We start from the raw sequence: 445000 nt of genomic DNA, 5'->3' as shown, positions 1-445000 counted from the left end.
ATCCTTACCTCTGTGCAGAGTCACCGTGCTGCACAGGGAAGGTGTGTTCTTTGTAGCTCTTGAAAAATGAAGTCATGCCTAAAATTCAGTTTAGAATATTACAATTACAAATAACTTGGATAAAAGTTGCAAAACATGAACTCTGACTGGTCAGTTGAAATATCTTGAGTCAGTGAACCACACCTGGACTGGAGGTGGTCAGTTCCCTGACTTGCGCAACCTCGGGCACCTCGGGCAGGAGCTGTGGGACTTGTACATAGACAAATTGAATAGACGCTAGCCTAGATTATGTCGTGGCTGCAGTCCAAGACGTGTTCACCAGTTGCCGTTGCTGCCGCTGCCTGCTGCTGCCCTGCGTGCCGGCTGGCAGCTCACTGCTGGACTGTTTGCGCGCCAGGCATCCTACTGGACGAGTGGGGTAGGTCGCAGATCTTTGAGAGTGAAATGTTTGGTCTAAATATAGCTTGAAACTCTTACAAATAATTTAATTAAAAGGCAAAATTTCAGAGGACTCCATTGGTGTCTCAGTGGTGACAATCAGAACTTGATCACAACTGTTATCATGCTGAATGCTGAAACTGAGGATAGGGCTGAGCTGGTAGGCTAGAATTTAATATGCAGGCTTACAAGGTCCCCAGTTAATCCACAAATTTGTCAGACTTGCCTGTAGATAAATTCATGCAGATGAAATGTTTCTGGCAGATAGCCCTGATGCAAAATGCTATTCAAGCTTGTTCCGCAGCTCGTTGCGCTCCACATGAGCCACTACATCAGTCACACAACTCTGCCAAATGTGCTGAAAGGCCACGATTTTTCCAATAAGTAGGTATATTTATTATTTTTCACAGACAGAACAAAAATACAAATGCAGGTCACTACAATTCATTCTGCTTCAATTACAATTGCTGGAATGTGTTTTGCAGACTTATTATATTGAATCTTGAACAGACTATATTATATTACTTTGCTCATGGGCCCAGGCCAGTACTGCAGAGTATGGCTCGCAGGTCGCCAAGGAGCACTGGCCAAGTTCAAAATTTACACAAACCCTGTAAACTGAGCCAGAAAATTCACACCAAAGGGGGCTGAGAGAACACTTTGCACCCCGCTACACTAAATCTGCACCACACCAAACCAAATCCACACCGCACCACACTTAAATCCGCACCAGACGAAGGAGTCTGCTCTGACAACATCTGGACAAAATTGCCATACTTTGCAGTCTGGCTCATGGCTATATCCATTGTGATTCTTAGGTCTGATTATTGAAGTTGAGCTCACTTCCATCATCCATGTGCCCAAGACATTGTGGGCAGCATCAATAATCAAACATCAATATCTTGCTTTTGCTTATTAGGGAGCATTCTATAATCTTTTAAAAATGATAAATAAGGCCTTGTTGATATTCTTTGCAGTTTGCGACCTTCTTCTTGACAAAGTTCAAGCTTCAATTTTCCAATTTTCATTTCAATCCTTTCCATGAACATTGAACATTGACATGTTTGTCGGTTACTTTGCATGTTACTAAAATACCAATTTCCTGAGTTTTGATTTCATGCGCAATGTTTGTACTATTCGCGGCAGAAGCGTAACAAAACTTTGTGCCACCGATTTGGCAGCTAGGAAAAAACTTTGCCCGATAAAAAAACAATCATATGACGTAATCGATCCAAAAGCTTTAAATTGGAATTTTTAAACAATTAGCCAACTATGGGCCGAATGTTTGCCAATTTCGTGTACAGGGGCCCCTAATCTATGTCTTGCAACACAAGAACAGTACATCAAAGCAATTTTTTTGAAGGTGGGACAGTCCCTTTAACGAATACACAACGATCGATCGACTCCGAAGTGTGGCTTAGAATAATTATATATATATATATATATATATATATATATATATATATATATATATATATATATATATATATATATATATATATATATATATATATCCGTCATATAAACGACTTATATTGAAAAATATTATACTTATATTGAATATTGAAAAATATTAAAATATTGCAGGTAAACATTGGTGATCGATTATTTTCCGTTTGCAATGATATTCGGTCAATTATTTGCTCCAACACCGGTTGGAGGGATGGGCAGTTTTTCGACCTCTGACCCCCGAACCCGATTACGATACGCTGACGAAGCTTTGTAATACCTACAATTCGAAAGCTGCGACCCGAACGATTTCTTGTGGAGTAAAGTCCTCATTCAATTATTGTATGTACATAATTACGAGCGAGCGAGCGCAACGAGCGAAGCGAGTCTTTTCAATATAGCGGAAAAATCTCAGTATGAGCGGCCAGGCCCGGTCTGTAACGCTTTTGAGAGGCTTATATCTCAGCAACCGCTGGGCCGATTGGCCTGCGGTCTTTTTTGCTGGGTAGCCCCATCCCTTCTACCTCGTAATTGACTACTTTTGATACATCTCAGTGACCGTCGTGGCACGTGCCACGTGAAAAGTCAAGGGTGTTCAAGCTGTTTTGCAAAAGTAGTGATTTTGAGAGACCCATATCTCAGCAGCCGCTTGGGCGATTGTCTTGCGGTAAATTTTGGAGGGTAGCTGCATCCCTTCTCCCAAAGGTCGGATACTCTTGATCTATGTGAGTGACCCCCACTGCACGTGCAAAATGCAAAAAGAAGAGGTGCCAAACTTGTTCCCATTTCAATAACTCGGTAATTACTGGGGCGATTTCGCTGAAACTTGGCATACAGCCTACAGGTAGGCACCCACCAAGCAATGCATTCCCATGTGTTGCGGTTAGGGTGCTACTGCACGTGCGCACGTGCAGGGGGCGCTCCCAGATCTCGAGAACGGCCGGGCCGATTGCGTTCAAATTTGGTACACGGTTGGGGACCAGTTAGTAGGGTGCCGTGCAAAAGTCAGTTTGGACCCCGTTTGCACGTGCGCACGTGCAGAATGCCGCTTCCAGATCTCAGGAACGGCTGGGCCGTTTGCGTTCAAATTTGGCACACCGCTAGCGACCGGTTAGAAGGGTGCTTTGCACAAGCCCGTTGGAAGTACCCTCTCGCCCTTCCGCACGTGCAGGGCTCACTATCTCGCTCTCTCGTTCTTTGCTCAAAAGACGTTTTACTGGTATACAACGCACCGTTCCCGTACTACAGACCGGAGAGGACCACGCGGCATCCAGTGTAGGTATGTAGTGGCCCTGGCGTCAGCCGGCTGGCGCCCTGCCTCGGGCAGCGGTGCGGAGACATGATACGCCCGCGTAGCGCTGTGTCTGAGCGCCTGACGCGTGCCACTGCTGCAGGCGCTGCGGCACTCGAGCTCCCCCGCTACCGCCTGACAGCCACGCGGCGGCTCTTCCCGTATAGAGCCGCTGCGGCATGGAATCAGCTTCCACGAGATGCAACCGGGTCCGGATCGCGGCGAAGGGTGATCAACTGTTTTGATTAGTAGATTATGTGTACGTAACTGTATTTTAAGCCATCTCACTCACCTTTTTACCCTGTATTTTTATTATGTCGATGTGTTATGCTTCCTTGTCTACGCACCTGTATCATGTAAAATGACTGGGCCATAATAGCCACATGTGGATAAGCCCTCAATATACGATACGATACGATACGGTCTGGGTCCGGCGCCCTGGCTCGGGCAGCGGTGAGGTCCGGCGCCCCGGCTCGGGCAGCGGTGCGGTCCGGCGCCCTGGCTCGGGCAGCGGTGCGGTCCGGCGCCCTGGCTCGGGCAGCGGTGCGGTCCGGCGCCTGATCCGCCGGCTGATGGCCGGCCGGTGTCGCCGGTTATCTGCGCGCCGCTGCCGCGTTATCTGCGCGCCGCTGCCGCACCCTGCCGATAGCGGCCGGCGCGCTATCGACGGCCGCGTGGCCGCCGGCGAGGGACGGTCAGCGCCAGTGGCGGCCACACAGCCGTGCCGACGCCCCGCTCCGTGTCACGGTGCTCGGAGTACGCCGCGGTACGCCGCGCCGCATGGCTGCGAGTGGCGCGACCGAGCAAGGCTCACGACGACGCCCGGCAGCACCCGTCAGTGACCGCGAGTGTCGTCCGCCGGCGCCGAGTCCCCGCGGTGGCCCGCCAGCAGCCACAGACAGCCGTCACGCCGGGTCCTCCCTCTACAGACTTCTGAGCAGCAGTGCTGCCGGCGGCCACCGGCCGCAGTGGTCGCCGGACTCCGGAGAGCGCCACCGGAAGGGGCGCCGCGCTCCGCCGCCGCCGGCCGGCGTGCCGTCACTGCTCCCCTCCTCTCCGAGAGCGTCCCCGGTCGGCGCGCGCCAGCCCCGGCCGCGGCACAGCTTCCTACACGAGCCGCGTGTTGCCGTGCACAGGACACCCCCGGGTCGTGTCCTCCAGCCGACATTAGGAACTGAAACCCTTGACGAGGCCGTGGGACCGGCGACTGAGAGCGCCGGCGCCGGACCAGCCGGCACTGAGACAGACTCCGGCACCGGAGGCGCTCAGAGCGCAGCCGACGCGGCTTCGCAGCATGCCGGCGGGCCGGCACCGTCAGCGACGGGCTCATCGGCCAGCCCGCCGTCCCGGGGACCATCCGTTCAGTCCAGTCCCGCACAATCCCCGGCTGCCTCCATCAGGGTGGCGCGCTTCTCCCTCGGCGGCGAGGCGTCTCCGTCGGCGTCCCGGCGGTGGTCGGGTCGCCAGCCGTACGTGCTCCTCATCCCGCGACACCTGGTGGCGTCTGTGGAGACCCGCGTGCTGCGCGACCCGCGAGTGGCCCGACTGAGGCGAGAGGGCGGCCAGCAGCGCCACGCGCCCGGCGGCACCACCCGCGTCCACGAGGCGCTCGGGCCGGCCTGCGGTCTGGCGGCGCGCGGCAGTCTCGCCTGGGACGGGCCGCCGCCGGTGCGCACCCAGTCGCTGAGTGACTGGGGCGCGCCGGACGGCGCCGCCTGGCCGGCGCCCGAGCGGGACCGCTGGGGCAGCGTGTCCATCCCGCTGCCGGAGCGCAGCACGGCGCACCGCTCCAGCGTGGTCATCACGCTCGGCGGCCGGCCGACATCTGAGCCCCACACCGGCCACGGCCGGCGACGCCGCGCGCACCGACAGCCCACCCTGTCCGACTCAGAGAGCACCAGCAGCAGCCGACAGTCCGTGCGCAGCGCCGCGTCTCTGAGTACGGCTAGCCGTCCCGGGTCCTGGCACAGCGAAATGGACCAGGTGCGTACGGAGGCGACTAGTCAGAAACGTGTGCAATGTGGCGTCCGCGGTCAGCAGCCATCGTCCAGCGACGTTCAAGAGCAGCGAACGGAAGAGAGCGACGTCGCACGCCATCAGCCAGAGTCGGCTGACGTCACACCCCAGCCAGAGTCGGCTGGCGTCACACCCCAGCCAGAGTCGGCTGACGTCACACCCCAGCCAGAGTCGGCTGACGTCACACCCCAGCCAGAGTCGGCTGACGTCACACCCCAGCCAGAGTCGGCTGACGTCAGCCGCCATCAGGTGAAGGGAAGGGACGCTGGTGGCCCGGCGCCCGCCCCGAGTGGGGTGGTCACGCGGCAGCCGGGAAGAGGTGCCGCCAGTGCCGGCGGCCGGGCGGCGCCGGCGGCGGCCGACCGGTGCTGCTGGCCGCCGGCGCAGTCGGCCTGCGCGTGCCTGGCCACCGGCTGCTGCCTGCTGTGCGCGGCGCCCTGCGTGCTGTGCCGCCTGAACCGCTCGCTGCTGCACCGCGCCCGCCGCGCCGTCACTCGCTGGAAGGTCAAACCGGCGGCCTGACCGGCACGGCGAGCCCGCACAGCGGACCGATACCGGCACAGAGCACAGACTGAGGCAGAGCGGAGACAAGGGCAGAGCAGAGACGACGCCGTGCTATGGGTTCGTGAAAGCGCCAGCGACGCTTGTCTGGTTTTGCGGTGCACATGTCTGAACTTCATAACAAATGCTAGTCTCTTGTCCTTGCTTGCTCTTGTAATGCTTGCTTGTCCATTTTCGATAGCTGTAAACCAAAGACTATGTACTGCTCCATTCAACTCATCTTCATTTGCATTTAAATGCTCTCTTTGACCATTGTATTGCAGTCGTTATGTGCATGCCAACTCTTAATATCGCAGCTCGTGCATCACTATCTAAAAGTGGGCCACTGCGGCCCAGGCAAACTACTGAGGACGACGTATGCTGTGTTCATCATAGTCGGACTACTGCGTCCAACCGTGCATTAAAAACACACGTTTCTCACGAGGCACTTAACAAATACTTCTTGAAAGGTAGGTGAGTGGTAAACAATGCCAGCGATACTCACCAGTGAATAAAAATGACACGTTACAATTAAAGGGACCCTCCCACAGGGCATATTTTAACATACTGACTGCGTCCCATTTTGGGACGCAGCCCCCTGCCTTTGGGACGTAGCACTCGCGAAATTTGGACCACTGCGTCCCACACTGAAATGTCACGGTTTCAGCGGAAAAGTGCAAGCAATAATAATTAGCATGCCTCGGTCTTTTACTATGCAACAGACTCCATAAGAGCCCCACACCGGCTTTTTAGTGTCCCTTGTCGGCCTTTGAGTGCCCTTTGCCGGCTTCTCAGGGCCTATTGGCGACCTCTGAGGGCTACTTGCCGGCCTCTGAGGGCCCTTACCGGCCTACAGGGACCAGCAGCTCTAAGGGTTCCACACACGCCTGCGATGACCCCCCTAAACCAGTGGTTGAAGGCCCCCACAACGGCGCCTGCGAGGGCCCTCACCGGCGGCTGTGAATGCCCCACACCGGTGCCTAGCTGAGGGCCCAACACTGCCACCTCTGAGTGCAACCGGCACCCCTGAATGAGGTCCCGAAACCAGTGCTTCTTAAGACCATATATCGGCGGCTCTGGGGGCTCAACGCCGGAGCCGCATCGGACGGCCACTCACCGGTGACTTTCGAGGGCCCCACACCGACGACTCTGAGGGCCCCACTGGCGTCTGAGTGTACCTTGCTGGTCTCTAAGGACTCCACAGGGCTCCCGAAGGCACCGCAGACTTCTTGAGAGCCCCTTGTCGGTCTCTGAGAGCCCCTGTCGGCCTGTAAAGGGTTCGAGCCAGCAGCTCTAAGGGTCCCACACCGGACTGTGACAACCCCACACTGCAGTGTCTCTGAGGGCCCACAACGGCAACTGTGGTCCAGGACCCTCACCGGCGCCTCTGAGGGCCCACAGCGGCACCTCTGGGGGCCCGCACCAATGCCTCTGAGAGCATCACACCGGTACCTGTGAGGGCCCACACCAGTGCCTCCAAAGGCTTCATAACCGGCGGCCCTGAGGGCCCTACGCGGGTGATTTTGAGGGGCGTACCGAAGGCACCACACAATCCCTTAGTCTCGCTGAGCTTCTATCCCAATCCCATACCGGCTTCTATCCCAATTCCGGCTCAACTAATTATCAGCCCCCCTCCCCCCTCCATGGGTCAGCAGCGCCGCGCCGGTGTCGGGGGCCAGCGCCATCGGGGCGGCAGTCGGCCACGCGCACTCAGTGGTTAGCGCTTAGCGCCGGCGGCTAGCGCACGCCCGGTGTGCTATCGGCCGTGAGCCGCTCCAAAACGGCTGCAGTAACTGGTCGATATAGGTAGTAAGCAGATACAGAGATGCAGGTGGATAAGGTATGTGCCCTTTCCGATCGAAGCATGTGCCCTATGCCACCTTTGGGACGCAGTAAAAAATCCTTAAAATATGCCCTGCCCTCCCACCTTCAAAAAAGTTATTGAATTGGCGTGCAAGTCATGTCGCTCGGTTCAGAAAGAGCAAAAACGAATATTTACAAAATTTCACCGAAAATATTCACCGGTTTTCAAGATATTAGACGTTTACTTTGTTAACTTTTTGGGATCTCTGCTATTCCTAGCGACCAAGGCGACTTTATTCGGAAACAATAGTTTGGCAGCTGAAAATGCGGCACTTGTTGCGCGCACAGGAGCATATATGTACTGCATTGTTACCCTTCCAGGCTGCTGAATTGTGGGCCTCCTTGTCGCTTGAATAGCGACTTCCATCACTCACCGTGTCACGCTGAATTGCCGTGACTCCTGGCTCACCGCCTGCTACCAAACGTTTAACCTTCCAGGCGGTGGGGGGGGGGCATTTTTTTGCCCCCCCCCCTTTAGTTTTTTTATATATCTCGAGAACCGCTGCGCCGATCGTCACCAAACTTTCAGTACCCTCCTGGGAGCAGCTAGCGCACATGGTGACCAAAATTTTTTCCAAAGGCTATGATAGGTTGGCCGCTAATGACGTCAGAGTGACGTCATTTTACCATTTTCGACCCAAAAAAAGGTTTCGCGGGAAGAGCTGTCAGGCCTACAGCTTTAGAGATACAGAAAAATGTTTCAGACAAAAAAGGTGTGGAATCAAAAGGGCCACAAAACTGCCATTTCGGTTTTTCGAATTTTTTGGATTTTGACCCCCAAAAATAAAAAATAGATTTTTTGAATATAATAGCCAAAAAAATCCAAAAAGTTTTTTGAATTTCGTAAAAACCGGAATATAAATAATAGTCCCTACCGCCTTCTATCTAAATACCAAATTTGAGATCGATGCCTTTTTTTTGGCCAATTTATAGCGAAAAAAACTGTTCAAAATTGATGACGTCAAATTTTCAAACTCAATTTTTAGCAATTCCAGACCTCGTAGCGCAAAACAAAGACCACCATTAGACTCCCCGTGACGAGCTGCATCGAATCGATACCCATTTTATGCAAAAATATCAACTTTGAAATTTGACCTTTTTTTACCTGACCTTGACCTGACCTCCACCAGAAAGTGACCTCAACCGTACCTGATGGTCTTATAACCAACACCATTGAGTTGGAAATGAAAAAAAACTGGCCATAAAACATTCATCGCACAACCTTATTAAAGTTGGGTTCATGTGCTGACCCTTGGTGACCTGACCTGTGACCTGACCTGGTATTATCAGTGACCTCTAGGCTCTAATAGCAACATATGTGCTAGGCATCTGACGCCCTATCGCTGATTTTCGACAAAATGCGTTTTACTCGATGTTATAGCGCATTCCCTAGAAGACCCGTGAACGGTGAAACATTTTATCTTTGACCTGACCTGTGACGTCATCGGTGACCCCTAATTCAATGAAATTTGGGGTCACCAATGAAAAATGGCGTCGTGCCGATGGAGGGGCAAATTATTTCCGGGCACTATGTACTGTGGCCACTGCCGCTGAGTGCCGGCCATTGTCCCTCTGTGGTGTTGTCCGTAGCAGTTAGCATCATGCAAACGTCGAACCGGTTCGATCCCGAAAACAAACTTCCAACTACGCCACTAGCCGCTAGTTATCGCTGAACAAGGGAGATGTGGTACTAGCTCCACTACAATCGATCTGTCTATTCACGCGCAAGACATTTCCAGCGTCCATTCGATTAGTTTGTGCACTCGGAAAGAAACTGCAGCCCGCGGGCCGGCCGCCGCAGTGACAGCTACACCCCGCGGGTCGGCGACGGCAGTAACGTCTCACCGTTGTCGACGAGGACGCGCAGAAACTGCAGCGTGTTGTCGGCCTCCTCACGGCTGGCTTGCCGGCCGGCGCGGCGGCCGTCCAGTTCCGCCAGCTCGCGACGCACCAGAGCGCGCAGGTCGGCCGTCACAGCCTTGGCCTCCTGACCGGGCGCGGCGGGGCACAGTGAGGGTGCGCCACTCGCCGGACTCGGCAACAGCTGCAGCTGCGCCAGTTTACCAGTTCACATATAAAGCACACCATGAACACTTGTACAGCTCTGGCCAACGCATGCAGTGAAGCAAAAAGGACAGCTAAGTTAACTGGTCAAATACTTAGCAGTGAGCTAACTTCACTATCACAGGAGAAAAAAAAACTGTTCAAGATTCCACATGATAGTCTGGTGCTGCGTCAGTCAGCATTGAACAATGTGTGGGTAAGGTTGAGTTCGGGAGTTGTGCATGCAGAGCGTCACTAAAACTCACCAGGTTTTCCTTCAGCTTCTTTTCCAGACTGCGATCGAGCTGTTCGACCTTGTCGATGGCCTCCTGCAGCCGGGCCTGGGCGGTGAGCAGGTCGGCGGGCTGGCTGCTGCTGTCGGCGCCTCCCCTCTGGCTGCCGGTAGCGCTGTCTGACGGCGCGGCCCGGCGCTCACTGCCCGCTGCCGGCTCCTCCGGGAACAGCGGACCGGCCGCGCAGTCCGAGCAGCGCGCAGACGGCTGTCCGGTGTCCTGCCGGGCCGCCGGGCCGCTCACATGCCCTGACGGCTCAGACAGGGCGCCCTCAGGATCACCCCCAGCACGGCTGTCTCCGCCCGCAGACGAGACGTCTGCTCCCTCTCTCCCAGCACCGGCCGGATGGCTGGCGTCGGCGCCACCAAAGTCAGCCGCCATGGCCGGCTTGTTGGCCCCATCGGTAGGCACACTATCCTCTGCAATGCTGTCGCTAGATGATGCTGGCTCCTCATGGTCGATCTGCACACAACTCCTTAAATCATCTTCAGTGTTGAGCTGCTCTCTGATGCTGGACTTATTTTGACAGTTCTTATCCATGACTGAAAAAAAAAATTGGGCTGTGATGTCAGACCAGACCCAGTTGGGTGCTTACTGCTTTCCTCTTTTTTGCACCCTTTTAAAACTGACACAATTTGCAAAACAAAAACATGAAAAGAATAAACATATGCTTTTACAGTTGAAAAGCGAGAACACTTACACAAAACATTTATAATTTACATCCAAACACATGTTGAGTCAGGAATGATTAGTGGTTACGTACGACCCTCCAGCAAAAGAGTGGTTGGTTAGCCTATGCGCTTTCGGTGTAATAACTTGAAATGACAGAGAAACTCCTGTAAAATGACTCAATAAAAATGAGAAGAGGGTTCGTGCACACATTTCGGCAGTGGTTTTCAACAGCTATTAGACGTATTCATCAATGCAGATCGATTATTGTGATGTTGGCAACCAACCACTTAAAGTGACCATCCCACCTTAACATTAGTTTTGAGTTGAGATAGACAAATTGGTGGCCATGGCCTGAAAATACCGGTTTGGGCACTCACAACATCGAAAAATGCTTTAATTCGGAGATATGGAATTTCAAACTTGCCGTTTTCGGATTCTAAGGGGCTAATGCATTAGAATGCCCCCCCCCCCCTAGAATTTGTGACGTCAGCGGAGATCTAACGATTTTTAAATCTTTTACTAAAACGTTTGATAGCACGCGGTGGTATGTATATGCTGCTTTGCGCGCAACAAATGCCGCACTTTCAAATAAAGTCGCTAGGAACAGCGGAGATCCCAAAAAGTAAACAAAAGTAAAAGTCTAATATCTTGAAAACCGGAGAATATTTTTCGATGAAAGTTGGTAGATATTAGTTTTTGCTCTTTCTGAACCGAGCGACATCACTTTCATGTCAATTCATCAACTTTTTGAAGGTGGGAGCATGGGCGTAGGAACGGTTGGAACATTGTGGGTGCATGGGTGCAGAAATCCAGCCATGGCCGGTGAAGCAGGGGGGGGGGGGGGGTAGGGAGCGACACCCGAGCGAAGGCTCGTTGCGAGCTTTGAGGGTGTACCATGTCGAAAAGGTACCGACTGATAAGTGCATTTGGAAGCATTGACCCTCGCATGTGTACGGGTGTCGGATGACCCCCCCCCCATGGTTTTTCGCAAATAACTCGCGCAAAAAGCGGCCGAATGCGACAAAACTTTTAGTACCCTCGAGTTGATCAGTTTTACACCTACTTTGAAAATTTCATGACCCTGACCCGAAAGACCTTTGACCTGTGACCTGATTCTCGAGACCATGTTCGGCCTGAGTCGCGATTTGGCGTATGTCAGCTCACATTATCCGCGCGTTTCCAGTCTTTTTGTGATTGTAGACGTCCAAACATGTGAAATGATGTTCTTCCCATGCATCACGGTGGGTGTGAAGGTCACCTGAAGGTCAGGTCAGGTCATTGACCTTTGATGACCTCGGTTCACTTTTTCGAGTTTTACATGTTTCTAGGGTAGTTTATCGGGCTGATTTCGAATTAAGCATCCATTTGAACGTTAACGAAATAGTTTTAGTGCCTTCGTAACATGCTACGACGCCGTCAGTGGTAGTTGAAACCTACTATGGATAGCCGGTAGGACGCCTAATGGTTGACCTGACCTGACCTGACCTGATCTGGCCTAAATGCATGAAGAAATCATCTGTGATCAAAACTAACATCAAATATTCGTGATCAGCACCCCGAAAAACCCGATAACAGCTTCACTTTACACAGTTCTAGCAGGTCCCGATTTTCCCGACTTTTGGAATATTGACCTGACCTGGAAGGTCAACCAATGACCTAGGACCTTAAAATTGGGTTTCATCGGCTTCCTCTCGTCACAGGCAATACCCTCGTTTTTTTCCGCGAAGCTCTAGCTCGATCAGGGACCGAACGGCAGGGGGTCCGACCGACCCCCCTCCGCCTACACATTAGAAGCTGGCAAACGCCGCACACATGCGAGGGTTAATATTGTCAATATTGACTACCGCAAAAAGTAAAAGCGGCCAACTTAGCCATTTTCGAGGATATCGGGCTACAAAATTTGACAGCGAGTCATCGCTTCGATATGTGTTCAATCACATGCTCCATTTCCCTTTTTTCAGCACAAATGTAAGTTTTGAAGACCATCACAGTAGCAAATGCTTCGAAAGATGGATAGTAGGCAACATATCCTGAATTTACCGTGCTGCATGGGAAGTAGTGTTGATGAGAAAAGGGGTTTTTGTTTCAAATTATTGTGGGTGCAGAATACATTGTCTGCACCCACTGGAAAAATATTGTGGGTGCAGCTGCACCCTTGCACCCATGGTTCCTACGCTTATGGGTGGGAGGGTCCCTTTAACCTCGCCCGCACATGCCATTTTCCCATCCTAGAACGCACATGGGGGGGGGGGGGGTTGTTGCCATCCCCCCCGCGCCATTTCGTTCCTGTTGGAGATAGAGCTTAGCGGTAAAGACCAAAAAGATTCTTTGGGAAGAGACGAATCCAATGATACCCAGTTTTACCTTCTCAGGTCAGTCATTGACCTTCCAGGTCAGGTCGAACTAAAAAATGTTGCTGTTTTGGGTCACCGCTGGATATCAAGTGCGCTGCTTATCATATACCGATGACGATGCCGTTTTCTGGTGCCAAGCCAGCTAGAACCTCTTTCTCACACTACCCGACCAGGTTTTTGCTGCTGAGGTCATTTCAGTCCAGTTAGGTCAAGGTCAATTATATGTGTTTGTATGTCTGTGTGTGTCTGTGTGTATACTGATGTGTGCACCGATTGTTTATGTGTCCATATTACATGAAATCATGATCTGAGAAGCTTTTACCAAAAATGCAGTCAAAAAACTTCACAAAAAGTAAATTCCGCTTGCCTAAAACGCAATTATCTTAGATGACCTAGGTTGAGCTTGACCTTGACCTTGACATCTGTATTCTGTACATCGTCGAACAACATGTTCCATGATAGGTGGGAGGTAAGACTGGTAAAAAAGGCCGAAATCAAGGTGTCAAAAGCTCACAAGGCCCATAGCCAACGCAAGATGTCGAGAATTGGCCATTTGGGTCATGACATGACCTGAAAAACAAGGTCATATCTCCGAAACCAAAAGTCACAGAAACTTGAAATTTTCAGTGGACATCAAGAAAGGATAGAGGAGCAGCTATACGAAAAATCAGCCTTCTAGCTCTAAAAATGTTGAGTGCAGAACAGGAAGACTACCTGGGGGGGGGGGGTGGCAACCCCCCCCCATGTGCGGGCGAGGGTTAACACGCGCAGTGGAAGGGGGGGGCGGATTCCGCCCACCCCTCCTGTTTTTCGCCAATAACTCGCGCCGCAAACATGATATTACTGTGAAATTTTGGCTACCTGTCCAGAATTGAACTGCAGATCTTCCCGTGCAAGAAATAAGAAAATCGGGTTACAGCTTTTCTTGTAATAGCGGTGTAGTCAAAGATCCTGCCGCCGCGGCGGTGCGGCGGCCGGCGCTAGCCGTTACGCGCCGCCTGAATTGTAGACTGTGCCGGGGCGGGACGGTTCCGCCTTTACATCGCGCTCCTTACCGCTAATTATGTTCGATTCGCGTCAAATTTTGTGAGAAGACTAAGAAATGTACAGGCAAGCTCATGGTCAAAGAATTTTGAAAATCGGCCGGTAACAACTTGAGTTATGAGTGTGTAAACACAAAATTGTGATTGCCGCGTTTCCCGCGTCGGCCGATCCCGCTTCAGCCGGCGACATCTTACCCTTAGCAGGCTTCTAGCTGCCATATTTATTGTTGGATTAACTAGAACTTCACCATACATACTCACAAATGTACATTCTTTCGTTTAGTGAAAGAAAAAAGAAAATCGGCCGGTAACTTTTTGAGTTATCGGCGTGTAAACGCAAAAAAGTCGCTCATATGACAGATTTGACCACATTTGACCTCATTTGACCTTGAAGATATTGACCTAGAGTCATGAAATCCACACACAACAGAGTTCCCCAGGGCCTTCACCTACCCTCCAAATTTCGTCGTTCTAGCTCCAGTGGGAGCTGAGATCTTAGGGGGGGGGGGCGACATCCGCCCCCCCTTCCACTAGGCGTAGTACTCTCAAGTCTCAACCCTTCCACTGCGCGTGTTAATACCTGGAGGGCCGTACCTTACGGACTACGGTAGATAAGGTAAGGTCAGGTTATATGTAATTTATATGGTCAGGTTATAGGGTTGTATGTAATATGTAATTAAAATTTCAAATGACTTTTTCCTTGAAAGTTAATTGAACTTGCAATGAAAAAATGCTATAAAAAGCAAATAGTAGGTACTTGTATTGCTTGGCAAATTATCAGGTACCTATTTGCACAGGGGAGCACTGCCGCTTCAACCCTATTGGCCGTAGTGTCTAACGGTGGCGGCCATATTGCGCAGACCAGGAACCGGCTGCCGCCTGTGTTGAGGAATAGGGAATTCGGGACCTCGATTTACGTTTGCGGCCGCCGTATCCGTTACGATCAAGTTACGTAGATACGGAGCCCGGCATCTTACGCAGAATTGAGTAGGGAACACGATCGTATCTTCAGAATTCCTCAAATTCACTCGCCGGACCTACATTTGCCCCGGCCGAGGGGGTTGATTTAACCCACCTCGCTAATGCGCCGCTAATTAAACTAGAATTAAGCGGTAAAGTGGTCGTATGCGGCAAAGTATAATGCAGAGTGACTGGTAGGAACCCGCTTTAAAGGTCTCAGGTCAACCGGTGACCTCTGAGGTCAGGTCAAGTGATCTAAAGCACGGGTTCTGTTTTTGGTAAATAACTTACCCAAAAATGGCCGTAGAGCCGCGATTTTGGCATCATCGTGTTCAGCTAGCTCAGGCGCATCGAGTGATATACTTTTTGTTCGGGTCAGGTCAACTTAGGGTGTTGACCTCAGGTCAAGGTCAGGTCGGCACCCCCCGGGCACGAAGTTGGTCGAAAGAGGTCATGTCGCATATCATTCGATTCGGCAGGTCTTCCTGAGTCCATTGGTGGCTTTCCCGACTCGCTAGCTCAATTTGATCGGGAGTTATTGAAGAAAAATTGTGACCCTTGTGATGTCACAAATGACGTCACACAAGGGCAACAATGCAAATATGAAACACAGAACCTTGCAAGGAGTGCATGAAATCATTATTCTATATGCTTGAGATAGTTTCAGATCATTCTCGGCGCCAAAATAACGATTTTCATATTTCCCCATTGACCTTGGGTTTAACGTATTAGTTCCTTGTATCTATCTGAGGATTTTTTAGGATTTCATCTTGTTCTCCACTCAATTCTGCGTAAGATGCCGGGTTCCGTGTCCACATAGCTTGAACGTAACGGATGCAGCGACCGCAAACGTAAATCGAGGTCCCGAATTCCCTATTCCCCAACACAGGCGGCGGCCGCTTCATGGTCTGCGCAACATGGCGGCACCGTTGGACACCATCTGGCGGCCGATGCGCCTTCCACATTGTAGAGTTCAGTGGGTATTTGTCAAGATAAGGTCTGATCTACAATTGTGGCGCTGTTGATACAAATATGAAACAGCAGAAAGTTTAGGTTGTAGGTTAGGTAAGGATGTAGATTTGTAGGTTTTATATTGTAGGTTAGTAAGTTTGTACTTGAAGGTTGCAGGTTGTAAGGTTGTAGGTTTGTAGGTTGTAGGTTGGTAGGTTGTAGGTAAGTACTAACCCAGCCAGAAACTATGGTAAACCTCGGGCAGCTTGGGCTTAGCTTGGGTTTGCCCACTTCGATCAAAACCAATGCATTTTTTACTTGAGCTGAGCTTGGGTATGCCGAAGCTATGCCCGAGTGTGGCCAGCAGCAGCTCAGCCCGACATCCGCCCGCGCAATCAAAGCAGGCTCAACTTGGGCGGAGCGCGGGCTGATCAAGCTGGCTGTCTCCTTTGGCTAACTGGAGTAAAGCCGGAGTTTAGCCATACTTGATCGGCTGTTCACGCATGCGCCAGTCACGTTTTGCTCGGGCTTACATCGCGCTACCGCCAATCGTCGCACAACTAGGGCTAAACTACGGCTGTCCGGAGCTCGAAGAGCGGGCATACCTCCGGCGGAGCATGGGCTTTAGTCGGTGTTTTTGTGTCATACGCCGACTTTAGCCCAAGCCCTAGCCGACTTTAGCCCGACTAGAATCTCGGGCAAGCCGCACTTAAGCCTGCTTGGGCCCGGAGTAAAATTGCTGGCTGGGAAGTAGGTAAGGTTGGGTCCGGTTTGGTTGTTTTTTCGGACGCCGGTGAAAACAGGGCGCCGGAGGACATATTAGTCACGTGACATTTGGAATTTCTCCCCCTCCGTGGGCTTTCTTCATGCTACACGTCACGTGTGAATTTCACGAACCTTAATCAAATCACCCCAGGCGCCCTGTTTTCACCGTAGTCCGTTTTTTTTTCCTGTTATTTGCGAGACATATAAGTATCATTTTTGATGGCCATAAAAACTGGCGTCGTATTCGTATTCGGATTCAAAATCGAGCAATGATTTCGTTCAAAATTGGCATACAGATAGCCCATGGTACGCTGCGTTCGAAAATGGTTAACTTTTTTTCCTTGGTCAAACCGTTTGACCTTGAGAGGTCAAAACACTGCGTACCCTGTAGAATCTTTGTTAATGGTCCAATTAAAAACAAAAATTGCCCACCAGTGTGTTCGTCTCATCGAGAAGCAGTAGCACATTCAAAAAAAAAAATCCGAGGTCAAGGTCATAGGGCAAGGTCAAGGTCACTTAAAAAGTCGCCGTACCCTATCAAATCTGCGTATTTGGAAATTCCGACCTCGACGAGCATCTGTGGTAGAAAACCACCACTTTGGTAGGGTAAACTACTGCTGTCTGCTACCATTTGCACTGCATGTGTCGCTATAGCTGCGACAACTATGCGACACCGCGACATCTGTGTGCGCTGATTCTAGTTAGCGATTAGCTAGGGCACCAGGGTGGATACAGACCTTCAGATTGAGGGTGGGGGACTCATGGCCGGCCCGATCCCCGGCAGTCAGTTGCTGAGCGGGGGGGGGGACGAAGGTCCAATATGATGCCACAAAAGACATGCCTATTACGTATAGGTACATATTATACCTATACGTAATAGACATGGACAGAGGACATGGCCACAGCGTAAAGGTGTTTCTTCAGCAAAAGGTGTATATTATACGTACACGTATGTATTGGTATCAGCACTCAGCAGTGTGCCTCCTGAGATCTTAGTGATTTTTTCGATTCATCAAGTTGACGATTTGTTTTGCGCGGATATCTTAAAAACGGCAGCGCTCCGCGTCGGTGTTTTTTTTTCAACTTATTTAATAGCTTTTAGCTTTAACTTTACCAATACCAATACATACCAATACATACGCATATACCTATAGGCAATAGGCGTGGCATCATATTGGACCTTAACCCTCGCATGTGTAGGGGGGGGGGGTCGGATGGACCCCCCCCCCCATGGTTTTTCGCGAATAACTCGCGTAAAAAGCGGCCGATCGCGACGAAACTTTCAGTACCCTCGCATTGATCAATTTTACACCTACCCTGAAAATTTCATGACCCTGACCCAAATGACCTTTGACCTGTGACCTCTTTTCCGAGACCATGTTTGGCCGGAATCGCGATTTGGCGTACGTCGGCTCGCATTAGCCGCGCGTTTGCAAGCTTTTCGTGGTTTCAAACGTTCAAACATGTGATGTGATGTTGCTCCCATGCATTAGGGTGGGTGTCAAGGTCACCTGAAGGTCAGGTCAGGTCATTGACCTTTGGTGACCTCGGGTGACCTCGGTTCACTTTTTCGAGTTTTACATGTTTCTAGGCTAGTTTTTGGAGCTGAATTCGAATTTAGCAACCATTTGAACATTTACGAAGTAGTTTTGGTGCCTTCGTAACATGTTACGAAGCTGTCAGAGGCGGTTGACACGTACTACGAATACCCGTCACGACGCCTACTGGTTGACCTGACCTGACCTGACCCGACCTGGTCTAAATGCTTAAAGACATCATCTGTGATCAAAACTAACACGATATTCGTGATCAGCACCCCGAAAAACCCCTTAGCAGCCACACTTTACGACTTTCTAATAGGTCCCGATTTTCCCGACTTTGGGTCATTGACCTGACCTGGAAGGTCAACCAATGACCTAGGACCTTAAAATTGGGTATCATCGGCTTCCTCTCGTCACGGGCAGCACGCTCGTTTTTTCCGCGAAGCTCTAGCTCGATCAGGGGCCAAACGGCAAGGGGGGGGTCCAACCGACCCCCCCCCCCTACACATTAGAAGCTGGAAAACGCCGCACACATGCGAGGGTTAATCTCCCCCCCCCCGCTCAGCAACCGGACTGCAGGGGATCGGGCCGGCCATGAGTTCCCCCACCCTTAACCAGGGATGCGGAGCTGTGGAAATTTCAGACGGCTCCGACTCCGGCTCCGGCTCCGGGTGAAATGCCATGGCGGCTCCGGCTCCGGCTCCGGCTCCGAGTAAAATGGTGGCTCCGGCTCCAATAATCAGTAGGTACTAGAAATGTCAATCGGATACCAACTTTTTGGTATACCGATACCAAACCGATACCAACTTGGTATTTGGTATCTCAATCCTATTGTACTTGGTATTTTGTTGGTATTATGAGCCCTCACTAATGTATAAGAAGGCTGAGAAATTGGTAAAAATTCGGCATTTCCCTCATGTTATGAAGTTGGTTCGGTATCGGTATTTCTTTACGATTTATGTTGGGATTTGGTTCGGTATCGGTATCCAGATGTTCTGTAATTGACATCACTAGTAGCCAGTAGGTACATATTAAATACGGGTGGCAGAAAAAGGAAGATGGAATTGGTGCACGTTGCTTCTGCATTGCATAACAAGGCTCTTTTCATATTTTGAATACCGCATGTGTTACTGCCTGGAACTGCAAGTTCAAGGCAGTTCGGTTTGACAAACCGTACTAGGTCAATAATTTTTTCCTCTTCAAAAAAAAAAAGGAGCCGGAGTCGCGCCCTTTTTTGACGGCTCCAGCTCCGGCTCCAGCTCCGGGGTACATTTTTTCACGGCTTCGGCTCCGGCTCCGGGCAAAATATGCCGGCTCCGGCGGCTCCGGCTCCGCAACCCGGCCCTGCCTCAAAGCGAAAGTCTGGATCCACCCTGGTGCCCTAGCTAATCGCCAACTAGAATCAGCGCACACAGATGTCGCGGTTTATATGTATAGTATATGCATAGATGTCGCAGCTATAGCGACAAATGCAGTGCAAATGGTAGCAGACAGCAGTAGTTTCCCCTACCAAAGTGGTGGTTTTCTACCACAGATGCTCATCGAGTCGGAATTTCCAAATGCGCATCAAATCTTCATTTTGGGAGATTTTGAAAAATTTCGGCCACCACTGTGTTCGTCTCATCGAGAAGCAGCAGCACAATAAAAAAATCCGAGGTCAAGGTCATAGGTCAAGGTCAAGGTCACTTTAAAAGTCGCCGTACCCTATAAAATCTTCATTTTTAGGCATTGGAAAACTTCGGCCACCAGTGTGTTCGTCTCATCGAGAAGCAGTAGCACATTCAAAAAGTCCGAGGCCAAGGTCATAGGTCAAGGTGGCCGCGAGCCTTCCGCCTCCGGATTTCCAGTCCGACACTTTAACCACTCGGCCGCGCGTTCAGCAGACGCCGGGCGAGTTATTGACAACTTTAACCCGGCAGTTGCTGGGGTATTTCGCCACCCACCGTTTGCTGGGGGGGGGGGGGGGGCGTTAACTAACGCCCCCAGCCGATAACTCGAGAACCAATAGGCGCAGCGAAACGCACGAGGCGCCAAACGAAAGAACGCGACAAGACGCTTCAGATGAGTACTTCAAAGTTGAATTTTGAGGTCACAGGTCGGGTCAAGGTCAGGTCAAACACCTGAAATCGGGCTTTCAAGTTTCAGTAACATGGACTTCAGGACTTCGCAATGGGCGCCTCTCGTCATAAACTCTGTCAAAACGGTGCAAAATCCAGCATATACATATGGATTTACATATACATGTAATATTCATGTAAGGCCTACGAGAGTGTCAGCTACATGTAAGGGTCAGTCAAGCATAGTTCGGGGTCAAGGTCAGGTCAACCGGGTAGGCACATATCCCCGAAAATCAAAACTGATATTCGCAGCCTGTGACACATCATGGATTACTTATATGGATTGGAAACTCCGCCGATTTTTGCGACATCGGGTACTGCGCATGCGCAGATCGACGTACAGGAATCTCGCCAGTGCCCACCAGTGCCACAATGGCGGCGGACGGCAGTTCTTGGTGCGGCGCGATTAATTGCAAAAACTCGAAGAAGAAAAACCCTGATCTGTCTTTTCACCGAATCCCAAGTGATCCTGAAAGGTTACTGTACAAACTACATATAGGAAGTGTTTTTTAATGGAAGTTCGATCTAGCATATGAGTAAAAAGCCTCACTGGCGTCGTTGGAGGTTTGGGCCAATACCTACATATCTATAGTCAGGAGATATAAGCCTTTTTTTCCAGTGGACCACTTCAAGAGGTATATTATTTGTCAATCATTAGCTATTATGCTTAGCCAATATGGCAGGACCTTGGACACTTGTCTGCCAGCATTTTTGTCAACGACAACCCCAGGCCAGCTCAGCTGACCCGCCCTGGAGGAGGTCAATCAATGCATCCCCCATCCATTAGTTTTTCCTTGCTAAGGTCATATTACCACCCTGACTGCTGATTAACCTTGTTTTAATGGGACTACAGTCATTGAATGACTGCTTCCCTACTTCTGCCGTGCAAAGGGAAAAGAGCACAAGTGCGGGCTTCCACACACAGGAAAGAGGATGCAAGTGCATGCATTCACATTTTGTGTCGGTTCATTTTTTCTGTGCCCAGCAGCTTGCGCTTAAGTTTTTTTTTTGCTTTGCACGACAGACTTGTTTGTTGTTTTAACATGTGCACAGGCACCATCTCATTGGTCTTCAACAATGCGTTAGGATCATTCCATGCATGGAGGTCAAGGTGGAACTAGGTCACTGGGAAATAGTTAAAATGTGTCATTAACCCTTCTACCATATTGATGCTGCACCCCCCCCCCCCTCCCCGCCAAGGCAATGGGTGGTAAACATGAGAAGAGAAGATATCATGAAGAACTCAACAGACTATCTTCATGTCAACATCGGCCAACTGGGCTCTTTGAGGAGTGAGTATCAGATAGATGAGAAATCGGCGTTCTTTATCGTTGATCTGCCTGACCTAATGTTCTTCTTGTCTTAGATTAGGCGGCATGCGCGCGATCCGGCCAATCGATGTCAATACGAGTGTTTGGAATTAAGATGAGTGAGGATTGGATTACTACACCGTGTCCATGCGATCACAATCGATGTCTATTTGACAGGGCATATTTTAACACACTGACTGCGTCCCATTTTGGGACGCAGCCCCCTGCCTTTGGGACGTAGTCCTCGCGAAATTTGGACCACTGCTTCCCATAATTGCGAATTTCGATACTGGCCAAAAGCAATTACAACAGCCCGCTCCCAATATCCCGCTTCCTGCCCCTCCACCAGCACAGTACACAATGACACATGTATCTGTCAGTACATTATCGCACTTGCATTATATACCTACTATTTCGCTTGCAATGTGCCCTTTCCGATCGAAGCATGTGCCCTATGGCACCTTTGGGACGCAGTAAAAAATCCTTAAAATATGCCCTGCTATTTGAGTGTTTTGAATCACCTGTGATTTCGAAATGAATATCATGATGCCATGCGTCACATGTGTTTGTGGATTACACGTAAATACAGAATGACATGCAATGAGTGGAACGATGTTTGAACTAACAGAACTATGGGAGCAGAACTATGGGATTGTGAACTATGGGACTCACGGGTTGTGAGTCACAACGGCTCGCCGTCACAACTTGTGACGGCGAGCTGCGACGGCCTACTGGTAACCGTCCGAGTGTGTGAAAAGCGGCGCCTGGGGGCGCCTGCACAACCCCGGTGCACTGTCACCGCGGGGAGACAAGCTACTAAAGCCCGGTTGGTAAGTGGTATTGGACGTGCGGTGAGTATATGTTACATATTTTCATCGAAATAGTTACCGGGTCACCGCCGTCAGCGTATTCCTGCGGGCGAGCCAGCCGCCGGCCGAGCACATTCCTGTATGTCGATATTCTCGCCGCTAGATGGCAGGCGCGCACCAATGTCGCGGCTGGTAATGGCGCACGCGGGGAGTTTCCAATCCATATATAGTTATCCATGGACACATGTTTTATGGGTAATTTGGGGCGTAGAACACGATGGTGACATTCATTTTATCATATGTGTACGTGTTTGGCTCAAAAAGTTCAATTTAAGAAATGCATGTACATAGGCGTCGCCAGACATTTTCGGTTGGGGGGGGGGGGCAAAATCAAGTTTTGTGTTAAATCTTGCCTTTCCCCAGCCGTTACTCACTCGTTTTACATATCATTCGACGCGCAATGGTGCGAGGAATCCGATGGTGACAAAGTTTTCCTTCTAGCTATAGCATGTATTTTTTTACGAAAAAAATCAATATTTTGAAATTTCTGGACAAAAACGACTGTTAGAATTACAGTGGCTGCGATTGCCGACGCACTGCAGAGGGCCCCTGTGCAGACTCTCGTCGCTCATGATCATTACCCAGAAGAAGGTGAAAAACGCTCCATTTGAATCGGATCACCTCGCTAAAACCTCCATTCACGCATGCATGCCGAGGTTTTACGTGAAATGCATAGGGCTTATCCCAGCCGCCGATTGTAGCTAAGAATTGGGCATTCGGCGGAGACTGAGAGAGAATGTCGGAAGTGTGAATCGGAAGTACATCATTCATCCTTGCTGCAGTGAGAAGAAGTGTTTTGTTCACTCGAGTGTGAACAAAAAGTTTCTGGTTTTTCGAGTGAAGGGAAGCGCTGCAAACGCGACCAAAAATATTTAACGGAACCAAAAGCTACGCACGGCGTAGCGGCAAGGGATCCCTTAGAGATAGGATTGCGACTTCCAGGCCATTTCAGGCCACTCAGGGTCAGTGTGGACTCTCAGAAGCCTGCTTAGGATCCCGGAGATCGGCGTGGGTCACCCCAAATATTAACGTGTATGTGGTGCTTTAGGGATTTCCGAGCCTAAGGTGGGCCCGTAAAGCCCTTTAGGGCACACGAGCTTTCAGAAGCCAGTGTGGGCGGCGGGCGCTAAGAGACTAGGCCCAGGGTGAGCCTGGAGCCCTCGAATAACAGTGTGAACCGTCGGGGTCTGTGTCGAATCCTTAAGGACCCTAGGTTGGTAGGGACATAAGAAACATGTGTTGCGGCCCTCAGAGGGACACGTGAGTTGTGACCCCTCAGATGCCGGGTTGGGGTTAGTAAAGTCTGTCGCCTCAAAAGTTCGGCTGAACTATCATAGGCCAGTTGAGGTTTTCAGAAATTTTCGAAGGCATCCTCAAAGATTCGTGTGGCCCTTCAGAGGTCTACGTATGTATAATGTCACCAAAGATCCCTGTATGGGCCCTCTAGAGAACATGGACACCAATGGGACTCTCAGAGGCCGGTTTGGGCCCTCCGAAAGCTTCTTAGAGCTCAGTGGAGCTCCTTCGGAGCCTGTGTGAAAAGCAGGCTCATGAGCCCTGCGGCACTTGAACGGTACTTGTGCCTGTCGCAGACATTTGACGAGAGTTGAGAAAGGCCCCGAAGATTTCGTGTCACGCTTTGAACGAAAATTATGTGTCAGCACTCCAAAATTTATGAAAATCAGCTACAAAATGTAATAAAGAACCAACTAGGAACATGGCATGAATCATGGCATTGACATTCCGAGTCTGGAGTCGGAGTCTTGAAGATTTTGGCGACTGCGACTCTGACTTTGGTTTGAACTGCACGCTCCAACAGAGTCTGACCTCACAGGCATTCTCAGAAAGGTACCCCCATTTTTCCCCGAATCCAAAATCTCATCGGATCTGTATCGATCTCAGGGGGTGCCCGGTCCGAGGTTGGGGCAGGCAACGCTAATGTGCATGTATCATGGTCGTGAGGTAGTCACGAGAAATTGCCAAGATTCAGTTCAAGATTTTGGAAAATGCGGAACGATAATCAATAATCGAAGATAGCCATTTGATTGTTCATGGTATTGGCAGTCTAATGGCGTTTACGACATGTCTGTATGTCTATTCTGTGATTTTATATCATTTTTTGAACATATGCCGTTTTTGGTCGAAAACTCAGAAATCATGACGTCACTAAAACCTCGATGTCTCGAAAATTTCCGACCGATTTTTTAGAAACTTTGTCACAATAAACTTCAATCAATTCCCTACAGGTACACAAAATTTGGCGCGCCTGCGGCGCGCCGTTTTTATGCTATGGCCCGGCGAAAAAAGTGGGGGCGTTTAACGCCCCCCCCCGTATCTCCGAAACTACTGGACGGATCCGGAAAATTCAAACGGTGTTCGATAGCCCTGTCAAATTTGTCGAAGGAAACCAAATTTCATTAACCTCGGGGTCACCGATGACGTCACAAGTCAGGTCAAAGATAAAAATGTTTCACCGTTCACGGGGCTTCTAGGGAAAGCGCTATAACACCGAGTACTCGTAAAACGCATTTTGTCGAAAATCAGCGATAAGGCGTCAATTGTCTAGTACATATGTTGCTATTAGAGGTCACTGGTCATACCAGGTCAGGTCACAGGTCAGGTCACAAAAGGTCACCAAGGGTCACCACATGAGCCCAACTTTACTAAGGTTATGCGATGCATGTTTTATGGCCAGTTTTTCATTTCCAACTCAATGGTGTTGGTTATAAGACCATCAGGTACGGTTTAGGTCACTTTCTGGTGGAGGTCAGGTCAAGGTCTAATGCATGACCAGCCTTATTTTCAACTGCATGAATGAAACCCTTCTAACCCAATGTATGAATGAAAAGTATGAGTGTTCTTTTCGGGATCGTAGTGGGAGGTTCAGTCAATGACTCATTAGTCCATTGACTTCTTTCTGCCTTCTTCTTACACCATACTAACATCCCTGGCCCCTCTTTTGTGCTTATATTTGGTTTATTTCCACCTCTTAGCAGGGAGTGCCGCGACATTTATCTCCTCAGTTTTTCTGGTGTTAACGTAAGGGCTCTGCTGTCGCTGGGTTCGAGGGCGGGGGCACTCCTGGTCACCTGTTCATGGGTGGCGGTGCATTTCTTAAAAAAAAGGTCAGGTCAAAAAAGGTCAAATTTCAAATTTGATATTTTTGCATAAAATGGATATTGATTCGATGCAGCTCGTCACGGGGAGTCTAATGGTGGTCTTTGTTTTGCGCTACGAGGTCTAGAATTGCTAAAAATTGAGTTTGAAAATTTGACGTCATCAATTTTGAACAGTTTTTTCGCTATAACTTGGCCAAAAAAGAGGTATCAATCTCAAATTTGGTATGTAGATAGAAGGCAGTAGGGACTATCACATGTATTCCGTTTTTCGAAATTCAAAAAACTTTTTGGGTTTTTCGGCTATTATATTCAAAAAAATTATTTTTTGATTTTTGGGGGGTCAAAATAAAAAAAAATCGAAAAACCGAAATAGCAGTTGATTCCACACCTTTTATGTCTGAAATTTTTTCTGTACCTCTAAAGCTGTAGGCCTGACAGCTCTTCCCGCGAAGCCTTTTTTTGGGTCGAAAATGGCAGAAATGGCGTCACTCTGACGTCATTAGCGGCCAACCTATCATAGCCTTTGGAAAAAATTTTGGTCACCATGTGCGTTAGCTACTCCCGGGAGGGTACTGAAAGTTTGGTGACGATCGGCGCAGCGGTTCTCGAGATATATCGAAAAAACTAAAGGGGGGACAAAAAAAATGCCCCCCCCCCCCACCGCCTGGAAGGTTAAAGCATACGGTGGTATTACCATAGCCGTGTTTACATAGGGTTCCCTTAATCTTCCCCTATTTCTCCCCTATTTTCAGATCGAATTTTAGGCATCATAGCGATCGCGTGTAACGTTGCTATGGGCGCTATTGTTGTTAGAAGCATACAAAGCATCGTTTATGCTGTAAACAATATAAATTGGGCTTATTTAATACTCGAAATTCAACAATTCATATTTTGAAGTATTTTTATCCTGCCCTTCAATTCCCTCTTTAAGCGACAAATAGGGGAGGATTTGGTAGCGTAGCGCCTTTCCAAAAGCTGCTACGCTACCATATCCAGTGGTTCTCAAACTAACACATCACAAAAGCGGCGTGCTGATTGGCCGGCAGTTCCGAATCGTCCGACTGGTGGTCCCCGACTCGACAAGCGCACGTGCGCCAACTGAGGATTTTTAAGTGGCATTAACGCATAAACGGCAGAAAGTCAAGGCAGAAACTTGGGCAGAAATTCGACAGGTGCGGTGTTCTGATATTGCCGTGGATGTGATTACACCTACTTGAATAATAGCTCAGCCGTTTAAAGTATGTTAAATGCCAGATAGTTTTCTGATTTCTCTTGCTTTGAGCTTTCATGTGCTATCACTTTTACCTCAGTGTCTAGTCTGGAAGCTATTTGGGAGAGCCCTAAAGGTAAGTAAAAATTGCAAACTGCTTCTAGAATGACTTAGTTGCGCCATATTTGTAGTGAAGCGAGGTAAAGGAGACAGAGGATTCCTTTATAAGGGACATTTAAGAGACAAATAGGGGAAGATTAAGGGAACCCTATGTAAACACGGTTCATGTCGCCCGGCTGCGTTCAATCCACGGCGCTGCCCCGCCGGTAAAAACGCGTCGAAAACGGTACAATGATTGCTCTGTTTCTAAGAGCCCTTGATGACTTTTTGAAAATATTTTGGGTGGATATTGATCAGAAAAGAGTGCTCTTTCAATATTTAAAGGACTTATAGCCATAAGTCTACGTTATCAATACATTATGATGTTGTAAAGGTGAGCGTGCCTGTTTCACGTAAAACTCGCAATTTGTAAGCGTTTAATTAATTATAAGGATGTGCGAGTGAATGGGCAAAAATATATGTTTTCTGAACAGTTCAGATCCTCTTGTAGTCCGTGAAATGCATCCCGTGTCATTCCAATGCATCGTTTTCGAATGCCAACGTTTTTCCTGGAATGTGTAAAAAAAATGCCCGTTTTCTCGAGATTAGAGGCTATTTCTTTGCACGTGGCACATACCCAAGAAAAATACTTGTTGCATACGATAGGCCCATCTTTCCTCTATCGAATGGTGGCAAGCCCATCTCGCTGCGACAACCCATCGCCGAGTTATAAGCTCGGAAAAGGAGCGCTGCATGCCCGATTTTCGCCCGATCGCGATTTTCGCCGGCCCCGTGTTAACCCTATGACAGCACCCTTTTGCACGTGGCGACGGCGCACTCCTGGTCCGATCACCCCCAAATTGTAATACAAAGGTCGCCTCAACCCACAGATTTGACATGCCAAAATTCACGTCGCTACGCGGCATAAGACATGACACACGGACGGAGATCGTACAGACATCTTATAAATCATAATATAGATATTGGAAAATTTCGGCCACCACTGTGTTCGTCTCATCGAGAAGCAGCAGCACATTAAAAAAATCTGAGGTCGATGCCATAGGTCAAGGTCAAGGTCACTTTAAAAGTCGCCGTACCCTATAAAATCTTCATTTTTAGAGATATTGGAAAATTTCGGCCACAACTGTGTTCGTCTCATCGAGAAGCAGAAGCACAATAAAAAAATCCGAGGTCAAGGTCATAGGTCAAGGTCAAGGTCACTTTAAAAATCGCCGTACCCTATAAAATCTTCATTTTTAGACATTGGAAAATTTTGGCCACCAGTGTTTTCGTCTCATCGAGAAGCAGTAGCACATTAAAAAAATCCGAGGCCAAGGTCATAGGTCAAGGTCACTTGAAACGAAAATATTCGGATTCAAATTCGAGTAATGATTTCACTCAAAATTGGCATACAGATAGCCCATGGCACGCTGAGTTCGAAAATGGTGACCCTTTTTTCCTAGGTCAAACCGTTTGACCTTAAGAGGTCAAAATACTGCGTAGTGCGTACCCTGTAGAATCTTTGTTTATGGTCCGATTTGAAAAAATCGCCCACCAGTGTGTTTGTCTCATCGAGAAGCAGTAGCACATTTTAAAAAATCAGAGGTCAAGGTCATAGGTCAAGGTCACTTTAAAAGACGCCGTACCCTATAAACTCTTCACTTTTTGGAGATATTGGAAAATTTCGGCCACCACTGTGTTCGTCTCATCGAAAAGCAGTAGCACATTCAAAAAAAAAAAAAAATCCGAAGTCAATGTCATAGGTCAAGGTCACTTTAAAGGTCGTCGTACCCTATAAAATCTTCATTTTTGGAGATATTGGAAAATTTCGGGCACCACTGATTCGGATTTCGGATTTTCTTTTTGAATATGCTACTGCTTCTCGATGAGACGAACACAGTGGTGAGGAAATTTCCCAATATCTCCAAAAATGTAGGCTTTATAGGGTACGGCGACATTTAAAGTGATCTTGGCCTTGACCTATGACCTTGACCTCGGATTATTTTAATGTGCTACTGCTTCTTGATGATGCGAACACTGGTGAGCGAATTTTTCAAATCGGACCATAAACAAAGATTCTACAGGGTACGCAGTGTTTTGACCCCTCAAGGTCAAACGGTTTGACCTAGAAAAAGGTCACCATTTTCGAACTCAGCGTGCCAAGGGTTACCTGTACGCCAATTTTGAGCGAAATCATTACTCGAATTTGAATCAGAATTTTTTCGTTTTAAGTGACCTTGACCTTGACCTATGACTTTGACCTCGAATTTTTTTGAAGGTGCTAATGCTTCTCGATGAGACGAACACAGTGGTGGCCGAAATTTTTCAATAGCTCCAAAAATGAAGATTTTATAGGGTAGGTACGGCGACTTTGAAAGTGACATTGACCTTGACCTATGACCTTGACCTCGGATTTTTTTAATGTGCTACTCAGTGGCGTAGCCAGAAATCAGCGAAAGAGCATGGTGCTCGAGGGGGCGACTTTTCCCGTTGAGAGGGGCGCCATTATCAGCTAGTGACAGGGGCGTCAGTCTAAAATGTAACGTCATGTTCATGCATGATTTACTAGGTGCTGCTAAATACGAGTACAAAAACCAGGCTCCGCTGATTTTTCATAAAATATAATTAATGCAATTTGCAGCCCGATGTTTTTTTTATAAAAAAAAACATTGATCTTGATGAATATTTAGCACAATATATTAAACGAGCTCAGACTACCGACATTTTATTCTCAAAATACGTGTCTATGCGAATTCGAAACGGTAAAATATACGTTGATCTAGAGGCACAATCTTTATTCTTTGCAAAAAAAAAAAATATACAGGTTCACCCACTGGTCCAAAGTGACCTGTGGGCTGCAGCCTGTGGTCGACCGGGGTGGCTGTGCTTAGAATCTCAGACCGCGCGTATGTAGGATTCACGCTGCAACTAATTGCCTAAATTGGAATCAAGGAAAGACTTGAACATTTAAGACCATGAGATCCACCATGAGATCCCAACTCATTGTCATACCAGCAGCGACTGCAGTCAGAGGCAACCGAAAGCTGACATACGTTCTGGATTTTCTTCTCCACAAATCACCTTTACAATTTGAAGTCAGGTGCCCGCAGCCCCTTCTTATGGACATGCATGACTGCATGAGTGTCAGATGGGTGAGGCGTGAGACTGTCCCATAAAAAAGGCATGAATGTAAAGGATGTCTTCGGCCGACGTAGTATAGAAGACGACCTTTGATGACGTGAGTGTGCATTTAATCGACATTCAATAAGCGCCATAGATACCTGCTGATCTCACCGAACATTCGCCTTGCGTAATCCCCAGACAATATATCGATATTGAGGGCCAGGTCAATTTTTGCGACCTCTCCATTGCCTATTAGTTAACCCGCGCCGTGCTGCCTGCTGGTGACCTGTGTTTTCCGTGTCGTGCTGGGGGGGGGGGGGGTAGGGTACGCCCCTCCCTCCCCTCTAACTCGGCTCCTGGGTCACGTAGCGACACGCGGTAAGCGGCACTCAAAAGAACGTCAAAAATAATGACGGAAACAATTCGCTCAATTTTCAGGTCAGGTCAAACGTTAGGTCACCAGAAATCATCAAAGGTCAAATGTAGGTCATTTCACAAGTTTTGGAAACTGCCAACGGCTAACTCGGAAACCAATAGAGCTACAGCGCCGCGGAAAAGCGCATTCGATAGCCCTTTTACAGACCTTTCTGAATATTGCTCTCAGAATTGACCTCAGGTCAACGGTTTAGCCTCCAGATAGCAAAAACTCTAAAAATAGCAGTTTTTATGAAAAGCGTTTTCTGCAATAACTTTTGATTCAAGACAGTGACATTTATTTTGCCAGCATCGTGTTTCTCTCGCCGAGACGCGTCGAATGAACTATACGTTGACCTTAAAAGGTCATTTTGAAAATTTGACCTCATGTCAAGGTCAAACCTGATCGGAAAGGGTCATGCTGCATATCCGTCGATCCGTATTGTCGAGCTGAACACATCTGACGTGGTTTCACTGCTCTAGCACGGCTTTATCAAAAGTTGTAGCAAAAAAAAAATGTTGGTGACCGTTTATGACCTGAGATGACCTCAGGGGCACACATAAGGGTTGGGTGTATTGGGCACACGGGTGTATTTTTCCGATTCAGTGTGTATTGTTTTCCATGAACCGATGTTTGAGAGGGTTTTGAACGACATTCGTCCAAAAGAGGTGCATCTCAATTTTCTCCCATTGACTTGTAATGGAGAGGTCGCAAAACTGACCTGACCTTAGTCACAGACTTCGAGGGACACCAGCATTTCTTTCAGAGGCGGCACCTTTACTTTTGAGGAGAGACCACCGACACTGTAAGGGGCGGCACCATCACTTTGAGGGGCGCCACGGATGGTTTGAGAAGCGGCACTATTATGTATAATGGAGGGGCGTTACAGAAAGTTAGAGAGCGGCAGCATTGTATTGATGAGTTCCTCCAAAACTTTGAAGGGCGCCACTGACACTGTAAGGGGCGGCACCAGCACTTTTAGGGGCGGCAGCATCATTTTGAGGGGCGCCACCGACTCGTTGACAGGAGACACCATCACATTTAGGGGCGCCACTGGCACTTTGAGGGAGGCACCACCACATTGAGGGGCGCCACCGATACTGAAAGGAGCGGCATCATCTTCTTGAGGGGCGGCAATCGGCATCATCTGCTTGAGGGGCAGCTCCATCACAATGAAGGGCTATGTGGATACCTAGAGGGCGGGCACCAATACATTGGTGGGTTCCTCTGACACTTCGAAGAGCGTCACTGACACTATAAGGGGCGGCACTAACACTTTAAGGGGCAGCAGCAGCATTTTGAGGGGCGACACCGACTCGTTGGCGGGCAGCACCATCACATTCAGGGGCGGCATCATCTTCTTGAGGGGCGGCATCATCTGCTTCATCGGCTCCATCACAATGAGGGGCTATGTGGATACCTAGAGGGGCGGCACCATTATATTGGTGGGTTCCTCCGACACTTCGAAGGGCGTCACTGACACTTTAAGGGGCGGCGCCAGCACTTTAAGGGGCGGCAGCATCACATGGGTGAAACTTTGACATCACCATTGGGGTCCCAAACGTCCAAGGGGGCCTCCATTTAGTGGGGGCCTCCAAGCAATTAGGGGCCTCCAATTGCGGAAGCGGTAATTTACGAACCACGCCAGGGCCTCCTCTAAGAAATTTTCACTGGGGGACCAGAGGCTCAGAAGCCAAACTTAGGGTACCCCTAAATCCAGTTTTCTCATCGGATTTAGGTCACTTATTTTTCGTCACAGCTCGGATGCCATGATCTTTTTTTTTTTTTAATATTAACCCTCGCCGGCACAGGGGGGGGGGTTGATGCAACCCCCCTTAAGGTTTTTCGCGAATAACTCGCGTAAAAAGCGGCCGATCGCGACGAAACTTTCAGTACCCTCGCATTGATCAATTTTACACCTACCCTGAAAATTTCATGACCCTGACCCCAATGACCTTTAACCTGTGACCTCTTTTCCGAGACCATGTTTGGCCGGAATCGCGATTCGGCGTATGTCGGCTAACATTAGCCGCGCGTTTGCAAGCTTTTTGTCGTTTCAAACGTTCAAACATGTGATTTGATGTCGCTCCCATACATTAGGGTGGGTGTCAAGTTCACCTGAAGGTCAGGTCAGGTCATTGACCTTTGGTGACCTCGGGTGACCTCGGTTCACTTTTTCGAGTTTTACATGTTTCTAGGCTAGTTTTTGGAGCGGAATTCGAATTAGCAACAACAAAAACTTCGTAACATGTTACGAAGCTGTCAGAGGCGGTTGACACGTATTACGAATACCCGTCGCAACCCCTACCGGTTGACCTGACCTGACCTGACCCGACCTGGTCTAAATGCTTACATAAAGACATCATCTCTGATCAAAACTAACACGATATTCGTGATCAGCACCCCGGAAAACCACATAGCAGCCACAATTTACGACTTTCTAACAGGTCCCGATTTTCCCGGTTTTCGGGTCATTGACCTGACCTGGAAGGTCACCCGATGACTTAGGACCTTAAAATTGGGTATCATCGGCTTCGTCTCGTGACGGGCAACACGCTCGTTTTTTCCGCGAAGCTCTAGCTCGATCAGGGGCCAAACGCGAGGGGGGTCGTTTCAACCCCCCCCCCCTTGTGCCGTCGAAGGACGCAAAATGGCCTGTGCCGGCGAGGGTTTTGATAAAGAAATGGTAGGTCACCTGACCCTACTGGTGGATCCAGGCCAGCAGGGTGACATTGTATGTAAATATCCCCCGCGGCGTCCGAAATCGACGAAAATTTCTGACTTTTTCAATTTCGACAATAAAACAAAATGCCTTTATTATAGAAAAAAAAAATAATTCAACGGCACAGCATTGCACAACGAATCTAGTCGACCCCAGAAAGTGTGAGGGTTAACCCTCGCCCGCACCTGGGGGGATGGTTGCCACCCCAATTTAGTTTTTCTGCTCTACACTGAACATTTTTAAAGGTAGAAACCTGATTTTTTTTTTGTATAACTGCTTTTCTATCTTTTCTCAGCGTCTATTGAAAATTTCAAGTTTCTGTGGCTTTTGGGTTTGGAGATATGACCTTGTTCTTCAGGTCATGTCATGCCCTAAATAACGAATACCCAATATCTTGCGTTGGCTATGGGCCTTGTGAGCTTTTGACACCCTGATTTCGGCTTTTTTTTTGCCAGTCTTACCTCCAACCTATCATTGAACATGTTGTTTTGCGATGTACAGATGTCAGGGTCAGGGTCAAGGTCAACCTAGGTCATCTAAAACTATTGCGTTTTAGACAAGCTGAATTTACTTTTCGTGAAGTTTCTTTGACTGCATGTTTAGTAAAAGCTTCTCAGTTCATGATATCATGTAATAGGGAAACACAACACAAACCAATCTGTGCACACATCAGTACATACACAGACATACACAGACATACAAACACATATCATTGACCTTGACCTAACTTGACATGAAATGACCACAGCCAGCAAATTAGTCGGATAGTGTGACAAAGAGCTGTTCTAGCTGGCTTGGCACTAATACGGCAGCGTCATCGGTATATGATGGGTTGGTCCGCTGCTTGTGTAGGTATTTTATTCTACATCACCACAATTTTTTCTTACAAGATTTTAAGCTTCGCGGTCAAGAGCAACAGATTCTTTGGGAAGAGACGAATCCAATGATACCAAATTTTATCTCATCAGGTCAGTCATTGACCTTCCAGGTCAGGTCAAACTAAAGAATGTTGCTGTTTGGGCTCACCGTTGCCCGTTGGAATATCACGTGTGCTGCTAATCATATACCGATGACGCTGCCGTATTGTGGTGCCAAGCCAGCTATGTAGAACCTCTTTGTCACACTATCCGACTAGGTTTTTGCTGGCTGTGGTCATTTCAGGTCAAGTTAGGTCAAGGTCAATGATATGTGTTTGTATGTCTGTGCGTGTCTGTGTGTATACTGATGTTTGCACCGATTGTGAATGTGTCCATATTACATGAGATCATGAACTGAGAAGCTTTTACAAAAAATACAGTCAATGAAACTTCACGAAAGTAAATTCAACTTGCCTAAAACGCAATATTTTAGACGACCTAGGTTGACCTTGACCCTGACCCTGGCATCTCTACATCATCGAACAACATGTTCCATGATAGGTGGGAGGTAAGACTGGCAAAAAGGCCGAAATCAAAGTGTCAAAAGCTCACAAGACCCATAGCCAACGCAAGATAGGTATTGGGTATTTGTCATTTGGGCTATGACATCACCTGAAGAATAAGGTCATATCAGTATCTCCGAAACCAAAAAACCACAGAAACTTGAAATTTTCAGTGGACGCTAAGAAAGGATAGAGAAGCAGCTATACGAAACATCCGGCTTCTAGCAATCAAAATGTTGAGCGCAGAGCAGAAAAAACTACCTTGGGGGGGGGGAGTGACAACCACTGCCCCCCCCCATGTGCGGGCGAGGATTAAATAATCTGAATATCAGGACAATAATTTATTCAAACAGGTACTCCAACAGAGTGCCGCTTTATATAGGTGACCTCAGATTTGTGTAGCATCTAAGTTGCCCAGGGAGCCTTTTATTTGTAGGTACAGTACAGAGAGCCTCCTACTTCGACTACTTGCACAGAGAGCCTCCTTTTTGTACATACAGCTGAGCTTCTACAGGTCGAGCGCCGTTCTCCTATTTGTACGTACAGAGAACCTCCTACTGTTACAGAGGGCCTCCTATTTGTCTAGGGGGCCTCCTATTTATCCAGAGGTCTTTTATTCGACCAGGGGTCTCATATTTGTGCAGGGGTCTCCTACTTGTCCAGGGGCCTCCTTTTTTGAAGGGCCTCCTTTTTGTTTAGCGAGCCTTCTATTTGTCCAGGGGGCCTCCTATTCGTCTAGGGGGCCTCCTATTTGTCCAGGAGGTCTCCTGTTTCTCCAGAAGGTCCCATTTATCCAGGGGCTTCTATTTTCCAGGGGCTTACTCTTTATCCAGGGGGCCTCCTACGTGTTCAGGGGCCTCCTATTTGTCCAGGGGCCTCCTATTTATCCAGGGGTCTTTTATTCGAACGGGGGTCTCATATTTGTGCAGGGGTCTCCTACTTGTCCAGGGGCCTCCTTTTTTGAAGGGCCTCCTTTTTGTTTAGGGAGCCTTCTATTTGTCCAGTGGGCCTCTTATTCGTACAGAGGGCCTCTAGCTCCTACTTGTCCATGGGACCTCCTTTTTGTTCAAGAGGTCCCCTATTTGTACAGGGGGCCTCCTATTTGTCCAGGGGGCCTCCTATTTGTTCAAGGGGCCTGCTATTTTTCTAGGGGGCCTCCTATTTGTCCAAGAGGTCTCTTATTTGTCCAACGGGCCTCCTACTTGTTCAGGGGGCCTCCTATTTGTCCAGGGGGCCTCCTTTTGGTTAAAGAAGCCTCATATTCTCCAAGCGGCCTCCTATTATCCAGAGGGCTCCTATTTTTAGGGGGCCTCCTCTTTATCCAGGGGGCCTCCTTCTTGTTCAGGGGGCCTCCTATTTATCCAGGGGCCTTCTATTCGTCCAGGGGGCCTCCTATTTGTCCAGGGGGCCTCCTTATTGTCCAGGGGGCCTCCTTTTGTGAAAGGGGCCTTCTATTTGTCCAGGGCTCCTTTTATGAAAGGGGCCTCCTGTTTGTCTAGGTCTAGGGTCTCCTATTTGTCCAGGGGGCCTCCTATTTTTGCAGGGGGCCTCCTATTTGTACAGAGGGCCTCTGACTTGTCCATGGGGCCTCCTATTTGTTCAGAGAGCTTCTTATTTGTACAGAGGGCCTCCTATTTGTCTAGGGGCCTCTTATTTGTCCAGGAGGCCTCCTGCTTGTCCAGAGAGCCTCCTATTTCTCCAGGGGGCCTCCTGTTTTCCGGGGGGCCTCCTACTTGTTCAGGGGGCCTCCTACTTGTTCAGGGGGCCTCCTATTTGTCCAGGGGGCCTCCCATATGTCCAACAGGGCCTCCTATTTATCTAAGGGGCCTCCTATTTATACAGAGAACCTTCTATATGAATATCGGACCTCCATTTGTAGTGGCTGGTGCGTCTCGGGGGCCTCCACTATTGGGGTCCCAAAATGACAATTGGGGTCCCAAATGTTCGCATTGGGGTCCCACATGGGACCTCGAAAGTATACAAAGTTACACCCATGCTGAGCATCATTTTGAAGGGCGCCACCGACTCGTTTGCGGGCAGCACCATCACATTCAGGGGCGCCACCGGCACTTTGAGGGCGGCACCATCACATTGAGGGGCGCCACCGATACTGAAAGGGGCGGCATCATCTTCTTGAGGGGCGGCGTCATCACATTGAGGGGCTCCACAGATGCTTAGAAGGGCGGCACCATTACATTGAGTGGGGCTACTAGGGGCGGCACTGTCACATTGAGTTGCGGGATCATCACTTTCTATAGACGGCTGCTTCACTTTAAGAGGCGGCATTATCATTTCGGAGGGCAGCAGCATCACTATGAATGACGGCACCTAGCCTGCATGTGCGTGCTGCATCCTAGAGGGGGCGGCAACTGGGTCGGCAAACGGCTGTCACCACTGGCGGTCGCATCCGCTAGCAAAAGGGGGGGGGGGGGCCAAAGTCACACTCGCGGGACATAACATTTATCCGTCATCGGAGGGGGGGGGGGGTGATCGGCTATTTTTTACGTCCACGAGGCGCCGAAAAAGTTGGCATTACTTATGCTTTATCCGCCTCATTCTTGCGTGAAATCTTTAAGCTCAATTTAAGGCAAAATCACCAGTTCCATTTCCCGTCCCACGGTGTTTCCACCGGTCGGGCCACTGCACCATGGCGACGGATCGGTGTAGCATATACTGGAAGGTCGGGCACGCGGCTTCATGATCTTACCACTATAAAACAATTCGGAAAAGTACAGATACCTCTTGCTTTGAACAAGCATGTGAATTACCCAGGGAGCATTTTCAAACCATGACATTTACCCATATGTGTGTCGGCGGGAGAAAGTAGGTACCTACATCGACCTCTGGAGACCCCGGCCCCACAGGTTCCTGGTTTTCAAAATTGGCATCTGAGGGCCGCGCGCGACTCGTGCGGGGCTTCGCAACGGCTCTATTGGGGCTCACTCAACCTGTCTTATAGTCCTACTGCTAAAAAGACTGGCCCTGAGCCCTAAGGACTTCATCAGTCTCTGCCAGCCCCACACACCTGCTCATGGGGTCCCGACGTCGAAATATTAGGGAATCTGCGCGGGACCATCAGGACGTAAAGTAATCTCGATCAGGACCAACGTAAGGCTGTGCAGGAGTCTGCGTGAGCCCTGTGATCTTCAGAAGCCCACCCATGTATGTTTTCACTTAGAGGCCAGTTTAGGGCCCTCAGAGACCAGTACAGGGCCTGCAGACTGCAAAGGCCAGTAGTTTGAGACCATCAGAAACCGAGTTGGGCTCTTCGGCTCTCAGAGGCTAATGTGGGTCCTTACTCATTACAGGCCAACATGGGGCCCTCAGAGGTCAGCGTGGGGCCCTGAAAGACCGGCATGAGCCGTCGTTGGACCCCAGAGGCCAGCAGATGGCCCTCAAAGGCCAAGATGGGCCCTCCTCAGAGACCAATGCAGGCCCTTAGAGGCCGGTATCGGGTCTTCAGCAGCCAGTGCGGGGCCCTCATTGGCACATTAATGTTCGTCTTGGGACACCAGAGACAGCAACAAGGCTATTAAAGACCGGTGTGAGACCCTCAGACGCCGGTTGGGGCCCGTGAGGCCGGTTAGGGGCCCTCAGGCCAGATGTGGGGCCTCAGAGGTCGATGTGGGCTCTTAGCGGTCAACGTGGGCGCTTGACCGCCACTGAAGTTCCCTCAGAGGTCAGTGCAGGACGCTCAAAGACCGGTGTGGGAGCTACATTAATAGCTGGGCGTGTTTTTTTTTTAGCCTCGTGACGATCGAATCAGGGCCAGGGCCCCATACACCTATGGGGGCCCATCGGTTGATTGAGGGAGGGCAAATGATATGATGGCCCCCTTTATGTGCCTTGGGGAGGGGGCATGGCCCTGATGCCCCCCCCCCCCAGCGACCGCCACTGTGTACACATTACATACAGGCCTCTGAGATTACATACTAGCTCATGCAAACTCTATGCAGGCCCCGGAGGTCCCACGCTAATCCTTAAGAAACAAAGCCGGCATACGGCGTCATCACCGGGCTTCTGAGGTGCACAGCACCAACCCCTGAGGTCTTATGTGTCGTAGAGCCACGCTCATTTGGCAGGACCCACCCGCCACTGGCGAAGAGGGTCTCATGCCAGCCATTGCTGGGCTTACGAGAGCCTCAAGTAAACCCACGCTGATATTCCATATAAGATCCGGCCATACTCGTGAACCGGTGCCAGCGACGCTGACCGCCAAATTGACAGAATGCAAAACTGAGCCCACTCATAAGTGAAATTTACGTCCTTTGATGGCGCAAGAGAGAAAATGAAACATACAAAAAGCTTTTCTAGGACTTTTGATCGATCTGAAAGGTGGGGCCAAAAGATAGTATGGCCCCACCTTTCAGCACCAAAGGGGGGCCATGGCCCCCGTGCCCCCCCCCCCCCCTGGGACCGCCTATGGCTGTCACTGGGTCGGCATTCTCCGTGACTGGGTCGGCAATTGCCGACCCAGTTAACATGTTAAAATACGCCCTGCCCCAGCATGACACGGAAAACACAGGCCACCAGCACAGCGCGGTTTAACTGATAGGTAATGGAGAGGTCGCAAAATTGACCTGTCCCTCAATGTAGATATTTTGTCTGGGGATTACGCAGGGCGAATGTTCGGTGAGATCAGCAGGTATCTATGGCGCTTATTCAAAGTCGATCATGCACACTCACATCATCAAAGGTCGTCTTCTATACTACGTCGGCCGAGGACATCCTTTACCTTAGTGCCACTATATGAGACAGTCTCACGCCTCATCCATCTGGCACTCATGCAGTCACCCATGTCGACAATTAGGGGCTACGCGCATTATAGACATCGAATTTAAGGTGATTTGTGGAGAAAAAATCCAGAACGTATATAAGCGTTCGGTCGCCTCTGACTGCAGTCGCTGCTAGTATGACAATCAGTTGGGATCTCATGGTGGATCTTATGGTCTGATTTCTGAAATGTTCAAGTCTTTCCTGGGATTCCAATTTGGGCAATAAGTCGCAGCATGAATCCTTCATACTACGTGCGGTCTTAGATTCTAAGCACGGCCACTCCGGTCAACCACAGGCTGCAGCCCATAGGTCACCTTGGATCAGTGAGTGAACCTCAAACCTGCATAATTTTTTTGCAAAGAATAAAAAATGTGTTCATCGATCAATGTATGTTTTACCGTTTCGAATTCGCATGGATGCGTTTTTTTTTTAGAATAAAATGTAGGTAGCCTGAGCTTGTAGTCGTTTCCTATATCGTGCTAAATATTCATCAAGATCAAAGTTTTTTATAAAACAACACCAGGCTGCAAATTGCATTGATTGGATTTTATGACAAATCAGCGAAACCTAGTTTCTATACTCGTATTTTGCAGCACCTAGTAAATCATGCATGAACATTGAACATGACATTACATTTTAGACTGACGCCCCTGTCGCGAGCTGACAATGGCGCCCCTCTCAAGGGGAAAAGTCGCCCCCTCGAGCACCATGCCCCCCTTTTGCTGATTTCTGGATACGCCACTGAACCATACCATATTATGGTTATGGAACCATACCATATTATGGTATGGAACCATAGTTTTGAACAGGAACGATGCAATATGATTGGTAAACGCGTATTACCAATCATATTGCTTTCTTCCTGTTCAAACCTACCTACACATGCTGCATTGGCTGTGAGCAGCATGCTGATTGGCTGACAATGATGTGGCTGCATTCCTCAGCAAGGCACTCATTCCTCTGCAAGGCACTCTTTGCATAACAAGAAATTGGGTATCTTTGTCTAAAGTGATCATTGGGCCATAATAGCTCCTGATTTGTGCTAGTCTCAGTCTCAGCTCAAGCTATGAGACTGCTATTCCAGTTCAAAATCCCATGTTAAAAGTGAACTATATCCTTTAAGAATGACGGGAAAATTTGCAAAACAATATCCCTACCTCATATTTGCTTTATATGTAATTGCAATTTAGTTCACTTTGCCGATCCCGTAGCTCAGTTGGTAGAGCATTGGACTCCACTGGTGACTGGTGAGAGCACGCATTACAGTCCGGGTTCGAAGCGCGACGGGCGCTTGACATTTCAATTTATGGGCCTCCTGACAGGTATGGTTGCAGTTGGTGGCAGGCCGCAGCTAGGCGAAGTCAGTGAAGGGACCGGCTGTGCGCAGCTATGTGCGCACTGCACACGTTTAACTTTGGAGGGTCGGGTCATCGCTACAAGCTTCGCTTAGAGGTGGGTCTGTCCTTCTGAATCCTTCCTATCAAAATGTTTGAACAAAATTTATTTTAAAAATCAATTTGAATTAACTATCGAGGAAAAAGATCCTTTGAAATTCTACCTACATACCTAGGTAGACAAAAATATTCCTCCCATGAGGTTAGATTGCTGTACTAGAAAGATACCAATCATGTGGGTAACCTGAACTTGACGAACTATCACATCAAATTCAAATTCGCATTACATCATCACATCACTTACCTGCACCCAAGGCCCCCCCTGCACCCTGGTTTCCGGGAAGATCACTTATGTTTTTGGCAGGATTTGTAGGAACATCAAGTACTTATCAATTATCATGTATGTACCTGTAGTATGTACATGTAGGTATGTTATGTACCTATATTTATCATCATCACAGTGTATATGAAAGCATCATCAACATTGAGAGGGTATAGGTCAAGGTACAATCGAAAGAGGAGGTCGCCGGGCCGTGGGGCATTCAGCTGTCAGCGACGAGCGTCCCTGATTTACAAAAAAAATAGCAATACAAGTTTAAAAACAGGACGACGGTGAAGACGACGGTGAAGACAAATCGCCCCTGGGGCGATTTGATCAAGGTTCGTGAAATTTACACATGACATTAAGCATGTAGAAGGTTCACGGGGAAGGAGAAGCTCCAAATGTCACGTGACAATATGCCCTCCGGCGCCCTGTTTTCACCGGCGTCCTAAAACACATGTGATGTGATCATGGTTGTTTACATTTTGCGCTGTTTACAGTTACAATTGCCCCAATTGCGGCAGACTTGTAGCTACAGCTTTCTCGCAATCAGCTGTTGAAATAAGTTATTCTATGAAAATTGTGGAAGGAAAAGGGGAAAAAGAACAAATACAGCAAAAAAAAAAACAGAATATTTGCTGCTTAGAAATGCATCGTAAGAGAACGGTCTATGGGTCGAAACCAGGATATGTAGAACAATGTCGAAACAGTCCTAGCTGTAATAGCTTTTTCTTTGATTTGTTATTATAAGTACGAGGAAGGCATGAAGATCGAATTACCGACTTCAAGAGGAAAAATTGATTACGAAAGAGACCTTTTATTATGTAGGCAGCTCAAGCTCAACATGATATGCATTATACGCATTATACCGAGATTTCTTTGAGAGGCCTACCAGTAAGAATGAACTAGAACCAGCTGAGTAGTTTGGGTTTGTTTGGGTTTGCAAAACGCGTGTGTCCCGGGAACGGGCATTTGCACAGCAGGTGAAGTTCGTTGAGCTTGCTGTGACACATCTATAAGCAAGGTTATATAACCTTGTCGGCGCATTTTCACCTGGTGACGGGCAGCGCTCATATCGGCAATGGTAAGTAGATTTTTTCGTTCGTTGGGTAGGTAATAGGTAGGTATGTGTCACCTATCTGTAAGAATATTTTGTGTCACAATCGTAGACTGAACTTGGAATAAACACACTACACAGTTTTGTCTATTGGGTTGGCCCTGACAACAGACCAGCCTAAAATGCTTCCCTGGGACAGCACATCAATAGTGCCAATAGCCAGGACGTTCGTGGGGGCGGGGGTGCTAACCGCTAAAGAAAGATGTGCATGGCCCTATGCCCGCGCCCCTGCGGCCGCCAGTGACTATTCGAGGTGACGCGACGCGCTGCCCCCGTTCAGGCTGGCGGTCGCGGTCGAAACCTGTGCAGCAGGTGTGCGCTGTGGCAGCTGCTCTGCCTCGCGGCGGTGGTGCTGTCCTGCCAGGCTACCGACGAGTGGCAGCCGGAGCAGATACACATCTCGTACGGAGGTAGGTGGCCTGGCAGCCGGCCGGAGTAGTCGCATATACACATCTCCTAGACTCCTACGGAAGTAGGTGCCGTGCTGTCGTGATGCAGCGGCCAGCGCAGCCATAGCGTCCCACGCTGATGCTTACCAGATCAGCCCCACCAGTGGGACGCCTTAAAGGAAATAGTTCACTTTTTAACATGGGTTTTGAACTGGAATAGCAGTTCCGTAGCTTGGGCTGAGACGAGCATAAATCAGGAGCTTTTACAGCCCAACGATCACCCTAGGCAAAGATATTCTATTTCTCGTCCCGAAAAAGGTGTCTTGCGTTGAGGATGTGTGCCTTGCATATATTTCCATCCAGTATGAAAAGAGCATGGGTCCCGAAAATTCTTCAGAAACTAGAGAAATTATCTACGAGAACTCTAGAGAAATTCTCGTACTGATCAATTAGGACATTCAGGGGAACATTATCAGATCGAGCAGGTCGCCCAAATGCCGGTGGCTGCGATAATTTCTCTGTTTCTGAAGAATTTTCGGGACCCATGTTCTTTTCATACTGGATCGCGTGTGCCTTACAGAAACTGAAAAGTTCTTCCTATATCAAAATATAGAAAATAATATTTTGTTATAAAAAGGTTTTATTTTCTTTGCTGATTATTTTGAACATAAAAAATCATAAATCCGTTGCAAAAAATAATTTCGTGAAAGTGAACTATTTCCTTTAATATTATTTACCCGTCCCCCGCTGGGGCCCCTGGCTTTCCACGCGCTGCTGCCCAGCCAGCAAAATAGGTCTGGGCCGTAGGTATTTGGTTACGGAGCGAGCGAAGAGAGCGTAGTCTTCGTAGATATCCGGAAATTCCGGAGTATGAGCGTGGTCACGCTTTTGCAAAGCTTACAATGAATTACGAAGCAAAGCTTACACCTGAATTAAGCAAAGCTTACACCTGAATTAAGCAAAGCTTACACCTGAATGAATTGCAAAGCTTACACCAGAATTATGAAGCCATAATTATGGTGTCCCAGAATCACCCAGACTCGTATTTTACAGTAAAAATCGTCGCTGTACCGTAATGATCAAAGTTGTAGGCGTAATACTTTTATGATACGTCCCTAAGCGACTGACCTTGAGAGCCACGCCATCCCGGGGTCGGGTCGTGACCTCGGCCAGTGTCTGGGCGAGGTCAACGGTGGGCAGTTGTTTTTTGCTTCCCTGCCAAGCTCCACACAGGCAATTATGGGCAAAGAGTACAGCCCTGCGCTCCGAAACAGGGCTGTTGGCATGGTTTTTGCCGGACAGTCTCCCAAAAGTGTCGGGAAGCAGCTGGGCATCAGTCGAGCCCAACTTCACGTGTGGTTGCGGCGTGCTAAAGCGGGAGAAGAGCTGGTCAACAAGCCCGGTCGCGGCCGAAAACCATCCCTGCACTCGGTCGCGAAGAGAGTTATCGCGTTAGCGGCTAACAAGCGACATCAATCAATACGGAAACTGGCCTTCCGACTAACCAGGGCCTGGCTACACGACTTCGAAGTCATCTGTGCACCGTCACCTCCGCGGAAACTTGGGACTGCGAGCCTTCAAACTGCAAAAACGGCCAAAATTAACAGAGAAACAGCGCATGCATCGTCTGAAATTCGCCAAGGATCACAAGAAATGGACCGAAAGCGACTGGAAACGCGTGATGTGGTCAGATGAGTCCCCTTTTGAACTTTTCCACGCCCCTAATCGCCAAAACGACCGCGTATGGGCGTCAGATAGTGCAAACGTCCCAGCGGTAGAAACCGTCAAGAACCCACAGAAAGTGCATGTGTGGGGAATGATGAGTCACTGTGCTCTTTCTGATCTGGACGTGGTGCCTCCCAACACCACCATAAACGGCCAGTACTACCGCGAGAACATCTTGGCAAAAGAGGGACTTGACGCCGTGAACCGGACGGCCACAAACGGTTCAATTTTGGAAAGAAAACTGGTGGAGAATCAGGATGAAGCCATCTTCATGCAGGACGGTGCGCCACCTCACACCGCCAAAGCAACCCAGCAGTGGTGCAGGGAGAACTTGCCAGGATTCGGGGAGAAGGATGCATGGCCAGGAAATAGTCCGGACTTAAATCCGATCGAAAATATCTGGAGCATCATGCAACAAATGCTGGATCAAGAGAAACCTGCCACCAGCATCAGTGGACTCATGAAGCAGATCAAGCGGGCATGGGCCAGCATTCGTCCATCTGTGCTGGCGAACCTAGTCGCCGGAATGCCAAACCGAATGCGTCTCTGCATTGCTGCTAAAGGTGGTTATGTTGGCAAATAAAAACAAAAAACAAGTGTTGTTTTTCTTGGAGTTAGACGGCTGAGAAGAGAGTCTGGGTAATTCTGGGACAGTGACACCCTGCATATCTCAGCAACCACTTGACCGATTTACACATGTGTCGACATCCTCAATAACAGCCATAGGCGTAGGAACGTTTTCGAAAGTGGGGGGGGGGGCAGGGTCCCAGAGGTCCAAAACCTAACCTACCCCCAAAATCCAATTTCTCCTCGGATTTCGGCCACTTTGTTTTCGCAAACATGCTCAGAGGTAAAAAGAAAATCGAGACAAAAAAAAAACTAAATTGGTTAAAATTTCAGGGAGACTCCCGTCCATAAACTCAAACTGATGGACGCGTTCCCCTGTCCTCCGCAGCCGTTGGCACCCATGCAAATTCCAGAGGCGTCCAACAACTTTTTCATTACGAGCAAGTGTGAAACGTGCAAAGCGAGTCTTTTCAATATACTTATAAAAATCAGCATGAACGGCCCAGCTAGGCTCAGCCAGACCTACACCTAACGTTTTTAAGAGGTTTTATATCAGCGACCACTGCAACTGGGCTGATTGACTATCAGAGGCCAGTGTGGGACTTTTAGAGGCCGGTCTGGGCCCTCAGAGGCCAGTTTAACCCTCGACGGCCCGGACCTATAGGTTTTCTACATATACGCGCCGGCCGAGGGGGCGGGGGGCGGGTACGACCCCCTCGCCGTTTCGCCCCAGGTGGAGCTAGCGCGTCGCGGAAAAAAACGAGCGTGTGCGCCGTTACGAGACGCAAGGATCGATACCCAATTTTAAGGTTCTAGGTCAACCAGTGACCTCTGAGGTCAGGTCAAGTGCCTCAAGGCACGGTTCCGTTTTTGGTGAATAACTTCGCAAAAAAACGGCCGCAGAGCCGCGATTTTGCCAGCATCGTGTTCGCCTCTCTCAGGCGCGTCGAAAGATATGCTTTTTGTTTGGGTGATGTAAACTTAGGGTGTTGACCTCGGGTCACGGTCAGGTCGATCAGCGCTCCCAGGTCACAAAATTGGTTTAAGGAGGTCATGTCGCATATCATTCGATTCGGCAGGTCTTCCTGAGCCCATTGGTGGCTTTCCCGACTCGCTAGCTCAATTTGATCGGTAGTTATTGACGAAAAACTAATTTGACCCATGACTTCATAAATGATGTCGCGCAAGGTCAACATTGCAAAAGTGACGCATCGAACCTTGCAAGGAGTGCATGAAATCACGATTCGGTGTGCTTGAGATAGTTGGAGATCGTTCCCGGCGCCAGAAAAAAAGTTTTCAGTTTATCCCCATTGACTTAGGTATACCTAATGGTGAGGTCACGAACATAACCTGACCTCATATGACCTTTAGGAGAAATCCGAGAGGTACAAGTTGTGAGATTCCTAATGGATACTAGGTCCTCCGAGGTTCATTTCCCTGTGAAATCTCCGAGGGCGTTGCACAGTGGCGACATCTGAAGACCGTGCAGAGGTTCACTTATGACCTCATGGGTCAGTGACCTGATCTGACCCGAAAATGCGGTTGGTGTCAAAAGATCCGGCTTGATTCAAAGGTCAAGTATGCCAAGCTTCAGCTCTCTATCGCTGGCGTGTTCGGAGCTATCGCGAAAAAAAAAAATATGGAGGGGCGGCACCCGCCCCCCCCCCCCTCGGCCGGCGAGGGTTAAGGCCCTCAGAGACCAGTACAGGGCCTGCAAAGGGCAGGATGAGACCTTTAGATGCCGACTTGGGCCATCAGAGGCTAATGTGGGTCCTTACAGGCCAGCATGGGCCCTCAGAGGTCAGTGTGGGACCCTAAAATGGCATGGGCCGGTATTGGACCCCAGAGGCCAGCAGAAGGCCCTCAAAACCAAGATGGTCCTCAAAGGCCAGCATCGGGTCTTCAGAATCCAGTGCAAGGCCCTCAGAGGCTAATGCGGGTCCTTACAGGCCAGCATGGGCCCTTAGAGGTCAGTGTGGGGCCGTAACAAACCGGCATGGGCGGGACTTGGAACCAAGAGACCAGCGGAGGGCCCTCATAGGCCAAGGTGGGCCCTCAGAGGCCGATGCGGACCCTTAGAGACCGGCATCGGATCTTCAGAATCCAGTGCGGGGTCCTCAGAGGTCAATGTGGGACCCTAAAATACCGGCATGGACCGGTGTTGGACCCCAGAGACCAGCAGAAGGCCCTCAAAAACCAAGATGGGCCTCAGAGGCCGGCATCAGGTCTTCAGAATCCCGTGCAAGGATCTCATAGGCTAATGTGGGTCTTTACAGGCCAGATTGGGCCCTTAGAGGTCAGTGTGGGGGCCCTAAAAGACTGGCAGGGGCCGGCGTTGGACCCCTAAGGCCAAGATGGACCCTCAGAGGCCGATGCAGACCCTTAGAGGCCGGCATCGGGTCTTCAGAATTCAGTGCGGGGCCCTCAGAGGCACCTAAAGGTTACTCTTGGGACCCCAGAGACAGAAATGAGGCCACCAGAGGCCGGTGTGAGGCTCTCAGACGCCGGCTGGGCCCTTGAGGTCGGGTTAGGGGCCCTCAAATGAGATCAATGTGGGTTCTCAGCGGTCAATGTGGGCGCTTGACCGCTATTGAAGGGCCATCCGAGATCAGTGCAGGACCCTCAAAGACTGGTTTGGGAGCTGTTAATAGCTAGCGTGGGTTTCTTGAGCCTCGTGACAATCGGATAAGGGCCAGAGCCCCATACGCCCATGGGGGCCCATTGGTTGTTTGGGGGGGGGGGGAAATGATATGATGGCCCCCTGATTAGCCTGTGGAGGGGGAAGGGCATGGCCCTGATCCCCCTCTGCGACCGCCACTGCACTGAAAGTGGAGGGGGGGGGGGAGGGGCAGATACAGACATTGCTGGCCCCCAGCCTGTTTGAACCGAGGCGGGGGCACGGTCACCCTGGCACCCAGCTAGTACGCCTTTGACGAACTATGCCGACCCCAAGCAGATCCGATCCGGTCAAGCGTTGGTCGTTTGTATACGCATTCTCCAGCACCGTGCTAGTATTGTCTTATACCTTTTCAGTGCTCGCTGTCCCGCGCCACGTATTCAACAAAATGCTGTCACCAGGACTCACAGTCTTGTCTCTGATATGGTTTCGTTCATTGAGTGAAGGAAATTGCGGTCAATAACGCTGCAGAAACAAAAGGGAATCTTCATTAAAGGGCAAGCTGAAAAGTTGTCAAGTTACCGGGTGGTAGCCGGTAGGTACAGACGGACACTTAAGTCAGCAAAAATTGGGGGGGGGCAGTTAACATTGCTGGCCCCCCACCTCCGAAAGTGGGGGGCATGGCCCCCCGGCCCCCCTGTTCCTACGCCTATGATAACAGCGATGTAAATCAGTCGTTATGGGCGCCATATAACCTCCCGAGTTGAGGCGCCCCTAAACTCCAATATACTGTATACACACACACGACCGATTTACATGCGGTAATTTATGATTTCCGACGGATTTCGCTCAAATTTTCAGGGAACGTGTTAAATTAATGTATTATAAGGTACTAAAAGTTTGACGTCGCTGGCGTAACGCGTTTAGAAGATATTGGCGAAAAACGGGAGGGGGTAGACTCTGTCCCCCCTCCCCCACTGGCTGCCTGTGCTATGGGCGGCGCCTTGGAACGGATGGTGGGTGATGAATCACAATCAAGTCATCGCAATGTTCTTGTATTCTCTTGGCTACGCGGGGAGACGACACACACGGTCAGCGGGCAGTTCCCTGAAAACTCCATAGAGGGCGCCGCCGTCTATCAACTACGGTTAGTCGCGTACAGTTACACATCAGTGGGGACTGTCAAACGCGCGCTGAGAGAGCTGTCCTCGGGCGGCTGCTTGTCTCCGAGGAAGTACTGCACACTGTTTTGATTGAAGTGGAAGCAGTCGTCAACAGCCGCCCACTCACGCACGTGTCGACAGACCCGAACAGTTTGGAGGCACTGACGCCCAATCATCTGCTGTTGGGGCGTCCGGTCAGGCGTCTGCCTCCGGGATTGTTCCGAGACGAAGAGAGCTGCTCCAAACTACTTTGGCGGCAGAGCCAGGCGCTAACAGACCAGTTCTGGCGAAGATGGCTTCGAGACATACCAGGAAACCACAGCTTTTTCGAAGCTGCCTCTTCGCCGCATCAGCGCCAACATGCCCGTCGTGGGCCAGTTCCAACACCCATTGGCGCATGTTGCCCATGTCGTTGCCCAGATCTGCATCCGGGATGACGATCCGCTCGCCCCTCATCACTAGACCGTCCAGTACGCTGAGCTCTGTCCATATTCTCGAGTAGGGCACGAGCCTGTCCGCACGACGTGGTCCACTCCCGGATGTGATCGCCTGGATCAGACCCTGGTGCGTCTCGTCTCGGGCAGCCGCCTCCTTCAGTCTGTCGATGGAGATGGCGGGTGGTAGGTCGGCGACCAGGATGCGCATCACCTGCACCGAGTCGTTGTCGTCCACTTCTAGTTTGTCCCGGTCTGCGGCTGAGAGGCCGGCGACGGAGGTGGGGAAGCGACTCTTGAAGTCACAGGGGTTTTGCTTGCCAGCTAGGAACTTGTCAGTGAAGCAGAGATCTTGAACTTGTTGTCTGTGCTTGGTGATTCGCCTGCTGGCCGGACGCGCTGTGTTGTTGTACAGCGGTACCAGCGGTGCGTGGTCACCCCAGCTGGTGAAGTGGTTGCCGACCAAGTAGGCGCGGAGCTGTCTCATGCCCCACGACTTAGCCAGTGATTCCCACTCGATCTGTGATTGCCAGGCCTGCTCGGAGGCGGATAGAGCTCTGTCCACGTGATCCACTGGGACCAGGGTGCCATCTTCATCCTCCTGGTATACCGAGGCGGCGATGCCCTTGGGAGATGCGTCTGAGATGAAGTGCGTTGGCCTGTCACGTCGAAATGGTCGGAGAGTTGCTTTGTCCGACAGGATGCTGATCAGGGTCTGGTAGCTGCGTTCTCGTTTCGCAGTCCATGATAACTTGGCGCCCATCTTCAGCAGTTCTCGGAGGGGCGCCGTGACCTCTTGATACGTTGAGTCACTTGAGTGGTCGAAGGCGAACTTGGCATTGTATGCACAAGCTTGCAGGAAGCTTCTGACGTCTTCCACAGTTTCGGGTCGACAAGCCTCGACGATGGCGGCGATCTTGGAGGAATCAGCGGAGACCCCAGTGCCACTGAAGATGCGACCAAACCAGGACACCTCCGGGCTGCAGAACGTGCTCTTGGACAACTTCAGCCTCACTCCTTTCTCCTCAGCTCGTTCTAGGCAGGCCGTCAGGTGTTGATGATGCTCGGCTACTGTGGCGCCGTACACGAGAATGTTGTCGTGGATGGTTGTGACACCTGGGACACCTCTGAAACACTTGGAGACTTCGTGGTGGAAGATTCCAGAGGCGGGTCGTGGACCGAAGAAGAGTCTTTTCATCCGGTGGATACCTTCGTGTGTCTGAAAGAAGGCCCGCTTGGCGGTGTCGGGGTGAAGTGGCAGCTGGTGGAATCCGTATCCCATGTCTAGCTCGGAGAATACCGCCGCGCCTTCGAGCTCGTGTCGGACTTCTGCTGCCGTCTTCACATGATACTTTGTCATCTTCATACCTTTGTTGATGGGTGTTGCGTCTATCTATGTTCATGCGGATCTGTCCACTTTCTTTCTTGTCGGTGATCACGACGTTCATGACACAATCTAGGGCCTCTCTGGGATTGACGTCCTCGATCGCTCCTTCCTTTCTCATCATGGCCAGGTGCTGAGAGAGTTTGCCCTGGTAGTGGTAGGGGCGCCTCTGCGCGGTGGTTGCGTTGGCTTGAAGTCTTTTTCGAACTCCAACTTGACAGGATCGGTTTTCATGCAACCGATCCCAGGGAGAAACACAGAGTTGTAGAAGCGTGCTGCGATGTTCATGGCCGCTGCTTTGTCCTCTGCTGTCACTGTTTCGGCCCGGGGTCTGCCCGTCTCCACCTTGAATCCTGCTGCTCTTAGCTTGGCGAGGATGCTTCGCCCTTTCTCCTTCCCTGGGTTAGTCTGGTTTCCTACTCCTACTGATGTCGGGTCCAGCTCGGTTTGAGCGTCCAGGTTTCCAATCTTTCTGAGGCTCACGGGGTCTTGCTCCTCTTCTGTAGGCGCCCTGCCGTCAGGGTTGAACGACACGATGCCTAGTCGTTCCGCGTCTTTACCGCCGAGTAGTGGTTCTGGTCGGTACCCATCCACTATGTACACCCATGTAACTCTCTTGGCTCCTCTAGGTGTCTCCAATTCTGTCTTCACCATCCCCTTGACATCGAGTTTGCCGGATGCGCCCCAAACCCTGAGCGCGCAGCGAGCCGGGACCACATCACCCATCTGGGAATGATGCATGTCTGGGCTGATGATGGTGTACCGGCTGCCGGTGTCAGCGTACAGAGTGGCTGGTATGCCTCCAATGCAGACGTCCACCCGCTTAGTTGGTGCCACTTTCTCTGTCGTAGATTTCCTGGTGGAAGCAACCTTCATGAGATGCTTCTCTTTGGCACCTGGCCTCGTTCCGGGCCATGTCGTGTCGTCTCTCGTCACTCTGTGAACGGCTACCTCGTTGTCGCTTTCATCGGACTCTGTAGAAGTCTCCTGCAGCCGTCTGGCTGTGTTCCTCTTGACGCCAGTGGGCCGGCCGCGTCTGAAACTGGCCGGGGGAGCTCTGCACCGGTTTGGGCACGCCGGTGCCCGGGCATAGTGATCGCGGCCATCGCAGGCGTAGCAACGCTTTCCTTTGGCGGAGCATTCCTCCTCTCGGTCATGGGGCAGGTTGCAGCGGGGGCATCTCGGAGCAGCGCCACCCCGGGAGCTGTACCGGCCCTGCCTTCTTAGCTTACTGATGGCCAGGTCCTCTTCCAGGCGCGCAATGGTTGCGTGCGCTTCCTCAGGATCTGTGTCATCAAGGTCTCTTGACTGGAGTCGCTTGACCTCACTGGCAGCGGCAAGTCCTCTCATGGCTACCGCATTGGCTTTACTGGTCTCCCGTGTCTTTATGACGGTTATCGTCGTCTTCAGGGTGTAGTTTTCTGCCAGCGCTTTCTCGGCCAGAGCCCTGTCGCGCATGCCACCGATCAGAGCAATCCTGACCAGATCTTCCTCTGTGATGGGCTGGGTATCGGCTTGACAGAGTCGAGATTGATCCTCAACAGCCGCAACAAACTCCATCGCGCTCATATCGTCCTGTGACATTCGGAGCAGGTCAATGACCGCTCGATCTCGGCTGACGAGTGCCAACAACTCCGCCCTGGAAAGTTGCTTGATCTCCTCGTAGGTGTGCGCATCGGCTTCGACAGCCCCAGAGGCGTTGGTCATAGGCGTGAATCTAACGCGAACGTCCTTTTCCCAGAACGTCATGAGCTCGGGTCCTGCGTTGCTTTTTAGGTAGGCGACCTTCCGGTGGTCCTCAGTAATTCGCAGGTAGTCCATCTTCGCAGGTAGTCCATCTTCAGGGTGGTTTTGGTGTTTTATCTTACATCATATACGAATTAATTTGTCCAATTCAAACAATCAGTCCATCTTCGCCTCAGCCTCTTTTATCCATTCGTCGAAAGATTTGCATCTTCGGGTTTTGTCTCGTCCGAGATTGCATGTTGGTAGAGGGCCAACACCTGCCGTAGCCTCGGCTGTCTGTTGACTCTTGGCAGCGTCCAAAACACCTGCCAGGAGCTCCTTAAGTTGAGCTTGTGTCATCACCACCTGCTGATTTTCGTCACCCATCTTGTCCTTGTCGCTTCTCGTCGCCAGTGTAACACTCTCCAGTCCACTTCTCCCCCTCTCTCTCTCTCTCTCTATCGTCTTCTCTGTCTTTCTCGTTCAGTCTAAACTACTGGCCACAACGGCTACAACTCTGTATTTCTCCGCTCAACATCTGAAACAACAGACAGTTAAGACAGAGAGTATCTACCAGGACTGGCGTGCCGTCTGCCGACCGAAGTGGAGATCGGAAAGTCGCAGCCTGGCAGTGGGGGATCTCGTCCTCATCGTGGAGAACGGCAGCCCGCGCGGCCAGTGGCCCCTGGGACGCGTGACCGAGACAGTTCCCGGGCCTGATGGCCGCGTCCGGTCGGCGCGCGTAAGGGAAAGTGGGGTGAGACGGTGAGGGTAGGTAAGACGGGCACCCCCTCTACAGACCAAACCAATAGCGCCAACGAGCGAGACAAATTAGGACCAGAGTTGCCTTTCCCACCACACACCACCATTGAAGTCTGGTGAAACTGTGTTCAGTCAATTATCTTTTATTTCGATTTCTTTACAAACACTCATTTCATTCAAAACATCCATAGTGTATTGTGCAAACTTTTGTGTGCAGCACAATAGAGTTAAAAACTCGAAATCACTTGTGGCACACTCATATGCCATCAGTGTTCATTTACCGCGAATTTGCTCTGCCTGCATCAAATTGTCCACATAGAAAAATCGTGCTGAACTTCTCACCTTGAGTTTGGGGACGGGCAAATATGGATCCAATGAGTCTTTAAGTGGTGAAAATATTTATGTTGCTGTAGGAAAAAGAAGCATTTCCGATGAAAAATTGTTTCTTTTTCGATACTTACAGACATATTAAAGGGACCCTCCCACCTTAACATTAGATTTGAGTTGAGATAGCCAAAATGGGGTCCCTGGCTCACAATTACCGGTTTCGGCACTCACAACATCGAGAAATGCCTTAAATCGGAAATATTGAATTTCAAAATTGCAGCATTTTGATTCAGAGAGGCTAATGCATAGGAATACCCCTCTGAATGTGTGACGTCAGCGCAGATATCGAACGATTTTTAAATGTTTGACTAAAACGTTTTGTAGCACGCGGTGGTATATGCTGCTTTGCGCGCAACAAGTGCCGCACTTTCAGCCTGCCAAACTAATGCTTCCAAATAAAGTCGCTAGGAACACCGGAGATCCCCAAAAGTAAACAAAAGTAAAAGTCTAATATCTTGAAAACCGGTGATTATTTTTTCGGTGAAATTTGGTAGGTATTCGTTTTCGCTCTTTCTGAACCGAGCGACATCACTTTCATGCCAATTCATTAACTTTTTTGAAGGTGGAAGGGTCCCTTTAACAATATTCCTTGTAGTTGTATACAATTTATTCTCTCATAATGACAATGAAAGACGACTTTACAAGGCTTCTGAACTAGGGCCTATATCCCGTCACCGCCTGGGCTATTTCCGTACTCATGACAGCCTGGAGCGGGGGGGGGGGGGGTCGGATCCGACACCCCCTGTTATCTCGAGAAGCGTTCTTAAGATTTTAAGATTGGGGTCAACTTTAGGGTCAAGGTCAGGTCAAAGGTCAAATTCTGGGGTTTTGCATGATTAGGCTTACGGACAGCGGAATCGATAGCTGCTGCTTGAAACTCACCAAAATGACCTCAAAGACCTAGTGAAGGTACCATGTGCGTATAGGGGTCATACTAAGTAAGGGTCAAGGTCAGGTCAGGTCACGAAAGGTCACGGTTTTCACTTTCTGCTACATGGGCGTGCGACACATGTTTATGGCTTATTTTTCACGCCGAATCCGATGGTAATGGTTAGGTATATGTGACCCCAAGTCACTGTGCTCGTGATAAGTGTGCATTGAAGGCATAAAAATCGTTTATACCATACATAACTAAACAAGGGCTAAGAAAAAAGTCATTTTTTTCAACTTTTTATTTTTGACATAAAACTGCACTTTTCTAGACGACCTTTGTCCCAGGAATCTAGTGGTGCCATTTGTTTTCACGTGCGATGTTCAGAAGTGCCTCTAATTCGCGAAAATGCTTATGACGTCACCATGCCCTATGCATGTTGGAGCTATTTTTTACAATTTGGGGGTCAAAAATCAAGATAGAAAGTTGAAATTTGGGACATCTTATGTTCTATTAGAGTTCTATAACATATATTCCGGTTTTTGGAAATTCTCAAAATTTTGGATTTTATAAGCTGTTTTCCCAAAAATATAGTTTTTTGATTTTTTAGGGGTGAAAAACGCATTTTATGGAAAATCCGAGATAGACATTATATCCCGCGCCCCGCTGGGCTATTCAGCCATACGCGCCCTGCTGGGGGGGGGGGCAGATTCTGCCCCCCCCTGTCTAACTTCCGAACCGATGGTCGTAGAAAGACGGGGAAAACGGCAATCGAAAGCTCTCAACAAGGCGGATCTTAAGAGCCCAATTTTTTTGCTTAAGTAGGTCAGAGGTCAGGTCAAGGTCAGGTCAAGGGTACAAAATGCAAGTTTCTACAGTATTGGCCTTGCACCGTAGTTGCCGAAGAATGGACTGAGACTGATTGCCCAAAACGTGTTCTTAGACTACCAAGACAATATTCGTTGCACACAATGTCATTCAAAGGTCAAGGTCAAGGTCAGGTCAGGTCAGGTCAGGTCACCAAAAACAAAATATAGAAAAGGGCATGTGCGACACATGTTTTATGGGTCATTTTACTCATGGAATTCAATAGGCACACTCAATAAGTGATATGGACCACCTCTGGATGAATTTCAGGTCGAGGTCAGGTCAAGGTCAGGTCAAGTGAGGTCAAATTTTGAAGTTGGTTGTTTAGGCCTAAAAAGGTGTCTATCCGATGCAGTTTTTCACGGCGAATCGAATGGTGCTATTTGTATTTCCGTACGAGGTCTAGAACTTCCAAAAAAAATCATTTTTCAAAATTTTTGTGTGTCGTGACGTCATAAAATTTTGAATAACTCCCACATTTTTGAACCGATTCTTCTAAAAAATGGTATGTAGGTGCACATAGACCACTTCTTTGACATATATTCCGGTTTTTTCGATAAACTCAAAATTTTGGATTTTATAGATATTTTCCCAAAAAAGTCAGTTTTTTGGAAAATTTTTGGCCCAAATCCAAAATTTTCCAAAAACCGAGATAGCCATTTGATAGACAAAGTAGAATCACGTATAATCTTTTTTGTTACGTCTTGATTCCTTTAAAAATGAAGAAGTTAGCGGCGTTTGAAATTTTGCCGTTTTTTAGGCGAAAATGGCGAACATGACGTCACTAAAACGTCAATTTCTCAAAAAATTTCCGACGGATTTCGCTCAAATTTTCAGGGAACGTGTCAAATTGATGTATGATAAGGTACTGAAAGTTTGACGTCGCTGGCGTAACGCGTTTAGAAGTTATTGGCGAAAAACGGGAGGGGGGGGGGGGCAGATTCTGCCCCCCCCCAGCGGGGCGCGGGTTAAAGACCTCGTTGAGCTGCGTCTTTTTATGTCCTTAGTTTGCAATATGCTTCAAACCTTGATTTTTGGCGATTTTTTAAACATTTACCACTTTTTGACTGAAAACGCCATGTAGTTACATCACTAAAATCGATATATCTAAAAAAAAATGGAAATTTTTTCTTAAAAATTACACAGGAGACGTCAAATTGATGGGGGAGAAGGTATGCCAAGTTTCAAGTTGATAGCGTTAGCGGCTCAAGAGTTATCCAAGAAAAACGGAGGGGGGATCCGACCCCCCCCCCAGGCGGTCGCGGGATATACAAGCATACGCATTCTGCACGAACCTCCGACCTCGTATACTGTATTTTCCGAAGCACATGTAACCAACGAGCGACTGTATCAATGCGGCTAATCTCGGGTATTTATTACCAGCTGTGCTGGTCTGTGAAAGTAGCTGGCCGTCTTACCCTACCCATGTGACCGTCTTACCCCATGGGGTGGGACAAGACGGTTTTTTGCCAGGTTTTGCAAAAATAGCTACAGTTTATTTCTTCCTAATTTTCATCTTCTGGCAAATGGAAATAAAATGTCTAAAAATCTCATTTTCGTGTCTCTGTGTTGTTTCTAACCGGCCGAAAAATGGCAGGAGGAGTTAAGTTAGGATGCCCGTCTAACCCCGCTTTCCCCTACTGTGAGGAGAAATGCCCGGCGGTTCTGCCTGCTGGAGGAGGCGATCGGGGCATCAGCTCGTGTCCGCGTGTTCCGCTCCTTTGGCGGTATAGTTCAACAGTCTGGGCAATGATGGAGGCGGAGAAGTAAAAGGTACTGTATCGACACTTGGCTAATAGTTTTACGAATTTCGGATACATTCATTTAAAGGGACTATCCCACCTTCTAAAATGTTGTTAAAACCAGTTAAATTGTGCCCGACTTTATAGATTGGATGACCAGGAACACGGTTCTGGCATTTATTTTTCATTAAACATCTTAGGCTTCCCATATTCCAAACACAAACTTTCAAATATGTGACGTCACAGCCCAAAATTACCTCCTTCCCCAGGCCACATTACTGTCATAAAACTGATTCTTTTTACTCTGTAGGCACCACAACAAAGTTCAGACCAAGTTTTAAGCGATTTTTCAACGAACAAACCCATTTAAATCAGAATGACTAAACGAGGTGACGTCACACTAACGGTCGCTCCATGTTGAAGATAGGGCCTTGTACAAGGCCCATTTTCAAATGAAGGGAACGAATTTCTTCAACACCAAGAGTCCGCGCGGGTTGCAACCTACAGGGTGTCCCATAAGTTCGTTCTCACCTAAATTTTACGTTTTTAGGCTTTCTTGCTTAAAGGCACGCTGAAATTGGTTCGTAACTGAGCTTACATGGTTGCCATGGCTGGTAGAAATATGCTCCACAGTAGCTAATTTCTGTAGACAAAAAAGTTTTTCCTAGAGAGCCCGCTTTCTACAGAGACGGCTAACGCCGCAACATAGAGGTCTCCGATACGGGTACGTCTCAGTATTTAGTCAGCACGTGACCATTCGCGACGATTGAGGGTGATTGAGGCCTACCAGTCTGTAGCCAATATCCATCGCTAACTGGACGCACAGTCAGCAAGTGACGCCGATGATTTGTTGGGAGTCAATCACTGCAAGTTTATCCTCTTTCTAGCCAGCCCTCAGGAATGAGCCAAGTGGCCAAAACTGTGTGGCGCCAAAGTGGCAATCAAAAAGGTCAAAGGGTTAGAAAGTTGGTAAACAGACTTTTCAGGATGGATTACCAGCTGTCTAAGAGTGTTCTTTCGGGGTACATAACTCAAGGTGACTTAAGCTTTGCTTACCGGAGGGCACAAAACAGTCAAAAATGTCTTAAAATGGCCAAACATGAGTTTCGTTATGCCTGAGGCTAAACAAAACTAGAGGGCTGATGACATCAACCAGGTCATCTGGACTAACTAGTCCACGTTCGAGATGAAACACCCGTCCAAACCCGAAAACAACCCCATAAGGGCGAAGGAGGAGGCCTTCATTTCGTCCCGTTATGTTCCTATGCAAAAGGCCAGGGTCACTGTGTTGTGGGGTTATACAGGGTGTTTCACTAAAAGTGTCAAAAAGTAAAAGGCCCTTATGCACATAATAACAATGTTTTCTATGGACATTTGCACATCATTCCATCCGCGATTGTTGGACATTTGAATATATAAAAATGATATCACCGTCACTCAAACCTATTCCACATATCCGCCGCTTCTTTTGATGCACCGTTTCGGCACGTGTCCGGAGGTGCCTCACAGCCCGTTTTCATCTTCAGCGTCCAGACTGTCGGCAAAGCCTTGCATTGTGCTCTTCAGCTCCAAAAGTGATGCGACTTAAGTCTTCCTCAGCTCTGCGAGAGCTACTGACCAAAACCAGAAGGCTAGCGGTGACAGATCGGGGCCTCGCGCTGGCCAGGGGCGGGCGGTGAGGCAGCTGATTATTCGGCCCGGGAACGGAACTTCTGGTCCAGCCAGTTCTTGGTGGCTACAGCCGTTACAGTGGTTGTTTCTGATAAATTGGGGGCTTGGCTATTTCTGATGTTGAAATAAGCTTCTTGTTATCTTAAAAGGCCCTAAAAAAGACCCTGACCTTTTCAACGATTTCCGCCGAGAGGTGGGGGCGACCCGCCTTTTTTTGGACTGGAACCGGCATCAAAGGAACCCTTTTAAACCTCTCAAGAAGCCTTTTGAAACTTTTATAATCTGGGTCGTAGCGAGGTGAGAGAGTGAAACGTTTCCTGAAAAGTCGGCGTACGGTTTCAATGCTTCTGATAGCACCAAATGTAAGTGTAATCCACCGCTCCCGTTGCGGTGTAAATAACCTGTTCTTGTTCTGTATAAGGAAAAAAACGACTAGTAACTTTGGCCTCCTGCCCTCGCTCCGTATGAGTGTAAAATATATCTTAAGTGGCCAAAGCATAAATGTCCAAAAATTTGCAACAAAGCCACGTGCGCAACCACGTGCTTTGCGTATTTTATATATCTTTAATAAGCATTTTCTTTTTGACACTTTTAGTGAAACACCCTGTAGGCGTTCTGGAGTTGATCAAGTTACAAGTGGCAACCCAGAAACAGTTTTGGGAAGCAGAATGCTTTTCCAAGAACATCTAGGAGGAATTTCAGCCCTAAAGCTGAACTCGAACCGCGAGTATGAACACATTTATAGAGGAGAAAATGGCATCCGGGAGGTCGTAGGCCCATCTTCAGGCAAGACAGTGCATCAGTGCACAGGTCAAGCAAAGCTTAAAAGCGGTGCAAGGAGACTGTGACAGGCGTTTGTGGCAAGATCACATGCCAGGCACCTCATCGGATCAAAATTTCATAAAAATTTGTTGGTTATGCTGAAGTTGAGGCTCGTCGAAGCGTAGCGCTGTTCCAGCCTCGAGGAGCTCACGGCGCATGTCAAGTCAGTCTGGGTTAACTTTAAGCCTGCTATGCAGCCAAACATGCCGGTTGGCATGCCGCAGCATGCATTCATGTGTTTGCCTATTAAATGGGGAGCACATTGAGGGGTCATAAATATACCAAAACGCAATGTACTCTGTTTCACATGCAAACATAATGTGAGAACGAACTTATGGGACACCCTGTAGATAGATAGTGGTTTCTGAACCTCGCCGCAAACTTGGCTATCTCAATTCTCAAACCCCATGTTAAAGGTGGGATAGTCCCTTTAAAGTAATTGGTCCCTTTTACGATACCCGGTACGAAGAATCGTTAAAAATGTTATTGACTTAAGAGGTGGTGGGACACCTACACAAAAATAAGTAGCCTAAATCTGATGAGAAAACATAATTTCGGGGTAGGTACCTTAGGCTTGACCCCCGTCACAGGCTTGGATAGACCCATCCCTCGGTTTTTTGGAAGTAACTCTCTTAAAAAGCTGGTCATCAAGTTTCTTTTCTGTCATTATCGCTGATGAAGCTCCAGGAGCAAAATATTCGATCATTTTAAGTGTAACTTTTTGGCTCCTATTTCTGATTTATGTTATGAGGTTGCTGGTTTTTCCTATATTATTATTAGAAAATAACTCTCGTAAAAGTGCCCAATCATGGCGAACCTTTTAGTATTCTCGAGATAATCAATTTAACACATACCTTGAAAATAACATGACCCTGACCCCCCCACGACCCTTGACCGTGGCCTGAGTCAAGGCCAAATGAAGATCAGGTCAAGGTCATTGGCTTTAGATAACCTTGGTTCACTTTTCCGAGCCCATCAGCTGAAGAGCATAAAGATTGGGTGTTTTTGTTTTCGATGTTTTTTTTTTAACGTATGGCGAAGCAAAGTTAATGTCTACAAACTAATACATATTAGTTTGTAGTTATAATATTTCTCTTTTTTTGTAAAAAAAAAACAGCGAGGGCTGTGACGAAAAATAATTAGCCTAAATCTGATGAGAAAACATGATTTCGGGGTACCTTAGGCTTGACCCTTCGAACCGATATCCCCCTTGTCTCAAATCGTTTCGCCGCCTATGCCACCCTGGCTCGGTTTAACCCGGCAGGCGGTGGGCCTCCCGGACACCTTCCACGCGGTGGGGGGGGGGCATTGTCTTGCCTCCCGTATCTCCGAAACTATTGGACGGATCCGTAAAATTCAAACGGCGTTTGATAGCCCTGTAAAATTTGTCGAAGGAAACCAAATTTCATTGACCTCGGGGTTGCCGATGACGTCACAGGTCAGGTCAAAGATAAAATATTTCACCGTTCACGGGTCTTTTAGGGAATGCGCTATAACATCGAGTAAAACACATTTTGTATTAGTGGTCACTGATAATACCAGGTCAGGTCACAGGTCAGGTCATCAAGGGTCAGCACATGAACCCAACTTTACTAAGGGTGTGCGATGCATGTTTTATGGCCAATTTTTCATTTCCATTTTAATGGTGTTGGTTATAAGACCATCAGGTACGGTTTAGGTCACTCTCTGGTGGAAGTCAGATCAAGGTCAGGTCAAAAAGGTCAAATTTCAAAGTTGATAATTTTGCATAAAATAGGTATCGAATCGATGCAGTTCGTCACGGGGAGTCTAATGGTGGTCTTTATTTTGCGCTACGTGGTCTAGAATTACTAAAAATAGAATTTGAAGATTTGACGTCATTTATTTTGAAGTTTTTTTTTCTATAACTTGGCCAAAAAAAGATATCGATCTCAAATTTGGTATGTAGATAGAAGGCGGCAGGGACTATCACATATATTCCGTTTTTTTTTTTCGAAATTCAAAAAACTTTTTGGATTTTCGGCTATAATATTTAAAAAAATCTATTTTTTCTGTCAAAATCAAAAAAAATTCAAAATCCGAGATAACAACGTTTTGTAGCCCTGAAGTGTTAATTCTACACCTTTTTTGTCTAAAACATTTTTCTGTATCTGTAAAGCTCTAGGCCTGACAGCTCTTCTCGCGAAGCCTTTTTGGGGTCGAAAATGGCTGAAATGACGTCACTCCGACGTCATTAGCCGCCAACCTATCATAGCCTTTGGAAAAAAAATTTGGTCACCAAGAGTAAATGCTATTCACAGGAGGGTACTGAAAGTTTGGTGACGATCGGCGCGGCGGTTCTGGAGATATATCGAAAAAACTAGGGGGGGGGGGCAAAAAATGCCCCCCCCCCACCACCGGGAAGGTTAAATGCTGCACACTATTGCCCCTGTATTTGTCTGGGCAGAGGAGCTGTGCCCTGTGTGTGGGCAGAGGAGCGGTCACCCATTCCCCCGTGTCTCGGCAGAAGAGCCGTGAGCTATTCCCCGTGCCTCAAGGAGCCGTCACCCATTTCCCGTGTCTCGGCAGGGCAGCCGTCACCCATACCCCGTGTCTCGGCAGGGCGGCCGTCACCCATTTACCGTGTCTTGGCAGGGGAGCCGTCACCCATTCTCCGTGTCTCGGCAGGGGAGCCGTCACCCATTCCCCGTGTCTCGGCAGGGGAGCCGTGACCCATTCCCCGTCTCCGGCAGAGGAGCCGTGAGCTATTCCCCGTGTCTTGGCAGGGGAGCCGTGACCCATTCTCCGTGTCTCGGCAGGGGAGCCGTCACCCATTCCCCGTGTCTCGGCAGGGGAGCCGTGACCCATTCCCCGTCTCCGGCAGAGGAGCCGTGAGCTATTCCCCGTGTCTTGGCAGGGGAGCCGTGACCCATTCTCCGTGTCTCGGCAGGGCAGCCGTCACCCATTCTCCGTGTCTCGGCAGGGGAGCCGTCACCCATTCCCCGTGTCTCGGCAGGGGAGCCGTGACCCATTCCCCGTCTCCGGCAGAGGAGCCGTGAGCTATTCCCCGTCTCCGGCAGAGGAGCCGTGAGCTATTCCCCGTGTCTTGGCAGGGGAGCCGTGACCCATTCCCCGTGTCTCGGCAGGGGAGCTGTCGCAGATGGTGGTCACGTTTCCCCGTCTCCGGCAGAGGAGCCGTCGCAGATGGTGGTCACGTGGAGCACGTCCGAGCCGGTTGGCTCGGAGGTGTACTACGGCCGGCGGCGGCCCGACACGCGCGCCGTCGGCGCCGCCTCTCGGTTCGTGGACGGCGGCGAGCTGCGGCGGGCGCAGTACGTGCACCGCGCCACGCTGACCGGCCTGCAGCCCAACACCACCTACGGTCAGTGGCCAGTCGCGCGCCGCCAGCCGGATATACGGCACGGCGGCCAGCTCCCACGGCGCCGGGGACGCGCTTCGGTAAATGTACCTCGTGCTCATCATCTTTGCTGGACCAGAGACCATTTTCACCGACAGAAAAATCGCCCCGAAAGTATAGACTTATAAACCACGCGAAAAAGTAACTGCCGATGCTAAAATGTATTAATTCAGTTTGCTAATATTTTTACAAGTCGGCGGCTGTTTTTTCGCGTTCCTGGTGAAACTCATGGGCGACCTTAGTGGCTAAAAACAACCACAGCAGCGACTTTCGGTACGCAAAACCATGGATGGATTATTTTATCCATGGTATAGTAATACTGGCTTCAGGTCAGAGATGGAAACCCATCAGACCAGCAGACCATAGATCTTATTTCTGCTGTCGATCGTTGATTGCTGACTGGATGTATCCGGCAGTGGGGGGCAGTGGGTCCGGTTCTGACACGGGTCGTGCCCCGTCTCTGCACGCGCAGTGTATCAGGTGGGCAGCGACGCCGGGTGGTCGGAGCTGTTCTTTTTCACGTCGATGGCCGCCGGTGTGGACTGGAGTCCCCGGCTGGCCGTCTATGGAGACATGGGCTCCGAGAACGCCCAGTCCCTGCCCAGGTGAGTGTCAAGTGGACTCCGAGAACGGCCAGTCCCTGTCCAGGTGAGTGTCAAGTGGACTGCGACAACGTCCAGTCCCTGCCCAGGTTAGTGCCAGCTGCATTACGGGAACGCCCAGTCTGTACCCAGGTTAGTGTCAACTGTCAACTGTACTGAGGGAACGCCCAGTCTGTGACTCTGTACTCATATTACTGGTTACCAGTGGCGTAGACGGGGGGGGGGGGGGCATAGGGGCCATGGCCCCCTTTTCGCCCAGCCGCCCAGATGGCGACCCAAGTAGCGCCAACTAGGCTGATGCCGTTACAGAAGGAACATGAAATAAAAAGTGAAATGCAAGCAGGGATCGAACTTAATATCTTTTTGGGGGTGCCTGGACATTACAATATTCTCCAGAGCACCCCAACGACAACCTGAATCCCAATGCTGAAGGGCGCCCCCCCCCCCCAGAAACCAGAGTATTCCGAATCCCAGGGTCGACGGCGCCCATCAAAAGCCACTGGCGCCTTCTTGAACGGAGACCACAGCTGCCCCATCTAAGATCTATTGCAGCCATCTGAAACCAATGGCGCCCCTCTAGAGCACTGGCACCCCATCCGAGACGCTCCTTGAGACTACAGTCGCCCCATCCCAGACTACAGTCGCCCCATCCCAGACTACAGTCGCCCCATCCAAGCCGAATGGCGCCCCTCAGCGCCCTTCTGAAGATCACAGTCGCCCCATCCAAGGTCGCTAGTACCCCTCATGGCGCCCACCTGAACGGGGACTTCAGTCGCCCCATCCAAGATTGATGGCGCCCCTCTGAAACCACTGGTGCCACTTTGAATATCACAGTCGGACCATCCGAGATCAATGGCGCCCACTTGAGATTAAAGTCGGCCCATCCAAGCTCAATGGCGCTCCTCTAGAGCGTTGGGCGCCCTACCGAAGGAAACAGTGACCCCATCCAAGCTCAATTGGCACCCCTCTAGGCACCAGGCGCCCTTCTGCAGATCAATCACAGTCGTCCAATCCGAGATCGCTGGCGCCCCTCAATAGCCACTGGCGCCCACCTGAATGGAGACTACAGTCGCCCCGCCCTCATCTAAGATCGATGGCGCCCCTCTGAATCCACTGACGCCGGGTAGTTACCCTCGCCGGCACAGGCCATTTTGCGTCCTTCGACGGCACAAGGGTGGTTGGTACGACCCCCCTCGCGTTTGGCCCCTGATCGAGCTAGAGCTTCGCGGAAAAAACGAGCGTGCTGCCCGTCACGAGAGGAAGCCGATGAAATCCAATTTTAAGGTCCTAAGTCATCGGGTAACCTTCAAGGTCAGAGGCCAGTTTTACCAACAGAAAAATAGCCGCCTGCCAGAATTGCTTGTCTAAAGACCGCTTCACATACAGATCGTAAACGCGCTGGGCACGTAAGCGGATAGGGCGTTACCGTTTACGATCCGTATGTGAAGCGGTCTTTAGGCAAAAAATTCCGGTAGGCGGCTATTTTTCTGTTGGTAAAACTGGCCGCAGGTCAATGACCCGAAAATCGGGGAAATCGGGACTTTGAAAGTCATAAAGTGTGGCTGCTATGGGGTATTCCGGGGTGCTGATCACGAATATCGTGTTAGTATGATCAGAGATGATGTCTTTAAGCATTTAGACCAGGTCGGGTCAGGTCAGGTCAGGTCAACCGGTAGGGGTCGTGACGGGTATTCGTAGTACGTGTCAACCGCCTCTGACAGCTTCGTAACATGTTACGAAGGCACCAAAACTACTTCGTAAATGTTCAAATGGTTGCTAAATTCGAAATCAGCTCCAAAAACTAGCCTAGAAACATGTAAAAGTCGAAAAAGTGAACCGAGGTCACCAATAGTGATGTCAGTTACAGAAAATCAGGATACCGATACCAAACCAAATACCAAACCAAACCATGGGAAAATACCGAAACCGAACCAACTTAGGAATATTCGGGAAATACCGACTTTTTACCAAATTCACAGCCTCTTATACATAAGCGAGTATTCATAATACCAACAAAATACCAAAAAAATCATCCATGGTATCGGTATACCAAAAAGTTGGTATCCGATTGACGTCTCTAGTCACCAAAGGGTCACCAAAGGTCAATGACCTGACCTGACCTTCAGGTGACCTTGACATCCACCCTAATGCATGGGACCAACATCAAATCACATGTTTGAACGTTTGAAGCCACGAAAAGCTTGCAAACGCGCGGATAATGCAAGCCGACATACGCTGAATCGCGATTCCGGCCAAACATGGTCTCGGAAAAGAGGTCACAGGTCAAATGTCATTTGGGTCAGGGTCATGAAATTTTCAGGGTAGGTGTAAAATTGATCAATGCGAGGGTACTGAAAGTTCCGTCGCGATCGGCCGCTTTTTACGCGAGTTATTCGCGAAAAACCTTAGGGGGGGGGGGGCGGGTTGCATTAACCCCCCCCATGCCGGCGAGGGTTATTTTACAATGAGGCTATCTCAATGACGCCAAGGGTGAAGGAAATGGGCGCCCTTTTTAACCCGGCAGGCGGTGGGCCTCCCGGCCACCTTCCGCGCGGTGGGGGAGGGGGCAATTTTCTGCCCCTTACATCTCCGAAACTACTGGACGGGTCCACAAAATTCAAACGGTGTTCGATAGCCCTGTCAAATTTGTCGAGAGAAACCAAATTTCATTGACTTCGGGGTCACCGATGACGTCACAGGTCAGGTCAAAGATAAAATGTTTCACCGTTCACGGGTCTTCTAGGGAATGCGCTATAACACCGAGTAAAACGCATTTTGTCGAAAATCAGCGATAGAGCGTCAGTTGCCTAGTACATATTTGCTATTAGAGGTCACTGATAATACCAGGTCAGGTCACATGTCAGGTCACCAAGGGTCAGCACATGAACCCAACTTTCCTAAGGTTGTGCGATGCATGTTTATGGCCAATTTTCATTTACAACTCAATGGTGTTGGTTATCAGACCATCAGGTACGGTTTAGGTCACTTTCTTGGGGAGGTCAGGTCAAGGTCAGGTAAAAAAAGGTCAAATTTCAAAGTTGATAGTTTTGCATAAATTGGGTATTGATTCGATGCAGCTCGTCACGGGGAGTATAATGGTGGTCTTTGTTTTGCGCTACGACGTCTAGAATTCCTAAAAATTGAATTTGAAAATTTGACGTGATCAATTTTGAACAGTTTTTCGCTATAACTTGGCCAAAAAAGAGGTATCGATGATCGATCTCAAATTTAGTATGTGGACAGGAGGGGGAAGGGGCTACCACATAGGTATATTCCGATTTTGTCGAAATTAAAAAAAAACTTTTTGGATTTTTCGGCTAAAATATTCAAAAAAAAAATTTGATTCGATGCAATCCGAGATAGCAGTTTTGTAGCCCTGTCTATTCTGCACCTTTTATGTCGAGCCATTTTTCTGTATCTCTAAAGCTGTAGTTCTGACAGCTCTTCCCGCGAAGCTTTTTTTGGGTGGAAAATGGCAGAAATGACGTCACTCTGACCGTGACGTCATTAGCGGCCAACCTATCATAGCATTTGGAAAAAATTTGGTCACAATGTGCAAAAGCTATTCATGGGAGGGTACTGAAAGTTTGGTGACGATCGGCGCAGCGGTTCTGGAGATATATTGAAAAAAACTAAAGGCGGGGCAACCCCCCCCCCACCGCCTGGAAGGTTAAGCTGCAGCTGCCCACTTTGCGAAACCGCCCCTGAATGTGACGCCTCCCCTTCACCGTACATAGCATGCCTGATGTTTGAGTGTGTTCCCATTCATAAGCAGAGCATTTCACCTTTCTGCGTATAACGCGCCACACTGGGGGGGGGGGGGGCGGGGGGGCTCTTCATGTCGCCCCCCCCCCTCCTAACTCCGAAACCACTGGGCTGATCGTCAAAATTCAAACGGCGTCTGATAGCCTCGGAAAAACTGTTGAACGAAATCTAATGTCATTGACCTCGAGGTCACCGATGACGTCTCAGGTCAGGTCAAAGTAAAAATTATTAGCATTTTGGCTTGTTCACCTTTTGGGCTCTGGCCGCCGTCTTACAAGTCAGATCAGGCTCATTTTTGGTTTACACACTCGTGAACAGATGCTTTAGATACCCTGAGGGTACCAAACTTGTACTTTGATTTTAAATTTTTTATATATAATTTTCAAAATTTTCAATATTTTGACAATCCCAGATAGCAGTTTGATAGCGCAGTCTATTCTTAGTCCTCTCATGCGAAGAAATTGGATCTAGCTTAAAAACTGAGCTCTTGGGAGCGATTGCCGTGGTTCAATGTTTTGCGTCGAAATCGGCCGAACATGACGTCACTCTGATGTCATTTCCGGCCGACCTATGGTAGCTACGAAGTTCATATTTTGACGCAATCAAAATGGGTGAACCGATCGGGACGAAAGTGGGTCCGTTCGACTCGTCTCCGGCGAGGTAAACTTTTGGTGCTGGCCTCGGTTCGCTCCGTGCTTCGTGGCACACGATATATTTCGCTTCAAAGTTTCGGTGACACGAATTTTTTTGTCAAGGCTGCAGGTCAACCCGAGGTCACGGACAAAGCCACACTGGCGGGACACATCGGTAACACCTTGAACCATTTTTCAGGGGGGTCACCGTCTGCGAGGGGTGAAGGCTGCACGTGCTGGGGGCGGAAAACCGTTTTGACCTGAGGTCCTCTGGCTCAAAGAAATTTTGAGCTATCAACTTCAAAATCGGTTCAATCGTAGTCCCAGGCAAGACCTCCAAAATAGTGTTCATTTGGTTCAGCTAAACTCTGTGGTGCATGAGCTATGCACGTGCAAGCCGATTGTACCCCTTCATACGTTGCCACGCCTGCAGGGTAAACGACAGCTCTAACTGGTTCAAAACTTACAGGTCATAAGAAGAATGCATTGAGTCATGACATTCCGGCGAGATAATATCCGAGGGGTGCAAGCTGCGCGTGCGGGGGGCGGTTAACGGTTTTGACGATGGATCCTCTGATCACGGGAAACGTCGAGCTAGCGACACAAAAGTCGGTACACTGATAGAACTAGACACACGCTACAGTATGTTATGAAAATGATTGCACTGGGGTGCCTGGGACATGAACTATGCACGTGCAGTTAATTCATATCTTCCTGTAGGTAGATATCCATACCAATCTCACGTGTTTCCAAACATTTTTGGGATGTTTCGGCTGGTTTCAGGTTCAGTCGGTTCAGTCCAAGCTGCTCAGTCAGCTCAGTCTGGGTTTCGGTGGTTTGGCCCGGTGTGTGCCCTCAGTACCGTTCCTCCAATTCTGGCCCAAGGCAACGCAAGAGCGCTGCCGGCATCTAGTCTTAGGTGACATACATATATCCAATTTCCAAGATAAGCATTTCATACATAGGTAATGTTACTGTCATCAATCGCTGAAAGTTTCAAAGCGATCATTAAGCCGTTGTGCTCTGGCGAGCATTATGACGTTTTCTGAAGGGAAGTCACGTGACGTGACGTGGTGACCTGACCTGAAAATAGCTGGGTCTGAGATTTTAACAACATGTGGAAAAGACGAATAATAAGGTGTACCAAAAACCGGTGCCAGGTGCCGCGTTTTATAAAGATATTCGCGAAGACCGTAAGGGGGTGTTCAAACACCTCCCCAGCAAGGCGCTGGTGTTGCCGCCGCTACCGCTACCGCCCCCTGATGGGATGCTACTGTTTAGTCGAGAGCCGCCCTCCAGCAAAGCACCGCCTCTAAATGTGATGCTGCCCCTGGACAACTTGTCGCTTCCCAATTGCGGTGCCGTCTATTCACAGCAATGCCGCCCCATGAGCACACTGCACAGTGCCGCCCATTGCCTTAGAGCCTCCTTTCGGCACAGTGCCGCCCCTCGATGTGTTTCCTCTCAGCATTGTGCTGCTTCTCACAAAAATTCCTCGTCTCCGCACAATGCTAAACCCCACCTCAATGCCTCCCATCGATGGGATGTCACCAATTAGTCAAGAGCCGCCGTCTGAGACAGTGCCGCTGCCGCCCCTCAGCACAATGACGCCTATTTCTGGTGATGCCGCCCCTCGGCACAGTGCCGCTTCCTTATGTCATGCCGACCCTTCATCACAGTTGCCCCCTCAAAATCAGGGCGGAATCCTATCTGAACTCTGAGAGCGAACGACATGCATAAGCAATTCAATTGCGCATCTTTTGCTTGCGGAAGGTCGCAACCGGGATCAAAACTAGGATGACTTGATGTGTTGCATAGATGGAACTTTGTGCCGAGCTGGGAGGGCCCGAGCTCTCCAAATTCGACGCCGGCTTGGCTTTGGAGCCGCAACAGACCGCGGAGGTCAAGGTCACCGCTAGGGATTCGATGCAGCTTGTCACGGCGAGTCTAATGGTGGTCTTTGTTTTGCCGTACGTGCAGCGGCGTATTTAGAAAATCGCGAAGTGGGGGGCCAAGGGTTTGGAGGGCGCCACCTCACCCAAGGAGGGCGCCATACGGTCGCGAGATAAAAAATCGCTCAGTGAGGGTTGGGGGGTTGGGAGGCGTTTTTTACCATGCCACCAGTTTTTTTTTTTTTGCGTAACCTCGTATAGGTCGTGCTGCATTGATTTTGCATCGTGTGTATTCTTTATACTCCAGGTCACAAAAGGTCAAGTGTTCTTGAAATGCTGCGCCGAAGGCGCGCGAAATTTTTGAAAACAACCTTTTCCTCCGCTTTTTAGGCACGCCTTTTATACGATCACTGTTCAAAGCTCCTCTCGCTCTTTTACCAAATTTGAAGGTGTAAAAAATACCTAAGGTTTGGTCGGGCCGCTGCCACACAAACTGTACAGAAAGCTTGGCTCATGGGTGTCGATGTATAAAAGTTTATTGGCGGTGGCATATCTACGCACCAGATCACCGTATCGGATTGATACCGGAGCGCGAGATGCGTAAACATCATCCAAATTACCTCAGACCAGCCTTCATAGCCTTCTCACAGATGCATACAGTGTACCCACATAACCAGTTTCAATCACCGAAACTTCAGATGCCTGCTGTTGCGCCCGAACCTGTTGACAATACTTAATCGTAATCCATATAGATGCCATGATGCACGTAAAGTAGGATCAATACGTTAAGACCAAAGACGTGTTTTATGCATCGTAGAGCGTAGATAGTTTTGGTAGGTATAGATACTTCATTCATTGTGCTGAATGCACGTTCATTTGTGGCAGTTTTCACAGGCAAGACATCAACTATGTGCAATAGAACGACTAAGTTGAAAAACATGCCAAAGGAGTAAATAAATGATAGGAGGGCAGCGATCAACGGATGTTGCCAATAGGTAGAAGGGCTGCGATCCACAGGAGGGCACTAATAGGTAGAAGAGTCCCGATCAACATCCCGAGTTTCGACAGTAGGGCACCGATAGGTAGGAAGTTGGCGAGCAGCAGGAGGGCGCCAATGGATAGAAGGGCAGCGATCAACAGGAGGGCACCAATAGGTAGGAGGGCGCCGATCAACAATTAACAGGAGGGCGCCACCAGGTAAGAGGGTGGCGAGGAACAGGAGAGCACCAATAGGAGGGTGGCGATCAACAAGAGGTCGCCAATAGGTGGGAGGGCGGTCATCAACTGGAAGTCGCCAATGAGCGGAAGGGTGACGATTAAAATGGGGGTGGCAATGGTGAGGAGGGCGCCTTTGCTCAAGAGGATGACACGAACAGGAGGGCGTCTGTGCGGAGGGCGCTGGTCAACAGGAAGGTGCCAGTGGATAGGAGGGCGGTGATCAACAGGAGGGTGCCAGTGGTTAGGAGGGCGGCGATCTACACGAGGGCGCCAATAGGAGAAGGGCCCCGATTAACATTCAACAGGAAGGACTAGGGAACCAATAGGTAGGAGGGCGGCACTGAACAAGAGGGTGCCAAAAGGGAGAAAGGCGGCCTTCAAAATTTCACATGAGGGCTCAATAGGTAGGAGAGCGCCAATAATTATGAGGACGCCGATCAGCAGAAGGGCGGCAATGTGTAGCAGGGTGGCGACCTACAGGAGGGCGCCTTCGGGTGAGAGGGCGCTTATTTACAGGACAGCGGCTTACATAGGCGACCACCGTTACGCTTAGAGAGCTACAGCCTACAAATGTGGTTGGAGGGCGCCCGAGGGAGCCCTCCAACCGTATTTGGAGGGCGTATTTGGAATGGGCGTCCTCCGAGGGCGCCCTCCATCCGTATTTTCCCTGTAAACACATTCGCGATTGGAGGGCGCCTTCCAGTCGCGATTGTTTTTCGATTCGATTATATCACAATTGCATTTGCGATTGGAGGGCGCCTTCGGCGCCCCCCAATCGCAAAGGGCGCCTTCGGCGCCCAAGGGGGGGGGGGCATGGCCCAGTGGCCCCCCCCTGCCTACGCCCCTGGGTACGTGGTCTAGAAGGGCTAAAAATTGAGTTTGAAAATTTGACGTCATCAATTTTGAACAGTTTTTTTTCACTATGACTTGGCCAAAAAAGAGCTTCGATCTCAAATTTGGGATGTGGATAGAAGGTGGCAGGGACTATCACATATATTCCGTTTTTTCGAAATTAAAAAAAAACTTAATGATTTTTTGCTATTATATTCAAAAAATTGATTTCTTTATGTTTGGGGGTCAAAATCCAAAAAGTCAAAAAATCCGAGATAGCAGTTTTATAACCCTGTTAATTCTACACCTTTCATGTCAAAAACATTTTTTCTGTGTCTCTAAAGCTGTAGGCGAGACTGACAGCTCTTCCCGCAAAACCTTTTTTGGGTCGAAGATGGCAAAAATGACGTCACTTGACGTCATTAGCGGCCAGCCTATCAAAGCCTTTGGAAAAAAATTGGTGACAATGTGTAAAAGCTTTTCCCGGGAGGGTGGGTACTGAAAGTTTGGTGACGATCGGCGCAGTGGTTCTGGAGATACCTATATCGAAAAAAACTAAAGGGGGGAATGTCCCCCGCCACCGCCTGGAAGGTTAATCTGGTAATCTTTGCGGAAATCCAACCAGCGCAGCGAAATAATTTTACGACAATGTTCTAACCTAGACACTCAGCTTGTTTTTGGTCCATCTGTGTGAAATTCAAAACCATGACGCCTTATATTACGCTGTATGTGTCTCCAGCTAACTTTTTTCTGAATTTTCCCGAAGACGCGTGGCTTACCTTATACATATTGTTGTTAAGCGTTACCGTGACGCTAACTTTTCAGGCGCGCTCTTTTAGTTACATTTTGTCATTGTAAGCTGTGGTCATGTGATTAAGCTCACGTGCCATGCCTTCGACGGTGTACTCCGACTGCGTCTGGCTGGGTTAGAACGTCGATGAGAGCGGCGGCACGCACTGGCCGCCTGTTGGCGCCACTGGGCCGCGTTGTGTAGGCCGCCTGTCACCGCGTGACTGTGCTGTCTGCCGGCACCTCCAGGCTGCAGCGAGACGTGCAGCAGGGCCTGTATGACGCCGTACTGCACGTCGGAGACTTCGCCTACGACATGGACTCGGACAACGCCCAGGTGGGCGACGAGTTCATGCGTCAGCTGCAGCCGATCGCCGGCTACCTGCCCTACATGACCTGCCCGGGCAACCACGAGCAGCGCTAGTGAGTGCGCGGACCGGGCCCTGGCGGCCGCGCGGCAGCTCCCCCGGCCCGAGCGCCGCCCGGCTGACTCCCCGGCTGACACCCCGGCTGACTCACCAGCTGACACCCTGGCTGACACCCCGGCTGACACAGAGACCTGACACCCTGGCTGACTTTTCCGGCTGACTCAGAGACCCCGGCTGACACCCTGGCTGACACCCCGGCTGACTCCACGACTGACACAGAGACCTGACACCCTGGCTGACTCTTCCGGCTGACTCAGAGACCCCGGCTGACACCCTGGCTGACTCCACGGCTGACTCAGAGACCCCGTCTGACTCCCAGGCTGACTCAGAGACCCCGGCTGACACCCTGGCTGACTGACACCCCGGCTGACTCCCCGGCTGACTCCACGGCTGACACAGAGACCCCGGCTGACATAGAGACCCCGGCTGACACCCCCGGCTGACACAGAGACCCCGGCTGACTCCCCGGCTGACTCCACGGCTGACACAGAGACCCCGGCTGACATAGAGACCCCGGTTGACACCCCCGGCTGACACAGAGACCCCGGCTGACACCACGGCTGACTCAGAGACCCGGGCTGACACAGAGACCCTGGCTGACACCCCCGACTGACACAGAGACCCCGGCTGACACCCTGGCTGACACCCCGGCTGACTCCACGACTGACACAGAGACCCCGGCTGACACAGAGACCCCGGCTGACACCCTGGCTGACACCCCGGCTGACTCAAAGACCGTGACTGACTGAGCAAAGCAGCCACCGTTCAGAAATACTCGAGACACGCCCTGTCCCGGCGCAGTCCCGACTAGCTGGGGCTCGTGGATGACTCGTTTGTTCTACTTTTGGCTGGGGTCGTCAGTCCGATAGCAACTCTGTGGCATACCAATTCCAAGACAATTAGTATTGAATTGGGTATCCCCAAACAATAAACATGTATCTTAAATTCTAGGATTTTTTAATTTGTTTATATTTTCTCAATATTCTTACTTGATGCTTGAATCCGTTTGAAGTATTTTTCTTGATTCTGGTTGGTATTTGGCTGGCTTCGCTTCGGTTTCCCTTGATCTGAAGTTGACTTCACTGGATCTGGAGATCTTATAGCCAGGACTTTTTAACGTATTTTTCACAATTCCCTAGAGCTCTTGCATTGTCATATGCTTAGTATTTTTGTGTGCTAGGGTCTGTTCAGGGATGCACTGTCCATGGCTCCGCTGGCCTGCCGCGTCTCTGTACGATGAGTAGCCAGCAGCCCTGCTGTGTCGAAATCGCCCGACGCGCAGCTCCAGCCGGAGTGCCTCAGACCGGTCTCAACCCGCCCCATGCTTCAGCAACTTCTCCAACTACAAGAACCGCTTCACCATGCCGCGCGACGGCGACAACATGTTCTACAGCTTCGACATGGGCCCGGTGCACTTCGTGTCGGTGTCCTCGGAGTACTACTACTACCTCAACTACGGGCTGAAGATGGCCGGCAACCAGTACCGCTGGCTGCAGCGCGACCTCGCGGTGAGCAGACCGGCTGGCGTCCCTTCAGTCCGGTGTCCCTGACCGACCGACCGGTGTCCCTTCAGTCCGGTGTCCCTGACCGACCGACCGACCGGTGTCCCTTCTGTCCGGTGTCCCTGTCCGACCGACCGGTGTCCCTTCAGTCCGGTGTCCCTGACCGACCGACCGACCGGTATCCCTTCAGTCCGGTGTCCCTGACCGACCGACCGACCGGTATCCCTTCAGTCCGGTGTCCCTGACCGACCGACCGACCGGTATCCCTTCAGTCCGGTGTCCCTGTCCGACCGACCGGTATCCCTTCAGTCCGGTACCCCTGACCAACCGACCGGTGTCCCTTCAGTCCGGTGTCCCTGTCCGACCGACCGGTATCCCTTCAGTCCGGTACCCCTGACCGACCGACCGGTGTCCCTTCAGTCCGGTGTCCCTGACCGACCGACCGGTATCCCTTCAGTCCGGTGTCCCTGACCGACCGACCGGTATCCCTTCAGTCCGGTGTCCCTGACCGACCGACCGGTATCCCTTCTGTTCGGTGTCTGTGACCGACCGACCGGCGTCCGACCGACAGGTGTCCCTTTACAGGGTGTAACGAAATTATCCGGACATCTATTTTTCGCTATATCTGCTCGCACAGTTTCTTTTTTAATGTTAGAAGCTGGAAAATTGGATGAATGCATACCTCTTGTATCTGCTCTCAACTCAGCAGTGACCTGACCATGCGAAATGACTCTTGCTCTGAGTAAGAGTCAAGTCGCCGACGGGCTCATTTGATAGTTTTCGTTTAAGGCAATGGAGAGAAGGGAGTAGTCTCTCGTTTCGCAGTAAGGCTACGTGTTGGTGGCATGGTGGCATGAACCAGAAGCTAGTCTGTCAGCAGCTGGACATCAGCAGCAGCCAGTAGCACATCTGCCTGAGGCGTAATAGGCTGGGACTTGGTGGCAGACTCAGCCCGGCCTCGATCGCAAAGGGCGCCCTTTGCCAAGTGGTGAGGAGAGTTGTTAAGATAGCGACAAGAAAACGGCGCCAGTCGATCCGCAGACTGACTCGAATTCTTACCAAGGCAGATAATAAGAGGTCCCACGTCATGATTCACCGTTACCCGCCCTTTAGCTTGGTTTTACTGCCCTTCAAACTGAAAAAGACAATGAAATTGACGGGAAAACAACCAGTCCACCACCTTTGGCCTCAGGCCAGAGCGTGTCCACTGGTCGAAGGAAGACATGAATGAGGTGGCCTGGTCGGATGGGAAGCTGTTCGAGCTGCGATATTTGTTGAGCCGTCAAATCGGCCGGGTCGTGCCGGCCGTCGTCGGCGTCAAACATCCGGCCCAAATCCAGACCTGGAGCATGTTCAGCTGCTGTGTAATATTCAAGCTGTTCGTGACGCCACAGAAAACCACTATCAGTGAGTGACGAGTATTACCGGCGCAACATCTTGGTTAGCGATTGGTTGGAGTCACTCAACCAGACGGCACAGGGGCTCGGTTTCTGAACGTGTACTGATGCCTAATTCAAGCCGCGCAGTCTTCATGCGGGGCTGTACACCACTTCAGGTCCCTAGCAGAATGAGCAGTGATGCCGAGAGGACCTATTTTTCTTCTGGGCTAACGGGCTATGGCTTGGAAATAGCTCCCATCACAATTCCATCGATATCTTATGGACTATTGTCCATCAGGAGATGAATGGGGGGGGGGGGGGGACACCCGCCACCAGCGCCGCCCAACTGTGGGCACAGGTTAGTAAGGCGCTGCTCTACATGAAACCCACTGTGCTGGAAAACCAGTGACTGGAATGCTCCAAAAATTTGTACGAACTATTATGAAAGGTGGCTAATGGCTATATAATAATTCAAAAGGGAAAATATCAGATTGTCTTGCTTCTTAGCCCGCGAGTTGCTGGGGGGGGGGGGAGAGTGGAGGCGTTAAACGCCCTCACTTTTTTCGCCGCGCTATAGCATAAAAACGGCGCGCCGCAGGCTTGCCAAAATCTGGCTACCTGTCGGGAATTGATTGAAGTATATTGTGACAAAGTTAAAAAAAATCGGTCCGAAATTTTTTGAGATATCGAGGTTTTAGTGACGTCATGTTTTCTGAGTTTTCGACCAAAAACAGCATATACTTACTTACTTACTTACTTAAGATGCACGGAAAATTTTGAGAGGCCCAAGGCCTGTAGTGTCCGCTCCAGTCGAGTTCGTGTTTGACAGTGTTACTGTTCGTATGGTAGGGGCGGGGTGAAGTGGAGGTGTCTCCAGTGAGTGTCGAGCCGGTTCTTGAACGAGTTTAGAGAGTCGGCGTCTACGACGGATGATGGTAGGCTGTTCCAGTCGTTAATGACTGACTGCGAACGCGTTTCGACGGATGCGGGTGACGGCATGGGGCTTCGCAAGACGCCAGGAGTGTCCTCTTGTATCTCTGGTCGTTACTCGGTTGAAGAACTCCTCCGGATTCAGGTCCAGTCTCCCATGCAGCACATTGTAGACAGCGATCATGTCGCCGCGTCGACGTCGGTAGTGGAGGGAAGGCAGCTTCATAGACTTCAGTCTTTCCTGGTACGGTAGGTGACGTACTTCCTGGACCAGCTTAGTCGCTCGGCGCTGGACTCGTTCGATGAGGAGCTGATCCGCTCGATTGAATGGCCCCCAGACAATGTTACCGTACTCCAGGAGCGGTCGCACAAGCGTCTTGAACAGGATTGGCAGGGTCATCTTGTCCAGCAGGCTGAATGACCGTCTTATCACGGCCATCACTCGAGATGCCTTGTTGACCGCTGCCGCTGCTTGCCTCCTAAACTTCAGCTCCGCGTCAACAATCACTCCTAGGTCCTTTTCCTCTGTCGCCGTCTGCAGGACTTCACCGTTCAAAAGGTAGTCGTGCCGGTGGACGTGACGACCGACGTGGAGGACCCTGCACTTCGTGTCGTTGAATTGCAGTTGCCAATCCTCACCCCACTGTGTCACAGCGTCCAGGTTCGCTTGGAGAGCCCGCGCGTCCTCATGGTCACCGACGACCTGGTACAATTTGCTGTCGTCGGCAAAGACCTTGACACCGCAGCTTAGGACATTTGGCAGGTCGTTAACATATAGGACAAACAATGTAGGTGCCAACACGGATCCTTGCGGGACTCCACTTGGGACTGAGGTCCATTCCGAGCAGGAACTGCCGATCGTAACCCGCTGCTTTCGCCCCGTCAGGAAGGCCTCTATCCATCGTAGCAGCTTCCCACGGATTCCATGTGCAGCCACCTTGTGGAGAAGCCTGCGGATTGATACAGTGTTGAAAGCCTTGGCCAGATCAAGATAAATGATGTCCATGGGGTCACCACGTTCTGCAGCACGGCTCCAGTCCTCTGCTGAGAGTAGCAGTTGCGTGACGCAGGACCTGCCCGGCCGGAATCCATGCTGGGCTTCAGTAATCAGGCCGTCTGCCTGCAGGTGCTCCATCAGCCTGTCCCTGATGATGGCTTCCAGCACCTTGCAGGGCACTGGCGTCAGGCTGACTGGTCGGTAATTGCTGGGGTCGTCCTTGCTGCCCTTCTTGTAAATGGGGACCACGTTGGCCGACGTCCAGTCCTCTGGAAGGATCCCTGTATCGAGCGACTCTCGGTACATGGCTGCTAGTTGAGCTGATATTGAGTCTCTCGTCTCGTGGAGTACCCTTGGATGAATGCTGTCAGGTCCAGCGGCTGAGGAGGTCTTGATCTGGGCGAGCTTCTGTTTTACCAGGTCCTCTGAGATGTCAACGTCCTCTACTACTGGTCCCCTGTACGCGTCCCCGGCGTGCGGCATCGGCCGAAGGTCATCCTCGATGCAGACCGAGCTGAAGAATGCGTTCAGCACCGCGGTCTTCTCTTCGTCGTTTGCTGTAAGCTGACCCGACTCTGTGCGGAGGTTCTCAACGCCGGCCCTGCTCTTGGTTCTTGAGGCCGAGTACCGCCAGAACGCCTTTGGGTTTGCCTTCAGGTCAGCCGCCAGCTTCCTCTCCAGTTCCTTCCTTAGATTGCGGGTGAGCCGTCTCAGGTCGTTGCTACATCGCTTGTAACGTGCAAGGCAGATGTCGTCCATGGATTGGGTGTACTGGATCCACAACTTCCGCTTCAGCTTTTTCAATCGCATAGCTTCCCTGTCCATATAGATATTGCGTCTCTTATTAGTTGGGCAAGACCTGGGGATACACTGAGTCGTCAGAAGATCCAACGTCCTTTTGAAGTACTCGTATCTGGTGCGCGGGTCCGGAGGATCGGGCACTTCCCAGACAGTCTCCCTGATCCGATCATTCAGGAGCGCATAGTTCCCTTTGTTGAGGTTCAGCCGGGGCTCCCTTGGTTCGCTTCCCTGGTCACAGTGCACGGTCTCAAACCTCAGTACCACATGGTCGCTGTGTCCTATGGGTGGGTGGTAGACAAGGTTTTTGACTAGCCCCTTCTCGTTACTCAGGATAATGTCCAATCCGCTAGACCTGTTGCCTTCCCTGTATCGTGTGTCCCTGGTGACATGTTGTGTGAAGCCACAGTCTTGCAGCCCTTCCATAAATTGGTGTGTATGATGGCCCTCAGGGGCAGTGGAGTAGTTGTGAGTCCAGTCGATTTGGGGGTAGTTGATGTCCCCAGCAATCAACACTTGGGTGTTTCTGTCAGATGTGCAGCTAGTGATGAGCTCCAGTAACTCAGACGTAGAAGACGGTCCGTGGGCAGATGGGCTACGGTAAATACATCCAATGAGGAGGCGATTTGGGTTTCGCAGAGGGATCTCCAGCCACAGATGCTCGATTTGATTGCAGCCTGGGAAAGAGCGCTTGGTAGTCCTGATGGAAGTTTTGACGAATATGCCAATCCCTCTGTACCCACTGCTGCCAAGGTTCTCCTTTCCTGGATCAAAGTTCAAGTAAAGATTATATCCCAGAATAGCAAGGACTGCAGGTGAAATGGGGTGAACCTGTGCCTTTGGAATTATCTCTGTCAAGAGGATTATGTCTGGCTCATCGTTTACCAGGGCCATACAGAGGTCATCCCGTTTGTTAATAAATTGGTCTATGTTTGTGTAGAGGACCTTGAGTTTGCTTGACCTCTGCCTTACTTCCTTATCTAGTCAATGCTGGTTGGGTGCCCCAGCGCCTGGCGCAATGGGCTCAGTGGAAGGTTCCGCTCTTGTCTGGGATGCCGCCAGCTGAGCGGTGTTAGTTGGCAGCCTGGTCTCAGTCCTATTCCTTGGGACTCCTGCATCTGGTCCGCTTGCTGGGGGATGTGTGCTCACAGGTCTGGAGTGACGTCTTTCAACTGGGACTGGGACAATCCTGCCTTGTCTAATGGGGATGTGCTCCTCCCCAGATGCTTTTCTCCTGACCAGTTTTTGCCTCAGAGCGCGTGCTTTCTCTCGTTCTTGCCAGGTCAGGTCCGGGGTGATGTACACATTGCCCCACTCCACGGTTGTTCTTAGGGTGGCTGCTGACCTCAGGATGTTTGTTCTGTCTTCCATGGTGGCAAGGGTCACCAGCAGCAGTCTAGGCTTGTCCTCTGTCTTCTTTCCGATGCGGAATGAGTTTGTACATTTCACGACCAGCTTCATCCCCTCTTTTATCATGCTTACAAACTTCACCTCATCACTTTTCTTGTCTGGTTGGGCTGTGGTGTCTGTTTCAGGCAGGTTATGTACAATGACATTCATTTTGCGCATTTGCACATTCATTTTCTTTGTCCTGCAGCTCGTCTAGAACCCCCGCAATCTCTTCCCTGTTTCTTTGTACTGGCACTGTCACCTGTGGCAGCTTGCTTATCTTCTCTGTCACTTCCTTCACAACTTCTGTGCTTATCCCCTTTAGAGCCTCTGCATATGTTTGCTGCTTCGCTTTGTCTTCGGTTGTAACAGCGTCCATCTTGTCCAACACCTTGCACTGGACTGCAAACATTTTCTCCTGGTTCCTCACAGACTCCAAGATTGTTGCAGAGTTGTGCCGCATGATGTTCTCTAGCTTATCCATTCTTTGATCAATTCGGGCAAGATCGTCCTTGGTTGTGTTTGATGCCATGGGTTGCGTCTTATCATGCAGCCATTTCGTACAGTTTGTGCAGAGCCACACCAGTGTGCCATGCCACTTGTTCAGTGCAGACAATGCACCCTTTGACAAGCCTTGGCATTTGCTGTGGTACCATCCAGAACACTTTTCACATTCAACAGCTCCTTCACCGTCTTTGACCTCCTTGTTGCATACCGTCTTTCCTGGACCACCCCTGCAAACTGTTAGTCTCCTCGGGTCCTCCCCATCTTGATCTGCGTCGAAACGCGACCCCGACCCCGGGTCAGGGCTCGTGTTGTTGGACCGAGTCCCCCACGGTCTGTAGGCATCACTATCCAGCCTCCTTATTTCAGGGGTTTTGTTCCCATTCAGTTCCAGTGATGAGCTTGAGCTACCATCCCTCGTCTCCCCGGGGCCCCGGTTGGGTTCCAGTGGGACTTGGCCCCCCTCCACTGTCTCAGCCCCCGGGGGCTTCTTATCATTTCTAATTTTCTTACCTCTAGTTTCCTGTTTGGTCACGCCTGATTCATTCGCACCGCCGTCATGCACTTGATTATCCGTATTATACGTGCTGCTCAGAGATTCAGACGTATCACTCACAGTTTGCGGTGTTTGCGGCATATTCGGTGTGCCGGACGCCGCCTGGGACGCCGCAGTCGCCCGGCGTTCAGTGTTGGCGTTGGTATTCGTCGTCAGACTGGATACAGCTTCACTTTCGCGAATTTCGCTTGACGCAGCCTTTTTCAGTGGAGGTGACCTTGTTAGTCTCATGATGGCCTGTTATTGATTGTCGATGTAGCTTCTTTCAGCTAGGTGTTGAGATACGTGTGTAAAGTGTTGAGAAATGTGTCTGCGGGAGCTCGACTGGACACGTCCACCCCGGTCGAAAGCGCGACGCAGAATGTTCAAGAAATCATATAAAATCACAGAATAGACATACAGACATGTCGTAGACGCCATTAGACTCTCAATACCATGAACAATCAAATGGCCATCTTTGATTTTTGATTATCGTTCCGCATTGTCCAAAATCTTGACTTGAATCTTGGCATTTTCTCGTGACTTCTTCACGACCATGATATATGCATTTCTTAAATTGAAGTTTTTGAACCAAACACGTACATCTATGATAAAATGAATGTCACCATCCTGTTCTACGTCCAAAATTACCCATAAAACATGTGTCACAGGCTGCGAATATCAGTTTTGATTTTTGGGGATATGTGCCTACCCGGTTGACCTGACCTTGACCCTGACCTATGCTTGACTGACCCCTACATGGATCTGACACTCTTGTAGGTCTTATATGAAGGATTGTGCACCGTTTTGACAGAGTTTATGACGAGAGGCACCCATTGCGAAATCCTGAAGTCCATGCTACTGAAAGCCTGATTTCAGATGTTTGACCTGACCTTGACCCGACCTGTGGCCTCAAAATTCAACTTTAATGGACTCATCTGAAGCGTCTCGTCGCGTTCTTTCTTTTGCCGCCTCGTGCGTTTCGCTGCGCCTATTGGTTCTCGAGTTATCGGCTGGGGGCGTATAACGCCCTCCCCCCCCCCCCCCAGCAAACGGTGGGTGGCGAAATACCCCAGGCTGGGCATATTTTAACATACTGACTGCGTCCCATTTTGGGACGCAGCCCCCTGCCTTTGGGACGTAGCACTCGCGAAATTTGGACCACTGCGTCCCACACTGAAATGTCACGGTTTCAGCGGAAAAGTGCAAGCAATAATAATTAGCATGCCTCGGTCTTTTACTATGCAACAGACTCCATAAGAGCCCCACACCGGCTTTTTAGTGTCCCTTGTCGGCCTTTGAGTGCCCTTTGCCGGCTTCTCAGGGCCTATTGGCGACCTCTGAGGGCTACTTGCCGGCCTCTGAGGGCCCTTACCGGCCTACAGGGACCAGCAGCTCTAAGGGTTCCACACACGCCTGCGATGACCCCCCTAAACCAGTGGTTGAAGGCCCCCACAACGGCGCCTGCGAGGGCCCTCACCGGCGGCTGTGAATGCCCCACACCGGTGCCTAGCTGAGGGCCCAACACTGCCACCTCTGAGTGCAACCGGCACCCCTGAATGAGGTCCCGAAACCAGTGCTTCTTAAGACCATATATCGGCGGCTCTGGGGGCTCAACGCCGGAGCCGCATCGGACGGCCACTCACCGGTGACTTTCGAGGGCCCCACACCGACGACTCTGAGGGCCCCACTGGCGTCTGAGTGTACCTTGCTGGTCTCTAAGGACTCCACAGGGCTCCCGAAGGCACCGCAGACTTCTTGAGAGCCCCTTGTCGGTCTCTGAGAGCCCCTGTCGGCCTGTAAAGGGTTCGAGCCAGCAGCTCTAAGGGTCCCACACCGGACTGTGACAACCCCACACTGCAGTGTCTCTGAGGGCCCACAACGGCAACTGTGGTCCAGGACCCTCACCGGCGCCTCTGAGGGCCCACAGCGGCACCTCTGGGGGCCCGCACCAATGCCTCTGAGAGCATCACACCGGTACCTGTGAGGGCCCACACCAGTGCCTCCAAAGGCTTCATAACCGGCGGCCCTGAGGGCCCTACGCGGGTGATTTTGAGGGGCGTACCGAAGGCACCACACAATCCCTTAGTCTCGCTGAGCTTCTATCCCAATCCCATACCGGCTTCTATCCCAATTCCGGCTCAACTAATTATCAGCCCCCCTCCCCCCTCCATGGGTCAGCAGCGCCGCGCCGGTGTCGGGGGCCAGCGCCATCGGGGCGGCAGTCGGCCACGCGCACTCAGTGGTTAGCGCTTAGCGCCGGCGGCTAGCGCACGCCCGGTGTGCTATCGGCCGTGAGCCGCTCCAAAACGGCTGCAGTAACTGGTCGATATAGGTAGTAAGCAGATACAGAGATGCAGGTGGATAAGGTATGTGCCCTTTCCGATCGAAGCATGTGCCCTATGCCACCTTTGGGACGCAGTAAAAAATCCTTAAAATATGCCCTGACCCCAGCAACTGCCGGGTTAATTACAGCGCGAAGAAAGATGTCCGGATAATATCGTTACACCCTGTAGTCCGGTGTCCCTGTCCGACCGACTGGTATCCGACCGAACGGTGTCCGTTCAGTCCTGTGCCCCTGTCCGACCGAACGGTGCCCTTCAGTCCGATGTCCCCGTCCGACCGGCCGGCTGGTGCCCCTGTCCGGCCGGCTGGTGCCCCTGTCCGACCGGCTGGTGCCCCTGTCCGTCCGGCCTGGTTCCTCTCCGACCGGCCGACCACCGCCCGACCGGCCGGTGCTACTAGATCCAGGCTCACACAACCAAACATTGCTGTCGTTGTTACGTGTCTCTATGAGCTGGCATTGTCGGTAGTTGTGACTTATTCATGATCGAACATGTGCTACATCACACCTCAAAGTTTCGATGTGGGATTACGGGTACACTTTTCCAATGCAGCACCTAAAAGACATCTAATAAACGAGGACGCTCTTTGTGTATCGTCATACACCTCAATCCAGCAATTATCATCATCATTTATTTCTTAAGACTTCCACTGATAATTGGCTTTTTGAGTCTATAAGTCTATACTACTATACTATTTATAGTCTATATTATAGCGTCATATACAAGATCACAAAACCGCTAAAAAGGCGAACGACTCACCAATACACAAACCAAACGCTTCAACTGACATGCACTCGCTGATAAAAGCATTTAGTTTTCCCCACTATAAATCATAAAAAGACCTAAAAGAAGACCAAAAAAGCAGACAAAAAGTCATAAAGAAGACCTAAAAGTAAACCAAAATGCTATTAAAAACATCACAATTCTCATAAGACACCATCTACTCCGCTGTCACACCAGCGATCCATTTTCTTGCCCTTTTCCGACATATCGCAACCGTCCTGGCGTCTTTGACCTGCGACGGGGCCGAGTTCCACTGTTTCACTGCCCGGCATGTGAAAAAGCGCTTGGCGTGCTCACTTCGCACGAGTGGTAGCTGCAGATTTGCTGCCTGGACAGCAAGGGTATTCCTTTCAGTCACATCAGTGCGATATACGAGACATTCACGCAGGCTGACCGGGGAGTGAGGGGAGTTTAACCCTATTACTGGTGGATAATGATGTAAATAATAAACCAATTAATACAAATCAAATATATTCAAACATAGACCTCTTTACACCAGAGGTCTATGTGTACAGAGGTCTATGATTCAAAATACACAAAGCTTTCGGCTTAAACAGCCTTGATCACTGTGAGTTGTGACAATGTATAATCGGTACAACACAAATATTCGCAGTAACCGTCTAAGAATTCTTGAAAATAATGAATCGCGTGTTTCTTGTTTTACTAGCCAACTGCCGATTTTGCTGCCATCGATGACCAAGTAATGAATCCGTTTCTACTGTTGAATGTGTCCCGTGTGATAATATGAGCCGCTTCCAGGATCTTTCTCGTAGATTTCTTCATGTTCTTTTCTAATATTTTCGTATTTTCCCAATCAGGTAAGTGGTTGCATTGTTCTATGTGTAGCACTATCGCGTTTGAAGTACGATGGAATTTTACGTCGCTTTTATGCTCTTTTAAACGAACATTAACCCCCCTTCCCGTTTCTCCAACATAAGTTCTTTGGCACCCCTTGCACGGTATTTCATAAACTACACTTTTGGCAACATTTATGTCTTCTCTACTTTCTTTATGTTTGACTATTTCTTGAATTTTCTTTCCCGTCACAGTGGCTATTTGTATGTCTGACTTTTCGAGTGTTCTTGATATGATGTCGATGTTCTTCGAGTTTGGCACTGAAATCCACCTTCGTTTTTTGTTCGCTTTTCGTTTTCTTGCAGTGTTCGTGTCATCATCTTGTGGTTGGTTTGCATGTCGTTCGTGTCTTCTGTTAACTTCATCGCTTTGCTGTTCGTTCGTTTCTTGCTCGTGTCTCTTGTTTTGCTCCTTTCTTCGATTTTTGATTTTTTTTCCGCCTTTTCTTTTTGTTTAATATTTAAAAATCCTCTTGGGTATTTCAGTTTTTCGAACGAAGCGTATATGTGATTGAACTCATCTTGAACAAATTCTTTGCTACAGATTCTTAAAGCTCTTAAAAAGAACCCAATCACGATTCCACTTTTTGTTCATGAAGCGGCTCATATTATCCTGGAAGCGGCTCATATTATCACACGGGACACATTCAACAGTAGAAACGGATTCATTACTTGGTCATCGATGGCAGCAAAATCGGCAGTTGGCTAGTAAAACAAGAAACACGCGATTCATTATTTTCAAGAATTCTTAGACGGTTACTGCGAATATTTGTGTTGTACCGATTATACATTGTCACAACTCACAGTGATCAAGGCTGTTTAAGCCGAAAGCTTTGTGCATTTTGAATATATTTGATTTGTATTAATTGGTTTATTATTTACATCATTATCCAATCTGTCATGGATACTCAACATTACTGGTGGGCTTTCTGGACTACGTTAACACTACGTTAACTGGTGGGGGGGGGGGATTCGGCCCCCCTTGATATCTCGAAAACTAAATGTCCGAATTTAATGGGACGAACGCCATTCGATTGCTCTCATTGTGAACTTTCAGACTCGCTATTAAAAGTAGAAAAAGTTCAAAATTGGGAGTCCTGGAAGCAAAAATTGTCGATAAAAATCGTGTTTTACTTCTTATCCCTAAAAATGCTATAACTTCTTTATTTTTTGACCGATTTTGATAAAACTTCAGGGGACCCTTCTTCATGAACTGGTCTATCATATATATTCCAGCATTTTGGATATTTCAAAAATGATAGGCGGATTCAGGTAAGCTAACTTGGGATGATGTTTTGAGTTTTTGTCGTGGTATGTCATGTGTTTTATGACATGATGCATCATATATCATGTAAAATATGCAACGTGAGCACAAAATGCACGTTTTCGTTCAGCATAGGCGGATTCAGGCGTGCTAAGACGGGGAGCATTACATTGAGATTACCCCCCCCCCCCTTTCTCAGGTACCTGGGTCCGCCTATTCCAACATTTTCATTGTAGAATGACGTCACATAGTGTTTCGGTGCATACATATGACGGGGGTTGCCACTGATCACCATTACAAACCTAAGTAAGTCGCTGCTTAGCGGCAAATGTCGAAACAGTCAAAGTTAGGCCAAAACTACCCCCGAGAAGCTCGTCCTGGAGACGCCTCTGCGCAAGCTAGATACTAAGAAATTTGACACAATGTGCCCATGAATGGCAAGGAAAAATCACCCAAATTCAAGCCCCTGGCTACAGTGGTTTTCCGTCGAGAGCAAAAAAAAAAAAACTACAGGTGGGGGCCGATTCGCCCCCCCCCCCCCACCACCAGTAATAGGTTTAACCCTCGCATGTGTAGGGGGGGGTCGGATGGACCCCCCCCCCATGGTTTTTCGCGAATAACTCGCGTAAAAAGCGGCCGATCGCGACGAAACTTTCAGTACCCTCACATTGATCAATTTTACACCTACCCTGAAAATTTCATGACCCTGACCCAAATGACCTTTGACCTGTGACCTCTTTTCCGAGACCATGTTTGGCCGGAATCGCGATTCTGCGTATGTCAGCTCGCATTAGCCGCGCGTTTGCAAGCTTTTCGTGGTTTCAAACGTTCAAACATGTAATTTGATGTTACTCCCGTGGGTGTCAAGGTCACCTGAAGGTCAGGTCAGGTCATTGACCTTTGGTGACCTCGGGTGACCTCGGTTCACTTTTTCGAGTTTTACATGTTTCTAGGCTAGTTTTTGGAGCTGAATTCGAATTTAGCAACCATTTGAACATTTACGAAGTAGTTTTGGTGACTTCGTAACATGTTACGAAGCTGTCAGAGGCGGTTGACACGTACTACGAATACCCGTCACGACGCCTACTGGTTGACCTGACCTGACCTGACCCGACCTGGTCTAAATGCTTCAAGACATCATCTGTGATCAAAACTAACACGATATTCGTGATCAGCACCCCGAAAAACCCCTTAGCAGCCACTCTTTACGACTTTCTAACAGGTCCCGATTTTCCCGACTTTGGGGTCATTGACCTGACCTGGAAGGTCAACCAATGACCTAGGACCTTAAAATTGGGTATCATCGGCTTCCTCTCGTCACGGGCAACACGCTCGTTTTTTCCGCGAAGCTCTAGCTTGATCAGGGGCCAAACGGCAAGGGGGGGGTCCAACCGACCCCCCCCCCTACACATTAGAAGCTGGCAAACGCCGCACACATGCGAGGGTTAAGGTGGTGTGCATTCGAGATATATCACACTCACTAACAAGTTGATCGACGTTTGTCCACTTAAGCTCCTTCAGGAGCGATGTTACATGCGAAGATCTTCGCATGCCGAATACGACCTGTGCACAATGGTTCACAACTTTTTGTACACGAGGTCGCTGCATTTTACCGCACCCAGCCCATACGAGAATGTATATTAAATGTAGTATATTATATGTATATGCAGTATGCAGTATATTAAATGTAGTATGCAGTATATTAAATGCAGAAAAATGAGCGCCTCAAGAATCATATTCTTTACCTGTTTCGACAACCACTTTGCATATTTAGCTAGTCCACCGAGCGCAGCGTAACTGCGGCGTATCACAAGCGACACATGATCCTCAAACGTAAGACTGCTGTCGATTGCCACTCCTAAAATTTTTGCTTTGTCAGGCGACTTAATTCTGACCTCCCAAATTGCATTTCAAAGCTTGACTGATCACGCCTCTGTCTATGTTTTACAAGAACTAGATCTGTTTTTGAAGGATTTATTTTCAAACTATTGTCTGTGAACCACTGCTGTGAGTTTTCCAAGGTAGACTGAACACGAGTTGGAAGCTGCTTGTGATTTTTTTTTTTGAAGTTCAAGATGAAGAAATTGTACATCATCTGCGTACATGACAGTTTTCGTGTCCGTAAAGGATGTGAAGTCATTTGTGAAAAGTAAAAACAAAATCGGCCCTAAAAGCGACCCCTGCACCACGCCGTGACTGATCGGAAATGTCTTCTGTCCGCCCCTGACCTTTTGCACCCGTCCGCCCAAACAATCCTCGATCCAATGAGTATCAATACCGTACCATCCTAATTTAGTTAATAGCCTGGGGCGTCGCACACTATCGAAAGCCTTAGATGTGTCAGCTGTCGTAAGACTGCCGAGTGCCGACCTGACCCCCATCCAGCCCTCTCATCAAATATCCAACCGTATTCAATATCGCTGTCTCTATAGATCGCCCTGGCCTAAACTCGTGCTGCGCATCACTCAAGATAGAATGTGACATTACATATATTGGCGCTACAACCACGATGCTATCTCGGCGCATCACAGCGCACTGGCAGGGAGGTGAGGGCGGGGGGGGGGGGGCTAAACAATAGTCATACATACGATACAGCGTACATCTGACACGATCACAACGTCTGGTACCGACAGGAGGCCAACAGGCCGGCGATTCGCGCGCTGCGTCCCTGGCTGGTGGCCCGTGTACTGTACTGACCCCACCCCGTGTGGTACATACCGACAGGAGGCCAACAGGCCGGAGAGCCGCGCGCTGCGTCCCTGGCTGGTGGTGTTCGGCCACCGGCCCATGTACTGCTCCGATAACGACACCGACGACTGCACGAAGCAGTTCGACGCCATGCGAGTCGGCATACCCGTCCTGCACTTGTGAGTGTGTGTGTGTGCGTGTGTGTGTGCGCGGGTGGGTGGGTGGGGGTGTGAGGGTGTGGGGGGGGGGGTGAGTGTGGGTGAGTGTGGGTTGGGTGTGGGTGTGGGTGTGTCGGTGGGGGTGTGAGTGTGGGTGGGTGTGGGGGAGGGGTGGGGATGTGGGTGTGTCGGTGGGTGTGTGTGTGTGTGTGGGGGGAAATGTGAGTGTGGGTGTGGGTGTGGGGGGGGGCTCGCTGTGAGGTGACCAGCTATGTAAGTACGAGTGGTCCGTGTTACACCGGTGGTGTCAAGGCGACGTTGGCCCTCCCAGCGCCACGTACCCCGTGTCTGTGTTCTCTAAGGTCGAGGTAAATCTCAGTATTCATCAGCGGCGCCGCGCCGTGTTTGAACACCCCCTTGCGGTTTTCGCAACTATCTTAAAAACGGCGGCGCGAAGCGACACGGTTTTTGGCACACCCGTTCATGCATCTTATCCGCACATGTTGTGAAATTTTCAGAACCAGGTCGTTCAAGGTCAGGTCACCAGGTCACGCCAAGTGACCTCACTTCAGAAGAAAATTAGAATGCTCGTCATAGCTACACCGACGGAACGCTTGTCTGGAAATTTTCAACGATTGATAAGTGTAACAGTATCTTTAATGGTTTATCTCGGAATTTTGATATTGGTGACCTAAGGTCAGGTCAATTTTGCGGCCTCTCCATTATACATTATACATAAGTCAATGGGAGAAAATTAAAAGCGTCTCTTTTGCATGAACGCCATTCTAGACACTCTCAAACATCGGGATGCAGGTAAAATTGACACACTGAACCGGAAAATGGCACCTGTGACGCCTCGTTATGTCCCCGAGGTCATCTCAGGTCACGAATAGTATCTAACAGTTTTTCGCTGATAACTTCTGATAGAGGCATGCTAGAGCGATGAAAACGCCTGAGATGTGTTCGGCTCGACGATGCGGATCGACTGATAAGAAATATGACCTTTTCCGGTCAGGTCATGACCTTGACCTGAGGTCAAATTTTCATGTTGACCTTTTAAGGTCAAATTATAAGTCATTCGACGCGTCTCGACGAGAGGAACACGATGCTGGCAAAAGTAATGTCGTGACTTTTGAGCCCAAAGTTATTGCCGAAAAAACACTTGGTAAAAACGGCTATTTTTTAGTTCTTGCTCTCTGGAGGCTAAACCGTTGACCTGAGGTCAAATCTGAGGGTATGTTGTCGAAAGAGCGTTAAAAGAGCTATCGACTGCGCTTTCCCGCGGCGCTGTAGCTCTATGGGCTCCCGAGTTAGCCATTTGCAGTTTCCAAAATGTTGAAATAGCCAACATTTCACCTTTGGTGACCTCTGATGACCTGACCTACGACCTGACCCAAAAAAATACCGAAGTGTTTTCGCCCTTATTTTGGACGTTCTTCCGATTGCCGCTTACAGCGTGTCGCTACGTGGCCCAGGAGCCGAGTTAGAAGGCCCGGCGCCGGTTTAGTTCAGGTCACCAGGTCACGTCAAGTGACCTCACCTCAGAAAAAGTTAGAATCCTCGTCATATCTACACCGATTGAACGATCGCCTTAAAACTTTCAGCGATGAATAAGAGTAATGGTATGTAATGCTTTGTATTGTATTAGCCCGGCAGGCGGTGGGCCTCCCGGCCACCTTCCGCGCGGTGGGGGAAGGCATTTGTTTGCCCCCTCCCCCCGTATCACCGAAACTACTGGAGGTATCCGTAAAATTCAAACGGCGTTCGATAGCCTTGTCAAATGTGTTGAGGGAAATCCAATTTCATTGACCTTGGGGTCATTGATGACGTCACAGGTCAAGTCAAAGATGAAATGTTTCATCGTTTACGGGTCCTCTGGGGAAGGCGCTATAACATCGAGTAAAACGCATTTTGTCGAAAATCAGCGATAGGGCGTAAGTTACCTAATGCATATGCTGCTATTGGAAGTCAATGATAATACCAGGTCAGGTCACAGCTCAGGTCATCAAGGGTCAGCACATGAACCCAACTTTTCTTGGGTTGTGCAATGTGCGATGCATGTTTTTATGGCAATTTTTTCATTTCAAACTCAATGGTGTTGGTTATAACTCTATAAGACCATCAGGTACGGTTTAGGTCACTTTCTGGTGGAGGTCAGGTCAATGCTAGGTTACAAAAGGTCTAATTTCAAAGTTGATAGTTTTGCATTAAATGGTTATTGATTCGATTCAGCTCATCACGGCGAGTCTAATGGTGGTCTATGTTTTGCGCTACGTGGTCTAGAATTGCTGAAAATTGAGTTTGAAAATTTGATGTCATCAATTTTGAAGTTCTCTTTCGCTATAACTTGGCCAAAAAAGAAGTAACATCGATCTAGAATTTGGTATGTGAATAGAAGTCTTTAGAGGCTATTACATATATTCTGGGTTTTTCGAAAATCGAAAAAAACTTTTGGGATTTTTTGGCTATTATATTCCCAAAATATTTTTTGGGGGTTGAATTCCTAAATTTTCAAAATTTCGAGATAGCAGTATAGTAGCCCTAGTAATTCTACACATTTTATGTCTTGAACATTCTTCTGTATCATCAAAGCTATACCTAGGCCTGGCAGCTTTTCCCGCGGAACCTTTTTTTTTGGTCGAAAATGGTAGAAATGACGTCACTCCAACGTCATTAGCGGCCAACCTATCATAGCCTTTGGAAAAAAAATTGGTCACAACGTGTAATAGTTATGTCGAGGGTACTGAAAATTTGGTGACGTTCGGCGCAGCCATCTGGAGATATATCGAAAAAAAAATTAAAGGGAGGGGTAAAAAATGCCCCTCCCTCCGCCCACCGCCTGGAAGGTTAAACATCCGTAGACCATCCGCGATAACCGAGGCTAAATTGCTCGGTGTCAAAACCATACATAAAGCAGACATAAACGAACGGTGGGGGAGGTAGAACACGCATTCAAAACATGCACTCTAGCCTCCGCTCTCAGCCCGTCAAATCTGCGCCGCCACCCCGTACCAAGTGGCGCTTCACTCCTCCGCAGAGTCACGGTATAACAAGCCGGTACTTGCAGTATCGCGTCCACTTATTGGAGAAAAAAGGCTTCCATTGTTCACTAGGAATTAGCGTGATTTGATTAAATTCAGCGAATTGACTCGAAAATGGCGATAGAAAAACGGCTTTTCTGCATGTTCTGGGCGTCACAATCAGCTGGCCATTCAATAAATGGATTGGTTTTATGAAATAAAATTGTTAAAAGATTTAATTTAATTACAATAAACAAAGATATTTAATTTTAAAATAATAAATTAAGCACAATTAGAAAAACAAAAACGGTAAACAAAATAAAAAATAATGACATTTTTAAACCACGGTACTGCTTACATTTTTTGGCGCGTCTGTTTCAATCCGCCATATTTGCCAATCACAGTTTGACCTTGCGTTGTAACTCTGCGATTTAGAGCCGCCAATTAATTATGCACCGAGTGAGTATAGGCCTTGTGTGGTTAAAGGGACCCTCCCACCTTCAAAAAAGTTTATGAATTGGCATGAAAGTGATGTCGCTCGGTTCAGAAAGAGCGAAAACGAATATCTACCAAATTTCACCGAAAATATTAACCGGTTTTCAAGATCTTAGACTTTTACTTTTGTTTACTTTTTGGAATCTCCGCTGTTCCTAGCGACTTTATTTGGAAGCAATAGTTTGGCAGCTGAAAGTGCGGCACTTGTTGCGCGCAAAGCAGCATATACCACCGCGTGCTACAAAACGTTTTAGTCAAACATTGTAGCACGCTACATCTTGACCATCTAACGTAGTATCTTTTCGGCACGGTCGGCCCGGTGACGCGCAGCTGAGCAGAGCGCTGCCGCACGCTTCCCTCCCTTGTCATTATTCCCTCCCTCCTCCCACCCGTCCCCAGGTCCACCCTCCCCAATCATTTCTCACTGTCCGCACAGAATGGGCCGCCATTAAACTCCAATTAAGACAAGCACCTCTGAAGACAGTCACATCAGGATGAGTCATTGGTAGTCATTACAAAGCAGCTGAAGCTACAAGCAAACGTCGGCACACTGTGAGACCACGCGCAGGCTTAAGGCACGTAGCACATTGGGTCTCACGTAGCCATGGTAGCACAACAGTGCGTCTCACTGCAACGGAATCTGCTAAACTTAGCAGACAACCTCCGAAACAGACGTAGTTCAGGACGTCTCCACTGCGGACAGAAAGCGCTGTTGTCCGAAACAAACGTAGTTCAGGACGTCCCCACCGCGGACAGAAGGCGCTGTTCTACCGACCCTCCCAACCAAGATGACGTCAGTGGGCGGAGCAAGAGTGACGTCACAAGGGGCGTTGCCGGCAGACGAAACGGAAGGAAACAAAAGTTTGAATAAAATGAAATTGAAGAATCAAATTAAAACTCGAAAATCACCAACCTTTCGGGGATTGGTTTATGCCAGCGACAACTAAGATGATAAAGCACTCAACACGAAGACGATTCGACGGCCAAAAATTGCAGACACAGAGGAGCAGGATGACTAAACAGGACAGAGGGCGCCATCTTACGGGCCCACCCACAAGAGGAAGGCAGAGGAGGATGACGGCGCAAGGGCGTGGCAGTCACCCCCCCCCCCCCCCCCCAACTATAAAAGGGTGCGTCACCCAGCCAGGGAGAGTTGCACAGTCGAGCAGCCGAGAGTCACAGTCTGCAGCCGGAGCCGGAGACGCCATCTGGGAGCCGCCGTCAGTCCGGGGTCACCCGCGAGAAGCCTCTTCAGTTCGAGCGGCCAGAACCGAGGACAGCAGCCGACGCTTGTGACCACACTGAGAAGCGGAAGCGTAAAGGAACTCCAGAATGTGAGTGTTGCGGAAAAGTCTGCTCAATCCCAATCCTCACCCCCCCCCCCTTTGCCCAGCCTGCCGTGCCGTGACGACTGCCAAACATTTTCGGTTACGATAAAATGCACTCTCAATTGGAATTGGAAAACTTAAATTACTTTGAACTTATTGGTCCAGACACCCTAGTAGCATATTAGGATCTGAATTGGGAAGGTCATGTCAGAGTCGCCAGCAAACCGTTATTGTCCGTCGGAATTCACGATTAGGCCGGGAGCGAGATGCTAAAATTTGAATAAGCAGCTCATTGTCACGAACGTTGAGATTGATGACATGATGCGTGTCAGTATTGAATAACGAATATGTCTTTGTGTTTGGCCAAGCTGGTTCGTTCGATTTATTATCGGCGGTAGTCAGGTGCGATTAAGATTTGAGGTTGGAATTCGTTTGTGAAATTAAGGGTGTAGATTCGTGCTGTACTCACTAAAAGTTGCTTTGCGAAATCATTGGTAATATTGCTGGAGGAATTAATTGCGAAGTCGAAATCAATTATAGAACAGGTAAATACGATTGAAAAGAAATGTAATGTTTTAAGGTGGCGACTGATTCATGCAATCGATCTATGAATGTGGCTATGAGTTATGATTTTCGACGGATACGAATGCTTGATTTTACGGCGGAATTTCTTCTGTTACTTAGGTGCAGAGTTGAGAGTAGTGGTTTGAGGTCGACGGTCTGACACTTTGCGACTTGAGATGGTCCTTGTACTTTGCGTCAGTGAAATTGCGAAATGTCGAGTAATAGGTAGATGTAGAATTGTTTGTGGTTAGAACTAATATGCGACTAATATAGGTACCGATCGCTGTGCTTCTGTAGAATAAATACTAGAAAAGACCATCTTTGTTGGGAAACGAGTAAATGGACAGGAGTTCAAAAAAAAAAAAAAACTTACGTAAAACGGAGCTGATGAGATGTCGAACAGGGAGATATTGCAGCGATATTTTACCAGATTCACACTCACTGACACATTCGTTGAATCTACCCGGCCCGAAGAGACCGCACACACCAGTACTGCACCGCGAGTGATGACGCGCCCATCGCGGCGCGGCCTTGACAACTGTCGACTGCCGGCGACGACGATCCACTGCCCGGCAGCCGTGGTAATCGTCGTTCGCGACGCGGGACCGTGCGCCGCTAGATGGCACATGAGAGCAGCGTCGGGAGTGGAGCAGCGGCCACAATAGGGCAGTGCGTTTCTGTTATTCGCGTTCTTGCGAGTTAGCGCCAATAATTACTCCACCAATATTGGCACAGGGCATTGTGAGGCACAGACGGCTTGTTTGCCCGTCTCCTATGGCGTAACGTTTACCAGCATGACCGTATGAGACACAGATGCACTTCTCATAAACATACGTCCAGACCGGAATAATAAGAGGGACACACCGTCACGTACGCAGGGCATATGCACGTTTTCCGCCAGTGGTACCGGCTACTGTTAGATTTCCCGCTTAGGTAATACTGGGTAACGAGGCAGTGAGAGGTTTCTATGGCAGAGGGAAGGAGAAGACTGGTACAGTGCAGTCGGAGAGTAAGTTGGAGCTATGCCAAAGGTAAGAAGCCGAAGGTCAGGGGTGAGTCACCCAAAGGGCGGATAAGGCAAGCTATAGTGTCCCGAATAAGTCCTCATACTTATTTTGTAAGGGTACCTTAATCGGTACTGGACAGCCTCAGGGGAGGTAACGATGTACTCCAGGACACGTAAGGCCTTGAAAGTAAATCCCAGGGTTTAAGGAGAGTTCCTGAGGAGAGTTCCAGGATATGAACGGTGGTCCCTGGGTCGTGAACGGAGGTGTTACACGCGGACCGGAAGAGGGCATAGGTAATCTCTCCCGGATAGAGAGATAAGTCGGATGTAAATCGCGTATATGTGTACCATAAGTCTATCGGACGTGTAGTGAATCCCATAAATTAGCAGGGTGGATATTTGTGCAATTATTCTGGACGGCCCTGCGATAAGTATCTTAGTCGCCGGTTAGCGGAGCATGCATATGGATTTCGGAAAGAGACATTTATCTCGCCGGGGAGACCCTGGTTTGTAAGACACCTAACACTATCGGAGGGAATTTCGGGGGCTATCAATTAAATTTGGGTGAATATATGAAATGCAAACGTAATGCGAGCAAGGGTGTGAGAATGACGACGCATGAATCTTAGAATAAGGCCGATAGGAATTTGATAGAATTCGGTTACGGCAGTCGAACAAATGATTCTCGAGGGCAGTTAAAACTAGCAACGCTAATACGAATTAAGTGGGCAATTTTCGTAATGGGGAGGCCAGTGATATAGGAATGGGTGACTGGACGAATGATCACATTCAATTAATCAATGTAATTACCACCCATAAGTTTGGCAGTGGTCATCGGGACTTCGAATGCCCTGTTGTTGAAAATCAAAATGAAATAAATAGGGCCGGCTCTCTGGTTTGACTTTAAAAAACTTGAATATATGAGCACTTCAATTATATTGGTGGCGGTGGTGGCAGCAGATGGCACACTGGCGGTACACAACCTCACACGGCGGCGGTGGCGACAGAACTCAGAACGAAATAATACAACAAAGCGAAATCGGCGCGGTTAGGAAAAATATTCGTGAAGGATGCAGGGGTTACCAAATGGGCTGCCATAGGTAAAATAAAATGACGGGGCGTAAAGGAAAGGTAGGATACAACACAGTAACGATGGAAAACAAATACGGTACGGTAACATGAGGAGAAAAAAAGGTCACAGGGCAGTAACGAATAGCGACATACTCCCCACTTTCGAAGTGAGCCGTCACTTCGAAAAGTCTCTCCTCACTCGGCACACAGTCACTTTTTCGGCACTCGCCTCGCCGACGCTCACTTCACTCCGACGCCTCTAGTCTCAACAGTTTGTTGATCGGGCGGCGGGTAAGTCGCCCTCTTAGCACGATACTCGCCGCGCGAGCGCGGCCGTCCGCTCCAGACAGGAGGGACACCACGCGCGCCAGAGGCCAGCGACCACGCGGACCTTCCGCGTGCACCAGCACAATCTCTCCAACCTCGGGCAGCCGAACCGGACGGCCGCGCCGAGAGAAGCTCCACGTGCGTAGAGTCTGCAGGTACTCTTTGGTCCATCGCTGAACCAGGTGCTCGCTGACCAGCCGCTGGTGCCGCCAGCGCCGACTCAGGCTGTCCAGCTCGTGGCCAGACGGAGAGAGCACGCCACGGATGGACGTGACCCCGAACAACAGGTGCGCGGGCGTCAGCACGTCGTCGTCACCTGGGGTGAGAGGTCGGAAGTTCAGTTGTAACGCCAACTCATACAGGGTGACTGCCAACTCCTCATGGGTAAGATAACACTGGTGCAGGGTAATGCGCAGGGACTTCTTGGTTATCCCGACCAAACGTTCCCAGAAGCCGCCCCACCAGGGCGCCGCCTCGGGTACAAAGCGCCAGGTCACAGCTGCAGGTAGGTGCCCGAGCAGGGCATGAAACGTTCTGGCATTGTCACTCACAACTAGCGATGGGGTGCCACGTAGCGCAAAGAAGCGGCGCAAAGCCAACTTGACGTCAGCGACATTCTGAGTCTTACACAGTTCGAGATGCACAGCTCGCGACGAGGCACAGGTCAGCAGCAGTACCCATACCTTGTCGCCGCCCTTGACGTACATCGGACCGAAAAAGTCCACACCGACCCGGCTGAACGGACGACTGGGCTCCGTCCTGAACAGGGGCAGCGCGCCATCAGCTGACCGGTACGGCGCACCCCGGTACCTCCGGCACCTGAAGCATGTACTGACCACACGATGAACAGTTCGTCTCCTCACCCAGTATTCACCAGACAGCAGTGCCAGTGTGGTGCGGGTACCCTGGTGAAACGATTTACGGTGTGCATCATCCACTATCAAGGTGGTCAGATGGGCAAACTCGGGCAGAATGATCAGAGCAGGTTCGTGAGTTCGCGTGACAGCTTCTAGGACACCATCTGCGTTCAGACGAGGTCTGACCTTCTCGAGTCGCGAGTTGGGTGGCAGCGGCGCGCCAGCCGTCAGCGCCTCCAGCTCCGGCGCGTAGGCGGCACTCTGCGAGACCCGGATCCAGAACCGCAGCGCCTCCCGGCGCTCGTCGGGCGACAGCGCTCCACTCCTCCTCTCCGTGCGCTGGTGCCTGGCGTTGTGCGCGAACCGAAGAATCCACGCGGTGCGGTTCACTGCCTGCTTGAGATGAGAACACCGAGTCACGTCAAACGGTCCACGCATGACGTCTGGAATCGGATCAGGGCCACACTCTCGTCTCACGGCCACGATCTGACGTCTGACCTCGGGCCTCGTCTCTGCTTCGGCTTCTGCTGAGGGAGGCGTCAGTAGCACTAACGAGGCATCATAGTCAGGCGGACTCAAATCAAATGGTGGACCCTTCCACCACTTGTCACAGGCGATGAGAGAGGTCAGCGTTACCCCTCTCGTGCCTATGTCAGCGGGGTTATCAGAGCCTCTGACGTACCTCCACTGGTCGGCGGTCGTCAACTGAAGCACAGTCTTCACCCGGTTCTCCACGAACATCTTGAGAGGCCGCCTCCGGTTGAGCCAGTGAAGCACGTCGGTCGAGTCGGACCAGTAGGTGACTGTTGCGCTCTCCAGATGCAGCGCGTTCTTGATGAAGTCCATCAACCTGGCTCCAACAACAGCGGCCATCAGCTCCAGCCTGGGGATCGTTAGATGTGGAGACAGGGGGGCCAGCCTACTCTTCGACATCACCAGGGCAGGCTCCCCACCCTGGACCACATACACCACCGCGCAGTAGGCGGTCCGAGACGCGTCACAAAACACGTGAAAAGTCGCTCCGGACTGGTCGTCACGCGCTCCGGCTAGGCGAGGGAACCAGATCACCCTCCCCGGCGAGTCTCTCCACCAGGCTCGGACCTCGGTCTGCAGCTCCCCACTCAGGGGACTATCCCATGTGCATTCAGCGTCAAGCCAGGTACGCTGAAACAGGGCCTTCCCCCAGATCAGCCACGGCGTCACCACGCCGAGCGGATCAAACGGTCTACTCACAGCAGATAGCAGCTCAGCCCGGGTGCCAGGGCAGGTCACCTGTGGCACGGTCACGGCCAAACGATCCGATCTTGTGCTCCACAGTAGGCCGAGCACCTTCTCGTCCTCAGTGTCGTCACCAGACATCCTGGTCTTGTGAAGATCCATGGAGGCCTCGCTGAAGACGTCACCCATCTTCGTCAGTCCGGCCTCTGCCTCCGCCCTCGTACTGAAGGACGGGCACATGTCGTCCATGTAGACGGAATCCTGAACCTTCTGCAACAGAACAGGTTCATCGCGCAGACACCGGCGGACGTGCTCAGCGATAGTGCACAGCAGCATGTAGGGCGAACAGGTGAGTCCAAACGGGACCCTGCGAAACCTCAGCCGCTGGCCCGCCCACAGCAGCTGCACGAACTGACGGTCCTCCTCAGTGAGTACAATCTGATGGAAAGCTGCACGAATGTCCGTCTGACAACCCACAGCTCCTGAACGGAAGTTAAGTAGCACAGCTGGTAAACGATGCAGCAGGTTCTCTCCCGGCTCAAGGTAGGAGTTCAGGCTCATACCTGCACCGTCTGGCGCTGATCCATCGAACACCACTCGCAGTTTGCCGTTGCGGTGCAGTCCTCGATGCGGTAAGATGAACTCTGATGGCGGACTCGGCTGCGCGGGCTCGATGACGGCGTCTTCCAGCAGCTGATGCAGGTGGTCATCGTACTCCTGGAACTGTTCAACATTCAACTTCTCTGTCATACGGTGAGTCCGGGTCTTCGATAACATCAGGTTAGACAATGGGCGCTGGTCGGACTTCCATACTAGCCCCATCTCATACCTGTTCTCGGTGGCGTTCCAAGTCGGTACAGGTGGGTCTCTCTCGGCGGTCTCCTCTGCGGCGACTCCCACAGCGTCCAGCGTCCACATTCGCTCGACGTCAACCAGCTGACAGCGGTAGGCGTGCCGCTGCCGGGTCGTCTGCTGGCCTGGGGACTGTCCGTGGAGCACATACCCAAACACAGTCTCCACCAGCCGGAGGCCAGGATTCACCTCCACCTGGTTCCACAACACCACCTTGTACAGCTGATCACACCCAATTAGAACATCAACAGGTCCGTCACGGAAGTCATCAGCAAGCTCTACACTTGGGGGCAGAGACTGAATGGGTGGTGGAGCTCCCACAGGCGTACACAGCTTATCAGTTCTCCAGAACACAAGCTCGGCCTCACCTTTCTGGTATCCAGTGAGCCGCGCGCTTACTTGGTCGTACTGGTGAGCCTCCTCAACTCTTTCCTTGAATCCGACACACGCGAAGGTCCCCTGGCCGACCTTCTCGAGTCCCAGCTGGTCAGCCAGTGAAGCCCGGATGAAGGAGGCGTCTGCCCCGCCGTCAATCAGCGCGCGTACTAGACGCACGCCCCGAGGACCAGCCACCTCCACGAGCGCCGTCTGCACGTAGCAGTGCTGCTGGCTCCGCACGCCCATGCACATCCGTCCCTGGTTGGCAGAAAAAGTACCAGCAGCAGCAGGGGGCGGCAATGGTCTGCGATCAGGCATGCGACTCTCAGACACAGCAGCAGCGGCAGGGGGTGACAGAGGTCCGCGATCAGGTACACATCTCTCAGTAGGCATGAGGGCTGCATGCTCTCCGGGCGGCGGGTGCAATGACGAGTGGTGCGGGCCACCACACCATGGGCATCGGGTGCTGTGGCAAGCACGCAGCAGATGGGGACCAAGACACTGGTAGCAGAGCTTAGCCTGGCGCACAACATCCCAGCGAACAGGCACAGTCATGGTGCGGTAGGCCGAACACGCAGCCAGGCCATGCCTACCCGTTCCGCATGCCAGACATACCCAGTCAGGTCCCTTCTTCTGCCTCACGTTCAGCATGCTGACTGTCGGCTTCCTAGGTACTGCGGTAGGTGGCTGCTCACTGGTGGTCCTCTTCCTCCGAGCAGCTGCCTCCTCCCTGATGCTCATCTCCTTCTGCAGGAACTTCAGGAAGACTGTGAGTTCATCAGATGAGTCAGCACTGCATCTCAGCCATTCAATCTTCCATGACTCAGGGATGCACGACAATAGCACAGGCATCAGCAGAACAGCATATGAGTCAGGCAACACGTTCATCGTCTCCAGTGCCCTGACCTCAGAAACCAGCCCATCAATCATGCGGCGCAAGCGGACCAAGTCATTGTCACTGTGCACAGGGGTGGTGGACAACAATCTCTGCATCAGCACCTTAATGCACAAATCTGGGCGATCAAACCTTTCCCTCAGGGTCTCCACAGCCTTCAAGTAGCCCTGGTCAGTGATGGGAAGACCCTGCACAGCCACCTCTGCCTGATCGAGGAGGTGCGCCTTCAAGTGCACCAGCTTTTCGACAGGTGCATAAGCAGGGTTGTCATGGACAGATACACAGAACAGGCTCCAGAACTCTGACCACTTTTCCACATCCCCACAGAACTTGGGCAGCTTCAGGTCCAGCTTTCCCCCCAGGTAAGGCGGCACACACTGAGTCCTTCCAACAGAGACCTCAGAGCTCCTTTCCAGACGAGCAAGCACACGCTTAGCTTTGAAAATCTGATCCTGCATATCCTGAATATGCGAGGTATCATCAGGCACAGACAGCTTTGTCAGGCTCACCTGGATCTCGGTCATCAGATCAACGTGCTGCTCAAGGTGGTGTATTGCCAAGGCAAGGTCGTCCTCTTGAGAATTATCACATTCGGCAAGCTCTTTCATCAGTCTGGTTGCCTTACCTCGAGCCACAGTCCTTTTCTGTTTAAGCTGTGCCTCACTCTCCATCTTGATATACACAATTCACAAGTCAATCTCAGTCTTGATCAGTCAAAATCAATCAGCAAATCATCAAAGAAGCAAATTTAACAGAAATCAAAAAGTCATCCGGCCCGGAGGACTATGTTGAAAATCAAAATGAAATAAATAGGGCCGGCTCTCTGGTTTGACTTTAAAAAACTTGAATATATGAGCACTTCAATTATATTGGTGGCGGTGGTGGCAGCAGATGGCACACTGGCGGTACACAACCTCACACGGCGGCGGTGGCGACAGAACTCAGAACGAAATAATACAACAAAGCGAAATCGGCGCGGTTAGGAAAAATATTCGTGAAGGATGCAGGGGTTACCAAATGGGCTGCCATAGGTAAAATAAAATGACGGGGCGTAAAGGAAAGGTAGGATACAACACAGTAACGATGGAAAACAAATACGGTACGGTAACATGAGGAGAAAAAAAAGGTCACAGGGCAGTAACGAATAGCGACACCTGTCCTTCACCTGCCCAACTGTGCCGCAAACCCAGCTGATCGGATCCCTCTATCCCTAATCCGAGTAGTGAAGAAGCATCTCGTGCATCATGGTCTATACAATGAACAGAATCATCAAGCCTCTAAATCAAAAAGCATCTTCCATCAGATGTATTTGTACGCAAGGTGGATCTATATCTACATCTCTCCCAGGTGGACGTCATCTTTAGATCCCTAGCAGGTGGATTAGATCTATCTCAGGATCTCATCTCCATCTCAAGATCTCTATCAAGATCCCTCTCTAAAGCTATCTCTATTGGATACCTACATCTATCTCAGGATCTCAACACCATCTCAGGATCTCATATCCCTCTAGGGATCTTTTCCAAGACGCTCAAGCTCCCCTGTTCTACCAGCTTTACTACCGAGTTCTTCCAGCAGCGAATTATGTTCTTCTTGTACAACCAGTTGAGTGACAACGGACCGCGGTGTTTGATGAACCGCAAAGAAGATGAAGCTTTTTTATTCCTTCTTTCCTCTTTTCTCTAATTTCCCTTGCTACAACATTTAAAAATCGTTAGATATCTGCGCTGACGTCACACATTCAGAGGGGATTCCTATGCATTAGCCCCTCTGAATCAAAATGCTGCAATTTTGAAATTCAATATTTCCGATTTAAGGCATTTCTCGATGTTGTGAGTGCCGAAACCGGTAATTGTGAGCCAGGGACCCCATTTTGGCTATCTCAACTCAAATCTTATGTTAAGGTGGGAGGGTCCCTTTAACCCGCGAGTTGCTGGGGGGGGGGGGGCGTTAAACGCCCCCACTTTTTTCGCCGGGCCATAGCATAAAAACGGCGCGCCGCAGGCGCGCCAAATTTTGGGTACCTGTAGGGAATTGATTGCAGTTTATTGTGACAAAGTTTCAAAAAAATCGGTCGGAAAATTTTTGAGATATCGAGGTTTTAGTGACGTCATGATTTCTGACTTTTCGACCAAAAACGGCATATGTTCAAAAAATCATATAAAATCACAGAATAAACATACAGACATGCCGTAAACGCCATTAGGCTGCCAATACCATGATCAATCAAATGGCTATCTTCGATTATTGATTATCGTTCCGCATTTTCCAAAATCATGAACTGAATCTTGGCAATTTTTCGTGACTTCTTCACGACCATGATACATGAATTTCTTAAACTGAACTTTTTGAGCCAAACACGTACACATATGATAAAATGAATGTCACCATCGTGTTCTACGCCCCAAATTACCTATAAAACATGTGTCACAGGCTGCGAATATCAGTTTTGATTTTCGGGGATATGTGCCCACCCGGTTGACCTGACCTTGACCCTGACCTATGCTTGACTGACCCCTATATGAAGCACACACTCTTGTAGGCCTTATAAGATGGATTGTGCACCGTTTTGACAGAGTTTATGGCGAGAGGCGCCCATTGCGAAGTCCTGAAGTCCATGCTACTGAAAGCCCGATTTCAGGTGTTTGACCTGACCTTGACCCGACCTGTGACCTCAAAATTCAACTTTAAAGTACTCATCTGAAGCGTCTCGTCGCGCTCTTTCGTTTGCCGCCTCGTGCGTTTCGCTGCGCCTATTGGTTCTCGAGTTATCGGCTGGGGGCGTTTAACGCCCCCCCCCCCCCCCCAGCAAACGGTGGGTGGCGAAATACCCCAGCAACTGCCGGGTTAAAAAACATTCCTGTGCCTTATTTTTTTCATTTGAATGCTTGGATTCATTGAAAAGATGAAGTTGTCTGATTTAATGACCATATATGGTCATCGCCCCGCCCACTCCAGCCGCTGATTGGCTAATCCAATTTTTGTTTGGCTCCTCGTAGTTTCCCCAACTGAATTACTGTTTCATGGCGAGAACTCAGCTTAAACACGAACTTCGGAATCGTTTGGACCGAACTCGTCCCCCGCACTCTTTGACAAAGTATCTTTGATCCACGAAAACAATCACAATTTGAGGAGGAATTCCACATTTATATACATCAAACGATAGCTCCGGGTCTGAAAACACACCTAAGTCCTAACCACATGAAAATGGCCAACTTCTACTTGGTTATGATGTATTTGCACCGCAGAGATTTAAAGACGAATATAATTTCATATAATTGATGTCACACACAAATAGACTTTAAAAAAAGTACCGCAAAGTACCGCTTCGAAAATCTCGCTACATGTCATTGAGTCATTGCACTAAAAGATCCAACATTCATTTCTTGCGACTTTTTGCGACTCTGGGTGTAGCAGCCAAACATCAGCCCGCGCCGGACCGGTGCTCGGCGCCAAACGCGCCGGGCCGGGAGGTGTTGATTGAACACTTCCCTTCTAACTCGGCTCCTGGGCCACATAGCGACACGTAGTAAGTGGCATTCGAAAGAGCGTCCGAAATTCCAGGTAGTGTAATTGGTCATTTCGAGGTCAGGTCAAAGGTCACGTCACCAGAGGTCGTCAAAGGTAAAATGTGGCATATCGCAACATTTCTCGAAACACCGGCGCTTACCTCCGGGACCAATAGAGCTACATCGTCGCGGAAAAGTGCATTCAATAGCTCTTTTAGTGGTCTTTCTGAAATAAGCCATCAGATTTGGCTTCATGGTGAATGGTAGGACCTCCAACTGGAGACCTGTGACCTCCGGCGTTCCAGAAGGAGCACTTTTGGCCCCCCTCCTTTTCGCAATGTTCATCAACGATTTACCGTGTCACATCACATCCGGCTGCCTTTTGTACGCCGACGACGTCAAAATTTTCCGCCAAATCAACTCCCCAGCTGACGGACTATTGCTGCAGAACGACCTCAATCAGCTGTCAGCCTGGTCCGTCAGATGGGGACTTACTCTAAATCCAAAAAAGTGCAAATTATTCACGATGACCCTCAAGCGTGCCCCGTCCAGACCAAATATTTTATAGCCGATGCGGAACTAGAACATGTGAGCGAGATCAGGGACTTAGGGGTGACCCTCGACACCAAATTAACGTTCGCGCCGCATATATCAGACATTGTTCGCAAGGCCAATCGTGCGCTCGGCCTCCTCATTCGTTCTTTTCAAGTCGGCTTCGGCAAGGCTAAATTCAACCGCAGCGCAGTGTTAGCCGCATACTTCTCAAACGTGCGCTCTATTTTAGAATATTGCAGTACGGTCTGGGCGGGGGCGGCAAAGTCCCACGTGGTGCGGGTCGATCGAGTTCAGCACAAATTCCTCATCTGGCTGCTGGCGAACACATCCTCTGGTTCCTCTCCGTCTCTCTCCTACAGCAGCCTATTACTCCATTTTCAAATCCCTTCTCTGGCACAACGCAGGATCCAGCACGATATCCTTTTCCTGAAGAACATCTTTCATGGGAGAATCAGCTCCGCCATCCTTGTGAATGCATTTCATCTCCATGTGCCACCTCGATCGACCCGCACCAACACTCTTTTTGCTGTGCCCCGCGCTCGTGTGATGGCAGTGCAGTCGGGCATGTATTGCAGGATCCCGAAGGCAATCAACGCTTTTTTGTCCACCAATCCAGAGGCGGACATATTTAATGACAGTTTACGTGCTTTTAAAACTCGTGTCACCGCATACGTTTTAACCGTGTAGTTTTTTGCTCACCGATCTCACTTTTGTTTTGTTTTACTTTACTTTTATTGTGTTTATTTTTTATGTGTATTCTTAATTTTCTCATCATTCTGCTGATGTTTATTATTACCCCCTCGTGCTTCATTTGCACTTTTATATGCATCTTTTGATGATTCTTTTTATGCATCATGTATTTTAGCACACATTTATCTTAATTTTCATTTTATAAAATAGTTGGGAACTGCGGGCTGTGATGCGACAGGTATGATGTTTACAATGTGTCTTATACTGTTTAATGTTTTTATGTTGACTTCACCTGTCAGTGGGGCTTGTCCCTGTTGGTGATTCTGATAAATAAATAAATAAATAAATAAATAAATTCATCCGCGCACCGACGGGGGGGGGATATGAGGTTTTTCGCGAATAGCGCGAAAACCGTCGCGTGTAGCGCCGCGAAATTTGATGCGACTATTCTCTCATCAATTTTACACATGATGTGCAAGTTTGAACCTCCTAACTTTAAAGGTCAGGTCACCAGGTCACTTTGAATGACCCAACCTCAAGTCACTTTTTGCAACTTTGTCACCGTGCCAGAGCTACAGTAGATGTCGGAGGCCTTTGAAAGTCGCAGGATGTTATAAGTCATTAGTAGCTACAATTTGTATATCTCTGAATTTTGATATCGATGACCTAAGGTCAGGTCATTTTCTCGACCTCCCCATTATAAGTCAATGGGGGAAAAATCAGCTCCCTGTTTTTACCACTAAAACGGATCGGAATTGCTCCATATACCATACATGACTTCATATATGATCAACCTTCACTATCTTGAGGTCTGTTTTGCTGTTGGGCAGCTGTAAGGTCATGTGACGTCATCAAAGGTCACCAGCGGGTTTTTGCCAATAACTCCGTACAGGAACAAGATACAGCCGCGCGGATGGTCTCATTGTGTTCAGCTCGTCAAGACGCATCGAATGATATGCATGATGACGTCGGGGTCACGTGACCTGAGGTCAACCTTTGACCTTGACCTTTCGAGGTCAAAATATTGTCGGGATTTCGTAGGGGAGAGTGGGGTAAGATGCCCAGGGTGGGAAAGACGCCCCATCCCCTCTAGCGGCGAAACAAAGAATCGAACCTGGAAATTAATGTTCTTAGCGTAAAGCAGAAGCCTGCCTTGTTAACTGCACAAAAATTTGCGAAGCTCAGTTGGGCAACGGCTGGCTGGTGATTGCATGTTTTTTATTTGCTGCTTTCAAAAAATATTTTGGTGTCAAAACATTGTAAATATCAAAGAAGATAGATAATGTTTGCGTCACTTGCTATAGTCGTGATACATTGACATGCGTGTACTATGTCCCAAACAGTTTATTTCAGGGTGTAGTTTTATGGCTAACAAATTGTACCTACTGATTTAATGTTACTTCGGTACCTTGGGGTAAGATGCCCCCTGTCCTGATGGGGAAAGACGCCCCCCCCTAAATTCGTAGGCTGTCCCTCAAGCAGCCCGTCAAATCATTTATTACATACTTGTGATGAGAGACAAAAGCCGATCTGGGACTATTGAGAGTCCAGTACGGTCGGGTGCTCTCCATGCCGGTCTCTCGGCCCACACAGCGACTTTTTGGGCGGCATTTGACTCTGAGAGCCCTCACGACGGCCTCTGTGGGCCCCATTATTGGCTCCAGGGCCCCTCACGACATCCTTTGAGGGCTCCCACGTTGGCTCCACGGGCCGCGCTGGCATCTGAGGTCCCCACGATGTGCTCGAGGGCCCTCAAGCATCATGAAGACCTATAAGGGCTCCACAGTGGTCTCCGAACGCCACCAAGGAGGCTTGTTTGGCCGCACTGGACTATGATGGCCCTAAGGATAACCCCTGAAGCCCCTTACGACTACTTTTAAGGGCCCTTACGATGACGTTTGGTGTCTACTGCAGGCTCGAAGGGACTACTGATTCGTTCAGGCGATTTACGTGCCCATTTATGCCACTTATAGTGCAGGGGGCATCTTCCCCAGCGCCTGGGGGCGTCTTTCCCACCCTGTGGGGTAAGATGCCCCCTTTCACTTCTTCAGGAAAATGCTGTAGGTATAGCAAAAAAAAGTTATCATATTTCAGGCACGAAATTGTGATATTTTTGGAGAAAAATGATGTCGGCTTCCGTTGAAACTCCAAGTTTTTGCTTTCTGATCGTCATTTTCGAATAATATATGACATAGTAAAACCCTGGGCATCTTTCCCCACTCTCCCCTATAAATATGTATCCGCGTGGTGACCGGCCGCCGCGCCGCTGCCGCCCCCGTCCGGTGCTGCCGCCTGGCGGCGGGCCGGCGAGCGACCCAGCCCGGGTCTTTTTTTATAGTGCATTTATTGTCAAATAAACAGCATTACTGCCACAGTCCAGTCATCCATCACACTTCCACCCTTCCGCGATCCGCCCACAAAAGATGCAGTAAAGAGCACATGAAACTGCATAAATAGCATATCAACTAGATCATTATCACCATTCTGAACCACAAGCCCTTCCGGCATGCCAGCGGTCGCCACCCACCACCAACCGAATACAGAGGCCGCGGAGACATTTACGTACAGATGGCCCGTCGTCGGCAACGCTCAAAGCGTGGCCCGCCCGCCGGCGGCCTCCACAGCCTGGCTCTCACGGGGCGCGGGCACGGAGCACGGAGTTGACGCACGACGCATTGCAACATCGCATTAAGAGCGGAGTTCAGCTCATCTCGTCGACAGCCCCCTCCCCCACGGTGGGGGCCCCACCCACCCACCGCGAGACGGACGCGCGGCGCGTCAGCTGACAGGTATGACACCACTCGGGTATCGGTGCCGGCGTCCGTCCCGGTTACAAATGTCAGAACGCACATCAGCGCACAGCAGCCGGATCAGCTCCACCAGGGAACGGCCGCCAACACGGCCACCGCGGCGACGCGGGAAGCCGAAACGCGGGCGACGGCAGCGCAGGCCGAGCAGCCAGGCAGCGGCAGCCATTCTCCGGAGGCGGCGAGGGCAGGCAGCCCAGGTCCCCCCGACAGCAGCGACCGGGATGGCGACGACGGCGGCGGTGACGGCGGCGGCCATCACATTTCAATCGGTGCCTATGTTTTGTAGAATATTTATAACATTCCCCCATTTGTTTTCGAATTTTTCAAATTGCCTAGAGTTTTTAGCCGCCTCTTTTTCTTTCATGGCTTCTGCCCGGAGCAGGGACGTAAACAAAGGGATACTAGGGGGACGGTTCTTATTTTTGGAGCGCATTATTGTGTGTTTTGCTACCAATTTGATGAGTATTTCAATGTTTGTTTCCTTGTCACTACAAGGAAATATCCAGCTTTCAGGTGTTGTTATTAAGTTGATATTATAATGACTTTGAACATGTGATTTTAAATTATGTATAAAGTTATGACCCAGCCCGGGTCAGCGGAGCGGGCGGCCGGGCGGGCAGTCAGGCGTGGGCCTTGACCGACGACGGAGCGGCGCGGTGCAGAGCGTGTGAGACCAATACATCAGCACCGGTGACCTGTTGGTGTTGGAGCACGGCGGTGGGAGGCGAATCTCAACAATATGTATCATTCGATGCGGATTGACGAGTGGATCACGATGATGCCCTTAGTTTGTTCCTATCTTGACTAATTCGAAAGTTATTCGAGAAAAACTCTCCATATCTAGCGCCGCCATTTTGACTTTTTTACCCCTGTGACGTCATCTTTGACCTGACCTGAAAATGACCTTAGTAAAAATTGTAGACCATGTCCGTGCGTATCCGATGCCGTTTACCGCTTGTCGCTATCTTGCTTCCTTCTCGAGATCTCAGGGGGGGGGGGGGCCGGTCATCCCTCCCCCCGTCGGTACTAAGTTGGCGCAGACCCCCGTCGGTGCGCGGGTTAACCCTCGCCCATAGTGGCGTTTTTCCAACCGCCAACGTAAAGAGGGGGTCCGTTGTGCCCCCCCCTGCCGTTTCGCTCCTGATCGAGCTAGAGTTTTGCGGAAAAGACGAGCGTGTTGTCCGTAACGAGAGGAAGCCGATGATATCCAATTTTAAGGTCCTAGGTCAGCGGTTGAACCTCCAGGTCAGGTCAATGACCTAAAAGTCGGGAACATCGGGACTTTTTAGAAGGTCGTAAAGGGTGGCTGCCATGTTTTTTTTTGTGCTGATCACGAATATCATGTTAGCTATGATCATAGATTATGTCTTCATGCATTTAGGCCAGGTCGGGTCAGGTCAGGTCAACTAGTAAGGGGTTTGCCGGGTATTCGTAATAGGTGGCAACCGCCTCTGACAGCTTGTTAACATGTTACGAAGGCACCAAAGCTACATCGTAAATGTTCAAATGGTTGCAAAATTCGAAATGAGCTCCAAAAACTGGCCTATAATCATGTAAAACTCGGAAAAATAAACCGAGGTCAGCAAAGGTCAGTGACCTGACCTGACCTTCTGGTGACCTTGACACCCACCCTAATGCATGGAAGCAACATCATATCCCATGTTTGAACGCTTGAAACCACGAAAAGACTGCAAATGCGCGGCTAATGCGAGCCGGCGTACGCTGAATCGCGATTCCGGCCGAACATGTTCTCGAAAAGAAGGTCACAGGTCAAATGTCATTAGTGTCAGGGTCATGAAATTTTCATGGTAGGTGTAAAAGTAATTAACACGAGGGTACTGAAAGTTTTGTTGCGAAAGGCCGCTTTTTACGCGAGTTATTACTTATTAGCGAGAAAAAAAAACGAGATGGTCCGTTCGAAGATAGAGGCCCTGTCGTGCTAGAATGGCATATCCGACCAGTGTGCGTCGGTTACGCACATCACGACAACGGCGAAACATACCCGCCAGCTAATCGGGCTCGCCATGCCTCTGGACTTTGTGGGCCAACATCAGGGTGTGATATTGGACCAGATCAGGTGCCGATAACCACCCCAGCTCTCTCTGCACGTCAGATATGTGGTCAAACTTTTTTTTCGCCCCGAGATAACTCTGGCTGAGAAATTCAAGGCCTTTTGAACTCTGTCCAGGTTTTAAGGGTACCGTTTCCGTAAACAGAAAAGCAGTATATAAAGTGACAGAGAACCGGGGCGGAGACGAGGGTCGACAGGTCAGATTCGGGTAGATAATGCCGCAGGTGTAAAAGGCCAGTCAGCATTCCGTTGCAGCGGCGAGTGATCAGCGAGACGTGACGGTCCCATGTAAGGTGCCGATCGAAAATCAAACTTTTACGAAATTTATATCTCGGAAATTTGATATCGGTGACCTAAGGTCCGGTCAATTTTGCGACTTCTTCATTGTAAGTCAACGGGAGGAAATTGAAAGGCGCCTCATTTGGACGAGCGTCATTCCAAACACTCTCAAACACCGGTTTACAGGTAAGTTTGATAAGCTGAAACGAAAAATGGCACCCATGACCTCGCTTTATGTCCCTGAGGTCATATCAGAGGCCTGTTTCACTAACAAATAAAGCTTGTATTTACAAAGAAAAAGCTTGAGTTTACAAGAAATAATTACCAACATTTGAGATTTGGATTTCACAAAACCTTAGAACATGAATTTTGAGTTTAAAATTTGCAAACTTTTTTACAAGAAAAAGTTTACTAGAAAACATGGGAATCGCAAACTTTCTGTTTCACGAAGACCAGAAACTTGAAAGAAAACATCGTAATTACAAACCTGAAATTCCAGTGGTCCTGACGTTCGGAATTTTGATACTTTTTGTGCAATAATGCAAAACAGACAATCCTAAAAAGCTGTCTCCATACGAGCAAAGAAAACTCGCTCTTCGAATGTTGACTTCCATGGGCGTACTATTGCAAATCAGGTAGGTATTTATGATTTACTTAACCTGCCATTATCTCCAACCCTAGCTTGTGGTCGCCAATGCCAAGTTTGCACTCAAATCCTGTTCAGTTTCGAAAATTTGGCGCGCCTTCGGCGCACTTTTTCACTAAACCACTCCTTGACCTCACTTCCTTCGACTGGCCTGCCACTAACCGTAACCATACCCGTTCATGAGCGTACTTTTCGTTTTCAAAAACACACATGCACACATAATGCGAAATTGCAATTTGCAACACATGCGCTTAGCGAAAGCGTGCATTGATCATTTTGTCACATACTTTACCGCGTAAGCATTGAGCATACTAAAGGGCAGTTCCATTTGAATGTCTACCGCTTTTAGATTATGATAGCTATTGCTAAGATAGAACATAACCTACCCAACGGATGGTGCTATGTTTCTGGAAAGGTATAATTACGGAAAGCATGATTTTGAACATTTTTTTGTGGTTGGTGAGTGCTGACCCAGTGAGAACTTACTTACAACTCATCCTCATCTAGAATATAAAAAACTGGTTTTGTCGCGCTGAAATTGTGTTCAGCAATGAGGTCCGGTGTCATTGCCATCATAGATAGCATGCCGTACTGCTTATCCAGCCATGCTCGCCGGACTGGCCCGGCCGGTCTTGCCCCGCCGTAACCGAGCGAGTGAGGTGTGTCGCGATCAAAGGTCACACAGGCGTCCCTGCCCCAGGCGCGGTCCCAAGCCTCGATGTCCGGCACCGCCTCAGCGTGGCTGACACGGCTAATGTAGCCAGGCCACGTAAGCCTGAAATGGTAGACTATCCCGGTGAACACATGAGTGCTGCAGTCAGTCTTCCTTCCCGTAATCCTCGGTCTCGGCGCTCACAGCTGGGGTATTCACTACAGCGGTGCGGCACAGCGAGGATCAAGCTTAATTTGGAAACAATAGTACCCGTCAGGGTGCTCATAAACACCGAGCGTCCGTCATGCTTCGAACTCGGACTGTTTTAACCGGGACGCGTGTTCTCGCCACGCGGAGTCCAACGCTCGGCGACTGAGCTGCGAGACCGGGACCGGTCGATATTCCTGGATCGACTCCCTGTTTGTCTTATAAAAGCCGCCCAACATTGAAAAAGGCTGCGTCCGTGGATGTCAGTGACCCATTTTAGTGCTTTGGTTTGATCATTCAATTTTCTCTGTAAAGCTTCTATGAGGTGAGTTGTCTTTTGTAGCTATTGGGGCATTCCACGTCAAATCGAACAAAAATCGGCTGTTTTGCACCTTATCATCAGCGATTTCATTATAAATTTGTGAGCGAGTTCCTGTGTGGCCCCGGACATTACATTGATCTTTTTTGCACATTCTGACCACAGGTCTTCTAAATATAGGGCATCAAATTTTTACAAAATGTTGCATCTTTATACTTTTGAACGACCATAACTTTGGTTGTACTTGTTTGATTTGAATGAAATAAACCTTACTGTTTAGGTAATTTCTTAAGCATTTGTTTAGAATTGCACCTAGTTAAATATATGACCTTGAAGTTTGCTTAACTCTGTTCTTAAGCATAAATATTAAAATAGCAAAAAACACGTCACCTTCAATTTGGCTCATTTTCATATATTTTATTGCCTACCATATTCTTAACAACCTGTGAAAAAATTAGAGTGGGCCATTCATAAGTTTTGAAGAAAATTGCACATATGCAAACGTATGTTAGCACGCGCAGTGGAGGGGAAGAGCGAATTTCGCCCACCCCTCCTGTTTTTCGCCAATATCTCATAAGATTAATGCGAGATTAATTATGGCTACCTGTCAAGAATTGAATTGGACATCTCATCGTGCAAGCAATAAGAAAATCGGTTCACAATTGTTCTAGTAATAGCGGTGTAAAGTGAACATCCTGTCGCCGCAGCGACGCGGCGACTCGGCAGCCGGCGCCGACCGCTACGCGCCGCCTGAATTGTAGACTGTGCCGGGACGGAACGGAACGGTTCCGTCTTTACATCGCGCTCCCTACCGCTGATTACGTTCGATTCGCGTCAAACTTAGTGAGAAGACTAAGCTGGGGGGATCCATGTGATCGCAAGGCACCTCGCAGTTGCGATCAAACGTAAGTTGAATCGGAACAGATATTGGAGGGATCCATCACATCGTAGGCTAAGTAGATACGCAAGTTGTATCGCAAATGGTGAAGATACGAACTAACTTTACGAATCTTCTCGGTCGATCGGAAGGCCGATCGTAGCGAAGCTTTACCTCTTTCTCAAGAGAAAAATATAAGAAATTTTCAAAATTTTCACAAAACCGAAATATATGTTAAACAAATATGGTTGATGAACACATGTGCAAAATTTGAAGTCGATTTCTTCAAAAATGGCTGCGCTAGAGCGTTTTAAATTTACACGTTGAAAATGGTCACTTTCACGTCATTTTTTTAATTATTTTTTTCAATTTTGAAATTTAAAAAGTGTTTTGGGCAATTTTTCGCGTTAATTGCGAAAATCTGACCAAAACATGTATCGCACCATCAATGATCCGATACGCCATCAGAGGCCGCGCCGCGGACAGGTGGGCGCGGCGATACCTAGGCCGCGTGGGGGTTACACTGGTGTTCGGGAAGGGCTATGTCAACGCGAGGCAGGCCGCGGGAAAGCCGGTTGCGGCGCAGGTCCGTATTTGTCGGCGCCTAGCAGTGCAGCGGTGCGTTTATGGCGGAGGGAGGGGAAGCGGTGTAGTGTCTGCAAGGCCGCACACAGGAGAGGGCACACGGGCCTCCCCCCCCCATTTGAGTTGGGGCCCCTAATCTTTAGACCGCCGAAGACCATGTAAAATGAACTGAAATAATGATTAAAAAGACCGGGAGGGCCCATCTCGTTCCCCAGCAGGCCCATACGAGTCCATAAATGCCCAGTAGCGCAGCCAGTTCAATGGCCCTCAAAAGACCTCAAAGGGCCCACAGATGGGGTCACCGGGTCCTCAGATGGTCTCGAAGGGCCCTCGGTTAGCGTCAAATGGCCCTCATCTGGTGTCAAAGGGCCCTCAGATGGCCAAATGAAGGGCCACAAGATGGCCTCAAAGGGCCCTCAGATGGGTTCAAAGGGCTCTCAGCCAACGTTAAACCTACCTCAGAAGACCTTAAAGGGCGTCAAAGGGCCCTAAACCTGCGTCAGAGGGCCCTGAGCTCGCGTCAAACGACCCTCCGAAGGCCTTAAAGAGTCCTTAGCTTGTGTCAGAGGGCCCCCAGCTGGTGTCAGTGAGCCCTCCTCAGCTGGCGCCAAAAGTCCATCTGAAGGCCTCAAACGGTTGTCAGCTGGAGTACAACGGTCCTCAGATGCCGTCACGCGGCCCTCAAAAGCCTCAAGGAGCCCTTATAAGGTATCAAAGGGCCCTCATTTGGCCTCAAAAGGCCCTCCGCTAGCGTTAACCGGACTTCAGAAGGCCTTAAAGGGCCCTTATCTGGTGTCAGAGGGCCCCCAGCTAGTGTCAGAGGGCCCCCCGGCCCTCAGTTGGCGCAAAATGGCCATCAGAAGGCCTCAAACGGTCCGTAACTGGAGTCCAACCGCAACGGTCCTCAGGTGGCGTCAAGCGGCCATCAAAAAGCCTCAAAGGCCGCTTAGAAGGCAGCAAAGGGCCCTCATATGACCCCAAAGGGTCCTCTGCTGGCGTCAAACGGACCTCAGAAGGTCTCAAAGGGCGTCAAAGGGCCCTGAGCTCGTGTCAAATATAAAAGCGCCCTTAGCTGGTGTCAGGAGGCCCCCAGTTGGTGTCAGCGTGCCCTCAGCTGGTGTCAGAGAGCCCTCAGTTGGCATCTACTGGCCATCAGAAGGCCCCAAACGGTCCTCAGATGGCGTCCAACGGTCCTCAGCTGACGTTAAGAGGCCCTCAAAAAGGCCTCAAAGACCCCTCGGCTGCTGAAGAGGCCCTTAGCCTCAAAGGAAACTCAAGAGACGTTAAACGGCCCTAAAAAGGCTTGAAAGGGCCCTCTGCTGGTGGCAAAGGGCTCGCATATGACATCAATAACAGCTTTGTCAAAAACGGACCTGAGAGACCTTGCCGGTCCCTGGTTATAAGGGACTCCTGTCTCTTGCAGTAACCTGAGTGGCCCACGTTTACTGAGGGGCCCCTGGTTATTGAAGGAGTCCCTGGTTACTGGAAGGACCCCTGGTTATCAGAGGGTTCCCTGGTCACCTGGTGGGTCCCTGATCAATTGAAACCTCCCGATCATCTGAGCGCCCCCTGATTGCCTTGGGTGTTGGCGTTGGCGTACAGTTTAAAGTCGTCGGCACACTGCGGCCTCCTCTTTCTCAACAAGTCCCTCTATTTCTTCTGCAGCGAGGGCGATTTCGTCAAAATACTCCTCCATCGCGAAGCCTCGTGCGCAGACGCAGTCTTCGGGGCGCTCGCTGTGCCAACTCTTGACGCCAACTGACGGGCTCCAAATGGAACAGATGGACTCCGAAAAGAACGTGGGAATGCCGACACATGATCCCTCCAAATTTACAGAGGAGGAGATGTCCCTGACAGCCCATTTGCAATAGGGGTCACTTTTACACTATAGGCGTATGGGGAATTCGACCTTATCGACATGGTACTACGAGGTCAGCTGATCTGCTTGGCATTTAAATCGTAGTAAAACTGGCATTTAAACGCTGCGAAACAACTTACGTACAACGTAGCTCCGATTTGCCGCTCTTTCTTTTTCATCCCTCCGATTTTCTTCCGATCAAGAGAAGTTTCGTACCGAGAGAAGTTTCGCAGCCACGTCCGATATAACTTACGATAGCACGGATCCCCCCAGTCTAAGAAATGTACAGGCAATCTTATGGTGAAAGGATTTTGAAAATCGGTTGGTAAACAATTGAAATATGAACGTGTAAACACAAAATTGTGATTGCTGCGTTTCCCGCATCGGCCGAGCCCGCCTCAGCCGGCGACATGTTACTCTTAGCAGGCCTCTAACTGCCATATTTATTATTGGATTAACTAGAAATTCCCCATACATACTTTAAAAAATGTATGTTCTTTCGTATAGTGAAGATCAAAAGACGTGAAGATATCGTTGCGTGATAATGTTTTCGTTGAATTTACTTCATGATGCATTTCCACATGGCTCAAAATTCACCGCAAAATACCGTTTGCCTGAGACACTTTTACTATGGAACGTGAATGCTTGACTACGATGACTATGCATTTCCATTCTCGCAGAGTTTGGGATATCACTAATCAGCAATCATTCATTTCAGAAAGTGTACACAAGCAGCATGTCTTGACTCTGTCTTTCAAGGTCACGCGCGGTTGCGTGATGTTGATGCATGAAAACGGCGTTTGCCGCGAAAGTTATGAATGGCCCACTCCAATTTTTTCACAGATGGTTAAGAACATTGTGACGGACATAATATGTAAAAATTACCCAAATCGAAGGTGACGTGTTTTTTGCTATTTGAATTTTTCTGTTTTAATTCAAGGTCAAATGCATTTCAAGGTCACTTCAATTTAATTTTATAATTAAAAATCAAAGTCTTATTAATTGCCTATAAGACCCTGTTAATATCATTTTGATACCAGAAAAGGAACCAGAGTTATAGCCATTTAAAAAATTGATGTGTGGCATTTTTCGCTATATTCGATGACCTACATATATCTCAGCGATACGTTATCAAATTTCGAAAATATTATACGTAACTCAGTTTTGAACCATGCCCAGTCTGCCTACAAATTTTCAGAAAAATCGAAGGGGATGACGGATTTCGGTGTTTGATTTGACGTGGAATGCCCCTATTTTGAGACACAATAAAAAGCTGAAAACGCAACATTTATTCAAAATGGCATATGATATGGGGTATGGTGTGAAATTGCAGGTTAAGTAAAAAAAAATCACTTAAAAGGAAATTTCCTTTTCAATCATTCCAAAAATGTTATGAATAATACGATGTCGGATACAACGCTCATCCTTGAACAGTTAACAAACACAACATCCATTGTTCAATTTCCATGGGTCAGAATCAGGGTTGCGGAGTCGGATTCGGAGTCGGTCGGAGTCGGCAGTTTTGCCCGAAGTCGAAGTCGGAGCTGGAGTCACTAAAATCTTACCGACTCCGATTCCGGAGTTGTGTTGCGGGAGCTGAACACACTCAGACTCGATGCTTTACTGTATTATCGGCAGAGGCCCAAACAAGAACCACAGAGCCAACCGCTCGTAACCACGGTCTCCCTGCCTCTCCCGGGCCGCCGACCGCCCAGCCAGCGCCAGCCCTCGACCCCGCCCGAGGGCCACGCGGCAGGGGCGGCGCCGGGCGCGGCCAGCCGGGGAGGCGCCACGGGCGGCGCCAGGCATGCCACAACGGGCGGTCACAGCCGCCCGTAACACCCCTCCCCCCTCACGGAAACAATCATACATTGAACAATGCGACACTTACGACACGCTATTTACATTACAACTATATACACAATCACAGCCTTCACCACCTCCACCACACTCATAGTCCCGCCTGGAACCTTTCAGGTGGTCGCGACACTCGGCCTGATCTGGTCACGTATGACATTGGCGGCAACATTCCCCTCTGAGCGACGCCCACATCACCAGATGGGCCAGCTCTCCCGAGTAAGTGCATTAGCGGCACCTCGAGCAGAACGCCATGCTCGTTACCACAGTCGCTCACGGGATCCACCCCCACGGCCTCACCACGTCCCTTTGGACCACTCGGATCCTGAACTGGCTGCAAGTCGGTCCGACGAGGGATGAACTCCTTGAGGTCGTTGTGGTGCACGACGCGTGTCTTGCCGCGGACGTCCTGTATCCGGTAGGTAACTTCCTCCCCCGGTGTGCCTCTTCTCTCGACGATGGTCACCGGTCCTTTAAACGGCAGACCCAGCTTCGGTTTTCCTCCCACAGCGGCAGTGTGGTCTCGTACCCACACCTTCAAGCCCGTTGGGTACGCGGTAAAATTGAGTTTGCTGTCATGGCGAACCGCCATTCGAGCAGCTGATTGGGAGGAGGCTCTCCTCACCTGTGCGAAGACCCGCTTCATGTTCTTCAGCCGTTTGTTCAGGAAGGTTTCAGCTGGTATTGCGACTTCATCGGTTCCGTACATTACATCCAAAGGCAACCGAGGCTCAAAGCCATGGATCATGTAGAAAGGTGTGTGACCGGTGGTTTCGTGGAGGGAAGAATTGTAGGCCATGGCGTATGATCTGGTACTTTCGTCCCAGTCAAGGCCCTGGCTGTCGATGTATTTCGACACCATGTCTTTCAGGGTCCTCATGAAGCGCTCCACCATCCCGTCGCTCTCAGGATGATAAGGCGTTGTTCTAGTCTTGTGGATGCCGAGCCTCTGATACAGCTCACGCATCATCAGAGATTCGAATTGAGCGCCCTGATCTGTGTGAAGCCTCTCGGGAACACCAAGCTCCTGAACCCAGTGAAGGAGTGCCTCCATCACCGTTTCTGTCTTCTGATTCGGCATCGGGAAGATTCGTACGAACTTTGAGAAGTAATCCATGATCACGAGCACATATCGGTTGCCTCTTCTCGACACAGGCATCTCCGTGATGTCCATGGCTATTCTCTGGAAGGGTCGTGAGGTAACCTCGGTAACCATCGGTGCTCGTCTTTTGGGTGCCGGTCTGTACCGCCGCTGACACGGCGTGCACGAGGCACAGAAGCTCCGGATGTCCTCATTCATCCCCGGCCAGACGAATCGAGCCTTCACCCGGGCGATGGTCCGTCTGCGACCCATGTGCCCGCTCGATGGATCATCATGCGCCAGTCGGATGATCTCGGCCCGTTCAGTTTGAGGCACCGCCGCCTGGAACTGTCGACCCGAGGCAATGCCGATTACTCCATTCATGACGCGCACCTTGCTCCAGTGTTTTCGCAGCACTCCCCACCCAGCGAACGCTGCAGGCCTTGGCTTCTCCTTCCTCTCGTGTGCTCTTCGGAGAGCCGACAGCGTCGCGTCACTGGCTTGCGCCTGGGCGATTGGAGGGAGGGTCCGTTCTTGGACTGATTGTGACACAGCGACTGATACAGCAGCCGGTTCCTGCGTAAGCCTTGAGAATACAGCAGTTGGAGCTACAAGAGTCACAACCGACTCAGGCGAACCGCCTTCCGTCGGCGCGGGCGAGCCGCCCGCTACTGACCCCACCGTCCCCGTTCTATCTCCTCTCTCTGAGACAGAGCGACCGGGACACCACCCCTGGCCTTGGGCTTGACCAGATCGGACCGCAGACGCCATATCTGGTGGTCTGCGAGACAGCGCATCAGCGTTCCCGTGGGCCAGACCGCTGCGGATCCGAACATTGAAGTCGAAAGAACTCAGCTCGATCGCCCATCGACCACGACGTCCTGTGCCGTCTCGCTCTGCTGCGATCGATGTCGGTATGTTTGCCAGCGGCTTGTGGTCGGTCACCACTTCAAATCTGGCACCAACAGTGTACTGACGGAAATGTCTGATGCCATGAACGATCGCCCAGAGTTCCTTATCGTAAGTCGGCCATCTCGTCTGCTGCTTTGTGAGTGCCTTACTCTCATAGGCGATCACCTTTTCCTCATCTCCAATGCGTTCAGCCAGCACCACACCCACAGCAGAGTTGCATGCGTCTGTATACAGGACGAACGTCCCTTCACCTGTTGGCAAAGCCAGTACGGGAGGCGAGGACAGAGTGGACTTCAACAGCTCGAATGCAATGCGCATCGGTTCGGACCACCTGATTCGTCCCTCCTCTACTGCGGCGTCCCTAAGTGGCTTTGTAATCGCGGCATACCCCTGAATAAACCGCGCGTAGTACCCGCACAGGCCTAAGAAGCTTTTCATCTCCTCCTCAGATGACGGCTGCGGCCAGGCCAGGACCTTGTCCACGTTATGCGGATCTGGACGTATCCCTTCCTCGGAGACGAGATGTCCAAGGAAAGTCACCTCCTTGCGTGCGAATCGACATTTCTGTGCCTTTAGCTTCAGCCCGGCTTGCTGAATCCTCAGGAGTACCTCCTGCAGGGTAGCCAGATGTTCTTCCTCGGTCCTGTTGAACAAGATGACGTCATCCAAGTACACCAAACAGCTTTTGGTGTCAAGGCCTGCGAGAATCAGTTCCATCATCTTCTGGAAAGTGCCGCTGGCGTTCTTGAGACCCATTGCCATGACTCTGAACTGATGGAGGCCTTTTCCAGTCGAAAATGCCGTCTTCTCTCGATCTTCAGCCGCCAGTTCAACCTGCCAATACCCTGTGGCCATGTCCAGCGTGGTAAACCACCTCGCCCTTGACAGGGTATCGAGCGAGTCGTCGATTCGTGGGAGCGGCATGGCGAAGCCCTTCGTCACTGCGTTCACAGCCCTCAGGTCGACGCAGAAGCGGAAGGATCCATCTTTCTTGCGCACCAACACGACCGGCGAACACCACGGACTTTCGCTTTCCTCAATGACACCATCCTGTAACATCTTTTCTTTTTGTTTCTCTACCTGGTCTCGGACTTTCATGGGTATCCGTCGTGGACGTTGTTTGACTGGGACTGCATCCCCCGTGTCAATCCTGTGTTTTGTCACACCTGTACGACCAATGTCTCCCGGTCTTTTACTGAAGACGTCACTGTAGGTCTCAAATAAACCCCGTAGTTTGTTACGACCTCTCTCACTCAAGTCTGTCAGTTCTGGTGACAGGGCTTGCTGCACCTCCGGTTCCACCTCTCCAGGATCATGAGATGGATTACCTCCATCTCCACAGCTCGCCACATTGCAATCGGCACAGTCTGCCCCGGGACACAAAACACACAGGGCGTCTTCACCGCCCCCAAACGCAAGGAACGTCCCGACATCAGAGCCCTTCAAGAGACGGACGCCCTCCGCTCCGACATTCGTCAACCGGATAGGTATGGTGCCATTGGAGGCGATCACCACCACAGCCCGTGGAATCAATAGATCCTCACGCTCCGCCGTGCGGCTTGGCTCCATCATCCCACTTACCGAGCCTGCTGACGTCACAAAAGGTCCCTGGCCATCAAGTCGCTGCACCACTGCTGCTACCGTTGTTACCGAACGACCTGGTAGTGTTACTGCATCGCCAAGAATGACTCTAGCCCGCGGGGGACGGATCTCAGGGTATGTTGGAAGTGGAATCGTCATCCCTTTCATACGGATCACCCCCTTCTCATCGTCAATGATAGTTCTGTTTTGGCAACAGAAGTCACGTCCAAGGATCACGTCATAGACCAGCCCCGACACCACAGCCAGTCGTGGACACACAATCGACTCCTCCTCCACCTGGATAGGGACATCACGGAGCACCTCAACGATGTTCAGGGGGCTACCACCAGCTCCCTTCGCGGACCGCGTCGGGGTGGTGGCCTGACAAGCCAGTTCCGTTTTCAACCGCTGCTGGAGCCCATCCCTGACCATGGAAAAGTCGGCACCCGAATCGACCAGCGCCCATACTTCGAGGCTGCCCAAGTGGACTCGAATGGCTGTTGCAGTTAATCGGGACTGGATACACGCAGCCGGCTCTTGTCCCACAGGGCCAGCTGCTCCTAGTTTTCCGCCGGCTTATCAGATGGAAGGGCTTCCCTCGACATCAGCCCCCGACGTCCACCCATTGCTGGAGGCCCCTGCTGCAGGCGAGAATGGCATGCCGCCATCCAGTGCCCAGCCTCGCCACAGAATAAACAAAACGGTTGGAGCGGGGTGGCAGCTTGTACAGCCGACTGACAGTTGCTCCGAATGTGACCCTCCTGCCCGCACGAAAAACATTTCACCCTGGTGGCTCTCGGTCCAGTTCTCGGCTGACCACGGCGTACCACCGGGCAGTCACGCCGAAAATGGCCGGGGGCACCACACCCGTAACATTTGACAGCCTCAGGCAGGTGGTCCGTCTTGGCAACGGCGAACGCCTCCAACGAAGACCGCAGCTGGCCGATCTCCTGCTGCAGCTGAGCTATCCTTGCATCCTGCTGCGACCCACCTCCTACCTCTGCATGAACAGCTGACGCTACAGCACCCAGGGGAAGGGGCCCAGTACCTGTATGCGTCGATGGGTTAGCAGCGCGTACCGCCTGGACGACCTCCTGGCGTTTATGCAGCTCTCGGATCACCGCTACAGCCGCAGACAGTGACTCAGGATTACGGTGGCACAGTTTCGTCTGGAGCCACTCATCCCGAAGTCCACATATGAACCGACTCGTCAGGGTTTTCATCACGAACGCCCTCTCTGCATACGTTTCCTCAGGACCTTTTCCCTCCCCTGACGGACCGGTAGAATGAGGGAACGCAGCCCGCCCCAGTCTCTTAATACGGTCAGCGAAGCTCTCAGCTGATTCCCCCGGCGACTGGGAGGCGCGCCCCAGCTCGGCCTGCGCCTGTAAGGGCTCGATTAACCGACCAAACCGGACCCCAAGTCCTGACTTTATCTCAGAGTACGAACTGTCACCCTGATACAGCGAATGCGCATAATCGAGTGCGACGCCATCCAGCAGAGGCAACAGCCGCTTAACTCGCTCAACGTCTCCGAGTCCCACCGTTAACGACTCGAAACGAGATATCCACCGCTCCCAATCATCTGTCTCTATACCCGCAAAACGAGGGGTTCGCGATACCAAAATAGTGTCGTTGAAATCCATGGCCAGCGGAAACAATTCACCAAATTATTCAAAACTGCACCCAGGCGGACCGCCTTATTCCTAACGTTCCCCTCAGAACAGAAAATATCGGCGTTCTATTTTCGAGCAAACCGCCCGCTTTTTGTCGAGCACAGACTAGTTACGACAATCAACATTCATGAACTAAATTTCAATAAATATCATCAAATGAAATTAATGAACTCACCCTTTGTCGTCTTCTGCAGTCCTACCGACCGCGCCAAATGTTGCGGGAGCTGAACACACTCAGACTCGATGCTTTACTGTATTATCGGCAGAGGCCCAAACAAGAACCACAGAGCCAACCGCTCGTAACCACGGTCTCCCTGCCTCTCCCGGGCCGCCGACCGCCCAGCCAGCGCCAGCCCTCGACCCCGCCCGAGGGCCACGCGGCAGGGGCGGCGCCGGGCGCGGCCAGCCGGGGAGGCGCCACGGGCGGCGCCAGGCATGCCACAACGGGCGGTCACAGCCGCCCGTAACAGTTGGAGTAAAGACTGCATGGCGCAAAGTCATGCCTTGCACCTGGTTGCTTGACGATTTTTCTTTCGTTGACCTTTCAAAATCAGGTTATGTTGAATGTAAGGACCTCTTTTGGACCAGCGTTTTTATTGAAAAAAGCTGAAGAAGGCTGCTGCGTCAAAACCTGTTTTTATTTTGCATGCTATTTCAAGAGTACTCATTTGCAATACAAGGCCTTGGAGCGCGCAAAACTCCCGTTTCAGGCAAGATAAAAAATATCCAACCGAAAATTTGATTTCATTACGGAGCGAGCGAAGCGAGCGTAGTCTTTCCTTAGATTAACGGAAATTTCTGAGTATGAGCGGCCGGCCGGCCGGCCGGCCGGCCGGCCGTGGTCACGCTTTTGCGAGGCTTATATCTCAGCAACCACTTGACCGATTTACACGCGGTAATTTTTGTAGGGTAGCTTCATTCCTTCTACCAAGTATTGGACTATTCCTGATGCATGTGGGTGACCCCTTATGCACGTGCCACGTGCAAAACGAAGAGGTGTCAGTTTTGTAATTGTTGCAATATCTCGGTAACTACTTGGCCAATTGCGCTGAAAGTTGGCATGTAGGTAGGCACCCACTAGGCACTGCATATACATGTGCCAGAGTTGGGGTGCTGCTGCACGTGCGCACGTGCAGGGGTCGTTTCCAGATCTCGGGAACGGCTGGACCGATTGCGCTCAAATTTGGTACACGGTTAGGGACCGGTTAGTAGGGTGCCGTGCACAAGTCAGTTGGGACCCATTTTGCACGTGCGCACGTGCAGGGTGCCGCTTCCAGATCTCGAGAACGGCTGGGCCGATTGTGCCCAAATTTGGCACATCGCTAGAGACCAGTTAGTAGGGTGCCGTGCACAAGTCAGTTGGAGGTACCTCCTCGCAATTTCGCACGTGCAAGGCCCACCCTCTCGCTCGCTCCGTTAGTCGCCCCAAAAGGCGTTATACTGGTTATATGGACTTAATGAGCAATGCCTGGAGTCGGAGCTGGAGTCGGAGATGGAAACTGAGTCGATTTTTGAAGCCGGAGTCGGGGTCGGAATCGGAGTCACCTTAATATCTATCGACTCCGCACTCTGCAGCCCTGGCCCCTGGTCAGAATAGCCCTAGTTGTTCATGACGATCGTTTACAAGTTACAACAACGTGAGCAATGAGCATATCGTCTTTCCGACTATCGGTCGCCGGCCGGGGTAACTTTTTCAAACATTCTCCACCCATGAAAACAGTCATATATTTAGAACAACTATGCTTTGTTGAGTCGTTTCATGCTCAATTTTTACTTAGCACACACCCTAAGAAGCAAAATGATCGGTATTAAGATATCGTCATGTTTTGTCATTCGCGCGCCATAATTGCATTCAACAGTCTTCTGCTGTCAAATGTTTTGCGTGTTATTTTCTTTCAATAATAGGACAATGTGAACTATCATTTATATCTTTTTCCAACAGCATCATTATTTATAATTTAATTAGGCAGCTTTTGACATGAATACAGCTTTTGACTTTATTTGATACAAAGAAACAATATCTTTAACATGCTATAGTTCTTGATTAAAAACAATTTTACTGTTTACAAGTTTATTTGCAAACATTTTCTTTTCGGAGGTGCCACTGGCGATGAAGCTTAGTGAGATCGGTTTTTACGTAGTTGGTAAAAATACTCATGAATTGTAAACTACAAACACTTGTAAATACAAGTTTTTAGTGAAACAGGCCTCAGATCATTAACCTTCGCCGGCACAAGCCATTTTGCGTCCTTCGACGGCCCAAGGGGGGGGGGTACGACCCCCCTCGCGTTTGGCCCCTGATCGAGCTAGAGCTTCGCGGAAAAACGAGCGTGTTGCCCGTCACGAGAGGAAGCCGATGATATCCAATTTTAAGGTCCTAGGTCATCGGGTGACCTTCCAGGTCAGGTCAATGACCCGAAAAACGGGAAAATCGGGACCTGTTAGAAAGTCGTTAAGTGTGGCTGCTGTGGGGTTTTCCGGGGTGCTGATCACGAACATCGTGTTAGTTTTGATCAGAGATGATGTCTTTAAGCATTTAGACCAGGTCGGGTCAGGTCAGGTCAGATCAACCGGTAGGGGTCGTGACGGGTATTCGTAATACGCGTCAACCGCCTCTGACAGCTTCGTAACATATTACGAAGGTATTAAAGCTACTTCGTAAATGTTCAAATGGTTGCTAAATTCGAATTCAGCTCCAAAAACTAGCTTAGAAACATGTAAAGCTCGAAAAAGTGAACCGAGGTCACCAAAGGTCAGTGACCTGACCTGACCTTCAGGTGACATTGACACCCACCCTAATGCATGGGAGCAACATCAAATCACATGTTTGAACGTTTGAAACAACGAAAAGCTTGCAATCTCGCGGCTAATGCGAGCCGACATACGCGGAATCGCGATTCCGGCCAAACATGGTCTCGGAAAAGAGGTCACAGGTCAAAGGTCATTTGGGTCAGGGCCATGAAATTTTCAGGGTAGTTGTAAAATTGATCAATGCGAGGGTCCTGAAAGTTTCGTCGCGATCGGCCGCTTTTTACGCGAGTTATCCGCGAAAAACCTTAGAAGGGGGGTTGCATCAACCGGCGATCAACCCTGTGCCGGCGAGGGACGAGGGTTAAAGGTCCCCAGCGGTTTTCTGACAATAACTTTTGATAGAGGCATGCTAGAGTGATGAAAACACCTCAGATGTGTTCGTCTCCAAGGGTGGACAAATGCGCCGAGTTGGGGTAGCACGGGCGCAGCAAATCCGCCGCTGCCCTAGCGGTGACCTTGACCTCCGCCGTCTGTTGCGGCTCCAAAGTCAAGCCGGCGTGGAATTGGGAAAGCTCGTGCTACCCCAACTCGGCACAAATATCCACCCCTGTAATCATCTCGACAAAAGGAATCGACTGTTATGCAACATGACTTTTTCCGGTCAGGTCATGACATTGACCTGACGTCAAATTTTCAAAATGACCTTTTAAGGTCAAATAATTGTTCATTCGACGCGTCTCGATGATAGTTACACGATGCTGGCAAAATAAATGTAACTTTCTTTAGCCAAAAGTTACTGCAGAAAACGTTTTTAATAAAAATGTTATTAGTCTGAATTGTTGTGAGCACTGTTTTGAGAGACATAGACATACTTAACCCGGCAGTTGCTGGGGTATTTCGCCACCCGCCGTTTGCTGGGGGGGGGGGGGGCGTTAAACGCCCCCAGCCGATAACTCCAATAGGCGCAGAACCAATAGGCGCAGCGAAACGCACGAGGCGGCAAACGAAAGAACGCGACGAGACGCTTCTGATGAGTACTTAAATGTTGAATTTTAAGCTCACAGGTCGGGTCAAGGTCAGGTCAAACACCTGAAATCGGGCTTTCAGTAGCATTGACTTCAGGACTTCGCAATGGGCGCCTCTCGTCATAAACTCTGTCAAAACGGTGCACAAGCCTTCATATAAGGTCTGCAATGGTGTCAGCTCCATGTAGGGGTCATTCAAGCATAGGTCAGGGTCAAGGTCAGGTCAACCGGGTAGGCACATATCCCCGAAAATCAAAATTGATATTCGCAGCCTGTGACACATGTTATATGGGTAATTTTGGGCGTAGAATACGATGGTGACATTCATTTTATCATATGTGTACGTGTTTGGCTCAAAAATTCAATTTAAGAAATGCATGTATCATGGTCGTGAAGTATTCACGAGAAATTGCCAAGATTCAGTTCAAGATTTTGGAAAATGCGGAACGATAATCAATAATCGAAGATAGCCATTTGATTGTTCATGGTATTGGCAGTCGTCATGGTATTGGCGTTCAGGGTATGTCTGTATGACTATTCTGTGATTTTATATGATTTTTTGAACATATGCCGTTTTTGGTCGAAAACTCAGAAATCATGACGTCACTAAAACCTCGATATCTCAAAATCTCCGACCGATTTTTTTTTGAAGCTTTGTCAAAATAAGCTTCAATCAATTCACTACAGGTAACGCGCCGTTTTTATGGTGCTATGGCCCGGCGAAAAAAATGGGGGCGTTTAACGCCCCCCCCCCCCCCAGCAACTCGCGGGTTAAAAGTATAATAAAAAAGTAACCGTACTCTCATAGTTAAAATTGAAAATCGTAAAAAGCCAGATAACCTCGAGGAGCTTCCGGCTTACGCCTTCTTCAATTCGCTCTATTAGGCGTAAGCCGAAAGTTCCTCGAGATTATCTGGCCTTTTTACGATTTTCGATTTTAATTATGAGAGCACGGTTACTTTTTTATTAAAAAGGCTATTGTTTAGTTATTGCCGTCCGGAGGTTAACCGTTGACCTGAGGTCAATTCTGAGGGCGCAGTCCAGAAAGAACGCTATAAGGGTTATCGAATGCGCTTTTCCGCAGCGCTGTAGCTCTATTGTTGTGGCCCAGGAGCTGCGTTAGACGGGGGAGGTGGTTGTTCAGACACCCCTTCCCACCGGCCGGCGCGGTTGGCGCCGAGCACCGGCCCGGCGCGGGTTAAAGGTACGCTGCAGAGATATCGTTATCGCTCTTTTGTGGACGGTGCGAACGTTGAGATGAACCAGCCGTACGGCCCTCCAGCAAAAGAATGGTTGGTTAGCCTATGTGCTTTTGGTGTAATAACTTTGAATGACAGAGACACACCTGTAATATGACTCAATAGAAATGAGAAGAGGGCTCGTGCACACCCTTTGGCAATGGTTTTCAACAGCCATTAGACGTATTCTTCAATGCAGATCGCTTATTGTGATGTTGGGAACCAACCACTTAATACCTGGAGGGCCGTACATGTATGCATGTATGCGATTCGCGTATCCGCGGTCCCAGGTGCCCGCAGCTGCGCAGCCCGCTGACACTGGAGGCCAGTGGTCCTCACACCTCGCACAGCTGCGCAGCCCGCTGACACTGGAGGCCAGTGGTCCTCACACCTCGCGCAGCTGCGCAGCCCGCTGACACTGGAGGCCAGTGGTCCTCACACCTCGCACAGCTGCGCAGCCCGCTGACACTGGAGGCCAGTGGTCCTCACACCTCGCACAGCTGCCCAGCCCGCTGACACTGGAGGCCAGTGGTCCTCACACCTCGCCCTTTTCACATTATAGCTCTGATCGATTTCAATTGTCTTGCTTTACTAGCCCGTTGGATGCGCCCGTCAAAGTTGTCGATCTCGCCGTGGTTTTCAGTTTATTTTATGCATGTTTCCCATGTTTGTGTTACCTTTTCCGACCTCGGCTGGCCATGGAAGCGATCCGACTTGGCCGCCGCCTGTCAGCTCCTCCGAACTGGGCTGGTTTTGTATTCAGTCTGACCCAGTGTGGTTTTGTACTCAGTCTGACCCCGGCTGGTTTTGTACTCAGTCTGACCCAGTGTGGTTTTGTACTCAGTCTGACCCCGGCTGGTTTTGTACTCAGTCTGACCCCGGCTGGTTTTGTACTCAGTCTGACCCAGTGTGGTTTTGTACTCAGTCTGACCCCGGCTGGTTTTGTACTCAGTCTGACCCCGGCTGGTTTTGTACTCAGTCTGACCCTGGCTGGTTTTGTACTCAGTCTGACCCAGTGTGGTTTTGTACTCAGTCTGTCACAGTAGCGGCGGAACACCTTCAATTAAGGGGGGGGGCACTGCCGACTTTTGGTCCCATTCTTTCCATGCAACGCCCATAGGGCTAATGTTAAAATGCCAAAATCAAAGGGGGACACGGTGCCCCGGTGCCCTCCCCGTTCCGCCGCCTATGCAGTCTGATCCCGGCTGGTTTTATACTCAGTCTGACCCTGGCTGGCTTTGTACTCAGTCTGACCCCGGCTGGTTTTATACTCAGTCTGACCCTGCAGCTGGCTTTGTACTCAGTCTGACCCCGGCTGGTTTTGTACTCAGTCTGACCCAGTGTGGTTTTGTACTCAGTCTGACCCCGGCTGGTTTTGTACTCAGTCTGAGCTAGTGTGTGTTGCGCGGCCCAGGTACGGCATGGAGGAGCTGCTGATGGAGTACGGGGTCGACCTGGCCATCTGGGCGCACGAACACTCGTACGAGCGGCTGTGGCCCGTCTACAACGAGACTGTGTACAACGGCACGGCCGCCGACCCGTACCGCAACCCGGGCGCGCCCGTACACATCGTCACGGGATCGGCGGTACGTGGTCAGAGCGGGTACACTGTACACTGTACACCGTGCACTGTGCAGTGTACACCGTGCACTGTGCACTGTGCACTGTACACCGTGCACTGTACAGTGTACACCGTACACCGTGCACTGTACAGTGTACACCGTGCACCGCACACTGTACACTGTACACCCGTGCACATCGTTACCGGATCGGCGGTACCCTCCTCGGGTGTGCGCTATACAGTGGGTCGGCGGAGGACGCTGGGAGTTAGGCACTGGGGAGGGGGGGGGGCGGGACAGGCCGTCTACACCGCTCGGGCCTAGGTGGGGGTCAGAGCGCCCCTACATAAGGTTATTAAGTTAAAGCTTCTAATCGTCATTTTCTTTTACAATGAGCCTGAAAAGGTTGTTACGAGCGAGCGAGCGCAGCGAGCGAAGCGAAGTCTTTTCAATATAGGTAACGGAAAAATCTCAGTATGAGCGGCCCGGCCCGGCCCGGCCTGTAACGCTTTTCAGAGGCTTGTATCTCAGCAACCGCTGGACCGATTGGCCCGCGTTTTTTTTTTTTTTTGCTGGGTAGTAGACCCATCCCTTTTACCCCGTAATTGACTACTTTTGATGAATTTCAGTGACTGTTTCTTTGGATTTTAAAAAATCCAAAGAAAAATTTTCATTGTTGAACAAAAACCTTAATCTTTTTTCATTGGCCTCTAATGACTTTTGCGACCAAAATCTTTCACATTTTTATTTATTCAAAATAAACTTCATGTCATTTCAAATCGACATGCAAAAAATTGGAAATGTGTTCTTTCTATAAGTTCCTCATTTTCCCGCAAACAAAATGGGTTTTGGAGGGGTTGATACGACCCCAGCACGCCGTTTCGCTTCTAATAGACCTAGAGCCTCGCGGAAAAACGAGCGTGTGTGCCGTTACAAGTCGCAGCAATTGGTACCCGATTTTAAGGTCTCAGGTTAATCGGTAGCGTCTGAGGTCAGGTCAAGTGACTGAAGTTACGGGTTCGGTTTTTAGTAAATAACTTCGCAAAAAATGGCCGCAGAGCCGCGATTTTGGCATCATTGTGTTCGCCTAGCTCAGGTGCGTCGAATGGTATACTTTTTAAAGGGTGAGGTCAACTTAAGTAGTTGACCTCGGGTCAAGGTCAGGTCAGAGCCCCTCAGGTCACGAAACTGGGCAAAGGGTATCATATGGCATATCATTCGATTCGGAAGGTCTTCCTGAGTCCATTGGTGACTTTCCCGACTCTATAGCTCAATTGGATCGGGAGTTATTGACGAAAAACTGGTACGACCCTAGTGACGTCATAAATGACGTCATGCAAGGTTAACAATGCAAAAGTGAAGCATTGGACTTTGCAAGGAGTGCATGAAATCACTATACCATGTACGTGAGATAGTTTTAGATCATTCTCGGCGCCAAAATGACAGTTTTTATTTTTCCCCATTGACAGTGACGTCACGTGACCGACCTGACCTCATGTAACCTTACAAAATTCCCAGATATACAAGTTGTGAGACCTCTGGAGGACACCATGTATGCGTCCTGTAACTTTCACCTCGGACAGCTATGGTCATTGGCGTCCAAAACAATGTCAGAACCAAACAGCCTTTTTCACTCTCGCGCTTATAGGAAAGAGGGTTTGAGGAACCCTCTTTTCATTTTTTTTTCAGATGACTCAGACTTCAATTGAAATTTCAGCAACCCGTGATGTCACTAGGCAGCTTTACCACGCCATTTGTAAGCTCCGCTCCCGAAATCACTATTCGAAACCGTTATCGTGACGTAAAATAAATACATTTATAGAAAGAACACCTTCCTAATTTTTTGCATACTTCTTAACAATGTGCCAAATATTTTTTAAAGAAATAAAAATTCAAAAAAAATTGGTCCCAAAGTCCAAAAAATGCAAATGAAAGAAATCTCGATGTGTCATATATAAAAATAGCGTATTTTTCGAAATTTCAAAAATACATATTTATCTCTGTTTCATTGCAAGTTCAATGTAATACAACATTTGACATTTTAATAATCCGTCTTAGAGTTACAGCCCGCCAAACTTAGCGCTGCAAAGCAGGATCCAAAAAAATGTTATGCACCATAACTCACAAAATATTTATCTGATAAGCCTGAAACTGTTACAGGTGGATTCAGAGCACCTGATTACCCCTGAAACCCTGAGAACGATTCTCGTCAAATTCAGAGAGATGAGGGTGTCAAATTGGAAAAAAGTGGTACGATCTATCGTGGAATGCCCCAACTGCCACTTGCAAAACGGAGAGGTGTCACTTTTGTAATAGTTGCAATGTCTCGGTAACTACTGAGCCGATTGCGCTGAAAGTTGGCATGTAGGTACTAGGTAGGCACCCACTAGGCAAGCATATCCATGTGCCACAGTTGGGGTGCTGCTGCACGTGCGCACGTGCAGGGGTCGATTTGAGATCTCGAGAACGGCTGAACCGATTGTGCTGAAATTTGGTACATGGTTAGGGACCGGTTAGTAGGGTGCCATGCAAAAGTCAGTTGGGACCCATTTTGCACGTGCGCACGTGCAGGGTGCCGCTTCCAGATCTCAAGAACGACTAGGCCGATTGTGCTCAAATTTGGCACATCGCTATTGACCGGTTAGTAGGGTGCAGTGCACAAGTTAGTTGGAGGTGCCCCATCGCAATTTCACACGTGCAAGGCCCACCCTCTCGCTCGCTCCGTTGGTCGCCCCAAAAGGCGTTTTACTCGTTAACCTCGTGATCCATCCAGACGGTATGTACCTACATTGCAAAATGAGCGTATTCTGCCTGCGTTTGAAACCATTTCGAGACTTGTTTGATGTGGCGTCATCCTCATTCAGTTTCTATCGCCTGAGCTCGGATATTTGCGTTATTGACGACAGTGAGGCGTTATTCTTACCGAGTACTGAGTAGTGAACCATGGCACCGCTGATCCTTTATCTCTGAGCACTCAGCGTGCGCTCCCTGCTCCACGCTCATATTGCGCATAGTTTTCACTTGACATCTGCCATCCATATGCTGCGCACAGTGCTGCCGTTCCCGCTGGTGTCCGCGTTCTGCTGTCGTTCCCGCTGGTTTCCGCGCTCTGTTGGCGTTCCCTCTTGTTTCCGCGCTCTGCTGTTGTCCCTCTGGTTGCCGCGCTCTGCTGTCGTTCCCTCTGGTTTCCGCGCTCTGCTGTCGTTCCCTCTTGTTTCCGCGCTCTGCTGTTGTCCCTCTGGTTGCCGCGCTCTGCTGTCGTTCCCTCTTGTTTCCGCGCTCTGCTGTCGTTCCCTCTGGTTTCCGCGCTCTGCTGTCGTTCCCGCTGGTTTCCGCGCTCTGTTGCCGTTCCGTCTGGTTTCCGCGCTCTGCTGTCGTTCCCGCTGGTTTCGGCTCTGCTGCCGTTCCCGCTGGTTGCCGCGCTCTGCTGTCGTTCCGTCTGGTTTCCGCTGTTCTGCTGCCGTTCCCGCTGGTTTCGGCTCTGCTGTCGTTCCCGCTGGTTGCCGCGCTCTGCTGTCGTTCCCTCTGGTTTCCGCGCTCTGCTGTCGTTCCCTCTGGTTTCCGCGCTCTGCTGTCGTTCCCTCTGGTTTCCGCGCTCTGCTGCCGTTCCCGCTGGTTGCCGCGCTCTGCTGTCGTTCCCGCTGGTTGCCGCGCTCTGCTGTCGTTCCCGCTGGTTTCGGCTCTGCTGCCGTTCCCGCTGGTTGCCGCGCTCTGCTGTCGTTCCCGCTGGTTGCCGCTGCTCGGTGCTGCGGTTTCCTCTCACCGCCCACCGGCCGCCGTTTTAGTCGGACATGCTCCCGCTACCCGCCGGTGTGTGTGTGTGTGTGTGTGTGTGTGTGTGTGTGTGTGTGTGTGTGTGTGTGTGTGTGTGTGTGTGTGTGTGTGTGTGTGTGTGTGTGTGTGTGTGTGTGTGTGTGTGTGTGTGTGTGTGTGTGTGTGTGTGTGTGTGTGTGTGTGTGTGTGTGTGTGTGTGTGTGTGTGTGTGTGTGTGTGTGTGTGTGTGTGTGTGTGTGTGTGTGTGTGTGTGTGTGTGTGTGTGTGTGTGTGTGTGTGTGTGTGTGTGTGTGTGTGTGTGTGTGTGTGTGTGTGTGTGTGTGTGTGTGTGTGTGTGTGTGTGTGTGTGTGTGTGTGTGTGTGTGTGTGTGTGTGTGTGTGTGTGTGTGTGTGTGTGTGTGTGTGTGTGTGTGTGTGTGTGTGTGTGTGTGTGTGTGTGTGTGTGTGTGTGTGTGTGTGTGTGTGTGTGTGTGTGTGTGTGTGTGTGTGTGTGTGTGTGTGTGTGTGTGTGTGTGTGTGTGTGTGTGTGTGTGTGTGTGTGTGTGTGTGTGTGTGTGTGTGTGTGTGTGTGTGTGTGTGTGTGACTGTGTACCCTGTCCGTGTGCATGGGAGCGCCACGTCGGTCCGTCGGGTGGTATATGGAGCCAGTCGGTATGCATTGGCACGCCACACCGATCTGGCCCCGCCCCGCCCCGTCCCGCCGCGTCGGCAAACACTCACCGATGGCTGTCGGGTGCAGGCCGGTTGGACCGTGCGCTCACTGTCGTACGGTTTGCTAATGTGCACATCAACTCGGATTATCGGAAACCGTACTTAGCGGGTCGCTTCTTCAGCTCATTCGTCCACCGTGCTACCGAGTCATTGCGTCCACTGGCCTGTTCTCAATCACACGTTTCGTTCACGGCGTTACACGAGTCCTGTCGTCCACTGGTACATACATACATACCAACCCTGTGGCCGTGGTGGCACGCCGTGGCGCCGGCCGGGCAGTGGAGTGGAACTCTTATAGAATAGACGCCAGGCGAGCGCAGCTGCTAAATTTAGCTACAACACTATGTGTCAGTGTCTCGTTGTGCATTATTATTGTCCATTGTGGCTATTATTTGCCGTGTCATTTCAGCATGTTGGTCAGCGGTGATGTCAACAGGTACGTTTGCAGTGCGGCGTCTCAGTTGGGATGCAGCAATCACTGGGTCAATAACAGGACTGGTCAGTGGCAAATAATGGCGGACATCAGTGCGCCGCCCCGCCAGCTACACTGCACAGTGCACACTCAGTGCACCGCCCCGCCAGCTACACTGCACCTCCCCGCCAGCGACACTTCACACTCAGTGCACCACCCCGCCAGCTACACTGCAACTCAGTGCACCGCCCCGCCAGCGACACTGCACCTCCCCGCCAGCGACACTGCACACTCAGTGCACACTCAGTGCACCGCCCCGCCAGCTACACTGCACCTCCCCGCCAGCGACACTGCACACTCAGTGCACACTCAGTGCACCGCCCCGCCAGCTACACTGCACCGCCCCGCCAGCTATACTGCACCGCCCCGCCAGCTACACTGCACACTCAGTGCACCGCCCCGCCAGCGACACTGCACACTCAGTGCACCGCCCCGCCAGCTGCACTGCACCGCCCCGCCAGCTACACTGCACACTCAGTGCACCGCCCCGCCAGCGACACTGCACAGTGCGCCGAGTGCACCCCGTGAGAACTCGGACGGAGGATGCACCCCGAGACCCGCTCTAAAGTACGGGTACCTATCCTTGCGAGTGGCCGCGCGTTTGGACCTCTCCGCGCAGGAGCGTCAGCCTTAGCGTTGTGCCGGCCGTCCGTCCGTCCGTCCGTCCGGCCGAATCTCAGATGACGTCGCTGCCGCGCCCGGGCAGCCCGCCGTGGAGCGCGCCGTCGCGCTGCAGGTCGCCGCTCTCCGCCACCGCAGAGTACATGCTGGCGTCGTAGAAGTGGGCGCAGCCGGCGTCGGCGGCGCGCGCCAGCGGCTCGGGCACCTCTGCGCGCCAGGCGTCGGCGCGTGGCGGCCGCAGCGCCGCCCGGCCCAGCACGGCGGCCAGCTGGGCTGGGCTCACCGGCAGACCGAGGAACTCGTACACCAGCCGCGCCACCTCCTGGGGACGCTAGAAACGGGCGCCGGTCAGCGGTCAGCGTCAGCGGTCATACACCGGTCAGCGGTCAGCGGTAATAAATACACCGGTCAGCGGTCAGCAGTCAGCGGTCATACACCGGTCAGCGGTCATACACCGGTCAGTGGTCATACACCGGTCAGCGGTCAGTGGTCATACACCGGTCAGCGGTCAGCAGCCAGCGGTCATACACCGGTCAGCGGTCAGCGGTCAGCGGTCATAAATACACCGGTCAGCGGTCAGCAGTCAGCGGTCATACACCGGTTAGCTGTCAGCGTCAGCGGTCATGCACTGGTGAGCGGTCAGCAGTCAGTGGTCATACACCGGTCAGCGGTCAGCAATCATACAACGGTCAGCAGTCAGCGGTCATACACCGCCGGCACCGGACGGGTCCGCTGGTGTGTGACCGCGAGGAAAGCAGAACGCTTCTACCTGAATCGATTGAGCTATGTGAGCATGAGTGAGTTTGTGCGGCGCTGGTACGGACCTCCAACAGATGCTCGAAGAGGACGACCTTCCTGAGGCCCGGCTGGAGCGCCTCCTCGCGATCGCTCGCCTCCACGTCGTGCAGCATTCGGGAGCAGAGCTGGCGCGCCGCGTGCCGCCACTGGTCGGCGGTGGTGAGCGGCAGGCCGCGGCCGCGCCGCCGCCGGCTGGCCAGCACGGCGCGCGGGTCGCGCTGCACCAGCAGCAGGCGCAGTCGCGGCCGCCAGCGGGACAGCAGCGGCGCCAGGTCGGCCACCATCGGCCGGATCACGTGCGCCGACACGGTGCCGGCGGCGCGGCACACGCGCCCCAGGCACGCCGACACCGAGACGTTGTTCGGCACGCAGGTGCGCAGGAAGACGGTGCGCAGCGCGTGCTGTCGGAGCAGGTGTTCGGCGCTGAAGAGGCGGTCGTGCCGCGTCACGTTGCAGTGCAGCGTGTCATCGAGCAGCCGCAGGCCGTCGGAGAGGGCGCCGGCCGGCAGCGGCGCCGTGCCGCTGTGCGCGCCCTCCTCGTCGAGCGCCGACAGCGGCTGGTGGTGGTGCGACACGCCCGGCAGTAGGTTCAGCAGGTGCGACACGGCCGAGCCGCCGGCGCCCTCGTACGACACGACCAGCACGGCGGCGGCGGCCGGCCGCGCTGTGGAGGTCGCCGCCGGCGGCGCCCGGCTGCTGGCCGCCGGCGCGGAGGGCACGCCCGACGGCCGCCGCGCCGCCAGCCCCCGGCGGCTCTGCTCTGTGGGCAGAGAGGGTTGAGGTCAGTCGAGACAGACCGCCGAAACAAATAAAGACTAACTATCGACTATGATTTCGGATATCTGCGTCGGGCATCATAGCACAATCTTTTTGAAGCACATCAGCAGCTTTCAGTCACAAATCTGTGTGTCGGATGTAAAATGGCTTCTCAGCCGTCTCACCCTAAATATGCTCAATGGGGCATTGATTAGACGGGCAATTATGTGCGGTTCTGCCTCCCGGGAGTAGGGGTGGGAGCGAAATAAGGAATGTATGACAGTGGAATGACTACAATTTCCAATCTAACCGTTACGTTTTGAGGCAAGTGAGTGGGGTGATAGCTAGCTTACCTTTTTTGTTGAACATCAGCACGGCGATATTTGTCGCTATAACGACGGCCAGGAGAACGAGAAACAGCAGTTTGTGCCGACTCGTGCATCGGAAAAACGTGACCGAGCACCGCCGCATGTCCGACGCGTTGGCTCCGGGCGCCGTTGGCACCCGGTCGGTCTCTGTGGGGCGCCTACAGTCCACCGGTCTCTGTGGGGCGCCCGTGCCGACCGGTCTCTGTGGGGCGCCCGTGTTCACCTGTCTCTGTGGGGCGCCCGTGTTCACCGGTCTCTGTGGGGCGCCTGCAGTCCACCGGTCTCTGTGGGGCGCCCGTGCCGACCGGTCTCTGTGGGGCGCCTGCAGTCCACCGGTCTCTGTGGGGCGCCCGTGTTCACCGGTCTCAGTGGGGCGCCCGTGCCGACCGGTCTCTGTGGGGCGCCCGTGCCGACCGGTCTCTGTGGGGCGCCCGTGCCGACTGGTCTCTGTGGGGCGCCTACAGTCCACCGGTCTCTGTGGGGCGCCTGCAGTCCACCGGTCTCTGTGGGGCGCCCGTGCCGACCGGTCTCTGTGGAGCGCCCTTGTTCACCTGTCTCTGTGGGGCGCCCGTGCCGACCGGTCTCTGTGGGTCGCCTACAGTCCACCGGTCTCTGTGGGGCGCCTGCAGTCCACCGGTCTCTGTGGGGCGCCCGTGTTCACCGGTCTCTGTGGGGCGCCCTTGCCGACCGGTCTCTGTGGGGCGCCCGTGCCGACCGGTCTCTGTGGGGCGCCTGCAGTCCACCGGGCGTCTGAGGACCGGCGCGGTGACCGTCGGGCCGCGCCGATCTTTCGGAGGGAGCCACTGTCGGCGGGGGAGTCGCCGCTGCCTGGGAGGGGAGCGCCGATCTCCCGGAGAGCCGGCACTGTCTCAGCGGGAGTCGCCAATCTCTCGAAGAAGGCCGCTGTCGGCGGGGAAGTCGCCGCTGCTACTGTACTGAGGGCGTCTGCTGTCGGCTCGAAGCCAGGAGTGTCGGCCGCTTCGCTGGGAGCCTCTGCTGTCCCGCAGTAGCGCTCCGCTGGGAGCCTCTGCTGTCCCGGAGTACCGCCGGGAGCCTCTGCTGTCCCGGAGTACCGCTGGGAGCCTCTGCTGTCCCGGACTACCGCCGAGAGCCTCTGCTGTCCCGGAGTACCGCCGGGAGCCTCTGCTGTCCCGGAGTACCGCTGGGAGCCTCTGCTGTCCCGCAGTACCGCCGGGAGCCTCTGCTGTCCCGGAGTACCGCTGGGAGCCTCTGCTGTCCCGGGGTACCGCCGGGAGCCTCTGCTGTCCCGGAGTACCGCCGGGAGCCTCTGCTGTCCCGGAGTACCGCTGGGAGCCTCTGCTATCCCGGGGTACCGCCGGGAGCCTCTGCTGTCCCGGAGTACCGCCGGGAGCCTCTGCTGTCCCGGAGTACCGCCGGGAGCCTCTGCTGTTCCGGAGTACCGCTGGGAGCCTCTGCTGTTCCGGAGTACCGCCGGCGGTGCGGCCGGACGGCGGCGGTGAACTGGCACGCGGCCGGACGCCGGCACTGGCAGCCCCCGCCGCTCCCTCGCGCTGACTGTCGTCGGCGCCGACTGCCCGGCCTGTCGGACCGCCGCCGGTGCCGGCACCAATTATTCACGGCCATCGAGCGGGGGAGGCGCGCCTAACTATGCGCAGTTCTCACGGGAGCGTCCGCGTGTGTGGTTGGATGTGTGGGGTGGCTGGAGGTGTCCATTCCTGGAGGCAACCGTTTTCCAATGAATCCCACCAGGCCATTTCGGAATGTGCGTACCTTTGGCCATCGCGTCGCTACACGTTGCTACCATGGGAGCGAGTCGTTCTGTAGAGTCGTCGGCCGGTAACACAGGGTTGTCTATCAGCCGCATGTATGTACATACTCGTACATTGAACACGCAATGTCACTGTGGTATCTCGGAGGAATACCGTGGGCCATAGCTTCCTATTCGATTGGTCCTCTGAATAGTTATTGGTCAATTAGAGCCAATCGACGGCGAGATCGCGCTTTGGGTGCGCCACAAAGATTTACCCATAGAAAAAGTCACTTTATTTTGAAATGGACTGGCGCACACCTATCAGCTAATTTGTGCATCCAGTTAACACAGTTGTCTCCAATGCTTACAGTGTACCTAGCTCATTTTTTATGCGTCCGTCCTCTGCCTATATTGATCCGCGCCCTGCTGGGGGGGGGGGGGGGGGGGTGAATACCTCCCTCCCGTGATTTTCACAAATATCTCAAAAAACGGCCACCGCCGTTTTTGGCACACCTTATCATGCATCAATTCTACACTTGTTGTTGAAAAAATTTCAAACCAAGGTCATTAAAGGTCAGTTTACCAGGTCACTTCAAGTGACCTCACCTCATAAAAGGTTTTAGGTAATGTTTGACATAGCTACACCGAGTGACCGATCGCTTTGAAACTCTCAGCGATCGTACTTACATAGGTAGCAACAGAGCCTACCTATGTAAGTACGTACAAAATGTTTACGTATCTCGGAATTTAATATCGGTAACCCAAGGTCACCGATTTCTCCCAATTGGGAGAAAATTCAAAGGCGCTTCTTTTGGACGAAAGTCATTCTAAACACTTTCAAACACATAATTACAAGTAACGTTGACGCACTGAACATGAAAATGGCACCCGTGACCCCCTGTTTATGCCCCTGAGGTCACGAATGGTAGGTATCTATCTAACAGTTTTTCGCGAATAACCTTTGATAGATGCATGCTATGCTAGAGCGATGAAAACGCCTAAGAAGTGTTAAACTCGACGATACAGGTCGACTGATATGCACCATGACCCTTTCCGGTCAGGTCATGACCTTGACCTGAGGTCAACTTCTCAAGTTGACCTTTCAAGGTCAAATTGTTATTCATCCTATGTGTTTTGATGAGAGGAACACGGTGCCGGTAAAGGTAAGCTCGTGCAAGGCTTGCGTCAAAAGTTATTGCAGAAAAACTGTTTCGGCAAAAATCGTCTATTTTGGCAGTTTTGCCCCTGCAGGCAAAACCGTTGACGATAGGTCAAATCTGCGAGAAATATTCCGAAAGAGCGCTAAGGATATCGATTGTGCTTTTTGTAGCGCTGTAACTCTATTGGTTCCTGAGTTATGCGTCGGCTTCTTTAAAAGTGTCGACATTCAACCCGTAAATCAGTGAAATTTGAATTCAAAATTTGGCCTTCAAACTCTGGTGCCCTGACCTTTGACCTGACCAAAAACGTGACCAAATCGTTTCGTCATTATTTTTGACGCTCTTTCGAACGCCGCCTTTCGCATATTGTTACGTGACCCAGGAGGCGAGTTAGAAGTTTTTTTTTCAAACTTCAAACGCCCTCTCACCCCCTCCCCAGCAGGGCGTGGAAATCCAAGACCCCCAGAGGGCGCGTGAAATGTGAGGCGCACATCCGCCACTCCTGCTCTCCTGGGTTCACCACTGGTTGTTGGTCGCTGAGCACTCTGGCCTCAAGACTCTTAACCCGTGCCCTGGTGGGGGGTTAATTTTTGCCCCCCCTTCAGACTTTTCGATATACCTATCTCCAGAACCGCTGCGCCGATCGATCGTCACCAAACTTTCAGTACCCTCCCGGGCATCAATTTTGCACATTGTGACCAAAATTTTTCAAAGGCTATGATAGGTTGGCCGCAAATGACGTCAGACTGACGTCATGTTTTGCCGTTTTCGACAAAAAAAGGTTTCGCGGGAAGAGCTGTCAGGCCTATAGCGTTGATGATACATGAGCATCTAGAGCGTTTTGCAAGATGAGCTCCAGGGAGTGTCAGATCCCAATTTTAAGCCCTGAAGGCACACATCATGAAGATGTGGGAGACGAAGGACCCCACCTACATCATCAAGACATGCAAGTCTTTCCGTCTCCGTGTGGAGAAGGTCATTGCCGGTAAGGGGGTTATAGCGCGCATGAGGCGAGTGAAAGCATCTGCTTTGATAATGCAAACCAGTATTTGGTGTTAGCGTTGATAATATCCACTCCGATTGCATTGGTTTATCGAAGTACAGAACTGGGTCAGAACTTTTTGCGCACCCTTTATGTGTTTGAATTAGAAAAAAGCATTTAAAAGCATTAGACCGAAAGCAATAAACAAAACGGTAGGGGATAACCCTCCACTCCGTGGCCTGGGAGAAGTCCCTCCGTCCCCTCCCCTGTGGCGCTGCCCTTGCCTACCGGTCTCTGACCGGTCCGAATGTCATAAGCTGATGAAGTACCTGAGGTCTTATTTGTGTACGGTCGAACTGACCAGCATCAGCATTCTTTCAAATAAGCTTGATTTCTGTTAACCTAGCTGCATTGTGAATATCCGTTGCAAATAGCGATTTTAAAACATTCATCAGTGATTTTTTTTAGGGGACGTCTCCCCAGATCCCTCGACTGGGGGGACGCGTCCTCCCTGTCCCCCCCCCACCCGCTTTCGACGCCCATGTCATGGGCTCTTGAGCTGGTATATCATGTAAAACCTAGTCTTCCGAGCCCAAAAACAACGTGAACGACCTACGGTACAGCATCGTTTCGACATGGGCGATCTAGCAAAAGAAGTGAGGAGACGGTGCGGCGGGCGCGCGATGGTGCCCTTACGTCTCGGGCGCGTAAATAGAGGAAATTTGTTTGTCGTGGATCGAAATGGCTGACATTGTTCAACATTATATTCACGCTCGTGTTTTACCACGGCCTCGGCCCGTATGTGTCTGTGCAGGGCTGCAAGGAGCGGGTGGACCCGTTCAACGCCACGGTGCCGGCCTGGAGCGCGTTCCGCAGCTCCGACTACGGCTACACGCGCCTCACCTTCCACAACGGCTCGCACGTCCACCTGCAGCAGGTCTCCGACGACAAGGTACGTCACGTCCACCTGCAGCAGGTCCGACGACAAGGTACGTCATGTCCACCTGTCGATCCCATTTGAAATGACGTCACAGTGACGTCATAAGTGAAATTATAGATTTGCGACTCTCATATTCCTCACGATACATCAGATATATGGGACCGAATATAAAGGGTCGATTATATATTGGTCAGAAACTAGATGGAAGTGTAGTTAGATGTTTTAGGATGACAGCAGGTGCTGTCTAGTTCATTTACAGTTGAGTTTCATGCTCAGCGTCATCAGAAACGGTCCATATTGGAAAACGACAAAACTTTATGACGTCACTGTGACGTCATCTTAGGTGCTACAACCACCAAACTTTCCTCAAACATTACCTAGGTATTCATTTGAAGCTATGCCAAGTTTCACGTTCGTAGCTCATCAGGTTTCGGAGATATTTCACAAAACGTAAAGGGGGGCAACTTTATGCCCCCCCCCAGCGGCTCGTGGGTTAAGGGGGGGGGGGCACTGCCGACTTTGGGTCCCATTCTTTCCATGCATCGCCCATAGGGCTAATGTTAAAATGCAAAGGGGGGGGCACGGTGCCCTCCCCGTTCCGGCGCCCATGCCGGAGCCCGCCGACTGGCGCGTCTGTGACTGACGACCGGCTGGCCGACTGGCGTGTTCGCAGGACGGCGCCATCATCGACGACTTCTGGATCCGCAAGGACACCCACAAGGCCTACGGCGACCTGAGACAGACGCGTGCCGGCTACCTGTAGGTAGTCGCCCACCTGGCGGCCGGCGGCGCGTCCCCGTCACCCGAACCAGCGCCTCGGCCTCTCGGAATCAGCAGAGTTCATACATCGGCGTCACAAGCACAGCGCGTGGGCCTTCCCTTAGCAAGCGTGAGCTAAAAACAAATGTATAGGGGTCTGCCTTGTCTACGTAGAATACGAGCTTAATCCGTACCCACTTGATAGAAATATCAACCGTTGTGATTCATAACTGTACTCGGGGAGCCTGTAGCTGTTGCTGCTAAGGGGGATATTTTAAAAAAATTGCAACATGTACGAGCTGATGCCAGTATGTTATGGGCTCATTAATGTAACAGGAGTTGATTATTTCATTGATATGCACGTTGTACCATACAGACATTTCTCACGATGTTTTAGAACCAAGATCGAGGGCGGTAACAAAGACCGAGAGTATTCCCATTTCTGATCGGGGATGGACTTTTATCGCTTCGCAGGTTTTCAAAAGCTTTACAGGCTTAATATTATACTCGTGTTCCGCTCTTGGTGAATGGTCGAACGGTGGTGAAATCAGTTGATTTAAGGTCAATCGAATCATCGGGTAATATATCGGAGCCAAAGTACATTTCTTCAGTACCACTCATTATTTATATCCTTTTCAGAAAACAGTTATATACAATACAAGTTTAAAATTAAGATGAGTTATTGGATTTAGTTTTCATTTAACAAAATACCTTTCAATAACAAATTGCAATATAAAATACGCCTTTTGTATTTTAAGTTACTTCATTGTTTTAGCCGTTTTCACAGCGGCACGTTTGATCACAATTGGTGTGATTTGGCTAAATTAGGTTCTTAGTTGATTCTTATTATTTTTTTTTGGCTTAAGCTGCACTATAGTCTGACAAAACTAAGAAAAAATGGATTTAAAGCCTAACAGTTGTTAGTGCACGTGCCTCTATAGATCACTTCTAGTATGCCCGACATAATTTCTGTAAATTTAAGCACAGGTAGGCTATCTCCAACGTCCGATGCACGTGTTAGGTGCTTCGAGGTGCCTTAGCTCCGTTCTTTCTTAGGTTTGTCAGCCTATAGCTGCTAATATGCTAATTTGTCACATCTTCATACATAAGGTATCCTCGAGGAAAATATTGAAATAAATTCTTGATATAAAGATATTTGCTGTAAAAGAAATTTGGTTAGATTTGATCAAGCTTGGTGCCTTCGCCAGGTAGCACATCGTGAAAACGGCTAATGACACACCATAAACCATGTGCAGGTATGAAACATGAAGTAATGATGGTAAACATTAGTTAAATAGACAAAATGGATTCGGCAGATATCTCTGCCAGGGTGATTCTGCCAGTGTTCATGGTGGCGCCAGACCCCGAGAGCGGCTGCCTCGAGTGCCATCCTGGCCACTGTGTCGATGTTATTACAATGTTAGCAGTCCGACACTTGGCACGACTCCACTTTTATTGACTTGCTGGGTGCCTATAAATTACTTCGCTGAATCGACTTTAATGATATGCCTCGCATAATAAGTAGCTACAATGTTATCAGCTATTTGATTCTCTTAAAATACAATTTGTTGTTGAAGTTTTGTTTATTTTCCCGCCTTTGTACATAATGATCGTTTTTATTATCTGGTAAGTGGTAAACGTAAGGAAGGTCTAAGGTCGCAGAAGGACCGCGCCCGCATCACTTTGCACCGGTTTTGATCAGTATAAATGCACTGTTCGGAGAATCTACCTATGTACTTCATCGTCGACCTACTCCCAAAAGCATTTACCCAGTCAGCAATTTGGTTTGGTCAAGTCCGTTTTGCCCGGGCAACTCCGTCATGCCAGATTTGGGCCGGTATAAACGGAACGCCGTCAGAGCCGGGGTTTGGGTCGATATTGCTCTATTCCGGTTAGCCAGCCTTTGCCGTAGCGCTCGCGAGTTGATATGGTTTCGGACCGCCAAGTATAGCTCAAGTTCGGCGCCCTGCCACGGCTCAAGTCCGGCTCCCCACGGCCAGGTCCGGCTGCCTCGCTGCTGCTCTGGCTTACTGTGGCTGAAGTACGGCTGAGGTATTGCACGGCTGATACGGCTGTGGTGCGGGCGAGCTCTGGGGTCGTGTGTCAGCTCCAGTTCAGCCCCAGACCTTGCCCGTACTTCGGCCGGAGCAAATGCCGGAGCTAGCCAAAATAAAACCAGCTACGGCCCAGACCAAATTTGCTGGCTGGGTAATCATCATAGCTTTTGCATTTCACTTCCATATACATCACATCCGAGAAATTGAAAGGAAATAATTTCTATGATTTTTAGGAAAATTTCTCAGAAAACTACAAATTATGTAGTCATGAACTTGATAGAGATAAATATAATCAAAATGTCTCCTGGACCGTCAGTGACCCAAGATAAGCTGGACACCAAAGGTTCGGATAAGTAAAAGGTCAGGGTCAAGTTTCAACTCTGTTTCATTGAGACGTTTCCAGCAACCACGACTCACGAATAAACGGGATGGCCCTGATCGGGGCTCGGCACGGGGAGGGGTCAAACAGGGCCTATTCTACACTAATCAGTGTATTTTACGTCATGGCACATCAGTAGGCAACATTTTCGACCACATATGTCCGATTGACGAAATATTCCTATCAACAGCAGGAATTCGAATGAACAAAGACACTGAAGCAAAGCGACCAGCACCGATCTCTATTCCACGCCCGCCAGAAGCTGCAGCTCCACCTACAGCTTCAGGAAGCCGCGCTCCGTCCTAGTGAGCTGGTGGTAGGGCACGTGGGCCGTCTTCTTCAGCCAGGTCGAGTCGATGATGGCCCCTCCCTGAGGACACACGGCAGCCAATGACAGCGCGAGATGTCACATAGCGCTCCTAAAATGAAGCGCAATGCGGTACCAAAGTGGGACCTCATCTGTGCACAGACTCAAATGGACGCTGACGTATGGAAAATCATCCATTTTCTGTTGGCATACCAAAGTGAGTAGTAATAGACAAATATATATATTGAGACGGGTTACACAGCACATTGGGTGGACGCGTTTCGTCTAAATGACTTTTTTCGACACCCTCTCGGAAATTAAAACAATACAAACACACAAGAATAAAACTAGCACAGCAGTCTCACACTGAACACTCTGTTGAAATACAGCATGCTAAGAATGCGCATTACTACAAATGATAACCTTCGATAAAAACTATTTTTCTCTTCCTCTTCGTGCTGTCAAAAAACAAAAAGGGGGGTCTTAGCTGGCTACTCAGACCAACCTCTGTCGCGCCATCCATACCCCAAAGCCATCCCCATAAAAACACCGCAACTGTACAACAGGGGCTATTGGTATATTCAGCCCAAGAGAAACACACAGGATAAAAACAACAACACAAGTCTCACCAGAGACTGCCCAGCTAACGGGCTACCACTCCCCCTCCCCCCACCGCGAGGCGCAATGGTGTCCCCCCCCCCGACCTAGACACCCGTGTCGTGTGTGTCCTCCCCCGGAAAAAGTCCTAACTAGAAAAAAACCGGGGGACCTAACTGGGGAAAAACCACATTTTGTGGAAAAAACCCATCTTTATTTACGAGTGTGATGCGTGTAAAAAAAAGACCCCCAAGTAGTGGTGGGAGGGCGGGGAACGCGAGAACAACAGAGCACCGCGTCAACGAACCGATAGGACGTCTTCAACCAAAGTGAGCGCGCGGCCGCAACGAAACCCGCGCCAACACCGCTGAGCGGCCGGCCGCTCCACCAATCACAGGCTGCCAACGCGCCGACGCCCCAGCCGCCTGGGGGCCTCGGCCGCCCGGCCGCCCGGCCGCCGTAAGCCCGTGCTCGCCGGTGGCCCGATCCCGGGCCGCCTCCAGTAGACGAGACGCTCGAAGAGTCGCGAAAAAATCGGTTATAACTTGTCAATTATAACCGAGTCATTTTTCTCTTCCTCTTCGTGCTGTCAAAAAACAAAAAGGGGGGTCTTAGCTGGCTACTCAGACCAACCTCTGTCGCGCCATCCATACCCCAAAGCCATCCCCATAAAAACACCGCAACTGTACAACAGGGGCTATTGGTATATTCAGCCCAAGAGAAACACACAGGATAAAAACAACAACACAAGTCTCACCAGAGACTGCCCAGCTAACGGGCTACCACTCCCCCTCCCCCCACCGCGAGGCGCAATGGTGTCCCCCACCAATACAGACCTCCCCCCAAGACACCAATGCGCCCACTACAGGGACCCCCCCCCCCCCCCCCGGTGATCGCCCCTGGGGGACAGAGCGAAAAAGCGCAAGACTGCGGGGGAAACAGAACCCGCCAAACTGTAATGGCCGTCACCACCGCCAAGGTGGATCGGCGATCTCCACAGCTAAGTACGTACCTTGCAGAAGGAAGCGATTACCTCACGCCGGCGCGAAGTCCACGGGAAGAACCAGCATGGGAACAGGGAAGCTGCCAACAAAGATATATTACCCCCCACACACCAGATATGGAGTACAGAGTACGTGTAACTTCCAAACACACACCAAAAACGCAAGCTGCCGAAGCGAGGACCAACCCGCAGACGTACAACAACCAAATGAAACACCTGACCTGACCCCGCACCGATTCACCAAACACACGGTCACACCTGCAGAGACTTACGTGACACTCAGAACAGAGGTGGTTCGTCGCACATAACGACGGACTGCGTTGGAACGCCAACGGCCGGCTACCGACAGCTGCAGCTCCGAGAGGCCCTTAAGGGCTCCGTGAGAGGCCCCACCAATGCGCAAGCAGTGCCCTGAAACTCCCGCGTCGCCCAAGCCGGCGACCCGCGCAGCGCGCTTCATGATCGTCGACAGACGACCCGACGTGATCGGCACCCCATACCTGTCCAAGAAGAACGGGCCAGGGGCCGCACCCCGCGCCCCCGCAAACTCAAAAGCGGCGCGAACGGGACACAGCGCAAAAGACGGCCGTGCCTGCAAACTGATGGTAGCCGGCCGCGCTGCAGTCTTGGAGGATGGGATAGTCACATTCAGCTCGCCATCAGCCAGCTTGACATCGGACATGCGTATAGTGTGCCCTGGGCTAGCCCCCAAGACTAGCTCGCCAGGCCGCAGCAGCCCAAAGAAACCCAACAAAAAGACTGCCCTAAAAGCCAGTCGCTCCAACCTGTCCAAACCCAATCGATACAAGGCATCACACAGCTGTCCCAGCTCGTCCAGCGAAAGCGGCCTCCGCGCATCCATCGAGAGCCGCCGTTTCTTGGCCCCTGCCAAAACCTGCCGCACCCGAAAATCCACCGTGGGGTCGGCCAGGCCCCTACGCTTGTGACCATAAGCGATCGCCGAAGCGTGAGAGTACATGGTCGAAGCACTGCGACCCTCCTCGAAAAGAAAGGCCAGATAGTCCAAAACAGCCCCCACCGACATCGGGAACCACTGGCTCCCGGTGAACTCGCAGACCGAAGCTACGCTCTCCCACACTTTGCCATACGCGGTCTTCGTGGAGCGAGCGATAGCAAAATCCATGAGACTTTCTACTACAGCAGGTCGCCGAAGGCCGACCAGTCCCAAGGGGTGGGTTCCCGATCTGCGCCGGGCATCAGTCCCCTGAAACGCTGCGGAAGCCCCCGAGAGAGCGCGTCAGCGCATGCATTCGCCTTCGACCTGACATGCACAGCAGACACCTGAACGTTGTGTAGCACACATAACAGAAACAGACGTCTCACCCAACCCATCAATCTAGGATTCCTACACGACTGAGCGTTCATCGCACACACAACGGACATATTGTCAGAAACAACACGGACACACCGACCACTCAACCGCGATGCCCAGGTATGCAAAGCAAGCACCACAGGGACGACCTCCTTAACAGCTATAGACTCCCGTACCAGCTGCGGGGGCCAGACACCCAACAACCACGAGTTCTGACAGATAGCCCCAAAACCCACGGCCCCGGACGCGTCTGTGACCACCTCAATCACCAACGCTTCATCCCAATACCGATGGGAGAACATAGACCGTCCATTGAAGGAACGCAAAAAAATACTCCATGCCTCCAAGTCCTTCCTAGCCTGAGTGGTGATGCTAATTCGGTGCCAACCCACAAAAGTTCCACGGGTCAAATCTATTAACCTGCGAAGAAACGGCCGGCCCATGGGAACCGCAAGACACGCAAAATTGAGTTTTCCAATAACAGATTGAAGGTCCCTCAGAGTAATCGACTTCCTACGCACCGCGGCTTCCACATCACAAAGCATGGAGTCTACCTTCTCGCGAGGCAGTGTTATCTGTTGCCGAGCTGTGTCCAGCTCGAGACCGAGAAACGTAAGAGAAGTGCAAGGCGCCACCGTCTTTGAAGCCTTCAGCGGAACGCCTAATAAATCAGTCATCCTTTGGAAACTCCCCAAAGCAAGCTTCCCGAAACACTCCGAATCCTCAATGAACAAGAAATCGTCCAAAACGTTAACGATGGACGTACAACCAAATTTCTTTTTGGCTATCCAAACCAAGGCATCACTGAATCTCTGAAAAATCGCAGCACTTGAGGAGCACCCCATGGGTAGGGCACAATCAAAATATAATTTATCTCGCCAGCGAAAACCAAGCAGACCCCGCTCCTCCGGGCGGATTGGGAGGATGCGGTAGGCGCACTCCAGATCACATTTAGCTAAAAATGCGACCGATTCGCGCTCCATGATTGACAACACGGCGTCGTCAACCGACCCGTAACTGACAGACACACACTCCCGGGGAATGCTATCATTTACGGAGTCACCGCAGGGGTAAGACAAATGGTGAATGACCCTGTACTCGCCTGCGGATGCCTTCGGTACCAGGCCCACCGGAGAAATTTTCCACCTGTCGAACGGGACAGCGCTATACGGCCCAATTACCCTGCCTAACCCAATTTCCTTGGCAAGGTAACTATCCACCTGCCCTGGCGCCATGTCACATGATGACAAATTCCGCCCACAATCCCCAGACACTGACACATCACACTCCAAGGAAAACCCATGCACAAACCCCTCCATGAGGTACCTCTTCTTGGCCGCATCATAGCCTTGAAGGAGTTTATCGAGCATGGCCACATTTACAAAAGGAAAAACAGATTGACCCCTCCCACTCCCCACAGTGAGGGGAAAACACAAATGACTCCTCGTAGACGCCGGCGTCCCGCCTGGAACGGACGATCCTGGGCTCCTGGACGCAGTCCCTGACGCAGCAGGCGGGAAGAACAAAACCGCGTTGTTCGTCGGCACCAAACCAGTACCCCCAACTGCCCCACCGGCCTCCACCCTCTGGCAGACTAACGAGCTGCCCGAGGCCACCGCAGAATGAGCAAACCCCGGGCAGACTACCGGGCTGCCCGGGTCCACTGAGGAGCTGGCTTGCCCCGGGCAGACTACCGAGCTGCCCTGGGCCGTTGAGATGAGTTGCCCCGGGCAGACTACCGAGCTGCCCGGGACCGTTGCAGAAGGATGCCCCGGACAGACTACCGGGCTGCCCGGGTCCACTGAGGAGCTGGCTTGCCCCGGGCAGACTACCGAGCTGCCCTGGGCCGTTGAGATGAGTTGCCCCGGGCAGACTACCGAGCTGCCCGGGACCGTTGCAGAAGGATGCCCCGGACAGACTACCGGGCTGCCCGGGTCCACTGAGGAGCTGGCTTGCCCCGGGCAGACTACCGAGCTGCCCTGGGCCGTTGAGATGAGTTGCCCCGGGCAGACTACCGAGCTGCCCGGGACCGTTGCAGAAGGATGCCCCGGGCAGACTACCGGGCTGCCCGGGTCCACGGAGGAGCTGGCTTGCCCCGGGCAGACTACCGAGCTGCCCTGGGCCGTTGCAGAAGGATGCCCCGGGCAGACTACCGGGCTGCCCGGGTCTGCTGTGGTGACGGCCTGTCCCGGGCAGACTACCGAGCTGCCCGGGCCAGCCGTGGGGATGGGCAACTCCGGGCAGACCACCGAGCTGCCCGGATCAGTGTCCGAAACGCCCGTCGTCTGTAGCCCTGGAGAAAACTGATGATCAGCGCCCCGGTGCCCCTTGCGGCGTTCGTCCTGGCATACCGCCTGGCGGAGCACTCCCGCGGCATCGAGGGGCAGGATGATCCCCTCCACACCTGATGCAACGGTGGCCAAACGTGCAGCTGGGGCGCAGACAGCCCTGCATGGAGTTGAATGCAAAGCAGCACCGAAATCCAGACTGTCGCCGCGCCGGGGCCGACTGAGCTGCCCTGCCCGTGCTCATGGGTGCGGAACCGAGGCCCCGCGCGACAGACGCCATCCAGATGGTAGGGGACGAGCGGTGCCACGGGTACCGACTTGGGTCCAGCTCTCTAGCTTTACGGAATGACTCGTCGTAGTCTTTCCATGCTGTACCCAGTCCCTGGCCAGACAGATTGAGCACCGTGGACATATATCCGAAAAGGCTGGCCGCCTCCTCCGGATACTCAGCGCTGTACACGGTGGCGTAACGGGCGAAAGCCTTCGCCCACAAAGTGACAGACATCGCTGCTCCCTGACGGGCCCGACATGTTATTTTACCATCCTCAGCCACCACGAGCTGCTCCTCCTCCCCACCACCCGGGAGCTCGTGGGAGCCCAGCAGCGCTTTCATGTCCACAAATTTGTGAGCCAAAATTTTCTGCCGCAGTGACGGCGACACAGGCCACTGACTGATCTCCTTCCTTCCATCACCCTCTCCACTGGGCTCCCCTGGGACCTCCCCGGACAAAAACGGGGCTGGCTCATGCCCATGGAACGACATACCTGGCATCGCCCGTGCCACCTCCTCGGCTACCGCCTCCCGTACGATGCGCTGTAATTCCTGCAGGTCCGTTCCGGCAGTCCCGGCGGAGTCACGCGAAGCCTGAGTCGCCTCGGCCGACGTAGCAGGCTGCTGAGTCGGGATCACCTCCGTAGCCGGCGCCGGCTCCGGAGAGACAGTCCGGCCCAGCCGTGGGCGCCGGGTCGCCGGTGTGTCTTCAGCGACGCCGGTCCGGCGCCGCTTCCGAGCCGGTGCCATCCGCTCCGTCAACCATGAAAGAAAAAAAAAACACGTAAGAGAAATGCTTAAATTACTTGAGAAAAAAGGGAGACAGATCCCAAAAAAGGGGGAGAAGAAAAAACATGTAGCATAAAAAGGAGCATCCCTCACGATGAAGTTATCGGCTCTCCACATTTCGAGTAACAGACGTGGCTGAATGGGCCTGTAACGAAACCTTTCGTGTAATCACCAAAACTCATTGGCGAACACTAACGCGGAAAATCTTTAAAACATTCGCCACACCGACGGAGCTAAAGCTAGAGACCCCCCCCCCTCACAAAGAAAAAACGTCACGGCCCACTCACCTGCATAAAAGACACCTGGACCAGAATCCAGAAAAACCGCAGAGACGAGCCCCCCCCCCCCTAGAAACCGCCTCAATCCCAATCCTGCCACCCCTGCCCCACCCCTCCCCCCACCCCCTCCCGGGCGTATGAAAAACAAGCGTGGCCTAGGCTTCCTCTTTTAGTATATTACCAACCGCCCGCAGCACCACTCGCTGCCCCCTCCCCGATAGGTGGACACCATCCCGACCTATCATCCCCACATCCACCGGCATATTGACAAATGTCACCGGCGGACCGCGAAACCGGGACGCCCAAATCCTATTGGCCGCCGCCCTCCTCGTCTCATAGAGCTCCGGAGAAACCCCCCGTACGACCTGGCGGGGCAAGAACGGGAAAAAATATACAACCCTGGCGCCGGCCCCGCACAGCTCCCCACCAAGCTCGATCAGCTGCCTTGCCATCTCTCGCAGGTCACAATCCCTAGCACAGAGGTCGTTGCCGCCTAGAAGGAGGAGCACCGCCTCCGCCCGCTCCTCCTCAGCGATGCGCACCAGTCGCCGGCGGTCCCTCGTGGACCCCAGGCGCGCTCCCCCGATCCCCACCGCGGCCACATGATGACCGCCGCGGTGACCCACGGTGGCCAACGCCCGCCGCATGGTGTTGGCGTGGCTGGACCCCAGCACTAAAAGCCTCATCTGAGGAGGGACGTGAGCCAGTCAAAGACCGCCCTTCACTAACCCCTATCTGGATGGGAAAATCCCCATTTCCCCAATACACGTGCTTAAGATTCCCCCCAAACCCTACAAACCCTTCCCTGATTTCACCCCCCACCGCCCCCGGGAGACCCCCCCCCCCAAGGCACCAAGGAAAAGTATCCGAACTAGGTACCATGTTAGGACCCAAACGTACCCGGCACATTCCACTCCCTCAGGGAAAGGAGAATAAATGCATAACCTTCCACCCCGAACCAAGTACCCATATCAAGACCCTAGCATCTCGCAACCATTATGAATGAGCGGAGCATAACGCATTGACAGGGCCAAACATCACCACCAGCCAACCATCCGCGGGGTGCTCTCGCGTGGGAAACCTTACGCCAGAAGCCGCTCACCCGTATGGGAACCACAGTTCAACCAACACCAGGCATAACGAGGCGACAGCCCTAACACCCCTCAACCGCCACCAAACATTGGTGGAAACCGGCCCTTGGGGTTAACCACATAACCATCTGACCCGGCCAGGTCCGCCACCCTGAGCTGCCACCCCGCGAATGAATTGGCTGACTCCGCTCCAATAGAGCGCAGAATGACCAGGTCCAGCGTTCCAGCCGCTACACCTACCCAACAAATTACCATGAATATCGGTAGGAGTAAGCCCCCGCCGATAATACCACGCCCCTACCCCATAAAAAAAAAAAACGAAAAAAAAAAATAGCCTTAAGACCCGGCCCATACCCATAACCACTAATTACCCCCGTCAGTGATACCCATTAACAGACACCCCCGGCCCGAACCAGCCCTGTCCGAACCCACCCTACCCGAAGACCCCCCCCCCTTCGCATTGACCCCCCCTCTAAACCAAAGACCAGCCAGTTACCATGCCAAACCTGCCCAGGTAACCTCCAAAAATTACCAAAAAGACAAACAATCTCAACGGCCACAATTATACGACAAAAAGAACCGCCAAAAAAGAAACGAACACATACCTTCGTCCTCCCTCAGACGCACCAAAGAACGCGAGAACAACAGAGCACCGCGTCAACGAACCGATAGGACGTCTTCAACCAAAGTGAGCGCGCGGCCGCAACGAAACCCGCGCCAACACCGCTGAGCGGCCGGCCGCTCCACCAATCACAGGCTGCCAACGCGCCGACGCCCCAGCCGCCTGGGGGCCTCGGCCGCCCGGCCGCCCGGCCGCCGTAAGCCCGTGCTCGCCGGTGGCCCGATCCCGGGCCGCCTCCAGTAGACGAGACGCTCGAAGAGTCGCGAAAAAATCGGTTATAACTTGTCAATTATAACCGAGTCATTTGTCGGTACACAGTTACTGTTACATAATCATCGACGAGAATAAAAATAGCACACTTATAACGACTCGAACGGTAAGTTTTTTAAGTCAAGTTTTTAATGCTGAACACTGCTGCTGATTTTGCCCACTTAATAAACCCTACCCTGGTATTGATCGTATCGTTCGTTGTAATAAATGCCGCTTCGGTCGCTCTCCGACATCCCTTGTTCCCACAATTCGCTAACACTTTCGCCCCGTCCCAATTTGGCAAATGACTAGTGGAATGTGCGTGAACAACAAAGGCACTGTGGTCGGCGTCGTTTCGTATGTCTCGCTTGTGCTCTTTTAATCGTGTTTGGATTCCCCTACCAGTTTCTCCAATATAAGATTTGTCGCAGTTACCACACGGTACCTGATAAACTACGCTAAGTTCTCTATTTCTAGAAGTTTTCTTTTGAGTTAACTCACCTATCTTCTTTCCAGTGGTCAGTGCCACCTTGAAGCCTGTCGTTTCGAGTTTCTGAGTGATGCTTTCGGCTACTTTTGAGTTCGGTATTGAAATAAATCGTGTGTCTTTCTTTCGAGCTGTTTCGTTCCTCGTTTTGTTTCGAATGTCTAAAGCCTTCTTTTTCAAACGAATGAGAAGACCCTTTGGGTACTTCAGCTTCATGAAAGATGAAAAGATATGCCGGATTTCGTCATCGAGATATTCTTCGCTGCATATCCGGAAAGCCCTTAAAAAGAACCCCAAGACTATCCCACTTTTGACCCTCTCGCTATGGCCTGAAAAATAATGAACGTAGTCTTCCTTATTTGTAGGTTTACGATACACTTTGAATTTTGCATGACTACCACTTCGTACTACTTCGGTATCTAAGAAGGGAATGGAGCCGTTTCTCTCTGTTTCTATAGTGAACTGGATATTTGGGTCAACTGCGTTCAGTTCGTCAAGTTTCGTTTTCAAGTCGATGTCTTTTGGCGCTACAACTAAGACGTCGTCAACATATCGCACCCACAATACATTTTCACCCATGATATTTTGGTACCTGTGTTTTTCTAGCCACTCCATATAAAGGCAAGCAGCCACCGGACTCAGAGGCGATCCCATAGCTAGCCCGCTGTGCTGAACATACTCATCTGTGGTAGTCATGCAAAATTCAAAGTGTATCGTAAACCTACAAATAAGGAAGACTACGTTCATTATTTTTCAGGCCATAGCGAGAGGGTCAAAAGTGGGATAGTCTTGGGGTTCTTTTTAAGGGCTTTCCGGATATGCAGCGAAGAATATCTCGATGACGAAATCCGGCATATCTTTTCATCTTTCATGAAGCTGAAGTACCCAAAGGGTCTTCTCATTCGTTTGAAAAAGAAGGCTTTAGACATTCGAAACAAAACGAGGAACGAAACAGCTCGAAAGAAAGACACACGATTTATTTCAATACCGAACTCAAAAGTAGCCGAAAGCATCACTCAGAAACTCGAAACGACAGGCTTCAAGGTGGCACTGACCACTGGAAAGAAGATAGGTGAGTTAACTCAAAAGAAAACTTCTAGAAATAGAGAACTTAGCGTAGTTTATCAGGTACCGTGTGGTAACTGCGACAAATCTTATATTGGAGAAACTGGTAGGGGAATCCAAACACGATTAAAAGAGCACAAGCGAGACATACGAAACGACGCCGACCACAGTGCCTTTGTTGTTCACGCACATTCCACTAGTCATTTGCCAAATTGGGACGGGGCGAAAGTGTTAGCGAATTGTGGGAACAAGGGATGTCGGAGAGCGACCGAAGCGGCATTTATTACAACGAACGATACGATCAATACCAGGGTAGGGTTTATTAAGTGGGCAAAATCAGCAGCAGTGTTCAGCATTAAAAACTTGACTTAAAAAACTTACCGTTCGAGTCGTTATAAGTGTGCTATTTTTATTCTCGTCGATGATTATGTAACAGTAACTGTGTACCGACAAATAGTTTTTATCGAAGGTTATCATTTGTAGTAATGCGCATTCTTAGCATGCTGTATTTCAACAGAGTGTGAGACTGCTGTGCTAGTTTTATTCTTGTGTGTTTGTATTGTTTTAATTTCCGAGAGGGTGTCGAAAAAGTCATTTAGACGAAACGCGTCCACCCAATGTGCTGTGTAACCCGTCTCAATATATATACCAAAGTGAAGAGGATTAATTAATGCATTCGTTTGCAAGATCTTTTTCTTCTTCCGCTGAGTGCGAGGTGGGAGCTGCTTTGGTGTGTTCTCTCACCTGGTCCTCGGAGACCTGCTGAGGCGGGAGCCCTCACCTGGTCCTCGGAGACCTGCTGAGGCGGGAGCCCTCACCTGGTCCTCGGAGACCTGCTGAGGCGGGAGCCCTTACCTGGTCCTCGGAGACCTGCTGAGGCGGAAGCCCTCACCTGGTCCTCGGAGACCTGCTGAGGCGGAAGCGCTCACCTGGTCCTCGGAGACCTGCTCGATGTTGAGGTGGGAGCTGTTGTGGAAGGTGAGCCGGGTGAAGCCGTATTCGATGGACCGGTAGGCAGAGTACTCCCTAGGCGTCTCCGTTGGGTACGAGCCGTGCTTCGCAGCGCCCTGAATCACCAACAGAGTCAGAGCTCGCTCAGGGGTAGCAGGCTCAGCTCTCACGTCCTGATAGCGTTGTACCTGTTCGGTGATGGCAGTAAGACCACAACACTGGCTGGGACAGAAAAGTAGTCTAACCCTCGCATGTGTGCGGCGTTTGCCAGCTTCTAATGTGCAGGGGTGTGGGGTCGGTTGGACCCCCTTGCTGTTTGGCCCCTGATCGAGCTAGAGCTTCGCGGAATAAACGAGCGTGCTGCCCGTCACGAGAAGAAGCCGATGATACCCAATTTTAAGGTCCTAGTTCATTGGTTGACCTTCCATGTTAAGTCAATGACCCAAAAGCCGGGAAAATGGGACCTGTTAGGAAGTCGTAAAGTGTGACTGCTATGGGGTTTTTCGGGGTGCTGATTACGAATATCGTGTTAGTTTTGATCACAGATGATGTCTTTAAGCATTTAGACCAGGTCGGGTCAGGTCAGGTCAACCAGTCGTGGCGGGTATTCGTAGTAGGTGTCAACCGCCTCTGATAGCTTCGTAACATGTTACGAAGGCACCAAACCTACTTCGTAAATGTTCAAATGGTTTCTAAATTCGAATTTAGCTAAAAAAAACTAGTCGAGAAACATGTAAAACTCTGAAAAGTGAACCGAGATCACCAAAGGTCAATGACTGACTTGACCTTCAGGTGACCTTGACATCCACCCTAATGCATGGGAGCAGCATCGAATCACATGTTTGAACGTTTGAAACCACGAAAAGCTTGCAAACGCGCGGCTAATGCGAGCCGACGCACGCCGAATCGCGATTCGGCCAAACATGGCCTCGAGAAGTAGGTCACAGATCAAAGTTCACTTGGGTCAGGGTCATGAAATTTTCAGAGTAGGTGTAAAATTGATCAACTCGAGGGTACTGAAAGTTTCGTTGCGATCGGCCGCTTTTTGCGCGAGTTATTCGCGAAAAATCAGGGAGGGGTCCATCCGACCCCCACCCCTACACATGCGAGGGTTAAAGGTAGTGTGCCACCTTCGAATGATTTCCCATTTTATTTTTCCTAGGATAAGAAGCTTCTGTTTTTACCTAATATCGCAAAAAAATCAAAAATGAGCCTAAAATAGTGCTTTTTTCGCCTAAAAGTTTATCGGTTTTTCGATATGTATAAGAACTGTAGTGGGCCGAGCTGCAAACAGGCGTCGGCAACAATCACGAATGCGGCGCACATATGACAATAAGCAAAGGTCATTATAGAGTTACGACGTACGGGAATGAGTTATCAGCTGTCTAATCGTAGACAACACAATGTCGAATTTAAACTGTAAGCCTGTATTGGTATTGTTTCTTTAATTTGACTGTCGAACATTAATTTATGGTTTGAAATATTATTTTATGTAAAATAATTGATATGAAACAGCCGTCTCTAAAGTTATGACCCCATCTCACCACATGAAAGTGGCAGAAATGACAATGATCAGCTGACGCATTTTTCTTGGCCGAAGTCAGAGCGCGCGGCCCGACACACCACCACCGCACCACAAAGTATGAGCAGAAGAGAAGCCATTGCGGTAGACTGCGCCCAAAGCCAGGGCCCCGGTAACGTGAGGTAGCCGAGTCGGGGCAACGTGCGCTGACCCAAGCCGGGGCCGCGGCTTTGGGCGCGGTCTACCGCATCCCCGCGGGCAGCCCCGGGCTATCACATGACACCGGGAGGACGCGCGGCCCCGGCTTGGGTCAGCGCACGCTGCCCCGACTCGGCTACCTCGCGTTACCGGGGCCCTGGCTTTGGGCGCGGTCTACCGCACCACCTAACAGGCGTGTTCGAAACTGCAGGAGATGATGATGAACGGGTTTATCGAAACTTGATTGGATGAGCCTATCGGTAATAGCGATTTCAGTGTGTGCATTTGTTGTTCATAGTAGTGTGAAATGTGGTTGGGGTACGACCGACAACCCGTCGGGGCGAATTTCGCACTGGGGTACTCAAAATTTGAAGAATTTAAGACGTTTCCATGAGTTTTGAAGGCATGGATAAGTTCTAAAAATCCGGTTCTCCTTAACTGGGCCATTAACTCCATACGGTCCAGGAAAGCTGGCACACTACCTTTAAGATGCTGAGGGGGCATGCTCCCTAACAAGCTTTTTTTTTCATTAAAAAGGTCCTGGGATTTCACTTCACCGTGCTTTGCCGTGCAGATTGGAACAAATTTCCAGTGAACCAGGGACCCCGTCTCTGACGCCGTGTCGGCGCGACAGCTATAGTGTATACTATGTATATTGTATAGGCCGGCGGACGCACCGCCGAGCCGCTGATGAGGTGCACCGGCGCGCCCGGGTTCGTGTAGGGCTCCTCGGCGGTGCCGTTCATCACCACGCTGCCGTACACGGGCCACAGCCGCTCGTAGGCGTGCACGTGTCCCCAGAGGGCCAGGTCCACCCCGTACTCCATCAGCAGGGGCTCCACGCCGGGACTGCAACGGGGGCACGCCGCTGAGAGCGGAGCTAGCACACATTTAAACAGCACCTGTTGGTTCGAACAGTCATGGCTCAGCGTAATTCCTACCGAGGAATATAGTTCATGATCATTTAGAGAGGCAGGGCGCACCAGCTACTAGGCTATATCGCCCGAGGAATATAATTATCAGTATTCGTCTACGATATTATATATTCGCTGAGGTATGTCTAATTCACTGTTTCTTTGTTTCAGTATTTATCTACGAATTACGATGAGCTGTACCCGGACAGTGTCGCGCCCTGGCCCGTCATTGAGCCCATGCGTGGCCTGCGCGCTGGGTCGCTTACATGCCCTGCTCGGGGATACCGACTCGCAGCAGGTCGGCGCTGCTCAGGCAGTCGTTTCCGTCGTCAAAGTTGGAGCAGTACATGGGCCGGTGGCCGAACACCACCAGCCAGGGACGCAGCGCGCGGCTCTCCGGCCTGTTGGCCTCCTGTCGGTATGTACCACACGGGGTGGGGTCAGTACAGTACACGGGCCACCAGCCAGGGACGCAGCGCGCGGCTCTCCGGCCTGTTGGCCTCCTGTCGGTACCACACGGGGTGGGGTCAGTACAGTACACGGGCCAACACCAGGGACGCAGCGCGCGGCTCTCCGGCCTGTTGGCCTCCTGTCGGTACCAGACGGGGTGGGGTCAATACAGTACACGGGCCAACACCAGGGACGCAGCGCGCGGCTCTCCGGCCTGTTGGCCTCCTGTCGGTACCAGACGGGGTGGGGTCAATACAGTACACGGGCCAACACCAGGGACGCAGCGCGCGGCTCTCCGGCCTGTTGGCCTCCTGTCGGTACCACACGGGGTGGGGTCAGTACAGTACACGGGCCAACACCAGGGACGCAGCGCGCGGCTCTCCGGCCTGTTGGCCTCCTGTCGGTACCAGACGGGGTGGGGTCAGTACAGTACACGGGCCAACACCAGGGACGCAGCGCGCGGCTCTCCGGCCTGTTGGCCTCCTGTCGGTACCAGACGGGGTGGGGTCAATACAGTACACGGGCCAACACCAGGGACGCAGCGCGCGGCTCCCGGGGCTATTGGCCTCAAACGTGAACATCGTGAGCTGTGGTTGCTTGGGACTACGGGTATTCCGCCATTGTTATCATTTCCGGCTGTCTATCGACTCATCTGCGTTTGGCGATAAAGCCCACATCCAGCTCTGGGTCGGCCGCCGGTGAACGGCTAGGCAATGTGCACTACATATACTGCCAGTAAATTGACGGGAACCTGTCGGTGGCACAGCGTCTCACCTTGAGCACGGCGTCGAGCCAGCTGTACTGGTTGATGGCCATGTGGGTGCCATACTCGAGGTAGTAGTAGAACTCGGAGCTGATGCACACAAACTGCACCGGACCCATCTCGAACTTGTAAAACATGTTTTCCGCCTCCCCCGGCATCGTGAACCGCGCCTTGTACTCGGAGAAGTTCCTGCGAGCGGTCGTTATCTCGTCATGACACTGTCGTCAGGTAACGCTGCAGCGTTTCAGTGATTTGTTTTAGGTGTGGCCGTCACTTGTAGGTATAACAAATACTCTGCGTGGCGCCGAAGGAAAACAACCTCGCGACCATTGTATAAACTTAAGCATTTCGTACTACGTTTTGGATTCGGTATTAGGGTTGTTCCATGAGATTCCTTGATATGGCTGGCAATCTCATTACGAGTTCCTTTGATAATGTGGGACAGCACTGTGTGGTGACGCGCCGTGTGTGTGTGCGTGCGTGCGTGCGTGTGTCTGTGTGCGTGAGTACGGGGGTCGGCCTGCAAGTGCACACTCACAGGTGCTTCTCGTGGTTGCCGGCGGTGACCATGTAAGGCACGCGCGCCGTCATAGGCTCCACCATGCGCAGGAACTCGTCGCCCACCTTGCCGTCGTCGTCGTGCAGGTCGTAGGCGAAGTCGCCGATGTGCAGCACTGCGTCGTACATACCCAGCGCGGCGTCCAGCTGCAGCCTGCCGGCGAGAGCCGGGTACATCGGCCGCACCCACACTCAAAACTTTTTTACTACCTCCTGGAGGATTCATTTTCATCAAACCAGCAAGATAAGAGTATATTGAAAGGGTAACTCTTTGCTACCATTATGTGCATAGTAACGGTACGTGGTTGATATGAACTTATTCGCCAGCGAAGAGTATTATTACCATGTAAATATCAATATTACTCTCGCGATCCAGAACATCACGAAAACTCTTTCCTTTTGGGTATCGTGACTCGTGTACAGATAGTCGTTTCATGCGTGGATCTTGTTTACCCTCGTGAAGATGATATTTGAAATGGAATCACTCAGCCAATCAGAAACGAGATCGGCCGTTTGCGGTTTGAAGGCCGCGCGCATCTGTCAGTTTTCGGCCGTTGGTCTCCGAGAGCGGATGTGAGCAGTGTCGGTGCCGCGCGGCGTGGCCGTTGGTGATTGTGCTTGCGTGTTGTTCATCGCCTATAGAGCCTCTGTGGACATTTTATTGTAAGTACCGATGTGCTAGAGCATTGCATGCCGTTGAGTGGTGCTAATTTGACCTGGTTAACAGGACCCCGTGCACGGCCACGTGGCCTAGGTTGTGAGTACGTACATTAATTTTGTTGTGATGCTACAAGTTTATGCATTTTGTTGGTGACTTTGGAAAAGCCTTGCACTGTAGTGATCCAGTCTCATTATCTCACGCATACGGGCGACCACCCAGGAACGCCGTCGCTCTCTTCAAATATTGTGCGCTGTGCCTTATCCAACATGAGGGCGCTGAATGTCTTGTATTCACATTCAAAGTGCATTCAAGTTGTATCGTGGTGTTTATTTACCGCGCTTGTGCATTGCTGAACGCTTCGTATAAATTCGTATGCATAAGTGGAGAGTCTCACAATGTTCATTGCTGGTGTGCCCCTCGTATTGTTTGTACGGAAGCCAAATATACATTGTTGCTCTTGAAGCATGTTTTTTTAGTTGGTGAGCTCCGGTTAACAGAAGCTTCGTGAAGCTTCTGAAGGAAGCGTCTGTGAGTCTGTTACCATCCTCTGGGGGGTTTACACTAAAGGAAAGAGTAAACATTACCATGTGACAAAGGGTAGGCCAGAAGAATACACTCTCTGTAGGAGGGTAAAGCACAGAGTAGATGATGCGTTACTCCCTAGAAAAGGGTTCCGTTTAAGATTTACCCTTTCAAAGAGTGTAACCCAAAAAATGTTACACTCTAGACAAGAGTAAATCAAAAGAGTTTACCATTCAGAAGATGGTAAAAAACGTCTGTGTGTCATGTTACCCCTCCCTGGCGAGTTTACTCTTCATGAAAGAGTAAAATTTACCATCTGGAAGGTGGTAAAAAACGTCTGTGTGTCAAGCTACCATGCTATGGCGGGTTTACCCTTCAGGAAATGGTAAAAAAGTTTTCAGTGCACCTCGGCGACAATATAGGAAAACTGCATGATATAACTAACTCTAGGCTCTAATTGTTTCTCAGTATGTGCTAGTGTGAATTAGCTAAAAAGTAGCAAAACTGCCCCAGGTGATTCGTTTTTGTTTTCAAAATAAATCAGCGTGATTTTGAATAATTTTCCGAAAAACGCCACTGTCATTTTGTGCTGTACAACGCCGAGCGTGCCGTGCATAAAATTACGAGAAAACTGCGCCGGCCGAAAAAGTGGCATTTTCGCCAGCGTAACGTCGCAGCAGCCTGCATTGTCAGAGGAAAGCAAGGCCGATGAAAGTATTATCTTGTGAAAAACCAGCAGGTATACCGTTAATACTCGCCTCTAACACCGGCACACCGGCGAGCGCGGTAACAACGGCGGACGGGCTAACTTCGGTGGGCTCAGGTAAATGTACAGGTATTTACTCAGCCAGCGCGTAGGAAATTCGGGACGACTGAAGGCGTCTGTAGGCAGCCAGTCTGTAGCCGATGTCTGTCGCTAACTGGGCGCACAGTCAGAAAGTGACGCCGATTATTTTTCGGGAGTCAGTCACTGCAAGTTCATCCTCTTTGCAGTCGACCCTCAGGAGTGAACCAAGTGACCAAAACTGTGTGGCGCCAAAGGGGCCGTCAAAAAAGTCAAAGCCTTAGGAAGCTGATAACCAGGCTCTTCAGGATGGATTACCAGCTGTCTAAGAATATTCAGAAAAAAAAATATTCGACACCAGTAAAATGTATACGAATCGGTAGCTTTCGGGGGCTGCTGCCTCCTTCACCAGCCTGCTTTTTAAATGCATTAGAACACAAGACAATACGTTTTAAACATGTCTACCAAAAAGTAAACCGCCACGAGGAAAAGTTGTAACGGTACGTCTCAAGCATAGATGCACAAAACAGTTATACACTAGGGTTACCCGCGTGCTCCGCAACGCGAAGGGGAGATTTTTTGACCCGTTGGTATTGGGTTGGTCTGTGTCGATTTGGTTGGTAGATATCCATTTCGTTCGATTGCTTTTTGACGGCCAAGCATTTTGTAAGAAAACAAAAAGATACATCGCATCGAGGTGCCCGTGTCGTATTATCATGCGTTCTACTTTAGAATGATTCGAAAACTGGCGTGAAGTCTTTTGAGGGCCATCGATGAATTTCGCTAAAAATGACAATGTAATGATTTGGAACATTTACATTTTTAAGGATACTGTTGCTAATCATGCAAAAATGAAGAGTGAATATTGGACAGAATTGAATGCTCTATCCAATGGTACCATATTCAATTGCCAAAGGTATCAGGTTATGCAGCAAACCCCGTGTGATTAATAGAGTGGCACAAAATTGACAAACACCATTTTCTCCTGTGAGTTGCACCACCTTGATTTGGATCAATCAGCTTTTTACAACTTTTATATGAGAGGCGGTACCTTTCTCTTGCAAATAGGCGTTGATTCAACTCGCTCCATTTAACGGTCACCTAAAAATAAAATTAATTCCAAAATCCCTCAAAAACCGCAATTTTTCAAATAAAAGTGCCCTCTCCGGTGCACGTGGCGCGTGCTATCCTCTGCATTGCACACCATTCAATAGCCCGTTCAATTCTGTACACGATGCTGTTTTCCCCGTGCCGGTCGGACCCCTGGTCACCAAGATATTGCACGGGAACTGGACCCGTGTCGGTCAAAATTGGCCGTTTTCGCCCGATTTCGCACGCCGATTTATACATGTAAAGTCTATGACGCGAATTTGCACTTTTTGAGCACGCGCCACGCGCTCTCTATCAATCCGATCGAGCTGAGACCCCTCAAAGGCACGTCGCGCATCCTTGATCTATAAGTTGTGCAAATTTCACCGGGCTAGGTGCAACGGTCTGGCCTGTAGTCCACGCAAAGCACCACCAAGTTGGGACCTCGGTAACGGACAGACGCACCCTCCTCAAATAGTAAGATAGACAAGCGGCTGCGCCACTTGCTTTGCTGCGTGGTAGGAAAAATTGTGGCACCAGCCAATTTGCTTTCGAATGGTATTCGATTCAAATTGATGTGTCGTTTAGAAACATAGATATGGACGGATATGTGAAGAGAATTTAAAAAAGAACTGTTCTGAGGCCTTTGTTGGATGAAATTTGGCTGATACGGGGTCAAGACAGGTCAAAGGGGTCAGCCCCGGTCACTTTGGGTGAGGCCAGGTCACAAAGGTCACCTCTCGTCCGATGGGATCAGCCCGGGCCACTGTTCAACTTTTGCCTCCACCACTACCCCTTCCCCTACCACTACCCCTACCACTACCCCTACCACTACCCCTACCCCTACCCCTACCACCGCATCTACCACTACCACTACCCCTACCCATACCACTACTACTATCCATACTCCTACCCCTACCACTGCCCCTACCACTACCCCTACTACTACCCCTACTACTACTCCTACCACTATCCCTACCCCTACCCCTACTACTACTCCTACCACTACCCCTACCCCTACCCCTGCCACTACCCCTACCCCTACCCCTACCCCTATCCCTACCCCTACCTCCTACCACTACCACTACCCCTACCCCTACCACTACCATTACCTACCACTGGGTCATGTCAGGTCACATATTAATTGGATCCAATAAATGTTTTTAAAAATCAGAATTTAAAAGATCTTCTAGCCCCGCTCCTATTCGTGCCATTCCATTACCCTTAATCGATTTTGTCGGAAGTGGCGCTTTGTGACAAATGTGGCGTGTTACGGCAAACGCGGTGCATTTTCACCCGGTGATTGAGCATGCATCTTTGCACCAAATTGCACCCATATCGGACCATATTTGACAAAACTGTGCGATTTGCGGCAAAAATGAAGCCCTGAGATAATTGTTGCGCATTCCGGCAAACGCGGCGCATCTTACCTGTTGGTTGAGCATGCATCCTGGCAACAAATTGTACCTTTATCGGACCATATTTGACAAAACTGTGCGATGTGCGGCAAAAATGACGCCTTGTGACCAATGTGACGCCTTGCGGCAAATGCGGTGCATTTGTTGATTCCTATCACAAACAGTACCCATTTAGCGACAATCAACACATTCCCTCGCCACTTTTCATTCAAATTAAAAACTTGCCCATCCGCCAATGCGAGGCACCCGCCACCGATCGGCATGCATTTAGTCCACAAAGTTTGTCGACCCCGGCTCTCAATGAAGATCTACGAACCGATCAAAATTCCATTGGCGTTCTTCCAGCGCGCGCCACGCGCGAACCGTGCACCCCAGCGAGTGGAAACCTAGAAAAGGCGCTGACCCGCTCTATCACCTAGAAGGTGTGCAAATTTCAACCTCCTACAACAAACCGTCTGCCCTGTAGCCGTAACAAATTGAACACACTACACGATGTGCGGACACACAGACTCACAGACTCACAGACGGATTCTGTTTGAATAGTAAGTTAGACAAGCGGCTGCGCCACTTGCTTTGCTGCGTGGTAGGAAACAATTGCGGCACCAGCCAATTTGCTTTCGAATGGTGTTCGATTCAAATCGATGTGTTGGCTAGAAGCATAGATATGGACGGAAATGTGAAGATAATTAAAAAAGAACTGTTCTGAGGGCTTCGTTGGATGAAAGTGGGGTGGTACGGGGTCAAGTCGGGTCAAAGGGGTCAGCCCCGGTCACTTTGGGTCAGGCCAGGTCACCTAGGTCACCTCTCGTCCGATGGGATCAGCCCGGGCCACTGTTCTACTTTTGCCTCCACCACTACCCCTACCCCTACCACTACCACTACCCCTACCACTACCCCTACCCCTACCACTACTCCTACCACTACCCCCTACCACTACCCCTACCACTACCCCTACCCCTACCCCTACCACTACCACTACCACTACCACTACCCCTACCCCTACCACTACTACTACCCATACTCCTACCCCTACCACTACCCCTACCCCTACTACTACCCCTACCACTACCACTACCACTACCCCTACTACTACCCCTACCACTACACCTACCCCTACCACTACTCCTACCACTACTCCTACCACTACCACTACCCTACCCCTACTCCTACCCCTACCTCTACCCTACCCCTACCACTACCCCTACCACTACCACTACCACTACCTACCACTGGGTCATGTCAGGTCACATAAAAATTTGATCAAATTTTTTTTTTTTAATCGGGCTTTAATAGTTATTCTATCCCTTCTCCTATTCGTGCCATTCCATTACGCTTAATCTTATTGGTCGGAAATGGCGCATTGTGACAAATGTTGCGCATTGCGGCAAATACGGCGCACTTTCACCCGGCGATTAAGCATGCATCTTGGCACCAAATTGTACCCTTATCGGACCATATTTGACAAAACTGTGCGATTTACGACGAAGATGGAGCCTTGTGACCAATGTGACGCATTGCGGCAAACGCGGTGCGTTTTTATACTTGTATCACAAACCCTTCCCATTGAACGAAAATCAACACATTCTCTCGCCACTATTTATTCAAATTAAAACTTGCCCATCCGCCAATGCGAGGCACTCGCCGCCGATCGGCATGCATTTAGCTCACAAAGTTTGTCGACCCCGGCTCTCAATGAAGATCTACGAACCGATCAAAATTTCATTGGCGTTCTTCCAGCGCGCCCCACGCGCGAACCATACACCCCAGCGAGCCGAAACCTAGAAAAGGCACTGACCCGTTCTGTCACCTATAAGGTGTGCAAATTTCAACCCCCTACGATATACCGTCTGCCCTGTAGGCCGGCTAAATTGAACCCACTACACGGCGTGGCGGACAAACAGACAGACGGATCCTGTTCAAATAGTAATATAGACAAGCGGCTGCGCCACTTGCTTTGCTGCGTGGTAGGGAAAAATTGCGGCACCAGCCTATTTGCTTTCGAATGGTGTTCGTTTCAAATCTATGTGTCGTCTAGAAGCATAGATATGGACGGAAATGTGAAGAGAATTAAATAAGAACTTCAGAGGGATTTGTTGGATGAAATTTGGCTGATACGGGGTCTAGAAAGGCCAAGGGAGTCAGCCCCGGTCACTTTGGGTCAGGCCAGGTCACATAGGTCACCTCTCGTCCGATGGGATCAGCCCGGGCCACAATTCTACTTTTGCCTCCACCACTACCCCCTACCCCTACCCCTACCACTACCCCTACCACTACCCCTACCCCTACCCCTACCACTACCCCTACCACTACCCCTACCCATACCACTACCCCTACCCCTACCACTACTCCTACCCATACTCCTACCCCTACCACTACCCTACCACTACCCCTACTACTACCCCTACCACTACTACTACCCATACTCCTACCCCTACCACTACCCCTACCACTACCCCTACTACTACCCCTACTACTACCCCTACTACTACCCCTACCGGCTACCACTACTACACCGCTGGGTCATATCAGGTCACAGAATAATTGGATCCAATCAGTACTAAAATATCAGACTTAAATTGTTCCCAGCCCTGCCCCTATTCGTGCCATTCTATTACGCTTAATGCTTAATCGTATTTGTCGGAAATGGCGCTTTGTGGCATATGTGGCGCATTGCGACAAACGCGGCGCATTTTCACCCGACGATTGAGCATGCACCCTTGCACCAAATTGTACCCTTATCGGGCCATATTTGACAAAACTGTGCGAGTTGCGGCAAAAATGGCGTGTTGTGACCAATGTGACGCCTCGCGGCAAACGCGGTGCATTTGTAAATTCCTATCACAAACTGTTGCCATTCAACGAAAATCAGCACATTCTCTCGCCACTTTTTATTCAAATTAAAACTTGCCGATCTGCCAATGCGAGGCACTCGCCACCGATCGGCATGCATTTAGTCCGCAAAGTTTGTCGACCCCGGCTCTCAATGAAGATCTACGAACCGATCAAAATTTCATTGGTGTTCTTCCAGCGCGCCCCACGCGCGAACCGTGTACCCCAGCGAGTCGAAACCTAGAAAAGGCGCTGACCCACTCTGTCACCTAGAAGGTGTGCAAATTTCAACCCCCTACGATATACCGTCTGCCCTGTAGGCCGGCTAAATTGAACCCACTACACGGCGTGGCGGACAAACAGACAGACAGACAGATGGATCCTGTTTAAATAGTAATATAGACAAGCGGCTGCGCCACTTGCTTTGCTGCGTGGTAGGAAACAATTGCGGCACCAGCCAATTTGCTTTCGAATGGTGTTCGATTCAAATCGATGTGTTGGCTAGAAGCATAGATATGGACGGAAATGTGAAGATAATTAAAAAAGAACTGTTCTGAGGGCTTCGTTGGATGAAAGTGGGGTGGTACGGGGTCAAGTCGGGTCAAAGGGGTCAGCCCCGGTCACTTTGGGTCAGGCCAGGTCACCTAGGTCACCTCTCGTCCGATGGGATCAGCCCGGGCCACTGTTCTACTTTTGCCTCCACCACTACCCCTACCCCTACCACTACCACTACCCCTACCACTACCCCTACCCCTACCACTACTCCTACCACTACCCCCTACCACTACCCCTACCACTACCCCTACCCCTACCCCTACCACTACCACTACCACTACCACTACCCCTACCCCTACCACTACTACTACCCATACTCCTACCCCTACCACTACCCCTACCCCTACTACTACCCCTACCACTACCACTACCACTACCCCTACTACTACCCCTACCACTACACCTACCCCTACCACTACTCCTACCACTACTCCTACCACTACCACTACCCTACCCCTACTCCTACCCCTACCTCTACCCTACCCCTACCACTACCCCTACCACTACCACTACCACTACCTACCACTGGGTCATGTCAGGTCACATAAAAATTTGATCAAATTTTTTTTTTTTAATCGGGCTTTAATAGTTATTCTATCCCTTCTCCTATTCGTGCCATTCCATTACGCTTAATCTTATTGGTCGGAAATGGCGCATTGTGACAAATGTTGCGCATTGCGGCAAATACGGCGCACTTTCACCCGGCGATTAAGCATGCATCTTGGCACCAAATTGTACCCTTATCGGACCATATTTGACAAAACTGTGCGATTTACGACGAAGATGGAGCCTTGTGACCAATGTGACGCATTGCGGCAAACGCGGTGCGTTTTTATACTTGTATCACAAACCCTTCCCATTGAACGAAAATCAACACATTCTCTCGCCACTATTTATTCAAATTAAAACTTGCCCATCCGCCAATGCGAGGCACTCGCCGCCGATCGGCATGCATTTAGCTCACAAAGTTTGTCGACCCCGGCTCTCAATGAAGATCTACGAACCGATCAAAATTCCATTGGCGTTCTTCCAGCGCGCCCCACGCGCGAACCATACACCCCAGCGAGCCGAAACCTAGAAAAGGCACTGACCCGTTCTGTCACCTATAAGGTGTGCAAATTTCAACCCCCTACGATATACCGTCTGCCCTGTAGGCCGGCTAAATTGAACCCACTACACGGCGTGGCGGACAAACAGACAGACGGATCCTGTTCAAATAGTAATATAGACAAGCGGCTGCGCCACTTGCTTTGCTGCGTGGTAGGGAAAAATTGCGGCACCAGCCTATTTGCTTTCGAATGGTGTTCGTTTCAAATCTATGTGTCGTCTAGAAGCATAGATATGGACGGAAATGTGAAGAGAATTAAATAAGAACTTCAGAGGGATTTGTTGGATGAAATTTGGCTGATACGGGGTCTAGAAAGGCCAAGGGAGTCAGCCCCGGTCACTTTGGGTCAGGCCAGGTCACATAGGTCACCTCTCGTCCGATGGGATCAGCCCGGGCCACAATTCTACTTTTGCCTCCACCACTACCCCCTACCCCTACCCCTACCACTACCCCTACCACTACCCCTACCCCTACCCCTACCACTACCCCTACCACTACCCCTACCCATACCACTACCCCTACCCCTACCACTACTCCTACCCATACTCCTACCCCTACCACTACCCTACCACTACCCCTACTACTACCCCTACCACTACTACTACCCATACTCCTACCCCTACCACTACCCCTACCACTACCCCTACTACTACCCCTACTACTACCCCTACTACTACCCCTACCGGCTACCACTACTACACCGCTGGGTCATATCAGGTCACAGAATAATTGGATCCAATCAGTACTAAAATATCAGACTTAAATTGTTCCCAGCCCTGCCCCTATTCGTGCCATTCTATTACGCTTAATGCTTAATCGTATTTGTCGGAAATGGCGCTTTGTGGCATATGTGGCGCATTGCGACAAACGCGGCGCATTTTCACCCGACGATTGAGCATGCACCCTTGCACCAAATTGTACCCTTATCGGGCCATATTTGACAAAACTGTGCGAGTTGCGGCAAAAATGGCGTGTTGTGACCAATGTGACGCCTCGCGGCAAACGCGGTGCATTTGTAAATTCCTATCACAAACTGTTGCCATTCAACGAAAATCAGCACATTCTCTCGCCACTTTTTATTCAAATTAAAACTTGCCGATCTGCCAATGCGAGGCACTCGCCACCGATCGGCATGCATTTAGTCCGCAAAGTTTGTCGACCCCGGCTCTCAATGAAGATCTACGAACCGATCAAAATTTCATTGGTGTTCTTCCAGCGCGCCCCACGCGCGAACCGTGTACCCCAGCGAGTCGAAACCTAGAAAAGGCGCTGACCCACTCTGTCACCTAGAAGGTGTGCAAATTTCAACCCCCTACGATATACCGTCTGCCCTGTAGGCCGGCTAAATTGAACCCACTACACGGCGTGGCGGACAAACAGACAGACAGACAGATGGATCCTGTTTAAATAGTAATATAGATGATAACAAATGATAACACATAATCAATTAACTCGCCATCGTCCGTAACATTCGTAATAAAACGTTCGGCAGTAATCGTGATCCATGATTGTAACAATTTAAGGTGTACAGAGGTCTATGGATGCATCTTCAAAACCTCTGCAACATTCATCACGTGACTATTGGCAACGCTTTTGTTCCGAAACTAACAACTGAAACCAATTCAATTCATTATATACATAGGTCACAAAAGCAGCGGCGAAGCATCTTTGATTTCCCACGCTATCGGCGTGGCTGCTGGTGGGGCGATCTAAGGGGACTTCTGCCAAAGTTCCGAATTGACATCGTCTCGTCAATGTGGACACCTACGTTTGTAGGAGTTTATCTCCCTTCATGGTGTGACCGCCTGTGATCGGTAATGATTAGCTATATACATTGGATAATTCAACAACCGATGATCGAAAGCATCCTGCATCACATTGCTCAACCGTGGCACTTTATGCCCATAGATGCTAATAATATGCTTGCAGTAGTATGTTGGGGTATAGTAAGAAGCTATTTGCGTGCTAGCTGAAGGTGCTAAGCGCTAAGGTGCTAACAAGTAGCACCTCCTGAGGGCTGTTTTTTACCCTAGCACCCTCAGTGTGGTAAAAATACACCCTCCAGGGTGCTATTTCTTTAGCACCCTTCGGGTCTAATTAAAAATGAGGTACTAATTAATGAGGTACTAGTGAGGTACTAATTAAAAAGCACCTTGTTAGCCCCATACAGGAACCATGGTGCAAGGATTTGTATGGTGCTAAGAATAAATAACTCAAATAGCACCCTCTTAGCCTGCTTAATTTAAGCCAGTGGGTGGTGCTCGTTTTTTACCATGTTGCTAAAGTGCATTTAGCTGCTTGGAGTTGCTAAACTTTTTTTTTACAGTATACTTTGATAAAAGTCCGACTACTTTTTCCTGTTGGTATTTAGGGTGAATGTTTGTGCAGAATGGATTATGGCTTATGCACATGGGCACTGCGGGGGGGGGGGGGTGGATCGGCCGGCGTCGCTGCTGACCTCTCGAGGGAGCGGGCGTTCTCCACGCCCATGTCTCCGAACACGGCGAGCCTGGGGCTCCAGTCGGCGCCGGCCGGCACGGCTATGAACGTCTTCAGGTCGGACCAGCCGTGCTCGCTGCCGACCACGTACTCTGTCCGGCACAGAAACACGGATACCATACTCAGCGCGTCCGCACACGGGCCGGACAGACACGCGGATACCATACCTACTCGGCTCGTCCGCACACGGGCCGGACAGGCTCATAAGCCGCGGCACGGCAATGCGTCGGCAGACAGAGAGACAGACAGACAGACAGACAGACAGACAGACAGACCGACAGACAGACACTGGTAGAAACGACACGTATGGGCACTGCGATACGATGACAGAAACAGACACTACATGGTTAGCGGTCAGTACCAAGTACCAACGTATCTCTGTAGTAGTTCGACCACTGCTACCTAGTAGGTACCGACTTGGTTGCTCAAGGAGCTCCACAAGTAACAAATCTGTTTTGGAACACCTACGTTGGCACAACCAGAACCCCTACACAGGTGGCCACTTGCATTCAAAACGTCTACTGCACTTAAAGTATGCCATGTTTCATAATCATGCAATTCTATTTCACATAGGAATTGGGACTAAACCAGCTCAGGTGTCTCCTTTCAATTCATCCGACCCAGTGCCTGGACCGCTCAGGGCCGGGCGGCTACTTGCCGTATTGGGCGCCGGGCGTGAGGCCGGTCAGGGTGGCGCGGTGCACCGTCTCGCTGCGGGAGCCCGTCTCGAACGGCGTGGAGATGCCGAAGGCCGTGCTGTTGAGGTTGCCGACGCCGAAGAGCGCCCTGCTCGCCACGGCGTCCTTGGTCATCCAGGTGACGGTCATGGCGGTTGGGTCATCTGCGGCGGAGGCCGGCCGCCCGCCGTCAGAGCCCGCTCTGCCGACCGGCAGCTCCGACAGCCATATCGGCATTGCGCTTACGTCGTTAGACGCTACTGATTCTTCACGAAGTATTGTCCTGGTACATTTAACACGCGCAGTAGAAGGGTTGCGAGTACGCCCAGTGGAGAGGGGGGGGGGGGGGGCGGATGACGCTAAGATCTCAGATCCCACGGAAGCTAGAAAGACAAAATTTGGAGGGTAGGTGGGGCCCTGGAGAACTCTGTTGTGTGTGAATTTCATGACCCTAGGTCAATATCTTCAAGGTCAAATGTGGTCAAATGTGCCATGTGAGCGACTTTTTTGCGTTTATGCGCCGATAACTCAAAGAGTTACCGGCCGACTTTCTTTTTCCTTTCACTTCCTATAGTTCTTAGTGAATTTAAAGTTAATTCAACAATAAATATGGCAGAAGCCTGCAAAGGCTAAGATGTCGCCGGCTGAAGCGGGATCGGCCGATGCGGGAAACGCGGCAATCACAATTTTGTGTTTACAAACTCATAACTCAAGTTGTTACCGGCCGATTTTCAAAATTATTTGACCATAAGATTGCCTGTACATTTCTTAGTCTTCTCACCAAATTTGGCGCGAATCTAATATAATCAGCGGTAAGGAGCGCGATGTAAAGACGGAACCGTCACGCCCCGGCACAGTCTACAATTCAGGCGGCGCGTAACGGCTGGCGCCGGCCGCCGCGCCGCCCGTTATGTTTGTTTGACTTTACACCGCTATTACTAGACAATTTGTGAACCGATTTTCTTATTTCTTGCACGAGAAGATCCGAAATTTAATTCTGGACAGGTAGCCAAAATTTCACATAAATGTTATGTTTGCGCCGCGAGTTATTGGTGAAAAACAGGAGGGGTGGGCGAAATCCGCCTCCCCTTCCACGGCGCCTGTTAACCCGCGCGGGGCTGGGGGGGGGGGTAAATTTTACCCCCCCTCGCGAATTTTTGCGATATCTCAAAAACGGCGGCGCGCAGCGCCGCCAAACTTTCAGTACCTTTTCTTACATCAATTTGACACGTTCCCTGAAAATTTGAGCGAAATCCGTCGGAAAATTTTTGAGAAATTGACGTTTTAGTGACGTCATGTTCGCCATTTTCGCCTCAAAAACGGCAAAAGTTCAAACGCCGCTAACATCTTCATTTTTAAAGGAATCAAGACGTAACAAAAAGGTTATACGTAACTTTACTTTGTCTATCAAATGGCTATCTCGGTTTTTTGAAAATTTTGGATTTTGGCCTAAATTTTTTCAAAAAACTGATTTTTTTGGGAAAATCATTATAAAATCCAAAATTTTGAGTCTATCAAAAAAACCGGAATATATGTCAGAGAAGTGGTCTATGTGCACCTACATACCAAATTTTAGAAGAATCGGTTCAAAAATGTGGGAGTTATTCAAAATTTTATGACGTCACGACACACAAAATTTTTGAAAAATGACTTTTTTGGAAGTTCTAGACCTCGTACGGAAACAAAAATAGCACCATTCGATTCGCCGTGAAAAACTGCATCAGATAGACACCTTTTTAGGCCTTAACAACCAACTTCAAAATTTGACCTCACTTGACCTGACCTTGACCTGACCTCGACCTGAAATTCATCCAGAGGTGGTCCATATCACTTATTGAGTGTGCCTATTGAATTCTATGAGTAAAATGACCCATAAAACATGTGTCGCACATGCCCTTTTCTATATTTTGTTTTTTGGTGACCTGACCTGACCTGACCTGACCTTGACCTTGACCTCTAAATGATATTGTATGCAACAAATATTGTCTTGGTAGCCTAAGAACACGTTTTGGGCGATCAGTCTCAGTCCATGACTCCATTCTTCGGCAACTACGGTGCAAGGCCGATACTGTAGAAACTTGCAATTTGTACCCTTGACCTGACCTTGACCTTGACCTCAAACTTTAAATTAAGTACATGTTTATAGTAGTTCGTGATGAGAGCTTTCGATTGGCGTTTGAATTTTCCAAATCGGACCATTAGTTCGGGAGATAACAGGGGGGGTAAAATTTACCCCCCCCCCAGCCCCGCGCGTTCGGCTGGAGACCCCAGCCCCGCGCGGGTTAATGCTGTTTTTGCACACAGACTTATGACTATATTTATGTTCCAAACATATAAAACGTGATGCGATTCAGAAAAGCAACCATTGTCAGGAGACTACCTATTCATCGCCGGGACGGCGAAAACTAAGGTAAATGTGTAGGGTGGGGTAACTTAAAACATATTTTGCGCCTTCGGCCTCCTGCTCCGTCGTAGCAAATTCCAGCTCAACCCTGTAGTAAAACTGTTTCAGTTGCGCAAATGTCACTTGCTTTCACCATGCAAAGCTCATTTTAAGACGAGCCGAGCATAGGTACCTTGAAAATGAAATGCATAGCCTCACTTCTCTTCCAAGCCACGGTGTGTTCAAATTGCCCCACCGTGGGGTAACTAATTTGAACATACTGCCTTTACTTGCCATAGGGGAAGTTGGGGCAATGCCGGAGTTGGGGCAAAGCCGAAATTCGAGATATTTCGAAAACCGTAAGACATGGATGCCACCTGTCAGTGATGCTCTGAAGCTTAAGTGACTACAATTATCGCATGTTTGTTACCAGTCGTCATTCGGAATACTTCGGCTGTGAGGGCGCCAAGAGCGTTTTCAAGGTATGCGTTCCTTGCACTACATGCGCCTTTGAAGCTGCATTTCTTACTCATTATGCTTCCGTTTGTCTGGCCAATTCGGTCAAGTAATCTTCAGCATGTCTTTGCATAAGTGTGCAGTGGCGCGGGAACTTCTTCCAGACTGGGGGGGCTGAACCATCATAGAGATCAACCTAGGGTACCCCCAAATCTAGTTTTCTCATCGGTTTTAGGCCACTTATTTTTCAGACCTTGGCCTTTTCAACGAAAAAAAAAGAAGAAAATATTTGCAAAAAAGTGAGATAGGTATTCCGTCTCAGCTGAGTGAAGAAACTACCGTTTTGGCAACCTGGAATAAAGGTTTTAAGCTGCCAAATGAGTTGCCGAGTCAGTAAAATAGGTAGATTTTTTCACTTACATGCTTTCTTTCTTTGTGACTCACAACCCCTAATTTGGGGAGGACAAGCTGCCCCAACGGTTCCTGGCCTCATAAAAAGATGTGAGGCACCGCCCCCACGGCCCCAGAGTTGTGAGGGCAAGCTTCCCCCACTGCCCTCTCCCCCGGTTCCCGCGCCCAAGATTACTTTCTCGCGCCTATGTATGAATCTATGAAATTGTGTTGGTAGATTTCCGATTTCGATTCCTCCAGCTGGGGGGGCTCAAATACATTACGAGCCCCCCCCAGCCGAAAAGTTGGAGGGGCTCAGCCCCCCCTAGCCCCCCCCGGTTCCCGCGCCACTGTAAGTGTGCTGCCTATTTGAAATTTATACGGCACGTTGAAAAGTTATGGGCCTGCAAATGAAAGTATGGCTGGCTGGGGTAATGCCGAAAACGTGCGATTACGCACGTGTTAAAAGCACGCTACGTGGACTTTACTGCTGTAGAATAGTAACGCGTATTTTTAGTCAAACAAATTACACTTTCAACCGACACAACGGCCTGTTACCTATAAGGAATGATTTACCTGGCATTTTCTTATCATATCACACAATTATAACTTCCAGTGTGCACCGCGTCCTCAAGCTCTTGAAACGTGTGTCAGCTTTGATGAATTCTGGATAAAGTTTGAAATAAAATGGCAAAACATCAATGTCGGCATTCCCCGTAGATCATTTCTCCCATTTTCGGCTTTCCCCGCAGTCCGGGGCAACGCCGAAAAAGTCACTTCACTGATATTTTTAGTTTGTGCGCTTAACGGTATGCGAATTCATCAAATGCGCCTGGTATGTTTGAAAGGCAAAAGACTGGCCTCTCGAATGACGCCAACAAGAATAGCGTATGTTGTCTACCTTGCGTGCTACGGGCGTCAGAAAAAAAGTCTTCGGCGTTCCCCCAACTTCCCCTACAAACGATAACTCGCCTGCACCGATGTTGTTTGACCCATAGACAAATAGGCATAACAATTATAAACATACCTAACCTTCATTTGAAAAAGCAGCACTAAAACAAAAATAACAGTTGCAGCGTATCAATATTGCACGCTGCACGCCGGTTAGCTGTGCATCGAAGTACCTAATTTCTCTTCAGTTAGCAGGACGTCTATTATTTCCGTTCGATAAAAAATATCCCAACCTTACTTCATCTGTTATAGTTGTTCCAATCAGAGCCTGGACATTCGGAGTTCCGATTCTGTCCAAAGTCCATTTCGGAATTGTATGTATGTATGTATGTATTAACATCTTGCAATCATCCATGAACACATGGCTATTATGATTCGCGCGTCAAAAATAATCGATGGGAACTGGGAACAGACACTCATGCACACATCTACATACAATCCGACACCTATTCACCGCCGTTTTGACGCTCGAGCAGGTGTTTACGGAGGTTCCGTGGGAAGAGTCTGGGCCCCATCTCACGGAGCGCCTGCGGTAGCGCGTTATACGCAGTGACAGCTGAGTACAGGAAGCGTCTGCTCCCCGACTCCGTGTGTATCGTGGGCCTGTCTAGCTGGTCCGCCTGTCTGGTTACTCGGCCGTGAACATCGCCCCGAGTCACCAGACTACCGTACAATGTCTCCGGCTGGCCATTGGCTAAAATTCGCTTTAACAGGGTCAGCGAATGGTACTGATGCAGATTCTTCGCTGTCAGCCACTCCAGGTCTTTCAGCACGTCACTGATATGATCGAACTTGCGACGGCCCGAAATAACACGCGCACCGTAATTCAGCAGTTTCTGCAGTCGTACCATTTGTGTGCTACCACATACACCGTACACACTGATGCAGTACCGTACCAACGAGACAACGAGCGCCTGCACAACAGTGGAGAGCGTGTCTCGTGGGAGCGCGTGCCTGCTGTGACTCAGTCCGCTGAGTAGGCCGGTACAACGTCGCACAACGTCATCTACATGCACCGAGAATGTGATATTCTGGTCAAAAACTACGCCAAGGTTTTTGACTGAACGGGAGCCGAGAATCGTCGTGCCCATAAACTGTACTTGAATGTGAGGCATCTTACGGAGATGTTCCAATAACTATCAGCTGTGTTTTGTTTGCGTTAATTTTTATCCCGTTCTTCCCGCTTGGTTTGGTTGGACAAACGTAGCAGAGTGGACAACATTGGACAATGACTTGTGTCTTACTAGTTACTACACTTCAGCATTTTATAAAGTAATGGTGCATAACATTGATTGGCGAATGGAAGGCTTAGTTAAGCTCTCAATATAGGGGAGAGTGAGGTAAGATGAGCCAAGGCCGGCAAGTTTAGCCACCACATGTTTCTCAGCTCCTATGGCTAACTGACTTGAGCTACCATATGTCGTTCGCTAACGCTTACGCTTGCGCTTACGATGCTGCAGTCTTTCACGTGAGATGGCAACGTTCGCGGGACGCGGGTAAGAGAGCTGCATCAAAAACATGTTTACCTACAACCGATAAAAGCAGGCTTTTGATGTTGCGATTGATGGCTGCTTACTCTGCGCTCAGCACCCGGTAACATGTGATATCACCCCTGATAACTAAGACATATTTTGCCTTTAAAATGAGATGGTTGTTATCTGCGGTGCATGGTTATTTTTCTTAGCGGGTGTCATTAACCCTCGCCCTGGCAGGGCATTTTTCATAACACGGCCTGGCAGGGGGGGGGGGGGGGGGAGTCGATGCGACCCCCCTCGCGATTGGCTCCCATGGCACCTAGAAACACCAAATTTGGTAGGTAGGTGGGCCTCCTGGAGTTCTCGCCGCTGTGCAAATTTGGTTGCTCTCGGTCAATATTAAGGTTTTTTTTGGGGGGAGGGGTAGGAATGTAAAAATTTCGCTAAAAACAGGTCAAAAGTTTTTAATTAAGATAGAGCAAAAAGAAAAGGACCAGTGTACTCAGCACGTCAAGGCGCGTCGAATGATATACTTTTTGCATGCTTAAGTATACTTAAAAAGTTAAGCTCATCTTAAGTACAACTTAAGTCTTAAGAATGGTCGAAATGCTTAATGTTGCATTTCATTCGACTCGGCTCTTCAAGAGGAACAGAATGACACCATTTTGAAACTTGTATCTTTATTATGTGACAAGTTATTGCCACAAACGTCATTTGACCTCGGATGACCTCATTTGACCTGACCCGTGGATAAGTACACCAAAAAAAGAAGCACCAAGTGACATAATGTTAAGTACTGAGGCTTCAAAGCACAAAAGTGATAGAACGAAGCGGATGGCTCCAGTATTTTCCGAATTGAATACTTTCCCATAGGCTTAACATTACGACGTAATGACCTCTAACTGACCTCAGGTCAGTGACATAAAAAATGAACTATATGTTATACAACTTGGTGAACTTAGCACATCCTGAAAGTTTGAAGGAAATCAGTCTAAAACTGTGAGTTGGACAGGTGCATAAAGAAAATTGAAATTTGACCATGACCTTGTACCGTTTTTTCTAACCTGGTGACCTGACCCAAGGTCACCCGGACCTGAAAGTTTCAGGCCATATGTAAAACAAGTTGCCCCATAGGCTGTGCCAAATTTAACGGCGCTGCGCGCCGCCGTTTTTACGATATCTTCGAAAACCTTAGGGGGGGGGGGGGGTCACATCGACCCCACCCCCTGCCAGGGCGAGGGTTAATCGAAAATGGTTGCGGGTGGGCAAGATGAGCCATTTTCACCTGGGGAAGATGAGCCGGATAAGCCATTTTTGTCTCGGCTGTCGAAAACCAAACTGAGCTGAGCTTGTTTCTACTGAATAAATATGGTAGGATATTGTTTTTCTTTGTTGATTACACAAATTGCAAATGCTTTGCGGATTATCTGAAGGATAAAATGATTTCTTCCGTGATAGAAAACTTGACGAGTTATTGGAAGGCTTAAAACAGTCACTTTTTGATGGAGGAAAACAAACTTTTATATAAGTTTGTATGCCATGGAGTCAATACAAGAGCTCACCCTTCGCCGCGCCCGGGAAAAGAAGAGGTTCACTTTTTCTATCCATGCTCAACTTTCCCCACGACGTGTCTCAACTTGCCCGCCCATGGGGTAAGATAAGCAACGTGTAAGATGATTTTTGGCGTAGTTTTTTTTTCAGTACAAAAATAAACGGTATGAAAGATTTCTGGCCACCATTACATTCGCAAATGACCTCTCTGTCCGTCTAAACTGTAAACGTAGAAAAAATTAAATGATCATTAAGTTAACCTATAGCTTACAAAAAACAAAAAACGGCTCAACTTGCCTCATTCTCCCCTAATGAACATTTCTCGGTTGGTAAAATTACATTATAAGCATTTTAAATGACAGTTTTGAGTGTTGATTTCTGTGTAATTTTAGAACATATTTCAACAAATCGCTGACTTGAACATTTTTGACGGAAAACCAACGCCAATGTCGGACATTGGGCAAATATTACACATTAGGGCAGAGAAGTCGTATTGCGCCACCTTAAGGATATCGGCCTATTGCGGCTAAAGTTGACCAGCTCTCATGCTTGATGATATCTCAAATTGTACCTCAGCTATTTTGGCATCAAATAACAACTCCCAATTTGTATCACACCCAGAAAAATTAACAAGAGAAAAGTTTTCCGACACACCTGCAAAGGGCGCATTTACGGACTCCCCCATCAAAAAGCGCCCATGCCTCTCATGTAAAAGCGCCCTATTAAAAACAACGGTTTGCCACCTAACTAAGTAGCCTATTTGAACGTGTCAGCCCATTAACCATTTATGCTCTGAAGGCTAAGGTAATGGTAAGGTGAGCGCTATAATGATCGAAGTGTTCAATGAAATGTCTCCCAATCACCAGATGCTGTTTCTCTGGGTTGACGAATAGGGCGCAAATAGGGTGGGTGCAATTTACGAATTTCCCATACCTGCTACATTGAATGATTAAATCGAGACATCCAGGCATTTTAATGGCACGTGCACCAAAGTTTAATGCAGTGCTTTAATATTGCCAGCCGTGTGGTTCAAGGGGTGTGGTTAAACGTGTTGAACCACACGGCTGCTGACGTCACTATCAATTATAGTTGTGAGCTTTTTGGCAGGTATGGGAAACACCTTCCAGCCCTAAGGCCGGGAATTCAATAAATGTCACCTCGCTTTTTTAGCGAAAAGCACCTCGGGCCTAACGGCCCTCGGAGTTTTCGCTAAAAAACCTCGGTGACATTTGTAACGAAGTAACTTCCCTGTCCTCTCAATTACCCTCCTTGCCGACCGCCCCGCTTTAATTCCTAATATGGTAATCCTTTCATGATTGGCCCCGAGATATGACGTACATGTATGACGTGTAGCATTGTGTGCCGGCCAAGCCGTGGCCGGGCCGGAGCGGGCAGAGCCCCCGGCATTCGACTGTCGGGCCTGGTCACTTGCGGCCACACTTTTACTAACCTCTTTTGGCTAAAGGCAATAAAAGCCAGAAGGAACATCTTCTTTTAAAACACAACGCGAGAATTCAGGTTATATTTCTTTTTTTACTATCACGAGCGCAAGGTTACAAATTGGTGCCGTGACCCGGATACGTCGGGACTACAAGCTTCGTCTTCAAATTCTTCTTCTTCATTCTTCATCAACATTAACGGTACGTCATCTTCTACTACTACTCGTCAGTCATCAGTCAGTCGGTTTTCTTTCCAATTTTCCGTAAAACTAATTCGATCACATCTCTTCATTGTCTTGTGTTGCAACTTTGCATTTGTTAAATTGTATTTGTTGATTTGTGTGTTGGGTAACCGTATAGTGTTTTGACTAACGTGTTTCGTAATGGCTGACAAGCCTCAATGCCCATCAACCCAGGCCATCTGGCAACATGCTAGATATTACCCGACCGCCACAGTCGGTCACAAATGCAAGACAGGTACCACGCGGTACATCGTGGTACCCATAGACCAAGGACGGGCGGCCAATTAGCGTGAAATTTGATCAAATCGGACACGTCCAAACGAATTGCAGAATCACCTAAACATGTTGTCCTCGTAATGAATTTAAATTAAAAGGAAAAACAATATAAGCTTGACGTGATGCCGCACGTTCCTGTCAAGAGGCCTCGTGTTCTCTCTAAGTCACTGTCGTCCGATTCTGAAACTCAAACCCCCCCCCGTCGAAATTTTCTTGTCATGGGCAGTCAGACGTGGATTCTGATATGGAACAGTCAGCCGGTGAATGTGTGCAAAGTGTGAATGCTACTAACCCTACTAAAAACATGTTGTTAGCACGTAGTTTGGACATGATGCAGGAGCTTATGCATCAAATCGCAGCGCTACCTAACTGAGAGGACGCTGCCGCGCTACCGTCAAATGGCAGGCGTGCCTGAGCGGTATGCTATGTACACTGACCAGGACGTCAGTTGTAACGTATGATTTGGACGGCTAGAATGCCGTAATGTGCCATTATTAGTACACTGGCTAGTATGTCAGATGTAACGGATGTTCCGGACGGCTAGAATGCCGTAAAGCTCATTTTTGATATTGACGTGTTGTCTGTACGACAACACAGTGTCTAACCATACTAACTCATGAATTGTTGTGTGTTTGCAGATGTGGACGGATTGGTTTTATCCTTTTATCGTTCTAATATCTCAACAACCCGTTTATACTAATGTACTTTTCTATCACTTGACGATACAATGCCCTACTTCGACGCAGACATTAAGGACGTATGTGTCAAAGTTACCATACCGTGTTAAAATGTTAAATTACCAAGTTTCTTGTCGTTTTTCAAAGCACCGACGACATCGGTGTATTGACCTGTTAAATTACTTACGGAAATTAATATATTCAAATGTTAAATATGCTATTAAATAACGGTTAACTAAGTAGTTAACATTGATAAGTGAAGCATTGGTTGTGTTAGTGCTTCTAACCGTAAAGTACGCCCGATGTCTGACGTTCAGCCCCTCTGTCCGCCCCGACTTCTCATCCCCTGACATAAATCCTACCCCCGACTCGACTCATGACGACTCTGCACCGGACCAAACGACCGACACCAGCCCTGGAGGACACGACAAACACCTGACTTGGCTCCCCATCTGTCAACGCCCGATACTGCCGCTCGTCTTCTGTAGCCCTGTTTCCATGACACTACGGACAGGATCGGATCGGCGAATCCGGATCGGCGAATCCGGATCAGCAGTGCCGTTTCCATGACCGATCCCTCCCGAAACGGGATTCGCACCAGGATTGGCCGATCCGGATCGGCTTCTCTAATCCGGGATTGGTAGACGTAACTGGCGCGCTGCGGCGATTTACTTCATAATTCCCTTCATAACGTTCTCAAGCTAATGCGAATCAAGCGGCAAGTTGTGTCTTTTCAGGGATCTGTGTCACCGTTTGTGCGCAGAGACTACCGACTGGGATTCAGCGACCACGCTGTCAGTGTTAAAGACTGTACCTGGCCGGCGGCGAGACTGTACTGCCGGCGGCGAGGGTCCCCGCCGCGGCGGGTAGGGGAGACGGCGCGACCTTGGCGCGTCCCCTAGTGTCGCGCGGTGCCGCTCGGGGAGGGTGGACATGGGTGTGCTGAGTGTGTAGTGTCGTTTGTCGTCTCCTCTTGCGACCATGTAAGTTTCTGCCGTGCTTTGTAACAATTGGTTAAGAAAATTTATCCCAATTATTGCAGCAAACATTAACCGCAGACTAAAACTGGCGCCGAAACGCTCAGTTCAAAATGGCGGCGGCGCCGCCTGCCGCAAAGGGAATAGTGCTGCCATATGCTGCCAAAGTGGGATCGGCCTCTCTAATCTTCTTTTTGAATCCGGATTACCCGATCCGATCCCCCAACGCGAAATGTGCCGTTTCCATGGTCGTTTGAATCCGGATTCGGAGCTAATCCGGATTCAGAAGTGTCATGGAAACGGGGCTTTTGTCTCGGCAGAAACAAGAGACCAGCCTATCGAACCGAGAGATATGAAACCGGGCCCCGGAGGCCGCCAGACACCACAGAGGCTGACTGGCGCCGAGGTCGCAGCCGGTCATGGAGACAAAGACTAGATGACCTGCCAGGCTGCCGCCGGTCAACGGGTACCCCAGGTGACACCACACAGGCGCGGCGCATCAGCTGACGCTGCTGCTGTCGGGTGACAGACCTGACGTCGGCTGACAATACCTGACGTCGGCGACACAACGAAGCCGCCCGGACTCGGTGCTCTGCTGACCAACGGTAACGTCGTTCCGCCCGGCACTGGGTACACACTCGATGCCCTCAGGGTCTCGTGGTGCGCGGTGAGCACCAGAGCCGCCCACGGGACCCCACAGCCGGCGGAACGTCCTACATCAGCACCGTGTCCCCGACACCTGTTCACCTGGACCCCATCGCCCCGGTGCCCCGGTACAGTATCAGTGGACTTTTAATGGTTCGATAGAGACTGAAAGTATGAACATTGAGCAATAGTGTGAGTGACAAAGACAGAAATGGGTGAGTGAGTCACATGAACTGCAACCAGAAGTGAACTTTGAACTGAACTGGTGGACTCTTATAAACCAGTATAACGCCTTTTGTGGCGACTAACGGAGCGAGCGAGAGGGTGGGCCTTGCACGTGCGAAATTGCGAGGGGGTACCTCCAACTGACTTGTGCACGGCACCTTACTAACCGGTCTCTAGCGATGTGCCAAATTTGAGCACAATCGGTCCAGCCGTTCTCGAGTTCTGGAAGCGGCACCCTGCACGTGCGCACGTGCAAAATGGGTCCCAACTGACTTGTGCACGGCACCCTACTAACTGCTCCGTAACCGTGTACCAAATTTGAGCGCAATCGGTCCAGCCGTTCTCGAGATCTGGAAACGACCCCTGCACGTGCGCACGTGCAGCAGCACCCCAACTCTGGCACATGGATATGCATTGCCTAGTGGGTGCCTACCTACATGCCAAATCTCAGCGCAATCGGCCCAGTAGTTACCGAGATATTGCAACAATTACAAAAGTGACACCTCTTGGTTTTGCACGTGGCACGTGCATAAGGGGTCACCCACATGCATCGGGAATAGTGCAATACTTGGTAGAAGGAATGAAGCTACCCAACAAAAATTACCGCAGGTAAATCGGTCAAGTGGTTGCTGAGATATAAGCCTCGCAAAAGCGTGACCACGGCCGGCCGGCCGGCCGGCCGCTCATACTCAGAAATTTCCGTTAATCTAAGGAAAGACTACGCTCGCTTCGCTCGCTCCGTAACAATAACTACTTCTTCAACTACGAGACTTAAATATCATCGCCCGTCTTTTCTGTTCTTATATATCGCTAGTGTTGTGTTATATTGTGTTATGTCGTGTTGTACTGTGATGTGTTGTGGTATGCGTGTGGTGTTGTATTATGTGTTGTTGTGTTGTGAATGATATGACTAACTTGTGTTGTACGTCATATCCTTTCCCATAAAGTAATTGAAGTTGAAATTATGATTTATTTGAATCAAATTTCAAAAGGACCTCGCAGTTGTGATGTAACGAAGTAACTTCCCTGTCCTCTCAATTAGCCTCCTTGCCGACCGCCCCGCTTTAATTCCTAATATGGTAATCCTTTCATGATTGGCCCCGAGATATGACGTACATGTATGACGTGTAGCATTGTGTGCCGGCCAAGCCGTGGCCGGGCCGGAGCGGGCAGAGCCCCCGGCATTCGACTGTCGGGCCTGGTCACTTGCGGCCACACTTTTACTAACCTCTTTTGGCTAAAGGCAATAAAAGCCAGAAGGAACATCTTCTTTTAAAACACAACGCGAGAATTCAGGTTATGTTTCTTTTTTACTATCACGAGCGCAAGGTTACAACATTTATTGAATCATCCCGGCCCCGGGCAGGAATATATTGGAACACATTTTTCATGACCTTGAAACATGGCGGCGACAGCAAAGCTACAGTGGTGGTAAGCTTTCAAAACTGCCATTTAACGAACAATTAACAATGATAATTAGTCGAATCATTATCTCTAAGATAAACCATGACACTAACAAAGGTCGAAATAGACTGTTTCGCGTAAGAAAATAGAGAAAATCACAAAGAATGGTCTGCGAGAAAGCTGAGACACCTCACCTGCCCCCGTGGACCGGAAGAAGAGCGAGTTATTGGTGGTGAAGTAAATGCACACATTCGAGTATTCGTTCGAATCGTATTTGGGGCAGGAGGAAGGTGTGGCGCTGGGCGCATTTAAAGTGACCATCCCACCTTAACATTAGTTTTGAGTTGAGATAGCCAAATTGGTGGCCATGGCCTGCAAGTACCGGTTTGGGCACTCACAACATCGAAAAATGCTTTAATTCGGAGATATGGAATTTCAAACTTGCAGTTTTCGGATTTTAAGGGGCTAATGCATTGGAATGCCCCCTTAGAATTTGTGACGTCAGCGGAGATCTAACGATTTTTTTTTTTGCTAAAACGTTTGGTAGCACGCAGTGGTATATGCTGCTTTGCGCGCAACAAGTGCCGCACTTTCAAATAAAGTCACTAGGAACAGCGGAGATCCCAAAAAGTAAACAAAAGTAAAAGTATAATATCTTGAAAACCGGTGAATATTTTTCGATGAAATTTGGTATCTATTCGTTTTTACTCTTTTTGAACCGAGCGACATCACTTTCATGCCAATTCATTAACTTTTTGAAGGTGGGAGGGTCCCTTTAAGAATAGGGCGCAATACGACTTCTCTCCCCATTTTCTAAAACTGGCGTCGCTTATCTGCTACTGCTTTGGGGTGAAGATATTGGCAAAAAAAAAAAAAACTAAGAGTGTTGTTTTTCCGACCCCTGTATCCATTGAAATTATCACACTATGCTCAAATTACCACACGCTGAAAGTTATTTTGCCTTATTCAAAAACAGGTTTCATAAGCAACTTTCTTGGAATAAAAACACTTATTTCTTCATTGTACCTACATATTAGGCGCTAGCAATGCAAGATTTTCTTACGCTGCAATTAATTTACAATGACGTGTTGGGTGTTTTTACTTGCGAAATAGATTTTTTACAGTGTGCGTCAACATCTTCACTCCCTGAAACTTCAAACCCCGTTCGTATGATAGCCCTTTTACTACTTTACGATAACTTCCCTCATTGGTCTTATTGTCGTGCCACTTATGGATTTCCGTAATTTTGTGTTATTCATACTATGTTCAAATTCCCATACCTGTTCAAATTTGAAATTACTCCAACCTACCCTACTTCTTACTGCCGTAGGACAAGAGAATCTGTACATGCCTAGGTATGTACAACCCACTTCAGGTGAATATGCATTTAACTGTCCTGCTCACTGATGAAGGACAGGTGAATCTGCACTCACTGAGGTACATGGACAGGCTACTCTGCATAATGTGTATGTACTCACTGAGGTAGGACAGCCGAATCTGCTCCGGCTCGTAGGTGTTGGTGCCGACCTGGGCGCCGACCGCCGGCGGCTGGAGACGGCTGTGGACGCCGCAGGTCAGCAGCGCCGCGCAGAGCGCGAGCACCGAGCGCGTGCACATGGCTGCGGAAACACACACACACATACCATCGCCGTCACCGCAGGTAGGCCTGGTATTCAGGTCGCGAGCTTTTCGCAGCCACATACCAACATTGACGGGAAGCTATATTACCCATGCAGCACCCAACAGCTGGGAACCAAGGCCACAACATTTTTCCCAGCCCCACCCTTGACTGAGCCCCCACCCGATGGCCACTGACTGAAAGAGCTGGATCTCCACCCCTAACCTTCGCTGGACCTGTCGACGGTCGCATAGGCACTCTGGTCGAGGGGGGGGGGGGGCGTGGGCCATCCCTACCTTTGTGGCCCTTCTGGAGCTAGAACGGCTATCGGGGGGGGGGGGGGGATTCGCCACCCTAAGGTCTCGAAAAGTTACCGGCCGATTTTCAAAATTCAAACGGCGTTCGATAGCCCCACCGGTGAGCTACCTTGCGATCCAATTTCGTTGGCCTCGTTCCAACCGATGACGTCACAGGTCAGGTGAAATATCGCATTTTCACCGTATACAGATTTTCAAGAAATGTATTGTAAAATCGAGTAAAAAGCATATGATGGAAAATCATCGATGGAGACTTGTTAGTCAAACACATATTTTGCTATTTGAGGTCACTGATACTAGGTCAGGTCACAGAGGTCACGTCACTGAGGGTCACAATATGAAAGTGTCGTTTGATACATGTTGTATGGTCCATTTAACGTGCAAATGCGATTATGTGGGTGACGCAGCCTTTGGGGCCAGTTTAGAATACGTTCTGGTGAAGGTCAGGTCAATTTAGATCAAAACTCAAGTTTCAAAGTTAACCCATGACCCCACTGGGGGGGGGGGCTATTCATAGCCCCCCTCTCGTTTTTATGCAATAACGACTTTCAATACCTTCGGCTGCGTCAATTTGACACCTTGTGTGAAAATATGAACTTCGAAGCTACCATACGTCGGCCGGAAATGACGTCAGGTGACGTCATGTTCGGCCGATTTCGACGCAAAACATTGAACGACGGCAATCGCTCCCAAGAGCTCAGTTTTAAGCTAGATCCAATTTCTTTGCATGAGAGGACTCAAAATAGACTGCGCTATGAAACTGCTATCTCGGATTTTCAAAAATTTGATTGTTTTTTAATTTTATATACGAAAATTCAAAATTCATATTTTTATCTTTTTTCAAAAAGTTTTTGACTTTTGATGTATTGAATGGTCGGTTTTGCCATGATCAAATAATTAAATATGGTGATGAAATTGACCAATAACATGGAAGTGAGATGTATTTTTATATAACAAAATGAGGCCGAAAATATAGAACGAGAGAACGATGCGCATTGCACAATTGAGGCGTACACTTAACAAAACTTGTACAAATATACGTACAAATAGATACAATATTTAAACAAGAGCACACCGCAGCACGCGCGCCGTCACATTCCACTACATCACACACCACACACACATATACCAATATTTATCCATACAGATCAGGCACGTACCCAGGATTTCGCCCAGGAGGGGCCACCTGCTTTCGAAGGGGCCCCCCACAGTGTATAGGGCCCCCCAGGTTCCCCGGGGGCCCCCGGGAGTCATGAAGAACCTTTCGATGGTGGGGGGGGGGGGGGCATAGTGGGTCTGGTCTCTCCTGCAGACGTAGGTGAGAAAACGCCACGTGTGTGGGAAAACGCAATTCAGTTCTTTACAACCTAATGTAGCATTTGGTTGTGATTTCTCGCGTTCAACTTCATCAAAGTCAATTAAAACGGTCTCTGTAACGATCTAAGCCTTGAGAAAATGTGGAAAATTGGAAAGTAAAAATATTTTTGCTGAGGAGTGTGCATGAAACGCACGGCATTTTATGAGCGAGCGCCTCAATTACTGAACATCCTCCAATTCCGGATATGTAGGTATATAATATAATAGTGGGGAATAAATGTCTCGTTATCGGAATTCCACTATCTGGCAACTAGCCCTATGTAAACGCGGCTATTATATATTTCACTAGGAATCGAGCGCAATTGTACTTTTAGCCAGAAAATAAATGTTTGGGTAATTCTGGGATACTCTGTATTAATTGGAGGAATAGGACTCAGGAGGAAATGCGATTGCAAATCGACCCATATCCCTGTGTTAGCCAATGACGCCTTTGGGGCCAAGGTTGGGGCCCATGGGGGGTATTCAGTTTAGCCTTTTTGTTTTTCTGTGATATCTCCGGCACCGTGAAAGATATTGGCTCCTTCAGATGAGCGCCTACTCCAGTCACTACTTATATCCAGTAGCCAGTAGCCACTCAGATGATTTGGGATCAATCAGGTGATAAGCGTACTTTCAGACGACCAGGGGCCCCCAGTCGACCAGGGGTTCCCATGCGACCAGGTCCTCCAGATGACTAGGGGTCCCACTGCCCCAGGCGACCAGGGCCCTCCAGGCGACCAAGGGCCAATGCGATCAGGTCCCCAAAGCGATCAGGGGCCCCCAGGCGACCCCCATGCGACCAGGGACCCCAGGCGACCAGGCCCCCGGCTACCAGGGGCCCCCAGGCGACCAGGGGCCCTCTAGGTGACCAGCGGCCCTCAGGCGATCAGGGGCCCCCAGGCGACCAGGGGATCCCAGGCTACCAGGGGCCCAAGGCGACCAGGGTCCCCCAGGCGACTAGGGGCGACCGGGGGCCCCAGGCAACCAGGGGCCCCCATGCGACCAGGCCCCCGGCTACCAGGGGCCCCCTGGGCGACTAGGTACCCCCAGGCGATCAGGGGCCTCAATATCATGCAACCAGAGCCAGAGGCCCCCCATGCGACTAGGGCCCCCTAGGCGACTAGGGGCCACAGACTATCAGGGGCCCATACGACCAGGCCCCGGGCTATCAGGGCCCCCTAGGCAACTAGGGGCCCCCAGTCGATCAGGGGTCTCATGCGACCAGAGGCCCCCCATGCGACCAGGGCCCCCTAGGCGACTAGGGGCCACAGGCTATCAGGGGCCCCCATGAGAGCAGGCCCTCGGCTACCAGAGGCCCCCTAGGCGACCAGGGGCCCAGGAAACTGGGGGCCCTTGGATGACTGCAGGGGCCCCTCGGGTACCCAGGGCACATAAATGAAACTTTAATATCAATTTTTCTTCCGAGTAAAAGACGTTTTATCCAGTGTTTAAAAATTTCCTGGGGCCTGAGGGGCCCCCTGAGCGCCGAAGGCGCTCAGGGGGGGGGGGGGCTTGGCCCCCGTGCCCCCCCCTTGGGTACGTCACTGATACAGATATTGTGATATGTGGACTGAGGTCAAATAGGCTACACAAGTATCCTTACAATTTACAATTTTACCAGATGACCACTGGTTTACGATGTAGTTCACTATGAAATTTGTAAGGATACTTGTGTAGCCTATTTGACCTCAGTCCACATATCTGTATGGATAAATATTGGTATATATGTGTGTGTGGTGTGTGTGATGTAGTGGAATGTGACGGCGAGCGTGCTGCGGTCTGCTCTTGTTTAAATATTGTATCTATTTGTACCTATATTTGTATTAGTTTTGTTAAGTGTTCGCCTCAATTGCGCAATGCGCATCGCTACATGACCTTCAAAAGCCATCTGAGCCAATATATGGCCCTCCAGCAAAAGAGTGGTTGGTTAGCCTATGTGCTTTTGGTGTAATAACTTTAAATGGCAGAGACACTCCTGTAAAATGTCTCAATAGAAATGAGAAGGGGGTTCGTGCACACATTTCGGCAGTGGTTTTCAACAGCCATTAGACATATTCATCAATGCAGATTGATTATTATTGATGCTGGCAACCAACCACTTAATGCCTGGAGGGCCGTACACGTGTGAATATTTGGCTCCGTTTCAATTTTTCAAATGTGATTGCCTCGGCTAGATCAGAACCCGTTGATGTAAGACGAAAGCTTGTTCTATATTTTCGGCCTTATTTTGTTGAATAAAAACACATCTCACTGCCTTGTTATTGGTCAATTTCATCACCATATTTAGTTTTTGACTTTTCGACAAAACCGGAATATATGTGATAAAACACATGCTTAGGAGTTACTCTAGCAGGTTTAAGCCAGATATCTTCAAAAATGGCCAAGTTATACGCAAGATAGCCAAAAAGTCACAATGAAATTTTTTCAAATCAATTTTTCAGTACGTATTTGACATCGTACACCATTGTAAATAGCACCATCGTGCTTCTGAGCTTAATCTGCATCTGATAAACACCTTTTTTTGTTGGAAATTTTTAACCTAATATTTGATTTTTTACCTGAAAGTGGTCTTACCTAAGCTAAATTCAACTCAAAATGACCTCAAATGACATAAACGACATCGAATTCGAAATATATGGCCTAAACGGACCATAAAACATGTGTCACGTGACCGATGCTTGATATAAGATTTCCGTGACCTGTAATGACCTGACCCTGACCTGAAAATCAAAGTACAGGCTTAGTACACTCAGGGTATCTACAGTGGCGGATCCAGGGGGGCAAAATGGGCATTTGCCCACCCCCAAACGGCATAATTTTAGCATTACGCAGGTATGGACGATGCATGGACAGAATCAATAAATTGTTATGGTTTGCCCCTCCCCCAAAAAAACTCTGAGCTGGATCAGCCTCTGGGTATCTAAAGCATCTGTTCACGAGCGTGTTAACCAAAAAACGAGCCTAATCTGACTTCTAAGCCGGCTTCCAGAACCCAAAATGTGAACAAGCCAAACTTTGATAATTTTTCCTTTGACTGACCTGTAACGTTATCGATGACCTCGAGGTCAATGAAATTAGGTTTCGCTCGACAGTTTTTCCGGGTTTAACAGACTCCCTTTGGATTTTGACGATCAGCCTTATAGTTTCGGAATTAGGAGGGGGAGGGGCTATGAAGAACTGCGCATACCCCCCCCCCCCCCCAGTGGGGCGCGGGTTAATGCATCTTTTTGCAAAAAGGGTATTTTTCGATGTAGTTCGTCACAGAGAGTCTAATGGTGGTCTTTGTTTTGGGCTACGTGTCAAGAATTGCTAAAATTTGAGTTTGAAAATTTGACGTCATCAATTTTGAAATTTGTTTTGTGTAACTTGGCCAAAAAGAGAGATGTCGATCAGTGTTCGCCATGGGCCGGGCCAGCCCAATGGGCCATGGGCTGGGCTGGGCTACGGGCTGGGCTGGGCCCTTAAATATGAAGGATCGATGGGCTGTGGATGGGCTGGGCCAGGAACTGTTAAGTGGAGTCAGGGGCTCGCAACTAAGACGAAAACTATAACTACATAGCTTATTACTGTGCAAGACTAAAAAACGAGTCAGTAAAGCACGCATGCAATGTGCATTGTGCATGCGGCTCGCAAAATATTGTTTCTTTGCTACCTTTGGGTACCTGTGCGGTGTCAATAATTTTTAACCCATTCATTTTTGACGGGCTGGGCCGGGCTGGGCTTTGACGCTTTTACCATGAATGGGCTCGGGCTGGGCCGGGCTGTAAACCCATGGGCCTGGGCTGGGCTGGACTAAGATTTTGCGGCCCGTGGCGAACACTGATGTCGATCTCAAATTTGGTATGTGGATAAAAGACGGCAGGGACTATTAACTATACGTTTTCTGTTATTTTTTTCCTAATTCGCTTTTTTAATTTTCTGGTTGCTAAATAAAAGAGTACTTTTTTATTTTTGGGGGCCAGAATCCAAAAATTGACAAATCCGAGATAGCAGTTTTGTAGCCCTGTTATTTCTACACCTTTTATTTCAGAGTATGTTTTTTTTTGTATCTTCAAAGCTCTAGGACTGACACTTGGCAGCTCTTCCCGTGAAACCTTAGTCAAAATGGCAGAACATAACGTCATTCTGACGTCATTTGTGGCCAGCCTATCATACCTGTTGGAAAATCGTTTTGTCAAAATGTGTAAAATTGATGCCCGAGTGTTCCTGAAAGTCAACCTGCGCCCCACTGGATTCTGCGTATAACACGCCCTACTGGGGGGGGGGGATGGCTAGGTATTCATAGCCCCCCTCCTAACTCCAAAACTACTGGACCGATCGTCAAAATTCAAACGGTGTCTGATAGCCTCGGAAAACTTGTCGAGCGAAACCTAATTTTAGTGACCTCGAGGTTACCGATGACGTGACAGGTCGGGTCAAAGTAAGAATTATCTATGTTTGGCTTGTTCACATTTTGGGCTCTGGCCGCCGGCTTTCAAGTCAGATAAGGCTCATTTTTGGTTTACGCACTTGAGAACGGATGCTTTAGATACCCTGAGGGTACTTGAGACATATTCGGTAAAACACTCGTGGTTCGAAGACACCGTTCAATCGTAAACTAAAGCACAGTTTGCAGGTTACTAGCTAGGATCACTGTATGACGTACTACTCCAGAGCTACTCCAGTTGATTTTGGTCGATATTGATGGATGTAAATTGATTCCAAAATTATAATTGTTGCTTTGTTTAATTGTTGCAAAAAAAGATGTTGCTGCTCACTGTCCAAAATCGTTTTCTAATGTTTTCCATGGTGAACGGTGTGTCACATTGGAGACTGTGGTCACGAATGGATGAATGCTTATGTAGGTGACCTAAGTACCTGTACGGTCAGATATTCCTTTGTGTGCACAGACTGGTATGACTCTGGTACAGTCGGCTACAGGTTGATTGTCCACTACTCTTTATCCGCCGGGTTCCTATGGCTCAGTATTGGCAGCAGCCGCCAAGTACCGGTAGGCTGTGCCGCATGACCCAAGAGTTAAAGGGACCCTCCCACCTTCAAAAAAGTTAATGAATTGGCATGAAAGTGATGTCCCTTGGTTCAGAAAGAGCGAAAACGAATATCTACCAAATTTCACCGAAAAATATTCACTGGTTTTCAAGATATTAGGCTTTTACTTTTGTTTACTTTTTGGGATCTCCCCTGTTACTAGCGACTTTATTTGGAAGCAATAATTTGGCAGCCTTAAAGTGCGGCAGACGTTGCGCGCAAAGCAGCGTATACCACCACGTGTTAACGATGGTTTTAGTCTAAGATTTAAAAATCGTTAGATCTCCGCTGACGTCACAAATTCTAAGGGGGCATTCCAATGCATTAGCCCCTTAGAATCCGAAAACTGCAAGTTTGAAATTCCATATCTTCGAATTAAAGCATTTTTCGATGTTGTGAGTGCCCAAACCGGTAGTTGCAGGCCATGGCCACCAATTTGGCTATCTCAACTAAAAACTAATGTTAAGGTGGGTGTGTCCCTTTAAGCGGCACAGCCTACCCATGTATGATGACGACTGTATGCATGACACTGGCTCGGGTCGCCTGGTAGAGCGATTTGACCGGGCGCTGCGTCACACCAGCTGGGGGGAGGGGGGAGGGGGTTAAGGGTCAGGCCTGTCAATTTGGCTCGGTTCGGTGGATGAGCCGGGCTGGCGTGTGGTGTGGGGCGGGGGTGATGTGGGGAGTGAGCGGACCAGGGGCTGTGCGTGTGTGGTCACTTGTCTCATAGAACCGATCATATGCCCCCTCCAAAAATTTGATTTAGAGATGTTCACAAATATGTCTCGAACTTTTTCAACAACTGTGATTTTATCGAAGTACAGTCATGCCATGCCAACTTATTTGAATCATCTTGTCATGTAACATGTACTTGTTTTAACTTTCATGAAGATGGTTTTGTAACAGTTGAAACTGGTCTGAAAATGAATATAGGTATCTAATGATTAACTTTACCACTTACCTGATAATAAGCTTCCTGAAAGATTGGTGATGATATCTGCAGTCGTTTAGGAGATATTTATCGAAAAGGGCAGGGGGCCGTTTCGCCCCCCCCCCCTGCAGGCCGCGGGTTAATTACAAAAAGGGTTTATCTGATGCAGTTTTTCATGACAAATCAAAAGCTGCTATTTTGTCCCTGTACGATGTATAGAACTTCACTTTTTTAAAACTTTATGTGTCGTTTCATCCTAAAAATTTGAAGAAAAAAAACTTAACTTGTTGAAGCATTTGAATGCACAGACAACACTTTTCTAACATATATTTATGGTTTTTATAAACTGAAAATTTTGGACTTTTTAATGATTCCCCCATCCCATTTTTTGATGGTTAACAATTCAAAATTTCCCAAAAAAGCGAGGTAGCCATTTGAAAGACAAAGTAATAATCACGTAGGGGAGAGGCGGGAGAATTGGGTATTATTTATCAGACCATATTTACTGGGGTGTTATTTGAAAAGTATTGTAGTCAAGCTGCTTTGTGCAGCACCAATAAAAGATGGGCCATTTCTCTGCAGCATACCATTATAAAGAACCGAGCCTATGTAGTGGTGAGGACGTGGTTATATGTGGATAAAAGTAAAAACACTAATTTTTGGGAGAATAGGGACACACGTAGGAGAAAAGGGACGACACGAGGCCGAATTGGGACACATAAAAATACTGATATTGATACTGATAGTACACAAAGATATTGGAACAACATTTTTATCTCGAATTATTTATCTGTCTAATTGTCTATGTCTACCTATCAATTGATGCGTCGGAGCTTATCTTCACACTATCTGCTTTAAAGTCCGGGATTGTCTTTCACGATCACGATGATCCCATAAAATGCACATTTTCTTACAAGAGTAAGCCTTTCTGGTCTTCGCAGTTCGCTTTGATGTATTTGTGATTAGAGGATGCAGCTGCAACCCAATCCAAAACATGAAAATAAAACACATCTTTTGCACCCCTTTACCGTTTTCATCATTTGGTGTCCCAATTCTTCCACAACACCGCCATATCAAATCACACATTTTTGTCATTTAACAGTTACAGAGCGTGCCTACATGCCTTTTGTTTCGTCTTGGCTCCTTAAAAACTGAAGCTGTTACAGGCGATTGAAGTTTTGCTAAATTTGGAGCGAAAATGGCGTGACATAACGTCAAACGTCGTTTTCTCAAAACATGCTTCAACGGATTTGCTCATTTTTTTTCAGGAAACATGTCAAATTGATGTTTCATAAGGTAGGTACTTAAATTCAACGTCTGTGACTTTACGAGTTTAGAAGCTTTTGGCGAAAAATGGGAGGGGCAGATTCGCCCCCCCCATCCAGAAGGGCACACATTAACCCTGTAGGTATTTGTCACGTAGGGGTTGGCACTCCCCCACCCTTTGAATAGTTCCTGCGTTCTGGATGATATGATAAGGTGCGATTAAATAGCTCCCCTGTCACTCATTTAAACAAAGTAAAATCAAAAAGACATAATCTATATATGTAGAATCCGGCTAAAATGGGTTGCCTATAGATGACGGCAGTTTGAAAATGAGTCACACGAGCAGGTGGCATGGGCGCCGCCGCTCTGTGGCCGCGGAGCTGGGCAATATCGCCGCTCTGTGACCGCGGAGCTGGGCAGTATCGGTCGCAGTCGGTCACCTGAGGAGGCTGGCGGCGCGGTCGGCGGCTCCAGTCACTGCACAGGTGGCTACAGGTGACCAAGGGTGCCGCTCTTTATAGGCCTCCGGCGCCAGCCACGTGGTCTGGGCGTGATCGCGGCCAGGGAACCAGCCATGTGGCGGACCGGAGATAGGAGGTGGGCCGATGGGCACGCGCGCGCCGCCTCTGGCCCCCCGGCCTTCACCTATTCGCAGAGAACGGACGGTGTCCGTGCGGCCAGCCGGGGCCAGATAGTGGCCTTTACAGTAGACTGTACCTACTTACATAGGACCGGTATGTGGTCGAAAACTGAGGAGCGCCACAGTGACGGAGCCGTTTTGAACCAGGCCGGGCCGGGCCGGGCCGATCGGTCAGTAGACCTACCTACCCCTCAGTGAACAACAGCACCTCAGCTTACAGCCGGTCTTACCAGCTGACCGTCCATTTTACCATGTTATACCACTCTGATAGATTACGGGCTCGCTCGCGGGACAAAGATCACCGAACTGTGTACTGTGTAGTACATCATAAGCATAGCCGAACTTAAACTGGCTGCTGGTTAGTCGATATCCATGTGCTATTTGGGAGTGTGCTGATTTGAAAATAACAGATTTAGGGCCATCGGGGTGTGATTAACAATACATAATAGGGAATTGCGTCAATGGAGCGAATGTGCAATAATTGTAGTTTTTGATCATACAGTGAACGACAAATAGGTAATGCAGCGCCAATGACAGAGTCGGCGGCGTTACTGGTGACCGGCGCTGGTCGCTGGAGCTCGGCAGGGACTATCAGCCGGTGGGCCAGACCACTGCACTCGCCGCTAGAGGTGCGGCGTGAGGCCCACCGGGGGACTGAGAGGGCGCCAGAGGCTGGGAGAGCTCCAGAAACCAGGGAGTGCAGGTGCCTAGGAGGGCCCCAGACATATGAGGATGAGATAGCCCACAAATGGGATGATTATCGACTATCGTTAACCCGCGCGGGGCTGGGGTCTCCAGCCGAACGCGCGGGGCTGGGGGGGGGGTAAATTTTACCCCCCCTGTTATCTCCCGAACTAATGGTCCGATTTGGAAAATTCAAACGCCAATCGAAAGCTCTCATCACGAACTACTAAAAACATGTACTTAATTTAAAGTTTGAGGTCAAGGTCAAGGTCAGGTCAAGGGTACAAATTGCAAGTTTCTACAGTATCGGCCTTGCACCGTAGTTGCCGAAGAATGGAGTCATGGACTGAGACTGATCGCCCAAAACGTGTTCTTAGGCTACCAAGACAATATTCGTTGCATACAATATCATTCAGAGGTCAAGGTCAAGGTCAGGTCAGGTCAGGTCAGGTCACCAAAAAACAAAATATAGAAAAGGGCATGTGCGACACATGTTTTATGGGTCATTTTACTCATAGAATTCAATAGGCACACTCAATAAGTGATATGGACCACCTCTGGATGAATTTCAGGTCGAGGTCAGGTCAAGGTCAGGTCAAGTGAGGTCAAATTTTGAAGTTGGTTGTTAAGGCCTAAAAAGGTGTCTATCTGATACAGTTTTTCACGGCGAATCGAATGGTGCTATTTTTGTTTCCGTACGAGGTCTAGAACTTCCAAAAAAGTCATTTTTCAAAAATTTTGTGTGTCGTGACGTCATAAAATTTTGAATAACTCCCACATTTTTGAACCGATTCTTCTAAAATTTGGTATGTAGGTGCACATAGACCCTTTCTCTGACATATATTCCGGTTTTTTCGATAGACTCAAAATTTTGGATTTTATAATGATTTTCCCAAAAAGTCAGTTTTTTGAAAAAAATTAGGCCAAAATCCAAAATTTTCAAAAAACCGAGATAGCCATTTGATAGACGAAGTAAAATTACGTATAACCTTTTTGTTACGTCTTGATTCCTTTAAAAATGAAGATGTTAGCGGCGTTTGAACTTTTGCCGTTTTTTAGGCGAAAATGGCGAACATGACGTCACTAAAACGTCAATTTCTCAAAAATTTTCCGACAGATTTCGCTCAAATTTTCAGGGAACGTGTCAAATTGATGTAAGAAAAGGTTCTGAAAGTTTGGCGGCGCTGCGCGCCGCCGTTTTTGAGATATCGCAAAAATTCGCGAGGGGGGTAAAATTTACCCCCCCCCCAGCCCCGCGCGGGTTAAGATAGCGTATTTGCATAGGTCTCTCTGATAATTCGAGGATGAGACGCAAAACGTCTCTCAGTGCGCGAAAGGAAAATTTCTTTCGAATGCATCGAATTGGTTTTGGGTTGACGGACCATGGGAGCGTCGACATTTTTAGCTCAGCCATGTGATTTACCCACTTAGGTACAGAAATAGACTTTCGAGTAGGGGAGAGTGGGGTAAGATGCCCAGGGTGGGAAAGACGCCCCACCCCCTCTAGCGGCGAAACAAAGAATCGAACCAGGAAATTAATGTTTTTAGCCTAAAGCGGAAGCCTGCCTTGTTGACTGCACAAAAATTTGCGAAGCTCAGTTGGGCAACGGATGGCTGGTGATTGCATGTTTTTTATTTGCTGCTTTCAAAAAATATTTTGGTGTCAAAACATTGTAAATATCAAAGAAGGTAGACAATTTTTGCGTCCCTTGCTATAGTCGTGATACATTAACATGCGTGTACTGTGTCCCAAACAGTTTATCTCAGGGTGTAGTTTTATGGCTAACAAATTGTACTGATTTAATGTTACTTCGGTACCTTGGGGTAAGATGCCCCCTGTCCTGATGGGGAAAGACGCCCCCCTAAATCCGTAGGCTGTCCTTCAAGCAGCCCGTCAAATCATTTATTACATACTTGTGATGAGAGACAAAAGCCGATCTGGGACTATTGAGAGTCCAGTACGGTCGGGTGCTCCCCATGCCGGTCTCTCGGCACACACAGCGACTTTTTGGGCGGCATCTGACTCTGAGAGCCCTCACGATGGCCTATGTGGGCCCCATTATTGGCTCCAGGGCCCCTCACGACATCCTTTGAGGGCTCCCACGTTGGCTCCACGGGCCGCGCTGGCATCTGAGGTCCCCACGATGGGCTCGAGGGCCCTCAAGCATCATGAAGACCTATAAGGGCCCCACAGTGGTCTCCGAACGCCACCACGGAGGCTTGTTTGGCCGCGCTGGACTATGATGGCCCTAACGATGACCTCTGAAGCCCCTTACGACTACTTTTGAGGGCCCTTACGATGACGTTTGGTGTCTACTGCAGGCTCGAAGGGACTACTGATTCGTTCAGGCGATTCACGTGCCCATTTATGTCACTTATAGTGCAGGGGGCATCTTACCCAACGCCTGGGGGCGTCTTTCCCACCCTGTGGGGTAAGATGCCCCCTTTCACTTCTTCAGGAAAATGCTTAATAGCAAAAAACGTTATCATATTTCAGGCACGAAAGTGTGATATTTTTGGAGAAAAATGATGTCGGCTTCCGTTGAAACTCCAAGTTTTTGCTTTCCGATCGTCATTTTCGAATAATATATGACATAGTAAAACCCTGGGCATCTTTCCCCACTCTCCCCTATGTAACTTACCACGCCACGCAATTCGTTGCGATGCTAAATAGAAATAGTTACATGCCTGCGTAACAAACGGTCCAAGAATCTCAGCCGGCTTGCAGATGATTCAGTTGCCATGTTGGATGAATTGTAACTAGCTGCCTGTCGAAGTGGCGCGATAGCCTCAGAGCGCTACTGCTCCGTGCTCGGCCTCTACGGACGCCAGTCGATCGGCGGCGCGGCGGCGCGGGCTGAACTGCCTCCGCCGGCCCACCACCGGCCCACCACCGGCCCACCGCCCACCGCCGGCCCACCACCGACCCACCGCCGGCCCACCGCCGGCCCACCACCGACCCACCGCCGGACCACCGCCCACCGCCCACCGCCGGCCCACCGCCGGCCCACCGCCGGTCCACCGCCGGCCCACCGCCGGACCACCACCGACCCCTCACGGTGAGGGGCGCCTCGGCCCGGCAGTGCTGCAGAGAGCCCCGGGTGACCTCAGCCGTCCGACTCCCCTCCTCCCGAGGGCCCAGACTATCGGCCATGGCGACTAAGAGCGTCAGCCAGGAACAAATACACGACCAACATTTCCGAAAGCTGGCTTTGTATGATTGCCCGAAATAGGATGGTAATCCCATTCCCAAGGACGGGCAATAGGTAGTGACGTAGCCTGGAGGACGGCCTGCGCCCTCCGGCCGAGAGAGGGCTGGAAATGAGCTGGAGGTGCTGGAGGTCGGAGGGCTGCACCCCTGCAACTGAGAGATGGTGAAATGGGGGCGAATGGGGGTGAAGAGGCGCGATTAAAGGCAGTGTGAGAAAGCATCGTAGTCAACGCACACAAACAAACCCACGCGACTATGTACGCGACTATTCATTCAAGCCTACGGGAGGCGAGTTCTATGGGGCGCTCCGTCCCATTCCCCTCCCAGCCGGCCCGGCCTCTCAGAGCTGATTGGTGCAGCCGCCCGGCACCGAACACTGCCCCTGGTCACGTGCCCCAGTGCCGCTGCAATGCCTGCAGCTCGACGCCGGTCACGTGGCGTTGCCGACCGGCCCCCCTGCGCTCTGTGGTGGCGTCAGTAGGTGCGGCGGCGGCGGCGGGGCGAGGGGTGACGGTGACGGTGACGGCGCCGCTGCCGCTCCCCGATCGGTGACACTCTACCCACGGGGAGCCGACGGTAAGTGCTGCCGGGATGTAACCATTTACAGGACTTGTTTGGTCTCAGAATGATGTTCAGGACTTTCGCCCAAAAAGCGCAGTTCAATTTCCCCTATCCACATGGGAAGCGCGCGAAATTTACGTAATTTTAGGTCACCGATATTCAACATCCACGGTAGGTATTTCATCAAAGGTCATAAAAGTGGGCGGGTGGCTACCCACGACGCTCCTGTTGTTACCAGGTGGCGACCTGAGCCTTTGTGTTATTAAAGCTATTGAAGCAAAACAGTTCGTAAAAACGGCTTCTTTACTCATTTGCCCTCTAGAGACTAAACCTTGACGTGGGGTCAACTATGAGGACACATTACGGATCGAGCGTTAAAAGGGTTATCGAATGCGATTTCCCGCAGCGCTGTAGCTCTACTGGTTCCCAAGTTATGCATCGGATTTTCGAAGAATGTTTGAAGTAGGCAACATTTTACCTTTGATGGCCTCTGGTGACCAGACCTTTGACCTGACCTAAAGATGACCGAAATGTTTCGTCTTGCTTTTTGACGTTCTTTCGAATGCCACTCAACCCTCGCCGGTATTGGTGTCTTGCCAACAGCGAAGGTAGGGGGGGGGGGAGGGGGCCCGTTGGATCCCGCCTTGCCGTTTGGCCCCTGATCGAGCTAGAGCTTTGCGGTATAAATGAACGTGTTGCCCGTGACAAGAGGAAGCCGATGATAGCTGATTTTTAAGGTCCAAGGTCATTGGTTGACATTCCGGGTCAGAACAATGACCCAAACGACGGTAAAGTCGGGACCTGTTAGAACGTCGTTGAGTGAGAATATTACTTTTTTAGGGTTGCTGATCACGAATATCCTGTAAGTTTTGATAATCAATGATGTCTTCATCGACTTAGGTCAGGTCAAGTCAGGTCAGATCAACCAATAGCGGTCCTGCCAGGTCAGTTGGGCAAACTAGGCGGCGGGAATCAAAATATGGAGGCATCAAAATATTGATTCTAGTGGGCGGAGCTTTGACCATATATGGGCATACGTGCAGACCATCACAGAAACGTCAATTCTTCAGCAACCGGCTACAATTTCAAGATAGTTTCTTCACAAAATGAAGAGCAACGTTGAAGCTGCCCACCAGGCACGAAACAATAGCCCTAACCTCTTTGGTTAGTTTTGGAAAGTGTCTTGAAAATAATCAAGATATTGATTCATCACGGCGGCTAATCCCGGCGAGAATCAATATTTTGATTCTGCAAACAGCTGGCTAATCATTATTTTGATTCTGAAATCAGCTGGTTTATCAATATATTGATTCTGCGAACTGACTTTCTGCAGACGTACTTCACCCTTTAAATTGATTTATGGGATGTTTCTTGTGTGCAAATAATGCAAATTCAATAAATTCATTAAGATATTATCAGCACAGGATCGTGTAATTTTTTTCTAGACCTTATTCCCACGGTAGACCAGGGATTTTCAGCACTCACCCTGGCTCCCTGCTCAAAGCTGCAAGCCTTCGAGGGAATGCGTGAAGGGAGCCGTGCTGACCTTTGTATAGGGGTTGTACTGAGTCGGAGCCGGAACCGAAGCCCGACCATTTTACTCGGAGCCGGAGCCGGAGCTGGAGCCGATTTTTTCCTCCGGAGCCGAAGCCGTCTGACATTTTCACGGCTCCACATCCCTGCTTTGTAGCATTGATTTTGAGTAAAAAAAAGTTAACTTATCGTCTTTCACGTGTTCATGAATGTGTTTCTACGCATCTGTATCCCGTCCCATTTCTGTGGAGTACAGTAGGAGATATTTCGCCGAACAATATACTCAAGCCCGTTGCACAAATTGCACAATTTGAATGAAAATATGATACACGGATGTATTTGCATTCGCAAATAATACGATGATATTCATAACACATTTCACAACGATCCCTGCAATTGCCACATATTTGCCATCACAAAGCCCTGTCGTTGATGCTCACATCCCATGCAAAGCAATACTCACTTTTAGGACACGTCTCTTATTCAATATGGCTACGTATTTGCAAAACATGCAGTTAATAATATTTGAAACTGAGACCTAACCAATAAGACATACCGCGGACAGGTGAGAAAAAAACAAATAAACGTCTGGAGAATGACCTCAACGTCTCGATGTTGCCTAATTACAAACAGCAATTTTCGGTTTCGAATCAAATACATGAAATAAATATAAACAAAATTTGTACAGATACACTCAATATAGGGTTTATGATTAGCACGGCTACCTAAAACATCAATCCTGTCAGGTTGAGCCACTTATGTCCACACCCAAAGCAGGTCGCTTTGGAACACCACAAGATCCCATATTACCACCGAAAACGGTCACCAATTGGTCTACTGATCAGCATCTTCAGAACATTCTCGACCGAAAAGCTATCAGTCCTGTCTGTGTTTTGGTTCGCTTCATCTGGGCTATGCGCACGTTTTTCTACTCCGGTTCTAGGGACGAGATAGCAGTCATCACGCGCTGCACCAGCTCGTTCTTTGACAGGTTGGTGACGCTGTCGTCATCCGGCAGGATAAACACGTGGCGCATTTCACCCTCGGCCCCGCCAGCCACATACACACTTCCTTACGTCATATTGTTTCTCGCCACGAGATCAAAGTTCAAAAGGTCGTGATGTAGGTAGTCTCCGCCCAGCCCGAGTCAGGTACTCCGCCGGTTGGTCGGGTGCGGCCAGGTCCGCGCAACGCCGCCCTACTTCAGTCGACGCTCTGGTTGACAGGGATGGCGTCATACAGTTGCCTGTCGACTAAACAGCGATTCAAGACGCCATCCTTGGCCCTCTGAAGCCGATCCCCGCAACGACCAGTGTTTGATCCTTGGTTGACCTGCAGCAAACAACAGAACACAATAATTAGGACATTTGTGGACAATAAATTAGGAAACTATATGTGTTATTATTCCCCTTGTTCAGCAACTATTAATTTTAGAATGTATTTAATAAAAAATTAAATACTTAATGTCACTTAAATTTCCACTGAACGCCACCAGGTGCGCCAACAACTGTCATCTCATGCAATTATATAAATTCTGCCAAAAAAGTAGATCTGAGGCCAGTTGTACCAACAGAAAAATAGGTGACTGCTGGATTTTTTTTTTTTTTGTTTAAAAGTTACTTCACATACAGAGCATGAACGGTACAGCCCTATCCTTTTACGTGCCCATCATGTTAACGCTCCATATGTGAAACAGTCTTAAGGCAAAAAATTTCAGCAGGCAGCTATTTGTGTTGATAAAACTGGCCTCTAAAATTAACTTTGGCATGGACAATCCTGAAAATTAACTATCCAGCATTCCCTGGACTGCCGTACATTAGACACATAATTTTCTTGAAGATCACGCATAATGTAAATATGGCTTACACCATTCAGCAACTTGCTTTTGTTACACTTAAAGTAAGCATCATTAAATATGTAGCAAAAATCGGCGAAGCAATTACAAGCCAAGCATACATACCTACTATTTAGATAAGGCAAACACGAACATGCACTACGACCTTTCAATCTTGACTCGGAACAAGTCAATAACCTAGTTGCCATTAAAAATTTAAATGCTACAAATTAAAGTTGTAGCAACAATTGGGTGAGTGAGACACAAGCAGAGGCTAAAACATCCAAATTATGTAAAATACTGGACATGCACTGCCCCCATTTCATGAGTCCACCCAACAATTCTATCAGGTGAGACAAAACATTAGGCTTCTTGTACCTAATTTATACCGTAACTTTTAAAGGACATCATATTTCACTGAAATACTACACCTAAGACATCATTTTCAAAAAAATATAGCTTAAAAAGACAATAGAAGAGTGAGAAGGCGTCCCGCGCCGCTGACGTCGCTACCGCGCCATGTTCCTAAAACCATCTCTTAAAACGAGTTTTCGGTAAGAAACGTTAAGATCACATGCCTGAAATTGAAAAACACACTTCAAAGTATCTTAAAATATGATCCATTGTTACTTACACGTCAGAAAAGGTCGCTTAGACAAAATAAAACCGGGAGCACTACGTTGCATCCACACACCCACGACGCCGGCGCGAAATGGCGGGAACCGGAAATCGTGGCTAGATACAAAGAAAAAGAATATTTCTTATAAATGAATTATACAACTAAATAACGCATTTTTTATTTTCTTTTAGACAAAATTATGAAAAAAATACAAAGGCTCGTCGTTAATGATAAACAGAGCAAGTTTTATCAGCACGTTTTTGTTGAATTATGGCGGCGAAATCTTTATGCCATTCGTAAAGGTACGCGCGACAAACGGCTGATAGCCATGCAGCGAAAAATTGAAGCGGGGAAGTTTTTTGTTTTGACTTGTCAAAAAATCTCGCCGTCATGGGGGTTATTTCCGCCGTAACGGGTCGTCTGAAGGTGGGAATGTCCCAAATTGAATCAAAATATTGATTCTATGCCCATATATGGTCAAAGCTCCGCCCACTAGAATCAATATTTTGATGCCTCCATATTTTGATTCCCGCCGCCTAGTTTGCCCAACTGAGGTATTCGGAGTAGGTGGCAACGGCCTCTGACAGCTGCGTAGCATGTTACGCACCAAAACTACCTCGTAAATGTTCAAATGGTTGCTCAATTCGAAATTAGCACCAAAAACTAGATTAGAAACAAGTAAAACTCGCGAGAAGTGAAACGAGGTCATCAAAAGTCAATGACCTGACCTGACCTCTGGGTCACCTTGACAGCTGACACCCACCATAATGCATGGGACCAGCATCATATCACATGTTTGTACTTACGCGTGAAAGTTTAAACCACGAAAGGACTGCAAGCGCGCGGCTAATGCAAGCCGACATACGCCGAATCGCAATGCCGACCAAACATGGTCTAGATAAATAGATCACAGGTCAAAGGTCATTTGGGTCAGGGTAATGAAATCTTAAGAGAAGGTGCAGAATTGATTAACCTGAGGGCACGGAAAGTTTCGTCGCAATCGGCCACTGTTTACGCCAATTATTTGCGAAAAACCGAGGGGATCCATTCGACTGCCCCCTCGCCCACGTCGTATCGTGGCCCAGGAGCCGAGTTTAGACGAGGGGTGTTCAGACGGCCTACCCCCCCCCCCCGGCCCGGCTCGGGCTAGAAACTAGAAAGTCCTTTTGTATGATTTCCGTCAGCAGTGTTTTAGTCAGATATAAAATGTCAATCTGTTTTGATTCCTGGAAAGCGTTGATTTGTTCCAATTTCGCAGTCATCGACCATATTATGTTCAGATGGCAGATGATCATTTTGGGACGGACCAGAACCTCGGCCGTCCGCGTCTGCTCCGTTGACAGCCGTGTTGGACGGCTCAAAGTCCTGCTGTGGGCGGACGGTCATAGTGGACGTTCTACACGGCGGTAGGTCCCCAGCAGCGTCCGGAGCGGTCAGCTGGTCACCATTCGCACTCCCTTGGCACGGCGGGTGGGCCGGCGCGCCGACCCACGCGCACCCGCGTCCCTGTCGCCTCGGAAGTGCCCGGAATGTTGACTTTAGCCGCCGGCAGCGTCCCCTGACCGTTGGGCCTCCCTCCAGCGGCTCCGGTTGTCATGGTTACTGGTAGGGGAGACGACGGATCCTAGAAGCTACTCCGCGCGGTACCATGCGTAGGAAATAAATTAGTTTAAATAAAATTGTGCAGAACTTGCGGTAGAAATGTAGAAAAAACGCATAGGTATCCTAGCTATATTCACCTAATACAAAAATAATTATTATGTTGCTAAAATTAAGTTCTTAACATGATATGGAAACTTCGGTTGGTACCTACATAGGTAGGTCTAAGTTGAAGTGGCAGGCACCTTAATTGTATTCGACACATTATGTCTCCTCTCAATGAATTTACTTTAACACTCACCTGGTTTCCTGACAACAATGAGCATGAGCCTTTCCTGAAGCAAATCCAGATCCAGCAGCCCGCGTGTCACTAGCAGTCAAAATATAAGGGTTTTTCTGTGCACCAATTGATAATGCCTCTTCGAATTCACGCCATAAAACTGCAGACCTTCCATGGTTTCGCAAGATCTGGAAGGCAGCACTTTATTTCCGCTCATTGCATAATGCATACCTAGTCATACTTCAACTTTGGCGTCCACTCCTTGCACTTATTTGCACATATCCAATCACTCTCAAATGTTCCACGGCACATATACGCAACACCAAAGAGAAAGTCAGGGAAGACGCTTAAGGATTAGACGGTGACCGCCTGTAGTTTCAAACCCTTCCAAACAGCTGACGCCAGACTGGCCTCAGTCCGCCAATCAGACGCTGGCTACCTCGCTGTCGGCGGTTCCCATTGGCCGCTCCCCCTTGGGTCTCGGTGGCTACCAGGGTGGCTACCCCGTGGCCGGAAGGTTGGGGTAATGCGTTTTCCCAGCTCTATTTCTCTGTTACTTGCTCGAAGATTGCCACAAAAAGAGCAACAAAACGAATGACAAATCCCTGTTTTAATGTTTTTTTTATGCAAAGTCGTTTATAAATGCAAAAATGTAGACTCCAAATTTACCACAAACTGATCGTGTGATGAACAGACTTTGGTTACGCATATCTAAGTCCAAGTACTTGTACTTCCTTGCTACCTAGATGTGTAAATGTTCGTGGCAGGAAAGTTGCCGAGCGTGCTACCTGAGACCGGCGCTATCTCAGGTAGCACACGACATCACTTTTCACTAAATTTGTTGACTGTGCACCTTTCTTTTGAAGATATGAAAAAATACTTGTTTTTTACAGAGATAAGGAAATCAATGTTTGCTCGATATATTCTAGCAAGATTTTTGCTCTTTTCTGAAATGGCTTTGCCTTGAGTGGTTACCTGGCTTGTCAGTGAGAGACTTGAATTGGTTACCCACGGGTGTGGACGAGTTGGCGACTTTTATGACCTCTGTATTTCATGCATATGGTTACCCAAACCAGTCACCTGAAGTTTTCTTTATTTGTAGAGGGCAAATCAAAGGTACCTAGTACCTAGTTTAGCCATAGGTATTGTGCACATATGTTGACTGGTGTGTTCTGGTGAGAGTGTCTCCCCTAAATGTACATAATTAGGTAGCATGTTTGATGAGGAATAGGATGGGTCATTTTGACATCAACTATGTAGATCTCCTCAGTCTACTATACTATTTGTGAAATGAAACTCTGTCTGTGTGTGTGTGTTTCTGTTTGCACCGTGTAGAGGGGTGCTTTGACGTCATGTAGGGGTCAGACGGTACGGTCGAGGGGGCTGAAATTTTCGCAGTGTGTTGATGACGTCACGCGCACGTGCAGTGTCGTGTTTCGAGTCCCAGGGGTGGATGGTTCGCACGTGGCACGTGCTGGAAAAGTGCGTATTTCTTCAGAATTTTGTTCGGTTCTCAAGCCGGCTTCCAGGCGGCCCCCGTCAATGGCATTGGTAGCTTCAGCTCTGGTGACGTAGGAAGAGTGTGAAGGTTTTTTATTTTCCCTTCACTAGTGCTAAACCTATGGGAGAAACCGATTTCGAGGGCAAAACTTAAAGTCGCCGAAGTAAGAGGGGCCTCGAAGGAGGATCACTAGGTATTAGCCGTTTTCACGACGGCCATCTGGTACTTACACATGTGGTGCACATCTGGTGCAGATTAGGTGCAGATTTGGTCAAATTAGGTTCAGTGTGTCTCTTAGTAGCTATCAGCTAGGGTTGCACTAATTGCTTATACTGATCTCAGGCAGCTTTTGCCAAATTGTCAGGGAACTCAGATTTGTTTTTCAATAGAAAAACACAATTCTAAAGAATAGTGTTTTAACTATTGACAACATGCCTGCTTTGTCATATTATCAGAGAGCATCCTCGATTAAAACACTGAAATAAATTCATAAAATGAAGATATTTGCTGTAAAAGAGATTAGGTGCAGAGCTGGACAAATTAGGTGCAATCGCCGGATAGCCCGTCGTGAAAACGGCTATTAGTGCCCCCCGCTTGAAGAAAGAGGGGACACTTAAAGTTAGTGCCCCGCCGCTTTCCCAGCTTAACCCGCGCATGACTGGGATATTTTCCATAACGCGAGTGGCTCCTATCTCCGAAACTACTGGGCCGATCGTCAAAATTCAAACGGCGTCTGATAGCCCTGGAAAAGTTGTCGCGCGATACCTATTTTCATTGACCTCGATGTCACTGATGACGTCACAGGTCAGGCCAAAGTAAAAATTATTGGCATTTTTGCTTGTTCACAATTTAGGCTCTGACCGCCGGCTGACAAGTCCGATCGGGCTCATTTTTGGTTTACGCACTTCTTAATATATGCCTTAGATATCCTGAGGATATCAAACTTTAACTTCGAATTTTTTTTTTTCAGGTCAAGGCCAGGTCATCCTAGGTCACGAAAATTGTATATCATGTATCAGTCTTGTGATGCAGGTTTTATGGTCCATTTTAGTCGTAGATTTCGAAAACAATGTCCTCTGTGTCATTTGAGGTCATTTTAAGCTGAATTTATCGGAGGTCAGGTCACTTTCAGGTCAGAAAAGGTCAAATTTTGAAAATATTTAAAAAAAGAAGGTGCCTATCAGATGCAGTTTGAGCTCAGGAATACGATGGTGCCATTCATATTGCTGTACCTACGATGTCAAAAACGTACTGAAAAATGGTTTGATAATATGTACTTGTAAAATTTTGACGATAATGAAAATAGCTTGGCTATTTTGGAAGATATTGGACTAAAACTTGCTAGGGTAGTTCATCAGTGTGTGTTTTATCACATATATTCAGGTTTTTGCGAAAAATCAAAACAACTGTCTGAAAAAAATCAAAAAATATATTTTTTGTAACTATAAACACATATTCTTCAAATTCTTCCAAATTTTGAAAATTGGAGATGGCAGTTTGATAGCTAGGTGCATTTGTAGTCCACTGATGCAAAGAAATTGGATCTAGCTTTAAAGTGACCATCCCACCTTAACATTAGTTTTGAGTTGAGATAGCCAAATTGGTGGCCATGGCCTGCAAATACCGGTTTGGGCACTCACAACATCGAAAAATGCTTTAATTCGGAGATATGGAATTTCAAACTTGCAGCTTTTGGATTCTAAGGGGCTAATGCATTGGCATGCCCCTTAGAATTTGTGACGTCAGCGGAGATCTAACGATTTTTAAATCTTCGACTAAAACCATCGTTAATACGTGGTGGTATACGCTGCTTTGCGCGCAACGTCTGCCGTACTCAAGGCTGCCAAATTATTGCTTTCAAATAAAGTCGCTAGAAACAGGGAAGCTCCCAAAAAGTAAACAAAAGTAAAACTCGAATATATTGAAAACCGGTGGATATTTTTCGGTGAAATTTGGTAGATATTCGTTTTCGCTCTTTCTGAACCGAGCGACATCACATTCGTGCCAATTCATTAACTTTTTTAAAGGTGGGAGGTTCCCTTTAAAACTAAGCTCTTGAGAGTGTTTGCCGTAATTCAATATTTTGCAACAAAATCGGCCGACAGGACACCACTCTGACGTCATTTCCGGCCAAACCATAGTAGCTAGAAAGTTAAAAGTTTAACACAAGGTGTCAAATTGATGCCGCTGAGGGTACCGCAAGTTTTGTGTTGATCCGTCAAACGATTTAGAAGATATTGCCGAAAAACGGGAGGGGGGCTCTGAAGAGTCCTCTTCAGTCATGCGCGGGTTAAGGGATTATAATCTTGCAGCGAAAACTGAAATGACTAAGCAAGGAAACCGAGATTGTGAACTTCTAACCTTATGGATTCTTACGGGTCACACTAGCTACCGTGGAATTTTCCCCGACATTATGAGCATTGGCCATGGCGTCATTTGAAGCGTAGGTGGAACGGGGGGGAGGGGGGCACCGGGGCACCGTGTCCCCTTGATTTTTTTTTCAAGGAACGCGCCAATGGCGAAATGCCCTCTTTTTTACATAGGAGGAACGGGGTGGGATGAAGAGGGGAGGGGCACTGGGGCATCGTGTCAATTGGTTTTGCCAGGAAAGCAACAAAAGCGAAGTGTCCCCTTAAATTTTACATCTACATAACAATTGAAGAAAGAGAGGGCACTAATAGTGTGTGCCCCCGCCACTTTCCCAGCTTCAAGCTTGAATCGTTCCTGAGTTGTGTGCAGCTTTGTCAAGTAAAGTTGAAATAGAGAAAGTTTGACCTTTGATGACCCTTTGTTGACCTACCTAAAAATTGGCTTAGGTATTTTCTTCATGGTTTTTGTGCTCTTTCGAACGCCGCTCACTGCGTATCACTACGTGGCCCAGGAGCCCAGTTAGTGTACTGTCTCGCAGTACCTATATTTAACACGCGCAGTGGAAGGGTTGCGAGTATGTACTACACCCAGTGGAAGGGGGGGGGCGGATGTCGCCCCCTCTAAGATCTCAGCTCCCACTGGAGCTAGAACGATGAAATTTGGAGGGTAGGTGGGGGCCATGGGGAACTCTGTTGTGTGTGAATTTCATGACCCTAGATCAATATCTTCAAGGTCAAATGAGGTCAAATGTGGTCAAATCTGCCATATGAGTGACTTTTTTGCGTTTACATGCTGATAACTCAAAAAGTTACCACCCGATTTTCTTTTTTCTTTCACTATACGAAAGATCAAACATTTATGAGTATGTATAGTGAATTTTTAGTTAATCCAACAATAAGTATGGCAGTTAGAAGCATGCTAAGGGTAAGATGTCGCCGGCTGAAGCGGGATCGCCCGACGCGGGAAACGCGGCAATCACAATTTTATGTTTACACACTCATAACTCAAGTTGTTACCGGCCGATTTTCAATTTTTTTTTTTGGCACATGATTGCCTGTACATTTGTCAGTCTTCTCACCAAATTTGACGCGAATCTAATGTAATCAGCGGTAAGGAGCGCGATGTAAAGACGGAACCGTCCCGCCCCGGCACAGTCTACAATTCAGGCGACGCGTAACGGCTGGCGCCGGCCGCCGCGCCGCCGCACAGTGGGCCGATATGCCATTCTAGCGCGACAGGGCCTGAATCTTCGAACGGAACCCTTGTTTTTTCGCGAGTAATTCGCGTAAAAAGCGGCCGATCGCAACGAAACTTTCAGTACCCTCGCGATAACTACTTTTACAGCTAACCTGAAAATTTCAATTCCCTGACCTTAATGATCTTTGACCTGTGACCTTCTTTCGAGACCATGTTTGGCCGGAATCGCGATTCAGCGTATGTCGGCTCGCATTAGCCGCGGGTTTGCAGTCTTTTCTTGGTTTAAAGCTTTCAAACATGGGATATTATGTTGCTCCCATGCATTAGGGTGGGTGTCAAGATCACCAGAAGGTCAGGTAAGGTCATTGACCTTTGATGACCTTGGTTCACTTTTTCGAGTTTTACATGTTTCTGGGCTAGTTTTTTTAGCTGAATTCGAATCTGGCAACCATTTGAACATTTACTATGCAGCTTTGGTGCCTTCGTAACATGTTACAAAGCTGTCAGAGGTGGTTGCCACCTACTGCAAATACCCGGCAAAACCCTTACTAGTTGACCTGACCTGTCCTGACCCGACCTGGCCTAAATGTAAGAAGACATCATCTATGATCGTAAATAATATTATATTCGTGATCAGCACCCAAAAAACCCATAGCAGCCACCCTTTACGACGTTCTAACAGGTCCCGATTTTCCCGACTTTTGGGTCATTGACCTGACCTGGAAGGTCAACCGATGACCTAGGACCTTACAATTGGGTATCATCAGCTTCCTCTTGTCACGGGCAACACGCTCGTCTTTTCCGCGAAGCTCTAGCTCGATCAGGAGCGAAACGGCGGGGGGTCCAACGGACCCCTTCTATACGTTCGCGGCTGGAAAAACACCACTAGGAGCGAGGGTTAAGCCAAATCTGAGGGCTTATTTCAGAAATACCGCTAAAAGAGCAATTGAATGCACTTTTCCGCGACGATGTAGCTCTATTGGTCCCCGAGGTAAGAGCCGGTTTTCGATAAATGTTGATAAATGCAACATTTTACCTTTGATGACCTCTGGTGACGTGACCTTTGACCTGACCTAGAAATGACTAATTACTCCATCTGGAATTTCGGGCGCTCTTTCGAATGCCACTTACTACGTGTCGCTATGTGGCCCAAGAGACGAGTTAGAAGGGGAGTGTTCAATCAACACCTCCCGGCCCGGCGCGTTTGACGCCGAGCACCGGTCCGGCGCGGGTTGATGTTTGGCTGCTACATCCAAAGTCGCAAAAAGTCGCAAAAAATGACTGTTGGATCTTGTAGTGCAATGAATCATTGACATGTAGCGAGATTTTCGAAGCGGTACTCTGCGGTACTTTTTTTAAAAGTCTATTTGTGTGTGACATCAATTATGTGAAATTATATTTTCGTCTTTAAATCTTTGCGGTGCCAATACATCATAACCAAGTAAGAGTTCGCCATTTTGATGTGGTTATGTGTGTTCTGCAGACCCGGAGCTATCGTTTGATGTATATAAATGTGGAATTCCTCCTCAAATTGTGATTGTTTTCGTGGATCAAAGATACGTTGTCGAAGAGTGCGGGGGACGAGTTCGGTCCAAACGATTCCGAAGTTCGTGTTTAAGCTGAGTTTTCGCCATGAAATAGCAATTGTGTTGGAAAACAAAGACCACAGCAGTGTAGTATGATCATTTTTGAAGAAATTGGTATAGGTTTCATTGCACATCCACAAAGTTCGATTTTTTTGCCCATGTCGTGCTAGACCTGGCGATCGGCCCTGTGTGCGCCGCACCGCCGCGGCGGCAGGATGTTTGACTTTACACCGCTATTACTAGAAAAGTTGTGAACCGATTTTCTTATTTCTTGCACGAGAAGATCCGCAATTCAATTTTGGACAGGTAGCCAAAATTTCACATTAATATTATGTTTGCGGCGCGAGTTATTGGCGAAAAACAGGAGGGGTGGGCGAAATCCACCCCCCCCCCCTGAATAACAATACACAGTAATAACGTAAGCGCAGCTCCGCGCGGCTCAAGTGTCAGCGGGCGACTCCCGCTCCGCGAGCCGGTCGTACCCGGGTCGTGTCACCACCAGGCGGCAGCACTGGTCCTGTGACCCGACCTCACGTGACATTGCGACACCACATTCTCCTCCCCTTAAAGGTAGTGTGCCACCTTCAAATGATTTCCCATTTTATTTTTCTTAGGATAAGAAGCTTCTGTTTTTACCTAATATCGCAAAAAAAAAACAAAACAAAAATGGGCTTAAAATAGTGCTTTTTTCGCCTAAAAGTTTATCGGTTTTTCGATATGTATAACAACTGTAGTGGGCTGACCTGCAAACAGGCGTCCGCAACAATCGCGAATGCAGCGCACATGTGACAATAAGCAAAGGTCATCATAGAGTTACGACGTACGGGAATGAGTTATCAGCTGTCTAATCGTAGACAAAATAATGTCGAATTTAAACTGTAAGCCTGTATTGGTATTGTTTCTTTAATTTGGCTGTCGAACATTAATTTATAGTTTGAAATATTATTTTATGTAAAATAATTGATATGAAACAGACGTCTCTAAAGTTATGACCCCATCTCACCACATGAAAGTGGCAGAAATGACAAGATCAGCTGACGCATTTTTCTAAGCCGAAGTCAGAGCGCGCGGCCCGACGCACCACCACCGCACCACAAAGTATGAGTAGACCGCGCCCAAAGCCAGGGCCCCGGTAACGTGAGGTAGCCGAGTCGGGGCAGCGTGCGCTGACCCAAGCCGGGGCCGCGGCTTTGGGCGCGGTCTACCGCATCCCCGGGCAGCCCCGGGCTATCACATGACACCGGGAGGACGCGCGGCCCCGGCTTGGGTCAGCGCACGCTGCCCCGACTCGGCTTCCTCACGTTACCGGGGCCCTGGCTTTGGGCGCGGTCTACCGCACCACCTAACAGGCGTGTTCGAAACCACAGGAGACGATGATGAACGGGTTTATCGAAACTTGATTGGATGAGCCTATCGGTAATAGCGATTTCAGTGTGTGCATTTATTGTTCATAGTGGTGTGAAATGTGGTTGGGGTACGACCGACAACCCGTCGGGGCGAATTTCGCACTGGGGTACTCAAAATTTGAAGAATTTAAGACGTTTCCATGAGTTTTGAAGGTATGGATAAGTTCTAAAAATCCGGTTCTCCTTATCTGGGCCATTAACTCCATACGGTCCAGGAAAGCTGGCACACTACCTTTAACAGGACAGAAACGATAGTCCTCAACACGTCTCACTGAGCGATAGTCCTCAATACGTCTCACTGAACGATAGTCCTCAACACGTCTCACTGAACGATAGTCCTCTTCACGTCTCACTGAACGATAGTCCTCAACACGTCTCACTGAACGATAGTCCTCTACACGTCTCACTCATCAAATCCGTAACGAACCGGACGTCGCACCTCGCGTCCGTACCGGGTTCTCAGCGTCGGCGACAGCGGCTGATCGGCGTCACGTGCGGCCGGCTGCTCGGGCTGCGGCAGCTCGCTGTTCGTTGAACTTTAACCTGAAGAGAGCCGAATTTCACTCTTTATTTACGGCCGATATTCCATGCACATCTAACACAAATTCATAAAGAATTATACATGATAAGCGTCCGCCTGGCCTGCCGTTGGTCTGTTGGTCCGTTCTGGCGACCAGCTGGCCCGGTCCGCTGTTGGTCCGCCCGTCAATCGGTCCATCAGTGCGTCGGTCCGTGCTGCCGGCCAGTCGGCCCGGTCCGCCGGTCCGCCCGGGCCGCCCGGTCCGCCGGCCGGACGCTGTAACTGCCGCTGTAATGTGCCAGCACAACGCAAATGGCGGGAACGGAATGGTAATGGCCGCGGGCGGAGCAGTGGAACATGCGCCAGTGTGATTTGCCTCCGTGATGCTGGCCTTAAACTGACCCTTTGCTTCGTGTTAACGATCTACGCTTTTGTCGTAAGGTTAAGTGTAACTGGTGACCTGCGCACGGTTGATAATTATTGGTGCTTGGAATGATGTATATTTTAGTTAACCAGTTTATTTCAAGCGTTATGACGTGCCAAGTTATCGCCACACCATTTCACACAGATAGTATCATTCTGCAACCACTAGTCTCGGAACTCTGTCGCCATTGGTATAAGCCGTTTTCACGACGGCCATCTGGTGGTATAAGGAAGCGTTTTCACGACGGGCTATCCGGCGAGTGCACCTAATTTGACCAAATCTGCACCTAATCTCTTAAACAGCACATATCCTTGCCCATCACTTACCTATCCAGATTTCTCCAAGCATTTCCGTCTCCCGTTCCTTTCCTCTCGAAGAGCCCAACACGACCTCCTGTTCCTAAAGGGTCTGTTCTCTGAGAAACTGAACTCTGAGATACTCTTATCCCGATTCCCCTTACGCGTGCCTATCCGACCGACACGCACTGCAGCACTGTTTGTTGAGAGTCGCGCCCGAATCAGCACGGTCCAGAACGGGTTGGTCTGTCGTGTCGCGAGAGAGACAAACTCATTCCTTGCTCATTTCAAAGACGACTTTTTCACGACCAGCTTTTTTGCGTACAAAGCTCATGTCATCAAATACGTTGCGAACTTACCACCACCTCCGGGCTATACTAGTCACTGTTGGTAGGTGATTCTTATTGATTTTATATTTTTATGATTTTAGATATGTTTATTTTTAATGTTTTCTTATATTTTTCATTTCACTTTATACATTTTTACGTGTTTTTAAAGTACCTATACACCGTTTATCTCTCAGTGTTCATATTTACTGTTTGTTCAGTTATTCTGGTTTATATGTATCATGATTTCTTTCCCACCTTACATGGGATTTTAAAACTCATGCTCAGTGGTCGTTCACACATTTTTTTCTTCATATTTTCACTTCATTGCCCATTTCCTTGTATTGTTCATTGTTTTCTATTTTAGTTACATGTGTATCTGCGTTTTTTATCCGGGCGTGTGTATGCTGCCTGTGTGTGCCATGTGCACATGTATTTAGGTATTGTTTTTAATCTTGTGACTCCGTCTTTTAGTGGGTCAAGTGCCTGAATGCTTACCAAAGTAGAATGCTTACCAAAGTAGAAAGGAAAGAGGCAAAGGGAGCGGGTTGCTCATGGGATGCTGCCTCTTCTCAGTGTACGGACATGTTTATCATATCTGTTTTTGAAGGTATTGGTGTTCTTGCTCAGTACAACTTCAGATGATAGTTGATTCCAGTGGTCCACCACTCTCGAAGTGAAGAATTGGTTCCGCCTGTGTAGCCGGTGTCTTGGCTTCTGTAGTTTGAGTGCATGTCCCCGCGTCCTCTGCATGTTCGCACCAGTCTCCATTCTCAGGAACTCCTCTCCAGCATTCACCTTGTCGAGCCCGTGCATCAGTTTGTATACCTCAATCATATCTCCTCTGATCCTTCGCTCTTCCAGTGTTGTCAGCTGGAGTTCCTTCAAACGATCCGGGTACGGAAGGTCGGCGAGTTCAGGGACGAGCTTCGTAGCCCTCCTCTGAACCCTCTCCAGCTTCATGATATCCTTTTGGAGGAACGGGGACCAGGCTTGTATGGCGTACTCCATGTGGGGGCGCACCAGAGTTTTGTAAATAGGCAGAAACATTCCCTTGTCCATGTAGGTGAATGTTTTCCTCACTCTTCCTAACATGGAGTTCGCTGCTGCTGCTGCTCTGGTCACTTGCTCTGAGACCTTGAGGTCCGGTGTAATGACGATTCCCAGATCTTTTTCTTTTGCAGATGTATCAAGACATACACCTCCCATCATGTATGTGTGTCCTGTTGGTGTATGCCTGTTGACGGTCTGTTGAATAAATACAAATACAAATAAATATCTTCATTTTATGAATTTATTTTAGTGTTTTAATCGATTATTCTTTATTCTATATATACTTATTCTATATATTATATATTATACTTAGGTATTCTATCTGATTATAAGACAAAACAGGCATATAAGCAATTAGTGCAACCCTAGCTGATAGCTACGAAGAGACACACTGAACCTGATTTGACCTTTTGTTTGCATGTTATACCTTTTGTTTGGTTGAGGTCAATTTAGGGTGTTGACCTCGGGTCACGCTGAAGTCAGCGCCCCCAGGTCACGAAATTGGTCGGAGGAGGTTATGTCGTATATCATTCGATTTGGCAGGTCTGCCTGAGTCCTCTGGTGGCTTTCCCGTCTCGCTAGCTCAATTTGATCGGGAGTTATTGACGAAAAACTAATATGTCCCTAATGACGTCATAAATGACGCCACGCAAGGTCAACATTGCAAAAGTGACGCATCTGACCTTGCAAGGAGTGCATCAAATCACGATTCTGTGTGCTTGAGATAATTGGAGATCGTTCCCGGCGCTAGAATAGCAGTTTTCATTTTTCCCCATTGACTTTTAATGGTGAGGTCACGAAAATGAGCTGACTTCATATGACCTTTCGGGAAAATCCGAGATATTGACCTTTCGGGAAAATCCGAGATATAGAAGTTGTGAGACTCCTAATGGATACCAGGTCCTGTAAGTTTCAATTCCCTGTGAAAGCTCCTCTGGCACTGAGGGCGTTGCGAAGTTGTGACATCTGAAGACCGTGCAGAGGTTCACTTATGACGTCATAGGTCAGTGACCTGACCTGACCTGAAAATGCGAATGGTGTCAAAAGATCTGGCTTGAATCAAAGGTCAGGTATGCCAAGTTTCAGCTCTCTATCGCTAGCGTGTTCGGAGCTATCGCGAAAAAAAAAACCTTTCGGAGGGGGGGGGCACTCGCCCCCTCCGCCGGCGAGAGTAAAAATCAGGCGTCAGCATCGCAAGAAGCGTTAAGGTGACCGTTTGCCCCCACTCTCCCCTACTTCTCCCACAGTGCGGCGAGGGCGCTCTCAGACTGTGGTACGAGGCGCGCGGTGACGACAGCCGGCCGGCGGCGGAGGACGGAGGGCGGAGGGCGGACGGCGGAGGGCGGACGGCGGAGGACGGACGGCGAAGGACGGAGGGCGGAGGGCAGAGGACGGAGGGCGGAGGTCGGAGGGCGGAGGGCCGGCTGCAGATGAGCTCTCCGAGCTCGCCGGGCCGCGGGGGATCCCCCAGTGACGAGCCGGCCGAGTCGGCCACCGAGCTGCACCACCTGTCGGCCGGCCAGCCGCCGATCGCCGACCGCGTCCAGTTCGACAACGACAAAAGGGCCGTCTACGAGTGAGTACCGAGCCGCGGCGTCCCAGCCCGACTGACTACCGAGTCACTGCGTCCGCCCCAGGAATTTACTGGTAAGGTACTGATTCACTGCTTCCCACCCCCGTTATAGATGTGATTCACTACCTGGTGCCCGCGGACTGATAAGTAAATGCACTCGCAATATGCACAAAGTATAGGTAGGGTAGGGTGGGGTAATTTGAACATGTGGGGCAATTTGAACATAGTGTGAAAAACACAAAATTACGGAAAATGCATTAGTGGCATGACAATAAGACCATTGAGGGAAATTATCGTAACTGAAAAGGCTATCATATGAACGGGGTTTAAAGTTTCAGGGAATGAAGATGTTGACGCACACGGTAAAAAATCAATTTCGCAAGTAAAAACGCCTAAAAAAACGTCATTGCAACTTCATTGCAGCGCAAAATCTTGCATTGCTAGCGCCTAATACGCAACGGCTTTTGTTGTACAATGACCTAATCAGTGCCTTCAATCCAAGAAATTTGCTTTTGAAACCTGTTTTTAAATATGGCAATGGCAAAATAACTTTTAGCATGGGGTAATTTGAACATCGTGTAAGAATTTCAATGAAGACAGGGATAGCTTCGAAAAAAAACAACGCTTCCAGTTTTTTTTTGGCCAATATTTTCGACCCAAAGCAGTAGCAGATTAGTGATGCCAGTTCTATAAGATTTACGTCTAATATCCGTCTAATGTCCGGCATTTTCGTTGATTTCCGTTCAAAAATGTTAAAGTCAGCCATTTGTCCAAATATGTCCGAAAATTACGCATAAATCAACACTCAAAACTGTCATATAAATTGCTTATAATGTAATTTTACCAGCCGAAAAGTGTTCATTATATTGAGAGCTTAACAAGCTTTCCATTCGGCATTCGCCAATCAATGCTGCGCACGATTACTTGATAAAAATGCTTAAGTGTGGCAGGCCATCGTCCAATGTTGTCCAGACTACTATACCTTTGTGCAATCAATTCCGAATTGGACATTATAAAGAATCGGAACTCCGAATGTCCAGGTTCCCATTGGCACCACTATAACAGATGCAGTAAGGTTGGGAGAGTTTTTATCGAACAAAAATGATAGACGTTCTGTTAATTGAAGAGAGGCGAATTCTGTCAACTGACCGGTGTGCAGCGTGCAGATATTGATACTCTGCAAGTTATTTATGTTGTAGTGTTGATTTTCAAGTGAAGGTATGTTTAGAATTGTTCTGCCTATTTGTTTATGGGTCAAACAACATCGGTGCTGGCGAGACTATCGTTTTTATGACAGGTAAAGGCAGTATGTTCAAATTACCCCACGGTGGGGCAATTTGAACACACCGTGACTTGGTGGAGAAGTGAGGCTATGCTATTCAAGGTATGCTCGGCTCGTCCAAATATGAGGCTTTCATGGTGAAAGCAAGTGACACTTGCGCTACTGAAGCAGTTTTTCTTCATCCAGGGTTGAGCTGGAATTCGGTACAACGGAGAAGACGTAAAAATATGTTCAAATTACCCCACACTACCCTATATATGCAAAATAGGCGCATAGGCGTATATGCGCAATATGCAAAAACATGCTGTGCTTTTCCGTCTGAATGGCTGCTGCACTCAGTGACCACTTCCCAACTGGTTTTTTTTTTTTTTGTCAGCAGTTTATAACGCGCATACGATAGCATGTCAACGCTTTCCGCTGATGAGTGATGACATTGTGTACAGCGCGCTTATTCCTTCTGTATCAGTCTTCTGACACCTGTCTGCGCCGTCTTAGACGGCTGAGCTATGCGCCACGGCAGCACCTACGGGCTACGTGCTGCTACACTGGCTCAACACTTACTGATGTTATGCCGCAGCCACTATTTTCTTCAGGAAGCAAAAGAGCTTAAAACGCTAACCGACGGGGGGGGGGGGAGGGGTGGTTAACCGCCCGTCCCCCTGAGGTTTTTCGTGAATAGCGGAAAAACTGTGACGCGTAGCGCCGCTAAAGTTGGCAGAACTACTCTCTCATCAGTTTTACATATAGTGTGCAAATTTAAATCTCCTACCTTTCAAGGTCAGGTCACCAGGTCACTGCGAATGACCCAACCTCAAACCACTTTTTTGCAACTTTGTCACCGTGTCAGAGCTACAGTAGATGACGGAGGCCCTTGAAAGTCACAGGATGTAGTGAGGCCGGTAGTAGCTACAAGTTGTTTTTCTCGGAATTTGGGTATCGATGTCACGTCAATTTCTTGACCTCCCAATATAAGTTAACGGGGGAAGAATCAACTCTCTGTTTTTCCACTAAAACGCATCGGAATGGCCCAACATACGAGTACCATAAATGACTTCAGATACGAGCAACCTTGACTACCTTGAGGCCTGTTTTGCTATTGAGAAACTGTAAGGTCATGTGACCTCTTCAAAAGTCACCATTTTTTTTTGTAATTTCTCCTTACAGGAACGAGATACAGTCACACGGATGGTCCCATTGTGCTCAGCTCGTCAAGGTGCATCAAACGATATGCATGATGACCTTGAGGTCACGTGACCTGAGGTCCACCTTTGACCTTGACCTTTCGAGGTCAAAACATATATGATTCGATGCGGACATTTGTTTGTTTCTAGCTTCGCTACTTCGAAAGTTATTCAAGAAAACCTCCTCATATATAGCGCCGCCATTTTGACTTTTTGACCCCTGTGACGTCATCTTTGACCTGACCTGAAAATGACCACGGTAAAAATGTAAAATTTGTGCTACAAGTTTCGTGTCAATAGGTCTAGTGTTTTAGAAGATATTGCAGAAAAACGGAGGTAGGCTCTGCAGAGCCTTCCATATAACCCCGCCCCAGTCATGCGCGGGTTATATGGAACATCCCCCTTAACAGTTTTGAGTTGACATTGCCTACTTGGGAACCTGGCCTGCAATTACCGGTTTAGGCAATCACATAATCGAGAAAGGTTTTAATTCCGAGATATCTAGTTTCAAAGTTGCAGCACTTTGGATTCAGACCTGGGCTAATGCATTTGAATGCCCCCTTTGAATTTGTGACGACAGCGCAGATCTAGCGATTTTGAATGCTTATACTAACATCTTTGTGAAGCAGTGGTGGTATATGCTGTTTGTGCGCAACATCTGCCGCACTTTTAAGATACCAAACTATTGCTTCCAAATGACGTCGTAGAAACAGCGAAGGCTCCGAAAAATAAATAAAAGTAATTGCCTAATATGTCAAAAACTGGCAAATATTTCTCCACGAAATTTGGTAGATATTCATTTTTTGCTGACTCTGAACCATGCAACACCAATCTTATGCCAATTCAATAACTTTTTTTGAAGGTGGGACGGTCCCTTTAATGCAGTAGGACAGCCGCCCGAGGCCGCTGAATAGGTACCCTTACACACCAGATGCCACCCTCTCTGACGAGTTGTGCTCTCCGTCCCGTACATCAGAATTCAGATGCCACCCTCTCTGACGAGTTGTGCTCTCCGTCCCGTACACACCAGATGCCACCCTCTCTGACGAGTTGTGCTCTCCGTCCCGTAAACACCAGATGCCACCCTCTCTGACGAGTTGTGTTCTCCGTCCCGTACACCAGATGCCACCCTCTCTGACGAGTTGTGCTCTCCGTGCCGTACACCAGATGCCACCCTCTCTGACGAGTTGTGCTCTCCGTCCCGTACACCAGATGCCACCCTCTCTGACGAGTTGTGCTCTCCGTCCCGTACACCAGATGCCACCCTCTCTGACGAGTTGTGCTCTCCGTCCCGTACACATCAGATGCCACCCTCTCTGACGAGTTGTGCTCTCCGTCCCGTACACACCAGATGCCACCCTCTCTGACGACTTGTGCTCTCCGTCCCGTACACACCAGATGCCACCCTCTCTGACGAGTTGTGCTCTCCGTCCCGTACACACCAGATGCCACCCTCTCTGACGAGTTGTGCTCTCCGTCCCGTACAGACCAGATGCCACCCTCTCTGACGAGTTTTGCTCTCCGTCCCGTACACCAGATGCCACCCTCTCTGACGAGCTGTGCTCTCCGTCCCGTACACACTAGATGCCACCCTCTCTGACGAGTTGTGCTCTCCGTCCCGTACATCAGATGCCACCCTCTCTGACGAGTTGTGCTCTCCGTCCCGTACACATCAGATGCCACCCTCTCTGACGAGTTGTACTCTCCGTTCCGTACACCAGATGCCACCCTCTCTGACGAGTTGTGCTCCCTGTCCCGTACACCAGATGCCACCCTCTCTGACGAGTTGTGCTCGGAGTCCCGTACACCAGATGCCACCCTCTCTGACGAGTTGTGCTCTCCGTTCCGTACACACTAGATGCCACCCTCTCTGACGAGTTGTGCTCTGCCGCCGCCGGCCGTCCGGCAGGCACCCGCTGTTCCCGCTACTCGCGCTGCTCCTGGAGAAGTGTGAGGTGGCTATGCGCTCGGCCGACGGCGGCGTCTCCGACTCCGTGGCCGCCGACGTCCGCGCCTTCGTGCGGCACCAGCACGGCGACCACAAGCTGCTGGCCGCCGCCCGACCCGAGGTCAACCAGCTGGTGCGTACGTCCAGGCCGACGGGCAGGTGGGACGGGTGGTTGGACGGCTAGTGGGAGGGGTGGTTGGACGGCTGGTGGGAGGGGTGGTGGGACGGCGGGTGGGAGGCTGGTGGGAGGGTACTGAGAAGGCCGGTGGGTGGCTGGGTGTGTGGGTACAGAGAAGGCTCCGGGTGGCTGGGTGTGTGGGTATACAGAGAAGGCTCCGGGTGGCTGGGTGTGTGGGTATACAGAGAAGGTTCCGGGTGGCTGGGTGTGTGGGTATACAGAGAAGGCTCCGGGCGGCTGGTGTGTGGGTACAGAGAAGGCTCCGGGCGGCTGGGTGTGTGGGTACAGAGAAGGCTCCGGGTGGCTGGGTGTGTGGGTATACAGAGAAGGCTCCGGGCGGCGGGGTGTGTGGGTATACAGAGAAGGCTCCGGGTGGCTGGGTGTGTGGGTATACAGAGAAGGCTCCGGGCGGCTGGTGTGTGGGTACAGAGAAGGCTCCGGGCGGCTGGGTGTGTGGGTACAGAGAAGGCTCCGGGTGGCTGGGTGTGTGGGTATACAGAGAAGGCTCCGGGCGGCTGGGTGTGTGGGTATACAGAGAAGGCTCCGGGTGGCTGGGTGTGTGGGTATACAGAGAAGGCTCCGGGTGGCTGGGTGTGTGGGTATACAGAGAAGGTTCCGGGTGGCTGGGTGTGTGGGTACAGAGAAGGCTCCGGGCGGCTGGGTGTGTGGGTACAGAGAAGGCTCCGGGCAGCTGGGGCGGCCAGCCGGAGCTGCTGTGTCGTGTACAGATGGACGGCAGCGCCGCGGCACCTAGTGCCCGTCCTCTGAGTCTGACTCGGCCCGCGGTGAGCGGCCGGCCGGCCGCCGCCCCGCGCGCCGCCGCGCCGCCTGACCGCGGCCCGTTCTCTCTGTTCGTCAGATGGTGAAGGCCATCCAGGTGCTGCGCGTCCACCTGCTCGAGCTGGAGAAGGTGCAGGACCTGTGCCGCGACTTCTGCAGCCGCTACATCACCTGTCTGAAGGGCAAGCTGCACAGCGAGAATCTGCTGCGGCCCGACTACGACGAGTCGCCGGCCAGCTCACCCGGCTCGGCCACGCACCACAGCATCAGCGGCGCCGTCCAGCAGATGGTGCACCAGCACCAGGTCAGTCAGGTGCACCAACGCACCACAGCATCAGCGGCGCCGTCCAGCAGATGGTGCACCAGCACCAGGTCAGTCAGGTGCACCAACGCCAATTCAGTGGTCGTCGTAGTCCATGTGTGAGGGCTGGTGATGACTGGCAAAAACCGCACCAATTCAGGGGTGGACTCGAAGGCTGAGTCCGGCACAGAGCGTGTGCGACATTGACAGGGCGCCGGAGCTTGTCCTGGGCAGTGGGCTATACAGCAGATGCTGCTCCCGCGATGTGCCAGTGGTGCAGATCTGACCGGGCGCCGGAGCGTGTCCTGGGCAGTGGTCTGTACAGCAGATGCTGCACCCGCCATGTGCCAGTGGTGCAGATCAGAGGTGGCAAAATGTGGACCCGAGGACCCGGTCCAAAGAACCAGTCTGGACCCATATGGGTCCAGACCGGTTCCTGGAAATTTTCTGACGGGTCCAACCGGGTCCTACCATAAACTATACATCTTGCGCACTTCACATTATTGCAAAATATGAAGTGAATGAAGTGAATGTTTCTTTGCACACAGCTCATGAGTACTCCCAGTGGGAAATAGGCTGTTTTACATGATGCAACTAATGATACCTACAAGCAGTTTCTATTAATTGACTTTTGGGGAACGGGTCCAACTGGTTCCGATTCCAACTAAGACCGGGTCCGACTGGTTCCAGAAATGTCCAGCCGGGTCTGGTTCGAGTCTGGTTCCCAAAATTTTCATCATTTGCCACCTCTAGTGCAGATCTGACCGGGCGCATTAATCTGCGCCACCGATACGCACATTCGGTTGGTTTGTGGTTCGGCGGGCGCTGAACAAACTTTCAACAGCCCGGTTTGCAGCTTCCATGGATTAGGCTCTGCGTAGATGTGCTTAATTTAACTTCGTCGAACTCGGGAAATGTGAGAGTGGGTCAATGCGCTGAATTTTGGCTCACTTTGGGTACGAGCTAATGGGATGCATGATGGCTCAAAACCCGTTTGCGAGGTCCATTGCCACATAAGAGGTGGATTGGATGCAATCATGAGAACGCATCGTAATTGCTACGGGCTAATGTTCTCGTAACACGAACGCAATCAGTGGTGCGACGGAGTCACTCTGAGGTCAGCAACGGTCAAATGCACGCTGCAAGGGCGATAGCTTAGATTTGAATGCATTCTAATTAGGTACGTATCTGTAATATTTACATATTTATTTGATGCTGTTAATAACCCTGGTATGGGGCCTGAATCCTACAAATAGTTTCGGTATTTTATCATAATCCATAAACAGATACTAAAATGTTAACCCGCGCCCTGCTGGGGGGGGGGGGGGGTGTTTGAACACCCCCCCTTGTGGTTTTTCGCGAATATCTCAAAAACGGCGGCGCTCCTTTGGTACACCTTATCATACATCAATTCTACACATGTTGTGAAAATTTCAGACCAAGGTCATTCAAGGTCAGGTCACCAGGTCACTTTAAGTGACCTCACCTCATAAAAAGTTTCAATGTCTGTCATAGCTACACCGAGTGACCGATCACTTTGAAACTTTCAGCGATTGCTAAGAGCAATAGCATGTACAAAATGTATATCTCAGAATTTTGATATCGATGACCTAAGGTCAGGTCAATTTTGCGACCTCCCCATTATAAGTCAATGGGAGAAAATTGAAATGCGCCTCTTTTGGACGAAAGACCACTCCCAAACACCGAATTACAAGTGTTTTAGACACACTGAACATGAAAATGGTGTCCGTGACCCTTGTTTATGCCCTGAGGTCATCTTAGGTTACGAATGGTATCTAACAGTTTTTCGCAAATAACTTTTGATAGAGGCATGCTAGAGCGATAAAAACGCCTTAGATGTGTTCAGCTCGACGATACGGATCGACTGATATGCAACATGACCCTTTCCGGTCAGGTCATGACCTTGACCTGGGGTCAAATTTTCAAGTTGACCTTTCAAGGTCAACTTATAGTTCATTTGATGCGTCTTGACGAGAGGAACACGATGCCGGTAAAAGTAAGCTCGTACAAGGCTTGGGTCAAAAGTTATTGCAGAAAAACTGTTTCCGAAAAAAATCGGCTATTTTTGCAGTTTTTGCCCCCTGCCGGCAAAACCATTGAAGTTAGGTCAAATCTGAGAGAATTATTCAGAAAGGGCGTTAATAGGGCTATCGAATGCGCTTTTCCGCGGCGCTGTAGCTCTATTGGTTCCCGAGTTATGCGTTGACTTCTTGGAAATTTTCGACATTCGACCTGGAAATCGGCGAAATTTTGCCTTCAATGACCTCTGGTGACCTGACCTTTGACCTGACCAAAAAATTGACCGAAGTGATTTCGTCATTATTTTCGACGCTCTTTCGAACGCCGCCTTCTGCGTATCGCTACGTGGCCCAGGAGACGAGTTACAAGGGGGGGGGGGTGTTCAAACACCCCCCCCCCCCAGCAGGGCGTGGAAATCCAGGACCCCCAGCCGGGCGCGGGTTAAAGTAAAACCCTCCCAATGATTTTAAGAAGGTGACGTTCATGCATATTTAGAATAAGCAATAATTACGGTATATTCATAGAAACGTGCCAAGAAAAGACCGCATTCGCTACCTACATGACGCGTCAGCGTCCAAAGCCTTCCGTCACATTGGCTTTGGAGCGTTACCGCGCCGCGCCGGCGGGTTCACCGTGCCTGCCGCTGGTATGTATGTAAGGACCTGGGCCGGGGCGGTGTAAGTACCTGTCACACCGTCAGTACCAGCTCGGCGCATAGGTGCACACTGCACACGCTGCCGCGGTGCCGTGTTAGCGACCCCGTCCCGCTGCACAGTGGCGACTGAGAACGTCCGACCAGCCCCGCTCGCCGGCGACACCGTTTAGCGGTGTGGCCGTCCGCCGCCCGACCCAGCACTCCCAGGCTGTGCGCGCGCGCAGCTAATCGCCTCTGCAAAGGCAGTTACGGGCCGTAAAATTACACAGAGTGGCAATTTGAGCTCATCAATGCAGGCTAATCACCGCGGAATGGCGCCGCGGCCCCCGGCCCCGGCCCGGCCCGGCCCGGCCCGGCCGCCGGGCGCCCCTTGTGACAGCTATGATGTGTTTGCGATTTATCGCCGCCAAAATGCCCGGCGCGCCCGAGGGCCGCGTGTCGTGACAGCTCGCGCGACCGGCAGTCGCCACGTGCTGATGCACCCCTCGAGACGGTGCACACTGGATCGCAAATAGGGAGATACAGTTTATGTGTTACAGTTTAGTGCGCGAAATCCGTTAGTTGGCAACCCAACTAGTTACGTTGCAAACTACCTGACCGGCCAGGTAGTTTGCAATTTCACTAGTTATTAGAATGCAAACTACCTAGGTATGTTGCAATGAAACTAGTTATGCTACGAAATAGACGGTTCGATGGCAATCATTAAGCTTCAATTCCAATGTTCAGCCGCGGGTTGTTTGAGCGAAGTTTTGTGATGGTCCCAAGATGGTCCCAAGGGTTGCGCTCAACGTTTCTATTGGTTTAACCCGCGCCGGGCCGGTGCCCGGCCAGGGGTGTTTGAATATCCCCTCTAACATGGCCCCTGAGCCAGGTAGCGACTCGCGGTGAGCGGCATCTGAAAGAGCGTCGAAGATCATGAAGGAAGCACTCGGTCATTTCTCAGGCCAGTTCGAAAGGCGAGTGTACGAATGTCATCACAGGTAAAATTTTGCCAATGTCAGCAGTCAGCATTGTTTCAGATTCAACCTTTGAAGTGACCCGGAAAATGACCGAGTGCTTCCTTGATGATCTGACGCTCTTTCGGATGCTGCTCATCGCGTGTGTGTCGCTACCTGGCTCAGGAGCCAAGTTAGAGGGGGTGTTAATAACCCTGCCCCTAGTAAGTACTTACTGCCAAACAAATGATTATCTTTAATGAGAAGTGGAGCTCGCAGGAGAGAGTCGGTCACCAATGGTCGGACGAAGTGAGACAGCGGCCACGGCCACAACATCAGACTCCAGTCGCCGCGGCGGCGCGCTCCCAGAATTGAATGCCGAGGAGACGACGACCGCCCTCCCAGACCCGTTCGGGCCGGGGGACGGTATTGGGGCCGGGCCGGGTCGGAGCCGCGCTGCACTCTGAACGACCAAACTTGGCGGCCGCTCTCCGAATTCTGCCAGCCATACACGGAGCCCCCCGTTGAGTAGCGCCGTTAGATTCCCGATATTTATCCATTGAATTTTATCCTTTCCAACCACTTTTCCACCAATTCGGAATTCTTTCGGAAGTGCTTCTCATATAGAGCGCTGTATGTATAGTCAACTACAGAATGATACGGCGTTTTTGCGTTTTTTTTTTAATTTGCGGTTTGCGGCGGGCGGGCGTTTGTTTATTTTTTGCGACCTTTGCGTTGGCGTTTCGGGCGTGCGTTTTGCGCGTTTTGCGGTGTTTGCGTTTTGCGGCGGGCGGGCGTTTTTCACAATTCAAAGTTCAAACCTTCGGGCCACAGCGCTCCTCGAAAAGCGCTGCCCTCGAGTATAGTCAACTACAGAATGATATTCCACTCCTCAGAAGCTATCAGTTGACCGGAGCGCTAAGTTGTGCCGTTTATCACGCAATTAATCGTATCGATTGTAAGCATTGGGACAAAGCTATAATTTGTGAACTCAGCCTGTGTGATGCGGCACAGCCTACCACTCCAGGCAAATAATTGTCTGAAAAGTGGAACATCATTCTGTAGTCGACAATACAATATTGTACATACATAGATTGTTGGTAATTGGACTTCGCACTTTCATTAAAACTTGCACATTCCGTTGCCCACGAAATAGCAGACGTTTTCGGCTCGTTGTAGCCTAAATGAAGGTTAATTCATCTTCAGCTGAGCATATCCATCCAAATATGAACACTCTGAATGAATTCAAGCTGAATGAATGGCTTGAATGAACACTCTGTCAAATGCATAGTTAAATTGTCAAAATGGCGATGCCTATCAACTACATGTATGATATGAACCAGCACCTACTGGCTCTGGACATTCCTTGACAAATGCCGAAAAGTGAGATGCTATCTTGTTAATAATTTTGTCTTCTTTCTCTTGTTATATCTTCTTGACTTCTGCTATCTTTTTCTTACGATGCTATCTGCTATCGTACGCAAATCATGTTCCCAAAAGACTGATTAAAGGTAACCACATTGAACCAAATGGCAAAAACAGGTTCTGGAACTGGACCATGCTCGGCAAAATTTACTATTATTCACTAGGGTTGATGCAACTAATCTTTGGGGAGTACAAACCCTTTAGACCGGCCCGCACGAATGAATTCGGCCAAATTCATTTCCCCGAAGTTATGCTTCACATGCACATGTGTTTTTGCATTATTAAAATAGGGTTTGTTGGAGAATCGAATGTAATTCGAATTGCGGCACCAGCGCTATGTAATTACCGCCGGCCCCTGCGGTCTGCAGGAGCCGGTATGTGGGTATAATTTCGGTATAATTTCGGTATAATTTCGGTCCAGAAGTGCACTGCGGTCCCACGATGCCGACGGGCAATGGGCGGTCCGCCGCTAGCGGACCAGTGGCTGACGACAAATCGCTCTGCCAGGCAGTACCTTCAACGGTCACCCGAAAATTCAGCCACCCCAATTAGGCAATTTGCACGTGTGTAGTGGCTGTTTCTAAGCGGGCTCACAATTCGTGCATGAATCTATACGTGCAATGTGCAGCCCCTTGTGCATATTATCTATTAAAACGAGCATTAGTCACAATTCGAACTTGAGGTTGTATGTACTCGTAAGTATGCTAGATATCCCTTCGTTTATTCCATGGACGTCCATTTCTGAAGCTAATTGGTAGGGCTTTTTTTGTTTAATCTTATGGTACCAGGGGCATTTTTACCATGCACCGCAAATGCTGATTTTATTGATAGGTAAGACTCGGACCCTTCCAATCCAATACAAAGCAATACCCATGCATAACCGGAGGTTTGTTGTCAATAGTTAAAACACTATTCTTTAGAATTGTGTTTTTCTATTGAAAAACAAATCTGAGTTCCCTGACAACTTGGCAAAAGCTGCCTGAGATCAGTATACCGACAGGCGACACCCATGTAACGACACCTGTAGGACGTAGGTGTATACCGCCGAGTGAATAGGTATATCTCAGGCAGCTTTTGCCAAATTGTCAGGGAACTCAGATTTGTTTTTTTTAATAGAAAAACACAATTTTAACGAATCGTGCTTTAACTATTGACAACAAGCCTTCGTTTTTTTTTTAAGACATGATGTGGAGATGAATTGTGAATTAAAATGAAATCGGACTTACTCCACAAGAGTTCGTTGGGTCGGAGCTTTCGAATTGTATTACAATTCTTCGTCAGCGAGAGTCGTATCGGATGTTAAGATCGAATCGAAGGTACAGTGCGGATCGAACAAAATATGGGTCGGACAGGAGGGTCTCTGAGGCAACTAGTTGGTCTTGAAATAAACATACAAACACTGGGAAAACACGTGAATAATAACAGGATGCACACTTACTAGAAAAAGCCTGTAAAATGGGTATAAAACACACTAGTAAAATATCTAATACAAAAATATAGGCAGGTAAGTAAAAATACAGTTAATGACATGAAAAAATTGCATAGATTAGGTGCAAACAGTACCTAAAGCAGAGATAAAGCTTTACAAAAACACGAATAGTAAACTAGACTAAGATATAAAATATCAAAATGATAAATTCTATAAATGAACTTTTTAACGGCAGAAACGGCGAATAATGGGAAGCCACCTGTCTTGCAGCAGGGCACCAGAGTTGCGGTTCACATTCGCGTCATTGGGTGACACTAGGACGGCTTCCCGCCGTCCCACGGTACGAATGTAGGCCGATTCGAGAAGGAGTCTCATCTGGTGGTGGCAGGCACGGTTCAGGATTTTGGCGTCGTCGAAGGCCGGCGTGCAGTCCCGGTGCGTGCTGAACGCTGAAGCGTTGGCTCTGGAGCGGACCGAGCCAGCCCAGCTCTCTCGGTGCTCGCGGACTCTGGTTCCAAGTTCTCGGTCCGTTTCTCCGATGTAGACGACCGGGTCACCTTCTACCCGGCAGGAGCACTCGATGCAGTAGATGACATTGCTCTCCTGCTGCTTGGGTAGACGGTGCTTGGCTTGGCTACAGAGGAGGGTCCCGATGGTCTGCGACGGCTTCGACACGAGCTGAATGCCGATCTTGTTGGCTTCTCGCTTCAGTTGGTAGAAGCAGGGACCAGCGAACGGAACCGAGAGCCGGACGGGTGCAGGCAGCGGGCTGGGGTTCGGTGGCGACGGCAGAGCCCTGGCCTTCAGCTGGAGGTCCTTTTCTGTTCTTCTTAGGATCGGGTTGATGAACGAGAGAGGGTAGCCGTGTCGGTGGAATTTCTTGCGTATAAAATCAAGTTCTTGCAGGCGGTCTTTGACGGAGGAGCAGTAGCGGATGGCACGTAAGCAGTCAGATCTGATGGCTGATCTCAGATAGCGCGTCTCTGTATAGGAGTTGAAGGCCGGTACTTGGTTAGTGGTGCATGCCTTCCGGTAGACATTTGTAGTGAACTTGTTGTCCTGTCTTGTGATCATGATGTCTAGGTAGGGCAGTCGTCGATTTTCTTCGATCTCAGTAGTGACTTTGATGTTCTGGTCCTTGTTGTTGAGCAACTCCACCCATGCATTGAGGATGGTGTCGCTGCCTTCGAAGAGGACCAAGTAGTCATCAGCATATCTGCAGAATGAATAAATTCTCCCTCCACAGTTGGCTGCCAGTAGTTCCAAGTCACGTTCCCAGTGTCCCATGTACAAGTCCGCGACAACTGGTGAGTAACTTTTACCCATGGCTAGGCCAGCAGTCTGCCTAAACCATCTCTCTCGGTCGCCGTCCTGGACGACAGCATGGCAGTTCTTGATGGAGATGCAGAGAAGGTCAGCCACTGCATCTGGCCTCAGGCAGGTTACGTCAGAGAGGGCGTCTTGGTTTTCATTCAGCATGGTTCGAATGAGAGAGATGGCCGACTGGGTAGGTATAGATGGGAACATGGCCTCCACATCCAGCGAGATGAGGCGGCAGCTGTTGGTGGCGTGACCCATGCTCTGCAGCAGATCCAGGACTTCCATCGGAGAACTGATGGAGTGTGGAGGCCGTGGGAGAACTTTTAGACAGGCTGTCAGATGTTTTGTGAGCTCGTAGTCAACACCCCGGTGAGCTGGGCAGATCGGCCGGAGTTTCAGGTTAGAAATCCAGCTGAGTCGCTCTTCTTCAGTGGATGGTGGATTCGGGTACTTGTGGGTCTTGACCAGGCCATAGAATGGACCGCTCCGACCATGTGTTTTAGAGAGACGGCGATAGAGTTTGTAGCCCTCCGGGTCTTCCTCTTTGAGCGTTCTGTCTCTTCTTTTTCCACGGGTGGCTGGTCCAGCCAGTGCGGTGAGGAGGTGGTCGTTGAACTTGCCGGCAAAGGCTTCGGCTGGGTCGGTAGCCACTTCTTCGTAGACTGGTGTCTGTAGAGAACGTAGAAGGGCAGCTGTGTAATCCTTCTTGTCAATCACTACCAAAGCCTTGGCTTTGTCGGCTGGGATAATGACCTTGGTGTCATCTCTGGCCAGTGACTTCAAACCTTCAGTGATAGGCTTTGACGGCTTGGGCTGGGGTCTGCTGCTCGTGCGCGCCAAGGCACGAGCAGCAGGAATGTCAATCCCATATGACATTCCTACGTCACTGCAAGGATTCGAAGCTCATTCCTCGTGGCCTGAGGCTCTACATCAAGCCTTCCACCGAACGTGAAGCCAAGTGGAAGAAAAAGGCAGAGGAAGATCGACTTCGTCTTACTTTTGATGAAGCAAGATCGGAAATTTTCCGAACCAAAGCCCGCCTCCAAGGCATCAAAGCCAGCCTACTGCGCCGTGGTGCTTCTGAGACCGCGATGACTCTTCTAGAAAGCAAGGCTCAGAACATCTACAACCACTCACTGAATACTAGTGACGCAACCAAGGCCAAGAAGTTCCACAGTCTTCTATCGGAGAATGGAGGACTAACATTCAGGAACAAACAGCCAAGGCAGCCCGCTACAGAGGTCACTACTGTCATCAACCTTACCAACCGCTCACTCTCCAAAGAAGAGGATAACGTCCTTCGGCTCGGATCCAAGTTTGCTGTAGCTCCGCCCAAGCCACCTGTGCTAGAGCTTGCATTGAAAAGTCAGTTGGCATCTGAAATCGCCACCAAACAAGCGGATCGGCTCGGTGTCACCGGGGACAACATCACGACCTTCTTGAACAAGGCTGAGACCATTCTGGCGCGCACGAGCAGCAGACCCCAGCCCAAGCCGTCAAAGCCTATCACTGAAGGTTTGAAGTCACTGGCCAGAGATGACACCAAGGTCATTATCCCAGCCGACAAAGCCAAGGCTTTGGTAGTGATTGACAAGAAGGATTACACAGCTGCCCTTCTACGTTCTCTACAGACACCAGTCTACGAAGAAGTGGCTACCGACCCAGCCGAAGCCTTTGCCGGCAAGTTCAACGACCACCTCCTCACCGCACTGGCTGGACCAGCCACCCGTGGAAAAAGAAGAGACAGAACGCTCAAAGAGGAAGACCCGGAGGGCTACAAACTCTATCGCCGTCTCTCTAAAACACATGGTCGGAGCGGTCCATTCTATGGCCTGGTCAAGACCCACAAGTACCCGAATCCACCATCCACTGAAGAAGAGCGACTCAGCTGGATTTCTAACCTGAAACTCCGGCCGATCTGCCCAGCTCACCGGGGTGTTGACTACGAGCTCACAAAACATCTGACAGCCTGTCTAAAAGTTCTCCCACGGCCTCCACACTCCATCAGTTCTCCGATGGAAGTCCTGGATCTGCTGCAGAGCATGGGTCACGCCACCAACAGCTGCCGCCTCATCTCGCTGGATGTGGAGGCCATGTTCCCATCTATACCTACCCAGTCGGCCATCTCTCTCATTCGAACCATGCTGAATGAAAACCAAGACGCCCTCTCTGACGTAACCTGCCTGAGGCCAGATGCAGTGGCTGACCTTCTCTGCATCTCCATCAAGAACTGCCATGCTGTCGTCCAGGACGGCGACCGAGAGAGATGGTTTAGGCAGACTGCTGGCCTAGCCATGGGTAAAAGTTACTCACCAGTTGTCGCGGACTTGTACATGGGACACTGGGAACGTGACTTGGAACTACTGGCAGCCAACTGTGGAGGGAGAATTTATTCATTCTGCAGATATGCTGATGACTACTTGGTCCTCTTCGAAGGCAGCGACACCATCCTCAATGCATGGGTGGAGTTGCTCAACAACAAGGACCAGAACATCAAAGTCACTACTGAGATCGAAGAAAATCGACGACTGCCCTACCTAGACATCATGATCACAAGACAGGACAACAAGTTCACTACAAATGTCTACCGGAAGGCATGCACCACTAACCAAGTACCGGCCTTCAACTCCTATACAGAGACGCGCTATCTGAGATTAGCCATCAGATCTGACTGCTTACGTGCCATCCGCTACTGCTCCTCCGTCAAAGACCGCCTGCAAGAACTTGATTTTATACGCAAGAAATTCCACCGACACGGCTACCCTCTCTCGTTCATCAACCCGATCCTAAGAAGAACAGAAAAGGACCTCCAGCTGAAGGCCAGGGCTCTGCCGTCGCCACCGAACCCCAGCCCGCTGCCTGCACCCGTCCGGCTCTCGGTTCCGTTCGCTGGTCCCTGCTTCTACCAACTGAAGCGAGAAGCCAACAAGATCGGCATTCAGCTCGTGTCGAAGCCGTCGCAGACCATCGGGACCCTCCTCTGTAGCCAAGCCAAGCACCGTCTACCCAAGCAGCAGGAGAGCAATGTCATCTACTGCATCGAGTGCTCCTGCCGGGTAGAAGGTGACCCGGTCGTCTACATCGGAGAAACGGACCGAGAACTTGGAACCAGAGTCCGCGAGCACCGAGAGAGCTGGGCTGGCTCGGTCCGCTCCAGAGCCAACGCTTCAGCGTTCAGCACGCACCGGGACTGCACGCCGGCCTTCGACGACGCCAAAATCCTGAACCGTGCCTGCCACCACCAGATGAGACCTCCTTCTCGAATCGGCCTACATTCGTACCGTGGGACGGCGGGAAGCCGTCCTAGTGTCACCCAATGACGCGAATGTGAACCGCAACTCTGGTGCCCTGCTGCAAGACAGGTGGCTTCCCATTATTCGCCGTTTCTGCCGTTAAAAAGTTCATTTATAGAATTTATCATTTTGATATTTTATATCTTAGTCTAGTTTACTATTCGTGTTTTTGTAAAGCTTTATCTCTGCTTTAGGTACTGTTTGCACCTAATCTATGCAATTTTTTACATGTCATTAACTGTATTTTTACTTACCTGCCTATATTTTTGTATTAGATATTTTACTAGTGTGTTTTATACCCATTTTACAGGCTTTTTCTAGTAAGTGTGCATCCTGTTATTATTCACGTGTTTTCCCAGTGCTTGTATGTTTATTTCAAGACCAACTAGTTGCCTCAGAGACCCTCCTGTCCGACCCATATTTTGTTCGATCCGCACTGTACCTTCGATTCGATCTTAACATCCGATACGACTCTCGCTGACGAAGAATTGTAATACAATTCGAAAGCTCCGACCCAACGAACTCTTGTGGAGTAAGTCCGATTTCATTTTAACAAGCCTTCGGTTATTTTGTGGAGTGATATGTTTGTGGTTTTTCATATAGCAATGTTTTGGACATTGACGAAAGATTTTAGTCAGTAGACTATTTATGCATAATAAAATACGCAATACACATGCACTATAGCAATGACTTTCCAACAGTTTATCCGAGGGCAAGCATTTTTTTTTCAAATGACTGCGTTTCCACAGCCTAAGTGTTCGGCCCATGGCTACTAGCGTGTCAAATGATGAAGGGAAGTGTTATGCCTACATACTGACTAAAACGGGTCCGAATATAAAAAAGAGAAGACGTGTGCCACCCGCGTCTCGGAGCTGCGTCCTCGCCGCGCCCGGCCGGCAGTCCGGCGTGTGGCTACTCTGGCCCATGTGCACGGTGCAGAGTGCAGAGTGCAGCAGGTAACGGAGCCGGCAGCGCCAAATTGGACCGACTGCAGCCGCCCTCGGCGCCTATAGAAAGCAAACATGGCTAATGGCCTGCATGCCGGATGATGGATGCCGGCGGTCATGCACGCCAGTGTCGGCCGGGCGGCCCAGGCCAGTGCAGTTTTCACGGGCTGTTCACAGGCCAATTGGCATACCGCCGAGTCAAAGCACAGAGACGATGGACGTCCGCTCAAAGCCAACTCATGCATTCAGTAGATTGCATCCAAATTGTTTACTATTTATTGCATAACGTGTCTCATGTTGATCGTATTTAAAAGGTACATCAGCAACCGCACTTCTAGAAACAATTCGCTCAGTAAAACATTGAGCTTTTTTGTCTGACATGCTATTACAGGGGCTCCGCCACGGTTTTGGGATGGGGGGGGGGGGGTCCGACCAAAAACACAAAACCTCGCTGGCGGATCCAAGGTGGGGATTTTTGGGCTAATTCACTCACCCCCACCCCTACCCCCCACCCCAACCCCCACCCCACCCCCCCTGCAGCTCCCGAAATCGATGAAAAATTGCCGTTTTTCTAGAGTTCAAAGGAAACTTAACAATTCTATCGGGAGGATTTAGCTTTATGAACCGAAAAAAACAAGGTTCAGTTTGCAAGAGGAGTCGAAAACCGAGAAGCGGAGCTCAATGACACCGACATGGCGGCCTCTCAAATCAACGTTCTTAAGGAAAGGAGGCCGCTGTTGCGCGCTCCAAGGGCGGTGTTAGCCATCAGACAGCGCATAAGGCTCTCAGACAAGTATGGTGCTCGAAAGATCGGCTTACCCCCCCCCCCCACACACACACATAGGTACACACTATCGGGTGATCTCACATGGAAAGAGGGTTCTCAGATCGATTTGAAGCTCTTTTGGGGCGGGTGTTGTGTCTAGGAGGTGTCCTGCAAGCTGGACCCCTCTCACGAAATTATTGCCAAATTTTTGGCCCCCCCTTAAGATCTCGAGAACCACGCAACCTAGCGACAAGCGGCAAACGGTGTTGGATAGCCCAATTAGGGAACTACCTTGTGACCCAATTTTATTGACCTAGGTCAAACCGATGACGTCACAGGTCAGGTCAAAGGTCCAATTTTCACCGTTTACAGCCATTTCAAGAAATGCGTTGTAAAATCGAGGTAAAATGCATTTCATTGAAAATCATCGATGGGGAAATGTTCTTCAAACACATATTTTGCTATTTGAGGTCACTGATACCAGGTCAGGTCACAGAGGTCAGGTCACTGGGGGGTCACAATATGAAAGTGTCGTGTGATGCATGTTTTATGGTCCATTTTACATGACAAATGCGATTATGTGGGTCAGGCAGCCTTTGGGGCCAGCTTAGGTCACGTTTTGGTCAAGGTCAGGTCAAGGTCAGGTCAAGGTCAGGTCAAGGTCAGGTCAAATTAGGTCAAATTTCAAAGTTGATATTTTTGCATTTTGCATAAAATGGGTATGGAATCGATGCAGCTCGTCACGGGGAGTTCAACGGTGGTCTTTGTTTTGCTGTACGTGGTCTAGAATCGCTAAAAATTGAGTTCAAAAATTTGACGTCATCATTTTTGAACAGATTTTTCGCTATAACTTGGTCAAAAAACGAGATATTGATCTGAAGTTTGGTATGTATATAGAAGAGCGCAGGGACTATCACATATATTCCGGATTTTGTTTTATTTTTTAAAGTTTTTTCAAAAAAAATCAATTTTTTGAATTTTTTAGGGTCAAAAACCCAAAATTTTGAAAATCTGAGATAGCAGTTTTGTAGCGCCGCTTGTTGTCTACTAAACCATATAAAGAACTTTGAAATTGCATCATAACTGTAGATTTGGTGAGCGTTTAAAGATTGCATGTTTTTTGCTCATTTTTGCTCGAACATGACCTCAGTTTGACCTCAATAACTCCTGACCTAGGGTGACCTAAGACTTGAAATTTTGTGTGAAGGTGTCAAATTGATGCCCGGGAAGGTACTGAAAATTTGGCGGCGCTGTGCGCCGCCGTTTTTTTGCTATTCAGGAAAAACCACAGAGGGGGCCAAAATGCCCCCCCCAACGGGGCGAGGGTCCTAGCAATCTTAAACGCATTCATAGTAATAACAAAATGGTAGAATAATGACACTCCCATAAATATAGGTCGGCGATTGTTGAGCACTTCGTGTGTCACAACATCTTCGTGTTTCCCTACATTTCTAGATCTTAAATTCCTTAGCCTTGCGACCATCAACACATTCTAATTAAATTATTCAACTCATTCTGTGAATGATTTAGTCATTCTAACGCAAAACAAGGTTACAGGTATTCGGAATATTTGGGGGGGGGGTACTGTATGTACCCCCCATGGGAATTATTGAGGGTGTCCGGACCCCCGCGTACCCTCCTGTGGCGGAACCCCTGCATGCTAATACACAACCTAACAGATGCTTACTACCATTTAAGAGCTGTTCATAAACATGAGTCGTCGATATGGCTTATAACGTGTATGACAGAGAGATAAAAATTTGTTTTACGATAACTGGAGCGTGTTTCATCTTGGTGTGGATGTGGTGCGTGGGTGGCGTGCCTTATTTACGAGTAGGTATGTTGGTATGTACTCACCTTGTTTTTTGCTTTGTTTTGTTTCGTTTATTGTTTGTTTTGTTTGTTTTGTTTTGTTTTGTTTTGTTTTGTTTTGTTTTGTTTTGTTTTGTTTTGTTTTGTTTTGTTTTGTTTTGTATAATAATAATATAAGAATAACCAATAACCTCATAATTTAAATCAGAGATAGGAGCCAAAAAGTTATATTTAAATTGAAATTTAATATTAATAACTATTAAATTGAAATATTAAGTTGAAAAAACGTATATGTTTTTTTTTTTGTAATTATCGCTGACGAAGCTCCAGGAGCGAAATATTCGATAACTTAAAATATAACTTTTTGGCTCCTATCTCTGATTTATATTATGAGGTTACTGGTTATTCTTATATTATTATTATTCATCATGAGCCTCAAGCAGAGTTTCAGCTTTTTAAGTTGTTTTGTTTTGTCTTGTTTTGTTTTGTATTGTTTTGTTTGTTTTGTTTTGTTTTGTTTTGTTTTGTTTTGTTTTGTTTTGCTTTGCTTTGTTTTGTTTTGTTTTGTTTTGTCTTGTCTTGTCTTGTTTTGTTTTGTTTTGTTTTGTTTTGTTTTGTTTTGTTTTGTTTTGTTTTGTTTTGTTTTGTTTTGTTTTGTTTTGTTTTGTTTTGTTTTGTTTTTGTTTTGTTTTGTTTTGTTTCGATAGGCGTTATCACAAGTGTATTCGCGGCCATTGGGGCGACGTAAGAAAAGAAGAAACCAACTGGCCCCAAGAACTTTAAATTATCAGTTAGCATGCACCCTTTCCTTGATGTGTAGAGAATTTACCATTATTTGTTACAGAAAATTACATTTAAAATCTTCCATTTATGCTTTTTTCATCGTTTGCACAATATGTTCTTTTACTAAGCTAGAAACACTAATTAGAAATAGTTCCCGCATCATCAAGAACAATAGGGAAGGCTTGAAGTGAATAAAATAATTTAAACGGTTTTGTAATCTATGTGAAGGCACTTCTAAAATTGCCTGTAGAAATATTGAAGCAAAAGTTCAACTTTTTCACAAGACGGATGTTATTTAAACCTATTTAACTTGTGACAACTCAGCCGGTATTTCGTCGCCTACAGCCCAGCTTTCCCTAGTGACCGATAGAAGCGCTGCTATCGATGTCCGCCCGTTCCGCCTAACGTTGTTTTGTTGATTAGTTAATTTTTAACATGAATATTGAATGCTATAATTTTTTCCTTTCTGATCCGTGTTCAACCCCCAATTCCCGAATCCGGCCCGCCCAGATCCGTTGTTTTTTCCAAATTTGGGATCCAATCGTATCCGGTCCTGGATAACGGATTTATCCTGCCCATAAAGTGCTCTACGACCAGCCCCCCCCCCCCCAGTACTCACTGCAGCCTGCGGTGGGTGTGCTCTAGTGGTGTCAATTTCATAAAATGTATGTCCAATGTCCGTCCAATGTCCAATACTTACGTCGACTGTCCGTCCAAAAATGTCCAAGCTAGCCATTTATCCAAAGATGTCCGACATCTACGCAATAGTTTACACTCAACACCGTTATTTAACTTTGCTTTTAATGTATCGTTACCAGCTCAAAGTGTTAATCATATCGAAAGCTGAGCTTTCTAATAGGCAATCAATGGTAAACACGATTACTTTATTAAAATGTTGAGGTGTAGCAAGCGATTGTCCAAAGTTGTCCAAAGCCTGCTGTCATTGTCCAACCGAATTCCGAATTGGACATTGGACAAAATCGGAATTCCGAAGATTTAAGTTCCGATTGACACCTCTAGTGTGCTCCCTGGGGAGCAGCGGAGCCGCTCCAAGGGAGCAGCCCGCATGAGATAAAGGTGCTTGTCCAGCCCGGATCGAGGGTTGCGGCGTGGAGGAGAATGACTTGAACATCCTGAAGATGGAAACGACGGACGGGTGTGCTCACTGCTCAATTTCTTCGTGTTATGCATGTCTATGGATGTCAGTGCCTTCTTGCCTCGGTCTCGGCGTTCGGGGATTGGGATTTCTGAATGGGGGCACTCTAATGGCCGCCCCACACTGGAACTGGCATGCGGGTTGCGGGTTTTTTGGGTTTTCGGGTTTCCTCAAAATTAAATAATACAATCTATGCTGAGTGATCCACACTACCATCTAGCAAGCGAGTCTGCATGTTCTTAGCTTGCGAGCCACCTTGGATCGCATTCCAAAAGTTGATTTTGAGTCAACTTTCGATTTTCCTCGCTGCGAGGTCTGCGAGTTCTGCGAGGTTTGCGGGTTTTTCGTTGGAGTCGAATTTTGGTTCGTTACGCTGGTATTGCGACTATATGTAATCTGAAGGTGTATCGGCTTCACTGCAATCATGAAGATACCATGAGGGAACGGTCTAATCACTCTATAAATCAGTATCATGCCAGCAAACTCAAAACCCGCAAACTCGCAACCCGCATGCGAGGTCCAGTGTGGGGCAGCCTTTAGAGGTATGAATCCATGTCCGAGCTTGCCATTGCTTGATCTCACCCATCAACCAAGCAGGCTTAACTGTTCAAACGCTGGCTCAGATATATAAGGTACTATTTCAATTACAATTTCTAAGGTACAAATTCTTCCGCCACTTTCGCATTACTAAACAAGAGGCACCCAACTGGGCATCCAACTCAACTCTGTAGTGTACATTGATTTTACCAACTTAGCACTTTTTTCCTATCGCTGGAGGTGAAGCAGGTACACGTACGAGTATGTACTCGTTCGTACTACGCGCCTACCTATCGTAATAAATATCTTTGTTTGGAGGAGATTGTACTCATCTTCCCCGGCAAAATAAGTTATTATATAACGTTGAGGATCACTGATCTTGAAAACTTTGCCGTCGCAATACTTTCCAGATTGACAAGATCATAGCGATTCGTTATATGAGACTGTAAAGTCATATTTTAACCCAGGTATATTAGTGATAATAAATCGTTAAGCGGACTGACTGGGTGTAAAGAAGTTATTTTCCCTGTACTTTTTTGAATTGGTTTTTGAATTGGTTTTTTGAATCGCATTGCCCCTTTGAAGACCTGTCAATAAAGGTCGAAGTACAGGGGAAAATAACTTCTTTACACCCAGAGTCAGTCCACTTAACGATTTATTATCAAGATCATAGCGGTCATAAGTGTTTAGCTGCCCGGCGTCTGGTGTCCCTGTCCGTTTCAGTGGCTTTGGGCTGTCTGGTGTCTCCTGTCCTGGCTTCAGTGGTTTCAGCTGTCCTGTCCTGGTTTCAGTGGTTTCAGCTGCCCGGTGTCTGAGTGTCTCGTCTCGCTCCTCTGTTGCAGTGTGAGCTCGGAGAGAGGTTTTAGCGCCGCGCCTCGCTGGCGGTGGCCGCCGCTCTACTCGGGCGCCGCTCTACGCCGATGTCCGTGCAGGGGCGCAGCGCCGGGCCGCCGCTCTACTCGGGCTCAGCGCAGGGCCGCCGCTCTACTCGGGCGCAGCGCAGGGCCGCCGCTCTACTCGGGCTCAGCGCCTGCCGCCGATGTCCCTGCAGGGGCTCAGCGCCGGGCCAGGTGAGGGGGCCGACCGGACCAGACACGCCCCCCCCCCCCCGCTCAGTGGAGGACGGAGGTGGACACACAGTTGGTGCCGGCCGCCTTTCCCGGGGGTGCCGCCTTTCCCGGGGATGCCGCGCTCCCACCGGTCGTGGTCCGCTCCCACCGGTCAGTGGAGGTAGACTTCAATAAGTGGACGCCTCCCCTGGTCAGGGGCCGTTCCTACCGGTCAGTGGAGGTAGACTACAGTAAGTGGGCGCCTCCCCTGGTCAGGGGCCGCTCCACCAGTCAGGGGGCCGTTCCACCGCTCAGTGGAGGTAGACTACAGTAGGTGGGCGCACCCCCTGGTCAGGGGCCGCTCCACCAGTCAGGGGGCCGTTCCACCGCTCAGTGGAGGTATACTACAGTAGGTGGGCGCCTCCCCTGGAGTGGTCAGGGGCTGCTCCACCAGTCAGGGGGCCGTTCCACCGGTTAGTGGGCGTTCGCCGGTCAGTCAGACGCTCCATCGCACAACCTTTGTGAAAAAGGTGCACGCCCCACTCTGTTCACAATAGCCGTTTTCACGACGGGCTGTAAGGCAAATGCACCTAATTTGACCAAATCTGCACCAAACCTCTTTTACTATAAATATCTTGGTGTCATGATTTGAATTTATTTCAGTGTTTTAATCGAAAATAATGTCATTCACAAAGTATTTTAAACTACAAATGCTCCTTGCACAAGCACTAAGAAGACTGAAAATAATTTGTCTGATAATTTGAAATATGAGGTTTATAAGCATCTGTGCAGCCCAAACTGATAACTTTTAAGAAACACGCTGAACCTAAGTTGACCAAATCTGTACCAAACTCTGCGCCTAATCTGCACCAAATGGCTGTCGTGAAAACCGTCAATGTCATATCCGCCCTGCCGCTGTGTGTGCACTGTGCATGTATGATACGACTCATGAGTCATGACAGTCACGGATTGTATAATTGTTCAGCTTTTAGATATTGACGAACATATTCATATCCTTTCAGAAGAGCGGTACCTATTTGACTCAGCCGGAAGTGTTTGGTCGTCCGCACAAGTGTGGTGGGAAGATGTGCAGCAGCTCGGAGGAGCTCGCCGGCTCGGTGGTGCGCTGAGGACGCTGGACGCAGGATGGAGACGGGCTGCGGCAGGGCGGGCTGCTGAGGACGCAGGACGGAGACGGGCTGCGGCAGGGCGGGCTGCTGAGGACGCCGGACGGAGACGGGCTGCGGCAGGGCGGGCTGCTGAGGACGCTGGACGCCGGCCGGAGACGGGCTGCGGCAGGGCGGGCTGCTGAGGACGCTGGACAGAGACGGGCTGCGGCAGGGCGGGCCGCTGAGGACGCTGGACGGAGACGGGCTGCGGCAGGGCGGGCCGCTGAGGACGCCGGCCGCCGGACGGCCGCTGAGTGCTGCGGACGCTGCGGAGAGGGCGCTGGGGACGCCGTGACCGGGCCGGCGCGGCCATCTGTGATAGTGCCGACCGAAACCCGCCGCGCCGGGCCTCCGCTCACAGCAGCGGGCCGCGGGCCGCCCGCGATCAGCTGCATCAGCGCTGAGCAGTCGGCAGCCAGCGGGTGTGTTATAATGTGTCCATCCATAATAACATGCGCTCGTCGAACAGACCATGGTGCTCAATTTCGCCTAGCGTGGCCGTCATGTCGGTAGCCTGCTCAGTGCTCAGCAGTACATGGGACGCCGCACTCTGCACCGTACTATGAGTGGTTGAGGCTAACCGTATTTGCGAGCTCTCGACGAGAGGGTTTTGGAAAGGCTAGCTACTGTATGTATTGGGTAATATATCAATTAGAAATAACGAAGGCCTTCGGATGCTGTGCTCGGTGTTTTCTTCGTAGACGTCATTTCAGGGGAGTCTGAAAATATTTTGCAATCTATAAACGTTCTCATTCTATTATTTCTTTACCAAATGTCCCACGCTCAATGCAATACACTGCATCAACTACATATTTACATACTACCTTTTTGTTATCCTGGCAAATCTCAATATGTCAATAACCCAAGGCGTGTTAAGTTAACATCTCACTAACCCATGATGTGTTAATGTCAATTTAACCCTCGCCAGGCGAGGGCCTTTTTCATAATACGGACGGCGAGAGGGGTTGGTACGACCCCCTCGGCGATTGGCTCCTATGGCACTAAGAAACGCCAAATTTACAGGATAGGTGGGCCTATAAGAGATCTCACCCTCGTGAAAATTTGGTGACTCTAAGCCAATATTTAGGGTGGTTTGGACTTTGGAGGGTATAAGTACAAAAACTTCGTAAAAACATGTCAAAAGGGTTTCGCTTATAACTTAATATCTAGTGAAGATAAAGCAAACATAAAAGCACCAGTGAACTAAGCACGTCTGTAGGCATCGAATGATATACTTTGCTACCAATTTAAGTGAACTTTTGAATCTTTTTTCAAAATTAAGTGAACTTAAAATAATTAATTGAGTTTACGTCAATCAAAATGCTTCATATTGCATATCATTCGAATTACCTGATCACAAGGAACACAATGACACCATTTTTGAAGCTCTAGCCTCATTGTGTGCCAAGTTATTAGCAAAAACGTAGTTTGACCTTAGTTGACCTCAGTTGACCCGACCCAAGCATTCCTTCAGCTTGCAAACACCAACTAGATGTAAATCAAGGTAGTATAATACAAAAACGTTAAAAAAGAGTACAAATCTCTCATCAGTCATCTTTACACCTTCGGGCAAATTTCCTTAAAATTTGTGATGACCTCTAGATGACCTCAGGTCAACCAAATTTAAAAAAAACTGGAGTGCATTTGATGAACCTCGGTGGGCTAAGCATATACCCTGCAAGTTTGAATCAAATCAATGAAGAACTCCAGTTTCCATGAACAAAAAAGTGCATTTTTAGAGCTATTTTGACAATGTACCGGTTACGGTTTTTGTAACCTTGTGACCTGACCTCGGGTCACTGGAACCTAAAACTGCCAGGTCAAGTAACAAATAAATTTCCCAAGTTATATATGAAATTTGGTAGCGCTACGTGCCATAGCACTCACGCTATCAACGAAAAACTCTGGCATCCAGTTGCCGCTGAACTAGTCCAATTTTCCCCTGACCTTGTATTGGTTTTTGTGACCTGGTGACCTGACCTGAAAAGACTGAAACCTGAAATTTTCAGGATAGGTGCCAAAAAGTTTCCGGCCAGAGAGTAGTTAAATTTGGTGGCGCTATGCGCCTCCGTTTTAACCCTCGCCCGCACATGGGGGGGGGGGGGTGGTTGCCACCCCCCAGGTAGTCTTTCTGCTCTGCACTCAACATTTTTAGAGCTAGAAGGCTGATTTTCGTATAGTTGCTCCTCTATCCTTTCTTGATGTCCACTGAAAATTTCAAGTTTCTGTGATTTTTGTTTCGGAGATATGACCTTGTTTTTCAGGTCATGTCATGACCCAAATGGCCAATTCTCAACATCTTGCGCTGGCTATGGGCCTTGTGAGCTTTTGACACCTTGATTTCGGCCTTTTTTTGCCAGTCTTACCTCCCAACTATCATGGAACATGTTGTTTGACGATGTACAGATGTCAAGGTCAAGGTCAAGGTCAACCTAGGTCATCTAAGATAATTGCGTTTTAGGTAAGCGGAAATTACTTTTTGTCAAGTTTTTTTACTACATTTTTGGTAAAAGCTTCTCAGATCATGATTTCATGTAATATGGACACAAAAATAATCGGTGCACACATAAGTATACACACAGACACACACAGACATACAAACACATATTATTGACCTTGACCTAACTTGACCTGACATGACCTCAGCAGCAAAAATCTGGTCGGGTAGTGTGACAAAGAGGTTCTAGCTGGCTTGGCACCAGAAAACAGCATCGTCATCGGTATATGGTAAGCAGCGCACTTGATATCCAATGTTGACCCAAAATAGCAACATTTTTTAGTTTGACCTGACCTGGAAGATCAATGACTGACCTGAGAAGGTAAAACTGGGTATCATTGGATTTGTCTCTTCCCAAAGAATCTTTTTGGTCTTTACCGCTAAGCTCTATCTCCAACAGGAACGAAATGGCGCGGGGGGGGGGGTGGTGGCAACCACCCCATGTGCGTTCTAGGATGGGAAAATGGCATGTGCGGGCGAGGGTTAAAGTTATCTGTGAAAAATCTTAGGGGGTTGCATCAACCTCCCTCGCCGGGCGAGGGTTAACGTGCCTTGGCGCCGGGGCTGACATTGGCCAGGATAACACGCAAGCAAGTAATTTTTTACAGTATGTGCTAATTGATGGATTGTGCTGGTTATTCAAACCATTGGTAGTGAGCACCATATTTTCAGCTGTGTTTTGAATTGCGTAATGATATAAGTGTTTCCCGCAAAGGTAGGGGAGACCGGGGCTATTGTTGGTAAGAAGGCATTGTTTCAAGTCCACAAACGACAAAACAGTGCAATTCAAATCTTTATATCTATATTTCGCAGACGTTTCAACGACAAGGCGTCTTCGTCAGTGCAAATGAAATGAAACTTAGTACATATGTTTAATTAATTAGCATATTCGATAGCATATTCAATAGGATATTCGACAAATATTCGATAAATTACTATTCGTATTCGTTCAATCGTTCACATCGTTCACGATTGAATGAATACGAATAGTATACCTAATTTATCGAATATTTGTCGAATATCCTATTGAATATGCTATCGAATATGCTAATTAATCAAACATATGTACTAAGTTTCATTTCATTTGCACTGACGAAGACGCCTTGTCGTTGAAACGTCTGCGAAATATAGATATAAAGATTTGAATTGCACTGTTTTGTCGTTTGTGGACTTGAAGACCGGGGCTAGTTGGTGCCAGGGGTAGGGTAGACCGGGGCAAGTCGCCCCGCCGAGGTAAAACGCCTCACCGATGTTTCTCGGAACTGGCAGGGTTCTGGGGAAACATCATTCACATAATATATAAAAATCAAAACGTCTGTACGTATGTATGTATGTATGTATGTATGTATGTAACGCGTCAGTCACGCTTGGCGGGCTATTGCTCCGGAACGGTGCGGGCTACGGGGGTGGAATTTTGGACATAAGTCGGACGCGTGCATCTGTTTGTCGTATCAACTTTTCGAGGGGGTGCGTGCGGCGGTTTGCACGTGGCGGGCGCATCTTTGCGGGATTTTGGGCCGCGGCCGGCGCCGAGCAGAGAGCACGCGCCTTAGGCTCAGTTTCTTCGCTGCAAAACTGAGGGAAATCAGAGCCGGCAGGTCACTGACCTTTGGCAATGAATACCGGAACAGAGCACCGCCGGCCAGGAGTAGACGCCAAATTTATTCTGGCCATAACTCGGCCGCTACTGGGCCGATTTTAATGAAAATTCACATATATAAAAATCAAAACGTCTGTACGTATGTATGTATGTATGTATGTATGTATGTAACGCGTCAGTCACGCTTGGCGGGCTATTGCTCCGGAACGGTGCGGGCTACGGGGGTGAAATTTTTGCGCCGAGTCGGACGCGTGCATCTGTTTGTTGTATTAAATTTTGGTGGGGGTGGGTTCGGTGGTTTGCACGTGGCGGGCGAATCTTTGCGGGATTTTGGGCCGCGGCCGGTTTCGAGCAGACGGCACGCGCCTTAGGCTCAGATTGTTCGCTGCGAAAATGAGGGAAAACAGAGTCGGAGGTCGTTGACCTTTGGCAATGAATACCGGAACAGAGCACCGCCGGCCAGGAGGAGACGCCAAATTTATTCTGGCCATAACTCGGCCGCTACTGGGCCGATTGCAATGAAACTTGATTTATTACGCTGCGCGTAATGCTCGGCACCTAGTCTCTTCTATAAAACGTGCACTATATGATCATTATATGAGCAGACTGGAAAGAAATTGTGATGACTCTTTCGGGAGATATAGCCAAAAATGTGTTTTTTGAGTGATTTTTATGTTTTGTTGTCAGATTATGAATCATGGCGTTCTTTTATGGTCCACATTAGGTTAACGACTTTTATGTATTTTGAACAACTATTGTCTAACGCTTATCATGCCGGGTTGGTTCGTGTTAAATTATGTCTTACTGGAGTGCAAGGCGTTGTTCTCTGACCGAACTACGTGATGGGGTAAAACGCCCCAGTAGGTCGCGGGGCAAAAAGCCCCTGGGGCGTTTTACCTCTTGTGTTGTTGGGGCTACCCACTTTCTAATGTTCGGTAGCTGGCGAACAGTAAGTTTCTGTGCCTTTATGTGTATTTTTCTCAGCAACTGGATGGCAAAGGAAGTATTTTGTTAACATTTGCATTGCAATAATTTATTATTTGGTCTTATGAGGTAGGTGAAAAACCTGCTCATACAACAGTGTCATATGCTGAGCACCTGACAGGATGGAATGTGCTAACTTCAGTGCCGTGCCTCCAGAGGTCTAAGGGACCTCTCACATAAGATTTAGCCAACTGCCATGTTAAATCTTTATTCTAAGGTATGGGGCTACTTGCCCCAGGCCGTGGGGCGTTTTGCCCTGGGGTTGGGGCAAAATGCCCCATTTGCAGTTGCTTCACAAATCACTTCCTAGCTTGGAGTTCGATCATAAGTGAATCAATTTGAGGGGTGCAATTTAAAGTAAAATGTCCAAAGAACGCATTGAGCACAAATTTGGCCTTTCAGGTGATGTGGGACAAAATTTATGTAGCAAAATAAATTATCTGGGGCGTCTTGCCCCAGGCTACCCTACCTAAGTTGGGACGGAAGGAATATTTCCAATACAGTTCTCGGCAGTTGGCGTTCAAACTTACTTTGCGCATGCATAGTAACGCCGTCTGTTTGTCAACGTGGTGTCCGCGCTTCCTGAGGTAAGTGCTGTTAATAATCGCTAAAATTGTGTTTTTAGGTACCAAAAGTGATTTTCTTGCGTTGAAAATATTCTCTTCTATTGTCATTGATAGCGGAAACATTGCAAAGTCGCTACGCCTAAGAAACCTGCGGACATTTTGGTTATGAGTACACTCTCCACCGTTCTTCGCCAAATCATTGTGAATTGGTCACGTGGTTCAAAAATAAAAATGACGCTTCGGGGTTAGTTGGGCCAGGTTGATGTGGGGCAAGTTGGGGAAGTTTGTGAACAGCGAGTCGAGGGAGAAACATGCATTCAGTGTGAAGATTGGGCACATGTGCTATGCACAGGGGGCAGCAGAGTCTTCATCTGTCAAAACTGTTACTCGGAGAGCGAATGAGTGAGGTTGGTGATGCATTTTGTAAAACCATCTGAGGCTGGTCATATACATTTTGCGTGTGTGCGTTTTTTGTTTGCCGCAGGAGTACTGCAAACGTTTGAGTTTTGTCATTAAATGTTGATAAACATGCCCGCATGGATTAGCGATGATTGTTCATGTGAAACGTGAATAAAAATGTGTTTAGATAAACTGTTGCAGTGTTGCACCAACTTGCCCCAACCTCTGGCCCGCCTCAACTCACCCCGCCGCGGGGTAAGTTGGGACATTGGAGGATGGTCGCTTTGATGAGATATGACACCAAGACGATACTATCATCTTATTTTAAGTCTTCTTTTAAAGATAAAGAAATAATCTCTCAGTATATAGCCAACAAATAATATGTATAGTTATACCGAAGTTATGACGCTTCAAGTAAAAACTGGCCCAACTATATAACCCCGGTCTCCCCTACCTCCCATCTTACTGATTAAATATAACATAGGTACGCAACTTCACTTTATATACCTGTGTATTCTACAAAATACATCGAGCTGTCACATCTAATAGAATGACACGCTAAGCACATCCATTTCGCCCATTGGGCGAATCATAAGTTTTGCCACAGGCGAACGCGCGTGGCCGGGCATGGGGCATGTAGCATGGTGAGCACACAGTATTGGGACACATTCTTTGTACTAGCCTTTTGAGCCTCCATTGGCACGGGCTTCGGTGAGCCAACTGGAACGGGTAGCTGCACGGGGGCACTGCAGTGCACGGCACGGCTGCAGTGCACGGCACGGCTGCGGTGCACGGCACGGCTGCAGTGCACGGCACGGCTGCAGTGCACGGCACGTGTCTGCTGTACTGCGGAGGAACACGCTGCACCAGTCTGCTGTGCACGGAACGCTGCTGACAATACCGGGTCTCACGGAATGTTGACTGGAAACGATACAGTGGGCAGCGCGCTGCCTGAAAACGTTGCTGCGGTGGGCCGAATGTGATAGGCTGGCAGTTGGCAGTTAGCGATGCTGGTCTAGTCTCAGAGTTTGAAACGGGAGACGGTAGCTAAGCTAATGTGTGTGTTTTTTTCTCGTGTCATTGACCCTTGTTTACGTGGAAGCAGACATCAGCCCAGAGTTCTGCCATATCGATGATTTAGCATATTAGCGACCGTGGCCATTGTGCTGTACACAGGTCAACGTGTCAACGTCCAGGTCCGGTCATGCACATCACGTTGTGAATGATAAACGTCTGATGGGAATCAGAGACAAAGTACAAGAAATCCCTTTCTTCTTATGCTAAGCAGCTATATAGCTTGCGGTCGTGGTAAAGCAGCCCAGGCGAAGAAGTGTCATCGCCTACTCTGACTGCGGCCAGGCAGGCAGCCAACCGTGCTGTGAGGGTCTCAGGGCTCTGCTCCCGCCCGGGCCCTGTCCCGGGGCTCTTGCCCCCACTCGGGTTATGTATATTGTATAAGGCTCTGCCCTCCGCGGGGTCCGGCCCCGGCTCCGGCCGCGGTCCGGTCAAACGCCGTCCAGGTGCGGGGTTGTCCAGCTCAGACACTCTCTGAGCTCCTCGGAGGTGACCGAGGAGCAGTCGGCCTGCCGCTGACAGCAGCCGAGGATCGTCTGTGTCACCGACTCGTCCAGGCTGAGCGACGCCAGCAGCGCTGCCACGCCCTCCGGCGCCACCTGGCGGGCACCAGGCGGCGCTGCAGTCGGCTCACCAGGCGGCGCTGCAGTCGGCCCACCAGGGGGCGCCGCGGCGCGGCCCTCCTCCCAGCTCTCCCCGGACGGAAAGAGCAGCGAGTCGATAAAGGTGACCGGCGCGGACTGCGGAGGCGGCGGTGGGCCGGCGGCGGCGGCGCTGCCCGGCTGGGCCGCTGCCGCCGCGCCGCCACTGGCCCCCGAGACGTGGCTGCGGCCGCTGCCGAACCCGTGCTCGGAATCGTCCAGGGCGTCCTCGTCAGGAATTCCCAGCTGAAGTCGCAGCTTCTCCAGTTCCGAGCGCATCCGGGCCTGTCAGCGAACGGGATGGTATCATTGCAGCAGACAGCGAGATAGGCCTGCTTTGCGGATTTAATGATGTGCTGAATAATTGCAGAGGCAAGATGGTCGCGAGAATAGGTATGAATCTATGGTAGCCTCCAACAAGGGCTTATCGTGTGTTTTTACGGAGCGAGCGAAGCGAGCGTAGTCTTTCCTTAGATTAACAGAAATTTCTGAGTATGAGCGGCCGGCCGGCCGGCCGGCCGGCCGGCCGGCCGGCCGTGCGGACGCTTTTGCGAGGCTTATATCTCAGCAACCACTTGACCGATTTACACGCGGTAAATTTTGTAGGGTAGCTTCATTCCTTCTACCAAGTATTGGACTATTCCCGATGCATGTGGATGACCCCTTATGCACGTGCCACGTGCAAAACGAAGAGGTGTCAGTTTTGTAATTGTTGCAATATCTCGGTAACTACTTGGCCGATTGCGCTGAAAGTTGGCATGTAGATAGGCACCCACTAGGCACTGCATATCCATGTGCCAGAGTTGGGGTGCTGCTGCACGTGCGCACGTGCAGGGGTCGTTTCCAGATCTCGAGAACGGCTGGACCGATGGCGCTCAAATTTGGTACACGATTAGGGACCAGTTAGTAGGGTGCCGTGCACAAGTCAGTTGGGACCCATTTTGCACGTGCGCACGTGCAGGGTGCCACTTCCAGATCTCGAGAACGGCTGGGCCGATTGTGCTCAAATTTGGCACATCGCTAGAAACCGGTCAGTAGGGTGCCGTGCACAAGTCAGTTGGAGGTACCCCCTCGAAATTTCGCACGTGCAAGACTCACCCCCTCGCTCGCTCCGTTAGTCGCCCCAAAAGGCGTTATACTGGTGTTATGAATGCGAATGATCTACGTCATAGCGTCAGTTGAAGGCAAAATAAATATAAAGCTGAAGCCACTCCTTGAGTAAGGGAAGTCGCGTATCGCGGGTAGGTATTCAACGCCACACATTCTGTGGGGCGCCAGGTAACTCTCATAGCATAGCACATGGAAGTCGCTGTAGTGTTGCGTTCCCAGTTGATTTGTCTCACCGTGTCCAGCTTTCCTTTGTGTCTCTCTGCGTGCGCAGCCATGACCCGCTTCAGAATGCGGTTGGTGAATACCCCGCGGGCCAGGATGTCCGATGTGACGTCATTCAGGAACTGTACGTACGCCTGTTCATCGGCAGTGCTGCCGGCAAATGCATCACGTCAGCACCAGGGCTCACCGGATGTGCTGTGCTCGGTAACTACCTACTTGGTATTCACTTTTGTTTTAACCAATATGTTTTTTTTTTGTATAGGTAACTATTATGACTCTGGAACTGTGCAGCCGTGCAGGTATCTGTCACCGCATGTCACAGGTCCATGTCTGTCACAAGCTACAAACTATACGCTGGAGTCTGATCAGACAGGCCATCAGTGGCGGGTCGGCTGGTGACCGGCGCCCGCACTGACCTCTGGGCCGGCTGAGCCGCTATAGGTGGCGCCAGTGTCGCTCGGCTGGCGGCCGCCGGCGCGGGCGGTGCGATGGCGGGCGGCCGGACCGCCTGGCCGGCCGTCGTCTCCTCCGGCGTCGGGCCGCGACTGCTCGAGCTGAACCCGCCGTAGGCGCTGTCTTTGCTCGGGGAGCGGTCTGAAATTCAAACATTTTCAGCGTCCTCTTCAAAAGAAGGCTTACCTACTGATGCCAATTGCCATTGCTGGATAGCTTTGCAATACTATCTTATTATATTCTTTAAATAATAGACATAAACTATGCCTAGTTAACCCGCGCCGGGCCGATGCTCCGAGACTTCCGCGCCGGGCCGGGGGTGTCTGAACACCCCCCTCTTCTAACTCGGCTCCTAGGCCACGTAGCGACACGCGGTAAGTGGCAATGGAATAAAAATAAGGACGAAAACACTTAAGTCATTTTTTTGGGTCAGGTCAAAGGTCAGGTCACCAGAGGTCACCAAAGGTAAAATGTTGGCTATTTCAACATTTTGGAAACTGCAAATGGCTAACTCGGGAACCGGTAGAGCTACAAAGCCGCAGGGGCGGCGGATTCGGGGGGGCAGGGGGGGCAGCTGCCCCCCTGGCAAACTCGTGGGGGGGCAAAAGTATCTTTTTGCCCCCCCATAATTTGTGACAAAGCTTAGACAAGAAACCATGTACCTGATTATTCTGTTCGATCATCTGAAGATGTAACCAGATGCCCATAACTTTATCATACGCTGCCTTTCTTAAATGGCAAGCGTTCACGTTCATTTGAAGTTTTCCTATCTTCAACCTAGTTTTGGAGGCTTTATAAGCGTCAACGTGACGCAGCGGAAACCCAGGCCTTCAGTGACCGCTTCAGGAGCGACGGATACGGGGTGGCAGAGGAGGCATCGTTCCCTAAGAAACTTTTGGAGGAGGGGCAAACGTATATTCTTGCCCCTCCATATTGTGCCCTAAACATGAGGAAAATTTCCATAACCTGATATTGCAGCTATGCGCTCCTACAGTTTGTCCAACGGTGCCTTTTGAATATGTGTAAATGCTAACCATTTCCGCTTTATATCATTTTGTTTTTGTCTTTTCAGATTCGATTTATAGATGTGTGCAAGAGACGCAACTCATACCTTCAGTGGTCGTTTGCCTCTATTTTGTACCTACATAAATGCCAAATCGCAAGCGAGCGGAGACGGAATGGCTAGCCATTCGCTTGCGGGTAGTTAGGACTGATGAGCGCTCATAATAAGCCACTCCCCTGATTTCTTCGAGCGCAACAGTTTCCAGCGCATAAAATGGTAAACGCCGAGGTCGTACACATTGACGACATTGACCAATGCACGGTATGGTATGACACCCAAAGGCCAGTCATCAGAGATCTGCTTTGGGCATTCGGAGGCTTGTGTGGGGCCAGTGTAAAAACTGGATGTTCACAGTTCAGTATCCACTTTATTTCAGTTTTCACTATTAACTAAGTAAAAATTAGTGTTGGAAACTTTTGAGGGTTAGGGCACTGATCATTAGTGGGCCCCCCTCTGTCTAAAGGCTGACTATAGAATAAAGAGCATCAAACACGAACAGTAGCGGCGGAACACCTTCAATTAAGGGCCTGACGACTTTTGGTCCCATTCTTTCCATGCAACGCCCATAGCGCTAACGTTAACATGCCAAAATCAAAGGGGAGCACGGTGCCCCGGTGCCCTCCCCGTTCCGCCGCCTATGAACACGAAAGCGAAATCTGAGGCATTTTGGAAAAATGAGTATGCCCCGCAGCGTCCGATAACTACCACCTTCCGGTGGGTCAAGCCAACGGGGCCCAAGGCTATAATGGCACTTTTATAACGATAGCACTAACCTTGTCTCACTTTTTGTTGAAGTCTGTTCCGAATGGTTTCGGCGACAGACTGGCTGCACTGAGGTATGTGCAACTTTAATTAAAGCCACCTGAGGCACCCTGACACCAGGCTGAATCTGGGTTGGAAATGCTCTTGCAGATATCACTGGCCGCTGATTCTCGAGTGCCTGAATCGGTAGATGTCGTGGCAAAATTTGGTGTGATAATTTGGACCTTACCGCAGTCAGCGCACCCTCAAAGAAACGCCCTACCCAGAGCTTCTGGATTCTCGTTTCAGTCCACCGTTCCTTCACCCCAGCCCACCGCCACGCTCCCTCACCTCAGCCCTCCGTTCCCAGCTTGACGAGCATTTGGGCCTTAGTTAAGCCTTGCTGTAGGCTAACTGTATAAACCCATCGAGACAGCCCGTCTCGGTGGGCTTAGTTGGCGAGCTACTGCCTTGGGGAGGGTTTCTGGCGGATCGCTGTCCCAATAGGTTTAGATACGACCGACTGTCTCTGAATGTTTGAGCGGTCTCCTCCCGCTGTGAGCTAGTTGATATCTGTCTCAGAAATACTTTTTAAAGGAAGGTTAAACGGAAACCGAACGTAAAATGAACAGAGGAAATGCTAACGAGTTACCTCATTGAAGGAAAGCGCTCGCCTACTTCAAAAGGTTTGGAACCGTTCTTCAACATCTAATATGCGATCGGGTTATGGCACAACTTTTCCCATTGAAACTTTTTTTTTCTAATACAGCAATACGAAAAGCGTTACATCGTCCACTGGCGGATCCAAGGAGCGGGCATTTAAAGCAAATATTTACTCTCCCTCCCCTGGCCCCTGCATCGCCCGAAATAGACAAAGCGTACCTTATGTTTCCTAATAATAACACTTTTATCAGGATTTTTTTTATTTTTTGCTTTATACTCTTCAGCAGTAGATCCGTAAGGAATCGGAATCCGAGGAGTTTTTGGATTTGGGACACTTTTTCGGGGGTATGTCCCCTACAGTGTCGGAAACGTCTTTCTGGATCCGCCTATGACATCATCTCGACTGGGATCTTGCCCCCCCACGCCAAAATCGAATCCGCCGCCACTGCAAAGCCGCGGAAAAGCGCATTCGATAGCTCTTTAAACGCTTTTTCGCCAACATGTCCTCAGAGTTTATCTCAGGTCAACGATTTAGCCTCCAGAGGGCAAAAACCAAAAATAGCAGTTTTAGGAAAGGCGTTTTTCGGCAATAACTTTTGACCTAAAAGAGCCACGACATAACTTTGCCAGCATCGTGTTCCTCTCGTTAAGACGCTTTGAATGAACTATAATTTCAACTTTAAAAAGGTCAACTTTAAAATTTGACATCAGGTCAAGGTCATGACCTGACCAGAAAAGGTCATGTTGCATATCAGCCGATCCGCATCGTCGAGTCGAACACATCTAAGGCGTTTTCATCGCTCTAGTATGCCTCTATCAGAAGTTATTAGAAAAAAACTGTTAGATACTATTCATGACCTGAGATGACTTCGGGGACACAACGAGGGGTCACAACTCACAAGTGCTATTTCCGGTTCAGTATGTCAATTTTACCTGCATCCCGATGTTTGAAGGTGTCTAGAATGGCGTTTGCGCAAAAGAGACGCCTTTCAATTTTCTCCCATTGACTTAGGGGATAAGACGGGCAGGGTAGGTCAGACGGGCACCCCTTCTGCAGACCAAACCAATAGCGTTACGAGCGAGAAAAATTAGGACCAGAATTGTCTTTTCCCGGTGCGAGCGACTTAATAGAGTGTCATTTGAGCGAACGTCATTTGAGCGAACCATTTTCAGCGAATGGCAATTCAGCGATTATCAAGTTAAGCGATTATCAAATATAGCGATTATCAATTTTAGCGAAAGCTATGTTTCAGCGACATCTATTTCGCCGACTACAATTTGAGCGACTGTCAGTTCAGCGAAACACTTCATCGTCCTGTAATGGTGTATTGTTTTACTTTTGCGAGCGTATACGTACCTACTAATGTTTCTGGAATTTCTCATGGTTATCCGGAACGCGGGGATGTCACGTTCAAAGATCAGACATTGAGCTCCAAATTAAATGCTACATTTCTCAGAAATTCCGACGGTTCGGTTTCACTCCCCTGCTCTTTGCCAATTATTGTGACCAAACGTTTGTTCATAGATTCATATTGCTCGTGCTGTTTTTAGTGAAATTCCCCCCCCCTTGAAATTGGATCAGTTCCCCATGCTGTAAAATTTGCTCTTGCCCAAAGCACCGTACGAATTTCCAGATATTTGAGTGGGGTCCCTGAAACATAGACTTGATTCCCCTGTGGCGCTATCCCTCGAGTTTATTATTGACCCTTGTTATTCCTTCTGTCGTCCTATCTCTCACGTTCCACATTTTCAATTCAAATTTTGCCCGCCTCCTTCCCCTCCCACCCCTTGTTGGTCGTCCGATGTGTCTTCGAATGATGCGTAAAGAGGTGCAACAATTTCCAAATTATTTTGTTCCTGAATTTCGTCCAGCTGCTTAAAACTATTGACCACATCTCAGACGGAAGAAATACCAAATACCATTTTGGTAAAAATACGAACATTTTCGTCCTCAATGTATGCATGACATTCTAAGCCCCTAAGCACAAACACTCATCCAAATTGTTTGCCCAAAATGAAAAATTAGCAAGTCGCAAGAATTTCTAAAAGTAGCAAATGATTGCCTTTCGTCGCGTTCGGTTTCGCTGTAACTGTATTCGCTCAATTGGTCTCCCATTGACCACCATATGTTCGCTCAATCTGGTTTCGCTGATTCTGGTCCTCGGTAAAGTTGATAATCGCTGTGATTGAATTCGCCGACTTAACAATCGCTGAAAAAGTCAATCGCTTAAATTGATAATCGCTGAAAATGTTTTGCTCAAATGTCGTTCGCTGAAATGACGCTCGCTCAGGTGTCGCAGAACCGTCTTTCCCAGTACACACCACCGTTGAAGTCTGGTGAATTTGTGTTCGGTCAATAATCTTTATTTTGATTTCCTTAAAACACCCATTTCATTGAAAACATCCATAATGTATCGTGCAAGTTTTTGTGTGCAGCACTATAGAGTAAAAAACTCGCAATCACTTGTGGTACACTCATATGCCACCAGTGTTCATTTACCGCGGATTTGCTTTGTCTGCATCAAATTGTCCACAGAGAAAAGTCGTGCTGAACTTCTGACATTGAGTTTGGGGTAAGACGGGCAACTATGGATCCAATGGGTCTGTAATGGTGAAAATATTTTTGTTGTGTAGGAAAAAAAGAAGCATTTCTAATAAGAATATGTTCGATTCCGATACTCACAGACATGTTAGCAATATTCATTCGGCACAGTTTATTCTCGAATAATGAATGTGAAAAACGGCTCTATAAGGCTTCTAGGGGCCTATACACTAGCATACGCATTCTGCACGAATCTCGTATACTGCCTTTTCCGAAGCACTTGAGACCAACGAGCGACTGTATTAACCCGCGCCCAGATGGGGTCTGCCGAGCAACGGGGTCTGATGGGGGGGGGGCCATTTTGGCCCCCCCCTCAGATCTCGAGAACCACGCAACATAGCGACAAGCGGTAAACGGTGTTGGATAGCCCCAACGGGAAACTACCTTGTGACCCAATTTCATTGACCTCGGTCAAACCGATGACGTCACAGGTCAGGTCAAAGGTCGAATTTTCACCGTTTACAGGCATTTCAAGAAATGCGTTGTAAAATCGTGTAAAATGCATTTCATTGAAAATCACCGACAGAGAAATGTTCTTCAAACACATATTTTGCTATTTGAGGTCACTGATACCAGGTCAGGTCACAGAGGTCAGGTCACTGGAGGGGTCACAATATAAAAGTGTCGTGTGATACATGTTTTATGGTCCATTTTACATGACAAATGCGATTATGTGGGTCAGACAGACTTTAGGGCCAGCTTAGGTCACGTTTTGGTCAAGGTCAGGTCAAGGTCAGGTCAAGGTCAGGTCAAATTAGGTCAAATTTCAAAGTTGATATTTTTGCATAAAATGGGTATCGATTCGATGCAGCTCGTCACGGGGAGTTCAATGGTGGTCTCCGTTTTGCGCTACGAGGTCTAGAATTGCTAAAAATTGAGTTCAAAAATTTGACGTCATCAATTTTCAACAGTTTTTTCGCTATAACTTGGCCAAAATAAGAGGTATCGATCTAAAATTTGGTATGTATATCGAAGAGCGCAGGGACTATCACATATATTCCGGTTTTTTCGAAATTCGAAAAATTTTTGGAAATTTTTTGAGTTTTTCTAAAGAAATCAATTTTTTTGATTTTTGGGGGTCAAAATCCCAAAATTTTGAAAATCCGAGATAGCAGTTTTGTAGCGCCGTGTTTTCTCTACACAACCGCATAAAGAACTTTAAAATTGCTTGTTAACTGTAGAATTGGTGAGCGTTTCAAGATGTCATGTTTTTTGCTCATTTTTACTCGAACATGACCTCAGTTTGACCTCAATAACTCCTGACCTGAGGTGACCTGTGACTTGAAATTTTGTGTGAAGGTGTCAAATTGATGCCCGGTAAGGTACCCAAAATTTGGCGGCGCTGCGCGCCGCCGTTTTCTTGCTATTTAAGGAAAACCACAGGGGGGGGCCAAAATGGCCCCCCCCCATCAGGGCGCGGGTTAATGCGGCTAATCTCGGGCATTTGTTGCGAGCTGCGCTGGTCGGTGAAAGAAGCTGGCCGTCTTACCCTACTCATGTGACCGTCTTACCCCATGGGGTGGGGTAAGACGGGTTTTTGCAAGGTTTTGCAAAAATAGCTGCAGTTTATTTTTTTTGAATCTAATCTTCTGGTAAATGGAAGTAAAATGTCTAAAAAAGGCTTTCACTCAGTTTCCCGTTTCTATGATGTTTCTGACCGGCCGAAAAAATGGCTCCAAAGTTAAGGTGCCCGTCTTACCCCACTTTCCCCTATAATGGAGAGGACGCAAAACTGACCTGCACTTAGGTCAACGATATCAAAATTCCGAGATATACGTTTTATAGATACTGTTACTCCTATCCATCGCTAAAAGTTTCAAGGGAATCGTTCAGTCGGTGTAGCTATGACGAGCATTCTAACTTTTTCTGAGGTGAGGTCACTTGGCGTGACCTGTTGACCTGACCTTGAGCGATCTGGGTCTGAAATTTTAACAATATGTGTGAAAAAGATGCACAAACAGGTGTGCCAAAAACGGTGGCGCGGAGCGCCGCCTATCTGCGAAAAACCGCAGGGGGGTGTTCAAACACCCCCGGCCCGGCGCGAGATTACCCACCGACAATTTGAAGCAAAAATAACGTTATAGGTACATACCTTTGGCTATGGCGTTCATGCGGGTAAGTACGCTAATATTTATCAGTCAGCAGATGGATATGAGCCGGCAGCCTGGCGCTGCCGGCCGGCTATAGCGCAATGTCTTACAGTTGGAGGCCTTGACGACGTGCGCGGCGCGGCGCCGGGTAACCGCCTTGGAGGCCTGCTCCCTGAGCCACGCCTCCTGGTCCGAGTCGGGCGAGATGGAGAGCGGCGGCACGCGCGAGCTGGCTGGCCCGGACGAGCCCTGCGCAGGGACGCAGGCAGTCAGACGGACCGGCAGACCGACACACAGACCGACAGACCGACCGACAGACAGACCGGCAGGCAGACCGACCGACAGACGGACAGACATCAAGACCAGGCAGACCGACAGACAGACCGGCAGACCGACCGGCAGACAGACAGACAGACAGACCAACACACAGACCGGCAGACAGACCGACCGACAGACCGGCAGACCGACCGACAGACAGACCGACAGACAGGCATGGACAGCGAGACAGACAGACCGGCAGACAGACCGGCAGACCGACAGACAGACAGCAAGACAGACGGACAGACCGACAGACCGACAGACAGACCGACCGACAGACAGACCGACAGACGGAAGCACTCACCCGTTCCAGATCACCTCCGTCGTCGTCGTCCTCCTCCTCGAAGTCGTCCTCCTCCTCCTCCTCGAAGTCGTCGTCATACTCGTGTCGGAGCGGCTGGCCGTCCTGGTCGGCGCCCGCCTGGCTGTCCTCGTGGTGGTCCACGGAGAGCTGCGAGGACTGGCGCCGGTCGGCCGAGCGTCCTCCTGTCAGCGGCGGCGAGCAGGCCGGCCGCCGCACCGCCGCCGGGCCGCGGTACACGCGCAGGTACCGCAGCCGCGGACTGACGCTGGTACGCAGCACCTGCCGCCAACACCGCCACTCAGCACATCTGTCCGCCGCTGAGCTCCCTCTCAGGTGTTATCCTCGGTACTGCACTGGCAGCCCTGGCCCGAAACTGAAGGCTCGAACCGGCGTCTGACCACCCACCCCACGGCCTCTGGTAGCCCACCCCACGGCCTCTGGTAGCCCACTCCACGGCCTCTGGTAGCCCACTCCACGGTCTCTGGTAGCCCACTCCACGGTCTCTGGTAGCCCACTCCACGGCTTCTGGTAGCCCACACCGGCCGGTCAGGTCCCATGCCAGCATTAGTTAAAGGGTAGAAGCTGAGTAAAGACCTCCGTTCCGGCGTGGGCACGGACCCCAAAAACAGCATCATCCAGCTGTGAGGCGACTAGGGAGTGGAAAAAGCTCCTTCGGTTGAGCCATCCGGGTTCCATTCCCGGGCAATGCACGTGGCATTGCCGCTGCCGGGCCGCTTGGAACAGCGTGAGAGTTCCGGCCAGCACTTGGTCCACTGGATTTCGTGCTTAGTTCAAAGTGCATTTTTAGGGTGGTGGAGCGGGAGCAGGGGTCTCCAATGGGAGCTATCGATTCCTATACGAATGAGCTAGCCACAAAAGAGCTAGTGTTGTTTGAACTAGCTCATTTGGGCTAGTGCCACAAAATAGCTAGTGTGATAGTAACTAGTCCTACAAAACAGCTATGAGCAAAATAACTATAGTGTTGTAAAGGGCTAGTAGATCGGCTCATGCCGTACCTCTTCGGGATTTTATAAGCAAAGTTCAGTTCAGATCAGATCGGTCACTAAAAAGGTCGTAATATTAAAAAAGACAGAAACACACGACTCATATTTTATTCTCAAACGTTCATCGAAATATTGTATCCAACTCCGCGAAGAAACTCCTGCCTGTCTATGATGTCTTCTGTGAGACGGCAAATGAGGGCCTTAATTCGTTTATTTATATCGGCATACTTTTTCTCTTGTTTTTGAGCTTTGTTTCCTGTCTTAACCCTCGCCCGCACATGGGGGGGGGGGGGGTTGCACCCCCCAGGTAGTCTTTCTGCTCTGCACTCAACATTTTGTAAGCTAGAAGGCTGATTTTTCGTATAGCTGCTCCTCTATCCTTTCTTGATGTCCACTGAAAATTTCAAGTTTCTGTGACTTTTGGTTTTGGAGATACCTATGACCTTGTTTTTCAGGTCATGTCATGACCCAAATGGCCAATTCTCGACATCTTGCGTTGGCTATGGGCCTTGTGAGCTTTTGACACCTTGATTTCGGCCTTTTTACCAGTCTTACCTCCCACCTATCATGGAACATGTTGTTCGACGATGTTCAGATGTCAAGGTCAAGGTCAAGGTCAACCTAGGTCATCTAAGATAATTGCGTTTTAGGCAAGCGGAATTTACTTCTTGTGAAGTTTTTTGACTGCATTTTTGGTAAAAGCTTCCCAGATCATGATTCCATGTAATATGGACACATAAACAATCGGTGCACACATCAGTATACACACAGACACACACAGACATACAAACACATATAATTGACCTTGACCTAACTTGACCTGAAATGACCTCAGCAGCAAAAACCTGGTCGGGTAGTGTGACAAAGAGGTTCTAGCTGGCTTGGCACCAGAAAACGGCATCGTCATCGGTATATGATAAGCAGCGCACTTGATATCAAACGGCGACCCAAAACAGCAACATTTTTTAGTTTGACCTGGCCTGGAAGGTCAATGACTGACCTGAGAAGGTAAAACTGGGTATCATTGGATTTGTCTCTTCCCAAAGAATCTTTTTGGTCTTAACCGCTAAGCTCTATCTCCAACAGGAACGAAATGGCGCGGGGGGGGTGGCAACCCCCCCCCATGTGCGTTCTAGGATGGGAAAATGGCATGTGCGGGCGAGGGTTAAATTTGTAAAGTTCGGCAGCTTGCAGCACTTCTTCTTTTTGAATCGAGGCCAGAAAGTTCCAAAGTGACGGATATGGCGCAGTAGCGGCGGAACACCTTCAATTAAGGGGGGGGGGGGGTCACTGCCGACTTTTGGTCCCATTCTATCCATGCAACGCCCATAGGGCTAATGTTAAACTGCCAAAATCAAAGGGGGGCGCGGTGCCCCGGTGCCCTCCCCGTTCCGCCGCCTATGGTGTGGTGAGTCCACCATTCCTTGGATTGCCCTCTACCACCCTTCAATTTTGTTGTTGTTCCTCGGCATTCCCTCTTCGGTGCGACCCCTGACATTCCACACGTCTTTCCCAAAATTTGGTGCTCTCCTCTGCCCCCTCCGTCCCTGCCTCCCACTAACTCTCCTTGGGACTAGCTCTTATAAGTTACTAGCTATTTTAACATTAGCTTTTACATCACTAGCTCTTTTGTAGCAGCCACTAGCTCAAACGTACTAGCTCAAATAAGGCACTAGCTGTTTTGTCGCTAGCTATTCCGACACGAGACCGGAGCTATCGCATTCGCCGACCGTCCAGCCAGGAGCAGGTCTCCATGGTGAGGATGGCGATGGGTAGGCTTGTTCCGAGTAGGTATAGCAGCAACAGATTGGGCGACATCAACACGCTAAAGGGGAATACACGGGGCTCGGAGCGCGAAAAGTGTTTGGTTTACGCCTTTAGTTTTGGGTGTCTTTGACGCATCGCACTAAACATACACTTGCTTTCAAGGTCTGACCCCCTGATGGGTCACGGCGCGTCGTTGACTGCTTGGTTTGGTCCCCTGCAGTTAACGAGTGCCTGCTCTGTCTGACGCGGTGCTCTCACCTGCGGCCGGAACGGTCGTTTGGAGGTGAAGTCCTGCGGGAAGCGCTCCATGACGTCTCCGGTGGCCGGCTGCCGTTTGCGGCCGGCGGTCCGGCCGGCCGGCGGCCTCGGGTGGCTGGCCGCGCCGCGCCCAGCCGCCGCTCGGGCCCGGCTCGCGCGTGGCGACCGCTCCATGCCGGCCTTGGTGGCGCGGACTTGACTCAGGTAGCTAGAACAAGCCGTCGGTACAATGATAAGAATACAGATTATAAAACTGCCCCGCCAAAACGCCCATGCAACTATACACATGCCATTTACTGCAACTAACTGCAGTCAACAAATAGCTGTTGTTCACACTGTTCACAGCGGTAGCATCAACGGTTCATCAACAACGAATTTTTAATGCAATGCAGGAACAGCAAAAGAAGTCCTGTTGACATACTTTAAAGGACGCCATCAAGGGCAACGCCGATCAACATACTTATTTTGAGCTTTTCGCTTCATCTACGGAGCACAATGGCAATGAAAATCACCCATACCGCCCTGTTCCGTCCAACTTCCTCGAGTGTCCGTTAGGTCAAACTACAGTAATCGTGCTAAACTTAAAGTAAACGAAAACCCACCACAGTGCCGGCAGTGAGGGCTACTCCCCTCTGTGGGTGACCGTTTGAGCGGCAGGGCGGGCTGTCCGATCGGGACAATCCCGTCCCACGGGGACAGAGTCTGCCGCTGCGGCGCACCGTCGGGGGTCCGCACAGTCCGACGTCCTCAATTCCTCATTCTATCTTATCATCCCAGAGCTCTGCAATGGCCTTTTCAGGCCGAAGAAGCTCCCCCTCGCCTAAAGAGCTCTGTCTGTTCCAGAGGAGAGCCGGCCGCCGCTGCAGCTCCGTCGGGATGTTATAGCCTGTCGCGGAGCCGTATGGAACACCGTTCACGCTGGGCATTGTGGCGCTCTATCGTCCAAGCACTCCTTTGATTCCGTTGAGATAGTAATGGTGCAGATACCTAAGGTGCAGACATACGTACATCCTACATTTATGGCAACCGGATCATTGACAAATGAGTGTGCGCTTCTATTTAAACAAAGCCCTGTTCCCGCACACCAGTGTATCGTTAGGTGCCCTATGTATGCATATAAGAGGTGCCCACAGGGTGGCACGACCCGTTCCGTGCTTCTATCCTCGGGATACTGAAATCCTTCTCCTCCACGCCGCAACCCCCTCCGGGCTGGACTGGCAACTTTATTTCATGCGGGCTGCTCCCTTGGAGCGGCACCGCTGCTTCCAAGGGAGCGCACCCCGTAGCCGGGTGAAGTGAGTATCTTGGGGCTGGGTGGCCTGTCCTCTGGACGGGCTCAGCCCCGGTGACTCACTAGGGTGCCTACCCAGGCCAATGTCTCCCCCTAATTCCTATCATCCATCCGGCTCTGAAATGGTCTCGTCAGACCGAAAGGGCCTAACCCAACAAAACAAACAAATAAAAACAGGGTGGCAATGCGTCCGACTGCCGCGGCCCGGCCGGGCCCGGGTGGCCGGTGTGCCTGCGTGCCGCCTAATGGGCGCAGTCAGATATGAGCCCCCGTCGGCCCGGCGGGGGTGGGCCGGCCAATCCGGGCGTTGCGTGTCTGGGCGGTGCACCGGGCCCGGTCCTGCCCACGTACCTGTCGATTTTGCCCAGGATGGAGTCGGCGTCGGCGCCGCTCTGCCGCTCGGAGGGGCTGGCCAGCTGCGATCCGACGCCCGCCTCCGGCGCCGGCGACTCCCGCACCTGTGCGCAGAACGGGACCAGCCGCGGAGGTGACCCACCTCTGAACGGTCTGACCTGGCAGCCTCTGAACTGTCTGACCTGGCAGCCTCTGAACGACCTGGCAGCCTCTGAACGGTCTGACCTGGTAGAGAGCCAGGTCAGACAGCACACAGCTGACCGAGAGCGCCGGCCGGTCCAATCATCGTTACTAAAATCACATTCTAGGAAACCTCAACCTAAGATAGCCTGGGACGTAAACAAAGTAAAGTTATTGAATGGAGTCAATGTTGATACGATGTTCAGCATGTTGGAGAGCAGTTAGATCAAGTAGGAATTTCCTACTTGATCTAACTACTTGATCTAAATTTCATCGGGCTGTGGCCCATCGTTCTTCCCTGATTTTGCATATTTTAACGCAATTTATAAGAAAATGCGATTATTTTCATTCCTTTAGTGCAATAAAAACATAGGTTCTCAAGGCCAAGTCTATCAAAGGTCCGATGAAAATTAGCCATGTTATAGAGACGTTAACCCTCGCCGGCACAAGGATGCAACCCCCCTAAGGTGTTTCGAAAATAACTCACGTAAAAAGCGGCCGATCACGACGAAACTTTCAGTATCCTCGATTTACACCTACCCTAAAAATTTCATGACCCTGGCCTAAATGATCTTTGACCTGTGACCTATTTCTCGAGACCATGTTTGGCCGGAATCGCGATTCGGCATATGTCGGCCCGCATTAGACGCCCGTTTGCAGTCTTTGCGTGGTTTCAAGCGTTCAAACATGTGATATGATATTGCCCCCATGCATTAGGGTGGGTGTCAAGGTCACCTGAAGGTCAGGTCAGGTCACTGACCTTTGATGACCTCGGTCCACTTTTCGAGTTTTACATGTTTCTAGGCTAGTTAGGTTTTGGAGCTGGATTCGAACTTAGCAACCATATGAACATTTACGAAGTAGTTTTGGTGTCTTCGTAGCATGTTACGAAGCTGTCAGAAGCGGTTGACACGTTACAAATACCTGACAAGACCCCTACTGTCTGACCTGACCTGACCTGACCCGACCTGGCCTAAATTCATTAAGACATCATATGGGATCAAAACTAACATGATATTCATGATCAGCACCCCGAAGGCCCCAAAGCAGCCACACCTAAAGACGTTCTAACAGGTCCCGATTTTCCCGACTTTTGGGTAATCGACCTAGCCTAGAAGATCAGCCGATGACCTAGGACCTTAAAATTGGGTATCATCGGCTTCCTCTCGTCACGGGCAACACGCTCGTTTTTTTCCGCCAAGCTCTAGCTCGATCAGGGGCGAAACGCGAGGGGGGTCGCCTCGCACCAGCTCTTTGTGCAGTCGAAGGACGCAAAAATGGCCCGTGCCGGCGAGGGTTAAATACCCTACACTTAAACCCACGAGCCGCTGGGGAGGGTGGGGGGCATAAAGTTGCCCCCTTTACGTTTTGTGAAATATTTCCGAAACCTGATGAGCTACGAACGTGAAACTTGGCGTAGCTTCAAATGAATACCAAGGCAATGTTTGAGGAAAGTTTGGTGGTTGTAACACTTAAGATGACGTCACAGTGACGTCATTAAATTTTGTCATTTTCCGATACGGACCGTTTCTGATGTCGCTGAACATGAAACTCACCTGTAAATGAACCAGACAGCACCTGTTGTCATCCTAAAACATCTAAGTACACTTCCAACCAGTTCCTGACCAATAATCGGTCCTTTATATTCGGTCTCATGTGTCGGATATATCGTGAGGAAACTGAGAGTCGCAAATCTATAATTTGACTTCTGACATCACTGTGACGTCATTTCAAATGATATTGACACCAAATTCGGACACAACCTCCGCGAGGTATTCAGGAAGGTGTGTGCAAAGGTTCGCTTCTCTATCTCTTCGCGTTGCGACGATATCGTCGCAGAAGTAAAGGGGGGGGGGCAACTATATGCCCCCCGCAGCCGTCGGGTGGCGCGGAGGCCCAGCGGCCGACCGGTTAAGGAGCCGGTGGTGTGATGTCCCCTGTTTTTTGAATATTTTCATACTGGTTCTGCCATATTGTGTTAATTAAGCAGCCATACATGCAATAAAAACAGTGAGCCGTTTCACTCCTAATTTAGCTAGAGTCTTCCGGAAAAAGCGGGCGTGTGCGTCGTTACGAGATACGGCGGCTGATATCCGATTTTAAGGCCTTAGGCTAACCGGTGACCCCTGTGATCCAGGTGCAAAGTGCCCCAAAATAGAAGCTCAATTTTGGTAAATAGCTTTGCCACAAATGGTTGCATTGCAGAGCCGTGATTTTGGCACCATGATGCCCGTCGGGGCCAGGCGCGTTGAATGATATACTTTTTTGTTAGAGTTAGGTCATTTTCGGATGTTGACATCAGGCCAAGGCTAGGTCAAAGCAGCTCGAGTCACAAAACTGCTTGGAGGGTGTTGTGCTGCATGTCATTTGATGTGGCAATTTTTCTGAGTCAATTTATGACTCAAACGACTCACTAGCTCAATTTGTTCGGAAGTTATTGGCGAAAAACTCCTGATGCATCAAACAACATTAATGATGTCTATTATATGATGTCATGCAAGGTCTGACCTCCACAAATAAAGCTTCAGGATTGCAAGGAGCATTACAAATCACGAGTCCGTGTGCCTGAGATACGTTTGGCGTCTTTCCACACATAAAAGATCCTTACAACCATGTGTCATTGTATGATAATAAAGCGAAAGATATCAGCAATATTTACTTGTTCATGGACGTTTCATGAACGTTCATGAACGTTCACGATCTGTTAGTGAACAGAGCATTACTCGTGAACAGGTGACCTTGAATGAAGAACTTCGTTAACTATCAAATTAGTAAACGAACATCGTTCACGAACTGTTCGCGAACAAATATACAAACACCAAACCCTGGCGGTTAATGATTCAGGAAGTGACGTTATATGACGCAAGTCATACTGCAGCGGGAGTGGCTGAAGAAAAGTTGTTACATGAGGTTGCGTTATAAAATCATGAAGTGTCTTCACTCCTTATTTAATACACATATGGATTTGCTATGGTTTTCGCTATTGCGTCCGACTCCTCATGTTTGACTGATGCCTTGTTTTAGTTCAAGGCAACAGTTGCTGTCGGTTAACTATGAGCGTGTGGAGCCACCGCAGCGTCACTAAGGGCCGGGAGCGCCCGCGGCGGCCGTGCACCGGTGCACCGGTGCCGTCCGGAGCCACCGGAGCCACCGTGCACCGCTCAGCCATCGGTCGATACTCGTACACTAGGCCGGTGCAGAGGTGCCGTGACGGCGTACCAGTGGCCGCCGCATGGCGCACACCCACCGTCACCGAAGGGGCGGTGGGGGGGGGGGGGGGGGGGGGGGGCGTGCACCGGCCGCACGGAGCACCGCACCTCGGCTGCATATAGGAATGAACATAGCGTATGCATTGAGCCGCCGAGGCACGGAACCGTAGAACGTTGATTCATTTATAAACCACGACGGAATATCAGATATAAAGGCCGCTTGCTTTCAGTCACGGGAACGGCTCTTTTCAGAAGCAAAATAAAGCTAATGCTATTTAAACAAATAATTTAAACAAATAAGTTCTTAAACATATCATTTAAGTAGACCTTTTCCTTCACATAAAAAGTACACTGAAACCAATTTCACCTAAGGCTGGCGAGTAAACCTGTGCGACGCAAGTACCCCTATCCGCAACCATTTTCGACCTGAACCCCTCCTGGAGTAAGGGGTAGGTCCCATTGCAGAGTAGTAGTACCCGCTCTCAGCGGACACGCTCATAACTCTGACGGGTATAGATCTGGGATAACTCCTTCAGGGAAAGGTCTACTTACTCCTTTCCTTCTCATGATGTAACAGCTCGCTATTCAGTTCACTCTGGAAAGTAGTAACCGTTCACGGCTACCCTCCACAGACAGGTATGAGGTAACCCTTGTCACCTGCCTTGCTGCCTCGCCCCACAAACCCCTAAGAGAGTGGTTAGTAATTACCCTCCACTCCTACCCTTCGCTCGCGTGAACCCAAAAACTCTCACGCTTGTCCATATTTGAGGAAATATCACTGAAAATTGGCAATCCCATGCTTGGAAAACATACCTCACCTTGGTGGGAAGGCTTACATTGAATTTCCATTGAAGATTCGACAAGACCGCCCCACCATGCAGTTACGCATGCAGTAGATCCGCTTAATAAATCCTCGGATAATAAATCCAGCCGCTTATTGTGGCCGCCTGAGCCTTTCACGGATATTCTCCATAGATAACCATGCTTAATAAATCCGCTTAATAAATCCACGTACTCCACTTAACCCGCACCCCGGTGGGGGTCCTAGATTTCCACGCCCTGCTGTGGGGGGGGGGGGGTTCAAACACCCTCGATAAGTGTTCTGGCCAATAGCCATGTTTTATGAGCTATATTATAAATGACAGTGGTTTCACTCGTTAGTTTCTGAAGAAAAGGCGTTACCTCTAGTCCCGTGATGAATATTGTGGAGGTTTGAAGATGCATCTTGACAACGTTACTTTCGCTCCACTTGAAAACCGCAAACAATGTGCAAATATAGGTATCATTGGTGCAAAAAAGGTTAACCCGCGCACCGACGGGGGGCGGATATCCGCCCCCCCTGAGTTTTTTCGTGGATAGCGGAAAAACCGCGACGCGTAGCGCTGCAAAATTTGGTACGACTATTCTCTCATCAATTTTACACATGGTGTGCAAGTTTGAACCTATTACCTTTTAAGGTCAGGTCACCAGGTCACTTTTAATGACCCAACCTCAAGTCACTTTTTTGCAACTTTGTCACCGTGCCAGAGCTACAGTAGAATTCGGTGGCCTTTGAAAGTCGCAGGATGTTATTAGGTCATTAGTAGCTACAATTTGTATATCTCGGAACTTTGATATCGATGACCTTAACCCGGCGGCCGCTGGGCCTCCGCGCCACCCGCCGGCCGCTGGGGGGGGGGGGCATATAGTTGCCCCCCTTTACTTCTGCGACGATATCGTCGCAACGCGAAGAGATAGAGAAGCGAAACTTTGCACACATCTCCCTGAATACCTAGCCGAGGTTGTGTCCAAATTTGGTGTCGATCCCATTTGAAATGACATCATAGTGACGTCATAGGTGAAATTATAGATTTGCGACTCTCATATTCCTCACGATACATCAGATACATGGGACCGAATATAAAGGGTCGATTATTGGTCAGAAACTAGATGGAAGTGTAGTTAGATGTTTTAGGATGACAGCAGGTGCTGTCTAGTTCATTTACAGTTGAGTTTCATGCTCAGCGTCATCAGAAACGGTCCATATAGGAAAACGACAAAACCTTATGACGTCACTGTGACGTCATCTTACTTGCTACAACCACCAAACTTTCCTCAAACATTGCCTAGGTATTCATTTGAAGCTATGCCAAGTTTCACGTTCGCAGCTCATCAAGTTTCGGAGATATTTCACAAAACGTAAGGGGGGGGCAACTTTATGCCCCCCCCCCCCCCAGCGGCTCGTGGGTTAAGTCAGGTCAATTTCTCGAACTCCCCATTATAAGTCAATGGGGGAAAAAATCAACTCCCTGTTTTTACCACTAAAACGGGTCAGAATGGCCCATATACCATACATGACTTCATATACGATCAACCTTCACTACCTTGAGGTCTGCTTTGCTGTTGGGCAGCTGTAAGGTCATGTGACGTCATCAAAGGTCACCAGCGGTTTTTTTTTTACAATAACTCCGTACAAGAGCAAGATACAGCCGCGCGGATGGTCTCGTTGTGTTCAGCTCGTCAAGGCGCATCGAATGATATGCATATATGATGACCTCGAGGTCACGTGACCTGAGGTTAGCCTTTGACCTTGACCTTTCGAGGTCACCATTTATATCATTCGATGCGGATTGACGAGAGGATCATGATGATGCCCTTAATTTGTTCCTATCTTGACTAATTCGAAAGTTATTCGAGAAAAACTCTCCATATCTAACGCCACCATTTTGGCGTTTTTGACCCCTGTGACGTCATCTTTGACCTGACCTGAAAATGACCTTTGTAAAAATTGTAGACCTTGTCCGTGCGTACTCCATGCTGTTTACTGCTTGTCGCTATCTTGCTTCGTTCTCGAGATCTCGGGGGGGGGGGGGGTGGTCATCCGCCCCCCCCCGTCGGTTCTAAGTTGGCGCAGACCCCCGTCGGTGCGCGGGTTAACATCGCTTTAATTCGAAAATGAATGAAACAGCGCCATCTAGGTGTGGTGCTTGAGTCTTCACGATGCCTCGAGTACTTCCAACTCCTTCAGCAAAGCTTATATCAAAATCCACCACCCACGGATACTCGGATACGATATATCGTATCGTATCTATTCGAGCTATAGCTCGAGTAGTTCCAACTCTTTCAGCGAGGGTTTCTCTTTCAGTTTCCAACTACTAATAGGTAAGTACCCTACCTGAGACTGCGTGTACGGTGCATAGTTACGAGTACCTACAAGCGCAGATTATTCTGCATACCCTCGAACTATGTAAAATCTGGACTGGACATGCTGAGCTAATGCGCATATACCACCCGCAGAGCACGACTTAATTCGCCGGCTCCGGGTCAAATTGTTTTCAAAGTAAAGACCGAGAAGTAAATTTAATACGGGGCATTCCAAGTCAACCAGGACAGCCAAAATCTGCAACGTCCGAGATATAGACCCGGGAACAGGGGGGGGGGGGGGGGGGGGGGGGGCAGCGGGGGCGCTTGCCCCCCCCCCAACTTGGGAGCCGAGGGGGCGGCGACCCCTCAGCATTGAGGCAGCGAGAAAAGATCTTTCCTCCCTTTTCCGGACTTCTTTCCTTCTTGTTTCCTTTAAACATCTAAACATCAGCACGCGGCATTTTCCTTGCCATCTGAATGGTTTCTGCTGATACAGCATTGATTTGACAACATCTGCTATTGTCATCCCGCTTTGATTTGTGCCTGACCTTGGCCATAAGTTTGGCAGGCCAGCTTTTATACTGGACCATTTTGAGTCAACTTTGAAAAATATACATAACGTACAACGGTGGTAAATCGTTGCTATAGGTATAACACAGTTTACCCGCTCCGGGTGTGAGGGAGGGGTGTGGGGCAACGAGTGCACTGACGTGGCGCCCTCGGAGGGCCGGTATGGGATTACAGCTCAGCGACACTAAGGGCTTGCGTGGTGCCTTCGGTTATCGGTAGCACCCTCAAAATCACCGACGTAGGGCCCTCAGAACCGCCGGTAAGGGGCCTTTAGAGGCACTGGTGCTGGGCCGTCATGCAGGTGCCGGTGTGGGCGCTCAGAGGTGCCAGTGTGATTCTCTCAGAGGCGCCGATGAGGGTCCTTACAGGCGTTGCTGTGGGCCGTCATAGACGCTGGTGTGGAGCCGTTACAGACGGGTGTGGGGCCTTTAGAGCTGCTGACGCGAACTCTCTACAAGCCGGCAAGGGGTCTCAGTGACCGACAAGGGGTCCTTAGGCCGGCAGAATAAGTCCTGTGGGCAGGGGCGGATCCAGAAAATCTCCAAGGGAGGGGCCATTAGAAACCAGGAGGCCCCCCCATAATCCCACCTGTTGGAGGCCCCATCTTCCCACTTGTTGGCCCCCCCCCCCAAAAAAAAACTGCGTCTATTGAGCTTATCTAGCTGTTCAGGCAACATCTCAACATCTGTGCAGGCTTGGAGGCCCTCTGTGCAGGTTAGGAGGCCCTGTAAAAGTGGTCATCTCTGTGAGTATAAGAGACCTCCAAGTTATGAAAAGCTTTACCAATCTTCTAACAAAGAAGTCTTCTCAGCTAGTCTTCTAAGAAATAACTAAGTGGGTAAGTTAAAAAAAAAACTCATCGGATTTCGGCCACTTTATTTTCAGGAGGCCCCCTTTTCAGCTTTTTAACTTTTTAACTTTTTATTTTATTTTTGAAAAAATCGGCCAAGGGGGGGGGGCATGGCCCCCATGCCCCCCTTGTATCCGCGCCTGCCTGTGGGGTCCTTAGAGACCGGCATGGTGGGGCCCTCATGTGGGGCCCTCAGTCACCGGTGTGGGTCCCTCAAAAGTCACCAGTTGATGGCCTTTAGATGCGCAGGTGTTGGTTGGGTCCTCGGAGCCGCCGATATAGGGCTTTTTTTAGGCACTGGTGTAGGCACTCACAGTTGGGGATGTGAAACCCTCAGAGACACCGATGTGACCGTGGGCCCTCGCCCCTCATAGGCGCCGACGAAGGCCCCACAGTTGCCGTTATGGGGCTCTCAGAAAAATAAGTGTGGGACCATCACAGTCGGGAAATGCCCCTAGAACTGGCCCCTCATGCCGGTAAGACCTCTCAGAGGCCAGTAACGGGCCTTTGGAGACCACCAAGGTGCCTTTAAAAGCCGCAAGCGGCCCTCAGAAACCAGCGTGGGGCCCTTATGGAGATCTTAGTGTGGCTATTTAGGGTTCATGAGGTGCTCTAACGAGCCCCATGGGGCCCTTCTGAGTAGAAATATGGCCATCGTTAACCCCCAGCGGTCAAATGGCGCCGCAGGGCCCCTCGGACCCGAGGGTCCCTTTGAACCCGATGGGGGGGGGGGGGGTACGTGTCCCCTTAGACCCCTAGCTACGCTACTGATTCATATGCATCATGTCAAGTATTTTAGGCTCGCCCCCCCCCCCCCCCCAACTTGAAAATCGTTCCCGGGCCCCTGCCTGGTCCGAGATTTTGTTAAAACTTGGTATACCTACTTGATAGCTATTGAGTGAAATCTTTGAGGGTGAAAGCCTTTTGTCATATATCATCGAGCTACGGAGATACAGGCCGCTAAACGTCTACCTTTTGAGGAAAATTTGGCACGATCTGCACTCTTTAAAGATCTAGGGACTAGGTATAACTTCAACTTCGTGTGCTCTGCATCACGATAGGCCTGTAGATAGGTGAATTTTGGCATGGTATATCGGTCATATATCAATCAATCTCAATCCCAAGTCCGTCATCGGCATTGTACTTCCTTACCTTTGTATTTTCTTTGTCCTACAGGCATACCTTAGTTTTTGACTTCACTATGTCAGTCATCTATCAAGGATTGCATTCCCCTGGGCAGTTAAACTATAGAGCGTGTTGCGGCCATCATAACAAGTGAATCAATAGGGCGCCTGACTGGGTGTGTGGCTGCCGATGCGCGGGGCGGGCGGGCCCACGGTCGTCGCCGGTCGCCGCGCACCTGTTGTCGGCAGTAGTACTGCGGCGGCAGCCGGTCGTCACCCAGTATCGCCTCCACCAGCCGTAGGCCGTCCCCCGAGTCGCCGCGGCACCGAGCTTCCACCGGCTCCGCATCGCGGCGCCACCGTCGCCGGCCGTCCTCTCGGCGCTGAGCAGAGCCGCAGACGAGGCATTGGTCAGCGGCCAGCGCCCTCTACACAAACGCAACGGCCGCGGGTTTGGGGCATTCCATGTCAACCGGGACAGTCAAAATCGGCCACTATCACTGCGATTTTGTTTAAACTTGGTATACTTATTGGCTATTGGGTGAAAACTCTGAGGGTAAAAGGATTTTGACATATGCCCTCCGGCTACAGAGATACAAGTGGCTAAACTTCTGCTTTTTGAGCAGAATTGGACATGTATTGCAATCTTGTAGGTAAGATCTACAGCTACAACATTTTTGAAGATATACATTTCAAACAAACTGAAACGTGTACATAAGGAGTTATTCTAGCTGAATTCGGCAATTTTCACAATTTCTGCCAATTTTATAATTACTTTATTTCAAATTAATTTCTTAAAATATAATTGTGAAAAATAGTTACCCTTCGATTTTGCTCAAATTAAGATATTGTCTTCCCCTACAAGTAAGGCATACGTGCTGAGAAAATCAGAGTGGGCCAACGATAACTTTGGGTGATACCTATAGCAACAAGTGAGTGTACCCACCTCGTTATCTATGTATAGGTCGCGGGCTCGCGGCCAGTGAGCCTCAAGCACGCATTCGTTTTCTAAGTAGCATTTGGCCAGCCGGCAACTGTCGTGAGGGCTAATGTTCGTTTCTAAGTAGCATTTGGCCAGCCGGCAACTGTCGTGAGGGCTATGCATATCTATGAGTGTTAGATAAAGTCAGGTCAGATTAGGTTTGCTTTGGATTGGTTACTTTAGAAAGAAGCATCTCCGGGTAGCGCCTCTCCTTGGTTGCTAAAACGAAACACGCGAGTGCCAGATGTTACGAAGTCCAAAAGACAGCTACGTAAACGTCGGCCCATTCTGGATTTGTATATGATGTAAGTAAGGTGTAGGAAAATGAAATGTGTATAAATCAGCAAAATCGAATGGTATCCATTGTTGTCAAATTCAAAATTTGGTAATTGATTTTTAATTAAGTTCATCAATTAGTTAATGACGTCATTAATATTATCTTCAAATTAAAGCCTGATCTATTTCCTCCATTTCAAACTTTATTACGCTGCAAAATGTCTAAAACTTTTGAAGTTATGGCACTTTAAAGATGAAAATGTGTCTGGCTAAGTAATATTTGATGACGTGTATCTCGGAAACGTGAGGTCATATCTTGACAAAAATGTCTCCTTTCTTTTCACATATAGATGAAAAGTTTTTCAAAGTTTCGCAAAAATCGGAGAAGGTGAGGGTCAAAATGGTCATTTTTTGCCCCACTTGACGTGGAATGCCCGTTTTACAGCAATAACTAAAACAGGGGATCTTATCGATCTGTTTATCAAGCACGTGTCCTCAGACCGTCGGTCCTGAAATGCTTATATCGAGTTTCTGTTAGCATACTTTCTTACTCCTGAGCAGGCATTGCAGGTATATGTTTACCCAGCACAACACATCTTTTATCAACAGGCAACTAGCTATCTTCTTCAAAATAATTTATCTATATTAGCAAAACGCAAGTTTTCAAAAGCATTCTTCATGGGTACATGAAAATGAACTTATCTTCTAAACATTGCCAATCAAAATATTTGATAATAATTAGGTACTGATGACTGACTGATAGGTAAGCATTAGGTACTCACAGCAAATAAATGATGATTCGATGGATTATTGATTGATATCCCTTTCCAGCTTCCATATATTCACACATGCATAATCTATTGACCATAATTTATAAATATATGACTAATGTACTACTGTTCTAATATATTATAGTTGTGTTACTGCTTTTAGGTTATCCGACAACGCTCACAAAAATGCTGACAATGCCACATTGGAAACTCACTGAAAATACACTCTGTGCGCCAAATAATGGGTCGCTTACCTTTCGCTGTCGCCTGTGGCCGGTATCGATGGTGGGTCGGGCGGCAGCCAGGGCCCGGTAATGGTGACTCAGGTGCTGCTGCAGCGTCAGGGAAGAGCCACTGGAGCTTCGCGCCGCGTCACTGCCTGCCGGCGGCGCACAGAAGAGCTCGTCGCAGAAGCTCCCAAACGAGTTACAACCGTGGTAGTCTCTGAGCTGTGATACTCTCAATCTAGTCCCCATGTACATTCCTAACTTGATAAGCTATTACGCAGCTTAGTTTTGAAGTGGATCGAATTTCTTATATAATTTGATAAGATGAATGTATTGCAAAAAGTTAGCTATGCATGTTTACTGCTTATCAAGAATGTACAAGAACTGCCTATCATGAACAGCAACTTGCGTGAAATAGGTAAGTTGCATTTTCTACAAGGTCCTAAACACGGACTATACATAAATGGTCCTAAAACACGATTTTCAGGTATTTTTGAGTTGAGAAAATTTTCAGGGAGTTTCAAGCTTCTTTCAGGGCTCCGGTTCTAAACTAGAAAACTTGCATGCAAATGTTATCAGGCGCCTCGCATTCAAGGAAATCCCTTATTATTATTCTTAGGTGTTGTTGTTGAAATCCCTTACAATAGCTTGGCTTGGAGGGATGTGTGGAATCTTACAGAGGGAAATAGCAGGGAAATGCAATCACGAATAATGGAACACAAAGACTACGAAGTGACGCCTACAACACTTTTTTGTTGTTCCTGCGCATTCCACAAATCAGTAAATTGTGATGGAGCAACTGCGAAAGTGCCAGCGACATGTGCGAGCAGGGGATATAATAAGTGAAAGGGACCGAAGCGGCGCGGTGGTTGTAGGTAAGTACAATGAATGTACTATCAACACCAAAGTGAGGTTTATTACTTTGGCAATATTACCAGTGATTCGTACTAAAAATCAAATGAATGAATATGCTATAAGCCGTTTTCACGACGGTTATCTGGTACACATTTGGTTCATATTTAGTGCAGATTTGGTGCACATGTGGTCAAATATTAGGTTCAATGTGTTTCTGAGTAGTTACAGTATGTAGAATCCGCCTAATAAATCTTCGGATATAAAATTCAACCGCTTATTGTGGCCGTTTGAGCTGTTCACGGATTTTCTCCATAGATGCCCATTGCCCATAGCAAATAAATCTGCTTAATAAATCCAGGTACTCCGCTTAATAAAGCCATTCGGGAGTTCGAAACCCACAGTGACGTCTTCCCCATCGAGATGTGGCACCCAGCCCGCTCCCAATGAACCGTATTGTAGCAGCAGTCTGCAGCAGTTGGACTTCGCGCAACAGAGGGAGTTCAGGGCTATAATGTTAGCTTATCCACTTGTATTGCAAGCGGAGCCGATCGTGCAGCTGCAATGCAGACTTGTCATGAAAATAGCTGACTCCGGTTCATAAAGCCACCACTTTATTAACTGGTTTATCAAAAGTCCTTGTCACCAAGGTGCATTTATTAAGCGAACTTTGCTTTATCATAGTTATCAGCTGGAGTTGCACTAGATGCTTCTATTCCTGATTTTTACATTATCAGACATTATTTTCGACTAAAACACTGAAATAAATTCATGATATGAAGATAATTGTAACAATTCAGTGCATTAGAGTGTTTATAATGACTTCCGTCTAAATGAGGCGACTTTCAAATTTCTCCCATTGACTTATAATGAGGAGCTCGCCAAATTTACCTGACCTTAGGTCATCGATATCAAAATTCCAAGATAAACATTTTGTACATACATAATGCTGCTTATCAAACTCTGAAGATTTCAAAGCGATCGGTCACTCGGTGAAGCTTTGGCAGACATTGAACCTTTTGATGTATGTGGTGAGGTCACCTGACCTGACCTTAAGTGACCTGGGGCCGTATTCACGTCGATCATTTTCGTAAGAATTTTCTTACGCACGACCTACTTCTTACGAAAATTTGGTATTCACGTCGACAGCAAAAATATCTTACGAATAAAAAAATTATCGTAGACAGTTTGCGATTCACGTCGACCTTTTCTTAAGAATTCTCGTAAGAATGTCGTAAGTGCGATTCACGTCGTGTCATCTTAAGAATTTCTTACGTTTTTCGTAAGAACATAATGTTAACGGTATGGTGGACTTACGAATGCTCACCGAGCTGTCGTAAACTGACGCAACGATAAATCAGTGCAGTAGGCTAAGACTAAAATGACGAATTATTTTAAGAATTGACACTAATGGTTGTCTGGACTAAGAATAGCTGTTATTATTGAGCAAAATTATTACCATCGAGCGAGTGAAGCGAAGTCTTTTCAATAAAACGGGAAAATATCAGTATGAGCGGCCCGGCCCGGCCTGTAATGCTTTTGGAGGCCTATATCTCATCAACCGCTGGACTGATAGACCTGTGGTCTTTTTGTTGGGCTGCCCCATCCCTTCTAACCCGCAATTTACTATCTTGATGCATCTAATTGACCATCGTGGCACGTGCCACGTGAGAAGTCAAGGGCGTCCAAGCTGTTTTGCAGAAGTAGCGCTTTTGAGACTACCAATTTCTCAAAGTGGGCTTATATCTCAGCAACCACTGCATTAGGACGTTTGACTTGCGGTAATTTTTATAGGGTAGCTGTAGCCCTTCTACTAAACATCGGGTACTCTTGATTCATGTGAGTGACCACCCGCTGCACGTGCAAAGTACAAACAGGTGTCACGTTTGTTCTTATTACAATAACTCGGCAATTACCGGCCCGATTGTGTTGAAACTTGGCATGTGGGTAGGCACCTACCGGGAAATGCGTTGTCATATGTCACGGTTGAGGTGCTACTGCACGTGCGCACGAGCAGGGGTCGCTTCCAGATGTCGAGAACGCCTGGACCGTTTGCACTCAAACTTGGCACACGGTTATAGGGAGCGGTGCGAAGGGTGCCGGGCAAAATCCAGTTTGAACCATTTTACACGTGCGCACGTGCAGGGTGCCGCTTCTACATCTCAAGAACAGCTGGGCTGATTGCGCTCAAGTTTGGTCAGCGGCCAAGCCGATCAGCGGCAAAAAGGCTTTCTTTCTAAAAAAGGCTTAAAAAAGGCAAGAAAGCCTTCAAAAAGGCTTTCTTGTAACTTTCTATATGTATGGGGGTACAGGTGCTTCCCCATCCACTAAAAGCGCATGTCCATCAATGTCAAGAAATAAGGCACCTCATGCAGAAGTTGGGCTGCCCAGTAGAAGAGGGGCGCCCCCAACACTTAACCCTCGCCCCGTTGGGGGCGAGGGTTAAGTGTGGTTTTTCCTGAATAGCAAGAAAGCGGCGGCGCGCAGCGCCGCCAAATTTTCAGTACCTTCCCGGACATAAATTTGACACCTTTACACCAAATTTCAAGTCTTAGGTCACCTTAGGTCAGGAGTTATTGAGGTCAAACTGAGGTCATGTTCGAGCAAAAATGAGCAAAAAACATGCAATCTTGAAACGCTCACCAAATCTATTCTACAGTTATCAAGCAATTTCAAAGTTCTTTATATGGTCTAGTAGACAAAAAGCGGCGCTACAAAACTGCTATCTCGGATTTTCATAATTTTGGGGTTTTGACCCCAAAAAATTCAAAAAATTGATTTTTTTTATAAAAAAAGATGATGAAGATTTAATAATCGAAACGCGTCCATGCACTATTTGTTCCGTGTTTTTCTACTTGTCTCTATCAATTATATACAATGGATAGTTGTGTAAATCCCTACAAGGAGGATGCCTAAATCTCAATGATTAAGGCAAAGGTCAATGCACCAAACGCTTCTTACGAATTTCTTAAGATATTCCTACGAATTTTGACGTGAATACCGATTTTTGTAGATATCCAGACATTTCGTAAGAAAAAACTTAAGAAGTGTCGACATGAATTCCAAATTATACTTACGAAAGAAAATTGACTTACGAAGTCGACGTGAATACGGCCCCTGGGTCTAAAATTTTCACGACATACCGGGTGGCCCAGAAAAAACGTTCCCAACTTTAAATCAATATTTCTCAGAAAGTGATAAAGATACAACATTGAAACTTCGAATAGTCAATGCGGCACACATTTTCAGTAAATGGTGTGATTTTCATGGTGTTCGGTAAATAACTTTTTAAACGGTTCGTGTTTCAAGCATGCCATGTAAAAAATACTTTTTTGCTCAGATGTTTACTAAAAAATGTGAGTGAACGGGTCACTTTCACCCCGCGGCACTGCGGCTTAGAGCCATGACTTCTACTGGCAGCTAGTCTCATTGATGGTTCGGGTCTCAGGATGACACATTCCCTCAGGCAACCACGATGGCTCTGTGCCAGCGGCATCGGAAGAAGTTTCCAGTTTTCTAACCATCTTGTGGCTCAAATGCTTTCCTGGCTGACATTCCTGGGAAAAGGTAGCTTTTCACCCAGTTTTTTTTTTTGTCATCTGCTGGCAATGTTGTTTTTCATAAGCTATTCTGTGGTCGATAATTTGAGACCAACGCCCATGCATCAATGAGACTAGCTGCCAGTAGAAGTCATGGCTCTAAGCCGCAGTGCCGCGGGGTGAAAGTGACCCGTTCACTCACATTTTTTAGTAAACATCTGAGCAAAAAAGTATTTTTTACATGGCATGCTTGAAACACGAACCGTTTAAAAAGTTATTTACCGAACACCATGAAAATCACACCATTTACTTCCTATTCTGTGGCACAAGAACCAGTCTGCTTTAGTTTGTTTTCCTTATCCGGTCGATTTACTGTTTGATCTACTGAAAGGAGGGTAATCAGCAGTAATCCATGCACCGTGCCACTCCTGCTCGAAACATGATTTGGTGTTGAAACGATTGATGCATCCATGAGCACCATTTTGGCTCAGTATTTGAATATTTGGCACATAAGTGAGACAAAAATATTTAAAATAAAAACATACGTGTTTGTTTCATTCACGTGCTCTATTATTTTTTTACTCTTTTTTATAACATGGGACGTCTAACCCAATCATCAATATCGTTTGACATCGGCAAAAAAAGCAAAAACGTCTTGCTTAATTCAACTCAAGATTGCCAGCTTGAAAATGATGGTATAGTGTTATAATTTGGCATACCAATGCGCAAAGAAATGACGCAAACTTGATGAAAATTTTGGCTCGTTATTTGTACTCGTATTTGATATATAGGCCTCCAAAGTTGGGAACGTTTTTTCTGGGCCACCCGGTATGTAGAAGTGCCAAAAACGGCGGCGCGAAGCGCCACCGTTTTTGGCACACCTGTTTGCGCATCTTCTCCGCACATGTTGTGAAAATTTCAGACCCAGGTCGCTCAAGGTCAGGTCACCAGGTCACGCCAAGTGACCTCACCTCAGGAAATAATAGAATGCTCGTCCTAGCTACACCGACTGAACGATTCCCTTGAAACTTTCAGCGATGGATAGGAGTAACAGTATCTATAATACGTATATCTCGGAATTTTGATATCGTTGACCTAAGGTCAGGTCAATTTTGCGGCCTCTCCATTATAAGTCAACGGGAGAAAATTGAAAAGCGTCTCTTTTGCACGAACGCCATTCTAGACACTCTCAAACATCGGGATGCAGGTAAAATTGATACACTGAAACGGAAAATGGCACCTGTGACCCCTCATTATGTCCCCGAGGTCATTTCAGGTCACGAATAGTATCTAACAATTTTTCGCTAATAGCTTCTAATAGGGGCATGTTAGAGCGATAAAAACGCCTTAGATATGTTCGGCTCGACGATGCAGATCGACTGATATGCAACATAACCTTTTCCGGTCATGTCACGACCTTAACCTGAGGTCATATTTTTAAGTTGACCTTTCAAGGTTATACTATAGTTCATTCGAAGCGTCTCGACGAGGGGGAACACGATGCAGGTAAAAGATGCGTCGTGGCTCTTTTGAGTTAAAAGCTATTGGCGAAAAAATACTTCGTAAAAACAGTTATTTTTTTAGTGTTTGACCTATGGAGGCTAAACCGTTGACCCTCTAAATTCTACACCTTTTATGTCTGAAACATTTTTCTGTATCTCTAAAGCTGTAGGCCCCTGACAGCTCTTCTCGCGAAACCTTTTTTTGGGTCGAAAATGGCAGAAATGACGTCACTCTGACGTCATTAGCGGCCAACCTATCATAGCCTTTGGAAAAAATTGGTCATAATGTGCAATAGCCATTCAAGGGAGGGTACTGAAAGTTTGGTGACGATCGGCGCAGCGGTTCTGGAGATATATCGAAAAAAACTAAAGGGGGGGGGGCAAAAAATGCCCCCACCGCCTGGAAGGTTAAAGACATCATCTGTGATCAAAACTAACACGATATTCGTGATCAGCACCCTAAAAAATCCCATAGCAGCCACACTATACGACTTTCTAACAGGTCCCGATTTACCCGACTTTTGGGTCATTGACCTGACCTGGAAGGTCATCCAATGACCTAGGACCTTACAATTGGGTATCTTCGGCTTCCTCTCGTGACGGGCAACACGCTCGTGTTTTTTTTTTTTTACCGCGAAGCTCTAGCTTGAGCAGGGGCCAAACGGCAAGAAGGAAGGTCCAACCGACCCCCCCCCCCCCCACCCACCCCCTACACGTTAGAAACTGGCAAACACCGCACACATGCGAGGGTTAAGTACATGCAACGTCTCTTCAAGCGCGAAAAGTATTTACACAAATATTATCACAAATATCGCATGTATTTCGTTCTTATCTATCGCCGCCGGCAGTAATGGCGGACGCGGACTCTCACACGATCCGCACGATCCGATCTACCAGTTGCCAGAGCATATCGGGCCTAGCAATTTTTATCTTTTGCCGCCAGCCACGCTCACCATGCATACGATCACCATCCGCTTACCATCCGCTCCGATCAGTTTCGGCAGTCAGAACCAGGCTTAACCGGTCTCTAGTGATGTGCCGAGTTTGAGGGCAATCGGCCCAGCCGTTCTCGAGATCTCAGAAGCGTCACCCTCCACGTGCGCACGTGCAAAATGGGTCTCAACTGACTTTGCATGGCACCCTGCTAACCGGTCCCTAACCATGTACCAAATTTCAGCACAATCGGTTCAGCCGTTCTCAAGATCTGGAATCGACCGCTGCACGTGCGCACGTGCAGCAGTACCCTGACTGTGGCACATGGATATTGGATATGCATTGCCTGGTGGGTACCTACCTATATGCCAACTTTCAGCGCAATCGGCCCAGTAGTTAACGAGATATTGCAATTGTTACAAAACTGACACCTCTTTGTTTTGCACGTGGCACGTGCATAAGGGGTCATCCACATGCATCGGGAATAGTCCAATGCTTGGTAGAAGGAATGAAGCTTAGCTACTTTACAAATATTATCGCATGTAAATCGGTCAAGTGGTTGCTGAGATTTGGCCTCGCAAAAGCGTCCGCACGGCCGGCCGCTCATACTCAGAAATTTCCGTTAATCTACGAAAGACTACGCTCGCTTCACTCGCTCCGTATTCTGTAAAATTGTGTTAATTTCAGTCAGACAGGCATGATAGGATGAAGTACAGAGTAGTCAAGGCTATAGAACTCCAGAGTAGTGAAAGGACAGTAGCGCTGAGCGCTGCGAGTGCAGACGTGTCTGAGCTACTGTTCCAGAGATGGCGCCACTGCAGCTCGCCTGGGAGGTATGCTGTGCCGGAGGACACGCCTCGCGGCGTACCGCGGGCGGGGGCTCCCGGTGATAATGGAGGAAAGTTCTAAAATCTAATAAGCAGTTTTGCGTCATTTGCGGTGATACGCAGCGTGTATGCCGCACTCTCAGTAAACTGCGACCACTAAATTCAGGACGGGGAAACCATGCTACTAATCCTTCGAAGAAAGTTTATAAGCCTAGAGTCTGACTATTATCACAACTCATGGCATGCATCTTTGTGATGTTATCTTTTTAAGTTCTGTAAATGCTTTTTCATATCATCTTAGAAATATCCGACCTGCTTTTGAATGAGTGACACTTTACCTATACCTAAAATGTCGATTGTTCTAGCCGCAAGATATTCTGGTTGAAATACCTAACTAACTTACGTTCGTCACTTTTAAGGCTTTTCCTTTCAATTTGACTTCTTTATTTCCCCATTCCTTGGGCGCCAACATACTCTTTCGGTTGTCTGGAAATGCATGTCAGAGTCCGTCGGGCTCTGATATGCATCTCTGACGGACTCAGCCCGTACCTACAGACTACCTGCGACTAGTGCGATAGGTGGCGGTTCTAAGAATTTGAAAAGGCTCTCGCAAACGATTTCCTAGCTGTTAAAGGAGTCTGTTTCAGTCATGATGCCAACAAACATGGTATGTAAGCCATGTTAGCGCCCATCCGCTAATTGTGCTCTGCTTGTGTACGTACAGTCCACAGCAGAAGTAATATTTTCAGTCATGGGTATGTTCTGCTTCTGAAGCTTAGGAACGATTAGCCAGACTACAATGAAACTTTGAATGTAGCTTATATGTATCGTCACCCTTGCAGCTGCAACTTTAGCTATTGACATCTTCTTTTCGATCACTCCGCATTAAACAATCGCCATTCAAAGCCAACCGTTGAGATTGGTAAAACCCTACATTACTTTAGCGGTGGGCTGTACATACGAGCAGAGCTTGTGTAGCAAGCAGAGCTCTACCTTTAAAAATCTTTACCTTTAAAATCTCTATCTTTAAAAATGTTAAAGCGGAGTAGAAAAACTACCTGGGTGGGGGGGGGGCAGCCCCCCATGTGCGGGCGAGGGTCAAGCATTAAAACATTAAACATACCTCAAACATAAAAGCAAAAACATATTAAATATAACATACATACATTGTTAACAGCTATATACTTTTATTTGGACCTCACTACAACGGTTACAATTTGTTCCAATGACATGAGAGCCCCTGCTGCTCCATGTCCCCTCCCCCCAGGGCCCAGGCTACGGCTGAAGTGAGAGCCTACTCTACACCTGATTCGATATGAAACAAACTTTTTGGCATCAGGGGAGGATGGGGTATTGGCCGGTAGTGTAAAGTGGCCGCACCCACCTGCACGATATCTGACAAAAGTGAACAAAATAGTTCTAGTCTTTATTCATATGTCATTGGTAGAAATAGCCCGTTAAAAATGTCGAAACTCTCCCCCTCGTAATTTTATTCAAAATCAATGCAACGTGATTTTCATTAGAGAATGTGAATTTAAACTTTCCTTTGGAAAATGTATAACATGTAGTATTTGGGCTGTAAACGAATTCCGATATGGTGACAACATTCCTGGGGTGATCAGCGGTTTCCAAGAGCAATTTCACCCGTTTCCGTATGACCGTCACGACTTTACATACAACATTTTTCAGAATGGCAATGCGGGGTAATTTTGCCGGGGCGGCTGTCAGGGCAACTTGGCCGGTGTGCTCAGAGTCACTATGCGGGACAGCCGAGTTGCTAGGCACGTGGTGCCGTGCTGGTTGGGTTCACAGGCGCCGGCGATTGCATCGCGGCACAGTTTACCTTCAAGGGGCTGATCTGGACACTGGGCCATTCAAGACTAGTTAGTAACCAGGGATTTGATCAAAACAAACTGAGATTCGCATCTGCAGTTCACAAAAAAATACCGATGACTTTGTTTGCAGACATGGGAAGGCCACGAGACGTGAGGATTTGAAACAGAGTCGAAATATTGCATTTATTGCAAAAAAGAGCTAAAATTATTCGACTATTCATTAACTAGGATATGAAGCTTTTTCCAATTATAGGTTGCATTGCGATCATATTTTTATGCCAAATTAAAGGGACTATCCCACCTTCTAAAATGTTGTTAAAACCAGTTAAATTGTGCCCGACTTAATAGATTGGATGACCAGGAACACGGTTCTGGCATTTATTTTTCATTAAACATCTTAGGCTTCCCATATTCCAAACACAAACTTTCAAATATGTGACGTCACAGCCCAAAATTACCTCCTTCCCCAGGCCACATTACTGTCATAAAGCTGATTCTTTTTACTCTGTAGGCACCACAACAAAGTTCAGACCAAGTTTCAAGCGATTTTTCAACGAACAAATCCATTTAAATCAGAATGACTAAACGAGGTGACGTCACACTAACGGTCGCTCCATGTTGAAGATAGGGCCTTGTACAAGGCCCATTTTCAAATGAAGGGAACGAATTTCTTCAACACCAAGAGGCCGCGGGGGTTGCAACCTAGATAGATAGTGGTTTCTGAACCTCGCCGCAAACTTGGCTATCTCAACTCAAACCCCATGTTAAAGGTGGGATAGTCCCTTTAATGCGAATGCATGATTGAGCAGTGTGTGCCAAGACATCGCATTGTGAGCTGGTCACAATGGGACACACGTCATTGCTGACGCTGAAGCTGACTTGCCTGCAACATAAAATCCCGACCTCAAACTAACACCGGCCAAATTGCCCTACACCACCGGGCAAAAAAACTGCTATATAGCGGGATAATTTGGCAGCTTTGCAGACCTTTGTAATGCGTCACAGTTTAAATATAAGAAGTTACTCTATCATTTTCAGCTTACTGTAGTAGAATGTAGAACCTTTTGATAGGAAGGATTCACATGAACAAGGCCACCGCTAAGCGAAGCTTGTTGCGTTGACTCTACCCTCCGATCGCGCAATTCCAGTTCTATGGCAGAATTTTTAGAGTCCAAAGTTTAACGTGCGCACATAGCCGCGCACGGCCGGTGGGTCCTGAAAGTTTGGTGGCGATATCTCCAGCCGTTTAGGAGATATCGACGGAAAAGGACAGGGGGGGGGCGTTTCGCCCCCCCCCCCTACGGGGCGCGGGTTAAGACTAACAGTAGACCCTGTGACCACATGAATGAGCAGAAAAAAAAAAACAAGTGCAGCCCGGGAAGACACCTTAGATGATGGTAGCTAACACAGCCAGCAAGCGCTTTATGAAGGTGGAGTGATTGCTGTTACCATTGCTGTTGCCGATGTAGGTGAACATGTTGTTGATTCGATGGAGATGTTCTAGAAGTCATGGATGGCGGCCTCGCGAACAAACAGCATCACTAGCGGCACCTGCAAGTGAGGACAGGCCTCAACAGTCAGCAGTCGGCCTCTGCCGCACGGAGCTCAGAACCGGTGCAGGCATTGGTGCCAGGTACAGGTGGCTCCGACAACGGGCCCGCGTCGGCATTCACATTTGTTTTCAGAGAAAAGATTCCTGGGCAGCCCATCATCGCAGAGCATATGATCTAGCTTCTCTCCGCATCTACATGATTAAACAGGGTGTTCATTAATGAGTGAAATAAAGTAAACGCCTATCACTTACTAGAGACATACGATGTCTCTCGGACCGCAGTTCGATGTCTCTCGGACGGCGAAGATTCTTCGTCGTCTGGCCAATCACGTTCCATAACCGCAGCCGAGCCCCCGCTGACCTTTGACGGGATTGGCTGGACGGCATAGAATCTTCGTCGTCCGAGAGACATCGAACGCGAGGATAAACTTTCGTTCCATGGAAATGAAAGTCATGGGGAATTTTCCAAATTGCTTGTCAGTTAGTATTATACTATCACGATCACTCTGTACCTCGACTGCCTCCTAGAAGGGCGTTCAAGCTAACAAGCTCGATACGCCACGTGGACTCAGCAGTTCACACGACAACGTGGGCCTGGAGCTTTCTTGCTGCTGACAGTGGCCAGCTGACAGTGACAGTGACAGGCCAGCTGACTGCTGACAGTGGCCACTGGTCATCTGACAGTGACAGTGACAGGCCAGCTGACTGGTGACAGTGGCCATCTGACAGTGACAGTGACAGGCCAGCTGACTGCTGACAGTGGCCAGCTGACAGTGACAATGACAGGCCAGCTGACTGCTGACAGTGCTGACAGTGGTCAGTGACAGGAATCTTTCAAGATCTCGTCATTATATATCAAAGTACACGGAAAATAGTATCTGCTGGTGCCCATAAGCCCCATGCAACATTGTGTCTGGTCATTGTGAGATGTAACGACGCGAAGGTGATGGTGTGGCTATATGAGTCCACACAAACAGATTCCCGGTGCACTGACTACTGAGTCTGAAGCTCGACTGACGGCGAGTCGTATCTAAAGAAGCGATGGCTTGTAGCCACCGTGAGACGGGCTATAAAGAATTCCATTTCCGCCAACAGCAACACTGCTGATTTCGGCAGAACAGAGCTTTTGTCTTGCGTCTGCAGCCAAAAAAGCTCAACGATCGAACAGCTTTAAGCAGAAGCGCTCATCACTGACCTCCGTAAGCATGTACAGTCCCTACCTGTCTTCTGGGCGCCCACAGACCGCAGGCTGGATGACCGCAGGCTGCCACTTCGGCACTGCCTCCACGAGACGGGCAGATACTCGGTGATCGCTACGCGACCATCTCAACTGACAAACAAATCTGAGAATGCCCTATGTCTTTCAATGACACAGACCGGAAATTATTGCCCTTGGTAGTCGTCTACTTTATTTCATTCATTTATGAACACCCTGTTTATGGGCAAGTTCCATGCAGCACTGCTCCACAGCGGGGCACACAGCTCCACAGCGTGGCGAACAGTTCCACAGCGGGGCACAGAGCTCCACGACGGAGCACACAGCTCCACAGCGGGGCAAACAATTCAACAGCGGGGCACAGAGCTCCACGACGCACATACCTTCTCCGGCAGCGGAAGCTGACACTCCTCGGTCAACACAGCTCGGCAGGCGACACTCCCCAGTCTCAGTCCAGCCCGGCCTGGGCTCTCAGTCCAGTCTACAAGTAGGCCACTGGTTCGTCTGCCGCCGCCGCTGCACTGGTCTGCCTATGGCCGCCACTGATCTGTCTGCTGGTCCGCTGTTGCGCTCTCACCTCCTCAGCTCTGTTCCCCTGCACACGCCGTGCTGCCGGGCGCGCCACCAGGGGCGGCGCCACGGGTTTTCGATAGGGGGGGACGGGGACCGAAAATCGAAAATACCAAAAGTAGATACTGATCGTGTATGCAAAAAAAAAAAAACGAGGCACGTAACGCCGCGAAACTTGGCAAGGCCCAAAACACATCGAATGGTGCATCCCGTTTCCAAACTTATCCTAGGACACCTAAGATCGATCACCTTTTCAAGCATCCTTGCCTCTAAATCAAAATTTGTAGTCTTGCCAACTCAAAGCTGGTTTCCTACAAGCTGCGAATTGCTTAGGTATGAGTAGCAGTGCCAGCTATTCTTACGTTTCGTACTTTCAAATTTTCGATCTTACGTCTGGTCAGCTTCAGGGCTTCACCATCATATAGTCATGGAGGAAAAGTGGGAATGTCTTCTGCTCTGACAAGTGCGCCAAAACTGCAATATAATTTCAGAATCTTGACATCACCACCTGATCCATATGCAACGGGCAGGGTGCAGCTAATGGCTAGCCGTCAGTGGTCATGTCATCGGTGGTCATTCAAAAGGCCATGCTAGGTCATGGAAGGTCACCAGCCGTTATTTGATCACGCTTTCTGATGGATTTTACTTGCCAAGAGCTTCGCGGGAAAAACGAGCGCATGCACCGTTGAAAAAATTGAGTGAAAGGGTCTCAGGTCCGGCGACCTCTGCAGGTGAAATGCCCCAGGGTAGGATTCCGGTGCTTGTTGATTAACTTCGTCAAAAATGGCAGTAGAGCTGTGATGTCGGCACCATTGTGTTCGTCCTGATCGAGCTGGCACGACCTGCATCGTTCTCATATTCACCCTCCAATCGTAACAACTACAGCAGGGATTGGCAAATGGCGGGGCACCCCCTTTGGGAGGTAATGAAGGTCTCTGGAAACGTCATCCCACATCTCTTTAGCATTAGTGGCTCTCCTTATGGAACAGGTTTCTTGACTGGTCTGTTTCACCCCAGAATTCAAAGACTAGTCAAGGTAAAACCGAGCGCACCACAGTGAGCACAATTTGATAAGCTGGTGTATCTCAATTTTCATGTAGAACCTTTCACGTATCACGGACCTAAAACCCTTTCGTGCACTCATGTAAAAGCAACTGCCATGTTTCAACAGCTGGTAATGGCATTTTCACAGCCGCTGACGTAAGAAGGGGAGGGATGGGGGGCTCGATTAGACCCCAAGCCGTTCGACCGCCGACCGAACTTAGTTTTGCAGGAAAAAAACGAGTGCTATCGAACCCCTTGACGAGAGGGAGCCGATGCTATATCCAATTATAAGGTCTTGGGCTACTGCGTGCTTTTTTGGTCCTGCCTGTGATCTATCCGAACACTTCTCCCCACAAGTGCTGGGGTTAAATGGCATAGATTTCAAATGGTTCCTGTGGTAGAGCTGCCATGCTTGAATTTGACTAGTTAGGAATGGAAAATTTTCATATAGGTAGTAACGGAAATCTATGGAATTTCAGTGAACTTGGTTTTATCGGCAATGGGGTCTGGCAGTGGGGTGGGGAGGTAATAAGTAGGTAAGTAGTAAATAAGTAGTAAATACCTAATAACCCTGCCTGGCGCCCCAAAAAGGGGGCACGATCCCCGAGGACCTGCCGATCACCTTATAACTACAGGCATCACAGCTCCACACCTTTTGCAGATGGCCAGGACCCCCTGCGATGCATCCCAACAGCAATCTTTATTCAGAACCTGCCTTGATTAACCAACGATGCATTAAATGCGACGGAGAGCTCTATAATGCATTAATATCAACTATTGAACGGGCCTCGCCGATAGGGGGGTACTGTACCCCCCTAACTTTCAATAGCGGGGGACCTGTCCCCCCCGTCCCCCCCGGTGGCGCCGCCCATGCGCGCCACTGCCGCCAGCGTCAATAGTGAACAGGTACGCCAATATCGACCGCGCCACAGCTCACCGCCGCGCCGCTGACCGTCCGGCGGCGCATGCGCAGTGCGCCTCACCTGGCAGTGCACTGGTCCCCGTGTCGCCGCCGCTGCTGCCTCTGTCGCCGCCAGTGGTCCCTCTGAGCGGAGCGTGGCGACGCCCGTTCGTAAATGTTCAAATGGGTGCTATATTCGAAATCAGGTCCAAAAACTTCCCTGTTAGTATGTAAAACCCGAAAAAGTTCGCTAAGTTCATCAAAGGTCAATGATCTTGTATGATAGATGACCATTAGGTAATGAATGGGACCAAATCATTTTAGATGTTTGAACGTTTACAATCACAAAAAGACTGGATCCCCGCGAATGTGAGCTGACATACGACGAATTGCGATTCCGGCCAAACATGGTCTCGAGAAATAGGTCACAGGTCAAAGGTCCTTTAGGTCAGGGTCATTTAAAGAATTTTGAATTGTAAAAGATGTGTGTAAAATTTAGTAACTCGAGGATTCTAAAAATTTTATCGCGATCAGCCGCTTTTTGCGCAAGTTATTCGCGAAAAATGGATTAAGGTCATTCCGACACCTCCCCTCCCCCTATAAAAGGGCGAGGGTAAAAGTTTGGAAAATCTACCCTACTCGTTGAGCATTGTCAATCTTCCTTGTCAAAGTCGTTGAGCATTGTAATGTGCATATGTACATTGTAAATGCTCCTTAGGAGGCCCCTGCGAACTGGAGGCCCGCCACTCGGAGGTCCCTTCGCTAGTTTGCACCCCCAATATCGTTTCCAAAGTTACACCCATCATCAATGCTATGCACGATTTCTTTATAAAAAATGCTGAACTATCGCAGGCCATCGTCCCGCGTTGTCCAGCCTGCTACCTTTGTCCAACGCATTCCGAATTGGACATTGGGAAAAAATCAGATTTCCGAATGCCCAGGTTCCGATTGGCATCACTATAACAGATGAAGTAAGGTTGGGAGAGTTTTTATCGAACGGAAATGATAGACATTCTGTTAATTGAAGAAAGGGAACTTCTGTTAACTGACCGGTGTGCAGCGTGCAGATATTGATACTCTGCAACTGTTATGTTTGTTGTTGTGTTGAGTTTTCAAATGAAGGTATGTTGAGGTTCTGCCCATTTGTTTATGGCTCAAATAATATCGGTGCTGGCGAGATTATCGTTGTTATGGCACGCAAAGGCAGTATGTTCAAATTACCCCACGGTGGGGCAGCTTGAACACACCGTGACTTGGTGCAGAAGTGAGGCTATGCTATTCAAGGCATGCTCGGCTCGTCCAAAAATGAGGCCTGCATGGTGAAAGCGCTACTGAAACATTTTTCTTCATCCATGCTTGAGCTGCAATTCGGTGGGACGGAGAAGACGTAAAAATATTGTTACAATTAAGTGAACGTTTATTGCACAATGAACAAAAGACTGTACCGGCAATTAAAAATAGCGACACGCTAATCTACACAAAACATGCCCACTTTTCTTCTCGGCCATATATCACTACACAAGGCCGTATAGATCACTACACACACCACACCACTTCCAAGCCATCGCCCCTTCAATCCCAATAGTCTTTCCTGCATGAGTAGTTAGCCGTCCGCGAGAGAAATATACACAGGCACTTCTCTCAACCGGTATCTGGAACAATATGTTGAAGTTACCCCACTCTACGCTTTTCGTTCAGAAATTTGTCACCGTTTAATTTCAAGGGCTTAAAGTAGGGAAGGTGGTGGGGTAAGACGGACCAGCTAAGCTTTCTTGTATTCTTGTATTTGTAATAGCCGACTACAGGCCTTGCAGCCCATTTACAGTGGCAGTCACGATTAAAATAGGTGACACAGCACATGCACATTGCACACTACAATGAATACTGCACATTACATGTACGTCCCCTGAGATCGAGCAAACTCACGGATGTCCGATAAAAGGGAACCCGATGATGCCAACATGTCAGCAGTGGGTGTATGCTGCAAGAAGCGATTACAAAGTGCAGGGATACGGACAGTGAAACCTGACTTCACAGTATTCACACGACCGAACGGTACATGGAACAGCCCTGTCTGTCGAGACTCGAGAACGTCTGTTGGGGACTGCTAGGCCAAAGACTGCACCATCAGGTAGGGACAGTCGGTCCTGGTGGGGTAAGACGGACCAGCTAAGCTTTCTTGTATTCTTGTATTCTTGTATTCTTGTATTCTTGTATTTGTATTCTTGTATTCTTGTATTGGCTTAAAGTAGGGGAAGGTGGTGGGGTAAGACGGACCAGCTAAGCTTTGAAGTCGCACATCTTGCTACACTGCTCTCGAACCTCATATTGTTTATAATCTTCCTAATGCCGATTTCTTCCTCTTGTGATGCGAGCAGGTCTGGATTTTAACTGCACGAAATCTAGACGGTGGTCGCTCTCAAAGAGGGACACGTCAAAGGGCAAGAGGATCACTGACAAGAAAAAACGCGGGGTGAGACGGACCACCCAGAAGTGTCTGCTATATCCATTCATGTTTGTTGCACTTCAACTCTTTACTCGTGTTAATAGAAGCAGCCAGAGTGGTAAAATTTACCAAATGATTTTTTTCTGTACTCATACGTAGTTGAAGTGCAACTAAAAGCTAGGAACCTGCGTGTTGATTGTCGTCTGGCATGCATGCTATGTAGGGGAAGGTGGGGTAAGACGGCCCAGCGGGGCAAGACGGACCACCAGCCCTCCGGGCTGAACCACTGCTGTTATCTACTGCTTTATGCACTCACTACCTTTGTTTTCCTTCGTAACAATGGCCACCTTGAACTCATGCGGCTAGGATGCATAGCTTTTGAGTTATTGAGAAAAATGTTGTTTTCGTCAAACCGATCTAATATAAGAGGTCTAGGGGTGATTCAACTTCGGCGCCTTTCTTGCATGATTAGTTTCTATTTTGCACTTTACTGTGAATAACAATGTTATAAACTTATATAGTTATAGTCACACTTTAGGACAGGCAAGGTTTCGCAATGTTGGGCTATGCGTATGCGTCATGATAATGACATAATTTAGATTTGGGGCAAGACGGACCACTGTGGTCCATCTTACCCTGTGGTGGTCTATTGTACCCTACATATGGAAAGTTCTTTTCTAAAACATTGGCACAAGTTTAAGCAAACTAATTTTTCAGGAAGGAGTCCTTGCTGCATGTGAGCCATGCATGCAAGTGCTCAACTAGTATGAATTCATGCCAAACGACAATCAACGACAAAAAACGAATTGCATCCGATGCCGCTGGCTATGTGCCAGCGGCATCGGAAGAAGTTTCCAGTTTTCTAACCATCTTGTGGTTCAAATGCTTTCCTGGCTGACATTCCTGAGAAAAGGTAGCTTTTCAACCAGTTTTTTTGTCATCTGCTGGCAATGTTGTTTTTCATAAGCTATTCTGTGGTCTTCTGGCACAGGAACCAGTCTGCTTTAGTTTGTTTTCCTTATCCGGTCGATTTACTGTTTGATCTACTGAAAGGAGGGTAATCAGCAGTAATCCATGCACCGTGCCACTCCTGCTCGAAACATGATTTGGTGTTGAAACGAATTGCATCCATGAGCACCATTTTGGCTCAGTGTTTCGTGCTCCGTGCCGTGCCAGCAAGTGACACGTCACGCCTTTATTGGCCCACACGTTGATATCGATACAAAAGGCGACCCACAACATATCGATATAAGCGACTCACAACATATCGATATAGGCGACTCAACATATCGATACATCTCCCCCAAAAAAAAGCAAAACGGTACAACAGACTACGACCTACTCGTACAGGGGATCACGAACGCGACCCGTACAGCCGGCCGCTGCGGGTCCTGCTCGGACTCGCCGCTGCGGAAGGACAGGGCTCCGGCGTCTGACCCGGCGGAGAGATAGCCGGCCGCGGCATCGAGATAGTCGGGCTCGGCCGCACTGAAACACCAACAGGCACGCCCGGCGACGGCCGCACAGATTCCGGCACGCCCGGCGACGGCCGCACAGACAAGGGCACCGGGAGGTCCGACGAGCCCGTGGGAGGCTCGATCCCCGGTGACAGGCGCAGGGCGCCTCGATTGCGCCTCACTGTATGACGATTGTTATCTACCACATAACTTCGTCGCCCGATCCGCTCACGCACTGTCACTCGCTCGCGCCAGTCCGGGTCGATCCTTGTTCGCACCCGCACTACATCCCCAGGCCGCAACGGCGGCAAGTCGCGAGCTCCGTGATGCTTGTTGAAGCTCCTTCGTTGAAGCTCCTTCCTCTCGCCATCTCTCCTCCTCGCGGCGTCGAGTGTAGAGTCCTGACACTCGACGACCCGCGGACGCGGAAGCCGAGTCTGGATCTCGCGTCCAAAGAGCAGACGAGCAGGCGACTGGCCTGTCGCCTCCACCGGCGTAGCGCGGTAGTTGAGCAGCGCCAGATGCGGGTCCCGCTGGCGGAGGAGCCACTTAGCCGTCCTTACGGCGCGCTCAGCGGCGCCGTTCGAAGACGGCGTGTGAGGGTCGGTTATCCGATGCCGGAAACCGTACTCGGTGGACAGGTTCTGGAACACATGTGACGTGAACTGAGTTCCACCATCGGATGTTACCATGTCGGGGATTCCATGGCGGGCGAATAGCGTTTTGAGTCGTTCTACTACCGCCGAACTCGTGAGACGGGGAAGACGTTGAATCTCAAGGTATCTGCTGAGCACATCCACTGTAATCAGGTAATCGTGACCGTTGTGATGACAGATGTCACAGGCAATGTGACTCCACACAGACACTGGGACGGGAGTCGGTATGAGTGTCTCACGATGCTGTTGTGGACTGTTTATCTGACAAAACTGACACTGGCTGACATGTCTCTTCAGATCCTCAGAGATCCCGGGCCACCAGACTGATTGGTCAGCTCGTTGTCGGCATTTGGATAGACCAAAGTGGCCATCATTGTGCAGCTTATTCAAAATCTCTGACCTGATACTCGAAGGGATGACGAGACGGTTGCGGTACAGGAGCAGAGGGCCTGACGACAGGTGCACCACACTCAGGTCATGCCGGACGCTGAAGTAGTCCTGCAGGGCCCTCGGACCCTCCATCCAGCCATGAAGAGTCTGCTGGGTGACACGACAGATGTCATCATCTCTCTCCTGCAGCACCCGAATCTCCTCCAGGCGGTGATCACTCACGGGCAGGCTGCCGATCACGCCGGACACGTAATCGCTGACGTCATTCTGCAAGACAGTGGCGAGATTGTCGGTCTCTTTGCAGGGATGCCGGGATAGGTAATCTGGTACAACATGCTGCTTTCCAGGCACATAGGTGGCGACTGGATTGTACCTTGTCAAACGCATCAAAAGTCTCTGGCATCGAACAGGTGTGTCGACTAGGCTCTTTGAGTTGATCAACGGAATCAACGGTTTATGATCTAACTCAAGTCGAAACTGTGGTAGACCAGACAGTAGCATGTGCATTCGTTCACACGTCCAGACAGCAGCCAATAACTCTTTTTCAATTTGAGCATATCGTTGCTCGCATGGGGTCAGCGTTCTGCTACAAAACGCAACGGGTCTCAGCTGGGAGTCGGGTTGTCGCTGCAACACACAGCCACCGATGCCATAGCTGCTCGCATCAGCACTCACAATGGTCTCTCTGGTTGGGTCATAGAAAGCTAACACAGGAGCACCAGTTAGCATCTGCTTTACTTCGTCAAGAGCCTTTTGCTGAACATGGGACCACACCCAGGCTACATCCTTTTTCAACAAGTCGTTTAGAGGTTTCAGCTTGCTTTGAATCTGGGGCACAAACTTACCCAGATAGTTGACGGTTCCAAGTAGGCTCCTCAGTTCCTGCTCGTTCTGTGGCGCCTGCAGTTCTCTCACTGCTGCGAGCTTGGCAGGATCCGGTTCCACTCCTCTGCTGCTGATCTTCTGGCCCAAGAAGATGATGCTGTCCTTCTTGAACTCGCACTTCGCTTTGTTCAGCTTCAGCCCGGATGACTCGATCCGCTGGAGAACTGCCTGCAGACGCTCATCGTGCGTCACACTGTCACCGTACACAACAATGTCATCCATGTATATCAGTACACCATCGAGACCAGCCAGCATTTCCTGCATCTTTTTCTGAAAACATTCAGGCGCCAGGTTTATCCCCATTGGAAGCCGCTGGAATGCCTTCCTGCCAAATGGGGTGAGGAAAGTGGTCAGTAGCTGTGACTCCCTGTCCAGTGGGAGCTGGTAGAACCCCGAGCTGGCATCCAGCTTGCTGTAGATGCTCGAACCTGCAAGTTCAGCTGTCAACTGTTCCACAGTGGGGATAGGGTGGATCTCTCTCTTCACACACTTGTTCAGGTTCTTGTAATCGACCGTGATGCGGACTGAACCACCACCCTTGGGAACAGGCACCATTGGTGCACACCAGTCAGTGGGTTCTGAGACTGACCTGATGATTCCAGCATCTTCCATTCTCTCCAGTTCTTGTTTCACCGACTTCAGCAGTGGGAATGGCACATTACGAGCAGTATGCACAGCAGAGGGTACGGCATCATCAACAAGCCTGATTTTGATTGGTGATGTGTTCATCAAACCAGTTGGACCAAACACATTCTGAGACAGTCTCACCTCTCCAGTGAATTCAATCACTCCGAGCCTCTCTCCAGTGGAGCGTGACAACAGATTCTGAGAAGTGTCCAGAACATAGAAATGTTCATTCTCAAGGCTCACCTGCTTGTACTTGATGGTTGCACTGAATACTCCCAGGACATCAAGGGCACCACCAACACTGGTCAGCTGTCTTGAGGTGGGCAGCAGGTCTGGCTTCTGCACCATCTGCTCATACTGCTGGAGAGACATGACGTTAACATCTGCACCAGAGTCCACTTTGAAACTGACTTGGCTTTGACCAACCTCAACAGAAACTGTCCAGTCCTTGCTCTTGTGCCCTTCAACCACCCCAAGAAAATAACCTTCCTCCTGGTCCTCATCATGTTCAGTATCTGGGGCACATTGGACACTCTGAACTCTATGGCTTGAACCCGAGCAAACATTTGCAAAGTGGTCCCTGCCACCACACTTGAAACAGGTTTTCCCCAGGGCTGGACATTGCTGCGGACTGGTATGCCTCCTCCTTCCACAATACCTGCATGTTGTGGAGAGTAGTGATCCTCTGCCTGCTCGTCCACGACCTGATCTTGGTCTGGACAAGGCTGGATCTGGCTGGCTCTGGCTTCGTCCAACAGCTGGTCCAGGCTGGCTTGGGCGTCTTGCTTGATGTGGTGCTGGCTTGTATCTCGCTCTGCTTTCAATCCTGTTCACATTGTCTGTGGTACTCGGGTCATGCACGAGTTCATGATTACGAAGCATCTGCACCACAACTTCAAGAGTCACATCTGAATCCAGAGCTCGTAACTGAATCTGCTTGGACATATTTTTATCTTTCATTCCTGCTATCAGACGGTCTCTGATCCTTTCATTTTTGTCAGCAAACTGGCAGTGTTCGGCAAGGCAATGCACTGCTCTAATGTAGCTTTCGTTCGACTCGGAAGCGCCTTGTGTTCTAATCTCAAAAGCATGCCTCTCAGCAATCACATTTCTCTTTGGGGTAAAGTACCCATCAAAACAGCGTACAGCAGCTTCAAAATTGTTGTGAGGGAAAGCTGCTATGCTCAGAATAATATGTTCAGCCTCTGGTCCCATTGCATAAACAAGTGCACTGACCTGGGTTTCCTCCTCATCGAGATTTAGCTTTGACGCCTGGCGATATCGTCTGAAGCGGTCGCGCCACAGAGGCCAATGCTCTGGTGAAGTAAAATCAAACTGTTCTGGTGGGGTAAATCCAGACATCACTGCTTGATATTGTCTTGCTTCTTCTCGCTTTCTTACACTTCTTCAAGTTGCTTTTAACCCACCAAAAATAAGAAATCAAAACCGCAAGTTCACCACAGGCTGCGCCATGTTTCGTGCTCCGTGCCGTGCCAGCAAGTGACACGCAGGCCCAAGGCCCTAAATACAAGGTTGCACGGACTTATTTCTACTAAACCTACCAGAATATAGTTTCACGGTTGATTATTTAAATAATTATTCAATCAAAATTTCTTTATTATTATCTTGTAATCATTTATAAGCAATTTTATAAATCAACTTTCAATTTGCTTGCCTTTTACTAGCAAAATAACTTTTCTAGTATTGGGTCAACATAGTGGTGTAGCAGTAGGAACCACATCTGGCAAAACCCCAGTGCCTACATACAGCAGAAAAGCAGCCACCAGGTGTCGCCACAGTCGCCACTTGGTCGCCACACAGATGTCGCGCGCGTCGCCAATCGCCACACTACCGATTTCCATAAGGACGCATATGTACGGATATGTATAGGAAAGTCGCCCTTAAGGATTACGCTTACATCCTTTGCTTATGAGGTCGGTGGTTGGAAATTGGGAGGGGCTCAGCTATTTTCGACCACGGATATGCCTTTATCACATGATGAGGAACATGCTGATAAGTGTTTTATGCGTCTTAACAGCACAAAAGTATTTTTAATCATTTTTCAAAAATAGCCGTTCTGCCGTATCTTTCAGTGCAAGGTGCCGTCGGTCATCCCCGACGTGACGTCACGCAGGGAATTTGCCAGATTTTCCTACTAGACTTCGACACCCCCTGCGCAGGCCCATGTCGTCCCCTATCTCCGCGTGTGTCCACTAACACGAATGACGTCACGCATGTGGGCGGAGCTATGGGCGGAGCCTAACGCACCCGGCAGTCCAAGCCGCCATATTTGAATTTATATTTTTATAGAATCTTGCCGATATTTTGGGTGAAGTCAATTTTTATGGATAGCTTGGTGACAGTTTAGCTATACGAATAATAATTTATTATGGATGTGCGTATATTCAGCTTGGAATTGCAATTAAAGTTCCGCACCGCATAGATTCGAACTCGGGACCTTTGGAATACTGCGCGGGCACGCTAACCACTACACTACCGCGACCGCGCGGCAGCCGGCGGCAGGGAGGCTGCGGAGACATGGGGGGACATTTTACGCTTTTGTGAAAAAAGCAAAAGATTTAGCGAAAAACACGTAATAGATAACTTGCAGAAAATTGTCTGCTCTTTCATATAAGATACTTAAGTTTGATATATCTTGTGCAGACTTCATTCTACAGTGCTTCGAAAATCGCTCATTTACATGGGGATTGAACGGGGCTTCGAGACTTGACTCCAAATGACGTCACGAGCTGACGTCACGAAAAGGTAGAATCGCCGGACGACCCTACCTGGTATATAGGGCCTTGGTGACACGTCACGCCTTTATTGGCCCACACGTTGATATCGATACAAAAGGCGACCCACAACATATCGATATAAGCGACTCACAACATATCGATATAGGCGACTCAACATATCGATACACTCAGTATTCGAATATTTGGCACATAAGTGAGACAAAAATATTTAAAATAAGAACATACGTGTTGGTTTCATTGACGTGCTCTATTCTTGTTTTATTCTTTTTTTTATAACATGGGACGTCTAACCCAATCATCAGTCATCGTTATCGTTTGACATCGGCAAAAAAAGCAAAAACGTCTTGCTTAAAGGGACCATCCCACCTTAACATTAGTTTTGAGTTGAGATAGCCAAGTTTGCGGCCAGGCTCAGAAACCACCATTTATCCTGGTCGCAACCCCCGCAGCTTTATGGTGTTCAAGAAATTTCTTCCCTTTACTTGCAGGGTGGGACCAGCTTAGTCCCTATCTCTTAACCATTAGCGGTTTGTTGATGACGTCAGCAGTCATTTCAACGCCCGCCATTCCTTGAACCCGAATTTTGCTGACCTTGAGCTCCCTTTTTTATCAACGTGAAATCCGTCGTCGGCGCTGAGAAAGCCTATTGCTTTTCATTTTAATTTGAATATTAGAAGATACCCACCACTGGAACTTGGACTGATATTATACCAAGGCCGAAGATGATCAAGCTGCCTGCTATATCTGGAGCTTGGTGTTCAACTTCAACATGGAATAAAAAACAAAATATCAAAGCAAACTGGATATGGTACTGCAAGTTAAAGTCCAAAGAAATTTGAAGAGCTGACAATTGACATTAATTCTTTTCCTGCAAGGTTTCCATATGGAGATCACAGTCACACCATGAAGAAATATTTTTGATGTTAACAGTTGAAAGGGGATTTATCTTCCAGTTTTGACGAAAGACGCTGCTGACTGTCTTTGGAAAAGGATGTCGGCATGAGGTGCAATTGTGCTTGTGAAGTGGTTATAACTGGTCTTTTCACAGTATTAAATTAAATGTGCCATTGCAGCCAAGTGTGTTATCATGTAAGGTAAAATCAAAACTACAATGTTGGTTTTACGAGCATTGAGAAGGCTGGTAGGTAACACCTGCCTGTGCTCGTAAATCATGCTGCCAGAGTATTCTAAATTAATTTTATCATACACTTTTGTTGTCCAGAATGGTTGCACTATTGTTTGGTATCATATTATTCCATGTAAATATGGTAGTGTAAAGTCCGACCAACATGTTACCAGATTTGAAGCTGTTACGTTACCTAAGTACCTGTTTTTTACTGGCGTGGTGAATGTCACCTGGATTTTGTTTTGAGGTGCAGACCTAGTAACTCTGACTACATGGGTTTGAAGCTATTATCTATTCTGTTTTTACTGGCCTGGTGAATGGCGACTGATGTTGTCCGTGGATGGCACTGAAACCAATTTTGAGTGTTTTGTACAGTGTTTTAATACAATGCTGAGGGCTGAAAGTTGTCTTGTTTAGAGTGGTGAAAGTTCAGGATATGCCAGCCACCATGGTGGGTCAGAGTTACATGTGTTGCAGTCAGTTCGGCTTCGGCAAGCACACGGATGGGCATACGCATCAAGACCTGCTCTGCCATACTTTCAGCCAATTTTACCTAGGTAAGTCTTTTCTTTTTTCTACCAGAAGCTATGACATTGTGAATTTCAGCACTGTGGCCTGTGTGTAGCTTTCAGGAAAGCAATTCTAAATAAAGCTCTGATAAAGTGCAAAATCAGCAATGCAGCCCTCTATTACATTTTCTACAACATCTTACTTGTTCCTTGCATGGAGAGAAAAATGCAATGTTATGAATTCGTTTATTCACATAATTTGACAAGCATGCAGTTACCTGCTACTATCACTGCACAAAACAGAGCAGAAAACATCAGTTGATCAAACACAAGACATAACAGAAGTTTACAACATAGGGCTGCCGAACCTGCTTCCTCCCACCACAGTTGATGCCATTTCCTAGCCTGGCTTGATGTGAGCACTGAATAGCTGCTTTGTCTAATTACAGCTCACTACCATTCAACTTAAACTACTCTCTTTAAAGTAAGAGTGAGAGCGTTCAGTGTTCATAGCAGCTCGACAGACGACAGACAACAAACATCTTGACAAACCAACCAGTATTTGATTTGGCTAATGATTTATGTGCTTGTTGTATCATGGCCAAACTACTTTAACAGCAATAATCCCTGTTTCATCTTGATCTTGCTTTTATTTCCATTTGAACTCAGATCTTGAAACAATCATCTGAAGTGATATCAGATACTGGCTTCTGTTTCTCTTGAAAGCAAGTTAAAACAACAATGATAAACTAAGGCAGGAGATGTGAGTTGTGGCAGTAGATTTTTGATTCAACATGTCAACCTTATATTGCTTGAGACCTCTGTGACAGACAAACAAATATTTATAGTTTTTTGATAGTTTGGATTCTTGGCTTGATTTAGCAGATCAGCTGTGAACCTTGACTTTGAAATCACATAAATGTCATGGTACCCGAACGAATCCTCGCATGACATTTCTTCGTAGCACAATTTTTCGTCCGCATTTCTTCGTCTACAAATCTTCGTCGGTGCATTTATTTGTCCCTCAATGCTTACTCTTGCATATATTTGCGTTGAAGAAGAAATGCGAGACGATTTTCATATACCCTGGTGCGAGACAAAGTAATGCGATAGGTACGAATAAATGCCCTGACGAAGATTTGCAGACGAAGAATTGCGATACGAAGAAATGCCATAAGAATTGTCCTGGAATCCTTTATTGGCCATCATATATTGACCTTGATAAGATAAACGCATCATTCGCGCAATATTTGTCGCACTTTGATACCAAACTATTGCTTCCAAATGCCGACGTAAAGAAAACCTTTATGTGACGTCATAGAAACAGCGGATTTCCCAAAAAGTAAACAAAAATAAAAGTCTTATATCTCGAAAACGGGTGAATATTTTCCGGTAAAATTTGGTAGATGTTCATTTTCGCTCTTTGTGATTCACGCTACATCACTTTTATGCCAATTCATTAACTTTTTTGAAGGTGGGAGGGTCCCTTTAATTCAACTCAAGATTTCCAGCTTGAAAATGATGGTATAGTGTTATAATTTGGCATACCAATGCGCAAAGAAATGACGCAAACTTGATGAAAATTTTGGATCGTTATTTGTACTTGAATTTGATATATAGGCCTCCAAAGTTCGGAACGTTTTTCCTGGGCCACCCGGTATAGGATATATGTTTCCCCTCTCGCCATTCTTGTAGCTTTTCTCCCATAACTTCGAAATTTGGTACACTGTATAGGTACCTAATGTATGGGGTTATGCGTGTCAGCAATTCATGATTCTAACTGAGGATTTACATCTATGATCTGAAGGCAGGTCAAATACGTGACCTCATCATTAGAAAATAATGAGAAATTAGAAAAAACACGAATGCCTCCTGCTTTGAAAAAGTTCGCCAGAAACGCAAAATATCTTTGGAGCCATGACAAATCAGCTCATCATTGCCGGGGACAGGGTGCAACTTATGGCGAGTGATGACTCGAAAGGTCATTAGTGGAAATGTCCATCGATGGCCACCAGCATTTTTTCTACAACTTTTGACGAAGACGCGGTAGAGCGATGACAGCACCTGGAAGGTGTTCACTGTTCAGCTCAACAACACGGATCCATTCATATGCAGCAGGAGGTCCTTTTTCGATCAGGACATAACGTTGACCTGAGGTCGTTTTAACGTTTATTCTGAATGGTCAAATTTTAACTCATGTGACGCGTCTCAAAGAGATCAAGACGGTGGTGACAAGACAACATATGTACAGGTCTCGCGGGTTTTAGCGGTAGGTTTTGCACCTAGAAAATTTAGTGTACTTCAGGCTATATCTTCGTCGTCTTAAGCTTTTAAGTGTTGAAGATGCGATCGACTTGTTGGGTAACAAGCCGGCCATGATCGTGTAAAATGGCTTCATCGTAGATCGATTAGTTTCTGAGATATAACCGGAAATGTAAAAGTGCAAAACCTACCGCTTAAAGGGAGATTATGACCTTTTTCCACAAAATCTGAGTTAGGACCATTTTCTGACAAAACACAACAAGTTATAATGTAAATTAAAACCATTTTGCTCAATTCGGTACCTTGCCGCAAATATCTCAACTTGAAGTCACGTTAGCGGGGAGCGCTGAAATGAAAATGACCGTTGAATAAGTACTTACATCACTTTTTGGTACTTGCATGTAATTTTGTAAAATGAGCGTATTCATTACATTTGATCTTCATCACATCTAGTTAGTTAATGGTCGTCTATAGTGCCTTCAAAAGATATTCATGGTTTGGGGGTGGTTTATGTCTAAATTTACGCAACTATTTTTCCTGTTCATCATCTGTCGCCATATGCTGCTATTTTAGTAGCAACGACTCAATTTTGAATCGGTCCCGCCGACTGCACAATAAAAGAAGATAGATACAACACTTTTGCGGCATCACTGAAAAACTTATGCAGTACTGTTATCAAAATTCTCATAACACCGTTCGACAAACCTGAAGTCTTTTTGAAATAAATATGCTTGTATTTTTCGCTTCAGGCTCTGAGGCCAAAATAATGAATTTCGTAGTCGCAATCGCAAGATTTGACTGCGTTTCTGGCGCATGCCGTTCATTTGTGGCGCAAAATAATACTTGGAAACAAAGAAGAGTAGGCACTATGTACCCCCGAATTAGAATCTAATTAATTCTAAACCGAATTAACTCTAATTCAAATTAGAATCCTTACAACCAAGCAACGACAAGGCGATAACATAAACAAAAACCCAAGCGTCGCTGTTTGAAACAAAAGCGCCATATACTGCGACTTTTTTATAGAGAAGGACAACGCATTTCGGTGGGTGTTACAAGTACTGCAAGTACTGCTTCTTTTTGCAAAAATAAAAACCTTTTTCACATACGAAAATGTGCTAGGAAATTTTCATATTTTATAGAAACTACAGTAGAAATAGTATAGATGTCGAGTAATTTTTATTTAAGAAAAAAGAAAGCTCATTATCTCCCTTTAATCTCGCGAGACCTGTACATACCATACAAATTCACGGAATCGAAAGTTATTGCAAAGCAGATGTTTCGGCAGAATCTGTCCAGTTAGCTGTTTGCCTTCTTATGGGCCAAACATAGACCTGAGATGAAATCTAACGCGAAGCTAGCGAAAGAGCGTTAAAAGAGCTATCGAATAGTTTTCTGCTTCACTGTAGCCCTTCTATTGGTGGTTTCCCAGTCGCTAACGTATAACGTATACTAAACTAACGCTGAGGCATGCTTTCGACCCCTGATCGATCTACAGGTTTGCGGAAAAAAGAGCATGCTGCCCGTGACGAGAGAAAGCCGATGATACCCATTTACAAGTTTTCGGGTCATCTCAGGACTCAGGTCATCGCCAATAAGTAGAGAAGCTCGTGACCTGCTAGAACTTAACGAATGTAAGTTGTGATGGTTTTTCGAGGTTCTGATTACGAATGTTATCTTAGTTTTGAACGAAGATGATGACTCCATGCATTTGGGGTAGATCAGGTCAGATCAGATCGACCAGTACCTAATAGTGGATGACCACCACCGATTGCTTCCTAGCATGTTATTTGAATAAGCAACACAACTACTTCTTAAATGTTCAGATGGGCGCTAAGTTCAAAATCAGCTCCAAAAACTACCCTATCAATTAAAAGCACGTTATGAAAAAGTGAACTAAGGTCATCTTTATTTGAATCAGGGATATCGATTTATTTTAAGTAGGTGATTAGCTCGAGCGCACCGGAAGTTTTGTTGCAATCGGCTCCTTTTTGCGCGGCTTCTTTGCGAAAGCCCGAGACGGTTCCATCTGACTCCCTTTCCCCTACATGTGCACTGTACAGCTAGTTGTGACGGTAGCCATGGGGCTGAGGCTAGTTTGTAGTTTTGTAGTTAGGTACTGATCCGACGAATCGACTGCGACCATTTTTTTAAAACGATCCGACGAACGCTCGGGGCAGTTTTGGCGCGTCCAATCCTTTGAGGGATAAAAAGGTGCTAGGATGGGGGCTACTTAAAAACATTGTTGTGCTGGTGTTCCCCGCCCACAGCTAATTGACCTTTAGGTAATTGGCTAATTGGCTTTAGGGAGCTCTTGGCGATTTTGAATCTGATGTATTTGTTGGTGTTGCTGACGCCTGCTTCACTGACATAAAAGCTAAAAAAGCATACTCAGCATCGCAAAAAGTGGGGGGGGGGGGGGGGTCGACACCCCCAGTTTTCCAGAGTGGGGGGTCACGATTCCCCCGACCCCCCCCCCCCCGTCGGCGACGCCCCTGGCCCTCAGAGACCAGTACAGGGCCTGCAAACTGCAAAGGCCAGTAGTTTGAGACCATCAGAGACCGAGTTGGGCTCTCAGAGGCTAATGTGGGTCCTTACTCATTACAGGCCAACATGGGGCCCTCAGATGTCAGCGTGGGGCTCTAAAAGACCGGCATGAGCCGTCGTTGGACCCCAGAGACCAGCAGAGGGCCCTCAAAGGCCAAGATGGGCCATCCTCAGAGGCCAATGCAGGCCCTTAGAGGCCGGCATCGGGTCTTTAGCAGTCAGTGAGGGGCCCTCATTGGCACCTAAAGGTTCGTCTTAGGACACCAGAGACAGAAATAAGGCCACCAGAGACCGGTGTGAGACGCTCAGACGCCGAGTGGGGGGCCCCTGAGGCCGGTTAGGGGCCCTCATAGGCCAGATGTGGGGCTTAAGAGGTCGATGTGGGCTCTTAGCGGCCAACATGGGCGCTTGACCGCCACTGAAGGTCCCTCAGAGGTCAGTGTAGGACGCTCAAAGACCGGTGTGGGAGCTATATTAACCCGCACCGGGCCGGTGCTCTGAGATTCCGCGCCGGGCCGGGGGGGGGGGGGGTGTCTGAACACCCTCCCCCTTCTAACTCGGCTCCTGGGCTACGTAGCGACACGCGGTAAGCGGCAATCGAAAGAACGTCCAAAATAAGGACGAAAACACTTCGGTCATTTTTTGGGTCAGGTCAAAGGTCAGGTCACCAGAGGTCACCAAAGGTCAAATGTCCACTATTTCAACATTTTGGAAACTGCCAACGGCTATCTCGGGAACCAATAGAGCTACAGCGCCGCGGAAAAGCGCATTCGATAGCCCTTTTACAGACCTTTCTGAGTAATGTTCTCAGATTTGACCTCAGGTCAACGGTTTAGCCTCCAGAGGGCAAAAACTCCAAAAATAGCCGTTTTTACGAAAAACGTTTTTCGGCAGTAACTTTTGACTCAAAAGTGCCACGACATTACTTTTGCCACCATCGTGTTTCTCTCGTCGAGACGCTTCGAATGAACTATAATTTGACCTTGAAAGGTCAACTTGAAAATTTGACCTCAGGTCAAGGTCATGACCTGACCGGAAAAGGTCATGTTGCATATCAGTCGATCCGCAACGTCAAGCCGAACACAGCTAAGGCGTTTTCAGCGCTCTAGCACGTCTCTATCAGAAGTTACTAGCGAAAAACTGTTAGATTCTGTTTGTGACCTGAGATGACCTCGGGGACATAACGAGGGGTCACAGTTGCCATTTTCCGGTTCAGTGTGTCCATTTTACCTACATCTCGATGTTTGAGAGTGTCTAGAATAGCGTTCGTGCAAAACAGACGCTTTTCAATTTTCTCCCATTGACAATTATAATGGAGAGGTCGCAAAATTGACCTGACCTTAGGTCACCGATATCAAAATTCCGAGATATTGAGTAGTAATAGACAAATATATATATTGAGACGGGTTACACAGCACATTGGGTGGACGCGTTTCGTCTAAATGACTTTTTCGACACCCTCTCGGAAATTAAAACAATACAAACACACAAGAATAAAACTAGCACAGCAGTCTCACACTCTGTTGAAATACAGCATGCTAAGAATGCGCATTACTACAAATGATAACCTTCGATAAAAACTATTTGTCGGTACACAGCTACTGTTACATAATCATCGACGAGAATAAAAAAAAGCACACTTATAACGATTCGAACGGTAAGTTTTTTTTTTTAAGTCAAGTTTTTAATGCTGAACACTGCTGCTGATTTTGCCCACTTAATAAACCCTACCCTGGTATTGATCGTATCGTTCGTTGTAATAAATGCCGCTTCGGTCGCTCTCCGACATCCCTTGTTCCCACAATTCGCTAACACTTTCGCCCCGTCCCAATTTGGCAAATGACTAGTGGAATGTGCGTGAACAACAAAGGCACTGTGGTCGGCGTCGTTTCGTATGTCTCGCTTGTGCTCTTTTAATCGTGTTTGGATTCCCCTACCAGTTTCTCCAATATAAGATTTGTCGCAGTTACCACACGGTACCTGATAAACTACGCTAAGTTCTCTATTTCTAGAAGTTTTCTTTTGAGTTAACTCACCTATCTTCTTTCCAGTGGTCAGTGCCACCTTGAAGCCTGTCGTTTCGAGTTTCTGAGTGATGCTTTCGGCTACTTTTGAGTTCGGTATTGAAATAAATCGTGTGTCTTTCTTTCGAGCTGTTTCGTTCCTCGTTTTGTTTCGAATGTCTAAAGCCTTCTTTTTCAAACGAATGAGAAGACCCTTTGGGTACTTCAGCTTCATGAAAGATGAAAAGATATGCCGGATTTCTTCATCGAGATATTCTTCGCTGCATATCCGGAAAGCCCTTAAAAAGAACCCCAAGACTATCCCACTTTTGACCCTTTCGCTATGGCCTGAAAAATAATGAACGTAGTCTTCCTTATTTGTAGGTTTACGATACACTTTGAATTTTGCATGACTACCACTTCGTACTACTTCGGTATCTAAGAAGGGAATGGAGCCGTTTCTCTCTGTTTCTATAGTGAACTGGATATTTGGGTCAACCGCGTTCAGTTCGTCAAGTTTCGTTTTCAAGTCGATGTCTTTTGGCGCTACAACTAAGACGTCGTCAACATATCGCACCCACAATACATTTTCACCCATGATATTTTGGTACCTGTGTTTTTCTAGCCACTCCATATAAAGGCAAGCAGCCACCGGACTCAGAGGCGATCCCATAGCTAGCCCGCTGTGCTGAACATACTCATCTGACTCGAACCTGAATCCTCCAAATTTCATGCACATTGATACAAGGCTAATATAGTCAGATTTTGCGAGCGGTAACTGATCTGAATCCATCTTTTCGACTACATTTTTGATAACCCTAAGGGCATCATCTACTGGTACATTAGTAAAGAGAGACTTCACGTCAAAGCTGGCCAGGTACTTATCTGTTAAGTCGGTGTTCTTAAGTCGTTCGATCAGATCGTCGCTGTTTCGTAAGTGTGCATCACTGACCGCCCCCAGGTTCGCGGTGAGCGGCTTCGCAAGTATTTTCGCTAGTCGATGGGGTGCGCTACCGATGCCGGATGTAATCGGTCCATACCATTACGCCGGATGTAATACGGCATACCATTACGACCGATTACATCCGGCATCGGTAGCGCACCCCATCGACTAGCGAAAATACTTGCGAAGCCGCTCACCGCGAACCTGGGGGCGGTCAGTGATGCACACTTACGAAACAGCGACGATCTGATCGAACGACTTAAGAACACCGACTTAACAGATAAGTACCTGGCCAGCTTTGACGTGAAGTCTCTCTTTACTAATGTACCAGTAGATGATGCCCTTAGGGTTATCAAAAATGTAGTCGAAAAGATGGATTCAGATCAGTTACCGCTCGCAAAATCTGACTATATTAGCCTTGTATCAATGTGCATGAAATTTGGAGGATTCAGGTTCGAGTCAGATGAGTATGTTCAGCACAGCGGGCTAGCTATGGGATCGCCTCTGAGTCCGGTGGCTGCTTGCCTTTATATGGAGTGGCTAGAAAAACACAGGTACCAAAATATCATGGGTGAAAATGTATTGTGGGTGTGATATGTTGACGACGTCTTAGTTGTAGCGCCAAAAGACATCGACTTGAAAACGAAACTTGACGAACTGAACGCGGTTGACCCAAATATCCAGTTCACTATAGAAACAGAGAGAAACGGCTCCATTCCCTTCTTAGATACCGAAGTAGTACGAAGTGGTAGTCATGCAAAATTCAAAGTGTATCGTAAACCTACAAATAAGGAAGACTACGTTCATTATTTTTCAGGCCATAGCGAAAGGGTCAAAAGTGGGATAGTCTTGGGGTTCTTTTTAAGGGCTTTCCGGATATGCAGCGAAGAATATCTCGATGACGAAATCCGGCATATCTTTTCATCTTTCATGAAGCTGAAGTACCCAAAGGGTCTTCTCATTCGTTTGAAAAAGAAGGCTTTAGACATTCGAAACAAAACGAGGAACGAAACAGCTCGAAAGAAAGACACACGATTTATTTCAATACCGAACTCAAAAGTAGCCGAAAGCATCACTCAGAAACTCGAAACGACAGGCTTCAAGGTGGCACTGACCACTGGAAAGAAGATAGGTGAGTTAACTCAAAAGAAAACTTCTAGAAATAGAGAACTTAGCGTAGTTTATCAGGTACCGTGTGGTAACTGCGACAAATCTTATATTGGAGAAACTGGTAGGGGAATCCAAACACGATTAAAAGAGCACAAGCGAGACATACGAAACGACGCCGACCACAGTGCCTTTGTTGTTCACGCACATTCCACTAGTCATTTGCCAAATTGGGACGGGGCGAAAGTGTTAGCGAATTGTGGGAACAAGGGATGTCGGAGAGCGACCGAAGCGGCATTTATTACAACGAACGATACGATCAATACCAGGGTAGGGTTTATTAAGTGGGCAAAATCAGCAGCAGTGTTCAGCATTAAAAACTTGACTTAAAAAAAAAAAAACTTACCGTTCGAATCGTTATAAGTGTGCTTTTTTATTCTCGTCGATGATTATGTAACAGTAGCTGTGTACCGACAAATAGTTTTTATCGAAGGTTATCATTTGTAGTAATGCGCATTCTTAGCATGCTGTATTTCAACAGAGTGTGAGACTGCTGTGCTAGTTTTATTCTTGTGTGTTTGTATTGTTTTAATTTCCGAGAGGGTGTCGAAAAAGTCATTTAGACGAAACGCGTCCACCCAATGTGCTGTGTAACCCGTCTCAATATATATATTCCGAGATATACATTTTATAGATAATGTTGCTCTAATCAATCGCTGAAAGTTTCAAGGCAATCGATCAATCGGTGTAGCTATGACGAGCCTTCTTATTTTTTCTGAGGTGAGGTCACTTGGCGTGACCTGGTGACCTGACCTAAGGTGACCTGGGTCTGAAATTTTCACAACATGTGCGGAAAAGATGCACAAACAGGTGTGCCAAAAACGGCGGCGCTCCGCGCCGCCGGTTTTGAGATATCTGCGAAAAACAGCAGGGGGGGGTGTTCAAACACCCCCCCGGCCCGGCGCGGGTTAATAGCTTGGAGTGGGTTTTTTGAGCCTCGTGACGATCGAATAAGGGCCAGGGCCCCATACACCTATGGAGGCCCATCGTTTGTTTGAGGGAGGGGGGGGGGGCAAATGATATGATGGCCCATTTTATTGGCCTTTGGGGGAGCATGACCCTGATGCCCCCCCCCCCCACGCGACCGCCACTGTGTACACATTACACACAGACCTCTGAAATTGCATACTAGCTCATGCAAACTCTATGCAGGCCCCGGAGGTCCCACGCTAATCCTTAAGAAACCAAGCCGGCATACGGCGTCACCACCGGGCTTCTGAGGTGCACCGCACCAACCCATGAGGTCTTACTTTAGTGTCGTAGAGCCACGCTCATTTGGCAGGGCCCACCCGCCACTGCCGAAGAGGCCGAGGGTCTCATGCCAGCCATTGCTGGACCTACGAGAGCCTCAAGTAAACCCACGCTGATATTCCATATGAGACCCGGCCTTACTCGTGAACCGGTGCCAGCGACGCTGACCGCCAAATTGACAGAATGCGAAGCTGAGCCCACTCATGAGTAAAATTTACGTCCTTTGATGGCGCAAGAAAGAAAATGAAACATACAAAAAGCTTTCTATGACTTTTGTTCGATCTGAAAGGTGGGGCCAAAAGATAGTATGGCCCCACCTTTCAGCACCAAAGGGGGGGCCATGGCCCCCGTGGCCCCCCCCCCTGGGACCGCCAGTGACCAAATTTGCACAGAGGGGCGAGATCTCCTTGCCATGTGGGCCCACCTACCCTGTAAATTTGGTGTTTCTAAGTGCCTTAGGCCCTTAGGAGCCAATCGCTAGGGGGTCGTACCAACCTCCCCCCTGGCCGCCCGCGTTATGAAAAAGGCCCTGGCCTGGCGGGGATTAAAGCGCGTGAATTTTTATTTTCACCTATGCCATTTGATTCACTTATAGTCATCATGCTTTACGACAGGATGACGGAAGTATAAGACCAAAACCATTGATTTTTTTCGCGTCCCAGTCCGTTACTGTAACTCATCGTAACTTCAAGCGCCACTTTGTCGACCAAGGCTCCTTCAAGGAGCATAATATTGCGGCTAGCTGATAAAATTAAGAATGAAGGCATTGTTGACCAGGCAATCTCCGTGGTACGGCTTTCTAACGTCAGAAGACCTCAAACAGTGGAACAAGTTGCTCACATGCCGCCCGGGAGAAGCCAGCCAGGTCACCACACCCGTCCTATCCCCTCTGGATTGTTTTTCTTTGGGTCCCATGAACCCCAGGGGGCAATTAATAGAGCGAAGGAAAACAAAGGTAGATAGTGCATAAAGCAGCAGATAATAGCAGCGGTTCAGCTGGAGAGACTGGTGGTCCTTCCTGCCCCACCTTGTCCGTCCGTCTTACCCGACATTCCCCTACAATGTGAGAATGTAATGTGAGATCAATCTTAGCAGGCTGTGCGGGGCTCTAGACGTTCGATTTCAATTGTCACGCTACGCCTCACGCTCAGCTCTGCCCTATCTCATTCCTCTCCAATCAGGCTCTTCCAAGGGCGCACACAAGGGGGGGGGGGGGGGGGCACACGGGCCCGTGTCCCCCCCATTCGAGTTGGGGGGCCCAACTCGAAGGAGGGGGCCCATTTGAGGCGGCCGAACCGAAGGCCGCCTCAAATGGGCCTCTAACTAATCCTTAGACCACCGAAGACCGTGTACAACGGGCTCTCAAATGGCCTTAAAGGGCCCTCAGATGGTCTCAAAAGGCCCTCAGATGGCCTCGAAGGGCCCTCAGTTAGAGTCATAGGGCCCTCATCTGGTGTCAAAGGGCCCTTAGATGGTGTCAAAGGGCCCTCAGATGGCCTTAAGGAGCCCTCAGATGACCTCAAAGGACTCTCAGATGGCCTTAAAGGGCCCTCAGATAGCCTCAAAGGGCCCTCAGCTAACGTCAAACGGACGTCAGAAGGCCTTAAAGGGTGTCAAAGGTCCCTGAGCTGGCGTCAGAGGGCCATGCCCTTGCGTCAAATGGCTCTCCGAAGGCTCTAAAGGGTCCTTAGCTGGTGACAGAGGGCCCCCAGCTGGTGCCAGATGGCCCCCAGCTGGCGCCAAATGGCCATCAGAAGGCCTCAAACGGTCCTCAGTTGGCGTCAAGCGGCCCTCATAAAGCCTCAAGGGGCCCTTAGAAGACCTCAAGGGGCCCTCAGAAGGCCTTAAAGAGCGTCAAAGGGCCTTGAGCTAGCGTCAGAGGGCCCCCCCCAGCTAATGTCAGAGGGCCCTGAGCTAGCGTCAAACTTAAAGTGCCCTTAGCTGGTGTCAGAGGGCCCCAGTTGGTGTCAGAGGGTCATCCATTGGCGTCTAATGGCCATCAGAAGGCCCAAAAACGATCCTCAGCTGGCGTCCAACGGTCCTCAGCTGACGTCAAGAGACCCTCAAAAGGCCTCAAAGGCCCCTCGATTGCTCAAAGGGCCCTTAGAAGGCCTCAATGGGAACTCAAGAGACGTTAAACGGCCCTCAAAATGCTTGAAAGGGCCCTCTGCTGATGGCAAAGGGCTCGCACCTGAGTCAATAATTAAGAGCCTTGTCAAAAAACGGACCTGAGAAACCTTGCCGGCCCTGGTTATCTGCGGGACTCCTACACTTACCTGAGTGGCCCCCGTTTACTGAGGGGCCCTGGTTATTGATGGGGTCCCTGGTTACTTAAGGGGCGCCTGGTTACCAGAGGGGCCCATGGTCACCTGGTGGGCCCCTGATCAATTGAAAACCCCTGGTCATCTGAAACGCCCCTGATTACCTAAAGGGTCCCATCACTTGGATTCAGTGACATAGCAAGGGAGCGAGGGGGTACGTGCCCGTTCTCGGGTTTAGGGTTCCTTCGAAACCGAGGGGCCCTGCGGCGCCAGTTGGTAGCAGAGGGTTCGCGCTGGCCGCACTTCAACTCGGAAGGACACCACAGGGCTTGTGGGGGGACGTTATTGACTCCTATGTAGCCACAATTTTCTTCATAAAGGCCCAATGCCGGTTTCTGAGAGACCTCGCCGGCCGCTCAGGGCCCTAAGTAGTAACGGCCAACGAGGGATTGGCTGCTATGGCTCCACATCCGTCTGTGATAGACACACGGTCCACACCAGTGTTTCTAAAGGCACCCACAACGGCAACTGCGAGGCCCCTCGCCCCACCTCCAAGGGACCCCCACCAGTGCATCTTAAGGGCCTACATCGGCGGCTCTGAAAGTCCCCACACCGACGCCTCTGAGGGCCACGTACCAGTGACTCTGAGGGCCTCTTACCAGCCTCCGAGTGTCCTTGGCCTTGCCAGCCTATGACGGGCCACTTTCCACTTGCAGGCCATTTTGCAGGGCCACACACATGCCAATGATGGCCCCACCAGTGTCTCTAAGCCCTAAGACCCCGCAACGGCGCCTGTGAGGACCCAACACCAGCGCATCTGACGGCCTTTCACTGGCACCTCTGAACGCGCCACACACCGGTGACTCTGAGGAGCTCGCTCGCTTCGCTCGCTCATAAAATACCATGTAAATTAGGCATTAGTGTACATTAGGCACACTCCTCGGGCATAAATGATACTTTTGCTTGCCAATTTTTCACATTTTCTCATGCAAAGACCGTTTTAAAGAGACCCGTCTGCCAGTGAGACTGGACCCACCGTGCCTCCCTCCTCCCATCGAAAGGTCCTGGGTACATCCTTGCCTGAGCTGACCCCGGGCGCCCGGGTGACTCGCGGGCCCGGGGTCAGGTGACCAGCAGGTGACCCCCTCTTGGGCGAAATTCTGGGTACGTGTCCGACATGCATCGTACATAGTCCTGTTGATGTGATTCATTGGTTAAGCATTAAATATAAGTTATAAGCTGGATCTCTAGTCTGTGATCCCGCATCGTATCAGATATAATGACATTTCATGTCGATGTGCCTAAAAAATATGCGAATATACGTGAAAAAGGAGTGCTGCTCCCGCTCCTACACATCTGGGCCAAACAGTGACCGGCCCCTGCTTCTAGCCACCCGGGGCCGGTCGGCCGGCCGGCAGTCAGTCGCTGCCCGGGGTTGATTTCTGAGGGACCTGCAAAAATGTTTATTAATGAAATGTTTTACGTAATAAATTATATGTTTAGGTATATGTACTGGCTCTGAGTCGCATTTGAGAAAAAAACAGCCTAGCGTAAAAATATATATGTTTTGAAAATTAAGCTGGTACCGAAATAATTGTTTTACCGTGCATTGACAAACCAATTGCTCAAGCTTCAAACCAACCGAAATATAGCCCCGTGGGCCGTATTTTTTTTTTTGGGGGGGGGGCCCTTCGGCATGGGGGGCCCAGTTCGAAGGTCGTGCCCCCCCCCCATTCAAAAATCCTGTGTGCGCGCCTGGCCGCTCTTCGCCCTCTGGTCTCCCTCCCTCTCTCTGCTCTCACCCCTCTCTCCTCTTTTTCTTTATTCTTCTCTCCCTCTTCCAAAGAGTTCGTTGTCAGTTTTGTATATTTTCATTGAAAATATATACAACAATGTGGTACAAGAGATGACCCATGCTCGTGCGATGATGGCAGCGCCTTCCAGGTCCGTAGTCTGGCCAGCAGACGGGTGCACCCGTACCCAGTCGGGTGTCCCACAGCGCCGACTGCGCGCCCCCCCCCCCCCCACACACACCGGTGACCAGCACTCAGGCACAGCCCGATCTCGTGAAAATGGCTCAGACACACCCTGTGACAGTGACTCGGACTCGGACCCGTGGTATAGACATAGAAACATTCGGTATTACACTCGCCCGCATCACATTAAAAACCGCGCGGCTCCATCTGTCCGCAGCACCGTTCATAGTGCGCGCTCCGCGAGCTCTGTGCCGTCCTCAGAGGCCGGCCGGGCGGACCGAGCGGCTCGGAACACCACTGGCAGACGCGCGACTGCCTCTGTGAGCAACAATAGCGCACGGCTGAGCTCTGGCTTTGGTTTCACATGGAGATTTGGCTCGGTAAAAGACACCGGTCGGCTGATTCCACTGCATGACTGGTGTACGACTGGGGCCGTTGACTAATTGGCTAGATAAGATAAGATCACGCTTCCTTCACTCGACTACGTCATTCGGGAAAGCTCGGGTACCATGATTACGTGTGAAAGACCTCAGTCTGTTAAGCATTTCGTCATCACATGGGCTAACATGGGCTGCATCACACAGCCGGCGCCGTGGGGCGGACCAAGGCGACCATGGGGGTTCCGCCAGCACCTCTTTGTACGGACACGGCGCTGCAGGCTAAACATTGCACGTACCACGCGTAACACAAATTACACACACACGCATACAAAACGCACCGAGCAGCTGCGCTGAGCGCGGCCAGCCGGCAGCCTTTGTACTGTAGAGGGCGCGTCGGCTGCAGAGGTGCCGCCGCCGCCGCCGCCGGCGCTCACCGGCGGCCGGCGCTGCGCAGCGAGTAGACCGGCAGCGGCTGGCCGGCGGCCTCCACCACCACGCGCGGCCCGTCGCCGACCAGCGGGGACGGCCACCGCGCCCCGGACGGCTCCGGCGCGCGGAAACGGCGCCTCTTCTTCGGCGGCAGGTGCGGCGAGGTGTCGGCGGCCAGCGCGGCGGCGGCAGCAGCGGCGGCGGCGCGGCGGGGGCGCGCCCGCGACGGCCCCGGCTCCTCGTCCCACGGCGACACCCACGAGCGTTTCATGGAGGGCCGCAGGGGCGGCGCCTCCGCCGCAGCAAGGCCCGCCGGAGAGCCTCGCGGCCGGCCGAGCGCAGTGTGCAGCCGAGCCGAGCCGTCCGAGAGCTGCTCAGACGTCCCCGAGTTGTGGACCTTCTCGAACGCTGAGGCGGCGGGCATCCCGACCGGCGAGACGAACAGAGCGGCATCCCGCTCGGCCTGCGTCCAGGACCGCTCGGCGGATGACGGGGGCGGAGGCGTGGGCGGGGGCGCCCAGCTTCTGATCACAGAACGCGATGCGGAAGCCGCTGGTGAGCCTCTGTTGGAGCCGGCGCCTCTTGCAGAGCTCAGAGTCTTCTCCGGGGTCACAGGGAAGGACGACTCGCCCTCGAATTGTGACGAAGTGCATGACTGTTCAGCCGGAGAGAGCAGCTCCCAGGCGCGGCCAGCCGCCGGCGAGCGCTGCTCCTGGTCGGGCGTCTTCTCTGGTGAGGGTGACAGCGGCGAGTCGCGCTCGAAGCGGGACGGCGTGCACGACTGGTAGGCCGAGGAGACCGACTGCCAGGCCTCCCCGCTCCACTCGGCTGACTGGGAGAGGGACGAGTCGCCCTCGAGCCGCAGCGAGTGCTGGTCAGCACGCGGCGTCTTCTCTGGTGAGGGCGACAGCGGCGAGTCGCGCTCGAAGCGGGACGGCGTGCACGACTGGTGGACCGTCGACAGCGACGACTCGGAGTGGTCGGCCTCCGGGCGCGGCGGGGACACGGCGGCGGCGGCCAGTCTCCTGGTGACGCGTCGCGCGGCCGGCGGCGGCGACACCTCGTCCAGTCGCAGCCGGCGTCGGACACTGGCCACCGGCAGCAGGTTGGGCATGGTGCGCGCCGCCGCTGGCAGCGCCGGCGAGCAGCGCGGCGGCGAGCACGGCTGGCTCGGCACCACGCGCACGCGCGGGAACAACTCAATCTCGGTCTTGACCGGCGTGGACGCGGCCATCGGAGGCGCCGCCGCCTCAGCGTCGTGCTCGACGTGTCGCTCGTCGATGGCGCTGTCGGAGCGGCTCTCAGACGAGGCGACGACGTCCGTGTGTGGGTGGCGGTCGGGCCGCCAGCCGCCGGGCATCAGCAGCACCAGGTCGTCGCTCTCCACGCTGGTGTCCTCGGCCAGGATGGCCTCGTACTCGAGCAGGCCCGGCACGTCCTCGAGGGCCACGCAGGACTCCTCGGCTGCGCTGTGGTCGAGCGCCGCCTCCTCGGCGTAGCCTGCGCCGTCGGGCAGGTCGGCGCGGCTGTCCTCGCACTGGGAGCCCTCCAGGTCGGAGAAGTACCAGCCGGACGGCCGGCGCACGTAGTGGTAGTTCTGCGGGCACACAGAGACAGAGACGGCCGGTGAGCGGCAGCGCTGCCGTGGCGGCGCTCTGCAGTCCGACCACGGCACAAACACGGTACAGGGCCGCTGCTCGGCCACACAGGGATGTTAGAGGTGGGGCTCAGACACAGGACAACTACAATATCGACCACTTTTATCGAGCTCTGATGCTAGGGCCATGAAATACCTACACCTTCCCCCGAATTACCATTAGGTAATCTGCGTATCACTGTCCTGTCTTCATCCAGGAAAACAAAATGGCTGGTAGGTACTCGTGTCCGATTGGACGATAAAAAATGGCGACGCTAGGTCAAAAACGGCACGGCCCGTAGCACATTCAAAACAAAATGGCGCCGGCTCCCACTGCGGTAAGGAAAGAGAAGGGACACTACGTGACTTCGTCTCGACCAAACACATCTGTAAGGACATGGCGCCGGCTGAGCCCTCGCCGGTGCCCCTCCCCCTCCACCAGCGACGGCCGGCCGGTGCAGTAGGTACTCACGGCGAACCGGCTGGGACTGTCGAAGCCGCTCTTGTCGGGCGACTTGGCGCTGCTGGCCACCGACAGTCGGCCGGCGAACGCGGCCGGGATCGGCTCCACCTCGCGTGAGTCGTCGCGCTCGGCGTCGATGCGTCGGATGTCGAACGGCGGGTCGTCGTGGTCGCCGGTGGCGATCTGCTCAAAGTCCAGGTCCTGGCCGGGCCGGGGGGTTGGCAGGTTAGAGTCAGACCGAGCGCCGGACACTGGAGTCCCAAGCAGGTGTCGCTTGGGGACTAAAATGCGCACAGCGTGAAATTATTACCAACCGTTGCCGATGAAATGACCTAACAAAAGTAGGCGATTCACGACATCGATCAAATTAATAGACGATAGCGCACTAGAGTATTACGATCACAGACCCTCTGGCTCTGTCCTTATCCGAGAGGACGCGTCACCCACCTGGAAGAAGATGTGTCGCGGGATGTCGTCGTTGGTGAGCCGGTGGCGCGGCGACACGCGCAGCAGCGCCTTGACAAAGCTGAGCGCGGCCAGCGCCAGGGCGCGCTCCTGGCGCGACAGACGGCCGAACTTCTCCTCCAGGAAGGAGCGCGGCACTTCCACCGCGCCGCCCAGGATGGCGCTGTGGGTGGGGGGGGGGGAGGGGGTGTCAGTACCGACTGAGGAGCGCGGTACCTCCACGGCGCAGCCCAGGATGGCGCTGTGGGGGGGGGGGGGGGGGAGGCGTGTCAGTGCTGAGGCGGCCCCGCTGGAACTGCAGGGTCATGTCACCGGTCACGCTCTGCCACATTGGGGCTGTGACTGAGGGGCCGGGCCGCGGGGAGAGGAGGTGGGTGGACGGGGTAGGACCCGCGGGGAGGGGAGGTGGGTGGACGGGGCAGGACCCGCGGGGAGGGGAGGTGGGTGGACGGGGTAGGACCCGCGGGGAGGGGAGGTCGGTGGACGGGGTAGGACCCGCGGGGAGGGGAGGTCGGCGGACGGGGTAGGACCCGCGGGGAGGGGAGGTGGGTGGACGGGGTAGGACCCGCGGGGAGGGGAGGTGGGTGGACGGGGTAGGACCCGCGGGGAGGGGAGGTGGGTGGACGCCGCCGACTGCAGGGTCAGTCGGTGTGACGCACGCACCGCCGCGGCAGCCGCCGGGGGCCAAGTGGCCGCTGGGCGCCGGCCCCGCGCCGCGCCGAGACAGCCGGACCCGCGCCGCGCCGAGACAGCCGGACCGCTATTTTTACTGAGCCGGGGCGTCGGGCGGTCCGGCGGCGGCGGCGGTCCGGCTCACTGTGGTGCACTGTCCACTGTGCAGGGGCGGGATTCGGCCGCAGGCGCCAGCCCCGCGCCATCCCTTCACCAGCGGGGGGGGGGGGAGGGAGGTGGCAGCAGCGGGACATGGGCCACTGGCACGAGCGGCCGGGGGCAGCGGCGGGACATGGGCCACCGGGACGAGCGGCCGCCCGTCCGCTCCGCTGCGCTCACACGCAGCTCAGGGCGACCCTGCACACGCCGTCGGGTCCCGGGACACCGGTGACCAGGCCCGGGTCAGATCCGGCCGGACCGCTGGGTGACCTTCAGAGCGGGGTCCGCCGGTCTCCGTCACTCTGCTACTCCGCGGCCAGCCGGGCCTCCACGTGGATAATTAGCAGTGCAAGATTGGTAATTTAGAGGCAGAACAGGACCCGCGCTGCACCGTTCCACATCACCTACAACCGAACCCGATACAGGACAAAACGGATACGGTGTCAGGTCTACATATAGGAGCTCAGAGAGTGCACGTACATTTGAACCCATGTATTGAGACCACGGAGGCGGGTACTGACCATTCGAGTTCGGAGATCTCCTGACCCCGGAACGGCAGCTGTCCCACGATCAGTTCGTAGGCGATCACTCCCAGGCCCCAGAGGTCGGCCTCCTGAAACAGACAGACAGACAGACGCACACGGTCAGCAGATGCAGCCACTCGGACGGCGCGGCGCGCGGGCGAGAGCCGGCGCAAAGTCCCTCCTCGTACCGGCCATCCGCTCACTATCATTCGCGCCCCTAAGCGCCGATAGGTTGGCCCTATTACTGACTAGTTACAAGACGACTGACGGACGTCTGATCATAAGTACCTATCGGCCGGCTGGCTGCCGTCTGATCGCTGATCGCGGCAAGGCTTAGCGCCACAACTGGCTTTGCTGCCGGGTTCAGCGTGCGGTGCTGTTTCAGCGTTCAGCGTGCACCTGAGTGAGTGAGTGCACACCCTGTCCAGAAGGCTCAGCAGGCTGTATAGCGCGTCCTGTCCAGGGGGGCTGAACAGTCTCGCCGTTCGGCGTCAGCGGCTCTCCGACTCTCACTTTTCCCGGCCGCGGCCGATACCAGAGTCCAATCGTGCCGCAGACGCCGACTGGTGGGTGCCGCGGCCGGGGCAAAACGCGACGTCACGCAGGGTGGCCTAATCGCCTTTGCGAATATCGTCTCTCAGAGACACACCTGTATACTGTTGCCCACGTTGATGCTGAGCAGGAGGCCAAAATGCGCACTGTCCGTTGCAACCGGATCTGCCCGCTACCGGAGTCTGCGCTCCAGCGTCGGATCGCCGCCGCCGCCCTCCCCGTCCGCCGCCCTTCCCGTCCAGCTGACACTCGAGTCGGCGACTGCGCAGCGCCGCAGTGCGCCGTGACGCCGTCCCACTGACCCAACTGGTGGCCGGCGCGCCAGCGGTCACCCAGGCCAGGTCAGCGCCGGCAACGGTCAGCTGGGAGGAAACGCCACCGTCCGACACCGGTAACGGCCGGCCGGGAGGAAACGCCACCGGCGCTGGCAACGGTCGGCCGGGAGGAAACGCCGCCGGGGCGCGGCAGGCAGCGTCCCCGTCCACCGCCGTGCAGCGGACCGCTGCGGCCGCCTGACAACAGGTCGCTGAGCCGGGCGGACCGAGGATGGAAACACCGGGAGGGCTGGGGATGGAAACACCGGGAGGGCTAGGGATGGAAACACCGGGAGGGCTAGGGATGGCAGGCCGGACGACCGAACCTAAGGTTCGGTCAAATCAGAGAGCAGGATGAACTCAAGTCGTGATAAGGTCGGTTCGCTCGGTCCAGATCGGGCCAGGTATGGTCAGTACATGCTCGTCAAGGTCGGGTCAGATATGGTCAGGACTGAGGTCAGGACTGGTCAGAATTTTCCCAGCCGCCTAGCTGGTAAGCTGATCATTGCCTGAAGCCGCCGGTCTGACGTCCGGGCCAGGCTGGCCGCCCGAACGACGAGCGCTCCCATTGGAAACAGCACAGCTCGGACGCCCCCCCCCCCTCCCTCCACCCCGCTGCGCGCCGGCGGCGGTATACCAGAGGCAGTGGCAGCGCACCTGCCGCCGCCGGGGACCTGTCCTGCAGCCCGACAGCCGACAGCTGCGCGATGGAAGCATCCGAGAAGCCGGCCGGCTGACGAGATACAGAGAACAAGGACAGGCTCGGGAACTGGGGGCAGAGCGCGGGCGGCGGGCAGAGCGGGGCGGGGCGCGGCGCCGCGATCGGTCGGTACTCACGAAGCTGTATGTGGTCGCCGCGCAGAAGCTGCCGCTCGACTGCAGCACCTCGGGCGCCATGTAGTCGGGCGTGCCCGTCTTTCCGGTGAGCTGCGTCTGTCGGAGACAGGGCCGGGCGGTCAGACACTGCGGCGGGCCGGGCGGTCAGAGCAGTCAGTACGGGTCGGTTCAAGCGGCCGAGTCGGGACCGGCGTATGCCGGCCGTCCCCGGCTAATACGATGATATTGCGCCGGCTGCGGCGGCGGCTAATATGAGGGTCAATAGTGATCAGTTTCCGGGAAACAGCGACCTGGCGTGGAGAGGCAGGGCGGCCCTCACAGCTCATTGGGCCCCGTCCGCGGCCAGCCGGCCAGCCGAAGAGAGAGAGAGAGAGAGAGAGAGAGAGAGAGAGAGAGAGAGGGAGAGGGAGAGGGAGAGAGAGAGAGAGAGAGAGAGAGAGAGAGAGAGAGAGAGAGAGAGAGAGAGAGAGAGAGAGAGAGAGAGAGAGAGAGAGAGAGAGAGAGAGAGAGAGAGAGAGAGAGAGAGAGAGAGAGAGAGAGAGAGAGAGAGAGAGAGAGAGAGAGAGTTGGGGATAGGGAGGGGAGGGAGGGACTTACCGACTCGCCGTCCTCGAACAGTTTGGAGAGGCCGAAGTCGGCCAGCCGGATGTGCCCGTCGCCGAAGACCAGGATGTTCTCCAGCTTCAGGTCGCGGTACATTATGTTCAGCTGCCGGCAGCGGAGCCGTCGGTCAGAGAGAACACTCGCCGACTGTATATGACAGGGCACAGGGCGCCGATCGAGGCCGCATATAGAATGTGACACAATCGCAAAGTCAACACTGCCCCATGAGCAGTGCACCCCTTTATCGAGACTTAGACACGAAGTCAACACCGCCCCATGAGCAGTGCACCCCTTTATCGAGACTTAAATCAAGAAAAATAATGATGATCGAACAGAGTCGAACCTTCAATGAAGCTGCAAATTTAACGGCCGGGCCAGTAGGTATGTATACCTATCTTTTGCTGTCAGGTGGGACCGTCACTGGACTCCCGGCCCCTGCCCTATGGAGATGACTGAACTCCCGGCCCCTACCCTCCCTGTGGAGGTGGCTGGTGGCCCCTATACCCTGTGGAGGTGACTGGTGGCCCCTACTCTGTGGCCTGTGGAGGTGACTGGTGGCCCCATACCCTGTGGAGGTGACTGAACTCCGCGGTCGCTTACCTTGTGGAGGTAGCTGATGGCCACGCAGAGCTCTGCCAGGATGAGCCGGACCCGGTGCAGGTACTTGATGTAGTTGTGGTGGAACATGCGGCGCAGGTAGCCGGGCTTCTTCTTGGGGTTGGTGCACGGCCCGGCCAGCGAAAACAGGTCCTTACCGGCCGCGAACGCTGCGCAAAACAACCACAACACCAGTGTTAGCGACACCAGCTCATGGCCAACAACAGCAACACCACAGCCACAACAACGCCAGTGTCAGAAGGAGCAGCTGGTCAGCAGGGAGATGCTAGAAACGGAGTCAGGCATGCAGGTGCGCGATACCAGTAATTCGGAGCGGCTGCATCTCGCCTGGGTGTTACCCGGTAGGTATGCGGGGGTCGCCGATTGATTCTGCGACGCGTCAGCGGGACTGCGCGGCGAGTGGCCGGAGCGGAGGTGGAGCCGGCACGGGCCGCGTCTCCGGCCTTCCCCGGCGGCCGGCTGACGACCCGCTCCCCGCGGCCCGTCCCTCCATCGACCGACGCTCCATACCGCGGCGGCGGAGCAGTGTGTGCAGGGCCGGGAACCGACGGGGGCCTCCGACACCGGCCCGCGGCGGCGGAGCAGTGTGTGCAGGGCCGGGAACCGACGGGGGCCTCCGACACCGGCCCGCGGCGGCGGAGCAGTGTGTGCAGGGCCGGGAACCGACGGGGGGCCGCCGACACCGGCCCGCGGCGGTGGAGCAGTGTGTGCAGGGCCGGGAACCGACGGGGGCCGCCGACACCGGCCCGCGGCTCGCTCAGCTGCGCAGCCGGCTCGGCACGGCGCTGACACACCCCTCAGTGAGCCCGCACCACCGACCGGCGGCGGCGCGACCGCCCAGCTGCCGGCCGACCCCGACTGCCGCCCGCCCAGACCGGCCCGCAGGTGTCCGCGTGCTGTGTCCGAGCGCCTCCCCCGCCAGGAGGGGGGAGCTCTGATTGACTGACACCGGCCGGCCGCACTGAGGGACTGACACCGGCCGCACATAAAGGACTGACACCGGCCGCACTGCGGTACCGACATAAGCCGCACGGCCGCACTGAGAGACAGACACCGGCCGAACTGAGGGACCGACATAAGCCGCACGGCCGCACTGAGGGACACCGGCCGCACTGAGGGACTGACACCGCCACCGGCCGCACTGAGGGACACCGGCCGCACTGAGGGACTGACATCGGCCGCACTGAGGGACTGACACCGGCCGAACTGAGGGAGCGACACCGGCCGGCCGCACTGAGGGACACCGGCCGCACTGAGGGACTGACATCGGCCGCACTGAGGGACTGACACCGGCCGCACTGAGGGACCGACATAAACCGCACGGCCGCACTGAGGGACCGACACCGGCCGCACTGAGGGACTGACACCGGCCGCACTGAGGGACTGACACCGGCCGCAGCTGAGGGATTGACACCGGCCGCACTGAGGGACTGACGCCGCACCGAGGGACCGACACCGGCCGAACTGAGGGACCGGCCGCACTGAGGGACTGACACCGGCCGGCCGCACTGAGGGACTGACATCGGCCGGCCGCACTGAGGGACTGACACCGGCCGCACATAAAGGACTGACACCGGCCGCACTGAGGTACCGACATAAGCCGCACGGCCGCACTGAGAGACAGACACCGGCCGAACTGAGGGACCGACATAAGCCGCACGGCCGCACTGAGGGACACCGGCCGCACTGAGGGACTGACACCGCCACCGGCCGCACTGAGGGACTGACACCGCCACCGGCCGCACTGAGGGACACCGGCCGCACTGAGGGACTGACATCGGCCGCACTGAGGGACTGACATCGGCCGCACTGAGGGACTGACATCGGCCGCACTGAGGGACTGACACCGGCCGAACTGAGGGACCGGCCGCACTGAGGGACCGGCCGAACTGAGGGACCGGCCGCACTGAGGGACTGACACCGGCCGCACTGAGGGACCGACATAAACCGCGCGGCCGCACTGAGGGACCGACACCGGCCGCACTGAGGGACTGACACCGGCCGCACTGAGGGACTGACACCGGCCGCAGCTGCGCAGACAGAGTGGAAGCAGGCCGCCGCACAGTGCATACTGCACACACAATTAAATGTCAAGGAGAGGCCCATTGCCCAGTGAACGGTGTCCAGGACTGCAGAGAATTATAAATCGAATGACGTGACACAAATGGCGGCGCGGATCTGGTTACGGGAAACTCATTTTATCTCGCTGCTTCCTGGAACCTCATGCCTACTGTTCTATATCCGTTCAACGCGCTGCCCGAGAATGAGCGACCGCGGGGGCAGAGAAGCCAATTAGGCAGCCCTCGTGGAGATCGGGTCATGGAGGCGCTATCAGATAAAGATGGGCCACTGTACCGTCCTGTCACCGGCGACAGGAAACTGACCGCGCGCGGAAACGGCGCTGCACATCTCGGCTCGGTATATGGTTACACCACGGCACTGCACGGGACGGCGCGGCGCGCGGATAGTGGCCACTGGCTCAGCCGGCTGAGCGGCGACCTCTGACCGGCGTCACCCGAACAGGGGGGACGGGGCGCACCGCCCGCCGCGTCCGACCAGCTGGCCGTAAACAGCCCCTGGTCCAGACCGCGTGTCCAGAGGGCACCGGCCGTGTCAGGAGCCCAGGCGGCGCCACAGCCAGCGGTACAGAACGCTCCACTGCCGGACAGCCAGCGGTGGAACGCTGCACTGCCGGGCCGGCCGGCTCGGCTCCCCTCCCGTGCCGCTCCGCCCTCCCGGCAGGCCGGAGCGCCGCGCACCGACTCGGACTGCGGGCTGTGGGGTGTAGGTATTGGGTGTGACCAGCCGGCCGGGTCAGCGAGCCGCCAGTTCCCTCTGCCTGTGGCCGCTCTGCCCACCCACCCAGCGGCCTGAGAGCGGACTGGCCGCCTCGCTGCCACCTGCTGGCCCGCGGCGGGCCTCTGGCCTCTGCGAACACAGGTGAGCTCTGCTCGCCACCTGGCGCGGGGGGGGGGGCTGAGGTGGTCTGAGGTGGCCCGCGCACCCGTCCCGAGCCAGCTCCGCGCCCGTCCCAGCCCAGTCTCTCGACAGACCGATGACGTCGTCACACTCCCGGCCGCCACGACGGGCGTTTTTTTTTTCGGTCTCTCGGTCTCGACTTTGGCCGCGTCTCGGGCGCGGCGCACCGACCCTGGGCTCGGCGGCCCGCTCGGCAGCCAAGGTCGGCCTGCCGAGCTGTTTGTGAGCGCCGACACGGGTGCGCCGCCGCACGCTGCGCACCTTGCATAACGGCCGGGTCACAGACCCCGACAGGACGACCTCGCACCTACTGTCGGAGCGCCGGGTGCGTGAGGGCACCGACCGACCGAGCCAGAGGGAATCCGCGCGGCCGCCGGCCCGGCCAGCTCCGACCGAGCACGGCGGACAGCGGACAGACACGACAGAGCACGGCGGACAGCGGCCAGACATGACAGAGCACGGCGGACAGCGGACAGACACGACAGAGCACGGTGGACAGCGGACAGACACGACGCTCCCCCTGACTCCTGGCGTAGCTGCGCTGCGCACTTCGGCACTCTTTTTCCACAAACCTCCTGAGCCAAGTGAAAAACCAGCTCGTCTCTTTGTCTCCTACGGCAGGCGGTCGCACAAAGAGGTTAGTTCTCGGTCGATTCGAGGTCACCGCAGCGCTGGGCTTTGTTTGCCGAAATACGGCGTGATTGGAGTCCCGTGACCCGAGATGTCCCTGCGCCGGCCGGCCGGCTCCGCACGACTCATAATACGAAAAACCTTGATCGATAGGCCAGGTCCCGATCGAAAAAAAAAAAAACATGAAATGAAATGTGAAAACAAAAACGTCAAGTGTGTAAATGTTGCCGCTAGGCGGTGTGCGTCGGTAAAGCCCGAATAGTCCGGCTCGTGCACTGCACCCATTGCCACCATGGGCTGGCGGTGCAGCTGACAGCTCTCAGACTCGGCACGCGCTGATCAGCTGGTGGTGGCGGCCGTGGCGGTGCAGCTGACGGCTCTCGGACTCGGCACGCAGCAGCCCCGATCAGCTGGTGGCGGCGGCCGTCCGCCGGTGGCCGCCTGTGACCCAGATGGGGCAGAGGTGCGCCGGTCGATGGCCGCCGGCGTCTCTGCCGACGGGGACAGCCGCGTGCGGACCGAGGATCGAACGGCGCGGGGAGTGGGCCGACGGCCGGCCGGCGCCCTCCCCGCTCCCCCGCCAGCGTGCACGTGCACAGCGCCCGGCCCCGGCTCAGGGGGGAGGGTAGGGGAGGGTCCCGAGACGGGCATCCCTCCGTGTGTGTCAGAGGACGGTCAAAGGTGCAGTGCCTGTAAGAGGGCCCGCTACCCCGGGTCATCACCCTGCGCTGGCGGAGCGAACGGAGCATCACGCGCCACGGGTCAGATCGATTTGGCCGAGGCCGCCACCCGGAAACAGCGGCTTCCACAAAAACGGCTCAGAGCACACCGTTCGCACTGCGTCACCACAGCCGACCCGGTCCGCGCGGCTGGTACCGACATAGACGGCACCGTCACCGGTAACACAGACGTGACGGACGGACAGCGCGGACGGACTGCGCGGACAGACAGACAGCGCGGACAGCACGGACAGACAGCGCGGACAGCACGAACGGACTGCGCGGACAGACAGCGCAGACAGACAGTAGCGCGGACAGCAGGGACGGACAGACAGTGCGGACAGACAGCACGGGCAGCACGAACAGACAGACAGCACGGGCAGCACGGACAGACGTCACGGACAGCACGGACAGCACAGACGGACAGCACGGACGGACAGCGCGGACGGACAGCGCGGACAGACAGACAGGCGGTACTCACGCAGCACGAGGAAGGCCTTGCCGAGGCGCGCGTCGAAAAAGGCGTAGGCCAGGTCGAGCGTGTAGGGTACGTTCTGGAGGCGCGGCAGGATGTCGCGCTCCACCAGCGCCGCCCGGTTCAGCGCCGTCATCTTGAGCGCGTAGTGGGCGCGGTGGTCGCGGCCGCCCTTCTTCTGCACCAGCACCACGCTGCCGTACCCTGCCGACGGCGGGGGGAGGGGGGGGGGGTCAGACTTCTGCACCAGCACCACGCTGCCGTACCCCCTGCCGACGGCCAGGGGGGGGGGGGGGTCAGACTTCTGCACCAGCACACACTGCCTTACCCCACCCGCAACGCTGCCGTACCCCGTCCAGAACGCTGCCGTACCCCGCCCGCAACGCTGCCGTACCCCGCCCGCAACGCTGCCGTACCCCGCCCGCAACGCTGCCGTACCCCGCCCGCAACGCTGATGTCCCTTCATGCCGACGGCCTGCAGTGAGGTGGTCAGAGCTCGGGAACAGCTGGGCGATGTCAGAGCTCAGGAACAGCTGGGAGAGGTCAGAGCTCACGAACAGCTGGGAGAGGTCAGAGCTCACGAACAGGTGAGGTGGTCAGAGCTCAGGAACAGCTGGAAGAGGTCAGAGCTCAGGAACAGCTGGGAGGTCCGGGAGAGGTGGGGAGAGGGAGGGCATACGATGCAGCAGACGGCCGGCCCGTGGGGAGGGAGAGGGGATGGTGCAGATGGGATAACAGGTTCATCGTGTCAGAAAAGATGGTGGGAAAATTGGAAAAAATTGACGGGTCCGCACTCTGCAGTACCTAACGTGAGTCCCCAGGAGTCCACGCTACCCATGACGAGAGAGAGAGAGAGAGAGAGAGAGAGAGAGAGAGAGAGAGAGAGAGAGAGAGAGAGAGAGAGAGAGAGAGAGAGAGAGAGAGAGAGAGAGAGAGAGAGAGAGAGAAAGAAAGAAAGAGAGAGAGAGAGGGGGAGAGGGGAGAGAGGGGGAGAGAGGGGAGACAGAGGGAGACAGAGAGAGACAGAGAGAGAGACAGAGAGAGAGACAGAGAGAGAGACAGAGACAGAGACAGAGACAGAGAGAGAGAGACAGAGAGGGAGAGGGAGAGGGAGAGGGAGAGGGAGAGGGAGAGGGAGAGGGAGAGGGAGAGGGAGAGGGAGAGGGAGAGGGAGAGGGAGAGGGAGAGGGAGAGGGAGAGGGAGAGGGAGAGGGAGAGAGAGAGAGAGAGAGAGAGGAGAGAGAGAGAGAGAGAGAGAGAGAGAGAGAGAGAGAGAGAGAGAGAGAGAGAGAGAGAGAGAGAGAGAGAGAGAGAGAGAGAGAGAGAGAGAGAGAGAGAGGATACGGTGAATGGTGATCCCACATTGCTAGCAGCCTCGCTCCTTTGCACCATTTATGTACGTACAGTCTGTCTTAAAAGTACCGCGCAAAGTGACGGTGGATCCATCAAGCCTGACCGAGGAAGGGCCTGCTAAATTTGAGTCAGCCAAGCAATTGACATCCTCGTCCATTCCCCAGGTCAATAGGTTCGGTGACTTTCAAATTATAGCAGGCCCTTCCTAGGTCAGGCTTGATGGATCCCGTCACTTTGCGCGATACTTTTAAGACAGACTGTACAGTCTGTCTTATAAGTACCGCGCAAAGTAACGGTGGATCCATTACGTAACGGTGGATCCATTACGTGTACGCACCGAGTCAGGCCATTCACCTGACGGAGTGTTTCGTCAGACGTCGAACAGCTTACACCACAGCAGCGAACCCCCATCATCCGACAAAATTGCCACATTCAACTCTGCAGGATCCCATTGCCCACGTCACTCAGCGATCGAGAAGCGTATTATGTGCGATGAAAGCTGATGTCACTCGGAAACTATCGTATGCCCGCATGTCAGGCGAAAACCGAGAAGATCAGAATTAAGAAGGAAAACCGCTGTGCGGTCCGGACCTTGTTTCACTGCGGGCCCTGGCGGGTAATACGCGCTCACTACATGGTGTTCGTACAATGAGTATCGCTTTGCGACCGCGGAGTTCCGAGGGACGCGGAGGTGGCCGGAGCAGGCCGGAGGTGGCCGGAGGTGGCCGGAGCTGGCCGGAGCTGGCCGGAGCTAGCCGGAGCTGGCCGGAGGTGGCCGGAGGTGGCCGGAGGTGGCCGGAGCTGGCCGGCGCACAGTTTCCGTCACCGCGCCGACCATGTCCTTCGTCCTTGTCATCGACCGAGTTTAAATAGCCGTCCGGCTGCTCGTCGGCGGGGCAAATTGGGTCATGCAGCAGCAGTAGCACGCAGGCGGGCGGCGCGTCCCAGATCGGAGTCCCCTGCAACGCCGGCCGACTATACTCACATTGCCCACTGTCCAGGGGCCATGGCGCACACAGACGAGCCCGGAACAACGGGTCTGGCTGCGCCCAGCCGCGAAAAGTGAGCGGGATCCACCGGGAGAGCCGGCGGGATCCACCGACAGCGGCGGCCGGATCCACAGAGAGACCGCGGGATCCACCGGGAGAGCCGGCGGGATCCACCGAGACAGGACCGCACCCAGCGGACACTGCCCGTGGAGCTGCTGTGGCCAGCGGTCGGTGGAACAAACTGAACGCTCGCCCGTCTGTCTGCTCACGCCACGGTCCCTCCTCCCCCCCTTCCCGAGACTCGGGCCTCCCCGGCAGCGCCACAACGCACCGCTTGTCGATCGGGACGGGGTTCCTGCCGGCGCGTACCTCTCAGCACGGTAAGTCCCGTCCTCCCCAGTTGAGGGGAACCTTTTCCGGCGCACCAGCTCGGCGCCCGGCTGAAGGCGGACTGCTGCCCTTGTGTCTGACACGTGATCAGCCATACAGCCCAACGAGCTGCCGGAAACTGGTGAATCAGGGAGGTTCCGCGACCGGCCGACCTGCCGGCCGCCGACTCATATAGGTACCCACTGCGCCGGGCCGTCCGCCGCCGAATCATCCGCCGCGCCGGGCCGTCCGCCGCGTCACCGCCGCGCCGGCCGGCCGGCAATCAGCTGACTGGGGGTGGGGAGGGGCGGGGAGCGCCACTCTGGCAGCGGCCGGCCGGGCGCCGCGCGAGGTGCCAACCAGAGCCGCACGGCGCGCTGGCCCGACAACGAGCCACGGCTGCGCCCGCCGCCGCGCCGGGCTGCGGGTCGGTGCCTTCGCCGCGCCTGACGCGGCCACTGGCCCACAGCTGGGATGATGTAACCCTCCAGCCCGGCTGCCGCTCGAGCTGCGTAGCCCATCGAACATTCCGGAACGAACGCGTCGGACCGCCACAAACGCTCGCCTGTGTGCGCAGACACTAGATTCTTCAGTGTCGTGTTCAGTCCATGTGAATTGTGTACCGCTGGTGACGGGACGCATCTGAACTCTGACTAACTCGTGAATTCTGATCACGACCTGGTCTTAACTATATTAGCTATTCCGTGCGCACCGTCAGACCTGCACGGTGTCCGGCCTGCCACCTGTGTCTCCCGTGACCTGTCCGTGACCTGTCCGTGACCTGTGTGTCACCTGTGTGCCGGTGACTGGCCGCTGCAGCTCTGCGCCCTCAGGCCTCAGCTATCGACCGCGCTCGGCACGGCCGGGCGACGTCGGCGGCCTGACCGGCTGCTCCGCCGACGCACACGCACACGGCTTGTTGCCGGGCGCCGGGCGGGGCAGAGGGCCGGGGGAGGCAGAGCGATGGCCTCGGGCGGCCTCCGTCAGCCGGTGGCGCGCGTGGCCGCTGTGGCCGGGAGCGGAGCGCGGAGGATCGGGACCCCACTGCGCCCGCCCCGCCGCTGGTAGTCGGCGCCGCCGGGCTGCGTGACGTTCTACCTCGCGCTGAGGCGCTCTGTCAGAATTGTCAGAAGTTGTGCGGTCCGTCCTACCGTCGTATGCCATATCGCGAATTCGTAAACAGCAAGTGACAACGGGACATACCATCGACTTTAGGTCGTCTTACGGCAGAGCCCTTCGTTCTGTTCGATTGTCGTGAAGGCATTATCTGAGCGCCGGACAAGAAAACAGCCGCATTCCTCTAAGCCAAAACAGATCCTGAGGGTGCCTATATGCCTTAGTCTGGTGCTTATCAGGCCCAGGCTTCCCCCAGTCGTGAAATGTCCGATGTCGACACTGGAGTTAGTGACGCCGGGGCGCTCGACTCTGCCCGATCGGCCGCTTCAGCCGCCGCGGCCCCACTCAGACGATAACAGGACCGCCAGACAGGGGCCTGGCGCCTCCACCCGACTTCCCAGCTGGGCCTGGCGCCTCCACCCGACAGAATAGAGCGCGGACGGACGGACGGACGGACGGACGGACGGACGGACGGACGGACAGCGCACGTCACCTGCACAGCCCGCCGCACGGCCCCAGACGGTCACCGAGTACCCGAGTGATCAGTGCTGAGTGCACAGTGTGCCCAGCACCACATCACCAGCCGGCACCACCAGCAGCGTGTTACCTCCCGCCCCTGTGCTCTGCAGCGTGTTACCTCCGCCCCCTGTGCTCTGCAACGTGTTACCTCCCGCCCCTGTGCTCTGCAGCGTGTTACCTCCCGCCCCCTGTGCTCTGCAGCGTGTTACCTTCCGCGCCCTGTGCTCTGCAGCGTGTTACCTCCCGCCCCTGTGCTCTGCAGCGTGTTACCTTCCGCGCCCTGTGCTCTGCAGCGTGTTACCTCCCGCCCCTGTGCTCTGCAGCGTGTTACCTTCCGCGCCCTGTGCTCTGCAGCGTGTTACCTCCCGCCCCCTGTGCTCTGCAGCGTGTTACCTCCCGCCCCTGTGCTCTGCAGCGTGTTACCTCCGCCCCCTGTGCTCTGCAGCGTGTTACCTCCCGCCCCTGTGCTCTGCAGCGTGTTACCTCCCGCCCCCTGTGCTCTGCAGCGTGTTACCTCCCGCCCCCTGTGCTCTGCAGCGTGTTACCTCCCGCCCCCTGTGCTCTGCAGCGTGTTACCTCCCGCCTCCTGTGCTCTGCAGCGTGTTACCTCCCGCCTCCTGTGCTCTGCAGCGTGTTACCTCCGCCCCCTGTGCTCTGCAGCGTGTTACCTCCGCCCCCTGTGCTCTGCAGCGTGTTACCTCCGCCCCCTGTGCTCTGCAGCGTGTTACCTCCCGCCCCCTGTGCTCTGCCGACATAACACAAAAACACTCCTGACACCGGCCGCGCCAGCCCTTACCCCTGCTGAGCTGCGCACCTCTCCATCGGCCCCACCAGCAGAGCCGATCCCTCCAGCACGGCTGCCGCAGCGGAGCCACGGATGGGCGGCCGGCGGCTCAGAGAAGTGACCACGGCCGTGCCGTGCCACTGGCGGCTCAGGGGAGCGCCGGGCCGGGCCGGGCCGCTGGCCGGTACACTGGCCGACATTCGGGGGGTCAACGCTCGCCAGCGCGGCGCGGCGGCCGGCGGCAGCGCCCAAACCAGCCCGCTGCCCAGCCCCACCGGCCACCACTGCCACAGGGAGGCTTGCCGAATTCCGCCGCCTCGGGTGAGGGTGTATGTGTGTGTGCCGGAGAGGCCCAGTGAGTTCCGCCGCCTCGGGTGAGGGTGTATGTGTGTGTGCCGGAGAGGCCCAGTGAGTTCCGCCGCCTCGGGTGAGGGTGTCTATGTGTGTGCCGGAGAGGCCCAGTGAGTTCCGCCGCCTCGGGTCATAAGGCGGGGGTGGAAGGATCCCAGTGGTTTCCGCCGCCCGGGGCGAGGATGGCCCACGGAAGGGGTCCGCCGGGTCCCGCCGCCAGGTCGACGGGCGGGAGTGGCGGTAGAGTCCGTTACCTTCCGTGGCCCCGGGCGGTGTCTGTAGAGTGTAGATTGTAGGACGCGGAGGGGAGGGACCGGGCCCCAGACCAGCACTGGGGACCTGCCGCGGCAGCCTCCGTCCACCTCTCTGCACAGGCGACCCGCGGACGGACGGAGCTGGTCGTGGCTGACGGGGGCCGGCCGTCCCACCGCGATACAACACACCCCGTGAGCCCAGACGGAGCCGGATGGCCAGTAGAAACAGCGCCCGACAGTAAACCCAGACACCACCGGACAGCGAGCCCAGACACCACCGGACAGCGAGCCCAAACAGCGCCGGACAGCCAGTAGAGACAGCGCCCGACAGTAAACCCAGACACCACCGGACAGCGAGCCCAGACGGCGCCGGACAGACAGAAGGTACAGCGCCGGACAGCGAGCCCAAACAGCGCCGGACAGACAGAAGGGACAGCACCGGACAAGCACAGTAGAAGGCGGGGCACGGGAGAAAGGCCCGTGCAGCGCGGCCCGGGCCCAACGATCCGGACAAGGTGCTCAGCTGCAGTGTGTGCCGATAACACAAACAGTCGGGAGGAAGGCAGCGCAATGGTGGCTACTTACCGCCGGAGCCCAGCTTCTTGATGAACTCGAAACAGTCCAGAGAGATGTGCTGCTGCTCCTGCGCCCCGCGCAGCGCCAACTCTGCAACGGTGAGAGGAGCAGGTCAGAATGTGTCAGCGACACACCCACCCTAACTCGGTACTTGACGTATTAGGTATTACTTTTTGGTTTTTAATGCCGTTCTGACGATTATTAAGTGTTGCATGGATACAAAACTGTGAACAACGGACGTTAAAGTTTTGATGACTGCTAAAACGGAAGCCACACACTAAAACATGCATTGATCTCTTTCCACCAGAAAAAAAGTTATGCAATAGAGCTCCAGCATCCAACCAATGTGTGCAATGTTAAGTGAAACTGTGCAATGTGTGCACTGTGCACACCAAATGCATACAATCGGGTCGGCAACATCAGCCAGCCCATGTAGGTGGGCCGTCCAGAGCCGAGTGCATTGGCCCCGGAGACTGAGCTGAGCTGCTGTATCGGTACGGTACGGAAACGGTACGAAAACGGTACCTACGGCGCGGAACGGCACGGGGACTCCCAGGCGGGCCGGCCGGCGCAGCGGGTTTTCTGGGCGGTAATGCCCACAGCACAGCTGCAGATCGTGAGTTATTCACCTCAGAGCCTCCGAGGTGAGTAACTCACCACCGCTCCGGTGGACCGGCGCGGCGGAGGGACGCTCGACCTTGCCGGTCGTTGACGCTCGCTGGCGGCGTCACCGGTCGGCGGGCGGCGCCGTCACCGGTCGGCGGTCGGCGGGCGGCGCCGTCAGCGCGCCACTCGGTCAGCGGCCCAGCGCCGGCGCCCGCCGGACCCGGCCGTGTTTCGCGGGCACGCCGGGCCCCGTGGGAGTGCCGGCCCACGTGGCGCGCGCCGGATGCGGCGGCGGCACGCCGTTTTTGCCGCTGTCGACGGCCGAGTTTGCCGGCGCGGCGATGTGTGGCGCGCGGCGCCGGCCGGCTGTGGGCCCGGGCGGCGCCGGGGGTCGACGGCCGCAGTGCACAGCGCCCGGTGCACCAGTGCCATGAACCCGGCGGACGGCCCGAGACAGCCGCCGCACCGGGCCGCCACTGATGCCGTCCGAGCCGCTGCTGAGGCCGCCGCCGGCCCGGCTCTGGCAGTTCCGGCGGCTGCGGAGGCCGGACGGCGCCACTCGGCCCGGGTCGGGACCGTTCGGTCCGGCCACTCACCAGTCGGCCGTCTGACCCATGTCACCGCTCCCGGCGCGCCCCAGCGGCCACCCGCCCGGCCGGGACCGGGGCACGGCCGGCCCAGCTCAGCTGACAGCGCGGCGGCTGCTCCTGTGACAGGGCCGTCCGAGCACTGGCTGACTCGGCCCGGCCTGGTCCAGAGAGGTGCAGGCACGTGGTTCGGCAGCGGCCCTCTGTCGCCCCAGGCGTGGCTCGGCGGCGGGCGTGGCTCGGCGGCGGCCCTCTGTCGCCCCAGGCGTGGCTCGGCGGCGGCCCTCTGTCGCCCCAGGTGTGGCTCGGCGGCGGCCCTCTGTCGCCCCAGGCACGCCCCAGTCGCCGGCGGCAGCACGGAGTGCGTGGGATGGCCCGGTAGGGAACTGACGCCGCCCGCTCACCCGGGACCGGCCGGGGCGCCGCCAGTGTGCGGATCAGCAGCTTTGAGGACAGGCGGGCGGGCGGGTCTCGTGTGCTGAGATGGAGTCGGCTGCTGTCACTGGCAGGACCGGACTCGGAGCGACGACGGCCGTCTGTTCCGGCCGGCAGTTTGGCGGCGCGGGGCCGGGGCCGGGGGCGGTGGCCCGGCCCCGCAGGAAGCGGGCGGTAACGGTGCCGGGCCGTGGCCAGCCGAGCCCGGCGAGTCACCGCCCGTCCTCGACGCCGCCGGCTCAGACGCCCTCAGTCTGCACAGCCAGTGACCGCGGCTCCGAGCAACTCCCCATCGTCCACCCAGCTCTCCCGCCAATCTCCTTCGTGAAGACCTTCAACGATCGATCACCGACGGCAAGGGACTTCGGTCCGAGCAGTTTCTAATTCTTATAATTGTTTCCGAGCCCTGAGCCGTTCAGTGCCTCGATAGGGTGTTCAGCGTTCACTACCTCGAAGACAGCCAGCGCCAGCCACGCACTGAAAACTTTTTTACCATTTTCTGAAGGGTAAACCCGCCATAGCATGGTAGCTTGACACACAGACGTTTTTTACCACCTTCCAGATGGTAAATTTTACTCTTTCATGAAGAGTAAACTCGCCAGGGAGGGGTAACATGACACACAGACGTTTTTTACCATCTTATGAATGGTAAAATCTTTTGATTTACTCTTGTCTAGAGTGTAACATTTTTTGGGTTACACTCTTTGAAAGGGTAAATCTTTAACGGAACCCTTTTTTAGGGAGTAACGCATCATCTACTCTGTGCTTTACCCTCCTACAGAGAGTATATTTTTATGGCTTACCCTTTGTCACATGGTAATGTTTACTCTTTCCTTTAGTGTAAACCCCCCAGAGGATGGTAACAGACCCACAGACGCTTCCTTCAGAAGCTTCACGAAGCTTCTGTTAACCGGAGCTCACCAACTAAAAAAAAAAAATGTTTCAAGAGCAACAATGTAGGTATATTTGGCTTCCGTACAAACAATACGAGGGGCACACCAACCATGAACATTGTGAGACTCTTCACTTATTCATACAAATTTATACAAAGCGTTCAGCAATGCACAAGCGGTAAATAAACACCACGATACAACTTGAATGCAATTTGAATATGAATACAAGACATTCAGCGCCCTCATATTGGATTAGGCAGAGCGCACAATATTTGAAGTGAGCGACGGCGGTCCTGGGTGGTCGCCCGTCTGCGTGAGATAATGAGACTGGATCACTACAGTGCAAGGCTTTTTCAAAGTCACCAACAAAATGCATAAACTTGTAGCATCACAACAAAATTAATGTACGTACTCACAACACTAGGCCACGTGGCCGTGCACGGGGTCCTGTTAACCAGGTCAAATTAGCACCACTCAACGGCACGCAATGCTCTAGCACATCGGTACTTACAATAAAATGTCCACAGAGGCTCTATAGGCGATGAACAACACACAAGCACAATCACCAACGGCCACGCCGCGCGGCACCGACACTGCTCACATCCGCTCTCGGAGACCAACGGCCGAAAACTGACAGATGCGCGCGGCCTTCAAACCGCAAACGGCCGATCTCGTTTCTGATTGGCTGATTGTTTCCATTTCAAATATCATCTTCACGAGGGTAAACAAGATCCACGCATGAAACGACTATCTGTACCCGAGTCACGATACCCAGGAGGAAAGAGTTTTCGTGATGTTCTGGATCGCGAGAGTAATATTGATATTTACATGGTAATAATACTCTTCGCTGGCGAATAAGTTCATATTAACCACGTACCGTTACTATGCACATAATGGTAGCAGCGAGTTACCCTTTCAATATACTATTATCTTGCGGGTTTGATGAAAATGAACTCTCCAGGAGGTAGTAAAAAAGTTTTCAGTGCGACCTCACTAACTGGGTCACTCCGCCACCGAGTTACTGCAAACGCTGCAACCCAGTCGACGGTGAAACAGGGCACTGCAGCTCCCGGAACATTGCACAATCGCGGCGGCCGCCGCTCGGGGGCCACGAACAGGCCGTGAGGGTCCACATCTGACCGGCAGCGAGGCGGCGCCCGGTCTGGGCGGCTGCAGACGCGCGCGGCCCGGGTCGCTCCAGCCCGCGGCCGTGACCCAGTGTGACCTGCAGCGTCGGCAGGATATCGGGGGCAGCTGGCCGGCCCGAAACGGCCCACCTACAGCCGGACCTACCGTCAGCCCGGACCTGGCCATCACTGAGACGTCGGCTGGTCCCCGGAGGAGACCAGCTCCTGTAGTCGGTCACCAGGCAGTCGAGGGGAGAAGACACTCCGCCCGGGCCCCCACCAACCGGCCGACCTGATAAAGTGTCCCACCAACCGGGTGACCTGCTACATTGTCCCACTGGTCGGGTGACCTGATAGCATCTCAGTGAAACGTCAACCTGTTACAGTCCCTCCGGGACCGACCGACTGACTGACCTACGGCACCAGAACTCCGGCACCCGTCCCCGTGGCCAGATTGAGCCCGAGCCAACAGTGACCAGACCCGGGCCAACAGTGACCAGACCCGGGCCAACAGTGACCAGACCCGGGCCAACAGTGACCAGACCCGCGCCAACAGTGACCAGACCCGGGCCAACAGTGACCAGACCCGGGCCAACAGTGACCAGACCCGGGCCAACAGTGACCAGACCCGGGCCAACAGTGACCAGACCCGGGCCAACAGTGACCAGACCCGGGCCAACAGTGACCAGACCCGGGCCAACAGTGACCAGACCCGGGCCAACAGTGACCGGACCCGGGCCAACAGTGACCGGACCTGAGCCAACAGTGACCGGACCGTCTGACCGTGCAGGCGCCAGAAACGAAGTCATGCCGACGCTTTGTCACGCGCAGAAGCGCGACCTTGGGACAAAACGCAGGGCGAGAGGCCCGAGCCGCCTCACACGGCTCGAGAGACCAAAGTTCGCGCGATGTTCAGGTCTCATTCGTATTCGTCTTTGACAGAGTGCTCACGGAAATAGTCCCTATGCACGCCGATAGCCGGTGCATCATTGGCCTTATCAATGCAGCCGCAGAGGTATGGCGCTTCAGTCGTGTGTTGTGCCGATAACAGCAGATAACGTATGCTTGTGATAACTTGAGACGGCCTCGCTGTGGACAGCAGCACCAATGACATCAGCTGCTCTGTGCGCCGCCACCGGCGACCTGCGCCATGGCGCGGATTCACAGCGGTCCGACAATGAGCTACTCTGTGCACCGCCACCGCGCCGGCGACCTGCGCCATGGCGCGGATTCACAGCGGTCCGCGCGTCAGCCGAGACTGGGAACGGGATATGTCCGAGACGGTATTTTTATCATTGCTGAAATACAGCGATTATTCACCGAGTAATGATTAATAATACCTATCTTATCCGAACTATCTTTTCCGACCAGTAACAATAAAAACCTTTGAATTTATCAAAGTATTTATTTCATCTCATGAGGAACAGCAGCTTGAACGGCTGCGAACAGCTGTTTCGTGCCTCGGGTCGAGTACCACGCTTAGGCGCTCGTCTGTCTCTGCTGCGCGCCCACTGTCGCTGGCACATACTAGCTCTGGACGAGGACCACCCTTATAACAGCGCCATCCCTCTCCTCTCCTCCCCTCTCCTCCCCTCCCCTCCCCCCCCCTCCGCCGCCTCTGAGGTCGCCCCCGTCCCGCTGATGCCCGCTGCGAGTTCCGCTGAGATCCGCTGTGAGTTCCGCTGAGACCCGCTGCGAGTTCCGCTGAGACCCGCTGCGAGTTACGCTGAGACCCGCTGTGAGTTCCGCTGAGACCCGCTGTGAGTTCCGCTGAGGTCGGGCCGCGCCTATTCCGCTCAGCGGCAGTTCGGGAAGCTCACTCACTGACTAATGAACAGACACTTAACGAGTGGAGGTAGTGTCAGTGTCATCACTGAGCAGATGATGACACTGACAATGCCAGCCACGACAAACAACGACCCAGCCCTTCAGCCAAAAGCTGCCGCGCGCAGAGCGATGAGGGATGAGCGCTCCTCTGCAGAGCAGAGGAAGGGGTGTGCTCGAACGCAGGTGACCCGATCGATGGGAGCAGGACCGATGGAAACTCGGAGCCGTGGAAAATCACAGTCGAGACCGCCCCTTACAACAAGAAGAAATAATGATGACAGGTGTTATCCTTGATCGATACTCAAACTAATGGAAAGCTCCATACAACGCAGTTTCGTTCCATGGCCATGAAGGTTAAAAAGGAATGTCCCAATCATAGGTATGATTATTCGCAATGAGCGTTTCAAAGGTAAAGCTTTCCGCTAATATAATTAATCACGCCTACTGCACTGCAGTCTTTCTCGATGAGTCTTCTAAATAGAAAAATAATGGCTTTAGCCTTTAATAGGGCAGCGCCAGTAGCATATGAGGGATAGAAGCACGAATGAGAATATGTCCGAAAAAGCCGAGTACCGCGCAACCAGTGCAGAGTAGAGCCAGGGCAGCGGTCTCGCTGTGTTTCACCTACGTAGAACCATTCAGCAAGGACACACATTGTTCTGATGAGTCCGGTATCCGCTGAACAAATCGAGAACACCACGCTGAATCGAAGGACCAGGGCACAGCACCACACAGTCACAGCATAACAAAACTGTCGGCGATTGAAGACAAACGGCTGAGCACAGAACATTGGCAATAGGCATGCAGCTGGCGCGGGACATACCTTGCGATCCGGGCGCGTGCTGGGCGTGCTCCAGGCCCGACTCAGCCCGCGGGCTGTTCGGACTCGACTCGAAGCCGCTCTCCTTGTCACTCAGTTTCCCGCGGTCCGTGGGCAGCTTCTTCCACCGTGCGGCGCGAGCGGCCGCCCGGGTCACCGAGTCCCTGCTCACGGTGAACTTCTGACAGGCCACCTGAGGCATGGCGGGCGTCACCACCAGCCGCCTGCTCAGTCCGTCAGCTGCCGGCACTGGGCCCTGGCGGCTCGCCCACACGTCTCACTGGGTCCGCCGCTGCGCGCCGCGCGGTCCTCCCTCTCCGAGCGTCAGCGGCCGACTGGCGGCCGATCAGCTGGTCGGCCGGCCCCGACCACCTGATTGGTGGGGCTCGGGAGAATTGGGCCGACCGCGCGCGGACACGTGAAAACTCCCCCCGCCCGGCGCTCGGAAGGTCATGTTACCCGCGCGTGGGAGCGGCACAGGGGCGAAACTGCTGCACACACGCACCACTGCGGAAACCGGAGACCCACGTCAGTCGCAACTGATAAAATGATGATGATGTAAAGCATTTTTATTCGTATCATTTGGAGGGTTAAGCTTACATTTTTAATTACTTTATTAACATAATGTGATGATTCCATGCTTTAGGTAAATGTCATTTTTTATTAAGCGTTTAGTTAAAGGGAGATAATGAGCTTTCTTGTTTCTTAAATAAAAATTACTCGACATCTATACTATTTCTACTGTAGTTTCTATAAAATATGAAAATTTCCTAGCACATTTTCGTATGTGAAAAAGGTTTTTAATTTTGCAAAAAAGAAGCAGTACTTGCAGTACTTGTAACACCCACCGAAATGCGTTGTCCTTCTCTATAAAAAGTCGCAGTATATGGCGCTTTTGTTTCAAACAGCGACGCTTGGGTTTTTGTTTATGTTATCGCCTTGTCGTTGCTTGGTTGTAAGGATTCTAATTTGAATTAGAGTTAATTCGGTTTAGAATTAATTAGATTCTAATTCGGGGGTACATAGTGCCTACTCTTCTTTGTTTCCAAGTATTATTTTGCGCCACAAATGAACGGCATGCGCCAGAAACGCAGCCAAATCTTGCGATTGCGACTACGAAATTCATTATTTTGGCCTCAGAGCCTGAAGCGAAAAATACAAGCATATTTATTTCAAAAAGACTTCAGGTTTGTCGAACGGTGTTATGAGAATTTTGATAACAGTACTGCATAAGTTTTTCAGTGATGCCGCAAAAGTGTTGTATCTTCTTTTATTGTGCAGTCGGCGGGACCGATTCAAAATTGAGTCGTTGCTACTAAAATAGCAGCATATGGCGACAGATGATGAACAGGAAAAATAGTTGCGTAAATTTAGACATAAACCACCCCCAAACCATTAATATCTTTTGAAGGCACTATAGACGACCATTAACTAACTAGATGTGATGAAGATCAAATGTGAGGAATACGCTCATTTTACAAAATTACATGCAAGTACCAAAAAGTGATGTAAGTACTTATTCAACGGTCATTTTCAGCGCTCCCCGCTAACGTGACTTCAAGTTGAGATATTTGCGGCAAGGTACCGAATTGAGCAAAATGGTTTTAATTTACATTATAACTTGTTGTGTTTTGTCAGAAAATGGTCCTAACTCAGATTTTGTGGAAAAAGGTCATAATCTCCCTTTAACCCGCGCCCCGCTGGGCTATTCAGTCATACGCGCCCTGCTGAGGGGCGGGGGGCAGATTCTGCCCCCTGGCTAACTTCCGAACCGTTGGTCGTAGAAAGACGGGGGAAAACGGCACTCGAAAGCTCTCAAGAAGGCGGATCTTAAAAGCCCATTTTTTTTGCTTGAGTACGTCAGATGCCAGGTCAAGGTCAGGTCAAGGGTAAAAATGCAAGTTTCTACAGTATCGGCCTTGCACCGTAGTTGCCGAATAATGGACTGAGACTGATTGCCCAAAACGTGTTCTTAGGCTACCAAGACAATATTCGTTGCATACAATATCATTCAAAGATCAAGGTCAAGGTCAGGTCAGGTCAGGTCAGGTCACCAAAAACAAAATATAGAAAAGGGCATGTGCGACACATGTTTTATGGGTCATTTTATTCATAGAATTCAATAGGCACACTCAATAAGTGATATGGACCACATCTGGCTGAAGTTCAGGTCGAGGTCAGGTCAAGGTCAGGTCAAGTGAGGTCAAATTTTGAAGTTGGTTGTTAAGGCCTAAAAAGGTGTATATCTGATGCAGTATGTCATGGCGAATCGAAAGGTGCTATTTTTGTTTCCGTACGAGGTCTAGAACTACCAAAAATTCATTTTTCAAAAATTTTGTTTGTCGTGACGTCATAAAATTTTAAATAACTCCCACATTTTTGAACTGATTCTTCTAAAAAATGGTATGTAGGCGCTCATCGACCACTTCTCAGATGTATATTCCGGTTTTTTCGATACACTCAAATTTTTGGATTTCATAATTATTTAAAAAAAAATCAGTTTTTTGAAGAAAAAAAAAATTGGGCCAAAATCCAATATTTTCAAAAAACGAGATAGCCATTTGATAGACAAAGTAAAATGACGTATAACCTTTTTTGTTACGTCTTGATTCCTTTAAAAATGAAGATGTTAGCGGCGTTTGAAATTTTGCCGTTTTTGAGGCGAAAATGGCGAACATGACGTCACTAAAACGTCATTTTCTCAAAAAAAAAAATTCCGACAGATTTCGCTCAAGTTTTCAGGGAACGTGTCAAATTGATGTATGATAAGGTGCTGGAAGTTTGACGTCGCTGGCGTACTGCGTTTAGAAGTTATTGGCGAAAAACGGGAGGGGGGCAGATTCTGCCCCCCCCAGCGGGGCGCGGGTTAACTGAAAGTGCTGCAAATCTATGCAGTGTTAACCCTATTAGTGGCAGAGGGGTTGTTTTCATCCACTCACCTCAGGTTTTTTTGGGAATATCTTCAAAACGGCTACAGCTAGGAAGCTGACAGTTTCTGACTTTTCTTAAAACGAAACTGGACACATTCCCTAAAAATTTCTAGTTGATACCTTTATCAGAGGTGGTTCCAGGGCATGGGGAATTGGGAAATGGGAGGTCCTATTCGTGAAGCGAGTCATTTGGGTGAAGATCACGATGCTGATGCATCATAACTGTAGTTATTCATTTTGTAGGCATATCAACATTACTTGTATGAATTAGTACATCAAACCATTGCCAACCCGCTTCGGTGGCAGCACCTGCAAAACAACCGATTAGTTACGTATTTCATGAGACTTCAAAATTTAAATCACCCGTATCCGTCTATTATTTTTCCAAATACCTATTTTTGTGATGCATGTCAATTGCTGATTCATGCTGCATCGACCTACAGTTGTTGCGCAAAAAAAAACATCTAAAATTTCCAGTTTTTACACCCCCCCCAAACTACTGCCCCTCCCATTTGCGTTTTCGGGACCTTTTTTGTTTAAAATGTAGATCTCGTTGAGTGGAATAGAATGTCGTTCGAATTTTGAAAATCGGCCGGTTAGATCTCGAGATATCAAGAGGGGTCCCAAACAGCCCCTCCTTGCCACTAATGGGGAAGCCAGGATTATAATACGGTTAAGTGTTTCACCTCGCTTATTTGCATTGCTACTTTTAGCAACAACATAAGATCTTCAAGCAACAAATTATCTTCACATCGGCTTTTTCACGATTATGATGAAATACCAAGTCCTTAGGCCAGTTTTACCAACATAAAAATAGCCGACTGCCGGTATAATTATTTCTTGGAGTCTCCCTTAAGCTTAACATGACTTAACTCATAACGCGAGAAAACAGCCGCTGATGTGAAACCATACCAGTTACGCTGACTGATATCATTTTTTCACATCGATGGGCATATCTTTTTTTCGCCTGGACGGTAAAACTTGGAGACGACTTAAAACAAACATTTTTGCAGCCGGTGATTTTGCTGGTAAAACTGGCCTCTGCTCAGATTTATGGCAAATGAAATGATACTCAATTCTTAAAAATATTGTTCCGTGGTAGGCAGCTTTTCGTCGCAGACATTGCGTCACTCGACCTAAAAAAAAAACTCGCAAATTGGCAGCCATGTGCAAAAAATCTGGCTCATTTTTTTCAGGAGGGGGTGAGGACGACTCTGGCTGTGTAGGGCCGCGTGCGGAAGGACGAGTCTGAAAGCCATCCGAGCCCCAGCCGGACCGGGGGAGGGACGCCCGGCCGGCCGGCGGGCTGATCCCCCGGCGCCAAAAGTCCGGCTCCGTGGGCGGAGTGTCCCGGCAGGCCCGACCGGCGGGCCGGTCGCCCGGCGCGTCCCGGCGGGCCATTAGCACGGTACCGGCACGGGGTGCCGACCGGTCCCTCTGGCGTCACGTCAGCTCATGTCAACGAGCCACCTAAGTACCCAGATGTGCGCTAATTGTGAGAAACTGTCCGGTGAAAACAGGATTATTCTGATTTCTGACTGACAACCAATTAGCCTACGGCCGACAAATTATCAACATCAATTATAGCATGTGAAGGCATTAGTGACAGTGATCACTGTTTCACAATGGGGCGCTGAATAAGGGTTAAAACCGAACACCCTAAGCGAAAATAATTATATCCATTGCATCTCCACAAAGAATAAAAACGGAACAAGCTTCATAGGCAATCCCGATAGCATAATAATGACATGAACTCCATCGACAGACACTGATGTGTATCGGATAATCCCCTGTGCTATTACGGTGCCTCATATTCACCACAAATTCATAATTAGTCATTACGTTGCTTCAACACAGCACACCAACAAACAACAAATAAAATTAAAATCGGTCCCTTGTTGCTGTGGTCCCATAAGTCACAGCGTGGCAGATTTGGAGACCAAGTCCCGATTGGACTGGTATAACATAAAGTATAGCCATAACCCATAAGATACGAAAATGGTGTGATGGAAATTTAGATGCAGGTGAAAGTGTTGGTAGGTAGCCGGACGGGAGCAGGGCCGTCACCGGGCAGTGTGTCATTACTCCGTTCCGCCGACCAATGCCGGTACACGGCCTCTCGGGCACTGCCGGCGGCCGGCCGTCCCCTGCCGGGGGGGGGGGGGGGGGGGAGAGCAGCCGCCGGCGCCGCCGCCGCCAGCGGATGCCGGAGTGGCACAGAGCGGGCCCAACAGGAGGACACCGTAACGTCAGAGACAGGAGGACACCGTAACGTCAGGGCGGGCCGAACAGGAGGACAACGTAACGTCAGAGCGGGCCAAACAGGAGGCACCGTAACCAGAGCGGACCGAAACAGGAGGACACCGTAACGTCAGAGAGCTCCCTTCAACAGGAGGACACCGTAACGTCAGAGAGCTCCCTTCAACAGGAGGACACCGTAACGTCAGAGCGGGCCGAACAGGAGGACACCGTAACGTCAGAGCGGGCCAAACAGGAGGACACCGTAACGTCAGAGCGGGCAGGAGGACACCGTAACGTCAGAGAGCTCCCTTCAACAGGAGGACACCGTAACGTCAGACAGCTCCCTTCAACAGGAGGACACCGTAACGTCAGAGCGGGCCAAACAGGAGGACACCGTAACGTCAGAGCGGGCAGGAGGACACCGTAACGTCAGAGCAGGCCCAACAGGAGGACACCGTAACGTCAGAGCGGGCAGGAGGACACCGTAACGTCAGAGCGGGCAGGAGGACACCGTAACGTCAGAGCGGGCAGGAGGACACCGTAACGTCAGAGCGGGCAGGAGGACACCGTAACATCAGAGCGGGCAGGAGGACACCGTAACGTCAGAGCGGGCAGGACAGGAGGACACCGTAACGTCAGAGCGGGCCGAACAGGAGGACACCGTAACGTCAGAGCGGGCCAAACAGGAGGACACCGTAACGTCAGAGCGGGCAGGAGGACACCGTAACATCAGAGCAGGCCGAACAGGAGGACACCGTAACGTCAGACCGGGCAGGAGGACACCGTAACGTCAGAGCGGGCAGGAGGACACCGTAACATCAGAGCGGGCAGGAGGACACCGTAACGTCAGAGCGGGCAGGACAGGAGGACACCGTAACGTCAGGCCGAACAGGAGGACACCGTAACGTCAGAGCGGGCCGAACAGGAGGACACCGTAACGTCAGAGCGGGCCAAACAGGAGGACACCGTAACGTCAGAGCGGGCAGGAGGACACCGTAACATCAGAGCAGGCCGAACAGGAGGACACCGTAACGTCAGAACAGGCCGAACAGGAGGACACTGTAACGTCAGAGCGGGCAAAACAGGAGGACACCGTAACGTCGGAGTGGGCCAAACAGGAGGACACTGTAACGTCAGAGCGGGCCAAACAGGAGGACACCGTAACGTCAGAGCGGGCCAAACAGGAGGACACCGTAACGTCAGAGCGGGCCAACAGGAGGACAACGTAACGTCAGAGCGGGCAGGAGGATACCGTAACGTCGGAGCGGGCCAAACAGGAGGACACTGTAACGTTAGCCGAACAGGAGGACACCGTAACGTCAGGGCGCTCCCTTAGCGCGCCTCGGTCAGGCAGCCTGCCTATACGAGGTCGTGGAGCATGGTCAACCAAGTCCCACTGCGTGTGTAGCTAGCAGTAGTGTAAGTATGTACCTATCTGCCTTCGTCATTCAATCAGAACATCTCCGTTGGTTTGTATCATATTTTGTCGAGACCCACAATCCATATACAATATTACTGACTTTTCCTGGCCATGTGGTCCCCTAATCAAAAAAATATACGCATACACATTTATTCCAGGGGTTGAAAATGATTATTCGTAATCGCATAATGACCATACGCAGTTGAAAAGAAAGAATAGTTAACAGATCCTTTCCTGGCTGTAAAACTATTAAGAAAAAAGAAGCTATTCTAGTTGAGCATGATGTGACCTAATTTGACCGAGTTTGTACCAAAAGTTTACCGTATCAGCCATTATTGAGCAGGGCTTTTAGGCGATGCTGGTGGGACGCGCTGCAGTTTGAGAGGGCTCCGTCTCGTGCGTCCACCCTCCGCTGAAGTGCCGCTGCCGGAGTGTCACGTATCTGGCCGCCATGTGGCGGGCAGCAGGTGCCTGCCGCCCGGCGGTACCGGCCTAGCCTATGGCTCTCTACCTGTCCGGGGGAGCGCCGCAATGATCCGAGGCCTGACCGGGCGGGGCCGGGGCCGGGCCCCTGCGGCCGCCAACGACCCGGCGGTGGTGTGACGGGCAGCGACTGCGGGCCGTCCAGTGTTACCGTCCGGGCAGGGCACGGTCCGAACACGGAAACACGAATTAGCTACCTACCTGGTGGTAGCTGAACTGATCGACAGCAACTGATGAGCTGCTGCATTTACATACAGCGTCGATTTGTTGTTGGTGACCGGGTTACTCGCGGCCAACGCCGGAAAGTTAGGACCCGAGACCACTGGTGCCAGGCACCCAGAGTAGCCGGATGCTTGGTAGATGGGATGAAGCTATGTAAACCCTGCAAGGAAAGCGGCACTACATACGGAATCGGTACAGTGGTTATCGAGCTAGCCAATAAGGCAATCAAAAGCGTACCGGCTGGCCGGCCGACCGCTCGTACCTTGATTTTTTCCATTATCTACGAAAGACTTTGCACTTCGCACTCGCTCGTCATAATTGATGACTATGCCTCACATTTTTAATGGTATAATTCGTTTATTTTAAGCGTGCAATTTATTAATTAGTTCAGACATAATTTCTGAGAAGTCGTCTTTCCATGTGGGGTTGTAGGTATGGCCAAATACGAGCTATGAATCTGTGAAATAGTAGATAATTTTGATGAAATTGATCGTATTCTAGTGCATTAGGTACAATTAAGAATTATGTTGAACTTCATTATCTTGCGTAATGCGTATTGTGTGCCATTTGTCACATCATTGCTTGGCGTGACATCACTCAATAGGAAACAACAACAAACAGAAGAATCTGAGTTCAGCCTGACTCTGATTATCAATACATTCGGGCCCGCTTGGTGTTACCCCTTGCAGGACAACTGTATTACCCGATAGCATAATCATTGATCGTATCAAATATCTCCATTCTATAGAATCACCTTCCACCATGGCCTATAAACACACAGACAGCTCTCACTCATTAGGAAACCAAGTAAATGTCTGAGGAAATGTTATTGACTTCATCCAAATGTTCCCTACCATAAGCATGGCATTACATATATGTATGTATCTGATCACCTCCCCTCAGCGCCCAATGTCTAAAATACCTGGTGCGCCCGCCTAATCACCCAGCTATGCCGCCGTCGCTTATCACTCTGAGGGGCAGCGGTCTACAGCTAACAGCGCTACCATGCGCAGGTCAGACCTGCAGCCCCCCCTCCGCTGGGCGCCGGCGGCACCCTTTGATGTGGACCGGCGTCGTTTGATGTGCCCGCGTGCCGGTCAGCTGGCCGGGGGCCGCACTCAGAGGGCGCCATGGCCTCAGGTGCCGACTCGAGAGACAGGTCAGAGCGCAGGTCGGTCACAAAGGTAAGACACTGATTCTGCCCGAGCGTGCAAACCTTGTTGGCAGTGATGAACAGTATGTCCCCCTTTTTATCATCTCGGAACAAAGAGGTCGTATAAATATACCTGAAATACGGTGCATTAGAAGCGGCCGTCTTTTGCACACATGTACGCGGTACGCCATTTCAGCGCAGCACTCGGTGGGTGGCCAGAGGGCTGCAAACAGAGGCGGTCATTCTCCCCATACAACCACCACGCTCCTCATGGCTACCCTTGTTAGCGAGGGGGAGGGCGTCATTCGCCCTATTTTGATACTGCAAACGGCACATGCAGCTGCCCTTCATGCGGTGAATTACTGTATCCATTTTTAGTCCAATTCATCGCTAATTTCGGGCGCAGGGAACCAACATTTTACAAAGCTGACGTTTCACTGATTGCCAGCTATGGAATCAAATGCCGAATGCCAGCTGCAGGTTTGTTGTTTCTGGGCCACTGTGGTCCCTATTTCATCACAAGCCTCTCAATCAGCACCTCTTATGTATAACGGTTTTACCATGTTCGAAAACCAAAAAAGGAGAAACATCCATCATGGAAAATATTACGTTGAACGCTCATATAAACAGCCCTCTATACAGAATACACACTTCCCAATTCAGTCCTTTCGAATTTCTTTACTTATTTTAGCACATCTGCCTTTTTTACGTACACAGATTTACGTACTGTTTCAGAATTTCAACTATCAGATTGCCCCATCCTCAACCCTTTCACCTGTACCTCCCTTTCATATCATCTGCAAAGTTGTCAACATCACAAGCTGCAATTAGGGTTAATTAAAAGCTTCCTGCTTAAAAAACAGGGACCCGCAACCTTAGCTAGCTGAAACGGCAAGGATAGGGCAGCGGAGTAGACCAAATTGTTATCGTTCAGTCGAATATCAGTCAGCACGTCGTTATGGAGCAACGCTTTCCTCATCCAGCAACTGATAAGCCTCTTATCCACCCTTCCCTCACAGACTGCAGCCCCGTGGCCGGCTGCCCCGCCCCACCCCTCGGGTGACCTCTGCCCGGCCGGCTGCCCCGTACCGCTGGTGCTCCATTCAGTCCCGGGCGCGGAACCCTATCTCGGCGCCCCCCCCCCCCCCCATCCGCATCGCCCAGCACCCCGCCCCGCGGAACGCCTCAGCAGGCCGCGCGCCGGGCCGGGGATTAGCGGGCCGCGCGGCGGAGCGGCCGCAGAAGCAGCAGGGTGCGGCCGCGCCGTCGTGGTGGACCCACAGCATGGACAGGTCGGCAGGGCGCACTGATGGATGACCCGCACCTGCAGACGGGCGGTAAGTGACCGCTGCCAATCGCGCTGATTGCCGTCTGGCGTCTGATGAGGCGCCGACCACCCGGCGGCGGCGGCGGCGGCGGCGGCGGCGGCGGCGGCGGCGGCGGCGGCGGCGGCGGCGGCGGCGGCGGCGGCGCGGCGGCCTCAGGGAGCGGATCCTTAGTAAAGACACTACCATAACTTGTCAACCTTACATGTCAAGGGAGGCGTCGGGTGCCACCCCTGACCTTTTTATATTGCGATTCATCGGAAAGCGCTGGCTATAGAGCCCCAAGAGTTGACGTACTTAGCCTATGATTGCAGCCCGATCTTGTGACACGAAGACCGCATTTTCCAGTCCAGTCAGGGCACTGACGAGTTCTATAGCCTAGGCACTGACGTAGGACACATCATAAGTGAACCTCTTCACGGTCCTGTACTGTCGAAAGTTTGCAGCGCCTCCGGCGCCAGAAAGTTTGTAGCCTCCCGAGCCATAGCGATTTTTATCTCGCGGTTGCCTTACGGTTCACTTGAGGTCATGTCTGTGCAGATTATCCCACCCAGTCACCATTGTAAGTCGACGGGGGAAATATGGAAACTGCTCATTTGGCGCCGGAAATGATCTCTAAAGCACAGCTGTCGTATTGCTGCAGGCAGAGGACGGTAAGTTGGTTGGCTTGCCTGCTCCTGCTACATAAGGACGATAATGGCCATGGGCGGCGCCACCGGGGGGGACGGGGGGGACAAGTCCCCCGCTATCGAAAGTTAGGGGGGTACAGTACCCCCCCTATCGGCGAGGCCCGTTCAATAGTTGATAATAATGCATTATAGAGCTATCCGTCGCATTTAATGCATCGTTGGTTAATCAAGGCAGGTTCTGAATAAAGATTGCTGTTGGGATGCATCGCAGGGGGTCCTGGCCAACTGCAAAAGGTGTGGAGCTGTGATGCCTGTAGTTATAAGGTGATCGGCAGGGCCTCGGGGATCGTGCCCCCTTTTTGGGGCGCCAGGCAGGGTTATTACTTATTACCTCCCCACCCCACTGCCAGACCCCATTGCCGATAAAACCAAGTTCACTGAAATTCCATAGATTTCCGTTACTATATGAAAATTTTCCATTCCTAATTAGTCAAATTCAAGCATGGCAGTTCTACCACAGGAACCATTTGAAATCTATGCCATTTAACCCCAGCACTTGTGGGGAGAAGTGTTCGGATAGATCACAGGCAGGTTCAAAAAAGCACGCAGTAGCCCAAGATCTTATAATTGGATATAGCATCGGCTCCCTCTCGTCAAGGGGTTCGATAGCACTCGTTTTTTTTTTCTGCAAAACTAAGTTCGGTCGGCGGCCGAACGACTGGGGGTCTAATCGAGCCCCCATCCCTCCCCTGCTTACGTCAGCGGCTGTGAAAATGCCATTACCAGCTGTTGAAACATGGCAGCTGCTTTTGCATGAGTGCACGAAAGGGTTTTAGGTCCGTGATGCGTGAAAGGTTCTACATGAAAATTGAGATACACCAGCTTATCAAATTGTGCTCACTGTGGTGCGCTCGGTTTTACCTTGACTAGTCTTTGAATTCTGGGGTGAAACAGACCAGTCAAGAAACCTGTTCCATAAGGAGAGCCACTAATGCTAGGAGATGTGGGATGAGGTTTCCAGAGACCTTCATTACCTCCCAAAGGGGGTGCCCCGCCATTTGCCAATCCCTGCTGTAGTTGTTACGATTGGAGGGTGAATATGAGAACGATGCAGGTCGTGCCAGCTCGATCATGACGAACACAATGGTGCCGACATCACAGTTCTACTGCCATTTTTGACGAAGTTAATCAACAAGCACCGGAATCCTACCCTGGGGCATTTCACCTGCAGAGGTCACCGGACCTGAGACCCTTTCACTCAATTTTTTTTCAACGGTGCATGCGCTCGTTTTTCCCGCGAAGCTCTTGGCAAGTAAAATCCATCAGAAAGTGTGATCAAATAACGGTTGGTGACCTTCCATGACCTAGCATGGCCTTTTGAGTGACCACCGATGACATGACCACTGACGGCTAGCCATTAGCTGCACCCTGCCCGTTGCATATGGATCAGGTGGTGATGTTATGATTCTGAAATTATATTGCAGTTTTGGCGCACTTGTCAGAGCAGAAGACATTCCCACTTTTCCTCCATGACTCCAAGCCCTGAAGCTGACCAGACGTAAGATAGAAAATTTGAAAGTACGAAACATAAGAATAGCTGGCACTGCTACTCATACCTAAGCAATTCGCAGCTTGAAGGAAACCAGCTTTGAGTTGGCAAGACTGCAAATTTTGATTTAAAGGCAAGGATGCTTGAAAAGGTGATCGATCGAAAAGGTGATCTTTAGGTGTCCTAGATAAGTTTGGAAACGGGATGCACCATTCAATGTGTTTTGGGCCTTGCCAAGTTTCGCGGCGTTACGTGCCTCGTTTTTTTTTTTTTTTGCATACACGATCAGTATCTACTTTTGGGATTTTCGATTTTCGGTCCCCGTCCCCCCCTATCGAAAACCCGTGGCGCCGCCCCTGATAATGGCCGTCATAAGTACTTACAAAACTCGCACCAGGTCCAGCACTGAAACACTCGAGTTCAAATATAACTCACAACTAATGGCAAACCACCAGGATACCGTGCATCTACCCATGCTGATGTGTCGCACAGGCTGTTATATCGAGCACCTCCTCTGAGAAGAGTCGACTGCAGTGGAAACTATATTAGGCGAGTCTTTAGTTTTGCCATGTCACGGTTAGTTGACTGGTGTGTCATTCGAGTATGTCAGATGACCATTACAGGAGTTATTGACGCTTAGCTCAGTAGACTTTTTATTGGGACGCATGGTATGCTGCTGAGGTGATGTTAGCTACCTTGTATACAATCCATACACCATATGGTTCTGAACTTTACAGGCTGTTTTCTCAAACGGTCTTACAGTATAAAAACGACGAGGGTCTAATAAAAAATCATCTTCCCAGCACCTTGCGTCCTTTAACCCGCGAGTTGCTGGGGGGGGGGGGGCGTTAAACGCCCCCACTTTTTTCGCCGGGCCATAGCATAAAAACGGCGCGCCGCAGGCGCGCCAAATTTTGGGTACCTGTAGGGAATTGATTGAAGTTAATTGTGAAAAAGTTTCAAAAAAATCGGTCGGAAAATTTTTGAGATATCGAGGCTTTAGTGACGTCATGATTTCTGAGTTTTCGACCAAAAACGGCATATGTTCAAAAAATCATATAAAATCACAAAACAGACATACAGACATGCCGTAAACGCCATTAGACTGCCAATACCATGAACAATCAAATGGCTATCTTCGATTATTGATTATCATTCCGCATTTTCCAAAATCTTGAACTGAATCTTGGCAATTTCTCGTGACTACTTCACGACCATGATACATGCATTTCTTAAATTGAACTTTTTGAGCCAAACACGTACCTACACATATGATAAAATGAATGTCACCATCGTGTTCTACGCCCCAAATTACCCATAAACCATGTGTCACGGGCTGCGAATATCAGTTTTGATTTTCGGGGATACGTGCCTACCCGGTTGACCTGACCTTGACCCTGAGCTATGCTTGACTGACCCCTACATGGAGCTGACACTCTTGTAGGCCTTATATGATGGATTGTGCACCGTTTTGACAGAGTTTATAACGAGAGGCGCCCATTGCGAAGTCCTGAAGTCCATGCTACTGAAACCCGATTTCAGGTGTTTGACCTGACCTTGACCCGACCTGTGACCTCAAAATTCAACTTTAAAGTACTCATCTGAAGCGTCTCGTCGCGTTCTTTCGTTTGCCGGCCCGTGCGTTTCGCTGCGCCTATTGGTTCTCGAGTTATCGGCTGGGGGCGTTTAACGCCCCCCCCCCCAGCAAACGGTGGGTGGCGAAATACCCCAGCAACTGCCGGGTTAAGTTAGGAGGCCGGGGACTGAGGACTGGGGACTGGGAGTCGGGGAGGACCGGAGGCCGGGGACTGGGGACAGAAGACTGGGAGCCGAGGGCCGGGGACTGGGGACTGAGGACTGGGGACTGGGAGTCGGGGAGGACCGGAGGCCGGGGACTGGGGACTGAAGACTGGGAGCCGGGGACTGGGGACTGGGAGTCTGGGAGGATTGGAGGCCGGGGACTGGGACTGAAGACTGGGAGCCGGGAACTGGGGACTGAAGACTGGGGACTGAGGACTGTGGACTGAGGACTGGGGACTGGGAGTCGGGGAGGACCGGAGGCCGGGGACTGAGGACTGAGGACTGGGAGCCGAGGGCCGGGGACTGGGGACTGAGGACTGGGGACTGGAAGTCGGGGAGGACCGGAGGCCGGGACTGGGGACTGAGGACTGGGGACTGGGAGTCGGGGAGGACCGGAGGCCGGGGACTGGGGACTGAAGACTGGGAGCCGGGGGCCGGGGACTGAAGACTGGGAGCCGGGGACTGGGGACTAAAGACTGGGAGCCGGGGACTGGGGACTGAAGACTGGGAGCCGGGGACTGGGGACTGAGGACTGGGGACTGGGGACTGGGAGTCGGGGAGGACCGGAGGCCGGGACTGGGGACTGAAGACTGGGAGCCGGGGACTGGGGACTGGGGACTGAAGACTGGGAGTCGGGGGCCGGGGGCCGGGGGCCGGAGACCGGGGACTGGGGACTGAGGACTGGGGACTGGGGACTGGGAGCCGGACCGGAGCGGACCGGAGACAGGAGAGCGGAGCAGACCTGAACAGACCGGGGACCGGGGACCGGGGCAGACAGGGGACATGACCAGACCTAGCGTCCCTTTCTACCGGGCCGGTGGGCTGTTACCCCGGACCCGCCAGATGTGCCCTACTGAACCCTGTGCATCAGTCACACACCAGTGGCCTGCGCCCCGACCTGTGGCCCTCCCCGACCGTCCGGTCTGAGGAGCGCCCTCAGCGGCCCCGGTGTGTCGGAAGCGGGACGCCGCACCCCGGCGACAGTGTCACAGCGCTGCATGGTGGGCGCCCCCCCCCCCCCCCGGTCGCCATTTCTCACCCACCACCGAGTTCCGCGGGATTGTTATCTGGCTTATCACCGCGGCCCGCGTCTGGAAACGACAGCGCACTCTCTCCCCTTCATTTCTGGAGACGACCATGCGGCTGTGGAGTTGGGCCCCACCTGATAAGGATAACCGTCCTCCCAACATCGCAACTGGGGGAGGGTAGCAGCCAGCACCCCGCTTAGTGGACTTTGAGCGAACTCTATAGACGGCGAAAAAACAGTCTGCACCTCCCCAACTCCTACAAGCGAGAAACCGTTCAGTAATAGCACGAATTGGGACTGGCAGACATGGCCGCTTCGAAATACCAAACACCGCTCCTCCCGCCTCCCGATCGCCTCATGACCTTGTCCGGGCACCGCCGGGCCCAAGTCACCACCGATCACGTGACCGGCGCGGCGCCCCAGGTCAGCTCTCGCGCGAGGCGCACGCAGCGACATGTCGGCGGCGACTCGGCGACTGTTTGGCGATCATGTTCGTTTATTATAAGTTCGGCGAACGGCCACGAAATTTTCATTTTTCATGAAATATTCGTGACGGTCGTGACGAACCGTAAAAGTCGCGCGGTGGACACCGACTGGTCTGCGAAATGCCAAGACCGTAGAAGAAAGATCCCGAATCGGTCCGCGACCTTAGCTATATGATGAGTATACGTCCGCGCCAAGTTGTTTTGTGGTTTTACCTCTTAACCCTCGCGGGCCCGGAGGGGCCGATCGGACATAGTCGATTTTTCTAGACCCCTGCACGGCAAACCTCGGCGTCAAAGACGTGAAATTCAAATAGCTGCTAAGAAATGAGTTTTAGAGATAAAGATAAATTACGAGCAGGTTATGTAGCGTGTGACTTAGAGAAAAAAAGAAAAATAGTTTTGGTGACCTGAGGTCAGAGGTCTGGTCAACGACCCCGAGCTATGGTTTTAGTTTCTCGCAAATAACTTCGACAAAAATGGTCCTAGAGCTACGGCAGTGGTACCATCACATTCGGCTTGTCAAGCCGCGTCGAATAGGTAACATATGTTTTGTTTGGAAAAAGTAAGTTTTTATGTTGACCTCATGTGACCTCGAATAACCTTTGGTTGACCTTGACACATGAAAGGTTGGTTACGGAGCGAGCGAAGCGAGCGGAGTCTTACGTAGAATAACGGAAATTTCTGAGTATGAGCGGCCGGCCGGCCGGCCGGCCGTGCGGACGCTTTTGCGAGGCTTATATCTCAGCAACCACTTGACCGATTTACACGGGGTAATTTTTGTAGGGTAGCTTCTTTCCTTCTACCAAGTATTGGACTATTCCCGATGCATATAGGTGACCCCTTATGCACGTGCCACGCGCAAAACGAAGAGGTGTCAGTTTTGTAATTGTTGCAATATCTCGGTAACTACTTGGCCGATTGCGCTGAAAGTTGGCATGTAGGTAGGCACCCACTAGGCACTGCATATCCATGTGCCAGAGTTGGGGTGCTGCTGCACGTGCGCACGTGCAGGGGGCGTTTCCAGATCTCGAGAACGGCTGGACCGATGGCGCTCAAATTTGGTACTTGTGCCGTGCACAAGTCAGTTGGGACCCATTCTGCACGTGCGCACGTGCGGTGCCGCTCCCAGATCTCGAGAACGGCTGGGCCGATTGTGCTCAAATTTGGCACATCGCTAGAGACCGGTTAGTAGGGTGCCGTGCACAAGTCAGTTCGAGGGAGGTATCCCTCGAAATTTCGCACGTGCAAGGCTCACCCTCTCGCTCGCTCCGTTAGTCGCCCCAAAAGGCGCTATACTGGTTATGATGGATTCGTACCCGCCGATCACGAATCTGGCATCTATGTATTTTCCTCTTAGCCTTCATTTAGAGCCTCCGGATGGCAAATTGTCTTATTTATCAGTGTCTATTTATTGTTATAATACAGTGTTATTTATTTAGTGTTATTTATAAGGCATGAAGGCATAATTACTCTTCATGATCTACATATATGAATGGCCTTGCTCTCCAGCCATTCTTGTCATTTGCGTGTCACTTGTCATTGATGTTACATTTATTTATTTTCACATCATTGTACTGTAGGAGCTCTATGCGATTGAGCACGCTTTATATACTCAATTCTTGTGGCAGCTGTATTTGCTCGCTTTTGATTTGTCGATGATTATACTGAAATGCAGGGAATTAGGACTGAAATGTACGAATGTCGCTTGAAAATGTCATGGAAATAATGATTAAACCGGCTGCGATTAATGACTACTTGGCGAGATTTTAACGAAACTTAACGATGGCGATAAACGACTTCTACGAGCAATGGAAAGGGTACAAAAGAAGCTGGTGAACAGTCGAAATGCGGTCATTTTTAATAAGACATGTTATTTATAAGTCTAACTTGAATCAGTGAAATAGCCTCTAGCAAGGATACTCTTCTGTGACCTTTACCTTTGAGCTGCCTTGTATCGTAAGATGAACCACAAATAGGGACCTGATAAGCCTCAAAACATATCAAAACATCTTGGAAGTTAGTACGCAGGATGTACGAAAAAGTGCAAAGTTTGAGGTCAATTTTGAGACCTTGATCTCTAATTTTGAGCATATTTTCGGAATCCTCAGATTCTCTTCTTTCGTTTGACGGCCAATTTTGCCGGTTTTATGCATCCTGCCGTCCTCTAGAACGCTTACTTTGAGATCAATACACATGTGCCGGCTTTCCCTTTAACCTTAACCTCTGACCTTGAAAATTAACCTAAGGTCAACAAATTTGGGTGTTTTAGAATTGTCTCGTAAGGACCTTTCGTTTGGTATCGCTTTTGTTTGCGTAGCTCTATTATTTACAGAGTTAGACAGGGGGGGGGGGGCGAAACACGCCTCTCGGGCTGCGGTGGTTGGGATTACCCCCTCCCCGGGCCCGGACGGGTTAAGATGACGTCACAGTGACGTCATAAAGTTTTGACGTTTTCTTTATGAACCGTTTTTGATGTCGCTGAGCATAAAAGTCAACTGTAAATGAACTAGACAGCACCTGCTGGCATCCTAAAACATCTAAGGATACTTTGAACTATTTTTGGATCAATAATCGGTCCTTTATATTCGGTCTCATATATGGGATGTATGATGAGAAAACTGAGGGTTGCATATCTATAATTTGACTTCTAACGTCCCTATGACGTCATTTCAAAAGGGATCGACACCAAATTTGGACACAACCTCGGCTAGGTATTCAGGAAGACGTGTTCAAACTTTCCATCTCTATCTCTTCGCGTTGCGACGATATCGTCGCAGAACAGAAGTAAAGCGGGAACTATATGCCCCCCCCCCCCCCAGCGGCCGGCGGGTGGCGCGGAGGCCCAGCGCCCGCCGGGGTAAGGATGGTAAGGATTGTGGTTACATGGTAAGGTTCAGGATTGTGCATGGGTTCCTGTGCCTACATGGTGACATTTACGCAGGCATACATGTTTTTGTATGTTCCATAAACAATTTATCAAACAGTTAGTACATACCTACACTGGCTCCATCTGGGGCCACGCCCTCGCGTCTGGTTGGGTGTGGGTGCCGTGTGCCATGTGTGTAAAACCTGTCCGGTGAACTCGCAGTATAAAGCCGGTCCCGGGGTCAGTGTCGACATCAGTCAGCTTCTGTGGCCGCCCCTGACAGCCCACTATCTGTTCCAACATGCGTGTCGCTATCCTGGCAGCTCTGGTGGCCGCGGCCGCGGCCGCCCCCGGCCTGGTCGGCCGTGGCGCCGGTCTGGTCGGCTACGGTGCCGGTCTGGTGGGCCACGGCGGTGGCCTCGTTGGCCACGGCGTGGTCGGCCACGCCGCCATCGGCGGTCTCGGCTACGGCCACCTGGGCGTCGGCAAGGCTGTGGCTGCCGTGCGCCCCGCGCCTATCGTGCACGGCGTTCATAAGGCCGTCGCCGTCGACTACGCCGAGCCGCGGCCGTACCACTACCAGTACGCCGTCGACGACCCTCACTACGGACCCATGTTCAACAAGCACGAGGAGGCCGACGGTGCCGGTAACGTTGTGGGCTCGTACGCCGTCAACCTGCCCGACGGCCGCACCCAGATCGTCAAGTACGTCGCCGACCACTACAACGGCTTCAACGCCGAAGTCAGCTACGAGGGCTACGCCCAGCACCCGCAGGTGGCTCGCGGCTACGGCTACGGTGGTGTCGGTGTCGGCGTGGGCCTGGGCCACGGAGCCGTGCACGCCGTGGCGCCCGTCGTCAAGCCCGTCATCAAGACGGCCGGTCTGCTGCACTGAACGCAGCCGATGGCAGTCGGCGGCAGCGCCAGCAGCTTTAATGTACGCATGTGTGAATGGTGTGTCTGAGTGCACGAGGGCAGGCCCCCATGCTCTCAAGTGGTCCGTTGTCAAGTGTGTGCCCTACGTGTGCTTATTTATTTGTGAGTCCTGTGTTTTGCATACAGCATGTAATATAAAATATTGTTTCATTCCATTAGTTTTTGTGTAGAGGGTAATTACAATTGGGCCGCTTGGCTTCGGCTGATATCCACCGCCTTTCTGATTTGCTGCATCCAAAGGATTGCGTTTTTGCAACGAGACATGGGTGGGTTTGAGCAACGAGACATGGGTTCCAGTATCTGGTTCTTGGTCGCTGAGCCACAAATTTCTTGATGCAGGCATGAAAGAAACCAGTCTTCCCAAGTAAAAACGGTGTGCTGTTGAATCACCCCGATTAGTTCACGGGATGGGTCGAAATATGTTTAAAATACAGAGATTGACATGCCTAGCCTTTGATTCAAGTCAGCTCTTAGCATGGCCCCGCGGAGGGACAGAATCTCTAACCTGCCTTGTTTCGCCAATATATAAGCGCTCAAAGCTATCTACGTCAAACTTTCAGCACTGTAGTTCCGTTCAACTTTGGTCAACTTTTTTCGTTAACCCGGCAGACGGTTTTCTCCCGGCGACCATCCGCGCGTGGGGGGGGGGGCATTTATTGTCCCCCCTCCCTCGTGTATCTCCGAAACTACTGGACGAATCCGTAAAATTTAAACGGCGTTCGATAGCCCTGTCAAATTTGTCCAGGTAATGTTGAACGTTCATTGTGACATATATGACTAGATAAGTGAAACTTTTTTAAATATAAAGGTACCGTATTATAGAAAGCCTTCGCAAACGCGTTTCGAATATATCATCTTCAGTGCTAGCTTCCCATAATACAAAAAGAAAAAAAACGATCATCAATGAAAGTTCTATGTATCGACTCGGCTTCGTGGTAGCCTAACCATCATCAATGGTTAAAGTCAGTATAGCTCAGTCTCAGTTAAAGTCAGTAAGTCAGTATAGTCAGTCAGTATAGTCAGAAGCTAGCACTGAAGATGATATATTCGAAACGCGTTTGCGAAGGCTTTCTATAATACAGTACCTTTATATTTAAAAAAGTTTCACTTATCTAGTCACATTGTCCAGGTAACTCCAATTTCATTTACCTCGGGGTCACCGATGACGTCACAGGTCAGGTCAAAGATAAAATGTTTCGCCGTTCATGGGTCTTCTAGGGAATAAGCAATGACATCGAGTAAAACACATTTTGTCGAAAATCAGCGATACGGCGTAAGTTGATTAGTACAAATGTTGCTATTGGAGGTCACTGATAATACCAGGTCAGGTCACAGGTCAGGTCACCAAGGGTCAGCACATGAACCCAGCTTTACTAGGGTTGTGCGATGCATGGTTTATGGTCATTTTTTTCATTTCCAACTCAACGGTGTTGATTATAAGACCATCAGGTACAGTTCAGGTCACGTTCTGGTGGAGGTCAGGTCAAGGTCAGGCAAAAAAGGTTAAAATTCAAAGTTGATAGTTTTGCATAAAATGGGTATTGATTCGATGCAGCTCGTCACGGGGAGTCTAATGGTGGCCTTTGTTTTGCATTACGAGGTCTAAAATCGCTATAAATTGAGTTGGAAAACTTAACATCATTAATTTTGAACAGTTTTTTTTCGCTATAACTTGGCGAAAAAAGAGGTATCGATCTCAAATTTGATATGTGGATAGAAGGTGGTAAGGACTAACACATGTAGTCCTTTTACATTCTACACCTTTTACGCATTTAACATTTTTCTGTATCACTAAGCTGTAGGCCTGACAGCTCTTCCCGCGAAACCTTTTTTGGGTCGAAAATGGCAGAAATGACGTCACTCTGACGTCATTAGCGGCCAACGTATCATAGCCTTTAGAAAAAAATTGGTCACAATGTGTAATAGCTACTCATGGGAGGGTACTGAAAGTTTGGTGGCGATTGGCGCAGCGGTTCTGGAGATATATCGAAACACTTAAGGGAAGGGGGCAAAAAATGCCCCTCCCCCACCGCCTGGAGGGTTAATTTCTTCGCTTTTACTGACACATAACGACATAACCTTTTGAAAAATTGCACAACAAGCCTCCTACTACACCACACTCTCGTGTGTCACAATGCTAAGCAACGGCGTTCACTCGGTTTGCTCCTAACTTACGATAATACCCCCGCTAGATGGCAGGCCAGAGCTCAATGTCGCCAAAAACTGCGAAGACACCAATCCATTATTATGTCATCCATGGTTAAGCCACGCAAAGTGTAGCATACGGACCCCATTACGAGAGTCAACATGTGTGTGTGTGGGGGGGAGGGCAGGGGTACAGAGCCCCTTCTTCCTATCTTCGAAGCTACTGGTTTTTACTGGTTTCATTTTTTTTTCAAAATTGAAGCAGTGTATGCTGGCCACAGAAAGACTGCCGGGTGAACCTTAATTTTGTTGTCCTCGACGTCAATGATGAAGGCCAACGAAAAAAAGGACGAAGGAAGGCACCATATTTCAAAGGCGCGGGAACTACTTTCAGATTGGGGGGGGGGGGGGGCACACCATAATAGAGATCAACCTAGGGTCCCCAAATCTAGTTTTCTCACCGGTTTTATGCCACTTATTTTTCATCCCTTGGCTTTTTCAACAAAAAAGAAAGCATTTGCAAAAAAGTGGTATTCCGTCTCAAAGCTGTGGGCCGGGCACCGCCCCCACGGCCCCAGAGTTGGGGGGGGGGAGGCAAGCTGCCCCCACTGCCTCCGGCTCCCGCGCCTATGCCATATTTATTTTACCAGCATCTTGCTTCTGTCGTCGAGACACGTCGAATGAACTACTCGTATATTTGACCTAAGAACGTTATTTTGAAAATTGGACCTCAGATCAAGGTCGTGACCTGACTAGAAAAGGTCATAATAACTACCTTTCAGCAGATCCGTATCGTCGAACTGAACATTCAGTGGTACTTCTATCGCTCTAGTATGTCTATCAAAAGCTATTGCAAAAAAAACTGCTGAGAACCTTTCATAACCTAATATGACGCCAGGGGTTAAACGAGTGGCCACAGGTGCAATTTTCCAATTCAGCTCGACATGTGTACCTGTAAATCAATGTTTGAAAGCATTTAGAGCGACGTTTGTCAAAAAGAGATGCATTACAACTTTATCCCATTGACTTATAATGGAGAGGTCGCCAATTTGACCCAATTCGGTCACACATATTAAAATTGCGAGATAAACACTTTACACATATTGTTAGCCTTACCAATCGCTGTATGTAAGTTCAAAGAAATCATTCGGTCGGTCAAGCTATGACAAGCATTGTAACTTTTTCTAAGGTAAGGTCACGACGTGATCTGGTGACCTGAGATTTAACGACTCGGGTCTGAAACTTTTTAAACTTGTGCAGAAAAGATGTGCAGAAATGATGATGTAAGTGTGCCAAAGACGGTGGCGCTCTGACGAGACGGCATGAAAAACGCCCCCCCCCTCGCCAGCACGACGCGGGTTAAAAGTGGGCTCTTCAGGGTGCCTCATTAGTGTTTAACACCCATTTTCCACTTTGTTGATGTGTCCGCATTAGAGGTGCCCTTTTTCGACCCGCCAGCCCGTAATGAGCGGATAAACAAAACCCGCATGGGTTTAACCCTATTAGTGGCAGGGGGGTTGTTTTTATCCACCCCTCAGGTTTTTCGGGAATATCTCCGAAACCGCTAAAGCTACGATGCTGAAATTTTCTGACTTTTCCTAAAACTAAATTGGGCACATTCCCTGAAAATTTCAAGTTCATAACATTACCAGGGGCGGCTCCAGAGCACTGGAAATTGGGGGGTCCTATTCGTGAAGCGAGTCATTTGGGCGAAGATCACGACGCTGCACCAGTTTTACGAACAGTGAATGAAAGGTATCATGTGATAACATATACAAAGTTATTGTGCATCCTCTTTTGACACGTTTTTGCTATAATAGGCGGATCCAGGCGTCCAAAAAGGGGGGGTTATTTTAGAGCACTTCACGGATAGGCTTTTTAGGATCCGGCCCGGCCCATATCCGGCAAGTGATATCCAGATCCGCCCATTATCCGCCTTTCTTTGAATATCAGAATCCGGCCCACCCATGGCCCGTATTGCAGCCAAACTTCCAAAAAATATCCGTAATAATCCGTTTCACCAATAACTGGTTTCACCCAAAACTGGACTAACAAATTCAATCTAAGGGACCAGACAGCCATACAAGTCTTGTGACAAGTGAGTGTCATAAAATGATGCCTATTACTTTAATCAAACCTCTGCTGCCGCTTAACACATTAGGCTAATTTTTAACTTCAATGTTGAATGTTAAAATTTTGACTTCTTGGAGGTAAGCTATGGTATTTCTGAGCATGATTAATAATGTAAATAGAGTGAATAACCTTATGCTCATGTTATATGTTGCAAATTGATATAATTAAAACAAAATTGATATATTTCGATATTGCACCGTCATCAGAATAAGAAACAGAATTCTTATTCTGATGACGGTGCAATATCGAAATATATCAATTTAGTTTTAATTATATCAATTTGCAACATATAACATGAGCATAAGGTTATTCACTCTATTTACATTAAAATTTTGATCCGTTTTGATCCGGGTTCAACCTTCAATTCCCAAATCCGGCCCGCCCATATCCGTTCTTTTTTAACAAATTTAGAATCCAATCCTATCCGGTCCGCGGATTTATCCGTGGATAACGGATTTATCCGGCCCATGAAGTGCTCTAGGTTATTTTTTACATCCCAACATAGGTGCCCTGGCACCGCCTATGCATGACCAATACAATTTTAGTCGTTCTCTCATAAGAAAATTGTAACATAACAAGACCATTGCCACCCTTTTTAGAAACAGTACCAACAAAAACCTTATTTACTATACTTTTTGTGTACCCCCAATCTCAATGATCTGTATCCGCCTATGATTTTTGAAAATGCATATTTTTAGGATCCATGTGAATTCCTGGTTCATTCTCTATCGATCGGCAAAAGTTGCGTTAAGATTGGTTCAGAAACCTGGCCGTGATAAACAGTCTAAAATGTATCTGCAATTTGCACGTTTTTACCCCCCTCTACCCCCTATTGACATTTTTCAATTTTTTTTTTTTTTTAGAAATGTAGATCTCGTTGAGCGAAATCGAATGCCGTTTGAATTTTGAAAATCGGCCCGTTAGAACTCGAGATATCAAGGGGGGGGGTCGTAAACAGCCCCCCCCTTGCCACTAATAGGGGGTAGCCAGGAGCCTGCCACTAATAGGGTTAAGGGGGCTGCATCACCAGGAAATACCTTGGTGTGGGTTTTATCCGCGCGCAGATCCCGCGTTTTATCTTCGCCAACTTCGCACCGACGGGGGGGGGGGGGGCGGATGACCGCCCCCCCTGAGAACGAAGCAAGATAGCGACAAGCGGTAAACGGCATCGGATACGCACGGTCAAGATCTACAATTTTTACGAAGGTCATTTTCAGGTCAGGTCAAAGATGACGTCACAGGGGTCAAACAAGTCAAAATGGCGGCGCTAGATATGGAGAGAGTTTTTCTCGAATAACTTTCGAATTAGTCAAGATAGGAACAAACTAAGGGGATCATCGTGATCCTCTCGTCAATCCGCATCGAATGACATATATGTTGACCTCGAAAGGTCAAGGTCAAAGATTGACCTCAGGTCACGTGACCTCGAGGTCATCATGTATTTCATTCGATGCGTCTTGACGAGCTGAACACAATGAGACCATCCACGCGGCTGTATCTTGTTCCTGACGTCACACGACTTTATAGCTGCCCAACAGCAAAACAGACCTCAAGGTAGTGAAGGTTGATCGTATATGAAGTCATGTATGGTATATGGGGCCATTCCCGCATTCCGACCCGTTTTAGTGGTAAAAACAGGGAGTTGATTTTTTTCCCCATTGACTTATAATGGGGAGGTCGCGAAATTGACCTGACCTTAGGTCACCGACATAAAAATTCCGAGATATACAAATTGTAGCTACTTATGACCTATATAACATCCTGCGACTTTCAAAGGCCTCCGACATCTACTGCAGCTCTGGCACGGTGACAAAGTTGCAAAAAAGTGACTTGAGGTTGGGTCATTCAAAGTGACCTGGTGACCTGACCTTAAAAGGTAGGAGGTTCAAACTTGCACACCATGTGTAAAATTGATTAGGGAATAGTCGTACCAAATTTCGCGGTAGCGCCGCGGTTTTCCCGCTATTTGCGAAAAACCTCAGGGGGGGGGGGGCGGATATCCGCCCCCCCCGTCGGTGCGCGTGTTATGCGGGTAGCAAACATATCAGAAACTTCTTAACTGAAACAAAACAAAATTTACCCTTTAAAATGGAAAATGAATATGCTGGAGCATGGCTTAGAATACTTCACATATGCAGTAAGATGTCCTGGAAAAATATGGTTAGAAAATGGAAAAGGTTTTGACTGCTATGTGAGTTTTTGTGGACTGCCACCACTGAAGTTCCCCATGCATGCGGGTAGTTGTGGGTATGTGGTGAAGGGTTGCGGGGCGGAGCGGGTTACCTGGATCCCCGTCTAGTCCGCATCCTTGCGTTTGTGGACCTATTTGTCATCACGTTATACACAAATAAAAATAACATGAAAAATATTGTATATTACACACAGTATGCAAGACCGCGGCTCACAAATAAATAAGCACACGTAGGGCACACACTTGACAACGGACCACTTGAGAGCAGGGGGGCCTGCCCTCGTGCACTCAGACACACCATTCACACATGCGTACATTAAAGCTGCTGGCGCTGCCGCCGACTGCCATCGGCTGCGTTCAGTGCAGCAGACCGGCCGTCTTGATGACGGGCTTGACGACGGGCGCCACGGCGTGCACGGCTCCGTGGCCCAGGCCCACGCCGACACCGACACCGCCGTAGCCGTAGCCGCGAGCCACCTGCGGGTGCTGGGCGTAGCCCTCGTAGCTGACCTCGGCGTTGAAGCCGTTGTAGTGGTCGGCGACGTACTTGACGATCTGGGTGCGGCCGTCGGGCAGGTTGACGGCGTACGAGCCCACAACGTTACCGGCACCGTCAGCTTCCTCCTGCTTGTTGAACATGGGTCCGTAGTGAGGGTCGTCGACGGCGTACTGGTAGTGGTACGGCCGCGGCTCGGCGTAGTCGACGGCGACGGCCTTATGAACGCCGTGCACGATAGGCGCGGGGCGCACGGCAGCCACAGCCTTGCCGACGCCCAGGTGGCCGTAGCCGAGACCGCCGATGGCGGCGTGGCCGACCACGCCGCGGCCAACGAGGCCAGCGCCGTGGCCCACCAGACCGGCACCGTAGCCGACCAGACCGGCGCCACGGCCGACCAGGCCGGGGGCGGCCGCGGCCGCGGCCACCAGAGCTGCCAGGATAGCGACACGCATGTTGGAACAGATAGTGGGCTGTCAGGGGCGGCCACAGAAGCTGACTGATGTCGACACTGACCCCGGGACCGGCTTTATACTGCGAGTTCACCGGACAGGTTTTACACACATGGCACACGGCACCCACACCCAACCAGACGCGAGGGCGTGGCCCCAGATGGAGCCAGTGTGTGTATCTGTTTGATAACTTGTTTATCGGAGCATAGGGTATCATCGGATAAAAGTACGGGGTATGCCAGAGTACGCACTAGCTGTTTTGGTTGCTTAGCAACGCGATAAGCGGGCCATTTTCTGACAAGACGCAGTCAACTTTCTTTTACGTCTGGCCCTGGAAAGAGAAGGTGATACGAGATTGTGTGTTTGTGTTTAGCTGGCATTTATTTGCTTTCGACGATTTTGTTATGATGTTTGACAGCCAAGAAACTTTCTGCCTCCATCAAAAGCATTGGTTTTCCGAAACCATAGACGCATTTTCGGCAATGTTAGTTTATACTGCAGTGCGTGGATAGCGCGACAATTTGAATCGGTGGTTGGATTCTGGAGCATTTCGGCCCTGAGCGAAATGACTCCCTTGATAAGTAGGAGTACGAATTTTAAGAAGAAACGAATTTTGAGAAAACCTCTTTGCTTTTCACTCTTACTGAAGTCCGAATCGAGAAGCGGTTCTTTCCATGACAGACATGCATTAAATTGCAATGCAAGTTCCACAGCATGACGTCACCACTGTCCTGATGTCTAGTTCCAAAACGCAGGTATGGAATTTATCGGGAATAATTCGCGTGTTAAAATAAGGCGACGTTCGAGTTTCTCAGGTTCAGTTTGTACCCGTTTTGCTCAGGGGCGTAATCACGCTAGAAAAAAATGGTGTGGACAAACTCATAGGGGGCGCCATGCTTCAAGCGGGGCGCCATCCTTCGAGGGGGCGCCATCGCCTATATGGGGAATGGGGTGCGAAAGAGGTGTGCCTTCATGTGAAAGCGGGTGCAGTGGCGTAGCCAGGGGCGCCAGGGTTCCCCCCTTCAAGTTCAGGGGACCCTGGGCCCGAGGTGCCCTGCGACCCAAGTTGGCCGCTGAGGGTCCACGCTGGCCATATTTCAACTCAGAAGGGCCTCCCCCCCCCACAGGGCTTGCAAGAGCACCTCATGGGCTACGCCAAGCTAATCTAAAAAAAAGACCCACGCCGGCTTCTAAGGGCCCCTTGCCGGTCTCTGCGCCAGGGTCCCTTACCGGCCAATCAGGGACTAGCAGCTCTAAGGACCCCACACCCGCCTGTGATGGCCCCCCGGCGTCTCTAAACGCCCACACCAACGTCTCTGAGAGTCCCATGGCCCACACACCCAACTCTGAAGGCGTACACCAGCGCCTCTCAAGAGGCCCTACAGGCTACATCAGCAATTCTGAGGGCCCCACGCTTGTGACTCTCAAGGTCTCAGCGGGTTCTAAGAGTACCATGCCGGTATCTAAGGACCTTACAGAGTTCCTGGAGGCACCGCCTACCTTGTTGGCATATGAATGGTCTGCAACAGCAGCTCTATAGGCCCCACATACGCATGTGATGGCCCTTAACCCGCGCCCCGTAGGGCTATCGGCGGACCCTACCACCCGTAGGGGGGGGGGGCGTTTCGCCCCCCTGAGATCTCAGAAATTTACCGGCCGATTTTCAAAATTCAAACGGCGTTCGATAGCCCCAGCGGGGAACTACCTTGTGACCAAATTTCATTGACCTAGGTCAAACCGATGACGTCACAGGTCAGGTCAAAGGTCGGATTTTCACCGTTCACAGGCATTTAAAGAAATGTGTTGTGAAATCGAGTAAATTGGTAATTTATTGAAAACCATCGATAGTAAATTGTTCGTCCAACACATACCTTGCTATCTGAGGTCACTGATACCAGGCCAGGCCACAGCGAGGTCAGGTCACCGGGGGTCACAATATGAAAGTGTCGTGTGATGCGTGTTTTATGGTCCATTTTACATGAAAAATGCGATTATGTGGGTTAGGCAGCCTTTGGGGCCAACCTAGGTCACGTTTTGGTCAAGGTCAGGTCAAGATCAGGTCAAATTAGGTCAAATTTCGAAGTTGATATTTTTGCATAAAATGAGTATCGATTCGATGCAGCTCGTCACGGGAAGTCCAATGGTGGTTTTTGTTTTGCCCTACGAGGTCTAGAATTGCCAAAAAATGAGTTTGAAAATTTGACGTCATCATTTTTAAGCAGTTTTTTCGCTATAACTTGGCCAAAAAGCGAGGTATCGATCTGAAATGTGGTATGTAGATAGAAGACGGTAGTTACTATCACATATATTCTGTTTTTTTTAAGCTCAAAAAACTTTTGGGATTTTTTGGCTAATATATCCAAAAAAGTGTTTTTTTTATTTTTGGGGGTCAAAACTCAATTTTTAAAAAAATCTGAGATTGCAGTTTTGTAGCCTTGTCAATTCTACATCTTTTATGTCTTGATCATTTTCTGTATCTTCAAAGCTGTAGGCCTGACAGGTCTTCTCGCGAAGGTCTTTTTTCGGTCGAAAATGACAGAAAATGACGTCATTCTAACGTCATTTGTGGCTAACCTATCATAGCCTCTGGAACAACTTCTGGTCACAATGTGTAAAATTGATGCCCGGAGGGGTCCTGAAAGTTTGGTGGCGATATCTGCAGCCGTTTAGGATATATCGACGGAAAAGGACAGGGGGAGGCCGTTTCGCCCCCCCCCCCCTACGGGGCGCGGGTTACTAATGTTTGAGAGCCCCACAACGGCGCTTGTGAGGACCCTCACCAGCGACTGTGAAACCCCTGAGTATGCACCCATGTATGTATGTATTTCGGTAGTACCTAGTAAAGCAGGCATCACACTTCTTTTTAGCAACAAAGGAGAGGCGCTGTAGGTTAGGTTTTAGGTTTTAGGTTTTAGGTGGTAGGTTGTCGGTTGTCGGTTGTAGGTTAGGTTAGGTCAGGTTTGATTTGGTTTGGTTTGGTTTGGGTTGATTAGAAAGCATCTAGCGGGATCGAGCCCGGCTGGTTTTCTGCGTGGCTGCGCGGACGTACTCAAACTGTGCGAGGTGGTACCGAGGCGCTGGACGTGACGCACGGCGTGATCCATCCTCGGACCATCCACATGGACCATCCACTCCCCCAACACATATCCAACGGAAAACTCATAATGTACGCAGACGACACCCAGTTCCTCGATGCCGACCAACCAACCAATATTCAGGCTCTAAAATCTCGCATAGAAAACACCCTTTCTGTAGCACTTACATGGTTCACTCAGAACCGTCTTAAAATAAACCCAGCAAAAAACCGAAATGGTCACACTCAAGTCACAGCGTCAGAATTTGGATGAAAACATCTCAGTGTCATTTGGCAATGACAAGGTTTCGCCGGTTGGCAGCGTCAGCCGTCAAGGTGCTGGGTGTCACCATTGACTCGCACCTGGAATGGATGGACCACATCAGCACGGTAGTGAGGCGTTGCTACGGTGTACTGGTAGGATTGGCTAGGGCGCGGCGCAAATTACCGAGGTGCACTAGGCGTCTTTTAGTTGAGGCCTTTGTCTTTCCGCACCTGCGTTACTGTTTGACCGTCTGGGGCAGCTGCACCGCCAGCCAAAAGCAGCGTATTCAAAAAACGATAAATTTCGGTGTTCGCATTGTCGCTGGTCTGGGCCGCCGAGATCATGTCACGCCTGCGCTGCGGGAACTGGGGTGGTGCAAGGTGGATGAGATGCTTACAGAGCGTGACATCGCCACACTGCTTCATTTGATCGCCGCCCCCTGTGCGTCCGAGGTGTTACGCGAGCGAGTCGTCCTGCGCTCCGATGTGTCCTCCCGCCACACCCGCGCAACGGCTGACGGCCAGCTGCAGCTGCCCAGAGTGCGCACTGAGCTTGCCCGACGAAGCTTCGTGTATCGAGCGACGCGAGCTGGAATGAACTGCCCCCGAATGAGAGACTGTAAGTAAACATATCTTATTTTTATGTCCAATCATAGATAGTAGCACTATTATTGTGTGTGTATGTGTGGTTTTTGTTTTTAGAAAAATATTTTAGTCTTATTCACCACGTGTTAGCAGGTTTTTACTGTATTTTAGATGCATGCACTTTGTTATTATGTATAATGTATATGACGTAGAAGCTATATCACCCATTGCATGGAGGTTCCGAATAAACTATCTGTATCTGTATCTGTATCTGTATCTGTATCTGTATCTGTATCTGTATCTGTATCTCTGGGTACAGCGCCTCTCCATGGTTGCAGAAATAAATGTGACGCCTGCTTTACGGCTACCTGTATTTTTGTTGGGTTTGCACAAACATTTTATTTTGAATAATTTGATGAGTCCGTCCAATGAGTTGAGTCAGAATTGAGTCATGCGTCGATTCAACTTAGTTCACAGAACCCTTGAGTCATGAATTGAATCGAATCGTTAAACTGAAAATATGCTTAAATCATGAGTCGAATTGATTCATATATTTCTGGTCATGTTTGAGTCAAGAGTTGAATCGAATCATTTCCATTTAAGTTTTTGGAATCATGAGTCGAGTCGATTCAGTTTTAGGAAACTCTCTTCTGAATCGACTCACCAAAAATTTGAGTCGCATTGGCCCGAGCCCTACCAATGTTTATTTGGGCCCTACCAATGCTCCCTGAGCCCTGCCAAAATTTTGTCAGCCATCACTTGACAAAAAAGTAAAACGAAACAATGAGCAAATAAGCACATATACATATTGTTGATGGCTCGCGATTTGTTCGGCAGCTGTTTAGGACCCGATTGTTGGCAGCTGTTTATGACCCGAGCCGACGCCGGGGCTGCGGCAATAATGAGCGTGCTTTTTGACTGACTGTGGCTGACTGGACGCACGTGGCTGCTCCGTGCATTGGCTTTCACTTTTCACTTACTGTTGATTCTGTGCCAGCCTGCTGATTGCGTTTGCCCTACTTACGAGGTTGGTCTGTTCTTTTCTCATCCGTCGCACCTACCTGTGGCCTCTGTTTCTGCTCGAATATGGCCAATAGATTTATCCCGCAGTAACCTTGCTCTCTTCTCTGGATCAGAGTCACAGTGCAATACGACAAAATCAACATGGTGGCCAGGCACGTAGCTAGGATTTGGCCAAGGGAGGGGCGGAGGAATCCCGGGGGCCTCCTTTCTACAGGGGGCCTCCTCCCTAAAGGGGCCTCCTTTCTACAGAGGGTCTCATGCCTACACAATTACATATACAACATAATGCATTCACTTTTGTTCAGCTTTCATATGGTGAGCGCACTGGTATGTTTCTTTATTCTTACCGCTGCAGGCTGCAGCGGTAAGAAACATACGCATTACGCATATCACAAGTCTCCGAGTGGCATGATAACGGGCAAAAAAAAAACTCGGGCGCCGGCGGCGGCCGAACCGCAGCAGGAGGGGGAGGATCTGCGTGGAATGGGAGGATACTGGATGACGGTCAGAGTAACACTTGGTGTATTATCATATATCGTTCAAGCGCTCAACCGTATTCCGGGCGGGCTCTGAAAGACTCTGAATCGGGCGGGGGCCTTTTCTGGCCCCCGTCAGAACTCGAAAAGCACGAATCGTAGCGACAAACGGCAAGGGTGTTTGATAGTTCGTTGAACGACTTACAACTTTTGTATACAACTTTTTGGGTCAGTTCAATATTGAGGTCGCCAGAGGTCATAACAAATAACATGGTTTATAACGACCTACATAAATAGGTCAACTTCAAAATCTAACCTAGGAAAGTCACGCTGGGTACCAATCGACGCGTCATGACCAGGCGAACGGTTTGGTACACTAACAACTATTTAGCCCCATCATGTCGTGATTCATTGGCTAAAAACTGTTGATGACCTCACCTCACCTCAGATGATCCTTCCCGGTGCTCCTGTCAGTAAATGCCACCTGGGTGCTTACAGATCAGATAATCTGACGTAATTCAGAAAGAATTGGGTGGTTTTGACTCGTTTTCTCGAAGCAGGACACAGTTCATTATATTTTCCAATAGGCTTGTCACGATTCTGACCTTACTGACGTCTGCAAGATTGAAACTATACGGTTATCAATTCTTTCTGTGTGAATGATGCCACGTTTACTTGCTGTAAGTAAAACATGGTTTCGTTAGTAAATTTTCCTAGGTCCAGGTGGTTTGCTTCATTTACGCCGTAGATGAAACAAACAATCGATGGATAGGTATAGGTATATTAATTTCCCGGTCAAATAAATTATTATGAGTTGTGCGAAGCATGGCTATGGGAATATCACCACGGTCTATTGAATGGTTTGGGTAATTGCATCCATCGTAAAAATACCAACACAGCCACAGGTATACAGGGTGATTCAAAAAAATTGGAACCCCTAACTTAAAATGTCTGTAACTCCGAAAGTTTTCACTTTATTGACAAATTGCAAACACCATTAGAAAGAACGTTCAATTTTCTATAACACCAAGTTGATTGTACTTAACTATTACTATAAATATTATCCTAGACTTATGCCTATAAAATTTGTGTCACGAAACTCGGTGAAACGGATTTGAACATTATGCGCAAATCAGTGATTGAATGTTTGCCGTTCTGACCATGTCGCATGTTAGAGGTTCATGAAAAAATAGCTCATTCACGTGCTATTGTAAGGAAAGGAAAGGCTGACGGCCTGCTGGGACCAGTTGTCCCAGAGTCCGCTGGCCTGCGCAGTCGGAGCCGTCCCCAAGCGGCTGCAGGCCTGCGTGAGGGCCCACGGAGAGCACATGCTAGGATGAAGAGCGGAAGCTAGGATGCGTGTATCTGTTCTACCGTGTGCTTCTGTGTTAACTTTTATGTAATGAAATTGAACTTGGATGTGGTATTATTCGCAAAAAACAACAACAGATAGAGTGTTTTTTGTTTCAGTGCATTGTTAACATTTGGCGATTTCGTTTCACTCAGTTTTCTGACGCTCATTCCAAAAGCTAATAGTGTGCCAATGCTTTACAACATACATGCACCAATTTGACGTGATTTTATAGAAGATTTAATACTCTTTCTAATGGTGTTTGCAATTTGTCAATGAAGTGAATACTTTCGGACTTATAGACATTTTAAGTTAGGGGTTCCAAATTTTTTGGATCACCCTGTATATTACAGAAATGGGCTGCTGTGTTCCGCGCCCTGCCGGGGGGTGTTAAACACCCCCCTGCAGTTTTCCGTGAATATCTCAAAAACGGCGACGCGGCACACTTTATCCTACATCATTTCTACACATGTTGTGAAAATTTCAGACCCTGGTCACTTAAGGTCAGGTCACCAGGTCAGGTCAAATGACCTCACTACATAAAAAGTTTTAATGTCTGCCAAAGGTATACGGAGTGACCAAACGCTTTGAAACTTTCAGAGATGCAAATGCACAAGAGCGACAAAATGCAAAAAATGTATGTCTTGGAATTTTGATATCGATGACATAAGGTCAGGTCAATTTTGCGACCTTAAATTGAAAGTCGCCTTTTTAGACGGAAGTCATTATAAACACTCTAAAACACTGAATTACTAGTATCTTTGACACATTGAACATGAAAATGGCACCCGTGACCCTTTCTATAACCCTGAGGTCATCTCAGGTCACGAATGGTATCTGACTGTTTTTCGCGAATAACTTTTGATAGAGGTATGCTAGAGCGATGAATACACCTTAGTTGTGTTTGGCTCGACGATACGGATGGACTGATATGGATCTTAGCCCTTATCGGTCAGGTCATGACTTTGACCTGAGGCCAAATTTTCAAGTTGACCTTTCAAGGTCAATTCATAGTTCATTCCACACGTCTGGACGAGAGGAACACGATGCTGGTAAAGGGAAGTTCGTGCAAATTTTGAGACGAAAGTTATCGCCGAAAACTGGTTTCCGAAAATATCGGCCATTTTGGCAGTTTTTGCGGCCACTGCAGGTAAAACCGTTGACGGCAAAACCGTTGACGGCACCCGGCATGATTTCTCTGAGCGCATTTATACAAATAATTTGTCTACATAGAATAGGGCCTTCTGTTTACAGAGGACCTCCTCCCCTGTCCCTTCCTACAATGGGCGGCGACGCGGTTGGGAGTCTATTCTGTACAGTTTCCTGAGTTCTCAGTTTTCACTATAGTGAGAACTGATAACTCTCTATAGAGAGTAGCAGGGACCAGAAGCCAGAAGGTAATTTGCTTACAGTGGGCCTCCACTCTATATACTTAATATACATGTGAGGTGAGGATGTGAGGTCTGTTTTTTAAGCTCTGGAGATATTGCTCGCCTCGAAGGCTGGCAAGCCTCGGCGGTCAAAAGCGCGCTACGCCTACCGCGCACTGCCCACCACTCCGCACTAATGGCGGCACTTCGCATCCCAAGTGTACAAGCTCTCGTCCGGCGGTCTATTTTTCGCGCTACTCAAAACGCTTTTCGTGGCCAGCACCGCCTCCGTTGTGTGCTGGTGAGTAGCCTGGCCCAGTTGGCGACCAATGCGAGATTCGCGGAAACATCTGCTTCTTTTGTGTGCCATCTAATGTCGCTATGTGGGGGAAACTTCATGAGGGTACTGGAGGCTGCCAGCGGTCATATACACGGAGACTGGGTGCACACTGCACACGCCCAGGCCCGAGTGTGGCCTTGCGGACTCGCTCAGCTGGCTGATGGACAGCAACAGCGCCGAGTCATGGCAGCTAGTAAGGCTGCTTGTAACAATACATCCAAACTGATTCTCCTAGTCCGTCTGATGTAAAAAGCTGCCCGTGCTTTGCAAACGTGACTTTGTTGTGCCGTGCTGTGTTTGTATCTTCATGTGTCACGGTTATGTTATTAAGATATGTTCTCCTTGTTTTGTCCTCAAAGGATGTCAAATAAATATGATGATGATGATGATACGACGCTGTCTTTGACTACCGGGGGCCTCCTGCCCACAGAGGGCCTCTTATCTACAGAGGGCTTCCTCTCTACAGATTGCCTCTTATCTACAGAGGGCCTCCTCTCTGCTGAGGGTGTCTCTCTCTCTCCAGAGGGCCTCCTTTACAGAGGGTATCCTCTCTACAGAGGGCCTCCTCTCTAGTCTCTACAGGGACCTCCTCTCTACAGAGGGCTTCCTATCTATGTAGGGCCTCCTCTCTTCAGAGTCTCGTCTCTACACAGGACCTCCTCTATACAGAGGACCTCATCTCTGCAAAGGGCCTCCTCTCTTCAGAGGGCCTTCACTCTACAGAGGGCCTCCTACCTACAGAGGACCTCCTTTCTACTGAGGGAATCCTCCTCTACAGAGGGTCTCCTCTCTTCAGACGATCTCCTCTCTACAGAGGGCCTCCTCTCTTCAAAGGGCCTTCTGATTTCAGACGGTTTCTTCTTTACAGAGGGCGTGCTCTCTACAGAGGGCCTCCTTTTTTACAGAGGGCCTCTTTTTCACAGAGGGCCTCCTTTGGGCCTCTTTTTCACAGAGGGCCTCCTTTTTGCAGAGGGCCTCCTCTCTACAGGGGGTCTCCTCTCTAAGGGGGCCTCCTCTCTACAGAGGGCCTCCTACCCACAGAGGGCCTCCTGTCTACTGAGGAGTCAGAGGGGCCCTAGCGGTCAGACACAGACACTAGTGGTTATTCACAGGAGATGAGAAGGGCCCTAGCTGTCACTTGTCAGGCTGGTCAGAGGGCCCTGATTGTTCTGACGTCATTTTTTAGATTCCCGCGTGAATTTCGTTCGCCTCCGACGTGATTTTGGCCAACGTGGGCCCACGTTGGATTCAAGCCGAAAGGATTCAGGCCAACGTGGGCCTTCAGCCCACGTTGGCCTGAATCCTTTCGGGGGCCTCCTGAAAACCCCAAGGGAGGGGCGGGCGCCCCCTCCGCCCCCCCCTTGGCTACGTCCCTGATGGTGGCAGCTTTCTGAATCTGAATTAGGTCTGTGTTGCACGATTTTCTTACTTGTTGCAATTTCTTCCACATCTTGCTTGCTGACATTTTTTATGCGTGATGGCATCTGATTTTCGTGCCCCGAAACCACTTGATATCCATGCTAAGGGTAATTTGGGGGAGGTATTTCGTCGCTGGGAGCAATCCTATCAGATTTACTTGAAAGCATCTGGTCTTGGTTCAAAGCCCAAAGCTCAGCGACTGGCTATTCTTCTTAACCTTGCTGGGGAGGATGCTATTGAGGTGTACAATCATTTTAAGTATTTGCAAGATGAGGATGCTGATGATCCCGAGGTTGTCTTGAGAAAATTTTCAGAGTTTTGCAGTCCAAAGAGCAATGTGGTGTATGAGCGTCATTGTTTCTGGTCTGTCGACATGACCCAGTATGACGGCATTGACTTTTTTGTGTCCGAACTGCGAACCCGTGCCAAAACATGCCATTTTGGTGATGGGGAGGATGATATGATCAGGGATAAGATTGTTTTCTCTCTACAGGACACAAGGGTGAAGGAAAGGTTGCTTCGAGAGGACAGTCTCACTCTGTCCAGGTGTCTTGACATCATCCGTGCTGCGGAGGAGTGTCGGGCGCAGGCCCGCTCCATGGGTATGAGCTCTAGCCCAAACGCTGTTCATGGTGTTCAGCGTCACTCTACTGCCAGTCAGCCAGCTAGGAACACTGACCAGTCAAGTAAGACCCGTGCTCCATCTCACAGACCCACTGCTGCGAGTTCTCAAACTCGACACACTACTACTGTCCCTACTAGAACTTGTTTGTTCTGTGGCCGCCAGCATGAGCTGAGGAAAGAGAAATGCCCTGCTTATGGCAAGTACTGTGTTGTCTGTGGTGAACAGAACCATTTTGCATGTAGCTCAAAATGTCCTAGGCGTTCTAGAGCAGGAGCACGAGTAAGATCTGTGAACACTTTTGCTGTTGATACTGTTCAACATGAGCACAACCCTGACCCTGCTCCCTCTGATACTGACGATTGTGATGCTGGATGGGTTGGTGCTGTGAGCAAAGAGGGTGAAGGAGATATCAGTGCACTCATGAATGTGGGGAATCACAGTGTTCGTTTTCAACTGGACTCTGGTGCCACTGTGAACCTTCTCCCACAGAGGTATGTTGAGGCTTGCCAGCCTACCTCAAGGACTCTTAAGATGTGGGACGGCTCCACATACTCTCCTCTAGGTGAGGCAAGGGTTTCAGTGCTGAACCCAAAGACTGGGTCCAGGCACGATGTTCATTTCTTTGTGTGCCAGGATGACTTTCGACCTCTTCTTGGAGTAGATGCTGTTCAGGAGCTAGGATTGATTCTGGTACAGAGGGACAATTTTGTGTCTTCTGTCAGCTCTGTAGAGATGCAGTTTCCCACTGTGTTTGATGGATCGCTGGGAAAGCTGCCAGGCTCTGTGAAACTTCACGTGCGAGACGCTGTCCCAACTGTCTTACCAGCCAGGAAACTACCCCTAGCTATGCAGGAAAAAGTCAAAGCTGAACTTGACCGTCTGTGTGCGTTGGGTGTCTTGCGTCCCGTGACTGAGCCCACTGACTGGACTAGCCAGATGGCGATTGCTACCAAAAGTGATGGGTCTCTGCGCATCTGTATTGATCCACAGTCTCTGAACAAGGTGCTGTGTCGTGAGAGATACCAGCTACCCACACTAGAGGATGTTTTACCCAAGTTTACAGGAGCTAAAGTGTTTTCAAAGCTTGATGTGTCCAATGCTTTTTGGCATCTGGAGTTGACAGAGGAGTCGAGTCTGTTGACTACCATGACCACTCCTTTCGGGCGGTTCTGCTGGACACGCCTTCCTTTCGGTCTGTGTGTGTCGAGTGAAATCTTTCAGCGCCACTTACATGATGCACTGGAAGGTCTCGCTGGTGTAGTGTGTGTTGCAGATGATATTGTCGTGACTGGCAACACCAAGGCTGATCATGATGCGAACTTACATGCCCTCCTGAAGCGGTGTGCAGAGAAGGGTATCAGCCTGAATCACAAAAAGTGTTCTTTCTACTGTCCTCAGATCTCGTTTCTGGGTCACATCATCACTGCTGATGGGGTCTCCGCTGACCCTGCGAAGGTGGCGGCGATACTCGACATGCCAGAGCCCCAGAACGTCCACGATGTCCGCCGGTTTTGCGGCATGGTACAGTACCTGGCAAAGTACCTACCCTCTCTGTCTGAAGTCGCCAAGCCTCTTCGCGATCTGACACGTAAGGACGCCCCCTGGGTGTGGGGAGCGGCACAGGCGCGTGCGTTCAAACAGATCTAACACATGGTTTCGAGCACTCCAGTTCTTGCCCATTTTCGCGCTGACCTTCCTCTCGTGTTGCAAACGGACGCTTCTCAGAACGCTCTGGGAGCTGCTCTGTTACAGAATGGAAAGCCCATTGCCTATGCATCTAGGTCACTGACTGAGTGTGAAAAGCGTTATGCACAGATAGAGAAAGAGTGTTTATCTGTACTATTCGGTCTACAACGCTTCGACCAGTATACGTACGGGCGAGACGTGACAGTAGAAAATGACCACAAACCCCTACAAACCATTCTTGGGAAACCACTGAGCTGCGCCCCGAAACGGCTGCAGGCGATGATGATGGTTTTACACCGCTACTCCATTCATGTCGTTTACAAACCTGGTTCTGCTATGATACTTGCAGACACTCTCTCGAGGGCGCCCGCTCCGTCCTCTCAGTTGCCTCGCTCGTCTGACAATGCGTTTTCCCAAAGTCGTCAGTTTGCTGACAACTCGTCCACTGACGCAACGTTTTCTAAAAGTCGTCAGTTTGCTGACAACTCGTCCGCTGACGCAACGTTTTCTTGCGCATTTGCTCAGTCGATTGACAGCAGTTCTCGCTATTTCGAGTGTGTGAACGCCCTGAAACACATGCCGATCTCAGACATGCGCCTTCAGGAGATTCGTGATGCCATTTCTGCTGACCCCACTCTTTGTGATTTGTTACATGTGATTAGGCAGGGATGGCCTGACAAACACGATTTGCCCACACATCTATTCCCCTTCTACGATGTGCGCGATACACTTTCTGTTGCCGACGGCGTTATTTTGAAGGGAGAGAGGATATTGATACCCCAGAGTATGCGCAGTATGCTACTGAGACGTTTACATGCGTCCCACCTCGGTGCAGACAGTATGCTCCGACGGGCCAGAGAGGTCGTTTTCTGGCCGGGATTGACGAGAGATGTGAGACAGATGGCTTTGTCATGTGATGTGTGTGCCGCATTCCAACCACGACAACAGAAGGAGCCACTCGTGGAACACGAACGAGGGAACAGTCCATGGGTGAAGGTGGGAGTTGACTTATTCGAGTGTGACAACAGGACTTACTTGGTGACTGTCGACTATTACAGCGGATGGTTTGAGTTTGATTATTTGTCGTCCTCTGTCTCCCTGTCAGTGATTAACAAGCTCAAGGCTCATTTTGCGAGGTACGGCATTCCACAGATGATTATGTCTGACAATGGTCGTCAGTTTGTGTCGTCCGAATTTGAGACTTTCTGTAGGGAATGGGGCATTGAGCACCGCACATCCTCACCATACCACAGCAGGTCGAACGGGATGGCCGAATCTGCTGTGAAGGCCGCCAAGCGATTGGTCATGAAAACCAACCGTGACAGCAGCGATGTGTACGGCGCTTTGCTTGAGCTCCGTAATACGCCTCGCCAGGGTTCGGGGATGAGCCCTGCTCAAATGATGTTCGGCAGGCGTACTCGTTCGAATGTGCCATGTGCTGACCTCTGTATGCCCCCAGCATCATCGCTGTCTCGATGGCCTAATCAGAGGTCTCGACAGGTCGTCCGGCACCACGACCGGCGAGCACGGGAGCTGCCTGTGCTCCATCAGGGCCAGCGGGTCCGGATGGCTCCGTCACCAGCCACCGGGCCGACCTGGACGGAGGCCGTCGTCACGGCCACTCACGGCCGCTCCTACACAGTCGACAGGGACGGAGCCAAGCTAAGAAGAAACCGGGTCGACCTCCGCCCTGCCGCGGACTCCCGCGACCCGCGCGTGTGCCTGCCCGCGACGGACCGCGCGTGTGACTCTGGACCGTTGCGGAACGGACCTGGTGGTGACGCGATGCAGGCGCCACCTACTCCGGCGCCGCCGGAGCCGCCTGTGGGTGAGGCGCGCAGTGAAGTGACTCTACCGCGGCGATCGCGGAGAATCGCAGAGCGGAACGCTAATGTCGACAAGGAAGGGTGTTGATGGCTCGCGATTTGTTCGGCAGCTGTTTAGGACCCGATTGTTGGCAGCTGTTTATGACCCGAGCCGACGCCGGGGCTGCGGCAATAATGAGCGTGCTTTTTGACTGACTGTGGCTGACTGGACGCACGTGGCTGCTCCGTGCATTGGCTTTCACTTTTCACTTACTGTTGGTTCTGTGCCAGCCTGCTGATTGCGTTTGCCCTACTTACGAGGTTGGTCTGTTCTTTTCTCATCCGTCGCACCTACCTGTGGCCTCTGTTTCTGCTCGAATATGGCCAATAGATTTATCCCGCAGTAACCTTGCTCTCTTCTCTGGATCAGAGTCACAGTGCAATACGACAAAATCAACACATATGTACATCTAAGGTTCTTACCACGGTAAGCACATGAAGCTGGAAATGAGGTGTGTCCCATGGGCTCAAGTCCTTTTTGGATACCAAGATGCTCGAAAGACCAGTGGTTTTAGACGGCCCATGGCTGCCTCTGAGCGCCGCACGCCGCGCGACGGCCCCTTATACATCCAGGTCCGTCTCCAAAACCGGCCTCTAAAGGCCCTACACCGACTTCGGAGGGTGCCGCGATGCTTCAGAATAGGCAATATTGATCCGAGTAGGTCCTACACTCTGATTCCCGAGGGTCCAGCGCCATGGGTCCTTTCCGCACCAGATTACGAAAACTTAACCCGCGCGGGGCTGGGGTCTCCAGCCGAACGCGCGGGGCTGGGGGGGGGGGTAAATTTTACCCCCCCTGTTATCTCCCGAACTAATGGTCCGATTTGGAAAATTCAAACGCCAATCGAAAGCTCTCATCACGAACTACTAAAAACATGTACTTAATTTAAAGTTTAAGGTCGAGGTCAAGGTCAGGTCAAGGGTACAAATTGCAAGTTTCTACAGTATCGGCCATGCACCGTAGTTGCCGAAGAATGGAGTCATGGACTGAGACTGATCGCCCAAAACGTGTTCTTAGGCTACCAAGACAATATTCGTTGCATACAACATCATTCAGAGGTCAAGGTCAAGGTCAGGTCAGGTCAGGTCAGGTCACCAAAAAACAAAATATAGAAAAGGGCATGTGCGACACATGTTTTATGGGTCATTTTACTGATAGAATTCAATAGGCACACTCAATAAGTGATATGGACCACCTCTGGATGAATTTCAGGTCGAGGTCAGGTCAAGGTCAGGTCAAGTGAGGTCAAATTTTGAAGTTGGTTGTTAAGGCCTAAAAAGGTATCTATCTGATGCAGTTTTTCACGGCAAATCGAATGGTGATATTTTTGTTTCCGTACGAGGTCTAGAACTTCCAAAAAAGTCATTTTTCAAAAAATTTGTGTGTCGTGACGTCATAAAATTTTGAATAACTCCCACATTTTTGAACCGATTCTTCTAAAATTTGGTATGTAGGTGCACATAGACCACTTCTCTGACATATATTCCGGTTTTTTTGATAGACTCAAAATTTTGGATTTTATAATGATTTTCCCAAAAAAGTCAGTTTTTTGAAAAAATTTAGGCCAAAGTCCAAAATTTTCAAAAAACCGAGATAGCCATTTGATAGACAAAGTAAAATTACGTATAACCTTTTTTGTTACGTCTTGATTCCTTTAAAAATGAAGATGTTAGCGGCGTTTGAACTTTTGCCGTTTTTGAGGTGAAAATGGCGAACATGACGTCACTAAAACGTCAATTTCTCAAAAATTTTCCGACGGATTTCGCTCAAATTTTCAGGGAACGTGTCAAATTGATGTAAGAAAAGGTACTGAAAGTTTGGCGGCGCTGCGCGCCGCCGTTTTTGAGATATCGCAAAAATTCGCAAGGGGGGGGGGGGGGTAAAATTTACCCCCCCCAGCCCCGCGCGGGTTAACCCTCGCACGACCAGGCCATTTCTCATAACACGAACGACCAGGGGGGGGGGGGGTTGTTACGACCCCCCCTGGCGTTTCGAAACGGAAGGTCGTAGAGCTTAGCAGAAAAAACCAACGGATTGCTCTCAACGAGATCTCGCGATTGGTGGTATATTTTTTGGTCCTAGGTCAACATTTGACCTACTTATGACCGGTCAAAGGTCAAATTTTCCGCAAAAATCAAACTTTTTCAACTTTCCGCGGCGATGGCGGCAAAACGGTGGGAGATATCGACTTGAAACCTTCACTATCGTGTTCCTTGATCAATTCTCTATCGTTTGGTATGTATTTCGTTTCCCTAGCTCTAAAAATGGCGCGTTGGGAGCGCCGAAAGTCGGCAAGGTCACAGTCGGCGGCAGAAATTCGAAAAATCAAAATTTAAATTTTTGAAATCTGATTGTATTTTTGGATTTGGGAGGTCCATTTGCTCCCTATAGAAGCTAATATTGCTGCATATTCCCATTGAGGTGACAAGAATTAGCAAAATAGTGGTTCGGGCGATTTTTCAAAAATAGTACCGGACGCTGTTCCTCTTGTGACGTCATAGCTCCGTGACCTGACCTGACCCGGTCAATTTTCTTGCACCACACGATAGCCAATGCTTGCCCCAACATGCACACTGTAAACCAAATTGACAAGTCTAGTGTAATATAACCAATCATCTCTTGGTATGTTTACCAACTGATACTTTTTAAACAAGCCGTTGTCTGGTGCATTGCTTGTCAGGTGACAACTACGAGTCAATAGTTACTATGCACACCAACTTCTCAGTACCCAGACCAACTCTACATTTGTTTCAACGTTTGTTTCTTAACCAGTTTTGGAAACTTGTTGCCGCATGGTTATTTAACCGGCGCCTAACTTGTACTGGTCAGCTGGTCAGCATACACATGGTCAGCTGCGCCGGTGACGTCAGACTTGGCGGACCAATCAGCGGTCGCCGCCCGCCGTTAGCGGGCCCCGGCGCGGCGGTTTCAAACCAGCAGTTGTCGCCAGTCGCGCGGCCGCCGTGCAGCCTGGAGCAGCGACGAGGGCTGTTCCAGCATTTGTGCAGTAAAAAGTGAAATCTGTGAACTGTGGTGTTCGTGCTGTGAGTGAGGCCCCCTCTGGCCTGCGGGACGCACTAATCGTGTCTATACCCGCGGTCGAGACGCCTACCTTCCCCTGCGCGTGCAATGTAAGTGGGCCAGACCTGTGCATGCAGTGCACATGTGAGCAGATGTTTTGCGGTCGGCGTTTTTTATATATATAAATACATTTATTTACCTTTAATTCAACTCTTTGTATTTTTAACTTAACTGATGGACATATATGGGCTGTAAAAGCTAATCTGGTTGGCGATCATGATTTATTCGAATTATCTGCGTGATCGTGCAACTGCCATGATTGTTATGGTCAATGTTCAGGAAATATTCGTCATACGGGCATGTTATATGTACTTCTGGCTTGATGCGGTGCACAAAACCATGTTCTTCCACATGCGCAGCAGTTCTTGCTTCAAAGATTTATATGCTGACGGTGCACGATAGGTATACCTACTGGGTATACCTACCTCATGCATTTACCACATCCATTCGAAAATATGCACTCGGAATTGTCTCCAGTCAATAGTATTAATTACGTGACCGTAATAAATACTAATGATTCCAGAAACTTCCGAATGGATGTGGTGTATGCATTCATTGATTATATAACCCATCAGTATTTCGTTTCTTGTCAGCGCAAGCCTTTGAGCAATAACTGATGCCAGTCATGGTTTTGTGCACCACTTCCAGCCAAAAATAACCTGTCCGTATAGAAAATATTTCCTGAATCAGTATCGTGGCAATTGAAAACGAACGCGAATCGTAAGTTCTTAAGGTTATCAACGCAAACAAAGCGATTGTAAGGAAGAGCAAGTTCGAACAGAGCGTTAGTACACTTACTTGTTGACAATTTGTAAGCTAGCAATGCCCAGTCAAAGGCTAGCTCATCAACAAATCAGGGGTTGGTGAACCGACAAGGAAACGACTATGCCTATCCAGAAGTTGATAGGTCCACAAGGCTCAGACTAGTACTCAACAAGGTGACGCCTATGCGATTTGGAACCAAACTTGTAGACAAACTGTTAGTTTGTTGGCCAACAAGCCTGGGGTTGGTGAATCGACAAGGTATCGACAAGGTGACGCCTATGCGAATTGGAACCAAACTTGTAGACAAACTGTTAGTTTGTTGGCCAACAAGCCTGGGGTTGGTGAATCGACAAGGTATCGACAAGGTGACGCCTATGCGAATTGGAACCAAACTTGTAACAAGGAGCCAACTTGTAGATTTGGTTTACAGTGCATGGGAAGTTTCATCATGATCCATCAAACAATGTGGGTATCACCGGCAGAAAACCTAGGGATTCGGCGCACACGTTTGGTAACTGTCGGCCGGAGGCTGTACCTCTTATGACGTCATAACTCCGTGACCTGACATGACCCGATCAATTTTTTTTTCGGCAAAAGATGCGCAAAGGTTGCCCCAGAGGGTATTGAAAATTTCAGCCCGCTACGACAAGCCGTTTAGCGTGCACTTCGAAAAACCTCAGGGGGGGGGGTTGATACAACCCCCCCCCTAGGCGTTCTAGGGTTAAACTTCTCATCCTTTTATTTAAGCAAGCAGGTCTTTCTATAACGGTGCGAGCGACTTTAGCGAGTGTCATTTGAGCGAACGTCATTTGAGCGAACCATTTTTAGCGACTGGCAACTTAGCGAATATCAAATTGAGCGATTATCAAATATAGCGATTATCAACTTAAGCGAAAGCTATGTTTCAGCGACATCTTTTTCGTCGACTACAGTTTGAGCGACTGCCATTTCAGCAAAACACTTCATCGTCCCGTAACAGTGTATTTTTTATTTTATATTTATTTTTTTTTCTTTTGCAAGCGTTCGTACAACGAATGTTTCCGGAACTTTTCATGGTTATCCGGAACTGGATGGCGGATGTCACGTTCAAAGTTCAGATATTAAGATCCAAATTTAATGCCATATTTCTAAGAAATTCCAGCGGTTCGATTTCACCTTCCCCCTGCTGTTTGCCAATGATAATGACCAAACGTTTGTTCAGAGATTCGTATTGCTTGTGCTGTTTTTCGCGAAATTCCCCCGCTTGAATTTGGATCAGTTCCTCATGTTGTAAAATTTGTTCTTGCCCCGAGCAACGTACGAATTTCCAGATATTTGGGTGAGGTCCCTGAAACATAGACTGGATCGCCCTGTGCCATCCCTCGAGTTTATTATTGGTCCTTGGCATTCCTTCCATCGTCCTATCTCTCACGTTCCACATTTCCAGATAAAAGTTGCAGGATGAGGCCAGATATTTTTGTGGTTTCCAAGCTTAAAAGCAAATTTTTAATGTGCCGCGCGCAGCTTGAAGCATGGCACGTACCAAGCGGGTATTCCAAGGGCAAGAATTCCCGAAAAGTAGCAAATGATTGACTTCCGTCGCGTTCGGTTTCGCTGTAACTGTGTTCGCTCAATTGGTCCCCCATTGACCTCCATATATTCGCTCAATCTGGTTTCGCTGATTCTGGTCCTCGCTAAAGTTGATAATCGCTGTGATTGAATTCGCCGACTAGACAATCGCTGAAAAAGTCAATCGCTTAAATTGATAATCGCTGAAAAGGCTTCGCTCAAATGTCGTTCGCTGAAATGACGCTCGCTCAGGTGTCGCAGAACCTTCGAGATCTCGTTAGATGTCGAACCCTTCACTCGGCACGGACCTTCAAAACCTTTCCTGGGCCCTTTCAGCACAACCATCCTTTTTAGTCGGCGTGGGCCTCTTTTAGAATGGCATGTGTTCCGCTGACACTAATAATGCCTTCATAACTGCACGTTTTGGGCATCGGGTCCCGTGAGGGCCTAGATTTACGTGGCGTGACCCAGTTGACCGCTGTGACCCAAGCGAGTTTTGTGGCCTGATGTAATTTGACCAAGTGGCGCTGCGTAGCCCTGTTGACCGCTGTGACCCAAAGATTATCCCTCTGACCTGACATGCCCCAGCTAACCCCAAAGATAATCCCTCTGATCGGACATGACCTAGCTGACCTTTATGGTGACCGAGACGACCAATGAGATCCCAGGTACGTGACCCAGTTGACCGCTGTGACCCCTACAAAATGACCAATGTAAGCTAAAAAAGTACCAAGTACTTTTGCAAGTTGACCTGGCCTGACCTATCGCGACCTCCGTTGACCCAAATGTTCTGACCGTACCTAATGCGACCAGTTTGACCTGGACTGACCTCTGTGACCTGGCCTGACCCATCCTGACCCCATGGTGACCTCACCTGAACCCGTGTGACCTTTTTGACCCCTTTGACCTGAAACGACCCGTTAATTACATTTTCAGTCATCTGCAAAACCAAGCAAGTACAAAGTACAGGGTGTCTAAAAAAAACGAGACGATAATAAAAGCTCATAACTTTGGTAATAATGGGGTTAGAGGAAAGCGGTTTTCACTCTGCGGTAGTAAAAAGGCAAAATTTTTATCAGATACAGTTTATTTCAATATGCCCGCCATAAACTCGAACACACGCCTCCAAACGTCGAACAAATTTTTTCCATGTGTTTTTCAGCATCTGCGAGGTCACAGTCCCGCACGCAAGGGTGATACGTTCACGCAGGTGATCTGTGTCACGCACCGGAGTCTTGTAGACCGTGTCCTTGATGTATCCCCAAAAGAAATAATCTAAAGGAGTCAGGTCAGGTGACCGTGGAGGCCATGCTATGGGACCACCTCTGCCAATCCACCTTCTCGGGAAGTTGTCATCCAGGTAGGTCTTCACTGTTCTTGCAAAGTGCGGTGGTGCCCCATCTTGCTGAAACATGTGGTCATCTGGAATCTTGGCAGCACCGAATTCTTGTAGCATCTTGAGATAGTCCTCGCCAGTGATGGTGTTACCCTCAAAGAAATATGGCCCGATGACCTCGTCCATAGAGAGGGCGCACCAGACGTTCAGCTTCGGGCTGTCTCTCTCCAGTTCACGCACATCTTTGGGACGTTCTGACCCCCACACTCGCATGTTGTGGCGGTTGACCTTGCCACTTACGTGGAAGGTAACTTCATCTGAGAAGACAATTTTTTTTCGTGAAGTTGCCATCTCTCTTGTTTCTTCTCAGAGCATTCTCTGCAAAAGCTTTTCTAGCTGCCCTATCGTTCCCCTTCAGCTTTTGTGCCGTTTGTACTCGGTACGCTTTGAGGCGATCTTTAGGATCCGCTGAAGAAGTGAGGAGCGTGACACTCCGAGCTGTGAGCTTCCTCTCCTCAAAGACTTCGTTGGGCTTCGTTGGTATGTCTCCTAAACTTGTTGAACAATGCGTGGATCCCGGTTTGAGATGCTCGGGCTTCCACTTCCTCTCTGCCTTTTGACAGAGCCGGTGCTCCGAACCTTTTTGTACCACTGCCCATGACGATGGGGTTTTTTGATGAAATGTTTTCTGGAAAAGTCTTTTAACAAGAATAGGAGATTTATACCGATCAAACCAATGTCAGCATTGAACCTTTTGGTCGTCTGTGAATTGATTCATGTAACGCCGAATGACGCCGGATGAAGAGACCAAAGCCCTGTTCGGGCAGCGCATCCTAATGCAAAATTTTGCACCACGCATGCGCAGTTGGGGTCTGTCGGGTGCCAAGCTCCGCCCTTCGGCGTATGACGTCACACGTGTGACGTAGGCTCCCGCAAAATCTTTCAGTTTTGCGCAAGAAGAAAATAGTAGCTGCAGGAGGCGAAAGTGGCGTGGATTAAAGTTTACCCTCATATATTTCTTATTGTAAGTGGTTAGTATGGTGTTGTTTTGGTATCATTATCTTTCTTTTCAGTGGCACATTGCTATTAACCACATTTGAACGCATTTTACTCAGTAATTGAACGAAACACACCAGTCCATCCGCGCCACGGTTCGCCGCGTGTCGCGTGGCCCTCGGCTTTGCGGGCCGGCGGAGAGGGGGCGGAGCATGGGCGGAGCCAGCGGCTGACATCATCGCATGTGTGACTTCACACTCAGCAAAATATTTTGCGCGGACCCGAACAGGGCTCAAGTCTGCCAACTTTGTAAAAATAATTTTTTTTTTTGGCACGAGATGTTTGCACGTGGCTTGGTCGCAATTCGTGTCGGACATTTAAAACTGACGTACCATAAAAAAACTTTCAACAATTCTCTTTTGAATGAGATATTATTTATTTTTCTAGCATAATTATTTTTCGAGATATAACGATTCCTTATCGTCTCGTTTTTTTTTAAGACACCCTGTACTTTGGCAAATACCAAGCAATTACCAATTACTTTTGCAAGTACCAAGCAACCAACAAGTACTTTAAGTACCAAGCAAGTACCAAGTACTTTTGCAAGTTGAACAGGATTAGTCACGCATATCCCAGCTTCTAGACATCCAATCGACTCATGAAAATCACCAGTCGGTTTCAAATTCTTTTCGCCAGCCATTTATCACTCCCCTGCGTAGCGATAGCGAGCAAAGTCACTAGCGATAGCGAGCAGAGTCACTACATTGCTAGCGATCTCTATCTGTTGAGGAAAGCAGGAAAGAGAACACTTATTAAAGAAAATAAATTATCCACCGGATCGCTCGACGCTCAGTAATTAACAGAGGCTTTTTGAAGTTGAGCGAAGCTGAGAACAACGGTGAAAACGCCTGGGGCGATTTGATCAAGGTTCGTGAAATTTACACGTGACATTTAGCATGTAGAAGGCCCACGGAGGGGGAGGTTCCAAATGTCACGTGACTAATATGCCCTGCGGCACCCTGTTTTCACCGGCGTCCGAAGTTGAGGATTTGTGGGGTGATGATGAAGTGATAAATGCTGCCTTTAATATTAGATGATAATGGTGAAGCTATAGTTCGTTTTTTTTAGTTTGCCCCTCACTGTAAACGTCTTTTTGAACACAGCACGATAATTGCTAGCTGAATTACCGAGAAAACTGGTTGGCGCACATGGTATTAGAGATATGAATAATATTTTCACAATAAGTTTTGAACACCGACGATGTAACAATAATGTTAAACGCCGTGCAATTTGTCAATTAGTTCAGACATAATTCCTGAGAAGTCGTCTATCGCTGTGGAGCTGTAGGTATGGGCAAATACGAGCTATGAGTCTGTGAAATAGAATACAAATTTGATGAAATTGATCGTCTGTGGGTATCCGTCACCTGTGGAGTGCCTCAGGGAACCATGTTGGGGCCCCTCTTTTCCTGGTGTACATAAATGACTTACCAGACCACGTGTCGTCGACCATCAAGATGTTTGCCGACGACGCGAAGATGTACAAAAGTGTCAGCCAGGTTTCAGACGCCCAAACACTCCAGAGAGACCTGGATGCACTCATTGAGTGGTCGGATCGTTGGCAACTCCCCTTCAATCGCGCTAAATGCGTTTCCCTGCACTTGGGTTCCCAAGACGACAGGCAGGGGTATCACATGGGAGGCACCGAGCTCGTACAAGTTTTGGTGGAAAGGATCTGGGGGTGCAGATGGACCACCAGCTGAAATTCCGAGAGCAAGCGGCGGCCGCCATCTCCAAGGCCTCCCACATCCTAGCAGTCATTCGGCGATCCTTCTGCGTCATCGACGAAACCACGTTGCCACTGCTCTTCCAGACAATGGTCCGCCCCCATCTGGAGTATGCCAACGCGGTCTGGGGGCCATTCAACAGAGCGGACCAGAAGCGGATTGAAAGGGTCCAAAGGAGAGCCACAAAGCTCGTCGCCAGCATCCGCGAACTCCCCTACGAGGCGAGGCTCCAGACACTTAACCTGCCGTCTCTCTACTACCGTCGTCGCCGCGGCGATATGATAACGGTCTACCAAGTGCTCCACGGGGGAGTTGACGTTGACGCGTCCAAGTTCTTTACGCGAGCAGCGACGTCCTGGACCCGTGGACACACATGGAAGCTTTCCAAGTCCAGGACCAACTCCAGAGTCAGACGAAACGCGTTCAGCGTGAGAGTCGTGAACGACTGGAATTCGCTGCCATCGACTGTTGTTGATGCGCCTTCAGTCGACTCATTCAAGGCAAAGCTCGACAGTCACTGGGCACGCTTCATGCACATGACTCACCCATACGACTGAAACATCACACAATACAAACAGCTCGACAAGTCCGGATCCCAGAGGCCAAGTGGCCTTTCTAAATTCCGCGATTTATAAGTATAAGTAAGTATAAGTTAAGTCTGTGAAATGGTGAAATCAATGCGCGCCAACCAGTTTTCTCAGTAATTCGGCTAGAAATCATCGTGCTATGTTCAAAAAGACGTTTACAGTGAGGGGAAAACTTAAAAAACGGACTAGAGTGCTGTATAAAACAGGGTTTTGGATAATGTAATTGCATTGCAGTGAAATGGAGAGCAAGACAAAGTCCAGATCAATCACAGACTCCTCAAAACAAAGTCAAAGTTGTTGCTAATCAATGCTTTGGAAATTTTGAGTAAGGTAGTTAAAGTATGTTTTCCAGCATACAGTGAGTTAAACATTAACCTTCCAGGCGGTGGGGGGGGGGCATTTTTTGCTCCCCTTTAGTTTTTTCGATATATCTCGAGAACCGCTGCGCCGATCGTCACCAAACTTTCAGTACCCTCCCGGGAGTAGCTAGCGCACATGGTGACCAAAATTTTTTTCCAAAGGCTATGATAGGTTGGCCGCTAATGACGTCAGAGTGACGTCATTTCTGCCATTTTGGACCCAAAAAAAGGTTTCGCGGGAAGAGCTGTCAGGCCTACAGCTTTAGAGATACAGAAAAATGTTTCAGACATAAAAGGTGTGGAATTAAGAGGACTACAAAACTGCTATTTCGGTTTCTCGAATTTTTAGATTTTGACCCCAAAAAATAAAAAAATAGATTTTTTGAATATAATAGCCAAAAAATCCAAAAAGTTTTTTGAATTTCAAAAAAAACGGAATATATGTGATAGTCCCTACCGCCTTCTATCTACATACCAAATTTGAGATCGATACCTCTTTTTTGGCCAAGTTATAGCTAAAAAACTGTTCAAAATTGACGACGTCAAATTTTCAATTCTAAACCTCGTAGCGCAAAACAAAGACCACCATTAGACTCCCCGTGACGAGCTGCATCGAATCGATACCCATTTTATGCAAAAATATCAACTTTGAAATTTGACCTTTTTTGACCTGACCTTGACCTGACCTCCACCAGAAAGTGACGTAAACCGTACCTGATGGTCTTATAACCAACACCATTGAGTTGGAAATGAAAAACTGGCCATAAAACATGCATCGCACAACCTTAGTATAGTTGGGTTCATGTGGTGACCCTTGGTGACCTTTGGTGACCTGACCTGTGACCTGACCTGGTATGACCAGTGACCTCTAATAGCAACATATGTACTAGACAACTGACACCCTATCGCTGATTTTCGACAAAATGCGTTTTACTCGGTGTTATAGCGCTTTCCCTAGAAGCCCCGTGAACGGTGAAACATTTTATCTTTGACCTGACCTGTGACGTCATCGGTGACCCCGAGGTCAATGAAATTTGGTTTCCTTCGACAAATTTGACAGGGCTATCGAACGCCGTTTGAATTTTCCGGATCCGTCCAGTAGTTTCGGAGATACGGGGGGGGGGCAAAAATGCCCCCCCCCCCCCCACCGCGCGGAAGGTGGCCGGTAGGCCCACCGCCTGCCGGGTTAATGCATGTTTATGTCTTGCACATTAGATTTCTTTGTAAGATAATTATCCTCATGGTATTGAAATTTGCTAGCACTGATAAGCTGCCATTTAACATTGGTAGACTGATGTGTTTGATAGTACCTACAGTTAACGTGTTTGACCATTTTTTAGGACATCATGCATTTGGGAGAAATGTGTCATGATTGCCATTTTTTGTTCATCCAATGTCATTTAGCAAATCAAATTTGAGTTCAGAGGGTTTATCAAAAATGCTTTAAAATCTTTTATGGCCGTAGTTGATTTTCATAATACCGACAAAATACCAAATGCTTTTGGTATATAATACCGAATACCGAATCGGTATTGGTTCGGTATCGGTATGCCGAAATTTTGGTAACCGATTCACACCACTAGTTGGGACGCAGAATGCTTCTCCAAGAAGGTCTAGGAGGAGTTTCAGCCTTCTAGCTTAACTCGAACCGCAACTATGAACACATTTTTGGAGGAGAAAATGGCATCCGGGAGGTCGTAGGCCCATCCTCAAGTAAGACAGTGCGTCAGTGCACAGGTCAAGCAAAGCTTAAAAGCAGTGCCAGGAGACTGAAAGGCGTCTGTGGCAAGATCACATCCCAGGCAACTCATCGGATCCAACTTTCATAAAAATGCGCTGGAAATATTGAAATCGAGGCTCGTCGTAGCGAAGCGCTGTTCCAGCCTCGAGGAGCTCACGGCGCATGTCAAGCCAGTCTGGGCTAACTTCAAGCCTGCTATGCTGCCAAACTTGCCGGTTGGCATGCCGCAGCATGTATTCATGTTTGCCTATGGAATGGGGAGCACATTGAGGGGTCATAAACATATCAAAACGAAATGTACTCTGTTTTACATGCAAATATAAAGTGAGAACGAACTTGTCGGACACCCTGTAGGTCAACCGGCGACCTCTGAGGTCAGGTCAAGTGCCCCAAGGTACGGTACCGTTTTTGGTCAATAAATTCGTAAAAAAACGGCCACAGAGCGCCGATTTTGGCAGTATCGTGTTCGCCTCGCTGAGGCGCGTCGAATGATCTACTTTTTGTTTGGGTGAGGTCTACTGTGGGTGTTGACCTCAGGTCACGATCAGATCAGCGCCCCCGAGTCACGAAGTTGATCAAAGGAGGTCATGTCGCATATCATTCGATTTGGCAGGTCTTCCTGAGTCCATTGGTGACTTTCCCGACTCGCTGGCTCAATTTGATAGGGAGTTATTGACGAAAACTAATATGACCATAATGACGTCATAAATGACGTCACGCAAGGTCAACATTGCAAAAGTGACGCATCGAACTTTGCAAGCATTGCATGAAAGCACGATTCTGTGTGCTTGAGATAATTGGAGATCGTTCGCGGCGCTAGAATAGCAGTTTTCATTTTTCGCCATTGGCTCCTAATAATGAGCTCACGAGAATGACCTGCCCCCATATGGCCTTTAGGAAAAATCCGAGATGTACAAGTTGTGAGACTGTTAACTGCAAGTTTCATTTCCTTGTGAAAGCTCCTCTGGCAGTGAGGGCGTTGCGAAGTTGCGACATCTGAAGACCGTGCAGAGGTTCACTTATGGCGTCATAGGTCAGCGACCTGACCTGGCCCGAAAATACGGTTGGTGTCAAAAGATCCGGCTTGAGTCAAAGGTCAGATATGCCAAGTTTCAGCTCTCTAACACCGACTTGTTCGGAGCTATCGCGAAAAAAACTATAGGTGGGGGGCGACACCCGCCCCCCTCGGCCGGCGAAGGAAATCTTAATCGACTCACTCATGATTAAACTCTGAGTCTGCGGCCTTTGTATGCCGGTCAATACCTGGAGGGGATGGCGGCGGGAGCCGAGCGGTGGCGATCGTTCGTTGTGTTTTTGTTAACACCTCTTGGGGTTTTTGCCGTCTGACACAGTCCGTATTTGTGTCACAGGGCAACGAGGTCAGTTTTTAGCACACATTACGAGCGAGTCTTTTTCATGCTATCGCTGAGTAGGACATCGATTGAATGCTCTCGAGAAATTACAATGGAATGACCCAATTTCGAATCACGTATATATCACTGTTCGTTTTTTTCAAAACTGACTTGGTAGCAGGTTCATTATCTAAGTTTTCACGTGCGTTTTCGCAGCTTCAGCGTCTTGCCAAGGATTTCTTGCCACTACAATATACAATTTTATATTGTGCTCGGTATACACCTGAAAATTGGGTCTTCATGAGCATACTATGATGACGTCAAACGTGACAACTGGCACTCAATGTCCGTACCGTGACACAAAGTGTCGGACGAATTTGAGGAAAACTTCGCTTTTCACTGTTACCGAGGTCAGAATCTAGTAAGCGGTTCTGGCCATGGTAGTTATACATTACATTGCAATGCAAGTTCCGCAGCATGACGTCAGCAGTGCTCTAATATCTATAGGTACCGGCAAAAGCATGTACCTATACCTACAATTTACCGGGAATATCGCGACTATCGGAGTAGGAGTAGGAGTAGAGGTAGGGTAGGGTAGGGTAGGGTAGGGGTAGGGTAGGGTAGGGGTAGGGTAGGGTAGGGGTAGTCAGTCATTGACCTGGAAGGTCAATGACTGACTTGAGAAGGTAAAACTGGGTATCATTGGATTCGTCTCTTCCCAAAGAATCTTTTTGGTCTTTACCGCGAAGCTCTATCTCCAACAGGAACGAAATGGCGCAGGGGGGGGGGGGTGGCAACCCCCCACATGTGCGTTCTAAGATGGGAAAATGGCATGTGCGTGCGAGGGTTAATCTCGCTAGAGCCGTACCTTTGGCAACTTGACCAGACGTTTGAGAGGTCATCGCTTGGCCCGGCACCCTAAAATGAGTACCAGTCGTCTCGTAACGGTGCACACTGCACATGCTCGTTTTTTTCCACGCGACTCTAGCTCAGATAGCGGCGAAACAGTTGGGGGGGGGGGGGGTAGTACCCGTCCCCCTCCCCTCAGCCGTATGCAGAAAAGTAAAAACCAGTAGGTCCGGCGAGGGTTAAACTGAAGCGTTGATCGTTGGAGGTGACAAGTCTCCTGTCCGGCCCGGTACTAAAAGGCTGTTCAGCGCTCATTTTCTGACACGCTTACCACATTTAACCCGCGCACCGACGCCAACTTAGAACCGACGGGGGGGGGGCGGATGACCCCCCCCTGAGATCTCGAGAACGAAGCAAGATAGCGACAAGCAGTAAACGGCATGGGGTACGCACGGACAAGGTCTACAATTATTACTGAGGTCATTTTTAGGTCATGTCAAAGATGGCGTCACAGGGAATAGGGATCAAAAAAGTCAAAATGGTGGCGCTAGATATGGAGATAGTTTTTCTCGAATAACTTTCGAATTAGTCAAGATAGGAACAAACGAAGGGCATCATCGTGATCCTCTCGTCAATCCGCATCGAATGATATATATATATATATATATATATATATATATATATATATATATATATATATATATATATATATATATATATATATATATATATATATATATATATATATTTATATATATATATATATATAAAGTTAAATAACTTCAGACGTTTCGCTGATGTATTCTCAGCTTCATCAGATAATACAATGGCCATTCCGTTTCGCCGAGGGATACAGTTATCGTCACAACCGAGCCGCAAATGTCTTACAACCGCATTAACGTGCGACTGAATTTACCCGACCACTGATTTGGAGATAATCATTAGATAATTCGTATCCCGGTATTGAGTAACATAGATCGTACTACGCAGACAAAAAAAAAAAAAAATTGAGCAATACAAAAATCACATATCGTTGTGACCCGACAACTCAGGTCTCCATAGGGTCCACATTCCGGTGCAGCAGACCTAACCGTTTCTCTTGTTCAGGCTCTCACATCCTCCTCGCGTTCCTAGCAGGCTCATCCACCGACGCTCCCTTGCCCTCCGGTATTCTACATTTTGCCGCCACACGCGCTCTAACCCTACGACGCGTACGTCGCTCACGTTATGATCTGCTGAGCGGAAATGACTGCTGACAGGGAGAGGGACGGCTGGATTTTCAGCTCGTATGGAGGACAGATGATTTTGGATACGGGTATAAAGACGCCCGCCGGTCTCGCCCACATAGCATACACATTTACATACGTCGCACCAGATGCCATACACAACATTCTCACTTCTGCACCCGATTGTCCTATCATACGTCGTTACACACCCTGGACTCACGCCTGCCACTCGCTCCACATCTCTGTACATGCGCTTGCAGATCACACACTCCTTTCCACAGCTGTCGATCTTGCGTTCAGTCCCGCTCGATACGGCACCTCTCGTTTTCCTATGAACAAGTATATCGCGTAAATTTTTACCCCGTTTGTAGGCAATCATTGGGTCCATGGAGAAGATCTGGCTCAGTCTTTCGGATCTCTGCAGTAGGTGTCTCTTGCTTTTCAACAGTTTTGTCATGTTTGGAAGGAACTGGGAAAAGGTTATGGCCATGGGGACCCGGCCTGTCTTGTTGTTCTTCGGTGCCTTACTACCTGGTTGCTTACTGCCGATCTTGTCAACCTTACGCAGCTGTCGCTCTACAAAAGGTGCCGGGTACTGTCGCTCCATCAGTCTCGCCTTCAGGTTCTCCCTGTGTCTCTGGTAGTCCTCCTCTTTCTGACAGATCCGTTTAAGTCTCAGGCCCAGGCCGTATGGGACCGCCTTCTTGGTGTGAGTGGGGTGGTCTGAATTGAAATGGAGATACGACTTCGAATCGGTCGGTTTCTCAAATAGATCTGTCGACAGATATCCCTTCTCACTCAGCTTGACTATTACATCCAGAAATTCTATATCTGATTCAGAGCTGCGGAGATCCACCTGGATTTTAGGATGGATTTGATTGGCGCTGTCATGAAAGTTCTTGAGCTCCTCCTGGCCATGGAGCCACACCCCGAAGATATCGTCTATGTAACGCAGATACAGCATAGGTTTTAAGCGGACCCCTTCTAGAAGTTGTTGTTCCCATCGCCCCATATATGTACAAGCATAATTTTTGCCGAGCCTCGAGCCAATGGCCGTGCCATCAGTCTGAATGAACTGGCGGTCGGGAGTGAGATTGAAGTTATTGCTGTCCAACACGGTCTCGATCATTTCGATTACACTCGCCGTAGGTATAGATGCATCAGTCCGGCCATCTAGTGCCACTCTGCACGCCTCGGACAAGATCGGCAGTAAGCAACCAGGTAGTAAGGCACCGAAGAACAACAAGACAGGCCGGGTCCCCATGGCCATAACCTTTTCCCAGTTCCTTCCAAACATGACAAAACTGTTGAAAAGCAAGAGACACCTACTGCAGAGATCCGAAAGACTGAGCCAGATCTTCTCCATGGACCCAATGATTGCCTACAAACGGGGTAAAAATTTACGCGATATACTTGTTCATAGGAAAACGAGAGGTGCCGTATCGAGCGGGACTGAACGCAAGATCGACAGCTGTGGAAAGGAGTGTGTGATCTGCAAGCGCATGTACAGAGATGTGGAGCGAGTGGCAGGCGTGAGTCCAGGGTGTGTAACGACGTATGATAGGACAATCGGGTGCAGAAGTGAGAATGTTGTGTATGGCATCTGGTGCGACGTATGTAAATGTGTATGCTATGTGGGCGAGACCGGCGGGCGTCTTTATACCCGTATCCAAAATCATCTGTCCTCCATACGAGCTGAAAATCCAGCCGTCCCTCTCCCTGTCAGCAGTCATTTCCGCTCAGCAGATCATAACGTGAGCGACGTACGCGTCGTAGGGTTAGAGCGCGTGTGGCGGCAAAATGTAGAATACCGGAGGGCAAGGGAGCGTCGGTGGATGAGCCTGCTAGGAACGCGAGGAGGATGTGAGAGCCTGAACAAGAGAAACGGTTAGGTCTGCTGCACCGGAATGTGGACCCTATGGAGACCTGAGTTGTCGGGTCACAACGATATGTGATTTTTGTATTGCTCAATTTTTTTTTTTGTCTGCGTAGTACGATCTATGTTACTCAATACCGGGATACGAATTATCTAATGATTATCTCCAAATCAGTGGTCGGGTAAATTCAGTCGCACGTTAATGCGGTTGTAAGACATTTGCGGCTCGGTTGTGACGATAACTGTATCCCTCGGCGAAACGGAATGGCCATTGTATTATCTGATGAAGCTGAGAATACATCAGCGAAACGTCTGAAGTTATTTAACTTTTTTACCTATATGGCCTTTTGCTGATACGTATATATATATATATATATATATATATATATATATATATATTGACCTCGAAAGGTCAAGAGCAAAGGTTGACCTCAGGTCACGTGACCTCGAGGTCATCATGTATATCATTCGATGCGCCTTGACGAGCTGAACACAACGAGACCATCCGCGCGGCTGTATCTTGTTCCTGTACGGAGTTATTGGCAAAAAACCTTTGGTGACCTTTGATGACGTCACATGACCTTACAGCTGCCCAACAGCAAAACAGACCTCAAGGTAGTAAAGGTTGATCGTATATGAAGTCATGTATGGTATATGGGGCCATTCCGACTTGTTTTAGTGGTGAAAACAGGGAGTTGATTTTTCCCCCATTGACTTATAATGGGGTGGTCGAGAAATCGACCTGACCTTAGATCATCGATATCAAAATTCCGAGATAAACAAATTGTAGCTACTAATAACCTTATAACATCCTGCGACTTTCAAAGGCCTCCGACATCTACTGTAGCTCTGGCACGGTGACAAAGTTGCAAAAAAGTGACTTGAGGTTGGGTCATTCAAAGTGACCTGGTGACCTGACCTTAAAAGTTAGGAGGTTCAAGCTTGCACACCATGTGTAAAACTGAAGAGAGAATAGTCGTACCAAACGTCGTGGCGCGTAGCGCCGCGGTTTTCCCGCTATCCACGAAATACCTCAGGGGGGGGGGGAGATAACAGCCCCCCGTCGATGCGCGGGTTAACCTGTTAGTGGCAGGGGGGTTGTTTTAATCCACCCCTCAGTTTTTTTCGGGAATATCTCCGAAACCGCTGAAGCTACGATGCTGAAATTTTCTGACTTTTCCTAAAACTAAATTGGGCACATTCCCTGAAAATTTCAAGTTCATAACTTTACCAGGGGCGGCTCCAGAGCACTGGGAATTGGGGGGTCCTATTCGTGAAGCGAGTCATTTGGGCGAAGATCACGATGCTGATGTATTATAACTGTATGCACCAGTTTTACGAACAGTGAATGAAAGGTATCATGTGATAACATATACAAAGTTATTGTGCATCCTCTTTTGACACGTTTTTGCTATAAAAGGCGGATCCAGGCGTCCAAAAAGGGGGGTTATGTTTTACCTCCCAACATAGGTGCCCTGACACCGCCTATGCATGACCAATACAATTGTAGTCGTTCTCTCATAAGAAAATTGTAACATAACAAGACCATTACCACCCTTTTTAGAAACAGTACCAACAAAAACCTTATTTACTATACTTTTTGTGTACCCCCAATCTCAATGATCTGTATCCGCCTATGATTTTTGAAAATGCATATTTTTAGGATCCATGTGAATTCCTGGTTCAGGGTTGGGACCTATCTGCATGCTCTGTATGTTTTGGTAAAATAAAAAAGCTCAGAATTTTTAATGATTTAATTTAAAATCACTTTGTTAAAAAAATGCCTAGTTAGTTCAGAAATTAATTATTTGTGGCTGAAAACGACTTGCTTCTGATTGGTCGGGCTAATCATGACGTCACATGTAGGTATATAACTGTCTGTATATTTGGCGCAGTTGAGACGTACATTTTCTATGTATTTTCCTATGGTAAATCGGAGTGATTGGTCGTGATTTCAGTGTCTCTTTATTTTGCGCTGGTATTGCGTGGCTAAGAAGTTTTATCAAGAATGGCATATACTAAAATGTTCCTTTAATAATGGAGCTTCAATATCTGTGAGTTTTATTGGCAAGCGAAAACTGATTTCGCTGTTATTTTATCTGGAAATTACTCATTTTTTTAGGTCAATATTCAAAATATTTTACGGGAACAAGTTGGCATTTTTCTTGATTTTTGCACTCAAATCGCGTGCGATTAAACTGTATTGGAACTTGCAAAGAAGGTTGGTGATTAATTAACTGTGTTGTTATGGCACTGTTTGCAAAGCATGGATAATGAAACTCTGCCAAAGACTTAGCTACATAGCAATGCCTCAAGTAATACCACGGACGTATAAATAAACTGGACTGACAATCCCAATGGACCTCCTATGGAAGATAGTGAAGCCGACAAGGCGCCATTTTACGTTGCCAAAAAGCCGTGCTCTGGAAGGTCATCGAGCCAATACAATTAGAATTGCGTCCAAACGGATGATCGGATCGAGATGCTGGTGGTACCGTTCGACGGGTAATTCCTTGAGGCAGGTGATGATGGATGTCACATGTCACCCGGTGTACCATGGCGCGTGCCACGTGCCGACAAACTTACAAAGGGCAAAAACCTTTAAGCGACGCTTCAAATCAAACGAAGGGCGGCACAGGTGCCAAACTCACAGCTCACATGTCCCAGTGTTCGACCACTAATATATGGTATGCTCGGCATCAGGGGGTGCGGAATGCACGCGCTAGGGGCGACAAACATGTTTTGAGGAGGCATCCTCCGATTCCGGAAAACCTTGACCTAGGCACACCAAATTTGGCACACTGACACTTCTGGACACGCGCTTTAAGGTGCTGTACAAATAGGCGTGCTGGGGTACACGGTGCACGTGCTGTGCACGTGCAAACCTTTTGATGTTACACTCCGGTGTCACATATGCGGGTAGGGCGGGTAGCGCTGGCAAGCTCAAAGTGCCAAATTTACACAGGCCACCCAGAATGTATTCCAGCATAGTTATTGAGCATATCCATCTCCTGGTGGCCCCCAAAGGTGCGCTCTGCACGTGCAAAAAATTATCCGCCCCGGGCGATGGGGATGATTGGACACCCTATGTGGATTTATGTACCTAAATATCTCGGCACACCTTTTCATACATCTTTTTCACAAATGCTGCATAACTTTCAGACTTAGGTCGCTGAAGGTTAGGTCACCAGGTTACGTCCAAGTGGCCTTACCTTAGGAAAAATTATAATGCCCGTCATAGCTACACAGACTATACAATCGGCTTAAAACGTGCAGCAATTGATAAGATCAACAGTATATACGTAGAGTACCTACCTACCTCGACCTCGAAATTTCAATATCACTGGACCTAGGGTTCTGTTGATTTTGCGACCTCAGACCACCAGCAGGGCAAATCATTTATTTTGTCAAATTCTGGCTCCTAAACTTTTTGCTACCCAGCAACGTAAATTTATGCCTCAATCGCCGGCCAGCGCAGCATAAGGCATCTTTGTTATCTACGTTGTTTGCGCCTGCAGTAATACTGTACCGCACTAACCATTATCTTCATCTTTCACCCATAGATGGCAGTAGTAAAGCGCCTGCATCTATGCTGTGCCGCAGTGCTCTTACAATACGAGCTGAGCAATGAGCATTGAGCAAGCAAGTGATATTGAAATTTGAAATTCCGAGGTATAGGTAGTCTACGTATATGCTGTTGCTCTTATCAATCGCTGCACGTTTTAAACCGATTGTTCAGTCTGTGTAGCTATGACGGGCACTATAACTTTTCCTAAGGTAAGGTCACTTGGACGTAACCTTATGACCTAACCTTGAGTGACATAAGTCTGAAAGTTACGCAGCATGTGTGAAAAAGATGTATGAAAAGGTGTGCCGAAAACGGCGGCGCTACACAACGCCGTTTTCGAGATATTTACATAAACCCACATAGGGTGTCCAATCATCCCCACCGCCCGGCGCGGATAATTTTTTGCACGTGCAGAGCGCACCTTTGGGGACCACCAGGAGATGGATATGCTCAATAACTATGCTGGAATACATTCTGGGTGGCCTGTGTAAATTTGGCACTTTGAGCTTGCCAGCGCTACCCGCCCTACCCGCATATGTGACACCTGGAGTGCAACATCAAAAGGTTTGCACGTGCACAGCACGTGCACCGTGTACCCCAGCACGCCTATTTGTACAGCACCTTAAAGCGCGTGTCCAGTAGTGTCAGTGTGCCAAATTTGGTGTGCCTAGGTCAAGGTTTTCCGGAATCGGAGGATGCCTCCTCAAAACATGTTTGTCGCCACTAGCGCGTGCATTCCGCACCCCCTGATGCCGAGCATACCATATATTAGTGGTCGAACACTGGGACATGTGAGCTGTGAGTTTGGCACCTGTGCCGCCCTTCGCTTGATTTGAAGCGTCGCTTAAAGGTTTTTGCCCTTTGTAAGTTTGTCGGCACGTGGCACGCGCCATGTGACACCGGGTGACATGTGACATCCATCATCACCTGCCTCAAGGAATTACCCGTCGAACGGTACCACCAGCATCTCGATCCGATCATCCGTTTGGACGCAATTCTAATTGTATTGGCTCGATGACCTTCCAGGGCACGGCTTTTTGGCAACGTAAAATGGCGCCTTGTCGGCTTCAGCTGAATGGAGGTGGTTGCGGGTCCAGTTTATTTATACGTCCGTGAGTAATACGCAGGAGGGACAGAATGGGGTTGGGAACTCGATTTTTTAAGAATGTATAGAAATGATCAAACTATTTTCGCAGAATTTATGGTGCATACAATTTCCTCATAAGGTCATTATGCTGAGAGAAATGGGGGAAAACAGATAGAAAACATGTTTTTTAAAGTTCTTGAAAAAGACGCTCTTGATGCTGTTACGTCACATGTCACCTTCTGCGGTTGACAAATAACGGCGCATCTGGCGCACCACCGATTACATGTTATTTATATGTGTGAAAGATGTTGTTTGTTTCACTCTGCCATTCGCGCTGTTTTTAGCTTTAAATTATGATAAAGCATTCACGAATGAAAGGTTCAGTGTCAAAAATTGATGCGTCTGCCGTGTACTGTTCCCATTTAACATTGAGCGCGTGGTAAACATTTTGTGAACCTCTAATTTTCAAATGAAAAACATGATGAATCGGAAGATGCTGAAGGGCAAAAGCCTTTCCAATACGCATTTGGCCTAATTTACAAATACAATTTTAACATTTATCCAATCTTATTAAAAATTTATTTGTTCTTTTTCATAAAAATAACTTAAGGCGTTGAGAACCGAGGTAATTTCTATCTACCGTGCCTTAACTTACCAGCAACAGCAATCTATCTACGCCCTACGGTGGCAAGGGAGACTGTGAAAGAAGCGTAAGATGGATTCTAAACAATTCTTTTGTGATATACTGAAGGGCAAAGTGCAGAGAAAAGCGTACAAGTCCTGTTTTGTGCCAGGCTGTTGCAGTAGCACTTATGAAACTCCGAAAACGATCTTCGTTCATGTCCCGAACAACATTACCCTGAGGAGATGATCGTCTGCAATAGCAGGAAGAGCTGATGCAAGTACTTTGAAATCCACTATCAAGTCGGTGATATTGTTGTAATGATCACTGTGAGGTGAGATATTTTGTGCAAGGGCTGAGTGTAATGCCCAGGAGATGACCTCCACTCGCCCCCTGACCGGTCAGGGTTATAAAATTTGAGTGGATGGCGGTCCGTTTTGGGTTCAGATGTCAATTGTATTTTATTACTGTCAAACAATACATGTTATGCTGGCAGCGAATGTGTGTAACGTCGGTTTTCGAAACAGAAGCTAGAACTGTAACGGCAGAGTGCTTGCTGGTCTCATCGTAAGTATTGTAAGTGTTGTAAGCAAAAGCATTGCCAATGTTGTAAGTATTGTGAGCATTGATGTATGGTGGATATCACCTCACATGATCTCGGCTCAGATAACCCTCTCCGGTGTCCCTGTCAGTAAATGGCACCTGGATCATTACAGATAAGATAATTTGTCATAATTCTTAACCCGGCGGCCGCTGGGCCTCCGCGCCACCCGCCGGCCGCTGGGGGGGGGGGGGGCATATAGTTGCCCCCCCCCTTTACTTCTGCGACGATATCGTCGCAACGCGAAGAGATAGAGAAGCGAAACTTTACACACATCTTCCTGAATACCTAGCCGAGGTTGTGTCCAAATTTGGTGTTGATCCCATTTGAAATGACGTCACAGTGACGTCATAAGTGAAATTATAGATTTGCGACTCTCATATTTCTCACGATACATCAGATATACGGGACCGAATATAAAGGACCGATTATTGGTCAGAAACTAGATGGAAGTGTAGTTAGATGTTTTAGGATGACAGCAGGTGCTGTGTAGTTCATTTACAGTTGAGTTTCATGCTCAGCGTCATCAGAAACGGTCCATATCGGAAAACGGCAAAACTTTATGACGTCACTGTGACGTCATCTTAGGTGCTACAACCACCAAACTTTCCTCAAACATTGCCTAGGTATTCATTTGAAGCTATGCCAAGTTTCACGTTCGTAGCTCATCAGGTTTCGGAGATATGTCACAAAACGTAAAGGGGGGGGGCAACTTTATGCCCCCCCCCCCAGCGGCTCGTGGGTTAAAGAATTGGGTGGTTTTGACTCGTTTACTCGAGGTGCAGGTCGCATTTCAATATTTTTCCATAGGCTTGCAAGTTGCAATGTAAAGGTCACGACTCTGACCTAACCTCAGGTCACAGATAAAAAATTATGAGATATACAAACGACACATACTGCAGGTACTGTTTTGAAGACTTGATGAGAGGAAATAACTTCGTGAAAAACTCAAGCTCTGACGTGATTGCAAACTTTTCTGAGGTGGGGTAAAAAAAAACGCTCTGGTTACCTGACCTGACCTGACCCGGCATTTTTTTTTTGCTGAGATGTGCGCAATAAGCATTTAGGAAAAGTCACCAAATATGAGCTGAATGTATCGCGGCGTTTGACAATTGTACAAGAAAATTATGAAAGGCCTCTCCGTTCGAAATAGGGTTAATGTGTATATGAAGAGTTGCAGATGCCAAACATACCCATTACCCAGATCTAAGACTGCAGTTCCAGCGCCGCTGCAACGTTTTTAAAACAAACATACATAGGACATACAAACATGTTTATTTGCATCTGTTTTGGACTATATATTCCCGACCGGGGCTGGGAAAATGCGTTTTATTCACCGAGGTTTTTGTGCGGAGGACCGAGTGCCGGTAGGCACGAGGTCCGTAGCAAAAAACCGAGGTGAATAAAACTGCATTTTCACAGCCCAAGGTTGGGAAGAGATTTACCACATGCCGTACCGGCGCAACAGTTAACATCATATTCATTTGATATTTTACACTTTAATCTTAATATTGTGTTAATATTATATTAATACTAAGTTCATATTTATAGTCACCGTGATTATTTGTTTGTGTTTTTCATTATGAGGCTGCGTTGAGTATGAAAGATGAAATTCCTACTTCCCCCTTATTTAGGAATGAAAAGGCTGAGGATGAAGATGGTGAAACGCCAGAAGTTAGAATAAAGATATGGAGTCCAGCAGGAGTGAGGAAACCGTGAGGAAAACTAAAGATTGGGTGAAACGCTGAATCAAACGCGTCTTGGATCCCAGCTGAAACAATATCAAATGTTTCATTGTGGCACGTTAAGATGCTTCACGCATTTAAATTGTTCGTTTTTTGCGTGCATTATGTAGAAATAATGATTATTCCGACCATGTTCTGCAGCAATAAATACATTGGCATTGGAACGATAACCTTGTTTAGTTGAATTACGTTGACAGCAAAAGTATGTAAACATGCAGTCACTTACTTTTGCTGTTGCTGTTAGTGAACACACAATCCGTAAATATCTTCTTTGAAATTGGATCTTCCGCTCAAAATATTCAGTAAAATTTTGTCTGGGAAAATCAAAAAGCCCTAGGGCCGAATCGTTTCCCAAATACCTTCAACATTAGCCGAGGCGGGCCGAAGCCATTTCCCAAATGCACGTGCTAATGTTAAAGGGATATCTCGGCATGTGGTAAAATAGCAACTCATGGCGCCATCACCCGCGATAGCTGTTAGGATTTGAGATATGTTTTTATTTAAGCCATTAGTTTCTTCTTTGGGAGGATTCAGCCTTGGTGGTGGGGCCGGGCCACAGCACCCCAGCGACATCTATTAAAGATACTTATCTTTCACTTCAACTAAATGGTTCTAGATGGCGCCCTGATTATTATCATTGTGTTAGAGAATATACAGTGATAGGTGTTTGCCTCTAATTAAAATATAAAAAATGATACAATAGTAGGGTTTCTTTGCCTGCTGCCATACTTTCGAAGGCTTTTTTCTCTCTCTCCCTGTCTCTCTCTCTGAACCTGATTCCATGTGATTTGAAACCCTTTGCTCTATCTTCATTGCTCTTAGTGTTATGATAGACATCCCACTAAACAAAACTTTAGATCCTTTTTCTCTTGATGAAAGCAATGACGAAACCAATGGCATATTTCCATATCGAAAGTATGAAGAAATAAGAACGAACTGTTCATTTGATATGCCTAGCAGTGTTTACAAAACTATAAATTGCAACACAGACAAGCAGCTGAACATATTACATGTAAATGCACGATCTTTGGTCAATAAATTAGATGATCTCTGCAGCCTTCTTAATGACACTGCGATTACTTGGCATGTTATATCCATATCTGAGACATGGTTAACCAAAAATATTGAAAAGTGCTACAATTTGCCAGGCTACCAGGCTGCATTCTGTAGCAGATCAGCTGGTGCGGGTGGAGGCTCAGCAATCTACAGTCTGAGTTATCTGTCCCCAGAATGCCTAGACAGTCCTACATTCACTACGGCTGAGGTTATTTGCACAAAGATTAAAATTCAAAATACTTGTCTCATCATATGTCAAATATATCGATCACCTAGTACTGACAAACATCAGTTCAATGAAGAACTTGAAAAACTACTCATTTGGCTTAACAATCTTAACAAGGTCACTTTGATTACTGGTGACTTTAACTTTGATCTTTTCTCAATTGGATCCAATCCAGCTGTTCAAGCTTTTCTACATAACCAACTGTCTCATGGCTTTTTCCCTACCATTTCAAAAACAACACGCTCCTGCCACCCATCTCACACTCTTATCGACAACATCTTCTGCAATGATTTGACAAGGGTGGCACACTCGGGCATTATCCTAAGTGATCTATCCGATCACTTTCCTATCTATGCATCTCTAAATGTTCACATAAACACTGCTAAGGAGCAAATAAAATTGACAAATGAGCAACAGATATTTGATTATAGGAAGATTGATGAATTCAAATCCTATATATCAAATGAACTTAGAAATATTTATCAAGAAACTTGTACTAATACCATGGCAAACAAAATAATTGAAACATACAACAATGGTATAACAGCCTTCTCTTACACAAAAAGATTCACCAGGAAAGACCATCCGAGGATGCCATGGATCTCTCCAGCTATTCTGACCTCTATTACCCAAAAAAACAAGTTGTTTAAAAATAAGCTAAAAAATCCTTCACATAATAATACAACTCAGTACAATCAATATCGGAACATTCTCACGCGCGTCATTAGGTCTGCCAAAAGATTGTATTACATTAATGAGTTCAATAAAAACTCTGGCAACTCCAAAGAAACATGGAAAACTATACAATCTTTGATAAACACTGGCAACAAAACTGATGACATTCCTTGCGAAGTTTCAGATGGCAATGACAAAACAGTAACTGATGATCAAAATATTGCAGAAACCTTTAACAAATTCTTTTCCGAGATAGGTGAAACTTTAAGGAAAAGGATACCACCTTCACCATTTGACCCACTGAGCGAAGTACCATTCGTGCATGAAGAAATGGATTTAACTCTTACAAATGAACAAGAACTTATCGATATAGTTAATAAACTGAAAAATGTCGGTGCTGGTATCGACAACATTAACTCTAAATTGTTTAAAGCTTCATACAAGGCCATACTAAATCCTTTACTCTACTTCTTGAACACCTGTTTGAGCAAAGCTGAATTTCCATCACCCCTTAAAGTGGCAATCATCAAACCAATATTTAAGGATGGCGATAAAAAGCAAGTGGGTAATTATAGACCAATTAGCATTTTACCCTTTATTTCAAAAATTCTTGAAAAACTAATATACCGAAGGCTCATTGAGCATCTTAACCGAAGCAACATTATTCACTGTAATCAATTTGGTTTTCAAAAAGGAAAGTCAACTTATATGCCGATTCTTCTTCTACAAGATATAATTACTAAAGCCTTTGAAGAGGGCAACTTTGCGCTCGGCTTATTTCTAGATGTAAGAAAAGCTTTTGATACGGTGCACATTGATTTGCTACTACAAAAACTACAAAGGTATGGTATAAGACACAAATCACAACAAATATTATCTTCATACTTGCAAGAAAGGAAGCAATGTGTGAAAATAAGAAAAGCATACTCATCTGTCAAAAATGTTACTATGGGAGTTCCACAGGGATCGATCTTGGGTCCTCTGTTATTTATATTATATATAAATGATTTACCAAACATCAGTCCTGACGTAACTTGCCTCTCCTATGCAGATGACACTGCAATCATATTTAAAGATAAATGCATACATAGCCTACAAAGAACTGTAAATGAAGTTACTGAAAAAGTCAGTAACTGGTTTCATGCAAACTTTCTTTCTCTAAACGGCACAAAAACTTTCACACAGCATTATGCAACTCAGTCTTCAGGGTTAAAAGTAAACGTAGTACTTGATTCAACTGAAATTAAAGAGAAAGAGTTTATCAAATATTTAGGAGTCTTCATCGATAAGTCATTGAAGTTCACAAAACATATAGACTATACATCAAATATCGTTAGCAGGAACATCGGAATAATGGCAAGAGCACGCTTCTATATTGATAAGAGAACGACCCTCCTTTTGTATAATGCCCTAATTCTTCCATATCTTAACTATTGCTGTATCGTTTGGGGAAATAATTACCATGCTCAGTTAGAAAAACTCATCATATTACAAAAGAGAGCTGTCAGACTAATTGAACGAGTTTACCCACCTCAGAGCTCTGTGCCTATTTTCAAAAAATATAACTTATTAAGGATAACTGATATAGCGAGATCTCATATGCTTCTTGTTATGCACAAATTTATTAAAGAACAACTTCCAGAAACAATTAACAACCTGTTTGATTTGAGTCCCGAAAACCATGCCGGCACGAGGCGTACCACTCACTTCAACCAGCCCTTCTCTAATCGCAACTACCGACTATTTACTATCAGATTTCTAGGTCCTAGATTATGGAATAGCATTGTTGCGCCTCTTTTCACAACTGTTAATCATATTCCATCTTCAAAACAAATAATAAAGAAGGTGATACGCAGACACTTTGTTGATTCATACAACACTTAAGATAAATATGAACTATTAATGAACAATCAAAACAATAATAAGAATAATCAACCTCATAGCGACAAACATTATTCCTACCTATATATTGTGTATAGCTATACTGTTCGTATATCGTTAGGGGTTTGTATAAATATGTGCTATTTCCACGGTGTACTCTGCGTTGGAAATAGTACATATTACCCACTTTGGTTTGTGGGATGCATATGTGTCGTGTGTGTATGTATATGTGTATGTTTCGCGTACTTGATACATATGCATATGCATGTATGTACGTATGTGCATGTCATGCACGTACACAACTTAACGATTCGTATATACCTATTTTAAATACCAACTACAATAAATCCTTGTGTACCACCCTTCTCAATCATTGTCTATTTCAATTTGCATATTTGCCTTATGGTAAATATGCAAATTGAATGTAGGTTACATGCATTACCTACATTGACATCTATACAACTTATTGTACTAATTCTTAAAATACTCTAGTCCGTGCTGTTTCCTGAGGTTCTGTCTGGCAACAAGCCTAGCTTAGCCGGACGGAGCCAAGGGTTTCGGCAATAAAAATAACCTTGCAAGAACATGACCAGGCATGCTTTTCCCCACATTGAGTATGAATGCGTATTGCGTTAATTACTAACACTGGTATAAATGATAGTTGCTTGTGTTGGTATAGTGGGCAGTCATTTTGCTTCACTTGGCAATGACTACTTTCCTCCTTTTTGGCGTACTTACTAACATTTTTTAGTAGTATTGCATGCGTTATATTTTATTTATATTTTCCACTTCTTAGCAGGGAGTGCCGCGACTTGATCAATTTATTATGTTACCTGGTGTTAAAGTAAGGTCTCTGTGCGTCGCCGGGACTGTGGGAGGGGGCACTCCTGGTTACCTGATCATGGGTAACGGACTATCTTAGAAAAAAAAAAAAAAAAAAAAAAGTTTGGCTGTAATGTTTATTAATATTAGTTGGGCGGAGTTTGGTAGTTTTTTATTTAACTTGTGGTATGTTGTGCTGATTGCGGGTTGTTCAAATCTTTCAAATGTAAGGATTGAACTCAACCCTACCCCTACACTACCCTACATACGACTGGACGCTTTCCAAGCCCACAAGCATCACGACGCCGAGATGGAATGTAGCCGGGAAATCACCCTCGCCATCTGCTCTAGAGCTAATCGTGTGGGGCGGCGTGTGGGGCGCCGCTTAGCCTATGGGGGTGCACTTCTAGTGGATGGGGGACGGGGGTGCACCTGCACCCCTTTCACATGGAAAGTTACTTCCCTGATTACAGCTCCCCGTATTGCACCAAATCAGGGAACGGCCAGCAAACGAAGGAACTATTTCTGGATGACAGGCGAATAACCGCTCACGCAAGGAGCGGAGCTCCGCCCCGTCCAAAGTGGCCAACAAAGCAGAGACAGAGGCAGCATCACATCTTCCATCAAAGAACTGGTTTCTGGCTTGGATGATGAGCTCCATCTTTGCATCCGAGTCGGTGCTGTCAGGAATCAGCTGGTCTTATGGAGTGAGAGTAGTGAGACGACTAGCTATCGTATCAGAGCTGCCTGGTCCTCGTAGCATTTGCACCGATTCTTCTCGATCGGACTCTGAATTGTCCCTCCTGCGTATTACTTGAGGCATTGTTATGTAGCTAAGTCTTTGGCACAGTTTCATTATCCATGGTTTGCAAACAGTGCCATAACAACACCGTTAATTAATCACCAAGCTTCTTTGTAAGTTCCAATACAGTTGAATCGCACGCGACTTGAGTGCAAAAATCAAGAAAAGTGCCAACTTGTTCCCGTAAAATATTTTGAATATTGACCTCAAAAATGAGTAATTTCCAGATAAAATAACAGCGAAATCAGTTTTCGCTTGCCAATAAAACTCACAGATATTGAAGCTCCATTATTAAAGGAACATTTAAGTATATGTCATTCTTGATAAAATTTCTTAGCCACGCAATACCAGCGCAAAATAAAGAGACACTGAAAACACGACCAATCACTCCGATTTACCATAGGAAAATACATAGAAAATGTATGCCTCAACTGCGCCAAATATACAGACAGTTATATACCTACATGTGACGTCATGATTAGCCCAACCAATCAGAAGCAAGCTGTTTTCAGTCACAAATAATTAATTTCTGAGCTAACTAGGCATTTTTTTAACAAAGTGATTATAAATTAAATCATTAAAAATTCTGAGCTTTCTTATTTTACCAAAACATACAGAGCATGCAGATAGGTCCCAACCCTATTCAGAGTCCGATCGAGAAGAATCGGTGCAAATGCTCCGAAGACCAGGCAGCTCTGATACAAGCTAGTCGTCTCACTACTCTCACTCCATTAGACCAGCTGATTCCTGACAGCACCGACTCGGATGCAAAGATGGAGCTCATCTTCCAAGCCAGAAACCAGTTCTTTGATGGAAGATGTGATGCTGCCTCTGTCTCTGCTTTGTTGGCCACTTGGACGGGGCGGAGCTCCGCTCCTTGCGTGAGCGGTTATTCGCCTGTCATCCAGAAATAGTTCCTTCGTTTGCTGGCCGTTCCCTGATTAGGTGTAATACGGGGAGCTGTAATCAGGGAAGTAACTTTCCATATGAAAGGGGTGAAGGTGCACCCCCGTCCCCCATCCACTAGAAGTGCACCCCCGTAGGCTAAGCGGCGCCCCACACGCCGCCCCACACGATTAGCTCTAGAGCAGATGGCGAGGGTGATTTCTCGGCTACATTCCATCTCGGCATCGTGATGCTTGTGGGCTTGGAAAGCGTCCAGTCGTATGTAGGGTAGTGTAGGGGTAGGGTTGAGTTCAATGAGGTCCTTACATTTGAAAGGTTGGAACAACCCGCAATCAGCACAACATACCACAAGTTAAATAAAAAACTACCAAACTCCGCCCAACTAATATTTATAAACATTACAGCCAAACTAATGGCCTAAATAAAAATATATCACAAATCCTAACAGTTATCGCGGGTGATGGCGCCATGAGTTGCTATTATCCAAAACAGATGCAAATAAACATGTTTGTATGTCCTATGTATGTTTGTTTTAAAAACGTTGCAGCGGCGCTGGGAACTGCAGTCTTAGATCTGGGTATGTTTGGCATCTGCAACTCTTCATATACACATTAACCCTATTTCGGACGGGGAGACCTTTCAGGATTTTCTTGTACAATTGCCAAACGCCGCGAGACATTCAGCTCATATTTGGTGACTTTTCCTAAATGCTCATTGCGCACATCTCAGCAAAAAAAAAAAAATGCCGGGTCAGGTCAGGTCAGGTAACCAGAGCGGGTTTGTTGACCCCACCTCAATAAAGTTTGCAAACACGTCAGAGCTTGAGTTTTTTCACGAAGTTATTTCCTCTCATCAAGTCTTCAAAACAGTACCTGCAGTATGTGTCGTTTGTATATCTCAGAATTTTTTATCTGTGACCTGAGGTTAGGTCAGAGTCGTGACCTTTACATTGCAAGCCTATGGAAAAGTATTGAAATGCGACCTGCACCTCGAGTAAACGAGTCAAAACCACCCAATTCTTTAAGAATTATGACAAATAGATAATCCAGGTGCCATTTACTGACAGGGACACCGGAGAGGGTTATCTGAGCCGAGATCATGTGAGGTGATATCTACCATACACCAATGCTCACAATACTTACAATATTGACAATGCTTTTGCTTACAACACTTACAATACTTACGATGAGACCAGCAAACACTCTGCCGTTACAGTTCTAACTTCTGTTTCGAAAAACGACGTTACACACATTCGCTGCCAGCATAACATGTATTGCTTGACAGTAACAAAATACAATTGACATCTGAACCCCAAACGGACCGCCATCCACTCAAATTTTATAACCCTGACCGGTCAGGGGGCGAATGGAGGTCATTTCCTGGGCATTACACTCAACCCTTGCACAAAATATCTCACCTCACAGTGATCATTACAACAATAGCACCGACTTGATAGTGGATTTCAAAGTACGTGGTGCACTCCAGAAGTTATGAGACTTTTTCAGTAGAGACAGTTGTCTGTTTCAGAGAAGCATGAAACTTGTATGAATCTCGAAATGGAACCTCCCGAGTCCAATGCACCTGCTTTAGCGCTCCTGTCACTGCCTGAAGGCCTGCTGATAGGCCTTCAAAGTGAAGGTGCCCAGGGCCTCTGTCACAGCCTCACTCATCTCCTCCACATCCTCCGAAAGACGGCCCCTGAGCTTCCCTGTCAGTCTGGGGAACATCCAGAAGCCAGGGAGCCAGCTCAGGACTGTGGGAAGGGTTACGGACGGGTTTGACGCACATCTGTGTCAGATAGTTCGTCTTCATGGTGGACTTGTGGGTGTGTGCGCTGTCCTAGTGCAGGAGCCCCTGGCCACAGTTGAGGAGTTCCGACCTCTTGCGGCAAAATCTCTTTCTCAACTCCCTCAGAACCTTCACGAATCATTCCTTGTTGATCATCTGGCCGTGTAGGGGACCCAGGCCGTGAAGTTTGTGCCTTTTGTTCTAAGTAAGGGATTAATTTGAGCATCCCAGTGGACTGCGCTATTTGTCTTTATTGGACCTGAAGGAGTCAGTGTGTTTTCTGTCTCTTGGTCTCATGATGGTAAAAATACATCCAGCTTTCGTCTCAAGTCACTTGAGAGTCAATTTGCTATGTTTCTTGGGCATTTTTGCCAAGCTAATCCCAAAATTTCATTGCACAGCGACCCTCCAAGTTGTCTTCACATGAACAACCTGACTGTACTCTACACTGGTCACTGTGACAAGCCGTGTGCGGCTTGCCATGTTCAGGGTGACGCCGTTGCCGTCTTTTGCAACGTAGAAAAACAAAATTACGCAAGTACGTTTATAACAACTATGGTAAGGACTTGTGAGAACAACAAGTATCTAGCACTGTTCATATGGATTTTACGAGGCCAGTCTCAAAACTTCTGGAGTGGACGACGTACTTCCATCAGCTCTTCCTGCTATTGCAGACGATCATCTCCTCAGGGTAATGTTGTTCGGGACATGAACGAAGATCGTTTTCGGAGTTTCATAAGTGCTACTGCAACAGCCTGGCACAAAACAGGACTTGTACGCTCTTCTCTGCACTTTGCCCTTCAGTATATCACAAAAGAATTGTTTAGAATCCATCTTACGCTTCTTTCACAGTCTCTCTTGCCACCGTAGGGCGTAGATAGATTGCTGTTGCTGGTAAGTTAACCCTCGCCGGACCTATTGGTTTTCTACATACGCGCCGGCCGAGGGGGGGGGGGGCGGGTACGACCCCCCCCTCGCCGTTTCGCCCCTGGTGGAGCTAGCGCGTCGCGGAAAAAACGAGCGTGTGCGCCGTTACGAGACGCAGAGATTGGTACCCGATTTTAAGGTCCTAGGTCAACTGGTGACCTCTGAGGTCAGGTCAAGTGCCCCAGGGTACGGTTCAGTTTTTGGTGAATAACTTCGCAAAAAACGGCCGCAGAGCCGCGATTTTGGCAGCATCGTGTTCGCCTCGCTCAGGCGCGTCGAATGATATACTTTTTGTCCGGGTCAGGTCAACTTGGGGTGTTGACCTCAGGTCAAGGTCAGGTCAGCACCCCCAGGTCACGAAGTTGGTCGAAAGGGGTCATGTCGCATATCATTCGATTCGGCAGGTCTTCCTGAGTCCATTGGTGGCTTTCTCGACTCGCTAGCTCAATTTGATCAAGAGTTATTGACGAAAAACTAATATGACCTTGATGACGTCATAAATGACGTCACGCAAGGTCAACATTGCAAAAGTGACGCATCTAACCTTGCAAGGAGTGCATCAAATCACGATTCTGTGTGCTTGAGATAGTTGGAGATCGTTCCCGGCGCCAGAATAGCAGTTTTCATTTTTCCCCATTGACTTATAATGGTGAGGTCACGAAAATGACCTGACCTCAGATGACCTTTAGGAAAAATCCGAGATATACAAGTTGTGGGACTCATAATGGATACTAGATCCTGCAAGTTTCATTTCCCTGTGACATCTCCTCTGGCAGTGAGGGCGTTGCGAAGTTGCGACATCTGAAGACCGTGCAGAGGTTCACTTATGACGTCATAGGTCAGTGACCTGACCTGACGCAAAAATGCAGTTGGTGTCAAAAGATGTGGCTTGGATCAAAGGTCAGGTATGCCAAGTTTCAGCTCTCTATCCCCAGCGTGTTCGGAGCTATCGCGAAAAAACCCTATGGGGGGGGGCGGCACCCGCCCCCCCCCCCTCGGCCGGCGAGGGTTAAGGCACGGTAGAAAGAAATTACCTCGGTTCTCAACGCCTTAAGTTATTTTCATAAAAAAGAACAAATAAATGATCAATAAGATGACAGGAATGTAAACATTTTAATCGTAAAGTAGTCCAAATATTGGAATGAGCTTTTGCTTTTCAGCATCCTCCGATTCATCATCTTTATCATTTGAAAATTCGAGGTACATAAAATGTTTATCACTACGCGCTCATGTTAAGTGGGAATATAGTACACGGCAAGTCACGGACGTATAATTAAACTGGACCCGCAACCACCTCCATTCAGGTGAAGCCGACAAGGCGCCATTTTACGTTGCCAAAAAACCGTGCTCTGAAAGGTCATCGAACCATTACAATTGTAATTGCGTCTAAACAAATGATCGGATCGAGATGCTGGTGGTACCGTTCGATGGGTAATGCCTTGAGGCAGGTGATGATGCATGTCACAGGTCATTCGGTGTCACGTGGCGCGTGCCACGTGCCGACAAAGTCGGGAAGGGCAAAAACCTTTAAGCGACGCTCCAAATTAAACGGTGCGCGGCACAGGTGCCAAATTCACAGGTCACATGTCCCGGTGTTTGACCATTAGCATATCCCGCGCCGTGCTGGGGGGGGGGGCGTTTTTACGCCCCCCCCTCAGGTTTTTCGCGAATATCTCAAAAACGGCGGCGCGCAGCGCCGCCGTTTTTGGTACACGTGTTCCTACATCATTTCCGCACATGTTGTGAAAATTTCAGACCTAGGCCGTTCAAGGTCAGGTCACCAGGTCACGTCAAGTGACCTTACCTCAGAAAAAGTTCAAAGGCTCGCTATAGCTACACCGACTGAACGATCACTTTGAAACTTTCAGCGATTGATATGAGTAACAGTATGTATAAAATGTATATCTCGGATTTTTGATATCTGTGACCTAAGGTCAGGTCAATTTTGCGACCTCTCCATTATAAGTCAATGGGAGAAAATTGAAATGCGCCTCTTTTGGACGAATATCGTTCAAAACGCTCTCAAACATCAGTTCATAGGTAAACATGACACACTGAATAGGAAAAATGCACCTGTGACCCCTCTGTGTGCCCCTGAGGTCATCTCAGGTCATGAACGGTCGCCAGCAGTTTTTTGGCTATAACTTTTGATAGAGACGTGCTAGAGCGGTGAAAACACGTCAGATGTGTTCAGCTCGACGATACGGATCGACTGATATGCAACATGACCCTTTTCGGTCAGGTCATGACCTTGACCTGAGGTCAAATTTTCAAAATGACCTTTCAAGGTCAACAAATAGTTCATTCGACGCGTCTCGACGAGAGAAACACGATGCTGGCAAAAGTAATGTCATGGCGCTTATGAGTCAAAAGTTATTGACGAAAAAACGTTTTTCGTAAAAACGGCTATTTTTGGAGTTTTTGCCCTCTGGAGGCTAAACCGTTGACCTGAGGTCAAATCTGAGAACATTACTCAGAAAGGTCTGTAAAAGGGCTATCGAATGCGCTTTTCCGCGGCGCTGTAGCTCTATCGGTTCCCGAGATAGCCGTTGGCAGTTTCCAAAATGTTGAAATAGTCAACATTTTACCTTTGGTGACCTCTGGTGACCTGACCTTTGACCTGACCCAAAAATGACCGAAGTGTTTTCGTCCTTATTTTTGACGCTCTTTCGATTGCCGCTTACCGCGTGTCGCTACGTGGCCCAGGAGCCGAGTTAGACGGGGGGGCGTGAAAACGCCCCCCCCAGCACTCGGCGGAAAGTTCAGGCCACCAGCACGGCGCGGGATATGGTATGCTCGGCAGCAGGGGGTGCGGAATGCACGCGCCAGGGGCGAAAAACATGTTTTGAGGATGCATCCTCCGATTCCGGAAAACCTTGACCTAGGCACACCAAATTTGGCACACTGACACTACTGGACACGCGCTTTAAGGTGCTGTACAAATAGGCGTGCTTGGGTACACGGTGCACGTGCTGTGCACGTGCAAACCTTTTGATGTTGCACTCTGTGTCACACATGCTAAGGGCGGGTAGCGCTGGCAAGCTCAAAGTGCCAAATTTACACAGGCCACCCAGAATGCATTCCAGCATAGTTATTGAGCATATCTATCTCCTGGTGGACCCCAAAGGTGCGCTCTGCACGTGCAAAAAATTATCCGCGCCGGGCGGTGGGGATGCTTGGACACCCCATGTAGGTTTATGTAAATATCTCGAAAACGGCGTTGTGGAGCGCTGCCGTTTTTAGCACACCCTTTCATGCATCTTTTTCACACATGCTGCATAACTTTCAGACCCAGGCACTCAAGGTTAGGTCACCAGGTTACGTCCAAGTGGCCTTACCTTAGGAAAAGTTATAATGCCCGTCATAGCTACACAGACTGAACAATCGGTCTAAAACGTTGGAGGCGATTACTAAAGAGCACCATTTAGGTATACGTAATTCGTATCTTATCCATAGTAAAGTATCAATTATCCATAGTAAAGTAGCTTATCCATAGTAGGTGTCAACCACCATTGATGGCGTCGTAACATGTTACGAAGGCACTAAAACTATAACTTCTTAAATGTTAAACTGAATGCTAAATTCGAAATCAGCTCCAAAAACTGTCCTAGAAACATGTAAAACTCGAAAAGGTGAACCAGGGTCATTAAAGATCAGTGACCTTGACCTAATTTTCACGTGACCTTGACACCCACCATATTGCATGTGACCAACATCATATCACATGTTTGAACACTTGAAACCACGAAAAGACAGCAAACGCGCGGCTAGTGCACGCCGATGTACGCCGAATCACGATTCAGGCCAAACATGGTCTCGTATTAATAAATATATAAAATAAATAGTAATAGTAAATAATATAAAATAAATAGTAAATCAGATGCTGATTTACCGCTACTCAGTCAAGTTAGAACCATTTCTTCTTGGCCGCGGTCACCGGTCCAGGCCACCACATAATCGTATTACACCGCGCTTGCTCAATGCTCAGTTCGTATTGTAAAAGTGCTGCGGCACAGCATAGATGCAGGCGCTCTGCTACTGCCATCTATGGGTGAAAGATGAAGATAATGGTTATTGCGGTACAGTATCACCACAGGCGCAAACAACGTGCAAACAAAGATGCCTATGCTGCGCTACCGGGCGATGGTAGCGTAAATTTGCGTTGTTGGGTAGCTAAAAGTTTTGGAGCCCGAATTTGACAAAAGAAATGGTTTCCGTTTTAAAGATCGTATCAAACAATCTGCGGTTACTCTCAATTCTTGCTTTGAGATAATTGGTGATTTGTTTATCAAACCGTGGTACTTCCAAGCTATTACCAGCACATAACGAACTTCAGGCGACACCGCTGTCTATGTTTTGTGTCCTTTGCCTCACGTGAGGGTGATGGGTACTACCTACTGGAGTAGACAAAAGTGATATCATCTCCCATTTTCAAATGGATCAGCACCTAAATGGTGAGCCGACCAGGGGGACCGATGAACGTTGTTGTTGTCGTCATCACTCATCATCGACCATAGGTGGCGGAACGGGGAAGACCTAACCTTGAGTGACCTGGGTCTGAAAGTTATGCAGCATGTGTGAAAAAGATGCATGAAAGGGTGTGCTAAAAAACGGCAGCGCTCCACAACGCCGTTTTCGAGATATTTACATAAACCTACATGGGGTGTCCAAGCATCCCCACCGCCCGGCGCGGATAATTTTCAGCACGTGCAGAGCGCACCTTTGGGGTCCACCAGGAGAAAAATATGCTCAATAACTATGCTGGAATGCATTCTGGGTGGCCTGTGTATATTTGGCATGTTGAGCTTGCAAGCGCTACCCTCTCTGCCCGTATATGTGACACAGAGTGCAACATCAAAAGGTTTGCACGTGCACAGCACGTGCACCGTGTACCCCAGCACATCTATTTGCACAGCACCTTAAAGCGCGTGTCCGATAGTGTCAGTGTGCCAAATTTGGTGTGCCTAGGTCAAGGTTTTCCGGAATCGGAGGATGCATCCTCAAAACATGTTTTTCGCCCCTGGCGCGTGCATTCCGCACCCCCTGCTGCCGAGCATACCATATGTTAATGGTCAAACACCGGGACATGTGACCTGTGAATTTGGCACCTGTGCCGCGCACCGTTTAATTTGGAGCGTCGCTTAAAGGTTTTTGCCCTTCCCGACTTTGTCGGCACGTGGCACGCGCCACGTGACACCGAATGACCTGTGATATGCATCATCACCTGCCTCAAAGCATTACCCATCGAACGGTACCACCAGCATCTCGATCCGATCATCTGTTTAGACGCAATTCCAATTGTAATGGTTCGATGACCTTTCAGAGCACGGGTTTTTGGCAACGTAAAATGGCGCCTTGTCGGCTTCACTATCTTCCATAGGAGGTCCATTGGGATCGTCAGTCCAGTTTATTTATACGTCCGTGGGGCTGGTACACGGCAGACACATCAATTTTTGACACTGAACATTTCATCCGTAAATGTTTTAGCATAATTTAAAGTTAAAAACAGCGCGAATGGCAGAATGAAGCAAACACCATCTTTCACCCATTGATATAACATGTAATCTGTGGTGCGCCAGATGCGCCATTAGTTGTCAACCGCAGAAGGTGACATGTGACGTAACAGCATCAAGAGCATCTTTTTTCAAGAACTTTTCAAAACAAGTTTCCTATCTTTCTTCCCCCATTTCTCTCAGCTTATTGATTTTATGAGGCAATGGTATGCACCATAAATTCTGTGAAAATAGTTTGATCATTTTCATGTATTCTTAAAAAATCGAGTTCCCAACCCCATTCTCTATCGATCGGCAAAAGTTGCGTTAAAGGGACTATCCCACCTTTAACATGGGGTTTGAGTTGAGATAGCCAAGTTTGCGGCGAGGTTCAGAAACCACTATCTATCTAGGTTGCAACCCCCGCGGCCTCTTGGTGTTGAAGAAATTCGTTCCCTTCATTTGAAAATGGGCCTTGTACAAGGCCCTGTCTTCAACATGGAGCGACCGTTAGTGTGACGTCACCTCGTTTAGTCATTCTGATTTAAATGGGTTTGTTCGTTGAAAAATCGCTTAAAACTTGGTCTGAACTTTGTTGTGGTGCCTACAGAGTAAAAAGAATCAGCTTTATGACAGTAATGTGGCCTGGGGAAGGTGGTAATTTTCGGCTGTGACGTTACATATTTGAAAGTTTGTGTTTGGAATATGGGAAGCCTAAGATGTTTAATGAAAAATAAATGCCAGAACCGTGTTCCTGGTCATCCAATCTATAAAGTCTGGCACAATTTAACTGGTTTTAACAACATTTTAGAAGGTGGGATAGTCCCTTTAAGATTGGTTCAGAAACTTGGCCGTGATAAACAGTCTAAAATGTATCTGCAATTTGCCCGTTTTTACCCCCCTCTACCCCCCTATGGACATTTTTTAATTTTTATTTTTTAGAAATGTAGATCACGTTGAGCGAAATCGAATGCCGTTTGAATTTTGAAAATCGGCCCGTTAGATCTCGAGATATCAAGGGGGGGGGGTCGTAAACAGCCCCCCTGCCACTAATAGGGGTAGCCAGGAGCCGGCCACTAATAGGGTAAAGATGTTGCGAAAATTTCTTTCCAAGCTTGTAACCGGAACCATTTAGCAGTTGAAGTCTGACGTAAAAAAGCAGTACATCGCTCTGATGCTGAAAATACCTCGAAGGTAAGGTGGACGCCAGCCTATAGCTTTGTGGAGTGATTTGTGATCACCCTCTACACAAATAAAAATGCCATGAAAAATATTGTATATTACATACAGTATGTAAGACACAGGACTCACAAATAAATAAGCACACGTAGGGCACACACTTGACAACGGACCACTTGAGAGCAGGGGGGCCTGCCCTCGTGCACTCAGACACACCATTCACACATGCGTACATTAAAGCTGCTGGCGCTGCCGCCGACTGCCATCGGCTGCGTTCAGTGCAGCAGACCGGCCGTCTTGATGACGGGCTTGACGACGGGCGCCACGGCGTGCACGGCTCCGTGGCCCAGGCCCACGCCGACACCGACACCGCCGTAGCCGTAGCCGCGAGCCACCTGCGGGTGCTGGGCGTAGCCCTCGTAGCTGACCTCGGCGTTGAAGCCGTTGTAGTGGTCGGCGACGTACTTGACGATCTGGGTGCGGCCGTCGGGCAGGTTGACGGCGTACGAGCCCACAACGTTACCGGCACCGTCGGCCTCCTCCTGCTTGTTGAACATGGGTCCGTAGTAGAGGTCTGCACCGGCCGGCTGCAGCCGCGGCTGGCTGCAGCCCCACGGCTGTGGGCCGGGGCGGCTGCAAATATCTCCAAGATCACGGCCACGGCTGTGGCCACGGCTGTGAGATTTCAGGCTCAATCTTAAGTACTCAAATATAAAATTTTAAATCCTTAATCTTACATTCTGATAAGCAGTCTAGCCTGTAAAAATCATGCAAAAGATGCCCAGCAACATTGAAAGTGGTGAAGCCTTTGAAAACCTGTAATGGTTTTACCATTTGCTGTAGGGGAGTTTGCACTCTGGTACAGCATACTAGTTATAGGTACCAATTGTTCCTTCATCATCAAGAGCTTGACAGTTTCAGAAAATGCAACATGTTGCATTGTCACATCCCTCTCAAACCAATCTCACCTGATCATTAGGAGAGCACCTTACAGCTATTGAAGACGAGCGTTCAATAATTCTTTCAGGTAATAGAAAAAAGAAATCACGCCTAGGTAAAGGCTTCATAAAATATTATCTAAAATAACTCGTAGATGTATTTCTGGTTTTTCGGCATTTGGCAAGTCCAATTACATAATATAAAACTGGCGCTTGATGTTCTAACTGGTGTGTGACTTGTGAGTGACCGCTTACAGAAAATGCTGATCAAAGAAGCCAATGGAATTAGATTATAAGTGAGCATGAACCTTACTTACACATGATGGTGAAAACCCTGAGCACGTAATTCACATGACGGTGAGATCCCTGAACACAATATTTCTTACGCGAGCTGTTGACTTTACTAATAAAATGACGTCTTCTTCTAAAAATGTTAAAATTTGATGATAAATCTTTGTTTGAGAGCAACTTTTTAACTATATAGCATTATTATTTATCAATTTTAACTTTTATGGCTGTTTATAGTGACACAAAACAATTTATTGCCTCTTCTTTGCTATTGACGTCATTAAAAACTCAAGTATAATTTTTGATTGAAAGAGGCAATTGTGGCTCGCGCCTCGCACGTCCTTGGGGATTTGAGCGAAGATCATTATTTGGAAAAATCAAAATAGATGAATGTTTTTCTTTCTTGGATGCTCACTAGTGTTTTGATGCCTTGCATATCAATTAGTTTGAGACTTGCTCAAAAGGGTGCTTCAAGCCTGGCATATCACACCCCAGAAAATATGCGAGGTAAGAAAGAAGGAAGAGTTTTGACTAGACAATCACTGTTTGACAGTCCATCAACTTCAGTTCATTTTCCATACCTAACATTGATAATAATGAAAAGCATCAGGGTCTGTTGTTCTGTCCCACGTGTCCCACAAACATGCTTCAGGATTTGGCATTAGATGTCTACACTGCTAGTGCTTCTATTCTGGTTCGTTGTTTGTTTTCTGTTGATATAGGTACCTACCTACCCATCTTTCTTAACCCCTTGCAAGGGCTTGTGTAGGCATGCGATGCGCTGGCGCATCAGGCTTCAGGCCTTCGGCCTAAAGCCAGATACACAACCACATAACCTATGATGCTTCATGAGTTTGAGAATCTATAGCCCATTGCAATGTGCTTTTGGCTATATGTTTCAACTAAAAACAACTTATTATATACTATTTGGTTGCATTTCATTGAAAGTATCCACGGCCGGCTGACGGCTGGCTGCCCACAGTTTGCTGTTTGCCACGGCTGTGGGCGGCTGTGGCTGTGGAGCCACGGCTGCGGGGCGGCTAGGCTGTGGAAAATTGCAGCCGTGCAGAACTCTAGTCCGTAGTCAGGGTCGTCGACGGCGTACTGGTAGTGGTACGGCCGCGGCTCGGCGTAGTCGACGGCGACGGCCTTATGAACGCCGTGCACGATAGGCGCGGGGCGCACGGCAGCCACAGCCTTGCCGACGCCCAGGTGGCCGTAGCCGAGACCGCCGATGGCGGCGTGGCCGACCACGCCGCGGCCAACGAGGCCAGCGCCGTGGCCCACCAGACCGGCACCGTAGCCGACCAGACCGGCGCCACGGCCGACCAGGCCGGGGGCGGCCGCGGCCGCGGCCACCAGAGCTGCCAGGATAGCGACACGCATGTTGGAACAGATAGTGGGCTGTCAGGGGCGGCCACAGAAGCTGACTGATGTCGACACTGACCCCGGGACCGGCTTTATACTGCGAGTTCACCGGACAGGTTTTACACACATGGCACACGGCACCCACACCCAACCAGACGCGAGGGCGTGGCCCCAGATGGCTTTCAATGAATTGCGCGACACATTGCTGGCGAATAGGCACTATTCTTCATTCTAGCGTAAAACAATCATGAGACCCTTTTTCATTGAGTCGAAAAGTTTTGTTCTAGCGATGACCAGGCGATGACTACCTCTGGCCAATGTGGTGATTCTGCAAGTACCAGAATAACGGTCAGACGTCTTTCTTGATGGCAAACGAGCAAGCACGAGGACAAGTCCTGCACGTGAAAAACTGCCAAAGGATGTCTCTTACTGGCTTGTGTGGGGCACCCTTTATATGTTACAGGCCGTATGAAAACTCCGTCCGTTTGCAAACGGCCTGGCCGATTCAGACCGTTTGAAAACGGCCCGAAAACAACCAGCCGTTTGCAAATCGCCTGAAATATGAGGCCATTTGGAAACGGCCTAGGCAGTTTGAAAACAGTCTAGTCAGTTTCCAAATGGCCTGGCGAAGTACAGCAGCCTCCGAAGACCCTTGATGGATTGGCCGATGATCGGGTCTGCGGAAGGACTCGTCTACGTCGAACATTAGCCCCGTTTCCATGACAACTCTAAGCGGATTTGAGATGTAAATCGATTTAGATGTGTCATGGAAACGCCCATTTTTGCCAAATCCGCTTAGAATTTAAAACCGATTTGAAAAGTCGGCTTACATCGTCTAAATCGATTTACTTGAGATATGGAATCATTTGGTTGCAAAATACTGGTGACTACTGCGTTTTTAATCCATCATCGAATGCATCGTGTGTAAAATATTATATCTAATAAGAGGGTCTAATCATTTATTTGAGATACATTTAATTTGCATTCAAAACTCGTAAGTGTCCTCATTTTTTTTAACATGGGAACTAGGAAGGCATTAGCAACGCGTGTGTCGCCAGACAGACCAGGCAGAAATGGGACACAACGTTATCGCGGGCGCGCGTCCCCTAGCCTAAGTCACGTGACCGCGACGGACGTCTTGGCTGCGCAGCGGCCGCGCGCTGGTTCATTGCCCCTAGAGGGCCAAACAGAGAAGTCATGGTACCACAAAAATTTTCGCTCGTATACGATTGGAAAAAGCTCCTAGCTGCGCTAAACGCCGATTTTCCAATGCTCCTACGCGCTAGCAAAGACGGTGCGAAAGTGATTCGGGGCTATATTCTCACGAAAACAGCGTCTTTGGGTGAGGTGACACGCCCACAAACCCCACCGAACCCGCGGAGGAGCATTGCGCACTATGGGAACCCTGCCATGCAGTACTGAGCCAGTGCGAGGAGATTAATGTACAACAGAACGCAAAAACATACAGACTGGTGAGTAGGTATGCCGTGAGAAGCGGCAGCTTACACTGACGACCGACAGCGCGGTGTGCGCTGGAGCAGGGATACCGGGCGTCTGAGGTAGCGCCGCCAGGCAGACGACGACCAGCGGCCAGCGTCCCGCAGCTGGACCTCGGAGAGGCCGATGGCCGCTCCGTGTGAAGCACCACTGATGCGCAAGCAGTGGCCGGTGAGATGGCTGGCATCCAAACCAGCAGCACGACCTGCCCGGCGGAGGAGGGCGTTGAGATCCTGGCAGGTCAGCGGCCGGCGGCGGCCGTTGATGAACAAATAGTCATCGGGCGCACCCCGGCCGCGGACAGCGAGATACTCGCGCATGGCGGCCACGGGACACGCTGCGATGTCGGACCGAGCGGCGAGTACTGCAGTGAACGGCGCAGCAGACGTCTTGGAGGACAGGACCGTGACGGTAAGCTGCTGATCCCGCAGCTGAATGTGCTGCAGCTGTAGAGTGTGGTGTGGGTTCGCTCCAAGTACCACTTCACCAGGACGCAGCAGCAGAAAGAACGCCAGGGGAATGAGGGCGCGATAGGCAGCGCGCTCGACCGGTGAGCAGCCCACGGACGGAAGGGTTGTGCACAGTCGAGTAATATCTTCCAGAGAGAGGGCTAACCGACGATCCTGACCTGCACGGAGACGACGGGCACCAGCCAGCAGCTGCTTCACTCGGAAGTCGGCCGTGGGATCGGGCAGCCCGCAGACCCGGTGGTCGTAGGCGACGGCAGACACCATAGAAGCCAACGTAGAAGAACCGCAACCCGCGGCATATCGAGAGCCAAGAAAATCAAGAAGCTCGAGGGTGGAAATGGGCAGAAGAGGCTGAGCGGTCTGACGCACCACGAAGGCGGCCAGCTGCTCTCGGACCCGCTGGTAGGCACGTTGGGTGGTGGCTGCCAGGGCGGCGCCGATCAGGGCGTCCGCCGTGCGACGGTGTCGAATGCGTCCCAGCTCCAGCGCGCCGGCAGGTGGTCGGCCCGTGGACGCAGTCGCCGGAATTCCTGCACGAGACCGCGGGAAAGGGAGTCAGCGGCGGTGTTGATATTGCCGGGAACGTGGACAGCACGAACGAGGATGTTGTGCAACACGATCGTGACAAACAGCCGGCGGAGCCAGCACATCACCGTCGGAGAACGCGAGGTTTGCGTGTTGATGCAAGCCACCACTGCGGCATTATCACAGCGCACCAAGACGCACCGGTCGGCGAGGCGGTCGTGCCACACGGTGACTGCCACGACCACGGCAGCGAGCTCCTTCACGCAGATATCTGCGTCCCGGAGACGGACCGGCCAAGAGCCGAAGAGCCAGGCCTCTCCCAGCACGGCGCCCAGGCCGACAGAGCCCGAGGCGTCAGTTTCCAAGAGCAGGCCGAGCTCCTGATGCCAGCGACGCTGATCCAGTAGGGAACGGCCATTGAATTGGGATAGAAACAGGCGCCATGCGCGGAGGTCGAGCCTCGCTTCGCGGGACATGGAGACCCGGTGGTGTGGCCGGTTAACCCCCCGGCAAAGGTCATGGAGGCGGCGCAGAAAGGGCCGTCCAAGGGGAACAGCGATGCATGAGCATTGCCCGGAAACACCACTCATCAGTATAACACAACAACACATGCACAGCACACCGCTCTAAATTGATCACCACCAAATCGAGCACATATAAAAACCGGGAAGCCGAACGGCAACTGTGTGCGAAAGATATATGCGTACCTTGTAACGCCAGTTGGTTGTAAGAGCGGAGCGCCAACGCGTGTGTCGCCAGACAGACCAGGCAGAAATGGGACACAACGTTATCGCGGGCGCGCGTCCCCTAGCCTAAGTCACGTGACCGCGACGGACGTCTTGGCTGCGCAGCGGCCGCGCGCTGGTTCATTGCCCCTAGAGGGCCAAACAGAGAAGTCATGGTACCACAAAATTTTTCGCTCGTATACGATTGGAAAAAGCTCCTAGCTGCGCTAAACGCCGATTTTAATCCATCATCGAATGCATCGTGTGTAAAATATTATATCTAATAAGAGGGTCTAATCATTTATTTGAGATACATTTAATTTGCATTCAAAACTCGTAAGTGTCCTCATTTTTTTTAACATGGGAACTAGGAAGGCATTAGCGAGTCTATGATGTTGACTGTGGTTGGCCATCGGGCCGCTTTACGTATCTAGCGAGCGGGTTTTACACAGGTCCGTCCTATACAGTCTTTATACCTATGGTTTTAGCCCAAGATTATGTTTCTAGCCACTCAAGAGTGCTTGGTGACGCGTTAGCCACTCACTGAAAAATCTTTAGACGAGGGCCTGACTGGCAGTTGCCCAAATCGAGCATGTTGGGCAGCTAGGGGATATTCATATTTGAAGCTGAAAATGGCTAAAGTAACAGTTTTACGATGCGGCGTTATGAGTCGGTTAAAACCGCAGACATTCATACTAATTAACTCCCAAGCATCTTCTCGTTATGATTTTCGAGTGGTTGACAACATAGCCTTTGAGTCACTATCGATTTTGTCTAAGCACGAACTCCATAGCTCATATTAGGGCGAGGGCTGTGCACTGTACAGTGTATAAGTACAGCAGTGTTCGTCAGAAGTGGTGCCGGGCAAGGCAGGGCCGGAGGGGACGCGAGCGGACGTGCCGGGCAGGGCCGGAGGGGACGCGAGCGGACGTGCCGGGCAGGGCAGGACGGGACGCGAGCGGACGTGCCGGGCGGCCGGAGGAGACGCGAGCGGACGTGCCGGGCAGGGCCGGAGGGGACGCGAGCGGACGTGCCGGGCAGGGCAGGAGGGGACGCGAGCGGACGTGCCGGGCAGGGCAGGAGGGGACGCGAGCGGACGTGCCGGGCAGGGCCGGAGGGGACGCGAGCGGACGTGCCGGGCAGGGCAGGAGGGGACGCGAGCGGACGTGCCGGGCAGGGCAGGAGGGGACGCGAGCGGACGTGCCGGGCAGGGCCGGAGGGGACGCGAGCGGACGTGCCGGGCAGGGCAGGAGGGGACGCGAGCGGACGTGCCGGGCAGGGCCGGAGGGGACGCGAGCGGACGTGCCGACTGCGACCGGCCGGGACCGGGGGGACGAGGCGGGATGGGGTGGGGCGGGGTGGGGAGGGCTGGGACCGGCGGGACGGGGCGGGACGGGGTGGGACAGGGTGGGCGGGGCGGACGTGCCGACTGCGGCCGGCCGGGACCGGGCTGGGGCGGCGCGGCGGCGCCATGGGCACTGTGCAGGCACGCTGCGCGCTGGCTCAGCGGAGTGCGGAAATCCCGCCGGCTCGGCCCGGCCCAGTCGGCGGCCAGTCTCGGCGGCCGGCCGGCAGCGGCCTGTCCCGTCCGGCGCCAGCTCCGCGGCGGCGGCGGCAGCTCCGTGCAGTGGACACAGCCCGCCCGGCAGCAGAGCGATCAGGTGAGCTCGAGGCCCCGCTGACCCTGGAGCCGGCTGACCTGGGCGGCACCGGTCACACCGGCTCACTCTGGTGTCGGGGGCCGCGGCCGTGGGCGTGCCTGTCAGGGCGGAGGCGTGGCCGGGGTCTGACCGCCCCGCCGCGCCGACCGGCCCGGTCAGTCCCGTCACTCAGCGGCGGCCCTGCAGCACACCCAGACCCCGGTGGTACATACTGAGCGCTGAGCTGCGCCATGGACAGCAGCGCGGCGGCCAACTCCGCAGTAGCTCGGCCTCTGCTGACCTTGGCCGTGAAACTGCCGTCTCGCCCGGCCGGCGCAGCGGCGCGCGGCCAGCGTCTAGTCTGTCCGTCCGCGGAGCGGACATACGGCCTCCCCAGTCCACTAGGCTTAGCGCCTCCCCATAGGCGCGGAAACCAGGGGAGGGCAATGGGGGAGCTTGCCTCCCCAACTCTGGGGCACCGCCGCACCATCCCCACAACTTTGAGACGGAATACTGCACTTTATTTGCAAATGCTTTCTTTTTTGTTGAAAAAGCCAAGGGATGAAAAAAGTGTCCTAAAACCGGTGAGAAAACTAGATTTGGGGAAGCTTAGGTTGGTGCCCCCCCCCCAGTCTGAAAGTAATTCCCGCGCCCCTGGGCCTTCTTGGCTTACTGCCGGGGAAAAAGGCTCTCCCCGCTCCCGTTCCCAGTCCGCCGGGCACACGCCCCCCCCCCTCCCCAGTCCGCCGGGCACACCCCCCCTCCCCAGTCCGCCGGGCACACGCCCCCCCCCAGTCCGCCGGGCACACGCCCCCCCCCCCCTCCCCAGTCCGCCGGGCACACGCCCCCCCCCCCCAGTCCGCCGGGCAGGGGCGACTATCACGGCGTTCGCAGTCCGCTAAACGAGGACGGGGGAGGGGGGGGGGGCTATCCTATCATACATCATGGTCAAGGTCAAATCTAGGCAACAGTCAGTATGTTGGTCCAATCCAGCTGCCATTTCAGCATCTGAAATATTGTTCAAAGTGACCAGCCGGTCCTCGTACTCCACTTCTTGACATACCTACTTGTAGAAAAGCAGCTGCAATTAAATTCAGCTTTTCAGGATGTATGCAGATATAGTGAACAGCACTCGATGACTTTGATGTCAAACGTTGCACAATAGCAGTACACACTGAATCAACCCGCGCCTCGTAGGGCTATCGGCGAACCCTACGAGTATACCACCCGTAGGGGGGGGGGCGTTTAGCCCCCCTCCCTCCTAAGATATCGGAAAGCGACCGGCCGATTTCAAAATTCAAACGGCATTCAATAGTTCCACCAGGGAACTAACTACCTTGTGGCCAAATTTTATTGACATCGGTTTAACCGATGACGTCACAGGTGCGGTCAAAGGTCACATTTTCGCCGTTTACTGGCATTCTAAGAAATGCGTTGTAAAATCGAGCAAAAGGCATGTTATTGAAAATAATCGATGAAGAATTGTCCGTAAAACACATATTTTATTACTTCAGGTCAACACAGGAGTTGAGTTCAAATTATTCTATGACTTGGGGCAATAATCGCCACGACTGATTGTGGACTGTCCTGAAAATGTAGTACATACATTACATACATACACACACCAGCGACGGTGACGGCCTCAAGGATCACACTGGTGTCGCTGAGGGTCCAGGCGGCGTATGCGAGAAGAGTATGCACATACTACATATGCCGGTCTCCGAGGACCCCACAGGGCTCCTGAAGGCACTGCGCACTCCTGAGATCCCTTTGTCGGCCAATGAATGGGTCCGCGCCAGCAGCTCTACGGGCCCCACGCGCGCCTGTGATGGCCCTAAACCAGTCCCTCTGCTGGCGGTCTGCACAACGGCGCCTGTGAGAGTATGAGATTCCTTAACAGCAACTGTGAAGTCCTCACACCGTCGTCTCTGAGGGCCACACACAGGCACCCCTAAGGGCCTCACAATCGGCGATTCAGAGGACGCGAAACCTGCACCTCTAAGGTCCCCACACCTGCGCATCTGACGGCCACCCAACGGTGACTTTTGAGGGCCCCACACCGGCGACTTTGAGGGCCCCACTGGTGTCTGAAAGTACCGTGATGGTCTCTAAGGGCCCCACAGGGCTTCTGAAGGTGCCAACAGCCTCTGAGGGCCCCTTGCCGATCGCTGAGAGCCTCTGCCGGTTTATAAAGGGCTGAAGTCAGCAGCTCTAAGGGCCCTATACCCATCTGCAACAACCCCACACCAGTGTCTCTGAGGGCCCATCACGGTGCTTGTCAGGACCCTCAACGGCGCCTCTGAGGGCCTCACACTAGCACTTCTGAGGGCCCACACCGGCACCTGTGAAGGCCCTACCAGTGCCTCCAAAGGCCCGTAACCGGCGGCTCTGAGGTCCTTACACCGATGATTCTGAGGGTCCAACCGGAGGCACCACACATGCCCTTAGTCTCGCTGAGCTTTAATCCCATACCGGCCTTCTGAGGACGCCACGCCAGTGCACTCAATACACATTGCCCCACACCCCTCCCTCCATCCCGTGGCGGGTAAAGTGCATTATATGACGACGACTTTAGCACAAGTCCGGAAAAGGGAAGAAAGATCCTTCCTCACTGCATAGATATTGGGGGGCGCCACCCTTCAGCTCTCATGTTGGGGGGAAGCACCCCCGCTGAATAAGTTCTGTTGCAGTGTCTACTCCAACCTCCTAAATTCTTCTAACCAGTGATCAACACCATTAGCGTCGCCACAGGGGACGGCAAGCGGGGCAGTGTGCCTCTCCCGAACCTCCTACCGAAAACCCCCGAGATCGATGTAGATACGATGAGATTTTGGGATCGGTGAAAAATGGGGGTAGTTTTCAAGAATGGCTGTAAACTCCATATCAACTTTGAAAACGTTTCTACGAGTACACCCATGTCTACAACTACGCTTATTGCTTAGGTAAGTACATCCAATATCATTTTTGGCACACTCATCGATGTTCTATTACACGTAAAATGCCATGCATTGATGTCTCACTGCTTCCCCACTTCGTTAAAAGCGTGTTTAACCCGAACCACCTTGGGCTATTGGCGGACCCTTTTAGCGTAAGGGAGGGACCGTTTGCCCCCCCCCCCTGCCCCCTAAGATCTCGGGAAGTTACCGTCCGATTTTAAAATTCAAACGATGTTCAATAGGCCCACCGGGGAACTACCTGCTGATCATGTTTTGTTGATATAGGTGCAACCAATGACGTCGAGAGTTAGGTCAAAGGTCGCATTTTTCACCGATTACGGGTATCTTAAGGAATGCGTTATAACATCGAATAAAAGGCATGCTATTGAAAAGCATCGCTACTGCGTTGCCGCCTTATACATATGCTGCTTAAGATGTCACTGATGCCAGGTCACGTTACAGAGGTCAGGTCACTAAGGGTCACAGTATAAACCTAACTATGTACCTATACTAGGATCGTGTAACATATGTTTTATTTTATGACCAATTTTGCATTTCAAATTCAATGGTGCGGGTTAGACGGCCATCGGGGGTCCGCTAAGGTTGCGTTCTGGAGGTCAATTCAAGGTCAGGTCGAAAAAGGTCAAATTTCAAAGTTAATATTTTTCCATAAAAGGGTAGATGCAGCTCATCACGGGGAATCCAATGGTGCTCTTCGTTTTACTCTTCGTGGTCTATAACGACTAAGATTTGAGTTTAAAATCTTTATGTCATAAATTGTGAGTAGTTTTTTTGCCATATCTTTGGAAAAAATGGAGCTATCGAGTTGAAATTTGGCATGTCAGTAGAAGACCAATAGTTCTATAACATATATTTCTTATAATAACTTTTTTGAAAAATTGTATTTTGGGGATATTATAACCAAAAGATCACTATTTAAATTTGGAAATGAAAACCAAAACTTTTAAAATTTGTAGGCAGCAGTTTTGTAGCACTGTTACTTCTGCACCTAAGCATTATTCTCTATCCTTATAGGTAGTGTGCCACCTTTGAAAGATTTCCCATTTTATTTTTCCTAGGATAAGAAGCTTCTGTTTTTACCAAATATCACAAAAAAAATCAAAAATGGGCCTGGAATAGTGCCTTTTTCGCCTAAAAGTTTATCGGTTTTTCGATATGTATAACAACTGTAGTGGGCCGACCTGCAAACAGGCGTCGGCAACAATCGCGAATGCGGCGCACATGTGACAATAAGCAAAGGTCATTATAGAGTTACGACGTACGGGAATGAGTTATCAGCTGTCTAATCGTAGACATCACAATGTCGAGCCTTAAACTGTAAGCCTGTATTGGTATTGTTTCTTTTATTTGGCTGTCGAACATTATTTATGGTTTGAAATATGATTTTATGTAAAATAATTGATATGAAAAAGCCGTCTCTTAAGTTATGACCCCATTTCACCACACGCAAGTGGCAGAAATGACAATGACCAGCTGACGCATTTTTCTTGGCCGAAGTCAGAGCGCGCGGCCCGACGCACCACCACCGCACCACAAAGTATGAGCAGAAGCCGCGCCCAAAGCCAGGGCCCCGGTAACGTGAGGTAGCCGAGTCGGGGCAGCGTGCGCTGACCCAAGCCGGGGCCGCAGCTTTGGGCGCGGTCTACCGCATCCCCGCGGGCAGCCCCGGGCTATCACATGACACCGGGAGGACGCGCGGCCCCGGCTTGGGTCAGCGCACGCTTCCCCGACTCGGCTACCTCACGTTACCGGGGCCCTGGCTTTGGGCGCGGTCTACCGCACCACCTAACAGACGTGTTCGAAACCGCAGGACATGATGATGAACGGGTTTATCGAAACTTGATTGGATGAGCATATCGGTAATAGCGATTTCAGTGTGTGCATTTATTGTTCATAGTGGTGTGAAATGTGGTTGGGGTACGACCGACAACCCGTCGGGGCGAATTTCGCACTGGGGTACTCAAAATTTGAAGAATTTAAGACGTTTCCATGAGTTTTGAAGGTATGGATAAGTTCTAAAAATCCGGTTCTCCTTATCTGGGCCATTAACTCCATACGGTCCAGGAAAGCTGGCACACTACCTTTAACCCGCGCCGGGCCGGGGGTGTTTGAACACCCCTTCCCTGCGACCACCGTTTTTGGCACACGTGTTTGTGCATTATTTTCGCACATGTTGTAAAAATTTCAGATCCGGTCGCTCAAGGTCAGGTCACCAGGTCACGCCAAGTGACCTCACCTCAGAAAAAAATAGAATGCTCGTCATAGCTACACTGACAAAAGATTGCCTTGAAACTTTCAGCGATTGATAAGAGTAACAGTATCTAAAAAACGTAGATCTCGGAATTTTGAAATCGGTGACCTAAGGTCAGGTCAATTTTGCGGCCTCTCCATTATAAGTCAATGGGAGAAAATTGAAAAGCGTCTCTGTTCCACAAACGACGCCATTCTAGACACTCTCAAACATCGGGATGCAGGTAAAATTGACACACTGAACCGGAAAATGGCACCTGTGACCCCTCGTTATGTCCCTCGAGGTCATCCCGGGTCACGAATAGTATCTAACAGTATTTCGCTAATAACTTCTGATAGAGGTATGCTAGAGCGATGAAAACGCCTTAGATGTGTTTGGCTCGACGATGCGGATCGACCGATATGCAACATGACCTTTTCCGGTCAGGTTATGACCTTGACCTCATGTCAAATTTTCAAGTTGACCTTTCAAGGTCAAAATGTAGTTCATTCGAAGCGTCTTGACGAGAGGAATACGATGCTGGCAAAAGTAATGTTGTGGCTCTTTTGAGTGAAAAGTTATTGCTGAAAAAACACTTTTCAGAAAAAACGGCTATTTTTGGAGTTTTTGCCCTCTGGAGGCTCAACCGTTGACCTGAGGTCAAATCGGAGGACATGTTGGCTGGCGAAAGAGTGTTAAAAGAGCTATCGAATGCACTTTTTCGCGGCGCTGTAGCTCTATTGGTTCCCGAGTTAGCCGTTGGCAGTTTCTAAAATGTTGAAATAGCCAAACATTTTACCTTTGGTGACCTCTGGTGACCTGACCTTTGACCTGACCCAAAAAATGACCGAGTGTTTTCGTTCTGATTTTGGACGCTCTTTCGATTGCCGCTTATCGCGTGTCGCTATGTGGCTCAGTAGTCAAGTTAGAAGGGGGGGGGGGTGTGCACTTGCAGACACCCCATAGGTGTAGGAACGTTTTCGAAAGCCAACGTTTTCGAAAGCCAGGCTCCCAGAGGCACAAAACCTCACCTACCCCCAAAATCCATTTTCTCCTCGGATTTCGGCCACTTTATTTTCGCAAGCATGCTCAAATTGGTTTTTAAAAAAAGCGTGATAAAAAAAAATCGACCAAAATCTCGGGGAGACTCCTGTCCAGAAATTAAATCTCATGGACGCGTCCCCCCCTCCTGGCCTCCGCAGCCGCGTTGGCACCAGGAGCGGATCCAGGAAAACCCCAAGGAGAGGGTCATGAATCGAAGTAGTGCCCCTACCTATACCCAAAATTAAAACCTCAACTGATTTCGGCCACTTAATTTTGGCGGTGCCCTATTTTCATTTTTTATTTATTTGTTTTGCCCTGGCAGGCCTGTGGTGCCCCTGGCGGGCCTGTGGTGCCCCTGCTAGGCCGCAGGTGCCCCTGGCAGGTTTGTGGTGCCCCTGGAAGGACTGTGGTGCTCCTTACGAGCCTGAAGTGCTAGCGACAGGCCCATGGTGCCTCTGCGAGGCCGGTAGTGCCCCTGTGAGGCCGGTGGTGCCCCTGCGAGGCCGTGGTGCCCCTGCTAGGCCGCTGGTGCCCCTGGGCCCTGACAGGACTGTGGTGCTCCTGACAAGCCTGAAGTGTCCCCGACAGGCACGTGATGCCCCTGACAGTCCCAAGGTGCCCCTGCGAGGCCAGTGGGTGCCCCTGGCAAGCCTGTGGTGCCCCTGGCAGGTCTGTGGTGTCCCTGGCAGACCTGTGGTGCCCCTGCTAGGCTTCTGGTGCCCCTGACAGGCCTGTGGTGCTCCTGAAAGGACTGTGATGCCCCTGGGCCCTGACAAGCCTGAGGTGCCCCTGACGGGTCCGTGGTGCCCTTGACAGGCCCAAGGTGCCCCTGCGAGGCCGGTGGTGCCCCTGCGAGGCCGGTGGTGCCCCTGCGAGGCCGGTGGTGCCCCTGGAAGGGTCTTTGGTGCCCCTGGAAGACCTGTGGTGCCCCTGACAGGTCTGTGGTGCCCCTGGCAGACCAGTGGTGCTCTTGCTAGGCCGATGGTGCTCCTGACAGGTCTGCGGTGCCCCTGATAGGTCGGTGGTGCCCCTGGTAGGCCTGTGGTGCCCCCGGGCCCCAAGGGGGCATCACTCATGTGACCCCACCTTGGATCCGCCACTGGTTGGCACCCATGCGAATTCCAGAAGCATCCAAACACATTTTTTATTACGAGCGAGCCTGAAACGTGAGAAGTGAAAAGTCAGCAAAAGGTGTGTGTGTGTGTGGGGGGGGGGCAGTTAACATTGCTGGCCCCCATTCGAAAGTGGGGGCCATTGCCCCCTGCCCCCTGTTCCTACGCCTATGCCAGTAACCGATCAACTAATGCAAGGCCGCCTAACATAAATTGTTAGTTTACGCCGTTTACGCATTCTGCTGCGCCAGTATTGTCTCTCTTTGCAGCGCGCGCTGCCCCTATGCTGCCACTTATTGCTTCTGACAAAGTTACCTTTCATTGGGTGGAGGAAAATTGCACTCAATAACGATGAAGCACAAATGGAAATCTTCATGGAAGGGCAGGCCAGAGAACCGTCAAGTTTGTTCTTCGGGGTGATACCTACAAATACATTAAAAAGTTCGGCAAAAAGTGGGGGGGGCTAGTTAACATTACTGGCCCCCCACTATGAAAAGTGGGGGGCACCGGCCCCCCGTCCCCCTGTTCCTACACCTATGAGACACCCCCGGCCCGGCGCGGAAGTCTCGGAGCACCGTCCCGGCGCGGGACAGCTTTACTGTAGCTTTACTGTAGGCAGGACAGCTTTTCCCGCAAAACCTTTTTTGGGTCGAAACTGGCAGAGCATGACGTCACTCTGATGCCGTTTGTGGCTAGGCTTGGGAAATTGGTCATTGGTCATCAAATCATTGGCTGTGGAAAAAATTGGTCACAAGGTGTAAAATTGAGTCCACTAGGGGTCCGGGAAGTTCGGTGGCGATATCTGCCAAACTTTAGGAGATATTGACTGAAAAGGAGGGGGTCGTTTCACACAACCCCCTCCCCCCCAAAAAAAAAAAAAAACGGGGCGCAGGTTAATAGAGCAAAGGGCACCGGGCGTTTATTGTACGCAATAACTGGGGGTCAAATAGCAGTGAGGCACATAATAGATAGGTACGCATAGTTCAACGACATGTGAATATGTGACAGCAATGGTCCAACAAGTACGCAGCCGGTAACTGCAAGAAGTGGTCGAAGCTGCCTCATAAAAACCTGCCCGAAAATGGAGCGAATGAGGCCAACATAGCGCTATCGTAACACCTCGGTCAGACCTTCGATATAGGTCTGTACCTATATAAAAGAGGAGAAAGTTCTCTCAGTACCCGGGTGGACTGGCTGGTGTGTTCAGAGTGTGCAAACAGCTCAGCTTGCTGTAGGCTTTACGAAAGAAAGTCCGATGCCGAAATATGTCAGCTAGCATACTTTCCGAGCCAATCTGCGCAAAGATGTGTTACCATAACAAACAATGCCGTAGTGTTTCTAAGCCTGTACCTGTGATCTAAATTGATGCCCAAAATACTATGATAACTTATCAGCACGATCTCGATCTAAGATCAGTCGTAGATGTGGCATTCCACGCGGAAAACAAATGATCATTTTAAACCTCATCCTCTCCGATTCTTGAGAAACTTTAAGAGACTATTCATCCGAATAAGAAAAGAATGAAAATATTTTTGTCAACATGTGACGTCTCATCGTACACATCGACGTACACATCGACGAACAAGGCCACCTTCCGAACTGGAACGCAGCAGAAGTTCTCCACAGCGACTTGAGCAAGACCCAGAGGTGGATGTTAGAGGCGGCCTACATCCAAAAGAAGACGCTACCAACATATCAACGGGCTTCTTCAAACTGCACAAGGTGGTAGCACAGAAGATAAAAGAAGAAGGCATAACGAGACGACGCATCACGTAACGAAACTCATTCGAGCGATTTTCGATTCGTTCTGAACAAAAGTGGTCTTTACCAAAAAGTGTGATATGCATTGTAACAAAATATTCAAAAATATGTTTCTTATTTTGTTGGCTATGTGTTCTGCATTCCCATGACTATAAGCAGTAAACAGCGAAACGTCGGGAGTTTAAGTGTTTTTTACAACGTAATGAGCGACGGAACGGCCTTGCTGACACTTGCATTTTTACACAAATGTGACGTCTCGTTTCCAAGATGCACGACATCAAACATTGACTTTGGTAAGAAATATCATCAACTTTAAAGCGTCCTAACTTAAAAAGTTTTAGACAGGCAAAGTTTGAAATGAATGTAATAGATCAGGCTTTAACCCTCGCCGGAATTATTGGTTTTCTACACACGCACCAGCCCAGGACGGGTGGGGGGCACAACCCCCTCGCCATTTCGCTCCTATGGAGCTAAAGAGTCGCTGAAAAAAACGAGCATGTGCGCCGTTACGAGTCGCAGCGATTGGCACCCGATTTTAAGGTATCAGGTCAACGGGTGACCTCTGAGGTCATGTAAAGTGACTCAAGGTGCGGGTTCGTTTTATTTTTTGGTCGCGGTCAGGTAAGAACCCCCCCCCCCCAAGTCACGAACTTGGTCGAAGGAGGTCATGGATCGTTTCCGGTGCCAAAATAGCAGTTCTCATTTTCCCCATTGACTTATAATGGTGAGGTCACGAAACTAACCTGACCTCATATGACCTTTAAGAAAAATCCGAGATATGCAAATTGTGAGACTCCTATTGGATACTAGGTTCTGAAAGTTTCATCTCCCTGTAAAAGCTCCTCTGGCAGTGAGGGCGTTGCTAAGTTGCGACATCTGAAAACCGTGCAGACTGCAGAGGTTCACTTATGACGTCATAGGTCAGTACTCAGTGACCTGACCCGACCTGAAAATGCGATTGGGGTCAGAAGATCTGTCTTGAATTCAGGGGTGTCGTTTTCCCGAAAATGATTGGTAGGGCCCAAAGGCGGCGGCCGGCCATATATGACGGGGCTTACAAGCAAGGGCAGTATCGCCACGCACTTTGAGAATGTGGATCGCTCATGATTGTCCAATGCAATGCAATACAATACAATACAATACAATAGGGTAGGTTAGGTACCCCCAAATCTGCCTTTCTCACCGGATTTCGGCCACTTATTTGTTCGCCCTGGTCATTGACAAGACTAACCGAAAAAAATTGGAAATCTGGGCCCCATGCACAAAACGTGCAGCTATATAGGCTAGTGTCGGAAGAATGCACGCCATTCTGAAAGAGGCCCACGACGACTTAAAAGGACGGCTGTGCTGAAAGGGGCCAGGAACAGCTTTGAGAGCCCAAGCCGACTAAAAAAGACGGCTGCGGGGCCAGGAACGGTTTTGAAGACCCACGCCAATTGAAGGGTTCGACAACTAACGAGGTCTCGAAACACCACGATAGTTAGAAAGACCTGCTTGCCAAAATTAAAGGATGATAGTTATACGAGGGGCGTTCAGAAAGTTACGGGCCCGACCATGAAGGAGCAGAGAGATACAGCATCGACTCATTAGACCAAAAAGTTCATTTATTCAAATAACCACCGTTAAGACAAATAAATTTCGCGCAGCGCTTCGCGAGAGCCCTCAAGGCCTCCATAACCAAGTGGGTTATGGATATTATACCCAAGGCTATTATAGCCTTAGACTTATTCTCATTGTCGAAAAAAATACCTACCACGCAGTGATACGAGGGCTATACATTAGCACTTCCGCCATGCTCTACTCCTACGCACCCGGCTGACCAAGTGCTGCATTGCGGTGCACTATGATTATATTTTGGATCAAATAGATGTTACAGGCAAAGTGAAAACTCGGGCATTTTGCAAAATGCCTAGGCAATTTGCAAAATGCCTGACCGGCTGGGCATTTTGCAAAATGCCCAGGCAATTTGCAAAATGCCTGACCGGCCAGGCATTTTGCAAAATGCCTAGGCGGTTTGCAAACTGCCTGGCCCACCAGGCATTTTGCAAACTGCCTGAAATTATTTTCTCAGGCAGTTTGCAAAATGCCCGACATCGAACTCACACCAGCGACGATGCGTAAGAATTATTGTAAGTGCCGCTTACAGGGGTTAATCACAAGCGATACGCACCAAGTGGGAGGACACACAGTGAGACATTCTCCGGGTAGCGCTGCCGAGTTCAGGGTCACTGAGCCCCAGGCAGCGCGGCGGCCCGACCGCCGCGCCGGCTGCCGGGCGCCCGGCGCGGTTTTATCGGTAAACACGCGTTAAACATGGTAATGTTTCTAAGAGCCTTGATGACTCTGGAAATACTTTGGGTAGATCTGATCAGAAAAGAATGTTCTTTCGATGTATGGTAGTTTGATTGGCGGGCCACACGCCTACATTATCAATGCATTGTGACTGTGTAAAGATGAACATGTCCGTTGAATGTAAAACTTGTTATTTCTAAGCGTCTTTTTATTATAAAGGTGTGCACGTGGGTCGCGGATGACCAAAAACTTGCTTTTCTGGAAAAGCCACATGTTCTTTTAGTCTATGGAATGTATCTCATCGCATTCCAATGCATTGTTTATAAATGCTGTTTTTCCTGAAATGTACCAAAAATGGCTGATTTCTCAAGATATAGACTATTTCTTTCCACGTGACACGTGGTTAACAAAAATGCTTATTGGATACGATGTCTCTGTTCTATCGATCGAGCTGGCAACCCCGTGTCACTGCGGCCCTCTGTTGCCGTGATGTAAGTAAGCACGGGAAGCGAAGAATGTCGGGTCAATATTCGGCCGGTAGCCGCGTTTTTTCCGCGCCCATGTTTTTTTTTCTGTGCCCTGCTCCGCGCCCCATCACAGCATTTGTACACACGCACGGCTACAACTCCGTATACGAAAAGTATAGGGAGACGTTGGCTCAATCTACACAGTCCATTCAGTAATGGCTCCATCTCGACGGAAGTGGCGGAAGACGTGGGTATATTCGTAAATATTGAATGTGCTTGGGGATCAGGCACATGGGAACGACGTGGTCAACGCCTGTGGTAAACAAAAACGGTAGAATAAATCAATCACAACTCAGGCATTTTGCAAAATGCCTGACCCGCCAGCATTTTGTAAACTGCATAGGCAGTTTGCAAAATGCCTGGTGGTCAGGCAGTTTGCAAATTGCCCAGGCATTTCGCAAAATGCCTGGCCGTCAGGCATTTTGCAAATTGCCTGGGCATTTTGCAAAATGCCTAGCCGGTCAGGCATTTTGCAAATTGCCTAGGCATTTTGCAAAATGCCCGAGTTTTCACTTTGCCTGTAACATAGATACATATTTCGCTTTCAGCGCGTGAAGGGCCATCCGTGTGTTGCGTTGCTTTCAACCCGCCCTTGCCTTGCTCAGCTCCAAGTCCGCCTGTGCCCTGCTCAGCTCTAAGCACATCCTACAGGTATATAGGGCCTTGGCACATCCAAGCCTTGTTCAGCTCTAAGCCCGAGTCTCAAGCCCGAGTCTCAAGTCTCTAAGCCCGAGTCTCACGTGCGACCTTCACCTTGGCAGGAGCGCGTATCGACCGACCGACGGGCGGGTGCGCCGCATCGATTCCCGCCCTGCAGACGG

At 49.9% G+C, this 445000-nt stretch overlaps 11 protein-coding genes and 1 long non-coding RNA gene across 20 annotated transcripts; 3 read left to right on the top strand and 9 right to left on the bottom strand.

Moving 5' to 3' along the window:
- Nucleotides 1–9297: 9297 nt before the first annotated feature.
- Nucleotides 9298–41433, bottom strand: LOC122393849. 4 transcript variants are annotated; one of them, XM_043390267.1, is made up of 3 exons: nucleotides 41385–41433; nucleotides 9907–10475; nucleotides 9298–9584 (listed from the first exon to the last, which is right to left on the bottom strand). In XM_043390267.1, the coding sequence occupies exons 2-3, from the start codon at nucleotides 10471–10473 to the stop codon at nucleotides 9405–9407; spliced, it is 747 nt and encodes a 248-aa protein (XP_043246202.1). In that variant the 5' UTR covers nucleotides 10474–10475; nucleotides 41385–41433; the 3' UTR covers nucleotides 9298–9404. The 4 variants fall into 4 exon arrangements, with proteins under 4 accessions (XP_043246202.1, XP_043246203.1, XP_043246201.1 ...); XM_043390268.1 differs by having other exon boundaries at nucleotides 41098–41396; XM_043390266.1 differs by lacking the exon at nucleotides 41385–41433 and adding an exon at nucleotides 41202–41377.
- A 132-nt stretch (nucleotides 41434–41565) lies between these two features.
- Nucleotides 41566–144412, top strand: LOC122393847 (acid phosphatase type 7-like). The gene is made up of 10 exons (XM_043390261.1): nucleotides 41566–42199; nucleotides 42513–42642; nucleotides 62507–62698; nucleotides 63207–63339; nucleotides 72713–72886; nucleotides 74222–74399; nucleotides 88896–89038; nucleotides 129619–129790; nucleotides 141952–142089; nucleotides 142751–144412. The coding sequence occupies exons 1-10, from the start codon at nucleotides 42197–42199 to the stop codon at nucleotides 142838–142840; spliced, it is 1353 nt and encodes a 450-aa protein (XP_043246196.1). The 5' UTR covers nucleotides 41566–42196; the 3' UTR covers nucleotides 142841–144412.
- Nucleotides 96348–102175, bottom strand: LOC122393848. Of its 3 annotated transcripts, none has more exons than XM_043390262.1 (3): nucleotides 101538–102175; nucleotides 100727–100889; nucleotides 96348–97144 (listed from the first exon to the last, which is right to left on the bottom strand). In XM_043390262.1, exons 1-3 carry the CDS (start codon nucleotides 101697–101699, stop codon nucleotides 96747–96749), a joined length of 723 nt encoding a protein of 240 aa, XP_043246197.1. In that variant the 5' UTR covers nucleotides 101700–102175; the 3' UTR covers nucleotides 96348–96746. The 3 variants fall into 3 exon arrangements, 2 of the variants coding, with proteins under 2 accessions (XP_043246197.1, XP_043246198.1); XM_043390263.1 differs by having other exon boundaries at nucleotides 96355–97144; nucleotides 100749–100889; XR_006258766.1 differs by lacking the exon at nucleotides 100727–100889.
- LOC122393846 lies at nucleotides 97148–100717 on the bottom strand. The gene is made up of 3 exons (XM_043390260.1): nucleotides 100124–100717; nucleotides 97872–99875; nucleotides 97148–97647 (listed from the first exon to the last, which is right to left on the bottom strand). The coding sequence occupies exons 2-3, from the start codon at nucleotides 99819–99821 to the stop codon at nucleotides 97609–97611; spliced, it is 1989 nt and encodes a 662-aa protein (XP_043246195.1). The 5' UTR covers nucleotides 99822–99875; nucleotides 100124–100717; the 3' UTR covers nucleotides 97148–97608.
- A 956-nt stretch (nucleotides 144413–145368) lies between the features above and the next one.
- On the bottom strand, nucleotides 145369–197330 carry LOC122393844 (acid phosphatase type 7-like). The gene is made up of 10 exons (XM_043390256.1): nucleotides 197198–197330; nucleotides 187720–187860; nucleotides 173132–173314; nucleotides 172433–172565; nucleotides 160989–161162; nucleotides 160462–160639; nucleotides 159504–159649; nucleotides 159001–159172; nucleotides 156582–156719; nucleotides 145369–145642 (listed from the first exon to the last, which is right to left on the bottom strand). Exons 2-10 carry the CDS (start codon nucleotides 187856–187858, stop codon nucleotides 145547–145549), a joined length of 1359 nt encoding a protein of 452 aa, XP_043246191.1. The 5' UTR covers nucleotides 187859–187860; nucleotides 197198–197330; the 3' UTR covers nucleotides 145369–145546.
- On the bottom strand, nucleotides 146405–154136 carry LOC122393845. 3 transcript variants are annotated; one of them, XM_043390257.1, is made up of 3 exons: nucleotides 153835–154136; nucleotides 151566–151834; nucleotides 146405–148412 (listed from the first exon to the last, which is right to left on the bottom strand). In XM_043390257.1, exons 2-3 carry the CDS (start codon nucleotides 151819–151821, stop codon nucleotides 147448–147450), a joined length of 1221 nt encoding a protein of 406 aa, XP_043246192.1. In that variant the 5' UTR covers nucleotides 151822–151834; nucleotides 153835–154136; the 3' UTR covers nucleotides 146405–147447. The 3 variants fall into 3 exon arrangements, with proteins under 3 accessions (XP_043246192.1, XP_043246194.1, XP_043246193.1); XM_043390259.1 differs by having other exon boundaries at nucleotides 151566–151830; XM_043390258.1 differs by having other exon boundaries at nucleotides 151566–151824.
- Nucleotides 197331–201784: 4454 nt separating the features above from the next.
- Nucleotides 201785–243725, top strand: LOC122393842 (homeobox protein PKNOX2-like). Its single transcript, XM_043390254.1, has 5 exons — nucleotides 201785–201868; nucleotides 219645–219973; nucleotides 224343–224514; nucleotides 225419–225643; nucleotides 243581–243725. The coding sequence occupies exons 2-5, from the start codon at nucleotides 219828–219830 to the stop codon at nucleotides 243602–243604; spliced, it is 567 nt and encodes a 188-aa protein (XP_043246189.1). The 5' UTR covers nucleotides 201785–201868; nucleotides 219645–219827; the 3' UTR covers nucleotides 243605–243725.
- On the bottom strand, nucleotides 203708–206386 carry LOC122393843. Its single transcript, XR_006258765.1, has 2 exons — nucleotides 205855–206386; nucleotides 203708–204718 (listed from the first exon to the last, which is right to left on the bottom strand). It is a non-coding gene; the product is annotated as an uncharacterized LOC122393843 (long non-coding RNA).
- A 7770-nt stretch (nucleotides 243726–251495) lies between the features above and the next one.
- Nucleotides 251496–291102, bottom strand: LOC122393840 (actin cytoskeleton-regulatory complex protein pan1-like). 2 transcript variants are annotated; one of them, XM_043390253.1, is made up of 11 exons: nucleotides 290908–291102; nucleotides 289206–289307; nucleotides 278296–278420; nucleotides 276250–276396; nucleotides 266955–267061; nucleotides 265313–265520; nucleotides 262284–262562; nucleotides 261772–261910; nucleotides 254466–254643; nucleotides 254061–254199; nucleotides 251496–253002 (listed from the first exon to the last, which is right to left on the bottom strand). In XM_043390253.1, the coding sequence occupies exons 2-11, from the start codon at nucleotides 289231–289233 to the stop codon at nucleotides 252508–252510; spliced, it is 1845 nt and encodes a 614-aa protein (XP_043246188.1). In that variant the 5' UTR covers nucleotides 289234–289307; nucleotides 290908–291102; the 3' UTR covers nucleotides 251496–252507. The 2 variants fall into 2 exon arrangements, with proteins under 2 accessions (XP_043246188.1, XP_043246187.1); XM_043390252.1 differs by lacking the exons at nucleotides 289206–289307; nucleotides 290908–291102 and having other exon boundaries at nucleotides 278296–278794.
- Nucleotides 291103–318180: 27078 nt separating this feature from the next.
- Nucleotides 318181–343683, bottom strand: LOC122393838 (myotonin-protein kinase-like). Its single transcript, XM_043390250.1, has 10 exons — nucleotides 343369–343683; nucleotides 337080–337160; nucleotides 330766–330963; nucleotides 325939–326105; nucleotides 325333–325443; nucleotides 324736–324831; nucleotides 323030–323121; nucleotides 321660–321840; nucleotides 321222–321413; nucleotides 318181–320710 (listed from the first exon to the last, which is right to left on the bottom strand). The coding sequence occupies exons 1-10, from the start codon at nucleotides 343565–343567 to the stop codon at nucleotides 319115–319117; spliced, it is 2913 nt and encodes a 970-aa protein (XP_043246185.1). The 5' UTR covers nucleotides 343568–343683; the 3' UTR covers nucleotides 318181–319114.
- Nucleotides 343684–361796: 18113 nt separating this feature from the next.
- On the top strand, nucleotides 361797–362390 carry LOC122393836 (adult-specific cuticular protein ACP-20-like). The gene has a single exon (XM_043390247.1). The coding sequence runs from the start codon at nucleotides 361797–361799 to the stop codon at nucleotides 362388–362390; it is 594 nt and encodes a 197-aa protein (XP_043246182.1).
- Nucleotides 362391–369066: 6676 nt separating this feature from the next.
- LOC122393837 (adult-specific cuticular protein ACP-20-like) lies at nucleotides 369067–369910 on the bottom strand. The gene has a single exon (XM_043390248.1). It carries the CDS (start codon nucleotides 369849–369851, stop codon nucleotides 369258–369260), a length of 594 nt encoding a protein of 197 aa, XP_043246183.1. The 5' UTR covers nucleotides 369852–369910; the 3' UTR covers nucleotides 369067–369257.
- Nucleotides 369911–445000: the final 75090 nt, after the last annotated feature.

This window comes from Amphibalanus amphitrite, unplaced genomic scaffold, assembly GCF_019059575.1.
Source record: "Amphibalanus amphitrite isolate SeventyFive unplaced genomic scaffold, NRLGWU_Aamphi_draft 000557F_arrow, whole genome shotgun sequence".
Taxonomy (NCBI): Eukaryota; Metazoa; Arthropoda; class Thecostraca; order Balanomorpha; family Balanidae; genus Amphibalanus; species Amphibalanus amphitrite.
The sequence above is the reverse complement of the archived record's forward strand: the minus strand, read 5'-3'. Positions and strand labels throughout refer to the sequence as shown.

Coding starts and splice junctions, on each gene's coding strand:
- LOC122393849 (XM_043390265.1), bottom strand. CDS start 41,335: ATGCCCCACGGCCCGGCGACCTCCTCTTTCGATT. Junction 10,476..41,301: donor GGCGACCTCCTCTTTCGATT/GTACCTTGACCT, acceptor TTTTTTTTTCAG/TCATGGATAAGAACTGTCAA. Junction 9,585..9,906: donor AGAAGCTGAAGGAAAACCTG/GTGAGTTTTAGT, acceptor GCGCCCGGTCAG/GAGGCCAAGGCTGTGACGGC.
- LOC122393847 (XM_043390261.1), top strand. Junction 42,643..62,506: donor GATACACATCTCGTACGGAG/GTAGGTGGCCTG, acceptor CGTCTCCGGCAG/AGGAGCCGTCGCAGATGGTG. Junction 74,400..88,895: donor GGCTGCAGCGCGACCTCGCG/GTGAGCAGACCG, acceptor ACATACCGACAG/GAGGCCAACAGGCCGGAGAG.
- LOC122393846 (XM_043390260.1), bottom strand. CDS start 99,821: ATGTGGACGCTGGACGCTGTGGGAGTCGCCGCAGAGGAGACCGCCGAG. Junction 97,648..97,871: donor CCAACTCGCGACTCGAGAAG/GTCAGACCTCGT, acceptor TACATGCTTCAG/GTGCCGGAGGTACCGGGGTG.
- LOC122393848 (XM_043390262.1), bottom strand. CDS start 101,699: ATGGAGAGTGAGGCACAGCTTAAACAGAAAAGGACTGTGGCTCGAGGT. Junction 100,890..101,537: donor ATCTGATGACCGAGATCCAG/GTGAGCCTGACA, acceptor GTCTTCCTGAAG/TTCCTGCAGAAGGAGATGAG. Junction 97,145..100,726: donor ATGTCTGGCATGCGGAACGG/GTAGGCATGGCC, acceptor CTCTCACCCCAG/GTGACGACGACGTGCTGACG.
- LOC122393845 (XM_043390257.1), bottom strand. CDS start 151,821: ATGGCACCGGCTCGGAAGCGGCGCCGGACCGGCGTCGCTGAAGACACA. Junction 148,413..151,565: donor GGTGGCACGGGCGATGCCAG/GTATGTCGTTCC, acceptor GGGCTTCCGCAG/CGTTTCAGGGGACTGATGCC.
- LOC122393844 (XM_043390256.1), bottom strand. CDS start 187,858: ATGTGCACGCGCTCGGTGCTCGCGCTCTGCGCGGCGCTGCTGACCTGC. Junction 160,640..160,988: donor GGCAACCACGAGAAGCACCT/GTGAGTGTGCAC, acceptor GACCGCTCGCAG/GAACTTCTCCGAGTACAAGG. Junction 145,643..156,581: donor AGCAGGTCTCCGAGGACCAG/GTGAGCGCTTCC, acceptor GTGTGTCCTCAG/GGAGGGGCCATCATCGACTC.
- LOC122393842 (XM_043390254.1), top strand. CDS start 219,828: ATGAGCTCTCCGAGCTCGCCGGGCCGCGGGGGATCCCCCAGTGACGAG. Junction 219,974..224,342: donor GACAAAAGGGCCGTCTACGA/GTGAGTACCGAG, acceptor GCCGTCCGGCAG/GCACCCGCTGTTCCCGCTAC. Junction 224,515..225,418: donor GACCCGAGGTCAACCAGCTG/GTGCGTACGTCC, acceptor TCTGTTCGTCAG/ATGGTGAAGGCCATCCAGGT.
- LOC122393840 (XM_043390252.1), bottom strand. CDS start 278,523: ATGTACATGGGGACTAGATTGAGAGTATCACAGCTCAGAGACTACCAC. Junction 265,521..266,954: donor ATCCTGGGCAAAATCGACAG/GTACGTGGGCAG, acceptor GGCTTGTTCTAG/CTACCTGAGTCAAGTCCGCG. Junction 254,644..261,771: donor CGTCGTCAAGGCCTCCAACT/GTAAGACATTGC, acceptor TTTGAATTTCAG/ACCGCTCCCCGAGCAAAGAC.
- LOC122393838 (XM_043390250.1), bottom strand. CDS start 343,567: ATGCCTCAGGTGGCCTGTCAGAAGTTCACCGTGAGCAGGGACTCGGTG. Junction 326,106..330,765: donor CAAGGCCTTCCTCGTGCTGC/GTGAGTACCGCC, acceptor TGTTTTGCGCAG/CGTTCGCGGCCGGTAAGGAC. Junction 324,832..325,332: donor TGTTCGAGGACGGCGAGTCG/GTAAGTCCCTCC, acceptor TGTCTCCGACAG/ACGCAGCTCACCGGAAAGAC.
- LOC122393836 (XM_043390247.1), top strand. CDS start 361,797: ATGCGTGTCGCTATCCTGGCAGCTCTGGTGGCCGCGGCCGCGGCCGCC.
- LOC122393837 (XM_043390248.1), bottom strand. CDS start 369,851: ATGCGTGTCGCTATCCTGGCAGCTCTGGTGGCCGCGGCCGCGGCCGCC.